Genomic DNA, 479,995 nt, shown 5'->3' on the forward strand with positions numbered 1-479,995 from the left:
TTTGACCAAAATTGTATGAACTCTGTTCCACTGTGCGATTGAGTGTTGCTTAGTATCTTTTTCTCACGTAGTGTTCCATTTACTCATACTTAGCTATGGTGTGCAAATGAAGTCATCCGTCCAACAACTTAATCATACAAAAAACATTCAGCCATTAGACGTCTTCATTACGCGATTTCTTTACGTTTTAACTAGAGTACCGTAAAAGTTTTTAGTATATGCATACATTGATATGAATGAATGGTATTTCTTAATGAACAGCAAATCACAAACGACGTTCAAAGAAAATTCTTGTCCAATGCTTTTACGCTTTTTGATTTGTCACATTTTGCTTTGCTAATGTTGTTGTTGTAGCATTAGGTTTCTACAATACACTTTACCTTTTGAAAAGCATACGTTCGACAAAATGAAAATTATTGAAAGGCGTGCCCAGATTTTACTCGGTCGTTACCAGTTCAGACTCTTCTTGTCTTCATTCAAAGGCAGTTTTTTTCTGCCTGAAGCTTGAGCATTGATATTGATGTGTGTATGTATGTGTGTGCATTTCTCAAAATGGATCTTTGCATATGGTGTGAGCTATATAAAAATCCTTTAGCCGATCTTTGTGGCATTCATAGCCGTCGCTCATGTTAACATAACGCGGATCAATTAGTTCGGTTCAGCAGCTACGAATACGAATACACTGAGCTGCGTATGTCCTCTCCACCTTTTATGCCTTTATTGTTGCTGCTTTTTAAAAATGCTGCCCAATATGATTTCATATTTTGCACGTCGATTTTTCACACCTAAGGACAATTGCGGCCCAGCATGATAGGTAGATACACTTACACTCGTAGATATAAAACAGTAATGTAAGGAAAAATAGCATAGTTAGGCGTCCTTTTGGAGTAGATGAAAAAGTTATCCCATCAATTTAAAAATCCAACATGCTTCAGGAATCCGCGGAAGAGTATTGTCTTCATTCCACACTTGTTTCAACCCGCAGTACACATCTTGAGGTAGATTACCGGAAGCACCGGTATTCATATCCGTCCACAATCTGTGGTCTGATAGCACTTTCCAATATCTAAGAGCAGTTTCTTCTACAAACTGGGAAATATATTCTAAAATGCGGGTTAAAACTGGAGTTATTTGATGATATGGATCATAACTGCTGGCTGGACACGGTTAGAACAAATTACGCGTCTAATGCTCCAATTTCAAGAGCTTTAAAAGAGTTTAATATGCTATCAAATCCTGTGGGTCTGGACTTTTCCTCCACAAAACATATGTTTAAATCGATATTAAATGACTTATGTACGTAAACTTTTAGGTAATTTTTAGTTTTTACGATTAAATAACTGTGTGTCTATTTTTTTTCTTGTAATCTGTATGAAAATGTTCACATTTTCTAGATTAAAACTAGATAAATAAATAAATAAATAAATAACTGACCTAACATCCGACATGGACTATATCTTGGTGATTGTTGAATTTCAGGTGAAGAACGTAGATTTCTTCCGGTGGAGAAATGGATAGTGGTAGGGGCATTACAATCTACACAGACGGCTTGAGAATAGAAAAGGAAACTGGAGCTGGACTCTACTGAAAGCATCTATAGGTAAATTATTGCACCGACTTCCCGACTCAAACAGTGTCTTCCAGGCGGAGGTCTATGCCTTTGAGAGAGCAGCTAGATGTCGGGTATCTATCATCTCAATATCTCCATTTGATATCTTCCGGGCACAGCGGTATTGAAGGGAATGAGTTTGAAGACGATGTGACCGTTAAAGGTTCCTAAATGCATATAAGCGTGGCGGACAGATAGGCATGACCACCGCTGGTTTATCTCCTGAGGAACATCAAGTAATATGAAATTAGAGCAACGGACTTGCTGTGTACAAACCGGGATGATTTCAAGATCTCAAGGCCTTTTGGCCTTGTTTGGATAGCTCAACAAATCTGTAGTGATGGGTGTTTTTGTTGTTGTTGTTGTAGCGATAAGGTTGCTCCCCGAAGGCTTTGGGGAGTGTTATCGATGTAACGGTCCTTTGCCGGATACAGATCCGGTACGCTCCGGTACCACAGCACCATTGCTAGCCCGACCATCTCGGGAACGATTTATGTGGCCACATTAAACCGTCAGGCCATTTCTTCCCTCCCCACCCCCAAGTTCCATGAGGAGCTTGGGGTCGCCAGAGTCTCGTCTGTTAGTGAAACAGGATTCGCCGCGGATAGGTGAGGTTGACAATTGGGTTTGGAGAAGCCATATATTGCGCTGGAAATCTGAAGGGTTTCGCTACACAGCCCCTTGAATCTGGTATTTTAGTCGCCTCTTACAGGCATACCTACCGCGGGAATATTCTAACCCCCTAACCCGCTGGGGTAAGCTCCAGTGATGGGTGTCATCACAGCTCATTGCACTATCACACAGAAACTCCATCTTCTTTAGGGAGGAGGAGGAAGAAGAGCCTATTGCTCACTTTCTCTGCTGATATCCAGGAGAGCAATCAAGACTACTCAGTTTTCTGGGTGCACGGTTTTTCGAGTGCTTGGACGAGAGTGGGAAGCTGGATCTTTCTCTTCTACTTAAGTTCATCAGAGAAAGCAAATGGTTCGTTGAGGACTGCCGGGAAGTAATATGGTTGGACGAATGTGCCACCATCCTGCACTCTATGCAGGCATTCACAATGGACAAAAATATCTTCTAGTGGAAGTGTGTTAAGTTCCCATGTATACACTTTTAACCTAATTCAACTTACCTGTAGTTCAGGTTAAGCAGGAGGGCATGCCCAATATGTCATCGACGTATTTCAGGGCTCAGCCAATATTATTTCAATGTAAAAGTGGAGTTTAGACCACGGTTTGTTGGCAGCCCTTGACATCGACACCAGAAATGATCTTCGGGCTTTCTCCTCTTCTTCTTGAATACTTCTAATGCTAATAATTTGCTCACAAATGTAGTATGTATGCAAACCAATGTTCTGGTTATTTTGTATACGAGCAGTGTTGCGCATGAAATAATCTGAATACCCGCCCAGTTCGTATGTATGAATACTTTGAATGCTCTGAATATTTTGAATGTACTCAACACTTTTGCAAAAGATTAAAATTTCATTCAACTTTTGTGAAATATCACAGTTTTTTGTTGTTGCTTTTATTCCATATGCATGTATGTATGTACCAGCTTATGTACATACAAGCATATATATTACATATTTATCATTCGGATATTTTCTATATTAAACCACATTTCCCATTCACTTTGGGATTTGGAGCTCAATTTATGTTTGGCTTAGCCTCTCCACTTTGCTTTTTGATGTTCACAAATGTTTTTGGTTTTATATTTGCACAGAAATGCAAAACATTTTTGAAAATTCGACGGTGCATAATCGACACTTGCGGTTGAAAGATTTTTAACACTACGTACTCATATCGCATACAGGAAATGCGCGGAAAAGGATTTTAACTTAATTAGAAGTTACGGTTTTAGTGAAAGAACGATAAAGTGGGAACTATAGTCAAATGTCTGAAATAAAAGTAAAAATCATGCCAGTGTGTTTGGGGAGGATAGACTACTGGAATGTACTTATTCCATAATGGGCGTCATAGTTCATCATTTGTACATATGAAAGAGGTTTTGGCTTCGAAACGAATATGTATTCGAAACAAGTATGAATACGATTTGGAATATAAAGGCGAATAGATATATGAATGTAAAAATTCTGGAGCAAATACCAATAAAGAGTGGATACGGCGGAAGCGAAATCACGCAGAATATAATATTTTTCTTACTATTCAGAAAACGTGAGCTCCAGTATTTGTTAGAACAGAGCAGAAGATTTTCTGTCCCCATTTCTCTAATTCAAGTTTTGAAACAACAAATTCGTGCCTACAAAAATTTATAGGGGTATGATGTGGTGTGATGATAGCGTGCTCCGCCTATCACACCGTATGCCCTGGGTTCAACTCCCGAGCAAAGCAACATCAAAATTTTAGAAATAAGATTTTTCAATTAGAAGAAAATTTTTCTAAGCGGAGTCGTCCCTCGGCAGTGTCTGGCAAGCGCTCCGATTGTATTTCTGCCATGAAAAGCTGTCAGTGAAAACTCATCTGCCTTGCAGATGCCGTTCGGAGTCGGCATAAAACATGTAGGTCCCGTCCGGCCAATTTGTAGGGACAAATCAAGAGGAGCACGACGCAAATTGGAAGAGAAGCTCGGCCTTAGATCTCTTCGGAGGTTATCGCGCCTTACATTTATTTTTTTTTTTTATAAAGTTAAATTTAAAACAAATATAGCTTAGGTTGAACAGGCTGATCCGTGAGGACATCCCATAGACTGAATGAATCCATGGTGCTATCAGAACTATGTTTAGCGAACAAACTGAAAAGGCCTGTCAGAAACCAGTAGTGGAATTCGCAAACTTTTTTAACCATCGCTTTATTTGCGAATCGAGAACTATAACGATTTCGTTATTCAGTAACTATTTTGGATCGATATTTGTTTATGGACGATCAGCTGATTTGTTGCTGCGTTAAAAATAACGAAATTAATATTTCTGGCAATTTTAGTTAAAAAAGAAAATCAGAATTTTAATTAAATACTTTCAAACACGAAAAGCTGCTGTATTTATAAATCAAATGGCATTTGAGTACTTGGCGTAAGTTTTATCACAAGATGAAGAATTGCTAAGTCAATCGCCAGTGGACAGACACCTTCTTAGAGAAGTAGATAACGCATTCCTCTTGAATGCAACGGAGTTTCAAAAGCTGTACCGACTAACCCCAGACTTGGCTCATGATATTATTTCTCAACTTGATGGTCAATTAATGGGTACAAGAAAAACTGCGGTATCAACAGAGAAAAAAAAAATTAATACCGCATTTACCTACCTTTTGTTAAAATAGGTAAAAACTTGCACAATAATGACTTCTAAAAGCAGTTAGTATATGGAATTTATTTATTTTGTGCTTTACGCATTTTTTAAGTTTCGCTAAGCTGTGCTGCCACCTTTCTACTATTAAAACGAAATTTAAATGCCATTTATTTCGAGTCGTTAAAACCAGGGCTGCAAACCGCCTCGAAAATCGAAGCGGTTCGGTTCAGTGCTTCGAACCACTCAGGCACAATTTGAACCGGTTCGTGAACCGGTTTGGTTCAAGTGGTTCAAACGTTTAATACTAAGTTTTGATAGTATGTATACAAAATTTGAAATTCGTCACTTGGGATCTGTGTGCAACCAACCATCGATTAGGTACATATCCCAACGAAATAAGCAAAGAAATAAAATACAGTTATTGAGATCAAATCCATGTATGTATTTATTTATAAAACTTATCAAAACGGTTTGTTGATTATTATAAAATGTAAGGAATGAAAATAGTAGAATGCATGACTGTACCTATAGGGAGTATTTTCAATGCATATATTCTGCACATATGAAAGTAGTCGTATTTTTAAGAGACGAAAAAGTATTCAATTAGCTGCTTTCAATATACATATAAAACATACCTACTAAATTTTAGATGCGAGATTACTACACAAACTAAAAGATATTCATGAAAATGTAAATGTCTTCTTTGCTTTTCTTAGGCGTTAAGCTTATAAATGTTGATATACGGTTATCTGAAAAATAATATGGTCTCCCTTTTAAACGGTATTGTTCCCAAATTTTGTTTATTTATTAGTTTTTAATAATTCAAATTTAAAATATAGTTCTAACTATAACACAAACTATATATATACATACATTTCAAAGCTTACACAAAGCTCCCAACAATTAATCAAATTTTCATCAGTTTTCCAAACTTATTAAAAACTTTCAAAAAATTTCTGTGTGCAGTTTTGTAGATCATCTAAATGTAGTGTAATAATGTGCAAGTTTCAAGATGGTGTTCCCATTTTTGTTGAAACTTTATTTTTAACCGAACCGAACGATTTTTTTTAGTGGTTTTTCGGTTCGGTTTTGGGAGTTAAGAAAAAAACGGTTCGCTTCGTGGTTCCGTTCAAAGCCCCAAAATAGCGGGTGGTTCGGCTCATGAACCGGTTCGGTTCGAACCGGTTTTCAGTTCTGGTTAAAACTAAGTTAGTGAATAGCACAATCAATAAGGCAAGCGACAAAATCGTTAATTAAAATTTCGACAAATCGCATCGTTATAAGTTAGTGATTTTCACTACAGACCCAAATTTCCAACATTCGCTAACGCTTAGAATACAACGTCAAAAATATCTTGAACAGTATCTAGTGCGCAGAAAAGTATGCAACATTTAGAACCATATGGTCATAAGAAATAGCAGTCTAATACCGTTTTCTTTTCTGAAATAAATTGTTGCCTAAGTAAATGGTAAAGCCTTAATAGAGTTACTCTTACCCCAGAAAATTTTCAACATTTATAGTGCATGCAAAGAACATAAATGGCTACCCCGCGTATTATCTGATTTTCACAAAAGCGCTGTCAATGATAATAAAAATTCATTAGCATTATTTCCTTCATTTCAATTTTCTTAGAAAAATAAATCGTCACGATCAGCTGGTTTAGCAAAAATGCACTGCCACACCGCCATTTTATGCAGGATAAAAGTGTAACGCTTTTGCGTTGCGAGCAGACAACAATTCTCACAAAAGAACGAAATACCCAGTAAATGTATTGCCTGTTTTTTAGAATAGAACAAATTATATTTACAACCCTTGCACCACGTACAAAAAGCGTAACACTTTTGCCAGAAAAGAAAACGCTATAAAGCCCGGTTTTTCAGTACAAGTTCAACTCAGTTTTTCAGTTAAACCACGCTCAAACTTATTCTGCAGTATTTAGTATACTTTAACTCCCAGTGGCTCAACTTGATAATCATATTGTACTCACTAAAAGAGGGAATTTTTTATAAAGCGAAAACTGGTATTACTTAAGTTGAGAACACGTTAGTTCCCAACTTGTGGTTCTTTGACTGGAATCAAGTGTAAGATTCCAATACTACAGTATTTTCACGAAAATAAAATAAAATATATATAATTTATTTTTGATTAATGACGCTTCATTACTGCTATCAACCAGGTGTTTATTTCTCAAAATAAACAGCTGTTGGTTTTGGTGGTACCACCTTCAAATCCTTCTCAACTCGATATGCAATGTAGCATATCAACTGGAGAAATGTGTTGAATATTCATTGAGAACTGCACCTTTCCCAAAATCTCTCGAACTTAGGATAATAATTGGAAAATATTAATGACGTTGGAGGTCAACTCGAAAAATTAAAAAAAAATTTTACAAAGGTTGGATAGTGATTGGAGAAAGAAGTTGGATATCAACTTGAGAACTATCTGCTTTAAGAATAACTAGATGATAATGTTGGATATCACCTCCGAAACTACTTAGATATATATTTCGCTCGAGAAATATCTGTTAAATGTTTGCTGGGTAAGCAAAATCCAGTTGTTGTCGTATCTACAAATAATCTAGATAATAAAAAACCAATGTTGTCGTACAAAATATCCTACCCCAAAGGCGGCCTTAAAATGTGACTGAAAAACTGCTCAGTAGTTCAACCGAAGTTTAACTTTGACTAGAGTGTAAGTAAACTTAATTTAAGCTTAGCTTAACCAACTACTGAAAAACTTGATACTGTTTTGGCGATGGAAGTTTTCTAAAACCTATACTACTTGCTGCTTCTAGATCTGAAAGATGTGCCACTCCTCATACCCGAAGTCTTAGTCTTGCGAGCGCTGGACACGAGCACAAAATGTGCTCGTCAATTCCTTCTCCAACCCGCGCTTCCTAAAATACAAAATTTGATTAAAGCATACACATACGACGAATAGGAGAACGGTCAGTCGCCTAGAAGTTTCTAAACTTTACAAGTTCCTACCCCACAAGGTCACAGGGGTGTTTTCAAAGTGAAATTATAATATTTTTGTAAAATTTATTAGTTTTACTAAAGCGAACGTTTTTGAAAACAAAACGGAAGCTGAACTGGGCCGATTTGTGTAATTTAAGTTTGAAAGTGACACATTCGTGTCATAAATGATCACAGGGGTACATAATTGCTGAGATAGGGTGTTTCTATACGTCATTCGAGAAAGTGAGATATTCCATATCAGCAGTCGATATTGAGAAAAACGGAGAGATGAATAGGTAGTGTTGAAATTTAACAACCTCATATCAGGCTATCAACATGCGAACATCAATGGTAAATCTACGGAAACGGCGCCTCACAGCCTCGTATGAATCATTGTTTCCTTGTAGGCCTACCGATGCGGACTCAGCGTCAATTCCGATAAAAAGTATTTTGTCGATAGCACTAGATCCGTTAAAATTAGCAGAGGTAAATGGTATTCGCCTTAACCAGACCGATAAGGCGAAATGCCCTTCAGCGTCAAAACAGCGTACATTGCCCTATGCAGAGTAAAAGAGCCATTGAAAAAATATGGGGACTAAACCCCCATAAATATTAAGTTATTTATACCGCGATTATTCGACCCATATTTCTGTATGGGCTAGTGGTATGGTGGGTATCATTGGGAAAAAGTTCAGAGATATTACGACCAGCGTAAATGGTGCTCTGAAACCAATGACAAGCGAAGCTCTCCAGGCCATGTTTGATATCCTACCCTTGGACCTAAAGGGAACGGCGTCAGCATTATCCCTGTGTTTAGAGAGTCGTCTAGTTCGACTACTAGCCCCAAACGACACCCTAGCATTCTAAACAATTCTAATTTTCCTCCTCGAAGCACAGACCGCTGTGCGACCACAATATCTGCGAACACAAACTTCAAACATTCCCAGCAGGGATGATTGGGTGGAGTCGACCTGGTGCACCGAGGGTTCTATGTTAAATGGTATGGTTGAATCATAGGACGTGACCTTCAACTCTCTTTCAGACTACCTCGCCATTGTAATGTCTTCCCTACAAAGGTATAGGCTATCACGGTAGGCGCAGTTTGGATAGGAAGAAAACACACTATCCGCGTGGAAATTTTAATTTTTTCTGCAATCCGATTTCTTGGTTCATACTAATTCAAGAATTCATGAGCTTAACACCGGCTTATAATAATTTATTTATTTATTTATAAATTCCAAACACAACAACCATAAGTTTTATTTACAATGTTTTAATATTCAATATTCAATTCTTAAATAATAGGTACAAATTGAACACACCATTAAACAAACAAACATGCGGACTCAAATTCTGAAACAGAACCGTGTATACCTTACATGGGTCTCGAGATATTAAAAAAAAAATTTTTTTTTTCAGTTAAATAAATAAAAACAAGTAAGGAAGGCAAAGTTCGGGTGTAACCGAACATTACATAATCAGCTGAGAGCTATGGAGACATAATAAGGGAAAATCACAATGTAGGAAAATGAACCTAGGGTAAGGAATGTGTTTGTAGGACATGTGTATCAAATGGGAGGTATTAAAGAGTATTTTAAGAGGGATTGGGCCGTAGTTATATAGGTGGACGCCATTTAGGGATATAAGGGTGGACCAGGGCTGACTCTAGAGTTTGTTTGTACGATATGGGTATCAAACGAAAGGTGTCAATGATTATTTAAAAGGGAGTGGGCCTTAGTTCTATAGGCGGACGCCTTTTCAAGATATCGCCATAAAGGTGGACCAGGGGTGACCCTATAATGTATTTGTACGATATGGGTATCCAATTAAAGGTATTAAAGTGGGTTTTAAAAGGGCGTGGTGGCAGTTGTATATGTGAAGGCGTTTTCGAGATATCAACCAAAATGTGGACCAGGGTGACCCACAACATCATCTGTCGGGTACCGCTAATTTATTTATATATGTAATACCACGAACAGTATTCCTGCAAAGATTCCAAGGGCTTTTGATTTCGCCCTGCAGAACTTTTTCATTTTCTTCTACTTAATATGGTAGGTGTCACAACCATTTTATAAAGTTTTTTCTAAAGTTATATTTCGCGTCAATAAAACAATCCAATTACTTTACCATGTTTCATCCCTTTTTTCGTATTTGGTATAGAATTATGGCATTTTTTTCATTTTTCGTAATTTACGATATCGAAAAAGTGGGCGTGGTCTTTGTCGAATTTCGGCCATTTTTATACCAACACAAAGTGAGTTCAGATAAATACGAGAACTGAGTTTAGTAAAAATATGTCGATTTTTGCTCAAGTTATCGTGTTAACGGCCGAGCGGAAGGACAGACGGTCGACTGTGTATAAAAACTGGGCGTGGCTTCAACCGATTTCGCCCTTTTTCACAGAAAACAGTTATCGTCCTAGAATCTAAGCCCTACCAATATTCACAAGGATTGGTAAATTTTTGTTCGACTTATGGCATTAAAAGTATCCTAGACAAATTAAATGAAAAAGGGCGGAGCCACGCCCATTTTGAAATTTTCTTTTATTTTTGTATTTCGTTGCACCATATCATTACTGGAGTTGAATTTTACTAATTTTCTATTCTGCGTCATAAGCTCAACTCACCTACCAAGTTTCATCGCTTTATCCGTCTTTGGTAATGAATTATCGCACTTTTTCCGATATCGTTCATTTTAAATAGGGATCTGATATGAGTGCCCAAGAACCTACATACCAAATTTCATTAAGATACCTCAAAATTTACTCAAGTTATCGTATTAACGGACAGACGGACGGACGGACATGGCTCAAAAAAATTTTTTTTCGATACTGATAATTTTGATATATTTTATACCTGTACAACCAACCGTTATCCAATCAAAGTTAATATACTCTGTGAGCTCTGCTCAACTGTGTATAAAAATGTTGTCTTTAGCTTTAACATTAAAGTACGTGTATTTAGAATCTGATATGAAAAAGGTTACATTAAAAACTCAAGCGCATGCTTCGGCTTTTCTTTGCCATTTCACCTAAAACTTCATAACGGTAACAATTTGATCACGGTGGATGCATAGCCATTCAATCGATTTTCACTCATCGTGTTTCTCAAATATTTTTTAATCAGCCTAAGAGTTGAAAAAGATCTCTCGTTCGTTCCCGTTGTTACTGAAAGCGTACACAAGATTTTCAACAACATGTGGACCAGTGATCTGCTATTATTCATCTTTTAAGGTTATTAGTGGACTAACGAAAAAATGAGTGTTAGTGCGTATGAAAACAAAGAATATCAAGCACTTATATCCACTAACACACATTTACATAGTCATGCTTCGTATAAGCCATGAAGCAGTTCAGTACTCAATTGTCTTATTGAGCAAGAAAGTCAACTGTGTTATACGAAAACACTAATTTGAATCAGTATGACTAACAGTACAATAAAATGGATATAGTCATATCAGTCTTCTGACGCTAGCAACACAACGATGTACACGAAACTAAACTGAATACAGCGCCAAAGAAAAACTGATAATAAACGAAGTATACAGTGTATTACACACGAAACCCATGGCAGAACGATACAAGGTGGCCGCATCGAACAGCTGATTATAACCTTTTTTTATTTTATTTGATACATCAACTTACGACGCAGTACGATTTTGACATTTGTCCATCGAATTTACAAAAACAAAGTACATGGAATTCTTATTTATGTATGTAGGTATGTCACCATGCTGCCACCTTGTATCGTTCCGCCATGCACGAAACCATGCTACTGAGTTAAAGCGACTATGATTTCATTTTTACTCAACAATGTCATATATGTATGGGACATATGTATGTGTGCCCCGCAACACTGGTATGTATTTTCTATTTTATGTGCTAGCCACACATAATAGGGGGACTCATGTAACCGTATAAATGCCTTATAAAGTGTGTAAACGTATAAATTTATCTAGTTTACGCACGAGCTATCAAATTTTGTATGAAAAATCATTTACACAATTTGTATAAATTTACGCGCACATTTCATTGTGTAAACGCGATAAACTCAAAGGAATGCAACCTTGCAGACATTACAGCAGGCATTTTCATCAGAAATCTTCAACATCAGCAAGTAATATACAAGAATATCTTAGTAAAGACGTTTTAGTTTTGATTTTTCACTTAATCTTGGTATTTTTTAATTTGTATAACAATCAAAAAAATTTTTTTTAAAATAATACAGCTGAAAAACAATCAAGTTTATCAAGAGTATTACTAGGTGCGTTCATATAACCGCGTGTATAAATGGATATAATTTTACACCTTATAAGTTTATATGCTATCATGAATCCCCCTAGTATTTGTCTGTACTTTGACTAAGTACACAATTTTACACAAAATTTTTTTGGCTCATGACTAAGTGCACTAATTTTATTAGTACTCAAAGCAGACCTCTGACGTGGACATTAGGAAAAGCTACAGAATCACATTCCTGTAATATTAATCATACATAAATTGATAAAAAAACCCGAAATTCCTCCTTCAGGAATAAGTAGAAATCATGCTTTTTGAGCCTATGCATGAGATCTAACGTATACGTATATAAAATTCAAAAGAAAGAAACTGATCAAATAGAAAAAAATTTAATTTAAAAAAGTTATATCTACACGGAAAAGACACTAATGTGTTTTTTACATTTTAAAATGTGAAAAACACATTATTTTTTCATTTATCAAATAATTTGAATTTTACATTTTTGAAATGTGTTTTTGATATGAAAAAAAAAATGTAGATATTACATTATAATAATGTGTTTACCACATTTCAAAATAGGAAATGTGTACTTCGAAAAAATGCTGTAAATTCAACATTATTTAAATGTGGAGAATAAAATCAAAGCACGAGAATTCCCTTCAAAAAACGCGAGTACTCTATAAATAATGTAAGGAAAACTCCTTTGGGAGTATAGGACTGCTCCAAATCTAATCTGTATTCATACAAAAAATGTGCTCCAATTAACATTGCGATGTCCTAGGAGAGGAGTAGGTGATAGGTTTTGCATTTTTACCTCTACGTCTTTTACTCGGATTCACAAAGCAAAAGTAGCAGTCTTTAACGTGGTCTTTTGGTTCTCGCCACATTCTTGGTGTTGCAAAATTCATAGATCTTTTCTCAGCTGGATACCAACCTAAAATATAGAAAGAGAAATCAATATGTCTACTTTATTTCATTTACTATTTAAATAAAATTTGCTTACCTTCCAAACATCTTTTACAATAACTGCAAGCAACATGTGGAGCCCATGTCTTGTATTGATTCCAAACAGGACAGCCAAAATATGCTTCGTAGGCTACACAGAGGATGAGAGATGTATTTAATTCATATTTTATATCTCGAACTTTAATAAATTGCCCACATATATAACAAAAAGCATCAGCTTCATATTTACACTTTCGCAACGACATTTTAGGTTATTCTATATTTGTACAAAACATCTGATCGTTGTTTAGTTATCACTCTAGAGCAGCGATGGGCAAAACGGCTCGTATGAGCCTTTTGCTCGTACGGGCACGCTTTGCACATTTAAGTGTTTGGTGAGGGACGATCAAGTGCGGGTATGTGGGGCGAAGAAAACAGGAAGAGAATAATATACAAACCGTGGGGGAACGATACAAGGTGGCAGCATGGTGACATACCTACAAACATAAATAAAAATTCCATGGACTTTGTTTTTGTAAATTCGATGGACAAATGTCAAAATCGTACTTTGCCGGAAGTTGATGTATCAAATCAAATAAAAAAGTTTATAATCAGCTGTCCCATGCTGCCACCTTGTATCGTTCCGCCATGGTACGAACACACATAAGATTGAAAAAGAGTATAGAGAGAAAATAGGGCTGTCACCGCTCTTATTATGTTCAAATTATTAAACGTTTTAGGATAACCTAGCCTTTACCGGCGGCTTCACTCGCACTAAAGGCCACAAATATGTAATGTCACTTTTGTGATTCACAACTCGAACTGAATTTTCAGTTGTAATTTTATATATAAAGGATTCAAATCATAAACAACGCAAGTTTTAAAATTAGAAAAATGGTCGCCGTAAATTATACACACATGCAACACATGCTCCAACAATTTTTGCTGTGTGGATTTAACGATATATATATGTGAGCTAAAGAAATTTAAAAATTCTTCCATAATTTGAAATTTATAAATGAAAGCGATTATGTTTATAATAAAACTGGTAAAATTAGTCGTTGCTTATGTGATTGGTACTTTTTTTATTTGTCAACTGATACATTTCTTTCTACGCTCACGGCAACACTGCCAACAATTCCTAAAAGGGTTTCGTTTTCCCACGATTGTACACGAAACGTGCATTAGTACGTTTTTCTGCTACTACTTCCTCTAATGCTACTACTTTAAAAATACTTTTTTATATACATTAATGTATATATTGCAAAATGAATCGGCTTTTATATAATTAAATGTATGTGAAGGCGAAATGAATGTCAATAATGCGCTGCTTAACATAAAGTCGACTTCAGTCTATGGTTATTGTGTTTTTCGTATTTCTTGCCAAAAAATGTATGTTTTTGTTATCGCACTATTGCAACATAGTTTGGGAATTGGTTTTCGAGGTTGAGAGAGAATATTTTCATTTCAGTTTTTTAGTGTTTCCGCAACCTTCTTGCCATTGTAAACTTTACCAAGTAGCGCAACTAACAGCTGATCGCTCAAAATTAGCACACACACACAAACATCACTAATGGCCATATTACGGAAATCTTTAGGGAAATTCAAGTTAAATTTTTAAACAGACTTAAAATGTTATAATTTTGGAATATATAGCATCTAGGACACCTTAATTGCAGTAATTGAGAGAAAATTTTTGCTTACTCAAGTATTTAATTATTTTTTCTAAATTTATCTTTAATCAGCCCTATTCTGCATTTCTACTTGGATTGGAATTTTCTCGATTTGGCAACTTTGGTATTCTGTGTTCCAATCTCTTTCGATCCAACTTCGAATCGTTCAATTTTTTGTATTCTGCATTTCGATCGTAGTTCCGTTTTTCTAAGTTGCAAATTAGTTGGCGGAAAAATATTTTCTTTTTATTTTTTTTATTAATTTATAACAGAATTTTAACAAATAGATTACACAAATCTCGCAGTATTTGCCTTTCCATTCTCGCCTGGCCATTTTCGTATACGTTGCTTTCCAACTCCACAAATAACGCCGCGGCTATTGATTCCATTATAATAGACGCCCATAATTTGTGTCTGTTCGTTGGGTCCAGTTATATGCCAAAGCAAGCTGCCGGCGTAGAGGAAGGTGAAGCGAAAACGTAAACAATTCTAGCGGAAAGAATAAATAAACCTTTATAAAGTAATTTAGGCCAGTGCTATGAAATTAGCATCCTTAAAATTCAGAAAATGTCAACTATATTCGTGCAGGAATCCGTTTTAACAAAACTCGGTGGCCACGGCAGGGAATTGGCCAAAAGAACGACAAAAACACACTTACAATTATGAAAGCACTTCACTCAAAAAAATATAACACTGCGGCAATATATTATATTGCCTTTTTTTGTACAAAATGGCGTGGACAATAAAATATAAACGTTTTTCAGTGTTTTTTTTACAAATTTTCTTTAATTTATTTTGTTCCAATGTTCACACATTCCGTACCAACAGCTGATTTCGAAAAATCATTTGCTCTTCCTCTTTTCTTTACGATTCCGTCGTAATGCAGAATACCAAACTTCGATTAAAGCGGAGCGTAGAACGGGAACGTAATCGAAATGCAGAATAGGGGTGAATATTGATACAATGATTGAAGGTATATTGATCCAATGCAACTCTGCTCTTCCTACTGTTCTTCATTCCACTCCATTCGAGTGTCCTCTTTCACTGAATTCGAGTGCCTTCCACTCTATTCGCAACATAACCTCAATTTAAGCTGTCAAACTATATAGTAAACAATGCTTCTTGCAATGAACATCGTTTTTAGACGAAATGTACGATATTTCCAATGTATTTTGTTACTCCCCTAGCACTCCAAAACACACAAACGTCTCACCTATCACTCGCTGGCACTGAAACTGATTTAGGAGCAGAAATAGGCCCATCCCTGCTCTAGAGCCAAGAGTATTGTTACTATAACTATTACGAAAGCAAACTTTATACCGAAAAAAGGTATTTTCTTTTCGTTTTTGTTTATAATCAAACAGATAATCGTGAAATAAACTTTAGGACAAAGAATACAATTTTTTTTGTAGAGTCATGTTATCATCGTTGAAAAGCTAGAAATTTCATCACTACTTTTGCCATATTGATTTCACCCAGCTCGCGATAAAATCCATACATAGTTTCCATATAGAAATAAAAGCTGCAGTCATCACAGTCAAGCAAAAAACGAGAAGCCCCAAAACCAAAAAATAGCACAGTGAAATCGCGCCACCCATTTTTATCACACACGCATACACCCACTCACAACGCACCCACTATCCTTGGATATTCAAAGCGCAACCCATCAACTCCACTGAGTCACCTTTCTTTTTTTTCTCTTTCTCCATCATTTCTATTTATTTGCTTTTAATTCACCCTGAAGAGCCACCAATTGAACTGTGTCCACACATTCGATGCTGATGGATGCCCTCGTTCGCCTCGTGTGCAAGTACCACCCCCTCCCATCACGCTATGACTGGGTTGCGCGTAACCGTAACTGTTTGGTGCGTTTGTTTGTTTTCAATTTGTGTAGGTTTTGTTTCAAACTTGAATTCGAGCGGAATTTTGTTTCTTCATTTTATTTTTCCCCGATTGTTACTTTTTTACCTTTCAATTAGTATTTGCCTCTATCACTTGAACTCGGCATGTCAATGTTACTATCCATGGTTTCGGCGTAGTTGTATGATTGCTGTGCTATTCATTTGCCAAAAATTATTTCATTTCGCTGATTTCATTCAATTTTTTGATATTAAATCAAAACTGCAAAATATGCGAGTAAATATGAATAATCTCTTTTGATTTTGATGCATATTAAAATCTATATACTGTCAAGCACATACTCCGCACATACAAATGTACTTATCCCTGTCGTAATTGAGTACCCAATCGACCCTAAGGATCCAGTCTTAAACGATTACCAACTAAACGGTCTCAGTAAATAACCAAGGTATTGATATAAATTTATCAAACAAACGCGTCAGTCGAGTCAAGGTTATGACGCCTAAAAGTAGTACGATTGATATCTACTACAGCTATGCGTGAGCTTCCTGGATCAAGGAGACCCACGATACAAATTGTAAAATTTGCAGTGGGCACTAATGGCAAGTAGTTGGATACTATTACTGACGCATCTCACCGTCTATCCACAGTTCTGACACATGATCGATCAGCCAGTTTCATATCCTCTCAAGGCCGAATTTCATTATCTTTAAAGATGGTAATTGAGTGGTTTCAAAGAATACTGAATAATGTTGTTGTAGCAGTGCTTCTAATAGGTGCGTCCGATCACAAATTGTCATCAATGTCCTCTAACGGGAGGCCAAAGAAACTTGCTGTTTCAACAGGGGTGGACCACAATGAGTGGAGTGTTAGAGGCGCTGGTTCCACAATACAGTTAAAGAGGTGGTTGGTGTCATACGGGGACACATTGCAAGCAGGACATACATTTTGTATGTCGGGGTTGATTCTGGATGGGTAAGAGTTTAACCTCTTACAGTACCCAGATCGAAGTTGAGCTAGAGTGAAGCGCGTTTCCCTTGGGAGAGTGCGTTCCTCTTCTGCGAGTTCTTGGTAATTCTCTTTAAGAACTTGCTTCATACGGCTGTGTTTGCAGGTGGCGTACTTCTTCATAATGCTTACGGAGATTACCCCTTAATCTCCGGGAGGTATAGCCTCATCAATCAGATATCTGTGGGGATGCCGAGGTAGGTATTGAACCGAAACTCCTTGTTCAGCATTTCATTTCTCTCCCTAATGGGGAGAACTCTCGCCTTATTGGGGACATAAGAAGACAGCCCGTAGCGGTTCTGCGGTTGGCCGGCCTGTATTTTCTTCCAAGGAATAACCTTTAGAGTTTCGTAAGACCAACAGGGAGTGGATAGAACTATTTTAACTATTTTATTATTAATATCATCTGGGTCCCGGAACATAGCAATATACCTGGCAGTTGTCACGCGGACATCTAGCGCGCATGGGTACAGCTGAACCGAATGTATATGCTGGTATGGGGTGTATGGAGTACGAAATATTCCCGGCTACATGTGTTGAAAGTGGATAGTAAGCACTCTGCTGGATTTATTGGGCTCACCGAAGCTCATTTATCAATAGTTATTGTGGTTTTAACCGGCTACTGTGCAATGGAAGTCCATATGGCAAGTCTCACCATACTGAAAAACCTCTTTTGCTGCAGTTGCATGAATGATAACGAGGGATGAGGTGGAATTATCGAGACGCTTCATGCTTGAATGTCCAGCTTTTGAATAACATACACAATCCCGGCAGACTCTGAGTAGATTCTAGTCCGTATATATGAGTATAATGGGAGTCATATTGCTATTGAGCATTTTGTTGCTTAGAGAATCAGTCTTGGCATGGCAATTCCAAATATCAAAAACATAAATCATTCTTAGTGGAATGATGTGGGAGTGGTACTGGTATCATTGGGATAAGCATAATTTCCTGCAGGGGTTTTGGAAGTGATAGACACATGTATATGTGCAATTTTGGGTTTTAATGAACACAATAGCTATGGAATTTTTAATATTTCAGTTATAAATTTGTAAATTGCATAAGTGGAGATTATCCACAAATTGAACTTAACAATCAATGGAAAGGAATTTCGTGGGTAACATCATACTTTATTTATGGCTTAAAAATGCTAGGTGGAATTGTCATAAATCGGATTGGTTCACAACATTTTCTTTGTTGTTTTTATTAAACAAGGACCGTTTTGATCATCTTCAGTTAGTCACTTATCTATAATAGGCCCGACACATAGGATTTGTGATGCAGTCAGGAGGCGATCAAGGCAATAATCTCGTAGAGTACTTCACCAAGAAGTGTCCTGGAACGCAAAGAAGTCGTGGAGAGACTTAGCTCAGGGCGCATCATACATCTATACTGCACTCAGAAAAAACTTAAATGAAATGGCACTTAAGAAATTTTTTCCTCTTTGCATGGCCAAAATTTCTTCAAAATGAGGAAGAAATCCTCAATTTGAAGAATTTTTCCTCATTTCGAAGAAATTTGGCTATGCGAATGAGGAAAAAAATGTCTTAAGTGCCATTTCATTCCCATTTTTCTTCAATCGGGAGAAATTTTTTTCTGAGTGTGGGCTCCTGGCCATAAAAGAATGGAAGGTAACGTAAAGGCCGATGAGTTGGTAAGGGATGAACCGATGGTATACATCCAAATACCTTTGGAGAAGAAGGCAGGAGCTGCATATGATTCATCAAGCAGAAAAAGCGTAGACAGAATCACGGGTCTACAAAATTTTTAAATCTTGTGGAAATCCTACGACGGTAGACTGAAAAAGTTGCATAGATCTTTAAAGAGAGAGTATTCAAAGCTCACGATGTGTTTATTAACTGGCATCACATGCTTATAAGTTAGGCCTCGTCAGTAAAAGCAGATATATGCAGTGCGAGTTACAGGAAGAAACGGTTGAACACGTTCTATGTTAGTGTCCTGCTCAAGGTTCCAGTTACTAGGGGTGACAGAGTTGCCAGATATCGAGGCAGCTATTAAGCTAGGTCCTAGAAAACTTTTAGTATTCGCCAAAAGGGCAGAGTTATTTTATAGCATAAGTCCTTGTACCTAATTGGGGGTTTTCCGTTTGATCGTCAAACAAATTTTGTTACCACTATGTACACATTCAGTAAATGTGAGGCCTTTATTGACCGGCCAGTTCAACATAACTTAACCTAGCCCTGCTGTCCCATACATACGTGTTTTCAGTGAAGCCAAGTCAAGTAAAGTAAAGTCGCCAATCCCTGATATTCTCAAAAGCCGGGCAGAAGCGGAAAATGCTCAGCAGTTTCATACTCCTAAGATCGAGAAGTGCAGTAACGACCTTAATCTTACTGCCAGTTTAGCTTTTGACACGAATCCAAGCCCTTTATTTAGAGGGATCAATATTATCGCAGTAAATCCTCACACAAGTTATCAGATGCTCTTCGGGATACTCCTACAATAAATACAATTCAAGTCATCAATCCCTGCCAAAAGGAAAGCCATGCAGAAGCGGAAAATGCTCAGAAATTTCATACTTCAAGGGTCGAGAAGGGTAGCAACGAGACTAAACTTACTCCGAGTGGCGCTTTTGACACGAGCCGAAGCCTTTAAACAACTGAAATCAATACTCGCAAAAAAAAAAAATAATAATAGAAGTCTTGGGTTCGAATCTTGCATCAGTAGGGGAAGCTTTCTCAGTATGAGTCGCACTTTTGAACAGACCAAAAATCTTACGAAGATGTCACGAACAAGATTTTTACAATGAAGTTTCATGGAAACTTAACACAAGGCATCAGATACTCATCGGTTGAGGAAGGTTGACCAAGATTTGTTGTACCCTGAGAGAGGTGAACTTCTTCTTTTATCTTGCTAGCCTGCAGGTGATCAATTCTATTTCAATTTTCTCGGACAGCCAGGTTGCCATAAAATCCCTGCAATGCAGCAACACCTCGCCACTAGTGGCGTTGAAGTGCAGGGGAACCATCAACAAGCTAGCGGAAAAATGCAACCTGAGCATTATATGGGTTCCTGGCCACTGTGACATTTCAGGAAACTGCGCTGCGGACGAGCTAGCTAGGGAAGGCACCAATCTGCAAACAACAACCTCCGCTGGTTGGGCCAGCCATGGGCCTACAAACAAATGACTTCTGCCGCAGCTGTAGGGACGAGGAGGAGATGGAAAGCGTAGAGCACTATCTGTGCTACTGTCCCGCACTGTCGATAACCAGGTACCGATGCCTCCACAGACACTCCTTTGAGGGTCTTGCGGAGCTTGAATCTGCACACACAAATGACATCTTGCGTTTCATCAGGCAAACGCGCTGGTTTAGCCTCACTGGGGTCTAAACATTCTTCGGAAGTAGGGAAATAGGAAATAGGGGCCCCCCGCGCCAGCCACTTCAACCTAACATAAAATGGGCCTACGGGTTTATGAGAAAAATTTTCACAAAAATTTTACTTATGTCGTCGGATGCTCTTCGGGGTTGCTGTTAAACCCTAGAGCCCTCTTATACTTATAACTTTCAAAGCTCAAACGTTCTAGTAAGATGACAACCACTTGGTTAAAGAGTAAATATGACTATTAAAGAAACAATAGCAATAGCAAATATAGAAAAACAAGAGCACAATAAAAACATGAATATTGAGGGGAGTGGGCGTGTTTTCATTCCTTTGAAATTTATTTGTACACTGTTGCTCCGCACTTCACGACTTTCTTGCTGACCCAACTGTCTCTTCATACATTTTTTATTTTAGGTATTTGTTTTTGTATTTGTTTGCAGTATTATACATACATAGATACTCTGTTGATATTTTTCATTTCCTATAGATACAGCAATATTTGTATGTACTTATATTCTACACATAAAACACATTTGTATGTACACCCGAGTCATAAAAAGGCGCAACGAAACATTGAAACAACAAGCGGGTCGTTGGGGTGTCAAGCGGAGATGTGCTCACTTTACGATTGGGTGTTGGCATAAATTATTCATATTTCGTTGGTGCAAGTGAGCAAGGCACATACCATCAACTAACCATTCCATACATCGTTATGTGGTGGGCGCTCCACTTCAACAGTGAACTAACTTAGGGTGCAGCATTTCAAATATTCATCGAAAGTCCTTTCTACATTCGATATTTAATATGGCGTTTGACAGTTGTTGGTTGGAGATGATTGTTACTTGTTGTTTTTGTTGGAATTGTGGAGATGTGGGTGGTAATGGTGTGCATTGAATATGTATTGTTACAAAATTGGGTGTTGTGAGCGGGTGGCGGTTGTGTGTATGTTATCTATCAGTTGTTGTGTTTGTAGTTGATTTTTGTTACTCAAACTGAATGTGCTCTTCAAAGTGAGCATTTCGAATGTGCTTTGCATGCAGCGGGCAGAGAGAGAAATAGCGAAACTGAATGTACTCTGTATTGACATTTGTTATAAGTATTTGATGTATAAATGTATGTTAGTGTTATCTAAGGAATCACATTTGTTGAGTCCCAGCTATAAGCGAAACATGGTGTTTGCTCGGATGTCATTGCTCGTAGCTTTTTGTACCTTAATCTAAGTAAAATTGTTAAATATTGTCACAGTATGAGCGAATCCAAAATGAAAGCGTAAGACAAGTGCAATAGAAACAAGTAAGGGAGGCTAAGTTCGGGTATAACCGAACATTACATACTCAGCTGCCAAATGACATCGAGCAAAACTTTTAAATTACCTTCTTTTAAAAGTGGGCGGTATCACGGCCATTGTCCAAAATTTTACTAATTTTCTCTTCTGCGTCGTAAGTTCAACCCACCTACCAACACCTACCAAGTTTCATCGCTTTATCCGTCTTTGGTAATGAATTATCGCACTTTTTCGGTTTTTCGAAATTTTTGATATCGAAGAAGTGGGCGAGTCCGAGTTCGTCCATTTTAAATAGCGATCTGACATGAGTGCCCACGAACTCTCATACCAAATTTCAGATACCTTAAAATTTACTCAAGTTATCGTGTTTACGGACAGACGAACGGATGAATGAATTTCTTTTTTCGCCCAGATCATTTTGATATATAGAAGTCTATATCTATCTCGATTAGTTTATTAACGTTATGCGAACTGGATTAATATACTCTGTGAGCTCTGCTCAGCTGAGTATAAAAATTAGAAGTCAAAACGGCGAGTTATTTTTTGTTATTTATTTATTTCTTTTTTTAGTTATTTATTTAAGTTCAGTCTACAGAATTTAATTCTTACAGACTAGATATAGTACGCAGTTAATCAATTAAAAATAGTGTATAATTTTAATTTAAATATACTTATACTATCATTAAACTCAATAACGCTTGCATAGGTATTGCATAATTTAACGCTCCTAGCAGTCGGCTCGTTCATGGCGTAATTAGTAGAGTGGAATGTGTCTACCCATAAGCGATTATTTCTTAAGTTACGAGGCGGGTCATATAAATTGACCAAATTAGATAAGTCGTCACAGTGTATATTATTATTAATGACATTATAAATAAAAAGTATTGAGAAGTATATTCTCCTATCATATAGGGACTGCAAGCCCATTACTTTCCGTCTACCAATATAAGAAGGAAGATTACCTTGCCACGGTTACTTTCTTAGAGGAAATTTCGTGAAAACTTTTTGAACTCTTTCGATTTTGTTTGAGTGGGTTTCATAGTATGGGCACCATATTAGAGAACAATACTCTAGTCTGCTTCGAACAAGAGATATGTAAAGAGCTTTTAAAGTGCAAGGATCTCTGAAATCCATTGAATTTCTTCTTATGAACCCTATCATAGAAAAAGCTTTTGATACTATTAAGTCAATGTGTTGAGAAAATGTTAGCTTTGAGTCGAAAATAACACCCAAATCTTTCATTTTGGTACTTCTAGCTAGAGCACAATTGTCTATATTGTAACTAAATATTATGTTGTTAGACTTCCTAGAGAAGGTGACAACACAGCATTTATTGATGTTCAGTTTGAGACAATTCAAAGTGCACCACTGATTCAGTGAATTGAGATCGACTTGTAACTTATGGCTATCACTTGCATCACGAACGGTACAAAAAAGTTCGACGTCATCCGCGAACATTAGGCACTTAGCGAATTTAAAGCAATTCGGTAGGTCGTTAATAAATAAAAGAAATAGCAGTGGTCCGCAGTGAGTACCCTGAGGTATACCTGACCACGCGTCGATAAATAGTCTTCGAGGTTGTATTCCCTAACTTAATAAATAGTTTCCTGTTTGACAGAAAACTAGCGAAAAAATTAATGAGAATGCCACTAACTCCGTAACTTCGTAACTTCTGCAAAAGTATGTTATGACATACCTTATCGAAGGCTTTGGAGAAGTCTGTGTAAATCACATCAAGTTGTGCCTGCTTTCCGAGCGCACCCACTATACTATTCGTTAATAGGGTCAAGTTCGAACAGGTTGATCTTCCAGGAAAGAAGCCGTGTTGATATCTAGAGATAAAATCCCGAACATGGTCAAATAACTTTGATTGGATTATGTAGTCGAACAATTTGGCCAGTGTCCCCTGTATAACGATAGGCCTATAATTACAAACATCATTACGATCACCAGACTTAAAGACCGGAACAATGTGACATAACTTCCACTGTTCGAGAAAAGTACCCTTATTGATACAATGCTGGAAAAGCTGGGATATGGGATTAGCTAAAGTATAGCAGCAACGCTTGAAAAATACAGGCGCAAATCCCTCAGAGTCATGTTCGGAACTGGACTTTAGCGATGAAATAGCGGATAGTACATCCTCTTCGGCGATTGAAAAGGAGGTTATAGAAGGTAAAGGTATGGAATGAAATGTAGGCGATATAGGAATGCTATGATTCTCATAAACTTTCTGAAAAAACTTTGCAAACAAGTCGCAGGACTCGACAGTATTGTCAGAGATAGCGCCATCATATTCCAAGTTCGTTGGGAATCCATTTGTTTTCCTCCTGGAATCTATGAATTTCCAAAATCCTCTCGGATTGGACTTTAAATTCGTTTCAACCGTATACATATAGTGCCTAAATAAGAAGTTATGAAGATGATCATACTCCTTTCTTAAATGAATGAAGTTAAGACGATTGACTTCAGAATTATCATTCTTGAACTTCTTAAAAGCCTTATTCTTTTTATTTCTCAAGTTAGAGAGTCTTAGATTGAACAAAGGTGGCTTGTTTTTATCTGCGCATCTTTTTAGGGGAACAAAATTATATGAAAATGATAGTATTATTAATGAGCTATCGATTTGTTATCGGAATTCTAATAATTTGTAATCGGCACGTCATCGGTTTGTTATCAAAAATTAATCGATTTGTTATCAAAACTTTATCAACTTATTTTCGAAAAGTTATCGATTATTTGTCGAGATGTTATCAACAAAAAAGATGCAGCGGTGTGGTAGCGTGCTCCGCCGTACAATCAGGCGTGGATCTACGATCGGTCGAGAAATCCAAATTTGGTTCAGAAATTAAAATATACACTTATTGAAATCATTCTACGTTCGGAAATTGTTCATGCCTATTATCCATTTTCAAATTGTTAGATTACGATGATTTGACAAACAAAACGAGAAAATCACGAAACATCATACTGTGAAGACTATTTCCGCGTCTCCATGTACATTCCTCTTCTAGAAAGTATTATAGAAGATTTGAAAATTCGATTTTCTCCAGTTTTGCCTGGCTTTCAGATATGTTCATTGCTGCCGAAGAGTGTAAAAGATACGACAACGAGTGAAATTACAAATTTAATCGAATGTTTAAAACAGCGGTTCTCCACACTTTTGAAGGAATCCGATAAGCTTCTTTACTTAAGACTTCAAGCAGAAATGACTTATTGGCAATATTTTTGGAAGCAAAAGACAGCCAAAAATTCTCAAACAACCTCTGGTATACCAACTAACGCTGTGGAAACTTTGGAATTTTGTGACAAAGATGTATACCCAACTATCCATGCTTTGCTCAAAATTTTATGTACGATGTGTGTCACGAATGCAAGCGCCGAAAGGTCTTTTTCAACATTACATCGGTAGAAAACATGGCTCTGAACGACTATGCTTCAGCAAAGATTGGCCGGTCTGGCATTGCTGAATATACATTCTGACATTGAAGTGAAACCAGAAGATATCGAAAAATTGAAGACGAGCATTTGTTTGTATTATCGATAGCTATCAAATAATACCTTTGTTGCTCAAAAATAAATTATAACGTTTTTCGGTGATCACTTTCAGAAATTTTCACTCTGTGTCTTTAAACATAAAATTTATTTACATTGTTATTATCATGATGAAATGAAATGAAAGGTGTTCCCATCATGTTGACGTTTTCCCTTATTCTGGCAAGTTCGGCATGCATTATTTAGAGCATTTAGACGGTTGTCTATCATACAGAACTGCCTTTGAGTTCTACTACGATCGTAGTAGATTTTACTATACGTTTAGAAATATTATAACTATATAAGTAGTTACTAGAATTGTTTGGCCAAAATGATTAACGTAACTTTGTATTCCCTAACAGAATATATACAAAATTTTGCAGAAAACTAATTTATTTGTAGAATTTGTACGAAAAATTAAGCAATTCAAATTTATTACTTTTGAAATACACTTAAATACTGGCATTTAGAGCTGCCGAAAAAGTGAGGTTAGGTTGTTGACATCATCTTTATTATTACATCATGGTTATTATTATTATTATTATTATTATTGTTGTTTTATTAAAATTATATAAGCATGAAATGATAAAAGTACGAAATAAAAAATACAAAAAGTATTTAAAAACAGAATACATACTTTCGAAAATACTTTGAAATCGAAAGCTTACATTTTGGTATTATAAAGCGCTGTACGCAGATCAAAAGAAAAATTTTGCTTTTATAAAAATAAAACAAAATTTATAAAACTTTTTGATTTCATTCCCTCAGTGGTGGATCGTGAGCTTGGCTAGGGCGGAGGGAATGAAATCAAAAAGTTTTATAAATTTTGTTTTATTTTTATAAAAGCGGTATTCATGTATAAATTGCCATGCAATTTATCGATTTTCCATCAGATGGTATTCAAATTTGCTTTCAGTGTGTTACCGATTTATTATCGGTGACTCATTACCACCACGAGGTTATAAACTGAACGAGAGAAGATATCAAGCCTTAAGCTGGAGTCATTGGTGCCGTATGTCGTATCGCTGTATCCGTATCCCTAACGTAATCAGCTGTTTATCGTTACGACGGTTAACCAAAACCCAATTGGTTGGCTACGATACGGTTACGACCTTAGCGGCACCAATAATCGATTGCATTGATTCTCATAAGATTGGTCGAATCAGCTGTTAAAAGGTTATCGATACAGTTACCGATAAAGCACCAATGTCTCCAGCTTTACAGGCCAACCTAATATAAACGCACGCAAGTCATTTTCTGTCAAAAATGTCTCATACACATACAACATGTATGAGAGCAACCGAAATTGCAATGACTGCGTAAAGCTGGAGACATTGGTGCTTTATCGGTAACCGTATCGGTAACCTTTTAACAGCTGATTCGACCAATCTTATGAGAATCAATGCAATCGATTATTGGTGCCGCTAAGGTCGTAACCGTATCGTAGCCAACCAATTGGGTTTTGGTTAACCGTCCTAACGATAAACAGCTGATTACGTTAGGGATACGACTACAGCGATACGACAAACGGCACCAATGACTCCAGCTTAAAAAGCTAAATCGATTTCCAATTTTCGTTCTGCGTGACGTTTCAGTTTGACATTTGCACACATGCTTTACATTGTCGCAACGCATGCTTATTTCGGTTGGGGCAAAAACGCCGGTTGTTTGCGTGCGCTAAAAAAACGCAGTGCGGTTTTATTAGGTTGGCTTGTTAGACGTAAGTTCACCTGTATGCTTACACATTGAACTTCACGATTAATTTGTACTCACGTCATTTTTTGTTATCACGGGAAAATGGTGCTACCAAATTTTTCGATATTATTATGCAGAATAATTTGGTCTGACCCCCAAGAATGAGTAGATGGTCTCATTCAGTTTCGAAGAAGAGCGAAGTGTCCTTTCAACATGAAAGTATGAAATACCGAATACCACCTAAAGTTTTAAATCAGAGCCTTAAATTCAAAGGAGAAGTTAAATAACTAGATTCCAGACTGTAATGCAATATGACTAAGCGAGGAAAGCTACAATAGCGTTTCTCTTTTGTACGAATAAGGGCACGTACTTCGATAGGATAGGATTCCATATGACATACTTATTTTCACTTGATGACTCCGATATTTTCAACTCGATACTTGTATTTGTAGATGCAGGGTGAATTCTGTGCTAGTTGGCAAGTCACCAGTGGGCCGTATTGTGACATACCAATCGTGATCGAATGCCATTTTTTAAATCAAAATAGCTCCGAAATGTTGTATCGGATTAATGAAATATGTGAACTAGGGACAATGCGCACTCCCTAGATCCATAATATATTATTATTAACTTTTAAATAGTTTGATAGCCTCATTTTTATCGCTTAAGTAAAAATAGTTTTCGATCCGTGATCGTATGTTATGATTCGGCCGCAGATTTCTCTCTTCTTGCCGTTTAACAAAAATGTCTTTCTTCCATGAACAATTAAAACAATCTTCAGGTACACTATATAAGTCTTCATAACTCTTACGTATTGAAATGTCAGACTTTATGGATTAAGGGGCATGTTCACTACCTTCGGTTTAACAGATATCGTTGGATGACCTGTCAAATAAAGTGCCATTTAGCGTAAGCTGGTGACGGTAAAACGATCCCTAATTAAATTTAAAAGCGTGGAGTAGTCCCTAAATCGTTTTTTGGTTTCTGTGACTGTTTCGATTCATTAAAGGTCAGGTATTTTCCTTCCGGTGCATCACTAGGGTGGATATACTCACTATCGTAAAATAACACAATGTAGTTGTTAATTAGTCATAAACAATTTTTTATTTGTAGAATAGTAAACTAAAAACCAAAGAATTAGAAATCTAGCGGTCGATACCTCTTACCAACATCAGATGACAAGATTCTGGGCGTATTTGGGGAAAATGCGCTTCGCAACCTATCTCAAGGCGCTGGCAACTGCGAATACCGAAAAAGGTTAAAAATGAGCTGAGCAAGCTTAGTACATACCTCAATATAAGACGTTCAACGAACTTAAAAATTAGCAATCATCAAGAAGATATTTCGAATCAGATAAGACATCAGCACCGAAATATGTAAGCAAAGGGGGGTCTCCACTCCTTTAGAATGAAAAAGTGAAAAACGCTTGGAGCTTCCTTAACATTTCTAATTTGTGCGAGAGTAGATTCATTGTATCACGAATCTACTCTTACGCTTTACAGATAAATCAAAGAACTATCGGTGACGAGTGATTTTGAAAGGGTTGACTTTTTGCGTAGACACTTGGACGATAAAAATAAATGAGCCATTTCAATACGTAGAGCAAGCTGTAGTGGGAGCTACATGCAGATAGCGTATATAGCACGCAGTCTCAGCAACATCTTACCTTTCCACTAGTAAGTATCGTTCGTGGTGTTAGAATCTTTTCAATCACTCGAACCTACTGCACTGATGGAAAATTGTAAGATCATCAAGCAGCAGTGGTCTGACGAAAGTAAAAAACAGATCACGTCCGGGATTAAAGAGGCTGTTTAGCGCAATACAGAGCTTTATAGATTCACAGCTTCCTCAACCGAATTGTCAACTTCACCTACCCGAGGCGAATCATACACATACAATTTAGCAGGCTGAGCTCTATCGACCCCAACCTCCTCATGGAACTAGAGGTTGCGAGGGCCGTATGATCCATAAGGCTCAACGCTGTCATATTTAATCGTTTCCGAGATGGTCGGGCTAGTACTTTAATGGTGATGGATTCTGCAACGTACCAGATCTATAATCAGCGAAGGACCATCAACATCGATAACACACTCCAAAACCTTCGGGGAATGACTTTGAAGACACAGGAAGGAAAAGAAGAAGTCCCCACTGGCCGATGGGTTTACCTCTCGAGAGAAAGGGGTTATGTTTCACCCAAGGATTGTATCTTCCTAGAGGGTAGCAAAGAAACATCCAGTGAGTTTCTTTTTGGATACCACTTCTAAAATATGTCAAGCAAAAATTTTGAAAAAAAAAATTTTCAAGGACTTTAGAAGTTTTTTGCAAAACCAGATATGTGTTTTAAAAATGCCTTCCATCAGATTTAGCAAATACTCTTGCAGCCGTGGTTTTTTCACAGCGACTAAAAACTCCTAGCGGATCGATGAGACAGCTTCGAAGATATCGCAACAGACTAATGACGACTTGTTCACATTTCACGATTATCATGCAGGCAAAATTAGCTGTGATAGTATGAACCAATGAGTATGTTATTTGTGCTTCGACTAGGCAGCGTTGGAAGTCTCAGTAAACTGTCACTGTGGAGTCGAAAAGGTCCATGCGACTTAGAAGTCATGACATTAGACTAACAAACTTACTCTTACAAGTAAAAAAAAAGGTACCTGAGGGTTTATTAAGGACGAAGTGATAGCAAATGTAGGAACAGCGGGTCGCTGGTTAAGATAATCGAGCGCGATCGGCATTCTGCGTTCGTCAGATTAAGACTTCATCAGCAACCAGGAGTTATGGAGCAGCGAGTGCGATAGGTCCTAGAAAACTTCAAATACTTTCCAAGAGAACGGTGTTATTTCATAACATAGGTCTTGGCTTTGGCGACCACCGTGGTGTGATGGTAGCATGCTCCGCCTACAACACCGTATGCCCTGCGTTCACACCCCGGGCAAAGGAACATCAAAATTTTAGAAATAAGGTTTTTCAATTAGAAGACAATTTTTCTAAGCGGGTCGCCTCTCGGCGGTGTTTGGCAAGCGCTCCGGGTGTATTTTTGCCATGAAAAGCTCTCAGTGAAAACTCATCTGCCTTGCAGATGCCGTTCGGAGTCGGCATAAAACATGTAGGTCCCATCCGGCCAATTTATAGGGAAAATCAAGAGGAGCACGGCGCAAATTGGAAGAGAAGCTCGGTCTTAGATCTCTTCGGAGGTTATCGCGCCTTACATTTATTTTTTATTTAGGTCTTGGCTTTTGACACATTCAGTATGTGTGAGGCCGTACGGAACAACCCGTGCGACCGTACCTAACCTAAGTCGCAGTCACAAATCATTGCATCAAAGTAACGTCTCGTGCCAGCCATTCAACTATGATATTTAAAATTTTAGTAATAAGACAAGCAATGAAAATGTACCTGTGCTTGTCTACCGTAACCATTCATTATTTCCTTTAACCTTTCAACAAGCATCTCATACCTCACAAAAAGTATTATCATCAACATCTTTACAAAATTTCACACTCATCATTTTATTAGGCTCATTTGAGGTCAACAAAGCTCAGCAGGATATAAATTAATAAATTGGTCACATATGCTGACAAAAATGTAATGAACACCGTAATACCTTGTAATTTGCAGCAATCTGTAACAAAATCACAACCATCTGTTGAAACTTACATGCCACATATACACGCTTACACACACTCACACATTAACATCAGTTCACTCACCAAAGTTAAAACGCTTCAAAAGTTTTACAACAAAAAAGTGTCAAAGTTTTTTTTATCCTTGCTAAACATCTACTATTTGGGTTCAATGCGGCATAAAAAGCTTTAGACACCCTCGTCAATTATTGCGATACACTTTGATGACTTCATTCAATGCATAAAACTTTACACATCAGAGGGTGGCAATAACACGCGCAAACGTTGCAAAAGTGAACTTTGATGATGGAAGCTCGTGGGCCCGCAGAAAAATTGATGGCCCACCACCAAAATAATCATTTGGCCTCTCGCCTCTTGGGTGTGGGTCTCCCAACCTGTTATATTGCATTAAAGTTGTTATAAAATCCAAATATGTGGGTGTATGTGTGTAAATGTGTCTTTCGTCATGCCCAGCGGCCAGCAGTTAAACATTCAATCATTGAATGGATTTTCATTGGTAGCATACTTTTGGTATGAACGCATGGGCGTATAGCAAAAGGGCAGGGATGAGGTGCGTCAATGTCCCCCAGATACGAGGAAATATTTGTGTTGCTTTAGGACCATGGTGATGGGTTAAGGGTATTGTGAAATACTGTAATTGCTTTCTGTGAATGAGTTCCGCCAGCCATTCCTGTTTCGCCATAGCTGATTCACCAAGTGAGTATATGCTTCCCTCCATTCATCTTTCCCAACTAAGTGGATGTCTTCACTACTTCCAAATAAGGCTGTCAATACAAATACTTTCTGGGCCAAGCAGCCTCTAAGGAACATTCCATTTTCCCTCGAAATCGACTATGATTCCGAGCCATACATCAGGACTGGTATGATTAGAAACTTGAAGAGCATGGTTTTTGTTCTGTAGCATGTCTTGAGGGTCATTCACTTGCACAGACATATATTTTGGCTCATTGTAGTATGGCCTGAGATTCATTGACTCTTACATACATATTCATTCATTTGTGCGTACATATATTCTGACTCGTGCTATGACAGTCTACTCAGTACGTTGTCTCGTAACTTGAAACTTATTCTATTTCAGTTTAAAGCCGACTAAATGCTCACCACAAACCTTTGCTTGCACACAATTTATTCTCACGATTTATTTATACTTAAGTTGCATTTCCCACAACTTATTCCGTTTTTCCTTAGATTGCAGTTCCCAGGGAACTGAATATATATGTAATAGGTATTTTAGCATATAGAAAATTTTGTATAAAAGAAACAACTTTTCAATAAAGAAGTCAATTCAGGTTTTACCTCATCAACGGTAATCAACATTCTATGGTTCGTTGGTGGAGAACTTCCATTTCCGAATCAGTGCAAAGTAGCTCTTGTAAGCAGACATTATTTTAGCTTTTAATGCTGGCACCCTCTTCTGCTAGATTGTGTTATTACGGCTCAGATTGCAGAGTTATTAGATCTCGAGGCAGCAATTAAGCTAGGTCCCAGAAATTTTTTAGTATTTGTCAAGAGGACGGAGTTGTTATATTAAATAAGTCCTAATACCTGATTGGGGTTAGGTCGTTTGGTCGTCAAACAAATTCTGGTAACACTATGGACACATTCATTCTATGTGAGGTCTTTATTCACCGGCCGGTTGAACCCAACCTAACCTACGGTTCAGATTTGAAGTTTCGCATGAAGTTGGGTGGTTCGGAAAGGCCCTTCCGAATCCTTGCGGAGCTCAACGTAATTTGGCTAAGTCTTGTAAGCTGTGCAGGAAACTCAAATTCAAATATAGAAGGTGTCAGTGATAAATTCCAATCGGTTTGCCGACTTTGGACTTTAGCACATGCCCTCAAATCATAGTCCTTTAAACCTTTGTCGTGGGAGTCATCGAAAAAAAAAAACCTCGTTCAAGGCTTTTTGTAAGGTTTTTTCTTGGTGTGGGCTTTTATGTAGCTATCCGGAGACCACAGCCCAGTACGGGAGCTGGCTTATAATCGTATTTCCGACAGCGGGCATAATCTTAGCTCCTTAACACGCGAAACTTGACTGCACCACTGGTCACGCTCTTGATATCCCCGCCACTGTGTTGTTCAATTTCCCCAAGCTGTGTGGCTCCTTCGTTGAATATTTGACTTTGGTATGTAGCGTGATTCTTGTTTTCCTTGTTGTTGTTGTCGTCTATTTGTTTTGCTGTTTTGCTATTTGTTATACCTTATGATATCAATTAACTTGTGTCAATATTTAGATGAGCGAGCTACTTGAACGCGTTCCATGTTCAAAGCTTATGTAACAAAGTTGTTGGAGTGTGTAGCTTTGGACAGGAGATGGTGTAGCAGTTTTCCCGCTTTTGCTGTAGTGCGACTTTGTTGTAAAATTTATGATGTACTTCGGGCTATATATTTATTTGACATTTAAGTGAATTTGGGTTTATCTAATGGAGCGCAAATGCAAATAGACCATAAAGAAAAAAATCAAACTCGGTGGAAGTTTATGAACTTACCAGTATCTTGGAAAAGGCCGTTATCTAGGCCCCTCTCTAGTCACACGTTTTCAATACACATTAAAATATATTGATTCAAACCAGAAAACATGATTTTTCAAAATGGTGTGCAGCAACTTTCTGCTCTTATGACGACAATCAAACGCTGTTAACACAACCCTTCAGAAAAAGGCGAAGGGCATGCCAAGGTAAGGTAAAATCGAGCCCAGTATCATATATTAAAATAGGCAGAAAACGAAAAGCTAACGGTGACTGTCCCCGCTCTTACATCTAAACCATGCGTAGAAATATTAATGGTGTGCAAAGGGGGTATAAGAGATGATCCTTTGATCCTATAGTCCGGAAATTCATCTCATATGATGCAATCTCCCTCAACGGGTTAACACGGCTCGAAATAAGATCACCTATAGTACTAGGCTACAGCATAGAACAAGCTACTGACCCAAACAAATGGGATGAAACCAAATCGAGCATAGCAGCTATATCACTAGTGCCCCCAATGCTTGCACTCGACAGGATGCAAAAAGTGCCATGGATTACAATTAAGATGCCAAGAAAGTGCGGGCACTAACATATGGAAAGTTTGTCGCCGACAGCTCGCCACGCCATTCAGCATTTACATATGCTCACTGAGAATAATCTGTGACCATACGATGTATACGAGAAGTGAGAGCACAGTCCTCTCTCTTTAGGTGCAGCCGCAGTCACCGTGATATGACTTCACCGAGTATAGAAACAAGAGTGCTAAAGTATCCCGCTTGCTCTGAAAAATTGGCGCTGCCTGTAGGGAAATGCTGCATACATGTGAGTCGAGACGCTATGTATGTCAGCGTTATCGTTACCAGATGGAATGGAGCCGCCTCGTAAGAAGAAATAATAGTGAGACCGAACGTCATAAGTGCAAAGAGCTGAAGACTTTAGTTGACTAAAATAATGCGCGGAACGGTAATGGGGATATTGTAACCGCCGTATATAGCGACTTCACTATAGTATTGTGATTATGGTATTTTCGCAGCTATAAAATAGTTAATCACCGGGAAACTATGAACTACCGACCGAGCTAATCAAACACGGTCCGGAAGTTTGCAAACAGCGCACCTCAGCTTTCGTGTAAAATATAGTTGGACGATCGCATGCCTCCAATTTAGAATTTAAGTATGCTCTGCCCATTGACAAGTAAGGATTCCGTGAACTGTACCAATGGTGCTGGCATATGAAGATGACATCGATATCAGTTGCTGCAACAGACGTGTCGTAGGCTCTGCCTTCTCTGGATTAGATTAGATAAAGAGGCGAAGATTGTCGCCACATGGCAGTCATGTCACAGTTGACGGATACAAATTCGAGACTGTGAAGGACTTTGTCTCTATGGAAAACAGCATTGACAGCGAAAACAATGTCAGCTTAGAGGTCAAACGGAGAACTACTTTTGCCAACAAGTTCTATTTCGGGCTAAAGAGGCAATTAAAAAGTATGTAAAGTCTTCTCTCGATGAGCGTGAATACACTCAGAGAAAAAATCGTCCTAAAACGAACGAAACAAGTTCAAAATTAAGAACATTCGTTGACAAAAGTCTGCTAAGTACGTTTTTTCTTAACTCGTGACCGATGGGCTTGTTTTAAGAACAGTTTTTCCAAGCACACCGTTCGTATTTTATGACCACTTTGGTATTGATGTGTGAACCTTCAGTGCTCATTTCAAGCAATACTTGGGCTTGATTTAAGAATTTTCGTTCTCACGCTTCGAGAACGATTTGTGGTCGATTTAAAATTTTTCGGTCTCAATTCAAGAACAGTTTGTTCTTGATCTTTGTTGGAGGGGGTGGGGGGATGGAGAGGGAAGGTGATTTTTTCAATTAGTACTCATTTATTTATTTTTATTAATAATATGTTTTTTGTAATTAATAAAAAATATTAATAACAAAAAAGCTATTATTAAAGACCAAAAGATGAAAAAACGTATAATATGCATTTTTTTATGTCTTTCTCTTATTGAGAAATTGTTCAATTTATTGATGCAATCTGAATATATACTTAAAACATTTCATAACAAGTTTGAGAATTAGATGTACATATATGAGTGGAACTGAACGAAAAATAAGAGTTAAAAAAATAGAATATAAAAAAATTGTTTTAAAAAACTTCAGAGTTTAGCTGTGGTCGAACTCTAGCCACACGATTACAACCGCAACATCGTAGCCGCTGAGCCACTACAACTGCTCAATAGATTGTGCCAAATGTTGTATTTAAGATTTTAGTGCACACGAATTATACCGTTTCTTTTTTCTTGAACTTAATTTAAGAACATTGTTCTTAATTTAAGAACATTGTTCTCATTACTAGAACATTTGTTCATATTTTAAGACCAGCCGTTCTGTTTTCAAGAAAATGGCTGTCAGCTCAAGAACAAGGTTGTTGTTTTGAGAACAGGTCGTTCGTTTTTCAAGAACAAAAAAGTAAGAACATGGAAAGCTTGAAATGAGTCCGGTGGTGCTGGATTTTAGAACGGCGTTTTTCTCTGAGTGTAAAAGTAACTCAGTTACCTTGTAAATTATATTTAAGATTTTATTTATTTTTTACAATTCTTTAAGCACTTTTATTAACACTACTTTCTGGAGGTTCAAATTTTTTCTGGTGTTTTGTTTAAAATTTTCTCTCGTTCATGAAAAAATTTACATTAAGTTTGTGCTGATTCATTTGACTTCATTTCACTTCACGCTTAAGAAGAATTTGGATTCTTTAAATTCTTTATAATTTTAACTCCCAAAATTCTTTTACAAGAGCTATTGTTAAAGTTTTTTTAGTCAAAATTCAATAAGACTATGTCTGTACTAAAGGAAAAATTGCCTTCTATTTTTTGGTCCATTTATATAAAGGTAGTCCTTAAAGTTTGTTTATCATCTTTATATTAAATTTTTTAGTACTGCCTACAGAAAGGCAATTGCAACTTTGATTAGTAGTTTAAGTAATTCCTAAGTGAAAATTCTTATCTTTATTTATTTGTTCAAAATATGTAGCAAGATTTAAGAGAATTAGTGGAATTTTCGCTGACAATACTGGCGAAAACAACAGAGTTCCACCTCGCATCATAACAAGAGAATTCCACCTCGTTTGTCAGCTACTTAATTTGCGCAGCTGAAAATCGTGGTGAAATTCGCGGACGCCTGAAAGTCTAAAAGAATCGTGGTGAAGGTCGCGTACGCCTAAAAGTATGCAAGGACGTGCATTGAGTCACCGAGTTTTAAACTATATTTCAGGTTTCAAGTCTCTAGATATCCAGGAGGTTTGTTAAAAATCGATTGCAAGATTCCAAAATTAAAATTAATTTCCTCAATATCTCGATCCATGCGCCACCTAGCGGAATTTTTTTCATAAAATATTGCATTGTCGCCGGGTTCTGACTTACAGCTCAAGTTTGATATCTCTAGCTCACCGTGAAGTTACTCAAAAATCGATTGCAAGATTCCCCTCGTTATTCAAGGATTTGTAGTTATCTCACTTAGCACGCCACCTAGCGGAATTTAGTTGTCTGTAAATTGTATTGTCACCGGGTCTCGAACTATGTGCTAAGTTACAAATGTCTAGGTAACCGGGAAGTTAGTTAAAAATGGATTAAAAAATTCCCAAATTAAAATTAATTTCTTACTATCTCGATCCATGCGCCACCTAGCGATTTTTTTTTGATAAAATATTATATTGTTAGCGGGTTCTTTCTTTGTCTGATCAACGCACTAGATTGATGAGGAGTGTGATGACCTACCTAATTATTTTCTAGCTTTTAGTATTATTATTGGTGGCGGCCACCGTGGTGTGATGGTAGCGTGCTCCGCCTACCACACCGTATGCCCTGGGTTCACACCCTGGGCAAAGCAACATCAAAATTTTAGAAATAACGTTTTTCAATTAGAAGAAAATTTTTCTAAGCGGGGTCGCCCCTCGGCAGTGTTTGGCAAAGCGCTCCGGGTGTATTTCTGCCATGAAAAGCTCTCAGTGAAAACTCATCTGCCTTGCAGATGCCGTTCGGAGTCGGCATAAAACATGTAGGTCCCGTCCGGCCAATTTGAAGGGAAAATCAAGAGGAGCACGACGCAAATTGGAAGAGGAGTTGGGCCTTAGATCTCTTCGGAGGTTATCGCGCTTAACATTTTTTTTATTAAGTATTGTTTTCCATAAAACCGTTTAACTTAAATTTTTTTTTAAATTATTTTATTTCCAAACAACTGCAAAATTGTATGAGACAACTGCTAGTAATCAGTTGTCAGACTTTGACGTCTTTGACAACTACACCAACACAAAGTGGTAACGGTAATGCCACAAAACGTTGTAAAACTAGACAACTTCAACCGACATTTTTTTTTTGACAGCTTGAGTTGTAATCTGTAACACGAAATTGCAAAATTTCAACGGAATCAGAGTTGAGTTGTAAACGGTAATAGGGGCATAAAATGTGAATTCATACAATGTTTGAAGAAAAAAAAAAAAACGTACGCAATAGTAAACAGCCTCGATCATCTGATCAATCGCTGTCCGATCACTTAAATGATTTGCTAAACAGTGTTTTTCAAACAAATTTGTAGACGACTGATATTGTTTACGTATTTTAAATGTGTGCGCAACTGGCTGCTCATATAGCCTGATTTCGTGTATACATATTTAAAAGGAAATCAGATTTGAAACGCATATGGGCAATTCATGGCACTTTAATTTAATAACCTCGAGCAAAAAACAAACCCTTCTTCCATTCTCTGGGCATTCTTCCTGTCGGCTACTATTCGGCTGGTACAGTGGCGTGACACTAGGGGGGAAGGACATAATGCCACAGGCCCCCGATCCAAGAGACCGCGAAAATATATTATTACATTGTACCTGAGTATTTTAATTTATTTGAAAAGTATATTTTTATAAGTTCTGCTTAAGATCCAAAGTGAGAGAACTAAAGACTATAATACAGTTTCAAGTTAAAACAAAAGATGTTGATTCATTTTTAGAAATGTACACGTTACACGTGAGAGAGGTTATTGATATGTAAAAGACTATAAAGAGATCGAATATTTTATCAAGTTTTATATCTAATAAAGAAAGCGAGTCTTCAACTTCAATAACATTAAAAACATTAAACCCTTCTAGATGGGCAGGACCTTAGGATGTCGTTTTTGCTTTAAAAGCTCGATTTGTTGAAGTCCAAAATGCGCTAACGAATACATTCTGTTAAATTGCAAAACAGATGAAAGAAATAAAGCTATTTCACTCAAAACGAAGATCGAAAACAACAATTTTGTTACGTTATTGGTTTTCCATTGCAAGATCCTACTTATTATCGATGCAGCGTCTAAAGCACTACAGTCTAAAGCCACCGATCTTTCAAATGCCTTAAAACGTTTGAAATACATATGTCTAGAGGAATTGAAAAGGTATCGAATGAATTTGAAAATTTAAAAATGAGAGCGCGTGTTTTAGTAGGAAAATGGTCAATCACCACTGCATTTTTTAAAACTCGTCAGAGGAAGGTAAAACGCCATTTCGATGAGCTTTGCGAAGATGAGGGTCTCCAAGATCCGGAAAGTTTGTTCAAAGTGAACATATTTTATCGAGTATCGGACATCATTATAAACCAACTGAAATCGCGTTTCATTACAATGCGTGAATGATTTTTTTTTTTATTTAATTGAAAAAAAAACTTTAAAAATTATTTTGTATTTTTTCCGAAAAGTACATTTAAAAACAAATTAAAAAAAAAAGATCCTAAACAGTCAATTTTTGAAAAAGTTATAGCATTTTGAAAACAAAAACGGTGTTTTTTTTTAGATTCATAACTTTTTTTGAGTTAGATGAAAAAATTTGAAAAAAATTCTGAAAAACGTCTTTCGTAAGCTAGAAAAAGAAGAAAAACTTTCAGCCAATTCTAAAGGGGTCGGGTTCAAAATTGGTCGAAATGGGATGGAATACCCCATATATGTATATTTGAGAATCGATAACTATAGCGACTTTGGTATTCAGTAACCACTTTATATCGGTATTCGTTAAACTTTGATTAGCTATTGTCGCTAAATTATAGAAGATAATTAAGATTGTCAACGACATAAGCTGAAATTCCATTATTCTTCCATTTAACCAATAATAATGCACACCTCGTTAGCCATGTTAAAACTGAGTTAGTGAATAAGCAAAAGTTAAAATCTCGACTTATCGCATTGTTAAAAGTTGGTGAATTCTATTACAGGGTGACTGCGGCTGATTGTTATTTTGATATCAATGCCTAAGATACCACACTTATACAAAATAGCATGTCTGGGCGGCTGCTGTGGTGAATACTCTCGTTTTAAGTTAAACGGTTTGAATCAAGCTTGCGACTGAATATCACTTGATTAATTAACTTACTCGGCCTTTTTATGTAGCACGATTCGCAAGAAATTCTTTCCGATTTGAAAAATTTAAGTATTTTGATAGCTTTCGAATCGTTTTTCCAATCGAATCAAGTTACAGAAAAATACCAATTACTTAATGATAAAGAAAGCAGACTCGTAATTCTCCGAAAGTATATGGAATGATCCCGTAATGGGTCTGAAAGTCACGACTTGGTCCGATGAAACCTTTTTGTTGATCACGAAGACATATGAGTGAGCAAAAAACTATGATGTAGTAGATAGTCTTATCTCGATAAAAATAAACGTTCAAACCACACACGACCACTTATGTACAAATTGGCTCGTCATGACGGCTATACAGCCAAATATGAAAAAAAAAATAAAATATGTAAATATTAAAAACGGTTCTTCGACAGCCTGACAGGGGTGAGAAGGTGGACGTCTCGCTTCTTCTTGGGTTCATCAGGCAAAGCAAGTGATTCGTTGAGGACCACTAGGAGGTAATGGGGTTAAACGAACGTGCCGCCACCCTGCAATTACTGAGGGCACTCACAAAGGACAAAAATGTCTCCGAGTGGAAGTATGGGTAATACCCACGCACGCCCTCTTAACCTATCCTAACCTAAAATCAAAGTCCTTATCGTTTCATAGAGGTAGTGGAACCTTAATACAAATTTTAGAAAGCGTAAGTTTGATTTTAGAATAATCAGTTGGATTTTAGAAAGCGTCAATTGGATTTCAGAATTGTCAGTTGGATTTTAGAATGCGTCAATTGGATTTTAGAAAACTGAAAATTGTTAAGTTGGACTTTGGAAAGCGTCAATTGGATTTTAGAATTGGCAGTTGGATTTTCGTCAAGCGTCAATTGAATTTTAGAGTAGTTAATTGAAACATAGAAAGCGTCAATTGGATTTTAGAAAACGCAATTTGGATTTTAGAAAACGTCAATTCGATTTTAGAAATAGTAAATTTTTATTATTTCACACCCTATTTATTTCGAATTTTTTTTTTCAACATATGTAAATAAATTAATATTTATAACAGCGTAACATAAATGTTAATAACAAAAGACGATAATGAACATGGAAAAGCAGTTGAAATTTGTATTTAAAATGTGGATATACGTATATATATACGAAAAATACCAAAACATTTATTCACCAACCCTCATGTCTTCTCTGGCAATGGCATCCACATAGAAAATTACGCTGCGCCGCCCCTTAATATGCCTACAAAATAAATTAAAATTGGTCTCGTCGATCAAAACTACTTGTTTGCCATCTCTTATATTGTTATTAAGTTCCACGACGTAGCTAGCACGTTTCTCTTTATTGCCCACTGTAGACCGGGAGAGGATATGCCAAAAACGCTTTGAATACGCTCACCGATTTGTTTTAACGTCAAGCTGCAATTCTCTTCAAGCCACCCCAACATTACATCTACCTGGTAATTTGTTAACAATTTCGGCCTATTACCACCTCTTGGTTTGGATGAGTTTCGTTCAAAGTTCACCCATGACCACCACCTAAAATCCAATTTACGTTTTCATGAATCCAATTGACGGTTTCGAAAATCCAACTGACAATTCTAACATCCAATTGACGCTTTCTAAAATCCATTTCACCCTTTCTAAAATACAACTGGAAATGGTGTAGATTTTGGACTCCATTAGGCATTCAATAAAGCAATAATCAGATAATTAAAAATTTGTATTTTGTATGGAATATTGAGTTCAATAAGGACTTTAATGTAGAAAACGATACTAATTATTTCATCAACCCTCTGTGTGAAATCCGTATTATTTTTGCTCTACTTCGATTGTCTAAGATTAAATTTGAAAATTTGCAATAATGATCAGCGCGCAAAAAGCATTATGTAGCTAATAAATTCAAGATGCAAATTAGCTTCACCATTTTTTTTTTCAAAAAGAATTCATTTTTATTGTTTCTATATTTTAAAGTAATTTTTTTATTGTTTAGTTATCCATTTAGTTATGTATGTATGTCTTTTTGTTGAAGTCGGATTACAATACAACATAGTCTGGTTTTGTTTTGTTTTGTTAGTTCTCACATAGTGTTAATTGATTAATTTAAATAAATCGTTAGCGGTGTATAAATGTATCTTAATATGAATGTATGTATTCAGATGTACGTGTGTGTATAAATGTGTGTATAGTTGGGATAGGTTTGTGTGTATTGTTTAAAGTTAAATTTTCATATTTATTGTTGATCTAAAGTACAACGCTTGGTTCTTTTGTTTGTATTAATTTAAGTAGTAATTTTAAAGTAAATATTAAAATCTAATTTAGTTCTAGACTAATCAAATGGTGTTTGATATTTTTAGCGTTTTTTCTCAATTATAATTTAATTGGAGTAAAAATTAGATTTTTTTTAAGTCTAATGATCATATTTTTTTTAATTATTGAAGGTTTTTAGATATACATAAATTATAAATTTAATCATCAATACACTAGAGTTTTTAAGAACTTTGTGTTTTTGGCGAATGTTTAGTTTTTAGTTATAAATTGGTAAGATATACATATGTAAATGGAAACCCTTTGCAATGGCGTATTTAAATGTTTAAAAAAAATTCGTTTTTTTTTTTTGTTAATTTTGGCAGAGGAATTACTCTTTTTTTGCTTTATAATATACTGCTAATAAATGTATCGGAAGATAATTTTTACGTCGATTTTTTGGCAAATTTGAATAAAATTATTGAGGGCTTTCGACACAAAAACCTGCTGAAGTGGGGGAAATGACCTTGAATATGCAATGTGTAGAAATCGTATATCGCACATCATTGAACTCTTTGATGACTCCGAAACAACGCTAATATAGGACTTACTTCATTTTCATATACGATTTTAATAAAAAATGGTTGTCTTGTTGGGCACCCAGTGAAGCCATAGATATATAATTCAAATTCGAACTACATATCCCACACTTAAAAAAAAACATTTAAAGCGAAAAACTCTTGCATTTCGTTTGCGACCTAATGTAATTCTTTGTTTTGCCAAATATCTTCTAGGTATTTTAGTTATTGAATTCTTATGATTATACAATAGCAGTAAAATGTTGTGTCCCTCCTCGGACGCCCAGTATCCAGCTCAGAAGACGCAAAAAATCTTCCCCAGCGGATTAGGGGGCCTAGAATATAATACAGGTAAGATCGTAAGAGGCGACTAAACTACCGAACTGATTCAACGGGTTGTCTAGCGCAATCCTTTCAAGGGGTTGCTAGCGCAATTTATAGCTTCTACAACCCAATTGTCAACCTCACTTATCCATGGCAAATACTTTTTCCTTAGTACCGGAGCTCTGGCAACCCCAAGTTCCTCATGAATATGGGGTGGGAGGGCAGTATGGTCTAGAAGGTTCCATGTGGTCACACTAAATCGTTACCGATATGGTCGGTCTAGTACCTAAATGGCGATTGTTACCGAAACGTACAGGATCTATATCGATAACACTCTCCAAAACCTTCGAGCCGTATCGTTATCGCTACAACAACAACAACGCGAAAAATCGAATGTACGCCGCATTTAATGTAGCGAAATATTTACTATTGAATCAGTTATACAGATCGGCCGGTAAGGAATTATTAAGTTCTTCTGTTTTTCGTACGAAACACATTAAGAGTATTCAACTAAAAATAACTAAGTATCTTTAAGCATATGGCTGTCAAGCTATTGTAGCGTATTTAAGCCTTAGAAAAAATAATAAAGGGTGCATCCTTCATGGCTACCAATTAGATATCTTTATCCGCGTCAATTAACTCAAAAAAATCATCGAAGGTAGCAATTGAGTACAGACGCATCGTACTAGCAAGGCCATTACACAACTATAGTGATGTATTCCACGTGAGAGCGGTGTATCTGGGAATCACGCTGTCGTCAGGAAACCAACTAAACAGACCCGATAGTCACTGGAAATCATATTTGAGGAGTGCGTGTTAACTTTGCCCTGCACTAATAAGAAATGTTTCCAAATCATAGCCAAACTTAATCCCGTAGGTTCACTGATTGGTGTATTAGTATACTCTATACTTCTGTCTTAAAAACTACTTCATCGAATGTTTATTATTCTACATGCAGTGTTTGTTTAATTTACCAAACGGACGGAATGTCTCAGTTTCCGACTAATTTATAGGCTAAGGGGTTGTAGCATATATTAATGGTACCACAAAGAGCCAGCATGCTTCTTTGTTTGCTGAGGGGAAGCAACCTTAAAGGCGTTTTCATTTCTAAAAAGATGCCATCCTGTTGTTTCTTCTCCTCTCCCTCGTGAGTTTGTGTGTCCCTTTTACAAAATATTTTCCACAGGATGAAAAAAGTAGCTTCGTTACCTACAAATAGAGCCATTTTGTTAGCGTCAGGTATCTACTTTAACAGCTATATCTATACTAAGCCATACCAATTCCACTCCGCCTGTAATTACAACCTTGAATATGTTTTGCGCTATGACAGTTGCAAATTCTGTCGCCCTACATATTCCTTCGGCTAGGTTTTGATATGCCGATGGTTAAAACCATTATTCCGGGTTAGATATCGTATCCCTGTCCTAAGCTCTAGGCACATGATCGAAAATCATTATAAACACCTGTTTTACATACAAAATTTTATGAAAAAATTTCAGTCCAATGTTATACTATTTCTTCTCTCCACCCTATGTTGGCTTTAAGTGCCTTTAAAATTTGGCAAATCTTAGAAATTTCACAAACAAAAATATCTTACCTAATCTTTTCACTTTCCTATTTCCAATTGTAAGCCAAACATTACCAAAGCAAACGTTCAATTACTTCCCTCTGTTAAAGCCAATAAGAACATACATTTCCCTAAACTTAGCATACAACTATGAATTAAGGCAATTAAGAAAAAAAAATACATTAATCGCACTTAAATTGTGTTTTGTGTGTGTATACAATCAAGTGTGTATGTGTATATTAGAATGGGTCGAAATCAAAACTTGAAAATAAACGCACCTAAATTTAGAGCTAAAGTTAGAAGTTGATGGATGTTTTGCTCTACGTGTGCGATATTGTCGTTTTAAAATTTAGTAAATCGAGAAGAGGAGACTTTAAGGGCTGCAACTCATAAAGTAGACACAATTTAATCACGACTTCAGAGCTCACAAGGATATTAAGGTTTCAAGGGGTTGATAAGCGCAATACAAACCTTTATAGTTTCAGAGGGGAGGGGAGGGGAGTCCTGTTACAAATATGAATTTATAATGCACATATTTAGCAGGCGATGATCTGGCGACCCTAAGGTCCTCATGGAACTAGGAGGTGGGGGCGCGATGGTCTAAAAGGTTTAATGTGGCCATAATAATCGTTGCCGAGATGATCCGGTTAGTACCTTGATGGTGCTTGTCACCGGAACCTACCGGAGCTATATTCCGCAAAGGACATCGATAACACTCCTCAAAACCTTCGGGGAATGTTTTTATTGGTAATACAACAACACCAACAACAACAACAATATTTAAAGAAAAGTTAAATAACCAAGTTACAATCAAACCAACTATGGCGAGGATACAACATATGACAAAAAAAAAATAATTCCGGAGTACCCTTTTAACATAAACTCCAAATTTAGGTTTGGTTTTTTGCAACTTTTTTTCGACCTAGTCTAATCTAGTGTATGTGTGTGTATTTCTAGTATAGGTTACTATTCAACAACCATTAAAAAATTGGTTGTCACTCAGCTCTCAAACCATTTGACTGTAATTAGCCGTTGAGCTGTTTTTTTTACGAAAATTACTTTCACATTAACCGGTATATCGGAACAAACGTACAAACATACATACAATCTATAATACATACAAAAACCAATTAAAAATTTAAATTTAACTAATTAGTAGCGCACTTAATACTAAGTACTTAAAAAAAACCTATAACATAGATACATTTATATAGACTTGCTGCAAACTTAACAAACAAATTACAAAAAAAAAATTAGTATTATATGCAAAACAAGCGCAAAACAAATTGCGACTTGTTGGGAGCAAGTGTGTGTAGTTTTGTAAAATAAGGCCTTATTAAAAGTAGCTAACTTAAATTAAATTTAGTTGGTTAGTTTTTTTCACAACATCGAGTACACTCAAACACGCGCATACATACATATTCACAGTTACTTATATGTGTGTATATGAATATTATGCTCACTTTCATTCATCTTCAGCTTTTTTAAGCTTTTTTTTCTTATGCAAACACTCAACTTGTGCATTAAAATATGCTTATAAATTATGGGCTTTGTATTACTTTGTTTTTTCTTTTATTATTGTTTTCTCTAGTTACAATGACATGCCTAACTGTCGTTTTATATATTTGATAATTGTTTACATTTTTTAAAATAAAATACGCTGCATTTTTGTTTGCTTCACTTACATATTCTAATGACATAATTCTAGTTTTAATTAATTTAAATTTATATTTAATTAGTAAATCTCCAAAATGGAGTTGACACATTTAGATAAAATGTTTATCATTGATTGGCTTTTCATTTTCATCTAATCCTCTACCCAGTTAGTTTACATAGTTGCAATTGTTAAGTTTTTTTATAATTTTAATTTTTTACTTCTATTTGACTTAAATTATGTGTTAAATTCTGTTTCGCTGCTAATTTTGTTGCAGCTGCTGCCGACATCATTTCCAATGCACTAGGAGTTTTTCTCACAGTCGTCAAGTTTGTGCTTCATACGAAAATTACTCAAAAGATCAGCGCAATTATTGACCATCATTAGGTAATCGCCATTGTCAAGATTCGCTTGCTCAGTTGTCGTGTAGGTGTGATTAAGTTGTGAATTGGTTTTGTCATTTCTGGAAAATTCAAAAATCATTTTAATCACATTTAAGATAAACAATCAAATAACCATATAACTCACTTATTTTGTGTAATATTTGTCAACATATTTTGTGTCATAATCACAGCATTCTCCAATTCCTTTAACATTAGTGAATCTTCACAATTCTTTAAATTAGCATGCAATTGCATGACCGTTTGTGTTGTTGTATATAAATTATTTATAACATTATGTACTTGTGATTTGGCTGTGAAAGAACAAAGTTATAAAAATTAATTGCTATATAAAAATTAAACAAAAAAAAAAAAAACAAAAACATGTATGAACTCACGATCACTGCTCTCTAGCGCGCCAAATTCGGGCGCTTCAAACGCTCCACGTTGTTTCATAACATGCGGACTATTAAGGACTTTACTTTTATGATCGAATGTTAAATTACGCGGGCGTGGTGGCACTATGGGTTTAGAATTCGTTGAGCTACCGGGTGTCTCTTCAGAGCTAGAATCATCTTGTAGGGGGGCGGCTGGTAGTGATAAAAGAAAATTTAAATATAATATATAATATTTCTAACTGTTGTTTTTATGTACGGCTCAATTTTTCGCTCTTATTTGGAATCCAAATCTATAAATAAAGTATTGGTTGTAAAGATGGAGATTCGGGCTATTAGCGAGCTTTGAACAATTTTGGTCGTAGTGCTTTTGTTTAGCTATATTTTATTAAAATAATTTGTTAAAAATAAACGATTGTGAGCACACAAAGAAATCTATTTGCACTATGGCACTACTGTGAATATTTGCACTGCATTAACGGCAGTTGTGAGTTTTAATTGATTGATGGTAGTTGCTATTATACGCTAGATGGCAGCGCAATCTGTTAATAGTACAGCTGATTTCTGTTGATATTTGATAAGAGATTTGTATATTGGTTGCGCGAGATGCGCACGGGTCAGGCTCGTTTTGATTAATAGGAACCCTAGAACTATTGGTGTTATCATAGTATTAGATCTTTATATTGAATGTTACTTTTAATTCAAAACAAGAACTAAGAACTCGAAGTAAAAAAATTTTTTTATACTCACCATTACTGAAATTTGGTTGCATACCCTTTCGTCGATTGTTATTTGTATTGGAATTCTTATTGACATACTGACGATTGGCAGCTGCAATATAAAAATGTGACTAATATTTGTTCTAAATAATTACTTAAACAATCAAGCTTACCAGTGGGACCGTTTGTTCGATTTTGACTATTGCTGCCACTACTTCGGCCGCGATTGTTATCCTCATTCTCGGAATCGCTCTGTAAATAAGAAAAAAATATATGAAATAAGTATCCGTAATAAGTTTTCTTGGTTTTAAAATTTTAATTGGTTTTATTCCAAAGACGGGAAAATGTTTTACAGGGAGAGGATTCCTCTTGAGCGCCCGTCAGCATCAAACTATGCATGCATATTTTAAGGGCAGCGGGGAATTCTTTTCTATGAAGCGATGGAATGAAAAAAAATAAAAAAATAAAATTTATTCAAGTGTGACATTATTCTTTCTCTTCAACGTTTCATAAACAAAGAATGCCCCAAAGTTCTACAAAGAATTTAACAAGGTTACATGGGTATGGTGACAATGTAGCCCAAATCATGGCAACTAGTTATCAACCGTAGTAAAATATAGCTATTTCTTTTCACAAGGCCCTAGAAGCTCGCTGAATTTAGATCACTCTGAATTGTTGAAGTATTATTAGTACTGGCACCAAACTTGGTAGCAATGGGTCATGCATGCTTAATATAAATGACAGAATAAGGCCACGGCTTCCGTATTGCTATCGTGCGGCTATTGGCAAGTAAAAGTTATCTCGCAATCACTATGAACCCGCTCACATGACCTTCTATGTCATTAAATGCATTGTTGAGCCATTCCTTGCTTCAAAATTATTGGCAAAATGGCCGAAGCCCGAACTGTAATTAGGCCTCGAGAAGCGTCACTCATTACCCCTATTACGGGAAAATAAGATTACTGTACACCACGTTCTGCCCAAATTTCTCGCTTCAACACTAATACATTAACCAATATTTGTAAAAGCTTGACTGGCTAGGTCATGTCATAACAAGTGAGGAACTCTAAGTTCGGGTGAAACCGAACATTACATAACCAGCGTGCACTTGAAACGCTGTTGTGGGTGTGGTCTTTAACCGATTTTGATTATCTTCACTCAGCCTATATAATTTGGCAAGGATCGTGTCTCTGCCAAATTTCAATGTAACGACTTTGATTTACGGTTTGTTAAACTTCCAAATTTTCTTCTTCTAAATGTGGGTGGTGCCACGCCCATATTCCAAAATTTTGATGTGTTGCGTCATAAAACAATCCACCTACCAAATTTCACCAGCTTAGTGGTATTCGTTTTTGGATTAACTCATTTTTCAATTTTTCTAAATTTTCGATATCGAAAAAGTAGGCGTGGTTATCGTCCGATTTCAATCACTTTCAATACCAATCTATTAAGCCCGTATACCGAATTTGGTGAACATATCTTAATATTTGCTCAAGTTATCACGTTAACGGACAGATAGACGAACGTACGGGCGGACGGACATGGCTTGATCAATTTTTTTTTTCGATACTGATGATATTGATATATGGATGTCTATATCTATCTCGATTTCTTTATACCTGTACAACCAACCGTTATTTAAACAAAGTTAGGCAGTGTACAGCTGGGTATACAAATTAAAGAAGAAAAGTGTTCCTACCGGCAACCGTATTTGAAATCATAGGTAGAGGGACTCCCCTTATTCTGCCAATTGACGCCCGTTATCGCGAAACAGTGATAACTGGCGTGATTTATTAGGCAGCGGTCGGACGAGCGGTTAGCGCCAATAAATGATGGCGAATTTTTTGATATGAGTAAATAAGAGAAAGTCTAATGAGGATAGCACGAAATTTTGGTAAAAATAAATATAAAACGACTACTGCATGGAAAATAAATATTGATTAGAGGACGAATAGAAGACTAGCACCCTTCTAGATTCTGAAGCAACTCAATAATCATTGGGGAGAGGTATCGTTCAGAAACACAATTGGCCCTAACTCTCAAAACAAGAAAATCTAGTTCACGAATTAAATTAAATACATCTCTTTATCGGCTTCTAAAGATAATTAAATTTGCATTAGCTCTATAACCGTTCCTTATTTATCTATCATTCTCGGCTAGAAATTTGCGTAGCTTCTTTAATGCTTTAACGAATATTTTTTCGAAGACGTGAAACTGTTTTTGCTTGGTGTATCCGAATTTCCTGCTGCCGTGCTGAAGAGAAAATGTGCTGGTCTGCCTAACCGAAGTTCCCAAAATCAACTTTACTTTAGAAAATTGATTATAAAATTAGGCTGCTTCCCGGCAGTGTCTTAGCAAAATCCGATCGCATTAGGCATAAAAGAAGCTGGACAATTTGGAGGACAAACAAAAAAGCAACACATCACAAATTGGAAGAGCAGTTCTTCCCTAATATCTAATTGATCACCAACAGCTAATTGAGTGATTAGACAAGTTTTTTACAATAAAACCCTTAATGAGCTAAATTTTTTACAAACATCTATCTCATTAGCGTTAAATTGATTTCTATTTCAACAAATATTTATAAAAAACAGCACTTGGAAGCTACTGATTAATTGAGCAAATTGCAGTGTGGCGAAAGGAGAAAAAAAAATGTATTTGAATAAATATTCTAATCATTTAATTGAGTTTCTATGTGAAATTGCTATTAAAAACTGATTGAATTTTTCATGGATTTGGTTAAAAGTTCTATCATAAATCTTACCCCTTGATTAAGTACACCAATTGATGAGGTCGATGCGCCTAAGCCACCCGAACTCTTAATCTGCAAACTGTTTCGTTTCTGTGCAGATCGTGTCGAGGTACTATTGCGATATGCGACGCCGGGATTTTTGAATTGATTGGCATTTGATTTGCCAGCTGGAATAATAGTGCAAATATAATGATGTACAGATAATAATAGTAATAATCAAATTATTGAGAATTAAAAACAAAATAGTATTCCAGTTACTTACATTTACCCACATTGCCAATATTACCCATATGTAAATCACTTAGCGAGCAGGAACGACGCATTGATGAATCTTCCACAGGCATTGGTAGCAAACTTTTTGGATTGCCTGTAATGTATATCAATGAAGTTAATTAGGTGACAAAAGGGTCTTTAATTAAACTAAACATAAAAATATAGTAAAAAATTGTGAACAATGTTATATACTTAAATTTAAAGTAGACGGGAAATTACCAACCAAAGTTAATTACTAATAATAAGTGTAAAAAAAAGTTTAAAAATTATTTGAATTAAAAAAAAAAATTTTAAAAAATATTTGAACAAAACTAGTAAAATTAAAATTTTAACAAATTGTGATAATCGAAATAAATTAAATAAAAAATAAAACATTAAAAAATTTAAACTATAATTCTGAAGATGTTTCCGTCACTCACGACTTCCGTCACATGACAGAGCATTTCTAAAATTTGACTCCCTATCTATGAACTTCATCGGTCGGCCTATAAGAAGTTTAACTTCATATGTAATATGATAATAAATATGCCTTCATGTGCATCACCAGGCCGTACTAATGCGACTTAGGTTTCATATTGGAAGCTCTGCGGTCAATTCAATGTAACTTGCTTCTGTCACATGAATATTAAAGAACCCTGACTTCAGTTTTAGAATCTGTGAATTATAAGAAATTTAATTTGGAGACAGTGACATAAGACTGACGCTTATGGTATGTGCTGGCTGGAAGCAAAGCACTGGCTGTAAAGCGGTCAGACAGATGGTTCTGGACTAGCATGGACCACAAAGCTCAGTTTAGTCGTGACTAATAGTAATTTTAGAACATCGTGCATATAGTTTACAGTTTTAGAGAAAAAGTAGAGCCGGAGAACAAATACTGCATACCCTTAGGCTCAAATATTTGACATCGACGGCTGAGTATAAGACTGATTTATCCCAGCTGCTTACACGAGTACAATGCAAACCGGCCTGTCTCAGTAAACGTCTCAGACTATGTGATATAAGGAAATATAAAGAAGCTGTAAGGAGTCTCAGATGTTTGAGTATACCATTGACGCCAAGAGCTCAGTAATATGTTTGAGTTGTACTCAATTCACTACCGGTTTCGATTACATTTTCGAAACATAAGAGCCAGGAAAATGAATAATGATTTAATTTATTTTGTTTTGTTTATTTTCCGACAGGGTGGATAAATGATGTATATTGGAACGATTTTCCGTCATCTCTTGTAAAATTTGGTTTCGAGACAAACCGTTTTCGGCGTTGTGCCATGTTTTAAAGTTACATATTTTTACGACGACAGATGAGTAGAAGATTATTCTATCCCTGTAGCGGCCTATCTAAGCAAACGTCTGAAGGACGTCCTGCCTGTGGTATTTTTCATATAACCCAATATAAAGATGAAAGTTCTTGTTCAGTTTAATGATGACTGTAGGGAGCTTAGATATTTTCTTCGGTCTATTACACTGCTTTACAAAAACGAGCTTTAGTTATGTCCTATGAACCAAATACACGTTTTCGGAAAGGGGAGAAAAAATAAAAATACACGTGTATCGGCGATTTTCATGTACACGTCAGAATTTTTTTTTTATGTATATGTAATATAAAGCTCGTTGTATCCGGACAGGCGGACAGACGGACACTACGAGCTTCATACTTTATACAAAAAAAAAAAAATTCCCCTTTCCGAAAAAGTATATTTGGTTCATAGGACAGAATGTGTGTAACGCGGTGTTATTGACGCCAAGCGCTCAATAGAAAACCTGGGTAGCAGTAAATTGACGTAAATTTTTAATTACAGTTGTGAGACACTGTAGTCCCGAAAATGAATAATACATTTTCACTGCATATTGTTCGGCTAAATTTTTGACATTGATGGCTGCGTAGAAGTTCGATTTGTGCCCACTCTCTTCATGAAAATGGCTTTTCTCAGCAAAAACCTCAGAGACGCTATATCTAACGAATTTTCAATATAAGTAAATAAAGATATGTTTGATGGCATGATGGGTCTAAAGAGGAACTGAAGTCGAACGTAAGGGCTGCGAGAAGAAAACGACGGGTCCGTGAGGAGGTCTGAAGATGCCCGGGAGGTGAACCTGAGGAATAAAATCCTTTGCTAGAAGCAAATAAAAAGCAGCCTTACGACAACATAGACTCCAACTTGGAGATCGATGAGAGACTTTTTATCAAAGAAAAATATATAAAATTTCACTAGGACCAGGAATCGAACCAGAACTTTCGATCAAATATAGATAAGTCTGATAAGAACCGGGATTCTGTGATGCATTTTTGATAAAATAAAATATAAGGAAGTGTGATAAGGGCCGGTTGTCGATGACGGTTTTTTTTAATCAAAAATGTTTAGAAGTCTTATACCGAGAGTCGAACCAGAGGACTCGTTTTAGAAGTTCTGACAAACTCATATACAAAGAAGTTTGTTGGTGACCGGAAGGGGAAAGGGTTGAGGGAAATTTTTGACAAAAGTAAATAAAAAGTAGTAGGGTATGCGACGTCGCAGAGAATGAAAAAACATAAAGATGTCTGATGAGCACAGGGAGTCGTGCTCGAGAAGGCGAAGATTACTTTTTAACAAAAACAAATATAAGGCAGCCTAATAAGAACGAGGAGTCGAGCCTTATGCCCCTATTACCGTTTACAACTCAACTCTGGTTGAGTTGAAATTTCGCAATTTGGTATTACAGATTACAACTCAACCTGTCAAAAAAAATTTCGGTTGAGTTGTCTAGTCTTACAACTTTTTGTGGCATTGCCGTTGACAACCTTGTGTTGGTGTAGTTGTCAAAGACGTCAAAATCTTACAACTGCTTACTAGCAGTTGTCTCATGCAATTTTGCAGTTGTTTTGAAAAAATGTTACGTTTTAGAAGACGGTTCACCACTTAATTTTTAACAAAGATGTTCAAAGTTGATATCAAAAGACACGTTTCGACCTCCGATTTAAGAATCCGAAAACAAAAATTGTAATTCTTTGCGACAGCATGGCACTGCTAATACGCGTCCAAAAATATCGAGACGCGTATTAATCTCGAGAACAATAATCCGAAGGCGGAAAAGAAACATTTTATCTCTTGTCCGGAGATATTTGTAGTTGAAGTTGGCGATTTTCATGTGGGTGTTGTAATGTTGTTGTCTTTTTTCGGTTTTTGTTTAATATCTTTTGAAGGAGTTAAAATTTTTATTTTCCGCCTTCGGATTATTAATACTGATGCCAAGACGCATCGTTTAATACCTCTCTCGATATTTTTGGACACGTATTAGCAGTGTCATGCTGTCGTAAAGAATTACCACAAAAATTAAAAATTTTATTTCTAATAAAATCTAATTTCATGTGGTTGTTGTATTTTGCCAGATTTTTTGTACACAGCTATGCAGAAAGGTGTTGGACTCAACCAGAGTTATTTTTACGAATCGCGGCCAAAGGCCGCCAATGCAAAAAGATGTTCTGTGCAAAAAAAAACTGTGGAACGGGCCACATATTTCGTACCCTCTCGGGCCATTTTGTGGGTCTTTGTAAATATCTTTCAAAAGAAATAAAATTTTTAATTTCCGCTCTCGAATCCTAAAAACGGAGATGGAAACCCGTCTTTTGATACCACCTTTGATAAGAGTTAGATGGTGCACGGGCTTATAAAACGTTACCAAAAAAAAAGCAAAACATTTAAAGCCGGTAGTTAAACCTTTTTTAATCAAACAATAATCAACAATTTTGTACACATTTCTAGAAAAAACAAAGTTTAAACGAATTACATTGAATAACTTTTTGACCTTAGTTGGACGAGGCTGGCCGCAGTTCGGATGCAGCCAAAATAGGTGAAATAATTATGCGAGTCCCATTGATACTTATCACTACTCCTGGGAATGCCATTTGAGTAAAATACAGTTTTTTCTGTTTGGGTTTTAATCTACTTCGCACAAATATTCTCCTCAATAATATCTAAAACCAGTCCAACACCAAAATCATTTCCACATCATATTTGATAGCTGCCGTCAGCAAGGAATCGGAGTATGGCGCATAATTTTAAAATACGAACGCGTATGCGGAAATGGTCCTTAATTTTGTTTAGTACTGAGTAAAATGCTTCCTTTCAAATCTGCAAAATAACTTCATATGAAACTCATTATTTGTTTGTCACTTAAACATTTTCTTACTTGGTGCTTGGTAGTTCCAAGGGATTGGAATGATCACGCGAATGTTTTCCGTATTCGCGAAATGTCAATCACCAACATTTTTGTCATTATAAAATAGATTTCATATAATATTAATAAAAAAATCACATTTGAAAATGCTTAAATTTCTGCCACAAATTGATCAGCTGTTTATTTATCTGTCAAATCATCACTTTCTGAAGTTGGCAACTCAATTCAATTTCAACTGAAATAAGTTGTAATTCGTAATACCAAACAGGAGTTGAGTTGTCTTAAAGTTGAGTTGTTTTAATTACAACCCAACTAAGTTGAGTTGTAAACGGTAATAGGGGCATTAAGGTTCGACATTGAATGCATAATTAAAACAAAAGTAATATAAAAGTTAAGAAACATTTAGGTGCATATTATAAAATATAATTTCTAAAGTACAGAAGAGAACATAAGCTGGAAAGATGATAAAATATGAAAACGAGTTTTATGGATTTTTGTAAACGAAGAAGATTTGAGCGCCGTGTATGTGCTAGTCTTTTTGTTTTATGTAAAATGATGGTGGAAAAAACACTTTAAAAAACAACAAAATATGCCACATATTCAACCAAATATTTCATTGCAGGTGAGGCCACAATAAATTTTGCGCCAGTGAAAAAACAAAAAGTTACAATCAAAAACAAGTCATATTTGAACGCACGCAGCAAACCTCGATCCTTCTCATCGAAATCGATGCGCATTTTCTCACTCTCGTGCTCGCTAACACGCAGCTCCACATCATCATCGGCTTTCACCTCTTTCGCCAACTCAACCTCGTCATCATCAGTTGATGAGTGCACAGCAGGCGGTGATTTACCAAACAAATCGCTACGTTCCAAAACATCAGGTAGGCTAACATTGCGTTTGATATGACGCGCATACGCGCATAAATCAGCATCATTTACGTCAGCGCATATGCGACGTTGCTCATTTTCAATATCTTTCTCAATGCCCTTAGCAAGCATATCAAAATTCATTGTTAAACTTTTTACATAACCTTTCTGTTTAGAATTACATTCGAAAGGACGCATGCGCGATTCGGTAGCAATGCGTATTTGCTCCAGCTTGCGTTCCTCCATTTCGATTAGCTTTTGTATAATATCGATTTTTTGTGCGATATTTTTACATTGATTACTTGTAGTGGTATCAAGGCCAGCAGGTGTGCCGCCGACGCTGCCGCTTGTCTTCTCCACATTAGCCATGTTCTTTTTATATTTTGTATCACGTTCGCGCTCTTGCTGTATCTCATCAAGCACCGCCTGTAACTCGGGTTTTGTATACAATTTTAGGCTATCCATATTCATATTCTCATGCTCATTACCATTTTCAGCGATATACATTTCGAACGAACGCTCACCACCATAATCGCTTGGCAAGCTACCTACGAGCGGCGGTGGCGATGGCTCATTGCGATTTACATCATTTAGTGGACATGTTGATTCACGCGCAATAGCGCTACCCGTATTACTGTCGCTGCCACATGAAGCTGCACGCTTCTCACTTGGCGTATACTTAATTTGCGATACAGTATTAAAGCGCACTGCTACCTTAGGTCGTCCGCGCGTGCGCATGCTTGTAGCGCGGCGTGATACAGCCGTTGTAGACTTATCAGCGTTTGTATCGAACTTTGATACTTTTTTCAAGCAGCTAGGTGTAGTGAGCGCGCCACTGCTAACTGATGTGCGCATACCACTTGTCTTCTTTGCATGCAATTCTGCTTGCTTTTCGCGCTCAAACTTTTGTAAATTACGCTCGAATTTACGCACAACGCTAGCGGTACGCGATTGACAGCGCCCATCCGTGGTGTCGACATCGACAGCGCAAAACTTTGGCGTGTTATCTTTAGGCGCGCTGCTAGCATGCGCGGTTTCTACATTTGAAGTTAAAGTTGACACTAGATTGTGTGGTTTTGCTGGCACAGGCGGCTTTGGTTTAACCACTTTTTTTGCAAACAACTTGTCTTCATAGGCATAGCGCGCGCTCTGTAATGGATTCGTTGTGTGTTGCTGGCGATGCTGCGCGAAATCTTGACTTAAGCTTTTATTCACGCCCGAATTGTATTGTTTATTCTTGCAGCTAAGCGTTGGGATTTCATCCGCTTTGGTACATGTGCGTGGCGCATCAGCAATTCTAGGATATGTTATTGAACTGGGCAGTTGCTTTTGCGGTGGTGGTGGTGTTGCTTTTGCTTGCACGCTTTTCGTTTTAAAATTCTCCAAATTATAACTGGACATATCAAAGCTCTCATATGGTAGCGACGAATTTTGCATATTACGCTGTTGCATATAATAATCAAAGCTGCCATAGGCATTTGGACTCGAGCCATACGATTTGGTAACCAATTGAGTTGCAGTAGCTGCAGCCGCCGCGCTTACAGGTCCATGCAATATAAAATTGCGTATGCCAGCATGACGCTGCACTTGCGTTTCCATAGGCGCGCTCTTACAATCACTATCATCTGAGAGTACGCTCTCCATACTATTACAATAACTGCCTTCATCCAAGCATTCATCCGACAACAATGACTCCTGACTTTTGCGTTCACCAAATTGTGGCGTTAGAAAGAAGCTGGCGCTTGAGTGGCGCTGCGTCTCTAAGAAGCGCGCTTCATCAATTCGACGCGTTTCAAATTGTTGCTCGGGCGCCAATATATCGGAAAGTGAGACGTTGCGATGACATTGATAGAACTCTTGATAAATGTAATATTCTGATATAGCGCGCTTTGGTGTTGGTGGTGTTACAGCGCCGGGCGAATACATTTGATAGGGTAAAGTGTGTGTAAGGTGTGCGGCACTTGCTGTTGGCGTCAAATTAGGAATTTGTCTGTGCGCGTAAATAGGTGGCGACAAACACGACGGCACCGATTGTGATGTGACGAGTTGCGTATAGCGTCCGCCCAGCTTAGCATCATATAAATCCACACCAATATCATCCAAGTCACCATATTTATTTTGTATGTCTGCAATCATTTTCTCTGTATCCGCTTGTATCATATCGAGTATGGTGCGCGCATCCTCCGCATATACCGAATGACGTTTTGGTTCGGTTATTATAATGCTACTCTTATTATCCGCTGACCATTCAACCTCCTCGTGTACTGGTGAAACAGGACATGATTTATAATGCTTTAGTATACTTGGCGTGCGACGTGCATTGCCTGCTGGATTACGTTTGATGCGCGTATGCTGTCCATGCGCTGGTAGTGTTGAGCTATTGAACGAGTTTGTTGTTGCCTGTTTGCCAGCGCGTTGTTTGGTATTTGCTTGCTCTTGTGTTGTAGCAATGCGTGCATTTGGCGCCATAAAAGGTACGCCTGGCGGTGGATGTATTTGATGTACGCCAACATGATGTGGATATGATGGATAATGTTGTTGTACTTGTCGCATTACTTGACAATTTTGTTGCATGACAGAGCGCGATGCAGCGCAATTGAAAAAATGTTGTGATTGTTGTTGTGGCTGCTGCTGATTAAATGTTTGCTGTTTAGGTGCGCGCGCATAAGGTGGGTAAGGTGTTGCTGTTTGATATTGTTGTTGTTGCATTGTAGTTTGTTGTGCGTATGATTGTTGTTTTTGCAGAGATGGCGGCGGTGAACTATAATAACTAGCGTACTGTTGGGATTCAGTAAGAGGTTCTACTGATTAGTAAAAATCATTTTGAATATTAGTTTTAATTAAAGTTAACAGTAGCAATGCGTTAGTCCATATTTTTTAATTTCAAGCGGCATGTTTTATGGAGAGAATTAAGAGGATTTAGGATAAAGACAAAGAGAAACAGATATATAATGAGTATAAGCATATGGGGATGGCTAATATTAAATGTGAATTAATAATACAGTCGCGGTAATCACAGTTTCGTATAACTAAGGCTAATTTTGTCGCTTACTAACTTTAACGTACTTAAAACTCCGTAATCTTTTTTGTTATGTTAACTCTGTCGCGAGCAAGGGCACTGAAAGGGAGAGTGCAAGGCACAATTACGATATGTGCTTAACGTGAGTACCTGTCGATGGAAGACTCAACCCCACGGTGTCAGACACGGATCTAATTGCATGATCAATGGCCCAACTATCGGCTCCATGTTGCCTCTCCTCAACATTTCAGTGCACGAATCATTGGTACCAATTAGCTTGTAATCGGGCAACTAAATTACATGTTCTTACTTTGGTTAAATAGGAGTCTATCAAGCTCCATCCATTTTATGGATAATGGCATCCGGTTGCTGGACAACTCCACCCTGAATTCTAATACGTGTAATTCTATGCACAAGTATTTCGCTGTAACATGTTCTGATTTTTGCAAAAGCATCAGATACGTGATACGGTCCCACAATTTTAATACAAGTATTAGGGAAATGTGAGCAATCCTTTCTGAGCACCAGGAATCTGAATAAAACTATCTGGTTTATTTGGCAACAGACAGTGATATTGACAAGTACTTACAACAAGAACACTCGCATGATACATCTCGCTAAACATCTTACTTACCCACCTGCACCAAAATACATCTCATTAGCCAGTTACTAGTGCGTTTACTTAAGGTCATATGCTTAGGTCCAACGAAGTTTCCAAAAACTTCAAAAAGAAGGGTGGGCACTAACCCACTCTTACAATTATCCATAATTACCCACAACGAGACACCATGTTGCAACTGAATTACCAGCTAAACGTTCCTAATTCAGTTTTATCTGCAACTTTCCACCTGCATTATTTCCTACATTTATTTTCTGCATTATTTGCTACTTTCATACAATTCCATTTATACTCGTCATTGTATTGCACATCTTTATATTCTTCCTATTCATTTATCAACTTTGTACAAGTTTGGGATGTATCCAACCATTCCTTTGACCTTCCGCAGAAACGATTTTGAATTACTTGTGCACAGACCAACACGTATTAAGGCAGCTTACTCCATGTGAGAAGAGTACTATGGGTAAACTTTTTGCCAATCTCCCACCGAAGAAGACAGCATAACTGCGCAGAGAATGCTATAATGTCTGATTCGGTGACTGAAGCGACCGCATTACTCCGAAGAGAATACTTTATTGCCAACTCCAGCGAAGAAGGGACTGCCTAACTTCATTAAGCATGCTTCATTGTTAACTTCCACAAATACGACCTGAAACCACAGTCACCGCGATTCTCCCACAAGGGGGCCGAACCCATAGACAGGAAGGTGAGACCTGAATACAATGCAATATATCAGATCACAACTATCTTTTCCTGCTGCCGCGGTGACAGTTATTAAAGCCCTTGTTTAGGGTCCCGCAGATGGTACACAGCGTCCATAACTGCTCCCTTTCGAGTAGTTGCCACTCACGGATTGGATAGCCATGGTATTATGGTCGCCTTTTACGACCGGTAACCCACCGTGGGCATATTCTGACCCCTAACCCACTGGGGGGAGTGCAAGGGACAGGTGGCAGTTTCGGCATACATCTGTCGATAACAGTTTTACAGTTACTATAAATCAAAAACTTAATTAAAGGCCGGCCACAACCCCCCGGTTAAAAGGGCGGCAAGGCATGCCTTTCGTCAAAGGTGAATAAAATAATGACTCAAAAGTTCGAGAGGTGAAAAAACATTTAAGCCGGGGTAGTACCGGATTCATATCCGGAAAATGACCTCCCACAAACGTACTACTTACCCATAACCTTCAGGAAATATTTTTGATGTAACAGCAGTAATAACAACATAGCCTGGCCGCATTTGGAAAAGCTGAAAGCTTGGAATTTCAAAGGAGGGGCGCTGTGGCATATATTATTTTTAAGAAACTTTTTTCTCGAAAATGTTTCGTATTCAAGAATTTTTAACTTAATTTCGAAACTCTAGCTTACTTCAAAACACGTACATTACTTAACGGGCTCGTGCATAAAATTGATCAATTGCTCAGACTTGGCTTCTTCCGTTCATACTATGAAACTCGAGTCAGAACAAATGCTTTCTTCTTATGCATGAGATCAAATAATTTCACAAAACCAAGTATCAATTGCTTATTATTATTATTATTATTTTTTTTTTTTCTTTTTAATATTTATTAACATATTCACTCACCTGTCTTTGCAAAGCGATTTGCCGCAACTGCCGATCTAGACGCATTATCCATATTGGCCGCCAGACTTAGATCCGAAATGCTATGACTACCACGAAGTGTTCGATAGCCAACCTATGAAAAAGATACAAAATTAATAGATTAACGAAACAATTTATCATGCCAAATCTCAAGTTAGTAGGAGTATGTTAATATGAGCAGACACGATAAAAAGCACTGACGTTTAGTGACATACATATGTAAAATCAAGCGCTGAGTGGAGGAACGCGCAATTTCGGCCGCCGCTTCGGAAATATTATATCTTATACTATTTTTGAAGAGCGCCGCTTTTATAAATGCTACCTCAGAACTTTGTTGCAAAAAAACCTCATTTCAGCTGAAAATGTATTTAATTGATGTTTGAGTTAGAGCGCTCTTTATAAATTTTCAAAAGCGGGTTATTTACATTGTTCGTCCGCCGAACTAGGCGGATCTTCCACCTAGCCTACGATATGTACGCGGTTAGATATTCAAGGAGTGGAGTATTAGTATTTCGATGACATTAAAGTAAAAAAATGTAGAGGCATCTAATGATTCAACTATATGGTTGGCTAATCTATACAGAAACAACATACCTTTTTTCAGATTGTCAAAACCTGCGTGTTGGTGTTAGACGAATGGAATGGAAAGAAAACATAAAACTTCGCAATTCATGTATGTTGTGGAAAAATAATGCGCTAAATTAGATGCATTTACTATAAAAATAACTGAAAGTAATGTGAAACTATTTTTTTATGAAAAATTACCACTGCAGTAAATTATTGTCAATGTCTTGGTTACATATTTCGTTTTCCATCTCCTTCCCAGTAGAAAATATCTCGAGCGCTCCCTTGATGAACAGGAATAGAGCGATCTTTTTAAGCAACAGGGGATCAACTATAGAGCTGCACATTAGCGTGTGATCTCCTACCATATTTCTGGGAGCAGAATGCGATCATTGCTTTTTAAACCTTTCTGTTTTTTTGAGCAAAGTGGGATATTTGCCTCAAATATAATAAATCCATCGAAAATAACTGTTTTTGATCTTCTCAAAATAAAAAATTTGTCATTCTTATATAGTCAGTGACCCCCCCGAAAACCGAAATTTGAAAAAATCTTGTGTGAAATTTTCGACGAACGCTTTATTTTAAGCGTGAACTGGACCGGCGGACAAAGTAAAATCGCAGTTAGGGACTACAAGATATTTAGCTATCATTCATCATATAGTTGAATTCATTAGCTGCATTGTTGTTTCCAGTTTGCTTCTTCTTCGCAAACCATTATCTTTGTTGTGCTGTGTACATATGTATGTATTTATAGTTTGTCTGCAACAACAACTTTTCAGCGCATTGATAATGTCTCCCAACCCAGCATATTACTGAAGTTGCTGTTTAAGCAAGTGTTGGGCAACAAGCATCGGTGGTTCAGTGGTAGAATGCTCGCCTGCCACGCGGGCGGCCCGGGTTCGATTCCCGGCCGATGCACACACACATTTTTTTTTTATTTTTTTATTTTAATACATATTTTCTTTCGTAGAATGCTGTCTTAGGTCAAGGAGAAATTTTTATTTGTTCGAATTGTTTAACGGATGAATGAACATTTTTATTCGAATTAAATCAGTTTTTTTTTTTTTTTAATTTTAATGAAATCTAAATATTTTTTATTTCTACATTGTGTTGTTACTTTTTTTAAATTGCTTTTTAATTATTCTTTCTATTTTTTTTTTTGGTACATTATTATTTGTATTTATTTTTAAGTTTTTATTAAAATTAATTGGTTTTGTTTGCATAAATTTAAACTTTTACTTTTTTATTTTATATATAAGGACTTTTAGTTTTTTATATATTATTCCATTAGTTATTTTTTCAAACTACAAATAAATTTTTTTTAATGATTTCTTAAAATTTTAAAATTTATGTCAATCATAAGTTTGTTTAATATGAAGTGAAAATATTTTAAAATTATAAAATCCTTTTTTTGTTATTATTTTAAAATTTAAAAAATTTCATTTTTTTTTTAAATTTTATAAATATTTTTATTATGAAACAAAATTTTGTTTTGAAATTTCTATTTTTTTTATATTTCGATTTAATTGATATTCTTATTTTTTTCATGTTTTTTAATTTTAATGAAATCCAAAAATTTTTCTTATTTCTACATTGTGTTGTTACTTTTTTAAATTGCTTTTTAATTATTCTTTCTATTCTTTTTCGTACATTTTTATTTGTATTTATTTTTAAGTTTTTATTAAAATTCATTGGTTTTGTTTGCATAAATGAAAATTTTACTTTTTTTATTTTATATCTAAGGCACTTCTAATTTTTTATATATTATTCCATTAGTTATTTTTTCAAACTACAAATAAATTTTTTTTTAATGATTTCTTTAAACTCAATGAAATTTTAATATTTATGTCAATCATAAGTTTGTTTAATATGAAGTGAAAATATTTTAAAATTATAAAACCCTTTTCTTATTATTTTAAAATTTAAAAAATTTAATTTTTTATTTAATTTTATAAATATTTTTATTATGAAACAAAATTTTGTTTTGAAATTTCTATTTTTTTTATATTTCGATTTAATTGATATTCTTATTTCATATTATTTTAATTTATCAATTATGATCATTTTATTTTTTGGGATATTTATAGCATTATTTGCGAATCATTTAAAGGAGTATTTTGGAACAACTTCGGGATTATTTTAGGAACAGTTTCGAGGCTACTTCTGGGCCATTATGAACTATTTTCTGATCATTTCGGGATTGTGTCTATACTATTTCGGGGTTGCGTTGGTGATCATGTAGGTACTATTTAACTATAGTTTTCGGGACAATTTAATATCATTTCGGGATCAATTTGCAACTATTTTGATATAGTTTTTGGGATTATTTCGAGTTTATTTCAGTACCATTTCAAATATGCAAGAACGATTGGGACTATTTCAGTATTATTTTTGGATCATATTGAGACTACGTAACATCCGGATGGCGTTCAGCTTACAGCATTTACAGATTGTTTTAAGGATCGTAGTGAGATAGGACCATCGGCATTGGTTTCAAGTTTATTTCGGTACTACCTACGGTTGTTTTTATGACTATCTTCACAATTCAGGACTGAATTTGTTATCATTACCTATTCGAGACAACTTAAAAACTGATTTGAGAACGCTTCGGGATTGTTTTAAGTATTATACCTATAGGGACTATTCCTGAAATCGTTATTACTCAATGGTTTGTTCGATGGAGAACAAACAAGAAATAAAATCCTTTAGATTAAAACACAAATGTAAGCGATATGCATGTGAATGTCAAACAAATATTTAATCTGTGAATCAAAAAACACTTTATTTCTATGAATTTTTAAGCCAATCAAAATATAAAATGTATGAATTGATGCTAAAATGTATATGAAAATAGCACATGACAGAATTTGTTTATGTAAAATGGAACAAAAAATCTAAAAATTGTTAAGTTTTTCATTAAATTACGCGCTAAAGATATAAGTATGTACATATGTACAATAGTTTTTAGTAAAAAATTTAGGTAACAATTCGCTTAGTAGTGGTAGTAGTAGTAGAAGCCAAGGTTTTAGAGCATTCTTAGTAGTGCACATTACAAGAACAAACATGTTACAGCGTGTTCATCCAATATACTTTTCTCACCTCCGGTATAGCATTCAACTTTTTTACTCCATTTTTACGTGCGCCCTAAGCACAAAACGTTGTATAACACCCGTCAACACAAAAACCAAACACCAAACAGGAGCATGGGATATTTAGGATAATTTTTGGGTTTTTAGATGTGTTTTTTTGTGTGTGCCAATTAAGGCACATTAGAGAGAGAGAGATAGAGACGGACACAAGTATTAGGAACGAAACAAATTAAAATGCCGTTTAGCATGGATACATAAAAAATATTTTCCTGAAAATACTTACACTTTCCAATTGCTGCTTCACTTCGCTAATCACTTTGAGCAGTTCATCCTTCTTTGTGCTCGTAAAAGATTTTGTTATGGTGGGTGTGGCTGTGACAGGTTTACCATTTTCTGTATTATGTTTAGCGCTAATGCTGCGACGATCTGCGAAAAGAAATATTTTTTTATTGGTATCTTTGAAAAGCCAAAACTGTACTCATATCACAAAAACTTACTCGTGCTACCACGCTCCAACATGCTGCCTGGTCCCTCTGGTAATGCTGCTTGCAAGAAACTGCTTGTAGCATGTGGTATACTCTCAGAGCTTCCACCTAATGTCGATGCCAATGAACGTTCAGCATTTTCAGCACTCGGTGTTGAGCCTTCGTCTTCAGTGTCGGAGGTGCCAGTGCCGGTACCAGTGCTTGCCGTATGTGTGCTACCATTGGCAGGCAGTGTTAAGCCAACCTTCTCAAACTTTTGTCTACGCATCGATTTTCGCAGTTCATCTTCATTCATGGCGTTTACTTTGAATTCACTACAACCAGAAAAAGACGACATAGAGAATGTTAGATGGTCTTGACATTGGGTTGAAATGACCTTCTTATTGTTCTTGTAGCAGTGCAGGAAGTTGAAACGACCTAGACCCGGCTTAAAAACCTTGATGTAAATGTTTTGGAACCTCAAATCTTTTTGCAGTTTTACAATTTCGATATCATCCGAAAACAAAGTTGAAACGATAAGGAGATGGTGCCAAAATGATAACAAAAACAATGTTGAAATAATCCCGAAAAAGTCCCGAATTGATAAAAAAATATCTCCCAAAAGATCTAAAACTGATCCAAAAATACAGCCCTAAGGAGCTATATCAGAAGCATTTCAATACTATTTGGGGAATTTTCGGGTGACAATTTCGGAAAAACTTATTTCAAGAGCTTTTTTTCGTTAATTTTGGTCCACTTTAAAAAATAGTTCGGAACTTTGCTGGAATTTGTTTCGAGGCTATTTCGGAATTATTTGGGGACCATTTCGGAGCTATTTCGGGACTTTTATGGAAACATGTCGGGAATATTTCCGGGAGTCATTTAGGTCTCATTGAATTGTTATCGATAACAACGGGTAGTTATTTGCTTATTACCGACGAGTTATCGGCATGCTATCGGTTAATTATAGACATGTAATCGGTTTTTATCGATAACAATAGTTATCGACAAGTTGTCGGCTTTTTGTTTCTTATTGGCTTGTTATCAATGGATTTTCGGAGAAAACCCAAAAAATACTTTCCTCAAAATATTTTTTTAAAAAATGTTAATGGTAATGCAAAATATAGTGTCGAAAGATTCAATCGCAAAGAACCAGGACGGGCTCTACAAAAAAATGTTTTTTCTAAAAAGCTTCCTTGTGAAAATATTTGGCAATCGATTCACTAAACATTTTAATACCCTTTGCGAGCTCAATATTCTTCCCAAGTCTACTTACGTCGGTGTGCTGGGTGATATGTTGTTGTAGAACATGCCATGATCCGAACTTGTACGTTCACCATCCGAAATATCTTCGACATCACCATCATGTTCATTAGAATGCGCATCAAAACGCAAACCAGGCTTACGTTTCTCTGGCGCCAGACGATTAGACGCTGTTGTACCACCATTACTACCAGTAGCCACTATTGGTACTGTACCAGTATTATTGCTGCCAATAAATTTAAGTTCACGCCTCGTTTCCATGCCCGAATCAATTGATGAATCTTCACTGAGGTAAGTCTGGTTGTACATAATATCCTTCGAGGATGCGCTATTATAATCCGAGGTTTGTGTATTACCCATACCACCGACACCGGCGCCAACACCGCTCACGCCAGCAATGCCACTTCCACCACCCACAGTTGTGGACACAGTACCCAACGGACTTTCGGAATTTGAGCGTAGATCATCAGGATCGAAAGGACCACGATGTGCCCAACGACCGCGCGCACGTGGTACGCCACCTACACCCAATTGACTAGGCGATGAGCTTAAATTCGAGGTGGATGCAGCAGATTGCATGGCGGATAGCGTGGAACCAGGTATAGCAACACCGCTACCACTACCTGCAGTTTCCTCGGTATTCGCACCAGCTTTTCGTTTCGCCCATTGCGGCAGCTGACCTACATCGGAGAATTTGTAACCTGGTGTTAGGGCTTGCTCATCAGTGAACATTGTTGGTGAGGCAATATATTTTTGTGGTGTCGCTATTTCTTCCATTTCATGTGTAGGCGTTTCGATAATGATACCCTCCGGTGTGGCGATAATTGAACCAGGCCTATGCGCCGGCAACGGCGCATGACCGGAACGCATCCGCTGCTGTGATAGACGCGCTTGCATTGTTACAATCATATCATGTGGAACTTGCCACACAAATATACAACCATCGCCGCTGGCGGAGATGAGATGGCGACAATCGTTGGTGAATTTAAGTCCAGTCACCAACTCGCTATGGCCATACATGCGCGCCATGCATTCGGTCGAATAGTAATCATAGACGGCGAGTGTTTTATCTGTACAAGAAGTGGCTACATAAATGCCGCTGGGATCAAGCGAGAGCTTAATCAAACTACCCTCGTCCGAATGTGAACCCTTGAATGTTTTTGTATGTTTGGCATTTTGTGTGCCATATACGCGTATATTGCGATCCTGGCAGGCGGTGAGTATATGTTTGGCATTCGAGTCGACTTCCATGTCGTATAAAGTTGTTTTGCCGGATGTGTTTGTGCCGCGTAGGAAGATGTTGCCCTGGTAGTTGTGAAAAGAAAATTAGATTACAAATTGTATTTTCTCACACAAAAAATGATCGCACTTACTTGAAATGTTCGGAACATAATCGATTTATCTGCACCACATGAAATCATTTGAAAATTCAGCCCAGCACCCACAAACTTAATCGATGTAATCGAGGATGAGTGATCATCGAGCGTTTGCAGTAACAAATAATCTTGTGCCACATCGAATACATGTATGAGGCGATCGCGACTCGCGCTCGCCAAAAGCTTACGTTCGATTTTCTCATTTGAGTATTCCAAACACAACACCTCCGACTCATGCGCCTCAATTGTCATTATGAGCTTTGTGCTAGCCAAATTATAAATTCTTATATTACCACAACGATCACCGCTCGCTAAATGCTGCAGCTCCGGACTGATGCGTATGCAGCGTACCCCATTACGTCCATCGTAAGCTGTATTTGAATTTTTATCACCCGCCAAATCTTGATCTTTGATAAAATTTAGCTCATCATCGATGTACATAATCTTTAATAGCTCTTTAGAGTATATATTTTTTCGATAGTTTTCTGCATTGGTACAACCGTCCAAACCCCAAACGCGTATTGTGTCATCGGAAGAGCATGTCACAAACGACTCTTCGGGTAGCGTATCAGATAGTTCGCGCTCCAGGTTATATGGCACAGTTTCCACGCCCCAAATGCAGGTGGAATGATAGAGAAAGGAGTGCGATTTGCCAACACGTTTTATATCCCGCATATCCCATATGTATAGCGAGTGATCGTTGTAGACGCAACTGACCTGTGGAAGGAAGAAGTGAGAACAATGTAAAATTTAAAAGGATTGGAATATACGTATATCAAGACTTTCTTGTGTGGTAAAATATTTTTAAATTTTTTAACGTTATTCATCATTCTTCGCTTATTATTTTCAAGTTGTTTATTATTACATATTTTTTATGATTCAATTTACATTACTGATTGTACGTTATTAATGCTTCCATTTTATTCACCAACTTTCACTACTCAGTATTCGTTATTCACATTTATTACTTTTTATACCCAGCTGTACTTGTATACAGGGTATTATAACTTTGATTGGATAACGGTTGGCTGTACAGGTATAAAGGAACCGAGATAGATATAGACTTCCATATATCAAAATCATCAGTATCGAAAAAAAAAAAAAATTGATTCAGCCATGTCCGTCCGTCAGTCCGTTTACACGATAATAACTTGAGTAAATATTGAGATATCTTCACCAAATTTGGTACACGAGCTTATCTGGACCCAGAATAGATTGGTATTGAAAATGAGCGAAATCGGATGATAACCACGCCCACTCTTTATATATATATAACATTTTGGAAAACACAAAAAACCTGATTATTTAGTAAATATCATACCTAGAATGTTGAAATTTGACGTGTGGACTGATATTGAGACTCTTGATAAAAACGTGGAAAAAAATTGTTTAGAATTGGCGTGGCACCGCCCACTTGTGATAAAATCAATTTTTGTTTAAATCAAAAATTTTTAAACCTATCGTAACAAAATTCGGCAGAGGTTGCCTTTACTATGAGGAATGCTTTGAGGAAAAATTAACGAAATCGGTTAAGGTCCACGCCCACTTTTATATAAAAGATTTTCAAAAGGGTCGTGGACGAATAAAATAAGCTATATCTTTGCAAAAAAGAGCTTTATATCAATGGTATTTCATTTCCCAAGTGGATGTATAATAATAAATAGGAAAAACTTCAAATTTAAAAAAATGGGCGTGGAACCGCCCCTTTTATGACTAAGCAATTTTCTATGTTTCGGCAGCCATAACTCGAAGAAAAATTCTTTCAGAATAGAACGATATGTATGTTTATTATTGCGCAGTCTTATAACACTATTAAGCACACAAAACAAACAACAACAGCATTTCAAGTGTAAAACTCACCCGAACTTAGACTTCCTTACTTGTTATTCAAAATTTGCTATTCGTTTTTCACTTCCGTTGGCTAATTCATCTTTTTACATTCTTCATTATTTATTCTTCGTTTTTATTCATAACTTCGTTAGTTCTATATTCATTACTCGTTCATTATTCCAAGTTTATTACTTTTCATTCATTATTTCACATTTATTAATTTTTATTAATTTGTCCATGTACATTTTCTTTTATTCACTATCCCGTATTAATTTTTTATTATTACTTATTGATTATTCCATGATCATTGTTTGTTATTTATTATTCATACTCCGTTTTCATTCATTATTTCACTGTACCATATTCGATATTTATTATTAAATTTCGTTTATATCATTCGTGATTATTTAATTTTCATTCACGTTTCTTGGATTACTATTCATGAATTATTATCGACAATTAATTATTCGATATTAACTAATATTCCTAACCTTAAATTATATAAGATTGTTCACCCTTTTTATATTTCACACTTCTTCATTTTCTGGTAACTTTTAACAACAAAATGGCGAAGAGTGACAAACTTCCGAGACTTCTTTGATCAGAAGAACAACATGTAGCTATGTAGATTTGGGCAAGTATCCAAAGAAGTCTTGAAAACTCTCAAGAAGACAGTCAACAATCCACGACTCTTACAATATAAGTAAACCTTAGAAACAAATTGCTTCCAGCTGCAAACAGAGGCGCAACTGCGACTGCTACGCAAGACTTCTGCTTGCCGGCATACATAATCAACTCTTTAAATCTCCCATGTTGTTTTACATCCCTCAAGCTTTTTAATCATCTGGGATACTATCAGGATCTTTCCTTTGAACTAAAAATGAAGAACAACTTCTAGGTATGACATTAATTAGCCATATGTCTTTTCTCTCCAAAACCCAAAATATCTCTGAATATGCATACTACACGTCACTTCTTTAGTTTTCAAAATGAATACGCTTAAGTTATGTATCTTTCTATGGTAAGGAGACATTTCTCCAGGCTTTCATGAGGACGATCAAAAACGACTGGTTTAAATATTTTTCACTAGTCATTATGTGTTCAAACATATCTCCGCTAGCTGTTGCGTTTCTACTACATACATATTAGGCTGCCTGCGCCACTGGCTGGATCCTGGAAAGCCATCCAATGAAATTCGGGCCTTCGCTGTAAGAAACTCGTGCAGTCCAGGGACATTCCCCGTATGAAGGAACTCTATTCAAGATACTTCATTAATTGGAAAGCACTGGTTCCATGTCATCGATATGTCCCGATATATATCGGCAATCGGCACATACAAACTATAAGCAAGCAACTTCAGCCCGAATCGAACTTCTTAGAGAGCCGGTCACGTGGAAAGCGCATTGAAGTGAATTCTTTATAAGAAAAAGCCAAAGGCACCACAATGGGTCAACTGACCTAATCTTCATAACATTTTCTAATGTTTTATTTAAGTTTATAGTTAACTGTGACAGTCTTCAATTGTTTGTTTAAAGCTTCAAGTTTGAAGTGTTAAGTTTAAAGTCTTAAACGCCTGACTTTCCGCGCTACTTCAAAGTTTAAAAATTTAAGTTAAAATTTTAACTATTAAAGTTTAAAGTTTGATAAAATTTTAAGTTTAAAGCTTTAAGTCTTAAGTTGCGAATTTCAAGTTTCAACTCACCTTCGAACGCTGCTCATCATAAACCATTGCCACACAATCTGGATATTTCGCGTGCGGTGGTACCGTCATTATATGATTGATATGTATACCTTGTGCCACATCTACACCCAAATAATGTGTGCGCGGCAATGTCGTCACATATTCTAATGTAGCGGCATTAAAAATGCGTATTATGGCTTCAGCACAACCGACGAGTATAAAATGCGCATTCACAGTTAAACAATTGGCGCTTGTTGTACGACATTGTACCCATTTATCCAATAAACGACGTGAACTAAATTCAACCAAATGTCCTTGGCGGGTAATGGCATACGTGCGATCTTTAGTTTCATCTTTGCCGCAGGCGACCGCACAAAAATCATTATCACGCAAATCACCCAATATGGCACTGCGACCCATTAACGGTATGGGATCCTTGTACTATAAATCAAAGGAGGGAGAGAGAATAAAGAAATTATAATTTGTAAAAATTTGTAAGCAAGCGCTCTTCTGACATACCCTGCGGCCACCCTCCATATACCAATATTTGACATGACGATTGCCCACTGTGACAAAATAGCTGCCATCTTCCGCAAAACTTAACGCTGACACTTTAGAACTAATTTTATTCGAGGCCATTTTTTGATTCGATTTCCAATCGAATACATTCACAATCATATCGTGTTGTGAACCAATGGATACCAGGTACTTGCCGGTGGGTGAGAAGGCCTATGAAAAAATTTGTAAGATTAGTATAAACTTATTGTCTTTCTGTTTCACCTCATTCATCGATACTCACCACACATGTGACGGCATATTTATGATCAAAAAATTCCGCCAACACATTGCCGCCCGTTGTGTGTTCAAGATTGCCATTCGGCGAGTCCAGCTCCCAAACTTTAATGGCGGGATTTATGCCACACTCGCCGGTCGCGACATAACGGCCACAGCGTGAAAATGCGACCGATGTGAAAGCTTTGCGGGATGTGTTGACCAAATAGGCCTGTGTTTGACGTTTCGCATTGAATAGCACCACAGTGCAGCTGTAAAAAGAAAGAAGCGGGAAAAAGTGAAAAGTCAGCAAACAAAAATGTGCTGCAAAGTAAGTTTAAACAACAGCAACAAATTAAAATGCCTCATAAAAAGTGAAAAATAAAGCTGAATTAAATCACTTAAAATTTAATTATTTAAATAATGGCAAACACATGAGGGGCGACCTTTTCAATTAAAAAGTTACTTGCTGACTTAATTAGTCATTTTCTACTGCATTTGTTTTCTTTTGTTTTTATGCATATTAAAAGCTTTGCTATAAAGTGGCATGTGAATAGTAGAATGCGCAAAAAGAGATTAAATCCTTTGTTTAGATTGTCGGAAAGGAAATTCAATTTAGTAATTTTTCACAATGTCAAGCGACGCACAGTGGCGCCTTTTGAGTTTTTTCTTTTCAAAAATCATAACTTTTGAACTAATGAAGATATTTTAAAAATTTAAAATGCAAATGGAAGCTAATTATTTGAAGTTTTATTGTGTGATAGTTCAGAATGTCACAGATACAGGGTGCTTCAAAAAATTCGTCAAAGTCGAAACTTTTTAGAAAATGCAAAAATAAAATGTGATTTGTCTTATAATGACGTATTTAAGCATTAAATAAGATAAACTAATGATTTTTATAAGATAGCGTGGCACCGCCCACTTACGATAAAAAGTTGTATCTAAAGCGCCAAATATACGACACGAACATTTCCGCGAACATTCCGAAATCTTGTTCGCAGCTTTGGTCATACACCATACGAACTTTTGGCCGAACATTTAAAAATTTTTTATTTTCCATTTTACTTTTCCGCGCACGTCTGGTTCCGTTCAGAAATTACTACGATTATGAGCTATTTCGTCATACACGCACGAACAGTTCGCGCAAATGTTCGCCAAAAATTAAAATATTTTGATTTTTGGCGAACATTTGCGCGAATTGGCAAACACCACCATACACGACAGAAAAGGTCGCAGAAACATGACATAACGGGAATGTTCGCGGAAATGTTCGTGTCGTGTATTTGGCGCTTAAGTAGTCACGTAATCAATAACTACCAAAATCGATAGACGTATTGTTTCTTTTAAATGGCAATACTTTTAAAATGTCCGTTTTTGGTGCCATAATAACAAGGTGCTTCAAAATTTATCGTAAAATTTTACATATTGTTTTTAATTTACAAGCCAAATATGTATTTTATTAATGACTAAAATATATTGAAAGTGGTTCAATGAAATTTTATTTGAAATGCAATAACGAAAAGTACATATTTATAAATTACTAAATTAATTAATTCTTTTATTTGAAATAAAAAATTTACTTGTATATAGATATCTTATTTTTCAATAAAGTAACAAAATTGATTAGTCTCTTTTTCATTGTTGTGATAAGAAGTGAGAAACTTATTTTATCTTAACATAGTCATCGTCACTGGAACATATATGTATCTAACAAAGCAACCATTTCTGAGCTATACGCATCTGTAAGACCTTTTTGTGTTCTTACATACCTCATAGATGATATGACTGGATCAGAAGAGATAGCTAACATGTTGAAAAGGTCTTCGTTTTGTCTAACTCCTGATACTTTGCAGGTGTTCATACATCTATATCTTTTGTAGTCCTTGTTCTTAGATTCTTGAGCTTCTTCAGACAATTCTCCTAATGGTAAGCACTGGTACTCTATTAAATCTTTTCCATATGCTAAAATTTTATGTACCGTTGGTGTAAGTTTCTTCTCATGATACTTTTGATGCAGCAACTCTGTAGTTTTATATGCATATTCTCCAAATTTGGGTCCATTAACTGGTTCATGGCAGTTTAAAATATTTAAAATTACTCCCAATCTTTTCACAATATCTCTCAACTCCTGTTATGCGAGCAGTAACTTCATCGTTTTCAAAAAATCTTCTTGAGGAGTTACCATCATTTGTATTTCCGTATCCATACTTGGGACAGTCAACTCTAAGGTCAATCTCTTTATAGAATGCATCCTGAATAATTTTTTTTCTCCTGTTTTGTTTCTCCTTACATGTTGTATTGTCGTCGAAAACTTCTCCTTGTTGTGGTAGTGTATAAGCCAGCTTCAAAACAAATTCCATACATCTTATCCTAGCATGCAAAGGGGATATTCCATACTCATAATTTAGTTCGTCAGTTATTGAATCATCAAGATTTTCAAAGTCGTTTTGGCTCTTCTTACAAATTGGACATTTCATTGTAGATGTCGTATTTGTTATTAAGTTCAAAACTTTTCCATCGACCATTGTTAGAAGAAAATCATGCTTTATTGTAATGACATTCCCCTCTTCAATTTCGATTATTGTTGGTTCTAATTTGGCAATTAGATTTTTTATATCACTCACTGTAGCTTTTATGAGTTCCGCAGACTCCTTCTCGTATTTAAATAATATCGGGCGGCACAATATAGTTGATTACGGACGTGGATTTTTCCAATATTCTGAAGCTTCATCTTACAGTCGTAATGGAACAATAGAAGCCATAAACATATTACTATCTGTAATCGTTTCATTGTCTACATTTATTCTTTGTTTATATGCGCTTTGTCCTGATGATCCATCACAGCCCCACTTAGTTATAAATGCTAGCTCCTTTGGCAGTGATTTCAACTTTTCTTCAGTAAAACTTTGAAGGTGTCGTGTAGACGTTTTGTAGCTCAATTTCAGCTGATACTTCGGTTATTTTGGGACTTAGAGGAACTGCTTCTTTCTTGGCTTGAGTAATTTTTTTGTATCCAGGTAAAATATCGGCACTACGTTGCAATAATGACTTACGCAATATAATACATTTTTTTCTTCGTTAAACCGAGATCTATAAACAGCACCAAAGCTTCTGCGGGAGTGTATTTCCTAGGTAGCGCATTTGGTGGTGTGGAAATGCTGTTTTTGATCTTCATCAGTCGCACTGGACTTGCTACCGCAACTGCTTCTGTTATATGAGACCAAGTTTTCTTCGTCTTTTTTATATTTAATAGCCAGTGCTTTTGAAAGATGAGTCGTGGTCATAGCTTTTGTGGTATCAGACAGCTTCCTTTTCCTTGTGTAGGTAGAACACTCTTATGTGGGTTTTGTTGGTCTCCCTCTAGTGGGATTGGTTGACGTGCTAGGCGTTTCTTCGCCCAAAAAAGTTTTGTCAGCTAGCCACTTTTCATGCTTACTTAGAAATTTTGAATTGTTACGATAGAAGTCCTTCCATTTTCTTTCTATCATAATGTATTGTAAACAATTTTTTTCTTCCACGCCTTCCTTTTCTTTAATGCTTGTTTCACTCGCTAATTCACTCATAATAGCCTCAACGAAGTCCCGTCTTGACTTTGTAGATTTAAACACCGAAAACAGTTTCAAGTTTTCTAGATACATATTAGAACTGGCTTCGAGTGTATCTGACTAAATATTAATCTGTGAACTATATTTAAAAATACTATTCACTTTATTTAAGTAAACAGAATACTTAGTTCCTTAATCTCCAAAAGGCGAAAGATAATGTGCATTGTATGATGGATAGCTTTATATACCTACTAAAATTATTAAAATGAATTTCAGGTATACATTTCGTAACTAAAAAAATGTATGTTGTTAACAAGTTCCAATAACAAAAACGACCTTACGGCCGTACTGAATTATATATACCTGATCAGGCGCGTATTTCTGCCCAAGGTTGTTTAACTTTATTTGATATAAAAAGTGAAGTTGCAGCTGGACGCAGGTAGACTATGAATTTAGTAAACTGAATATTTCACAAATAACTACTGTTAATTTGACGGAACACATTTTTTAACATTTTTTTCCATCAAAGTTTTAAAAAGGGCCTAAAAAACAGGTATATCCGCCAACTTTTACCAAAAAAAAAAACAATTTTTTTTTTGTTTCAATCCTAAATTAAATTATCTTTAATTGCTATACAAGAAAATGACAACCGGCCGCCTTATTTACTCACAAAACCATTTTAAATACAACGAAGAAGAAGAAAAATTTCAAAATTTTCCCAATGTTGAAAATTGGTCAACTTTGAGCGGCTCTACCCGGTAAACTATAATTTTCTGTGAAAAAACAGTTGTATATTCTTGATCCCTGGAAAATTCTCTATTAGAAACATGTATTAGATTAAGCGAACGCTTTCATGAATTTTTTGATTTTTGCCAAGCTTTAACGGCAGAGGCGCCACTGTGCGAAGCGGCAGTAAATTCATATTTTATGCAACATAAAAAGTTGTAAAAAGGAGCAAAAAGAAAGCTGCTGTTGTGCTTTTGGAAAAAGGCAAAAAGGAAGCGAAAAAAATTGTGCAATAAAAAAACGTAGTAAAAATTGGCAACACTTCCAAGCTGTTGCTTTGCCTTTTAAATAGACTAGATTAGACTTTGGGTTGCTTTAACTTTTTTTTTACTCAGAGGATACTTTTCTATAAAACACAGTCGAATTTTCTGAGTCAAAATCACTTCGCTTTTGTCTTATTTGGTTTTCGCAGCGTTACTGACAAATGTTCGAAAGATTACTAAAGAGGCGAAGAAGTCGGCTGAAAAAACTTCAAAGGGTTTGCGGACCATGAAAGTCACATGCACATCAGCAAAAGTATCAATTCTCGGTTATGATCTATGGAGCGTCAGATACTATAAAATCGACATAGCCGATGGCTTATTCTTCCAACGAAAAATATCTAAGTTCGTTTGGAAAAAATCTGGGGAAAAGCACCCCAAAAAGCTAGTTGACCTGAGATTATACTATCCACTTTTTAATATGTTTAAATACAATAGAGAAGGCCACTAAAGAGGTTTCGTTAGTAAGCAGGTTAATGGCAAACGTCGGAGGAACTGAAGTCAAAAGGTAGCCGCGGATGAACCTATACCCTATCCATACTACTTTCAAAAGCAAATTTAGAAGAAGGGCAAGTGTAAAGTCCTAGCTTCTACATAGCGAACAACACTTCTCAAAAGAGAGCTAGATGTTTTGGTGAGGTAAACCACTCTATGGATATGTCTTCGTTATGAAAAAGATTGGGAAGTCCTTTTACTTAAGCTAAGAGTCGGTCAAATCACTGTCGAAAAAGCTGAGTTATATGAAATACCACCGTTACGCAATGCGAACCCTGTCCCGAGGGTTAGGGGGCTTAGAATATACCCGCGGCAGGTATGCCTGTCGTAAGAGGCGACTAAATACCAAATTGATTCAACGGGATATGTAACGCAATATATTGCTTATCCAACCCAATTGTCAACCTCACCGACCCGTGGCGAATCCTGTTTCTTTAACGGCCGATGCTTTGGCGACCCAAAGTTTCACGTGTAGAAGGTTTCATGTGGTCATACCAAATCGTCCCCGATATGGTCGGGCTAGTCCTTTAATGGTGTTTGTTACCGGAACGTGCCGGATCTGTATCCGCAAGGGACCATCAATATGGATAACACTCCCTAAGCCTTCGGGCTACAAAAACAACAATTGTACTAGGTTGCAAAAGGCGGAAGTTTTTTAATCGATGAACCCACGTTTGCTGTTGCGCGTCACGTTGGGTGCCAAAAATGCCTTCACCTCAGCCAGGCGTGACGACATGCGCGAGATGTTAGAACGTATTTCTAAGACGCTTCTCTTCCAATTTTCTTCGTGCTCCTTCAAATTTTTCCTACAAACCTACATGTTTTAGCCGGACTCCGAACGGGATCTGTAAGGCAGAAGAGTTTTCACTGAGAAGCTGTTCATGTCGGAATACACTAGGAGTGTTTGCCAAATCACTGCAGAATAGCGACCCCGCTTAGAATGACATTTTTCTAATTTAAAAAAAAAAAAAAACTAGTTCTAAATTTTTGATATTTCTTTGCTCAGGAATCGAACCCAGGATCCTCGGTGTGGTAAGCGGAGCACGCTACAACCACACCACGGTGGCAGCCAACTTGTATAGCTTAAACCAAATTAAGTAATGACCTGATGAAGATCGGATAGAAGACAGAAGAGAAATTATTGTATGGTTTTCGCAGAAGTAGTTGTGATCGTTGCGTGAGCCATACCAATAAACCTTCTCACTAAGTAAGTTCAGACCTCTAATGTTGTCGTCGTTGTTGATGTAGCGAGAAGGACACTCTCCGAAGGTTTTGGGGATCTAAAGGCTCTTACGACGAACTAAATGGCTGTGTCAGCTTTCAATAAAACACTGATAGGCTTGCAAGGAGTCGTTGGTGTGCTGTACGGCTTCGCTAGCCGCACTCCCAAACTCACCCTCGATCGTATGCCCATTGTTCTGGGAGGACGCCGCCTCCAGATCGTAGCTGTATGTAGCCATACTTTAAGGATCACCATAAACGTGGTGGCCGTCGTCGCCATATTTTAGAGTTCATTAAAAATGAGTAAAATTCGAACTATATATTTTAAGACAAAATGCTCGGCTCTTTATTTCACACTCTATAAAACACGTCCGCTTTTTCCGATAGTCACAATTATATTAATGGCGGTGAAACACGAAAAATGCCGAGCCATCATTGCCAGTCATTTTTCGTGTTTCACCCCACGTATATCTTATTCTTTCTTACATACTATATTACATTGGGTCATGCCATAATGTGTTATGTTATATTCATTTTATGTGTAACATTCACAATTAAATATTATTGTGAGCAACAATGTTGAGATGTTGCCAGATGAGTATTAAAAGTTAGATTGGGGGATTTTATCCTTACATTGGGCACCAGCTACAGGCATTTGGTTATTGAGATCCAAAGGCTCTTTCGATGAATGAAGATCTCGCTATATACCCGTATGATATTTGATGTTATCGTGCTCATTGAGGCGAGTCTTTCGTAAGATTTGTGGACCTTTGACGTAGTGCTATGGTAAGTATCGAAAGAGTTTTACTGTTGTATGCGATTTGTGTTATGTTGCGAAAAAAGGTCCAAAAGCCGCGCTATGATTGATTTTGCTATGCTAAAAAGTGAGAACGCCGGGTAAAAGGTGTTCTAGACACCAACCGGTGGAACCTGAAAGAAAATGCTGGCAAAGTCGATATGTTTGAAATAGCAGGCCGAAAGTACTTGGCTTCTTCCGAGTTTCCATCTAGGATCGGTGATCGCAAGAAAGACGACCAAAATTAATTATAGCTTTAGACGCTAAATTAGAAAATAATGATGTATATCGTATGATGGACACGGTTTTCAGCGCAGGCTAACCGAAACAACCCGGATACCTATATTTTGTGTTTTAAATAAAGCAGAAACCAATCTTATGATTGCTTTTCTTGCCTTCTCCACTAATTTCACTCTTCATTATGACCTTTCTTCACTGGGTTATGTACATACACGCCCGTTGACATATTAAGCACTACCTCAGCTGTTTGCTTAGCGCCATAAGTTCATCTTTGGCGTGCTCATATCTTTGCTTTTACAGCTTTTTCCTCTTTAGCCTTTGTAGAAAAGTAAGCCGCAGTGCTGCTTGAACATCAACATCTCGTGACTGCTTTCAAAACGCGATGCTTTAGCAAGTGTGTTTGCATAAGAGAGCTTTCAATGAATATGCAGCAGCCTTCAAGAAAAAAAAAATCCTTTGACTACCAAACAGCTTAACAACAAGGATGGTTAGTCAATCAGAGAATCAGAGAGCAATGAAAACTTAGAGTCACAGGCACGAATCAAGTCTTGCGCTCAAACCAACATGGTGACTTTTGCACAATCAAGCTGCTATGAAGTTCAAATCCCACAGCACGAGTAGCATACAAAGCTCGCTATTAAAAAGTGTTTGCTCGTTGTCAACAACACTGCTGGCCATTCTGAGTTTGTCAGTTTCCGCTTTAGCGTTTAGTGATGCTAACTGAATAAAGCTATTTTAAGTACGATTTCTAGCACTGATGCTTAAACATACATACATACACAGATGTAAATATGTGTATGATTTTTTGTTGCTGGCGTTATATGTTTATACTCATGCAGAGTCCTTCATATGTCGAGGTCGTCGCCACAACCGCCAATGGCGCACAGTGAGCATTTATCAAAATATACTCATATAAAAACTTGGCTACAGTTCAATCTGGAGAAGTAAATGACATGAAGTATAAATATTTAAAAATTTGAATGTTAATTGTCTGGTATCTGTAGTAAGTATGTATACTTAAAGACCTCAAAGTTGCAATAAGTGGCGCCCGAGCAGAGCCATGAACTTGGGAAGCAATATTGCAGGACAGTAGCTTATCTATCGAACCAAAAAACAGCCTACTCCAAATTCATTGCCGTAGCTGAGTCTTTAAGGAGATGCTCCTTTTCCTGCTATTTATTTAAAGTATATTCGAATGTTTATTGGGATAACAGTTTGTGTTCTGTTTGTTAACCAACTTTGGGTATAGCTAACAATATATTTTTGAGTACTATAACGTTTATCAAGTTTTGATTTAGATAATACACTTAAAAATAGGTCAGTTTTCGATTTTGCAGTTCGATCAATATGATTGGAAATCTATAGGTAAATTGTTATAGATGCTAGGTTCCACTACTCCGCTAGGTGGCGTAGGGGTCGAGATATTTGGAAAATTCATGCAAAGTTAGGAAATCTATCAACTGGGGTTTAATTAGCATTCTGATACACAACTGGCGAATGGTTTAGAAACCTAGAGAGCAAAAATGTTCTCCTAGTAAGCCCACGGATCGAACTTTTATAAAGCTCCAAATTGACTTTTCGACTTTTAAGTATTTTCGTAATGTGATTAAGACTTGTGTAGTTCCGAGCAGGCCTACAATCCAATATGTAGCGAAAGCCCGCGGTTGGTGTATAGATCGGCATTTTTAGATAATTCGTGGATATTTGATTTATAAGTTACATTCTATAGGCTTTAAACATATATAATTTTTCAGAACCCAATGGCAATGTAATTTATAAGAAGAAAAATTCTCTAGGTGGTACATGTATCAACATACATATATAGAGAGATGGAGGTTAAGACAATTGAGTAAAAAAAAGGCTAGGTGGCCCACCGATTGCATTATATCGGAAAATTATGGCAAATTCAGCTAGAGACCTGAGACCAATTAGAAAAATCTTATCTATGATCTCATTTGCATCATGCTTAGAACATATACCTTAGACTGGTTTGGTCTCCAAACGAAATAAAAAAGTTGCAAAAGTTTGCCCCTTAATTTGCAGATTCATATGTCAAAAGGATATTTCAAGAAATTATTGTGATTTTCAAAACAAAAATTATGAAAAATCAAATTTAAAAATCGGATGTTAAATAACCATGTTACAATAACAAAAAAAAAACATTTTCTGCTGTATTTTCAACGACCAAAAAAAAAAAATGTATAAAAAAATTTTCCGAGACAATCTCAACATAAGTTTCAAATGAAGCGGCGGATTTTTCCAACGGATATTTTTCGTTTTCCTCAACATAAAATTTACTTTTACCACACTGATCTTCTAAATTTCCCACTGTGCATCCGCAAGGCCACCACTGTTGTTGTTATCCTCTATACGCTGAGCCTGCAACTCATCTTTTATTTATGACAAATGCAGTTGCTGTCCGCATTCAAAACTAAATTTGCGTTGACAGTTTAACAGCGCAGCATCAGCGATAGCATCACTTTTCTTCACCATGATTTTAAGAAAATCTCTTTTTCACTGCTCTATGCATTCAATGTTGTCGTAAACTATCAAGGACATAAATAGTTAGTGTTTAACTGTAAATTTATGTGGCTTTATGTACTTAAATTCTAGCAAGGCGTTAAAGCTGAAAAAGTTAAAGTGGTGGATTTAAAAATTGCAAAGTGGGCGTACTAGGCGTATACGTGAATTAAATTGTTTGAATAGTGAACTTAAGATCTTAACCTTTTCGACCCAACATTCGCACAGCAAAGATGGAATAAAAATTGTCATTGGAGTTAGTTATCTTGGTGATATTTAATATATCAATTGATGAAAATCTGGTGGGAAACCATTGTACCATCCGGGATATAGTGTGGTACATATATGTACCAACCGTCTGGCAAAACACAGTTTAGCAATTAATAAAAACGTACAAAAAATGTAAATATGACATAAAGTGAACAGTATTTTGTTGAATTTTGGAAAAAAATTTTGTTAAAAAATATTTGGATACATAAATTTAACGTATAAAATGAAGCAAAGCATATTCCAAAAACGGACACTTAATACACGTGACATTTTCTCTTAGTGAGAGTTGCAGTTGTTACAACAATGTCGCCTAGTACTTTCAACTGGAAGATGCATTGCCCTACGTAATGAGGTTTGTGGTGGTCGTCCGGCGAACTGATGTAGATCAATGCTTCAGCTAAAGTAACTAAAAATTATTCGAATAGCATCTTGTTCCGGTTGAGGTTGTTTTCAAAAAACCAAAGCATTTACGGCTATCATCATAACCATATTCATAAAAACCTCTTCCAGCATTCATTCGATTTCCTCTCATATTACGAAGGCTCAGACATTTGATCAGGCAAGTCGACGCCTCCTATGATCTCCCGAAATAATTTTATTTTATTTGGACATCGTACTTAAATTTTACCGCTTTTTCTTTAAGTTTTCAGTCAGCGACAGTCGTAACAGAAGCTACGTTATAATGGCTCAGTATCAATACTTATTTCGTGTCCTGCCATTTGGCGCACAACATCCCAGCTGATGTTCATTGGAAATTCCTTTCACCTTTCTCCAGTAGTTAGTTGGGCGCCTAGGTTTGTTATCTGCTATTTTGCAGCTGCGAGGTTCATAAACATTGTTTTCCGATACGCAATTCTCATCTAGAGTATTCCAAAAAAGTTATGGTGTTTGATGCGTGGGGGTTTGGAGGAGATTTCGTCTTCTGAGTCTTTGTAACCGTTGCTAGAGCTCGATACATCATTTGACAGCCTCTTTTGCCTCGCCTGCTGACTCTTCGTTACCACTGTATGTGTGATTACTTGTGTAATAACTTGATAAGAAATTGTCGGAGCTTCCCCTTTAGAAGTATTCATAGTCACTAGCCTTACAAGCTTCGCCTTCCAGAATTTTCGGATATGTTCAGGGTCCATTTTCAGAGGAAATAATAAATTTTATTCATATCGAGGGAGTACGTTATACAGTACTTATAGAACTATTGGTACACATATGTACCACCATTTCGGACGATTGGTACATATAGGTACCATATTTTAAAATACGCATGGAACTATACGTTTTTTTATAAATACATACGTCTGAAGTTGTAAGCACTTGTAAAACTTGTATACTTATTTATTTTAAACATTTTTGGTGCCTTATCACCTAAAACTCTAAAAACATTCTAAAAACTTAAAAAAAAAACGACCCTCGCAAATCACTTTCACCGATTTCCTAAGCAAAAAAAACGATCTCATGAAAACAAACAAAAACAAATTGTAATGGAACTTACTAGTATGTAACAAGAAAACAATAGAGATGCTCAGGGCAATAGCGCAACTTAACAGAATTTCATTGAAACCTTTTATAGACGTTTGAACCTCAGATGGTACACATACGTACCGTCCGGGTCGAAAGGGTTAACGAAAAAGTTACTCATACGCCTCGGTATATCTTTTAGTTTGAAATCTAAGCCTGCCTTGCCTTTAAATTTAAATTTTTGAGAATGACATATACATGTACATTTGCATTCCTACAACTAAGCACGCAGGCTGTTGAAATCATTTCTGGTTGATTGCAAAATTTAATCAATTTGATGCATTCGATATTAAGCGGAGAAATTGAATTAGGGAAAAATGTTCAATTTATATGAAAAATGAATTCGAAGAGGATTAAATTAGATGCACGAGTTGCTAGATTTGTAAACACGTTTGGCTTATACAAGCACAACAACAAAGTAGCAGTACTCCAATAGCAACCAGAAAAATGTTGGGTATTAAGATTCTTAATGGTTTCGTCACATTTCTGCACCATAGAACTAAGATGGAATTGTATTACAAGGGTTTAGTAAACTCGAATGGGTATTTAAAGATATTACTGAATGCCACGCTATCTATAATGCTAGAGTTAGTAGAAAAGTGTATACTCTCGAATAAGCCCTCATTTTCTGACCATCTAATACTTCCAAAAGAAGTCCGCTTTCTGGTGGGACGGACAAATGTATGAGCTCAAAATCACGAAAGTTATTTAAAGAGTGGTGAATAACTAAGTTTTTGCAACCATAAAAGGTGACACTGAAGGGTCATACAAAAGCTAAAAAGAACGCGACGACCGAGTTTAGGCTATGTTTTGCTCGGTTTAGAACGGGCGAGAGCCTATTCGACTCAGCAATACTATGTTCAAAGAAAAACTTAACACTTTGTGAAGAGTGAACAGAACTTTGCAGAGGATCCACTAAACACTTTTAGGATATGCTCGGCAAAGGCTGAGAGAGCACTCTAGCTAAAGGGTAGGTATTTCTGTACTTAGATCGACTTTGCACGCAGACACACATGCCTTGGGCAGTCTGGTTTATCAGGCTTGTCCGAAGAACAGAGGGCGGACGATTGGTTCCCAATAACCATTCGGTACCAGCTGAGTGGCGCTACATTAGTAGCAGCAAGAGATATTGGGACTGCAGAAGCTGAGCAACGGATTAGCTGCGCGCCGCGGAGATTTGATAAGGGGCGGTCAACGGCAATAGTAGCAACTAGGAGGAGCAGAACAACGCACCAGTTGAAGAGCAAGGCAAATAACAGCGGTGTTGAAACGACGGAGCGCGAACAGTACCGTAGCCGGAAGAATAGGAGTATCGGTAAAAAAAGGAGGGGTTGAAGGGCAGGTCAAAAAATAGCGGTGATGAAACGACGGAGCACGTACTAGCGAAGCCGGAAGGATAGAAGCATCGTTAATAAAGAAGGTGCTGCTGCGAAAGTTTTTAAAATATGGCACGGTCTGCTTTTGCAGAGGTAGTCGCCGGAAAAAGGAATGAAGGCATGACAACCAAAACTTGATAGCAGGGAGAGAGGCGCTTATAATAAGTTGGTGCCTACGATTGACGTCAGTTATCGCGTTATTGGATAATGTAAAGCGCAACGAGCACAACTTGAAGTAAGCACCGGATATTAACTCGAATGATTTTCGTTTCCTTATAAAAATGGCGTCAGTGTTTTGTGCCAGTGCTCGTCAGGTCCTCTCTCTGACTGTTTTGGTCCTTTGTACTTTTTATGTTTATTTACCAATTCAATTTTATCTTCAGATTCTCTATTTTTACTGCTTATTCCTCATATTATTTTGCTATCTTTAAACACGTGCAAAACTTTGTCCATCCTTTTCATTATAAGTCATTATTGACGTTTTTAAAATAAAACACAACCCTCAATGGATTAACCCATTTCTAAGAAATGTAAAAATTGCGCTTTAAAATGTCTAAAATATTTTCTTTAAATGAAAGGAAAACCACAGCTCTGCGGCTTATACCACTTTTCATTCGAACAACTAAATTTTTCTAAAAAAAATTCAAATCACCGTTTGTGGTTCAAATAACCGCTAGTAGGACAAATACTGTGTAAAAAAATGTTTGTTGCTTTTTTGTTGATTCAATGAAAAATTGCAAATATGTGTTGACTTACCCAGCTGGATATGCCAACAGACCGCTAACGGGCGAAACATCCAACGCGGCATTGCTGCAAACTGTGAGGCCGAGCACTTTTTTGAGTTTTATCTGGAAAACAAAAAAGAAAAACATCTAGGTTAAAATTACAGTTGCGATGAATAGAAGAAAGTAAAAAGTAAATCGTAATAAAAAGGGATAAGGAGATATATCTTTCAAAAGGAATTTTCAAACGATTTGCTGCGATGACGGAAAAGTAACTACCAAATGAATATAACTACACCGCGAAAAAGGACGCTGGTAAAATTAACCAATAGGATTTGTTGTTACAGAGTAAGCAGATAGTCGTTAAAATTGATCGTATTATAGTTAATTAGAACGAGGCTTTTGTCCAGAGAACAAAATTGTTTAGTTATTTCAACAGAAGAGAAACTATTGGTCTCAAGTTTAATATTCAGTAAAAATCACAGATTCTTAATCAGTTTAACTAATGTTTCTGTTAAAATAACTGATTTTATTGTTTATTTTAACAGCGAATAGCTGTCATTATTAACCGAACGCATGAGCCAATTTGAAAGCCATTCAAACCTGAGACAAACTGTCGATCTTATATTACCAATATTCTGTAACGGTTTTTTTTGTTAAAAGAACTGATTTCATTAGTAATTGTAATACCAAACAACTGACAATATGCAAATGACTCAGCTGATTTAAAAGAAACACTTACGTTTACTGTACGCACTATTTTATTTTTATGACCATTGTACCCAAAAACTTCTCTGATATCAATAGCCTTCATTATTATTCTAAAGTTGACGGAAATCTGTTATTTATCACCTTTTATGGCCATCGTAGGGTGACAGTAACAATTGTTAAGTTCACAGAACTACGGCTTATGCATGATGAAACAATTCTTTAGCTTTTTGATGGCAATTCGAATGTATGTTCTACTTTTTGTAATGGAAATTTGAGGTCGTTTTGTGCAAGAAAAATTTCTCTATTAGGACCCAACGTTTTGCGAAGCTCCTTAGCTTCATCAGGGATAAGACTCCATTTATTTTATATTGCACTAAATCATAACATTGGTAAAAAATAGCCTGATTTCCACCACTAAAAGAAATTGTCTTTGTTGACTTAACTGTTTGATTTGGCTGTTGAAACGGTCAATTCAAAATCAACAATTTGTACGAACGAACAAGGACAAACAAACAAGTACTTAAAGCATAAAGCTGCGATTTTGCAATATAATTTTCAAAGTTTTTTCAAAAGTTGGTCTGTGTGTTGACTTGCATAAAAAATGTAGAACGAGTTAACTCTGTAAATATCACTCAAAATAGATTGCGTTTAGAGCGGTAGAAATCGTGATTTATTTGCAAACATTTATTAGTGTTTTATATTCATTGAAAGGGCAATTCGATGTTTGTAAATACTGCGGATAGAATTCAGTCGGCAAAACTTTCAAAGTTGAAAATATTTCGACGATTCGTTTTTATATCGGTTTGGTTAATTTATATATTAAATTATTTTCGCAGAATGCTTTTAAATTAAAAGGAAGGAACATTTGGATTTTGAATTCGTTAACACGATTATTTTAGCCGCCGTGGTGTGGTGGTACTCCGCCTACCAGACTAAAGATTCTGGGGTCAAGTTCGGGGCAAATCAACATCGAAAATTTTGAAACAAGTTTTTTCAATCAATCCCATTCGGAGGTGGCTTTAGACATCTAGGTCCCGCAAACTTGTAGGAAAAATTAAAAAGGCGCACGACGCAAATTGGAAGAGAGAGGCTCGGCCTGAAATCTCTTCCGAGGTTTTCGCGCCTTGTATTTATTATTTAAATGTAAGCGCCACATTATATTTTTTTCTGTATAACTAACAGTATGGAAACGTTGGTATACTGAAAATGACTCGAGATCAGTAAGTAGTACTAAAGATGAGTCAAAAGTGAACAAATGCGACAAAAGCAGACAAGGGCAAAATTTTGAGCGCAGGCGTAAATATGCAAATATGCCAATTCGTTTATGTCACTTAATGCATAAAAACAGTGTTATTATTAGTATTTTTTTATCATTCGCATCTTCAAAACAGCCAGACAGTATGATCTCATTGTTAACAAAAAAAAAAAAACAAGTAAGGAGAGCTAAGTTCGGGTGTAACCGAACATTACATACTCAGCTGAGAGCTTTGGAGACAAAATAAGGGAAAATCACCATTTAGCAAAATGAACCTAGGGTAACCCTGGAATGTGTTTGTATGACATGTGTATCAAATGAAAGGTGTTAATGATTATTTAAAACGTAGTGGACCTTAGTTCTATAGGTGGACGCCTTTTCGAGATATCGCCATAAAGGTGGACCAGGGGTGACCCTAGAATTTGTTTGTACGATATGGGTATCAAATTAAAAGTATTAATGAGGGTTTTAAAAGGGAGTAGCCCTTAGTTGTATATGTGAAGGCGTTTTCGAGATATCGACCAAAATGTGGACCAGGGTGACCCAGAACATCTTCTGTCGGGTACCGCTAATTTATTTATATATGTCATACCACGAACAGTATTCCTGCCAAGATTCCAAGGGCTTTTGATTTCGCCCTGCAGAACTTTTTCATTTTCTTCTACTTAATATGGTAGGTGTCACATCCATTTTACAAAGTTGTTTCTAAAGTTATATTTTGCGTCAAAAAACCAATCCAATTACCATGTTTCATCTTTTTTTCATATTTGGTACAGAATTATGGCATTTTTTTCATTTTTCGTAATTTTCGATATCGGAAAAGTGGGCGTGGTCATAGTCGGTTTCGCTAATTTTTATTTAGCACACATATAGTAATAGGAGTAACGTGCCTACCAAATTTCATCATTATATCTTCAACGACTGCCAAATTACAGCTTGCAAAACTTTTAAATTACCTTCTTTTAAAAGTGGGCGGTGCCACGCCCATTTTCCAAATTTTTTCTAATTTTCTATTTTGCATCATAAGGTCAACGCACCTACCACGTTTCATCGCTTTATCCGTCTTTGGTAATGAATTATCGCACTTTTCCGGTTTTTCGAAATTTTCGATACCGAAAAAGTGTGCGTGGTTGTAGTCCGGTTTCGTTCATTTTAAATAGCGCTCTGAGATGAGCGATAGGAACCTACATACCAAATTTCATCAAGATGCCTCGAAATTTACTCAAGTTATCGTGTTTACTGACGGACGGACGGACGGACGGACATGGCTAAATGAATTTCTTTTTTCATCCAGATCATTTTGATATATAGAAGTCTATATCTATCTCGATTAGTTTATGCCGTTACGGATTACCGTTATGCGAGCAAAATTATTATACTCTGTGAGCTCTGCTCAGCTGAGTATAAAAACACAATAAATACATACACTTTTGGTACTTAAAATATTGAATGCTGCATGCTACTCAGCATTTACAGCAGCGAACAGGAAAGTGACAATGGCATTTTTTTGTCATATTTCGTGAATTGAATATTTTTATTATTTTTCAATAGTACAAGAAATCACTTCTATGAATTTTGTAGCTGAAATAATGCAAACCAATATCGGAAACGTTTTAAAAAAAACTCGAGAATTCGAGAAGAGTTAAGAAAATTTCTAGATTTTTCTGAGTATTCAGCTTGTAGCCCAATTAATTTTAGTCTAGTACCATTTGAAATATCTTAAAATACGTGATGATTTTTGATTATTTTTTCGATGGGTTTTCAGATTTTCTACTATAGCTATGCGCCCTTTGTATGGAAGAAAAAATAAAAAACACCCTTCGGAAAAAAGTTACCAAAAATCAATACAAATTTTGAGAGACCTACAAGTTGTGCTTTACTAGAATAAAATTGATTGTGCTATGAAACTGCATACTCGCAAAAATTTATAAAATCCTAAAAAAATTCATAGAATTCTAGAAAAAAGGGGCAAAAATTTCGTTAAATTTTCTCGGGTATTTTCGAAACCAGTTTTGACATTGGTTTGTAAAATTTCCTTACGCTAAGTTTTTTTTTAAGTCCTCGAAAATAAAAAAAAGATATTTTAATTGACAAGATTTCATAAAAATTGCCGCTGCTGTTTTTGTGGTCGATGATATGAAATAAATGAAAAACGAAATGTAATAGATTTTAATTGCATATCATATTAAAGTTGATTTCATAATTTATTTTGCTTGTTTGTAATTATACATAAAATAAGTGATCAGTCACAATTAATCTGCTATTTGAAATGAATGTTAAGTACATTTGTACCACTTAAAATCAGAGATTATTAATGTTTTATATAATTTCTAAATTGGTTTAGTAAGGCAATAACAAAAAAAAAAAAAAACAGAAATCATCGCAAAACACCAAAAGTTCTACTTAAATATTACTACGCAAAATTTGTTAAAAATAAATTTGTAAATCCAGCTGTCACTTCATCAAACTTCATCTATCAAATACGCTTTCAACACATCTCTATTATCGTTTTACGACTTGCCCTCGAGTAGCTGCTACCTGAGACTAATTGTACAAAAATATCAAGAAGAAAAAATGACAACACTTTTTTTTTTCAAGTTTTAGCTTTGAGTTATTCTTCTTATTTGCAGTTTTTCTTGCCCATTTTTGCTCTTTCTTTACGTTTTTTTAACCAGCTGTTACTGCCAAGCTCTTAAATCTACTTCTACCTAGAAGGCGGTGAAACTGCCACATTGTTTACCTTTTGATGTTATTACTTATGGAATGATTTAGAACATTTGTTGTAAAGTTTTTGCAAAAAAAATGTTTTCAATACTTTCATTTTTATATTGTTGGATTTGCATATTTTAATTCGTTTGTATTTGGTTTATGTGTGCGTGTGTGTGGGTTTTGACGTTGGCTGACTAACGTGTTACAATTTTAAAACCGTAAAAGTCTGTAAATCATTCACTTATTTTATAGACGTGCATATCCGCTTTAAGATGGCGTAGAATAAAAGCCAGTTTTAAAATAATTATTTTGATTTAGAGCATTTTTGTCATTCGTTGTACGAATTTGTAAAATTTTTAGACTACTTAGATCATTCCAGAACAAAATGCTTATAAGTAATTACAAAGGTTTTCAATTTCCAAATATGTAAAACCAAAATGGTCCCTAAGCAGTCGCCTCATGGTGAGCAAAAGGCATCTCATATCTTACTGAAATAGTCAGAAAATTATCCGGAGATAGTTTCCAAATAGTACCGAAAAAAGACATGAATTATCCCTAATATAATACCATCCTTGAATAGTGCCGTAATAATCGCCGACATTTTTCTTAAAACAATGCTGAAATCGTTTCAAAATTATATCAAAAACAGTCCGGAAAAAACCGAGATATTCTTAAAATAATGTCGAAACAATACCGAAAATAATCCCCAATAGATTCAGAGAAAATCCTAAAATGGTTCCGAAATAGTTACGATATGATTACAAAATCAATTCAAAAATAGCATAGAAATAGTTTCGAAATAATCCCGATACTAAAGTAAAAAAAAGCATGAGTGCTCGTGAAGTTCGATTATTAGGTAAACAGATGTACGTCTAGGAACAAACTCTTTAACTAGGGCTAGCTTACTGGTTGAAGTTAAACCACAGCAGAGGTAAATTTACCAAAAACATTTTATCGGTTCTTTTTCGCAAGTCATCGGCTTCTTATCCGCTTGTTATCGACGCGAAGTATCACCGATTTTACATTGAAGTTTTAGCAGTATTTGTTACATAAAAAACCGATGATTCGTTGATAACAAGTCGATAAATTTTTGATACCATATCATCAAATTTTTGATAACAAATCGATAAAACGCGATAGCAAATCGATAACTTTTCAGAGTATACCGATAGCCTTTCGATAAATAATCGATATATTTTGGATTATAAATCGATAAAAATGAAAAAAAATCGATAAGTTTTCGATAACCTTTGTTATCGATGTCCACAAGAAATGTAATTATAACACGCCCATAAACTGGCGTTAAGAAACAAATAGCTCATCAATAAAAAAAACCCTTATCACTACAACAATAAATTGATGACACACCTTTGGGTCTCAGTTCCGGCCTTTAGTTTAGGTTTTGACTGTTATGTTTTTTTTTCTTTTCTTTTCCTTTCCGGTCCTTTTCTGTCCTTTCATTAATTTGTGTGTAATTTGCTAATATCAACTCAACCACGTTCATTGTTTCCACATTACGTTACAGTGAAGTGATTAATTTCTGTTATCCCTCATGCAGAATATCAATAATATCTCACACACTTTTCTTACACTTACCTTACGCTTATATGGATACTCCCAGCAAAGATGTTTACACATCAAAAACAAGTAAGTACGGGACTGTCTTCGGCTATGCCGAAGACTTCATACCTTTCATGAATGGGGCTGAACAATAATCTTATCCCGTTCGTAATCTCCGAATAATCGGATGTATAAGATAAGAAATATCTAGTGAACAGATCTACATACCTAAACGATTTTTAAGATAAATATAAAATAAAACATAGGTAGGTACTTTGTGTGAGGATGCAAAGTTTCAGGTTTTTTGTGGTCTGCGTGTAAAAACTATGACTACGAATCACGTATTTCAACAATATATGACGTAAACGTAACTATTTGATGAAATTTGATGAATTTTGAGCTTCTAGCCGTAAAAAAGGGGCAAAAAAATACAGTTTATATGGGGTATATAATATATGTACCACCGATCTCTATGATTTTTTCAGACAATATATGCTATATACGTAAGCATTTGGTGAAATTTGAAGCTTCTAGCTGTTAAAACGGGGCAGAAATTGCGCAAAGTTTCTTATCTGAACAACCGGTTGTATGAGATATATACTATGTATACACCCGATCTCAATGATTTTTTCAGACATCAATATATGCTATACACGTAAGCATTTGTGAAGTTTGAAGCTCCTAGCTGTTAAAATGGGGTCGAAATCGCAAAAAAAAATATATATATACTATATATATACTATATATACCATCATATATATATTATATATATCACCGATCTCTATGATTTTTTGACACAACAATATATACTATATACGTAAGCAATCGGTGAAATTTGAAGCTTATAGCTGTTAAAATAGGGTAGAAATTGCGAAGTTTCTTATCTGAACAATCGGTTGTATGAGATATATACTATATATACAACCGATCTCTATGATTTTTTCAGACAACAATATATGCCATATACGTAGGCGTTCGGTGAAATTTGAAGCTTCTAGCTGTTAAAATGGGGCTAAAATTGCGAAAATATATATATATATATATACTATATATACCACCGATCTGTATGATTTTTTCAGACAACAATATATGCTATAAACGTAAGCATTCGTTGAAATTTGAAGCCTCTAGCTCTTAAAATAGGGCAGTAATTACGAAAAGCTTCTTATCTGAACAATCGGTTGTGGGGGATATATACTATATATACGACCGATCTCATCAATTTTTTCAGGCAACAATATGTGCAATATACGAAAGTATATGGTGAAGTTTGAAGCTTCAATCTGTTAAATTGAGTAAGATATTATAAAAATCCTCTTTTTTCTGAAAAATCGGTTGTATGGAGGATATATGCTATAGTGGTCCGATCCGGCCGGTTCCGACAAATGTCTAATCGGACACCAAAATACACCTGCTCACCAAATTTTATCAAGATATCTCAAAAATTGAGGGAATAGTTTGCATACAAACAGACAGACGGACAGACGGACAGACAGACAGACGGGCATGGCTAAATCAACTCAGCTCTTCATTCTGATTATTTCGGTATACTTAATGGTGGGTCTATCTATTTTCCTTTAAGGACTTACAATTTTAGGTTTCGTGACGAAATTAATATACCATTTCATTTTCATGAAAGGTATAAATATAGCCACTATAGTGGGCCCAATTTTATCTACGATTATGCAATTTGGCATGATTGAGGCACAAAGGCAAATATTTGGACATCTGAACATCATGTCATATAAAATATTTCACTTTAAGCCCGTAAGTGAAATGCAAGGTCTTTACTCCACTTCTGCCTCTAGCGCGTATTGCAACACTACCTCTACCACTACTACTTCTTCATATTAACACCACAACGCAACCTAACGAGCAAATATCTAATTCAAAATACGTCTTATCAAGCACTTAGTATATACTTCGTATATGAACGCCCCTTATGTATCTATATCTTAGGGGTATTCGCTTTGTCTTAAAGGCGGTGCACGGAATGCACGGAATGCAACACGCTTTCACGTGCAAAAACTGGTAGGAAATGAATTTCAACCTGCTTCAGCGGTATTCCTCTCAATTCGCTTACAAAAGGATTTTTTTTTATATGTTTTCGTCGTATTTTGTTATTTTGTCTGCCAATTTTTGACGCTTCATACTGATTTATATTTGATATAACTTTGCAATGGGGTGCTCTCGTTAGTCTTGCATATTTTGTGGTAGGATATAAACAATGCTTGCAATCCTTGCAAGACAAAGCGAACGAATCCCTCTATTATTTTTGCAAACAACTCGAATTAAGCACCACTTGTGGTATATATTTTTGATCAAAATATTTCTAAACTTAAATTAAATACGAACGAAGTTGACCGATGAATGCAAATTTTACAAATATATCGACCACAGCGCCACCTACTGGACTCCCCTATAGCATAAGTGTGTATACATTGGAATAACTTCAGATTGCACTTAAAATACTCTAGCACTCTATTTCGGAGAAGAATCTTTCCAAAGAAATCTATTTAGATAAAGAATTTGGCTTAAGTTATCTCAACATCTTTTTAAGAATTTTTATTAACGAATTTGTATTTTATTTACGCTAATTTTTAGATGCTGCTATTTTATGCTAATTATTTGCTAAACACACACAAATAATGATGATGCAATCAACAAAAAATGCTAAGAAGAGTATTTCTCTAATGTTTTTATTTACACACCTCGAATGTTATGTGTGAAAAATTGTATATCTATTAATTTTTTTTTTTTTCAAAATATTGGTTAAGTGTAAATATGCTTTGAAAATATATTTTTAAAAATCGCGATACAGCTGCAATATGGTACCTACTACACCAGCTTATTTGAGTTTGTATAATATATAAAAATAAGTGTAAGGCGCGATAACCTCCGAAGAGATCTAAGGCCGAGCTTCTCTTCTTGAGTTTGTATATTTAAATATTAAAAGAACTAAAACTAAACCAGTTAGTAGCTATAGCTACAGAATTTAGTGCTCGTTAAATAAACATAAAAAATTAACCAATATTTAAGGGTTTTTGTTTACTTACTATCGCATAGAATTTACATATGATTTGAGTAATCAGTGTGAGCATAGCTAAACTTAACGATTTGTGGTTTAAATAATTTTGAGAAATTAATGGAGTAAGGCAAGCTCCATGCGCATATTTAAAAAAACGATAATGCTTAATTAAGGTAGTTGAGTAATGAGATAGCATTAACCATTCAAAAAAAACCGGTAAAAAACTGGAAACGGTTCGAAAAGAAATCAGTAACGTTTTGATAAAATAACTGGTAGTTTTTCGGTAACACACCGATAACAAATTTGGTAATACTCCGATAATAAACCGATCACTTTTTGGTAAAAAATCGATTACTTTTTGATAACAAATCGATAAACTTTTGAGAACATACCGATAAATTTTCGATAAATAATCATTATCTGTTCGATATTGCATCGATAACTCTTTGATCACAAATCGATAACTTTTCGACAGCAAACCGATCCCTTTTTCAGAACATATCGACAACTTTTCGATAAATAATCGATACTTTTTCAATAATAAAACGATTTCAAGCCGACAGCTGGTTGATAAGAAATGGATAGCACGCCCATAACCTGTAGATAACAAATCGTGAACACTTCGATAAAAAACTCTACGCTGTTCGGTTTCGGTTCCTGCTTGATTTTGACTTCTAATCTTTCCTGTTTTTTTGTTTTTTACCTTTCCTTTCTTTTCCTTTTCTTTCATTGTCTTAATTTGCTGTCTGCTATCACTCACCTCAACCACGTACATTATTCCTACATTAGGTTTTTTTTTTTTTTTTTTTTTTTTGTTTTGCGGGGAGGCTGAAAAATGCCTAATGCACCATAATTGCTGCCGTCGCAGCAACCGTGTGTCCGTAGACTAAAAAACAGCCCCGTTCTGGAACCGTCGCCCACCCCGGCACCACTTTCGCATTACTTCAGGGTGGCGTTCCATATTTCTCATTTTTTAAGAGCCTACTGTTGTCCCTGCGTCCAGGTTCCCGCTATTTGCTCTGAGTGTCCATTTAATCGCCACTGCTTCGCATGCGCATTTCTCTGCGCTCCCTCTCAGCATCCATCAGGCGTGTCATTACTATAAATGCCATTTTGCTCACTGCAGTCCAGCATTCTTTCCTGCTGCACATATGTGAAACTAAATTTCTCGTGGTAGGTTCCTCCCCAAAGACTCCATGCAAGGTGAGTCTTTCTTCGTGGAAACGGGGGCAGTAGAACATGACGTGTTCTGCGTTTTCTAACTCTGTGGTACACATTGGGCAATGAGGATCTTCCTCTATCCTACGCTTCCATAAATACTCTTTGAAACCGCCATGTCCACTCATTATCTGCGTGAGATGGTAGTTCAGTTCGCCGTGCTTCCGCTCATTCCATTAAGCTACGTTCCAAACTAGTGTGAAAGTCCAACGCCCTTTACTCGAGGCCTCCCACCGTTCTTGCCACTTAGCTATTGTTTGTGTCCTTGCTCTTTTCTTGTCTTCTTCAGATGGTCGCTCGATATTAGTGTTATACAGATCGGCCATTTCGTTTGCCAGTAAGTCCACTGGGATTTTCCGGGTTAGAACCTACATTACGTTACAGTATTGGGACTAAACTTACGCTTACGCCTATAATAACCACTTTTAAAGGCTCCGCTTATGCTTAAGCTTACCTTACGCCTACATTCTGGATTCCCTACATCCTTTTATCGATAGTCTGCGTAATGGGAAATATATTTAGGCTCTTCCTATTTATGTAAGTAGCACTACCCCTTCAGTATGCATTTTTTCAAACCTTTAACAGTTATCTACAATCCCTGCAGTTACCATGCATTGCCTTGTTGTACCATATCACATTCTTAAATTAATTGCAAAATATTTTCTGTAGACCTTTTCTCTCAAACCGAACCCTATCATCTTATGAACAATCAACCAATTGTAACCACATATTCATAACATCTCAAAATCCATTAACACACACGCCCACTTTAACTGAGACACTGATTGATGATTTCATCTACATATGAATAAACAAAGATCGAAAATGATTACTTGTACCCATCTACAGTATATCATCGATACATCGTTACAAAAAAAAAACGTATTTATTTGCATTTTGTAACTAAGTATAACTCACAGATGTTTTATGTGTGTGTGTGTGAACTAGTACCGCCTCTAACCTTCATACTTTGTTACACTGGTCCATCAATCGCATATCGAACAATTTTAAACTACCGGTTTGCACAACAATTATAGTTACATTTAATTTCACTTAATATCCACACCTCTTTTCACCGCCCGCGGTTCAGCTATTTTGAGTTACACAACAAAAGCCTTAATTGTGCCCAATAACGCCTTAAGTCAATCAGAAGACAGCACACGTACATATACACACACACACTATTCAACTACCGACTACTCAACACCTGTGAAGTTATGCCTGTTCGTCGCACTTCATTGCAAGATCAAGGTGAATCTTAGTTATAAATTACGTATACGCAACGTCGCACAAACAACGAGACTTTGGCAAGTCACTAAGTATTCAGTCATTGAAAAGCATCATCGTAGTTAATGGCCAGTGCGCAGCAGGTGATGAATATCGTATTACCACAGCGTGCTATTTTGTTATACAACGAAATATTTATGAATGTGCATGCTGGAATGAAGGTATGAATGAATGCTCTGAGCTTTTGAATATATATTAGCCGTGTTTTTTAACACGCGCGTATACGTTTCGTTTGCGCGTGTTAAAAAACGCCTATCTTCGCTTAGATAATGCTTAGGAGACCCATCTAGCGGCTGTGGTAAAACAACTAGCTACAGCAACAGGGTGTACCGAAAAGCGGAGACGCAACGCTCTGATGGCCATAGGGTATGAATTGTGGACACACATATAATACATAGAATTAGTGTACAGGGTGAAACAAAGACACATATTTCAGTTACATCTGAGTATAATGCGTATTGAAATTTAGTAGGACAAAATTTATGCGCAGCAATTTCAGAGGTGTATTTATAGTTTGTCTCTTAGCAGTCAATATAAAGTTTAAGCGTAAACGGATATACGCGTGTTAAAAAACACGGCTATTATTGTTATTTGTACAAACAGTAGCGTAACGTCGAAATGGAACAACATTTTATATAATTGTTTGATGTGAAAACATCTAATGGTAGTGGGTGATACACCGGTGTATTTTAAAATGCAGTGTGTGTGGCACTGCGTGCTTCAACTAATTTAAACGCAAAAAGAAAATAAAAGGTAAGCTCAATGACTGTACATAAACCAGTGCAGAACAAAAACTAGAAATGGAGAGGAAAAGGAATAGAAAAAATAATGAAAAACAAAACAAACAAGTAAGGAAGGCTAAGTTCGGGTGTAACCGAACATTACATACTCAACTGCCAAATTACAGCTTGCAAAACTTTTAAATTACCTTCTTTTAAAAGTGGGCGGTGCCACGCCCATTGTCCAAAATTTTACTAATTTTTTATTCTGCGTCATAAGGTCAACCCACCTGCCAAGTTTCATCGAAAAAGTGGGCGGGGTTATAGTCCGATTTCGTTCATAAGTGCGCAGGAACTTACATACAAAATTTCATTAAGATACTTCAAAATTTACTCAAGTTATCTTGTTTACGGACAGACGGACGGACGGACTAAATGAATTTCTTTTTTCGCCCAGATCATTTTGATATATAGAAGTCTACATATATCTATCTCGTTAGTTTATGCCGTTACGGGGTACCGTTCTGCGAACAAAATTAATACTCTGTGAGCTCTGCTCAGCAGAGTATAAAAAAGCGAAATGAGAAAAACTGACGAGAAGACGGGAAAGAAAAATATAATGATGGTGAAGTGAAGATAAAAACGGTGAAATATTCAAATACGGAAATAAAAAATAATATTGCTATATCGTTACAGTTGGGTTAAAGTTAAGAAAAGGAAATAAGTAAAAGTAAAGGATCGGAGAAGAAAATATGAAATAAGAACGTTTTTTTTTAAATCAACCAATTATACTCAAACGCTTCCGTCCCACTTTAAAAGGCTGGTACCGGTGCGTATACGTAACATTTTTTTTAAATTTTGGTATGCAAGTTTCATATACGTATACAAGATTCAATGCGCTCAAATTAAATAGTTCCCGGTATAGTCCTTAATGGTGCTTGTTACCAGAACGAGCCGGCTTTATATCCGGTAAAGGGCCATTAACATAATTATGCTGATGATAATGATGAAGTGGAAACAAATACGAAGACATGCACACAGCGGTGACGAAGATAAAGACTAAGATCGTTCCCGAGATGGTCGGGTAGTACCTTTATGGTGCTTGGTACCGGAACGTACCGGATTTTCATCCGGCAAAGGACCATCAACAACCATAACACTCCCCAAGGCTTTCAGGGAGTGTCCTTATTGCTACAACAAATTCAACATAAAGACGAAGACAAAATTTAAAAAATTCTCAATAAGATTAACAGCTGAATTCAGTAAACCGTCTCTATTCACTATTAGAGACAATTTGGGGTGCAAATTAGTTTTGAGACAATTTCTTATTCTGTAAGCTGTCTCGCGTCTCCAGTTTCACAAAAGCGGTCACAAAAGCGGTGTCGTGGCAGATCACAAATATGAAAATATCAGCAAGTACTAAAATTATATGCCAAAAAACGCTAGAAAGATTATTGTTTCATATCTAAAATTCAAAATTTGCAAAGAACAAATTAAAAAAACAAAAAATATTAAAAAAAACAAGTAAGGAAGGCTAGGTTCGGGTGTAACCGAACATTACATTCTCAGTTGAGAGCTATGGAGACAAAATAAGGGAAAACCACCAGGTAGGAAAATGAATCTAGGGTAACCCTGGAATGTGTTTCTATGACATGTGTATCAAATGGAAGATATTAAAGAGTATTTTAAGAGGGAGTGGGTAATAGTTCTATAGGTGAACGCCATTCAGGGATATCGCCATAAAGGTGGACCAGGGCTGACCCTAGAATTTGTTTGTACGATATGGGTATCAAATGAACGGTGTTAATGAGTATTTTAAAAGGCAGTGGGCCTTAGTTCTATAGGTGGACGCATTTTCGAGATATCGCCATAAAGGTTGACCAGGGGTGAATCTATAATGTGTTTGTACGATATGGGTATCAAATTAAAGGTATTAATGAGGGTTTTAAAAGGGAGTGGTGGTAGTTGTATATGTGAAGGCGTTTTCGAGATATCGACCAAAATGTGGACCAGGGTGACCTAGAACATCATCTGTCGGGTACCGCTAATTTATTTATATATGTAATACCACGAACGGTATTCCTGCCAAGATTCAAAGCCCTTGATTTCGCCCTGCAGAACTTTTTCATTTACTTCTATTTAATATGGTAGGTGTCACACCCATTTTACAAAGTTTTTTTCTATAGTTATATTTTGCGTCAATAAACCAATCCAATTACCATGTTTCATCCCTTTTTTCGTATTTGGTATAGAATTATGGCATTTTTTTAATTTTTCGTAACTTTCGATATCGAAAAAGTGGGCGTGGTCATAGTCGGATTTCGTCCATTTTTTACACCAATTCAAAGTGAGTTTAGATAAGTACGAGAACTGAGTTTAGTAAAGATATATCGATTTTTGCTCAAGTTATCGTGTTAACGACCATGCGGAAGGACAGACGGTCGACTGTGTATAAAAACTGGGCGTGGCTTCAACCGATTTCGCCCTTTTTCACAGAAAACAGCTTTCGTCCTAGAATCTAAGCCCCTACCAAATTTCACAAGGATTGGTAAATTTTTGTTCGACTTATGGCATTAAAAGTATCCTAGACAAATTAAATGAAAAAGGGCGGAGCCACGCCCATTTTGAAATTTTCTTTTATTTTTGTATTTTATTGCACAATATCATTACTGGAGTCGAATGTTGACATAATTTAAGTCGAATGTTGACATAATTTACTTATATACTGTAAAGATATTGAATTTTTTGTTAAAATTTGACTTAAACAAATTTTTTTTTAAAGTGGGCGTGGTCGTTCTCCGATTTTGCTAATTTTTATCAAGCATACATATAGTAATAGGAGTAACGTTCCTGCCAAATTTCATCATGATATCTTCAACGACTGCCAAATTACAGCTTGCAAAACTTTTAAATTACCTGCTTTTAAAATTGGGCGGTGCCACGTCCATTGTCCAAAATTTTACTAATTTTCTATTCTGCGTCATAAGGTCAACACACCTACCAAGTTTCATCGTCTTGTCTCTCTTTGGCAATGAATTATCGCATTTTTTCTGTTTTTCGAAATTTTCGATATCGAAAAAGTGGTTGTGGTTATAGTCCGATATCGTTCATTTTAAATAGCGATCTGAGATGAGTGCCCAGGAACCTACATACCAAATTTCATCAAGATACCTCAAAATTTACTCAAGTTATCGTGTTAACGGACAGACGGACGGACGGACATGGCTCAATCAAATTTTTTTTCGATACTGATGATTTTGATATATGGAAGTCTATATCTATCTCGATTCCTTTATACCTGTACAACCAACCGTTATCCAATCAATGTTAATATACTCTGTGAGCTCTGCTCAACTGAGTATAAAAATGTAACAAAGTTAAAAAAGCGAAAAAAATATTAAAAATGTTAACAAGCTTGATTTTATTTATAAATATGCATTTATTTGCCTGGAAGCTGATGTCAACTGGCGAGTCAATGTGGCGACTGTTGCGATTGCGCATGACGTAGCCTAACAAGCATGTTGGCGTGCGGGACAAGCCTGTTTACCTATTGTACGGTGCTATTAATTTATTGGGTATTATACATATATTATTGGCTTGCTTTATTTACATAAATTTATTCTTATTTTGTTGTCAGCGTATTTAAATTTCTGTGATTTTTTCGGCCGATAATTCTTAATTGGTTGATTTTAATAAGCTTTTTTTTTATTTTTTTCATACATACAAATATGCGATAGCAATACAATTTAAAAAATGTTTGTGTTTTATCTTTACTACATTGTTTTATGATTGTGCTTGATTTTTACTAAAATTTACGTGATCCATATTTTGTTCAACATTTATCAAATTTTTTTGTTATTGTTATGCGGGGAAAGAGAAGCTCGGCCTGAATCTCCTCTGAGGTGTATCGAACCAAATTATTTATTAATATATAAACTTTAAGCTTCTCTTTGAAGGGGCCATAAAAATTATTTTTAAGACCCTTATAGACCCCGAGTAAGCTCGGCTTTCAGATAAGGGTTTGCTTTTGGTTCTGGTGTTATGCTTCAATTTCGATTTCAGTTTCACTTCCGGTTCATCATTCTCATATTTCTTTTTGTTGTTACAACATAAGGCCTCCGGCGATTAACAACGAGATTGACTGAATTTTTATGTGTGTTCGTGTCGAGTATTTAACGCTTGCCTCGCGACTATCAAATAAGAAGCCACCAATCAACATTTGCATTGAGAAACCGTAGCGTTCGTACATGAACATGTCGTCATCGGATGATGATTTTTTTTACTTGCAACTACAGCAGTTTTATTAAATAAAAAGAAAAGGAAAAAGAGAGATAAAAAGATATTGTGGATGAAAAGCTTGTACGCAAAACGTAATAGGTTTACACATGTACATCTTTTAAACGAATTAAAAATGTCATGTTCATATGAATTGCTGTTCTTTCGCGCAGTTGTTCATTTTGAATGTGGACATAAACTAATTGCAACACTGCTGTTTTGTCAATCACACCCCGCGACTATCACATAAGCAAGCGTCAAATAAAAAAAATAAAAAATTTTTGATTTTCATCAACGTGTAGCCGACAACAAATACGTGTGTCACGAAGCCACCCGACTGCACTAAGCCACACAAAATTCAGCCAAGCTCATTGTTAATTGCCGGAGCCCTATACAGAGATAATTTTATCGTGGTCATTGTCATCGCCCAGTCGTCGTTTTTATTGCATCGTCCCCCACTATCATCTTCCATCATCATTGTCATCGAGTCTCACTATAAGCTTCGTGTCTTAGTCTTCGTTTCGCCATCGTAATGGTCATGAATATCGCCTCGTCATCGTCATCATCATTTGGTGGCGGCTTCCCCGTCATGGTCACCGTCGTTGTTGTGACAAGCTTCTGGTCTTGTCATCATCTTGATACCGTCCTTATCACGTTATCATTTAGTGTGCGTCATTACATGGCCTTCACAGTCACTAAATCGACTCGTCATTGTCTCGACATTGGGGCGTCTTAAAATTGGCAACGGTTAGCTACGGCATGGCGAGTATGGAACAGAAGGTTATGTTGAGGGAGTTTTTATTTAGCTTGACTTGACAAGCCGACCGCACGGCCGTTGTGAACGAATTTTGTAATTAAAATTAAAATAACTTCCCGATAAGCTACAAGCTTGAAACTTGGAATATAGTTCAGAACACGATGACAATGCAATAATAAGAAAAAATATCCGATAGGGGCCCATGGATCGAAATATTTCAAAAAAATCGTATTAGTGCTCCGATTTGGATCATATTTGGAACACATAACACATACAAGAATAGAAAGAGACCTGTGAAGATAAATCGCCACTAGGTGGCGCAAGGATCGAGATATTCACAAAAATCGTATTTGTGGTGCGATTTGGCTCATATTTGGAACACATAATACATACAAGAATAGAAAGCGACCTATAAAAAATCGCTGCTAAGCAAAACGTAATATTGTTTCACTTTAAAACATAACTTTGAATCACTGCTTGCTGCCGGCAAATCCATTTTAAGAGCTTTCCCTTCGATCGAAGGTAACAAAGGGGAAATGAGAAAACGCGAATATATTGCGCAATGGCCGAGACTCAGCTTATGCGCATGTGCGAATATTCTTTACTTAGCTATTGTTGCGGTTGGGCAAACAATTTCTTAAGATATGACATTCTTTAACAAACTGCTATACGTTTTTAAACTTATACAGTCCATTTACAATGCATGTCATCAAAAGGAAATACAAATTTGGTTTTGGAGTCGAAACAATTTTTTGAGTTATGCGTGAGATGTAAAAGTTATATGTCACCGCTATCTACGTAAGCTCTTTAATATTGCGAAGGTGTCGCTTGCGAGTCACTCATTTCGTGCGAAATTTATGCGAAACAATAAGTTAATGACAAATCGAATGAAGTAGGTAAAAGTATAATGCAATAGTGGGTCACAACAGCGGTAAAATATCGGATTAGCTACAGCCATGCAGACAGTCGAGTTATGGAATTGTAGATATAAAGCCAAAACTTTTATTATTAAAAATTACAATGTCTTCGTTATTAAACGTCAGGTATGCTGATTTCCATTAAGGATATAATACTGCGATGTACAGCAGCGAACAGAAAAATATCAGTGACAATATTTCGTTAATTAAATTCTTTTATTTTTTTTTTTTATTTTCCATATTTTAAGAAAATAATTCTATGCATTTTCTAACTGAATTCATGCAAAGGAATCTCAAAAGCGTTTTCGAAAAAACTTGAGAATTCGAGAAAATTTTGCGAAAATTTCGAACTTTTATTTGGGGTTTTCTGCGTTTTTTTTTTGGAGTATACAGATTTGTAGCCCAATCAATTTTAGTCTAACAAAATACAAGTAATAGATCATCACAATTCGCATTGATTTTTGACATTTTTTCCCGAAGTGTTTTACATTTTCTTCCATACAGAGTGTGAATTTTTTTTTTATTTAATTGAAGAAATTCGGAAAAAAATTGTAGCTGCTATTTTTTTGTTCGCTGCTGCAGATATGCACGTAAATCGGCTTGACATCGTCAACTTAACATTTATAGTATAGTTAGTCCCATGGCAGATCACAACAATCCACTATTAGTATGGAACAATACAACATTCTCGCATTTAAGACTAACATCTTTTTAAGGTTTTTCAGGGAAGACTAGAATAAATATTCAGATTCTAGGCAGAATGGACATTCATGAATCTTGCGCAGGAGAGCAGAATATTTCTGCTATGAAGCGTATATAGTGTGCGATACAATTATGGAAATTTGTTAGCCTTCGCGAAACTGAAAGCTTAGCAGCTGATTGACTAAAGATTTGCTTGGTTATGAAGAACGCTGATTGGGTCACAGTACTCATACTGCATTTGCTATGCACAATTGGGTCACTATTTTCATAATGATTCGGTTGTGCATTGGCAGATAACCAATTATCTACTTCGTTGGGTATGTAAGGATAATACAGTAGTTATATTTTCATATAGAGTAAATCAAAGGATTATCAATCGAAATACCCACATAAGAAAACGAGCTTTAAATATGAAGTCGGTGTTAAAAACATGCTGTTCTGATAGTCTTAAAAGAACAGAAAACCCGCCTTAGTTTGCCAATACTAAACCAAGTGTGTGGTAAATTACAAGTAATAAATAAATACAAGTAATAAATTCTCGAAATTGGGACAAATGTATGTCCTTAGTGCTACCCAAGCCACAGATAAAGGTGCTGGTATTGTCAATAGCCTAGTTGTTGTTTTCAGCTAAGGGAACTAAAAACAAAAAAATGTTTTCTCACTCACGAGAGCTCCATGAACTCGATCGGTATAGGTTTTCCAACAATTTAAATGCAAAATTTGTATGACGGCTGAAACGTACAAGACCTCTGCTGACGTTTAAAACGAGCCTATTTCTTATTTTATTTTATATCTTGGAAGGATGCGCTTAATGATTTTAAAGCGAAATGTATTTTAGACATTGCCGAAGCTTGCTTTGCTGTTGGCATAACCGATGTCAAATATTTCTATGATATATTGTAGCGAATGTTAACAATTTCGATGCGTCACTGTGCGGTTAGTAAATAAGACGACAGTAAGCCATTTACACACATACATAGAAGGCAACGAAGAATATTTCACACACATAATCAGAAGCTGGAAGCAAAGAGATTATTTCACATACACATATGTAGTCAGCAGGTAAGAGCGAAGAAGAAAGAGACACTATCACACATCACGTTATCCTCAGCTAAGAGCAGAAGCTGTTACTCACACATACACATGCATATAGCTAGAAGAAAAACATAAACTACAGATATGCATGTATATAGCTAAATAACCAAGTATGAGATACAACTGTTCCAGAAGGCATGTTCGTGAAAAGTCTAGACGTTAGGAGAAATAGGTCAACGAGGCTAACTGAGAGTATAAAAGCAGCGCAAGCTGAGAATCGGGAAGCAGTTTGATTTTAATAAGTTTTGGTGAAGTACGCGATAATTCTAATTGTGAAGTATACTCCCAAAGTAGTCTAAATAAAGAACGTTTGAATATTTGAGTTATTTATTCGACAGTTTAGAGATTGGCCCTTTAACAGAAGGTGATAAATAATCAGAATTTCCCAAAAATTCGTTACAATATGAACAATAGGAAGTGTACTGCCGAAACAATGATACGTGTCAATGAATACAAGGTAAACAGGGGATATTGATATATCAAACAAGTAGTCGAGAATGTGATAGATGAATAAAATAGACTAGTTGAACCCAACAAGTGAGGCAAGTGTATCACAATCACAAGCTATATAAGCGGCGTTTAAACAGTATAGGGATCACTTTGATTTTTGATATGCTTTTAATGCACTGAAGGCAGAATGCATTGAATTATAAATTTCTATTACTATTGTAGTGGTGAATAAAACTTATTGTTTGTGCACAGTAGTTGCGTGTATTTATTTGACAAAGTAAAAAGAACCGATAACAATAATACGAGAAATAATAATGATAGTCACAATGGGGTGTCTTTACGCATAGTATATTGAATATTTTTTCTTATTGAAAAATATTTGTCTCCAAGTATTCGGAATGAACTAACAAAAAAATGCTTCTATAAATGGCACACCCCAATGTGCACACATATGAAAACAATCTTATAGCTAAATATGACAGCATACCGCACAACTCGCGTTCTAAGTGAATTTTAAAAATTTGCATAAAGTTAAGTGAAGCATTTAGCAAAATGACGTAAGCGAATATACAGCGAACAAAACACAAACAGTTACTCATAGTGTAAATGGGACATTAATCTTTTTGAAGTCTGGAATTTATTACCCATACTTCTCACAAAAATTAGAAAAGAGGCAACGCATTACTAATAGATTCCGCTGCGCTGCTGATATCTCTAAACTACGATATGGTTAGAAAAACTTTCATTAAGACAAGTAGGCTATAATATGGCTGGTGTTGCGGTTGATATATGCCAAAATTGAAATATATATACCGATACGGGAGAGAAAAACTTAGCCAAGGATCGATTCGGTAGTTGGCACTGCGTAGCACAGAACCACAGGTTCGAGGGATACAAAAATTGTTCCTGCAGCTGTCGGGATAGTAGCATGAGGTGCTAGTACTGCAGCGTACTGGATTTATATCCGACAAGGAATAGCTCACATTCTCATTACATTCCCTCATTGGTTCATATTGACGTAGCTAATTGTTCCTGTGATAAGAACTGTTATTGCCATTATTGGTGAGCGTGATTGCGAACTGCGAAGGCGCAAATGACGTTACAGTCAGTCACGGTCACCGTCAAAGAATCACATTAATATTTGCCAAGTTTTATCATCATTGTCATGGATTTCTTAGTCGATATTGGGATGAGGAGAAGGGTCAAAACATACAACAAAGATGTAAGAGGTGAAATCTGTAAATGCAGTTTCTCAGGAAATCAACGAACGAATTCCTTAAGAGAGCTTCAGATACATAATGAATAAGATCCTGACTTTTCCATTGTTTTGAAATACTCGAGATGAATAAGCAATTAACTCGAGAAGAGCGGTGAAGAGACAGTTGAACCCGAAGGACATACTGGGCACAATGGAGTGGCTTTAAATTAAAATTTGGTTGCTTGCATTGGCAGTGGGCAGTGGAGATGGCAAAAACAGCGAGCCATTGCACTTCGGCTTAGAGTTATCTTGTACACGGAAATTAGGAGGGCATTTAAGAAGATTTCACTGAAGTTTGCGGAGTTTGATAGCATTAGTCTCTAAGGGCAATGATTTCAAGATATACTAAATTGGTGGTCATATTTTGTGGAAAGAGAATTTAAATCAGAGTTTGCATTTGCTACTTCAGAGTAGAATAAGCAATGAAAAATATGCTATATAAATATGTTTTATATGAAATAAAACAGCAGGTCGCCATAAAGGTGGACCAGGGGTGACTCTAGAATTTGTTTGTACGATATGGGTATCAAATGAAAGGTGTTAATGAGTATTTTAAAAGGGCGTGGACCTTAGTTCTATAGGTGGACGCCTTTTCAAGATATCGCCATAAAGGTGGACCAGGGGTGACTCTAGAATTTGTTTGTACGATATGGGTATCAAATGAAAGGTGTTAATGAGTATTTTAAAAGGGAGTGGGCTTAGTTCTATAGGTGGATGCCCTTTCGAGATATCTCCATAAAGGTGGGCCAGGGGTGACTCTAGAATTTTTTTGTACGATATGGGTATCAAATGAAAGGTGTTAATGAGTATTTTAAAAGGGCGTGGACCTTAGTTCTATAGGTGGACGCCTTTTCAAGATATCGCCATAAAGGTGGACCAGGGGTGACTCTAGAATTTGTTTGTACGATATGGGTATCAAATGAAAGGTGTTAATGAGTATTTTAAAAGGGAGTGGGCTTAGTTCTATAGGTGGATGCCATTTCGAGATATCGCCATAAAGGTGGGCCAGGGGTGACTCTAGAATTTTTTTGTACGATATGGGTATCAAATTAAAGGTATTAATGAGGGTTTTAAAAGGGAGTGGCCCTTAGTTGTATATGTGAAGGCGTTTTCGAGATATCGACCAAAATGTGGACCAGGGTGATCCAGAACATCATCTGTCGGGTACCGCTAATTTATTTATATATGTAATACCACGAACAGTATTCCTTCCAAGATTCCAAGGGCTTTTGATTTCGCCCTGCAAAACTTTTTCATTTTCTTCTACTTAATATGGTAGGTGTCACACCCATTTTACCAAGTTTTTTTCTAAAGTTATATTTTGCGTCAATAGACCAATACAATTACCATGTTTCATCCCTTTTTTCGTATTTGGTATATAATTATGGCATTTTTTCATTTATCGTAATTTTCGATATCGAAAGTGGGCGTGGTCATAGTCGGATTTCGGTCATTTTTTACACCAATACAAAGTGAGTTCAGATAAGTACGTGAACTGAGTTTAGTAAAGATATATCGATTTTTGCTCAAGTTATCGTGTTAACGGCCAAGCAGAAGGACAGACGGTCGACTGTGTATAACAACTGGGCGTGGCTTCAACCGATTTCGCCCTTTTTCACAGAAAACAGTTATCGTCCTAGAGTCTTAGCCTCTACCTAATTTCACAAGGATTGGTAAATTTTTGTTCGACTTATGGCATTAAAAGTATCCTAGACAAATTAAATGAAAAAGGGCGGGGCCACGCCCATTTTGAAATTTTCTTTTATTTTTGTATTTTGTTGCAACATATCATTACTAGAGTTGAATGTTGACATAATTTACTTATATACTGTAAAGATATTAACTTTTCTTTTAAAATTTGAATTTAAAAAAATTTTTTTTTAAAAAGTGAGCGTGGTCGTTCTCCGATTTTGCTAATTTTTATTAAGCAGACATATAGTAATAAGAGTAACGTTCCTGCCAAATTTCATCATGATATCTTCAACGACTGCCAAATTACAGCTTGCAAGACTTCTAAATTACCTTCTTTTAAAAGTGGGCGGTGCCACGCCCATTGTCCAAAATTTTACTAGTTTTCTATTCTGCGTCATAAGTTCAACTCACCTACCAAGTTTCACCGCGTAATCCGTATTTGGTAATGAATTATCGCACTTTTTCGATTTTTGGAAATTTTCGATATCGAAAAAGTGGGCGTAATTATTGTCCGATATCGTTAATTTTAAACAGCGATCTGAGATGAGTGCCCAGGAACCTACATACCAAATTTCATCAAGATACCTCAAAATTTACTCAAGTTATCGTGTTAACGGACTGACGGACGAACGGACATGGCTCAATCGAATTTTTTTTCGATACTGATGATTTTGATATATGGAAGTCTATATCTATCTCGATTCCTTTATACCTGTACAACCAACCGTTATCCAATCAAAGCTAATATACTCTGTGAGTTCTGCTCAACTGAGTATAAAAAAACAAAAAAACAAACACAACTAACATAGCATTTTCAATCACTGATTTAAAACCGTCTGTAAGTGCAGAATAGAACCGAATCCCGAATACATTTCCTTCAAGCATTTTTGTCTGCTGCCACTCCGAGACAGAGACGTGATTGTGAATGTATAGAGGAACAGGCATGTCATATTAAGAAGTAAGAAAATGGGTAGGAAAGCTTCAAAGATCCAATATACCCTTTATTCAGGTTTCGGTTTTTTTTATCGACTTCGGCTCCGGATTTCATTGCGGTTTCGAATTTAATTCTTTGAAAAGTTTACGATATTCACAAATTGAAAATAACAACAAAGCTTGATAAAATGTGTATCCATCAGTTGCTTTCAAAGAGACCGTTTCACTTAAATGTTGTTGTTGTTGTTGTTGTAGCAGTGCTTCGCCCCATCCAATAGGCGCGACCGATCACAAATTGTCATCAATATTCTCTAACGGCAGGCCAAGGAAACTTACTGTTTCAACAGGGGTGGACCATAATGTGAGGGTGGGGACACATTGCAAGCAGGGCATACATTTTGTATGTCGGGGTTGATTCTGGATATGTAAGAGTTTAACCTGTTACAGTATCCAGATCGAAGTTGAGCTAGAGTGACTCGCGTTTCCCTGGGTGCGTTCCTCTTCCGCAAGTTCTTTGAGTACTGGATTCACCAGGCAATTCCTGGCATAAAGGTCCAACACCTGTTTGTGGAGTTCACTGAGGACCTGCTTGTGTTTTTTTTTTTTTTCTTCATACGGCGGAGTTCTTAGGTGCCGTATTTTCTCATAATGCTTACGGAGATGACTCCTTAAGCCCCTGGGCGGTGTTGGCTCATCAATCAGATGTTTGTTGGGATGCCCAGGTTTCTGGGTATTCAACAGGAACTGTTTGGTTAGCATCCTATTTCTCTCCCTGATGGGGAGTATTCTCGCCTCATTATGTAGATGAGGCTCTGGGGACATAAGAAAACAGCCCGTGGCGGTTCTGAGAGCAGTATTTTGCCAGGCCTGTAGCTTCTGCCAGTGTGTAGTTTTTAGGCTTGGCGACCATATAGGGGACGCGTAGCATGCAATCGGCTGGCCAATTGCTTTGTAAGTGGTAATAAGCGTTTCTTTGTCTTTTCTCCAAGTACTGCCAGCAAGAGATTTGAAGATTTTATTACGGCTCTGGATTTTCGGTAAAATTGCGGCTGCATTTTCACCACAATGTAGATCCTGATCAAACGTCACACCCAAGATTTTGGGGTGTGGGACAGTCGGCAGCGTAGTGCCATCGACGTGGATGTTCAAAATGGTCGACATTTGGAACGTCCATGTTGTGAATAAGGTCGCGGAGGATTTAGTCGGTGATAGTGCCAGGTTTCGCGAGGCGAAAAAACTGGAGAGATCAGTGAGGTAGCCGTTTATTCTGTTACAAAGCTCATCGATCTGTGGTCCTGGGCCTGGGGCTGTGGCCATTATTGTGCAGTCATCGGCGTAGGAAACGATAGTAACTCCTTCTGGTGGCGAAGGTAGCTTTGATATGTAGAAGTTAAACAAAAGTGGGGATAGGACACCACCCTGTGCCGACCCTTTTTTAATTCTTCTTGTTTTTGATGTTTCGTTTCTAAATTGCACCGATGCCTGCCGACCACCCAGATAATTTGTGGTCCACCTTTTAAGACATGGGGAAGGGTAGACCCTTCCAGGTCTTGCGGTAACGTGCCATGGTTGACCGTATCAAAAGCTTTTCATAGATCTAGCGCAACGAGTACTGTTCTATGGTGGGGGATTTGACTTAAACCGCAATTTATCTGGGTGCTAATTGCATTTAGCGCGGTGGTGGTGGTTCTATGGAGTTTTCTGAAGCCATGCTGATGACAGGCTAGCTGCAAATTTGCTTTGAAGTAGGGGAGCAAAATGGCGTCAAGCCATAACAAATTAAATGGGGTTACACTGAAATGACAGTCCTTGGTCGGGAAAAATTCCGAGTCGATCCGGTACATAGAACCGACTGCCTTGGGAAGCGTAACCCCATTTCACTTAAATCGTAAGCGACTGTAGTTTTGTAAAACATGCCAAAGTTGTAATGCATAAGTCAGTGCAAAATGCATAAAAAGTAAAATGTGACTTGCAGTTTACGAAGTTGCAATGCGCCTGGCAAAACGATGATATGTAGAAATAATTGCGTAAATTATGGCAAAAATGGCAAGCGCATACCGGAGGTGGAGCTGGTGCAGATGAAGGTGGCGGCAACGATGGTGGTCATAGAACTTGTAAACAGTGTTGACTTCTAAGTGTGCTTGTTTGCGATAAAAATGACTGACAGCGGCTGCATAGTTTTGTGTAAAAAAAAAATTTATAAAAATAAAAAAGTACTTAAAGAACAAGCATACGCATCTAATATCGCGATATCATAGCTCGATATTGGCGTTTGTGCTTCAACACTTAAACAGAGGTTAATGAACGATCGATGCGGTTCGCAATAACAACAATTGAGGTTAATAGACAGTGCAGTATGCTGTTTTGTTTATTTATTTACATTTGTATGAATGTACTTTTTATGCTTTAAGACTTGTTAAGTCATTGGCGTATAAGCGAACTCATTTCATGTTTAATGTTAAAAGTTTTAGATGGTTATGAGAGAGAGCTTGCAACAGCAATAATAATAATGTTTATGGCGCGTATGGAAACAGAATTGCAATCGTATTTAAAGGAATTTCGACTTCCAACATTTGGCTACAAAACTTTAAATACATACATACATATATGCTAATAAGTTATGCAAACAAGGCTTGTTTGAACGATTATAGCAAATTCCATTTTCATTTTTTACTGCCGATTGTAATGATTGTTATTTCATTTATTGATAGCAAAAATGATAAATGCATAAATTTATGAAAATCGATTGCACGCAGCGTGACATAAAACACTGATTGCATGTAATAAATCAGTGATTTATTTATGAAAAATAACTTGTAAATTTTCATCGTAGAAAAGTCTATATGATGTTATGATGTTAAATTCACATGAACAATGATGTGCGTTAGGAAAAAATATCGTCGCTGCGCTAACGAAGACAGTTATGTGTTTTTTGTCAAAATTTTTTTTATTGCATATTTCATTATCACTATATAGAGCCCACATTTCTACATATGCCGTTATTTTATATCTCTTTTGGTTTGGAAGTGACCGAAAACAGCTATGTGATCACAGTCCTAGAAGTACTCTGAAAAACCGTTATGTACTTACTTGCTTATACTTTTTTTTAATCGCTGGCGAAAGTGCTTTAATTTCAATGTAAACAAGTAAGGAAGGTTAAGTTCGGGTGTAACCGAACATTACATACTCAGTTGAGAGCTATGGTGACAACATAAGGGAAAATAACGATGTAGAAAAATGAACCGAGGGAAACCCTGGAATGTGTATCAAATGAAAGGCATTAAAGAGTATTTTATGAGGGAGTGGACCATAGTTCTATAGGTGGACGCCATTTAACGATATCGCCATAAAGGTGGATCAGGGTTGACTCTAGAATTTGTTTGCAGGATATGGGTATCAAATGAAAGGTGTTAATGAGTATTTTAAAAGGGAGTAATCCTTAGTTCCATAGGTGGACGCCGTTTCGAGATATCGCCATAAAGGTGGACCAGGGGTGACCCTAGAATTTGTTTGTACAATATGGGTATCAAAAGAAAGGTATTAATGAGGGTTTTAAAAGGGAGTGGTGGTAGTTGTATATGTGAAGGCGTTTTCCAGATATCGACCAAAATGTGGACCAGGGTGACCCAGAACATCATCTGTTGGATACCGCTAATTTATTTATATATGTAATACCTGCCAAGATTTCAAGGGTTTTTTATTTCGCCCCGCAGAACTTTTTCATTTTCTTCTACTTAATATGGTAGGTGTCACAACCATTTTACAAAGTTCTTTCTAAAGTTATATTTCGCGTCAATAAAACAATCCAATTACCTTACCATATTTCATCCCTTTTTTCGTATTTGGTATAGAATTATGGCATTTTTTTCATTTTTCGTAATTTTCGATATCGAAAAAGTGGGCTTGGTCATAGTCGTATTTCGCTCATTTTTTATACCAAGATAAAGTTATTTCAGATAAGTACGTGAACTAAGTTCAGTAAAGATATGTCGATTTTTGCTCAAGTTATCGTGTTAACGACCATACGGAAGGACAGACGGACGACTGTGTATAAAAACTGGGCGTGGCTTCAACCGATTTCACCCATTTTCACAGAAAACAGTTAGCGTCATAAAATCTATGCCCCTACCAAATTTCAAAAGGATTGGTAAATTTTTGTTCGACTTATGGCATTAAAAGTATCCTAGACAAATTAAATGAAAATGGGCGGAGCCACGCCCATTTTGAAATTTTCTTTTATTTTTGTATTTTGTTGCACCATATCATTACTGGAGTTGAATGTTGACATATTTTACTTATATACTGTAAAGATATAAAATTGTTTGTTAAAATTTTACTTAATAAAAATTTTTTTTTATAAGTGGGCGTGGTCCTTCTCCGAATTTGCTAATTTTTATTAAGCGTACATATAGTAATAGGAGTAACGTTCCTGCCGAATTTCATCATGATATCTTCAACGACTGCTAAATTACAGCTTGCAAAATTTTTAAATTACCTTTTTTTAAAAGTAGGCGGTGCCACGCCCATTGTCCAAAATTTTACTAATTCTCTATTCTGCGTCATTAGTTTAACTCACCTACCAAGTTTCATCGCTTTATCTGTCTTTGGTAATGAATTATCGCACTTTTTCGGTTTTTCGAAATTTTCGATATAGAAAAAGTGGGCGTGGTTATAGTCCGATATCGTTCATTTTAAATAGCGTTCTGAGATGAGTGCTCAAATTTTCAATTTCATCAAGATACGTCAAAATTTACTCAAGTTATCGTGTTAACGGACGGACGGACGGACATGGCTCAATCAAATATTTTTTCGATCCTGATGATTTTGATATATGGAAGTCTATATCTATTTCGATTCCTTTATACCTGTAAAACCAACCTTTATCCAATCAAACTTATTATACTCTGTGAGCTCTGCTCAACTGAGTATAAAAACAATTACAAACCATCTTGCTTCCCAAGGCAGCCGGTTCTATGAGCCGGAGCAACACGGGATTTTTCCCGACCAAGGGCTGTTATTTCAGTGTAACCCCATTGTAATTTGCGTCCCTCCCACAAATTGTCATCCACCCAGCAAATCCTTGCAGCGGTACTGCGCCATATTCTCCTGCTCCGGGAGGGTATCGAGCCCAATCCGGGACCTGTACCTGACCCCGGTCCAGATAAATGGCTTTGCTGCGTTTGTCGAAAATAATAAAGATGTTCTGGGCTAGACCCCAAAACCCGAAGTCCTCGTAACTTTTATACATCTTTTGTAGCTCCTTGCGGTTTACGCTCAAGGGCGTCAAGGGCGTAGTCTGCGCCTTATCGCCCCCACGACCTGCTAGCTGCGCCGCTGCTCAGCAAGCCACAACAACACACAATTCTGCAGTTAAACTGTAATGGGTTATTTGGAAATATCACGGAGATAGTTGATTTCATGAAGCGGTATAACATCCGCATTGCAGCGATCCAAGATACCAAACACACAGCAAGAGATCTGCTCTGGACATAACGTCTACAGAAAAGAATGTGAGAGTGGAAATGTAGGCGGCCTCGTGTTAATCACCCACTACTCAGTGCAATATAATCTATTTGATCCCGACATCGGCATCACGCTACCGACTGTCTTACACCCTAAAATCTTGGGTGCGACGTTCGATCAGGATCTACATTTTGGAGAGCATAAAACCGCAATTGGACCGAAAATCCAGAGACGTAATAAAATCCTAAAATCTCTTGCCGGCAGCACTTGGGGTAAAGACAAAGAAGCGCTCATTACTACTTACAAAGCAACTGGCCGGCCGATTGCGCGTCCCCGATATGGTCGCCAAGCCTAAAAGTTACTCACCTGAATAAAATACAGCCCTGCCAAAACACTGCCCTCAGCACCGCTACGGGCTATATTCTTATGTCCCCAGAACACCACGTTAGGGAGAGAAATGAAATGCTAAACAAAGAGTTTCTGTTGAATACCCAGAAACCTGGGCATCCCAACAGACATCTGATTGAGGGGTAATCTCCATAAGCATTATGAGGAATAACGGCAAAAATTGCATGCATTTCCCTACCGCCAAAAGCAAATTTGAATCATGTTTGGAAGCAGCTATGTGCTTTAAAACGGCGCAAATATTTATCACGTCCTAATGGGTTAAAATACTTGATTTTTTTCCTTCACAGTTCAATAACATACTTTCCATAAAATATTTTAAAAATACGATATTTGCAAAATTTTGCAAATGGACACCAGAAATAAGTTCTTGTGATCTCCTGAAGAGTTACTGAAAAACACATAACTGTTTTTGTGAGCGCAGCGACGATATGTTGTTCCTGTTTATTTAATTGGTAGTGCTCTGTGCCTTTGTTTCGTCCAATTTCCGTCCTAGTCAGTTCAAGCTAACCTAACTGAATACGAATTTTTGTTTACGAGTTCGGTTTTGATTAAGATTGTGTTCGCTCGGTTTCTCTTTCGGTATTAGGCTGAATGCATAGTGCTCACTATAATTTATGCTAGGCGATAAGCAGTTTTTATTTTCATATATTTTACAAGCCTGAAACGTTTCTGGTACTGTGACACATTTTAAAATTTTCCATAAGAAATCATTTTCATAGCTTTCTAGCCTAAGTCTCGGTTGGGATTTCGGTTTTGTTCTGCTTTCGCCCTTAGGTACCCTTCCAGTTCGGCTTAACATTAAGTTTCGGATTTCCGATTCTGGTATAATTTGCTGTTTCGGTTCCTAATTTCTCACATCTACACTCCTTTCTTACCACCCCTTTCGCTTTCTTTCCTTCACCTTTCTTTGCGATTACTTTACTCTTTTTTCTTTTGCTTTGTTTTGTTTTCCTTTTTTTATATTATGGTCCAATACAAAAGGCGCAAATTAATGCGTCTCATTTTTTAAGTTCAGTTTCCCGATATTGGACAATTTTTATGTAATACTTGTGTTTAAGATTCGGCGGGCGAATAGTTTTTTTTTATAATTATATTATTTGTTATTTTAGTTGACTGTATGTTATTATTTATGTTTATTTTATTTTTTTGTTCTTGTACAAGAACAGAGGGCGCTATGCACATGTTACTACACCTTTGTATGTATTTATTGGGGGCGAGCACTGGGCGCTCTAAGATATTGGCTGCGGGTTGAGCCACCTTATTTTGCTTTGAAAAACCACGTTTTGGGCTAAAAAATTTAAACAATGTGTTTAGAATACTAACCAGTTGAGAATTACAAGCGTACTCAATGGCTAATGAAACAAACGAAAGAAAAATGTTCATAGTTTAAGTCACTTAAACAACTTGAGTATCCGGCAGACTTTGTTCTGCCCGAAAATTGGTTTGCCTTCATTTCAAAAGTGCACTACGCTTCTCCTCTTCACTGTCTATCCCATTGTAATTCTTTTCACACAACCTCCTTCTATTTGTTTCATCTTCAACTCTTCTCTCTTGTTTACATTATCCCTTTTTCTCTTCCTTTCCCCCTCGCTCCTCCTCTTAACCACCACCCCTTGTTAAAACTTTCTGGTATCATCCTGTTCCACATTTTGTTTTATATATCAAATATGGGTCTACATATTGAAATAAATAATAATAAAATTACGAAAGTGACGCAACTACAATAATTTTTGAAATAGGTTCTTCCGTTCTTGAGTTATAAAGATACCAACAGATTTTACACTCGCTTTGATAAATAAGATTAATCTATTCGAAAAGCTGCCTAAATAATAAATTTCAAATAGTTCGCACTTTCCGCAAAGAAATGGTTTCGGATATTGAGCTTGTTGAAGAGGAACCCCTGTACAGAATTGTAAGAAAATCGCACCGTAAATTAAATTACTAGAATAGGTCGGTCCATGGTCCACCTTCCGAAAATAAATATCTTTCAAATAATAAGCCAGACCCTGTGCCAATTATCAAGCAAATCGCACCAACTTTTAATGATAGGTCGCTTCTGGTCCACGGTCCCGGAATGAAAAGGTTTTCAAATATTGTACCAAATTTCAAGGAAATCCTGCCATAAAGTATTTCTCTTTAGAGCTGGTCGGCCCCTGGTTCACTTCTCGGAAATATAAGAAACTGGTGCATTTAAACTTTAGATTCTAAAGCATCCTCAGATCCTGAACATACAGCAAAAATTCCATAAAAATTAGTCCAGTCGTTTAGGAGGAGTTCAGTCACAAACACATGTACAGAAGAAATATATCTATTAAGATTTCTTTAAATCCATAAATACCTCAGGATTTGCAAAGGAACATACTCACATCAAAAGAACATACTAACATCAAACAAATGCAATAATTTTTCAGTTCAATTTTCGAGATACATACCTGCAAAGAAAAAAACATACAAATTGGTTATTATATTTTCTATTTTTTTTAAATGTGCATTTTTTATAAAATTGCATAACTTAACAAAAAAGCCAAAAAAGGGGGAAAAACATCTTGTTAAATGCGTTAATAATAACAAGTAAGGAAGGCTAAGTTCGGGTGTAACCGAACATTACATACTCAGCTGAGAGCTTTGGAGACAAAATAAGGGAAAATCACCATTTAGCAAAATGAACCTAGGGTAACCCTGGAATGTGTTTGTATGTTATGTGTATCAAATGAAAGGTGTTAATGATTATTTAAAACGTAGTGGGCCTTAGTTCTATAGGGGACGTCTTTTCGAGATATCGCCATAAAGGTGGACCAGGGGTGACTCTAGAATGTGTGTTGTACGATATGGGAATCAAACTAAAGGGTTTAAAAGGGAGTGACCCTTAGTTGTATATGTGAAGGCGTTTTCGAGATATTGATCTGTCGGGTACTGTTAATTTATTTAATGTCATACCACGAACAGTATTCCTGCCAAGATTCCAAGGTCTTTTGATTTCGTCCTGCAGAACTTTTTCATTTTCTTCTACTTAATATGGTAGGTGTCACAACCATTTTACAAAGTTTTTTCTAAGGTTATATTTTGCGTCAATAAACCAATCCAATTACCATGTTTCATCTGTTTTTTCCTATTTGGTACAAAATTATGGCACTTTTTTCATTTTTCGAAATTTTCGATATCGAAAAAGTAGGCGTGGTCATAGTCGGATTTCGGCTATTTTTTTATACCAAAATAAAGTGAGTTCAGATAAGTACGTGAACTAAGCTTAGTAAAGATATATCGATTTTTGCTCAAGTTATCGTGTTAACGGCCGAGCGGAAAGACAGACGGCCGACTGTATATAAAAACTGGGCGTGGCTTTAACCGATTTTGCCCATTTTCACAGAAAACAGTTATCGTCATAGAAGCTACGCCCTTGCCAAATTTCACAAGGATTGGTATTTTTGTTCGACTTATGGCCTTACAAGTATTCTAGAAGAATTAAATGAAAAAGGGCGGAGCCACGCCCATTTTGAAATTTTCTTTAATTTTTGTATTTTGTTGCACCATATCATTACTGGAGTTGAATGTTGACATAATTTACTTATATACTGTAAAGATATAAAATTTTTTGTTAAAATTTGACTTAAACAAATTTTTTTTTTTAAGTGGGCGTGTTCGTGACCTTATTTTGCTAATTTTTATTTAGCGCACATATAATAATAAGAGGAACGACTGCGAAATTACAGCTTGCAAAACTTTTAAATTACCTTCTTTTAAAAGTGGTCGGTGCCACGCCTATTGCCCACAATTTTAATAATTTTCTATTCTGCGTCATAAGGTCAACGCACCTACTAAGTTTCATCGCTTTATCCGTCTTTGGTAATGAATTATCGCACTTTTCCGGTTTTTCGAAATTTTCGATATCGAAAAAGTGGGCGTGGTTGTAGTCCGATTTCGTTCATATTAAATAACGATCGGAGATGAGCGCCCAGGAACCGACATACCAAATTTCATGAAGATACCTCAAAAATTTACTCAAGTTATTGTGCTTACATACGGACGGACGGACCTGGCTAAATGAATTTCTTTTTTCGCCCAGATCATTTTGATATATAGAAGTCTATATCTATCTCGATTAGTTTATGCCGTTACGGATAACCGTTATGCGAACAAAGTTAATATACTCTGTGAGCTCTGCCCAGCTGAGTATAAACATTTTACGTTGAATATGCAGTCACCAGCATATCAGAGTGCCTCGCACAAAGATATAAATGATTATAGAACATATGCATGTATGTACATTAGTAAACGTGTTATGTTAACAATCTATGATAAAGCATGACAGCTTTATAATTTCCTGTCACAATAAAATACATTTGTTTTTGTTTTATCGGCCTATTGATAAAAGAATTAAGATTGAATCGAATCTGGAATAAAATACATTTGTTCTATTTATGTTCATTTAATCTTGCTGCTTGTAGTGGTTTTGTTGTTGTCTTTATTCAACAGCTTCGCTACATATGTAAATTTAATTTCGATCAACAAATTTTTGTTTAACATCATAATTTCTCAATGCACATATATTTATGGCCGCGTCACAACGAATTTTCTCATGCCACAATCGCGCAGGATATTGCGTTTGTAAGAATTTGAGATTTAGCAGTTAAAACTTATTTCGGCTTGCCCATTCCCACAAAAATATTTTGCGAAGCACTGTTATAAGCAGAGCTGCTCAACCCCTATACACTTATAGCACTTTTGTTTTTGTTTTCCAAATAATAACATTCCTGCGTTTTGCATAAATTTACAACATTCTAACCTGTCGGCGTGGGTATCACGACTCTACATAAAACATTTCGTTCTTTGTCCTAAAGTTTATTTCATGATTTTCTGTTTTATTATAAACAAAAACGAAAATACATTTTTTCGGTATAAAGTTTGCTTTCGTAATAGTTATAGTAACAATAATCATTTTTTAATTTTTTATGTATTTAAATTATTTTTAATACGTTAAAAAACATCGCACGATTAGAGTGGGGTTTTAACGTTTACATAGTGCTGCTAGATGACGCTAGAGTGATAAACAACGATCAGGTGTTTTGTACAAATCTAGAATAACCTAAAATGTCGTGGTGGTGGTGCTTTTTACTATATATGTGGGCAATTTATTAAAGTTCGAGATATAAAATATGAATTAAATACATCTCTCATCCTCTGTGTACCCTACGAAGCATATTTTGGCTGTCCTGTTTGGAGTCAATACAAGACATGGGCTCCACATGTTGATTGTAGTTATTGTAAAAGATGTTTGGAATGTAAGCAAATTTTATTTAAATAGTAAATTAAAAAAAGTAGACATATTGATTTTTCTTTCTATATTTTAGGTTGGCATCGAGGTGAGAAAAGATCTATGAAATTTGCAACACCAAGAATGTGGCGAGAACCAAAAGACCACGTTAAAGACTGCTACTTTTGCATTGTGAATCCGAGTAAAAGACGTGGGGGTAAAAATGAAAAAGCTATCGAATATCCTGATCTTGAATCTTCTTCTGCTGCTCCAGTCGCACACGATCTGACACGACCAGTACCAGAGCCACCGAAAAAACAAGTAAGGACGGGACTGTCTTCGGCTGTGCCGAAGACTTCATACATTTCATGAATGGGGCTGAACAATAATCTTATCCTGTTCGTAATCTCCAAATAATCGGATGTAAAAGATAAGAAATATATAGTGAACAGATGTACATATCTAAACGATTTTTAAGATAAATATTAGATAAAAAATGGCAAAAAATCCCCTTATCTGAACGATCGGTTGTGTGGGATATATATTATATATAGCTCCGATCGAAATGATTTTTACAGGAAATCTTCAATGATATATTAGAATATATATCACCAAGTTTCACATTTTTATATTGGAATCTAAGGGAGAAATGGCCAAAAATCTTTCTATCTGAACGATCGGTTGTATGGGATAGGTATATACTATATACATATAGCTCCGATCAAAGTGATTTTTTCAGGAAATCTTCTATGATACATTAGAATAAATATCACCAAATTTAACGTTTTTATCTTGGAAATTAAGAGAGAAATGGCTAAAAATCTTTCTATTTGAACGATCGGTTGTATGGGATATATATTAAATATAGCTCCGATTGAAATGATTTTTTCATGAAATCTTCTATGATATATTAGAATAAATATCACCAAGTTTAACGTTTTTATATTGGAAATAAAGGGAGAAATTGGCAAAAATCTTTCTATCTGAACGATCGGTTGTATGGGATATATACTATATATAGCTCCGATCAAAGTGATTTTTTCAGAAAATCTTCTATGATATATTAACATATATATCACCGATTTCACGCTTATACTTTCTAAATTAAGGGAGAAATGGCTAAAAATCTTTCTATCTGAACGATCAACTCAGTTCGTCGCCCTGATCAATTCGGTATACTTAATGGTGATTCTATCTTCTATATTTCTCAACGTTACAAACATCGGACCAAAGTTGATATACCATTTCAAGTCCATGAAAGGTATAATTATCGCAGAGAAGTGGATCATCTCTTAGTTCTTATAAAAGCAATGCCGATAAGGAGTTTTTCGAACAACGTTATCAAGGCCAATATAATGAAAACATGATGGGAGACTATATTTGGTTATTGAGGGATAGTACCTATGAACATAAATGAAAAAGTAAAAGTGTACACTTTTAAATTATTTTCCACTTTTTTGTAAGTTATTTCGATATTAAAACTTAATAAAAATATTTATTTGAATTGTTTCATTTTCAAGTACCAAAGATTTTGAAAAATTTCGTTCAAACGGTTTCCTAAACAGGAAAGCAAACTTTTTCATGCCATATATTTTTTTTCCCCAAATGACCTAAACAATTGAAATCTAATGCTTTGCAGTCAAAGTCAAATTCTGTGTTGACCCGTGTATTTGAACGAAGTTATACGACTATGTGGTGTGGTGGTAGCGTGCTCCGCCTACCACACCGAAGATCCGGGCAAAGCAACATCAAAATTTTAGAAAAAAGTTTTTATTATTTTTTTAAAAGGAACACGATGCAAATTGGAAGAGAACCTTGATCTAAAATCTCTTCGGAGGTTATAGCGCCTTACATTTATTTTTTATACGAACAACGATGTAGTTGAACACGAGCGGCGCGATGAGAAACATTACTTGAACTTGACAAAGTATACTCTATACTAACTTTAATACTTTTCAATATTACTTTCCTAATTACAATAGTCTATATATAAATTCAGTGTATTTAAATTTACTTGGAGCGACGGTAAAATACTCCGTGCAACATATCATATAAATGCCATCCTCCGTCACCCTGAAGAATAGGCACAGATACAAATTCACACATTGAACATAAAAAAATTTTCATAGCACACCCATATGCCCTCACATATAAATTCTATTCATATGAAAGTGCCTGAATTTCATATGAAAGTGCAAAGAACAAGCACTTCCGTATGAAGCCAAGGCACTTCGGTATGATATTCAAATTTACACAAACAAATTAACAACCAAACATTTTTCAAAAATATTTTAGCACTGAGAAAAATTTTAATGCAAAATTTATTCATTGAGGGAACCATCTTCTTTAAATATTTTAAATAATTTTTTTTTTTTTTTATTTAAAAAAGTTTCAGTGTACATGTAATTTTGTATAAGTATTGTGATTTGTACTTCAATATAAAAAATTTTGAACAGCCCTGGTTATAAACATTCTCACTATACAAGAAAAATACGTGCTAACATATTTTTTCTCGTACTCATTTCTTTTAGTCGTAAAATATGTGACAAATGTACTACTTGCAAAGTCTGAAAGCACTATAAACAAAACTAATATCATCAAATTCTTCTTATGCTTTGCTTGCAACAAAATTTGAAAGTTGGCTACTTTTGGATGTCAGATGCCTGGTGGCCCATTTGTCGCTCTCCATGCAAATACATGCAATCTACTCATCTGTCAGCGCACGATGTTGCATCAAAAATCTTATGTGACGGGCCTATAACAATACAACCGTGCAATTTAAGGTTGTTGCAAAATGCGTAATAGATCAAACTAATAGCCGGAAAGCTTGCTCACAATAATTCGCCATTATTGTTGTGATTTAATAAATTATATTTTCAAACTAAAATAAACTCTTTATATGGCCAAAAGAAGAAAGAGTAGGCAAATAGAGAAAGAGAACTGGAAACATGCCTCAAAAGTGGGGCCAACTGGAAAAAATGAAATACATAAAACTGCATAAACACGCTAAACTAAAAAGAAAGCAACAAAACAAAAATATTAAGAGATCATTTGGTAAATAAATAGCAGCAGCTAACTGGTGTTATGTCTTGTGTTATGTGCATTATGTGGTAGCACAAAGTTTGTTGTTTATTGCTTCAGGTGTTTCAATGTCAAATTCGTAATTAAATGGTGCAAAAACCGATAAATTATTATGCTATTACCGCTGAGGCAACCCCAAAATGCACGCACTTTCAGCTAAGCATTTTGTAATCATATGAGAAATTAAAATGAAAAAAAAAAAAAAAAAAATTTAAACAAAATTTAATAAAATAAAAAAATTTATAAAAAAATAAATCACTAAACAACATTTAGCTATTATTACGTGTTTTAGCCGGCATCAGCAGGTAATGAATATTCAAAATTTAGTAAGAGAAAAAAAACTTAGAAACGGAGAAATACAAGTTAATGATAGACCAAAATCTAATAAATAATTTTCAGCGGTTGAACTTTACTTTTTGTTATTCATGTATATTTAATGAAAATAAAGGAAAAAAGGCGCATAAAAAATAATTAACAATAAAATAAAATATTTATATAAGCGCACAATTAAATATTACATATGAGTTACTGTTTTCTCAAAGTCCAATTCGTTAGCCAAACTTCATAACTTACCAATGCTGTTGTTGATTTTAATTATTAATGTTAATTTAAAGTATCAGCTGTTTCTTTGCTGGCAAGGTCGTTGCTTAGATGTTTGGCTTTTTTGTTATAAAGCTAGTGAATGAAATAGGTATAGGGTTTTAGAATTGGAGCAGCTCGATATTGGCAGCTTATAACGGAAAATATTGCTTTAACATGCGTAACACAACCGTTGATTCTACTCAGCTCTCTGGTACGTTTATATGTTCCTTTAACAAAAACAGGTCTTAGTGGATAAGTAAATATAAATTCAGCCTTTTCGCAGAGCGCCAGGGTAAATTTTTTCCTAGAATATCGTGGAATCGAAAATACAAACTTATTTCATACAAAAAAAAATTATACTTTGAAGAACTCAGAGTAACTTAAAAAAAATTTCGAATATAGTAGGAAATTAAACGTAAAATATGCTGCAGCAAATCGTGGACAAAATAAAGTTACCAAAGCGAAATTACTCAAAAACAATGAAGGCGTGCTCTTTCTGTTAGAAATTTACTAACAAACCGTACCTCATGATAACCCGTTACTTTTCTGCCAAAATTTTTAGATGAAAAGAGGGGACGGGAGGAGAGTGGGAGTGGAAATGGAAGGTAGAAGTAGAATGAGGAGAGAATAGAGATATTATAGAAAAATAAGTAAAGGATTGGTATATTTGATGACATAGAGAGTGATAAGTGGAAGGGAGGTCCGCTTTTCAAATGTAGGCAAACAAATTTTTAAGCAGGACAACGTCTGCCGGGTACGCTAGTATATTTAAAATATTTGCCTCTGCCCATTTCTCGCAATCTGCGTCTTCCTTTATTATACAGCTTTACTCTTGTTCTTACTCTCAGTGTTTGTGCTCTCCCACTTCCATTCCATCTTGTTCTTATTAGAGGAATTCTTATCACGTAGTTTGGCTCTGACGTTCGGAGTATTTGAATTTATCTGTCCTAACAATTAGACAAGCATGGCAACATACGGGGAGCTATGACATTTTGCTACTACTCATTTGTGGATTTTCCCTTTATTATTTTGAGGAAGTTGAATAGATAATATTGCACAGTGAGGCGTGTAATATACGAGCCCGCTCCTGTTTACTCTCACAGAGTGGACAGTGTTTCCAACGAAAGAGCGGTGCTAATTTCGTTTCTTGGATACCACAAATGAGTGGGTTACACTTGGTCTGTTACAACAGAATTTTTAATGCGTTGGAGATCTAAGTCTTAGGGACACGGGCTAATACACGGAAATATTTTAAACGAAATAAAATTATCGCGCCCAACGAAAACCAGCACCTTTGAAGTTTCCATGAAAGGCATTTCATTATTGGTGTGAAAAAGTAGCACAGTTTGATATTTGCATGGAAGACTAGCAGTGTGCAGAAGTGTGTTAAAAATGTTAGCCTTTCATGGGACCTACGAAATATTGTGTATTTAGTGACCTATCCAAAACAGACTAAAACAAAAGTGAGTACAAGGAACCTTTAGAGAATAATGTCAATTAAAATAATGGAGGCCTTTTAACTTTCGTTTTGTTGAAGAGATATGACGGCCCAATATGAATTAAAAAATTCTAGAAAACTTATTTTTGTTTAACGGACGTTGTGGCAGCGCTTTGACCTGAAGTGGCGCACCGAAACCAGGCTAATCCCGTTCACTCGATTAATTTACTTAAATTTTTATTTTGTTATATTTATTTTTGTATAGCCAATTCGTTGATAGGCAGCGGTTTGTCAAGCGTTCAGATCTAAAACTGCTCAGCTACAGAAGTGATATTCATTTCATTCATTTTTATTGAGCATTTTTCTTATACCTATCTATTTACATATGTAGCAAAGTTACAATAGCAAAATAAAAATAAAGAAGTTTTATTTTATGAAGTATAAATTAACGAATGCATAATATGTGTATGAGACCGTGTAGATATAAGAAAAAGGTAAGACATTTTTTATGTTAAGCTTAACATAGTGACAAATGTCATATCTATCAAAAATATTGAAACATTAGTGCAGTGGGGTGACTGCTAAATATAGAAATCAAGTTATAATTTTTTTTAAAACCTACATATGATTTTTAGCCTAATTACAAGATCCTACTATTGGAAAAGCTAAAAGTAAGTAAAAGAAAAAATAATGGTGTAGGTATATAAAATAAAGTAAAGAAAGTTACTACTATTATTTGCTTTTAGTCTCTGTTAATAAGCTGCTTATTGAATAGGTCGTAGCAAAACTTCGATTTCATTATGTGAGAAACTCAGAAGAAAGGATTTCACACATTTTGTAAATTGTAGAATATTCTTCATGGCCCGAATTTCGGAGGGTAGTATGTTGAAGAGTTTCCTGGATACAATTGTATAAAACTTTGTTGAGCGTGTGGTTCTGGAAGGAGGAACAATAACTGTAGGATGAAAGTTTATCCTAAGGTTATAAGTTTCCGACCTCATACTCTGCAGATAACCACACCTAATGAAAAAGATTTTTAAAACTTTAAAATAATAAAGGTCCCTTATTGGAAGAATCCTTAGACCTCTAAAAAACTCTCTTGGGGGATGCAGTCCATTTACACTAGATATTTTACGAATAACGTATTTTTGTAAAACTAGGATAGACTGAATTTTATTAAAGGATGCTCCCCCCAACAGCTGATACCATATAACAACTTAGAATGAACAAGCGTATAATAAACTGTTTTAAGGGTGTAGTTAGAGCAGCAACCTCTGAGATGATAGAAACAACGTAAAGAATATTGGAGATAATGCTTTAGGCGGGATATGTGGATGCCCCAGTTCATATTTTGATCTACAGTTACACCTAGATACCGAAAGTCTTCAACAACGTCAATTATAAAGCACTCGTTATTACAAATAGCGAGCGGATTAAAAATACCATACTGAGCCATTTGGCACGAATTATCGTGGAGAGCGAGACGCTCACAACTGGAGGAGTGGAAAACAATGTCTACGTCTGGTCTTATTTTTGCATTCAAGCTAAAAAACATTAGCTTGGTTTTATTGCTAACAACGAGCTTGTGTTTAGCGAACCACGTTCTTAAAACATGTACATCATGATTTATGCTTATGAGCCGTAAGCTATCGCTAGATCATCTGCAAATGCAGTGACCTTGCCTAAGAATGGCATGTCGAAAATTGAATTTACGTAGACCAGAAATAAAATAGGACCGAGGACGGAACCTTGTGGAACGCCAACTTTAATTAGATTAGAGCTACTGAGGGTTCCGCAGACTTTAACGCGTTGTACTCTTCCAGTAAGATACGATTTGAACCACTCATGTATAAATCCTCGAAAGCCAGTATGATATAATTTATCAAGTAGAATTACATGATCCACAGTATCAAAAGCTTTTGTGATGTCAACGAAAAGACTCGCGCAATGTTTTTTACTGTCCAATTCTTGGTGAATAAATATACAAAAATCTAATAGAGCATCCTCGGTTGACCGGTTGGCTCTAAATCCGAACTGCCTTGGGCTGAAAAAGCTCTTGCTTTCAAGAAAAAGTAAAATACGGCTTTTAAGGGCTTTCTCGAAAACCTTAGAAATGGAAGGTACTAATGAAATTGGCCTATAATTGTTTTTATCTTCCCTGTTACCCTTTTTGAACAGAGGAATAATAATCGCACATTTCAAGTCTTCTGGAAAAGTTCCTGAGTATACACTAGCATTGAAGAGATGTTTCAGAATGTCTAGTAGGTTAAGGGCTATATTTTTAAGCAATTGGTTCGAAATAGCATCATGACCACAAGAACCGTAGTTGTTAAGTTGTTTTATTATTGTTAGGATCTCAGAGCCAGAGAAAGGTTCAAACAAAAAACTATTGCCTGAACTAGTTCCTTCCCTACCTGACATCACACAATTGCAGGAAGAGGCATTAGATTGACCGACTGAAACAAAAAAATCATTAAATATATTAGATACAGCAGAGGAGTCGTCAATGATGTTGACATGATCAATAGAGCAATAGACTTCTCATTACCGATGCCGTTTGGGTTGATAATACTATTAACAATTTCCCATTCCTTCTTTGTGTTGCCGCTACATTCTAGTAACCTACCTGCAGTCAAACCAACTAGTTGTATACTAGAAGAATACTAGTTTGCCAAAAATCCCAACTAGTATGAGTTCTGTCTTTTTTCCATACTGGTATTTTTAACACGGCGATGTCCTACGAAATATCAATTGCCACCCTCTGCATCAGCATCATACCAGATGACATACTAGTCAGCATACCCATCAGACCATACCAATTAACATACTAGTCAGCCTTTGCGCCAGCATTATACCAGATGGCATACTAGTTACTATATACACCAATCTCATACCAATTGACATACTAGTCAGTGTATTCAACATCAACATTACCAGTTGGCATACTACTCAGTCTATGCATCATCGTAATAACAGTTGACATACTAGTCGATATTTGCATCAGCATCCTACTATTTAATGTACTAGTCTCAGTTGGGTTGCTAAATTACTTGAAAATTGATAAATTAGCTCAAATTTATGTTATTCGTTATATTTCATATATATAAAAGGTATGTATATATATACATATGTATATAACTTTAAAATTTATCACTTCAATACATTATACTTTGGAATAATTTTTAATAAAAATACGTACATATATATGAAAACTAAAAAGTGACGGAATAACACACGAATGTGACGCATCTCAAGGCGCAGGGCTAAGTTTATGGGTTCACCATGGCCAGAACATTCCCACATTAAATCCCTCAAGCCAAGAGAACTGCTAGGGTTCATCATGGAAGTCGGATGGGATGAGGTGCTGACCAATGGTCGCAGTGCAATCCTCAATAAATTATTCATCTATCTAACGGAGAAGGAACGAACCAGTAGTGGTTGACTGTGTCAGAACAGGCCAAGCTGCACTAGCGCGGTCCTGTTATGAGTATTAATGGAGTTCAGAATGGTGATATGCACTTTACGGAAGTCATGCTTATGGCTGGATAACCGAACAATTTCATTTAATTGAGGGAATCATAACGGCTTTAAACGTTTTCGTTACTGACTAAAGGGATAATATCGGTAGATACTGGCTGGGTTTCCGGTCTTTATCTGTTATTCTGGAAAGGCATAGGCTTTTAACGACAAGTAGAAAAGATGTCCTAGGCTACTGATGCCCGCATGGCCAAGGTGTTTTGGCATCGGTATAGGTCTTCCGTCTGGGACTATTGATATGGAAGTCTTGGCCTTTCCAATAACTTCTTTAACCTCTGTTGAGGTAACGGTGAGGGTTGGCTCGTCATGCTTGTGTTTATGTGCCCGTTGATTTGGACGATATCTAGCATTGTCAACTGAAGTATGCATTGCAAATTGGCTACAGAAAGCACTCGCGCATTTCCTCGAGCCGACAGACGAAATTCTAGTCGAATGAATTATTTAAATACTAACTAGTATTAATAACATCACAAAATTATAGTCAATGAACCATTCTAAAACTGACCAGTATGATGAACGCCACAAAATTCTAGTCAATTAACTATTCATACACTAACTGGTATGAATAACACCACAAAATTATAGTCAATGAACTATTCAAAAGCTGACTAGTATGAATAAACCCACAAAATTCTCCTCAATGAACTAGAATGTTTGCTGACTACTTTGGCTTTTGACTGCAGGGCTATTACGAAAATAAGTATCTCTCTGCCACTTAATATTCTTTTGTAATTGCTTACACAACTTTTTATACCTGGAATGGAGCTCTTGATTATTTGGGTATTTCTTACACTTTGCACCCAGTCTATTCTTAAGCTTTGTCTTCTTGATAAGGTCAAAACTTATCCAAGGTTTAAGTTTAATTTTATTTTTTGTGGAGCGCGGGTAAAGCTAGCAAACTGGATATAATTTTGAAGCAAATTTAAAAATCTAGAGTACGCCTTGGATATGTCAGTCTCTGAATAAACATCAACCCAATCCTCTTGACGTAATTTTTAATTTAGTAGTGAATAGCTAATTTTTGTTATTTTTGGTTTCTCCTTTTTTTTCTTGAAAGGGAAATCCTATCTTGACACCAGTCATGGAGTGATCTGTAATATCCAGATCCAGATTAATACCAGTGAAGGTGCACAAACTGTTGGAACGGCAAAAAATATGATCCAAGCAGGTGCCAGAAGAAATCCTTGTTTGTTCGTTTAAATAGGAAATAAATCCGTTACTCGCCATTAATGCTAGATAGTTCTCAGAACTTGCATTAAATTGTAAAATATCTAAATTCAAATCACCTAGTACAACTGCAAAAAAATCGTAATTAGGAATGTTGTAAAAATTCGTCTCATGAGAATATATCCATATTTCGGATACAAATATTACATCTGGGTAGACTGAAAATGTTTCTAAGTTACACAGTAATGAGTCGAAGTTCTGCCGTAGACTACGAATATTTTGATGAATAATATAAAGAGCATTTCTATCAGAAATAACCTGATCTACAGAATTTAAAGGACTGTTATTGATGAGGTTTTTGGTGCTGATATCATTAATTTCCATTGGTTTAAAGATAATAACTTAATAATAATAATAATATTTAGAAATAAAACTAGTCTGGAATCCCAGGCAAGTCATCAAAAGAACGCACAAAAACAACCTTATCATTATCAGCTTTCCTTAGCAGTATACTTGAATTGCTAAACCATACATATTTATAACCCTTTTCCTTTTTAATTTTGCTAACAGCAGCATACAAAGCTATATTGTAATTAGTTAAGCTATTATTTATGTAAATTTTTTGTTTATTGTTGGTCCCTGAAAACATTCCGGTAGTTAGTTTATTCTTGGCCTTAGATTTTTCACTCATTACTTTGCGCTTTACTTCCATTGAAGAGAACCGAACACAGCTGAGCGTAATACTTTAATTAATAAAAAAAGGAACAAATATTATCTATTAAGAGAGGTGAGAGCAGTCTTTTATTTAGAAAAAAGGGAGTTGGGCTATCGATTGCGTTTGAGTGGGAGTTATAAACTTGGCACAGACACCGGAAAGGTTCTTTTGGTTCGAAATTAGTTCGACATTGTTTGAGAAGAAGAGGTTTGAAGTGTCTCATAGTTCGAGAAGGAACACAAAAGTTTACTTCGTTCAAAAGGAATGGGTATGAAATCGATCAATTTAGTCATAATAATTACACCAATCATTTCACTTCGACAAGCAAGAGTTGGAAGATTGATGAGCTTCAAACGAATAGTGTAAGGTGGAAGATTGTATAAGGTGTTCCATTGAAATTTTCTTTAAAAGCAATAAATGTTTCAAAACTTCTACCGGAGATGTCAGTTAAGATAATTTTAAATTCAAACAGAGTAAAGAAAAGAACAAAAAATTTGCATGACTATGTTGTGAATAACAAATAATAACCGCAAAATATGCAAAATAATTCACTCGCTGCGACAAACTATTTTAGCGTATGAAGTCATAGATCAAACACGAAATGCAAATTACGAAATCGTAATCAATTCACGATACGAACGATTGAAAACGAATTAAAACATGATTGCAGAATTAACAAATCAAATAAAAGTTAATTCAAAGTGAACTGGATAAGGGCTTAAGAAAATGTTAAACATTGAATAAATTAAAACAGCTAAATTTTTGAATTATTCCAGGCGTTGTTTACAGCGTTAGGCCACTTACAACGAACTAACAACTCGTTCTCATACTACTTACATTACCACGATTTACATGTTTGCTGTGTGTGCAAACAAATTATTTGTCTTGTCTAATGACACGCACGTCTCAGGAATACTTAATTTGTTATTCAACCAAAGCTGAGAAAATTATTTTTTCTAACAAAAAAAAAAAAAAAAAAAAAAAAAAAAAAAAAAAAAAAACAAAACGAAGGAAACCATAGTTGGCAATTTGTCCAACTAAATGAAGTGCGAATATCTAAAGATCGGGAGTATGGTGCGTGAAAAATTACGAAATCACGTAATGACTGAACTTATTGTATTAGATACTAAGTCATATAGGTGAGGCTTTGTTTGCGAAGGGTCATTGACTTCTGAAAAAGTCTGCAAACAAAGACAAAATGGATAAGAATAGGAACGTGCGAAATATATGTATGTTTATTTTATATCGTGCAAAGTAAATGCAAAACTAGAAATAATGTATCGCTGTACCAGTAACAAATGAATTAAAAAAAAAAAAAATAAATAAAATAAACAAATTTTAAGCACTTCCTTTATATAACATACAAAAGACATTTACATTTTTAATTCTTATAAAAATTTTTACAATTTCTACGTCAAAATTAAAAAATCAAAGTTCAGCAAGAATATGTCTTTATATAAGGACACATTTTTTCTGATTTTTGCCCATTTATATAAGGCATGTGCTTAAAATTTTTTTTCTTTTTTTCTACTTTTTAGTTCTAGGTGGAAGAGAGTAGTGCCTTATTTATTACAAGATCAAAAATTTATTTCTATTAAGTCAAAATGCATACAAAACTATACAATATAGTCCATATCAGAGAAATACGTCAAGCTACATTAATTTCTAAGGTACTTGAAAATTGCTCATATATACAAAGCTTGGATTGCTACAAGTGAGTACGTGGCTTCCTTACTCTAATTATTTTGATCCGGGCGCTACCTAACGGAACTTTTTTTCCTTTGTCAAGGTGTTTTAACCTAGAAATCGATCGCAAGATTCCCTCCGCTCCGTACGAGTTTTATTAATATTTCAATCTGTGAGCACCCTAGCGAAACTATGTAATATGTTTTATACTGTTAATTTAGTTTAAAATTTCGAGTAACTAGCTCATTGAGAAGTTACTTAAAAGCCGGTTTCAAATTTCCAACTTTCCAAATTATCATCTATTTTTTCGCTCCATGCGTCACATAACGGAATTTTTTTCTGCTTTTATTCTTTTGTCACGGCGTCTTAACCTATCTGTGAAGTTTCACGTTTGTAGCTCAATGAGAAACTTCCTAAAAATCGATCGCAAAACTCCCTCCGTTCCGTTCGAGTTCTCTATTTCTGTTCGCCATCTAACGGATTTTTTCCCCTTTTGTGGCATTTCTCGGTGTCGTTTGCAGCTCAATGAGAAGTTACTTAAAAACCGATTGCAAGATTTGTATTGAAAATGCGGACAAACATTCAACCGACCTAATATAAAGGAAATAAAAATTAAGAAAATCTCAGATATGTAGAGATATTTATTTATTTATTTAACTCGAGAAAAATGCTTTATGAAAGATCTCAAGGAGGTAATGTTTGTAACTTCAAAACGCGTTATAAGTTTTAATAAAATAATATCTCAAGAAAATAAAACATCTATAAAAGCTCGTTTCGGATTTTTTTTTTGTCGTAGCTAAAGCATATAACTTTTTGTTCAGTACGCAAGCATGGATGTGCGAAATAAGCATATACTGAACATGAAATTTTCAAAGAAAAACGGCTTACTTTCAAATCCCTTTCCTAAATAAAAACTCACCACGAATAGCGTTGGTTACGCTAAGTTTTATTTAAACTTAAGAAGCGATACCATAATAGTTGGTTTAATCAAGTACACTGTTCAAGAGTATATGTGCCGTGGTTTTGCCCTTTTTGCCCAGATGGAAAAGTTTTTCGGAGTAAATTTGCTTTCTCTCTATTGGATAGTGGCAAAAAAATGTATCTTACGGTAAATAAGGACAAGGTACTTCATCCAAGAAGAAATCGCTGTTGAAGCATATTAATTCGAGATTGTGATGAGATTGTCTATCCGGAAGCCAAAATTGAGAGCAAAATAAATGTGAGCTTAGAAATCAAACGGAGAATAACTCTTGCAAACAAGTGATACTTTGAAATTTCTATCTCAACAAACAAAAATAACATTCTAAAAGTCGCTCATTCAGCCTGATGTATAGCTAAGAATCATGGACGGTACCTAGAGAAGAGAAAATCAAAAGTTCTTGATCGTGTCTGTGATACCGAATGCTAGTTTTGACGCAGCTATAAATTTGAGCTGTATTAGTTTAACGCAGATATGAAGATAATGCAACGAATAAACACCCAAATCCTTCGATGGCAAGGTCATTTTATGTGAGTAGACGAAGACGCTACGTCGTAAAAAGTATTCCTATCGATACAAATATTTTGAAGCAGAAGAAAAGGGAGACAAGGGAATGCAGTTAAATGCCAGTTAATGATGAATCATGAACAAAAGAACACATATATCTCAATAGAGGCCTGCGCAAAGATTCTAATGACTTTCTATGGCTCATACCTAAAATTAGCACACGGAAAAGACAATTGTTATAATTTTTATTGACGTTGTTTGGCTCCGTTAAATAAATTTTGAGTTGGAGATTCTCCACAGGATAATGATGAGAACAAGAATAAAAATTTTGCGGTTTTCGAAAAGGTGTGAGTACTTAGTACTCGTAAAGATAGATGTATAAACATACAGGTCTACGTCTAGAAAAATGGTTTTAAATTAAGTAGTGCTAGTGCAGTAGATGTAGCTTTACTAGAAAAAAATTAATTTCGGGTCCTTAAAGAAGAGACTCGTCTAATTTTTATATCCTCGTTATCGGCGTCTTATTGGTTTCTTATCGGCTTCGTACTGAAGAGAAGCGTCAACGATTTCATGTTGAACTTTATATTTCATAACAAACCTATGAGTCGTTGATAACAAATCGATAACAAGTTAATTACACTCCCGGTAAAAGACGACTCGAAAACTTTTAAATAACAAATCGATATCTTTTCTAAACAAATCGATCGGAAAATCGATAAACCGCCAATTACAGATTGATACCACTCCGATAAGAAATTGATAAATGTTCGATAACAAATCGATAGCTTTTTGATAGGGATTCGATAAAAGTTCAATAACAAATCGACCTTTTTATAGCATATCTATAACTTTTCAATAAAAAATGAATAATCGCTCTTTAACAAACCGTTAACATTACGATAACAAATTGAATTCTAGTTCCTTTCCTTTGCTATCTTTTCATTTCAGGTTTTTTTCGTTTCAGGTTTTTTGTGGTCTGCGTGTAAAAACTATGACTACGAATCACGTATTTCTACAATATATGGCGTAAGCGTAACTATTTGATGAAATTTGATGAATTTTGAAGCTTCTAGCCGTAAAAAAGGGGCAAAAATTACAGTTTACATGGGGTATATAATATATATACCACCGGTCTCTATGATTTTTTCAGACAGCAATATATGCTACATACGTAAGCATTTGGTGAAATTTGAAGCCTCTAGCTGTTAAAATGGGGCCCATTACCTCTAAAACGAATTCTGATGTCCGCCCCTTTGGGTCGTAGGGGCAAATTTTGAAAAATCCAACTTTGAAATGCCTATGTTTTTTCTTTTTGGAGTTTATTTTTCTCTTTAGAAATTTATTTAGTCAGAACATATGTAAATGAAAAAATGAATTTAACTTAGTAATAGAAAAGAAATTAAAAAAAATTATTAGAAATTAGCGTTTTTACAACCCCCTTTTAAAACCAAGGCATCACTGTGTAAAAATGAAGGTAACACTGTGACACAATTGCAGATCGTAAAATTGCTTGTGTTGTTTTTTTTAAGTCACCACAAGACACAGCAGGTAGAATTGAAATTGCCCCTACCCAAAAGTTCGACCCAAAGGGGGGGACATCAGAATTCGTTTTAGAGGTATGGTTCCTTCGGCAAAGTTTCTTATTTTGATCCCTAGAATACGATTTTCACAGAGCAATGAGCGATTTTTAAATCGACCCACCCTAATATATATATACTATATATATATACTATATATACCATCATATATATATTATATATATCACCGATCTCTATGATTTTTTGACACAACAATATACATATACTATATACGTAAGCAATCGGTGAAATTTGAAGCTTATAGCTGTTAAAATGGGGTAGAAATTGCGAATATATATATATATATATATACTATATATATATACTATATATAACACCATATATATATACTATATATACCACCGATCTTTATAATTTTTTCAGACAACAACATATGCTATATAAGAAAGCATTCGTTGAAATTTGAAGCCTCTAGCTCTTAAAATAGGGCAGTAATTACGAAAAGTTTCTTATCTGAACAATCGGTTGTGGGGGATATATACTATATATACGAGTGATCTCATCAATTTTTTCAGGCAACAATATGTGCAATATACGAAATTATATGGTGAAGTTTGAAGCTTCAATCTGTTAAATTGAGTAAGATATGACAAAAATCCGCTTTTTCTGAAAAATCGGTTGTATGGAGGATATATGCTATAGTGGTCCGATCCGGCCGGTTCCGACAAATGTCTAATCGGACACCCAAATACACCCGCTCACCAAATTTTATCAAGATTTATCAAAAATTGAGGGACTAGTTTGCATACAAACAGACAGACGGACAGACGGACATGGCTAAATCAACTCAGCTCTTCATCCTGATTATTTCGGTATACTTAATGGTGGGTCTATCCATTTTCCTTTAAGGACTTACAATTTTGGGTTTCGTGACGAAATTAATATACCATTTCATTTTAATGAAAGGTATAAAAAATCCATATCGTGGTTGGTTTGAAGAATATACTATCTTAGAAAATTTTTCAAAACGCTCTATCTTAAAATTTGTTTTAAATATGCGATCTCTATGTAAATTATATACAATTTGAGCTGAGCTAAGATGTTTAAAAAAAAAGTATGAGATAGGGTGATATTGTACTAAGACGTCATACTTTTATTCAGCAATACAAATTTTACCCCTACGAACTGGTACTGCAATTATATGAAAATATATAATAGTGTTTCAAGCCAAGGCGAATTCAGTACCAGGTGTTGTTATTCCAACAGCTAGTTGCTTCTTTTTGATTATTTTCCATAGAACGCCTTGTACTATAAAATGTCAGCTAATCGAAATCAATGACAATTTTCTTTTGACTTGACATTCTTCTGCAGGGCGAATTAGTTGATTTTTCTTTGCCACCACCTGGTATGGATTCTCCTTGGTCTCAAGCATATACGTATCAAGCATAATATCATTTTTACTCACATTTTTTTGGTAAAATTCTCACGGTAAAAAATGTCAACATAAATAAAACACTCGGGGCTATATAAGTATACAACTATTTGAAACTTAATGCTTTGTTTGTACAAAGACATGTTGGCGGGTGTGTTATTTTTACTATTCAAATTCATTTTGTATGCAGTGACTGGCTTAAGGTTTCTAACAAAAAGTTCAAGTAGATATAAAAACAAATGGAAAAAAGAGATAACCAACAAAACACGGAATATGAACTAACATGTATACAAAACACTAAACACAAAACAAAACACAAAACAAAACAAAAAAAAAACAAAATCAATTAAAACTCACTGCATGTATGCTTTGAGCAGATAAGCTTTTAAGTAAAAATATCAAAATTCTAAAGGCACACACCTTGACATATTTGAAATTTAAAAGATATGATTTGGAAACAACTGCCTACAGTTGAGTGATATGTTTTATGGAAAACTGACATACCTTAAATAAGATGGAGAGACATATGCATTTTTGTATTGCAAGGTCATTAAAGGCCGCGGCACAATGAAATTTTTCATATAGATGCGTTTAACACAAGCTTATGCATTCCAGTAACATCACCACAATGAAGAACCTTCAGACTTGGCAATTAAAGTTTATTTCGCCTTGCCCATTTACATACAAAATTTCGCGAAGCACTGTTATAAACATTCTCTCTATACAACAAAAACACTTGGTAACATATCTTGTGTCGTATTCATTTGTTATATTGCAGTTTTTAATTTCCAAAAGTGTTAGAAAAGTTACCACCCAGCGGACCAAATGCTCGCAAATGATACCATATTTGAGCGATTTACGAAATTTGATTTGTTTAATTTAATTTTTTTGGATTAAAGTCGACACAGACACAATGCGGTCGACTACTAAGATATATAAAACATAAAATTAATGTTACAGTTAAAAATAATTAAATTCAACCATAAATATGAAAGAAAGTACAAAATATCAGGCCAGACGTGACAGTATTGAATTATGCAACTCGGAAAAAGAACATTTAAAACTGATGCAGTTATACAAGTTGTTGTAGTGCGAACACCAGCTTCGCAGTGGATTATTTTTGGCAAAATTTTGCCCTCAAAATGGTAAATAAAAAGGCACAAAGTGCCTAGACGTTCTACCAGGAACAGCAAAATTTAGTCGACTAACAAGATCAGAGGAGTCGATCTCGCCCATAATGAGCTTGTGAATGAACATTACCCCGAGTAAAGTTCTTCGATTTTCGAAAGTTGGCAGATTTATAAGGAGAAGCCTATTTCTATATGGTGGCAAATGTACACTAGAATCCCAGTTAAGACCACGTAGTGCAAATATACTGAATTGCTTCTGTACTGACACAAAACGCTTTATAAAATTTGGATACCCTGGGCACCAGACACACGAACAATACTCTAAGATTGGTAGTACTAACGATGTGTAGAGGGTCTTAGTCAGATACGGATCATTAAACTACTTAGCCCATCGCTTGACAAAACCGAGTATACCCGTTGCTTTGCTTACCATTGCTGAAAATGCGTATTAAAAGTCAGTTTAGGATCAAAAAGAACGCCTAGATCACTTACGACAGATATACGCTCCAAAGGCGTGCTGTTTAACGTATACGATGTCAAACTTGGCTTCACTCGATGAAATGTCATTAGTTTGCACTTCGAGCAATTCAAAACTAGTAAATTTGCAGTACACCAGCATTGAAATGAGTCCAAGTCTGCCTGAAGAAACTCCACACGGGAAGACTCCGAAGGCAAGTATGAGTAACAAAGTTTAACATCATCTGCATACATAAGAGTTCGGGAATGTATGAGAGTTTGTGGTAAGTCATTTATAAACAAGGTAAAAAGTAACGGACCCAAATGACTACCCTGAGGCACACCAGACGTTACATCAAACAACCTAGAAAGACTGTTTTTAAACAAAACTTGTCGAGTCCGATTCGCGAGATAGCTTTCGAGCCATGCAAATAAATGCTTAGGAAATCCAAGTAAATCAAGTTTGTAAACTAAAATTTCATGATTGACAGAGTCAAACGCTTTACTGATGGCGGTATAGATCACATCCGTTTGCCTATTGTTTAAAAATCCATCCATTGCAAAAGAAGTAAACTCTAGCAAGTTGGTAGTAGTTGATCTAAAAAAAATATATAAATCTAAGGCGCGATAACCTCCGAAGAGATCTAAGGCCGAGCTTCTCTTCCAATTTGCGTCGTGCTCCTCTTGCTTTTCCCTACAAATTGGCCGGACGGGACCTACATGTTTATGCCAACTCCGAACGGCATCTGCAAGGAAGATGAGTTTTCACTGAGAGCTTTTCATGGCAGAAAGTTGATCTACGCGGCACAAAACAATGCTGGCAGGGCGATAATATGGAGCTACACATGTGTTGAAGTTGACATGTAATTATTAGCTCAAATGTTTTGGGAATAGCTGAAAGCTTAGCTATACCTCTATAGTTATCGATACTAGACCTACTACCTTTTTTGTGCAAAGGTATAATAAATGATTTCTTCCAAATCAATGGAAAAGTGGCAGATTCCACAGATAATTGGAATAATTTATGTATCGGCTCAGATAAGTTAACTGCACAGTATTTGAGTACACAACTAGGAACACCATCTGGACAGGGAGAAAAAATCGGTTTCAAACCGAGAAGGATCTGAAGCACAGTATTCTTATCAATTACTAGATTACAGGGTTGAAAACGTTTAGATGAGTAGGTCGACTTGAAGAATTCTGCAAATAATTCCGCAATATCATTATCAGAACTAGCATTCTTGCAACCAAAAGAAAAGGTAGCTGGAAAACAAGATGTTTTCCTCTTGGAATTAAGAAAACTGTAAAATCTTTTTTTTTTTTTTGTTGTCTTGTGAACCAAGGTGGTTTACTTGTTCCAGCACTAACACATCGAAGGGGAACACAGCTTTCAAAGAAGCCATCAAGAATACAGTAAAATAATGAAGTCGCTGAGTCGAAGTCATTACTCGAATAAAGATCTGACCAGTCATGAGTAGCAATCAATTCGTTGAGCTCGTTGATTATGAAGTCCGCCTTATAAAAACATCTTGAGCGGGATCGAGATTTTAATTTTGTAAAGCACAGCTCCTTAGGAGGCTGAACCGGATAAAACTCTCGCAAACGCATCTGAAAACGATAGCAGTATGATTCATATGTCGTTCAGTTTGTGGCAGTAAAAGTATTGTTTACGATAGTCGCAACAAATAAAGGCTAGCGAATATTAAGCAATATTTTTTATAGACTTTTTTTGATAAATCTGCGTAGCCCGATAAAATATTCCATTCAATTCATTTTCGACTCAAATTAGATACTGAAAAAATTGTTTTCCCGATTCGGAAACAATATTATATAAGTATCAAAAAGGATATTGCAAAATGATCCAAAAAATATAATGAGCGAATTTTTCAGTTGTTCCGTTTCCCGTTGTGTTCCCCAATATTAAATACTGTAACGAATTTACTTGCAAATCCTCTTATTTGCAATCCTCTGCTAAGTTCGAATCACTAAACTATTGAATAAATAACTCCAATTTGTAACAATGCAAAATGGCCTTTATTAAAGTACTTCACAATAACACTCAAACTGTGCAACGAATAGCTTGCTTAATAACCAAACTGATTGATAGCTCAAATGAAACTCTACTATTCAAAATAATACTGCTCTTGCTCGCTAGATAGCGTCTTAGTCGAAACTGCCTGACAACTCAAATCAAACTGAATTCCAGCGCCTCTACAATTGCCGCCTTTTATACTCTTTGATTTCAACCTTCGCATCTTCTAGGCTTCCAGAATCTACTAGTCCAGCAGCTCTCAAATTTCTCAGCTGTAACTACAATTGCACAACTTTATAGTTTTTCTCATTGCATACTTATAGGAGTATCTCAGATATATGCATGTGTTTGTGCATTGACTCTACGCTGCCCGTATACGTACATGGTACATATGTGTAGACGCAATTATTGTTTCGTTTATGTAGATACATAATGATTGATCTATTGATGTGAATTCACGTCACTGCTTAGCATCGGCTTAGAGACAGCAGCACCCCTTAGTTTTGCTAATATTCGTAACAAAACATTGAAGCGCGCTTGAGGCGTTTATACGCGTACTTTGCACATTATTTATTTGCGTATAATAAATATTAAATAATTTATCAAACACAGCACTCAAGTATTCACTTTCGCGGATATCATAGAACTAAAAAATTGTTTTATTTCTTTTTTGCGCTGCGCATCGATAGAAGAAATACCGCTATATACGAAATTATGAACCGTTATTTTGTCTGCATTGTGGTTTTTGTCACAAATGTTACAATGCTCATAAGAAAGTGTTTTGCGCCACAAAAATGAGCATCGTTCTTTGCTCACTTGCGAGAATTCCTGCAAACATTAAGCTAGTGATATGCGGTAAATAAAATTTCTATCGCTCTTTGTTCGCGTAGGAGCTTTTTTACAGGTTTTTTGGGATAAAAATAAAGTTTCTATCTTCTTTTGTTCATATATGAGCTCACTTCTGAGCATTTTGCGAAAGTATCGCAAATTAATTAAACTTGGTCCGCTGCAAAGTGTGCCAGCACCCTTAGCCAAATCAAATTTCAAATTATTCTTCTTATGATTTGCTTGGAACAAAATTTGGGAGTTGGCTACTTTTCAATATCAGATGGCGCCAGTGTCGCTCATTCTACCGTTCGCCATAAAAATACGTGCAATCTACTCATAATGCATAAGCTTGTGTTAAACTCATCTATATGAAAAACTGCTTATGCGTCGGGGCTTTAACGCACAAGCTATGCTTAAGAATATACGCAGCTGAACTCTGCAAGAGTTACAAGTTTCACAGATCATAAACATGTCTACAAAATAGTATTTTATATAGTAAAACTAAATATGTATGCTAATGAAGTTGTTGAATACATTCACTGCCCATTTTTTCAGCTACAAACTATTGTCAAGTTAATGAAGTTTATCTACAAAGGAAGTTCAGTTGTAATTAATGTATTCCATTTTTTTGTTGCTTGGGGTACAGCAGGGTGAGGTCTCACAGTGATATGACAATTATTGATTTGGAGAAAGCTACTCTTTTTTGTTTTTTATATATGCTAGGCAGTAGCAATGAAAGATTGAATTGATTATTATTTTTGATGGTTGATATTGTCATACTATGTCGTGCTGAGATAAAATGAATTGCTTTTTGGAATACAACACAGTGACGAGTATTAAATGAGTTATTTGATACATTCATCATCATCACATCAAGGGTCCATATATCAGTGCCACAAGCAAAAAAAAAAAAAACAAAAACAAAAAATTAACAAGTCATGAGTATCAAGTACTCGCGAAGTTCGATGTGTGAACATGTAAGTGTACGTCTAGAAAACAAATGTTTTAAAGTAAACTAGAGCTTGCCCAGGACTTGATGTTAAACCATAATAGAGGTAAATTTTGGGCTTGTTGAGAAGAGTTTCATTGTTGTTGTATTAACGATAAAGACACTCCTCGAAGGACTTGGGGAGTGTTATCGATGTTAATGGTCGCTTGTCGGACAAAGATCCGGTACGTTCCGACCATCTCGGGCACGATTATATGACCACATTAAACCTTCTGGGCCATAACACCCCTACCCCCTATTTCCATGAAGAACTTGGGATAGCCAGAGCCCCGCCTGGTTAATATGTGTATTATACATTCATATTTGTAACAGGATTTCCCTTGCGTTAGTGAGGTTGACAATTGGATTGCGGAAGCTCTGACGTTATAATGCTTTGTATTGCGCTTATTAATCCCGGTTTTGCTATCGGCTTTTTATCGATAGAAAATTATTACTGACAAGTCATCGGCTTCATATTGGTTTCTTATCGACGGGTTATATCATCGAATTTATACTGAAGTTTTATCGATATCTCTTCCACAACAAACTGATAAGTCGTCGATAGTAAATTTATAACATTTTCATAACAAGTTGGTAACACTCCGATAAGAAATCGATAGCTTTTTGATTACAAATAGATAACTTTTCGATAAAATTTCGATAAAAAATCGAAAAATGCCGATAAGAAATTGTTTATTTTTTTAATAACATATTGAAAATGTTTCTATAGATAATCGATAACTTTTCGATAAAAAATCGATAGCGAATTGTCGATACTAAAAAAATCGATGCCAAGTTGATAATTTTTCGATAACAAATCGATAAATGTTTTCAAAATATACATATTAATAGCTTTATATTAAATAGTCGATAACAGCTGTCAAGGTTATTCCTGCTTCTTACGTGAAGATCAGGACGTACGACATGCTAATTTGTCCATCGCCTTCGAAAGAGACGTGCCCTACTTTCGAATGAAGGTAACTTTGGCCATAAACCAATACTTCGGGACATACCCCAACCTCAAACAGTTGGCTGCAGGAAAACAACAAAGAATTTTGAAGTTGTGCAGCAATTGTTACATCTGAACCCGATGTATTATTCATATGGGGATGGACGCAGAATCTTGCGCATGAGGTATATCAATAAAACCGAAAGAAAATTGGAGACTTAAGGGATTTCTCGTCATGCGTCGCTTAGTTTTTATCTCCCTGAAATGATTTTTTAGAGTAAGGGATGTATTGCACCATTCCACATTTCGTAGATTATCCTAATATCCGATTTATAAATACCCAGCATCGTTTTGGAGCGCTACCAGTACAATAATGAGGGTTGGTTAATTTTGGCCTTGTTGAAGAGACGCCAATACATAATTATGTATTGTACATTTAAGCTTCTGAAATCAATACCTCAATCTTAGTAAGCCGTTTCCAGTAGTTCACGAACTTCAACAAGACTTTTTACCAAGATTCAAACATGCTCTTTAATAACATAAGTATTTCTTCTAGATATGTAGAAGCTGTCACTCTAAAGTAGAAATAACCTCGGGAAAAAGTATTTTAGGCGAAATAAATTTAGAAAAGCTCTGTACAAAAATTTTGCGTGGAAAATGTTTTACCAACGTAAGTTAGGTTGGGTTTGAATATCTTTTAAGAAGATCTATTGGAGCCATAAATACTAGAATGCACTTCTTGTAGTTCTGATTCTATTTAAACTTTAATTAGCCGAACATTGCCTAAAGCCATTACGAACTTCTCTAAATTTAAATTGAGGAAATGTGCAGATTAAACATATTGTGGCGAATTTATCGAGTATTATACATCACTAACAAATCCAACAGAAATAACACAAACATATGTAGAAACAATGATAAGAGACGGTGAATAGGCATATATTCGGGAAAATACTCGAAACTGAGAGAAATAATGATGAGGCAACCGAGTAATACAAAAAAGGAGCAGTGCAAGTGATGATGAATCAATTTGATTTTATCACGCTATTAGTGAAGTACACGAGTATTGTAATGGTGAAATACTACTGCCACAGTAAAGTTGTAAATAAAGAACATTTTGCTATACTGAATATTTGAGTTATTATTCGAAAGCTTATTCGAACTATAACAGAAGCAGCAGAAAAATCAAGAATTCTCTGAATATGTTACAACGGGTGCCAGAGTTGGGATTGTTGAATAAATTCGAGGATTAAAGGTGTAAGATAGAGATGTCAAAGTTGAATGAGTTGACGATCCAGCAACTAACGAAGTAGCTGGGACAGCGAGGACTCCCAACGATGGGCAGTCCATTGGAATTACAATCACGGTTGCGAGAGGCGCTATCGAAGAGGAAGCCATTAATGTGGATGAGTATGAATTCCATGTAGAAGGCAGTGAACTATTAACAAAGACATTAGATGTATTAAGAGACATCAGTTCGGAAAAAGTAGCGAATTGCTCGCTAGAAGGGCCTTACGATTGTTTTCTGAGACATAGTCTGCCATTCCTTGCCCATTTATATTCGTTTTTCATTTTACTCATTTTGAGATGTATTCGCCTCGCGCCTTTATGAATGTGGGGAAATATGCCAAAATGAAATGAGTGTCCAAGATACAAGGAACTGTGCAAAAGAAGCAACAAATCTACGTAAATTGGGATAAATGTAGCACTACTAGACTATAAAATTTATCGTAGAAGCAAGTAAGCCGATCAGTTAGGGCAAATTATTTTTTATAACATCGTCAATTAAATTTTTCTTCTTTATTTTCGATATTTTACTATGCAAAGGGGGCCAGGGACCGTATCATGTTAAACGATCTGTGATGGAATTCGATTTTTTTAATCGTCATAGCACTGAAATTGTGATTGGGATTTGGGTAATAAGTGAAATAGTAACTTTTAGTTTTACAAAAAGCTTGGCAGATTCATATTTATCATTTGAGTGAAATATGTTTTCGATACGTGATTGTATAACACAAAAAGAAGGTTAAAAAAAACACTCGAAAATTCGAGAAACATAACATTCCTTAAAATTGGTATATTTAAAAAAGTCTTCTTATTTTGAGTAGTATGTGACGTCACTGTTAAACAATTGCTCTTCGAAAATTTCAAAATATTCACAAAACTTAGTTCTTAATTACTGGCGTTGTTTCAAAAACCTTGTAAGTATTAAAATCTACAAACCTCATAAGCTGCCACATCCTCCTTGCCATATAAGGCTACTGGCGATGAATTACGTGGTGCAAACATTTTACACCATAAATTCGAAAAACATTGAACGTTGAAATTTCTACAATGGAAATAAGGTAATTTATCACCATAAACACAAAATTCAGTGAACTTAAGAGCGCAGAAAAAAATAAATGATAGATCTCAAGAACACAAAAACACTTTATATTACTCAAAACGTTGATTTCGATTCGACGTTATGCGAAAATAAATGCAAAACTAACGCTGAGTTGTGTGGGCGACACAATCGTAATGGCACTGACTGGTGTTGAGAAGAGTGTGATTTATCAATTTTTTAATATTTTTTTTAATATTGCACTTGTTCTTTTTTTTAATTCGTATTTGGTAAATTTTTTTTAAAATCTTTTTTCGATATTTCTTGATAGCACTGCACTTTGCTTAACATCCACAATTGATTATTTTATATTTCGAAGCTTGTTTGAAAGCTTTGATCCCAGGTGCAATTCGAAAGTTTTTTGATTAATGAGTAGTTTTTATATTTGCTGCGCTTGCTGATTACATTATAATTATTATCGCAGAATAGTTTCGTGAATGAGTTATCAAACTCGATTTTTTTATCTTTGCCTATTTGAATCTTTAGACTCAATTCGCTGACTAGAGTACTCCGTTTTCGATATACAATTTTCGTAGTATATTTTTGGAGATTTTTTTTGTTGTTGTGTTTTTTCTTCTATTTGGTGTATTTTCTTTATATTTTTCTTCTTTTTACGTATATTCTACAGTTATGACGTTTACTAACGCCTCTTTGGTCGTGGCTAACTGTGAAGGTCGCTCGTTCGAAGCTCAGGCAGTGCTCGTTCTTAAGAAAGGAGTATTTCGTTTTGCTTTTCTGACACAAAAAACGTTTACCAAAATCTATAAGGTTTTTTTCAAAAGCTTCCCAATACCATTCGTTTACAATAACTTAAAAAATCCGTTTTCAAATTTCATGACTTTGTTTTTCAAAGATCTTTGCTGCTGCCTTGCGCTGCTTTTCAAGTAATATGCAAATTTTTTTCGCGCCCAAATGCATATAAACTTTTATCACCACACTTTTTTCGTATTTTCATAAAATAATTTTTTTATTTTTCTTACGCGTCATTTTATTCACGCCCGTTTCGCATCGTTTGTATTCTTTTTGAAACGCTTAAAAACGCGGCTCAAATCAAACTGAATTGGCAACGGTCGACGCGTTTACACAGCGGGCACACGCGCTCTACCGCGCCGTTGTCATATCGAATCAAAAAAAAGTCTCAGCGGCAATGTCACTCAATCAGCTAGAAAATATAAGCAAGTGATTTAATAGCTGGCCAAAATACGATGCGGAGAAAAAAAAAACAGCAAAGCAAAAGCAATGAAGCCAAGTTAAAAACGGAAAACAAAATATAAACACAAACGAGAGCTAAAGCGCGCACAGGTGTTATGCGCTTTAAAGCGCTACTTACTGTTTATTGAGTATTTGAGAGCGCACCAACAACGCCGCCCGCGCTGGCAACGCGCAGTCAAGTTTTAATAACTTATAACATAAAAAATGCTGCCAGCGCGTTGCGGTCAACTGTAAGTAATCTTAACTTGTTCAACTCTCGCAGCGGCTCGTCGTAATTGTTTCTGTTAACCAATTCGTAGGTAAGCGCTGAGGCAGCATGTTTATGATTTCTGATCACGTTGTTTACTCAAAGTCAAAAATGCTTAAGCGGAGGCGTCAATATGTGAAGTTGGCGTCGTCGCGCACATGAATTTAAAATAAAAAAATAAAATAATAATATGCTAACAGCTCACCCAGAATCAGCCTAAAAATATAAGTGATACAAGGAAGCCAATGCAGAAACGGAACCAGAGCGAAAAACCGACAACAATAAATACAGAAGTCAAACAATAACCAAACTAAGCGATTGTGGGACCGCGCACGCTCAATCGCTAACGCGCTTCAAAGCTCAGCGTTCTGGTTTATTGAGTATTTGAGAATGCGCCAAGAATGCCTGCCGCGCTCGGAACGCGCAGTCAACTTTTAAGAATTTGTGACATAAGGAATGCTGGTTGCGCGTTGCGGTCAACTGTAAATAATCTTAATTACTTGTTGAGACTTTTACATCTGCTTGTTGCTGCTTCTGCTGTTAACTAGTCCGAGGCTTTGTGTTTATGATCGCTAATCACGTTGCTTGACTCAAAGTCAAAAATGCTAAAGCAGACGCGTTAAAATATGACGACGTGCTCGTCTTTCGCATCGTCGCGCATATGCATCCACCACAATTCTGTTGTTAAACAAATCAAAGAAAAAACTTAGAAGCTAAAAGCGGCAATAATACTCAGACTTAGACAAAAAAAAAAAATAAGTAAATCATAGCTGTCCAAGATACAAAGTACAAAAACATAACTAAGCAAAGCAATTATGCTAAGTCAGAAACAGAAACCAGAGGAATAGGAACAACAATGAACACCGAAGCCAGATCCACATAGTCAGTCAAAGTCAAAGCGATTATGAGGACGCGCTTTATTGCTACCGCGCTGCAAAGCGCAGCATTCTGGTTTATTGAATATTTGAGTGCGCGCCAACAACGCCAACCGCGTAGCCAACTTTTTATAATTTATAACAAAAACAAAGTAAATAGTTTTAAAAAAGTATCAAAAGTTTTACAACAGCTTTACGTTTATGTTGTCTCATCAAGTAGCTTGATTTAATGTCAAAAAAGCTAAAGCGGAGGCGTCGAAATGTGGATTCGCCGTCGCCGCGCACATGCAACTATGCTGTCATACGAATTCATAAAAAAAATCAGAAGCTAACCTCGGTAATGTCACTCAAAATTAGCTAGTAAAAATATGTTAATAAAGAGCTCGTTGAGGTACAAAGTACGCAAATAAGTAGGAGCAAATCAACGCAAGTAAGCCAAGAAAACGGAAATCAGTGCAAGGAAACACAATAAATAGTCTATGCGGTTACGAGGGACCGCGCGCCCTCAGAGTAATTGAGTTCGCACCAATAAAACCGCGCGCAATCGTAACGCTAACATTACACATTCGCACGTTTAATAACTAAAGATAAAAAAATGCTCCTCTCACGTCGCGGTCAACTGTAAGTAATCTTAAATATTTCAACTCTTGCAGCGAATGGCCTATTTTGGCTGGTTCTGTTGGGCAAATCGTTTGGCACACAGCGCTAAGGCGGTGTGTTTATGATTGCTGATCACGTTGCTTGACTCAAAAGTAAAAAACTATAAAGCGGAGGAGTTAAAATGTGGCGTCGCTGTCGTTGTGTTCCTCGTCGACGATTTCATAAATGTGTTCCGGAGCCTGATGTAATTCATTAAGTTTGTTTACTGTGTGCACATCCCATTTGCATTTTGTTTATTGGCGGCATTTTAAAATATGTTTGTAAATAAAGCTTTGCAACGCAAGAAGAGGAGAGCCAGTGACAGATAGAAGTATGTTATATCTTAACTTTGGCAAATACGTGCAGAGAAGTGAACACCGTAATAGGAGGCTTAGAAAATTCTCGCAGTAGGTACGCCTATCGTAAAAGCCGACTGTAGTTAGACAGACCCGCAGGTTTAAGGGGCAAAAAACCTGGTGAAGGTATTCAGATTAGTATCAGAAATTGCTAATATACTAGCGTACCAGATTCAATCCCCAATATTTGAAGCTTTTGGGGTGTTGGAATAAATTTCGACCAAGCCGGGTATCATATAGCCGATTGTTCTGACGCGCCTCCTCTCAAGTAAATTAAGTTTAGGTGTGTTTGCAGCTAATTTCAAAATGATACAAGATCCATAGTTGCCGATTTACTTCCAGCCTTTAATCTTAATCGGGGAACTTTCATAATAACGTTGGTATCATTTCGTAAAATTAACCGGTTATAAAAATGTACCTAAAATGTCGGATATAGCCGGTTTCGAAATAAAAACCGCTTCCGAACAAATCAGTTGCAAAAACCAGGTGGGACCGAAGTATTTATTTCAATTTTTTCGGAATCGTTTACTTTTTCGTGATAGTTATTTTTTTTTGCGAACCGGGTTTTTTCCAACTTGTTATACTTTCGATGGTAGTGACGTATGCAATAGAAGTTTTTTTCCAAAGCGGTTAATTTTTCGAAGCCAAATTGGTTTTAGCACTTATGAATATTACAGTAACGTTACTTTTTTTGAAACGGGTTCTTCGTGATCGACTGGTTCTATAAAAATAACCGCATTATTTATCCGATTCGATAATTTTTAAGAAGCCCATACATTTTACTCAATCGGTAAGTTATTCGCACTAAAACTTTGTTCAAAAGCTGCTACTTTTGGGAATTGACCAATTTCCACGACCATATAACTTTTTTCGAAACCGATTTCTATACTGAACAGGTAAATTTTTCAAAACAGATAACAATTACGGTACGTTATGAACTTTTCTATGGCATGGATTAATTTTTCAGAACCAATTACCTTTACGCAGGTTTTCGCATATTTAAATAAATAAATGTAAACCGAGTTCTTCTTTCAATTTGCGTCGTGCTACTTTTTAATTCTTCGTACAAATTGGCGGCTCCTGAAAGGCAGACGAGTTTTCACTGAGAAGCTTTTAATGGCAGAAATATACGCGGAGTGCTTGCCAAACAATGCCGAGGGACGACACCGCTTAGAAAAATTGTCTTCTAATTGAAAAAACACTTGTTTCAAAAATTTTGATGTTGCTTGCCTGGGGCGTGAACCCAGGATCGTCGGTGTGATAGGCGGAGCACGCTACCATCACACCACGATAACTTTCCCGAAAGCGATAACTTTTTCGAAACCAATTGCTTTTCGAAACCGAGTATATTTACGGAACTGCTCATGTTTGTCGAGCTGCTAGTTTTTCGGAACTAATAACATTTTGAAACCCACAACTTTTCGATACCGATAACTTTAGAAGAACAAATTAATTTCGGTACGTGTTGTCTCTACTATTAGCTAACTGGAACCAGTTATATTTTTATTTCCGGTGATTTTTAAGAGCCGGCAGCTCTTTCAGTGCTGCAATAATCGTGCTCAAAATAATAACGAAACAGTCCCAAATTTATTCCGCAAACAATTTCAAAATTATTCCAAAATATTCTCAAAACTGTCCGGAATTGATCCAGATAAAATATCGAGTGGCCGCCGAAGGAGGTCCAAATAATGCGAAACTGAATATTAAATAAACTAAATGAGCATCCGTCATAACAATTTATATTTCGTTTGTTTTTTAGTTCTATTAAATATCGAATGCAGTAAACTGGGAAATGTTTTGTTTCAATTCTTTGCTCTCTCTGATCGAGATTATTAGATTATTGTGACTGGTCATTACACTTTTATTTCACCTTCAGAGTTGTGGCTATGTTTGAATTCAATAAGAAGTTAAATCATGATATATGACAAATATATAAAAAATATAGCATTATTTTGTGCGGTTTGTTTTTATTTTTGACTCAGCTGACCACACAAAACTGGTTTTGATTGTTTTTTTTTTACTTCTTTATATCGCTATTCAAATGTTATTTGTACTGTCAAATTTTACTTTGCTATTGTTTAGAGCATTTGTAGTCGCTAACTTTGAAGAAATTAAGGAATTATTAAAACAAGTAAATAAACAAATTATGTGATAAATAATATGAGGAACTTAAAGATTTATTACTACCAAACAAACCAAAAAATTAGTGAAAGGCACGAGATGGCAAAAGTTAGTCATAATGAATTTTAATGACCAAATGATGGTTTAAAATATTTTATACTACGTTTAAAAAGATAAAGACTGTTGGATGTAGAATCTACACGACTCTCAAGGCTCTATCAGGGAGTTCAGGCAAGAGAAGGACTATCATTTAACCTGAATCAGTCGAGAGAACTCATTGATGTTTCACACGTGGTGTTGAAAAGTTCCCTGGCTTATCAAATTCCTTCGGAAAAATTGGTATCAAGATGTCTGTTTAAAATTTTCGTATGAGTTGCCGTTCAGCGCCAAAGTCACGTTTCCATAAACCAGTCAATGTTTGAAATCAAATCAATCACATGACAGAAGTTATCACATTTTCCCTTTTTAGTCATGTCTCTGATGCCTAACTTCTATATTCAAGTGAAATTAACGCTTATGTCCCATTATAAATTTAATTTATCTTGACTTAACGCAAACAAAAAAGTAGTTAAGTAATACAAAGACACTTCTATATTCAAGTGAAATTAACGCTTATGTCCCATTATAAATTTAATTTATCTTGACTTAACGCAAACAAAAAAGTAGTTAAGTAATACAAAGACACTTAAATATTGGTAAACTGAGAAGACCAACGGCTTGATAGCTGTGGGCACCCGCACGATGCTAATGGTAAAACGGTAATGACGATAACGGAAAAGTTGTTGCAGCTAAATAAATTCAAAGCCAACAATCACAATATTCGATATCGCAATAGCAATAGAAATTATTTTATATATTACTTAAAAGCTTTGTTGGTTTAAAGAACTTTCTCTCATAAAAACGTAATACTAGATATGTAAATAAAAAAAAAAAAAAAAAAACAAGTAGGGAAGGCTAAGTTCGGGTGTAACCGAACATTACACACAGCTTTGGATACAAAATAAGAGAAAATCACCATGTAGGAAAATGAACCTATGGTAAATCTGGAATGTGTTTGTATGACATTGGTATCAAATGGAAGGTAATAAAGAGTGTTTTAAAAGGGAGTGGGCCTTAGTTCTATCGGTGGACGCCTTTTCGAGAAAACGTCATAAAGGGGGACCAGGGGTGACACTAGAATGCGTTTGTACGATATGGGCATCAAACTATTAATTATTAATTAGTATTAATGAGGGAACCTTAGATGTATATGTGAAGGCGTTTTCGAGATATCGGATCAGGGTAATCCAGAACATCATCTGTCGGGTACCGCTAATTTATTTATATATGTAATACCACGAAGAGTATTCCTGTCATGATTCCAAGGGCTTTTGATTTCCAATCCAATTACCATGTTTCATCCCTTTTTTTCGTATTTGGTATAGAATTAAGGCATTTTTTTAATTTTTCGAAATTTTCGATATCGAAAAAATGGGCGTGGTCATAGTTGGATTTCGCCCAATTTCAATACCAAGATAAAGTGAGTTCAGATAAGTACGCGAACTAAGTTTAGTAAAGATATATCGATTTTTGATCAGGTTATCGTGTTAACGACCGAGCGGCCGAGCGGAAGGACAGACGGTCGACGGTCGGTGTATACAAACTGGGCGTGACTTCAAATGATTTCGCCCATTTTCACAGAAAACACTTATCGTTCCCTGCAAAAATCGTTGGATCATGTGGTCCACTGGAGTACTTACCATTATACTCCACTGTAATGCAGCAATGGACCAACTCATGTTTCTACACGAACATATTGTAAGCCGATCATTGCTCGTTTTTAACGATTGTAATCACTACACGATGTTTATTGGACTGTGGGTACTCCATGGATTCTCTGGTGTACTGCGGAGCTGGAGTATATGGTCCAGTCCTAGGACATCGCAATGTTAATTGGACCATATTTTTTGTATAACTTGTGGTTAATTTTGGAACATTTGTGGGGTTGGCGATTTTTGCAGGGATATAGGTATCGACTTATTCTCACAGCCAGGGAACACTAAAAGAGCGAGCTGCGTTGTTAGGTAGTGAGTGTATGTTACCTCCAGAGAATATAGTCTAGACTTATGTATTATCTGGGCTACGAGTCGTAAGATAATCGTGAGTAACTTGAGCCCTTATGAGCTGATTTGCCATGAGTCATCATAAATAAGCGAGAAAATGAATAGCGTCGAAACGTGCATACCATTAGTAGTAGTCAAGAGAGAAATTCGAAGCTTCTATTTGAATAAGATTTACCAAAAAATGAAAACGACTTGGGCAATATTAGCAGCCATCTAGCAAGACAGAAAGGAGTATTATGACTAAATCCCGAGCCGACCCCTATAAATGTATACCTGTTTGCACTGACCTTAGTGAGCTAAGGCGGCCGCCGTGGTGTGGTGGTAGCGTGCTCCGTTCCTACCATACCGAAGATCCTGGGTTCAAGCCGCGGGCAAAGCAACATCAAAAATTTAGAAAGAAGTTTTTCTAAGAAGCCCTCAGCAGTGATTTGATACACTCCGAGGGTATTTCTGCAATAAAAAGCTTCACAGTGAAAACCCATCTGCCTTGCCGATGACGTTCGGAGTCGGCGCAAAATATGTAGGTCGCGTCCCGCCGATTTGTAGGAAAAAATAAAAGGACCCCGACGCAAATAGGAAGTGAGATGCGGCCTAAAATCTCATCGGAGGTTATCTCGCCTGCATTTATTTGTTGTTTTAGTTAGTGAGCTATAAGCACGCATGCGTAAAACATGAACGTCATAACCGCTAGGAGCATAAATCTACAGTTCCGAAGGCTCGTGGTGTGATAAAAAAGGTCTGTGTACCAAGAACTCGGGAGTTCGATGTGTACATGTGTGCGACTTAAAAATAAATCAATAACTTTTGAAAACAAATTCATAACTTTTCAATTTTCGATACCAACCAATAACTCTTTAATATCAAATCGATAATACGCCGATAACCAACTGGCAGCACTCGTATAACAAATATATAGCTTTTTGTTAACAAATCGATGACTTTCCGGACTACTGGATAATAAATATATAATACTTCGATAAAAAATCGATAACTCGTTTATACTTCGTCGATAACACACCGCTGGCAAACCTAATATGAGCCTAACTTATCGATAATAAACCGATAACTTATCGATAACACATCGTTAAAACTTCGAAAAAGAAATTGACTAAATCGTTCGGTTCGGTTTTAATTTCTCTTTTCCTTTCCCCTTCTTACTACATTGCTTTTAAAATGCTCTTTTCCTTTCTTCCCTCTTCCTCTGTTTCACGCGCTTTACATTTACTTCTATTCAATTGTCTTTTCACTTTCTCCTTTATATATTGTCGATTTATTTTCTGCCTTCGTTAGTATCTACTAACAAATTTGCTGCCCGATTTCGCTCATATCAAATATACCATTGCTCCCGCAAACCTCCACTTACACTAACGCTTACATTCAGGGTTTCCCCATACTGTTTACACATTCAAAACTACAACTGCAGAAGCTGAAAACGCTACTTACAGCGATTGTGGAGTATTTCTGTGTAAATAGTTGGCTGTAGTAAGAACGCGTTCAATACCCTCAGGAAGCACTTTGTTAGAACTATTTTTGAAAATTTTAGACTCGAAAAGTTTGAGTGGTATGTGATGCATGTGCATTTTGTGAGAAGTGCATATTGGCGTAAAGCTAATTTAATTAAAATTTTTTGCTTTTGTTTTCTATAATTTATTTAAATCAATTTTCAGTCTCCCCTTTTAATTGTTTTGTGTTCCCCACTGCTTGCCTGCAGCGACAAATTAACCATACTTGGGTGTATACGAACAAAGGACATTAAGTATTATTATTAAATACATTTAAGTATGTAAGTAATTATTAATTAAAGATTTATTGCGTATTTACATTTTCCGATTTAATGTTTTCACATTCAAACGCTTTTGATTTATTTGCTTGTTGCTACCAATTTGAGTTAAAACGCCTACAACTTTAACAACACCACCATAACCAACACCACAGCACAACACAGCACCACACAGCAGAGGCACTTAAAAACAAATTCGAATGCGGAACAAAAAAATTTACGGACGTTCCTCACTTGTGTGCCTAGAATGTGTCAATATGTATGTAATAAAAATAAAAAAAAATCGAAATGTTGTTTAACTGGTCTAAGCTTAAATAGAAATTGGAATGCTACAAAATGTAAATATAGGAATAACACACTTTTTTTAATACTCAGAGTGCTTTGCACACAAAGTATATTAACTTTGATTGGGTAGTTGGTTGTACAGGTATAAAGGAGTCGAGATAGATATATACTTCCATATATCAAAATCATCAGCGTCGAAAAAAATTTGATTGAGCCATGTCTGTCCGTCCGTTCGTCTGTCCGTTAACACGATAACTTAAGTAAATATTGAGATATCTTCACCAAATTTGGTACAAGAGCTTATCTGGACCCAGAATAGATTGGTATTGAAAATAAGCGATATGGAATGATAACCACGCCCACTTTTTATATATATAATATTTTGGAAAACACAAAAAACCTGATTATTTAGTATATAATACACCTAGAATGATGACATTTGACATGTGGACTGATATTGAGACTCTTGATAAAAATTTGAAAAATTTTTTTGAAATGGGCGTGGCACCGCCCACTTGTGATAAAATCAATTTTACAAATATTATTAATCATAAATCAAAAATCGTTAAACCTATCGTAACAAAATTCGGCAGAGAGGTTGCCTTTACTATAAGGAATGCTTTGAAGAAAAATTAACGAAATGGGTTAAGGAACACGCTCACTTTTATATAAAAGATTTTTAAAAGGGTCGTAGACGAATAAAATAAGCTATATCTTTGCAAAAAAGAGCTTTATATAAATGGTATTTCATTTCCCAAGTGTATTGCACAATTCGCTCGATTTATATTTCGTCGCTTCACCAGGAATTTGGTTTTGAAGCGATCATTGATTTTATTAACATGATCATTTTTGGGAGCTAAGATTGCTCGTTCGCATAGCCAAAAAAAAATTTAAATTTAAAATTCTTAATTCTGAAATATGAAAAACCTTCAGTCTTGATCGAAGGAACCTATAGCTAAAATTTTGTGATAATTGAAGCGTGAGAAATACGTTTCCATAGGGAACACACACACAGAATTTGATTTTTATAGAAATGTAGATAGACTGAAGCTAAACATTTTTTTTAACGGCGACAGATTACTAAATGTCCAAGAGGAATAACAGGCAAACTCAACCATACAGTCAAACTTTAGTTGTTAAAATAACCTAATTTTGTACGGCAGCCGTAGTTCTGAAAAATCCCATTTGTGGGGAAGGTGCCACGCCCTTTTTTCCAATTCACATTTTACTGGAGGTGTTAGGACTTAACGTCATATAGCTGCTTACCAATTTTCATTATCCTACCATTACTACATCCAGAGATATGCAGTATGATATATACCATTTGTATGGGAGGTGCCACACCCCCTTTTTTCTAATCCCACATTTTCTTGGTGGTGTTAGGGATTGATTCACATAACTCCTTACTGAATTTCAATATTCTGGCATGTATACCTTCAGAGTTATGCAGTACCGAAGACTCCATTTGTATGGGAGGTGCCACGGCCCTTTTATATATCGAAATTATTTTAAGCCTAGAACCTTCGTGTTGACCGAAGGAACCTATAGCCAAAATTTGGTGATGATTGAAGTGTGGGACATACGTTTCTATAGCGAACACACACACACGCGGCCACCGTGGTGTGATGGTAGCGTGCTCCGGCTACCACACCATATGCCCTGGGTTCGCACCCCGGGCAAAGCAACATCAAAATTTTAGAAATAAGGTTTTTCAATTAGAAGAAAATTTTTCTAAGCGGGGTCGCCCCTCGGCAGTGTTTGGCAAACGCTCCGGGTGTATTTCTGCCATGAAAAGCTCTCAGTGAAAACTCATCTGCCTTGCAGATGCCGTTCGGAGTCGGCATAAAACATGTGGGACCTACCAATTGTGGGTCCGGTCAATTTGTAGGGGAAATCAAGAGGAGCACGACGCAAATTGGAAGAGAAGCTCGGCCTTAGATCTCTTCGGAGGTTATCGCGCCTTACATTTTTATTTTATTTTAATTTGCTATGTTTCGGGAGCCATACCTCGAAGAAAAATTAACGGATCGTAATAAAAGTTGGTACACAAATTTTCCCTATAGCAGGAAATATTTCTAGAAAAAATGGACGAGATCGGTTAAAGACCACGCCCACTTTTATATAAAAGATTTTTAAAAGGGTCGTAGACGAAAATAATAAGCCATATCTTAGCGAAAAAGAGCTTTGTATAAATAGAATTTTACTTTCTAAATTGAATTATAACATTAAATTGGAAAACACTAAAATTTTTGAAAATGGGTGTGGCACCGCCCCTTTTATGACTAAGCAATTTTCTAAATGGACGGGATCGCTTAAAGACAACGGCAACTTAGATATAAAACAAGTTTAAAAGGGTCGTAGACTAGAATAATAAGCTATAACTTAGCAAAAAATAGTTTTGAATCAATGATATTTCACTTATCAAGTTTTATTGTAAGAGGAAATGGGGAGACATTTTTTTAAACGGGCGGTGCCACGTGTTATGTAGAAAAGTAATTTATCTCACATGAAATGTACAATTGAAGCTCACGGTGAGTATATAATGTTCGGTTACATCCGAAATTAGACACCTTTACTTGTTTGTTGTTTGTTTTGGCGTGGTTGAGATGTCAGCGCATTTGAACTATGAAAAATTTAGAAGCAAAATTACTGCGCATCTAAAAAAATTGTATATGCTTTTTATAAGAAAATTTCCGTTGTTCTTGTTTTTGTTTGTAGTGGGTGAAAGTGCCAAACAAGCGAGACTACAATATGTATTTAGAAACGTTCCGAAGTATTGGTTTTATTCCGTTGATTGTGTGCCAACTAAACGATGTGGCTTAATAGCAATTTCGCCTTTGCCAATAACAATTTTGTAATTAGCGCATATAATCAACGCTTCATGATTAGCTTTTCGTTTATATAAGCAGCGAATCAAGCGAAAAATGTCAATTAAAATTGAACACTTCATGATGGTGCATACAAAAAAGTATGAAATTAAATGCATGAAATGTTGTTGTTGTTGTTGCGTGTTTTAGAGGTAACGATTTTCGTGGCTCATTTTGTGTGGCTTTTGGCGAAGTTTAGAATAAAAAAAATTTTAATTGTTTAATTTTCCAATACTTATTATGTAATTAAGAAATACTTAAAATTTTCCACTATTTTTTTTTCTTTTTTGGAAACCTTCTGTTCCTACCTTTTAATTAGCATGCATTGAGGTTGTCGTTTTAATTTGACATTTTTTTTTAAATTTAAGAAAATATGTTTTGAGCACCCAATATTTTGTTATTTTTTTGAACGAAGGTGTAAAAAATATCTTAAAGCAAATTCATAGCGCACTCGAAAAAATTAAAAAAAGCTCGTTAATTTAATAAATCCCGATATACTATTAATTTTATTGTTATATATACATATTTTAATAAAGGAAGTGTAGTTATGCCGCACTCGTGTAACAATTTTCGAAATTTACTTGATTTTAGTAAATTTTTAGTAAATAAAATTTTTCAAGAACAAAGGACACACCCTATTTTCAATTTTAAATTCCCAGTATTTTGTTATTTTTCTGAAATAAGTTGTAAAAAATGTTTAAAAAAATTTAAAAAACTTTTGATGAAAAATTTAAAAAAAAATTCCATTATTTTATATTATTTCTATTATTATTGTTTATTTGAATATAGCAAATTTAAGCCGCATTTGACTAAACATTTTTGGAAATTTAAAATTAGAAAAAATTAAAACAAAGCTATTTAATATTCCCATTATTTTCTCTATTATTGTAAAATTTATTTGATTATAAAAAATTAAGGCCGCATTTGACTAAACATTTTTGGAAATTTTAAATTCGAAAAAATCTGAAAAAAGCATGGTTAGATTTTCCATAATTTTTTAACTTTCATGCAATCATTGAAGCAAGTTTTTAGTAAGTTAATTTTTAAAATTTAAGATTAGTCCCACTGTCTTTTAAACGGTTTTATTTAGCTTGACTCTGTGTAGCGGCCGGCCGTTGTTTGCGAATTTTGTAATTAAAATTTAAGTAACTTCCCGATAAGCTACAAGTTGAAACTTGGAATATAGTTCAGAACCCGATGACAATGCAATAATTAGAAAAAAACTCTGATAGGTGGCGCATGGATCGAAATATTTCAAAAAATCGTATTTGCCTTCCGATTTGGCTCATATTTGGAACAAATATTACATACAGTCCGATAGACGTGACATCAAAATATTTTGGATTTCGTGGAGGGACAAGCATACGTGGCGCAGAGTCGAGTAAAGTCTTTGGAAGGATTATGTATTGAGGACTTAGATTGTAACAAATGGTCAGGAAAGAGTCCTTGTAATAATGAGTGACTAAATAAACTAAATAAAATTTGTTTAAGTTAAACGGTTTTATTGAAAACAATACTTACATTAAGTAATAATAATACTAAAAGGTAGAAAATAATTAGGTAGGTCCTAGGTACTAGTCATCACACTCCTCATCAATCTAGGGCGTTGATCAGACAATTAAAAAAAAAAAACGTTGGGCGCGTGAAATTTCTATTGATAGTCGTAAGTAAGACCAACTGAGCCTTAATCAGGTGATGCTAGGCCTCACATTTTTAGAAATTTCACATTTTTAGAAATTTCACATTTTTACAAGTTTTGAATTAAACATAATTTCTTAATTTTTATGCATTAAAGTTGTTACATCTGATTTTAGCAGATACAATTTTACGAGCTAAATTTTGCTAAGATAAAAAAGGCCCTAGATTTTTTTGTTTTTAACGAGTTAAGAGTTTAACATAATAATGCCAGTCAGAACAAAATTTACCAAAATGAAATTTCCCACTATTTTAGAATAATACTGACGTGTTACTTTTTTTGGAGAGGCATTCTTCATAATCGTTTAAAAGCTTAAGACACTAACTAGAAAAATTCAATCTAATTTCCCACTATTTTTCAATCTGTAAGTAGGTTTACAGTAAATAAAATTTTATAATTTTTGTTTTCAATTTCGCAGTATTATGCATATTTCATGAAAAAAGTTGTAAAATATATTTAATTTGCCTGTAAAATACTTATGTTTTACTCGGGTAAATTATTTTTAAAATTTTATTAACGAGAACTTACATTTTTAAAAGTTTTGAAATTGAAAGTATTTCTTAATTTTTATGTGTTCAAACTGTGATATCTTATTTCAGTACATTTAGGGAAGTGAGCAGATAAATTTTAGCGAAACTAGTTCCCAAAAATTAAAAACTATTTTTTACTTTTTTTATTTGAGTTTGAGTTTATTAGAATGCCAGTCAAGAGAAAATTTTTGAAAATGAAATTTCGCACTATTTTGAAATAATGTGATGTGATGCTGTTTTTTTTTAAAAAAGGGTCTTCTTTGTACTGGTTTGAAAGATTTAGACACTTACTAAAAATAAATTAAATTTGAGTTCCCACTATTTTTTTGATCTTTACTCATTTAAGTTCCAAATAATTTACTGTTTGTTTCATTCAAATATATGCAACTTTTTGGTAAGTTTTTTTTCGAAAACCAAAAAGAAAAATATTTCCCACTATTTTTTATTTTTATGAATTTCGGTCAAGTGAAAGTTTCTGAAATTTTTGTTTTCCATTATTTTGCTTGCCTTGAAATAATGATTCTAGGGGCTCATTTCAACAAAGCTTTATAATAAAATTATGTAGCTAACATTTCAATGAAAATAACGCTGATTAAAAAATGTATTTCCGTATACCCGAAAGCTTTCGGAGCTTATATTTGCTACATACGAACACTTTGTAAGCTTTTTCCCTATTAAAAAAAGTACTCTCCTAAGCACAGTTTTTATGTATGTAATTTTTGCCCTCTTATGCATGAAAAATTTGAAAAGCTTTATAACTTAATTTTATTTTTTATGAATATGGGGGCTGAATGCTACTACAGTGTTTATTTTGTTGGTTCGATATTCTCCCAGCTCAGATATAGCCATTCAAATTTTAAGATTTGCTGCTTGCTAAGGACTCTAAAAGTTTGTAAAAAATTATTTCATCTACAAAGCTTTTAAAAGTATTTTTGGAAGCTTATAAGCTCAAAGCTTGCACATTTTTTCCTTTCTTTAAGTGAACTATGTAAACATTTCTTCACATTGGAAATTGTTTGCATAAAATTCAAGAACGGGCTTTATATTTTAAATAAAAGGATTCGGAAAACCCTTGTATGCCCTTACTAAGCTTTTGAGCTTACACAACTACATTACAATATATGTAGTTGATATGATTGCGGCCAATTCATGAGCCTGTACATATTTGTGTGCCAAATTTTTAACTTTATTAATTGAAACTAAGAAGGCCAAAAACCTGACGAAATTTATTGCGTACTACCAAGCTATTAGAGGTTTTAAAAATAATTCGAAAGCTTTTCAGGTCATCTTAATTTTTAACTGTGGTTGTTGGAGGAATCAAGAGAAAATATTGGCAGAATTTATTGACATCAAGCTTTAGTATCCTCAAATAATGCGAGAGCTTTTGATGTTATCTTGAGTGATATGTAGTAAGATAAAAGCAAAGAAGGCCAGAAGCATGACGGAACCTATATAACAGAGCTTTTGGAGCTTTATGACTGATTGCAGAACCTAAGCTTTCGCTACAATAATATAGCAAGCATTGAATAGCGTTCCGAAGGTTAAACTCTTTTGAGTTTTTCCAATATATATTTTTTTAATTCATACAACACTGCAGATTTAGAGCAATTAAATTTGAAATATACACCACAAGTACTCACAAAAAAAATAAAGCAATTTTATGCAAATTGTTAGTCAAACAAAAAACGCTATGAAATTACAATTTAACCACCATAAGATAGCTAAGATTTATAAGCTTGACTTGTGTACTAACGCCTAAACGTTGAATCAACTTGCAGTCTTTTCAAATTCATGCAATTTTTTATAGCAAAAAATACATGGAAATGAGAATGCATGGTAATTCGCTGCACTGATCCGACGCGCAATAGACAATGCATAAATTCAACTGCAATTGACAGCAACAAAAACAATTTGTTTTTTTGTAACATTGGTGAAAAACTCGATTGAATATTTCAGCAGTCAATAGAAGTTAGAAACTGAGAGTTAAACGTTTGGTATTCATTGAATTGACCTGTAATGATTATGTTGCAATTTATGGCGATGCAAATAATATACATATAAAAGTTTTGTAAATTTACTATAGCATGAAAATGTAGCAATTGAGATTTACAAAGGAAAAAAAAAAAAATAATTATTCATTGAAGCAAAGTTCACGTCGAAGAGATATGAACATTTGATTTAAATGCAAATTTTCGTCAATAATGTTGTATGCATGCACGTCAATGAAGCAGACAAATCTAATATTCTCTTTTTAAGGTGCGCATGCGCACTTTGCATTGACCATTTGCTGTGAACTTTCAGCTCCTTTTTGTTTGATTTTGTTATTACATTTTTTTCTACTAAGTATTTTCAACGCTTGTTTAACACACTCTTTTTTTGCGACTTCATTTAAATCTTACTTCGAGCAGTGCGAAAGGCAAGATAAAAAATGTATGAGAAATTGTGTAAGAAACAAGCAAAAATATTCACTGAATGAATGAGGTAATTCTGGGCGAATGGTGAGCGATGTTTTTTTGAAAGATAAATACATATAAAATCTTCTAAACCCAAATGTTCCTTAGCTCAGCTGGTCAGGTAAAAACATTTTAATCCCCACTTCCACCTCTAAAAAGTATATTTATGTAAATACTTTTGTAATTAAATTTGTTTGTTTTCAATATAGGTACTTTGATACTATGAGTCGATTGAAAACCTTTTCTGTCCATAAAAAAATTACAAATTTATATAATCACTTGACCAAACGAAGCGTCACAATTTCAATTAATTGTTTGACAAATATTGCTAGAATTTGCGCTTTTTGCGTTCTTCTTGTTTGTTTTGCTTAGGATTACATCGCTTGATTGATGTACATTTTATTAATATTCGAAGTTTGTTGGGTCAAATAAATTTTAATGAAACATTCGATATGCATAACATATCGGATATTTATTAGTATTATTATATAAGCAGGAAAAACAAATAAGATATTTCGATGAGTCATCTAATCAGATTATGAGCTTATATATATTTTACAGTTTACAAAAATAACACACACTAAATACAAGTAGCGTTACTACAGTACGATCCCCACTATACCTGCAACTGCGCCTAAAATCACACTATAGAATAGTCGCACATCAAACGTAAATCAGCTGATCAACAGGCAGCGAACAACAGCTGACCATCAACAGCTGACAGCATTTCATTGAACTTTAAAATAAGCATTGTGTTTCGCGTTGGCGAAAAGGAGCAGACTTGATAAGTTCAGGTTCTAGTAGTCTGCAGTTTTTTAAAACCACTGGCGAAGCGAATAATCTGCTTTTTTAACCCCTCGTTTTCACCGATCACCACACCGTAGAAATAGTAAATAGTCCCACCTGCTCTTTACTCCGTTCGTCGCATGCTGATAACTACTATTTTCAATACAGCCAGTAAGAGAAAAGTTTCCTTGAAATTAAAGCTCTAAAAGGTGGTGTTGGGGATATATAAATTTTACACCAACAAAGTCAAGCTGGATTCGTGGTGAAGCTTCTGCAAACACGCGAAGGGCTGTAACGAACCTGCAAGGCTGAAGAAACCTGTTTTTTAGGGTACTTGAGACATTTTAATCGTGACTGTGCTAGTGGTATTTTTTGGTATCGCGGAAAAATATCCCTTCATTGCCGACAATTAACGGAACTATAGGATAAGATCTTTCTGCCGATAAGCAAAATTTTTATACAAGTGTCCAGGATAATTACAATATTGCTGCCCAGCTTAAAAACGTCTTTAAGAAATTTCTGCTACTGGCTGGTACTCATTTATACTAACTAATTTAGGATATCAACCGAAGTCTTGAAACATGATTGAAGTTACCTTCATCAAATTAATTTGGCATAGTTGCTGCCTATTGCAAAGGTAGTTTTTATAGATATCGAAGGTGCATTCACTAAGCTGCAAGCTGAAGCCGCCGGATCTCTGTTGTGTACATATATCTTGGAATACCGTTGATCACAATATTGTCCCCGTATCATCCAAGATGCATAACAATGACTTTTTGGATGGAATTACTGATCTTTGCCTTAATCAGATCAACTTCTTTCCAAATAAGTATGAAAAATTCTTAGACTTAGCATTTGTTGACGACATATCTAAATTCTCTATAAATCGGTGTGAACCTCTTGTGTTGCCAGAAGACGCTTACCATCCTTCTCTTGAGATAACTTACGAAATCATAAGCAAGGAAGTCGGCTGCACTAACAAAACATGTGTCTCTACCAGATGCTTTGATTTTTCCAAAACTAATTTCAACAATTTAAATAAAGAGCTTTCTGAGATAACTTGGCCTCGATATAAAGAGGATGTAGAGGAAAACGTTTTACATTTTAATAAAACCATTTATACTTTATTTGAAAAACATGTGCCCAAACGCAAATGCTCGTACATTGAACCAGTGCAAGCCTGGTTTACTAAAGATTTAAAAGCTTTAAAAAATAAGAAATCACGTTTATTCAAATTATATAAGAGAACCGGTTTACATTCTCATTATGCACAGTACGCTATTTTCCGTCATAAGTATTTTGAACTTAATAAAAAGTGTTATAAAGCTTACATATGTAAAATTAAAAGAAACATTATTTGCCACCTGAAGTCTTTTTATGATTTCGTAAATTCTAAACGCAGAACTAACGGATTTACTTCTGCCATGAAGTTTAGAAATATGATTTCCAGCGACGATCAAGAGATTGCAAACTTCTTCGCTCAATTCTTTCACTCTAATTACTCTGCTGTGGTTGATTCATCACCTACAAATTATCCGTATGAGCTCCATTCTAGTAATTCAATATATGCCCCACCTTTGCTGCCTGAAGATGTTCTACTACATCTAAAGACCCTAAAAGAATCCTTCAAATACGGTCCCAATTTGATCCCAACATGTTTTCTTAAAAAATGTGCGGAATACATCTACCAGCCCCTTACTGATCTGTTTAACCTCTCTTTAAAAAATGGCATTTTCCCGACGGCTTGGAAGGAATCTTTTCTTATCCCACTCCATCAAAAAGGAAGCAAGTCGTCTATTGAAAACTATCGTGGACTAGCAAAGCTCTCCGCTATCCCTAAGCTTTTCGAAGCAATCGTTACTATTTACCTTACATTTCCGATTTCTACATTGATAGATAGTTCTCAGCATGGCTTTTGTAGAGCCAGATCAACCACAACCAATTTGCTTGAATTTACAACTCACGTCTTTAATGGGTTTAGAAACAATCATCATACCGACGTTATATACACTGATTTCAGCAAAGCATTCGACAAAGTACGCCACTCATTACTTGTTTATAAACTCGAATTGCTTGGTTTTCAACCTGGCCTAACTCGCTGGATCTCCTCTTATCTTTGCGGTAGAACTCAAAGTCATTTTTAAAAAAATTTGTTCGAATGTCATCGATGTTCCCTCCGGTGTGCCTCAGGGCAGCCATCTCGGTCCTATTCTGTTTTTGATCTTTATAAACGATGTTTCCACAACTATAAAATATTCTAAAATTTTAATGTATGCCGACGACGTAAAAATTTTTAAGTCATACGCGTCGGTTGAAGAACGTTCTGTACTCCAGGCGGATTTAAATCGTTTAGTTACTTGGTGTAATGCGAATTTTATGCCACTCAACATAGAAAAATGTAAATCCATGTGTTTTTCACGTGGGAACATACAGCCAGCTTCCTACACAATTAATGGCCAAACTCTGGAAAGCGTTGATGTTTTTGTCGACTTTGGAGTTACAATGAATTGCAGACTTAGTTTCAACCCTCATATTAATGCCACAGTCAATAAAGCGAGAGGGGTTTTAGCATTTGTGAAAAGATGGGCAAAGGAGTTTAGTGATCCTTACGTTACAAAAACCCTTTTTACATCATTGGTGAGGCCGATATTAGAATATGGATCGATAATTTGGAATCCGCGTTATCAAGTTCATGTGGATAGACTAGAATCAATTCAAAAACAGTTTTTACTCTTCGCCTTTAGAAATCTTCAATGGGACTCTCCGTATAATCTTCCTCCTTACACTAATCGATTGAAACTAATAAATCTTCCTACCCTTGCAAGTCGTAGAGAAATGCTAGGTGCACTATTTATGGCTAGACTTTTAAATGGATCGAATTCAAGTACATTTCTATTGAACGAAGTAAACTTGAATGTTCCATGCAGAGTTTCAAAACAAAAACAAAAAAAAAAAAAAAACAGGATTAGCCTGGTTTCATCGGGCCACTTGAGGGCAGTGCGCGGCCACAACGTCCGAGAAAAAAAAAAAAAAGTAAAGAAGTCCCCGAAATAAAGAAAGCTGCCGATGGAATGCTATTCAATGTTATAACAGACAGAGACTTTAATATTTTCTCTTTCAGCTGAGTAGCAGTTAAGACCATAAGACCTCCCATACGAGCGATCACCACGAATTGTTTTAAGATCACTTAAGATCACAAGTTTTATTTTGTGTTTGGGACAAATTCGCAAAGAAAATATGCTGTTTCAACATAAGAAAGCTGCAAAATTTACAACATTAAATGTGAGTTTTACATATTGTAACGTATTTACTGAAATTCCGCTTATTCCAAATCTTCTGCTAACGTTCGAATCACTAAACTGTTGAATAAATAACTCCAATATTCAATAATGCAAAAATGTTCTTTATTAGACTACTCGAAAGTACTTCACAATAACACTTTACAACCAATAGCGTGATTAAATCAAACTGATTGCTCATGCCTCAGCTGGTGTTACTTTTATACTCTTCGGTTTCCTCGTTCGCATACTTCTAGGCGTTTTTTCTTCTAGAATTTACTACTTGTTTACCTGCTATAAACTACAGATGCACGTTTATAGCTTCTCATATGCGCGTGTATATGTGAGTGACACCTCCACTGATGATTGCATACTTTTGTGAGCATGTCAGATATATGCATGTGTTTGTGCGTTTCTCTCCGCTGCTTGTACGTACATATGTGTAGACATAATGATTGATTTGTTTATGTAGATACAAGTGACTGCTTAGTATCGGCCTAGAGATGATAGTATGCCTTAGTGTTGCTAATATTCTTCACACTGCCCTCCACCTAAGTCCGACCGTCCCGATCATACAAATCTCTCGATCTAACCGCTGCTAGTATCTCGAAATGAATCACCCACAGATATCACAGGACATTCAATAGCTGGAGCTAACTCTCGATCTCTACATCTTACTCGCTCTTGCTCATCCCCTCCAGCTTTGTTATTAAGACCACCCATGCTGCTGACACCACTAGCATCAAGATCGCAATGACGTGCAATGTGACCGAGCTTCCCGCACTTGAAGCATTTGATAACTCTTTCACTCCGCTTTTTCGGTCCTCCAATTTTGTTTTCACCCAGCCTGGCCTTTTTACCTCCACACAGCGTGCTTTGAACGCTGGCTTACACAGAAGCGATGCTGTTTCTTGAATCAGAGCATGTGATACTGTTTCTGCGAATGTAGGTTTTGGGTTTGCATATGTCGCTCGTTTCGTTTCCAAGTCCCGTATGCCATTTATAAAACTCTGGATTTTTACCCTCTCGGTGTATTCCACGGGTGCGCCTGCATTTGCGAGATGAGCCAATCTTTCAACATCCGACGCAAACTCCTGCAGTCTCATTCGCTTTTTGGTAACGGTTTTACAACTCAATTTGGTATATCTGTTTTCTATGCTCGCTTCCATAACGTCTCCCGACAGCGGCCATCAATGCTTCATAACTGTTCCGTTCGTACTCTGGAATCGTCTGTAAGATTTCCGCTGCAGGCCCTTTCAATGCCACGAACAGAGCTGCAACTTTATCTTCAGCATTCCAGTTGTTCACTGCTGCGGTCGTCTCAAACTGTAGTTTAAAGACCTGAAAAGGAACAGAACCTTCAAAGGATGGTGTCTTTACCTTTGGATTACTCGCTGAAACTGCTGGGCGATTTATATGCAGCTCCTGTATACGACCTCTCAAAGCTTCTATCTCGGCATCCATTTTGTCCTCGAGCTGTACAATTTTTGCATTCTGTGCTTCTAACTGCGAAGACATTTGTGCCACCTGCAATGATAAGCGCTCCTATTGTGCTTCCATCTTGGATGTAATCTGTGACGACATTTCTGAAATACGCATTTCTTGTGCTTTCAACTGCTCAGCCAACTGAGATGTCATATATGTGTTCTGTTCTTCCAGGTCAGTTTCCATCTTAGATATTACTGTCGATGTTTGTGCAGAGATTGCACCCAAAATCGTGTTCAAGTCTGTGCTCGTAACTGTCTGCGATGTTTCGTTTTTCTCTTCAATTTTTGTTGTCTCCTCGCCATCAAGATGAAATACATACTCTTAAACGTTAATTCCCTCTAATTCCATTGCCTCTCGTAGTCGTGCCTGAAGTTCGAGTTTATTGAAGGTAGTATTCAATCCACGGCTCTCCAACTTCTTCTTCAGTTGCTGGATCTTCAATTCACTCCACTTTGCCATGCCCATGTTGTATTCGCAATCTTCTGAATTTATTCAATAATTCCTCTTCTGACACCAATTGTAACGAATTTATTGAAATTCCGCTTATTCCAAATCTTCTGCTAACGTTCGAATCACTAAACTGTTGAATAAATAACTCCAATATTCAAGAATGCAAAAATGGTCTTTATTAGACTACTTGAAAGTACTTCACAATAACACTTCACAACCAATAGCGTGATTAAATCAAACTGAGTGCTCATGCCTCAGCTGGTGTTGCTTTTATACTCTTCGGTTTCCTCGTTCGCATACTTCTAGGCGTTTCTTCTTCTAGAATTTACTACTTGTTTACCAGCTATAAACTACAGATGCACGTTTATAGCTTCTCATATACGCGTGTATATAACTCCACCGATGATTGCATACTTTTGTGAGCATGTGTTTGTGCGTTTCTCTCCGCTGCTTGTACGTACATATGTGTAGACATAATGATTGATTTGTTTACGTAGATGCAAGTGACTGCTTAGTATCGGCTTAGAGATGATAGCATGACTTAGTGTTGCTAATATTCGTCACAATATAAAAAAGCTGAAGTGTGGAAAATTTTTTGCAGAATATTTTAAGGAAGCATTTTAATACGGTCTCTAGAAATATGCTATCTTCTTTTTTGGTAGCATATGCCCCCTCCGAAGCTTATCGCTAAAGAGAGCGAGCGTGGAACGAGAGGACTGTTCGTTAGTTATTTGTTCCGAGAGCCAGATTTGAAGGGCTGATGGTTCATATCTTTCTGGTCTTTGAGTATAACTAGTAACTAAGCTGTTAACCCGGAAATGATAAACACAATGCATTTAAATAAAAACTTGAGGAAAGTAGTGACATAAAATTTAATTATACGCACATACAAGTGTACGTATTTACCTTCATAGATTTAGGTTATCTACATAAATTGAATATATCAACAAATTTTGTATTTCAAAAGCCCGGCTTAAGGTTTTGCATGTTGGAAGCAGCAAGTCAATCCATCAATCTTTAAAGTATGTATATCCCTAAAAGCTACAATTAAAAAAAAAACAAAGTCTTGATTAAAGGCATCGATTAATTGCATTACTTTTCGACTATTATTGCAGTCATTCTCTTCTCCAAACCAAATCACATCAATGCATAACCGCCACTGACAGTATGATTATGAAGCAACTACCATCACTAGCACGGCACACTGCACACATATGATTTATTGCGAAAATATGAATATATGTATTCATGTGCATTTGAATGTACGTTAAATTTAAAACATAATCATAGTTTGCTGCAGATAAGCGGCGCATATAATAAACCTGTAATTTGGTACATTTAATTTGAGCCTTCAAAACGATGGCAAGCGAGCGAACGAACAGCGATCCAATAGGCGCAACTCAATGACGGTATTCACATGGTTGGCAATTACATACTAAACACATGGACATATGTATGTGCATCGGCGAGCAAATATATAGCAGCAAATACGCTTCAAAAATTTGAATGTTGTTCGAAGTTTTCTCCAATTTTTAATTGTGGTAATTTAAGAAATTTAAATGCAGTGAAAAGCGAAAATGTTAAGCCAATTTCGAGAATACCCGAAAACTCGAAACGTTCTCAAAAGTCTTAATGAAAATACAAAAATTATTATTTACCGTTTTAGGTAACGAAAAGGTTCAATATACATATAGGGAAAATATATCCAGAAATGTTCTTGAAATTTTCAAAATTTGTATTAACAAGTAAGGAAGGCTAAGTTCGGGTGTAACCGAACATTACATACTCAGTTGAGAGCTGTGGAGACAAAGTAAGGGAAAATCACCATGTTGTAAAAAGAACCTAGGGTAACCCTGGAATGTGTTTGTATGTCTTCTGTATCAAATGGAAGGTATTAAAGAGTATTTTAAGAGGAAGTGGGCCATAGTTCTATAGATGGACGCCGTTTAGGGATATCGCCATGAAGGTGGACCAGGCCTGACTCTAGAATTTGTTTGTACGATATCGGTATCAAATGAAAGGTGTTGTTTAAGCGACTTAAACTATGACTTTTTTTCTTTCGTTTGTTTCATTAGCCATTGAGTGTGCTTGTAATTCTCAACTTGTTAGTGAAATATTCTAAAGATATAGTTTTAGTTTTTAATTTAAAATTGAGGTTCTTCGAGTAGAAGATGGGGTGCCAATACCTCAGAGCCCAGTGCTCGCCTCCATATCACATTTTTTAAGGGTTCTTCAAATAGAAGATGAGGTGGCTCATTAGAGCGAAACCTCAGAGCCCCCAGTGCTCGCCCCCAATGAATAAATACAAGAGGTTCTTCAAATAGAATATCAGCTGGCTCATTAGGGCGAAACCTCAGAGCCCCCAGTGCTCGTCCCAATGAATAAAAACAAGAGGTTCTTCAAATAGAAGATGAGGTGGCTCATTAGAGCGAAACCGCAGAGCCCCCAGTGCTCTCCCCCAATGAATAAATACAAGGGGTTTTTCAAAGCAAAACAAGGTGTTAATGAGTATTTTAAAAGGGAGTGGGCTTTAGTTCTCTAGATGGACGCCTTTTCGAGATATCGCCATAAAGATGGACCAGGGGTGACTCTAGAATTTGTTTGTACGATATGAGTATCAAATGAAAGGTGTTAATGAGTATTTTGAGAGGGCGTGGGCATTAGTTCTATAGGTGGACGCATTTTCGAGATATCGCCATAAAGGTGGACCAGGGGTGACTCTAGAATTTGTTTGTACGATATGGGTATCAAATAAAAGGTGTTAATGAGTATTTTAAACGGGCGTGGGCCTTAGTTCTATAGGTGGACGCCTTTTCGAGATATCGCCATAAAGGTGGACCAGGGGTGACTCTAGAATTCGTTTGTACGATATGGGTATCAAATGAAAGGTGTTAATGAGTATTTTAAAAGGGATTGGCCCTTAGTTCTATAGGTGGACGCCTTTTCGAGATATCGCCATAAAGGTGGACCAGGGGTGACTCTAGAATTTGTTTGTACGATATGGGTATCAAATGAAAGGTGTTAGTGAGTATTTTAAAAGGGCGTGGGGCTTAGTTCTATAGGTGGACGCCTTTTCGAGATATCGCCATAAAGGTGTACCAGGGGTGACTCTAGAATTTGTTTGTACGATATGGGTATCAAATGAAAGGTGTTAATGAGTATTTTAAAAGGGAGTGGGCCTTAGTTCTATAGGTGGATGCCTTTTCGAGATATCGCCATAAAGGTGGGCCAGGGCTGACTCTAGAATTTTTTTGTACGATATGGGAATCAAATGAAAGGTGTTAATGAGTATTTTAAAAAGGAGTGGGCCTTAGTTCTACATGTGGACGCCTTTTCGAGATATCGCCATAAAGATGGACCAGGGGTGACTCTAGAATTTGTTTGTACGATATGAGTATCAAATGAAAGGTGTTAATGAGTATTTTAAGAGGGCGTGGGCCTTAGTTCTATATGTGGATGCCTTTTCGAGATATCGCCATAAAGGTGGACCAGGGGTGACTCTAGAATTTGTTTGTACTATATGGGTATCAAATGAAAGGTGTTAATGAGTATTTTAAAAGGGCGTTGGCCTTAGTTCTATAGGTGGACGCCATTTCTAGATATCGCCATAAAGGTGGACCAGGGGTGACTCTAGAATTTGTTTGTACAATATGGGTATCAAACAAAAGGTGTTAATAAGTGTTTTAAAAGGGAGTGGGCCTTAGTTCTATGGGTGGACGCCTTTTCGGGATATCGCCATAAACGTGGACCAGTGGTGACTCTAGAATGCGTTTGTACAATATGGGTATCAAATGAAAGGTGTTAATGTGTATTTTAAAAGGGCGTGGGCCTTAGTTCTATAGGTGGACGCCTTTTCGAGATATCGCCATAAAGGTGGACCAGGGGTGACTCTAGAATTTGTTTGTAAGATATGGGTATCAAATGAAAGGTGTTAATGAGTATTTTAAAAGGGCGTGGGCTTTAGTTCTATAGGTGGACGCCTTTTCGAGATATCGCCATAAAGGTGGACCAGGGGTGACTAGAGAATGAGTTTGTACGATATGGGTATCAAATTAAAGCTATTAATGGGAGTTTTAAAAGGGAGTGGTGGTAGTTGTATATGTGAAGGCGTTTTCGAGATATCGACCAAAATGTGGACCAGGGTGATACAGAACATCATCTGTCGGGTACCGCTAATTTATTTATATATGTAATACCACGAACAGTATTCCTTCCAAGATTCCAAGGGCTTTTGATTTCGCCCTGCAAAACTTTTTCATTTTCTTCTACTTAATATGGTAGGTGTCACACCCATTTTACCAAGTTTTTTTCTAAAGTTATATTTTGCGTCAATAGACCAATACAATTACCATGTTTCATCCCTTTTTTCGTATTTGGTATATAATTATGGCATTTTTTTCATTTTTCGTAATTTTCGATATCGAAAAAGTGGTCGGATTTCGGCCATTTTTTACACCAATACAAAGTGAGTTCAGATAAGTACGTGAACTGAGTTTAGTAAAGATATATCGATTTTTGCTGAAGTTATCGTGTTAACGGCAGAGCGGAAGGACAGACGGTCGACTGTGTATAAAAACTGGGCGTGGCTTCAACTGATTTCCCCCTTTTTCACAGAAAACAGTTATCGTCCTAGATTCTAAGCCTCTACCAAATTTCACAAGGATTGGTAAATTTTTGTTCGACTTATGGCATAAAAAGAATCGTAGACAAATTAAATGAAAAAGGGCGAAGCCACGCCCATTTTGAAATTTTCTTTTATTTTTGTATTTTGTTGCACCATATCATTACTGGAGTTGAATGTTGACATAATTTACTTATATACTGTAAAGATATTAACTTTTCTTTTAAAATTTGATTTAAAAAAAATTTTTTTTAAAAAGTGGGCGTGTTCGTTCTCCGTTTTATTAAGCAGACATATAGTAATAAGAGTAACGTTCCTGCCAAATTTCATCATGATATCTTCAACGACTGCCAAATTGCAGCTTGCAAAACTTCTAAATTACCTTCTTTTAAAAGTGGGCGGTGCCACGCCCATTGTCCAAAATTTTACTAGTTTTCTATTCTGCGTCATAATTTCAACTCACCTACCGAGTTTCATCGCTTAATCCGTATTTGGTAATGAGTTATCGCACTTTTTCGATTTTTCGAAATTTTCGATATCGAAAAAGTGGGCGTGGTTATTGTCCGATATCGTTCATTTTAAATAGCGATCTGAGATGAGTGCCCAGGAACCTACATACCAAATTTCAACAAGATACCTCAGAATTTACTAAAGTTATCGTGTTAACGGACAGACGGACGGACGGACGGACGGACGGACATGGCTCAATCGAATTTTTTTTCGATACTGATGATTTTGATATATGGAAGTCTATATCTATCTCGGTTCCTTTATACCTGTACAACTAACCGTTATCCAATCAAAGTTAATATACTCTGTGAGCTCTGCTCAACTGAGTATAACAATTTTAAAAAATTGAAATGCTTTCGTAATAAATCAAAAATTTGAAAAGGTTTTCAATATATCTAAATATACTTCAAAACTTGTATTTACTTCCCGAAACGTTTTTGTAAAAATCTTCATACAAATTTGAAATATTTATAAAAAATTTTTTAAAACATCGATCTTTGGCAATTTTTAACTTAAAAAAAGTTTTCGAGAAAAATTTGATATTTCGAAAATTTTAAAAATATTTTCAAGGAGATATTAAAATTTTCTAAAATGTGTTTGAAATTGATTGGGTGTGCAAATTTCATAAATTATTATCCACTTTTTTTGTTTTCCTAAATTAAAAAAATTCCAAAGAAACATTATTGTAACGAATTCTAGGGATTTCTGATATTTGTGCACCTTCCGCTAACGTTCTTATCGCTGAACTGTGGAATAAATAACTCCAATATTTAGTATTCCAATATGGTCTTTATTTAGTCTACTTTGGGAGAAGTATAATTATACTTCAATATCACGTACTTAACAATAGCGTGTGTTAATCAAATTGATTAGTTACTACTCAGCTTGCGCTGCGTTTATACTTTATACGGTTTCCTCGTTCACCCATTCTCCTAAGGTCTAGAATTTCGCGAACAGTTGTAGCTTATGCTTGGTTAGTTACCACCTATAGACATGTATATCTGTAGTCCACGCCTCTCCCATAGCCATATGCGGGTGTGTGTGTGACTAACTACTTCGGCTGATGACTACATATTTGTGTGTGTGAGATATCTCTTCGTCGCCTTCTACATAAGAGTGGCTGCTTTATTGTTGTTGTGCATTTATTTAGTAGCAGCTTAGTGATGCTAATAATCGTCACATTATGTTACCCTGCAAAAATCGTTGGATCATGTGCTCCACTGGAGTACTTACCATTATACTCCACTGTAATGCAGCAATGGACCAACTCATGTTTCTACACGAACATATTGTAAGCCGATCATTCCTCGTTTTTAACGATTGTAATCACTACACGATGTTTATTGGACTGTGGGTACTCGATGGATTACTCTGATGTAATGCGGAGCTGGAGTATATGGTCCTGTGCTAGGACATCGCAATGTTAATTGGACCATATTTTTTGTATGAATTGTGGTTAATTTTGGAGCACTCGTTTGGTCCATAGCGATTACTCCATACATGCATGCATTTAAAAAAATATGAAATTTGGAAAAGTTTTTAAAAAGTCAAAACGTTAATTGGCAATCTTAGGTTGGTTTTTTGTCCATTTTTTCTGATGTCTGTTTTAGTCTTTCTTCCATGTAAGTTGGGAGAAATTTTATTTTTTAAATTGAAAAAAGTTCTAAACATTTTTCGAAAAAAATTGATTTCAAATTTGTACTTTGTTAGATTTAAATCACTTGACTACAAAACTGGTTACTCACAATAGTTTCCTAAAACTCTAAATAAGAGTTTGGAATATTCCATGAAAATTTTTAAAGCTTTTCGAGTTATCGAAAATAAGGAAACCTTTTCTAAATAAGTTGATATGGTTTTCCTAGTAGCATTAATTTAATTTTGTTTTAAGAGATAACAAAATTAAAAAAATAGTTTGCTTCTTCTGTAATAATTTCCACACATCATTTTTACTGATATTTTTTGCTCGCAGGTGCAGATATGTATTTCGCACTTTGTGTGGCAGCTAAGTTGTATTACGTGACTTGCATTGCGCTGCCGAAATATGTAAGGAAATCATTTGATCAAGCAAATCTATAAACGAATTAAGCTTTGGCCAAAAGAAAAAAATAATCTCAGAGTTTTGTATAATAATAATTTCAAGGAAGTCAATTGATTTGATATAGCAGATTTGAACTTTTATGCATGCGGAATATGAAAAACTTGTATACACTACACTTAAATAACAAAGTTTCATAAATTAGTAGAGAGGGCGTGTGAACAAAATAATGAAAGATGTGAGCGAAAGTCTTAGTGACTGCACAGTGTGCCTGACCATGACGTATACGTAATGCTTACTTTCAGGGATGCTATGGATTTAAAAAGCACTTTCAAAAACATTTTCTAAGAAAAAAACATTTGAGTTTTTAATAACTGCTTTGAAAATTTCGAAAATTTGTGGTTTGGGTTTTCAAAAAATCTCTTGGGTATGCACTTTTTTGCATGGAAAATGAGATGTACAATGTTAACTAGTAGAAAACAAATTTCTAAAATTTTAAACCGTTTTCGAAAAAATTCGAACATTTGATTTTAATAAAATTTTCGAGTATGCAGTTATTTGATATGGAAGAAGAGATATGCAACACAAGGCAAAAACACCAATTTCAAAAACGTTGGCGCAAAAGATGCGGAAACTTGAAAATTTTTAAAACATTTTTTTATTAAGACATTTTCAAAACTTATTATTATTTGATTTCCAAAAAAACTTTTGCGTATGTGGTTTCTTTACATGGAGAATGAAATGCAAAGCGTAATCTATGAAAACCTATTTCGAAAACGTTTTCGAAAAAATTCGAAGATTTGGTTTTCATAAAATATTCAGGTTTCATACTTAATAAAAATTCCAAAACGTATTCTTAGAATTTTCAAAAAGCCTTTCCAGAATGCAGCTTTTTTAGAATGTACAATGTAAACTTTGAGATGCAATTTTAAAAAGTTTTCGAAAAAATTCAAACATTCCATTTTCAAAAAATTTTCAAGGTTGCAATTTTCTCAAACGATAAGCCAGATATACAATGTAAACTATTAAACAAGTTTTTAATGAAAAAATTCGAAAAAAAATTAAAAAAAAATAGGTGAAAATTTTAAAATTTACGTATGGAATTTTCAAAAAATCTTTCAATGCATTTTTTTTATATGAAGAATGAATTGTACAATCAACACTGCGAAAACCAAGTTTTAAACAACTTCCGAAAAATTTAAAATATTTGAAAATAAACTAAGAAAATTAAAAGACTTTAGCTTAAATGTTCATACATTTTTTTATTTTTATATGGAAATCTTACGCTCTTTCGAATATGCCTAAATGTTTTATAACCGCATTCTCTTTGCCTATTTCGCAAATCATCATACCAGCAGCATTAACCAATAATTAAATAAAAATTATTTTATTTATTCAACTTCCGTTTTCGTTTTTGATTCCGGCAAAGTTTTTAAAGTTCGTTTCCGATAAGCTCACTTTCGTAACGTCCCTAATACACATCAATACCAAAGTTTTATGTTGTTGAAGTTTTTTCCTGTATTTACTTACACAAAGGGGATGACAAAGTTGCTAACGAAATGCATATTTAAGGATTTCAATGAAGATTGTTTACATACACACATTAAAACAAAGTAAAAGGACAAAGTACGCAGTTTTGAGTTTAATTTTATTTTACTCAGCTGAGCAGAGCTCACAGAGTATATTAACTTTGTTCGCATAACGGAAATCCGTAACGGCATAAACTAATCGAGATAGATATAGACTTCTATATATCAAAATGATCTGGGTGAAAAAAGAAATTCATTTAGCCATGTCCGTCAGTCCGTCCGTCTGTAAACACGATAACTTGAGTAAATTTTGAGGTATCTTGATGAAATTTGGTATGTAGGTTCCTGGGCGCTCATCTCAGATCACTATTTAAAATGAACGAAAACGGACTACAACCACGCCCACTTTTTCGATATTGAAAATTTCGAAAAACCGAAAAAGTGCGATAATTCATTACCAAAGACGGATAAAGCGATGAAACTTGGTGAAAAAGAAAATTAGAAAAATTTTGGACAATGGGCGTGGCACCGCCCACTTTTAAAAGAAGGTAATTTAAAAGTTTTGCAAGCTGTAATTTGGCAGTCGTTGAAGATATCATAGCGAAATCGGATGACGAACACGCCCACTTAAAAAAAAAATCTTTTTTTAAGTCAAATTTTAACAAAAAATTTAATATCTTTACAGTATAAAAGTAAATTATGTCAACATTCGACTCCAGTAATGATATGGTGCAACAAAATACAAAGATAAAAGAAAATTTCAAAATGGGCGTGGCTCCGCCCTTTTTCATTTAATTCGTCTAGAATACTTTTAATGCCATAAGTCGAACAAAAATTTACCAATCCTTGTGAAATTTGGTAGGGGCTTAGATTCTATGACGATAACTGTTTTCTGTGAAAATGGGCGAAATCGGTTGAAGCCACGCCCAGTTTTTATACACACTCTACCGTCTGTCCTTCCGCTTGGCCGTTAGCACGATAACTTGCGCAAAAAACGATATATCTTAACTAGACTTAGTTCACGTACTTATCTGAAGTCACTTTACTTACTTAATTGACGCTTAACCGTCTAAACGGTTATGGCCGTCCAACAAGGTACGCCAGTAGCTCCTTCGCTCCGCCAACCGGCGCCAATTGGTCACACCAAGGGAGTTTAAATCGTTTTCCACCTGGTCCTTCCAACGGAGTGGGGGCCGCCCTCTACCTCTGCTTCCGTAGGCGGGTTCCGAGAGAAACACTTTCTTGGCCGGAGCATCATCTTTCATTCGCATAACATGGCCTAGCCAGCGCAGCCGCTGCGTTTTAATTCGCTGGACTATGTTGGTGTCTGCGTATAGCTCGTACAGCTCATCATTAAATCTTCTTCGGTACTCGCCATCGCCAACGCGTAGAGGTCCATAAATTTTTCGAAAAACTTTTCTCTCGAACACTCCCAAAGCCGCTTCATCTGCTGTTGTCATTGTCCATGCTTCTGCCCCATATAGCAGGACGGGTACGATAAGTGTATGATAACTGAAATCACTTTATCTTGGTATAAAATATGGCCGAAATCCGACTATGACCACGCCCACTTTTCCGATATCGAAAATTACGATAAAATAAAAAAAATGCCATAATTCTGTACCAAATATGAAAAAAGAGATGAAACATGGTAATTGGATTGGTTTTTTGACGCAAAATATAACTTTAGAAAAAACTTCGTAAAATGGGTGTGACACCTACCATATTATATTTATATTTATATTATAGAAGAAAATGAAAAAGTTCTGCAGGGCGAAATCAAAAGCCCTTGGAATCTTGGCAGGAATACTGTTCGTGGTATGACATATATAAATAAAGTAGCGGTACCCGACAGAAGATGTTCTGGGTCACCCTGGTCCACATTTTGGTCGATATCTCGAAAACGCCTTTACATATACAACTAAGGGCTACTCCCTTTTAAACCCCTCATTAATACTTTTAATTTGATACCCATATCGTACAAACCGTTCTAGAGTCACCCCTGGTCCACCTTTATGGCGATATCTCGAAAAGGCGTCCACCTATAGAACTAAGGCCCACTACGTTTTAAATAATCATTAACACCTTTCATTTGATACACATGTCATACAAACACATTCCAGGGTTACCCTAGGTTCATTTTGCTAAACGGTGATTTCCCTTGTTTTGTCTCCAAAGCTCTCAGCTGAGTATGTAATGTTCGGTTACACCCGAACTTAGCTTTCCTTACTTGTTCAATTTTCCACTTATTGCCAAACTTTGCTAATTTTTATGATAATACGGCAAGCATATTTAGCACATCTGAGAGAGTAACTATTCACAGTGAATTTAAAAATTTTAAGTTTTATTGGGAGCTTAAATTTATATGTGCATGTGCGGCAGATTACTGATTATCGTCTTACTACCTCGTCGCCTTTTATAGACTGGCAGAGTATGGAATTTCCTTATCTTGAATCTTACGAGTAAATTTTTTGTTTATTAATTATCTATGCATTTTTTACTTTTTATTCCTCGTCTATTAAGTTACTATGAGTAATAAATTTAAGACAGAAGCAATACATAATTACAATTCGATATATTTACTTTTTTGTCAAGCAATTCAAATCTTATGTAAACAATGAGGACAATCAAATACCAATTACGATCATGAAATCTTTGCAGCTTATCCAAAATATTTTCCAATAACAAATCATTGAATTTTATGAGACAGTTATTAATTATTATTATATGAAAAACTTGAGCAGCATTTTATACATTGTAAATGACGTCGGTCGCATAAGGCGATGTGAAGTGAACTTAGGTCGTTGCCCAATATTTAAAATTTGATATATTTCATGTGCTGTTAACTGCTTGCCTGTCCCATATGCAGAGGAGTGACTGTATGACATTCGGCGGCAACAGCCTAACTGCTGTGCCATTAATCAAAAAACTATGAAAAACTAAAGGAATAAAAAATAAATGACATAAAATTAAAAAATAGTAAAAAATGTAGCTCGGAGGAAAATTGAGCGCCCACGCAAGCAATCCAGTCCCCCGCTAGCAAGTGGTAAATGGCGTAGACAGCGCTAGTTGCAGATAAATATCGCTTGTTGCTGCTTATGCATTTGCTTGCAGTTTTTATTTAAATAAAAAAACTTCATAAATTGTTGCGAGCAACTACAATTTTTTAATAATAAGGGTGTTCACTTAGTTGGGCAAATAATTCCGTAGACTAGCAGAAGTGCTGAGTGCAGTGTAACGCTCACAGCTCTCCAATATTTCTCTTTGTACCCCACAAGTTAGCCCACGTATAAAAATAATTGTGTCCGCCACAGCCCGACACATTACAGCAAATATAATAATAGAAAGCGGGGCTCTTACAATCTCGTAGCAGTCAGTTCAAGATAACCCAAGTATGCAGCAGCGAAAAGCTTCGTCAATTAAATTCTTTTTTTTTCAATATTATGAAAAAAAAATTCTACCAATTTTGTAGCTGAAACTATGCATAGCATTCTGAAAAACCTTTCGAAAAATTCGAAAACTTCAGAAAATTTTACGAAAATTTCGAAATTTTTATTTAAAGTTTCTTGAATTTTTTTCAATATGTAGTTTTTTAACCCAAGTCTTACTTAAGGGTCTCTCAAAATTATTATTGATTAAAAAAAAAAAAAATTATTTAATAATTTGATAAATATAAACGAGCTCTAGGCCAAATATTTGTATATTCTTAATAAAACACAATACGTGAATTTTTGATATAAAATTATATTATTTAATTTGTCGATTTTTCGACTTCAGTCTGAAGTCATCATCAGGACTAGGTACGAAAAGAACAAACATACATATTAAAATCATAAAAATACACATTTGCACAAGTACAGAATTTACATTTTTGAATGCAATATGTCGACTAGTGTAACAAAAATATAAGTTTACGAACAGTGCAAAGCAAATAACAATAAAATGTAAATAACACACAGCCGTTATCATAAGCAAAAAATGAACATAAGCAGAAAGTTATCTAAATGAGTAGTGAGCGCCGCTCAAGTGATATCAGCTGCAGCCTGCAGGTGAACTCTTTGGTAAACAGTGGGAGGATGCTCTTATCTATTATTGTTGTTGTTGTTGATCAGCTGCCTAAAGGCAGAGGCAATACCAATTGTATCAGATTTGAAGTTCATGCGTTTGTCGCTGGGTGTATTTATTATGTGCAGCATCTCTAATATGTAGCGTTTGTTGTAATACCTCTCTTGCTGTAGAATTTCTATTTTCTAAATTGGAAGAGTGTCAAGTTTCTCTGCAATGCTGTGTTAGCGCCGTTTTGCCATCATTAGGGTTGCTGCGATTTTTAATATTCGTTTTATGCCCGGAAATCCTCGTTTTTAGTTTAATAATTTGGGAAACATTTAAACAACGTGACATCAGGACGGACAAGGCGACAGCTGTTTCGATTATACCTTGTAAATCTCTTCAAAGCCTTTTCTCCCGGGAGTGGGCTTTGGCTGGATAGGTAAGGTTTTGAAGAGATTTACAAGGTATAATCGAAACAGCTGTCGCCTTGTCCGTCCTGATGTCACGTTTTTTAAATTTTTCCCAAATTATTAAATAAATTGCTGAATTTAAATTGTGATTGCCTGAACATGATATGAAATACTTTTGAATTTGAATCGCAATTTTCTGAATTTGAGTTGAGATTATCTAAATATGAAGAGTAGTTTTCTGAATTTGAATTGTAACTTTCTGAATTTGAATTGAAATTAGGTGAATTGGAATTGTAATTTCCCGAATTTGATTGTAGTTTTCTGAGTACGAAGAGACATTTTTCAACCCGAATTGTAATTTTCTGAACTTAAATTGAAATTTTTTGAACCTAAATTTTAAATTTCTGATTTTAAATTTTAGTTTTCTGAATTGGAACTAATAATTTTTGAATTTGAATTGCAACTATTTAAATTGTAAATTTTAGAACTTAAAATGAAAATTCTAAATTTGAATGAAAATAATGAACTTGGATTGAAATTTTCAGAATTTAAATTTCAATTTTCTGAACATCAAAGTAAAATTCAAAACTCAACTTTAAATTTTCTAATCTTCAATTGTAATTTTCTGAATTTAAATTTGAAATTCTGAATACGAATTTCTGAATTTGTATTCATTGGAAATTTTTTTTGACCTCTCTTTCTGTTAAACTGCAGTGAAACTTCGCTGCTTAACAAATACCCTTAATATTTTGTAATATTTAATGACACTCATTGCCCGAAAAGGAGCACAAGTGATCGGAGGAACATACAATGGCACATAGTACGTACTTGGCAGATTTAAACATATCTGTAGGTATACAAAATTTAATGACTGTTGGCGGATTTGGGTGTCATGCATAATAACAGGTGTCAGCTGTCAAGTAGTAACTCCCAAATGCAATTTACCAGCTCAAATTTTAAAATTTTAAACTTTTTGTTTTTATGATTTTTCTTTTTTTAATTAAAAAATTTGTCTGCCTTGCATCTGCAGACTTTATGGCAAGTGCAGCAATGTGTGGGCAATCTCAAAGGCATTAACAAATTTATATTTCTTATAGAATTATGTAAAACCAAATGCAGCAGCACTTAAAGTCGATGCGCTGCTGCTTTGTCTCTTCACTTTGTTTCATGTTCTCTTATTTTTATATATTTGTTTTATTCCACTCTAACGTTCCAAAATTTATGGCTTAAAATATTTCTTAACAAACATATGCACCTACTGACATCAATTTGACAGCTGACAATTATTTAATTAATAGGTAGTAGCACTGCCGTTCCGTTCCGGCACTTTAAACGAGTTCTATTGCAACTGCTTACTAAGCGTACAGCAGGCAGCCAATGCGGCGGCGCACTAGCATGTCTAATATATTTGGCGACTAGTACATGCAGAAGAGAGGTGTAAGAAAAGCTGCGCAAAACTTAAAAGTTTACTTAATCGAGTGCTTTAAAAATCATCTGAGTACACCACTTACTACCCACTCGTGTTTTCTTGTTTGTAAACACTTAACTGCTTATCCAAATTATAAATAGTTATGAATGGAGCATTTGATGTTAGATCAAAGCTAGTTTGCTGTTTGTCTTATTAGAATCATGCATAAGTTTTAAAATCTTCTATACTTCATAAATTCATAATTTTGGGAAAAGGGTAATCTCGAACACAACTGAACATATTGGGCTGCCACTTTCTTTTTATACTCAGCTGAGCAGAGCTCACAGAGTATATTAACTTTGTTCGCATAACGGTAATCCGTAACGGCATAAACTAATAGAGATAGATATAGACTTCTTATATATCAAAATGATCTGGGTGAAAAAAGAAATTCATTTAACCATGTCCGTCCGTCCGTCTGTAAATACGATAACTTGAGTAAATTTTGAGGTATCTTGATGAAATTTGGTATGTAGGTTCCTGGGCGCTCATCTCAGATCGCTATTTAAACTGAACGAAATCGGACTACAACCACGCCTACTTTTTCGATATCGAAAATTTCGAAAAACCGAAAAAGTGCGATAATTCATTACCAAAGACGGATAACGCGATGAAACTTGGTAGGTGCGTTGATCTTATGACGCAAAATCGAAAATTAGAAAAATTTTGAACAATGGGCGTGGCACCGCCCATTTTTAAAAGAAGGTAATTTAAAAGTTTTGCAAGCTGTAATTTGGCAGTCGTTGAAGATATCATGATGGAATTTGGTAGGCACGTTACTCCTATTACTATATGTGTGCTAAATAAAAATTAGCGAAATCGGATGACGAACACGCCCACTTTTAAAAAGTTTTTTGTTTAAGTCAAATTTTAACAAAAAATTTAATATCTTTACAGTATAAAAGTAAATTATGTCAACATTCGACTCCAGTAATGATATGGTGCAACAAAATACAAAGATAAAAGAAAATTTCAAAATGGGCGTAACTCCGCCCTTTTTCATTTAATTCGTCTAGAATACTTTTAATGCCATAAGTCGAACAAAAACTTACCAATCCTTGTGAAATTTGGTAGGGGCATAGGTTCTATGACGGTACCTGTTTTCTGTGAAAATGGGCGAAATCGGTTGAATCCACGCCCAGTTTTTATACACAGTCGACCGTCTGTCCTTCCGCTCGGCCGTTAACACGATAACTTGCGCATAAAACGATATATCTTTACTAAACTTAGTTCACGTACTTATCTGAAGTCACTTTATTTTGGTATAAAATATGGCCGAAAGCCGACTATGACCACGCCCACTTTTCCGATATCGAAAATTACGAAAAATGAAAAAATGCCATAAGTCTGTACCAAATATGAAAAAAGAGATGAAACATGGTAAGGTAATTGGATTGTTTTATTGACGCGAAATATAACTTTAGAAAAAACGTTATAAAATGGTTGTGACACCTACCATATTAAGTAGAAGAAAATGAAAAAGTTCTGCAGGGCGAAATAAAAAAACCCTTAAAATCTTGGCAGGTATTACATATATAAATAAATTAGCGGTATCCAACAGATAATGTTCTGGGTCACCCTGGTCCACATTTTGGTCGATATCTGGAAAACGCCTTCACATATACAACTACCACCACTCCCTTTTAAAACTCTCATGAATACCTTTAATTTGATACCCATATCGCACAAACTCATTCTAGAGTCACCCCTGGTCCACCTTTATGGCGATATCTCGAAAAGGCGTCCACCTATAGAACTAAGGCCCACTACGTTTTAAATAATCATTAACACCTTTCATTTGATACACATGTCATACAAACACATTCCAGGGTTAGCCTAGGTTAATTTTGCTAAATGGTGATTTTCCCTTATTTTGTCTCCAAAGCTCTCAGCTGAGTATGTAATAGCAATTTCTGAACTATTTAAGACTTAAAATTAAAATTTGTTTGCATTACGCTCAGCATAGCTACAAACGAACGTAAATTCAGCGCTCTAACAGCAAGAAGTGTTATTGTGTGAGTCGTAAATCAATGGTGTTTATTCGGGCCTCACAGGTCTCATGACACTTTACAATATCCTATAATTTGTGTACGGTTAAAGAAGTATATGCGATAAATATTCCATTTACCATCGGAAAACAAATTGTCTAAAAACAATGCAAATTTTGTGAGACTTGTTTGAACTAAAATTGATTGGGCTACAAAACTGCATACTCAAAAAAATTAAAATATACCGATATACTACTTAAAATGAATCAAGTACTCGTACAACATTCCGTCACAAATGAACATGAACTGTTATTTAATGAATGTCATCGAACTACAAATTTATGGAAAAACTCGTAAAGTAGGAAAAGATAAATGTTTACTGTCAAGATAAAAACAGCATTTTGTATTGGGTCAATAAACTACATAAAACGGCGTACAGACACATCCTGTTATATATGTTTATGACCTGAATCTAAAGTAAAAAGAACTAATGTACCAACAGCGATGTTAACTCAGCTGGTTGTGAAGTGCTACGGAGACTAATGATTTCCGCCGGGGAATGTCAAAATATGTAATAGACATATTTTGTAAAACAGATGGATTAACAAGAACACACAATAACAAAACAAATGGAAGAGTAACAAACAAAAAACTAACTAGAGCAACAACAAATTGTGTGTATTAAATAAAGGATAGTTTGTTTGTTTGCTTTGAAATTTTAAGTTCAATCGATTAAATTGAATTAATTAAAACTTTGCGTAACGAGTTTATTTGTAACTTAACGGAGACATTTTCATTTAACAAGAAAATTTAAATAAATGAAATAGAGGGGAAACCATTTTTGTTTTAATTAAAAAGCAACTTTCGGCAATATCAACTAATTTATTTTTGACAAGAGTCCCAAGACAACCATGGGACCTACATATTTTATGCCAACTCCGAACGGCATCTGCAAGGCAGATGAGTTTTCACTGAGAGCTTTTCATGGCAGAAATACACTCGGAGCGCTTGCCAAACACTGCCGAGGGGCGACCCAGCTTAGAAAATTTTTCTTCTAATTGAAAAACCTTATTTCTAAAATTTTGATGTTGCTTTGCCCGGGATGTGAACCAGTGAGCTGCAATTATTCATCCTTTAAGGTTATTAGTGGACTAACCAAAAAATGATTCTATTTTATGTGCTAGTCACTCATAGTATTTTTCTGTACTTGACTAAGTACACATTTAGACACAATTTTTTGGCTCATGATTAAGTGCACTAATTTTGTTAGTACTCAAAGCAGATCTCTGCTGTGAACCCCGGGCATTCGGTGTGGTAGGCGGAGCACGCTACCATCACACCACGGTGACTTTTTGCATATCATATATGGGTTAAAATTTCGCTTTACTTCTTGGAATTTGTTCTTGTGTGTTTCAGCTCCCTTTTATGGCTGTAATGGCCAAGACACAATGAAGTTTTTCATATATCTAGATGCGTTGTACGCAATCTTATGAATTCTTGTAACATCGCCACAATCAACCAAGATGTTGCGTTTGTAAATATAAAGTAACTTCAGACTTGGCAATTAAAATTTATTTCACCTTGCTCATTCACATACAAAATTTCGCGAAGCACTGTTATAAACATTCACAAGAAAAATACTTGCTAACATATATTGTGTGCTATTCATTTGTTAAATTGCGGTTTTTAACTGTGAACATTTTTAGAAAAGTACCAAAAAGTGACAAAGTGTGAAAGCACCCTTGGCCAAATCAAATGTCAAATTCTTCTTCTTATGCTTTGCTTACAACAAAAGTTGGAAGATGGCTACTATTTCATATCAGATGGCGCTAGTGTCGTTCTTTCTCCATAAAAATACGTGCAATCTACTCATAATGCATAAGATTGTGTAAAATGCATCTATATGAAAAACTGCTTATGTGACGGGGCTTTAAGACTTAAGACAGCAGCGCACAGAAAAGTAGCAGTGACAGTTTTTAGCAAATTTTCTCAGTTCAATTTTTTTTGATAAATTATTAAAAAAAAAACTTTTAAGAATCTTGAAACTGAAACTATGCAAAATTATCTAAAATTTTATCGAAAAAATTCGAAAGTTCATTAGACATTTTACGAAAATTTCGAATTTTTTTATTTCGGGATTCATGAATTTTCTTGAGTTATGCAGTTTTGTAGCCCAATCAATTTTAGTATAACAAAGTACAAGTTATAGGTTACACAAAATTGGTTAAGTTTATTGTGTTTTAGATTTTCTTCGATACAAAGTGTGAGTAATGTTTTTTTAAATGAAAGAAAATCTCAAAAACCCTTCGGAAAAAATTGTCAAAAATCAATGCGAAATTTCGAAAGACCTACATATAGCTTGCACTTTGTTAGACTAAAAAAGCTTGGGCTACAAAACTACACACTCAAAAAAATTCGGAAAAAAGCAAAAATAAAACCTCCAATTTTTTGTAAAATTTTCCCGAATTTCCGACGTTTTTGAGATTGGTGTGCATAGCCTCAGTTACGAAATTTATATAACTTTTTCCCCAAAACATCGAAAATAAAGAAAAAAGAATTTGACGAAACTAGATAAAAATTCCCATTGCAAATTTTCTGTTTGCTGTAATAATGGATTGAAGAAACTTTCCCTGTATCTGTTTGGCATGATCGCATGATTTGACTTGAGGGAATGCTCGTGAAACAATCAAGGTTTGGTGATTACAAAAACACATATACATAAATTATGACATGCGTAAAAACATTGTAAAAGCGAATGCAGCTCAAACGATCGAGCGCACTCGAGTTTTACAGAAGCAATAATATCTTAATTAACTTTTTAATTATATATTTGCAAAGGCAAATAAATTAGTTCAAGAATATATTTTTCAAAATATTAACATAATGCATAGGAGTGGGCTAAATATACAAATGCAAATATTTTCATTCCACGCAACCTTAAAAACGTTTATCTTGAGTCTATTTTGTTGAGTTCAATGCCAACCGACAATGCAAAACAAACAAATATTATTGGTGATAATTATATAATTAAATATACTTAACGAAACTGCAAATAAAGTGTCTAAGATGTTAATTAACTCGATGCCGTAGAAATAATTTTAATAAAGATATGCAAAACAAAAATATGTACATATGTATGTGCATTAGACCGTTCAAGGACTAAGAGCAGCGCGTAGGTAAAATTAAAAAGTTGTTCAGGAAAGAGCCATCACAAAAGACTAAGTCCAGAAAAAAGGGACAGAAATCAAATATATCTTACAGACTACATAGACTGCTGAGTGTAATATTGCTCTTATTTTGGTTGTGGTTTAAAAAATTCCCAATCTCTGAGAAGTTTCGAAAAACGGCCTATTTAGAATTTATTTAAAAAATTTCCTATTTCAATATTCGGGTGAAAAACGTTCTTGTCAGAAAGTGTGTCAAAAACGTCCTCTCTGCGTATTATCATCAATAATTGGCGCTTAACTGCCTAAGCAGCTTAGCTCGACGCGACAAATGTAAATAACAACAAGAAAGAACGGGACTGTCTTCGGCTATGCCGAAGAATTCATACCTTTCATGAATGGGGCTGAACAATAATCTTATCCCGTTCGTAATCTCCAAATAATCGGTTGTATAAGATAAGAAATATAGAGTGAACAGATGTACATACCTAAACGATTTTTAAGATAAATATAAAATAAAAAATGGCAAAAAACCCCCTTATCTGAACGATTGGTTGTATGGGATATATATTATATATAGCTGCGATCGAAATGATTTTTACAGGAAATCTTCTATGATATATTAGAATAAATATCACCAAGTTTCACGTTTTTATATGGGAAACTAAAGGAGAAATGACCAAAAATCTTTCTAGAGTTGTATGGGATAGGAATATACTATATACATATAGCTCCGATCAAAGTGATTTTTTCAGGAAATCTTCTATGATATATTAGAATAAATATCACCAAGTTTAACGTTTTTATATTGGAAATTAAGGGAGAAATTGCCAAAAATCTTTCTATCTGAACGATCGGTGGTATGGGATATAACTATATATAACTCCGATCAAAGTGATTTTTTCAGGATATCTTCTATGATATATTAGAATATATATCACCGAGTTTAACGTTTATACTTTTTAAATTACGGCAGGAATGAACAAAATCGTCTTGTCTGAACGATCGGTTGTATGGGAGATATATGTTATAGTGGTCCGATCCTAACGGATCCGACAAATGTCTAATATAATACAAAAATACATCCTTGTGCCAAATTTCATTGAGATATCTAATAATTTGAGGGACTAGTTTGCGTTCAAACAGACAGACCGACGGACAGACGGACATGGCTATATCAACTCAGTTCGTCGCCCTGATCAATTCGGCATACTTAATGGTCAGTCTATCTTCTATATTTTTCAACGTTACAAACATCGGGCCAAAGTTAATATACCATGTCATGTTCATGAAAGGTATAGAAAGACATATTCCAATAAAAAAAAATTTAATTCACTTTGAAGATAGTATTATAGATTTATTCAAGAAGAAGGATAATATACTACTATTTAAAAAGTGAAAGTAATGAAATATCGGATACAATTCGAATACATTTTTCTTTTTCGAAATAAAACTTTCAAGTTTTAATGTATCGCTAATTAAATAAAAAAATAAATAAATGTAAGGCGCGATAACCTCCGAAGAGATCTAAGGCCGAGCTTCTCTTCCAATTTGCGTCGTGCTCCTCTTGATTTTTCCCTACAAATTGGCCGGACGGGACCTACATGTTTTATGCCGACTCCGAACGGCATCTGCAAGGCAGATGAGTTTTCACTGAGAGCTTTTCATGGCAGAAATACAATCGGAGCGCTTGCCAGACACTGCCGAGGGGCGACCCCGCTTAGAAAAATTTTCTTCTAATTGAAAAATCTTATTTCTAAAATTTTGATGTTGCTTTGCTCGGGAGTTGAACCCGGGGCATACGGTGTGATAGGCGGAGCACGCTACCATCACACCACGGTGGCCGCTAATTAAATACAGATAATAATATTGATACAATAGTGAATAGCGTAGGTACTGCTTATAAAAGCACTGCTATAAATCCGATGTTACTAAGCTCTTGGATTGCGTCTATAATTATTCCACACATCTAGGATTAAAAAGCATATATAATTAATATGTAGCTAAATGGTGAATAAAGGAATAGCAACAGAAAGGCAACAATTATAGATCAATTGCAAAGTGACCAGCGGGGCATGCATATGGCTGAGTGGTACACTAGTATGAAGTATGAATGTTGGAGATTTCGAGTTCAATACTCAGCTCCAGAGAAGCTAGCTGATGAAGAAGTGAAATTCAAAAACATGTCCCAGTAACCATGGCCGTTTGTAAACTTTGTAATTTTTCTCTAATATCAATCTTTTAAAAAAAATTATATAGAACATTTTTTATTCCAAATTTTACGGTTATATCGCACGTCTATGTAAACAAGTGACCAAATCACAATGTTCAGGAAAGGCAGAAATCTGGTTTACTTCCCCATGTGATTCAGTGAAATTTTTATTTTTTTTACCAAGCCCTTCTGGATGAGTAATGGAACTAATATTTAATCGACTACACAGATCTTTAGGTATTAATTTACGGAACCCGGTGGGGTTCTATATTATGTCTTGTCAGGTTTTGGCGGCGTCTATATTACGATTTTTTTGTAATATAAGTCGCCGGGATTTTTTCTTGTTTGGATTATGGCAGTAGCGATTGATCAGCCTAGACGAGTAACCTATCACTGTAATCGCATTGCGTTATAGCTTTACCTAAGATTATGTGCGCATACCTAAACAGGCTATTCTTTATATTACACCTGGTGTATTGTCCACACGAGTTCATATCGCTCAACAGTCTTCTTTCTTAAATTCTAGTGAAAAGACTCTACTTATGTTACAGAGGAGGCTAGCTTCTCATGCCTTCAATGAATGGTATCGGAAGAAAAATATAAGTATAGCTCCAACTCAAAGTACAACGAATTTGAAATTGATTTATTTGCTATGAGGAATTACGTTTTTAAAAACGTTCTTTTCAATAGCTTAATCAGGTCAATACTGACCTTACTTGTTTTGATTAATTTCTATGTAGCACAGAATCAGTTTCAGATATACCTACGTCATGTTGTATACTTATCTAAAATCTTTTTGAACAAACAGCATATGAACGAAGAAGGAAGTACATACCTGGAAAGATAAAAGGAAATGAAAATTAGTTAGTATTTCTATATACTTTGTATAGCCTTATTAATAAGTTTACTTTTACTTAAGTAATTGAAAAGTAATGTGAATGATAATTATCATATAACTTCTAAGTTTCAGTATTAGATATTTAAGCACGCAACCACCGCTTGGTTTCAATCGCTATCACGCATTACTGAAGGCGTAAATTGTTTACAGTTCCAATAAAATATTGTTGAGAACGAATCATCAAACTACATTTTATCACTAATCTCCCGCTGACTTACAAAAGCAACACATATATAATACGTTGCTTCGTTCACAAGGTTAAAAAAAAAATCGGGATAGACCTAAGGAATCTGAAAGAGTTCGAAAAATTAAGCATTATCTTTGAAAGAACCATAATCAATAACCCTTTAACATGCAAAGAAATATGTATAAGTAATATTAAGTTAAAAATGATTCTAAGATTAGAGCACTTTTGCTTTAGATTAACGACATATTCTAATCAGACATGGAGCCAACAATATGTATAAGCATATGTCTGGCAAACAAGACATAACTAATGTCTCCACAAAAAATTTGCATTCAAACATATATACCATCATTAATCAGGCAGGGCGCGTTAAGGTGGTATTGACAGTTTTAGCCAGTTTTACGCCAAACGTGAGAAAAACAAACACAAGAACGTGTACAGAATTGATGAATCAAATTTAATAAACAATAAACATGTCAGCTAGTGAAAAAATGACTGGTAGAAAGAGGATAAGGGAAAAGAAATTATAAAAAGCTAAAATTATTTTATATATCTCCCAGATTATATGGAGGTGAAGTTGGAAATTATATCATTTAACAAGTTTGAAAGTACTGTACCAACACAATCTATATATATATATATATTTATACGTATGTGTAAATCTCTTTAGGTTTGTCCCTCGTTCAAATCGATGAAGGTCATATTTTCACCACGCAATTTCGAAATCGACCAATTTTTTTAGGGGACATTTTTTTTTAATTTGATAAAAAGGTAGGTTTTACCGTGGGTTAATACTTATGAAACATTTATTTCGAAATGTAGACCAGAGACCGACTTATTCCAAGAGATTTTACCCTCCAGATCTTATTGCCACATAACCCTCCTTAAATAAAGCATGCAGCCCACTTTTAATTATCATCACTGCTGTTGATGCTGATTATCAACAAACTGCTTAGGCGATCCGACAAGGGACCAGTCAAACTCACGGCATATGCAGATTATATCTCAGTCATAAGTGCCCGAAGCCTGGAAACAATTAGCGCTTAGATGGTTCAGGCGCTTTGTGGTGTATATGACGAGGAACGGACAATGTAGAATGAGGGGACTTAAATTATTTTAAAATTTTGAAGACAACTAAACTTTTTAGAGAAGTTTTACTTATTTTCAAATGACAAGTAGATGAAACCTGAAGAATTAGGCTTTATAACATTTTCTCCGTGAATCCAATTAGTGGTCTCATTAACTCCCACTAAATAAACCGCCGTATTTATGTCCTATTCGGAAGATAACAGCTTTTCGGAAAAAGAAGATTGTACCAGAAAAGCAACAATTGGGCAGCAGGTGAGCAGTAGTCCGGTATGACGAATCGAGTGCAGCTAGCGGGGGACAACAATTGAGCATCGTGCCGAGCAACAGAAGGGATAAACCGACAAATTACGCACCAGTAGCAGAGCCTAAATGGCCGAGCGAAACATATACTCAGAGAAAAATCGTTCTAAAACGAACGAAACAAGTTCAAAATCAAGAACATTCGTTGACAAAAGTCTGTTAAGTACGTTTTTTCTTAACTCGTGACCGATGGGCTTGTTTTAAGAACAGGTTTTCCAAGCACACCGTTCGTATTTTATGACCAGTTTGGTATTGATGTGTGAACCTTCTGTGCTCATTTCAAGCACTACTTATTTCATGTTTCTCTTATTGAGAATTTATTCTTATTTGAAGATGTAATCTGCATATATACTTAAAACATTTCATAACAAGTTTGAGAATTATCTGTGCATAAATGAATGGAAAAATAATTGAACGAAAAATAAAAGTTAAAAAAATTGTTTTAAAAAATCTTCGAGTTTGACGGTGATGGAACTCGCGCCACACGTTCGCAAGTACAACATCATAACCGCTGGGCCACTACGACCGCTTTATAGCTTGTGCCCAAATGTTGTATTTAACATTGTCGTGCACACGAATTGTACCGTTTCTTTTTTTCTTTAACTTAATTTAAGAACATTGTTCTCATTCATTCTTTTCAAGAAAATGGTGTCAGTTCAAGCAAAAGGTTGTTGTTTTAAGAACTGGTCGTTCGTTTTTCAAGAACCAAAAAGTAAGAACATGAAAAGCTTGAATTGAGTCCGGTGGTGCTGGATTTTCGAACGGCGTTTTTCTCTGAGTGTACATATGTTAGTTATTACGAAGGGGAATAAGAAAAATGGAAGATTACCTCAATCAGCGCATACTACTTCCGGTGTTGGTCGATTACCAGAAATAAAAATTGGGGAGACTGAAGTGCGAATTCCCAAATATGTAACTTTAACTGTCAAAGGTTATGAAGCGATCGAAAATTGCAATTCCCACAGTGAGATTCAGAAAAATGGTATTATCGGTTCGTCACTGAGCTGTTCTTATATCGCCTTATACTAGTATAATTTTAGGAGTAGTTTGAAGAGCGAAACAGTGGATACTGAGTTATTGCAACATAACTTAAGATTTTTTTGAAGCGAAACTTGGGTATGTTCCTAAGCTTTATTTGTTTCATGTGCTTTTAGGGCAATTCCAAATTTAAACGACGTGGTTTAATATCGGCTTTAAATTCAGATTGATTTATATAACAAGGAATGAGGTCAATTGTCTAAAAAAAAACCAAACACAACCTCCAACATTGACAACACCACTTAAGCAAACGCGATCTTAATAAACGCAATTACACACATCAAGTTATGCACAGCACAAAGTGCAAAAGCGCACATTAAATTTTTTCTGTCCCCTTTTTTTTTGGTCAAGGAATGTTAATAACCAACACCATAAGCAAATGTTTAATCGAGTTAATGCTGCAATGCACAAAAAAAAACTTCGTTTCACATAAGCATGTCAAATAATTGACAACTTGGAAAAGAACAAAAGAAGCCGCCGTTAAATGGGAAAAATGGATGGTGTTGACAGCAGCACCGACAACAACACCGAACCAACTAATCAAAAAAGCTTAGTTATTGACAAGAAAACTATTTAAATTATGTACACGTCAAAATCAAATAAAGCCAGGCACACAATAAGGTAAAGCAGAAGCAAAAGCAGTAAAAACAACTTTAATTTCTTGTGCAATAAAGTCAGAAACTTGCCTCGTATGAAGTCTCAATTAAGCATACTAAACACCACAGAATATAACTGGAAAACTGGCACTAAAGTGATTGGGTTGAATCAGTCTTGTAGGTAAATTTGTAAAGCCGATCTAGAAAAAAAGTACCTACTTAAGTTATAATTTGTGTCTTCTAAGTATGCTTAACCAGTCGTTCGCTTCATTCGTGTTTTCAATGTTTTAGAGAACGATCGTGGGCAGTTTTTTGTGTATTTTTTTTTGTAATTTAAAAGTTGGTCAACAAAGTTTAAATCACGAAGAGCATAAAAACGTGTTGAGTAAATACACTAAATATGTAGTTACGTTATTTAGACTATTACAACTTAATTTGCTTATGGGTTGTCTTAGGTGTTGTAAGTGGGCTATTTTATTGGTTTCCATTACTAAAGTGGCTATACCCAATTTAGTTTACTTAAACATTTTTTACGAAAATGAATGCAGAATTTTGGACAATGAATGAATTTGAATGATCTTTGAGGTGGTGCCGAAAATCCAGTGGCGTACATGTAAGAGCTTACAGGTAAACATACACGCTTCTTTACTTAAGGTGGTTAATTTGAAGTGGCCGCTTTAAGGTACAACAGTCAGACAACAGAAGGAAAGATGAGCGAAAGCAAAAGAATAAGAAAGTTAAGTAATCCATTTTGTTTTGTTTATTTTACGATAGGTAAAACAACTGATGTATTGTAATGATTTTTTGTCATTTATTGTGAAATTTGATTTGGACCCAGATCAGTTTTGGCATTTTGAGAACAAAAAAAAAAAAAAAAAGGCGTGAGTACCAAGTGTGTACGTCCAGAAAACTAATGTTATAAAGTTAACTAGAGTTTGCCCAAGAGTCGAAAAGAGACATCTTTACCATTAACAAATAATTTTGGGCTTTTTAAGAAGACCTTCTACGGCTTCTTATCTGTTACCACCTAAACCGACAAGTTATTTTTTTATTATCGGTTTATTATCCACAGCGAATTATTATCGTTCGGTCATCGGCTTTTTATCGCCCAGTAAACGGCTTCTTATTAGTTTTCTATCGGCTTGTTATAGCAGGGTTGCAGATGTGCCATCGATTTTATTGTTAGGTTTTATCGGTATTTCATAACGGTTCATAACAACCGTATGAGTCATCGACACGCAATAGATAACACGCCAAAAACAAATTAGTAACACTTCGATAAAAAACTGATAACTTTTCGATATTAAGTTAATAATTTTTTTGATAACAAATCGATAACCTTTTTATAACTTATCGATAACTTAACGATTCATAACCGATATATTTTTGTATAAAAAATCGATAACTTGTCAATATTTTTTCAATAAATTTTTGGTAACATACCAATAAATTTTTTGATAAATAATCGGTAACTTTTCGACAACTCGTCGATAAAAACTACGTAATTCATTTAATACGTTTGCTATTGAAGTCGAGTAAAACAGCTAGTGCAAATTAACGTAAAATGCTCACTCATTCCAGATCGCTATTTAAAATGAACGAAATCGGACTATAACCACTCCCACTTTTTGGAAAAAAATGGAAAATTTCGAAAAACTGAAAAAGTGTGATAATTCATTACCAAAGACGGATAAAGCGATGAAACTTGGTATGTGGATTGACCTTATGACGCAGAATAGAAAATTAGTAAAATTTAAAAGTTTTGCAAGCTGTAATGTGGCAGTCGTTGAGGATGAAATTTGGCAGGAACGTTACTCCTATTACTATATATGTGCTAAAAAAAATTTGTAAAATCGGATGACAAACACGCTCACTTTTTAAAAACAATGTTTTACAAGTCACATTTTAACAAAAAGTTCAATAACTTTACAGTATATAAATAAATTATGTCAACATTCATCTCCAGTAATGATATGGTGCAACAAAATACAAAAATAAAAGAAAATTTCAAAATGCGCGTGGCTCCGCCCTTTGTCATTTAATGCCATAAGTCGAACAAAAATTTAGCAATCCTTGTAAAATTTGGTAAGGGCATAGCTTCTATGAAGATAACTGTTTTCTGTGAAAATGGGCGAAATCGGTTGAAGCGACACCCAGTTTTTATACACAGTCGACCGTCTGTCTGTCCTTCCGCTCGGCCGTTAACACGATAACTTGAGCAAGAATCGATATATCTTTACTATACTTATTTCACTTTATCTTGGTAATAAAAATGGGCGAAATCCGACTATGACCACAGTCACTTTTTCGATATCGAAAATGTGGAAAAATTAAAAAAAATGCCATAATTCTATCCTTTATACGAAAATGGGATGACAAATGGTGATTGGATTGGTTTTTTGACGCAAAATATAACTTTAGAAAAAACCTACCATATTAAGTAGAAGAAAATGAAAAAGTTCTGCAGGGCGAAATCAAAAGCCCTTGGAATCATGGCAGGAATACTGTTCGAGGTATTACATATATAAATAAATTAGCGGTATCCGACAGATGATGTTCTGGGTCACCATGGTTCACATTTTGGTCGATATCTCGAAAACGCCTTGACATATACAAGTTAGGTTAGATACTCCCTTTTAAAATACTCATTAACACCTTTCATTTGATACCCATATCGTACAAACACATTATATAGTCACCCCTGGTCCACCTTTATGGCGATATCTCGGAAAGGCGCCCACCTATAAAACTAAGGCCCACTCCCTTTTAAGATACTCATTAACACCTTTCATTTGATACACATATCGTACAAACACAATCTAGAGTCACCCCTGGTCCACCTTTATAGCGATTTCTCGAAAAAGCGTCCACCTGTAGAACTATGGCCCGCTCCCTTTTAAAATACTCTTTAATACCTTCCATTTGATACCCATGTCATACAAAGACATTCCAGGGTTACCCTACGTTCATTTTCCTACATGGTTATTTTCATTTATTTTGTCTCCAAAGCTCTCAGCTGAGTATGTAATGTTCGGTTACACCCGAACTTAGCCTTCCTTACTTGTTTTACTTTTGTGTTGGTCTCACTTCAGTAAATATATGGTTGTGGTCTTTTTCCCGAAATGGTCACATGGTCAAACGGAAGCTTTCTAAATGGTCACTACACCAAGTAAGGAAGGGCTATAAAGTCAGTTGGCCCTATGGACACTTTAAATGTCCAACTGACCTTATGACCAATTCGAATGGTCATAAGTTTACTGACCTTATGATCGTTGACCGTATGTCACCCACCATTAAATTATTGCATTGTCATCGGTCCTTTTTACCTGTGTAGAGTTTCAATTAAACTTATCGCCATTTGAAGTGGTCACAAGGTCAATTGAATTTATGTCCCTTGAATTTATGTCACCTCACCATCAAGTTATTTCTTTCTCATCGGACCTTGATAAGTGCGCAAAGTTTCTATTGACCTTAAGGCCATTCTAAATAAGGTCGATTGACCTTATGTCACCTAACCAACAAATTATTGTATTGTCATCGGTAGTTGATACGTGCGCGAAGTTTTAGTTGACCCTATGTTACCCCAGCAACAAATTATTTAATTGTCATCGGTCCTTGCACCGTGTGCAAAGTTTCAACTTAAACTCTTGGAAATTGGCGAAAATTAATCAAGTTTATAAAAGCTAGGTAAAAATAGAAAACATGTGTATCCATATCCAAGAATCTGGAGGAAATCGGTTCTAGGACAGCAAACACAAGGGCTTCTGATAATTTTTATCGCCATTATCAGGACGAACTGTTACTTTATTACAATACATATGCATGTATTATTAAAAAAAGAAAAGGCAATTGGGAAAAAAGCAGTCTTATTTTCTATAGCAAATTTGCATTTTGCTCTCAAGTTTACGACACAATATCTTATTCTATACAGCCTGCTGTGGATGGTGGGATGGCAGTCACGTCCTTGACTGCAACCACGTATTGCGAGCAACGTAAAATATTTTGCTGAACCATTAAACAAAAAAAAAAACGCTAAAATAAAAGTTGAGGCCGATAACTTTGTATGCAAAACAATGAATAATTGAAAATTTATTATTTATGTTAGTTTAAGAATCTTGACAAATTAGAAACCATGTAAAGTAAAAAACTATCATACCTAATCAACTTAAGTAAATAAATAATTTAAAAATGTTAATAGGCTTGAGAAAAAATTTAAACAATCGAATCAAACAATTGAATAACAAAACAAAAAAAAAAAAAACAAAAAAACAATAAATAATAAATTATGAACGATTGGCTCTTAAATAACATACTGAAATTCACCTTCGTCAGATCGAGCGATTTATTATTCTGGAGGTTTGAATACTTATGCAATTAGTTTGTTGACAAAATAAGGCGTCTCGATTGAGCTGCTTTTGTACTTTGCTATAGCAACTATATTCTTTTGTATATATGTAAGTGTAAGTGCTAATTCTTTTTGAAGAAGTCACAAAGCCACAGCAATTATTCATGATTAACTTTAAATTCCAAAACTTTTCACGTTTTTCCGGTTTGCATATGAAGATTAACCGCCGCGCATATGGATGGGATTATGCAAATTTTGTTAGCCATTTGTGTACGTTTCAACGCCTTAAACTCTGTGCTAAACAACGGTAAAGTGTTGGCTAAGTTTGAAAAAAGTAATTTGGAAGCTTCATAAAAACAATTGAGTTGACAGGGTGCCAGCAAACATTTTGCTTTTTGTTGAGAAAAAAGTGTAGGTTTGGTGGAAATATAGGCAAAAATGACTTAAAAACCTATCGCTTTTAACTTTTTATTAGCATAAAATGTAATTGCGATATATTTGTACTGAAACGAAAAACGTAACCATAGCCGTACGTAACGGTTACAGTAACCATAAGGGTTAGCGTAATTGCTATCGCACCCACCCATGAACGCCCACCGTCTCAGTAGTCACCGTCACCGGGTAGAGATAATTAGAAAATTCATAGAAAATTAGGAAATTAGGGACCGGGTTTAAAGAAATTTCCCTGACAGCTAGAGAGGGAAATGATAGTTTAACACATAAGACACACTGAAAGAAATGGTGCTAGTAAAATCAACAAATCTGTTCTGTAGTTCTTGACTTAACGGAGATTCGGTGAAATTGATCGAATTATGGTTAATTCTTTGTCAAGCGAAGAAATTAGTTTAGTCATTTCAACAGAAGGAAATTGTCGCTCTTAAGTTAACAAAATTGTGTAAAATTTACAGATTCCTAATAATTCTAACTGATTTTTCTTATAACACAACTGTTCTTAAAGGCAATTTCAACAGCGAATAACAGTCAATGCATGAACAAATTTCAAAGAGAATTTTACGCTCACTGCTACTCACGCTCACCGCTACTTTGTACTTATGACGATGGTGCCACTTGTTAAAAAAAAAAAAACACCAAAATAAGAAACCCACCAAATCGAAAAAGCACACAAATTGGGAAAACAACAAAAAACTAGTTTTTCAGTTATCAATACAAAACAAAAACACCTTTTTTGAATTTAATGTGCACAACACTGCAAAAAATTATACGATACCTATTTATTGGGTACAATTTTGCAACTTCTCCTCCAAGCGAAATGCAAAATTGCGCCCGCTTGTTGCAAAAGTTTTGTTTGAACGAGCAAGATTTTTCCAAAATTAGTAACATTTTGTTTAAGTTCTTACGAATTTTCACTCACGCGAACGAATTTACTAAGATAATAAAAAACATCCTTTTTAAATGTTGATGTTTCCGACAGCATAAAAGTTTGAGTTGTTTTGGAATCATTTCAAAATAAAGTGTTACGAGAATTAAACTTGCCGAATTATATGTATAGTTACTCCAATGGTGAATTACCTTCCACCGATTTCATTCTTTACTTTTCTATAGCTTACAAGTTCTCTATTTAAAATGTTATGTCAAACATTTATACTACAAGTTTTGTTCGAAAAAATCACGTGTGGCAACTCTACATGCGAGAGAAAAAATTAAGAATAAGCAGTAAATTGACGCGCGGCGAAGTTCAAAACTATAAATTAAATAAATTATAAAAAATAAAATTTGGTGAAAGTGCGTTTAATAAAACAAAGTAACAAAGTGTATAATGTTTAATGTATGTGTATAATGTTTAATTGTAAAGTTGAAATAAAGTTCTTGAAACCGACGCCAATGTGGTTTAACAAACGGTACATGCTCTTATTTTCGCTAGAGCATGTACTAACGCGTGTGTAAATATGTATGTAGCATATATACATATATATATGTAGCAAGCATGCGTATTTATGTATTCACATATTTACGTATATATATGGCAACATACTTTCATACAAAGCTTTCGGTGGTGATTCGGGACAAGTTTTGTTTATTTGAATTCAGATTTAAGTTATTATTATTTTAATTAATATTACTAATAAAAACTAATTAATATTAGCAATAAAATCATTAGAATTAAAATGTACTTATGGGTAATTTATACAAATAAAACAAGTAAGGAAAGCTAAGTTCGGGTGTAACCGAACATTACATACTCAGTTGAGAGCTGTGGAGACAAAATAAGGGAAAATCACCATGTAGTAAAAAGAACCCAGGGTAACCCTGGAATGTGTTTGTATGACATGTGTATCAAATGGAAGGTATTAAAGAGTATTTTAAGAGGGAGTGGGCCATAGTTCTATAGATGGACTCCATTTAGGGATATCGCCATAAAGGTGGACCAGGGCTGACTCTAGATATTGTTTGTACGATATGGGTATCAAATGAAAGGTGTTAATGAGTGTTTTAAAAGGGAGTGGGCCTAAGTTCTATAGGTGGACGCCTTTTCGAGATATCGCCATAAAGGTGGACCAGGGGTGACTCTAGAATTTGTTTGTACGATATGGGTATCAAATGAAAGGTGTTAATGAGCATTTTAAAAGGGCGTGGGCCTAAGTTCTATAGGTGGACGCCTTTTCGAGATATCGCCATAAAGATGGACCAGGGGTGACTCTAGAATTTGTTTGTACGATATGGGTATCAATAGAAAGGTGTTAATGAGTGTTTTAAAAGGGAGTGGGCCTAAGTTCTATGGGTGGACGCCTTTTCGAGATATCGCCATAAAGGTGGACCAGGGGTGACTCTAGAATTTGTTTGTACGATATGGGTATCAAATGAAAGGTGTTAATGAGCATTTTAAAAGGGCGTGGGCCTAAGTTCTATAGGTGGACGCCTTTTCGAGATATCGCCATAAAGATGGACCAGGGGTGACTCTAGAATTTGTTTGTACGATATGGGTATCAATTGAAAGGTGTTAATGAGTGTTTTAAAAGGGCGTGGGCCTTAGTTCTATGGGTGGACGCCTTTTTGGGATATCGCCATAAACGTGGACCAGGGGTGACTCTAGATATTGTTTGTACGATATGGGTATCAAATGAAAGGTGTTAATGAGTGTTTTAAAAGGGAGTGGGCCTAAGTTCTATAGGTGGACGCCTTTTCGAGATATCGCCATAAAGGTGGACCAGGGGTGATTCTAAAATTTGTTTGTACGATATGGGTGTCAAATTAAAGGTGTTAATGAGTATTTTAAAAGGGCGTGGGCCTTAGTTATATAGGTGGATGCCTTTTCGAGATATCGCCATAAAGGTGGACCAGGGGGACTATAGAATTTGTTTGTACGATATGGGTATCAAATGAAAGGTGTTAATGAGTGTTTTAAAAGGCAGTGGACCTTAGTTCTATAAGTGGACGCCATTTCGAGATATCGCCATAAACGTGGACCAGGGGTGAATCTAGAATGTGTTTGTACGATATGGGTATCAAATTAAAGGTATTAGTGAGGGTTTTAAAAGGGAGTGACCCTCAGTTGTATATGTGAAGGCGTTTTCGAGATATCGACCATAATGTGGACCAGGGTGATCCAGACTATATATACATATTACATTAACAGGTAGCCAACAGCAGCAGTTACATACCCATGCATTCGAATGGGATTTGGCGACAACAATAATATATATATGCAGTTCACTGAAGTGCCCAATTAGGGGTTCATTTCTCACTCGCATCATAACAGAAGCAGTATAAAAAGAATGAATTTGCTGTTGGCACTTCATTCCTCGCAGGCCCCTCCACCGCCGCCACTGAGACAGCGTCATCACAGGAAGCCGCCACCCGCAACAGCGGCTACTGGTAACCCCCCTCCCTGAAAGGTAATCAGGTAGAAAGTTTGTACCGACACCTCGCCTTGGCCACGCCACTGGTACGCGCTCCGTCGCCTTATTGTTGCCGTCGCTATCCTACCGCCATTACGCCGCTTCTACGACGACCGTTGGCCGCCCGCTATCCGACCGCCATTACGCCGCTGCTACGACGACCGCTGACCGCTCGCTGTCCTACCGCCATTACGCCGGTGCTACGACGATCTTTGACCGCCCGCTATCCTACCGCTGACTGCCCGCTATCCCACCGCGGTTGCGCCGCTGCTACGACGACCGTTGGCCCCCGCTATCCTACCGCCGTTGCGCCGCTACTACGACGACCGTTAGCTGCCGCTACCCTACCGCCGTCCAGCCATCTCGTTGGTGCCGTCACTGCGTCCATACCGCTGCATCCATCCGTCCGCTAATACTGTCCGCCGTCCAGCTGCCGTGCTGATCCCTACTATGTTACAACGACCGTTAGCTGCCGCTCGCCTTCCTCCCTACCATCTTGGTACGGAAATCTGCTGCCCTCTTTACCCTTAAAGCCGTGGGTGTGTGTGCGTATATTCGTCATTAGCACATAACTACTGTGTTCTTATTAACTGGGGGTTTGTGGGACCTCTACTCGACCCTGGATTGACTGAGTGCCACCTCAGCCTTCGACAAAACCCACCTCATAATTTGTTTAAGTTTTGTTCCATACCACTACTGAGGTAGAATATCAGTCAAATGTAGTTAAATAACATAGAGTTATTGCAAACTCTGTTTAGGTTTGGGAAAAGTGGGCGTAGTCTTTAACCGATTTTTATATTTTTTGGCAAGGATAGTGTAACTGCCAAATTTCAAGGTAATCTCTTTAACGGCTTTTGATTTACGGCTTATAAAACTTCCAAATTTTCTTCTTCTAAAGATGGGTGGTGCCACGCCAATATTCCAAATTTTTTTGGAATTTATCTTTTGCGTCATAAAACTAATCCACCTACCAAATATGGTTAGCTTAGCGGTATTCCTTTTTGAATTATATAATTTTTTCCATTTTCCTAAATTTTCGATATCTAAAAAATGGGCCTGTGGTTATCGTCCGATTTGGCTCAATCTCAATACCAAGCTATTATAGATTACCGAATTTGGTGAATATATCTCAATATTCGCTCAAGTTATTGTGTTAACGGACGGACGGACATGTCTTAAAAAAATTTTTTTTTTTCGATACTGATGGTTTCGATATATGGAAGTCAATATCTACCTCGATTCCTTTATACCTGTACAACCAACCCCTATCCAAGGGTATGTCAAAGTACAGCTGGGAATAATAAAACAACGCATATTATTTACGGTAATTTTGATATTTTCGAATGATGGTTTACTTTTTTGCACTTTGTTCACAATAATGTTGCTTTATGTAAACTATGATTGGGCAGTTCATTGACTTTTCAGAAATTTTGACGTTCACATTCTTTTAGCTATTGCTTTTTCCTTTTTTAGTGGGTCTCTATTCAATGCACTGACACTGAAGCAATGGTTAATTCAAATACAATGAGAAAAACCATAAACAAAAAAAAGCAGCAGAAAAATAACGCAAAAATATGTCAACAACAATATAAATACCGTTTATATGAGTTAGCCAACTGTCAACTGTGTCACACACAGTATTCAGTCAAAAAATGCAACAACAATTTTTACGTTTAATGGGGGTCAGTAACCAGTGTAAGTGTGGTTTTTGATAGGGCCTTTCAGTTTGGTCGTTAAAACAAACTTCTGGTAACACTACGGACTTATTCAGTCTATGTGAGGTCCTCATGAACCGGCCAGTTCAACCTAACCTAACCAGTGTAAGTGCAAAATATGTAAAACAAACGGCACATTTAACTAAACGTCAGTTGACGCAAGTTGGATTGTAAGTACTTATATACAAACATATATGCGTAGTACATGATGTATTACACCAATTTAAACAGTTACACATTAACACAAATATGGATGAATGAAAAATAAACTCGACATACAAACACTTGACACTAAAACACCTCTTGATACAAAACAAAAAAAGTGAGTGTAGAAGGAATAACTCGTTCGTGGTAACTTGATATTAAAACTTGTTTATTTTTCATTCCTCATTCCTTTTGTTTCACCTAACACTATTCATTCATAGCTTTGCAAAAAGAAAAGTAATATAAAACTTTTGTTTGCTAAATTGTTTATTTTGGCTATTCAGCTGCTTGGCATTTGGCAAAAAGTTTCTCTATTTGCTTAACAGGTGACAAGTCCCTATTATACTCAGTTGAGCAGAGCTCACAGAGTATATTAACTTTGATTGGATAACGGTTGGTTGTACAGCTATGAAGGAATCGAGATAGATATAGACTTCTATATATCAAAATCATCAGTATCGAAAAAAAATTTGATTGAGCCATGTCTGTCCGTCCGTCCGTCCGTTAACACGATAACTTGAGTAAATTTTGAGGTATCTTGATGAAATTTGGTATGTAGGTTCCTGGAAACTCATCTCAGATTTAAAATGAACGATATCAGACTATAACCACGCAGTGCGATAATTCATTACCAAACACGGATAAAGCGATGAAACTTGGTAGGGGAGTTGAACTTGTGACGCAGCATAGAAAATGAGTAAAATTTTCGACAATGGGCGTCGCACCGCCCACTTTTAAAAGAAGGTAATTTAGAAGTTTTACAAGCTGTAATTTGGCAGTCGTTGAAGATATTATGATGAAATTTGACAGGAACGTTACTCCTATTACTATATGTAAGCTTAATAAAAATTTGCAAAATCGGAGAACGACCACGCCCACTTTAAAAAAAAAAATTTTTTAAGTCATTAAAAAAAAAAGTTAATATCTTTACAGTATATAAGTAAATTATGTCAAACATTTAACTCCAGTAATGATATGGTGCAACCAAATACAAAAATAAAAGAAAATTTCAAAATGGGCGTGGCTCCGCCTTTCCCTTTTTCATTTAATTTGTCTAGGATACTTTTAATGCCATAAGTCGAACAAAAATTTACCAGTCCTTGTGAAATTTGGTAGGGGCTTAGATTCTAGGACGATAACTGTTTTCTCAGAAAAAGGGCGAAATCGGTTGAAGCCACGCCCAGTTTTTATACACAGTATACCGTCTGTCCTTCCGCTCGGCCGTTAACGCGATAACTTGAGCAAAAATCGATATATCTTTACTAAACTCAGTTCACGTAATTATCTGAACTCACTTTGTATTGGTATAAAAAATGGCCGATATCCGACTATGACCACGCACACTTTTTCGATATCGAAAATTACGAAAAATTAAGAAAAAAAAACCATAATTCTATTCCAAATACGAAAAAAGAGAAGAAACATGGTAATTGGATTGGTTTATTGACGCAAAATATAACTTTAGAAAAAACTTTGTAAAATGGGTGTGAAACCTACCATATTAAGTAGAAGAAAATGAAAAAGTTCTGCAGGGCGAAACCAAAAGCCCTTGAAATCTTGGCAGGAATACTGTTCGTGGTATTACATATATAAATAAATTAGGAGTACCCGACAGATGATGGTCTGGGTCACCCTGGTCCACATTTTGGTCGATATCTCGAAAACGGTTTCACGTATACAACGACTACCACTCCCTTTTAAAACCCTCATGAATACCTTTAATTTGATACCCATATCGTACAAACACATTATAGAGTCACCCCTGGTCCACCTTTATGGCGACATCTCGAAAAGGCGTCCACCTATAGAACTAAGACCCGCTCCCTTTTAAAATACTCATTAACACCTTTCATTTGATACCCATATCGTAAAGACTAATTCTAAAGTCACCCCTGGTCCACCTTTATTGCGATATATCGAAAAGGCGTCCACCCATAGAACTAAGGCCCACTCCCTTTTAAAATACTCATTAACACCTTTCGTTTGATACCCATATTGTACAAACAAATTCTAGAGTCACCCCTGGTCCACCTTTATGGCGATATCTCGAAAAGGCGTCCACCTATAGAACTAAGGCCCACACCCTTTTAAAAAACTCATTAACACCTTTCATTTGATACCCATATCGTACAAACAAATTCTAGAGTCACCCCTGGTCCACCTTTATGGCGATATCTCGAAAAGGCGTCCACCTATAGAATTAAGGCCCACTCCCGCATAAAATACTTTTTAGTCCCTTTCATTTGATAGACATGTCATACAAACACATTCCAAGGTTACCCTCGGTTCATTTTCCTACATGGTTATTTTCCCTTATGTTGTCACCATAGCTCTCAACTAAGTATTTAATGTTCGGTTACACCCGAACTTAGCCTTCCTTACTTGTTTTTAATTTAAATTTAGATTTTTTGTTACTATTTTATTGTAAGCTTTGTCGTTTTTGCTCACTTCCCAACATTAGCTTTGCTTTAATGTCAATGTTAATTTTCGCTTCCAATGCAATGTCCGCATGGATCCTCACATAGCACATCCCAAAAAAATATACAAAGTGCCTCCTAAATTAACCAGGAAGTGTAGTAAAACGGTTGGAATGGCTTGTGTTATGGGTCAAGTATTGCCCAAGTTAATAACCCTAATTCCTATTGACATTTCTGTATTAATGCCACTGGTCAAAATTCATAGCTATCTCAAGCGGCAGTTGTTCAAGTTTGAGAAGGTAAGCACTGCTCATATCCGCAATACTCCCCTAAACTTTAGGGTGTTTTCGCGACTACAATAACTAATACTCGAGAAAAGTCAAATCATACAAGTTTTTTTTGCAAATGCGAAATAAATTTTTTGGCATCGTAATACAGAGTAAGCGTCCTGAGGCCCGGTTCACAAAAAATACAAGTTTTGTAATACAGGTAAACTTCTTCTGAAAAGAAACAAATTCACTTGTATTTTATGAGACGCGCCCTTGTCCTATTTTAAAAGTAATAGTCAAATTTAAACTCCCTAATTTTAATTTAAATAAAGTTCAAGCTTTTGATTCCGTGTCGAACCCCATTCATGCCGGTTACGGGGTTCGCTTTTATATTGTGACGAATATTAGCAACACTAAGGGATACTATCATTTCTAAACCGATACTAAGCAGTGACTTGTATGCACGTAAACAAATCAATCATTATGTCTACACATATGTCCATACAAGCTGCGGAGAGAAACGCACAAACACATGCATATATCTGAGATACTCCCAAAAGTAGGCAATCATCGATGGAAGTATCACTCACATACATATACACGCTCATATGGCTATGCGAGAAGCTATAATCGTGCATCTGTAGTTATAGCTGATAAATTTAAGCTGAGGCACGACCAATCAGTTTGATTTAAGCACGCTATCAGTTGCAAAGTATAAGTGTTATTGTGGAGTATTTTCAATGTAGACTAATAAAGACAATTTTGCACTATTGAATATTGGAGTTTTGTTATTCAACAATTTAGCGATACGAACGATAGTAGAAGGTGTAAAATAAGCGGAGTTTCACTAAATTCGTTACAATATTTATTTATGATTCGGTTTGCATTTATGTCTTCGGATCAAGGTTTGGGTTTTGTTTCGCTTCTGGTTCCGGTGCAGTTTTGGGTACGATACCGCTTACGGTTTCGTTTCCAGCTTCGGTTTTGATTTCGTTGCTGGTAACGATCATGGCTTTCGTTCCATTTTTACTTCCTAGTTCGGTTTGCTTATCAGTTTCGGTTTCGATACTGGCTATAACCAGCTTTGGGTTCCGGTTCCGGTTTCGATTTCTGTTGTAACGGTTCTGATTTCGTTGCCGGTAACGATCATTGCTTTCGTTCCATTTTTATTTTGGAGTTCGGTTCGCTTATCAGTTTCGGTTTCGATACTGGGTATAAACACTTTTCGAATCCGGTTTCGGTTCTGATTTCCTAAGTTCAAATTCCGATTCAGATTTTCTACACTTCGGTTTCTGGTTTCAATTTTCTGTCGGTTCCGGATTTTTACATTTCAATTCCGGTTTAAGTTTCGCTTTCCTACCTTTCGGTTCAAATTTCTTAACTTTCGACTCCGTTTCGTTTTCGCTTTCTTTCCTTTTATTCCCGCATTCCTATATTTCGATTACGGTTCCTACTTTTCGTTTTCGGTTCCGATGTTTTACTTTTCATTTCCACATTCCTTCTTTTTATTCCCGCATTCCTATATTTCGGGTCCAGTTTCCTACCTATCAGTTCCCGTTCCTACTTTCCAGTTACCTACCTTTCGATTCCAGTTGCTTCCCTTTCGGTTCCGCTTTCCTACCTATCGGCTCGGTTTTCCTACGGTTTAGTGCTGGTTTCGATTTCCACCATTTCGACTCCGCTGTTTTGCAGTTCGGTTTGGGGTTTCTACTTCACGGTTCCGACTTCCTTTGGACTCCGTTTTCCTTTCTTTTGATTTCGATTTCCAGTTTCCCACCTTATGGTTCAGCTTTCTATTCCGGTTTTTATATCCTACCTTTCGATTCAGTCTCGATACCGCTGCCGGTTTCGATTTCGTATATTTGAATACCAGTTTCGGTTCCGATTCCTTCCGTTACGTTCGGATTTAGATTCCGGATGCATTCATTTGGCTTATATTCCATCTTACTCTCCTTTATTTTCCTCCCATCTGCTTTATCACTACTTTTTTCCTCTTTGAGACTCATTCCAAAAAACATCCGATCCAAGTCAGTTAGCCTCAGACAATCGAGTCACTTCCGTCAGGGATTTCCCTTCCGTAAAGGGAATCTAATCTGCTTATCGCTACAACAGAGGCAATAACATTCCCTTTTGTAGTCGTGTTCCTGTAGTCTTAAGTATCGCGGTGTCGTCTATTTTAGAGGTTTAGGCTATCACTTTTGAGGTGTAGTGCATTCAGGAAACTTTTGGTGCCTTTACGCAATAACTTGAACCCTTCTAAAAGCCTAACTTGGTTTAACCAACTCCGGTAGCGTGCAGCAGCCATTTATTTTTGCTTCTGGTATGAAAGCAGCGGAAAGTGCTCAATAGAGGAAAACGATTACAAACTCGCTGCTTCAAAATTACGTTTTGGAGTCGTAATCTAAATGAAAAATGTACTTAAAGTTTTGTATATATTTTCAAGCACGTAAGATTTGTCTAAGAAGTTGCACAAACAGAAATATTCAGTATACAAAGGATTCTTACTACATATTACCACCCAAGTTAGTTTTCTGCAAGGAAATAATTCGTAAGCAAATTGCATAAAGAAGCTACAAATGTGCCGAAATATGAAGTTGAAGGTAGTTTGCGAATTGTTAGTCGTTTTAAAGTCAAATCGAGTTGTCTTTGAAGTATGCAATTCAAAAAAATTTCACTTTCGTAACAGTAAAAGATACTAAGATAGAGCACTACTGCTTTGCTGCTTTCAATGCAAATAATAACGGCAACCAAGTTCGCCTTTCTAGTATTCGAAGGCAACGTTTAGTATCTTTGATATCCAAATATAGTTAGATAAGTGTATATGAATGTGTGTTTAATGCATGAATGACTGTCAGTATGCAAATTTCTTTTGTAACCAAAAGCGCCACTGGGGCGTGGAGTAGCAGTTCGCTGGGTGTTTTTCAGCGGGTGGCTGCAGAGAGATATATAATTGCTACAACAACCTGCCGCCTGTGGGTGGATAAGATTTTCACTTCAAAATTCTTAATATATATAGATCTTTCAAACGTTTAAATGCTGCAGCCATTTCTTAATTTGTTTCGCTGCAACTTTGCAATAAATGCAGGGCGGCTAAGAGACACGAAATGGCAGGCAGACTATGCAACATGAAAAGGAGAATGAACCACTGGCCAGTAGGGTTAAGACTTAGTAAGTTAGGAAAAAAAAAAAATATATATATATATATAACAAAATTCAAGGAAAAGCAGGAAAATCGAAAGTAAAAGGAAAGTTGAACTTTTTAGTGAACATTTTTTTACCTTTTTTTATTACCAAAAAAAATTAACGACGACTTTCTCAAACAGGCAACATTAAAAAAAGGAGTTAAAAATTCAAACAAAAGTAAACGACCGGTAGCAGCGGAAAAGGAAAAACTGTGAGCTAACGTGAACAATGAGGCCAAGTGAATGGCACAAGCAAAGCTGATAAAGTTGGGAGGACAAATGTTAGGAGGCAGATATGCAAAGGCATGTCGGCGCATTTGCGACTAAGCAAAGTGAACTCATGCAGTTGGAAGTGGAATTGGAGACCAAAGTTGAATGGGTGCAGGAGCGCTGGCAAGTAAAAAACAAGCGGCGCAGTGAAAATTTTAAGGCATTGTTAAGATAAAAATTTGTTTGAGAAAAACTAAGTTTAAAATTGAGTTCATCGAATCGAATACAAAACCTCGCTCGTAAGACCTGTACACTCTTAATAGTTAGACTGCTTTCGGAAGAATCACAGGTACTCACGTTTTTATTATTAAGATTGCTTTCAACTTCCTTTAGTGACATCACAAACATTCACACCCCTAGTCGGTAGACTAATTTTAGTATCATAAAAAGGTCTAACGCCCCCTATCGGTAACTGCTTTTAGTAGCATCGCAAGGATGCACACCCCAAAGTCTTTATATTGCCTACAGAAGCTTACCAAGTATCCACACCCCTAGTCGGTATAATATTTTTAATGGCATCACAAAGATCCACACCCATAGTCGTTAGATTGCTTTAAGTAGCATCGCAAAGATTCAAACCCCTTGTCGTTAGGCTGATTTTAGTAGCATAATGACTTTTCACCCCTAGTAAGTAGTTAAACTGCATTCAGATGCATCATAAGTGTTCACACCCCTAGTTACAGACTACATTCAGAAGCATTACAAGGATTCACACCCTCGTACCGCTTTCAGAAGTATTACAAGGGTTCACACTCTTGGCTGTTATACTTCCTTTAGTAGCATTAAAAATATTCACATGCTAAGTCAGTAGACAGGCGGCAATTAAGGCAATAATCTCTCAAACAGTTCTTCATTGGAATGCAAAGAAGCATTGGAAAAACTCCGCTCAGGCCGGACCATACATCTTTACTAGGTTCCCGGTCATAGACGTCCCAATCAGTTTGAGATAAATTAAAAAGAGACCGAGTTGCATATAATCCATGAAGCAGGAAAGGCGTGGACAGAATTGTGGGGCAGAAACATTTCTAAGATTATGTGCAAATTCTGCGACATTACACTCACAAAGTCGCTTATACCTCTAAAGAGAGAAAACTTAAGGCTCACAATGGGCATAGTAATTGGACACTGCCTTCTGGCGTCATATGCTTAGGAGTTAGACCTTGTCAGTAATAGCAGATGTGGCAAGGGCGAGCTCGGTGAAGGCTCCTGCTTTTAGGGGCAGCAGAGTTGCCAGATTACGGGGCAGCAATTAAGCTCGGACCCAGAAAACTTCTAGTATTTGTCAAGAAGACGGAGTGGTTCTATAACACAAGTCCTAGCACCTGATTGGGGTTCTTCGTTTGGTTGTCGAAATTCTGGTAACACAATAGACACATTTCCAGTCTATGTGAGGTCTTATTGACCGGCTAGTTCAACCTAACCTAAGCAGATTCAAGTATCAAAATCCCTTCCCAACACACTCCACCTTATTAGCAAGCCACAAAAACTGCGACACTACACGCTTTTTAAACAAAATTAAAAAATACGAGTATGAATAATCAATCGCAATTTTGCCTGTATCGCAGCACGAGTTTTGGTCAGACCTCGCCAAGCAATGAATTGCAGTGAAGTAGGTGCTTCTGTAACCGCAACCTTATATGGGAGCCACATCTATTGCCGCCTGTCGTTACGCTATTGCAGCATTTTGTTATTCTGAAGTTGTTTTTCTTTTTCATTGCTATTAAACTTTTTGAGGGTGAAGTGCATTGTAAGACCGCGTATCGTTTGGCATAAAGTCTAAAGTGAAGTACAGTGGTTAGTTAAAAATTAATGTGGCATGGTGTGATGTATGTTGCATGCTGTGGTGTGGCATGACGCATAGCATGTCGCTGCATTAACACACATATATACATCTTTATATGCCACTAAACAGCGGTTAAATTGTGTAGAAAAATAGTTTGGCAGCACGATTTAATGAACGCGAACATTTTCGTATAGCAGTAACAAGAGCAGCAGCAGTAAAAACCAATAGATAAAGAGAATGCGGCGTGTGAGGGGGCGGGTCGTATGAGTAACCTAAATAAGAAAATTAATTCTGTTGCTGCTGCGCTATGATGAAGGTGGAGCTAACTGATGCTGAAATCGATTTTGATTTCTTTATACCCTTCAAGTGTGCTTTTTTTTGCTGGAGTAGCATAGTTGACGCCACTCAGCTAGCCAGGGACTGGTGCATTTGTCTACAAAACAATCTGCTCTAATTTGTGAATCTTCTCGCTTTACGGTGTGATACGCCTGGCAGCATTGAGTGAACGAGTCCTTCGCATTGGGCGCGACTGTAGTAGAAACTGTATTGGTGCGTTCTTCTAGTAAGATGTCGAAAGGCTCACCATAGGCATAGGGATAGCCTGGGAAATAAATTATTAAGGAAGCAGTAAATTTTACTGCATTTTTCTAGCATTGGTCAGACCAACTTTGACTCATCTTTAAGTCAGGGCCCGTATGACGTGAAACTAATTTTTTAAATCACAGTATCTCTGAAATGGTGGATCGGATTAATGGCATATGTGACCTAGCGACAAATATTATTAATTAGATACAAAAAATATTAAAATTTTTGGAAATAGTTTGACAGTCGCATTGTTACCGCATGAATGAAAATGGTTTTCAGTCACTGATCGTAACACATAATACGGGCCCAGATAAACTCAGAACGGTCGAGGCACTTTATTCCTCGCCTAGCTCTCAAGCATGCGAATCTCTTAAAATAGGACCTAAAATGGAAAATGCCGTAAGCGGCTTACCGCTAATCCAAATTTTTTAAGGAAGGACGGGGAGTCGCTCCAATATAGATCAAGCCTCTAACGTGCTTTACTGGAAAAGAAAAAGTTCTATCTTGTACAGGGCCCGCAGCTTACGGCTCAACCGAAGGTAGTGCCGACCTTAACTTTAATTTAATATTTTATATACTTTTTAGGTTAAATGTTTTGGGTAAAACTAACTGACAGTGACATTTTTTTCGACAAGCTTTTTAGCTTTTAAGTAGAGCAACGGCAGTGAAAACGAATACCAAAACAAAATATTTAAGCAGTTGGGGGTTGGGTGTTGTTGTTGGAGTTGTCTTTGTGTTTCATTTTCTATGTAATATCCGAAACTGACTAATTTTTTTGGCTTCGGCATCACAATCGCTTGTCGTCACGCTCCCCTCACACACGCCTACGATTTTCGACGATTAACTGCACGACTTGCGACCATAAATTAAATAACTGTCGTTAAGCGTTGTTCCAGTGGTGGTTGCAGCTTTAGCTTTTGGCGCAACGCAGTAATCGATTGCAACGTCATTGAACGAGCTGTGAGATTGTGATGATCGACGTTGTGTTGGTTGCGCCTTAGCTCCTATTTTATAAGTAGCGCTTCAAATAGAGTTATTCAACGGCATAAATTTCCATTTCCACTTAGCATTTTATTTTAGTTAAGCATTTCTTTCATTTTTGTTATCCAATCAACAAGTCAAAAGTTAAGTATTTTTTCACTTTTCCAATTGACAGTTGCATTTACATAGAAACGCAAATTATCAGGTTGTGGTTTATTATGGAAAACTTGAAACTGTCAAATTGATAATTGCTGTTATTGTTTTTACAAATCGTTTGCTTTGTGTTTATTGCTTGCAGTCATTGCACGATTGTGTGAAGTGATATTGTTTCTATAAAGCCATCCCTAAAAACTAGCAACAACAATAATAAAACGCTTGCAGTTGTAAAGATGTTCAAGAGAGCTTAGCAAAACAAATTCGTTAACGCCAATGTGTCAAAGTGGAAATTGTAGGGATGAAATATTGTTAAAACAACAATTCAAGTCTAGAAAGGAGATGCATCTTACAAGAGCAATATTGTTACAAATCAATTTAACTGTTGTTTGGCATTCAATAAAGGTTGAAGTGGCAGGCTCAAAGTGGAGGAGATTGAACCGAAATGATCCCTAATTGAACGGAAAAACTAGGCCGTAATAGTATCGAATTTATCACGAAATGATTTCAAATCTATCGTGTTATCAATGCCGATTAAATTCTGAAAACAATGGTTATCCTGAAAAGCTGTCGAAATTATCCCAAAGTGATCGCCGAGCGAACGAGACGATCTAGAAATGGGCCAGAATACAGTTACGAAATAATCAGCAAATGGTTCTCGATTAATTTCAAAATTTTCCCGAAACTATGCTCAAGTCGCCTCGAAATGATACCGTAATAATTTGACAACAACACTGAAATTATACGCAAGATATCTCAAAAGGATCGGGGAATAGTTGGAGCCAATTCCAACAATTGTGCCGAAAATAATTGCAACATTATTCCGAAACTATGCTCATGTCATCCCGAAATGATACCGTAATGATTTGACCAGAACAATGAAATTATATGTAAGAAATCTCAAAAGGATCGGGGGATAGCTCGAGCATATTCCAACAATTGTTCGGAAAATAATTGCAGAACTATTCCGAGAGTAATTTCAAAATAATGGAGAAAGTAATCAAAAGCAGTTTCTAAATAATCGAGATACAATCCCGAAAGGGCTCGAAAAACATTCCAAAATGATCCCAGAAAATTCGAAACGAACTAGAATTGATCCATAAAACAATTCCGAAATGGTCCAGAAAACAGTTCCGAGAATATCCATCTATTCCAAAATTATTCCGAAATTATGCTCAAGTTGTTCCGAAATTGTCCCACAATGATTCGAATATAATCCTGAAATTTGACGAAAGAAATAGCAAAAGGATTGGGGGATAGTCCGAAAATATTTTCAAAACGATCCCGAAAATAGCTTCATAGGAAACAAAATTAAAAAAGTACCTAAATAATCAGAAAACAGTCTCGAACAATCCCGAATGTCATGTAAATCTTCCATGTTTTTTCAAAACAGTTCAAGCACTGAGAATGGAAGCGGGACACTACTTAAATAGATAACCCCAGCAGGTTAGGGGTCTTAGAATATACCCGCGGCTGGTATGCCTGTCGTAAGAGGCGACTAAAATACCAAATTGATTCAAGGGGTTGTATAGCGCAACCCTTTCAAGGGGTAGCCAGCGCAATATATAGCTTCTTCAACCAAATTGTCAACCTCACCTACCCGTGGCGAATCCTATTTCTTTAATAACCGGTGGGAGGGCGGTATGGAGTAGAAGGTTTCATGTGGTCATACCAAATCGTTCCCGAGATGGTCGGGCTAATCCTTAAATGGTGCTTGTTACCGGAACGTACCGGATCTGCATCCGGCAAAGGACCATCAACAACGATCCCCAAGGTTTTCGGGGAGTGTCCTTATCGCTACAACAACATAACGATTTAAAAAAGAATGTTATCGGGGCTTAGTGTGGTGACACTATCTAGGTTCCAAAAATACACGCCGACTTATATAATTAGTCTGGGTCTATAGGAAGTGAACCTTTTCAGGCTTTTTGCTATCGGTGTGATTTATTTCAGCAAAATCAGCTTAGCCATTCTGGCATGATTGAATTACAAAGACAAAAACCTGGTCATCCTAAAATGCAATGTCTCTTCCCAGGATTGATATAGATGCGGTGCTCTACACCAAGTTTCATATCGTCGCCTGAGTTAGTAAAGTTCAGGATAAAGATAGGGCGTTTTAGAGCCGACAGTCGAGGTAGGGGGTTTTTGTTATTAAACTTTAAAAAAAAAACAGAAGCTTATGTATTGCCAAAAAATTATTAACATGATATGAAATGAACAAAAGATATATCTTTTTGTTTTCAAGGTTTTTAAAAAATTTAATATTGAAAAGGAGTAGTATTACAAGTAAAATAACTCAGTTAAAACATGCGGTATAAAAAATCTAACATATGAATTAAAAACACATATACCTGTCCTAAAAGAAAATGTAACTAGATTTAATTAAGGCAAACAAGGGAACAAGTATTTAGGTTAGAAGGGCATGTTGCTTTTTAACCCATAAATACATCGAACTGCACACAATTTTTATACAACACTAGATGTGCGCGGCTAGCTCCGTTGACGTTGCAGATGGGTTTTGGGGTATGTATACTCGTCAGTGGACATCTAGGAACGCCAGAGAGTATATTAAAAAAAAATTGGAATATTTTGAAAAATCGACTTTTGGCCAGCTAAATTGATGAGATACCCCACCGTGCGTCTTCCACTCGGTCAAGAATATAAAGCAAATATCTTTCTTTAAAATATGATTCGTCATGGGAATATATTCGTATATGATATATCTTAATTCAGTTTGTTTCAATTTTATGGATTGTCGAGGACTAGCTCTATGCTTGCATACGTCTTATGATAATTGTGTTTATATTTAGGTCACAGTTTTTGCTGACTTTTCTCCTGCGAGAGTAGTAGGCAATGGAAGCTGAGCTATCGATTTCATCGAGTTTTCGGTGCTGTTAAAATTCGCACGAAGTTAATATTTTCTTTGTCAATCAGCACTCTTCACCGCTCAACATTAACCTCAATTGTTGCGTCTAATTTCCGAAGAGCCATTCTCTATAACTTGTCGTTAATCGGATCGGGCTTCATATTAGGATCATGGCTGTGTGGAATTTTACACTTTTTTAGCTTACCTGCTCGAAAACATACGAAATTTTTCAAAGTAGTTTCGAAGCAACAGCCAGGATGGGATTTGCCACTCAGCCGCCGATATGCTATTTAATTTCCCAACTAAACCCATGTATGCTCAGATTATGTTTGTTTCTCTCTCCAGATGTTTGGAGAAGTGAGGCGATTTCGCTGGCTTCAATATTATTGAAAGGCCTTCTATGGCTAAAATAGCTCTTGCGAAGTATAAACTACAGAGAGGTTACCCAAGATGCCTCTAAGTTTATAAAGTTTTCTATTATTACGGAGCTTATTCGCATATCCCAAAGCCTTGCTATAGCCTAAAGTTTGAATAATGGTAAATTATTTATGTGGTGTTCATGTTGATCAAGAATTGGCATATAACTCAAATATATCAGTTACAAACAAACTACCCAACGAGCATGGCTGTCGTTCTTGTGTACGCATATTTACGAATATGCCTACGTAGTAATAAGTAAATGCGCACAAATGAACGACGAGTGTCATTCTTTCTTGGCAGTTTTTTTTTTTTTGTACTGACATATTTAAGTGGATGGAACACACACATAAAGTAATGAGTGTGATCAGAGAGAGTATCGCTAAGTGTTTGTGTTAATGGCCGAAGCTGTTAACATTTTTCTTTCATTTATTGAGCGTGAGCACATGCTTGTAATTCGCAACCAGTTTATAACATTTTCTAAAGACATAGCTAAAGTGTGCTATCCCAAATAACTGTATATATAAATGGTACCCCGCAATAACTAATATTTCTTTCATTTGCGGAATGTGGTTCAGATTCGTAAAAACATCACGTGCACATTATTGCTCCCCGGTGATATACGTATCGATAAATCGTATCGGATCAAAATTCATGCTTCCTTGCACAACCTAACCTGTTTTAACAATTTGCTTTGGAACCGCGTTTAAAAATGTTTAAAATCCAACTATTACGTCGCATCCTTAAGCCATTACCGTTTTTGCCATAGCATCAAACAAAAGCTGCAGTGAAATTTCTACACTTCAGCAACATTAAGGGAAAACTTGACAAAAAAAAACATTTTCTGCTTTACGGAAATTTGATTTCATACGATATGATTTTTGCAACCAATTGCAATAACCAACAAAAACACACATCTACATCGCACAAACAAATTGATTGAATATTACAAATTTTTGAAATTGCAAATATGCCAAACACATTGCAACCCATAATCACATTTAAGCCTGAAGCGGAAGGAAATTTATGTGGCTTTTCATGGTGCAACTTTTAAGCGATGAGAAAGTTGCAAGGATTAAATTTATTGCAAGCAGAAATTGGGAAACAAAATTTGTTTATACGTAGATTAAATTGAAGTTAAGCGGATAAAGGAGATGATCGGGGTTAATTCAAACTAAATACGGAAATACTTACTTAGTTGAAAATCCAAGCGAATTAGAAAGCAACGGACGCTTTCAGCGTCAAGAAATTCGATCTAAATGAAAAACTTACGATTGCAATTAATTTAATCTCAAAAAAAAAAAAAAAAAATTAATAAAATAAAAGCACTTCCTTTATATAAATGGACAAAAATCAGCGAAAAATGTCTTCTTATATAAAGACATATTCTTGCTAAACTGTGATTTTTAAATGTTGACATAGAAATTGCTAAAATATTTATGAGAAGTAAAAATATAAAAGTTCTCCCTCTCCTTTTCTTACATTTTCTCGATGTCTTAACCTATCTGTTAAGTTTTACGCTTGTAGCTCAATGAGAACTTAGATAAAAATCAATCGCAAAATTCCCTGCGTTCCGTTTGATTTTTCTAAATATCCCAATCCGTGCGCCCCCTAGCGAAACTTTTTGTATTGTGTCATCGACCTCTGAATTAAGCTCTCAATCTATAGCCTCTAGCTCATCGAGAAGTTACTTAAAACCCAGTTTCAAATTTCCAAATTATTATCTAATTGTTTCGATCCGTGCGCCACCTAACGGAATTTTTTCTCATTTTTGTTCCTTTCTCACGGTGTCTTAACCTGTCTCTGAGGTTTCATGTTTGTAGCTCAATGAGAAGTTACTTTAAAATCGATCTCAAAACACTAAATTTCCAAATTATTAACTAAATATTTCGATCCGTGCGCCCCCTAACGGAATTTTTTCTCCTTTTCTTAAATTTTCTCGGCGTCTTATCCTATCTGTGAAGTTTCACAGTTGTAGCTTAATGATAACTTACATAAAATCAATCCCAAAATTCCCTCCGTTTTGTACGGTTTTTTCAAATATCTCACCCCGTGCGCCTCTAGCGAATCTTTTTGTATCGTGTCATCGGATGTCATCGACCTCTGAATTAATTTTAAAATTCCAAATTTCTAGCTCATCAAGAAGTTACTTAAAAGCTGGTTTGCAAATTTTCAAATTCTTATCTAATTGTTTCGATCCGTGTGCCACCTAACTGATTTTTTTCCCTTTTGTTGCATTGTCACGGTGTTCTATCTAACCTATGTGTAAAGTTTCAAGTTTGTAGCTCAATGAGAAGTTACTTAAAAATCGATTGCAAGATTTGTATGAAAAGCGGACAAACATTCACCGACCTAATATAAAGGAAGTAAAAAGCCAGGAATTTTTTAATTTGATTTGTACGCCTTTTCCACCACCCCCATAACAACAACAACGTGCTGCACTAGCGCATTGCAAATTACTCAATTTGCGAAAAATTTTGTTAACTAACAGGCGCTAAAGTGGCAGCCACGACTGTCAAACTTTCCTTAGTTGGGATTTTGTTTTGCAAATTTTTTTTTTTTGTAAGTTTTGCAAATTTTGCTTACAACAAAGATTTTGAAATGGAAAGTTAGTTGCAGCAATTTCCTTTCGCTCTTTGTTGTTGGCCAGCGCGACACAAAGGCATTTTTAGTTTCCTTTCGCGCAAATGCGACAGTTTTTCACATAAAAAAAAAACAATAAATTGTGTAGTTGACTGTTGGAAAATTGGTTTTATCTACGTCGTTTGGCAGTCGCTACTATTGTAATTTATTATGTTTTGTGATGAATTTGTTGATATGCGGTAGTTCACTGAATTTATTATGCTTTGTTTGTGAAATATTTACTGGTGATGACAACAAAAATGCTACTTTGTATAAACAAGGTTAGCGTTGATAGCTGTGATTTGAATAAGTTGGAGATGTTGGCGTGACTAAATCCATTAAACAGCGATTTCAGACAGCTTTTGCTATTGCAGAAATATGCCGTTGAAGCCCTAACCGGCAGACGCTCTTACAAGCTACATTCTCTTGTAAGCGGGATTCTGTTGATAGTGGACAACAACCATAAATGGAACCCCTATAGGTGGTGTACAGTGTCCTCGGCTGGTTCCTAAGAAATCTGATCGTTAAATTTACCGTTAAGCGGCAAGGAACGAAAAGTCTATTCCAGAAGGTGAGAAAAACGGCTCAACAAAAATAGTATCAAAACACAGCTTATTTAATAAAATAGATGAAGATAGTCTAAAGAGAAAAAACAGAAAGGAATTCCATTTTTTGTGGGAATTTTTCAGAGAACACCAGCGAGAATTTCGACACTAGGGAAATCGGCTTCTCGCGAGAACTTTATACCATTACTCGAGGAAGATCAATAACACAGGTTCTGTTGCATAGGATTTTATGCACAATTGTTAAAGTACTTTTTACCCTAAAGGCAGAAGCCGTTTTTTTCCTAGCAACTCTAGCTTCCGAAATATTAGCCGTGTACCGAATAGCAGAGACACGCACCTCTGTTGGCCATAGTATATAACCTATACCTGAATCGGTTGTGGTGAATAGTGGACACACACCATTTGTAGAGGTAAAACATAGACACACATTTCAGTTGCATATGAGTATAATGCGTATTGAAATTTAGGAGTACTAATTTTCTGCGCAGCAATTTCAGAAGTGCAGATAAAGTTATGCACTTGGCAGTCCATATAAAGTTTAAGTGCACATGTATATACATATAAAAAAAGCACTGCTATTTAGTAACAAAGATTTCAGTGAATGAATAAACATTATTAAATGTTATCAATTGCAGTGAGTTAAATTTTCTTTTATGAGTTGATTCAGGAGCATAACTTTAAATGCTCCAGCAGTAATCAGTGTCCTTGATATCGCTCATACATATTATGCAAGTTCTGGTGAAGAAGCTTGTTACCGGAGCGTAACGGATCTGCATCCGGCAAAGGACTATCAACATCAAGGCCTTCGTGGAGTGTTCTTATCGCTACAACAACAACAACAGGTGGCCTAGGACTGGTCTAACAGCAGTCAGCAGATTGAGATAAATCTATTTAGAGTGATATCTGCAGTTGATTCCTGTTATGTTACCACACATAAATGACAGTCGCTGTGATGGTACTTGAAATGAGGTCTTTTTTTATTTGCCCATAACCGTAATGTTTGAACACAACTTTTACATACGAAACTTGGATTCCGGGTTTGTTATTAGTTTCATTTGGGAAATCCAATAAGTCCCTATAAGCTCGTTTCACTAGGTCTGGCGGATTCAAATGAAATTCCTTTAACGCCACAAATATATCAAAAACTGTTTGAATCTTTTACACACATTATCCTTGATGAATACAGCAGTTACTACACCTACTATGGTGTTATGTCAACTGGGAAGTGTTTTTTTTTGTAAGATACCCGTATTTCAAAAACTGGAACTGCTAGAAGAAATTTGAGGACAGATTTGAAATCAGCGACCCCAAATTAGTGAGAAACAAAAGAAAAACTCCATCCGTACTTAGCACACACGCCTGTTATTTCCATTTTTTGGTGCATCTTCTCCATTTATTATTTTTCTTCCCTATCTCCCCTTTTCTGCTTCCTGATACTTTTAATTGGCTTGTCCTTCGCTTTTCCTACCACCTTTTTTATTACTTATAGTTGGAGGACTACTTCAGTATTCCCAATTGGCTTCAGTTATCGCAAAACATGAAACCATGTCATGTCTATTAACTGCCTTACTTACCTACACTTACTCATAATGAACGACCAACAACCAACACCTTTTTGGAATTTCCTACTCAACTCATCGAAATCAATTACGAAGTCTGTTTGAGGGGCATACAATTTGTGATTTTTTTTTTTGGCGGAAATATCTTTCCAACGAGCTTCGCATTTGTCAAATGCCACTTATTAGAGCACCTACGGAAATGAAGCTGCTGGTTTTGCTTGTTATTTATGGTAATCTGAACTTAGTGCCGACAGCATTGTTTCATGATGGCATCAGCGCGAACACCAAGACCAATACAAACGTGTATAATTGGTAACACCAGAAGCGCTTAATTAGTCCTGTAATCAATGGTTTTGGTCACGGCTCACTGATTCAGTGCTAAGTTTTGGTTTTAGTGACAGTTGCAACAGGAGGAATTTTGTGCTTGATTTTATTGTGGGAATGTTCATTTGTGCATGAATGAAAAGCAGATCACGGGAAACTATATGTAACGGCTACTATTTCTATATTATGGAAATTCTGATAAAACTGAATGAAAGCCGGTTGATTTTTATTGGCCCAATATTTTAAATCTACTTTGACGTCATTTAATGAAGTTTACGGCCAGTTTTTGTTGAAGGCAAACACAATTTTAATTTTTTCTTATACGCGTTTCGATCTAAGTTTACTTAAGATGATGTAAATGGGAATCTAGTAACCTTGACAAAACATTGAAAAAACTGCAATCGCTATCGGTAGTCTTAAATAAATGAAACTCTTAACTCTGTTTCTTCAAACTAGAATGAATTCGGAATCAGATGAATAATTCAGAGATGCGATCTTTCGATTTTTAAGGAGATATCCGAAGTGATAGATGGAATAAGAGTGCAACTATTTGCAACACTCTCTACGACTCTAGCATGCGCGAGCTTGTTCAATCCGAGGTGTGCGTTTTCCAGAAGGAGTGTAAGATTTTATTTGCTATGGATTATAGGCAAAAATAGCGTAGTCAGCTTAATGGATAATCAGGTGACTTTCCGGACTCTGGGTTCAGCCAGGATATCATAAAACCTGGTAAGGCGGTGAGATGGTATAGCTAGCTAACTAACGAAAAATTGCACTGGAGACGTGATAGTGCCGAAACGGGTAGCGTATCATGTTATACGATCACGTATCAAAAACTATTTCACTCAAACGATAAATATGAATCTGTCAAGCTTTTCGTAAAAATTATAATACATAATGAATCTAATAAGTATTTTTTGACACTATTTCACAAATTACCTCAATCCCAATCAATATTTCAAAGCAATTCCGATTTAAAAAATTTAATGCGATCGCGAATCGTATAACACGATGCGGGCTCTGGTTTATATCCATACAAAGTTTTATTAGGGCGAAAAATCCTTCCAATATACATAAGTTGGTCGCCGTGGTGTGATGGTAGCGTGCTACGCCTACCACACCGTATGCCCTGGGTTCACACCCCGGGCAAGGCAACATCAAAATTATAGATATAAAGTTTTTCAATTAGAAGAAAATGTTTCTAAGCGGGGTCGCCCCTCGGCAGTGTTTGGCAAGCGCTCCGGGTGTATTTCTGCCATGAAAAGCTCTCAGTGAAAACTAATCTGCCTTGCAGATGCCGTTCGGAGTTGGCATAAAACATGTAGGTCCCATCCGGCCAATTTGTAAGGAAAATCAAGAGGAGCACGACGCAAATTGGAAGAGAAGCTCGGCCTTAGATCTCTTCGGAGGTTATCGCGCCTTACATTTATTTTATTTTTTATACATAAGTTGGTGGATATGAGCTATGTTTGGAGTAGGCGCTAGGAGCTAAGGAGGTTCCAGAGCCCATTGGTTTTGTTAAGCGCCGAATCTCTCAGAAGTGGCTTTATGAGGGTAATAATACGTTAAAACGATTATGGTTTTTTGTCACAGAGGCAATTCTGATCAGGTAATTTTTTCTAATCACTTGTCGACTGTCTTTGATCACAAGGGCGACGGACGAACCTAATAAAGACTTCTCATGGCTCGTATTAAAATGGTAGTCGAGGTTGTTAAGATATGAACTACAAAAAATATGCAGTCTTCTGAAAAAAAAAAAAACACGGAGTGAGTAGCATGCTCGTTTTTTCTCAGTCAACGTCACGTAGTATTGAAGTTTTTAGTTCCCTAGGCAATAAGAACCTCAAACAAAACGAGGATGCCCAAGCAGTAGCTCTATATGGCTCTCAACAACTTCACTTTGGCTCCCAAACAAAAACCAATTTCGGTAGGATAATAAGAAAAATAAGTGATGTATATTGGAACGATTTTCCGTCATCCCTTGTGAAATTTGCTTTCGAGACAAACCGGTTTCGGCGTAGTGCCATCATTTCGAACGAATATATATCATTATCCGCCCTGTTGGAAAATCAACAAAACAAAATAAAAATTAAATAAAAAAATTTTAAGCACTTCCTTTATATCAATGGACAAAAATCACCAAAAAAGGTCTCCTTATATAAATACATATTCTTGCTAAACTTTGATTTTTAAATTTTTGCATAGAAATTGCAAACATATTTATGAGAAGTAAAAATATAAAAGTGGAGCGCACTTGGATTGGAAAGTTGGTATGAAAGGAGATATTATTAGTCAATCAATTGCGCTCCACCTTTATATTTTTACTTCTCATAAATATTTTTGCAATTTCTATATCAAAATTTAAAAAATAAAGTATAGCAAGAATATGTCTTTATATAAGGAGAAATTTTTCGCTGATTTTGGTCCATTTATATAAAGGAAGTGCTTGAAATTTTTTATTTTATTTTTATTTTCTCCTTTTCTTACATTTTCTCGGTCTCTTAACCTATCTATTAAGTTTTACGCTTGTAACTCAATGTCATGGTGTCTTAACCTGTCTCTGAGGTTTCATGGTAGTAGCTCAATGAGAAGTTACTTCAAAATCGATCTCAAAACACCAAATTTCCAAATTATTATCTAAATATTTCGATCCGTGCGTGACCTAACGGAATTTTTTCTCCTTTTGTTGCATTGTCACGGTGTTCTAACCTATGTGTAAAGTTTTACGTTTGCAGCTCAATGAGAAGTTACTTAAAAATCGATTGCAAGATTTGTATGAAAAGCGGACAAACATTCAACCGACCTAATATAAAGGAAGTAATAGGTCAAGAAGAAAAAGCTTATCGTGTTGTCTTTGTGATCGCGCACACTCAAGATAAACGGTACATCGATCGACATTTATTCACACTGTTGGACAGCCAATTGGTATCAATGCGCCGTTAAAGATTTTGAGGGGACTAATTTCGAAAGCACAAGGGTCAGTTCACTAATTAGCAGCCTATTCTTAAAGTAAGTAGATAGCAGTTTCTAACATTAAATGAAATTATTAATACAATGCTTCCAATTAATTTATGCTTTCATAAATTTTTCCAGTTATTTCATTAATTACTTGAAAACAAACTTTTATGATTAAATGAAGCAGTAGGCGCCTTAGGCCATTTAGTACGTGTCTAGGAAAGCGACTAAAATTATATGTTCACAAAACTCATGATTTTGTTGTTGTTGTATATTGGCAGATCATACCATTGCATATAAGCTAACTAACTATTTGTTCGAGTATTTAAAAAAAAATAAATGTAAGGCGCGATAACCTCCGAAGAGATCTAAGGCCGAGCTTCTCTTCTCTTCCAATTTGCGTCGTGCTCCTCTTGATTTTTCCCTACAAATTGGCCGGACGGGACCTACATGTTTTATGCCGACTCCGAACGGCATCTGCAAGGCAGATGAGTTTTCACTGAGAGCTTTTCATGGCAGAAATACAATCGGAGCGCTTGCCAGACACTGCCGAGGGGCGACCCCGCTTAGAAAAATTTTCTTCTAATTGAAAAATCTTATTTCTAAAATTTTGATGTTGCTTTGCCCGGGAGTTGAACCCAGGGCATACGGTGTGATAGGCGGAGCACGCTACCATCACACCACGGTGGCCGCCGAGTATTTATTTTCATGAATAAAACAAATATACCACAAAAAGGCAATACACTGAAAGCAAAAGTGAAAAGAAAACAAGATCTCATTACGATAAGGCCCACGCAGAAAAAGGCAACAAAATTAGCAATATCAACAACAACAAAACAAAAGCAAAACACAATATAGCAAAATTTAACCAAACTCAATAAGTAGTATGTGAAACAATTAACAAAACAATGCAAAGCCGGCTGGGAGTTACTTGGAAACTCATCAGCTGAAGTTTAATGTAATTTTTTTGCTAGAGGAAGTTGATACAGCGGAGAAGGAGGCTGCTAAGTTACTGATAACACGATAATTAGCGGCATTAGTGCGTAAACACGAGTATGAAAATTGTATATGATGTCATAACAGTAGCAGATCTGGCAAAAAGGCGGCATTAGTAAGACAATAACAACCAAAACAATGGAATCTAAAGACCGCGACACAATGACATTTTTCATATAGATGCGTTTAACAGAAGCTTATGCATTCCAATAACATCGCCACAATCAACCAAGATGTTGCGTTTGTAAATATGAAGGAACTTCAGACTTGGCAATTGAAGTTTATTTCGCCTTGCCCATTCACATACAAAATTTCGCGAAACACTATTATAAACATTCTCCCTATACAACAAAAATACTTGTTAGCATATTTTGTGACGTATTCGATTGTTATGTTATAGTTTTTAAATGCGAAAAATGTTAAAATGGTTGGTAACTTACCAGTGGGAAAAATAATTTCACTTGCAAAGTGTGCCAACACCCTTAGCCAAAGCAAATGTCAAATTCTTCTTCTTTTGATTTACTTGCAACAAAATTTGGGAGTTGGCTACTTTTCCATAACAGATGGCGCCAGTGTCGCTCAATCTACCGTTCTCCATAAAAATACGTGCAATCTACTCATAATGCATAAGCTTGTGTTAAACTCATCTATATGAAAAACTGCTTATGTGACGGAGCTATAAATTTTAATAGCGCACAATTTATAATTTTGAAATGAGGAGGGCTAAGGAGGACTTATCCCACATTTAGTCAAATATGTACTGTGAAAATATAAAAATACAGCCCAAAAACGCCCCTAATAATGTCCTTTGTGTTTTCTCTTTAGACTTTTGCACGCTGCACAAATTTCATTATTACTCATTACGTTCGACAGCAGTTGCGATTCGGCTCCAATTCAAGTCTGGGTATTGCTGCGTAACAGGCGTCACTGTCTTGATTTGCAGTAGTGAAATAGAGACGATGTATAGCCAATGTTTTGTCAAAAATGATTTTCTACTGATTTAGATTAACTGCGGCTACTAGCATCATGTTAGTACAAGATAGAGGTTCAACACCAGTAGCGACAATGCCATAATTCAACAGCGAACAGGGTTACACAGCCTTAGCGAGAGAAAATGGAAAGGTATGCAGCGACAGAGATAATCAGACATTTGGGAAGAGAGTGAGGGAACGCCACGAAACAGGTGAACAGGTCAGGGAGACCGATTTGAAAGGCAAAGCGTTGGAGAACGTTCGATTAGAGGAAGAGGCAGATGAAAAGCGTGCGAGAGTGAAGCTTGGGCGATAGAAACTCTCTATATTTTTCTCTGCCCTGTATGACTAGCCTCTTATGTTCAGCGACTGTATCCCCCTGTACCGCTGCATCTCACAATAGCCTTTGATTTTATTATCCAATTGACTTTGAAAAGAAACCGGAATCTTCTCAGTTAAATCTGAATTAATTTATAAGTCTTCTTTGGCCAATATTTCAAGCGTGTCAAGGAGGTGTTTTAAGTCACTTTTATTTGAGGCAAGCACAGTCGTTCTCTTCTTCCTACGCGTTTTGATACTATTTCTACCTTCTTCAGGGAGTCTACTTTATTTGGGGATAAAAACTATTACAATAAGATATCTAAAGGGCCAGTTAATGGTGACGTAGTCATAACGCCATAGTCATAACCATATTTTTATTTATCCATATCAAATTGCCATAAGTTATTGGTGCCTTAACCTAAAAATCGTGAAAATTTCATTAAAATGAAGAAAACGCAAAAAATTACAAACATATACCACAAAAAACAAGTCCCTTAGTCAAAAAAATAAATAAAATCTACAAAAAGTTAATCAATTCTCAAACTCAAATATTTTTATGTTATGGATATAGCGAAAACCCCAAAACCAATTGGTTGGCTATGGTAAGTTATAATTTCCAGGTTGGTGCGATCAGATGTTTTATCTAGTTATGGTTATGTCACCATTAACTGACCCTTAATGCGAGCTTTAACTGCTACTGTAACTTTTTGTAATTGTTCTTCGTTTTGTCAAATGAAGGAGACTCTCTGAAGAAGGTATGAAAGGTACTGAAACGCATAGGAGGACGAGGGATTTAGGCCTAAAAAAAAAACGGCCTTAAAAACCCATTAAAAATTGTTTTTTTTTTAATAATAAAAATTACTAAATTTCATCCCGCAACTATTCAAAATAGCACACTATGCAACATTTATGCGCTAAGCAGTTAAAAAAGCGCCAAAAATTTGATAAGGAAATGAGAAGGTTGAAATAAATGAGCGCAAAAAACTATTAGCACCAATTTTGCAGCAAATAAAAGCAGGAACTTTTATCATTTATAAAAAGGCAACCATGCGTATTTAACAAGCAAATTTTAAATTGCAGAAATCTTACAAGAAAAAGTAACAAAAGGGCAAAAAAATTAGTCAATATAAATGTAAATTTGCAGTTAATGAAACAATTTTAATGGAATTACTCAAAAAGCATGACTGACTGACTGAATGTTCGAGACAAGCGAGTGAATTAAAAAAGGGGCATTTTATTTCGAAAAAAAAAAATAAATTTAAAACAAGTAAGGAATGCTAAGTTCGGGTGTAACCGAACATTACATACTCAGCTGAGAGCTTTGGAGACAAAATAAGGGAAAATAACCATGTAGGAAAATAAACCTAGGGTAACCCTGGAATGTGATTGTATGACATTGGTGTCAAATGGAAGGTATTAAAGAGTATTTTAAAAGAGAGTGGGCAATAGTTCTATAGGTGGACGCTTTTCCGAGAAATCGCCATAAAGGTGAGGGGTGACTCTAGAATGTATTTGTACGATATGGGTATCAAATAAAAGGTGTTGAGTATTTTAAAAGAGAGTAGCCCTATGTTATATGTGAAGAATATGTGAAGGTGTTTTCGAGATATTGACCAAAATGTGGACCAGGGTGACCCAGAACATCATCTGTCGGTTACCGCTAATTTATTTATATATATAATACCACGAACAGTATTCCTGCCATGATTCCAAGGGCTTTTGATTTCGCCCTGCAGAACTTTTTCATTTTCTTCTACTTAATATGGTAAGTGTCACACCAATTTTACAAAGTTTTTCTAAAGTTATATTTTGCGTCAAAAAACCAATCCAATCACCATTTTTCATCCCTTTTTTCATATTTGGTATAGAATTATGGCATTTTTTTAATTTTTCGAAATTTTCGAAAAGATATATCGATTTTTGCTCAAGTTATCGTGTTAAGGGCCGAGCGGAAGGACAGACGGTCGACTGTGTATAAAAACTGGACGTGGCTTCAACCGATTTCGCCCTTTTTCACAGAAAACAGTTATCGTAATAGAAGCTATGCCCTTACCAAATTTCACAAGGATTGGTAAATTATTGTTCGACTTATGACATTAAAAGTATTCTAGACAAATTAAATAAAAAAGGGCGGATCCACGGCCATTTTGAAATTTTCCTTTATTTTTGTATTTTGTTGCACCATATCATTACTGGAGTTGAATGTTGACATGATTTGCTTATATACTGTAAAAATATTAAATTTTTTGTTAAAATTTGACTTAAAAAAATTTTTTTTTCAAAAGTGGGCGTGTTCGTCATCCGATTTTGCAAATTTTTATTTAGCACACACATAGTAATAGGAGTAACGTTCCTGCCAAATTTCATCATGATATCCTGCAACGAATGGACGGTGCCACGCCCATTGTACTAAATTTTACTAATTTTCTATTCTGCGCCATAAGGTCAGCCCACCTACCAAGTTTCATCGCTTTATCCTTCTCTGGTAATGAATTATCGCAGTTTTTCGGTTTTTCCAAATTTTCGATATCGAAAAAGTGGGCGTGGTTATAGACCGATTTCGTTCATTTTAAACAGCGATCTGAGATGAGTGCCCAGGAACCTACATACCAAATTTCATCAAGATACCTCAAAATTTACTCAAGTTATCGTGTTTACGGACAGACGGACGGACGGACATGGCTAAATGAATTTCTTTTTTCGCCCAGATCATTTTGATATATAGAAGTCTATATCTATCTCGATTAGTTCATGCCGTTACGGGGTACCGTTATGCAAACAAAGTTAATATACTCTCTGAGCTCTGCTCAGCTGAGTATAAAAATACAAAGTAGAAAGAGGCAACTACTAAATAAAGGCAAACCATTCGAGCCAGGAAGATAGTCACTCAAGCGAAAGGCTGGCTGATGTCTATCTTTAAAATATTCACATTTTAAGCAAAGATATGCTAGCATTTCCCCCCTGAAACTTTTCTCCCCAAACGACTGCAAATTAGTAGCCGAACAGCAGCCAAGTTTACTTAAGGCGAATCGCTGCTGCTGCTACTGCTGCTTCACGTGTGCATAAAAAGGGAAATTGCAATGAGGCATTTTTCCTTTCATTTTCATTTTGAATGAAAATAATGCATAATGAAAATCATTTTCACATGGCGCCAAACAAAAAATTACACAAAGAAATGCCAACGATTGTAAGAAAATTAAAATTAGCTGAGCTACATATAATGAAGATGAAGCTAGGCATGGAGTATGTTACAATAATGAAGTGAAGGGCAGGAAGCCAGCCATCAGTAAAAGTACATATCAAATTGAGGAACGACGAAAATACGAGAAGGAATGCGGTATGCTGGAACCCAAGCGGTGTATGCGAAGTTGTGGGCCGCTGTTGCAAAGATGAATGCACATTTAAAAATTGATTTGGTAAAGGGGGGAGGGGGGGGGGGGGGCATGAAACCAGACAGTGGAAATGGAATGCGTCGGGGTACGCCAAAAATATGGCTCATGTCAGATGCTTATAACAAGAAACAGAAATTCCTCCGATAGGTAACGCTAATCTACATACATATGTGCTGGTTATATGTAATGTATTGCTTTGGTGGGTTAAAGTTGAACTTTAAGATGGATGCCATGAAAGAGGCTTTAAATTTATTTAAATAAAATTACTTGAAAACAAGAAAGGTGGAAAAGGCATGAACACGATCGCACAGTTAAAAGAGTGGTCCTCTTATTTTAAGAACGACGCTAAAACCGAAACTTGAACGAACCGAAATGGAATTCAACGAACGAAACTAAAACCGAAACTGAGAGATTTAAAAAATAAGTACTTAAAATCCGGAACCTGACCAAACTTTGAGGAAGAAAACTAAAACCGAAGTTGGAGCAGAGCCGGAAAGATTTGAGGAAAAAGAGTTTTTGGGGAACGAAACCGAAACAGTTTTAAAGAACCGAAACAGTTTTAAAGAACCGAAAAGTTTTTAAAGAATTTAACCACAACAGCTGTTTAAGAACGAAACCAAAACACTTTTTCAAAACAAAGGCGAAACAGTTTTTGTGAAACGAAGACGAAAAAGTTTTTGAAGAACGAAACCTAAACTGTTTTCGAAGAACTTCTGGTTTAAGAACAAAAAAAAAAAAAAAAAACAGTATTTGAAGAACGAAACTTTCACTGCTCTCGAAGAACTTCAATTTTAAGAACAAAAAAAAAAAAACAGTATTTGAAAAACGAAACCAATACACTTTTCGAGGAACGAAACCGCAAAATTTTTGAATAATAAAACCGAAACAGTCGGAGAACGAACCTCAAACAGCTTTATAGAGCGAAGCCGACACAGTTTCCAAAGGATGAAACTAAAACAGTTTAAGCAGAAGGAAACCGAAATAGCTTTTAAAGAACGAAACTGAAATAATTTTAAAAGAACGAAATCGGAACAGTTTTTGGTTAAACCTAAGCAGTTATTGATGAACCCGAAGCAGTTTTTAACAACAAAAGCCAAACAGTTTTTGAAGAACGAAACTGTTTTTGATGAGATCGAAACAGTCTTTGATGAAATGGCAACAGTTTTCGAAGAACAAAACCGAAACACTTTGATGAACGAAACGAAAGTTTCTAATTAACTCGAAACAGTTTTTTATGACACAGAAACGGGTTTTGAGGAAAGAAACCGAAACATTTGAAACTGAAACAGATTTTAAGGGAGAACCAAAACCAATACAGGAACGAAACCGAAACAAATTTTTAGAAAACCTAACAAACCTGAAAACAAATCATATTTCGAAGAACGAAACCAACCCCCGAGTCCGCTTGGCAAGTCATTACTTGTTTTACTTAATTTGAGGTTCCATTCTTTTACTTTTAACTATTTTTATTTTTACTAGAATTATCTTATCAATATATTAAGTGTAATTACCCACCATATCTGTGCAAGACCGACAATCATGCGACTAATTATTCTATTTCTCCAGCAAAAAAAAAAAACTTATATTATTTTGAAAAACTAGCATAAACAAGAAGAGTTACAACAGCAAAACAGAGAACGAATGGGTTAATCCAAACGTGCAACAACAAAATATATCAGCATACCAATTGGGGGAGTTGAGCAAATATAGGCAAGCAAACATGCAAACATATTTTCCAACAACAAACACAACAAGTGCAAAAGTGAATAGAATATTGTGCAAAAGCCGATTAGTTTGAAAGCAATGAGCGTTGAAGCTTCTTGCTGGCTTATTTTGCTTAGTGGCGCGAATAAGAAAAATACAAAAAACGAAGAAAACAAAAAAAATATGCAGAAACAGAAATTCGGCAAAAGATTTGCAAATGAAATTTCTTTATGCTCTAAATATTAAACATGCTCTTCCAACAAAGCGCAATTGAGTCGTCAAGTATACATCAAAATGTTATTGCTGCTGTTGTTGTTGTTCTTGTTATAGTGCATGCAACAAATTGTGACGCCTCAACGAAATTCCGCAAATACCGAAACATGAAATGCTATAAAAATGCTAAATACTCAATTATGTTATTGTTGTTTTTGTTGTTACATTGCAATAGCCAGTTGCAAATTTTCATGAGAAAATTGAAAATGAAGGTGCTTGATGTTGGTGTTTGTTGTTAATTGTAACAGTGGCGTTGTTGCCAACAAAAAGCATAATTTACACTACTTGAAACAATCAAGAAATATTATTGCAACAAGAATGGAGAGGGAATAAAATTGTAATAAAAAACTTAAGTGCTGGCTCACAGTTGCAAGAGTATTTGCTTCTTTTCTTTTAATTTAAGGCGATTTCAGACTACGCTCCGCTTTGTTTGTGGTTCTTCTGACTTTGCTGCGAAAATTGCGTGTGAAAATGTAATTCATATTCTAATGAATCTCACCTTGAACTTTTGCCATTTTGCTTAGCTGCAAATGATTTTGTTCAAGCAAATGTATCATTGCAAATTGTTGCGAGATAATGCTTTGAGAATAATTGCCTAGTCTGTAATGTAAAGTGGGTTTGTCGTAATTATCGATTGCATCATGGACTCTGTTGATTTGATTCTATTAATGCGAGAGTCTGTGGTTATTTGCTGACTAGGCATTCATCTGGAAATTTAACGAATGCATACCAGCATGTAGCTCTAATACTTGGTTTCACGTTGTTCAATGGATAATATTGAAACACATATTGATTGGGATATATTACAAAACTGTATGTTAAACAAAAAATCAGAGGAATCCAAATAAAAAATTCGAAACCGGCTCCACCAAAATAACCAGTCGCATAAATGTTACCGGTTCCATAAGGAAATCGGTTCCATAAAATTAACCGGTTCCATTAAGGTAAGTGGTTCCATGTTGTTGTAGCCATACACTGAAAGAAAAAGACTGGTAAAATCAACCGAAATATGGGTCAATTCAACCGAAACTTCTGTCAATTTTTATCCATCGTAACAAGATGTTGAATCAACTGCGCACAAATTGTTGATTCGTAATTGACCGTTTTAGTAGTCAAATGAACAAAAAAAGTTGTTGCGACAGCTTGGTACGACGAAAGTACCTATGTTGCGGCATTTGCAAGGTGAGTTTTCACCGAGATCTTTTCATGGTAGAAATACAATCGGAGTGCTTGCCGAACAGTGCCGAGGGGCGACCCTGCTTAGGAAAAATTTCTTCTAATTGAAAAACGTTTTTTCTAACATTTTTATGTTGCTTTGCCCGGGGTGTGAACCCAGGGTCTTCGGTGTGGTAGGCGGAGCACGCTACCATCACATCACGGCGGACGCCATATACATACATACGTAAATATGTGCATACATATAGTACACAGCATACATAAGTACAAAGTAGAGAGCGCAGTGAGCGTAAAATTCTCTTTGAAATTTGCTCATGTATTGACTGTTGATCGCTGTTGAAATGATCAGTTATGTTAACAAAAAAGCAGTTAGATTGATTACGAATCTGTCAATTTTACAGAATTTTGTTAACTTAAGAGCGACAATTTCTCTTCTGTTGAAATGACTAAACTAATTTGTTTGCTTGATAAAGAACTCGGTCGAATTAACCATAATTAGATCAATTTCAGCGAATCTCCGTTAAGTCAAGAACAACAGAACCGATTTGTTGATATTACTATCACCATTTCTTTCTGTGTAAGGACACTACCCGAAGGCCTTGGGGAGTGTTATCGATGTTCATGGTCATTTTCCGGATGCAGATCCGGTACGTTCCGGTACCAATCCCGACCATCTCGGAAACCATTTGTTATGACCACATGCGACCTTCTAGATCCATGAGGAGCTCGGGGTCGCCAGAGTCTCGGCTGTTAATGAAACAGGATTCGCCACGGATAGGTGAGGTTGACAATAGGGTTTGGAGAAATATTTGGCATTTTAGTCGCCTCTTGCGACAGACATACCTACCGCGGGTGTATTCTAACCCCTAACCCGTTGGAGGGGGGGGGGGGGGGGGGTAAATGGTTCCACACGGTTCTAACAAAGTTAAAAAAAATGACCTACAAAAGAAAAACAGACCCAAAAACTTATAAATGGTTTCAAAAAGTACCTGGTTCCAGCAAATTAAATGGCTTCAAAACAGTCATCGATGCTAAAGAAGTTCGAAAAAGGAAACTGGTTCAAAAAGAGTAACAGTCACAGAAGGTTTAATAAAAAGAGAATATTTTAAAAAATATACAGTTTTAAAAATGACTAATATTTCCAAAGCATTAACCGGTCTCAAAAAAGGAATTGCTTTGAAAAAGAAATAGGCTTCCAAAGGGTAAATGGTTTCAAATATTTAGCAAGTTGCGAAAAATTATGCGGCTCCAAAAAAATAGTCCGTTTCAAAATAAATTGGGTCCTAAAAAGTAACCGGTAAAAGACTTTATATATTTTTATGTTTATAAAAAGTAATAGGTTCCATGTAAGTACCCGGGATATATAAAACTGGTTTTAAAAAATACCCAAATTCAAAAAAACATTTTTAGCAAGCCTCCGGTCACGAACGAATAAAAATCGATGCTTTTCAAATGATTTATCGATCAGACTGATCTTACACTTCCAGCCAGAAAATTCAATTGTATTTTGCCAAGTACCAGGTAAGGTTTTCCCTTTTAGTGCATGACTAGCCGGACCCGTGCGCATCTTGCTCAACAAAAAAAACAAAAATCTCATATCAAATGTCAACAGAAATCAGCTGTTCTATCAATCAATCATCTATCAATAAAAACTTGCATGCGCTTGCGCTGCCATCTGGCGAATGTTAGCAACTTCCAGTAATGAAGTGTTAGTTCTAATCAAATATTCACAATAGTGTCATAGTACAAATAGATTTGTTTATGTGCTCATAATCGTTTATTTTTAACAAATTATTTTAATAAAATATAGCTAAACAAAAGCACTACGACCAATAATCCCCAACTTTATTTATAGATTTTGATTCCAAATAGGAGCGAAAAAGGGACCTGCACATAAAAACAGCAATTAGAAATAATATATAAGACACAGTGAAGTCTAGTAAGGCCAGTATGTTTGTTCTTCCTACGGATCGCGACAGGTAGTGATGTCTATGTAATAACTGTCAAATTTTTATCACGTTGTTGCCGACCAAAGTCCATCTAGGTAGTTGAAACTTTGTTAGAATCTTCTACGGATAGCTTTAGTTACTGTTATAGACGGTCTTTTTTACAAGATGGCACTGAAGATGACACAATGCACCAACTGACTTGTTTCCAAACCAAATTTGACATAGATAATAGAAGATTTTTTCGGTATTTCGATATACGTCTACATTAATTTTAAAGGGAACATATATTTTAAAATTTACACGAGGAAAGGGCCGTAAATAGGTTACAATTTCACTTTTACAACTTAGCTGTTAAAATAAAAATATCCCAGATTTCTTCAATCCGCACCAGGTGAAACATCAGTGAACATTCACTAATTTTCGAGACCATCTCAACAAAACCTTCAAATTAAAATTTTTTCCGGGACAGTCTACTGTACATATATTTATGTGACAAAATTAAATTCTTTCCTGCGTTATCTATTGCCTTTATCACTTATTACAAATTATCAAGTAAGTAATTTTTTTTTAAATTTACACGAGGAAAGGGCCGTAAGTAGGTTACAATTTCACTTTTACAACTTAGCTGTTAAAATAAAAATATCCCAAATTTCTTCAATCCGCACCAGGTGAAACATCAGTGAACATTCAGTAATTTTCGGGACCATCTCAACAGAACCTTCAAATTAAAATTTTTTTCCGGGACAGTCTACTGTACATATATTTATGTGACAAAATTTAATTCTTTCCTGCGTTATCTATTGCCTTTATCACTTATTACAAATTATAAAATAAGTAATTTTTTTAAATCTGTTATAATATTTTGTTTTTTGTTTGCACTTACCTTTTCGCTTCTGACATAATTCGCTGGGAATTTAGGCGATAGCGAGAGAGATGACACCGACAATGGAGAATATAACGTAGCGCTAGAGTTGCCAAAGTTGGCAAAATTGCCAACACTACCATAGAGGGGCGTACCCGGTGATGGAGGCGTAAGTGGAGAGCAAAGTTGCGGCAAAGATGGAGCGCGAATGCGTGAATGCATTTTGTTTGTTTATACTTTTTTTAACAAAAAATAATTATCAATACACTACACTTCCTTGCCACAAATTATTAAATTTCATTTAAGCATGAGAAAGAGAAAAAAAAAATGACGGAACATCAAAAACACAAGCAAAATTGCACTTTGCTATTCAAGAGTTTTCGAGATATGTATGTATGTATTTACACATATTTTAAAATTTTTGTGTTGAAATTTTTTTTGTTAATTTACCAATGAACAATTGTTTTTGTTATAGTTGTAATAAACAAATGGGCACTTGTCGCAAATTATATGAATGTGAATGGATTTTGATTGATGGCATTAATGCGTACATTGATAATTTGTTATGACGGAGCACCAGTGGTGTTGATAGTGGCCGCGGTGATGACGGAAAATTTGTTGCGCTCGAAGGAATTACGGACGAATGCATTACGTGTTTGAACAGTGCGCATTCACAATTACAACTGACAACAAGTGGGACAGCTCGGCTGGATTGGTTGGGTGTTAGTAGGTAAGACAGCGGCTGTTTTGCCACCTAACTAGGTAGGTGAATGTGCGTTGTTGTAGTACGCCAGGCTTGTGAAAAGGCCTATGCATACACTGAGCGGAGCCTAGAGGTGTGAAAAGTAGCAGTTACACTAACGATGTACATTTCATAGACGGACTTTAGTAAATTTACGTTGTTCACTTTTTTGTTACAATGTGGTCTATTGTTGTCCGCTAATAGTATTTTTTTGTTATTAATATTTTAAAATTTTTTTAGCATTGAGAAACTGTCAATGGAGAATGAAAAGAATAAAACCACACAACACAATAGTAAACAAATTAGGTACACATATACTACACACGCGCGCACACTAACATGCATTAATGGGCACAGTGTTGTGCAATAAAATGGCAACACAAAATGTGATGTTTTCACATGTATAGTAAATGCTGGTAATATGAACCTTGTTAGGTCAAAGGATACGACGTTTCTAAGCATCTCAAGCCATAAGCCACCAAGCAGAACTTTCCGTCCTGCGTTCTATTGGACTCTGGATCATATTTCTGTTTGAAAGTTTTAAACCTCTAGATCACGAGAAGATATAACATCCTTGTTTTCAGAACTCCTGGGCAGAAATGGGCATGCCCCGTTGGTACCTTTCGACTGTGTTAAATATTTACGAAATATTTTAAACAGGAAACTGTTCTTGAGGCCCAATGTGGAGGAGAGGATCAGTTGCAGATGCATGGGTGCCATCAGTAGGAGCTGGAGAGCCTATCATAGGTGATAATCTGGCTTTTGAGATGATAGTCAAGCGAGTTCTGCTCTTTCAGGGTAGTGAGATCTTTGTGGCATGAAGAGGATAACGTGCGACCTGCAATAATTATTGGGTTACTATCAATATTGAGCACGGGGTTTTTACGGGTCACTGTGAGAAAATATTTGCCGCCTCTTTTCACTTAAAGATATATTTCTTGGGAAGGTCTACACTAACAGCAGTGAAACAAGTTTGGAAATTTTTCTTTGATCAGCTGTTGAGATCAGCTGGAATCTGCAGAAAGCGCTAACATTTGGCGCTGTTTAAGACCGATGCAATAGTTAAATTTTCGTCAGAGGTAAATAAGATGGGTAGGGACTGCGGTCAGGACTCCACTGGGCTCACTAGGCAACCAAGAGCGGTCAGAGAAGAAGATGTAACTCAAAAAGCCATATATATGCCACGAATATAGACCGAGTGGTTAACACCTCATAACGGAGGGTGGGTAGAGGCCAAGGCCAGGGCTCCAGTGAAGTCTCAATGGGACGGATTGTGAAAGGCTTACATAAGGTTAGCTGCCAATAATATATATTCAGAAAATTTCACTATGTAGCAAGTGAACTGCGTCTGGGACCATATTCCCCAACGTTGACAACAGTAAGGCAATAAAGTCCATTATCCGTATATTCGTTTTTATCTATTTCCTTCTCTTTCTCCTTCACCTCACACTGCTCTTTCCCACGGTGGTCCGCCGTGTCCTTCAACATTATTAGAACCTGTATCTAAGTACTCAATGTCTAACAGTCCATTGAATGTTAGTCACTTTAAAATTTTTCTCTATATGAATTGAAATATTCAGAATATGAATTGTAATTTACTGAACATGATATGTAATTTTCTGAATATTAATTTTAAGTTTCTGAATATCAATTGCAACTTTCTGTATATGAGCTGTAGTTTTCTGAATATGAAATGGAAGCTCTAAATATTACATAACTGGAATTTTCTATGAATTGCAGTTTTCTGAATACGAATTGAAATTTTCTGAATATCAATTGTAATTTCTGAACATGAATTGTAACTTTCTGAATATAAACCGAAAAAGGTGTAGAAATAATAATTTGAACAAATCTGTTTATACTTCGCATTGCCTTTATATTACTCCACACTGTCGATATGAATCGGTAAATTCTAATTACGCGAACCGTGAAATGCTACCCGTATATCGCACGGCACAGCTTCAAGCCGCTATATACCCATATTTATTTATTTGTTATGAAGTAATGCCAGTAAAAATAAATATCAGACACAAGCATGATTATTAGTTATTATTGTGTATTATTATAAATTTTTTTAGTTAGAGCGTACAAAATGAATGCCCGACAAAAGCAGGTAGTTCCCACCGTGGCGTATCAGTAATTGAATTTTACAGTAATCAGTCGCTACGGACTGAACGATAGCCGCTACAACAGCTACAACATTTACATTCATATTTAAAATCATATCGAATTTGACAACTAACATTTTTACGTTTCTCTATATATATACTTTCGTCACACACTTGTTAAATTTGCTGTTTTGCGCGTTTGCCGATAGAATTGTACCAGATAGCAAAAGTAAATAATAATAATCAGCAAAAGTGGAAGTGAATGGAAGAGCATAAGGTATAAATGAAGAGAAAAAACAAGTAAGGAAGGCTAAGTTCGGGTGTAACCGATCATTACATACTCAGTTGAGAGCTATGGAGACAAAATAAGGGAAAATCACCATGTAGGAAAATGAAACTATGGTAACCCTGGAATGTGTTTGTATGACATGTGTATCAAATGGAAGGTATTAAAGAGTATTTTAAGAGGGAGTGGGCCATAGTTCTATAGATGGACGCCATTTAAGGATATCGCCATAAAGGTGGACCAGGGCTGACTAGAATTTGTTTTTCGAGATATCGCAATAATGGTGGACCAGGGGTGGACTAAAATTTTTTTGTACGATATGGGTATCAAATGAAATGTGTTAATGAGTATTTTAAAAGGGAGTGGGCCTTAGTTCTATAGGTGGACGCGTTTTCGAGATATCGACCAAAATGTGGACCAGGGTGACCCAGAACATCATCTGTCGCGTACCGCTAATTTATTTTATATGTAATACAACGAACAGTATTCCTGCCAAGATTCCAAGGGCTTTTGATTTCGCCCTGCAGAACTTTTTCATTTTCTTCTACTTAATATGGTAGGTGTCACACCCATTTTACACGTTTCATCCCTTTATTCGTATTTGGTATAGAATTGTGGCATTTTTTTAATTTTTCGTAATTTTCGATATCGAAAAAGTGGGCGTGGTTATAGTCGGATTTCGGCCATTTTTTATACCAATACAAAGTGAGTTCAGATAAGTACGTGGACTGAGTTTAGTAAAGATATATCGATTTGTGCTCAATTTATCGTGTTAACGTCCGAACGGAAGGACAGACGGTCAACTGTGTATAAAAACTGGGCGTGGCTTCAACCGATGTCGCCCTTTTTCACAGAAAATTGTTATCGTCCTAGAATCTAAATTTCACAAGCATTGGTACATTTTTGTTCGACTTATGGCATTAAAAGTATCCTAGACCATATCTTTACTGGAGTTGAATGTTGACATAATTTACTTATATACTGTAAAGATATTAAATTTTTTTGTTAAAATTTGGTTTAAATAAAAATTTTTTTTTAAAGTGGGCGTGGTCGTTTTCCGATTTTGCTAATTTTTATTAAGCATATATATAGTAATAGGAGTAACGTTCCTGCCAAATTTCATCATGATATCTTCAACGACTGCCAAATTACAGCTTGCAAAACTTTTAAATTACCTTCTTTCAAAAGTGGGCGGTGCCACGGCTATTGTCCAAAATTTTGCTAATTTTCTATTCTGCGTTATAAGTTCAACTCACCTACCAAGTTTCATCGCTTTATCTGTCTTTGGTAATGAATTATCGCACTTTTTGTGTTTTTCGAAATTTTCGAAATATCGAAAAAGTGGGCGATATCGTTCATTTTAAATAGCGATCTGAAATGAGTGCTCAGGAACCTACATACCAAATTTCATCAAGATGCCTCCAAATTTACTCAAGTTATCGTGTTAACGGACGGACATGGCTCAATCAAATTTTTTTTCAATCCTGATGATTTTGATATATGGAAGTCTATATCTATCTCGATTCCTTTATACCTGTACAACCAACCGTTATCCAATCAAAGTTAATATACTCTGTGAGCTCTGCTCAACTGAGTATAAAAATAAAAATATGTAAAACTAAAAATTAACAAGGTAGAAGCTGCTTTTGGAATCGAAATGCAAATAAATGAGAGGTAACGATGCAAGAAATAATTTCGAGTATTTTACTTTGTAGGCATGGAATGTAGTGAAGGCCGTAGAGTGGATGAGAAGAAACTGAGGGAGGCGAAGAAACAGCAACAAATACACACCTATCGCTTATTAAGGAGCTCAAATTTAGTTCAGAATATGCTTAATTAAATTTATTTCAAACAAAACTGCGAAACAATGGCTATAGTGGGCTTGAGACACCTCGAAGCCAGTGAAATACAATATTTGCGAAAAATAGTTGTTCAAGTAAGAACAGGCTCTTAGCGTATTAAGCTTCCACTATGTTAAGGTTTTTTCTAAATATAGTTGATGGTGGCGTATTTATGATGTTAGGTATCAGATGTTCACATCGCACTCCTCGATATGGCCTCTGAAGCATTTCACGTATAATCGATCGGGTCTCGGAGCCAGTGAAAAATTTAGGCTGACTTACTGATTGGGTGTATTCAAAGGGGAAGTCGACGGTATCAATAATATGGTGGACAGAATGGGCTCCAAAACTGTGGATCGAACTATTTCTTAATCAAAGTAATCGGGACGGCACAACATTACAATATCAGCGGCAGTTTCATGCGGACCTTTTAGCTGGAGCTGGAACCGGAAATGGCAGCAAACACGGAACTTGTAACCACGCGAACCAGTTGAACGCTCCTTTTACTTAGTGGGTCTCAGGGCGGCTAAGCAATCGCTAGGCTCTCTTGTCAGATGTCGAGTCCTTGTAAGTAGTCGTTGATGCCAAGCCCTAAGTAGAGCTACTATGGTTCACTATGGCTCGCAAGGGTGATTGGAATATTGATAGCGCACAGCAATAACCAATGCGATGTGGCGCAATATTCTTACAACTACAGCTGGTTTGGTTGCATGGTGAATGACGATTTAGAGACGACTCTACTTACTGTATGCTTAACTGCCCATATTTTGACAAGACAATACATAAATATAGGGCATCGAGGTTTGGGACATCATAAATATCCTTTAAGTATTCAAATGAGCTGATGCCCCATAGTTGGAACAAATGCCACCCAACCGAACCATTGTGGCATAGGTGTGTGGTGCTGAAAAGTAAACACTATATAGTCTAATCTTACGGCTTTTAATGAGGGCCTTTTTCAGAATATATTAAGGAGACCCCTGAAGATGTGGTAAACAGATCCATGCTGTAGAAAATTTCATAGCCAAAAATTGAAAACAGTCACAATCTCAACCTGTTGTAGCCTTAAAACTGTTGCGTAAGTAAATTGCAACTTAACGGCATAAGGTGTTCGAAGAAAAATAGTGAAGAAGAAACCAGAAAACAATTTGTCACTGTTTAAAATGATCTCATCTTCCTACATACATAGGTAATGTTTTTTTTTTATCAACTTTCACAACTGATAATTATACAGCTTTTTATTCAATGCTTTTCACAAATTATTATTGTTTTCGAGCACCACATGATAACAAAAAAAAAAACTAATATTAAGAAAAAATTCAACAAAACATTTGAAGCAATAAACGAAAAAGCGCAAAATGTGTTGGGAGAAACCGAAGCTCATACATCATAGTTTTAGTTACAGAATGACCTTCATAAATTGATAAATTATGAACGCCTTTGGGTTGAGTGTACTTTGTGTTTTTCGGCTTAATCTGTTTTCTTCATTGTACATTTTTTGTACTCGTCTGGTTCTTTTTTATTCAACTTTCTTTTACGAGATGAAGGTAGCAATTTTTTATATGCTCACGTAGTTATAATGAACAGCTATTCAAAGGTTTGTTTACGGCGATTTATACTACTTTTAGATTATCATACAACGTTGGAGGTTGGTCAGATGTAATCAATTAACATTTGTTAAAAGTAATAATTAAATAATTTTTCAATTTTTAGTTACCTAACACATGCTGGCCCTTATTCGAAGTTTTACTTTCTCCCATAATATGACTCACCAGGAAGAATTTTCAACATACAAGATAGTGTTATTAAACACAGAACAACTGTGGGAACACTTCCAGAACACTTTAAGAAAAATTACTGAATAACAGTTTTAGACTTCTCCAGGTAATTTGTATACCCTACATCTGACTTTTCGAAGTATATGGCTACTCTATATATGGATACTCTTAAAGCTTTTACCTAATTTATAACTGTCTATTGAATTGGTTGCAGCCGCTTTGATTAGTCATGTTGATGAATTTCAAATTTTTCACTTATCTGCGTGCAATAAAAAATACAAAATCTTGCTTGCAACTGCTTGCTAACAATTTTGCTCGCACAACTACTGTTTTAGGAAACATGTTCTCAGTTTTAAGAGAATTTGGTCAATGACAAACAGCACCAGCTTACCAATGCAACAAGTGTATGAAGTCAATAAACTACAGAACATTTTGTATGATTAATCACTGAGTTGCGTGTTATTACGATGGCTCTTTATCTAGCGACTTTGTGGATCATAATTGATGAAATAAGTTGAATGTTTTCAGGCATGTTGCGTGGAACCATATTTCGTAAGATGAGTACTGTGCCGAAAAAAATTGTCCCCTTGTTTCTTTGCTTGGAACTTTTGCATTGAGTTTCTGATAAAACTGTTCTTAGTTTCAATGTAAAATGAGAACATTATAAATATTTTTCAATATCCCTAAATAATTTTGATGGGCTCGAAGATCTAATATTCAACTTGTATAACAACTTTGTAAAAACTTAACAACGAAATAAAAAATGATGTATTATTATTAGGCCTGGAAGCACTGCGACCTTTGTGTACATCTATTGCGCATGACCTTTCAGCCTAATTTTGTATGTGGCTTCAGGGTTTTTACTCCATATCACATGGGGATTAAGAGTAACACCACATAGATGGCAGAGTCTCTGCCTTGCCAGAGCGACGCATTCGCAAAGAATATGAACCGGCGTTTCATCCTCCAGCTCGCAGAAACGAAAAATTTAAGTATCGGATAGATTTAACTTACGTAGGTGATATCGTAGACCACAGTGTCCCGTATAGTACCCAGTGAGAGTTCGTAGATCTTCTCTGCTTAGATTAATGAGTTTGGCTGATACTTTCGTTGCCGGAAGTATAAACAGTTTGTGTGCGATTTTTTGAGTCCACATAAGGGTTCTAGACCATAGAATGCTGATGTAGCTGCTTTGATATGTAATCTGCATGTTCATTACCTTTTTGCCCCTGATGTCCGAACCCATCCTAATAAAACCTTGTTTTTGGCTCCCAGGTCATTAAGGATTTCAATGCAGTCATCCACTAGGTTAGATGTAACTGTATAGGACAAGACACGCAGGGCCGCCTGGCTGTCCGACATAATGTAGATGCTCTTCGAGAATGAGCCTCTCCGTAGACATTCTCTACCGCAAACTTCTGTGATGTTGTAAAAAAAGGCTCAACATTTGAAAACTCTCGTAATTTATAAAATTTGCATGACAATGGAGACACTAAATTTGATTTGATAGACAGTGCAGATCGGAAGAGTGTGTCAAAGACGAAAAACCCAAATCTAAGGTAGCTAGTAAGACGGACAACAAATTTGTTCCGTTAGTATAATTTCTCCGTAAAGGGGATACCGAAGCAGACTATGAATAATAACCGCGTAAGACATTCTCTACCGCAAACTTCTGTGATGTTGTAAAAAAAGGCTCAACATTTGAAAACTCTCGTAATTTATAAAATTTGCATGACAATGGAGACACTAAATTTGATTTGATAGACAGTGCAGATCGGAAGAGTGTGTCAAAGACGAAAAACCCAAATCTAAGGTAGCTAGTAAGACGGACAACAAATTTGTTCCGTTAGTATAATTTCTCCGTAAAGGGGATACCGAAGCAGACTATGAATAATAACCGCGTAAGAAACTTAAATAATGCTGAAGCCAGGCATTGTAATGGTTGAAATTTCTCACGAGCACGACTTTCTCTCAAGATTTTGGTGTGTCGAAAGATCGCTTCTCAAAATAAATAAAAATGATTCTGAGATTGCATCGATAACTCAGTATCTTACCTTTAGAGCTTACATTATTTAGCTTAAATATAGAGAATGAGGAAATTGTTCATATACAATAGTTTGTTTCCATAACAGCTCAGATATGAAATAATTCTAAAAAATCAAAGCCTTAATAGTAACCAAAAGGGGAAAGGTAGACTAAGGTTTCATATACCAGACGAAGCAATCGGTATGGTTAACATTAAGTAGTATGTTTCACTCACTATTCCAAACCTTATCTTTGGATACCGGGATTTTAGTAGAATGAAAAAATAGTTGACAGGCTAACAGCTCAGACATCATGTCTTTCAGGCTTTCACCTAAAGGTAATCCTTCCCTGGTAAGTGGCACTGGTAAATCGCAGTGAAGACGGCACACCTCCGAAACCAGTTTGCCCCCAAACTATATTTGGCAAAGGATGCCTGAAAATTGTTCCAATATACATCAATTATCCACGATGTCGGAGCAAAACTAAATGAATAACTTAATAGTATGTTTTGAGTTCTTTATTTTTGTATGCAGCCCTAGCATCATGGAAAGCGAACTTTCCTTACATTTAGAAGTAGTTCGACCCATTAAAAAAATTGAATTCGCATGTTATTTAAAGGAATTTACCTACCTATTAAATATGACATAAATTTTGCAAGAATTCGACTGCTGATGGAAATATCACCCAATCTCTCTCTTCTGCAGCTGTTTCGAAAACGACCTTGATCTGCACTCTTATTAAAAAAACTTTGGGAAACATCCCTTTCTCATCATAAATTCAATACAATTTAAGAGGTGGTTCATTTATGAAATAAAAATCACAGAGAAGATGTTCCTCAACCTGATTCTGAGGTAGGGCATTTTTGAATCAAAGCCTTGGATGCGGCTTTTTTAATTAAAAAATTTCGAGATAAGGATATCTTTAAACAAATTCGCGCACGAAATGGGGCATTTGAGAACTGGCTGTTCTACCATGTCGTTCCATATATATTTGCCATTTGCTTTAGATAACTTGTGTACAATCTATATCTTTACAGCGAGTCTGTAGTTATTTCAGGTTAGGTGAGTCACGTAATGCTTGAAATACAGTAAATTCGAGGGGTATTATCAAATCTCTTGCGTTTTCTATACAAAATGCATACAAAGAATGAATTTGAATTTCAACATATCAGTGCGTTACAAAGTGCATATATATAGTCTCACCGAAAATACCTATAGCTTAAAAATAAAATTATCCGTGTTAAGCTTTGTGTATTTCTAGGCGTCATAACTGAGAGTATAGAAATGGTTCTAGCATACGTTTGAGTTACGCAAATAGAGGTTGGTTATTCTCGATGAATCCCTGATAGTGACAGCCTTTCATTTCTAGGTTTTCAATTGAAAAGTGACGGTAATGTATGTGTTCCCACGAAAGCTACGTCGACGGAACTACCATGATTCATATCTTGTACTTTTCAAACTGTTAAAGTTGAAAAGCTCTACAGATATTTCTTATTGGGAAACTTACGGATTTGTGTTTTTCTATTGATTCATATATGAATAGAAAACTGTAAACCGATTTTTCAGGCCGAACCTGTCGTGATGAAGTTAGATTCATTTTCACCCGCTGAGAACATTTTCCAACGGTTATAAAATGCGTGTGTTCCCTTGCGCACCAGAAAAATTTTCGTATAATATAAAGATAAGCTGTTCTAAACATATGACGCACTTTTATCTCAAAGTAAAAACCTTAGACGAAAATTTGTTTGTACAGCAACTCCAATGGTCTGGGGCAGTGAGAAAACCGGAACGAACAAAAAGCTGAATTGCCGTCGCTCCAACTGAATTTAGATGATTATAAGAGGCATATTTTTCATAACATTAAAATTAGTAGATGTACATTATGATGCTCAATGGAAAAAATCGATGTGTGTTTTTTTCTACTTGTTTTTCAAGTCAACGTAACATCCATAGCCTATATGAAATCATTTTTTCACATTTTCCGCTTGACAGCAATCTAACAAATATGGCGGCAACAACGATGGTGTCAAAAGCAAAACCATCAAGCGACATTTGTTTAACACAACAACAAAATCGAGGTCATTGCGAAAGCAATAGCATACAAAAAACTAAAACAACAATAAACATAATGTACAAGAGCACAGAAGCAGCTACAACAACAAAGAGACAAAAAAAACAACGAAGACAAAAATAACACTAAAACTACAAATCTAAAAAAAAAAAACAACAGCGAGTAGATTGCAAAATAAAACAAGGCGGCTTGAGAACAAATCAATGAAAAGGCTTTTAGAATTATTAACTCGGAATGCACCTTTCTCAAAGAAGAAGGAAAAAACTATGCAAAAGGAAATAAAAAAAATAAAAAAGCACAAGAAGTTGGATAAAGAAAATATTAAGCTAAAAATATTTAAACAAAAACCGAAAATAAAGTTAAAGCTACACAACAACAACTAAAACAACCGCAAGTAGTGAGTATTGCAAAAAAAACAAGCAAGGAAGGCTAAGTTGGGGTGTAACCGAACGTTACATACTCAGCTGCCAAATTAACTAATTTTCTATTCTGCGTCATTAGGTCAACCTACCTACCAGGTTTCATCACTTTATCCGTCTTTGGTCTTTCGAAATTTTCATTAGGTCAACCTACCTACCAGGTTTCATCACTTTATCCGTCTTTCGGTTTTTCGAAATTTTCGATATCGAAAAAGTGGGCGTGGGCGATTTCGTTAATTTTAAATAGCGATCTGAGATGAGTGCCCAGGAACTTACGTACCAAATTTCATTAAGATACCTCAAAATTTACTCAAGTTATCGTGTTTACGGACAGACGACCGGACGGACTTGGCTAAACGTATTTCTTTTTTCGCCCAGATCATTTTTATATATAGAAGTCTATATCTATCTCGATTAGTTTATGCCGTTACGGGGTACCGTTATGCGAAGAAAATTAATATACTCTGTGAGCTCTGCTCAGCTGAGTATAAACAAACGAACGCGTACATAAAGCAAAGCGCAAAAAATTGTAAAATTGTTAGAGAAAAAATAAAACAAAAACAAGTAAGGAAGGTTAAGTTCGGGTGTAACCGAACATTACATACTCAGTTGAGAGCTATGGTGACAACATAAGGGAAAATAACCATGTAGGAAAATGAACCGAGGGAAACCCTGGAATGTGTTTGTATGACATGTGTATCAAATGAAAGGCATTAAAGAGTATTTTATGAGGGAGTGGGCCATAGTCCTATAGGTGGACGCCATTTAGGGATATAGCCATAAAGGTGGATCAGGGTTGACTCTAGAATGCGTTTGTATGATATGGGTATCAAATGAAAGGTATTAATGAGTATTTTAAAAGGGCGTGGACCTAAGTACTATAGATGGACGCCTTTTCGAGATATCGCCGTAAAGATGGACAAGGGGTGACTCTAGAATGCGTTTGTACGATATGGGTATCAAATGAAAGGTGTTAATGAGCATTTTAAAAGGGAGTAATCCTTAGTTCCATAGGTGGACGCCGTTTCGAGATATCGCCATAAAGGTGGACCAGGGGTGACCCTAGAATTTGTTTGCACAATATGGGCATCAAACGAAAGGTGTTAATGAGCATTTTAAAAGGGAGTAATCCTTAGTTCCATAGGTGGACGCCTGTTCGAAATATCGCCATAAAGGTGGACCAGGGGTGACTCTAGAAATTGGTTGTACGATATGGGTATCAAATGAAAGGTGTTAATTAGTATTTTAAAAAGGAGTGGGCCTTAGTTCTATAGGTGGACGCCTTTTCGAGATATCGCCATAAAGGTGGACCAGGGGTGACCCTAGAATTTGTTTGTACGATATGGGTATCAAATGAAAGGTGTTAATGTGTATTTTAAAAGGGAGTGGGCCTTAGTTTTATAGGTGGACGCCTTTTCGAGATATCGCCATAAAGGTGGACCAGGGGGACTCTAGAATGAGTTTGTACGATATGGGTATCAAATGAAAGGTGTTAATGAGTATTTTAAAAGGGAGTGGTGGTAGTTGTATATGTGAAGGCGTTTTCCAGATATCGACCAAAATGTGGACCAGGGTGACCCAGAACATCATCTGTTGGATACCGCTAATTTATTTATATATGTAATACCTGCCAAGATTTTAAGGGTTTTTTATTTCGCCCTGCAGAACTTTTTCATTTTCTTCTACTTAATATGGTAGGTGTCACAACCATTTTATAAAGTTTTTTCTAAAGTTATATTTCGCGTCAATAAAACAATCCAATTACCTTACCATATTTCATCCCTTTTTTCGTATTTGGTATAGAATTATGGCATTTTTTTCATTTTTCGTAATTTTCGATATGGAAAAAGTGGGCGTGGTCATAGTCGGATTTCGTTCATTTTTCATACCAAGATAAAGTGAGTTCAGATAAGTACGTGAACTGAGTTTAGTAAAGATATATCGATTTTTGCTCAAGTTATCGTGTTAACGGCCATGCGGAAGGACAGACGGACGACTGTGTATAAAAACTGGGCGTGGCATCAACCGATTTCGCCCATTTTCACAGAAAACAGTTAACGCCCTAAAATCTATGCCCCTACCAAATTTCAAAAGGACTGGTTAATTTTTGTTCGACTTATGGCATTAAAAGTATCCTAGATAAATTAAATGAAAAAGGGCGGAGCCACGCCCGTTTTTAAATTTTCTTTTATTTTTGCATTTTGTTGCACCGTATCATTACTGGAGTTGAATCTTGACATAATTTACTTATATACTGTAAAGATATTAAATTTTTTGTTAAAATTTTACTTTTAAAAAAATTTTTTTTTAAAAGTGGGCGTGGTCCTTCTCCGATTTTGCTAATTTTTATTAAGCGTACATATAGTGATAAGAGTAACGTTCCTGCCAAATTTCATCATGATGTCTTCAACGACTGCCAAATTACAGCTTGCAAAAGTTTTAAATTACCTTCTTTTAAAAGTGGGCGGTGCCACGCCCATTGTCCAAAATTTTACTAATTTTCTATTTTGCGTCATAAGTTCAACTAATCTACCAAGTTTCGTCGCTTTGTCGGTCTTTTGTAATGAATTATCGCACTTTTTCGGTTTTTCGAAATTTTCGATATCGAAAAAGTGGGCGTGGTTATAGTCCGATATCGTTCATTTTAAATAGCGATCTGAGATGTGTGCTCAGGAACCTACATACCAAATTTCATCAAGATACCTCAAAATTTACTCAATTTATCGTGTTAACGGACGGACGGACATGGCTCAATCAAATTTTTTTTCGATCCTGATTATTTTGATATATGGAAGTCTATATCTATCTCGATTCCTTTATATATGTACAACCAACCGTTATCCAATCAAACTTAATATACTCTGTGAGCTCTGCTCAACTGAGTATAATTAGTTCATAGACACGATCAAAACATGATCATGTGCGATCACAAAAAAAAAATCAGAAAAAAATAGTGTAATTTATATTTTTACAATTACTGTTTTTTTTTTGCGATTTTTAATAAAGTTTTTTTTTCAGCTCACTTTTTTTCCTCGCTTTGCGTTATTATACACATTTTCTTTATAACATTATACTCATTGATTTTTTTTCAGGCCTCGAATTCTCGACAAGATCACAGAAAACACAATCAATTAACCACCATCCTTGAAAATTGTTTATACTAATTCCTTAGGTCAATTTAGTATATTTTTTTTGCACAAATTCTTTAGCAAACAAGCGATCGCAATTAAGCTTTTTCTGTTCTGAGCTGCCGATCGCAGTTGATTGCGTCAAGCCGGCAGCTCCAGCACACGTCCGGGGGCGCGAGGGAAAGTTCCCAAAATTTAGTTAGTATATTTAACCAGCTCGCGTACACAGCCAAACTTTTTACGTTTGAATTCAAAATGAGTCTGAGGCAAACAAACTCAGGCGATCAACTGATCGCTAGTATCAGCGCATATTTAACAGCAAGCGCCACATTTTCCATTGAGTATTGGGCAAAGTTAAGCCGATCCATGCCAGCAGCACCACCACCAGCATGGCAGGCAGACAGGCAAGCCGCATCGAGTAAGAGGCACAAACTTTGGAGCAACAACAGCGCCACAAATGGCAATGAATGTATTGTGAATTTGTAGCAATAAAATAATGAAAAAAAAAACTATGGATGGGAGACAACAAAAGCGAACATTAGTTGTGTCCACACAGTTGAGTACGAAAAACTAGGAGCGCATTAAGCATAAATCGAGAGAAAGACAAAAGAACACGGTTCCAAAGGGAACTAGCAAAAAAATTAAAATTTAAAAAATAAAACTAAGAAATATTAGTTAAAAACATAAATGATTTTCAAAGCTCAATGATCCGTGTATGTACATTTTTAACTAACTTACGATCCTCTGGCTATGTCCTCCCCCTTATCACTTTCTTCTCTGACTACGCCCATGAATTTATTTACTTTTGTATAAGCGATACCTCATAGATCTGCAACATTTAATTAAAATCTCACCGTCTAAAGTAGGCAATTTCCGTCTCTATCCCCTCAGCCACGCCTTTGAATGCAGAAAAATATAGCGTAGTCGTCGGTCCTTGATAAGACTCAAATGTTCCATGAAAACTTACCATATAATCTTGGACAGTTTTTTAAAAACACCCTATCTCAGAATTCGGCTGACGGAGGTCATATAACAATATATATATTTTTTTTTTTTTTCAAAAATGCGCTATCTTACGTCACTGTGTCTTCAATTTATGTACAGATAGGGTAGTTTAGTGAAATTCTGAAACAGGCTACCTTTGAGTAAAATTCTGTGTTTGGGCGATCTTTAAACAAATCTTAAATAGGTTGTTTTTCCAAACATTTCTGATGTACGGTATTTTTGGAACTGCAGCCAAGACAGGGTATTATTTTACTCAGAAATCATAGTGGCATGCTTATTTAAGATTTCCTAACCAAATTTTCCAAAAAGGGACTTTCGAAAATACGAAAAAAATATAATCCGGAAGCAGCTCCAGGCCGAGGCCATATGAGAAGCGTCGATGTAAAGTTGAATGATTTTCTTCTACGAATGTAATTTGAACGATAGTACGGAAACCGCCCTCAAAGTACAGTTTTTAACCAAACTAAATTAAGTATAATGCTGACTACCATTCCATAACCGGATTCCCTGGCTGAGTTGATGAAAAGCGTATATGTTAGTTTAATTAAAATAGGTTTCAAGATGGTTAAGAGTGAACCCGATCGCCTCGTATATAACAGTGTCAATCTTCGGTTTGAAACCCATTTCTCACCAAACATCGATTTATAAGCGAATAAGGCAGATCTGACGTTTAAGACCTGCTCCTCGATGAATGCACATTTTCCAATTCAAAATGCGGTCGATTAATAGTTCCAGACAAACGAGACGGCGCGTTGTTAGGAAAATGGTAATTTTTAAAATGGCAACCCATCTTAGACGATCTTCCACTCAACGGAAGATATCATATTTCTATTTCAATGCGAAAAGCTGTACTACAGTGAGGCGGCAAGCAGGCTTTCAAAGACTAGGTAAGTAATTGAAAAAGTGGAAATACTATACAACAAAGCTACGGCAAAAAAAAAAAAAAAACAAGCAAAAATATGTCAGAGAAATATATGTGAATGTAAAAGTGTGTGCGCTTCAAAAGAGTAAGCGTGAGTAAATTGTAGAAAAGCAAGCTAAACAAACAAAAATTGTGAAAAAAGAAATAATAAAAAAAAACACTAATATATGGGACGCATAGGCTCAGGCAGTCTCTATGCACAAACACACATTCTCCATATTTTTCAAATGAAACTCATTCAAGCACCAGATCACTTCAACTGAGCGTTAGCATAGTGGAGCGCACTGGAAGCACACACACCCTCTGAGTTCTGCACAAACAACATCAGTTGGAAAAAAGTAGTTATGTATAGTGAGCAACTCTCCAGAGTTTCAACATTTGCATTAGAATTGGTATATTTGTTAATGGCGAGCGGCTACTAAAACAAAAAGTTGTTTGTGCTTACTCATCTGCGAAGAAAGTTGCTCTACATTTGTAGAGAGATGAGCAGCACACTCTCTCATTTTTTCGAAGTACAATTTCTGTTTACTTCCAGTTGATCTTGTTCCCTGATCAGCTGTGTGCTAGGAGAGTGCTGTTTGTGGCATTCATGTTCTGTGAAAGTAGTTATTTTGCTCTCTTATCTACTCCGTCTCCCGCTCATTGATCTATCCTTTTGAAATCAAATTTCTTTCTTCATTTCGTGATGCATTTCTTAGTTAGTTAAGCAGTAAAATTGAGTGGCATTTTGTTTTTATTCACTTAAATTGCTTTTTTTGCTTCTGTATTCGAATTGCATTGCTTTTGTAGGTATGAAGAGATGTGGCGTGCGTTGAACTTGAATATTTAATTAAATTGCACAATTAACAAATATTTCGTAATAACTGTTTACTCAGTTAATTTTAGCAAACATATTATTTTTACTCTTGATTAGGCGATAGATATTTGCCAGCGTTTTTAAATGAAATCCTTCTCTGGCATTTATTTATGCGTTGCCAAATATAACAAATTATATATATAAAATAGCGGTAAAATACACGCATAAGGGTGTATCAGACTCAAGTATGGATCCATTCGCTGTTTCTGCTGCAAAAGTATTTACGACATAGGCACTACCCGAGCGATTGGCACGGCTGAAAGGGGTGCTTAGACTATACCCGCTGTAATTCATTCCTGTCGTAAGAGGCATATAACATCCGAATCCCATAGCTGGGTTGTGCTCTGGGCTTGAAACGCGCCTCGTTAAAATCCTTAATAATGCAAAAACAAGGCAAGAAGCCTCGGATGTGATCTCACTTCTCTGATGACGATCACGCAATCGTTTAAAGAAGTAGGAATTGATGGTGTAAACCTGTTCTAACTCTTCCAAGACACAAAGGCTTATATCACCGTCAGATAGGAGGCACGATAGGCGGGTCAAGGCAGAAGAACACTAGTCTCCTTTGACGTCTTCCGTAGTAAATGTGAGAAGGGAAGCGCCACTCCGAACCAAGGTATTGATTTTGTATTGAGAAGATACTACCAATAGATGATGCGGCATCAAGGTGAGCAAGGAAGGGGCCGATCTTTGGTCATACCGATATATTATCTCTCGTCGACTTAGGATTGATTGTGCTTCTCATGGACCGGCCAGTTCAACCTAGGATTGATTGACAACGTCGCTTTTCGAAATATAGAATTCTGTGGTAAAAGGTTGCAGCATAAAAATATACTTCAAGCTACTTGGCTGACTTATGATTGAAGTATTTATTTATTGATACCCAGACGTCTAACTAGAAGAAAGAAATGTGAGGCAGAGCCACGTGGGCACGCTGAACTTCATATGATGGCTGATAGATAATTGACAGTAAAAATTACCGAAAAATTTACCAGCAAATCCGGCGGATGACGGATGAGCTCAAGAGCGGGATAGAGTCTTACAGGAATAATATTGGCGACCAGGTAAATAGGTATGCTCAAAGCTTCAAGGAAACACTTTTACTCATTGCTAAATAGCGGAGAAAATAGCCAGCACGATACCCTAATCCCTTTCAACGAGATAGTCATGTCGCCGTCCGACAATGACAAGCATGGCAATATCTACGCTAAAACAAGGACGTGGCGTTGGGTAGCGATGAAATCCCACCGAGCTATTCAAACAAGGAAGCGAAAAGTTGGTAAAGAGCAATGAACTTCTTTGCAAAATATGGTAGGAAGAGGGCATGCCTCTGTACGAAAGACTGACGAATTGATTAGATATTAACGATGCGACCACTCATAGTAAATTTACTATGGTCTTGATCTTGCTTCATTTATTTTACGACCTTATCAGGCTTCCATTGTTGAACTTTCAACAAATAACGAAGTACTTAATGTCTGATATGGCACCCTTCTAGGAAAGTAACTTCGGTAGCACATCATGTTGAGTTGTTAAAGGAGTAGACAAGTGTGGCATTTAGACTTAGGAATAAGTTCATGTAGTGCGTAACCTACCACTTTTATAACGGACAGAACAGAGACTGGCGATTAAGTCCCATGGATTGATTTGAATAGTATGTAATTGAGATTGGAATAGGAACAAATATACGGTCAATGGAAAGTAGGGTGAGGATCTTGCTAGTATTCTTTGATACGAGCAGGCGAAGATACTCAGCTTAAGCCGGCATACGTTCACTAGGAAATAACAGCGTGAACTAATTAACGAGTCACTAACTAATATGTAAGTTTTGTCGCATACAAAGTTTCACTTTTAAGCTCACACTGAAGTTTTTATTACAATAATTTAAAAAATGTGTAACTATTTACGACTGAAACAAAAAATTCAATAAAATTCACTATACAAGTGCTGGCACCTGTCTTGTGTTACATTGTGGGGGCGTCAATAATGTGAACCCACTTCGAAAATAACAACAAAGTCAATCAAAATAAATAACAACAAAGTAACAAACCAGATGTTAAAACTGTTTGGAAACAACGCATTCACTTGACTTAACATTGTTAGTACGTGTTGTTCCACATTTTTCAAGCCACCTCTTTTGGCTGCCTAACCAAGCGACTGACTTGCAACGCATTTGCACTGAAAAATGTTTATGGTGGGCGTTGTTATAATTTCACACCACGTTGCGCTCAAGTTTTCTTTACACGCCTACAATAAATATAATTTTAGTTAATTTTTTTTATTATGTGGCAAATGAGCGGGGAAGCTGCAATCTAAAAATATAGTGAAAGAAGTAATTTGTTTTAAGCGAAACTGTTAAATATGAATTACTCATTTAAAAAAATGGAAAGTCCATCGGGTACCACCTACACTTTTTTCAGCTGATAGTTGAGTTTCTGAAATTTTTAATTGAATTGTTTAAAGAAAAAAATTGCATCAAAATTTCCTTGGTATAATGAATTTTTGTAAAGTCGTGGCATTAAATAAATTGAAACTAATAAAAAAATCATTATCTGCGACAATTTTTTATAACGGAAATAAAGAAATTAATTATTATCTCCTTTTTCCTACTTTTAGCGAGATATTTGCTTTGTGGATTAAACAGCGCCATATACCACCCTTTTCATTTTTCTTGACAGAAAGTCGAATGGTCGCAGCAATCGCCAGCGGAATCAAAGCAAATCCGTAACCAAACATGCTCACCTCTGAGGTTATGTGTTTAACGTTTAGAAATATATACATTAGACTTGGTCGAAAAAAAAAGTTGCCAATGTCGGCCCCTAAATTTGAAGATTATGTTGAGAGGGTTTCGGAAAATTTTTTTTAATTTTTTTTTATCCTTCGAAATACAGCCGAAAATGTTTTTTCGTTGTAACTTGGTTATTTGAGGTCTGATTTTTAAAATTGATATGTCATTATTTTGGCCTTGAGAAGCTTCACATTTCCGTTTAATGTCCTTTTAAGCTATGAAGTCGTTTTCACATGATTAGGTCAGCTAACAAAATTTCAACTTTTTTTCTAGGTATTGGGCAAAACCCACTTTTTTGTAGAGATTGAGGCTTAAGTAAACAAAGTACTATCTCCGTTTTTCGAACTTAGCTTCGAAAAAATAGATATCGGCTTACGAAGTTCGAAATTCTACATGTCGAAATTTTATTTTTTGTTAACGCGTTCAGCAAATTGAAAGAGTAAAAATGTGGGCGTGGTCCACTCTTTTCCCTTATTTGAAGGGTTGAATTCTTTTTTTGAGAAATTTAGTATAACAGCTGTTATACGAGGTGAAAAGTCAGACTCTGACTTCTGAATACAGTCAGACTCTGACTTCTGACTTTTCACCTTTACTTTCATGATATTTGGCATATCTTTATTAACTTTTCAATGCAAACCCTGCAGATAAAATAACAGTCGCAATAAATATTGAAAGTGCTATAACTTCTTTGTTTATTATTTTGTAATATGGTTTCAAAGTAACATTTTCTTGAATTTTTAAGTACTTTCGTTTGGTAATGAAGGGGGGGGGGGGGGGGGGTAAAATTTTGTTAGCTGACCTAATCATGTGAAAACGACTTCATAGCTTAAAAGGACATTAAACGGAAATGTGAAGCTTCTCAAGGCCAAAATAATGACATATCAATTTTAAAAATCGGACTTCAAATAACCAAGTTACAACGAAAAAACATTTTCGGCTGTATTTCGAAGGATCAAAAAAAATTAAAAAAAATTTCTGAAACCCTCTCAACATAATGTTCAAATTAAGGGGCGGACATTAGCAACTTTTTTTTTTGTATGGGGACCAACCCAGTCTAATATACATTAATCTGGATCGATTTGTTGGACGAAAGTTAACCGATATTGCGCCATCGATTTTTCGATAGGATTTGGGCTCAGGAAAAAAACGCCGGTGATAACAGTTTTTTGAAAAAAAATTATTTTTTTGGGTTTTGGCGAGTGCTTTGGTCGAAAAATTTACCCTTTCGCCATTTTTTTTCGTAGGCTCGAAAATAATTTTTTTGGGTATGCGTAGTGCAACTTTTTTTCCTGAGCCCAAATCCTATCGAAAAATCGATGGCGCGATATCGGTTAATAAATCAACCCAGTCTAATATACATATATGCACGTATACAGTTACTCGTAACATAGAAGTGATAGTAACTCAAATTTTTTTCGTTAAATTTAGAAAAAAAAGTTGTCGTATGTTTTATAACAAAAAGAAAATAGAATAAGCATTTTCTTAACTTTGTTATTTAAAATTAAAGCAAATGACAATTGCAATAAAAGAAACACTAAGCAATGCCTGTGAAGTTGGCATACACAATCTCGCAAAAAAAAAAAAACAATAACTGTTCTGAATAGGTCTGAAATAGTTCTGGAGTTCCTGGCTTTTTAGATAGAAAAAAAGGTATAGTATGCCAACTTCACGCAGCTTACAAAATGTCGAAAATCGATAAACAAAAACTGTTCTGAGTAGCTTTTCAATAGTTCTGGAGTTCCTGAAAAGGATAAAAAAGTTCTGCAGAATTTCGCCAAATATCCACATTTTTCAAAAATTTGAAAAATTCGAAAATTTGGAAAAAAGTCAAAAATAGTTGTTCTGAGTAGGTTTTTAAAAGTTCTGGAGTTCCTGAAAAGGAGAAAAAAAGTTCTGCAAATTTACGCCAAATATTGACTTTTTCCAAAATTCGAAAATTAAAAAAACTTAAAATCAAAATAAAATTTGGTGTTTTGAGTAGCTTTTAAAAGGTTCTGGAGTTCCTGAAAAGGGCCAAAAAAAAGTTCTGCAAATTTACGCCTAATATTGACATTTGTCCACCTTCACAGGCATCACTGTGCACTCTTTAAAACTTGATTTGGACACGAGAAAAACTAATTTTTTTGTTTAATAACGAAAATGTTAAATTTTTCAAGAACTTGTTTTATTTTCAATAAAATATCTAAAATTGTTAAATATTTTATTTTGCTTTTTTCAGTATTCATAAAAAAGGTTTTGAATTTGGATATACTAATAAAAATATTTCAAAAAAATTTTTTTTTCAAAATTTTCAATAAAATCGTTTAAAAAAATTTAGTTAGATTATTCTAACGATAAAATTTATAAAATTCATTAATCTAATAAAAAAAAGTTAGCATTTTTGAAAAAAGGGCAAGTTTTGATCAAGAAAATGTTCAAATTTCAATTTAATGTTAGAAATCGTATTTTTTTTTCTTTTAGTAAAAGTGTTTTGGCAAAACTTAGAAATAATAAAAATAAAAATTTTTAAACATAAAAATATATTTTCTGAATAAAAAACAGTTTGTAATAAAATAATTAATTTTTAACAAAAAAAAAATTATAAAAGTAAAATTTTTTAAAATAACGTAAAAAGTTTTTTCTAAAAGCAGAAAAAATTTGTTAATTTCAAGCTTAAAAAGTTTGAATTACATAAAAAACAGAAACTAGAAATATATTTAGATCAAAAACAAACAAATTTAAATTTTGTTAATTTTCACTCCATTTAATTTCTAAATAAAATTATAAGTTTTAGAGTAAAGCATTTAAGTATAAGATCATAATTTTTTAACTAATTCAAACTCTGAGCTTATTACAAAAGATTTCAAAATTAAAAAGAAATCTGAATCAATTAAAAAATATTGTGCAATAAAAAATCTATTGTAAAAAATTAAATCAAGGTTTGACGTCGTTCAAAGTTAAATTTTACTACAACGATTATAATTTCGAAAGTTGTAAACTTTGTGAAAAAAACTTAAAAAACTAAAAAAAAAGATTAAATAAGCTTTCTATTTTGGAAGAAAGATTTTTAATTTACTTCAAATAACCAAGTTACAGAAAAAACATTTTAGGCTGTATTTCGAAGGATCAAAAAAAATTAAAAAAAATTTCTGAAACCCTCTCAACATAATGTTCAAATTAAGGGGCGGACATTAGCAACTTTTTTTTTTGTATGGGGACCAACCCAGTCTAATATACATTAACCTGGATCGATTTGTTGGACGAAAGTTAACCGATATTGCGCCATCGATTTTTCGATAGGATTTGGGCTCAGGAAAAAAAACGCTGGTGATAACAGTTTTGAAAAAAAACTATTTTTTTGGGTTTTGGCGAGTGCTTTGGTCGAAAAATTTACCCTTTCGCCATTTTTTTTCGTAGGCTCGAAAATAATTTTTTTGGGTATGCGTAGTGCAACTTTTTTTCCTGAGCCCAAATCCTATCGAAAAATCGATGGCGCGATATCGGTTAATAAATCGACCCAGTCTAATATACATATATGCACGTATACAGTTACTCGTAACATAGAAGTGATAGTAACTCAAATTTTTTTCGTTAAATTTAGAAAAAAAAGTTGTCGTATGTTTTATAACAAAAAGAAAATAGAATAAGCATTTTCTTAACTCTGTTATTTAAAATTAAAGCAAATGACAATTGCAATAAAAGAAACACTAAGCAATGCCTGTGAAGTTGGCATACACAATCTCGCAAAAAAAACAATAACTGTTCTGAATAGGTCTGAAATAGTTCTGGAGTTCCTGGCTTTTTAGATAGAAAAAAAGGTTTTGAAATTTTAGTATGCCAACTTCACGCAGCTTACAAAATGCCGAAAATCGATAAACAAAAACTGTTATGAGTAGCTTTTCATTAGTTCTGGAGTTCCTGAAAAGGATAAAAAAGTTCTGCAGAATTGCGCCAAATATCCACATTTTTCAAAAATTTGGAAAATTCGAAAATTTGGAAAAAAGTCAAAAAATAGTTGTTCTGAGTAGGTTTTTAAAAGTTCTGGAGTTCCTGAAAAGGAGAAAAAAAGTTCTGCAAATTTACGCCAAATATTGACTTTATCCAAAATTCGAAAATTAAAAAAAACTTAAAATCAAAATAAAATTTGGTGTTTTGAGTAGCTTTTAAAAGGTTCTGGAGTTCCTGAAAAGGGCAAAAAAAAAAGTTCTGCAAATTTACGCCCAATATTCACATTTTTCCAAAAGTCGGTTTTTTTTTTTTTATTTTCAAAATCAAAAGGAATAATTGGTGGTCTGAGTGGCTTTTAAAAAGTTCTGGAGTTACAGAAAAGGAGAAAAAAAGTTCTGCAAATTTACGCCTAATATTGACATTTGTCCACCTTCACAGGCATCACTATGCACTCCTTAAAACTTGATTTGGACACGAGAAAAACTAATTTTTTTGTTTAATAACGAAAATGTTAAATTTTTCAAGAACTTGTTTTATTTTCAATAAAATATCTAAAATTGTTAAATATTTTATTTTGCTTTTTTCAGTATTCATAAAAAAGGTTTTGAATTTGGATATACTAATAAAAATATTTCAAAAATTTTTTTTTCAAAATTTTCAATAAAATCGTTTAAAAAAATTTAGTTAGATTATTCTAACGATAAAATTTATAAAATTCATTAATCTAATAAAAAAAGTTAGCATTTTTGAAAAAAGGGCAAGTTTTGATCAAGAAAATGTTCAAATTTCAATTTAATGTTAGAAATCGTATTTTTTTTTCTTTTAGTAAAAGTGTTTTGGCAAAACTTAGAAATAATAAAAATAAAAATTTTTAAACATAAAAATATATTTTCTGAATAAAAAACAGTTTGTATTAAAATAATTAATTTTTAACAAAAAAATTAGAAAAGTAAATTTTTTTTAAAATAACGTAAAAAGTTTTTTCTAAAAGCAGAAAAAAATTTGTTCATTTCAAGCTTAAAAAGTTTGAATTACATAAAAAACAGAAACTAGAAATATATTTAGATCAAAAACAAACTAATTTAAATTTTGTTAATTTTCACTCCATTTAATTTCTAAATAAAATTATAAGTTTTAGAGTAAAGCATTTAAGTATAAGATCATAATTTTTTTAACTAATTAAAACTCTGAGCTTATAACAAAAGATTTCAAAATTAAAAAGAAATCTGAATCAATTAAAAAATATTGTGCAATACAAAATCTTTGTAAAAAATTAAATCAAGGTTTGCCGTCGTTCAAACTTAAATTTTACTACAACGATTATAATTTCGAAAGTTGTAAACTTTGTGAAAAAAACTTAAAAAACTAAAAAAAAAAAGATTAAATAAGCTTTCTATTTTGTAAGAAAGATTTTTAATTTAATCTTGTAAAAATTTTACATCTTGAAATATTTTAAACTTTAGTTAAAATCGTATTAAATTTAAATTTCAGGTATGTATATAAACATTGTATAAAATAGTCTATAACATAAATAGAAACAATTTTAATATTTCAACCAAAAAAATGAAATTATTTAAAATAAAAAGTTTTCTTTCTTTATATTTCAATTTAAAATTAAAATTTAGTAGAAAGATTTTAATTGCAAATACTTGAAACTGTGCGGTAAAAGTTAAAGAAAAGCCAAAACAAATTTACAAAACTGCAAATATAAAAAAATCACTAAATTTTATATATTTTAAATAAAAATGTTGTACTTTAAATTTTCTATAATAGTTTTTAGTTTTGTAAAATAAAATTTTCTGAAATTTTAAAAATTTGTTCATAAATTTTCTTGTTGTAAAATTTTCAATTATTTTGCGCAAAATTATTTACACAAAAAATTTTTTTTTTTTTTTTGAAGTAAATCAAAATTTTCTATAATAGTTTTTAATTTTATAAACAAAATTTTCTCAAATTTTAAAAATTTATTCATACATTTTTTGTTGTAAAAAAAATTGTGTTCAATTATTTTAAGATAAAAATATTTCAGCAGTCCCCAAAGATTTAACAAGTTTTTAAATTCTTTTTTTTTTTTTTATTATTTTGGATATATTAAAATATAATAAAAAAAAAAAATTTTATTTCAATTATAGGCAGTTGTATGCATTAGATATTTGAACTCGCAGCTGACAATTGAGTTCAGCATGTTGACAAAGAAGAGAAAATGGCCATTAAGTGTTGCAAGGCGGCAAATTGTGTACGCAGCATGCAACGAGGCGATGGGAGATGACAAATAGAAGTGTGACGGCTATGATGCCAATAATGCCAGTGACGACGACAATGAAAAAAGCAAAAAAAAATTGTAACAACAATATACAACAAAATTATACAATTGCAATTTTATCGCACCATTTGATTTGCGAAAGTCAATAGAGCGACACGAAATAGAAGTTAGAAAAACTTGTCTAACAACGACAAATCCGTCGCCATTGGTGAAAGACAACAATAGCAACAACACGCGCTAGATCAGTAAAAAAAAATCACAAAGAATAAAATAAATATGTACATAAAAACGAAACGCACAGCAAACCCAGATAATTTAAAAGCTTTAACAAATAGCGCACGGGATATTGGCTCAATATGTTTAGATAAGCCGTGATTGTGCTACAGAGAAACAAAGAATGATAATGCAGCTGATCGCAAAACAAGAAAAATATATAAAACAAATTGCGAGTAAGAGAAAAGTTTTCTATTATGAGAAACACAAAAATAAAATGCAAAATCTTACAAAAGCCAATAAAGATCTTAACATTATTTCTACATAGCTTTCCTGATACTCCAACATTCATATTTGCATTTAAATAGAAAAACTCATTACAGTGCATTGGCATTCTCATATTAGTTGGCCGCAGACATTTGTTGTGGTTTTCTGTGCGTGATGATCGACAGCTGGAACAGATTAGGAATGGCAAGCGCTTAGCGACATGAGATATTCGTTGTTGCAACAAAAGCTCTATAGCAAAACCAAAGGCGGAGTGGGATGCTGTGGTTGCAGCGTCAGCGCATGATCTTTCAGTATATATATATATATTTTTTTTTTTTCATATGCAAATCATTGTATGGAAAGAGAAAATTCTTAAACGAGTCATAATTGCGGCTTGAAAATGAAACTAAATACATTTTTCTATCAACATTTTTATATCTTACTTGTGTACTGAATAGAAAATACAATAAAGTGCATAAAGAGATGGGAAAAGGAAAACGTTTTTTTTAATGTTTATATTTTGTTTGTTTTGTTGTTAAAAGGCCCGTAGTAGTAATACATCTTAATAGTCATGAGGCTTTCAGGCCAAATTTCATTTGAATTAAGAAACAGCCGTTATCGAATAGTGTGTCCGTCTGTGGTTCAGCTCAGGGTTCTTATTATGTAACTCGCTATAGTAATCCGGAGCCCGTAGGATCTACTTATTTCCGGATCAGCACAGTATACCGCAGACCCTACTCCTTCCACTACTTTGGAACCATCTGTGTGCACATGTATCGCCTCGTCCGCCATTTGCGCACCCTTGCGCCAACCGTCCACCTCTATTGTGGATCCCCTCGAAGCGCAGATAGGGAATCAGGTAGTCTGTTCGTCTTGTGATTGATGACGCTATACCACTATGGCCATATGGTCGGCGCTCAAGCTGCCCCGAGGTACCGAGCCTGGTTGCTGTTGTTAATGCTATGTTCTTTGCTACCAGGTCTACAGTTGGAATGTGCAGAATGGCATACATTGCAGCCGTTGGGGTTGTTTTCAGGGCTCCCGTAATGCTAAGCATCGATAGTCTGCATACCCCCTCTAATTTTTTGTATGTTATTTTTTGTGTGGCTTTCCACCAAACAAGAACTCCATAGTATAGAATAGGTTTTACAATCGCTGTAAAAACCCAATGAGAAAGAGAGGGCGATAAGCCCCACGTACACCCCAACATTCTTTTACATGCATATAGAGCCGTTGAGGCCTTCTTGACCCTCTCCTCCACGTTGAGCTTCCATGACAGCTTACTGTCTAGGATGATTCCTAGATATTTTGTACAAGGTTTCTCCTGTAAGGTCACCCCTCCTAACTTAGGCATATTAATACTATAGATCGTCATTCGTAAAATTTATTTAAAATTAAAAAAAAAGTGGCAACTCTGATAAAGGTTCCTAGAAGGCACACCTAAAAAAAGAGCTTCGAATACTGTATTGGCCCGTATACAAAATTTCCTACAAGTGGGTCCAGTTTTCGGGATAGTGCGGATATACAAAGCATTTTTTTTTCAGATAGGTGCCTTGTAAAGAGACTATAAATTTCATCTAAGCTGAGAACGCAGCTTAGCCGGTTAACTAAATGAAAAATGATATCCAAATACATATATGGAGCAGTTTTCGAGATGGTCGCGATTATAGAAATTATTATTTATAACAATACTAGAAGACCCGGCAGACGTTGTCCTGCCCTAAATTTGGCCTATCTGCATACATTTTAATAAGGTTTCTCCGTCTAACTCTGCCCTCCCCCCTCTTCACTTTTTCATAATCCTTTTATTCACTCCTCCCTCCGACTTTTTCGCTTCATCTATCTCCATCTTCATTTCATTCTATCTCTTTCTCAATCTCCTCTCTTTTCTCTTCTCTCAATTTCTTCTCATTCTTCTGCATCCCTTATTGCCTGTCCCAGAGGTTGGTATGTATTTTATTCCAGTCCCAGTCTCACTCTGAGTCTCAGTCCCAGTCCTAGTCCTAATCCCAGTCCCAGTCCGTCTCTGGGTAATATATTACTCTGTACTAAAGCACTCATCAACAGCTTTCATTTGATATCCATATTGTATAAACACTGTCTAGGCATTCACTGGCCCACGTTTTGGCCTATATCTCGAGATGCTAGTCACCCAGGGGTTTGAAAATTACGCTATACATAACTAAAGACTCTCCTGGATTAAAAAAAATCTCATAGTACCTCTAAATCGCGGGCCGCCTCAGAAACCCGGAATCGGTTCAGTAGTTTAGGAGTCAATCGCGCCCGAAAATGTTAAGATTAGGTGGAAACCCTGGGCGGTAGCTGTATTTAAAAATATGTCAATGGAAACACGGCGTAGGATCTCTTTTGTTTGACACCCATATCTAATTATATTTTTTTTTTTGTTTAAACAGATGGCAACTTTGTGGAAACACCCTGAGGAGCTGCACCTAAGTGAATGAGCCTAGAATGTGACGTAGTGCCTATATACAAAATTGTATCCATTTAGTTGTTTTCAAGGCAGTTACGAATATATGCAGAAATAAATATATATAAAGTGAGGTGGCAACCCTAGAGGGAAGCCCTACTTGAAAATAGATACTTTTAAAATAAAGTTCAAAAAGGTGGCAGGCTTGTATTGCTTGATACTCCCTAAAACTATGGGATAGTAGTTTCCTGGCTGTCGTAAGACCGAGGGGTTAGAGCTTATATACAGAGGATTTTGTAGGAGAATATTCTAAAGACACTGAGCTCATAAACCTCCTTATTATGATACTACATAACAGTAGCGTCTTACAGGCTCCTTATATAATGGGAAAATTTAAACCCTTAATCAGACTTTCATGCAAGTGTCGTTCTGGATTGCTGTATTTGCTTTCAGTAGATCGCACATCAAAATAGACCTCTAATGGACACCAGAGGTATTCATGAAACTGATAATGTCAAAGCTCTCTCGCTTTCGAGTGGTGCCAGATATCGCTGCTTAAGCTTTTCGATGACCTAATAAATGTAAGTATCTTAATGGGCCCACCATTCAACAAAACCTTAAGCAACCAGAGAAAGCTACAAGAATCTAAATTTTTCTGTTGCTTAGGCTTTGGAGTGGCTTATTCCCATTACGTTTTCTAGGGGAACTACAAACTGCCAATAAGAGTTTCCACCTTTTTTTACTTACACACAACAACGTAGTTCTTAAGTGCTTTAGGATTAAACAGGGAATTTTTTTTATTAGTAGTAGGTTGAATATTCATCACTTTTAATTGTAATCAAATAACTTTCCGAGGGATCTGCGAAAAGATGTCGTTGTTGTTGTTGTATTAACAGTGCTTCGCCCCATTCAATTGACGTGACCACTCACAAATTGTCATCAAAGTGCTCTAACGGGAGTCCAAGGAAACTGGCTATTTCAAAAGGGCGGAGATAGGTGTTAGAGGCGTAGGTGCCACATTACAATTGAAAAGATGGTTGGTGTCATGTGGGGACACATCGGATGGAGGACACACATTACGTATGTCGGGGTTGATTGGACAAGTAAGAGTTTAACCTGTTACAGTATCCAGGGCGAAGTTGGGCCAGGGTGACTCGTGTCTCTCTTGGTAGTGTGCTTTCTTCTTCTGTAAGGGCGGGATATTGCACATTAATAATGGGGTTCCCCGGCCGCGTCCTGGCAAACACGTTTACCGATTCTGTGTGGATTTGGCTTAGGGCCTGCTTATGCTTGTCTGGATCAAACGGCTGTGTTGGCAGGTGCCGGATCTCGTCATAGTGCTTATGGAAAAAGATGCGTCATTTAATTGCGCAATCAATTAGTAAAACATTTTTTTTTGCATTCGCAATCGACTGCTTTGATTACGATTGATATTAATAGAAAAAAAATTACCTGCAATCAATTTTATTGTAGTTTCACTTGTAATTATTTTGCTTGTAATCAAGCAGTACTGGACGATAAGTATTATACGTTAAATCGAATCCACCCACGATTATTTTAATAGAAATTAATAATTTTTTAAATTATGAATGCATTATACGATTAACTGATTCTAGCAAGCCTTTGAAGGTCAACCTATCTTGGTGAAAGCTTGCCAGTCTGTTACTAGTGTCGCGTATTAAGCTCAAGGAGCAACACCGTTGACGCGGTGGACCCGTGCGGGAATGAGGACGTATGCAGACCTAGGAATTTGGTGCGAGACTACTGCACTGTCATTAAAGATGCTCGAGATGCCCATACAACCGCTCCTAGGGTCCGCGGCTTACATCCACAGAATTTGGTTTTTATAGCGTTGGATGTAGCGATATAAGAATGTGCCCTGCATACTTTACTTCGGTTACATTCTTCAACAAGACCCCATCTAAGGCGACTTTTCACAAATCTCAAAGAGAGAGAAACGATTGCCGTTGATGTTGATAAGGACTGCTTAAATTGTAGCTTTTCGTTTCCGATAGAAGGCTTAAGCTATCTTAATGCGAAGTAGGGCGTATATTTATATTCTGATACGCCGTCAGACACACAAGCTCTCTAGTAAGACTATTGTGGGACCTATTGTCGAAGGTTTTCCTTATATCCAAGACGGCATTTGTGCGGTTAGTTGGTAGCCATAGTATCCTGTTACATCGTTGATCGAAATTTATACCCTGCTGTCAAAACAAAGAATATGGAAGTACTTTATGCCACTGCTTCGGAAATTCTCCTGGTTGTGTTCTTTTTCGGTTTCAGTTTCGGCAATCCTGCTTGCTCGGTTTTAAAAACCTTGCTGCCGCAGGAGTGGTCATATCCTCACACGAGGTTCTAAATGCAAATCTAAAATAATGTCTCATTCGGAAACGCCTCCCAAATTTTGTGCACTAATAAAATACATACATATACGCCCCCTATTAATAATTCCCAAAGTGATAGTAAAATTTTATGCGGCAAAGAGTCATATTACATATACATATATATGTATAAATAAACATATATAAACACTCACCCGATCATTTAATTGTTCATCGTTACGTTTACGCCGCGCTGGGGCGCGTACAATGCGCCCATCTGTGGAATCCATTACGGTTGGTGGTCCAGTTCCCCGTTTGCTCTAAAACTCCCCACTATTTTTTCAGTTAAATATTCACTAGGTTTTGGCCGTTTGGAACTTATACCGTGATCTTTTATATGATCGTGCGATTATTTGACGATCCACAAGCATGTACCACAATTTTTGTTGTTGCTGTCGTACGTTCAAAGCTTTTAACCGAACTGCAATATCGACTAATGAAGTTTTGAGGTTTGTGTCTTCGTTGACAAATGCTGTGTGAATTCAGGTAGCTTCCACTACTAAGTAAAGTTGCATTACACTGCTCATTTGTGGAATATGTGTTGAATATGTAACGGTGCTTTTAACAGCAATTTAGTCGAATGCGTTTCACTGAGTTGTAATTCGCGATTGATTTATAATTTGATTATTGTTTCCTTTTTTTTATCCATTTTTTTTTGCCAACTTATTCCGCAGTTAATTGTTGTCGTCCTCTTTTCGAAATTTTTGGCAGTTGCGTGTTTTAAATTTTAAAATATGCTTGTCATCGTTATTGAGGACACATTGTTGTATTCTTATTGGTTTCACAAAGTCGTCAATTTCTTTGTTTTCATTCAAATATATGTGTGTACATATGTAGTTAACTTGGAAGCAATCGTTGGAGCAGGAAGCTAAAAGAACAAAGAATAAAACAGAGACATGAGCCTTGACGTTGACTAATTAAGTAATTGCAGCAAACGAGAGAATATTCGGTGAATGAGTAATTTAATACATACATAAAATATATTCATCATTCGTATGCAGATATGTATGTATTGTATTGTATTGTATTTTATTAAACATTTTCCAGATGCATACTTATTAACCTAAGATTACAATATTACATTAAATAATTTCAAATTACTATGCAGCATAGGAAAAGTATATGGCATTTTTTATATTAAAGTTTAACATAGTTCTAAATGCCAGTCCTAGCTTTGGTATATTGTTTTGTGTGGGGTGTACAAAAATAAAAATTTCATAAAGAGTTTAAGTTATACATTAAATTAAATCATCAAAGATATGAAAGAGAATCAATACTAAATATTTGCAGCTTCCTAAGGTATGTACGGTTTATAGGGTCATCCTCAGCATCGTTTCTAATTCATAGTGATTATAACCAAAAAGATACAGCTTAACTTCTTTTCTAAATAAGTTGACATTTCTTATTACCTGTACAGTGGGAGGAAGGGAGTTGAAAAATTTGCACGACGTGTATGTGTAAAAACTTCTAAAGTGCGACGTCCTAGTATGCGGAATTTGTACCATCGGAAGTAGATTTCTTCGTAAGTTGTAGACTTCCGAAGGAAAGCTTTCCAGGTAGCCACACCGTATAAAGAATGTTTTTAAAACTTTGTAAAGATAGAGATGTCGACACGGAAATATATCTAGTTTCCTAAAATATAGCATAGAGTGAGACCTATAGTTTGCACTACAGATTCGCCTTATAACCCCCTTTTGAATTGTTACCACTGCTGACAGCTTATTAGCCGAAGCGCCGCCCCAGCATGTGATACCATATTGCAGTTTAGATTGAAATATTCCGTAGTAAACTGTTTTTAAAGTGGATATTGAACATAACTTTTTCAGACGATAAAAGTGACGAGTGGTATATAGAAAGTATTTTTTTAGAGCATTAATGTGCTCAGACCAACTCAAGCGGTTGTCTATTATAATTCCTAGGTACTTGAAATTCTCAACAACTTCAACCCTGAAGCAGCTCTCACTACAGTTTCTATTACAATCAAAAGATCTCATCGCGTCACTTTGAGTGCACGCTATATGGTGCATGTTAAAGCGAGAGCACACTGCGGAGTGAAATATGACATCATAACTTGGTTGTTCTTTGAGAACATGACTGAAATACATAAGTCTAGTTTTACTACTTACAATCAGTTTGTGTGAAGCGAACCAGGTTCGTAACAAATGTATATCATGGTTAATGTCACATATTAATTCAAAGTAATTCGGTGTACTGTACGCAATTGCAAGATCGTCTGCAAAGGCAGTGGCCTTGCCTCTCAATGGAAGCTTAAATATTGAATTAATATAGACCAAGAACAATATTGGACCAAGAACTGAGCCTTGGGGAACACCCAGATTAACAAGCTGTAAGCTACTGTAGCTACATTCTACTTTAACTTTTTGTGTTCTGCCCGATATATACGATTTAAGCCACTTATGCATAACACCGCGGAATCCTGCACTATATAATTTATCCAATAGTACACCCCTATCGACCATATCAAAAGCTTTTGTTATGTCCACAAAGAGACCAGCACAACTTCTTTTTTCATCCAGAGCTTTGTAGACGTTGGTGCAAAAATCTAGCAAAGCGTCTTCTGTTGAAAGGTCAGAACGAAAGCCAAACTGCATGGAGCTAAAAAAGCTCGCTTTATTTAGAAAATTAACAATTCTGGTTTTAACAGCCTTTTCAAAAACTTTAGATATGGCCGAGAGTAGTGAAATAGGTCTGTAATTATTAACATCTTTTTTATCCCCTTTTTTCAAGATCGGAATTACAATCGCACATTTCAAACCATCGGGAAAAATACCCTGAGTAATGCTGGTGTTGAATAAGTATATCAGTATATCAACCACATTAAAATATATCTTTTTTAAAATTAAATTGGAAATACCATCCTCACCGCATGAACTAGAGTTTTTTAAGGTTTTTATAATGCTTATAATTTCGAAACCTGTGATAGGGTCAAAAAAGAAGCTATTTCGAGCATATTGGCCCGATGGTAAATGGGTCGCAAACCGACAATTGCAGTTAGTTAATACTGTGTTCCCAACCGTTGTAAAGTGCGTGTTAAGTTTATTAGCTACTTCCACAGCATCCGTAATCGACTGACTTCCAGCTTGTAATGCTATTCGCTCATTATCTTTTTCACCGTTTCGATTAAGAAGATTATTGACAACTTCCCATTCTTTCCTAATATTACCAAGTGCTGAATTAAACTTGTTTCGAAAGAAGTGTTCCCGCGTCAGTCGTATGGCCTTATTGGTGCTATTACTTATTTTGTTGTATCTAGTGCGGAGCCTTCTATTACTAGGATACTTAGCACATTTTTTTCTTAGTTGGTTTTTGAGCTTTATTTTCTGTAGGAGATCCCGAGTAATCCAAGGCTTAAGTCTCACATTTTTTTTACGATTATTTACAGTATACGAAGAGTTGAGAATGTGCGCGTTTAAGGTATCTAAAAATATGTAAAAAGCTACTGATATGTCATTTTCAGCGAGGACATTCGACCAACTTTCGAAACATAGCTTATGGTTCAGCATAGGGAAATTAACTTTGGTATATGATTTCTGAACGCGATTTGCTTTTGGTTTGTCGAAAACAATTCCAAATATTTGCAAACCCGTCATCGTGTGATCAGTTATTTGCAAGTCAATGTTAAAACTATTACAATATCTATATGGTACAGCATTAAAGCGGCAAAAAATATGATCAATACACGTACCCGAACTTAAGCGCGTCGGCTCATTAATATAGGAAGTATAACCATTTCCAGCCATCAAGGCCAAATAATCGTCAGTTGTATTACAGTGATGCAAAAGGTCTAAATTAAAATCACCCAGTATGAAAAAGTTTGTAGTTTCTTCACACAGCACGAAACTGGAGTATTCTTGAATAAATACAGAAATAGGAACAGATTGTAGTCTGTATACCCCTAGGAAAACAAATTGTTCGCCTTTTATATTAAGAGAAAGTTGTAGCATATCAGCACTATAAAGATTTTTACTTACTGAGGTACACTCATAAGTATCGCGCACAAAGGCTCCAACACCTCCCGCACTGTATCTATCATTCGCATTGGCATAAAAATTGAAATGAGGTATGCTGTAGTCACTTACTTCATAAGAATATATCCAAATTTCCGTTAAAAATATAATATCTGGTAGGCAACCTAATGCATCGATATGACTTAAAAATAAATCAAAATTCTGCCTAAGGCTACGTATATTCTGATGCACAACTTTTATATCGTTAGAACCTACTGAGGGCGCTTTATGAAAAAAATTTTTGCTAGCGATGATTGGGTTATCATCAATCAGAACGTCAACAAACATCGAAGAAAAATAAATGAAGAAAAAAAGAACAAAGAGTATAGCTACAGAGTAGCTAATCAACAATAAATTTGATGTCTTCAAAAGTTCTGATGTTGATAACCCTCTCATTTTCTGCTCTTTTTAATAGGAAGCTCGATTTCCCTAACCATAAATATTTGTAGTGTTTCTCTTTCTTTAATTTATATGCTGCCGTAAACAAAGCTCGATTAAAACCCGTGAGTGCATCATTAATATATATTTTGCTATTGCTAGTTCCATCAAACATTCGCGCTGTCAGCTTACGTGCTTTTGTTTTTCTCGCTGCCATAACTCTCTTCTTGGTATCAGTTGAGGAGAAATGCACGCGTATAACACTGCGGGTGAGCGAAGCGTCATTTTTTTGCTTTATGCTTCTTACTACGTATGTATGTATGTGTCTAACAGTTGTAACAGTTGGAGCGAGGTTCTTTTGAATTATGGCATGATTCATTTTCAGACGTTAACATTTCTGGATTAATCAATGGAAAGTTTCATACATGATAAACAAATGGTCTTAAAACCTTAAATTGGTAAGTATGTATGTATTAGAGGTTTACGCCGGTCACTTAATCGGCGGCGGCGGCGTAGGCTCTAATATATACCGGCGGCGGCGGCGTGTCCGGCGCGCCGACAAAGTGATCGGCGTAAACCTCTGAATTGAATGGCTGGACTTCAGAGTATCACACTGTCCACCACTAATGAATATGGAAACATACTGCTGACGTCAATGGTATGTTTGACGATCTGGAACAAAATCATTTAACTTGCGGATCAGTATTTGGGAGGCTTGTAAAGCGAAAATTTAAAAGAATAATATTTGGAAAAATTTTGTTTATATGTATGTATGAATTTAAGGAAATCGACGTTTCGGCCATTTCGGTAAGATCCGCGTTTTCTGCCTCTCGCGGATCGTTCAGAAAATTTTCTTGCAGTGAGAGGGAGAAATACTTAAAATGGTAACACTTTTGTAGCGTAGTTTCACTGAAGATGTTCTGGGCTAACTATAATACCCGTCGTCGGCACGATTTCTTTAAATCATGTGTGGCTCCTTGTTGGTTACGCACAAAGGCGACTTACGGTTGCTATTGATGGTCTATTAAAAGTCATGACTCTCGTGGCACAGTTTTAGCGATTAGCATCAATGCTGGCTTATTGTTGATCGCACCAAAGGGCGCCTTCAATTTTTTCGGCTCTTTCTAAGAGCTACAATTCCCGATGTGCGAACAGTAGCAATCCCGGCCACCAGTCGCTACCACGCATCCTGGCCCTTATACAATATGCCAGCACAGAAACTATAGGATTGCGACTTCGAACTCATACCTTCGTCGACGTCACTTTCCTAGAAGCTCTAGGTGTAGCTCCGAAGACTTTCTGACGGATGTTTTTGTCGTGCTATGCTTCCGAGCTACACCAAAAAAACCCCTTGTAACATTAGGAAGTAACTATTCATAAGCAGTTTAAGTGGATATCATTGCGTAACTCATGGGTCAAAATCGTATAATCCTTGGCTCATCTACATAATTTAAACTTGCAAGGACCGTGGATAAAAGTTTTAAAATGTAGACCAAAATTTGCATACGTTTGTGTTCGATAAATTTACTTCAATAGTCTTCATTTCCGGTCTTATGATATAAGAGCTCATTATGGATGACCGCCTTCAGTTTTCAGACTAGCTCGACTATGCCCTACGTTAGGGTAGCAGAACACCCGGTCATCTGTTCGACTGTCCTGAGAAAGCTTTTGCTTCACCAGAGTGTGCTTGCGAAGGACAAAGCCTCACCTGGTAAATATATGTGCTTACGTATTCACATTTGCAACAGGATCCGTAACGTGTAGGTGATATTTAAATTTGGTTGATAGGCTAGAATCACTGTGACTCACTCCAAGGGACTGATTGGGGATAGGGCCACCAACTTTAGGAAATGTCAAACCGGGAGACTTGGGTGTCGAATGATGAAGTGTGAAAATCAAAATTATGATTTGAAACGCTCTTTTATAGTTAAGCAAATAAAGTGATTTTTCCAACCCTTCTCATACATGTTGAAGATATATACAACTTAACTATGAGCTGAGAATCATTTCAAAGGAGAATTTAAACCACTGGAGCATACTAAAGGATTTTGCATCACTGATTTCCCTTATTCTTTCGGCCACTCGGGATATAAAATTAACTTGAGGACATTTTGAAAATGTGTTCTACATTTTGGGACATTTTATTTAAATTCATTGTTATTTATTAATTTTTTGAAAAAATTATGCGAAATGAGCTTTTAAATTTATTATGTATAACTTTTCTTTAAGTGTTTTATTTTAATAACTTGGTGAATTCGGTAATGCGAAATCCGGCATTGGAAGCGCCTGTTTTCTCAAATAACTTTTGAACGGTTAGAAAGTATTAAATTTCGCAATAGGATTTTTATAACTGGCAGTGATACGCATCCCTAGATACCCCTTTCGACCATATCGGACCAATTTTCGAGACGAACAATAAATGGCCTAGACAGTCTTAAATGAGTATAAAATATAGTAACGCGCCGAACGCCGCCGCCGCCGCGCCGATAATTTTGACAACCGGCGGCGGCATATATCTCTAGTATGTATGTTTCAGACTACGTAAAACAGAACTTAAATAAATTCTGAATTAGGTTGATAATCATTATCTCTTGAGACAACAAATCTCAGACAGATCAATTGATATTTGCGAGTTAGTTTTTAAATTTTTTTCTATTTGAGCAGATAGTTTCTAGCCTATTTTCAAAAATTCGAAAGATCATTGCAAATATAACAAACAAAAGATTAGTTAGGCTAAGCAAGTGACTAGGTTCCAGAGTAGGCAAATTCCGCGTATTATGTGGAACAACATGATATGTGGCTGTGTCTGCTCAGTAGCAGCGGTGACAGAAGTGCAACATGAACCAAATCGCATTTGCAAATCACCAATAGCAGCACTCACAGATCTAATTACAGCTCTCCTCATAACGGAACAATCAGCTACGACAGTAGGAATCAATCAAATCGTGATATGTGCAGCTATCAGGGCTGATTACATTCAACACGGCGTTTACAGAGCCACCCCTACTACAATAAAGAAAAGCTTGACGACAGCCGTAACCAAGCATTGACTACTTGATTACTTTGAACGCGGCAACCACAAATATAAATTATAGCAAACAAAAATTAATTTAACAGATGTTGCTTTGTAGCCGCCGTCGTGAATGTAATCAGGCCTATCTACTGCTAGATGCCGAATTATGGCATTTTACTGTGTCGTGAACTGTGATTCGCATTATCGGTTGCGAACGAGACGCAAAGTTGCTTGCGCGACGTAAGATCGAGTCCTTGCTTTAATTTAAAGATGGTCTGGCAATTTATTGCCCCCACCCAACCCATCACTTTACTACGGCTATGCGCTGAGAGAGTTTGCATAATATTTCTGGGTTAACTACTAGTAAAGTCTTTGGGATCTTTTTGCAGACTAAAATCAGAACGTCAAAAAAAGCGGAGGTGCGCAAAAAATGCAACGTTTTGAGCACCGGAACGGCCCGGATTCAAAAAAGTACTGCGATTAAAACACCACTCTGCAAATCGACGCCAAATCGTTTTCATCGCTGTCACTATTTTTCAACTTAATTAAGTATACGCATTTTATGGTTTTGTGTGCATAAAAAATAAAAGAAATGTAACATCGGGACAAAATCTTTTTAAGTAGCAACCTGGTGAACGGCCAGGGTACTTACTACGTTCACTGAGGCTTAGTCAAATTTTTTTAGAACTTTTCGGACTTCCTTTTATTATATTTTGTGATAGGGTTTGGGGATTATTTAGGACATGAATATGTTTTGGAGGCCTCATCTGGTGGATAGGGCTAGGCTTGCATCCCTTGCTTTACACTGCTGCAGTGGGGCCAGAGAATGCAGCTGGAGACTCTCGCCCAGGGTGGTAAACCGTCTTTATTAGATGATAGGCCAGACGGCTCTGTGGGGTGCGACTACTAAGTGGAACGCAATGGGCTCGGTGAGAGTTAGCCAAAAGTCAGTGTCCATGTAACGGACAAGGGCTGGTTAGTATCAGCGACGCTCTTAGAAAAACATCTACCTCACCATTCAACTTCATGCTAAACATATATACGGGGGATATGGTAGACAAGGGGTTGTGGTTCGGTCATTGATTAAAATCATATAATAAATATAGCCTTTCTCACTTTACCTTAGATGGGACAGGCTATTGTCTGTCAACAGCTGCTGATAATGCAGGATTTAGATTAGGCATTGGCTCGGGAGGACTGGGGGAAAGCTGGTATATGGTGTCGTGTATTGAACATCTATTCGGTTTGAAAAACTAAAATTAAAACCCGCATTTCAAGCGTGGTGCGATCGATACTATTTTGTGATTAAGATTAAACAGGAGGGGGGGGGGGGGGGGGAGGGGGGGTTATCTGTGGTCTTTTTTCCAAAAGACCTGCTTATAAGCTTAAACATAATCTAAGTACTATGGGGACGTAAAAAAGGGCCATGCGCCATACAAAATTGAATTCTCGGTAGCTACCTCTAAATATTCTTCAAAAAAATTGAGAAAAATACGGAAATAGTTTCTTAGGATAGAGAAGCAATTGAGATGGTGCCCTACCAAAAATCAGGAAAAAATAATTTTGCACACGTTTAAGGACCACCCTACTACACTATATAAGCTTTCATTGCAAGAAACCCTGTTCAAATATTTTATTTCGTTCATATTTTCAATCGCTTGAGTCTCATCAATATTACAAGTTGACCTTTTAATTTCAAAAGAAGTAAGTCAAACTCAAATAAATTGAGAATTACAAAATCGAGTAGGAAGATGCTGGCATTGACAGCGTTAAAAGGAAACTCAAATACAAGACACAACTTACAGCGATACATAAAGTACATATAAGTGTGAATACACAGAATTAAAAGGTGGCATACAAGGGTTGGTCGATAAAAACAAATTAATTTCTTTTTCGAATCTTAAAGGAAACAAACAGACATCATGTAAAGAAAGTACAGAAGTCGTAGTCCTTTGGCGAATATGAATCTGGATATCAGCACCTTCAGGTACTACTTCCATTGTAAGATGGACGTTATATATATAGAACGTTATTTATATTTCCAGTTAAAATACTAAGGCATAAAAACAAATAAAAAATGTGGTACATTATTGGTAGTCCCTTGTATGAATTTGTCGAAAATTTAGACGGTTACCCAAACAACTATCTACACTATTTTGGCAATCAATTGAATATGTGAGAAATGTGACAAATAATGAATGAGTTTTAAGGATACCTTGTGGTAAATATATTGGTTTGAATAGAGAAATATGTAAAGTAAAATTTCAATGTTTGAGATTGAGAGAAATAGGTGTGGAGATGGAGCAAAATGAAAAATGAGGAAATATAAAAACTTTTGGAAAAGGAGCTTATGACGAATTGCTAGTTTTTGACAGAAGGAATTCAAAACATTATCTTTTAATATTTAATTTATTATTACTGTAGCGAATTTAAGACATTCTTAATTATTTTGCACCTTCTGTTATCGTTGGAATCGCTGAACTGTCGAATAAATAACTCAAATATTCAGTATATCAAAATGTTATTTAAATACAACTCTACTGAAGTAGTACTTCACAATTCCATTACTCCCCCACTTCAATACTACTGATTGATTATTCCTTAATTTACGCTGCTTCTATACTATATGCTGCATATTTCTCCAACGGTCTAGACTTTTCACGAACAGCCTTCTCGAACAGCTGCTTGTTTATTTCCATTTTGTTTTCATGTTATATGCGTGCATATGTGTGAGTAATAACTTCTGTTCTAAGATGATGATTACATGATATTTGATTGTTTCTCTTTTTTTTTCGGTCTTAGCTGCTGACTACATGTACATATGTATGTGAAATATTCTCTTCGCTCTTAGCTTCACTGTGGCTGCTTGCTTTGATGTTTACATGTATATGCGGCTGCTTGCTTTGAAGAACCATTTTCATAAACAAATTTAAGCCAAAGCCACGGATATACCACCATTTAGAGGACGGGCGGCTCTTTAAGGAATAAGGGCCACTTCGGATCATTTCCAAATCATTTTTGAATTATGATGAGGCTTAGAAACAACATTGGTATTCATTCTTTTACAAAACATATCGGGATTTTATCATTATTTTGGAATAAGTATGTGAGGAGTTTTGGAACTACTCAAGAATATTTCCGTCATATTTTTGATTCATTTCGAAAATATTCCTCCTTTCGAAATAGGGCTTGCGGCCTTAAGAAGGACATACATTGCATTGTTCAAATTTCACAAAAGGGCATCGTTGTCTTATCAGACCGCGTATAATGTATGTTTGAAACTGTTTGTTCTTTCGAAAACTAAATAAAAGGCGTGTCTACTCGGGAAGTTCGATGTGTAAACATACAGATATGCATCTTGAAAACTAATGTTTTGTTAATGATTACAAATCGATAACACACCGTTAAAAAATTGGTAGCAATCTGATAACAAATTTACAAAATATTGACGTTTTTTAGAAAAATAATCGAAAAAATTTAGAAATAAATCCATTATTTTTTGATGCCAAAATGATAACTTTTGGATAGAAAATTAGTAACTTGGCCATGCAAAGATACACGCAGCGTGACGATTTGGCAAAATGCTTAGTATTTTGTAAATTTCACAAAGTTGATGGTCGTCACAATGTTGCAATTTAATTAAATAATAAAAACAAAACACAAACGCATTACGTTGCCGGAACTAAACGTAGACAAAAGTGCTTACTTACGCATACTTTGCCTAATTTGGTAGGCCGGCAATACTTTATTATTCACCGGCTGATCTGCCATATAACCAGCACCACCACTCCCCAACGAAACGGACGCCTGTGATGGACAACCAAATTAGAATAATAAAATACGTCCCTTATTTGGGGTTTGGCAAATGAGTATGCGAAGTGGAATTCAAACGAAAGGAAAGAAAGACAAAGTGAAGAATATTATTATGTCAGTGAGTAGCTTTTGAAATAAAATTAAACCGAAAACGTCACAATTTTGCTATTCACGTGGCCATATGCCCTTATTTGGCCTAAGAGCATTTTAATTGATTGTTTATTGTAATGCCACTCAGTTTTAGTTGATTAGAATAGTGAATGTTGTCTTCATTTTATGGTAAATTAACTTGGACAATAAATTAAGAAATGACAATGTTGCTAATTGTCGCTTGGGTATACGCCTTAAACATTTTCACTGACCGTGTGGCTTCAGCTTATTTGTACACCCATAATAACGCTATGACGTATTCGAAATGCATAACACCTTGCGACAGTGAAAACATACTTCTTACTAAGAATTTCGAATACACTCTCAAAACAATTTTTCATGGGCATGGAACTATATTGTAACGAATTTACTGCAATTCCCCTTATTTGCAACCTTCTGCTAACGTTCGAATCAGTAAACTGTTGAATAAATAACTCCACTATTCAATAATGCAAAATGGCCTTTATTAAAGTACTGCTATTGCTCGCCAGATAGCGTCTTAAATCAAACTGATTGTCGTGCCTCTACTGTTGCTGCCTTTTATACTCTGTGATTTCTCTCGGCGCTTTCATTTCTAGAATTTACTAGTTGGTTATCAGTTATAAAATTACTACGTTTATAGCTTCTCATTTGCGCGTGTATATGTGAGCACAATTATAATTGCATACTTTTGGGAGCATCTCAGATGAGATATCTGCATGTGTTTGTACGTCTCTTCTCCGCTGCGTGTAGACATAATCATTGATTTAATGATGTGCATAAAATTCACTACCTAGCATCGGCTTAGAGATGATAGTATCCCTTATTGTTGCTAATATTCGTGACAATATGTTAGGTTAAACTGTCCGGTCCATGAGGACCTCACATAGACCGATTGAGTTCATAGTGTTACCAGAAGTTTGCTCGAATACCAGACTGAAAAACCTTATCAAAAACCAGGACCAATGTTATAAACAAACCCGTCTTCTTTGCAAATACGAGAAGCTAATTGCTGTGTCACTCCTAACAGCTGGAGATTTGATATGACGAGCCCAGAACACAAGCACAATACGTGCACGATGGATCCTCTTGCATCCCGCACTTTCTGTAACTGCTATCATTGAAGAAAACTTATTAAAAAGCATGTGGCTCCAGACGGCAGTGTCCAATCAGAATACCCGTCGGGAGCCTACAGTCCTCTTTTTTCAATGATAAGAGTAACTTTGTTAGTTTAAGGTCGTGATATTTGCACATAATAGTCGACATTTTGTAGTCCCGCGCCTGGATCGTTGCCTTTGCTAATTTATTTGCTTTCATGCTCCGGAATCCTATATAGATGTATATTTCCCTCTATCCCAATTCCGCCTAGGTATTAAACAAAAATTAATGTAAGGCGCAATAAACTCCGAAGAGATTTTAGACTGATCTTCCCTGTAGGTATTATTAACACCTAACACACTTTTAGTCGTGCTATGCGAAGTTAATGGCTTAATTGCTGCATGGTTGTTAATATGAAAGTTGACGCGGCTGCAGTTTATGCTCTTTTTCCTCCTGCTCTGGTCACGGCTACTACTGTCGTCTGCAAAACCCCTACAGCGATCTGGCAGCTATGAAGGATATGTTTATTTCCGGAGCAGGACAGTCCACCGCAGATCCTACCCTACCATTACTTCAGAACCATCATTGTTCACGTGTATCGCCTCCTCCACAATTTGGGCGCCGTTGCGCCAATCTCCCTCCTCTATTCTGGATCTAAGAGCCCCATCGAAGTGTTGTTTGTTAGTTCAATTTTTGAAGACACTACTCTGCCATGGCCGTATGGTTTGCATTCAAGTTGCCCGTGGCACTGACAATGTTAAAGCTAAGTTCGCATCATGTAAACAGGTATATACAGGATGTGCAAAAGTGCAAACAGTGCAGCTGCCGGATGCTCCTCCTAAAATTTCGTGAGGTAGGTTATTTTTTGTTTTGCTATCCACCAAACTAGGACTTCAGAGTATAAGATAAGTTTAACAATCGCTCTTTCTCGTAATACCCAATGAGAGAGGGTCATAAGCGCAACGTACACCACCCAAGCATTCTTTTGCGTGCATAAAGTGCCGAGGGGGTATTACACACTCTCTCCTTCACGATTAGTAACCACGACAACTGACTGTCTAGAATGATTCCCGGATATTTTGCATAAACTTTCTCCTGCAGGGTCAGACCTCCAAGCCCTAAATCTAATTCACCTTGTACATCTTATTAATCAAGACCATTTCCGTCTTCTCTTCGTTGGTTGGCGACATTAGAAGGATCCCAAAGCGCCCGATCCATCAAAGCGCGAATTGTTGGAAACCATTTTTCACTTATGACAATTGCAACGTCATCGGCGTGTGCTGTAAGTGGTCCTTATTTAATTATTTACATTTCACATTCACACATGGAAATTCCACCATTTCTACTTTAAGCACGTTTTTCCCTATGGCATGAGGAACTTGCTACGTGTTGATGCAACATGTTGCCACGGACTTGTTAGGAACTTTTACTTCTGGGGTAAGAAACTATGAAAGGGCTACTCGAAGGGAGTTGAAGTTTAAGTATAAAATGTTAAGCATTGTACAAGGAGCAATATTTTCTAGGCCCCTAAGGTTGTAACTCTTTCAGATGTATTGCAACTTGAAGGTCGTTTGACACCCACCGCGGTCTATTTTATGAATAACATTGTAATCGGTTGCAAGAAAAAGTAAAATTTTTGTTGTACTATGTATTTATTCAGCTTTAGCCCACAATTTTTATTGCATATCCTCCTTGAAAAATTCATTCAAATGTCAACTGTTTAGGGTTACCAGTACAGCAATAAATATTGATGTGAGACGATGCATCAATATTTATTGCTGTACTGGTAACCCTAAACAGTTGACATTTGAATGAATTTTTCAAGGATGTTGAAAGTTTAACGGTTGAACTTCCAATTTGCAAAATTGCCTGTCGATTGTTGTTGCTGCAACATTACTAAAAATAAGCCAAAAGTAAATAAATATTTGCAACATCAACAGCCTGCAACAAAAAGAAACCACTCTTGCATGTATAAAAATCACTTTTCAATGCACCTCTGGTTGTGTGTACGTGCTCGCTCATACAAATTTAATGCTTCAAGCAATTTATGGATGTGAGTAAAAACGTAAAATGTTGCCATCACAAAAAGAGCACAAAAATTACTGCAGCAAACTTTTACAAGTGGCAATTGCCATCCGAGTAGCACAACAATGTCAAGTGCTATGCTATTTTGTATGCGCGTGTGTGTGTTGTACAATTACAAAACAGTGCATTCAAAAAGTATGCATACGTGCAATTGAATGTTGCGCAAAGCGTTAGAATAGTAAAGACCTACATTCATTTACGGTGAAAAGTGAATGTAAGTAGTGAAAGATATGAAAATAAAAATGCAAATGCATTAATATATTTACAGTAGCCAAATAAATAATAGAAACGTTACAGAATTTTTGGGACTACAGATATCAAGCCTCGGCGTAAGAGAACGATTTACCTCTTGTTTTTCTTCACTTAAAGTGGCACTGCTGAATTTATCAAACATCGGCTGTCAGCATTATTGGAATTCTATTGAATTCGAAGCCACGTTTAACAACAATGCCCCTCGCAGACCCGTGAGAGAAACAATTACCTGCGATATTTTGTCGATACCCAGACGCCTACCTACGCAAACTCCGTCGATGAATTGATTAAGCCCCAGCGGGTTAGGGACTTAGAATATACCCGCTGTAGGTATGCCTGTCGTAAAAGGTGATTAAAATACCAAATTTCCGGAAGTTGTATGGTCCTGCCCGTGAAGCCGACGCAGAGAATCGAACGAGGTATAAAGATTATCTGTATGAGTTTTAAGTAATTATGAAAACATTACAGGGAATAATAGCCCAAAGGCTTCGCTGGCTAACAGAGTATGTTATGCGAATGGACGAAGACGTTCCGGCTGAAAAAGTATTTCAATTGACACTGCAGTTTCGAAGCAGAGAGGGGGGCTTCAACTAGCTGGGGGAGGCAGGTGGAGGAAAACTTGAATTCCCGTAGTGCTCCGAACGAAATGACCAACATCGCTTAGGCAGTGAAGAGCCAATTAATATAATGAGCAGTGCCCTGGCCGCCCAGTTCCGTGATATTTCGGAAGCATATTAAGACGTATTTCTAAAATACTACGGAATAATTTCGGGAACATTTGGGGAACGTTTTCTTCATTATTTCGCGATTTTACTCGGGATTTATGCACTATTCCTATATTATACCGGGGTTGTTTTTGTAAGCATTTCACGATGATTTTGAGACTATTTAAGATTTTTTTCGGTAACGTTTGGACTATTTCGTTACTTTGTGAGCAATTATTTATCATTGTGATGCATTTTTTGGGTAATTCTTGTTCTGTTTCGGGATCATTTCCGGACTACCATCGAATTAAGTCAAAATCAGATTTTTTTCGGAACAATATTTTGTGTCAGTTACAAAACAGTTTCGCGGCTATTTTGTGCTGGTGTTCGGAATCATTTAGGTATGATTTCACTGTTGTTTTCGGATTCATTTGGGGACTAACATTAGACCATTGGAACATTTGGGTATACTATCGGGACTGCGTCTGCATAATTTCGCGATTGCTCGTGGAATTTCCAGGCTTACCTACTTACTTAATTAGCGCTTAACCGTCCAAACGGTTATGGCCGTCCAACAAGGCGCGCCAGTCGCTCCTTCGCTCAGCCAACCGGCGCCAATTGGTCACACACAATTTCCAGGCTATTTCTGTATTATATCAGATTTGCTTTTGCAAGCATTTAAGGATAATTTCGGATTAATTGAGGATAAGTTTGAATTTATTTCGAAACAATTTGGAATATTTCGGAGCTAGTTCTGGGATCATTTTAGCGCATTTTGGGATAATTTATGTTCTGTATCGGAATCATTTCCGGACTAAGACCGAATCAAATCAGGGCCAGTATTATGTTCTTCGATCAGTGACGGAAAATCATTTTCACTTAAACAATAACTATGCAACTATCAAATTATTTCTTAATATAATAGGAGGTTATGGATCGAACAAGTACCATTTGTCGCTGGTTCACATACATATGTATGTCATTAATCCGATCCAGCGTTTCAGAGCAATTGTGATTTAATTAATAAGTTTCGATCACGGATCGTAAAACGTAATACAGGCTCAGATTCGGATTGTTTTCGGAATAATTTCGGGACATCTTTCAGGTTCATTTTGGGACCGTTAATACTTTTAGGATGATTTCGATGTTGTTTTCGGTTTCATTTTGGAGCTGTTTGAAGACCGTTTTGAGATCAGTTCGATGCTACTGCAGATCAATTTTTGAATAACTTATTTTTGTTATTGATTTCGGGATCGGTTCGGAACTATTTAAAATACTTTTCGGGATAATGTCAAGATTGTTCTCGGCATCTTTCGAAATAACTTCGGAGCCATCCCTATTTTATTAAAAAAAAAAATTTACAATACAGCCGTCCAAACTATTACCCAACTGCGTGCCCTGTTTCGTCTAAATTTGTTTATCCTTTCGGGGTTGATTGAGTCCGAAAGGCAAACATCTGAATTCAAGCTTTCACATTTACGGCTCATTCATGATTTATGTGGACTTTGACCTCAATGGACTATTTCCGGATCATGCCATTCTGGAGTTTTTTCGAGATAAGATAAGGCAACTTGGCAAATCTAGCCATAATATGTACAAGTTTAATACTTATTTCAAAGAAATTTGATAACTCAAAACATCATTTATTTTAAGAATGAATAAAACCGAAACTTATAAATATATTCGTAAAAGTGCGATAAAAAAATAAAAAGGCATCAAAAGCTGGATTTATCATTATTTCACACAAAACATGGACTTACGTTTTTTCCATAAGAAGTAGACATACCTAATCATTAAATTCGGAATAATTTCAGGATCACTTCGGGATTGTTTTAGGTATCATTTTGTAGAAACTTCAAACAATTTGGAAACTATTTCGGGGCAGTTGAAGCATCCTTTCGAGTACACATTCGGGACTACAGGTTTTTCGAATCATTTCGAAACTCTTTCTGAACCAATTCGGAACATTTTCAAAACAGTTACAGCATCATAAAATATTCCCAAACCTATCCGGAAATAGTTTCTAATTGCTTCGAAATAATCCCGAAGTTATTCTGAAGTCATCCTGTGACTGTCCCAAAATGGTTTCGAAATAGTCTAGAAATAATCTCGAAGTTTTTCCGAAACTGGTGCTAAAAAAAATCCCAAAGTGTAATACATGTTTTGAGGCTTTCCCGAAATGATAATCCCGAAGTGATTCTGAAATTGTTACATACTGAATGATCCCGTAGTTTTGCTTTTTATGAAAAAAAAAAAAAAAAAACAATAAGTTCAGCGTTTACAGTCGTTTTATTTTTTCAGCGAACTTTTACGGATATGTTTATAAGTTTCGCTTTTATTCACTCCTAAAAGAAATAACACTTTTTGTCGCCGCCCTCCAAATATAATTATAAAAATTACTTTACCAAAACTGTCAATAACTAGTGTTCCTATATTTGTGCCAACAGTTGTATGGGCACAGTATATAGCTTTATTCTTATATACCAGGGGTAAAGAGGAATTGTCACATATAGAATAACGATTTTTATGATAATATATGTATACATCGTAGTTGAATAGAAAAAATTTAGACTGGCGCAAAAAAAACAAAAACAAAAATAGAGCAAAACACCACACGAAAAACCATTCACATAAAGAGATTAACATAGAAAAAAATATCACATTTCATGAGTTCGTTTTAGTGCACAAATTAGTGCATAATTTAGCAAAGTACAAGTAGGTATATTGACGTGCCGTTAGTCATGTGGGTAAGTAGCCAGTACGTGCCGTTAGTTTGTTAATTCTTTAGTGCTAAATTAAATTATTGTACTATTTCACAAGATCTGTTATAACAATAACAAGATGTAGTTGAATATTGAAATAAGAGACAAGATAAAAAAAAATATTAAAACAACAGAAGCACAAATATAATCACTCAGCATGGCTAGTGGGACGATCCAAGAGAGCGAGGCGTAGAACAGCACAAACAATTCTAGTAACTATGCACAACAGAAATTTTACACAACCCCATTAACGTATGCAGCCCTTTTGTTAGAAAGCTTGTTAGACTTGTAAATCGCCTCTGGCTAGTTCCATAATGGGCTATTTTTATTCGTGCAAACATCCTCCACACTTATTCCTACTTGGATAAAAACAAACATATGTAGTACAACTTGTATATCGCTAATCTGGTTAATAGAGTAGAGAGTTTGGTATATGCGTATGCACGTTTACGAAAGTGCTAACGTCATAAAAAAGACAAAATGTTTTTGTTAAAACATGAGAAATATTATTAGTTGTTCTAATAAAGAAATAGCTCGAATATTGGTAGTTATACCAAAAGAAATGAGAAATAGCTAATAACTATAAAAAAGTATGTTCCAAAAGAATTGTGTTATGTGCACATTGAGCTGACAGTTCATATTAGCTATCGTCCCGTCGTAATGAACCGGAGCCAGATAAACCATTTTGCATGTAAATTCAACAACAACGATTTGAGCCAGATACATCCAGATAGAAGTGTGGTTCAATTTGTGAGCCAGATAATAGCTGTGTTTTTTTTTTTTTATACATTTATATACATATACGCTTAAACTTTATATGGCCTGCCAAGCGTTAAACTTTATCTACACTTCTGAAATTGCCGCGCAGAAAATTAGTACTCTTAAATTTCAATACGTATTATACTCAGATGCAACTGTAGTGTAGAGGTGAAACTGTGTCTATGATTACCTCTACAAGTGGTGTGTGTCCACTATTCACCGCAACCGATTCAACTATAGGTTATACACTACGGCCACCAGAGGTTTGTGTCTCCGGTTTTCGGTACGACATGTTCTGTAGCTAGTTATTTAACCACTGCCGCTAGATGGGTCTCGTAAACATTATCTAAGTGAGGATAACAGTTTTTTCCCGGAAACGTAGACGTATAACGTGTAAAAAAACATTATTAATTTGTTAATTTTCTGTATTTAGTTTGGCAACAATGCCTTTATTAAACCTGATTTTTCAAAAACAGACGTTTGTTTGCCTTCAACCGCATGTGTTGAATGAAACACAGCAGCGACAGGCGTGAGTACTAAGTACTCGATGAAGTTCGATGATGAGGTGTTCGTCTAGGAAGCCAATGTTTTAAATTAACTAGAGCTCACTCACTGGAGCTCACACTAGAAGTTAAACCACAACAGCGACAACCAGAAACAAATAATTTCGGGCATTTTGAGAAGAGCGTCGTCTGCTTCCTTTTTCTAAGAACCAACAAGATATTGTTTTATTATCAGGTTCTTTTTGATATCGAATTATTATCATGCAGCAATCGGTTAGTAATCGGTCTGTTAACGCAAAATCATCATATTCTTGTTGGTTTCTTATTGGCTTTGTTATCGATGGATGTCATCGATTTTATACTCAACCTATGATACAATTGGTAACACTTTAAAAAGAAATCGGTTACTTTTCTATATGAAATCTTAAACTTTTTAATAACAAATTGATAACTTTTCTACACAAAATCGATAGTACAGATACATTTTTTTGATAAAAATTAAATAAATTTTTACCTAACAAATTTACAATACTCCTGTTACAAATCGATGACTTTTCTGAAGCAATTTGTTAACTTTTTGATAAACATGAATAAATTTTCGATAAATATCGGTTTTTCAATAAAAATACGAAAACTTATCGACTAAATTTTCATAAAAAACTGGTTATACTTCGATAAAAAATCGATAACCTTTTGATAACAAATCGATAACATTTTCAAAACATATTACTTTTTGCTGAATAATCTATAAATTTACGATGAACACCGGTAAAACAGCAATAAAAAATCGATAACTTATCGATAAGCATTGAGGTCGATAACAAAATAACACTTTGGTAACAAATCGATAACTCGGTCGATAACAAAAGGATGACTAATCGTAAGAAATGAATGAAACACCCATAACTTGATATAACAGACCTAACTGAACTATACTTGAGTTAATTTAACTGTAATTACAATATCATCGCTTTTAGTGAAATTTGGTTAAAGCCTCATATTTTTAATTCGGAGATTCTTTGCAATGATTACCAAATATGTAGAAATGACCGCTTGAACAGAGTTGGAGGTGGAGTTTTGCTCGCGGTACATTCTTCTATACCTTCCGCTGAGGTAAATTTACCTGTTATTGAAGCTACGGAATTTAAGTGCATTAGAACCCAGCTGGGAATAGGTTTTACCTATATTGCCATTTGCTATATCCCACCATCTTCAGATCCCTCGGTGTATATGAACAATATTTCGTTACTGAAAGATATCAGTTCAATGTTGAAACCTATTGACTCGATAATTGTCTTGGGTGATTTTAATCTTCCGCACGTATCATGGATCACATCCGACCATGGTATTGTACCGGTTTCTTCAAAATTCTCCAGCATCGACTTTTTAGCTGAAATAACTGAACTTTGCCTAAGACAGATAAATATAGTTCCAAATATGTACGGGAGGGTACTTGATCTGGTATTTGTTGATGATACATCAAAATCCATTCTTAGGAGGGGTGAACCTCTAACTGTACCTAAGGATCCTTACCATTCTTCGCTGGAAATAGTTTACGAATTGGAAGAAAGTTCTCGGAGTTGCACTACCACAGAAAATGACTCTAGTTTTAGATTCGAATTCGCGAAGGCTAATTTTAATAAACTAAACCAAATTTTATCTACAATAGTTTGACCCAAATACGGTGCAGATATTGACAAAAACGTTTCTGACTTCAACGCGACTACTTGAAGTACTCTATATTGCGTCATAAATCGTTTGAATTAAATACAAAGGGTTACAATACCGCTATCGTGAGTTGAAAACGGAAGCGAGACGCCTTTTCAGGAAGAAAAAAGCAGAAGCAGAAAGGCGTGAGTGCGAGGAGCTTGAGCTGCTAGCCACCAGGAATAACGCCCGAAAATTCTACCAAAAAATACGGCGACAGACGGAAGGTTTTAAGACCGGGGCAAACTCCTGTAGGAATGAAAACGGCGACCTTGTAACTGATGTCCAGAGAGTGCTTAGATTATGGAGGGAACACTTCTCTGCTCTCCTAAATGGAGGCAGCAATTCACCGCGCAGAGATGAAGAACCCGATCCCGCAATCGATGATGATGGAATATATGTCCCCCCGCCCGATTATGACGAAGTTAGAATAGCAATAACCAGATTGAAAAACAACAAGGCTGTGGGCGCTGATGGATTGCCTGCGGAGCTATTCAAGTTCGGCGGCGAGGAGTTGGTAAGGCGCATGCAGCAGCTTCTTAGCAAAATATGGGCGGACGAAAGCATGCCCGACGGTTGGAATCTAAGTGTTCTTTGCCCAGTCCACAAGAAGGGGGATACTGCAAAATGCACCAACTATCGTGGAATCAGCCTTCTTAATATCGCATATAAGGTCCTTTCAAGTGTATTGTGCGAAAGATTGAAGCCCACCGTGAACCGGCTGATTGGACCTTATCAGTGCGGCTTCAGACCTGGTAAATCTACCATCGACCAGATTTTTACAATGCGCCAAATCTTGGAAAAAACCCGTGAAAAGAGAATCGACACACATCACCTCTTCGTCGACTTTAAAGCCGCCTTCGACAGCACGAAAAGGAGCTGCCTATATGCCGCTATGTCTGAATTTGGTTTCCCCGCAAAACTTATACGGCTGTGCAAAATGACGTTAAGCAACACCATCAGCTCAGTCAGAATTGGGAAGGACCTCTCCGAGCCGTTCGAAACTAAACGAGGTTTCAGACAGGGTGACCCCCTATCGTGCGATTTCTTTAATTTGATGCTGGAGAAAATTATACTAGCTGCAGAACTTAACCGCACTGGAACAATATACTATAAAAGCGTGCAATTACTGCCATATGCTGATGACATTGATATCATCGGCCTAAACACCCTGTTAGTTCTGCTTACTCCAAGCTGGAAAAAGAAGCGGTAAAGATGGGTTTGATGGTGAATGAGGACAAAACGAAGTACCTGCTGTCATCGAGCAAAGAGTCAGCGCATATGCGCCTTGGCAACCACGCTACTGTTGGCAGCCATAATTTCGAAATAGTAAAAGACTTCGTTTATTTGGGAACCAGCATCAACATTAGCAACAACATCAGCACTGAAATCCAGCGAAGAATCAATCTTGCCAATAAATGCTACTTTGGACTAGGTAGGCAATTGAAAAGTAAAGTCCTCTCTCGGCGAACGAAAATCATACTCTACAAGTCACTTATCGTACCCGTCCTGCTATATGGGGCAGAAGCATGGACCATGACAACAGCAGATGAAGCGGCTTTGGGAGTGTTCGAGAGAAAAGTTCTTCGAAAGATTTATGGACCTCTACGCGTTGGCGATGGCGAGTACCGAAGAAGATTTAATGATGAGCTGTACGAGCTATACGCAGACATCAACATAGTCCAGCGAATTAAAACGCAGCGGCTGCGCTGGCTAGGCCATGTTATGCGAATGAAAGATGATGCTCCGGCCAAGAAAGTGTTTCTATCGGAACCCGCCTATGGAAGCAGAGGTAGAGGGCGGCCCCCACTCCGTTGGAAGGACCAGGTGGAAAACGATTTAAACTCCCTTGGTGTGACCAATTGGCGCCGGTTGGCGGAGCGAAGGAGCGACTGGCGCGCCTTGTTGGACGGCCATAACCGTTTAGACGGTTAAGCGCCAATTAAGTAAGTAAGTAAGTTACAATACCTATCTCTGTGCCATGAAAAAGAAAATAACTTGCAATCCGAAAGCTTTCTATAATTTCGTGAACTCTAAACGTGAGGTTAAAGGCTTTCCTTCTGGTATGAAATACCGTGACGATTTCTCTAGCGACGATCAAGTTATTGCTAATTTATTTGCACAATTTTTCAAATCTAACTATTCCGCTGAATTAATTTCTTTGTCTAGTGAATACCCGTATCAACTTGACTCACTTAACGCAATTAATATTCCATCAATATCTCCAGAAGAGGTTCTTACATATTTAACTTCTTTGAAGGAATGTTATAAATACGGTCCTGATCTAATTCCCACATGTACTTCCCACTGATTTATTCAACATGTCCCTAAAACATGGAGTTTTTCCTTCTGCTTGGAAGGAATCTTTTCTAATACCCCTCCACAAAAACGGCAGTAGGTCATGTGTAGAAAATTATCGAGGAATTGCAAAATTGTCTGCCATCCCAAAAGTGTTTGAAGCCATTGTTACTAATCAGCTAACATTTTCCATTTCTGCATTGATTGCAGACCTCAACATGGATTCTGTAGAGGCAAATCTACCATTACCAACCTACTTGAATTCACAACGCATGTTTCTAATGGATTTAGAGAAAATCTTCACACCGATGTTATTTACACTGATTTCAGTAAAGCATTTGACAAAGTTTCCCATTCATCGCTTATCCACAACCAGGTCTCACTCAGTGGATATCTTATTATCTCTGCGGTAGAACGCAACAAGTAATTTTTAAAAATACTGTTTCAGAGGTCATTAATGTTCCCTCTGGCGTCCCACAGGGCAGTCATCGCGGTCCAATTCTGTTCTTGCTATTTATTAATGATATCTGTACCATAATAAAATATTCCAAAATTTTAATGTATGCTGATGATGTAAAACTTTTTAGGTCTTATGAGTCTATTGAAGAACGTCCATTGCTTCAAGCGGATTTAAACTGCTTAGTTGCTTGGTGCAACGCGAATTCAATGCCGCTGAACATCAATAAATGTAAGTTCATGTGCCTCTCTCGGAGATCTTTGCCAGCAGCCTCTTACGTAATTGATAATTTTTGTCGTGCATCAGTAAATTATTTTGTTGACTTGTGAGTCACGATGGATGCCAAACTTAGTTTCAACCTTCATATTATGACTACTGCCAATAAGGCTAGAGGTGTTCTATCATTCGTGAAGAGATGGTCTAAAGAATTTAGTGACCCTTATGTAACCAAATCCCTTTTTACCACATTAGTTAGACCGATACTAGAATATGGATCAGTAGTCTGGAATCCACGATATCAAGTTCATGCAGATAGGCTTAAGTCAATACAGAAGCAATTTTTATTTTTTCTTTAAGGAATTTTCATTGGGACTCTGCATATAATCTTCCACCTTATACTAGTCGGTTAAGGCTTATCAATCTTCCAACTCTCGCTAGCCGTAGAGAACTGCTAGGCGTATTATTTATGGCTAAACTATTGAATGGACTAATTTCCAGCCCCTTTCTTTTGAACGAAGTAAACTTCAATGTCCCATCACGAGCGTCAAGACATTACAAACCTCTTCTTTTGAGGCAGTGTAGAACTAATTTCGAATTAAATGAACCTTTCCGGTGTTTGTGTTATGATTTTAACTCTCACTCGAATTCATTTGATATAACGGATTCACTTTTTACTATAAGAAAAACTGTCCTATCCTATCTTAACTCGTAACAAAATAAAAATAAAAAAAAATAAAAATGTTTATATGCTAAATCGTTAACTTATTTAACAATTTACTATATGTATAATTTTCTACTGTTATGTATACAATACTCAGCTGATGATTTTTATTCTGTAGTTGAGCAGTTTTAGATCTCGACGCTTAACAAACCTCCGCCTATCAACAACTCGGCAAAAACAAAAACAAATCCGTGCGTCATGCGGATGCGCCCCTCGTGTCGGTTGGGCGGGCTTTGGAGGGTATTAATCCGTTGGGTTTATTATTATTATTATAAATAGTTCTATAATAAAACGTTAACACGTCGAAAGAAAATTGGCAACCAACCCCTCTTTTCTTTTTCATTACTCTCCTCTCCTTTCCTTTCTTCTCTTTTCTTTTCTTTTTTTTCTTTTCCTTTTCTTTTCTTTTCTTTCCTTCACTTTTCTTTTCTTTGCCTTGCCTTCCCTTGATTTCCTGTCCGATACCGCTCATTTCAACTCTACTATGTACATTGTTCCAACATTATGCTACAGTGTAGTGACAACACATACATCATACCAATGCTACACACTATGCCTACACGTATGTAGCATATCACTTCCACGCTACGTGGATTCCCTCATACCTTGAGCAAAGATGTTTACACATCAAAAATTTCTAAAAAATTTAATTAGGAGCCGTAATTTCAATTCACACATGAAATATTTAATAAATAATAAATTTTGTTGTGGTTTGATAAAATTACTCGCAAAAATCTTTTAGTAAAAAAATCTCAAAACATTAAGCCCATTTGTCAACATAATCAATGCATCTGCCTCATTATGTAATGCGCAACAATTACTTCTTTGAGATAATAAAGCTTACAACTAAGCTGATATCTAGTAAGTAAGATTATTAATGGTCACTTCCCTTTAAAATAAATTAAAACCTGCTGACGGACACGACAAGTAGTCCAAGAGTACAAAAGAACTACACATCATTACCTTTTAGCATCATTAACACTTGTGCATTAAGTAAAGCTGCTCCGACTGCCCACTCAAAAATCTTTGGACACTTGCAACCTTAAAAGGATATTGAGTTCAATTGAAATGAATAAATGAATATATGAATGGTATGGAATGCGATACTTGTTACTATGTAAACGCCCACTTTTTGGTTAAATGTATTACGAGAAACTTACGAGGGGCGAACGATAACAAGGAAGACGGTCTATTGGTTGTCAAATGTCGACCAATTTGAACATCCACGTCAATGGCACTACGCTACCGGCTGTCTGACACCCCAAAATCTTGGGTGTGACGTTTGATCAGGATCTACATTTTGGTGAGCACGCAGCCGCAATTGTACCGAAAATCCAGAGCCGCAATAAAATTCTCAAATCTCTTGCTGGCAGTACTTTGGGTAAAGATAAATAAACGCTCACTTCCACTTACAAAGCAATTGGTCAGCCGATGGCATGCTACACGTCCCCGATATGGTCGGCAAGCCTAAAGACTACTCACTGGAAGAAGCTACAGGCCTACAGGTCTACATAATGAGAATACTCCACATTAGGGAGAGAAATAAAATGCTAACCAAACAGTTCTTGTTGAATATCCAGAAACCTGGGCATCCCAACAGACATCTGATTGATGAGCCAACACCGCCCAGGCGCTTAAGGAGTAATCTCCGTAAGCATTATGAAGAAATACGGCATCTGAGAACACAGCCGCATGAAGCCAAAAAACACAAAGAGGTTCTCAGTGAACTCCACAGACAGGCATCGGAGCTCTATGCGAGGAATTGCCCGGTGAATCCTGTACTCAAAGAACAATACCCAAAACTTGCAGAAGAGGAACGCACACTGCCTAGGGAAACGCGAGTCACTCTAGCTCAACTTCGATCTAGAAACTGTAACAGACCAAACTCTTACCTATTCAGAATCAACCCCGACATACAAAACATATGTCCGGCTTGTAACGTATCCCCACATGACACCAAGTATCTCTTCAACTGTATTGTGGAACCAACGCCTCTAACACCCGTCTCATTATGGTCCACCTCTGTTGAAACAGCAAGTTTCCTTGGACTCCCGCTAGAGAATATTGATGCCAATTTGTGATCGGTCGCACCTATTGGATGGGGCGAAGCACTGTTACAACAACAACAACAACGGTCTATTGACAAAAATCCTATCATATATATTATTTCTAATTGCTGTTTTTATGTACGGGTCCCTTTTTCGCTCTTATTTGGATCTATAAATAAAGTTTTGGTTATAAAGATGGATATTCGGGCTATTAGCGAGCTTTGGGCAATTTCGGTCGTAGTGCTTTTGTTTAGCTATATTTTATTAAAATAATTTGTTAAAAATAAACAATTGTGAGCACACAAAGAAATCTATTTGTACTTTGGCACTATTGTCAATATTTACACTGCATTACCGGCAGTTACTATCATACGCCAGATGGCAGCGCAAGCTGTAAATTGTAATTGATTGATAGAACAGCTGATAAGAGAATTTTATATTTGTTGCGAAAGATGCGCACGGGTCCAGCTCGTTATCTTATAGCATTTTCTTTTCTGAAATAAATTGTTGCCTAAGTAAATGGTAAAGCCTTAATAGAGTTAAGCTGGAGAAATTGGTGCTTTATCGGTAACCGTATCGGTAACCTTATAACAGCTGATTCGACCAACCTTATGAGAATCAATGCAATCGATTATTGGTGCCGCTAAGGTCGTAACCGTATCGTAGCCAACCAATTGGGTTTTAGTTTACCGTCGTAACGATAAACAGCTGATTACGTTAGGGATACGGATACAGCGATACGACATACGACACCAATGACTCCGGCTTTACTCCTACCCCATAAAATTTTGAACATTTATAGTGCATGTAAAGAACATAAATGGCTACCCCGTGTATTAGCTGATTTTCACAAACGCGCTGTCAATGATAATAAAAATTCATTAGCAATTATTTCCTTCATTTCAATTATCTTCGCCTAAAAATATGTGAAGCTGCGAAAATAAATTATCACGATCAGCTAGTTTAGCAGAGTTGCACTGACACACCGGCATTTTATGCAGGGTATAAGTGTAACGGTTTTGCGTTGCGAGCAGGCAACAATTTTCACAAAAGAACGAAATGCCCCGTAAAGGCGTTACCTGCTTCTTAGAACAGAACAAAATATATTTACAACTCTTGCGCGGCGTAAAAAAAGCGCAACACTTTTGCCAGAAAAGAGAACACTATTATACTAGTGGATAATTCTTTTCTGGCACGGAAATTACATACAGTTCGATGCTGCTCTCTTTCGATTCTATGAAATCAGCATTCGTTAACCAACTTCTCTCGCATCCAGAAAACAAGTATATATTGAACCAACCTCATTGAGTTCCTACATGGTCATACGGGTAGCATAGGCTGGATTGGTGTCGTGTTGAATATTATGGCTATGAATGAAGTGATTAAGGAAAAGATTAAAAGTTATGTCGCACAGGAACTAAACAGTAATCAGTGGCTGCCCATTTATGACGATCGCAGTGGCGTTTAGAGTGCGCTAGCTTTCGTCTAAGCAAAAAGTGTGCTAGCCACAGAGTTGGCCTACGTAAAATTGGTGTACTTTCGTATATACATTAATTGTCGACTTGTGGCCCGCTACGTTTACCAACTAAGTAGCCATGAATACTTTCAAATATAGAATGTTACAGCTCAAACCAAATGCAGGAAAATATGTTGTATTGCATTTGTATCTGAGTGGCACTTCCACGAACAACCGGCAATTCAATGAGTGACTAAATTGGAATGCAATTTGTGTGCACTCTTCACAGTTGTAATTGCAAATTTTTAGTTGAAATTTTTGTTGTTGATAAAAGTATTTATTTAAGAGCCCACGGCGCACATGTTTTGTGGGTAAGAAAGAAATTATTATGTACGCCTTGGACCGCTATCGCCGGCTTTACGCTGCTGTGGCTTTTGTTCCTTCTATTATTTGATGTCGTCGTAAACTCTAAAGCTCGCACGTAGTAAATTGCTGGTGTCGAACCAGTTTTCAACTATTCAATTGACCTAAATTTTGTAAGAAAATAATACAATAACACAAAACAACGGTTTATAAAATAACAGTAGCAACAACAAGAGCAAGACCGAATATATTACAAGTCTGCTATCAACTATTATTATCTAATATATAAAATTCTTCTGTCACGGTTTTAGAGGCTTAACTCCTCCGAAACGGCTGAACCGATTCTCATGAAATTTTGTGAGCATATTGGGTAGGTCTGAGAATCGGCCAACGTCTACCTTTTTTTTCGCTACGTGCCTAAGGTCTTGAGATCAAAACGTGGACCCGGGTACCCCTAGAATGTGTTTATACAGTATGGATATCAAATGAAAGCTGTTGATGAGTGCTATAGTACAGGGTTATTTTCATACCCCTGTGTGACTAGGGTCTCGAGATATAGGCCAAAACGGGGACCCGAGTACCCCTAGAATGTGTTTATACAATATGGATATCAAATGAAAGCTGTTGATGAGTGCTATATTACAGGATAATTTTCATACAACTGGGAGGCTAGGGTCTCGAGATATAGGCCAAAACGGGGACCCGGGTACCCCTAGAATGCGTTTATACAATATGGATATCAAATGAAAGCTGTTGATGAGTGCTATAGTACAGGATAATTTTCATACAACTGGGAGGCTAGGGTCTCGGGATATAGCCCAAAACGTGGTCCCGGGTACCCCTAGAATGTGTTTATACAACATGGATATCAGATGAAAGCTGTTTGATGAGTGCTATAGTACAGGATAATTTTGATACAACTGGGAGGCTAGGGTCTCCAGATATAGCCCAAAACGTGGACCCGGGTACCCCTAGAATGAGTTTATACAATATGGATATCAAATTAAAGCTGTTGATGAGTGCTATAGTACAGGATAATATTCATACAACTGGGGGGCTAGGGTCTCGAGATATAGCCCAAAACGTCGACTCGGGTACCCCTAGAATGTGTTTATACAATATGGATATCAAATGAAAACTGTTGATGAGTGCTATAGTAAAGGATAATTTTCATACCCCTGGGTGACTAGGATCTCGATATATAGGTCAAAACGTGGACCCGGGTACTCCTAGAATGTGTTTATACAGTCTGGATAACAAATGAAAGCTTTTGATGAGTGATTTAGTAGAGAATAATTTTCATACCCTTGGGTGACTAGGGTCTGGAGATATAGGCCAAACGTGGCCCGTGAACGTAGACAATGTTTTTACATTGTGGGTATCAAATTGAAGCTGTTGATGAGTGCTTTAGTAGAGCGTAGTTTTCATACCAATTGGTGACTAGGGTCTCGAGATATAGGCCAAAACGTGGATCAGGGTAGCACTAGGATTTGTTTTTACATTATGGGTATAAGATTGAAGCTGTTGATGTGTGCTTTAGTACAGAGTAAGTTTTATGCCGCTGGGTGACTAGGGTATCGAGATGTAGGCCGAAACGTGGACCCGGATACACCTAGAATGTGTTTTAAATTATGGGTATCAAATTGAAGCTGTTGATGTATGCTTTAGTACGGAGTAAGTTTTACACCGCTGGGTGACTACGGTCTCGAGATATAGGCCAAAACATGGACCCGGATACACCTTGAATGTGTTTTACTTATGGGTATCAAATTGAAGCTGTTGATGTGTGCTATAATACAGAGTAAGTTTTACACCGCTGAGTGACTAGGGTCTCGAGATATAGGCCAAAACATGGACCCGGATACCCCTAGAATGTGTGTGTATTATGGATATCAAATGAATGTTGTTGCTGAGAGCTCTAAAGTTCATTGTGATATTCGATTTGGTTGCATCAACCTGGCAAAAGTGATAAATATGCATGCGAAGCCGAAATAAAGACAAGAATTAATAATACTTATTACTTATATACCTAGAAGTTACTTTTAAATTTGGACATATATATAAAAAAAAAAACTAGCAGACCCGGCAGACGTTGTTCTACCCTAAATTTGGACTATCTGCATACATTTTAATACGCTTTTTCCGTCTAACTCTGTCCCACCCTTTTTTCTAATCTTTTTATTCACTCCTCCCTCCGTCTTTTTCGCTTCATCTTCATCTTCGTCTCATTCTATGTCTTTCTCAGTCCCCTTCTCTCTTTTCTTTTCTCTCAAGTTTTTCTCCTTCTTCTTCATCTCTTATTGCCAGTCCCAGAGGGTGGTATGTATTTTGTTCCAGTCAGATTCCGAGTCTCAGTCCCAGTCCCACTCCGAGTCTCAATCTCAGTCCCAGTCCTAGTCCTAATCCCAGTTCCAGTCCGACTCTGGTATACTTCCCGGAAAAAAGCATCGTAAATACTAATATAGGCAAATTTATATACGAAATTTCAGGCAAATCGAATAGGACGTATGTAAATAGGTATGTAGGTATTATTAATTCTTGTCTTTATTTCGGCTTCGCATGCATATTTATCAGTTTTGCCAGGTTGATGCGACTAAATCGAATATCACAATGAACTTTAGAGGTCTCAGCAACAGCTTTCATTTGATATCCATAATACACACACATTCTAGGGGTATCCGGGTCCATGTTTTGGCCTATATCTCGAGACCCTAGTCACTCAGCGGTGTAAAACTTACTCTGTATTATAGCACACATCAACAGCTTCAATTTGATACCCATTATATAAAAACACATTCTAGGTGTATCCGGGTCCACGTTTTGGGCTATATCTCGAGACCGTAATCTCCCAGTCGTATGAAAATTATCCTGTACTATAGCACTCATCAACAGCTTTCATTTGATATACATATTGTATAAACACATTCTAGGGGTACCCGGGTCCATGTTTTGGGCTATATCTCGAGGCCCTAACCTCCCAGTTGTATGAAAATTATCCTGTACTATAGCACTCAACAGCTTTCATTTGATATCCATATTGTATAAATACATTTCAGGGGTACCCGGGTCCACGTTTTGGGCTATATCTCGAGACCCTAGCCTCCCAGTTGTATGAAAATTATCCTGTACTATAGCACTCATCAACAGCTTTGATTTGATATCCATATTGTATAAACACATCCTAGGGGTACCCGGGTCCACGTTTTGATCTCAAGACCCTAGGCACGTATCGAAAAAAAGGTAGACATTGGCCGATTCTCAGACCAACCCAATATGCTCACAAAATTTCATGAGAATCGGTTCAGCCGTTTCGGGTGAGTTAAGCCTCTAAAACCGTGACAGAAGAATTTTATATATTATATAAGTATCAAATATTTAAAAAAAATTTTTTGTTTCTTAATTATTTTGCAATTTTGGACTTTTATAAAGATGTTTTGTTTCACCTCAACTTCTGCCCACAAAATCAATATCCTATTTAATAATGTTACTCGTTATGTTTATGGTCTGGAAAAGTTTGATCATATATCCCTTTGGAGGAATGAGACTCTGGGTAGTAGTAGACTTAATTTTCTTGCTGCCAGAAACTGCATGTACATATTATCTGTATGAAAAGTTAAATCCGACGAAATGCCTAAGACTTCACAATCTGATTGTACCAAAATATAACTACTTCAATTATGTCTGTCTTAGCTAACCTCTTTATCCTTCTCTCTCTATCTCTTTTATTTATTCTTATTATACACTTTTTTTTTTATTAATTAATGTATGTAATTTTTCTTGTTAGATATAAGATCATTTAATTATAGTTTTAATCGATGTTAGCCATTTTATGGTAATTAATTTAAGCTGATTTATGTACTTTTAAAAGACCACTGTCTTATATGTACTGCCACTGTGTTATTAAACAAATATTAAATATTAAATATTTATTCAAGTTATGATGAAGCAAAATATTACTTTTTTTAACCCGGTATTCCGGGATTGCATTACCAAGATCCCGAAAATGCCGCGATTAGAAAAATCGAAAAAATTGGTATCACTTGTGGAAACGTGGTTTAAATCAGTGTGTGTGTCACGTTCCTAATAGTTAATGTCCACAACTCTTCTTGATTTACAATTTCGTAATTTGAACATCTACGTACACTGAAAGAAGTGGTGCTAGTAAAATCAGCAAATCGGTTCGTTGTTCTTGACTTGACCCTTCTTTGCATGGTGATGGAAATTTCCATCATAACAAATAGCGATCAAAAAATTTAGCACCAAACATATGTATTGTAGTTTTTTTGCATTTGGCATATCTGTTGGCATCTTATAAACAGTTGGTAACATCCCTGTTAAATAAAAAGCTATCCACCATATGACGGTTTAAAGTTGACGTTCTACAATTTTTTGTGGTTGGAAGCAAAGTGCATTTCGTGAATTTTTTTTAAATAATTTGAAAGATATTTTCATAAAAAAAAAACAATTATGAGTGTGAAAAAGGTTTGTATTTATGTTTTCATTACTTTCTGTAAATTATATAAGGCGCCTTCCACATAATCTGACCAAAACGATTTGACAGAAATTTACATCACTGTGCAGTTACTCTACCTTTAGTGCGAGTCAAATTGTGGTGTGCTTTTATTATGTTAAATTTTTTTTTATTTTAGAGAAACCTAACCGATCGGGAAATTGAACTATATTTTAACTATTTAGAAGACGGTGGGCTATCAGAAGATGATTTTGATGACGAAAAAAAAAGAAAGTTTTATGAACAAGTCAGTCGCTAGGGGTAGTTATGAAGAAAGAGTATCTACAGTAGATGGCGATGATCTGAGCTGCGTGGCGTGGAAGGATAAGAAGGTGGTAACTCTATTATCCGCATATGCTGGATCCTTGCCAGTCACTGAAGTTAATAGATATGATAAGTCAAAAAAGGAGAAAATTGGTATTACTTGCCCGTTCATCGTTCAAGAGTACAATAAACATATGGGAGGAGTAGACCTTATGGATAGCTTTCTTGGCAAAAACCATATCACTGTGCGGTCTAAAGAGTGGTACCTGCGTATATTTTTTCATTTACTGGACCTTGCGTCAACAAATTCTTGGATTCTCTGCAAAAAAAACTCTCAAGAAATGAATGTACATAAGAAAAATTTGCTTACATTGGCTTAGTTTCGAAATGAAGTCGCCTTTGTGTTATGTAACAAAGGACCCAGTACAAATGCTAAAAGAGGGCGCCCAAGCAACAGTACTCTTGAAGAGGAATGACAACAAAGAGAAAAAAGGGTTCCCCAGATTCTCCACCCCCAAAAGATATTAGAGAAGATGGTAGGTGGCCCACTTCGGTGCAAATACCCTAACTGCAAGGGTTATTCTACAATTTCTTGCAGCAAATGTGGAGTTAATTTGTGTCTTAGTAAGAAAAACAATTGTTTTGATAATTATCATCATCAATAAAATGTGATACAATAATATATTGCATACATAAGTTTTATATGTTCTGTACAAAGGTTAACATGCTTATTTGCATGATGATGGAAATTTCCATCATACAGTTTTTTTGTTATTTCAAAAAAAAAAAAAAAAATACACTAGTATTTTTTAAACATTTTTCTGTGAATATAGAGCTTGAATTATATCACCCAGATTTTTTTTACATAAAAATAAAAAATCATGCAAAGAAGGGTTAACGGAGATTCGGCGAAATTGATCGAGTTATGGTTAATTCGACCGAGTTGTTTGTCAAGCGAACAAATTATTTTAGTCATTTCAACAGAAGAGAAATTGTCGCTCTTAAGTTAACAAAATTCTGTAAAATTGACAGATTCCTAATCAATCTAACTGATTTATTTGTTAACACAACTGATCTCACTGGTCATTTCAACAGCGATCATCAGTCAATACATGAGCAAATCTCAAAGAGAATTTTACGCTCACTGCGCTCTCTACTTTGTACTTATGTATGCTGTGTACTATGTATGCAACTATTTACGTATGTATATGGCGGCCGCCGTGATGTGATGGTAGCGTGCTCCGCCTACCACACCGAAGACCCTAGGTTCACACCCCGGGCAAAGCTACATAAAAGTTTTAGAAATAAGGTTTTTCAATTAGAAGAAAATTTTCCTAAGCGGGGTCGCCCCTCGGCACTGTTCGGAAAGCACTCAGAGTGTATTTCTGCCATGAAAAGATCTCAGTGAAAACTCATCTGCCTTGCAAATGCCGCAAAATAGGTACTTTCGTACAAAGCTGTCGCAACAACTTTGTTTGTTCATTTGACTGCTAAAACGGTCAATTACGAATCAACGATTTGTGCGCAGTTGATTCAACATCTTGTTGCGATGGATAAAAATTGACAGAAATTTCGGTTGAATTGACCCGTATTTCGGTTGATTTTACCAGTCTTTTTCTTTCAGTGTAGCTATTCTGTTTTCCTAATTGTTATTGTTACATCCTAACGGAAACCTCTTAAATTTCTTATAACCGCTCTTTATTACAAATTTTCAATTAAGTTCCTTTACATCCCTGTTACCGCTTACATTAACTGAAAGCAATTAGGTTTACTAGTTATTTCACCTCCAAAATTTACTGAATGTAATTATGTGGTTAAATGCTGGTTGGTTGTTTACAAATTTGTTGTCCTATTTGACAACAATTGACGATTCGTGATTGCAAGTGGCTTGCTATGAAATTCGAAATGGATTTATTTTATAACAGAAGCATGAAGATGTTTTTGATTTGTGTGAGCAGGATAACTTGAGTAAATTTTTAGATGTCTTATTGGAATTTGGTAAGTGGGTTCCTTGACAAACAACTATCATTGCTATTTAGAAATTGGAAACTAATCATGCCAATTTTTTTTAATCAACCCAAATTTGTTCAAAATCTAAGGCTTAGAACCCTTATTCAAGTCATTTATTCCCAAATTTAGTAGAACTAGTCGCAATTTAAGACTCACACGTTCAATCAATTCGGTTATTTAATATAAGTTTAGATTGATTTTTTCTTAAACATCACACTACTTTGTGGTAGAAAATACAAATTGGAACTGACATCAACTTTTTAGTAACAAAAATGTATGTCTGACAATTTTAGCAAAACTGTAGTTCATTAAACTACATGCGAACAAATTTCTCGCCTGACAGATTTTTTGCGTAAAATTAGCACAAAATCGCACCCAGAAAATTTATAGCACACCATATTAGGTCTCACTCAACAAATAAGGAGTATGAATAAAACATCATTGCCAAATGTCAGCAATTTTTCATAAACAAAAATGTGTATGAAATAATATAAACAACTCTTTGGTACGATCAGTGAAGCATAAGAACTTCAAGTTTGCGCAAAACTATGCGAAACTGCATTCAAAGCAATATAGAAAGAAAAAAAAATAAAAATTGTGGAAAAAGGAAATTATAAATGAGGCGTGGTTCAATAATAGCTTTGCAAATACGGAAACAAATGTTGCAGAACGCAATGCGGCAAAAGCCGTTTTTATTAAGATGAAGTGATTCAATTTTGATGCTGAAAAAGTGAGCAAATAACACATAGGTCTGAAGAAAAATTTAAAGATATGTAATAGTATAAAGGGTGTAACGAAGAGATGGGAATGGAAAATTATTTTCTTTTAGCATGTCTCGCTAGCTTAATGTTGATATAATAGTGAATAGCGAAAGCATTGCTTATAAAGCTATTCTAAGAATTCAATGTTACTAAGCCCTTGAAAGCGCTCCTATAAGCATTCCACAAAATTAGGATTAAAAAACCTATATAATTAGTACGTACATAATGGTGTATAAAGGAATAGCAACAAAAAGGCACTACTTAGAGGCCAATTGGAAAGCGAGCAGCGGGGAATTCATATGGTTGAGAGGATAAGGGCATCTGCCTTACACTAGTATAAAGCAGGGATGCACCTTAACGTTAAGCTAATCGTTTATCAAAAAATTTCCACCGTTTCCGTTGAAACACTTCGAAATATTATCGATAAAGAAATTATCAAGATAAATTGTATCTCGTTTTTAACCGAAGCGAAAAGCTTTCGTTATCGTTAAAAACGTTAACAAAAACGTGATACTTTATGTTTGAATTGTGCTGGCAATGCTATAGCCATGGTGAAGCCGTAAGGTGGTAAAAGCGAGCGGACATACACAAACAAACTCCATGTAATTTGTTTGTGTAATTCGTTGGTGGTAATGTCAAAAATACTCTGAGAAATGTTCGTACTGTCAAAATTCATGAGAAAAGTTGCAATCAGCTTGGCTAATGCTTTCACCTTTAATGACTCCGCCATCAATCAGCTTTGCCAGCATAGTTTGAAATTAATAATCAACATAAACGATTTGATTTCGTTTTGATATGGCAGAAAACGAAACAAAATCATTTCGTTAATTTGACGTTCTTAACGTTAATAAATGAAACGAAATGACTTTGTTTCGTTTATTAACGTTAATTACCGTAACGAAATGATATCGGTTCGTTGGTTAAGCATGCCTGGTATAAAGTATGAAAGTTGAAGATTTCGAGTTCAACACTCAGCTCCCGAGAAGCTAGCTGATGAAAGAGTGAAATTCAAAAACATGTCCTAGTAACCATTCCCGTTTGTAAACTTTGTAATTTTTCTTTAATATCAGTAAGTAATTTTCTTTAATTTTAATACTTGTTTCTTGTGATTCATTTATGAGCCATATGAATCGACGCTTGTGAAAAGTCAAAAATTAAAAAAAACAAACAGCTTTGTAGATGATTAGATTTCAATCTTACGAAATTCGATTGATACTTTTAAAATATATCGACTGCTGAATATCACCCGAAAACGCAGTGTTACAGTAAACTTAAAAAAAAAAACCTTCTTCAGAATTTGTTCGAGAACGCTCCTCTTAAGAATTTTGTTAAAAAGAAAAAGCCCATCCTAAGAATTTGTGTTTAAAACTCTATATATGAACATAAACTAAATTCATTTTGACAATAAGTATGGCGTATATGAAAAAAGTTCTGAGATAGGGCGTCTTTCAACCGAGTTCCGCCAGGGGGCGTTTTTGAAATATATACTGAAAATACTCTCGGATATGGTGTTTTTGAGCTACCAGCTAGCAATAGGGTGATATTCCACTCAGCTGTCGATATAAACAAAGTTTGAAGCGTAGATTTATTAAGAGCCAAACACATTCGACTTTTGCGTCGCTTTTTCGCTTATGTTGCGTCAACAGCTGACATCATTGCTATGTTCTTAATCTACAGGTCACGCAACGGCAGCGCCAAAGAAAGCAACACAAAAGGAATTCCAAAATTTACGCTGTCAATTTCTTCTTGAATATCTCTGCAGTTTAAGAAAAATCTTCTAATTCCATTCAATGTAATTATTATAAATATAATTTTGTGGTCTGTTAAACAAAATTTTTGTTTTTCGTTTTTATCATGACAAAAATTCTAGATTTAACTTTTTCTTTTCCGTTCATAGTGACAGGGAAGCTTTAAACGTACTTTGCTTCGAAGTGAAGCCAGCGCCAAAACAACGCAGACGTTGAAATAAGATGTCTATAAGTATATGGAAACCAAGATGCAAATGTATACCTAAATTAAAAACTTGTCAATTCTGGGTGGGTTATATATATGAAAGTGTTAGGTTTTACAGAAAGAAATATACTCACGATTAAAATGTATTTGTAAATTCCAATGTTTGAGGTACATACCTGTAAAGAAACAAAAATTCCATTATTTATTTTTTTTTTAATCTTCAAACATGCATTTTTGAGTATCCTAGTTCCTGATGTTTCTTATGACTGTAGGTATTTATAAATAACAGGGGTGATAGTACCAATTTCTTGGGGATTTTGATGTGAATATTTAATAACCTATAATATAAAAATAAGTCGGGTTTTCCTTCCTGACGATTCAGGATCGACGCACAGGATCTCGAGATATAGGCCAAAACGTGGACCCGGGTACGCCTAGAATGTCTTTATAGATTATGGATATCAAATGAAAGCTGTTGATGAGTGCTTTAGTAGAGGATAATTTTCATACCCCTGGGTGACTAGGGTCTCGAGATATAGGCAAAAACGTGGACCCGGGTACCCCCGGAATGTGTTTATAGAATATGGATAACAAATGAAAGCTGTTGATAGTGCTTTAGTAGAGGGTAATTTTCATACCCCGGGGTGACTAGGGTCTCGAGATATAGGCCAAAACGTGGACCCGGGTGTTTATAGAATACGGATAACAAATGAAAGCTGTTGATGAGAGCTTTAAAGTAATTTTCATTGAGATATTCGATTTAGTCGCATCAACCTGGCAAAACTGATAAATATGCATGCGAAGCCGAAATAAAGACATGAATTAATAATACCCACATACTTATTTACATACGTCCTATTCGATTTGCCTGAAATTTGGTATATAAATTTGGAAATGTTAGTATTTACGATGCTTTTTTCCGGGAAGTAGACCAGAGACGGACTGGGACTGGAATTAGGACTAGGACTGGGACTGACACTGAGACTGACACTCGTGGGACTGGGAATGAGACTCGGAATGGGACTGGAACAAAATACATACCACCCCCTGGGACTGGCAATAAGAAGAGAGAAGGAGAGTGAGAAAGAGATAGAATGAGACGAAGATGGAGATAGATAAAGCGAGAAATACGAGGGAGGAGTGAATACAAAAATTAGGAAAAATGTAGAGGGGCGAGGGCAGAGTTAGACGGAAAAAGCTTTTTAAAATTTATGCAGATAGACCAAATTAAGGCAGAACAACGTCTGCCGGGTCTGCTAGTATTTAATAATATTTTAATTCTAGGTAGCCATTACCGGTACCTTGACCATTTCTGCAAACATTACAGTGACCGAAACTTCAACCATGGGCGTAATCATGACAATGATCGCAATTGTGAGCATGACCACAACATGGCAGTGAGCGCAAAACACTTTCCTTGACCAAATCGTAACAACAAACTTATGTAATATGAATTTAGTCGAAAGGAAAACGTTTCGATCAGCAAAAGCATTGCCTAACTATCGGAATAACCATAAACCAGACTGTGAAAGTAACCGCAACCAAAATCCTGACCATAGCCTTAATCGTAAACATAATCGGTATAGTCAGGACTTACCTTAATCATTAAAATTATCATTGACTTAATTCTAAAGATAACTGTAAGAGTAGCATTTTCCTTACCCCAAAACATAACAATAGCCTAAACTATGCTAACGCAGCCGTATATAGACCTAACGGTGTGTTTTTTTTTTTGTAACGCCGTCCTCTCCCTTGTCTAGATTTTCGAGATAGGTCCGTTTTTTCAATGTCTGCTGAATATTCTTCATAATTTCCACCAAAGCATTTTTTTAACATTATCATAACCTTTGTTATCATAACCTCTTATTCTTATTCGCCTCTATTACCTTAATTTCACCTTTCCTTATTTTCTAATTTCCTTTTTTTTGCTGTGTGTCCTTAAATTTTTACTTTTATTTTTACTGTTACTTATACTTTTACTTTCAACTTTTACTTTTGTTTTTACTTTTCCTTTTTTGTTGATATCTTTCCTTCTATCCTTTCTATTTTGCTTTCGGTTCCCATATTACTTTTTGCATTTGTTTTCCCTGTCTCTTTCTGGTTTGGTTTATGTCAACTGCCCGAGTCTTTCTCTTGGTGTACAATTTGCTCACATCAAATCTGCAGAACGGGATTACATCAGAGCGAAAATATGTCAGAAATGGCTTTGCATGGTAGAGATGTTAAGCTTAAAGTGATAGGCTATTCTGAGTGTCGAAGCATCGTATGATACAAGGTAATGCCGTGATGCAAGAGCTAAGAAGCTCTGTTTTCGAAGCCCTCTTAAAAATAACAGACATTAAGCTGGGGAGCTTCACCGGGATTCTAATCCTGGCTTCATAATATTCGTCGTTCTCTTTTCGGTATTTCCCATTGTCGGTTTAAAATAACCTCTTCCAGATTCTTATAAGACCATGGCACCATGAAACTAAAAGACTTGTGATTAGAATTAGAAAAACGAAATAACAACCAGTAATTCCTGCAATAATATTTCTTCAAAAACCATAAGAAACAGTTATTTCTATTAAAATAGTTCACTTGACCACACAATTGTTTCTCCTGCGATTCTTACTCCCACCCAGGCATGCTTAACCAACGAAACGATATCATTTCGTTACGATAATCAACGTTAATAAACGAAACGAAGTCATTTCGTTTCGTTTATTAACGTTAAGATCGTCAAATTAACCAAATGATTTCGCTTTCTGCCATATCAAAACGAAATCAAATCGTTTATGTTGATTATTAATTTCAAACTATGCTGGCAAAGCTGATTGATGGCGGAGTCATTAAAGGTGAAAGCATTATACAAGCTGATTGCAACTTTTCTCATGAATTTTGACAGTACGAACATTTCTCAGAGTATTTTTGACATTACCGCCAACGAATTACACAAACAAATTACATAGAGTTTGTGTGTGTATGTGCGCTCGTTGTTGCCACCTTACGGCTTCACCATGGCTATAGCATTGCCAGCACAATTCAAACATAAAGTATCACGTTTTCGTTAACGTTTTTAACGTTAACGAAAGCTTTTCGTTTCGGTTAAAAACGAGATACAATTTATCTTGATAATTTCTTTATCGATAATATTTCGAAGTGTTTCAACGGAAACGGTGGAAATTTTTTGATAAACGATTAGCTTAACGTTAAGGTGCATCCCTGCTCCCACCAATCACCCGGTATGCGCTAGCGCTTCCACCATGTGCACATATTTTCACACAATATCAACAAATATTGCACATTGTTATTGACAGGCGCGAAATTTTCATGATGATACCTTCGCTCTGGCATTTATGAAGAAATTCCATGAAAGAAATTTTTGTTTCATTATTCCAGAGCAACTTCAACAGACAGCAAGCAGCATAAAAAATATTTGACAGCATAAACAGTTTGCAGCACAACAACAAAAAAATCCGCAACAAAGCCCAGCAATGCAATTTCTGTCACGCCTTTCACTGCATATTTTTGCACGCGACTGTGTGTATGCCCAACTGAGCGATTCATTAGCTGCACATGAATAAATAACTGCAAAGCAAAAAATATATACCCAGGTACATACAAACACAACAAAATTGTATGTAGCCATAGGGAAGTAAAACAAAATGTTGTTAAGAAAAAAAGTTGTTGGTTAAACATTTTATGAACAATTGTAGACTCTGACATGGCAACTCTTTACTTGCAACATGCAACAGGTGCGGAATTTAGGAGGTGCATGTGTATTTGTGGCGATATCAAAAGCTTGCGTGAAATATCTTCTCTTGAAAAATTTCAATATAAAAGAAAGACATAAAACTGAACATATGCATATTGGTTTGCTTTATTAACGTTCATATTTCTGATACAGGGTGAGTCTGATAGAGACATTTAAAAATAAATTGTGGCCAAAAGTAGGAAAGAGAAACTAATAGAAGTTATACATACAAACACAGGCTATTATATAAATATTAACTTATAGACAGGAGGGAGCAAACATTGCAGATATTTTTTAGAAGACATGATTTATTCATGGCCTGTCGGAAGTAGCTCATTTTATTCCTTGGCCACCTTGATACACCGCAGGAGCTTAAACGACATTTTCCCTCGAAGAATCGAACATAATGTTTATAATCGTCGAAGTGCTAGAATACTCGCTCCCGCGCCTGCGAGCGGTTGAATGATGTCCGCACCAACATCATCTAAATGAAGGTGTTGATGTAGCCAATAAAACTTATCGCTACGAATTTCGGATTTTTACGGTTCCCTCCTATGTTTAGGCACTATGCCTTTGGATTTGCTGACAACGGGGGACCAAAAGTTTAGGGCACTAAGGACAACATCAACAGCAACGAAGTCAGCAATGACAATGACGAGGGCAAACCCTGGCAGTGGTCCGACTGAAGACCAATAAAAAACATAAGACTTAAAAACATGCAAACAAAATTTTAAGGTATCTGACGAAGCATCCCTCTCAGACCAGGAAACGAAGAAGGAGCGCTAGTTATAGACCCTAGGTATTCGCGTTAGTATCTGATTGCGCCTGCTTATCCTTCTTCCTGAAAATTTTCTTCCTGTTGTTCATTTTTGTCTCTTTCCTAATTCCTATTTGTTGCTGTCCTGATTTGATTTATGTGCACATACCGGGTCCTCAACTTCTTTCGATTGGGTTTATGAACAGTGACTGAGTCTTTACCATGTTTCGATATATTTAATGCACACTTTCCGAGTTTTTCTCTTAAAACTGTCGCAAATGCATTCGCCATAAAAATTTTCCTGAGTATATGCATTTGCCTTCGCTTTCGAATTCGCTTTTGTCCTAATAAGCGCATTTCTCTCCTCCTTTTTCTCTTATTTATTTATCATTTTCTTCATTAAACCCATTCCCCAATTTCTGTCGATGTTCTTTTGACTTGGTTAAAGTAACTTGCTGTATCTATTTGGCCTTAAAATACGCTTTAGCTCGGAAATTGGATAAAAAATAAGACTTAGCCTGCTCCGGTATTCGTCTTCATTCTCCTCGAATATTGTTTATTGTTTCCCGTTTCCAAGCCATGCCACAAATTCTTGCTCACAGAGTATATTAACTTTGTTCGCATAACGATAATCCGTAACAGCATAAATTAATCGAGAAAGATATAGACTTCTATATATCAAAATGACCTGGGTGAAAAAAGAAAATCATTTAGCCATGTCCGTCCGTACGTCCGTCCGTCCGTCTCTAAACACGATAACTTGAGTAAATTTCGAGGTATCTTGATGAAATTTGGTATGTAGGTTCCTGGGCGCTCATCACAGATCGTTATTTAAAATGAACGAAATCGGACTACAACCACGCCCACTTTTTCAATATCGAAAATTTCGAAAAACCGAAAAAGTGCGATAATTCATTACCAAAGACGGATAAAGCGATAAAACTTGGTAGGTGCGTTGACCTTATAACGCAAAATAGAAAATTAGAAAAATTTTCGACAATGGGAGTGGCACCGCCCACTTTTAAAACAAGGTAATTTCAAAGTTTTGCCTGCTGTAATTTGGCAGTCGTTGAAGATATCATGATGAAATTTGGTAGGCACGTTATTCCTATTACTATATGTGTGCTAACTAAAAATTAGCGAAATCGGATGACGAACACGCCCACTTTAAAAAAAAATTTTTAAAAGTCAAATTTTAACAAAAAATTTAATATCTTTACAGTATAAAAGTATATTATGTCAACATTCGACTCCAGTAATATGGTGAAACAAAATACAAAGATAAAAGAAAATTTCAAAATGGGCGTAACTCCGCCCTTTTCATTTAATTCGTCTAGAATACTTTTAATGCCATAAGTCGAACAAAAATCCTTGTGAAATTTGGTAGGGACATAGATTCTATGACGATAACTGTTTTCTGTGAAAATGGGCGAAATCGGTTGAAGCCACGCCCAGTTTTTATACACAGTCGGCCGTCTGTCCAAAAATTGATATATCTTTACTAAACTTAGTTCACGTACTTATCTGAAGTCACTTTATCTTGGTATGAAATATGGCCGAAATCCGACTAAAACCACGCCCACTTTTCCGATATCGAAAATTACGAAAAATGAAAAAAATGCCATACTTAATTCTGTAACAAATATGAAAAAAGCGATGAAACATGGTAATTGGATTGGTTTATTGACGCAAAATATAACTTTAGAAAAAACTTTGTAAAATGGCTGTGACACCTACCATATTAAGTAGAAGAAAATGAAAAAGTTCTGCAGGGCGAAATCAAAAGCCCTTCGAATCTTGGCAGGAATACTGTTCGTGGTTTCACATATATAAATAAATTAGAGGTACCCAACAGAAGATGTTCTGGGTCACCCTGGTCCACATTTTGGTCGATATCTCGAAAACGCCTTCACATATACAACTAAGGGCTACTCCCTTTTAAAACCCTCACTAATACTTTTAATTTGATACCAATATCGTACAAACACATTCTAGAGTCACCCCATGTCCACCTTTATTGCGATATCTCGAAAAGGCGTCCACCTATAGAACTAAGGCCCACTACGTTTTAAATAATCATTAACACCTTTCATTTGAAACCCATGTCATACAAACACATTCCAGGGTTACCCTAGGTTCATTTTGCTAAATGGTGATTTTCCCTTATTTAGTCTCCAAAGCTCTCAGCTGAGTATGTAATATTCGGTTACACCCAAACTTAGCCTTCCTTACTTGTTTCTGATTTGTTTTATGAACACTTACTAAAAAAATATATTTCGCTAAGACTTGCTCGTAAGTTACGCTCTGAAATTGGTCTTCAAATACGCTTTTGGGAAACGAGAGTACATAAACCAAATCAGAAAAGCAACAAGTAGGAAGAGGACAATAAATTGAAAAGGGCAAACGGCAAAAAAAAAATTTGAACCATAAAAGCGAGAATGAATTTTGAAAAAGATTGCTTTAAGTACACTCGAATAGTTTTAGTTTCACAAGCAGAGATCTTTTAATATTTTTTCGTTCTTCACCCATTCATTCTATTTTTCCTATTTTATTATTTATTACTGTTATAATTTGATTTATGTACACTCACTTAGTTTTCGTCTTGTTTTAAATTGGTTTGTGTACACTTACTGAATATATCGACTGTGCAGGGTTGTCCATATCAGTAAACCACCAAAAAATTCAGTAGAATGCAAGCAATTTTTTAAAAAACAAAAAAAGATATATGTCACATCCTCAAATACCCTAAGCACCCTGTGTACGTCCCATAGTTATGTACATATTTGCCTTAAGGTGCCGCCGTTCGCTAATAAAGTGTTGGTTTCTTGCTACACTTAAATTAACATTACATGCAGGAAAGAAAAGTCGATTTGTGGCAAGCTCCCAAGTAGCTTAGGTGCGGGTGTTGCGGTGGCGGTTAGCCGCTAAATGCGATCTGAGATATGCATGTTGAAAACAAAATGCAAAGCAAAAAAAAAAACAAGCGTTTTATGCTTGCTGCCTCGTTTTGCAACTTGATTGCATTGCCTCTTGATTGGCATCTACAAGAAGAAACTAAAAAAAAAAGAAAAGCATCGAACCAAAAGATATTAGTGTGGCACTAACCGGCCTTGCATTAGCAGCCTCAGCATCAAACAGCACCACTGCAGAGCCAGCACTAGCAACGGCCACCACCATATCACCATTAGCGGCATGTAAGCCTCGGGCGTGCAATCGACTGTATACTCCAACTCAACCTTCAACAACGGACCGCCGATAGGCGTCTCACTATGACGACGTGTTATTTGCTCAGTTCGTCGGTCCGTTTGCCATGTTAATGTTGATTGCTTTGCAAATTTACATATATGAAGACTTGCAGCATCAATAGTTGTTGCCACGCTACAATTACAATTACAGTTACTAAGTACAACAACTTACAAGTATTTTACACTTGTGAAATTGTTGTTAAAATTTGCTGTAATTGAGCTCTCGTTTTGAAAGCGGCAAACCAAGACGGCAATTATAATAAAGAATTCAAATGAAATATGTGTGAGTTGTTGTAAAAGTTGTGAAAGTTCGTTAGATTGTTATGACGTCAATAAAATAATTTTAATTAATTTTTGCATAATTACACATGTTAATTAATTTTTAGCGCAATTTAGCGGTAACAAGGTACTTTGAATTTCTATTGCGTGTTTTTTTGGTTTGGGCGGTTTTTACATTGGGATGACTCGCGGCGGCCCTTGCTCATCAAGCATTTAGAGTATCACTAAAAATTATTATTAATTGTTTTTTTTTTTTTTTTTTGAAAATTTGTAATTAAATATTTCATAAAATTCGAGCTTCTGACCTCATTAGCAATTATGGAATAGACATTAAGTTGTACAACAGAAAAAAAAGTACTAAATATAACAGCAACTGCCTTGTTGGAAGAACGCAGTGAACGTCGATCGATTGTTGTGCCGTTTGTCTTAAGTGCCCGTCATGGCTAAATCAACGCAGTTCAAAGCAGCAGCGTTAGGACAATAGTCCCAGTGGCAGGGTAAATTCCGGCACGTTTCGTTTGTAGCAGAAAATCCAGATTTCAAATTGAATGTGGGTCTAGGTTTTCTGCTAACAGGTCATGGTTCTCACCCCTAAGCCGCCGCTCCGGAGTAGCTGGACACTCAAGCGGAAGTAGCTTATTGTACTGCGAAAGCACGTCCAAAGACTCTAAAGCTGGTAGCACGGAGAGCAGATAAGCACATGGAGCTAGCTACTTTTCTGGTCATAGGAAAAGGACCTTCGAGAGCATCGTGGTGGCTGTGGTTCATATCCAAATGCGGAACAATTGACTGAATGTTGATTTGCATTATAACCGGTTCTCATGACCCATAGAATGTAAGAGGTGTTAAATAGGCTTTCAGCCCTACCAAGGTGATGGTGTGTCCACGTATATCATCAATTGGGACCAAGATAAACGAGCCTTGCCGCTGGTCAAACGTTTCTTTGCCTATTGTACTTTGGTGCATTGTGAGGTAAGGCCGACGTCGGCAGGTAATCACGTAAAACCTTAGTCTCGCTGTCCGGAATACATGCATGGGGTAAGTTATAAATACACGCACGGGGGAGTGCTCACTAATGGCCAGGGTAAACTGCTTGGGGAGGCACCATAGGTGCAGACCGCGTAAGAGGTCCTCTAGAAAAGAAGGGTTGCGAATTTGGCATTGTTTGGTCTTAACAGTCCCTATGTTTTACTGGGAAGATGTGCTCGTTCATCAAATAATACTTGAACGTCGTTCACATACAATACATACAAATGAGAAGGATGGATATTTCTCTTAAGAGTGGAAGAGCACTTAGGTTGTTTTCCTACTAAAGTCGCTTGAAAAGGTTTGGTCCTGCCCTTGGTCATAGCGCGACATTAACCTCCTTCCATTGCTTGGCATGGTACTGAAAAGGGTGAGGGTTAAGCGACTTCAGATTAGGTCGGTGGGTTTAGGAAAGGTAGTTAGTAAGTCTTAGAAGATTTATAGACTTTGGTAGGCATATGATTATCTTTGCTATGACAAATCGTGGAAGATATCGGACTCGCAGAAGTGGTCCTGCTATTCTATTACTCGCTTCTGTACATATGGACGCCTGCGGACAGCCATGATACAAGCTGCTCGTAAAGTAAGGAGGAGCTAACTACTCTGCAGTCCATATGCACAGCAGCGAATAGTAAAATAACATCGGCAGGTTTTATCAAATTTCGTGAGTTTAATTGTTTTTTTTAACTTCGATATCCTATGAAGCTACCTTTATGAAAATTTGTATTGGAGCTCTCCGATTATTTTTAGTATGCTATTTTATATCCCAATCAAATTTAGTTTGATTTGGCAAATACTTCCAGTGTATTTCTGTCATGAAAAGCATCTCAGTGAAAGTTCATCTGCTTTGCAGATGCCGTTCGGAGTCGGCAAACACCATGTAGGTACCGTCCCGCCGATTTGTATGAAAAATTAAAACAGATCACGACACTAATTGGAAGAGAAGCTCGGTCTAAAATCTCTTCGGCTCGGCCTAAGGATTCTATCGCGCTGTGCATTTATTTTTTAAATACAAGATATAGGTCTCTCAAACTTCGCATTGATTTTTGTAAATTTGTAAAGGAATTTTAAGATTTTCTTCCACATAAAAATATTGTTCACACTTTGTATGTAGCAAAATATAATGCCTTTTGACGTGAGATAGGGACTATATGAGTTAGGGCGCTCTTCAACCGAATTCCCAGATTCAAATTAGATATTCACAAGCCTCTTACTCGTTCTTAAATTATAAGTACATGTGAGATACTTATTTAGATTCAGAGCTTTTCAATATGCTCTAAAACAGGTCAACTTTAATGGCAAACTCGCTGGGTTAACAACCTTCAGATAAATTATACAAAACAAAGAAAGCAAATAATCAGCAGAAAAATTGCATTAAGTCATGGGAAAAAGCAACAAGACAACAATGGCAAAAAGAAGACAAACTTTATACACGCGACATACATATTTAAGCAGTTATAAGTATGTATATATATATTTTTCACTAGAAAAGTTAAATTGCGACGAAATAAGGGAAAATCGACGAAAGAAAATAACAATCAAAACGAATGAGTCAATCTTGAGTTATTATGTTTTCATTTTGTTGCCTTGAATAAGACAAACTGAGAGAATAATAAAAAGCCGGTAAAAAATATGAACAATAGACATGATGACGCTGGACGAAACAATGGAATGATAAAAAGGGAAATACTATGAGATAATGTAATAAAAACATAAAAATGAACCAGATTTTAAAAAAGTAAAAGCCACGTCACATAAGCTGTTTTTCACATACATGCATTTTACTCGATGGTATGCATTATGAGTAGATTGAACGTATTTTTATGGAGAACGGTATATTGAGCGACACTGGCGCCATCTGACATGAACAAGTAGCCAACTTACAACTTTTGTTGCAAGCAAAGCGTAAGAAGAAGCTAAGGGTGCTAGCGCAATTTGCAAGTGAAATTATTTATCCCACTCGTTACTAACTTTTCTAACATTTTTTGCAATTAAAAACTGCAATATAACAAATGATTACGACACAAAATTTGTTAGCAAGTATTTTAGTTTGAATGTTTATAATAGTGCTTCTCGAAATTTTGTATGCGAATGGGCAAGGCGAAATAAACTTCAATTGCTAAGTCTGAAGTTCCTTCAGATTTATAAACGCAACATCTTGTTGGTTGATTGTAGCGATGTTACTGGAATGCATAAGCTTGTGTTAAACACATCTATGTATATGAAAAATTTCATTGTGTCGCGGCCTTAAAGTTTTTATAAATTAAAGACAATGCGATTGATGTTGGACAATAAACTATAAAAATCACTAAAATATGTGACGTTGAATCGGCGGTTCCATTTATTCTTTTCAACTTGTTCACACAAACCCAAGAAAAGGACGCAATATAAGAAAAATTAAGGTATTGCTAAAAAAAGTTAAGCATTAAGCACAGCCAGAGGTTTGACAAGCCAAGCTAATCGCTAACATTCAAGAACGGAAAGCAATAAGGGAAGCAAACAGCGCAAAAAATATTTCCTTTTGTTAGCAACTTTTGTTTTTGCTCATTGTTATTACAAGTCAGCTGTTTTAATGCGATGCTTCCGTGTGCCAGCTACTGACACAGAATATACTTACTTAGTACTTAGCTACATATTGTTACGAATATTAGCAACACTAAGGGGTACTGCCATCTTTAAGCCGATGCTAAACAATGACTTGAATGCACATCCATAAATCAATAAATTATGTCTACACATATGTACGTCCACGCAGGGAGAAACAGTGCACAAACACATGCATATATCTTATCTGAGATGCTCCCGAAAGTATGCAATTGTAATTGTGGAAGTGTCGCTCACAAATACGCGCGCATATGAGAAGCTATACACATAATTATATGGCAGTAACTAAGTAAATCCTGGAAGCGCCTAGAAGATGCAACGAGGAAATCACAGAGTATAAAAGCACCAAAGGTAGAGGCGCTAAGTTCAGTTTTCGATTGAGCACGCTATCTGTGGGGCAATAGTAGAGTACTTTAATAAAGGCCACTTTGCATTATTAAATATTGCAGTTATTTATTGAACCGTTTAGTGATTCGAACCTTAGTAGAAGATTTGAAATAAGCTCAATTGCAGTAAATTCGTTACAATATGAAGGAATAATATCCGGCGAACGAAGGAAGTCAAGAATTGAGAGATAATAATAGAAATATTTTCAAATTCATGAGGATATGATGAAAGATTTTTTATGTCCTTCCATACGAGGGGCGCCTAGCTTTATTTTTATATGGAAGGAAATATAAAACACCCTTCGAAAAAAAAATTCAGAAATAAATGGGAGTTGTGAAAGCCCTATAGGTTGTACATTTTTTGGACTAAGACTGATTGGGCTACAAAATTGCATACTCAAAAAATTCAGAAAATTTCAAATAAAAAGTTCGAGACTTTCGTTTTTTTTCTCGAATTTTCGAAAAAGTTTTGGAGACTGGTTTGAAAAGATTAAATTTCAAAATTGATTGAAGTTTGTTTTTTTAATATCGAAAATTAAAAAAGGAAGAAATTAATTGACGATAGAAATTTCAATTGAACTGAGTGGTAATCGGATGGTTTTACCAGGGCACGGTATCGTGTTGTACGATCCTTGATCGAAATCAATTTTTTAAATCGCAATAGCTTTGATATGGTTAATCGGATTAGGGAAATATGTGAAATGGTGGCTATAAGTACTCATTGGATCCATAACTTATTATCATTTTTACAACTATTTTGGCAGATTTATGTTTATGGTTTTCATTCCTGGAACAACAAGTTGCCTAAAATTTCAAAAATGCATTTAAGGTTTGCGGCGGTGTATACAAGCTTAAGTGAATTCCAGAATTCTTCTACCGGCCGGGGTCGTGCTCAAAAATGTGAATATCGTGATAACCACGATCGGTATGTAATTATTTAACTTCATTTCCACCTCTAGTAAGTAAGTACGAACAAAGTTTGAAAAAAAGTAGTTTAAGTGATGAATATGCAGTTTTTATAAATTTTCTTTGATTTGCACATCTTGCTTTACGTTTTGCGTATGCCTTTAAGAATTTTTTTTCTAATTCTCTTTAACATTTTTTTGTTTGCTTTGAGTTTTTTACAATTCTCACATGTAATGAATGCCAAGTGCGCGCATATCAAATAACCTTCACGTTAACGCGTTGCCGTCGAACTGTGACGTTGTGGCTGAGGCAGCTAAATTTTAAATTAATTTTTTTCTAGACAAGTTGAAGCATAACTTGGCCCTGTGTTGTTAGTATTACATTGAGAAAAATAAAGAAGAATAAAATATGGCAACTAAATAAATAAACAGACTAAAATGTTGAGTAACTTCTGTATTTTATGTACCTTAACATACAACAAGGTATGCACATAAGAAGTAGATTTGTTGTTGCCATGCAAAAATATACACCAAGTCTATTTGTTGTTGTAAAGTGAAGTGGCAAGCAGTGTGAAACGACAAACTTCCGGAAATGAAAATGTTGGTCGGTCGGTTCAAGTGTTTGACACTGGCAACGTTGCGCTCCCTCATCGTGTTGATGACAGCAGTGGAAAAGCTGCATATTGTGGGCGAGTCACTTATCACCGGAAGGTTGGGGGGCAAACGTACGATGGACTTGTAATGCATTGCGGTTGAAATGGTAACGTTTGTGTTTTACCACAATTTAATGGTTAAGGAGGAAGTCTTAAAAGCTTTCTCGCGCTTTGGCGATGATGGTATTGAGAAAGCAAAAAGAAAAAAAAAAAAAAACTGATTTTGTGTTGTTGCATAGCGTTTGCGCGAGGCTGGGAAAATCTCTGCAACTACTTATTACTCGCCATCAAATTGAATGCAGCAAAATTAATTTGTGCAACGTGGGGAAATAATAATTTATCGAGTAATTAGCACCTTATAAATGTAAAGTGGCATATTTCGAGAGGAATTAAAAAATAAAAAAAATAATAATAAATAAATTTTTATGGAGTGTAAAAAATTAAAATATGTGTTTCGAAGTCTTCAAGTTGCAGTCACTTAAATGTAGAAAACGCATTGAATACTCCTTAAAGGTCGCGTTGTACATAGTCTAAACCAGTGGTCACCAAAATTGTAACTGTGGCTGTACTGGTAAGAGTTAAATCATCTTAGTGGTAATGGTTTAGTCGTTGATTAACGAGCAACGAGGCAAGACTTTAAGTACCGCATTTTTATCTTTTTCTTCTTGCTTTATCTCAGTGCCAAACTTGCCAGCATATTTCATAGATTTTAACAAATTTTTTGCATTTCGGTTTACCAATTACAATTTATTGAACTTCCCGCAGTTCCAGTAGTTTGCCATTAATGAAGATGTATTACGCATTACAAATTGCAATTTATGTGCTACTTCCAGTTTTTATTTATTATTTTCAGTTAGCAAAGCCCCCTTTTTCAGTACAAGTTCAACTCAGTTTGTCAGTTAAACTACGCTTAAACTTATTCTGCACTTTTTCAGTCTACTTTGACTGAAGTTTACGCTGAGCTAAGCGGCCGATCTGGCAGGGTTAAACTCTAGTTAACCTATCGGTGTTCTCAGCTAAAGAGGGGATTTTTTATAAAGCGAAAAGTGCTATTACTTAAGTTAAAAACACGAGAGTTCCAATTTGAGTGGACTCAATACTACAGTATTTTCACGAAAATAAAATAAATTCTATATAATTTATTTTTGATAAATTACTCTTCATTACTGTTATTAACTAGGTGTTTATTTCTCACAATAAACAGATGTTGGTTTTGGTGGTACCACCTCAGAGATTTTTTTCAACTTCAACCTAACTCGATATCCAGTGTAGTATATCAACTGGAGAAACGTGTTGACTATTCATTTGAGAACTGTACATTTCTAAAAATCTCCGAAAGATTCGATAATAATTTGAAAATGCTAATGACGTTGGAGATCAACTCGAAAACTGTAAATTTTACAAAATTTGTCAATGGTTGGTGATTGGAGAATGAAGTTGGATATCAACTTGAGAACTATGTATATGTTTTAAGAATAACTAGATAATGATGTTGGATATCACCTCCGGAACTAGATATATATTTCGCTGGAGAAATATCTTTTAAATGTTTGTTGGGTAAGCAAATTCCAGCTGTTGCCGTATCTACAAATTATCTAGATAATAAAAAACCAATGTTGTCGTACCAAAAAAGCCTAACCCAAAGGCGGCCTTAAACTGTGACTGAAAAACTGCTCAGTAGTTTAACTGGGGTTTAAATTTGACTACAGTTTAAGCAAACTTAGTTTAAGCTTAGCTTAACCAACTATTGAAATACCGAGCTTAAGTTGTCATTGTTGTTTTTTGCAAACCGTAAAATATAATATACTACAGCAATGAGCTGAGAATTAACATTCGATTAATAAAAAATTCACGCACCGATGAAACATATTGACGCAAAAGCTTACGCAGAAGCACGCGCATGAAATGGCTATTAATGGTGTTGAAGCATATTCACAAATTGGCTTACAGTGTACTATATTGAACCCACTATGAAAAAAAAAAATTAGAAAAGATTTGTGTATGAAAAATTTCAAGAGGAGAACCACACGCTCAAATATATTGGAATTCGGCCGTTTGTTTGGAGGCGCCATTTTAACTTTTCTTTTTACACCTTCTAAGAAAATGTAATGGTATATTAAGTTTGTCCAACCAATAACACAGTGCTACAAAAAAAATTCAAAACACTTTTCAAGTGACCTAGTGTTCGTTGTAGGCCTTGACGAGTACATCATGATAATGTATTTCAAAATTGTCTAACACCCCCAAATTTTCAAGTTATTGTCTAAAAACCGTTTTTCGCCTACTGCGGGCACTCTAACAATCATAACGAATTCATGTTTTAACCGATTTTCGATCGCTTTACGGTTTCGGAAAGAAGATTCAAGCTTTAAGCTGATATATATTTGTTTATACTTTATACAAAAAAATTGGGACATTTTCCAAAAGTTATATAAGATTTGCCATTTTTTCCTCCGTTTTTCACAGTTTGACGTCTTTTTTATGTAACGTATCATAAAAAAAAAGTTATTTTTTTACATTCATTCTCAATGAACATTTATCCAGAGTAAGAAAAGTCATGGCTTATCAACATCGGTTGATAATTGTTTGTAACGCTTATTGTAAACAAGAAAATTAATAAAAAAATTCTATCAATGGTCTGTACTCTGTTAGTTGCTGTGAATCACATGTATAAACTGAAAATATTTTCATACCTTCCTTGATTTATGCGTCACTTAGTTTTGGAAACACGCCTTTCAAGTGCAAAAAAGCCTCGCTGTTTTTGTCAAGTCCTTTGACAAACTACTTCATGTAGCCCAACTTGAGGTGTAGCGGTGGCAAAATGACTTTATCGTTATTTAATTATTAATGGATGAGATCGGTCGTATATATAGCATATATCCCCCACAACCGATTGTTAAGATAAGAAGCTTTTCGTAATTACTGCCCCATTTTAACAGCTAGAGGCTTCAAATTTCACCGAATGCTTACGTATATAGCATATACTGTTGGCTGAAAAAATCATAGAGATCGGTTGTATATATGGTATGTGTCCCCTACAACCGATTGTTCAGATAAAAAACTTTTCGCAATTTCTACACCATTTTAACAGCTAGCGGATGCGCCCCCCGGGTCGGTTGGGTGGGCTTTGGAGGGTATTAATCTGTTGGGTTTATTATTATTATTTTTTTTCCTTTCACTTTGTATTTCGTTCTGGGACTACACATTTTTAATATTTTAAGAATTTTTGCTTTTTGACAACATTTTTTTAATATTATCTAACAGTTAATATGTTTTTAATATTTTTGTATTTTTAGGAAATGAAATTTTTTTTTTGTCAAATTCCTTACTAATTCTTTGTTCACATTTGCTGTTTTGTTTTTAAACATTTTTTTGTTCAAAATATCTTTCTTTTTTAATAAAATTTTTGATTCGATTTTTTTCTTTTTCAGTTTATTTCCACACACATGATCATTGTTTACATCTTCATTTATATTTTATGCTCGTTTTGATTTGTTCAAGTTGGTGATTAATTGCGTTGCGTGCCAGTTTTTTTAAAAAGATGTGCGTTGCTTGCATTTTGATTTATTGGCACACAATTGAGAGGATGCGGCGCTTGAAATCATCAAATTATAGGCTGAACATTTATTCATTTGTACTAAACAAACAACACAAAACAACACCATTAGAAGAACAAATATGAGGCTACCGTCTGACATTAAATGTGAAGCAATAAAATAGCTGCAGCAACAAAAAAATAAATAAATTATGCAGAGAAAATGCGTGAATGCGTTGAGTATTATTACCAATTATTTTGTTTTAAGTGAGTGCTGTTAAGTTTTTGTTTGAAAAAAGAAATGTTACCAGTATTTTACAATGTATGCGGCTGGATTAACCAGTTAGATGATTATTGTTATAAATTATATGACCAATTAAATCCAACTTTTAACATTAAATATGTAATCATTAAAATGAAGTGAGAGTAAAAGTAGCAAAGGAAAAGTTTGGTTATTAGAAGTTACATAAGGTTGACAAAGAAAAATTATGGCGAAAGAGAAATTAGTGTTCAGTCGGAAGTACTTTCGTGCATGGAAGGCGAGCCCCTTTATTTGGCCGGAGTGAGCTTTGTCGGAGAACCTGTATGTGGCGTGTTCTGACGTCGGTGTTGCCCTTCTGTTTAATACGGCCGTGGAAGGGTAAGCCTCTAAAGAGGTGGTCGTGCAGACGATGATTTATACGATGATGAGAATTGACAATCAGGGAGAGAAATGAAATGCTAACCAAACAGTTTCTATTGAATACCCGGAAACCTGGGCATCCCAACAGATATCTGATTGATGAGGCTATCTCGCCCAGGGGCTTAAGGGGTCATCTCCGTAAGCATTATGAGGAAATACGGCAACTGAGAACACATCCGTATGAAGCAAAATAACTTGTTCTGAGTGCTTATATAGGCATCAAAAGGGTATCTTACAATATCCTACTTGGTGGACGGAGGATTACTTTAAGAGCGGATTAAAACCTCAAAGAAAAACTATTATTTTTTGAGCGAAATAAGAAACTCCAAAAATACCTGTTATATTCCAAGAAATAAATCTAAGTATTTAATGAAAAAGAAATATATCGGCACCCTAAGGTAAGAAATTAAAAATATTCTACAAAACATAAATTCGTTTAATTTTATTAGTTTATTTGATTACGTGAAAGCTTTTGTATGAAAAACAAATAAACAAATTTGTGGCAAAGTGTCGGAATCACAAAATATTCAGTCAACAAATCAATACAAAAGTCAAGGCAGGCATCATTTAGTCTATCAATGGCAAACAAAACATAAATAACGGTAAATACACTGAAAGAAATGGTGCTAGTAAAATCAACAAATCGGTTCTGTGGTTCTTGACTTAACGGAGATTCGGTAAAATTGATCGAATTATGGTTAATTCGACCGAGTTCTTTGTCAAGCGAACAAATTAGTTTAGTCATTTCAACAGAAGAGAAATTGTCGCTCTTAAGTTAACAAAATTTTGTAAAATTGACAGATTCCTAATCAATCTAACAGATTTTTCTGTTAACACAATTGATCTTACAGGTCATTTCAACGGCGATCAACTGTCAATACATGAACAAATTTCAAAGAGAATTTTACGCTCACTGCGCTCTCTATTTTGCACGTATGACGATGGTGCCACTTGTTAAAAAAAAAAACACCAAAATAAGAAAACCATCAAATCGAAAAAACACACAAAATGGGAAAACAATAAAAAACTATTTTTTCAGTTAACAATACAAAACGAAAAAACCCTTTTTTGAATTTACTGTGCAAAAAATTATGAGATACCGCAACTTCTGGTCGAAGCGAAATGCAAAATTGCGCCCTCTTGTTGCAAAAGTTTTGCTTGAACGAACAGGATTTTTCCAAAGTTAGTACCATTTTGTTCAAGTTTTTATGAATTTTCACTCACACGAAGGAATCTAATAAGATAATAAAAAAAACATCCTTTTTTAATGTTGATGTTTCCGACAAAATACAAGTTTGTGTTGTTTTGGAATCGCTTCAACTTAAAGTGTTACGAAAATTAAACTTGCCGAATTACATGCAAAGTTACTCCAGTGGTGAATTACCTTCCTGCGATTTGATTCTTTAATTTTCTATAACTTAGAAGTTCTCTTTTTAAAATGTTACGTCAAACATTTATACTACGAGTTTTGTTCGAAACAATCAAGTGTGGCAACTACATGCGAGAGAAGAAATTGAGAATGAGCTGATCTGCAACCTAAAGAATTGAGAATCAGTTTTGTGACTACTATTTTCATTTCTATATTCATATGTATGTATATGTAGCAATCATGCGTTTTATGTATTCACATATTTACGTGTTTGTATGGCTGCCGCCGTGGTGTGATGGTAGCGTGCTCCGCCTACCACACCGAAGACCCTGGGTTCACACCCCGGGAAAAGCAGCATCAAAATTTTAGAAACAAGCTTTCGGCAGTGTTCGGCAAGCACTCCGAGTGTATTTCTGCCAAGAAATGCTCTCAGTGAAAACTCATATGCCTTGCAGATGCCGTTCGGAGTCGGCATAAAACAAGTAGGTCGCGTCCGGCCAATTTTTAAGAAAAATTAAAAAGGAGGACGACGCAAATTGGAAGAGAAGTTCGGCCTAAAATCTCTTCGGAGGTTATCGCGCCTTGCATTTATTTATTTATATTCAGACCAATTCTAAATATTCTCGCGGAATTTTGTTCTCGCGGATTTTTTTATTCCCGCGGAAAAATTCCTCCAATTCTTTTCTCCTAGGGAGAAGAATAATTGAGGAATAGGAATTTCGAATTTTCGAAGTCAGCTGTTTTGTCAATTGAAATTTCGTTGCGCATTTCTTATTTTGTTTAAAAAATTGTAAAGTTTAATTATTGTTCCCAATTTGTTTGAATTTAAGAAATAAGGTATAAACAATGCACATTATTGCATTTCATGTGGTATTCACTGAAATGAGTAATGAATTGGTGCCACAGCGACATCAACAGAGGAGCATAAGAAGAAGACCGGCGGGATAACACAAATCCGCCGGAGTTGCCTGCATTCATTCTGCAAAGCAATTTTCTGGCGGCCGAGTTGAGTTCGCCTTTCGCCATATGCCAAAATCTATTTAAGCATTCTTAAAAAATCCTTGCGCAATTTCTGGATGACTGCATCAAATATACGAAGAGCTCTTGCGTTGCTTATGATATACTTTTCGACTTAAAATAAAGAATATTGTGGTTGTTGTTGTTGTTGTATTAACAGTGAGAATATTGTGGTAGAATGTAAATACATATTTTAGCACAAATTTGTACAAATGTGTTCTTTCTTAAAAGAACCAATTTCCTTTAACTATTTTGATGCATTCCCTTTAATTTAACTAGTGAAAAAACTCCTATGAAATGGCAGAGAAATCTCCCTCTCCCTCACATTCATAATACCTACTTTTCTCCCATAAACGGTTTCCGCTTTTTCGAACATTGTTCAGAATAGGAGGAAAGGGAGAAGTGAAAAAACTCACAAGGAATTTTTATTTAGAATACGAGGAATGGGAGAAGGGAAAAAACTCGCACGGAATTTTCGTTTAGAATTGGGCTGATTGCAACATAGGTACTTTCATACAAAGCTGTCGCAACAACTTTTTTTTGTTCATTTGACTACTAAAACGGTGAATTACGAATCAACGATTTGTGCGCAGTTGATTCAACATCTTGTTGCGATGGATAAAAATTGACAGAAATTTCGGTTGATTTTACCAGTCTTTTTCTTTCAGTGTAAATGTCAATAAAAAATAAAGACAACAAATTAAAAACAACATAAAACGCTAAAATATCGAATAGTTAAAAGGAGCAAATAAAACATTAACGAGTTTAAAGACATAAAGACAGGTTGAAAAGTTGTAAAACGCACGACAAATATGACCAAACGAGTTGTAAACAAAATGTGATAACTTAAATGTATAGTGAAAAAGGTGCCTGAGGAAATTTTCAAACGGCTAAATTACAGTTTTGATTTACGATGGTATGGTACGAGCCATAGTTGATGTAAAAGATATATCTGAGTGTATGTCATATGTTGTTTGAGCTATTAAAAAAATATGTAGTAAGCCTCATACGAACTAGCTTACTATTCACACACCAGATGCCATAAATTTAAAAGCAAATTAACATGTAATGGCAACTCCCAAAAACTGCTTGATGCTGGATTTCGAGATGAAAATTACAACAAAAATTTTGTTAGCACAAATGGCAGCGAAGAAGTCGTGAAAGCTCAAGTTGCGTACGCGTGTGAATAGAGAAAATGGTCATTAGTTTACATCTACTAATAATAGGGTGAAAGGCAGAATAATAAACAATTGATTTAACAAATTATGTTACTACTACTTACTTTACTTACATACATACACTAAACCACTGCAGAGAGTCAACACAGCTTAAGAAATTTTACCAATCGAAAGGAACTGGAAAATAGGTTTAGTTGGATTGCGCATGAGTTGTGATATTTGCAAAATCCGTACAAAGTTTAAAAAATGTGCACACGGTTTTACAACAACTTTCCCATTCCCATACCGAAATAAATCACTCTAGTATAATCAACAAATTGGGTTTGTTGTATTTGATTTAATAGACATTCGGTAAAACTCATCGCATTATGCTTAATTCAATCGAGTTTTTTGGCGAGAGAATAAATTTGTTTAGTAATTTTCATAGCAGTGAATCTTTTAGTCTGAAGTTAATAATATTCTGGAAAAATGACAGATTCTCAATCAAACTGATTTTTTTGTAAAAAAAAAAACTGATTTCATTGGTTATTTCAGCAGCGAGCAATTGTCATTATTATGGAATTACATCAGCTAATGTTAAAGATATGCTTAATAACACGGCGCACAGTGTTTCGACTATAAGGCGGCAGGTGGAAAAAAGTCATAGTGACAGATAAAAGCGAAAATGTGTTTATGTTAGAGGGCTATTACTAAAAGTCGTGTGCACAAAATTTCGGGTAATTAGCTGCCACCAATCTTCGACAAACGGTGCATTTGTGTGGAAATTTGTGAAATCCGGGTGATATTGATTAATCGGTTTAAGTGCGTTTAGCGGTAATAAATTTAATATAAACCGTAATTTTTTAAACGATATCTATTCAGTACGAGTCATGGATAATCCAGGTAAAATATTTATCATTAATTTTGGATTTTGGTGTTTTTTTTCTTAAAAAAACAACAAGGAATTGTAAATTTTTTAGATTAGTAGCAAGAAAAAAAGTAAGTATTGTAGAGAATTTTATCTAGTTTCTGCTCATATAAGCCGATTGTAGCGCACGGATTTGCAAAAATGTGTAACTTTTAATTTTTAAAATTTTTCAATTTTCAGTTCCATCTTATATAATTTCACGAAAAGAATTTTTCCAATTTGGCAAAGCTACCCTAAAAATGAAAGACTTGAAAAAATATATAGTAACATACTTACAAAGATTAACCTTTGTATACCCGATAATGTGAAATATGAACTAAAAAACATAAAATTGTTGATGCTGAAAATTGATAAGAAGTGAAATTTCGCTGGTAAACGGATTGAGCGGTTCTCTTCTAAGTATGAGCAATGGTTGAATGGTGAGGATATAGTTTTTCTACTGGAGGAACCAGATGCTCCTTCGTATGCTGCTGAAGAAACTTTTACAAAAGAACAACAATTCGGTCGACCCTGTGGGCAGAAAACTAAAATAAAAAGAGTAGAATTTATACTTAACAATTACACTTTGGAGGAAATTTTGTTCGCTGCCGAGCACGCCCTAGGGTCGCAAGGATAAAAGATGCTGCTAGCATTAATAAAGACCTAAGCGATGACTTAGACAGTGCTAAAGATATGAAAAATGCGCAGGTAAATGCTTCAAAACAAAGGTATCTCTCTGGTGATGAAGCGATAGGCCTCTACCTTGGGGTTAAATAAACTACCAATAGCTATAAATTATTGAGAAATGAAGCTCTGCACTCAGAGAAAAACGCCGTTCTAAAATCCAGCACCACCGGACTCAATTCAAGCTTTTCATGTTCTTACTTTTTTGTTCTTGAAAAACGAACAACCTGTTCTTAAAACAACAACGTTGTTCTTGAACTGACAACATTTTCTTGAAAAGAGAACAGCTGGTCTTAAAATATGAACAAATGTTCTATTAATGAGAACGATGTTCTTAAATTAAGCCCAAGAAAAAAAAACGGTACAATTCGTGTGCACCTACAATGTTAAATACAACATTTGGCACAAACTATCAAGCAGTCGTAGTGGCCCATCGGCTACGATGTTGCGCTTGCGATCGTGTGGCGCGAGTTCGACCACCGTCATTTTATTAAAACAATTTTTTTATGTTCTATTTTTTTTTAACTCTTATTTTTCGTTCAGTTCTGTTCACATATGCACAGGTAATTCTCAAACTTGTTATGAAATGTTTTAAGTATATATGCAGATTACATCTTCAAATAAGAATAATTTCTCAATAAGAGAAATGTATGAGGAAATGCTTATTATGTATTTTTTCTCAAAATTTTGAATTTTAATAACAATTTTTTTGTTATAAATATTTTTTATTTATGACAAAAAAATTATTGTTAATAAAAAATAAATAAATGTATTTAAAAAAATAGTTTCCCCTCCCACCAAAGATCAAGCACGAACCATTCTTAAATTGAGACCGAAAAATGTTAAATTGACCCCAAATCGTTCTCGAAGCGTGAGAACGAAAAATCCTAAATCAAGCCCAAGCAGTGCTTGAAATGAGCACCGAAGTTTCCCACATCAATACCAAACTGGTCATAAAATACGAACGGTGTGCTTGGAAAAACTGTTCTTAAAACAAGCCCAACGGTCACAAGTTAAGAAAAAACGTACTTAACAGACTTTTGTCAACGAATGTTCTTAATTTTGAACTAGTTTCGTTCGTTTTAGAACGATTTTTTCTCTGAGTGTGGGTGTAGATCACGATGTCTTTCTATCGTTCTATAGTTTAACGAAATCTAAGAAAATATGCTTTCCACCTGATGAATGCAGTCATGTGGATGAGATTTCTGCTAGTTTTACATTGCAGTCTTTGTTAGATATAACCACTAAGCGCGTCTTAGACACTTTGTCCCTTTCTGGAGCTGACAAAGTGCAATCAGCAACACGTATTTGCAAATGGGGATTAGATGGGACTTCAGGGCATAGCATGTACAAGCAAAAGTTTGAAAATGCTGCTGCAACTACCGAGTACTTATTTTTAATTTGTTTCGTGCCTTTAAAGCTTGTGTTAAATGATGACCACGATACTCCAATTTGGATAAATTCCAAACCCTCATCAACACGACATTGTCGTCCAATCAAATTTATCTTTCAAAAAGAAACGCCAGATTTAGTGAAACGCGAAGCAGATAATATAAGGGATCAGATTAATCAATTGAGGCCAACTGATTGTAAAAATTTCCTATTGAAACATACTCTCCTCTCAACAATGGTTGATGGAAAAATATGTAACATACTCTCAGGGAAGCAAAATTGTTACATTTGCGATGCCAAACCTAGTCAAATGAACATACCAGTTGCTTCTTACATCGCAAAGACTGAAAATTATGATTATGGGTTGTCTACACTACATGCGCTGATAAAAACATTCGAGTTTTTATTACATATATCATATAGATTGCCCCTAAAAGTTTGGCAAATCCGAGGAGAGAACCAAAGCATTTTTAATGAAAGAAAAAGCCAAATCAAGCAAAAGTCAAAAAAGGCAGAGACGATTGCAAGTTTTGAAATATTTATTTACAGTAAATACATAAGTGAATGATAACCTTATATAGAAGTACGTTGTAGTTCTATTTTTATTAAATAAACGACTGTTGAGCAAATCTGAGATAAAGTATAATTATCTTTACAATAAAAAGATTTGAAGCACCCTACTGTATATGTAGACACACACACACACACTCAAATTTTTAGTATTAGAAGCATGGGGCTTCTGTGTAATCCAATTTCAGTTAAGTTAATATAGGAGCACAACTATAATGGTTTTGACTTTTTTCCACCTAACTCCATACAGTCGAAAAGCTGTGCGGCGCTCACTACTTTGTACTTGTGACCATGGGGCCACAGAAATATCTGACATATCAGTAGCCTTCACTGTTATTCTAGTGTAGACGAAGACCTGATGTTTAATAATTTGAGAAAAATTGAAACAACGCGACATCACGACGGACAAGGAAACAGCTGTTTCGATTATACCATCGTTGGATATAGTGCACTATTTTTTTAATTCTACTACCACTAAGTTTTTAGTGGTGCCTAACTATGCTTGACAAAAGCCGTTGACGAGTTGAAATAAAATATTTAGTGGTAGGTGGAATTGTTCCTGTGGCTAGGTACTCATATAAGAGTTACATTTGCGAAGTTAGCTGCGGTTTGAAGACACTTCTTGCGGTTTAATTTGTGAGTTTTTTTATGTATGGAAGAATATAAAAAATACCCTTTGGGAAAAAATTCTCAAAAATCAATGCGAATTTTAAGATCTATAACATATTCTTTCTTAAACTAAAATTTATTATAAAACCTATTTAATTTGCAAAACAGACCCATATTGCGATACACATTTTGTTGTTGCTGTTAATCTTAGAGAAAAACAAGTAAAGGCGTATAAGTTCGGGTGTAACCTAACATTATATTCTCAGCGTGAGCTTCAATTGTACATTTTGTTTCAGATAAATTACTTTTCTTTATAACAAGTGGCACCGCCCGTTACAAAAAAAATGTCTCCCCATTTCCTCTTACAATAAAACTTGATAAGTGAAATATCATTGATTCATAACTATTTTTTGCTAAGTTATAGCTTATTATTCTAGTCTACGACCCTTTTAAACTTGTTTTATATATAAGTTACCATCGTTTTTTAACCGATCCCGTCCATTTTTACTAGAAATATTTTCTGCTATAAGGAAAATACATATGTGTACCCAATTTTATTACGATCCGTTAATTTTTCTTCGAGTTATGGCTCCCGAAACATAGAAAATTGCTTAGTCATAAAAGGGGCGGTGCCACACCCATTTTAAAAAATTTTAGTTTTTCCAATTTAATGTTATAATTCAATTTAGAAAGTAAAATTCTATTTATGCAAAGCTCTTTTTCGCTAAGATATAGCTTATTATTTTCGTCCACGACCCTTTTAAAAATCTTTTATATAAAAGTGGGCGTGGTCTTTAACCGATTTCGTTAATTTTTCTTCAAAGCATTCCTTATAGTAAAGGCAACCTCTCTGCCGAATTTTGTTACGATAGGTTTAACGATTTTTGATTTATGATTAATATTTGTAAAATTGATTTTATCACAAGTGGGCGGTGCCACGCCCATTTTAAACAATTTTTAAAATGTTTATCAAGAGTCTCAATATCAGCCTACACGTCAAATTTCAACGTTCTATATGTATTATTTACTAAATAATCAGGTTTTTTGTGTTTTCCAAAATGTTATATATATAAAAAGTGGGCGTGGTTATCATCCGATTTCGCTCATTTTCAATACCAATCTATTCTGGGTTCAGATAAGCTCGTGTACCGAATTTGGTGAAGATATCTCAATATTTAATCAAGTAATCGTGTTAACGGACGGACGGACGGACATGGCTCAATCAAATTTTTTTTTCGATACTGATGATTTTGATATATGGAAGTCAATATCTATCTCGATTCCTTTATACCTGTACAACCAACCGTTATCCAGTCAATGTTAATATACTCTGTGTGCAAAGCACGCTGAGTATAATTACAAAAGTTGCACACCGCGATTTTCACTATGAGATGTTTCTGAATTTCACTTCTTCATCAGCTAGCTTTGCGGGAGTTGAGTTTTGAATTCGAAATCTCCTACATTAATACTGGTGCAAAGGCAGATGCCTCCATCCACACATCTGCACGTTTTGTAATTTGGCTAAAAGTATTGCCCTTTTGTTGCTATTCCTTTTATGTATGTATATATTGTAGCGAATTTTTAGAAATGCTCGATAAATTCACACCTTTTGTTATAGTTCGAATGGCTGAACTTCCGATTAAATAACTCAAATGTTCAGTATAGCAATATGTTCTTTATTGCCAGCACTACTTTGGTAGTAGTACTTCACAATCAAATTATTCGCGTTATTCACTTATAGCGTGTTAAAATTAAACAGATTGACTATAACCAAGCCTACCCTGCTTCTTTACTTTCAGTTTCTCCTCGGGTTTACTTTTGTCGAACAGCCGTCTCGAATAGCTGTTTATTTGTTTCTCCTGCCCAGATCTCAATTGAATTTACATGTATATCTGTAGTTTATGTTAATTCATATGCGGCATTTTGTTCTGTGTACATGTATGTGAAATATTCTCTTCTCTCTTTGCTGCTGGTTATGTGTGTCACATATTTTTCGTTGCCTTCTATATATGTGTGTATATGGCTGTTATTAGTTAGCATTTATTTACAAAGGGCATGGTGATGTATCGAAATTGGTAATATTCGCCATTATACTATATGTTTTTAATCCAAATTCTGGGGAATATTTGTAGGCTCGTTCAAAAGAAATTGATCAGTGACATTGGATTTTCTAGCAGTGAACTATTAGTTATGCCTTCCCTACCATATTAATATTTTTATATGCATTTAATTAACGAGACAAACTCATATTGCTTTATAGAAACATGTCCTAGTAACCATCGCTGTGTGTAAATTTTGTAATTTTTCGCTAATATCAAAAATGGATCGGGCAACAATACTCAAAAAAATTCAGAAAACTCTAAATAAAGAGTTCGAAGTTTTCGAATTAAGATTAGTTTGCACGGTTTGGGTTACAAATTTCATATAAGTGTTTTCCTAAATTATCGAAAATTAATAAAGAGGTATTTAATACACGAAATTCCATTAAAATTGCCACTGCTTCTTTCGTGTTCACTGCTGTAAGTAAGTGACATATCTACATAGATTTATTATTCGCTGGATTTTGAAAAAAAAAAAAAACAACGATCAGTTCCTACCGTGAGTATGAGTAATGCACCCTACCTACTCTACTATGACGACTACTAGTCATGAAATTTAGGGATTTACCCCTACAAAACCACTCATTGCAATAAACGTTCGCAAACATGTTATCTTGTATTCATTAACTAATTGTTTATTCAACAGCTGTTTTGTAGTGTAAATTAGCATTGAAACTAGAGCAATAGAACAAATTATAATACAGTAAATAAGTAGGCGATATTGAAGGTTTTCAAAATATCATTGACTGTTTAATTACTTATACAAAGGTATTACCAGCCAACAACCCAATGTATGAGCAGCTGCCAAAATGTCAAATTCATTTGCATTTTCTGTGAAATAGTAAGCATGTATAGATGTATGTTTGAAACACAAAAACAAAGTAAAATTAATGCATTTCATTTTTAGTATATCGTCAATAAGCTGCACTAATGTGTCGCCAAACGTTAACGCCCTAGCAATTTGGGGACCAACCCTACACATTTGTCTAGCTCACATAAGACGCGTTACATACAGTAGTTAATTTAAATTACATAATAAATCATAAGTGTGTGTGTAATTATAGTGTGTATATTTTGAAATTGTTGTAAGTCCTTTTCTGTAAAATTGAATTTACACATAAAAGTTTAAGTACAATTTAATAAAAAACTTACACCCTTCGTGAAAATGTTGTAAAATTTTCAACGATTTATTGCACTCTGCAGATTTGCATTCCTTTTTCATTCTATTTTCTTTATTAATTCATAATCTTTTTATGAGTTTTTAAAGCTGTTATTGAGTTATTTACTAAATACATAAATTGTATGGTAAAGGAACAATCAAACACGGAGGTGTCGACCACCTCATTTCTCTATTAAAACGAAGGTAACCATTTTTTATGGCGTTCAAGGATAAGCAAGTCTTAATAATAGTTTACATTTAATGCGCAAAAAGTTAGTCATGGTGCTAATATACATAAAGCAGCGAACCGAAATAAAGCAGTGGTAGTTTTTTTCAAATTTCGTCTATTAAATGCTTCTTTTATTTTCGATATTTTAAGAACACTTCTATGCATTTGGAGTTTTCTGAATTTTTTCGAGTATGCAGTTTTTTACAGGAACCTAAACTGTTATTCCTCTTACATTAAAAGACCTTCAGAAACAATTATTTACGAGCTTTCAATTTTTTAGTCCGAAAGAAAGTATTAAATACGAACTTTTATATTATAAGTCCGCAAATAAAAGTTAAATCCGGGCTATTATTTTTTAAGGACGACATAAAAGCCCGCTCCTATAGCAATAGAACAGCTCATCTAAATGAAACGAATTTGTATGAATTATTTCAGGCTTGGCTGATCCACGAAACGAATTTTTTCATAATGAATCCTTCTTGTTTCATCAGAAACCGGCGTATAAAATTTAAACGCAATATCTCAATGGAACAAAACTTTATGGCCAAAAAACAGGTGAAAGAGGGTTGGTTATGGTTTCAAATCCAAATGTTTAGGATAACTGATTGGTAAAAATCGTTTTATTTGAATGGGCCGTTCCATAATTATAGGGCCGTACTTTTATTCGTCTTTAAAAAAAAATTAAAAATCCGGTTTTAACTTTTATCTTCGGGCTTATAAAATAAAATTCCGGATTTTAATTTTATTTGTGGACTTGTGTAAAGCGTCCGAAAAATAAAATGTATGCACGATTCGTCATGAAAATGCTATGGGGATCCCTGGGATTATATAAACTTACACCCAGGACTAGTTTTTGACGCGGAATTTTTGTAGTCAAGAAAAATAAACTATAAAACGGGTTCCTGGTTTCTTATCACAATCAAGTTAAGTCTAACAAAGTAAAAGTTATAGATCTGTCAAAATTGGCATTGATTTTTGACAATTTTTTCAGAAGGGTGTTTTAGATTTTCTTCCATATTTAAAAAATGTTGACACTTTGTATGGAGGAAAATGTAAAACCACCTTTGGAAAAAACATTGTCAAAAATCAACGTGAACTCTGAGAGTCCTGAAATATGTACTTTATTAGACTAAAAGTGATTGGGTTACAAAGCTGCACACTAAAAAAAGTTCCGAGAACTCCAAATGAAAGTTTTTTTTTTTTTTTGAAAAGTTTTTGAAATTTGATGAGGGTGGATATTTTCATCTTTAAAATTCATTCAATTTTTTTCCTAAAATATCGAAAACAAAAAAAGATTGTCGCTCTTACTTTGCTGTTCGCTCTTGTAATACTTAAGAAATTTAGCGCAAAAAGATTGATGAAGCGAAGCGTAGGGGTAATGCCACCTGCATAAAGGTACACCAATGCATTCTTTATAAAATACATTGACTGAATTTTATTGTTACTTTTTTTATTTTTTTTTTTTTATTTTATCGAAAAATGTAAGTAATAGGTGTCTTTTGAGTATTTTATGTCGCTCAGAACATAACAGGAGTTTTTTGAGTTTTTTGTTCCCCTCAGAACCATTATTTTATCGCTCGAATAATGATAGTTTTTTCCTGAATTTTTTATTTCACTCAGAATATAACATTTACTTTTGGAGTTTTTTATTTCACGCTAATAACAGTTAGTTTTGCGATTTTAATTCATACCAAAAAAAGTTAGTTTTGATTTTTTCATTTCGCTTGAAGGATAAAGGATTTTACTTCGTTCAGAACATAACAGTTATTTTTGCATATTTTTATTTAACTCGGAAAGCTATTTGTTTAGTTTTATATTTAATAGGTTTTTTTGAGTTTTTATTTCGCTCAGGCCATGACAGCTATTTCTTGTGTTTTTTATTTCGCTCGAAAAATAATAGTTTTAATGGTGTAGGGATAGTTTCACCTACATAAGAAGTAACTTATTAAATAAAATATTTTATATAAATTGATTTTACCAAAAATATCAACAATAATAAGGTATTATTTCTTAGTTCTTTATTTCTTTCAAAATATAACAGTTATTTTTGGAGGCTTTTATTTCGCTCGGAAGGTGACAGTTATTTTTTTAGTTTTTTATTTTACTCAGAATATAAGTTATTTTTGAAGTTTTTCTTAGTTTCGTATACAAATTTTTATGTTCTAAATTTTTTATTTCACTCGGAAAAAACAATCATTTTGTTTTTTCTTTATTTCGCTAAAAAAAAAACATAATAGTTCTTTTTCTATTTTTTATTTCGCTCAGAACATATGTTGGAGTTATGTTTGAAAATTTTTATTTCGGCCGAAAAATATTAGTTATTTTTTGAGCTTCCGAGCAATAATAATCAAACTTTAAAATTACTATTTGCGAGTTAAAACTCTCACAAAATAATTATTATTGATTCAATATTTTTTCAATTCTTAGTACAAAATAACATCTTTATTAAGGATTATAAAGACCAATAATTAATATTTTAAAACCAAGGTTGAACCGGCTCCACAATGAGGACCTCACATTGACTGAATGAGATCATAGTGTGATTAACATGATACTTAAATCGAAATTTCATAGCAAAAATAGCAAAAAACCAATACAGAAGCTTTTGAAACCAAAACAAGCTAAGTTCGGGTGTAACCGAACATTACATACTCAGCTGAGAGCTTTGGAGACAAAATAAGGGAAAATCACCATTTAGCAAAATTAACTTAGGGTGACCCTGTAATGTGTTTGTATGACATGGGTTTCAAATGGAAGGTAATAAAGAGTATTTTAAAAGGGAGTGGGCCATAGTTCTATAGGTGGACGCCATTTCAGGATATCGCCATAAAGGTGGACCAGGGGTGACTGTATAATATGTGTTGTACGATATGGGTATTAAATGAAAGGTGTTAATGAGTATTTTAAAAGGGAGTGGGCCTTAGTTCTATAGGTGGACGCCTTTTCGAGATATCGCCATAAAGGTGGACCAGCGGTGACTCTAGAATGTGTTTGTACGATATGGGTATCAAATGAAAGGTGTTAATGATTATTTAAAACGCAGTGGGCCTTAGTTCTATAGGTGGACGCCTTTTCGAGATATCGCAATAAGGGTGGTCCAGGGGTGACTCTAGAATTTGTTTGTACGAAATGGGTATCAAATTAAAGGTATTAATGAGGGTTTTAAAAGGGAGTGGCCCTTAGTTGTATATGAAGGCGTTTTCGAGATATCGAACAAAATATGGACCGGGGTGACCCAGAACATCATCTGTCGGGTACCACTAATTTATTTATATATGTATTACCAGCAACAGTATTCCTGCCAAGATTCCAAGGGCGTTTGATTTTGCCCTGCAGAACTTTCTTCATTTCATTCTACTTAATATACTTACAAAGTTTTTTCTAAAGTTATATTTTGAGTCAATAAACCAATCCAATTACCATGTTTCATCTCTTTTTTCATATTTGGTATAGAATTATGGCATCTTTTTAATTTTTCGTAATTTTCGATATCGAAAAAGTTGGCGTGGTCATAGTCGGATTTCGGCCATTTTTTATACCAAGATAAAGTGAGTTCAGATAAGAAAATGAACTAAGTTTAGTAGAGATATGTGAATTTTTGCTCAAGTTGCAGTGTTAACGGCCGAGCGGAAGGACAGACGGACGACTGTGTATAAAAACAGGGCGTGGCTTCAACCGATTTCGTCCACTTTCACAGAAAACAGTTAACGTCATAAAATCTATGCCCCTACCAAATTTCAAAAGGATTGGTAAATTTTTGTTCGATTTATGGCATTATAAGTATTCTAGACGAATTAAATGAAAAAGGACGGAACCACGCCCATTTTGAAATTTTCTTTTAGTTTTGTATTTTGTTGCACCATATCATTACTGGAGTTGAATGTTGACATAATTTACTTATATACTGTAAAGATATTAAATTTTTTGTTAAAATTTTACTTTAAAAAAATTTTTTTTTTACAGTGGGCGTGTTCGTAATCCGGTTTTGCTAATTTTTCCTTAGCACACATATAGTAATAGGAGTAACGTTCCTGCCAAATTACAGCTTGCAAAACTTTGAAATTACCTTCTTTTAAAAGTGGGCGGTGCCACGCCTATAAAATTTTACTAATTTTCTATTCTGTGTCATAAGGTCAACCCACCTAAAAGTTTCATCGCTGTAGCCGTCTTTGGTAATGAATTATCGCACTTTTTCGGTTTTTCGAAATATTCGATATCGAAAAAGTGGGCGTGGTTATGGTCCGATTTCGTTCATTTTAAATAGCGATCTGAGATGGGTGCCTAGGAATCTACATACCAAATTTTATCAAGATACCTCAAAATATACTCAAGTTATCGTGTTTGCGGACGGATGGACGGACCGACATGGCTAAATGAATTTCTTTTTTGATCATTTTGATATATAGAAGTCTATATGTATCTCGATTAGTTTATGCCGTTACGTATTACCGTTATGCGAACGAAGTTAATATATTCTGTGAGCTCTGCTCAGCTGAGTATAAAAATTCACAGCTCAACATATTTTGCTCGTGAAAAGTAGTCGCAGCCCAAAGCTTTCTTGCAGAAAAAATTTAATAAATAAAGAGTCTGATATTGCTTTACTTCCAAAACTCGCCACTCTCCCATCGACATACATAGATACAAACATTTTTTTTTTTATTAATTTACAAATGTATTTTATATGAACGCATTTGGTTTGTTACACGAAACTATGCTTTTAAACTTCGAGTCTGAACGGTTCTTTAGTACCATTTTACGACAAAGTATTTAGTTGGCGGCCACCGTGGTGTGATGGTAGCGTGCTCCGCCTATCACACCGTGCGCCCTGGGTTCAACTCCCGGGCAAAGCAACATCAAAATTTTAGAAATAAGATTTTTCAATTAGAAGAAAATTTTTCTAAGCGGGGTCGCCCCTCGGCAGTGTTTGGCAAGCACTCCGGGTGTATTTCTGCCATGAAAAGCTCTCAGTGAAAACTCATCTGCTTTGCAGAGTACGTAATTAGAATCAACTATGTTATCTTAATTATTGACAATATAGACGATCAATCAGACCCTGTACGTAAACTATCAAATGTCGTAAAATTAAAAATCTAACTAATGAACATTGTACACTTTTTATGTAATTTCTCGGAACTATTGAGCGTATTTGTCGCTAAAGTTAAACTTGTTTAGCACGAAACAAAATCAACTCGACCTAATTGAAATGCAATTCCAACAGTCAAACGATATGTTGTGCACGAACAATTAATTTATGTGAAAAAATTATATTATAAAGGGTGTTGCGAAATGGAAGGAGTTTTAAAAGAAGAGTCAATAGTTGGGATTAATTTAAAAAAAAAAACTGTTAATGGTTTGTAAATTTTTCTTAAAGTGTTTATCTAGTTTCAACCTCAATATTATTTAAAACCTACCTATAAACTACTAATTTTCGGCTAATAAATCCTTTCGCCAAACTTTCATATATTTTGTACCTGGGTCGGGCAAGTACTTGAAGGTGTTAGTACCCAGTTTCATATCCAGCTAAGTAACGTCACTTCAACTTAGACACCCTTCCTACAATATCAATCAATAATAGCACTTTTTGTGAGACCCTTTATCTGCACATGCATATCGCAAGGGCGTCTACAAATACATATATACATATATCGTCCGCGAGCACACACAGGTACGCAAGTAAACAAGTAAGAAATTCTATCGCGTAAACTAACAAAACTATTTACAGCGAAAAGACAACAAAGCGTGAGACATATAAATTTACAACAATAAATATATTTGCATTTATATCAAGAACCCGTCGGAAATTATTAGTAGTGGTGGCTCAACCCGTAGCCAATACCTCAGAGCCATGCATGTTCGCCCCAGCTGAATACATTCAATATGTAAGAAGTGCTCTTAAGCAACCACTTCTCACCACCCATCATCGACCAACTCATTTGGGTGTTAAAACTTCAGAATTGGTATAAAAAAGTTAAGTTTTCACTTTATAATATTTCATAAGTTGATTGGGAATTCCTTTTTTCTTGTAACCGAAATCGCCGTTTTTGTTGTTCTGATTTGGTTGATGTTCTCCAACTATGTGGTTTTTTTTTTGTAAAGGCCAGCAATGAAAAGTTGTCTTTATAAGAGTGACCCAAAACCACCATATATTATTTTCGTAGGATGGCGTTTTGAGGTGCCTCCATCCGCAAGAAGTTGAGCAAAATAATCGCGATTTTACAAAGCTCATTATTTACATATTTATTTTATTTCTTTTTTAATATACATAACTTTAGTAAAATTACAATTTTTTTGTTGATAATAGTATATTTATAATCAAGTGTATAAGTAAGAGTTTTACAGGCACAAAGTAGGCCATGAAAATCAGTAGGCTTTGAAATCAATGAGCACAATAACAACAAGCGAAAGTAAATCAATGACAAAAAAAAAAAAAAATTCTACCTACCGTCTTTCTCAAAGTTTAGTTGCGTTGGGGCACCTCTAAACAAACGATGAGTGAAATAAAAATGTTCAACCTTATTTCTGGTCTAGATAAGGCAACTTTCTGGATGTCAGCCAAAAGCGATTTCGAAAAAAAAATAATTCACTCCACCTTACTAACCATCCGCTCTTACCATAATTGGCTGTATATCCTTCTGGAAGTACATTAGGATTGTTAGACCCATCCTGTTACATAATCTCTCAGTATAGACTCGGACAGTGCTGGACAAGAGTTCGTGAATACATAGAAGGCATACAGATCGGCTGTCGTGTGTATTAGCAGAAGCACATTTTACAGTCCGAAATAATCGCCATAGAATAAGCTGCCGCTTTCTTACTCTCGCAAAAAGGAGCTCCGTTACAATCTTCTCTAAGGCTGTCAAGTCATATCGCAATGGACAGAATATGCAAACATATGCTGAGCGCACAAGCTACGATATGTGCAACAGGAGTGAGTGGTATCCCAACAAACATTTAGGTTAGAAAACAATTAGAAGACGAATCGAATTCTAATGTATTTCTCTAAGGTAGAAGTTTAGAGGACGGTTTGCGAAACTGTCGCAAATTATAGCATTCTCGACAAAAAGGGGACTTCGTTCTCGTTATCGAGAAAATGGTTAGAATTCTAATCGAATTCTAACGTCAAATTCTAATGAGTTTCTAATGAGAATTTTGAAGTGATGCGCAATTAAGTTCAATTATTTAAAATCAGCGAAATTTTCATTGTTTCATTATTTCAAATACGTTTATTTGGTTATAATCTTATGTATTAATAATGAACATATTTCAAACGCTTTTTCTATTAAAACCGTACTTAAAGATTGAGCTCAACGTTGGTTTGAGGTAGGGATGAGGAAGCGTTTTCTTCATGCCAATCAAATAGCACTTCAATAATCTGCTCGCTTTCCTTTTTTAACTTTTTTGTTTTATTTTTACTTACTAGTATTTATTATTATAAATAAAAAAAAAAACTTATTTCGCAACTTGTAATATTTCCACTATTTTTATTTTGTTTGTATAACACTAAGAATGAGCCAGATGGAATTATAGAAGGTAGCGTATTGCGCATGTAAACATTAGTTCAGCTGCTTTTTATGGGCAATTTTTACGTAATTTTCCTTTAGCTCTTGTTTTTTCTCTCTTTCTTTCATTCGCTCAAGCAGTGCAGTGTGACGTAGATGCGCAGAACGAAGCAATTTTGAACTCGTGAATGCACAATCTTCTGTGGGTGATTTGTGAAGAATAATCATAACATCGCATTTCTAGTGTTATTCGAATCGTTTCACAGTCGAATTCTAACCTAGTTCTCTAACCTAGTTTTCGATTCGAATTGCATTAGAGAACTACATTAGGATTCTAATGTAAAATTACAATATTTCTCAAACGTTAGAAACTGTGTTTGCTGGGATAGGTCACCGGACAAAGAGCCATTATTGGCAACTGTAATACAGACGCTCTTGCTAAAAGCACTACGTATCTATTGCACATAGGTTAATTGGCTCTAAACAGCCAGACTTTACCTATAAGCACAAACCCAAGGTTACCTCCATATTAGAAGAAATCGCGAGATTAGCACTTAGGCATAGTAGGTAGTTCACCAGACATAACATGCACATCATTGATAAAACCAAAGCTATGTTCCTAATCCTTTCAACCTGCTAGTAGGATAACACTGTGGCACTGTTTGATGGGAAGACATCCCTGCAGTCAAAAGGACTAAAATGTAATCACAGTTTCGGTTATATGATATGAAAAGGACCGGCAACTATAACTTGTAGTTGTCTTTGGGGGTGAGCAATTGCCTGACTACGATTTGGGAAAATCCAGACACTCACATGCGAACTTCATGACCATTGTGTGAAGCTTTTCCTTGGTTGAGTTCGGGATAATTTCGGTGGATTTTTTGTCTTCAGGACAATTTCGAGGTCATCTCGTGACTATTTTTTGAAGCGTTCTTTGCCGCTTTCAATGTAATTTCCGTATTGTTTCGGGAGCTTATCGGGATCATTTCAAGATTGTGTCTGGAGCCATTCAGGACTAGCCTAGGATTATTTGGGTATTTTTACAAAGTGTTTCGGGATAACTTCCAGGTTGTATTCATGATCATATCGAGATGATTGCTAGTGCTACAGAGAGTGGGAATTGACACCTTCTATATGACAAGGGACCTGTTTTTTTATCAACTTATTTTTTAATAAGTGTAGGAACTCCCCTTAATAAAAAAAAGTTAGCATGCTCATTGCCATTGATCTTCCATAGCCAGAATATGGATTTAAACCAAAATTTCAAATCAACTGACTAATAGTGTGGGTACTTCCTTATCGTCCTCTTCAATTCTATGGAGCTTTCATCTTTAGTTTCGTTAGTTGGCGTGCATTCCCTACATGGTGTGTAATCTTCAGATATATATTCAAAAAACAAGGCAAGGTAAGCCAATAAAAGCTGACGTTGCAACTACTTAGCTGTGAATCCATTAATAACAAAACCAACCGGTGAGCGAATTAAAGTTACACAACAACAACAAAAACAATAAAACGCCAGAAGCAACAACAGCCAAAATACAACTTCAACAAAGTATGCAAGAAATGACAGCGCGACAGTTTGAAAATGTCTGTCTATTAGTACTTTGCATTTACCACCTACTATTCTCCCGCTGAATAAAATATTTATATCTACATATGTAATATGACGACTCATTCGACCGCATGCAACACAAAAAATACATAACATATCCGCTCGGTAAAAAACCACACCACAGCGCCAAACCGTTTTTGTCTACAAATTCTCTTGAGATATACCTGGCGGTGGTAGTGACACGCCAGCCGGCCGGCCCAAATAGCCAAAGTAATTCACAACGTGCATTTTGGCTGTTGTAAAGTTGGTGAAAAAATAAATATGTATATATGTAGAACAAATTACATATGTCGAGAGTTATTTTGAATTGTATGCACATGTGCGACTAAAAGGCCAGACGGCACGCAGACAGCCCCCCAATGAATGAGTTTTAAATGAACTGAACTGAATTGTAATGAATATTCCAAAAAAAAGATATAAGACAAACGTTGTATGTATTTACACAAGTAGTTTCAAAAATTTCATATGTTTCGGAGGTAGTGAATGAGCTAAGTTTGACTGCGCGGCTTTATTGGTGTGAGGGCTTGCAATTACCGGTGGATGGTTGTTGAGCATGTGTAATAAATAGCATTTCCATCTTTAACTCGAGCAAATTTTTCGAAACAAAACATTTTTTTCAAGCATGAGCAAAACTTTAAAAGGAGAATATATAATTTGTTAAGGAATTTTTATACCAAACGCTTGAATCAGATGGGGGTTCGAGAGGCAGTTGATTTTAGGTGTAGTATTCGTTTTTTTGTTTCTTTAATACAATTTTTTATAAATAATTTATTAAATTTTGATGAGCTCGAGGCAGTTTAAAAAATTGAAACACAGTTTAAATGTTTGTATTTCATTGGTCGATATTTCGATCTCATTCTGAGATCATCCTCAGGAACTGTGGACAAAAACAACAATTAGTTAACATCTAAACAATTTTCAAACCCTAAACAATACCACTTACACAATTGAATATGTTTTACCGACTAACAAGATGTACGAAAAAAGAAAGCGTAGAAGTCAAATAAATATGAAAATATAAACAATTTAAAATACCGTAAGTATAAACAAAAATCTACAAAAACAATCATACATAGAATGACGAACAAAAAGGCATAATCATTTGCATTAACATACAAATGTACATATGTACATATATATTGGTCATCCCACTGCATTTGTTGTGTTGAGCTGCAATTCTAACTAGAACAGTGTTGTTGTCTTAAAACTAAGTCGCGGTAAACGCGCGCCAGCTGATCAGTGTCTATTTTATAATTCATTTTCGTGTCATTAGGGGTGTTCGCAATGTGCAGCATTTCTAAAGTATATCTTTTGCAGTAATTTTTCTCCTCGTGTAAAATGGATACATTATCGAAATCGGGACAATGCCCGGATCACGCTCTGCTTTACGTTAACAGATAGACTGTCTTGTTATTGATATAAATTGCCTACCGGCATCGTTTTATCATGCTTTTTCTATTTTTTTAAATAAAACTGTTAAACCAAACCTGAGGGAAAAGCAGGACACTGATAGTCAGAGATACATTTTTAATTTAAATTTAATGTCATAATTGCTTCGTATTAATTATTTGATTAATTGTAATTTTTTGATTAATTTTATTTAATTGCTTATCTTTCATTACTTGATTGTTTTTATTCTAAGACAGTGGCAAATTTTTCCCATTATTTTTGATTAATTTTTTAATGGCGAATTTTCATGAATATTTTTTAATTAATTAATTGTTAGTTGCTAGGCCATGTGATAGAAATTAGATTATCATTAAAATTGAAAAAGCAAGGAAATTAATGATTTTTAATGTTAATCGAAATTTAACAAGTGTGGTTAAATATATTCTTTATCCTATTGCTCTTGTTGTTGCCGTAATTCATAAATAAGTTAACAAAATCTGCTAACGGAAGTCCTAGAAAACTAGCATTCCCCACATGGTTGGATCATATTGAGCTAGTGGTAAGAAGTGTTGGTTAAAAACAACAGTCGAAGATATTGTGAAATTACAACATTAAATTTTAATTTTTTTAAATTAAACTGATCACTCTCTTGTATGAACGCCGCCTTTTTATAGTTTGCTGAGAGGCAGTATCCACACGGTTTAGCCACTGTTGTGTTTTCGGTTATGTACTTTTAATAGTTCTAAGTTTAAGATAAATATGCAGTAACCGCCTATTTAGCCACGCATTGGGTTCTCTAAAATTGTGGTGTTTTATGTCTTTTCCGATAACTTGTGCTGCCGGCTAGTGACTTGACTGTTTTGTTGTGAATATGATAAGACATCTAATTGAAGAGGCCTCGCCTCCCAGTAACTTAAGAAGTCATCTCCGTAAACACTATGAAGAAATCCGACTTTTAGCCGTATGAAGAAAAGTAGCATGAAAAGGCACTCAGATACATCCACAAAAAATCGTCCGACTACTATGCCGGTGAGCCCCGTTCTGAAAGACATAAACCCTGAACTCGCAGTTGAACAAATCAACCGCCCAAGGGGGACGCGCGTCTCTCTTGCTCGATTCCGATCAGGATACTATAATAGGTTAAACTCTTACTCATATAGAATCAACCCCGACATACCTAATGTTTGTCCTACTTGCAACGTGTCCCTACATAACACCAACCATCTTTTGAAATGCAGTGTGGAACAAACGCCTCTCAGAACGACACTGTCAAATGTTTGAAAAGATGATAATGTCAAACTTCTGCAGGTGAAAAACTGGAGAGACTTCAGAGATTCACATTTATTTAGGAGCTTACCTTTTATATGGGGCCACTTGAACCCTTTTCAATGATCCTATAAGTAGTTTTCTAGGAAGATTCCATTAGCAGAAATTGAATAGAAGTTGGAGTATGAAATAATCTCAAAAATACTTCAAGAGCAATTCCTTTTCAGATTTCCAGGCACCTCTCACTTCAAGATGGTCCTTGGAGATCAATTTATCAATACTATGCATTGGGTGTAAATGTCTGAACTACTTCCACATTTATACTCTCACCTGAAGTGCCTTTAACATGCCAAATACTATGCCACAAAACCGGATACATTCATAGATAATATGTAGTTAAACAGTAGCGAACAACAAAATAGCAGTGGCAATTGGTATGAAATTTCTTCAGTTAAATTTTTTTTTATTTTCGAAAATTTAGAGAAAACCAATCTTAAAAACAATTTCAAAAAATTCTAAAATTCGAGGAAATTTTACGAAAATTTTGAACTCTTTTTTGGAGTTTCCAGAGCTTTTTTTCGTATGGAGTTTTGTAGCTCAATCAATTATAGTCGAACAAAGAAAAAGTTATAGGTCTCTTGTACTTTGTTAGACTAAAATTGAGTGTGGTATAAAACTGCATACTAAAAAAGTTCTGAAAATTCTAAAAATAAGTTCGAAATTTTCATAAAATTTTCTCGAATTTTTTCGAAAACGTATTTGAGATCGGTTTTCACAGTAAGTCATAAACTTGTTGGACATTTTTTTTTAAATTTTCGAACATAAAAAAAGAATTTAACTGACTGAACAAAAAGTTCTAAATTTTCTCGAATTTCTGAATTTTTTCGAAAACGTGTTGGGAGGCTGTATTGCATAGTTTCAGTTACCAAATTCATAAAAGAGGATGATGAAATTACCGCTGCTATTATCGTGTTCGCTGCTGTATGTACATAGATACATTTGAATAAGTTTGTGTTTGTAGTGAGTAATTCGAAGAATGCAATAGCAAAAGAACTGCTGTACATAAATATAACATTTTGAGTTATTTAAAGGTGCTAGTGTTGAAGTCAATTTTCCGACAGATTCAATTTCCGGTGTGACTACCAAAGAGCAGCACAATTGAGGCAAATCCACACATGGTCAGCTTTAAGGCGCACCCACGTATACACAAAGGCTAACTTAAAATGTGTAGCTTTGGGAATTTTGGTCTGCAAGTTTGCTTGTTTGAGCAAATTTAATTTCAAACTGCATCGAAGCAAAAACAAAATAAAAACTATAACAAATCTTATATGAATGCGCGTTGAGTGGGTGTGTTTGGTGCATATTATCCACTTCATATATTCACGTCAACATAGCGGTAATAGCGTGTAAGAACGCTTTAAGGTAAATTTAAAAGGAAAAAATATATTAAGAATCTAACAAATTTATTTTTAATATGAAAACATTGTTTTAATTTTTTTTTTTCGCCTTCACTCACGTGCGCAAGCCTACTTATGCGCCTAATTATGTTAAAAGTGTTCTGGCAATTGATCAAAAGTACATGTTTCAGCAGAGCGGGCGGTCGGTCTTTCACGAAAGGCTTGCCAAAGTAGGTGGATGTCGGTGGTGTTGAATGCGCAGACAGTTGTAAATGTACGTACTTAAGTAGTTTTTTGTGGGTGTAAAGGAAACAGGTCGTTGTCAGTTTTTATGGTTTGCTTTATACGTTTTTCGTTAGTTGCGGTTTCTGGCAAGAGAGAACGTGTCACGCGAATACGAGGTTGCATTTTATTTTTTGCGCCTTGACAACACTACATGTGATTAGCTGTAATTAGATACTTTTATCGTAAAGTTTGGTATTTTTTGGCATAAACTTGCATATAACGTTTTCACTTACAAGTTTTATTTGTGTTTATTTATAAGGAGTTTAAAAATTCATATTGCCTAAAAATGGAATCAACCCGTTAACATTTTCGTGCGATGACTTACTGCGATTTTCGACGTGGATTATCGAGACAGGAGTGCATCAATCAACTTTCTTCTACTTTTGGTGTTGAATCACCACACTTAGCCACTGTGAAACGATGGTACAACGAGTTCCTACGTGGCCGCCAATCTTTGCAGGACGAATTTCGTGAAGGTCGTCCTAAAATGGTGGTTCTGCCAGAAACAGTCGATGCTGTGCGTCAACTGATAATACAATATCGTCATGTGACATATCGCGAGACAGAGGCATCCTTGGCCATTAGTGCGACCAGCATACATTCAATATTGCATAAACATTTGGTCGTAAAGAATATTTGTTCTCGTTGGATACCGCATAATTTGACAATTGCCCAAAAAAGGACTCGTGTCGATTGGTGTAAAGAAATGTTGAAGAAATTTAGCCGTCGCGGATCAAAGCACGTCTATGACATCGTAACAGGTGACGAATCTCGGATCTATGCATATGAGCTGGAAACAAAGCGGCATTCGACTGTATGGGTGTTCCAAGACGAGCCTAATCCAACAAAAGTTCTTCGCGCAAGAAGCACCTCAAAGCAAATGGTCGCCTGTTTTTTTCGGAAAAACTGGTCATGTCCCAACTGTTCCACTAGATAAACTTAAAACGGTCAATTCTGAGTATTATCCAACCATTTGTTTGCCAAAAGTTTTTGTAGAATTAAGGGAAAAACATTCTTCACCAAGTCAATGCGAGCTCTCACTTATCGATTGACACAAGAGAGTTTTTGAGGACTCAAAATGTCGAATTGATGGGTCATCCGCCTTACAGCCCTGATTTGGCACCTAAATTTTTTTTTATTTCCCACACATCAAAAAAAAAAAAACGAGGTCAACGTTTTTCAAAGCCTGAAGGAGCTGTAGAAGCCTTCAAACAACTCGCTTTAGAGGTGGCCTCTTCTGAGTGGCGAAAGTGCTTTGAGAATTGGTTCGAGCGAATGCAGAACTGTATTGACTTGGATGGAGAATATTTTGAAAAACAACAAAACTATTTTCCTTAATATCTGACTGTGTTTTCATTATTAGGCGCAAAATATAAAAGGCAACCCTCGTATTTGACATATTTTTGGCAGTTTACTTACCAAAGTACACCAATTGTTGAATTGTAAATAAGATTATCGACTTACCTGTAAATAAAAAAAAAATGTTGTTTAAATAAATAAATAAGATAGGACATAACATTTATTGATATTACAGGAGCTCTAATTTAGGGACTCAAATAGTTATTACTACTTTTATAACAACTATATAAAGAAAACATGTATGCAAAGCAAAATTTAAAAAAAATTTCCCGAAGTTATCTCCGAGTAGTCCCGCATGCATTCAAAAACTTAATTGGTTTTTTGGAACAGAAAATTTTTTTTAAACCCTTAACGATTTTTTTTGAAACCGGTTATCTTTTTAAAGAGGGTTGCTTTTTTGGGACCGTTTACGTTTTTGGAACCGGTTAATTGTTTGAAACAGAACTGGGTACTTTTTGTAACCTGTTTTTTTTTTTTTTGTTTTTGAACTGGTTACTTTTTTTAAATTGTTATTTTTTTGGAAGTAGTGACTTTTTTGGAACCGGTTATTTTTTTGTAAGTTTATTTTCCTGAACCGGTTACTTTTTTGGAAAAGTATATTTTCCGGAACCGATTACTTTTCTGTAACCTGTTACTTTTCTTTTGGAACTGTTTACCTTTTTTGGACATTCTCCTTTTTTTTGAAGTAGTGACTTATGGAACCGGTTACTTTTTTGGAACAGTATATTTTTCGAAACCGATTACTTTTCTGTAACCTATTACTTTTCTTTTGGAACTGGTTACTTTTTTGGAACACGCTCCCTTTTTTTTGGGAAGTAGTGACTTTTATGGAACCGGTTACTTTTGTGGAACAGTATATTTTTCGGAACCGATTACTTTTCTGTAGCCTATTACTTTTCTTTTGGAACTGGTTACTTTTTTGGAACATTCTCCTTTTTTTTTTTGTTTTTTTGAAGTATTGGTAATGGTTACTTTCTGGTAACCATTTTTTCTCCGGAACCGGTTACTTTTCTGGAACCTGTGATTTTTCTCTTGGAGCTGGTTAGTTTTATGGAACCCGTTACTTTTTTTGAAGTAGTGACTTTTGGAATCGGTTACTTTTTTTGGAAGCGGTTAATTTCCTGAAACTTATACTTTTCTTTGGGAGTGGTGACTTTTGGAACCGGGTACTGGTTATTTTTCTGGAACTGTTGCTTATTTTAAACTTGTAATCTTTTTGAAAACTTACGGGGTTTTGAAATTGGCCACCACTTTAGAACTAATACTACTTATAATCGTAACAATAACCTTATTCGTAACCATACTAATAAGGACCACCACAACACCAAATTTAAAAGGTAAAGATTATGCCAGAACGTATAACATTTTAATAACCATTGCAGTTAGGCATGAAACAGAGGAAGATAAGATAATTTCCCTTATTCTAACGTGTCTAACGTTGAAAAAGGGCTTGAAAATATTGAATGAACCCTGCGGTCTTTAACAAAATTTATCTTATTCTCAAATTCTAGTTCAGCAATAGAAATCTCGATTCTTTGTTTAAAGTGAGTTTTATAAGAGCTGGAATTATTCGTCCCCTTGTAAATATGTCACTTCGACTAAAACAAATCACAGTAAACCCCTGCGACAGCTACCAAGATATCGACGTTATTGACTGAACGTAACATCATCTTCATCTTTTTTCACAAACGCATTCGTTTTCAATTACATCTCTTCACAGGAATAATCAGATGCGTCAAATATCTACAAATGAACCAGTGATTTGCGCTGCGATTAATTAGCAGCAAAGAGTTAAGGCGCAGTTTAGTCGGCTGCGCAAAACTCATCGATAGCAGCTTGCTGACACTATTTACTGCAACGAAGTAGCACCAAAAACCACAGGAACTGAAATGCGATTTAAATATAATTCTCTTCTATCACTAGCTGTATTTTTTTTACATCTATAGACCTTTACGCTTAAACCTAATATGGACAGCTAAGCGTCAAACTTTAAATACACCTCTGAAATTGCTGCGCATAAAATGAGTACTACTAAATTTCAATACGCATTATACACAGATTCAACTGAAATATGTATGTGTCTATGTTTCACCTCTACACTAATTCTATGTATCACCTCTTAAAATGGTGCGTGTCCACAATTCATCGCAACTGGTTCAGGTATATGTTATACATTATGGCCACCATAGGTTTGTGTCTCCGCTTTTTGGTACACCCTGTGATGTAGCTAGTTATTTAACCACTGCCGCTAGATGGGTCTCCTAAGCATTATTTTAGCGAGGATAAGCGTTTTTTTTTTACGCGCAAAAGTAAACGTATACGCGTGTAAAAAAAACGCCACTACTGTTTAATTGAGGTCACAGTCGCGTTGCCTGACGGCAAGAGTAATTTATCTAGCGTTACATCCTACAGCTGCGGATGAATTTATCAGCCGTTCTAGCTTCATTTGTTGAGATCCACTTTTTGCTCAGATAGTACGCATCAATCAAACTTCAGCTGTTTTACTTACGAAGTGGAATTTATTATTTATTTACATTCTGAGTTTATCTGATGTGGTTCAATTGTATTTTGAAATATCTGATTTGATATCAATTAGTTTCAAGTGATCTTTCTGTTTGAATGATGTGATTTGTTTGTTTCTCATGATGTGATGTGTGTTGGCTTCACAGAATTTTTCTGATTTGATTTTATTTCCTTCAAAGTGATCGGTTCATAACCATTAAATATTTAGAACAAAAATAAATTTACGGTTGAGTAATGCGTAAAGCAGCTAGCATTGTTAATGTATTTAACTTTACTAAAAATTCATAAAAGGCACGCGCAAAATGATTATGGGAAAAGGATAATTTCTAAAACAATTACACACAAAATTGTACAACAATAACAAAACAATTAAAAAAACCACATATCCTCATTGCTATACGCCACTTGTGCTCTCCAATCACAACAACCAGCCAGTCGCGCTCTCAGCCTCCAAAACAAAAAAAGACAACCTTCAATGTTGCATTCGCAAAAGCCTACAACAAAGATCTCCTTTCTATGCATTTATATGGCGTTTTTCACATGCCATTAGCTGAGGAGATTTCCGCACATTTTCCACTTTTATGGACATGAAATGCACAAAAACACATTGAACGCGAACAGGAATGCGGTATGCGGTATGCGGTGGTGTGGGGCGAAGGATTTAGTAGTTATAGAGTGACACATTCAACATTGCTAAATATTCGCGTGTGTGCGTACAAAGCATTTGGTACTGACACTACGTGAACATCTTATTACACACGCACGCACGCAGTACAAAATGCACGCATCGCAATCGTACATTGCCAGGTGTACTCATAAATAATTTTAATGCATGTATGAAGGTGTGTGTAAGATTCGGCACCCTGTAGGGAAAATTATTGTTATCATTAAAATTCACTTCTACTTGAAACCAAACACTTGTAAAGAAAACGCATTTTAGAAATATATATTTGGATGACTTCGTAAGCTTTCTTTAAAGCTTTCTTTGCCTTAACTTGTGTTTCTTTGCCTTAACTTGTGTAAATTTTGTATAATTCCTTAGTACGTTCAAAGTTAATATATGCCTCAGTCATTTGGAATCCGATATACTCTTCACACTCTTTAAGAATTGAACGAGTTCAGCGGAAATTCATGCGGTTTGCTCTTCAACCTCTACACTTTGATAATTCTATGCCACCCTACAATGCGAGATGCATGCTTATCAATGTCTTGCCACTTGAAGTCAGGCGTTCTGTTCAAGGCTTAATGTTTATTTTTGATATAATATCTGGTGCTATTGATAGTTCTGAACTTCTGGATCAGGTAACTTTCAATGTCCCTAACAGAGCTCTCCGTGTTCACAATACATTCCGTATTGAAGTGTTGCGTTCTAATTACTTCAGCTTTGCTCCTCTTCTAAGAGGACTTGTAGAACTCAATCACCTATCTAGGAGTCTAGATCTTGACTTTGCCATGTCTAGGTCTCTCTTCAAGGCATGCATTGAGTCTTACTATCTATCACATTAAATTAATAATTTAGTTCTAAGTACACTTGTAATCTAGAAAAGTACACTTGTAAAGAAATTAAATGAAAAATTAAATGAAATATATTTGATTTGGTTTCATTGATCTCCTTTCTAGAATATCTGGGCCCATATCGTGTGTTACGATCACGTATCGGAAACCATTCGATAAATCGATAAATATGAAACTGTCATACTATTTATAAAATTATTATATCCCACCAATATGAATCACTATTTTAGAGCTTTTTAAGTTTTAAAAATGGATTTCGATCACGGATCGTAAAACACGATACGGCCCCTGATTTGCAGTGTTTTGATTTATGTTAAAGTGCTTTTGGTCAAATGATGTGAGTTAATTCTATTTTATGTGCTGGGTTTTTTTTATAGTTTGCAAGAAATGATGTGATGAAATGATGATTTTTTTTTTTTTTTTTAAGAAATGATGTAAGGCGAGTTTACGTAGTATGGTTGCGTTCAATTGCTTTCTGGCTTTAAGTTCGTTTGACTTATTTAAATTTGATATCAGATGATATGATTTAAGTGATGTAGTTTAATTTTATAAAAGTGTTGTGATTTACTGTGTATAATTTGTAGTAATATGATGGGTTGTAAGTTTACATAGCATATTATCGTTAATTTATTTGTTCTCTACAATATCGGATATTATACCAGATTTTTTTGTTTAAGATGATTTAAAAATCAGTACTGCGATTTTGGTCATGGGATGTAATTTTATTTTATTTCATATGTAATGCAGTAATAAGATATGACGAGCCGAACCCGTGCGCATCTTGCGCAAGAAATATAAAAGTCTCATATCATATATCAACAGAAACCAGCTGTTCTATCAATCAAACATTTATAAACTTACATCTTGCGCTGCCATCTGGCGAATGGTAGCAACTGCCGGTAATGCAGTGTTAGTTCTAATCAAATATTCACAATAAAACCATAGTACAAATAGATTTCTTTGTGTGCTCACAATCGTTTATTTTTAACAAATTATTTTAATCCGGATACGGTTGGGCGGGCTTTGGAGGGTATTTATCCGTTGGGTTTATTATTATTATTATTATAGCGAAACAAAAGCACTACGACTAATAATACCAAAAGCTCGCTAATAGCACGAATCCCCATCTTTACAGCCAACACTTTATTTATGCATTTGGATTCCAAATAAGAGCGAAAAAGGGACCTGTACATAAAAACATTAATTAGAAATAATATATAAGATTTGAGTTTACTTGGTATGTGTTCGTTCAACCGCTGTCTTGAATATCGGATTTGATTTCATTTCATTTAGTTCAAGCTGATTTGAATGCAGTTGATGCAATTTTTATTTTAATAATGTGATTTTATTTATTTTTATGAGCTGTTTTTTTGTTTAATTGCAGTAATATCATTTTTTTAAGTTTAGTTAATGTGGTTTGGTTTAGGTGAAAGGTGATTTCATACGTGATATTGTTGAAGTGATCCGATTTAATTTTATCTCATGAAATGTGTTTTTTTAGTTTTCTGTGTATGGTTTCTTCCAATTGCTGCACCGAATGGCTGATTTATTTTGAAGCGATTTCATTGTATTTGATGTTATTTCGTTGATTTGATCTGAAAAAATTTATCTGACAGAATTATCTAACCTAACAGGTTGAACTGCCGGTCCATGAGGACCTCACATAAACTGAATAAGCCCGTAGTGTTACCAGAAGTTTGTTTTAACGACCAAACTGAAAAACCCTATCAAAAACCAGGACCTATGTTATAAAATAACTCCATCCTCTTGGCGAATACTAGAAGCTTCCTAGGATTTAAGCCACTTGCTGCTTCTAGATCTGAAAGCTGTATCACTTCTAGTAGCTGGAGTCTTAGCCTGGCAAAGCGCAGGGCAAGAGCACAGAACGTGCTCGATCGTTACCTCCTCCAGCCCGCACTTCCTACATTTGCTATCACTGACCAAGCCTAATTTAAAGGCATGTGACGCTAGAAGGCAGTGTCCAGTCAGAATACCCGTCGTGAGTCTACAGTCCTCTCTTTTTAATGATAGAAGCAACTTTGACAGAATTAGAATCGGTAAAAATGTATTTCACCACGGATGGACGTGAGCTAAGCACCGGCTAAGCGACCATATACGTATACGACTCAACGACTACTTCGTCGAAATCAACGACAGCTCATTTAGTTTGATTTTGATGCTCGTACATTAAGGAAGCGCTTAAAAAAGAGTACCTAAGACTGTATATGACACGGGCTCAGTATACAAGCGCTGAAATCAAACTAAATAAATATTTAATTTTGCTTTCGTGCTCGCTATGCACACCTGTATACTAAGTATATAGAGAAAAATTTATTAAAATCTATTGATCAATGTTAGAAATAAGCAGCGATAAAAATAGGTTAATAGATAGTTACACATAAAACTCGATTGGCGTATTTCGATGACAAATATAGAGAATAACTGATGAAAGTCGGTCAAATTAAAATGAAATGTGTACATAACATCAGTTCTAGTTCCCAACTAAAATCAGTAAAAATCGATTAATTGGTTAAACAGTTTAGAACAGACCTGCTGCACTGATAATTTTACAGCAATAAGCTGGACGTTATGGTTTTCATCTAATTAAGAGTCTTGGAAGATACTCGGAACCCCCAGATTTTACCTACCGGGGTCTGTACACATTGCTCATAAGTAATACACAGTTTGCGCTCTTAGTTTTTTGCTATTTTATGCAACTTTTTTAAATCATTTTCTGTTCAGTTTTAACTCATCTGCCTTTTATTACTTTGCACAAATGAATTATTTAGATATAAAGACAAATGCACTATTAATGAGTGCCTACTTTTTCAAACCTGATAATGTTTCTAGAAAGTTGGTAAAAAGTTAGCTTTGTAGAAAAAGTTTGCAAAGAGATAAAATTAAAGTTTGCAAGTTGTCATAAAGCGTTTATATCTTCTTAACAATAAAAATAAAATAAAACAAGTAAGGAAGGCTAAGTTCGGGTGTAACCGAACATCAGCTGAGAGCTTTGGAGACAAAATAAGGGAAATCACCATATAGGAAAATGAACCTAGGGTAACCCTGGAATGTGTTTGTATGACATGGGTATCAAATGGAAGGTATTAAAGAGTATTTTAAAAGGGAGTGGGCCATAGTTCTATAGGTGGACGCCATTTCGGGTTGTCGCCATAAAGGTGGATCAGGGGTGACTCTAGAATGTGTTTGTATGGGTATCAAATGAAAGGGAGTGGGCCTTAGTTCTATAGGTGGTCGCCTTTTCGAGATATCGCCATAAAGGTGGACCAGGAGTGACTCCAGAATGTGTTTGTACAATATGGGTATCAAATGAAAGGTGTTAAAAAGTATTTTAAAAGGGAGTGGGCCTTAGTTCTATAGTTAGTTCGAGATATCGCAATAAAAGTGGACCAGAAGTGACTCCAGAATGTGTTTGTATGATATGGGAACGAAATGAAAGGTGTTAATGAGTATTTTAAAAGGGAGTGGGCCTTAGTTCTATAGGTGGACGCCTTTTCGAGAAATCGATAAAGGTGGACCAGGGGTGACTCTAGAATTTGTTTGTACGATATGGGTATCAAATGAAAGGTGTTAATTAGAATTTTAAAAGGAAGTGGGCCTTAGTTCTATAGGTGGGCGCTTTTTCGAGATATCGCCATAAAGGTGGACCAGGGGAGACTCTAATATGTGTTTGTACGATATGGGTATCAAATGAAAGGTGTTAATGAGTATTTTAAAAGGGCGTGGGCTTTGTTCTATAGGTGGACGCCTTTTCGAGATATCGCCATAAAGGTCTACCCGGGGTGACTCTAGAATTCGTTTGTACAATATGGGTATCAAACGAAAGGTGATAATGAGTATTTTAAAAGGGAGTGGGCCTTAGTGCTATAGGTGGACGCCTTTTCGAGATATCGCCATAAAGCTGGACCCGGGGTGACTCTAGAATTTGTTCGTACGATGTGCGTATCAAATGAAAGGTGCTAATGAGTATTTTAAAAGGGAGTGGGCCTTAGTTCTATAGGTGGACGCTTTTTCGAGATATCACCATAAAGGTGGACCAGGGGTGACTAGAATTTGTTTGTACGATATGGGTATCAAATGAAAGGTGTTAATGAGTATTTTAAAAGGGAGTGGGCCTTAGTTCTATAGGTGGGCGCCTTTTCGAGATATCGCCATAAAGGTGGATCAGGGGTGACTCTAGAATTCGTTTGTACGATATGGGTATCAAATTAAAGGTGTTAATGAGTATTTTAAAAGGGAGTGGGCCTTAGTTCTATAGGTGGGCGCCTTTTCGAGATATCGCCATAAAGGTGGACCCGGGGTGACTCTAGAAATCGTTTGTACAATATGGGTATCAAACGAAAGGTGATAATGAGTATTTTGAAAGGGAGTGGACCTTAGTTCTATAGGTGGACACCTTTTCGAGATATCGCCATAAAGGTGGATCAGGGGTGACTATAATGTGTTTATACGATATGGGTATCAAATTAAAGGTATTAATGAGGGTTTTAAAAGGGAGTGGTGATAGTTGTATATGTGAAGGCGTTTTCGAGATATCGACCAAAATGTGGACCAGTGTGTCCCAGAATATCATCTGTCAGGTACCGCTAATTTATTTGTATATGTAATACCACAAACAGTATTCCTGCAAAGCTTCCAAGGGTTTTTGATTTCGGCCTGGAGAACTTTTTCATTTTCTTCTACTTAATATGGAAGGCGTCACACACATTACACAAAGTTTTTTCTAAATTTATATTTTGCGTCAATAAACCAATCCAATTACCATGTTTCATCCCTTTTTTCGTATTTGGTATAGAATTATGGCATTTTTTAATTTTTCGTAATTTTCGACATAGAAAAAGTGGGCGTGGTCATAGTCGGATTTCAGATAAGTACGTGAACTGAGTTTAGTAAAGATATGTATATCGATTTTTGCTCAAGTTATCGTGTTAACGGCCGAGCGGAAGGACAGATGGTCGACTGTGTATAAAAACTGGGCGTGGCTTCAACCGATTTCGCTCTTTTTCAAAGAAAACAGTTATCGTCCTAGAATCTAATCCCCTGCCAAATTTCACAAGGATTGGTAAATTTTTGTTCGACTTATTTTTTTTTCGATACTGATGATTTTGATATTGATTGTCTATATCTAACTCGATTCCTTTATACCTGTACAACCAACCGTTATGCAATCAAAGTTATTATACCCTGTGTGCTCTGCTCAACTGAGTATAACAAGGACGCAAGAATAATTGGAGGGAAATTCAAACCAGCGAGGAAGTTAAAGGCATCAATGGAGTTATTTTTATTTAATTTATAACATATTGGAAAAACATGCCGCCGCTTATAGAAGCAAATGATAATCAACTTAACTTTCCAGCAAAAACTTATATGAGCAATTTTCAGAAAAATACCATTGCTAGTGTGTAGGAAAATTACTGATGTACAGTGTGACGATAGATTTTGTTTATAGAGTATCATGGTTTGATCATCTTATTGCATGATGGTCAATACGCACTGATTTAATTTAGTATGCAGTCAAATAATCATAAAATATTGGAGTTGATATAGCAAACCAAAATTTCAATCATTAAAGATGTTATATTATTATATGATTTCAATTAATTTACTCTTAACATAACACTTATTGCATCATATCATGAAAAACAAATCTAATTTATAATTATTAATATTAATATTAATAGTCAACATATCAACTGTGATTTCGTTTAAGGTACTATATCATACTATGCGATATATTATTTATAAAAAATTGTATATCACTTAATGTCCTATGAAATCATGTGTCAATAATTTGATTACGCATGCTATGATAGCACTTTAGTTCATGTATTGTCAAGACATACTTATCTGATTATCCGTTAACAAAAGCTGTTATTACATCATATCATATCAAACAGACATAACGCACGCTAAACTAAAAACACGCAAAACTAAATTTGTTGGCATAAATAGTTTTACAAAATCATCATGAAATTTTACAAAGTGTTATGGCTATTTTTGTAGCATTCAAAATGAAGCTAGTTATTCTGATTTTTATACTCAGTTGAGCAGAGCTCACAGAGTATATTAACTATGATTGCATAACGGTTGGTTGTACAGGTATAAACGAATCGAGATAGATATAGACTTCCATATATCAAAATCATCAGTATCGAAAAAAAATTCGATTTAACCATGTCCGTTCGTCCGTCCGTCCGTCCGTCTGTCCGTTAACACGATAACTTGAGTAAATTTTGAGGTATCTTGATGAAATTTGGTACGTAGGTTCCTGAGCACTCATCTCAGATCGCTATTTAAAATGAACGATATCGGACAATAACCACGCCCACTTTTTCGATATCGAAACTTTCGAAAAATCGAAAAAGTGCGATAATTCATTACCAAATACGCATTAAGCGATGAAACTTGGTAGGTGAGTTGAGCTTATGACGCATAATAGAAAACTAGTAAAATTTTGGACAATGGGCGTGGCACCGCCCACTTTTAAATGAAGGTAATTTAGAAGTTTTGCAAGCTGTAATTTGGCAGTCGTTGAAGATATCATGATGAAATTTGGCAGGAACGTTACTCTTATTACTTTATGTCTGCTTAATAAAAATTAGCAAAATCGGAGAACGACCACGCCCACTTTTTAAAAATTTTTTTTTTTAATTCAAATTTTAAAAGAAAAGTTAATATCTTTACAGCATATAAGTAAATTATGCCAACATTCAACTCCAGTAATGATATGGTGCAACAAAATACAAAAATAAAAGAAAATTTCAAAATGGGCGTGCCCTTTTTCATTTAATTTGTCTAGGATGCTTGTAATGCCATAAGTCGAACAAAAATTAACCAATCCTTGTGAAATTTGGTAGAGGCTTAGCTTCTAGGACGATAACTGTTTTCTGTGAAAAAGGGCGAAATCGGTTGAAGCCACGCCCAGTTTTTATACACAGTCGACCGTCTGTCCTTCCGCTCGGCCGTTAACACGATAACTTGAGCAAAAATCGATATATCTTTACTAAACTCAGTTCACGTACTTATCTGAACTCACTTTGTATTGGTATGAAAAATGGCCGAAATCCGACTATGACCACGACCACTTTTTCAATATCGAAAATTACGAAAAATGAAAAAAATGCCATAATTCTATACCAAATACGAAAAAATGGATGAAACATGGTAATTGTATTGGTCTATTGACGCAAAATATAACTTTAGAAAAAAACTTGGTAAAATGGGTGTGACACCTACCATATTAAGTAGAAGAAAATGAAAAAGTTTTGCAGGGCGAAATCAAATGCCCTTGGAATCTTGGAAGGAATACTGTACGTGGTATTACATATATAAATAAACTAGCGGTACCCGACAGATGATGTTCTGGATCACCCTGGTCCACATTTTGGTAGATATCTAGAAAACGCCTTCACATATACAACTAAGGGCCACTCCATTTTAAAGCCCTCATTAATACCTTTCATTTGATACCCATATCGTACAAACAAATTCTAGAGTCACCCCTGGTCCACCTTTATGTCGATATCTTGAAAAGGCGTCCACCTATAGAACTAAGGCCCACGCCTTTTTAAAATACTCATTAACACCTTTCATTTGATACCCATATCGTACAAACAAATTCTAGAGTCACCCCTGGTCCACCTTTATGGCGATATCTCGAAAAGGCGTCCACCTATAGAACTAAGGCCCACACCCTTTTAAAATACTCATTAACACCTTTCATTTGATACCCATATCGTACACAAAAGTTCTAGAGTCCCCTGGCCCACCTTTATGGCGATATCTCGAAAAGGCATCCACCTATAGAACTAAGGCCCACTGCCTTTTAAAATACTCATTAACACCTTTCATTTGATACCCATATCGTACAAACAAATTCTAGAGTCACCCCTGGTCTACCTTCATGGAGATATCTCGAAAAGGCGTCCACCTATAGAACTAAGATCCACGCCCTTTTAAAATACTCATTAACACCTTTCATTTGATACCCATATCGTACAGACAAATTCTAGAGTCACCCCTGGTCCACCTTTATGGCGATATCTCGAAAAGGCGTCCATCTATAGAACTTAGGCCCACGCTCTTTTAAAATACTCATTAATACCTTTTATTTGATACCCATATCGTACACAATAGTTCTAGAGTCACCCCTGGCCCACCTTTATGGCGATATCTCGAAAAGGCATCCACCTATAGAACTAAGGCCCACTGCCTTTTAAAATACTCATTAACACCTTTCATTTGATACCCATATCGTACACAAAAGTTCTAGAGTCACCCCTGGCCCACCTTTATGGCGATATCTCGAAAAGGCATCCACCTATAGAACTAAGGCCCACTGCCTTTTAAAATACTCATTAACACCTTTCATTTGATACCCATATCGTACAAACAAATTCTAGAGTCACCCCTGGTCTACCTTCATGGAGATATCTCGAAAAGGCGTCCACCTATAGAACTAAGATCCACGCCCTTTTAAAATACTCATTAACACCTTTCATTTGATACCCATATCGTACAAACAAATTCTCGAGTCAGGCCTGGTCCACCTTTATGGCGATATCCCTAAATGGCGTCCATCTATAGATCTATGGCTCACTTCCTCTTAAAATACTCTTTAATACCTTCCATTTGATACACATGTCATACAAACACATTCCAGGGTTACCCTAGGTTCCTTTTACAACATGGTGATTTCCCTTACTTTGTCTCCACAGCTCTCAACTGAGTATGTAATGTTCGGTTACACCCGAACTTAGCCTCCCTTCTTGTTTTTTATTCACTTTTTGGCTAGGATGCAAATATGTTATTGGACATGCTATGATTATATTTAATATTGCAATATTTTCGTGATATCATGCCATATAAAAGCCAATTTTAAGGTTATAATGTCTTTATATCATATATTAAGCGTATCGGTTTTAAAATTGGCAAAGGCGCAGTTAAGTCGACCACACCCCCAAAAACGTTCGTTATACTCATCAAATTGATGATGTCATGTCATGTCGTATCCTTTTATATGACTCCATTTCATTAATACTCATCACGTTTTTTCCATCCGTATAAATATTTAGAAGCTTTATTTCCAATATATGATGTCATCACGACGCTTCCAATCATATTATTTAACTTGGCCTACTCTGTATACGATAATATGATATTTCATATCTCAAGCTTATCAGTTTCAGCCGGCAGCACTCCTAACACTTTCGGCTAATGTTTTTGCCGATAAAACAAGAACGGATTTACGATGCTACATTATGTTGTATCAAGTCGTGTGCTATCATATGGTATTCTGTCATGCCAAATCTAAATAGAGGGAAATGATGTCATATCATGTCATGCCAAATATAATTAGAAGGATATGATGTCACATCATGTCGGGTCCCTTCGTATCGTATCCTGTCATGCCAAATCTAAATTAAAGGATATAATGCGCATCTTATCATAAAGTATCCTGTCATTCCAAATCTTATTAAAAGGATATGATGTCACAGCGGTCTTCTCCTATCACATCGTATCTTGTCAGACCAAATCTAATTAGAAGGATATGATGTCACATCGGGCATGTCCTATCATATCGTATCCTGTCATGCTAAATCTAGATAGTGGGATATAATGTAAAATTATTTCGTGTCCTATTACATAGTTTTCCTCCAAATAGAAGGATATCATATCATATCGTGTCGTGCCCTATCATATCGTTTTGCGTCATACCAAATACATATAAATAGAAGGATAAGATGTCACATCAACTCGTATCATGTCATTTAAAATCTAAATAAAGAATATGATGTCACAATATGCCGTGCCTTATCATATAGTTTACTATCACATAACGTAATTTGATAAGCTTGCACAATTTTAAAAAGATTTGGTGCATGACATCATGTGATATCACATGTATATCATCACATATGTAGCTTTATGGTATTTAATACCCAATAAACTCTAAACAATACAACTGCATCTCCAATAATATAACTGTCCATAGAAGTACTGATAAAGCAACAGAATTTTTAATTAATGCATTTTGCAGATAATCTTTTTAATAATTCATTAAACAATTTTTATTTATTTATTAATTCACAAATAGCTAACTCAGATCTATACCCACATTACGAAACAAACTTCAAAGAAAATAAATCATTTAGCACTTTAATTAAAATTCAATAATTTGCACTCTAATACAGCGGCTCACCTAGCATTTGAACCGTCATTAATTGCAATTGTTTTTTACACAGGCAATCAAGTAATAATTGTTAAAAATTTGGAGGGCGAACGCAATTAAATGCTTAAACAAAAAGAAGAAAATTTTACGACTCAAAGCAATTAATGACTTAAAAAAAAGAAATAGCACACTGCACTTGAGACCTTATTTGCGCTGAAGTCGGTAACAGTGCGCACCGCAAATCGTGCTGACATGCCACGCCTCCTTGCTGCGCGCAACACAAAACCAAGCGGTGAATTCACAATAATCATAATAATTGCGCGTTATTGATTCATTTGCTACTCAGTCAATCCGCCAATAAGCTTTTGGGGTAAAATCATTCCAACAATTTTTGTGTCAGCGTCTAAAACAGGTCTGAACTTTAAATTGGCATGTACAATGAAGCTACGATTACACCTTTACAAAAACAATGCATTAAACTTGCAACCGGCCAAGCGAGCTTTCAACAATTTAATAAGCGGCGAACATTCTACAACAAAGAAACGTATAACTTACTAAAAATACTTGAAAAACAACAAAATATATGCTCAGTCTTCAGAAAAAAAATATTGTAGAGAAAATCATTTTAAAGCACAAATGATTACAAAACATAACGATTTGACTTATAATTCATGTCAATAGACATTTCGACAATTTGAAAGTAAGAAATGAGAAATGGCAGCTACAAACAAACTTGCTTGCATACTACGCGAGTAACACATAAAAACAAAAAAAAACAAGTAAGGAAGGTTAAGTTCGGGTGTAACCGAACATTACATACTCAGTTGAGAGCTATGGTGACAACATAAGGGAAAATAACCATGTAGGAAAATGAACCGAGGGAAACCCTGGAATGTGTTTGTATGACATGTGTATCAAATGAAAGGCATTAAAGAGTATTTTATGAGGGAGTGGGCCATAGTTCTATAGGTGGACGCCATTTAGGGATATAGCCATAAAGGTGGATCAGGGTTGACCCTAGAATGCGTTTGTACGATATGGGTATCAAATGAAAGGTGTTAATGAGTATTTTAAAAGGGCGTGGACCTAAGTTCTATAGATGGACGCCTTTTCGAGATATCGCCGTAAAGATGGACCAGGGGTGACTCTAGAATGCGTGTGCACAATATGGGCATCAAACGAAAGGTGTTAATGAGTATTTTAAAAGGGAGTGGGCCTTAGTTCTATAGGTGGACGCCGTTTCGAGATATCGTCATAAAGGTGGACCAGGGGTGACTCTAGAATGCGTTTGTACGATATGGGTATCAAATGAAAGGTGTTAATGAGTATTTTAAAAGGGAGTAATCCTTGGTTCCATAGATGGACGCCGTTTCGAGATATAGCCATAAAGGTGGACCAGGGGTGACCCTAGAATTTGTTTGTACAATATGGGCATCAAACGAATGGTGTTAATGAGTATTTTAAAAGGGAGTGGGCCTTAGTTCTATAGGTGGTCGCCTTTTCGAAATATCGCCATAAATGTGGACCAGGGGTGACTCTAGAATGCGTTTGTACGATATGGATATCAAATTAAAGGTATTAATGAGTATTTTAAAAGGGAGTAATCCTTAGTTCCATAGGTGGACGCCGTTTCGAGATATCGCCATAAAGGTGGACCAGGGGTGACCCTAGAATTTGTTTGTACGATATGGGTATCAAAAGAAAGGTGTTAATGAGTATTTTAAAAGGGAGTAATCCTTAGTTCCATAGGTGGACGCCTTTTCGAGATATCGCCGTAAAGATGGACCAGGGGTGACTCTAAAATATGTTTGTACGATATGAGTATCAAATGAAAGGTGTTAATTATTATTTTAAAAGGGAGTGGGCCTTAGTTCTATAGGTGGACGCCGTTTCGAGATATCGTCATAAAGGTGGACCAGGGGTGACTCTAGAATGCGTTTGTACGATATGGGTATCAAATGAAAGGTGTTAATGAGTATTTTAAAAGGGAGTAATCCTTAGTTCCATAGGTGGACTCCTTTTCGAGATATCGCCGTAAAGATGGACCAGGGGTGACTCTAGAATGCGTTTGCACAATATGGGCATCAAACGAAAGGTGTTAATGAGTATTTTAAAAGGGAGTGGGCCTTAGTTCTATAGGTGGACGCCGTTTCGAGATATCGTCATAAAGGTGGACCAGGGGTGACTCTAGAATGCGTTTGTACGATATGGGTATCAAATGAAAGGTGTTAATGAGTATTTTAAAAGGGAGTAATCCTTAGTTCCATAGGTGGACGCCGTTTCGAGATATCGCCATAAAGGTGGACCAAGTGTGACCCTAGAATTTGTTTGGACAATATGGGTATCAAAAGAAAGGTGTTAATGAGTATTTTAAAAGGGTGTGGGGCTTAGTTCTATAGGTGGACACCTTTTCGGAATATCGCCACAAAGGTGGACCAGGGGTGACTCTAGAATGTGTTTGTACGATATGGGTATCAAATTAAAGGTATTAATGAGGGTTTTAAAAGGGAGTGGTGGTTGTTGTATAGGTGGTCGCATTTTCGAGATATCGCCATAAAGGTGGACCAGGGGTGACCCTAGAATTTGTTTGTACAATATGGGCATCAAAAGAAAGGTGATAATGAGTATTTTAAAAGGGAGTATTCCTTAGTTCCATAGGTGGACGCCGTTTCGAGATATCGCCATAAAGGTGGAGCAGGGGTGACCCTAGAATTTGTTTGTACAATATGGGTATCAAAAGAAAGGTGTTAATGAGTATTTTAAAAGGGTGTGGGGCTTAGTTCTATAGGTGGACGCATTTTCGAGATATCGCCATAAAGGTGGACCAGGGGTGACTCTAGAATGAGTTTGTACGATTTGGGTATCAAATTAAGGTATTAATGAGAGTTTTAAAAGGGAGTGGTGGTAGTTGTATATGTGAAGGCGTTTTCCAGATATCGACCAAAATGTGGACTAGGGTGACCCAGAACATTATCGGTTGGATACCGTTAATTTATTTATATATGTAATACCTGGCAAGATTTTAAGGGTGTTTTATTTCGCCCTGCAGAACTTTTTCATTTTCTTCTACTTAATATGGTAGGTGTCACAACCATTTTATAAAGTTTTTTCTAAAGTTATATTTCGCGTCCATAAAACAATCCAATTACCTTACCATGTTTCATCCCTTTTTTCGTATTTGGTATAGAATTATGGCATTTTTTTCATTTTTCGCAATTTTCGATATCGAAAAAGTGGGCGTGGTCATAGTCGGATTTCGTTCATTTTTCATACCAAGGTAAAGTGGGTTCAGATAAGTACGCGAACTGAGTTTAGTAAAGATATATCGATTTTTGCTCAAGTTATCGTGTTAACGGCCATGCGGAAGGACAGAGGGACGACTGTGTATAAAAACTGGGCGTGGCATCAACCGATTTCGCCCATTTTCACAGAAAACAGTTAGCGCCATAAAATCTATGCCCCTACCAAATTTCAAAAGGATTGGTTAATTTTTGTTCGATTTATGGCATTAAAAGTATCCTAGACAAATTAAATGAAAAAGGGCGGAGCCACGCCCATTTTTAAATTTTCTTTTATTTTTGTATTTTGTTGCATCATATCATTACTGGAGTTGAATCTTGACATAATTTACTTATATACTGTAAAGATATTAAATTTTTTGTTAAAATTTTACTTTAAAAAAATTTTTTTTTTAAAAGTGGGCGTGGTCCTTCTCCGATTTTTATAATTTTTATTAAGCGTACATGCAGTAATAAGAGTAACGTTCCTGCCAAATTGCATCATGATATCTTCAACGACTGCCAAATTACAGCTTGCAAAATTTTAAATTACCTTCTTTAAAAAGTGGGCGGTGCCACGCCCATTGTCCAAAATTTTACTAATTTTATATTTTGCGTCATAAGTTCAACTCATCTACCAAGTTTCGTCGCTTTATCGGTCTTTTGTAATGAATTATCGCACTTTTTCGGTTTTTCGAAATTTTCGATATCGAAAAAGTGGGCGTGGTTATAGTCCGATATCGTTCATTTTAAATAGCGATCTGAGATGAGTGCTCAGGAACCTACATACCAAATTTCATCAAGATACCTCAAAATTTACTCAAGTTATCGTGTTAACGGACGGACGGACGGACGGACGGACGGACGGACGGACGGACGGACGGACATGGCTCAATCAAATTTTTTTTCGATCCTGATTATTTTGATATATGGAAGTCTATATCTATCTCGATTCCTTTATATATGTACAACCAACCGTTATCCAATCAAACTTAATATACTCTGTGAGCTCTGCTCAACTGAGTATAAAAACAAAAGAATAATACAAAAGAAGAAAACATTAAACAGTAAACGTGATCTTAATTTTAATGCTACGCGGCTAAGAGGCCAAGCAAGCAAGGCAAGATAAGTTACAGTCATACCAATAGTGGCAGTAATCACAGACCATCTATATAGCCGGTTATAGATACGATTGTACGTTGGAAAAGGCCATGGCTAATGGCTTGAAATACAATTGCAGAAGATGAAAGTAGAAAATACTACTTAAATGCCAAAAAAAAGAAAATACAAATAAACTGCGCTGAAAAAAACAAAACAAAACCGGTAGTGAGTAGTGACCTATCAATGAAGTGAGCAATGCCGTTTAGAGAAAGGCTAAAGAATTGCATGAAGAAATTTAGTATGCACTGTGCGCAAAAGTTTTGTTGTTCATTTTTTTAGAGCTAGAGACAACAATAAATCCTGATAAAATTGTCTGAGCATAATGGACCGAACGAGCGCTTTTCAAATTAATATATAAATATTTGGAAATAATTTATACATACCCAGATTGGTTTAGTGAAAAACTTCAAGTTCAAAAAAACATAATAAAAGTCCTAGGAACGAGTATTGAAAATTTTATTAATATAAGTGCAAAGTACTAACATTCATATAAGTACATAGGTTTGCACAAGTCCAAGTTTCATACAAAGCTCTTTACAAGTACCCACTTTCATACAGGTACAAAATATAATGTTTCATACAAGTACTAATTTCCATAGAAGAGCAATATACAAAGTTTCACATAAGACTAATTTTCATATCAGGTTGAAGTAAAAAATTCCAAACAAATTGCATACACGTACAGGGATCTTAGGTTTAAACTACTCAAGATCAAATAGAACTAATATAACAGGAGGAGCTGCTATACTTCTTCATAGACGGTGCAAAAATTTGAGCGATATCATCTCGAGATCAAATGTGATCTTACTATTTTTCTTCTGAGCAAATTTTACTCTTTTTTAATAAAAGTTTGGAAAATTGGGAGTTATTATTTGCTTATAAATAGTGCTTAATGATATAATGATATGATATAAGATGACATGATATGATACGATGTGATATAATCAGACAAAGCGGCAATTATTTCTAGAAAAATTATTATTCGGTCGTATTAAATAAAAAAGGGGAAAAATAAAATTAAAAAATACGTCATATGAGTTCATATGTGAGATCACGGTGTGATATAAATTTATGGCTTAATTGGGCGAAATAAGAATCATAACCTTCCAGTAAGATATGATGTGATGTTTATGATCTGGTTAAAGCTGTATGGAAAGAATCATAGACGAATAGAAACCATAGTTAGCATATTAAAAATTTGTTCTTTTGGAATGAATCCGTTTCGCTTTCAGTGCGGTTGAACTTTAAGAATGGACTATCAAGCGATATATTAACACTTGATGTGACGTAACGATGTGAAATCACATACGATGTGATATGATAAGATACAGAGGAACCCATTTTTTCTCAAACCTTAAGTGTAAACTAAGTACATACAATACATTTTCTCACAGTGTACTAAAGGCTTTCTATATAATCATAATTGATAAGCTAACAACGATTTTGTTGAATTGTTGGCGCACGAGAATGCCAAGTCTGTAAGCTAAATCAATATGAATAATTTGGGAAAAAAACACAAACTATCGAAACCTGCTAAAGGCAATGGAATAACAGGAACAAAAACAGCAACAAAACAAAAGGCGCACAAAGAACTGACTTTCTTTCACACTTTTCGCCGCTGACTATGATCAGTGAATGCGCGCGCTTTTCAGCAGCTTGACTTTATTGCATATAATAAAAACTACAGCTGCAGGTTTTTCTTACAAATGCAAAAAATCTTTGCAAGTAAGCGCCGTTAAAGTTTTTTGGAATTTTCAAGTGACATTTTAGATATATTTTTTATTTGCGTTGCTTTTAGATTTCTTCCCATTTTATTTGCTGCGTTGAACTTGCAGTAGAGGAAATATGAATGCATATAAGCAAAAAAACAATCACTAAAGTTAAAGTAAGTCTAATACAATAGTAAAGAGTAAGCAGTCGCACCAACCTCTTCCATTCATTCATGCCTTTGCAGCTTGTGCGCTCAAGCAGCGCTAACCGAGCATTTAACTTGGCTATGCCGCAGCATTTACTTGCTCCAAAGATAATCGAAAAGTAAGATGTTGCAGGGACGAAAAATCGTGTGAGGCAAGTCTCACAAAACTTCTAGTAGGTCACATTCACCACTTACCACAGCAGAATTTGTTAGCTACCACTGTCGGTATTTGTTATTTAACTATTATTTGTACACTTTTTATTCAGCTGATGTCTTTGCTTGCTCATTGTTTTTGTTGCTGCTGCTGCAACGACGAGAATGCTGATATGAACAAGAATTGGGCTAATTGCCAGTAATAATGATTTCGACAAGGAAAGCAATTAATTTCTAACGCCATCAAAAGTTAGATGAACTTGTAAGTGAGGAGCAAAAGTAGTGGAAACAAAAAAAGTTTATCAAACACTGGCATTAAAAGCTATTTGTAGGTTTTTTTCTTGCAGCTGTTGTTTGCATACTTCAAGGCGTTCTAGCATACGTTATTAACATCGAACTAAGTCAAGCAATTGCAATCTATAGACGTCACTTAATGTGGACTGACCTTTTCGCTATTATTAGTGGCAACAAAATCGATAAACCACTGATATGCCACAAAATAAGGTGTATTAGTGTGGAGGAAATGTGATTTGTGGGTGCGAAATTTACTTTTTTTTGCACTTTCTATTATTATTTTTAGTGCATTGATTGCGTGATTGTCTATACATGTTTGTGTGACTTGAAAGCAATTCACAGGTGCAATCTTTGTTTAAGCAATTTTTTTTAATAATCGGCAATTAGCATGCAGCTAAAGTTGGTTGATTAGCTAATTGCTAATGCTCGTATATGATAGGTTCGTTTGATGACGAAACGAGCTCGTACTGGCTTTACCCCTTTGAGTTATTGCAGGGAACAGCAATTAAATTTCAATGAATTTAAATACGTTATTATATGTTGAGGTATGTAGCAAAAGTGGCAAAGTCATACAAAACTTGGAATTCCTTTTGATGTATTAATGTGATATCATGTGATGTGAAAATATGGTATTATATACTAGATGGTTTGGTATAATTTGAGAATAACGGCAAAAGTGCGGTGAAATTCAATTTATTTCACCCTCAGCCTCAGCCTCATCCTCACGGAATACGATTTGATGCATTGATGTAAATTTTGTGAATAAATTATACGATGTAATTTGAGGTTTAAGGCTAAAGTAAGATAACCCAGAACCTCGCCTTCACCATAACTCTTATCCTCACCCTCGCTTTCACCCTCACCTACACCCTCATTGTCACCCTCACCATGACCCCGATATGAGAAACACTCTTCATAGATACACCAAATACCTTCCGTTAAAAGACTATATCTTACAAACACATTTTAGGATTATAACGAGCCAGGTTTCAATATCTTTAAAGTCGTTTCAACTGTTAGCATTTAAGTAAGTGTTATAAGCCTGAAAAGTAAGGAAGGTGATTGACTTGTAGGGGAGAGCTTGAACCCCATTTGCAATTAGTACACGTTCCCTCTCTGACTAGGTACTTAAGTTATAGACATATTTGCTTAAACTATTCATCCCTTTTCGTATATATATATATATATATATATATATATCATAAAGTAAATATATATCATACAATTAGCGGAAGAATCTCCCGCAAAGGTCTGCAAAGCTTCTCGACCGTTTGAGACGCCTGTGGCTCTACTTGAACGATTCATCATCATCATAAATTGGCGATTAACCGCCTATGCGATTTTGGCCATTTCGGAACAAGTCACGCCATCTATCCCTGTTTCACGATAACTGATGCTAATTGGGAGCACCAAGGGAGGTAGAGTCTTTCTCCACCTGCCTTTCCCAACTCAGTGCTGGTCCCCCCCTTCCTCTGCTTGCACACTGCTGTGTCGACTGAAATACTTTATTGGCCGAAGTTTCGTCATATATACGTAAATCTCATCATTATACCTACTTCAATCCGAGAGCCATCCCACTTTCTCTCGACACCGAGATTCCGAGTCGTACATTAGGTTTGTTGAGCGACTGGTAGAGTGTGATTTTTATTCGTCGAGAGGACTTCACTTTTCAGTTACCAACTCAGTTCAAAGTAGCACTTGTTGGCAAGAGTTATTTTTCGTTTGATTTCTAAGCTGGCATTGTTTTTGCTGTTAATGCTGGTTCCCAAATAGAAGAAATCCTTCACCGGCTCGAAATTATATCCGTCAACAGTGGAGTTGTTGCCAAGGCGGGAGTGCGCCGATTCTTTCTAGGGTGACAGCAAGTACTTCGTCTTTTCGTCAATTACACGAAGACTTGAAAGATTACCCTCATAAATATGTATAGAGCTATAAAAAAGTTTACACGTTTTTACGTTATTACCTAACTATTTCCACCAAAGGAGATATGGGTGAAAGATATGTACCGGCCTATATGTATGAAAAATCGTTACATAAGGACATACTAACTTTTTATTTATGTATGTTTGTGCCCACAGGTTATTTGCGTTTTTGCGCATGCGTGGTTTTTGTTGAATTTTTTTCTTTCTTGTGAATACCAAAAATTATATAAAACAAAGCAGTTTAAGCAAAAATAAAAAATATTTACTTAATAAAATAAATGCAATTAAAACGGAAAGTCTATTTAAAAGGAAATAAAAATAAAATCAATTTAACAATGGTAACTAAATAATATCAAGTATACTTTAAAAGTAAAATAATATTACTAAAATACGTACTAGAAGATTACAACAATTAATAATACAATGTTTTTAAATAAAATTTAAAATAAAAAATTTTAGATTTTTATTTTTCAAAACAAACACAAGTGCTATAAATATTTGGCACAATTTTCGCTGGAGTAGCCGGCGTGCATCACAAGCATACGTAAGTAAACAGACACACTTACGCAATCTTGCCTCTTCAACGGGGGTAATGATAACAAAGCCGGCGGACCAAAAGTCGTCCAGCGCCATCTGCTCTATCCAGCAAATATTTGGCACATATTTACCAACAAATACATGGACATAATTTCATGCCAAAAACAGCATATAAATTGCCATCAATAAACATATAAAGTGGAACAACAAAAACAATGAACAAGAGATAATTACGCACTCTTACGGCAATTTAGTTGAGATAGAAATAACAAATAAATGCCAAAGGGGTATTTTTTATTATACCTTTCATGAAATGAAATGGTATATTAACTTTGGCACGAATCTCAAAATTGTAAGTCCTTAAAGGAAAATAGATAGACCCACTATTAAGTATACCGAAATAATCAGGATGAAGAGCTGAGTTGATTTAGCCATGTCCGTTTGTCCGTCTGTCTGTTTGTATGCAAACTTGTCCCTCAATTTTTGAGATATCTTGATAAAATTTGGTGATCGGGTGTATTTAGATGTCCGATAAGACATTTGCCGGAACCGGCCGGATCGGACCACTATAGCATATATCCTCCATACAACCGATTTTTCAGAAAAAGAGGATTTTTGTCATATCTTCCTCAATTTATCAGATTGAATCTTCAAAATTCACCATATGTGACCCGGTCTATGAAAAGGTGGCTTATATAACTCCCGTCCTTACTTGTTTTATAAATTTACTTCAGTATTTAAGGAAATGTTTTCTGCAATTTTTTTTATTACTGTTTGTTTACTGCCCGTTTTCTAAATCATGCAAGTTGATTAAATTGATATTGGACGTTGGAAGCTTGGGCGCACAAAATACACAGCAAAACGATCGCCAGTCGGCTGACCAATTGATTGCTGACGCCATTCAGTTTGATGCCTCGAGCAGTGATATTGGAATGTGGAAATACAAAGAAAATAGACAGACATGGCGTATGCGTATCAATTTGAGTTTATATTTGCTTCTTACTTCCCTTCGGGCAACTCTTCATGGCACGCATTGTTTGTCTTTAAGCGTTATGTAAGTTTATTTGCTGTTATTGGCATGACTGCGTTTGAAAAAATATTTAAATAAAAAATCTTCGGTGATTGCATTTTGGTTGCTTTGTGGACGCGCGGCGAGTAGACACTTCACTTTGTGCGATAATTTTATTATTCAATGCGGTATTTTGCACATTTATGTATATCTTTTTTTTGTGCTAAATACGTAAAAAATTGTGAAATAAATAAATACATATTTGCCCAGCGGGTTAGGGTGTTAGAATATACCCGCGGTAGGTATGCCTGTCGTAAGAGGCGACTAAAATACCACATTAAAGGGGTTGTGTAGCGCAACCCTTTCATGTTGCCAGCGCAATATATAGCTTCTCCAAACCCAATTATTAACCTCACCTATACGTGGCGAATCCTGTTTCATTAACAGCCGAGGCTCTGACGACCCCGAACTCCTCATGGATCTAGGCGGTGGGAGGGCGGTATGGCCAAGAAGGTCGCATGTGATCATAACAAATCGTTCCCGAGATGGTCGGGCTTGGTGCCGGAACGTACCGGATCTTCATCCGGCAAAGGACCATCAAGATCGATAACACCGCCCAATGTTGTTATCGCTACAACAACAACAACAAATAAATAAATAAATATTGGTGGTAATATTAAAATCACCGCTGAATAATTTTTGCTAGCTAACTTAAGACCTTTCTCAAAAAAGTTTTTAAGCGGTTGTTGCTCAATTAGCTTTGTAGATGCTCTTTATTGCGCTTATACATATTAGCTGCATATGTATGTATTGATGAATATAACCGACCGACTGGATTTAAACATATTTGAGCGTAGCAAGGAAGAGTAGCGAATAAGAGAGATATATCCCGCCTACTTTAAACCATTAGATCAGCTTCAGAAGCCATTGTCATCATCTGAAATGAGCGTGGGTAAGAGGAGGTTAGGGTATAGATCTCTTGTTTGTAAGCGGTAGAGTTAGAGTAATAGCGCGGTCTGCGTTATTAAAAAGTTGCCCCCCCCCCCCCCCCGTAAGAAAACATGTTATGTGAAAAAATCTTTGTACCTTAGCATCGTATAAATTTAAGCGTATGAGCATACTACCGGAAAGACTTACCAGAGCTGACGTAAACTCGTATTAGCGTGACCGTGGCAGTGCATACGCTTAAGCGACTGAGCATAGAGTAGTGCACAAGTGTTCTACCATTAGGACATACAAGCGTACTGGCGTAAAATCGCAGTCCCGTATCACCGTAAAGGTGCCGCGTATAAACTTAAGCGAATGAGCCTGAAAGCATGCCAGTTTCTCAACATACAAGCTCATTATGTAGGATTTAAAAGCTGACTAGTATATGAGCGTAGTCGCGTTAAAGCGTTGGCGCGTACTAACACAGCGTAAAATCTTAATCGTATGAGCGTGAAAGCGTTTCGGTGTAATAACTCACACGTGTAGTATTATAAAGATGCAAAAGCGTACTGGCGTAAGACCGCACTAGCACAAAACCATACAAGCGTATTAAGAGTACTAGCGCTTAGGCGCATGAGCCCAAATGGTGGTAGTGTATAAGGCAAAAGTAGTAAGATACCATAGTTACATACCTAGTTTTCGCTGTAGTAATAGCCGCAGTTATACTCCTAGCCATATTCGTAGACGAAAGCGGATGGTAGTAATAGTAGTTCAGCCTATAAACTTAGAAGGGTAATAAGGTTTAACATGAATGCGTTTTAGCGTAAGCAGAATAGCGTATTATCGTAGTAGAGTTCAAAGGACTTACCGTAACCGAAAAGATTTTGCATTTCCGTTTGAAATTTTTCAAACTCAATTTGATAGCCACAAATTTTAAGATTAGTATAGGAGCCACTCAAATCGCAGCAACAGCTTGGAAGTAATCATCGCGACTAACTGGCTGTGACGATAAATGTAGGTCATCCATCCCTCCTACATCCGTGAGGAACTTAATACGCATTTCACACAAAGGGTTAATGAAATAATTAGTCAAGTCTTCTACATTTAAGCCCATATTGAACTCAATCTTCCATAAAAAATACAATGTCCTAATTATCACATTATTGATTTACTGAATGCCTAATGGGAGTCAAAATATTAGTACGTTTGTGGATTTTTACTGTCAATGTAAAAAATGACAATCAAAAACAAATTATTTTCAATAATTTATGAAAAATTGAAAAACACCAACAAATTTCAAAATTTTATTTTGGCTGCATTTGCAGCAAAGGATAATATAGAGTAAGAGCCCGTGACGGGCAGACCTTTGTCATTTTATAAAGGTTGAAATTTCGTCAGTGCATACTTCCAACTGAAGCAGGATTGTTGGTCTATTATAAAACTTGAGTCATGGTGGCTTTAACAGATATCGCGCAAAAATTTTGCAGAAAAATAGACCTTTCTTTCGTCATTTCATAAAGATTGATTTTCATATATAGTCTTCGTCACGATATAAGAAGCCACTAGCCTCATTGCCAGACACTTTCCATAGTTGCTTTGTCCAGCCAGACACTTTTTGTAATGCAAAACTGTACTTTTTCATAAATTGAAAGCTGAAAGTTGTTTACGGCAAACAAAATTTCAAAAAGTTTTATTTAAGGATTTTGTATTCGAATTTCAGTATAAAAGGATTAAAAGTGTCTGGCTAATGAAAGCCACTATGGAAAGTGTCTGGCAATGAGGCTAGTGGTTCCTTATATCGTGACGAAGACTATATATGAAAATCAATCTTTATGAAATGACGAAAGAAAGGTCTATTTTTCTGCAAAATTTTTGCGCGATATCTGTTGATGAAAATCAATATTTATAAAATGACGAAAGAAAGGTCTATTTTTCTACAAAATTTCTGCACGATATCTGTTAAAGCCACCATGACTCAAGTTTTACAATATACCAACGATCTTGCTTCAGTTGGAAGTATGCACTGACGAAATTTCAACTTTTATAAAATGACAAAGGTCTGGCAGTCACGTGCTCTTAGACTAATATGACTTTTGTGAATAAAAAAAGGTACATATTTGGTTAGGTGCAACATCTATGAGTAGAAGCGCCTGCATTTTGTTTTGATTGCCTTAATAGTTTAGGTGGAAACGGTTGTTATTACTATTTTTTGTAAAAACGTTATATTTTTGGGGCTGCTGACAATGTTCGCCTATTGAAGCAAGTGGTCCTGTGTGAAAAGGAAAACTTAATTATTTCATTAAAGAAAATGGTGTTTCGATTAAGTTTCTGTGTGAAATTGGTATAAGGTCGCCAGAGTGTCGCTTTCTTAATAAGCATAATTTACCGCGGCTAGGTGAGGTTGACAATTGGATTGTAAACAACTTCAGCCTATAACAAATCAGCCTATATGGGCTGTGGAGAGTTCAACCTAATCAAAAAAATAATACACTTACAGTACAGTAAAGATCATTATATGTTCACACCTTTTAAAGTTTTCTATTTAAGTCTCATTTTCACACATTTCATTACAACTTCAGATGTCAACTACGCGCTAGTATCACACCACACTTTAATTATGTGATTTTGCAGCTTTTATTTCTGTTGTTGTACTTGCTATAATTTTATTTCAGGTAGTTGTTGCGCAGCAAATTTTGCAGTTCAGTAACCTCATTATCACTCAGCGTTGTGTGTGCCATTTAAAAACTTCACAAGTTCACAGAGCCACATGCAGAGCAGAGTAGAGCAATAAAAGATCGAAGAAGCAGAAATGAAAAAATAAGGCAAGAAAACCTTATGATTTGCCGGGTTTTGCTATAGCAAGTGTTAATAAATTTGCTACTTTAAGATGGCATAGTAAATGGAGAATTGGTTTGGTAAATTTTTTTTTTTTTTTTTTTATTAAATTCTGTTAATTTTATGTTGTGAGATTTTTGATATGCTTTTGTATGTAAATTTTCCAGTTTTTTTACTTATTTGTTTTGCACTTCTACACTTTTGAGTTTAGTGAAGAAGCCTAACAATGTAAAATTTTTTAATTTTGTATGCTTTTATTTACTACTTATTACTTTGTTTAGTTTCTTTGTATTCGTTATTCAGCATTCCTCCAGCCAGCAACATAAATATTCAAATATTTTGAAAGCTGCATTTTATGATAAGTTCTTCAAAAACAAGTAAAACATGTTTCGTTTCAATATCGTTGGTTTACCGTTATTTTTCCTATATACATATGTATGTATATTTTGCTTGTTTATTTTTTCGGCATATTTTTATTTTATTATAGGTACCATATTTATTTTCTTGTGTTTTTTGTTTGTGTGTAAGCATATTTAACCAAACAACCTTACCACTCTCAGGAAAACGAATTTCGTCATCCGTTTATATTTCCTACTTTTTATTTGTTATCCCCTTTTGTTTTGTTTGCTTCAAAATTTTCGTTCTGCATTTTGTTTCGCCTCATTGGTTGCCGGCTAGTCGGTTCGTTGGCTGACTGATTGTTTGGTTTGGCTGATTGTTTTTTGGTTATAGTTAAGTTCTTATTGGCTTGTCTGCAAATCCTACATATTTTACCACGAATCAGCAATAACTGATGAAGATTGTCACAGTGCACGGTGATTTAGAAGAAGTGAAAATTTGGGCAGAACATTTGCACACTGTTTTCTATTTTGAATAGTGGTTTGTTAAACTTGAAGGTTCGAGCCTTGCTTTAAGCTAGTGTATTTTTATCATATTGTCTTTTTATTGACAATTCATTCTTTAATAAAGCTAGTTCCCCGAAGACCTGATATGATTGTATGGTTACTTCGAAAAACTGTCTATCTCAAACTTCAAAGACCGCCATAGAAACAAAAGACGTCCTCAGTGAAGCATTGGTTACCTCTATTTATAACAAATCACGAAGTTATTCATGTATCTTTATATAGTTTAGTTTCTAGATGGCCGTAAATCACGAAGTTTCCCTCGAGCCTTTAATTGCAGGTCAATGCTGGAGCTTACAGGGATACTTTTTTTGTGACCGAAGCCAATGCTTCGTTAGCTTTTGTGCGCCAAGCAGGCTTGGGACCAATTAGCCTGCACGAATCCCTTGGAAGTAGACCTTTGCACTCCAAACGAGTTTGCGATAAATGAAGGTCTTATAGAGCATCAGCCTAAGAATATACTGAACTAATCCTGTAGTTTTTCTTCATTTTACCTGATGTTGATAAAATGACAAAAATTACAAAAATCACAACAACGAATGCAACATGAAAAAGACAACCAAATTTAAAATTTCAATGTATAAAACAGCAAATAAAAGTCAAAGACAAATAGAAAACAAAATCAAACGAGTTAAGCGGACAAATGACAAAAACCATTTGAAAAAGAAGGGATACGACATTCGAACTAAACACCAACTACTGTTGTTGTTGTTGTAGCGATAAGGTTGCTCCCCGAAGGCTTTGGGGAGTGTTATCGATGTGATGGTCCTTTGCCGGATACAGATCCGGTACGCTCCGGTACCACAGCACCATTAAGGTGCTGGCCCGACCATCTCGGGAACGATTTATGTGGCCACATTAAACCTTCAGGCCATCCCCTCCCTCCCCAATCCAAAGTTCCATAAGGAGCTTAGGGTCGCCAGAGCCTCGTCTGTTAGTGAAACAGGATTCGCCGCGGATAGGTGAGGTTGACAATTGGGTTTGGAGAAGCTATATGCTGCGCTGGCAACCTGCAGGGTTGCGCTACACAGCCCCTTGAATCTGGTATTTTAGTCGCCTCTTACGACAGGCATACCTACCGCGGGTATATTCTGACCCCCCTAACCCGCTGGGGGAAACACCAACTACTAATGGGTAAAATTAAAGGTCAATGCTAAGAGCAAGCAAAATGAAAAGCAATGAGACAAAGGAAAACGGGAAACAGGAATATAAAACTAAACAGATACAGAAACAGAATCATAAACACAAATATAAGCAAAAAAAAAGAAACGGAAACCAAAACAGATACTGCAACAAAACCAAAATCAGAAACAGGCACAAACATAAACACAAAATTACCACAAACAGAATAAGAAATCGAGACAGAAACAGAATCATAAATACAAACAAAACCAAAAACAGAAATAGAAACCGAAAAAGTTACAGAATCAAAACCAAAACCAAGATCATAAACACAAACAGAGCCAACCAGAAATAAAAATAGAAACCGAAACAAATATAGAAACAGAAGCAACAACAGAAACCGGCTCATAAACACTAACAGAACCAGAGGCAGTAATAGAACCCGAAATACAAACAGAATCATAAACACAAACAAAACCTAAAAAAGAAATTGAGACGAAAAAACAGAAGCAAAACCAAAAACAGGATCACAAACACACACACAACCAGAAATAAAAATAGTGGTCGAAATAGATATTTAAACAGAAGCAATAACAGAAACAGAAACAGGATGATAAACAAAAACAGAACTAGACTCAGAAATAGAAAATAAAACCCAGGATCATAAGCACAAACATGTCAAGAAACAAACACAGAAACCCAAAGAAATACAGATGCAAAAACAGTATCATAAAAAGAGACAGAACCTAAAACATAAATAAAAACTGAAACAGGCACAGCAAAAGTGGAAGCAGAAACAAATACCGAACAGAAAAAGAAACATAAACATAAACTGATACAGAAAGAAAACATAACATTAAAACAAACACATAAACAGTGGTAACAAAAAACACGCAAACACAATAATAAAAACCAAGTAAAGAAAAATACATCGTCTTTGTATTCACAAAAGAAGCAATATCAATAATAAAATATTATGAGCCCGTGACTGCCAAACCTTCATCATTTTAAAAAGGGCTGAAATTTCGTCAGCGCATACTTCCTCCTGAAGAAGAAATGTTGGTATACTATGAAGCTTGAATCATAGTAGCTTTAGCAGCAGTGTCTGGCTGAACAAAGCCACTACAGACCAGTAATTTCTAATATCGTTACGAAGACAATATATGAAAATCAGCCTTTATAAAATGACGAAATCAAAATATATTTTTTTGCACATTTTTTGGACGATATCTGCTAAAGTCACCATGACTCAAGCTTCATAGTATGCAAACATTGCTACTTAAGGAGGAAGAATGCGCTGACGAAATTTCACCCCTTTTTAAAATGACAAATACCTGGCTGCCACGGGCTCTTGCTCTATAACTTTGCGAAAGGTTTGTGTGTCAATCAGGGAATCAGCGTCCCTATATTCCAAGAATGCTCTATATTGCCTTCCGACTACTTGATGGCTACTGTTTCTATAAAATTCGCGCTAACTAGACAACTCTTTTATACAGAATAAAGCAAAAAACCATTTGTAAGATTAGGAAGCTGCTGTATGTATCATGTTAAAATTTTAAGCACACTATTGAAGTATAGGCTAGTTCTGACGAAATGCGTAATATAGTCTCAGGACCGTTTGAGTACAGCAGGACTTTGGTATTCAGTTAGTATTCGTGCTACTAACCTGACCAAAATTTTGCTAGTTTCTCACAACAAAGGTGGAATTATGCTTAAGTTCCGGTGCAGACAATGCCTGAAATTGTAATGTGATACAAGGCAAAACTTAACATCGCGGCTTACATGCCTGGACAAAATGTGTGGAACGCTCAACCAAGCTTTCTCGCGAGTCACATTTTCAAACTATTATTAAAAGTTCTCATATAATCAAAAACGGAGTTCCTTTAATTCATGATCTGAAGAGAAAAGTCAAAAACTTAAACAACAAAAATGTACACTGTCAAACAAAGATGCATCTAACTATATTTCATCGACCATTTCGATCGACCATTCCATAGCTTCATTTTTCTATTATTTTCCACGCTCATATCCGTAGTTTATTATTCTGCTCCATTTGTTTGCGGTACAATGCATCGCTATAACTACATACATGCGAGGCAACATAGAAATGTTGTTATGCACACAGGTGAAAATAAACAAAATAAACATGGGCATAACATACGAGAAAAAAGTTAAATAGAAAGATATTTGAATGTAAAATAGTATATAAAAATAAAATAAATGTAAGGCGCGATAACCTCCGAAGAGATCTAAGGCCGAGCTTCTCTTCCAATTTGAGTCGTGTTCCTCTTGATTTTCCCTACAAATTGGCCGGACGGGACCTACATGTTTTATGCCGACTCCGAACGGCATCTGCAAGGCAGATGTGTTTTCACTGAGAGCTTTTCATTGCAGAAATTTACCCGGAGCGCTTGCCAAACACTGCTTAGGGGCGACCCCGCTTAGAAAAATTTTCTTCTGATTGAAAAACCTTATTTCTAAAATGTTTTGATGTTGCTTTGCCCGGGGTGTGAACCCAGGGCATACGGTGTGGTAGGCGGAGCGCGCTCCCATCACACCACGGTGGCCGCAAAATAGTATTTACATATGTTAAATACCCAAGGTAACAAATAGCAACAATAACATAATAACAAACAACACTAATTGCTGTTTACCGTTTCAATTTTGCCTTTTCTTACTTTTACTCTTTACAATTCGAATATCGAAGCAAGTAATGAGTACTGCAGATATTTTCAAGACTATGCTACATAATTATGTATATACGATCTGTACATAAATGATTGGGCTGAACGTACATAGATCGATCGGCAGCGGACCGTTGAGCAGTCGATGCGAAAAACTAAATGACTATCCATATACCATCGCACGATAATAAGATATTAGCTCAAGATATACGGCTATAATTGCTTCTTTGAAGAGCCGAGGGTGTTGGTGCTGAAAGGTGTAGATGATGATGGTGCTGTCTTTGAGTGACACGCTCGAAACATATCTATCGCAAACACAGCACTCTTTTCATTGTTTTATCAGTTGTGATAGTTTTGTTTACTTTTAATTACGTTTTATCTTTTTACTTGACTTTTTTTTGTAGTTTGCCATTCTATGGATTACTCATTCACTTTCTTTCAATTTAAACAGTTTGTGGAATAAAACGCACATTCAAGAAACAATCAACTCAACAAACACGGCGAAATCTTACAATATTTCCCCTATACGCTAAATGAATGTTAAGGTGATGTATTTTGGGACTTTATTTCGTCACCCTTTGTCAGATTTGGGTCGAAGACATCCCAGTTATTCCTTGCCAGATTTAGGTTGTAGAGAACCGAGTCGTCGTTGTGCCATATCCAGTACCTTTGTCGTATCGTGGCAAAATGTATAGTGAAAGGTTTTCGGGTGCTTTTACGACCGCTTGACTATAGTTTTCCTCAACTCAAAGGCAAACACTGACGTAAGCAAAATGTTTTTTTACAAGCGTATGCATTTACGTTTGCGCATAAAAAAAAACACTTATCCTCGCTTAGATAATGCTTAGGAGACCCATCTAGCGGCAGTGGTTAAATAACTAGCTACAGAATAGGGTGTACCTAAAATCGGAGACACAAGCCTCTGGTGGCCATAATGTATAATATATAGCTGAATCAGTTGCGATGAATAGTGAACACGCACCATTTTAAAACGTGGTACATAGAATTAGTGTGAGGTGAAACATAGACACCTATTTCAGTTAAAAAAAAAATAAATGTAAGGCGCGATAACCTCCGAAGAGATCCAAGGACGAGCTTGTCTTCCAATTTGCGTCGTGCTCCTCTTGATTTTCCCTACAAATTGGCCGGACGGGACCTACATGTTTTATGCCGACTCCGAACGGCATCTGCAAGGCAGATGTGTTTTCACTGAGAGCTTTTCATTGCAGAAATACACCCGGAGCGCTTTCTAAAATGTTCTTCCGATTGAAAAACCTTATTTCTAAAATTTTTGATGTTGCTTTGCCCAGGGCATACGGTGTGATAGGCGGAGCACGCTACCAATACACCACGGTGGCCGCCAATTTCAGTTACATCTGAGTATAATACGTATTGAACTTTAGAAGTACAAATATTATGGGAAGCAGTTCCATAGGTGTATTTAAAGTTAGACGCTTAGCAGTCCATATAAAGTTTACGCGTATACGTCTATAGATATAAAAAAAACACAGCTTTAGTTTAAAGGGGATTAACTTAACAAATTTCCTGATTTTTGGTGTTTTTTTGTTGAACATTTCCTTTATTATAAAAAATTAAGTTTAAAAGTTTGTATGGAAGACAATACTCAGCTCAGCTGACAAAAATTTGTTTTGTTTTGAAGAAGAAAACTATCGGCAGAAAATGAATACAGCTTCGCGCCCATGACCAAAAATGTGTTTTGCACAAGACTGTAGCCCGCACCCAGCAAACCGTTAGTCTATATAGACTACTGATCTTCGTTTCCAAGTATTGAACCAAGTATAGAACCACTACTGCCGATTCCAAATAGTCTGCATTTTTTCCTAATCGGATTTTGGTATATAACAAAACCTTATACCGAAGGTTTACGTACACCGCTAAAATCAGAACCGTTCTGAAAGAAATTTTGATTTCCTATACCAAGTACGAAGTGCTTCTTTTGATATTTCGACACATTTTTCGATGTGTTCTCTTGGAACTATTTTTCCGGTTTTGTGGAAAATTGAGTTTGATAGCATAGGAGTTCGCCTCTTCGAGCCCGTTTATACGTATCACTAAAACTCATAAATAATATTTCCTTGCGTTTCTTTTGACTTTAGCCACAATTTTTTTTCAGCCTGCTCCACCTTTTTTACTTTTTACACACCTTAGTACTTAGTATGTATTTGCAATTCGCCACAAAGGAAGGCACGTGCTTCCGTTCACAATTCGACTATGCTCGAATACAAAATGGACACACCCATATTTGCAGTTTTCTAACTGTGTATTTACTTTGTATTTAATTAAGTATTTAAATTTAATTAAGTATATAAATGTGTGCTGCGGTTTGCTATTGTAGTTAATTTATTTTTATACTCAGTTGAGCAGAGCTCACAGAGTATATTAAGTTTGATTGGATAACGATTGGTTGTACATATATAAAGGAATCGAGATAGATATAGACTTCCATATATCAAAATAATCAGGATCCAAAAAAAATTTGATTGAGCCATGTCCGTCCGTCCGTCCGTTAATAAGTCGAACAAAAATTTACCAATCCTTTTGAAATTTGGTAGGAGCATAGATTCTATGACGTTAACTGTTCTCTGTGAAAATGGGCGAAATCGGTGGAAGCCACGCCCAGTTTTTATACACAGTCCACCGTCTGTCCTTCCGCTCGGCCGTTAACACAATAACTTGAGCAAAACCCGATATATCTTTACTAAACTTAGCCCACGTACTTATCTGAACTCACTTTATCTTGGTATAAAAAATGGCCGAAATCCGACCATAACCACGCCCACTTTATCGATATCGAAAATTACGAAAAATTAAAAAAAATGCCATAATTCTATACCAAATACGAAAAAAGGGATGAAACATGGTAACTGGATTAGTTTATTGACGCAAAATATAACTTTGGAAAAAACTTTGTAAAATGGGTGTGACACCTACCATATTAAGTAGAAGAAAGTGAAAAAGTTCTACAAGGCGAAATCAACAGCCCTTGGAATCTTGGCAGGAATACTGTTAGTGTTATTGAATATATAAATAAATTAGCAGTATCCGACAGATGATTTTCTGGATCACCTGATCCACATTTGGTCGATATCGCGAGAACGCCTTCACATATACATACATATAAGGGCCACTCGCTTTTAAAACCCTCATTAATACCTTTAATTTGTTATCCATATCGTACAAACACATTCTAGAGTCAACCCTGGCCCACCCTAATGGCGATATCTCGAAAAGGCGTGCACCTATAGACCTAATGCCCACTCCCTCTTAAAATGCTCAGTAACACCTTTCGTTTGATACCCATATCGTAAAAACATTCTAGAGTCACCCCTGGCCCACCCTAATGGCGATATCTCGAAAAGGCGTCCACCTATAGACCTAATGTCCACTCCCTCTTAAAATGCTCAGTAACACCTTTCCTTTGATACCCATATCGTACAAACATTCTAGAGTCACCCCTGGCCCACCCTAATGGCGATATCTCGAAAAGGCGTCCACCTATAGACCTTATGCCCACTCCCTCTTAAAATGCTCAGTAACACCTTTCGTTTGATACCCATATCGTACAAACATTCTAGAGTCACCCCTGGCCCACCCTAATGGCGATATCTCGAAAAGGCGTCCACCTATAGACCTAATGCCCACTCCCTCTTAAAATGCTCAGTAACACCTTTCGTTTGATACCCATATCGTAAAAACATTCTAGAGTCACCCTTGGTCAACCTTTATGGCGATATCTCGAAAAGGCGTCCACCTATAGAACTGAGGATTACTCCCTTTTAAAATACTCATTACCACCTTTCATTTGATACCCATATCGTACAAACACATTCTAGAGTCACCCTGGCCCACCCTAATGGCGATATCTCGAAAAGGAGCCCACCTATAGACCTAATGCCCACTTTCTCTTAAAATGCTCAGTAACACCTTTCGTTTGATACCCATATCGTACAAACATTCTAGAGTCAGCCCTGGCCCACCCTAATGGCGATATCTCGAAAAGGCGTCCACCTATAGACCTAGTGCCCACTCCCTCTTAAAATGCTCAGTAACACCTTTCGTTTGATACCCATATCGTACAAACATTCTAGAATCACCCTTGGTCCACCTTTATGGCGATATCTCGAAAAGGCGTCCACCTATAGAACTAAGGATTACTCCCTTTTAAAATACTCATTACCACCTTTCATTTGATACCCATATCGTACAAACACATTCCAGAGTCACCCCTGGCCCACCCTAATGGCGATATCTCGAAAAGGCGTCCACCTATGGACCTAATGCCCACTCCCTCTTAAAACGCTCAGTAACACCTTTCGTTTGATACCCATATCGTACAAACACATTCTAGAGTCACCCCTGGCCCACCCTAATGGCGACATTTCGAAAAGGCGTCCACCTATAGACCTAATGCCCACTCCCTCTTAAAACGCTCAGTAACACCTTTCGTTTGATACCCATATCGTACAAACACATTCTAGAGTCACCCCTGGCCCACCCTAATGGCGATATCTCGAAAAGGCGTCCACCTATAGAACTAAGGATTACTCCCTTTTAAAATACTCATTACCACCTTTCATTTGATACCCATATCGTACAAACACATTCCAGAGTCACCCCTGGCCCACCCTAATGGCGATATCTCGAAAAGGCGTCCACCTATGGACCTAATGCCCACTCCCTCTTAAAACGCTCAGTAACACCTTTCGTTTGATACCCATATCGTACAAACATTCTAGAGTCACCCCTGGCCCACCCTAATGGCGATATCTCGAAAAGGCGTCCACCTATAGACCTAATGCCCACTCCCTCTTAAAATGCTCAGTAACACCTTTCGTTTGATACCCATATCGTAAAAACATTCTAGAGTCACCCTTGGTCAACCTTTATGGCGATATCTCGAAAAGGCGTCCACCTATAGAACTGAGGATTACTCCCTTTTAAAATACTCATTACCACCTTTCATTTGATACCCATATCGTACAAACACATTCTAGAGTCACCCTGGCCCACCCTAATGGCGATATCTCGAAAAGGAGCCCACCTATAGACCTAATGCCCACTTTCTCTTAAAATGCTCAGTAACACCTTTCGTTTGATACCCATATCGTACAAACATTCTAGAGTCAGCCCTGGCCCACCCTAATGGCGATATCTCGAAAAGGCGTCCACCTATAGACCTAGTGCCCACTCCCTCTTAAAATGCTCAGTAACACCTTTCGTTTGATACCCATATCGTACAAACATTCTAGAATCACCCTTGGTCCACCTTTATGGCGATATCTCGAAAAGGCGTCCACCTATAGAACTAAGGATTACTCCCTTTTAAAATACTCATTACCACCTTTCATTTGATACCCATATCGTACAAACACATTCCAGAGTCACCCCTGGCCCACCCTAATGGCGATATCTCGAAAAGGAGTCCACCTATGGACCTAATGCCCACTCCCTCTTAAAACGCTCAGTAACACCTTTCGTTTGATACCCATATCGTACAAACATTCTAGAGTCACCCCTGGCCCACCCTAATGGCGATATCTCGAAAAGGCGTCCACCTATAGACCTAATGCCCACTCCCTCTTAAAATGCTCAGTAACACCTTTCGTTTGATACCCATATCGTAAAAACATTCTAGAGTCACCCTTGGTCAACCTTTATGGCGATATCTCGAAAAGGCGTCCACCTATAGAACTGAGGATTACTCCCTTTTAAAATACTCATTACCACCTTTCATTTGATACCCATATCGTACAAACACATTCTAGAGTCACCCTGGCCCACCCTAATGGCGATATCTCGAAAAGGAGCCCACCTATAGACCTAATGCCCACTTTCTCTTAAAATGCTCAGTAACACCTTTCGTTTGATACCCATATCGTACAAACATTCTAGAGTCAGCCCTGGCCCACCCTAATGGCGATATCTCGAAAAGGCGTCCACCTATAGACCTAGTGCCCACTCCCTCTTAAAATGCTCAGTAGCACCTTTCGTTTGATACCCATATCGTACAAACACATTCTAGATTCACCCCTGGCCCACCCTAATGGCGACATTTCGAAAAGGCGTCCACCTATAGACCTAATGCCCACTCCCTCTTAAAACGCTCAGTAACACCTTTCGTTTGATACCCATATCGTACAAACACATTCTAGAGTCACCCCTGGCCCACCCTAATGGCGATATCTCGAAAAGGCGTCCACCTATAGACCTAATGCCCACTTCCTCTTAAAATGCTCAGTAACACCTTTCGTTTGATACCCATATCGTAAAAACATTCTAGAGTCACCCCTGGCCCACCCTAATGGCGATATCTCGAAAAGGCGTCCACCTATAGACCTAATGTCCACTCCCTCTTAAAATGCTCAGTAACACCTTTCTTTTGATACCCATATCGTACAAACATTCTAGAGTCACCCCTGGCCCACCCTAATGGCGATATCTCGAAAAGGCGTCCACCTATAGACCTTATGCCCACTCCCTCTTAAAATGCTCAGTAACACCTTTCGTTTGATACCCATATCGTACAAACATTCTAGAGTCACCCCTGGCCCACCCTAATGGCGATATCTCGAAAAGGCGTCCACCTATAGACCTAGTGCCCACTCCCTCTTAAAATGCTCAGTAACACCTTTCGTTTGATACCCATATCGTACAAACATTCTAGAGTCACCCTTGGTCCACCTTTATGGCGATATCTCGAAAAGGCGTCCACCTATAGAACTAAGGATTGCTCCCTTTTAAAATACTCATTACCACCTTTCATTTGATACCCATATCGTACAAACACATTCCAGAGTCACCCCTGGCCCACCCTAATGGCGATATCTCGAAAAGGCGTCCACCTATGGACCTAATGCCCACTCCCTCTTAAAATGCTCAGTAGCACCTTTCGTTTGATGTCCATATCGTACAAACACATTCTAGATTCACCCCTGGCCCACCCTAATGACGATATCTCGAAAAGGCGTCCACCTATAGACCTAATGCCCACTCCCTCTTAAAATGCTCAGTAACACCTTTCGTTTGATACCCATATCGTACAAACACATTCTAGAGTCACCCCTGGCCCACCCTAATGGCGATATCTCGAAAAGGCGTCCACCTATAGACCTAATGCCCACTCCCTCTTAAAATGCTCAGTAACACCTTTCGTTTGATACCCATATCGTACAAACATTCTAGAGTCACCCCTGGCCCACCCTAATGGCGATATCTCGAAAAGGCGTCCACCTATAGACCTAGTGCCCACTCCCTCTTAAAATGCTCAGTAACACCTTTCGTTTGATACCCATATCGTACAAACATTCTAGAGTCACCCTTGGTCCACCTTTATGGCGATATCTCGAAAAGGCGTCCACCTATAGAACTGAGGATTACTCCCTTTTAAAATACTCATTACCACCTTTCATTTGATACCCATATCGTACAAACACATTCTAGAGTCACCCTGGCCCACCCTAATGGCGATATCTCGAAAAGGCGCCCACCTATAGACCTAATGCCCACTTTCTCTTAAAATGCTCAGTAACACCTTTCGTTTGATACCCATATCGTACAAACATTCTAGAGTCACCCCTGGCCCACCCTAATGGCGATATCTCGAAAAGGCGTCCACCTATAGACCTAGTGCCCACTCCCTCTTAAAATGCTCAGTAACACCTTTCGTTTGATACCCATATCGTACAAACATTCTAGAGTCACCCTTGGTCCACCTTTATGGCGATATCTCGAAAAGGCGTCCACCTATAGAACTAAGGATTGCTCCCTTTTAAAATACTCATTACCACCTTTCATTTGATACCCATATCGTACAAACACATTCCAGAGTCACCCCTGGCCCACCCTAATGGCGATATCTCGAAAAGGCGTCCACCTATGGACCTAATGCCCACTCCCTCTTAAAATGCTCAGTAACACCTTTCATTTGATTCCCATATCGTACAACTAGAGACACCCCTGGTCCACCTTTATGGCGATATCTCGAAACGGCGTCCACCTAGGGAACTAAGGATCACTCCTTTTCAAAATACTCATTAACAGCTTTCATTTGATACCCATATCGTACAAACACATTCTAGAGTCAGCCCTGGTCCACCTTTATGGCGATATCCCTAAATGGTGTCCATCCATAGAACTATGGCCTACTCTCTCTTAAAATACTCTTTAATACCTTCCATTTGATACACATGTCATACAACCACATTCCAGGGTTACCCTAGGTTCATTTTCCTACATGGTGATTTTCCTTATTTTGTCTCCATAGCTCTCAACTGAGTATGTAATGTTCGGTTACACCCGAACTTAGCCTTCCTTACTTGTTTTATGAAATTTCAAGATCAAGTTCAAGCCGCTGGCTTTTAACTCGATTCCCTATACCCATATAATATTTTATGGGGATTTTAGTTAGCGATAAGGATGCTTAAAATATGATTTTGAGATTATAATATTTTTTTTTTTTTGTAAGGGTCGAAACGCCACATAAGTGAGGATTCAGCTCCAGAATTAACCTACTTAGTTTGGTGTACATAATTATATTTTTTTTTTTTGTTTATTTATTTTCTACAGCCTAAAAATATTATTTATAACACCTTTGTGATTATAAGTAAAATAAAATTTGTTATCGCTGATACAAATTATCAAAACAATGCCTATCGAAAAAAAAAATTTATAAGTATACCAATATTTATGTATGTAATACGTATATTAGTATATAATTCGTTAGCACTAGATTTGAAAAATGAAAAAGCAAGTTCAAAAATCGATCAGCGCACATATATAAATATCTACACAATTATTGAAGCATCATTAGTCATTTATTTGCAGTCGCAGTCAATCAATCAATCAGTTTTCAGTGGTTCACGTGTATCATAACGCTGAAAGGCCATGAGCAATCAGTTGAAAATACTCATACATAGGTACTTATGGGGCGTTCCATAGCAAACCCACCAAATATGGATCAATTTGATCATTTATATTGGAGGAAAATTGCCTTAACCAAAAGAGAAACGAATACATCAAAGAAGTATACGAGAATGTGATACACGAATAATTTACACGCTTGTAGAAGCAAACAACTGAGGAAGCTGTGGCACATTGGCAGACTATATAAACGGCGTGCAAATAACGCATGCAGATCGTTTTCATTTAAACTTGTTGTAAGTGAATACAGTGAAATATTTTGAAGTGTGACTTTGTTGGTGGTGAATAACCATTTGTACTCAAAAGTTGCGTGTATTTATTTGACAAATTTGTTTACTCGTATATGTATTTAATTAGCGAGACATGCTCATATTGCTTTATACAATTGTTTTTGTTATTGATATTACAGAATAAAATAAAAGCAATACTATAAAAATCCAATGTTACCAAGCTCTTGAGTGCGCCTAAAAATATTCCACACAATTAGGATTAAAAAGCATATAGAATTAGTAGCCGTGTTTTTTTACATGTATATACATCTCCATGTATATACATCTTAGATAATGTTTAGGAGACCCTAGCTGAATCGGTTGCGGTGAATAGTGGACACACACCATTTGTAGAGGTAAAACATAGAGGTAGTGTATCTGAGTATAATACGTATTGAAATTTAGGAGTACTAATTTTCTGAGCAGCAATTTCAGAAGTGTAGATAAAGGTATGCACTTAGCAGTCCATATAAAGTTTAAGTGCATATGTATACAGATGTAAAAAAACACGTACCTAAATGGCCAATAAATGAATAGCAACAATAAGGCAATACTTAGAGACCAATTACAAAGCGAGCAGCGGGGCATGCATATAGCTGAGTGCTTAAAACCACTGTGTTTACACTAGTATGAAGTATGAATGTTGAAGATTTCGAGTTCAATACTCAGCTCCCGAAAAGCTAGCTATTGAAGAAGTGAAATTCAGAAACATGTCCTAGTAACCATCGCCGTTTGTAAACTTTGGAATTTTTCTCTAATATCAATGACACATTTTTTATTTCACAATCAATATGATTTTCTCTTAAAAATGTTTCGATGCGGAATACATAAGATAATATTTTATACTCAAATTAAGGACTCTTAGAAATTCCAGAAAATTTCGTATAAGCCGCTTAACACCCCTAAAAAAATCACCGTTTTTAGCAGTTTTTGATATTTACTTGAAATAATGGAGATAGAAGCGCTAAACAACGCGTCTCACAGAATTACAATGCTGTATTTGAAATGTAATAACCTACTATACAGCTATTTTTGCTATACGAGATAAATATGTAGCCGAAAAATGATATAATAAGTAATGTAAATATTGCAAGCAAAGCCAAACAACATTTCAGCTGGTCTTGTAAGTTTTTTCATTGTGGTCAACGTAATTAAAAGCTAAATAATTGATTAGAAAAAATGTGCGCAAATAATAAGATAAAAATATGTATTGATGAATTCGTAAACACTATAAATAAATGTCAGATACCCAGGCGGACATGCCTATAAATATAATTCAAAGCAAATTATAAAATTATTTGTAAGTTTAGCATTTTAGCAAAAATCTAGGAAACCAATGGCTGGATGGGATTTTGACTAGTTTAAAAATGGTTCTGGAATGACTTTGGAAGAATAAAAATGGCAAGATAGCCAGAAAAAGAACTTGACGAAATATCATAAGGGCCTGGAACTGCACTAGTTATCAAAAAATCAAATAGTTTTTTGGTATCGGGACAAGAAATATCGCACGAAAATATGATTCAAAAAAATGCCTCCATTAATGTAACTAAAAAAATTACAAATTTTGGAGTTAAAAACTGAAGTTAAATAAGATGCTAGTTCGTACTCAACACTAACACTGCCTTAACAATGTGTTGCGAAGACGGGTATCGAAGAATGAAGATATTGCACAGGCCGAACCAAGTAATGTCCATCGCAATAAACGAAATATTCTACTTATCACACAGCCATTCAGAGAGGATGAGAGCGTTATTTTTTTATTTATTTATTTCGTTTTAATCTAGAAAAGGTAAAAATTTTCACACAGATTACAAGAAGACGTACGAGTATTTAAGCGTAAAAACTAAAAACTAACGAAAAGTTTTCGTATATAAATCATTTAAAAACGATTTAAATATGTATTTTGTAGAGGAGAAATCCAGACCCACATGATTTGAAAGCGTATTAAACTCTTTTAAAGCTCTAAAAATCGGAGCATTAGATGCGTAATTTCTTCTAACCGTGTCCAGCCAGAAAGTATGTTGATTCCATGAGAACAAAACACGGAAACATTCTACGATGAAGAGATAAAAAAGCCTTCGCAATGCAGAGCCAAGAAAGGCAGAGCTTGATGGAATATAACCGCGAGAGGCCACCAGGCTAACTCCAAATAATTGCCTGAAGCTTTTATAGCACCGTTGTTGTCTCTCTCCGTCGCTGACAAGCAATGTAACAGTACTGCAAGAAGCAGAACCAAAGAATTGATTTACTGGCAATTCACATCGTTGAAACGAGCAAATGGATCAGTCGAGTTCCATTTGACCCATGATTTAACCGGTCACTCTTACTTTTAATTAAGCTTTGTTAAACTTTAACCCTATGCCAAGGCGTATTCAATACCAGGTGTTGTTATCCCATCAGCTGCTTGCTTATTCTTAATAATTTCCAAGCAACGCCTTGTGTAGGTTCGCCGTGCATTATGTATATCATGGTTTTTGAAAAACTGAAAAACAACCTCAAAAAAAGCTTTGATCTTTTCCATACTAAAGGTTTTTGCTTTGTTTTCCTGAGCAATTATGATTGACGCTTTCAAGGGCTTTCAGCCGCCCATTCAAGTGTCAATTTATTGATTTGCTGTTTGCTTTGAGCAGGTCTCTTAAGATAGCCCAACCTTTCCAGCCCAATCAAAAATCGAGACCGTACTAAATTGCACAACATTTAATGCTAATTTAATATGGGTTAATTAAATTTATTACACTTGTTTTTTAAAAAATATCGATGGTTAGGCTAGCTTAAGTTTCCCGTGGGATTCTACAGAAATCGACTTGGCTGCTGTTGGGAGCCAAATAGAGCCAAAATGGTAAAGTCTACGCAATGTAAGACTAATACTAATCGGCTAAGATCGTTACACCAATTTAAAAAAAAGTTAGATAACGTTAAAAGTTCAGTTAAAATTATATTATATTTTAATTTAATTGTAGATCGCATTTATTATTCAAAATTGTAAAATTTACTAGCTAAGCGATTTATAGTTTCCTCATGAAACCAACCTCCCCACAACAATACTTATACACTATTTTTGTTAACTGAGCTCTCATTAAGAAAATAATAACATACAAATTTATGATCCAAAATTTATCAGATACGTAATAAAGATATTCTCAACGGGCTAACGTCACTGTGTTATTTTAACCGCTGAATCCACAAATTTATAAATGTAATTTACTTTAATTTTAAAATGACAACACTAACTATGCGAAAAGGACTTTGAAATGCAGGATCGAAAGGCAGATATTGACAGTGACAGGGTTCTGCCTCACGACAGCGACAGCTGCAAATTGGTATGAGGGTCAATTCGATGCACATCGAAAATAAAAAAACAGCAAGAATGCTCATTGGCCATGGTAACGCCTAATGGCATACATAAAAAATACGATATACTTGAAATCTGCTCATTCTATGCCCTATAACCAACAGTCGCGACAAATCACACAACTTCCACTGTGGAATTCTATACACATCAGTGAATAAAATGCATTCACATATAAGTAATTTGGTTGTTCATAAAAAAATCTCCACGTAGTCGCCGTTATCGTTATAGCGATGCTAATATAAATATTTTGTCTCGCCAATTTTGGCATTATGGAGATGGGGATAAGTTCTGTAGATATGGATAAAAATAAAAATAAATGTTTAGTATAAACAGGAGTCGCTACAAGTGCTTAGTAAACTGCACTTCAGGCAAAAAAGGACGAAAAATCAATAAAGAAATAGTCTTGAAACGATAAGAAATAAAATAAAGTAAAATAAGAAATAAAATGGAGAGACATTTGTTTAGCAGAAACATACGACTACAACGTCAATAAAAATTATAGCAAAATATTTTCTCGGAATTGTAAGATAATAAAAAATAGCTGATGAAGGCAAACAATAATAACGTCATATAATTAACAAATACCTAGGGGTCACACTGGAAAGAACCCTTACGTGGAATGCTAATTTGTATGCTACCCTAAACAAAGCAACAAGAGCTTTCTTGGCTTGTACTCGACTCATCGGCAAACCATTCCAAAAATGGTATACTGGACATTTAATACTGTTGTAAAACCAATAGTCACCTATGCTTCCCTAGTTTGGTGCCAGAGGGCCACGCAAATAACAGCAACAGCAAAACTAAGCAAACTGGAGTTTGCATTTGTTAAACGGGTGCAATGAGAACGTCCCCTGCTGATGTACTAAGTGCTTTAGTGGGAATGCCTCCCTTCCTTATTCTGATGGAGAAAGAGGCAACACTAGGCGCCCTATGACTTAAAAATATTTCGGAGTAAAAGCTAGGAAACATGATAGAGCATATGAAAGTAATAAGAAAATTCATAGGAAATCCAACATTACAACTACGTGACGTAATTTCTCCTAAGCTCAGAATCTCACGGAGCTTTGGACAGAACCCACTGGGAAACAGGGAATCCTTATAATGACCCTGATTCAGAGGTTTGGTTCACGGATGAATCAAAATTCGATGACAAAAGAACGGGAGCTGGCATCTATGGGCCGAACTTCAAGAAATCAATACCTATGGGATGCTACCCCATCATATTTCAGGCAGAAATTCATGCAATAGAAGTTTGCGGTAGAGAATGTCTACGGAGAGGCTCATCTTCGGAGAGCATCGGACATACAGTGGATGACTGCATTGAAATCCTTAGTGACCTGGGAGCCAGAAACAGGCAAGGAGGTCTTCAAAATACTGTTGGTAATACTGCAGGACATAATTATTGGAACGAATTGTATCAGCCTTATGAGGGACCATGTACATACGCTGCTTCGGAAAAATATTTAATGAACTGTTGATGCAACAAATACAGCAACGCTTGATTCAAATTAATAGCTAGACACAGAATTACTTAAAAAACAAATACCACAAAAATCACATCAACAACTGGAATGTCAATTCGCTGTCAGTGCAACAAAGTCGATTGTTGACACTATCTGAGATTCAAAATGCTTTTGTACTTTTGCATACAAGTGTTGGAATCTAATAAAAACGAGAAAAAAACATAAAAAACTATCAAAAAAACGCAGCAAATTTTAGAAAAAACACGTGCGCGACAAAAACAACAATGACTTATGGTTGGTGAATGGAAATAGCAAAAAATGCAAATATAAAAAAAGGGAATTAAAATTGGCAAAGTTTCAGAAATTCCACGACAAAGAAAACTTAAAGAACAAATGAAAAAAGGGCAAAATGATATATCAACAGTTGATCAAATGCAAATTGAAGTGGTTATGCAAATAAATTATTTCAAACGCGACGGTGTGAGTGACTGTTAGGCAAGAGAGGAAAGGGTGGTAATGCAGCAGCTAAAACTAAAATAGCAGTGGCAATTTTCATCAAATTTCGTCAACTAAATTCTTTTTTTTTTTACTTTGGATAAAGCTGCTCAACCCCTACACACTCATAGCACTTTTGTTTTTGTTTTGCCCTGAAGAATAGGCACAGATACAAATTCACACTTTAAATATAAAAAAGATTTTCATAGCACTCCCATATGCCCTCACATATGAATTCGATTGATATGAAAGTGCCTGCATTTCAAATGACACTGAAGCCGAGGCACTTCGGTCATGGTGGAATCAGCAGGTGAAGTAAATAAAAAAGACAGAAGATGTACGCTATCTGAAATGGTAGGGATGTGTTTTCAATGGCCAGAAGAGGGGTTTTACCCGCTTTGAAAAAAATAGGAGTGGAAAAATAAATACCTTTCTACCAAAGCCATTACATAAAATGTTTTTTTCAGCATATCACCTAACGCCAATGCAAAAGGGGATGCACAGAACCAGTGCTACCTAATATTAGATTTGGCATCGAATAAAAATAAAAATAAAAAGCTTAAACTGTGATGAGCAGTAAAATTCAATAATACGTTTAAAGTAAACTGACCTCAACTTCAACTGCAGTTGAAGCTTTCATCGAAAAGCCGGACATAAAAGGGAGAGATGTTATCCATTATTTAGTTGAACTGTAGTAACTTTGCGCTCTTACATGGGTTTCGGGTTTGATGAAAAGTGTCACAGTCACACTTGGAAGTGATCGTAATACTTTTAAATGTGTTTCCGTCCCTAAAAATCCATTGTTCCTTCCATCGGCTCTGTTGATTTGTATTGAGGGTCGGAAGTAAAAAATATGATCTTCTAATATATGCATCATACAAACTTCGTCAGAAGATTCCCTAAAAGCTCTTGACAGTTGTATTCGTGATGTATTACTAATGTTTCCAAGTTATTATTTACTAAAATATGCCATGGAATATAATAGGAGTCGGCTTAGAACCAGAAGATGCTGATCCGATCGAGCCGGATTCATATATTCTAAATTACAATCCATTACTGTAACATTCCTCTTATCTTAGTGGTCTGATTTTTAGGGCAAAATAACAACTGTGAGTTACAATTTTTTGTAACTATATTTAGAAATCCATTGTTTTAGCGAAGTTTTTACATAAATAAGGTGCAATAAGATAGTTTTGGTGTTCTTGATACAGGAATGGCAAAAACATTTCTCGAAAGTCTTCAGTAGCGCTGCACAGGCGAATATCCTTGTTGGATATGACGTAAATACAAATAATTTGTTTTAACAAAGACCTGTTTTTTGGAACTAATTAAACATGCATATCGCATACTAACTACAAAAGAGTCACAACTTAAAATTTTTCAAAATCGGTTTTTTTCCATAAACCAATTCACAGTACACATCTCTAACTGCCCCTTAAATTTCGTTGTCATTATTTTCTTCTTTAACTGGAAAAGTACCGTTATGCCAGTTTTGGTGTTGATTGCATCGTTTGCGCTCTATCAACTAAAGAGTACTATTTTTAGTTGTGGCAATGTGCTTAAGAACAAACAATTTTTTTTACGCATAAAGTGCATTATTTTAAATTCTGACTATCTTGTTGCAAAAAACTTTTAACTTTGTTGTGTATTAATTAAAATTGTGCCTTTTTATATGTAAATAGTGAGTAAAGTTGCTTGGATTATTGTGAAATATGCCGTTTTTGATGAAATAATTGTGAATGTACGAGTAGTAAGTTTTCTTAGAAATAGTCATAATTCAAAATTGCTACATATTTTGTCCGTAAACAAATAATTACAACAAAATTTCGTCAATTCATTTTATAATGAAGGTATTCTTTGTAAAACTGGATTTCAGTATAACATTACAGGCGTTTTCACATAAACCGTTTTTCTTCTCTCCTGAACATTTAAATTTTTTCAAGTTGTGACTCTTTTGTAGTTAGTGTGCGATATATAATGGAAAAATCAACAATATTAACGTAATAGTTTAGCACGGTCTTACTTATGGAAGCCAACACCAAAGATACCCAAATGATGAATCTCTATAATTAAATCCAGTAAAGGCCCATCGATATTCACTAACCGGTTTATGTGAAAAAAGTACTAATACTACCATACTTTACCCCTGGCAAATGCAAAAAAAAAAAACAACACTTTTTCGGGGACAACATTGGTGAACAATTTTCAGATAGCCGAATGACAGAACAAAGAAGAATTCAGAGCGAGACAATTGACGGCTTACTTCACCGGTGATTCCCCAATGCACCACTTCAGCAATCTTTTCAAATTTACACTAACAAATTAATTTTTCAAAAATATTGTAGCACTGAGCAAATTTTTAATTTAAAATTTATTCATTAAACATGTAAACGAATTTTTTTTTTTTTTTGTTTTTCAATTTAAAATAGTTTCAGTGTACATATAATTTTGTATATGTATTGTGATTTGTACTTCCATATAAAAATTTTTGAACAGCCCTGCTTTCGATAATTAAAAAAAAACGTCTATAAATTTTGCAACTGAAAGTATGCCAACCAATTTCATATCCATTTTTGAAAATAACTAGTTTGTCGAGTATGCAGTTTTGTACCTCATTTAGTTTTCGTCTAACAAAGTACAAGTAATAGGTCTCTCAAAAAGGAAAAAAAATTTTAAAAATCAATGCGAATTTCGAGAGACCTATAACTTATTCTTTTGGGACTAAAACTAGTGGGTTATAAAACTGCACATTCGACAAAATTTTGAAAATTTTAAATAAAAAATTGGAAATTTTCGTATCATTTGTAAAATTTTGGAATTTTTTCGAAGCGTTTTTAAGATTGTTTTGCATAGTGTCAGTTACAAAATTCATGAAAAATTTCACATCATGGAAAAAAACAATGCAATTTTCGGAAATCGGAGAAGTTTGAATTAAAAATTCGTTGTGATGAACGACCTTAAAATCTTAATTTTGTAGATAGAGCTTAATTTATGGAATGGCTGTCTGCGATGACTTTTCATTTTGCTCTTTAATAAATTAAGTTTGTAGTGAGCTCTCCCAAAACGGAAAATAATCAATGCGAATTTTGAGAGATATTAAATAAAAAATTCGAAACTTTCGTAATATTTTCTCCAATTTTGGAATTTTTTCGAAAGCGTTTTTGAGATTGTTTTGCATAGTTTCAGTTACAAAAGTGATGGAAAAATTTCCCATCATGTAAAAATTCATGCAAAAAAAGCAATGCAATTTTCGGAAATCGGAGATATTTTAATTAAAAATTCGTTACGATGAACGACCCTAAAATCATAAATTTTGTAGATAGAGCTTAATTTATGGAATGGCTGTCTGCGATGACTTTTCAGCACTGTATGCAACACACCATTCGCCGGTTGTTCTGTGCAAAGTGACAACAGGTTTTAGCCTTAATTACAGACACTGATCAGTCAAAATTACAGTAATCTAGTGCGAATACAAAAACAAATGGCTGAGATTTGTGAATTATAAGTGATGTGCAAAAAAAAAAAAACAAAAGAATAGAAAAAACAAGAAGAAACATCAGACTCATTCATGCGAGCTCATTAAATGTAGAAAAAAAAGCTCCCACATAAATATTTGCTGTGCAATAGATATAACGAAACAATATCTGAGGACAAGGTTTCACAGATTGTTGCAAGAACTGAGGCGTTAAAAATCTGCTAGTTATTAAATTTTTTATTTTTATTTTGGTCTTCTTTCTTATAACTTGACTCAGATGCAATTAATCAGCGCTAGGGCATAAGGTATCTAAGATGTGACGAAAAATAATAATTACATATACAAATGAGTGTGTGAAAAGAAGAAAAAATCCCTATCAAAGTAGAAAAATCTAATAAGTAAGAAGTAGCAAGAGCGGCAGCCATGCAACTGTACTTGTAGTTGCTTTGAAATCTAATCTTCGAAAGCAACGCCTCAGTTGGCTATTGTGTTATTGAATTTCAAACTTGAGATAGATAATTGCACCAACAACGTTGCATTGTTAAAGGCAAATGCAACTATAACAAAAAACAGACGTTCGACATAAACCAAAAGACAGCTCATCTAGCGCATCACCTCACATCACGTCACACCACCTTGAATCACATCATGAATGAGCCTGTTGTCGCTGTTGGGCTTAGTCGGTGGTAACCAACACGCGGTGGCACTATAACATGTGTTCACCAAACCGGCGAACAACAATAACACATGCGTGCATACATACATATTTATGTAGCAATTCACATGCACTACAGATATTCGTAATATTTAACTATGGAAAACACAATCGTCTATGAAAAAAAAAAGTTGATAAAGAAGACGTTGGAAATAAAAATTGTTGCAATAGCTGGTGTATGGGAAAGATATCAAAGGAGAAGGAGGCAAATGAAAGGCTACAAAGCTGCACGGGATTCTTTTGAGCTGCAAGGCAAAAAACAAATAGTTTGTGTGTAAGTGAAAAGGAAGTGGAGTAGATCAATTGCTGTTGACTCTAAGCGACATGAAGAAACAAGAGACAGAGCAAAAAAACTCTAAGTTTGGCCAGTAAAGAACATGCCCCAAAGTGAGTTTTTGACAAAACTGAGTAGGTATTAGATCACTTTAATCTAAAATTCAAAAGAGTAAAGCTATTCAAATCAATCACACGGAGTTAAGGTTAAAGTTCAAAGTCAAATTTCGCTTGCAATGATTTTGAAATTAAATAACTCCCGAAATTAAATTTCTTTGAACTAAGGTTAGGTGAAACTCTACTTCTACAGATTTCGAAATTGAGTTAGCCTTAGAATTGAAATATTTTCGAAGTTGAATTTTTTTTAAAATTAATTTACATACTTTCGAAACATAATTGCATTCCGTAATGGTTAAGTATAACTTTGCCTGCAATGGTTTCCAAATGGCATTACTTTCGAGTATCTAATAATTACGAAATTGAATTATTTTCGAAATCGATTTTTTTCTTTTTTGAAATTCCATTACTTTCCAAATTGAATTGGTTTTGAAACTTAATTATTTTCGAAATGTAGCTGCTTTTATTTTAGGTTAAGTAAAATTATACATGTAATGATATTGAATTTGAATTACTATCAAAACTGCATTATTTTCGAAATAAAATTATTTTCAATCAAGATTAACTTCTGCCTGTAATAAATGCCAAAATGGAATTGAGGTTAAGTACTCGAAATTTAAATACTTTTGATTAAATTTAAGTAAAACTTGACTTGCAATGATTTCGAAATTGAATTTAGTTACTTTAAAAATTTGATTATCTTGGAAATTGGTTACTTCTATTTACGTGTAACTAAATTTTTTTTTTAATGATTTCGAAACTGAATTACTTTCCAAAATGAATTACTTCCGAAATTGGGTTACTTTCAATTTACTTTAACTGTAATGATTTCGAAATTCAATTGCTCTTAAAATTTAATTACTTTAGATATTTAACTATTTTCAATTAGGGTTGGTTAAAACTTTCTCGTAAAGGCTTCAAAATTGAATTACTTCCAAAATTGAGTCTCTTTTGAAGTTGAAGTACTTTCGAAGTTGAATTAATTTCAAAGATGCATTGCTTTCGAAATTGAACTATTTTTTTACGTTTAGGTAGAATTAAATTGTAATGAATTCGAGATTGAATTACTCTCAAAGTTAGATTACTTTCGAAATTGATTAACATTCGAAATTGAGTTGCCCTCAATTAAGGTTAAGTAAAACTGTACTTGTGATGTGTTCGAAAGTGAATTAGTCTCAAAAGTCAAATACATCCAAATGGTTTAGTTCCCAATTTAGGCTTAGTAAAAATTTGCTTGCAATGATTTCGAAATTTAATTACTAAGAGTTAGTTACAAATTACCTGGATAACAATTTGTTTGTACCAATAAATCAAATTACTCTCAAAACATATTTTTTATAAATTACGTTTGGCTCTTTAGGACCTGATTTATTTTATTTTTATTTCGTAGAAGTAATCTCAACTTTTAAATAATGAAATTCCAATTGCCTTACAGTTTTAAATTTTGAGTAGTTGTAGTTAATGAGATATACCCATTTGTTGAATGAACGGTAAGGATTTATGTTGAGTATACCATGGGCATAAACATTTTATAGTTGCTTGAGTGCAGTTTTCCGTTTACCAAGCTTTCGAAAATTGATTTTAAGGAGAGGTCGGGTCTGGTCTGATGACTACTAGCGCTATAATGTCACTACTGGGTGTAGGTATGATAAACCTGTAGTGAATAAAGATAGAAAGGACATTGCTGGCTCATCAGCTGCTGCAGGAGTTCTACAACTTGCAAAAGCAATGGCAATAAGTAATGATGACTCAAGTAGCGCTGGATAGACGACATTCCGTGATTATTTGAAAGTTGCTACAACAAAACTAAGTAATGGATATACGTAAGTATAATACATCCACAGGACTGCATACGCATATATACAACAATATCAAAAGTCAGCAATAAAAGCAAGTGCATGAGTTTAAAAGGTGCAACATTTTAGTGCCGCATCAGCAAGAAAGCTAACAATGAAAGGGACGCAAACCCTAAAATACGTTCCATCAAAGTGTTGAGTAAGTGACAAGGCAAGAGGAGAGTCACTTCTTGCTAAAGCATATGCTGCATTTGCGTCTTTGCGTGGTTCCCACATCCTCTGTTCACCATCCTTTTGCTGTTCTTAAGTATTTGCTCTGAGACTCTGCTTACAACTGTTGTTTTTGTGGCCAATTGTTGGCAATTCTTGTGCTGCACTCTATGCGAAGTAAACATAAGTAAATAGTAAACATTTTGGCATAAAAGTGGAAAAGGGTATTAAATTTAAAGGAGGCGAGCGCACATGCAGTCAGTCAGTTCTCATTTCATAGCCAAAATTTAGTTGTCAGTTGAGCTTATTATATAGTCTTTAGTTATCTTCAATATTGTCTGGCAACAGTGTAACTTTTTCACTAAGCATGTGGTCGTCCGCGACGTGACTGGCGGCTGTATTTCTTTTTTTTGGTATGGGTGGGAATAGTGGAATATGTGTTTAATGGATCTTGATTGGAGTGTGGAATTTTTTGTGTTTAGCTTAAGTTTACTTGAATCTTTGAGAAAAATGGTGGTAAGTATCCAAAAATTTTAAAGATATACATATAAAATATTCCCCTAAAAGTCCTTGTCTCATAATTTAATCAAGAACGCCCTTTCTATGAACCCTTTTCAATAATGCACATGCTCAGCCAAAATGTTGACGGAAGAACAAAACTACAGACAGTCCCGAGAAGAAGAAGTACAAGAGCCCGAACAAATTAAACAAGCAGAACAACATAAGATAAATTTAAATAAATTAAACGTGTAACATTACATTAAACAAAACTACAAAAAGATAACACTAAACCGTGATAATAAACCAAACTGATAGCGATTGAAGAAGAGTTAAAATTAATAAACGATAAATGAAAGATAAGAAAATGAAAATACTTATAAGCACAAAAATTACCATACAAATATTTATTTCATATAAGTAGATGTGAGCATAAGCAATAACAGCCTAATGGGATATAACATATCGTGGGTTATTCTCGAAGAATAGAATATTAAATTACGCTTCACCAAAGTACTTAGGTTTAAAAAGTTTGGCACAAAATACGTCTAAGCGTTTTTAAAAGAGCATATACTAAGTGGTCATCGTGGTAAAGTTATTTGTTTAGCCTAACAATCCAAAGAACCCAGGAACGAGACCAGAATTAGTAACATTAAATTACTTTAGATGAGGATGGAACTACCCGACTATTCCCAAATTGCTTACAACTCGATATATGTAACCGATATACGAAACCTTATTGGTCTAGATCTAAAACACGCACAGACAGCTATAGCGATTTAAAAATGCCTGTTCCCAGGGAGCTGATCCTGTTGATCTTTCCACCATTGCTTAGAGCATGATTTGTGTATCTCATTAAAAGCGTAGATCAAATAGACTCAGATTTCTAACGACTTTACAGCGCTGCTCCGAGGGGTATGTGTCATTTTGCTCTTTACCAAAGTTCCTTAAAAATTATATCTTTACTACCCACGTTTCTAGACCAACCAAAGGTTAGCCCACTTAGAAGAAAAAAATATTGGAACAAAAATTCAAAATCACTCCTTTTTGTTGTTGTTTTGATGATTTGTCCCCAAATTGAAGGATTGTTTTGTTTCAGGAGGATTTTGGAATCATTTTGGGGCATATTTTGGACAATTGCGGTATGGATTCCTAGATAATTTGAAACTTAGGTGTAACTTTGCGACAATTTTTGGGTCACTGCGGGACTCTTTCCGTCGCGTGGCAGTTTTGGGACTATTTGTTGATTGTTTAAGTGCCAAATGGAGACTATTGCTGGATCATTCAGGACTGCGGGACCCTTTCCGTCGCGTGGTAGTTTTGGGACTATTTGTTGATTGTTTAAGTGCCAAATGGAGACTATTGCTGGATCATTCAGGACTATTGTGGAATAGTTTTCTCTATAATTTTGGGACTAATTTGGGAGCGTTTTAGAAAGCATTTGGGATCTTTTCCGGGGTAAATCGGCACCTTTGCGGCATAATTTCGGGACCATTTTAAGATTATTTTACGGGTCACATCGGGACTATTTCGAAATAATTTAGGTTCTTTTTTATAGTCGGAACTGTTTTGGCATCTTCTATGAATTTTTTGTTGAACATTTAGCGGTTATTTTGTGGGTTAAATTTATTTTGAGATAATTTAGAATTACTTTAGTGATCATTTGGGTACTATTGTGGGGCTTTTTTTGTAATATTTCTTTTTCTTTTTTTTTTAATAATATTTTAGAGTCTAATTTCTGGACGATTTCAGTATTTCCTTACGAGTCTGATCTGGATTTTTTCGGGTTGGTACTGTTATATATATATATATATATTTTTTTTACATTTTAGAATCGGGATTGGGGCTGGCAAATTTTTATTTCGGGTTCCCGGGACAAACCTCAAATTTGAGCCAAATTCCCGGGATTTTTGAAGATTTCCCGGGACTTTTGAAAAATTAAGAAACACCTATATATTATATTTATATAGGTTGCTCATTCGACGAAATAGTTTTTAGATAGAATTAAACTTTTTAAACTCATTTATTTATAAAAAATATTTTTATGAAATAGGCTAACAATTAATAGTTACATTTGCTGTGTTTAATGCGAATTCAATATTCTATGGATTTATTTTCCAAACGTTATTTTAAAACACAACACTTGCCTTGCAAAATGAATATTTAGGTGTGCGAAATGTCAAACATTTAATTCGAATTCAATATTATGTGCATTCATTTTTCAAACGTTATTTTAAAACACACCACTTCCCCATGCAAAACTAATATTTAGGTGTGCGAAATGTCAAAGATTGACAATATTCAGAACCACAGTAGGGATGAATTTTTCTTCTTTACAGAGTTGCATGCAATATGCTAATGAGCTGAATACAACTGAGGCCGCAAATATTGCCATGTTTCGTAGCAGATTATAATTTATTAATTTTGATATTGTGAAAATGCCGAGACGTAGCATATCCCGGCAGGACACTTTAAATTTGTGAATGGGGGATGTCCCGGCCAATACGGGACATTTGGTAACGCTAATCGGGATAAATCTGGACTATTTTGGTATTGCTTTGCGAGTTTGATCGAGATTATTTAGGAAAACTTTCATGACTATATCGAAAATATTTCGAGATTGCTTTCGGGATCATTTCGGAACTGTTTCCAAAGAAGTTTGGCACAATTTTCGCTATAATTTTGGGATCTTTTCGGAACGTTTTAGAGATCGCTTCGGGTTGACTTTTTGATACTTTTCGGAATATTTCGAAATCACTTCTGGCGATAGATAATAAACCAAAATCAAGAGAAAGCATTTATTGGCTTAAGAAATAATCCAAAGTTAATGCTTAAGTGGATTTAAACTGATAGATATTGCTCATGAGCTCAACTAAATTTATTTATCTGAAAATCTCCGTAAACGCATACCAACATGCATGTCCAATAGTAACCTCAAAAGTGATTTCAAATGCAAAGTGGCTGCATGAAAGATGTGGCGGTTAAGGTTGAAGGGAACCAGCCAGTCATTCGTTGATTGTGGCAATCGTGCAGAAAGTTCTACACCGATGCGCTGACATTGAGCGTAAAACATAAAAGACAGTTACTACTGAAGCGAGTGTAAAACTATGTACTTACACACAGCCCAACGAAGAGCAAACAGAACGCAAGATGAGTTGACTTTGATAGCTGACGCACATTTCAATGTAAAAGGAGGAACAAACAAACATAGAAAAATAAAAAGTAAACAAGAAAAATAATACCTATACAAAAAGTGCTGAAAACAGAAAACTTGCCGGCAAGAGAATGAAAAAAAAAATTTTTAAATAAATAAAAAATTATAAAGAGCCACATGTTCTGCGCATAGAAATAGACATATGCGATAAACGTCTGGTACCAACAGATAAACAAACAAGTAAGGAAGTACAAGTTCGGGTGAAACCGAACATTACATACCCAGCTGTACACTTGAAAATGCTGTTGTTGTTTATTTTGTGTGCTTAATAGTGTTACAAGGCTGCGCAATAATACATATACATATGGTTCTATTCTGAACTAATTTTTCTTCGAGTTATGGCTCCCGAAACATAAAAAATTGCTTAGTCATAAAAGGGGCGGTGCCACGTTCATTTTTAAAAATTTTAAGTTTTTCCTATTTATTGTTATAAATCCACTTGGGAAATGAAATACCATTGATATAAAGCTCTTCTTTGCAAAGATATAGGCTACTTTATTCGTCCACGACCCTTTTAAAAATCTTTTATATAAAAGGGGGCGTGGTCCTTAACCGATTTCGTTAATTTTTCTTCAAAGCTTCCTTATAGTAAAGGCAACCTCTCTGCCGAATTTTGTTACGATAGGTTTACCGATTTTTGATTTATGATTAATAATATTTGCAAAATTGATTTTATCCCCACGCCCATTTCAAAAAATGTTTTCAAATTTTTATCAAGAGTCCACACGTCATTCTAGGTGTATTATTTACTAAATACTTAATCAGGTTTTTTGTGTTTTCCAAAATGTTATATATATAAAAAGTGGGCGTGGGTATCATCCGATTTCGCTTATTTCCAATACCAATGTATTCTAGGTCCAGATAAGCTCGTGTACCAAATTTGGTGAAGATATCCCAATATTTACTCAGTTATCGTGTTAACGGACAGACGGACGGACGGACGGACATGGTTCAATCAATTTTTTTTCGATACTGATGATTTTGATATATGGAAGTCTATATCTATCTCGATTCCTTTATACCTGTACAACCCACCGTTATACAATCAAAGTTATAATAACCTGTGTACAAGTACAGCTGGGTATAAAAAAGACCACAATGAAATGTGTGCTCAGGTACAAAAAATTTAAAACAAAAACGGCTTAAAGCAAAGAAAATATGGCCAAACACATTTGGCACGAAAAAAAACTGTGAAGTACTGAGATGAAAAAAAAATCGGCGGATCTTGCGATATCAACGTCTGAGACGTAGCCAAGTGCAGAGCGCATTTTTATGGTCACAGGCAGTTGAGTGTGCCAAGGGCATGTTTGCAGTAAGTACTTATGTATATTCAAGTAAGTACTCTAAAGAAGAGCATTCAAAGAGGAATTTGTGTAGTAACTAAATAAGATTGAGAGCGATCAGCAGGAATGCGTTTTATTCGAACATTCAAAAGGCAGCATGATCAGCGACGTTCAACATATCATCATCATGCTTTCCAACAACTTAAACATACACCTGCTATTTATTTGTTTTTAGCCAAACGGTCTTATTTGTCTTTATGCTTCTTACTTCGTCATGTGATGTGCATATAAAATAAAATTAAATAAAACAAATTTTACACGTAAGAACATACGTTGTTCTGAAAATCAACGTATCAAGTTAGAGGTACACAGTATAAGAAATGGTAAGAAAGTAAGTTGAGAACTGAGCAAGTCTTACATACATATATGCTCAGACACAATACGCATTCGTATCACGCGATTTTGTTGTTTACCTGTATTTTATTTGTACTTTTTTCTGCTTTGTAGTTATCATTTTCTCTTTGTACACTGGCAAGCTATAAAATGAAGCGCGATACTGCTGATGACGTTCTCAAGAACAGATAATGAAAAAACAAACAAAGGTGGGAAATAATTCTAAGGTAGCTGAATCATCACTTTTTTCAGTGAGAGTTTGCTAAATAATATTTTAGAAGAGAAAAAAAAGACGATTAGGGGTAATAAAATGTTACTTAACTTAATTTCATGATTCTAGATTCTAATTCGAACTCAAGGCTCTAACAAAAAAAATTTGTATAACACTATACGGCACCCACCTTTTTTTTGTACTAAACCAATTTTTTAAAGATGTCGAGCAATAAGTAAAATTGTAATGTTGTAGTTAGCCTAGAAAACATATTTATGGGCTTTCGAAGTTCGAAATATTTTCAACTGCCATCAGAATCTTTATTTTCACTTCTGGAAAGTTTCCGGGTACGATACAGTTATCATTCCGAGATATCTTCGGGGCTTATCCGGGAACTCTTTTCGATTCCGAATTGTGTTTTCGGGTAATTTATGAACAACCGACCACCTGTGAATTTTTCTGTATTATTTTAGTATCAATTCTGGACTATTTCACGATCGTTTCGAGATTAACTTGAGATTATTTCAGAAACATTTCATAATAGTTTTGTGTTCTGGACTATTTCGGATCTATTTCGAAATCAGTTCGGGATTAGGTATTTTGGGTATCATTTTGTGATCATTTTGGAATTTCTTCGGGATAACTGATCGGGATCACAGTTCGAATAATTTCGTGAATTCTTCGCGGGATGACCTCACGATCAATTCTAGACGATTTCGGGGATATTCTGGGATCAGTTTGGAGTCTTTTCAGAGTTTTTTCTGGGACAATTTTGAGAGTTTCGGGATCACTTTAGTATGAATTCTTGAGATCACTTCGGGATTGTTTCGGAATCAATACCAATCTGGTTCCAGATCATTTCGGGATTTTTTTCTGGATGATTCGAGATCATTTCAGGATCACGCGGGAGCAGTTCGGTATTATTTTAGGGATAATTTCAGAATTAATTCAGGATCAAATCGAAATTCTGTCCAATATCATTTCGAAACTAATTCAGAATCAATTCAGGATTGTATTGATGATAACTTCGGGACTATTTCAGAAGCATTTCTGGATGGTCTTTGGAATCATTTCGGAACTATTTCGGATAAGTTCAGAATTATTTCGTTTTATTTCCGGAATCAAATCGAGGCAGTTATTTTGGGATAAATTCAGAACTAATTCGTTATAATTTCCTCGATCGTTTCGGGGCTGTATCGGGAACAATACAGACACATTTTGAGACTTTATTTCGATACCATATTTATTTTCTTGCCCATCAACTTTTGTCTCGACAACGACTTATTCGTAAGTACTTATACAAAGCTGTATCAAAATCGGTTGAGCCGATTTCGCAGTTTCCAGTACATGAGTCACTTTTCACGGTCTTGGGAAATATTTGGAATAACAATATCGAACTTACTTAGTGAAGCGGTGGAAAAATGATGTTTCAAATCATCTCAAAAAATTCTGAACGTGGTTTTTTTAGAACAAATGTCAGACTTGAACAGCTCAATTTTCGAAAGAGGCTCTTTTTACTGGGAACAATAAGGAGAAAACGGTATAGGTTATTGTCTTGTACTCGTGGGAACATTTGGAAATAAATTGAGCCGATTACGTTAACAGCACATGCGCCAGTTTCCAAAATATATCGTATAAGCTCATTCAAATCTACATTTGTTTAGTATTCATAAATCTGAAATATAACTCCACTGAATCAGTGGGTCGTCTTATGACGTAGTATTTAGGCGGCTTTCGGCCTTCAAATCACGTACACAGCGGGTGGACATAGCAATTTGAGATGGTTTATGTATGTGTTTGACAACCCTCAAAGCATAAAAATTATGATAGAATGATGATGACAAGACGAATGAGGATAACAGCATGTGTATACACAATAAATTAAGAATGGCGAATCTTAATGTAAGCAAAACAAAAACAAAGCAGCAGCACCGACGCCAACAACCCAAAAACCACCCCAAAAGATGAAAACAACTGCGGCAGACGAAAACAATGCAGAAAAATTAACGAAGCAAAGGAATTTTGAAAGCGCCAGTTGTGTATCCTGGCGACTGCCACAATTGAGCTTGCAGCAGCCATAACAGCGGAGTTGTCATGACAACGACTGCGGACTTAAAGTATGGTTGCCATTTCGATTGAAATGTACCATAAGGATTTTTCTTTAATTGGGGTGATACAAGTACCTCTCATTGTGTGTTAATTCGTGCTCCCCCTCCAAGAGGAACAGAAACCATGCGGAGATGACAAAACAATCCTAAGTATTATGTATTTGCGAAATACAGAACAAAAAATGCATTTATTTATTTATTTATTTATTTAGTCTAGTAACAAATGTTTAGTACAGACACTTATGACTAAATTACAGAGACCAGCTTATATTAAGCAATGGAGAACATTAACAAGAAGAATTTATATTATTACAGATTAAGTAATTTTTTAGTTTAAGTTGAAAAGCGTATTTTGAGTCGGAGAAATCAATATCCAAAACACTAGAGAAGCAATTAATTTCTGATAGGGCTCTGTTAATAGGCGCTTTTGAGTTATAAACAGTTCTACTCAGCCCTATGAAAAAGATTTCAAAGTGGCGGAGGTTTCTACAGGGAGTATTTAAGCATAGTCTTTCAAGAAGCAGCGCGCAGTCAATTTTGCCCGTGAAAAGATCGAAAATGAACAACGAGGCCAAAAGAATTCTGCGATTGTTAAGGGATAATAAGGATATTAGTTGGCATCGAGACTCATAAGTAAACATTTATTCCTAAATTCTAGCCCTCAAAAATATTAGTTGGCAACCATGTTTGGTTCTAACTTTACGCGTTTCTCTTTACACTTCATTGCTAACATGTGCACTGCGCATCTCTAGGGGGTGGTAGCGTAAATTAACTGCTGTAGGGAGGGGGGAGTGGAGCTCAACAAATTCTGATACAGTCCACATATGCAACCAGTAAATGTTGGAGCAAAGACTGTATCTGCTTAATGGCCTAGTATTTCGACCACCGATGCCTCAATGCATTCCGATGCAGATGGAGTAAACTGACGGACAGCAGGTTTTTGAATTGGACAAAGAGTAGGGGGGAAATTTAAGGGTTAACTGGTCTACGAAAAAAATTTAGACTTTATGACGGTGGCCTATTTGATGTTCTAGACAAAAAGCTCAAAGGCATTTCTATCCTTTTTTGCGAGTACAATTTGTTTGTTTTTTTTTTCGGAGACCTCTATTTGAATTTTGTTTTTCTAACAAGTGTTATGAAAATAGATTTCAAAATAGAACTATAGATGTTTTCCGTTGAACTAAGCCTAATCTTGAAAGAGTTTGAGTAGACCTAAGTTTAGTGTTTCCACCAGTCATGCATAAAGATGCGGATACTCGAATTTTTTTAACTCTACAAAATAGCAAGTTGATATAGTAAGTAGTTAGTAGCTTTGTTGGTGTGTGACATTGGAAGTCACTTCGAACTTTTCTTAAGACTCCTTTTAACAGCAACGATCCTTCAATCTTTTAAAATCCATTATTATGAATAGGTATTGTTCAGAACCCTTAAAGGATCAGTTTCGGGATTTTTTCAGTATAATTTCTTATATTTTCTTGGAACTAATGTCGGGTGTTTAGGGGATGACTGAATTGTGTAACGAATTCGGAACCTTTGGGCAATAGCAGCGACGTAAATAGGGGCACAGTTCGGATATTTGTGCGATCATGTCGGGTCTTATATGAGAATGACTTGGAAAACGTTTCGGTATTAATTTTTTCGAAACTAAATATTCATATTTCAGAACAAATTTGGTTGTTGTTGTTCAGGCCATTCCCTTATCCCCACCCCAAGTTCCATGAGGAGCTTGGGGTCGCCAGAGCCTCGTCTGTTAATGAAACAGGATTCGCCGCGGATAGGTGAGGTTGACAATTGGGTTTGTAGAAGCTATATATTGCGCTGGCAACCTGAAGGGTTACGTTACACAGCCCCTTGAATCTGGTATTTTAGTCGCCTCTGACGACAGGCATACCTACCGCGGGTATTTTCTGATCCCCTAACCCGCTAGGGGATTTTCATTACAACAAATTTGGTAGTTTTTGGGTATTGCTTTTGCGACTATTTTAGGATGATTTCGGGAACAACTTCGTGAGGCTTTTTGGACCATATCGGAACTTGTGTTCACTTTCATAAATAGTACATATTGTTAATTAATGCAATAATATTTTAAGTGTTGATCTAGGCTCTAAGGGTCGTAATAAATAAAATAAATAAATGAATATTTCGGAACTACTTGGACTACTATGAGACGAATCCGGAAACTATTGTTTTCGGGATTAAGTACATCTTTTCTATCCTATTGGAGAAATAGGCAAACATTTTTTTGAGAAAAGGGAAAATGTATTAAAGAAATGGGCAATGTATTTCAAAAACATTAGTGCATTTTTTGGAATACGTTTGCTCTTCTCTCAAATAAGTTTAAAAGACATTTCCCCTTTCTCAAATAAATCTGGGTTTTCTCAAATACAGCTGAAGTTAGAGATTATATCTGCATAATTTTGGTGCTAATTTGGACTGTTTATTGCAATCCTTGGTGTATTTTTTTCGAACTTACCTTGGATTTTTTTAGCCGTTTTTGCTATAAAATGTTTATACTTGTTTGTAATTTGAATTCCTCAATAGAAACTTATTGTCATATTTAGCTGCGGTTTAAGCAGAAATAAATTTAGCACTCGCCACTCGTAGTTTACAATTTTGTTTTATCTTATTAATTAAAGATTTTAACAATTTTTTTATTCATTTATATTTTTTGTTTATCTAGTCACTGAAATATTAAAAAAAATTTAATTAGTACTTTCTTAATTTAATTTTATTTTTTTCATTTTCTTGACCAAACTGTTATCTTTAACCGCAAATCAAAATTTAATTTTTTTTCTTAATCAAACCGTAGTTATATTGAATGAACTTTTATCTTATCAAACACTTGAGGAAATAACTTTTTCAATTACAATATTTTTATGATGATAAACAAGCATTCAATTTAAAAACTATAATCACCTTTTTATTATGTTTGTTTTTCAATAGCATAAACCCTTACACCGAGTTTACAAACGTATATTTTTATTGCGCATTAACCGCAGTTTTTATTTTGGCGTTGCGCGTTTCCTTAAATTTTTTATCTAAAAAATTCAAAATAAAGCACCATATATTTATTATTTTAAATCAATATAAAATATTAATTGTTGAAATGCAAAAAAGTATCAGTTTTAAAACAAAATTATGAAGATAAAAGAATTTATGAAAAGAAGAAAGACAATGCAAAGCGATCCCGTCCGCTTTCCTCGTCAACCACTCTTTATCAAGTAACGAGTTCCAGCAACAAAAGTATTTGTGTAAAAACAGCGACTTTAAGAATTGATTTTTATTCATTTTGTAGGGGCTTTTTTTTTTTAATTTAGTATATTTTTTTTCCTTCATAAAAATTTCGGTTTTCATGAATTTATTGTATTTTTTAATATGCCATTTCACCTTGAAATATTTTTCGATTTACAACAAAAAAAAAAATGTGTAATTTATATATGTATATCTACATATTTTAGCTTAAAATTCGTAAATAAATTTTTGTATATTGAACAAAGTCTCTATCACACTTGGGTTTATAATTTTTTGACCTAAACAATTTTTTTAATCTTCATACGTTTATACATATATAATTTTTTTTGTTGTCAAAAAATTAAAAATTTCAAGAATGTTCTATTTAAACAAGTTTTTCTGTATGTCAAAATATTTAAAAATTTTGAATTTCAATATAAACTTTATTTTTGTAACAAGTGCAGAATACATACATTTGTAAAAAAAAAAAAAAAAATTATTATTGGACTTTATAGAGATTTTTATGCTGATTCCAACGTTATATTTCTTTTTTGGTGCAAATGAAAGGTTTGGGGTAATTCCATGTCAAAAGGCGAAATTATGGATTTTCCAAATCAAAATATCCCCTAAACTAGTGGATGGATTTCAAAAATTAAAAAATCGAAAAATAACTTATAAAAATACCTTTCATCTGATGTATATATATCTTGAACTTTTCTAGACTTTATTTACCAAAATTTTAAATAGTTTACCTTTGACGTATATTTTAGTCAAAAAAAAAAAAAAATTAGCAACGTTTTACATTATGTATTTTGCAAATTATTAATACAATGCATAAACCCATATATACATAAATAACATCATATATATACCTACATCGATAAAAATAATTGAACTCATATGACACCTTCTTTGTTTTTCGCCCCTAAATAATCAAGTTATACCTTCTAATATAAAGATATATATACCAAATTAAAGGTAATGAAATTATTATTATATAGTATTAAAGTATTTTGTCAATAACACATTTTTCGACTTATTATTTGATTTATGTTAAGTTAGCAATCATTTTCCCATAAAAACATAATTTTATTATAGAAATTTCTTCTAAATATAGATGTTTTATATATCAAACAAAACCTTGTTTTATTACCTATTTAAAGACATTACGATTTTCAAGATTGACTCAATAGTTTCAAAGATATTTTGTTTTAAAAAAATTTAAAATTTACCTTTTGACGTGGAATTACCCCTGTGGTTATTATTGGCACCAAAAAAAATTATACAGTTGAACTCACCATAAACACCACTACCGATACTCATATAAATTTTTATAATTTGACACATGTATGTATTCTACACTTAAGCCTTATTTTTTTCCGTAATTTGCTTTTTTATTTAATATTTCGAGACTTTTTGAAATTCATAAATTTTTTTTCCTTAAGCCTTTTTTAATTTTTTATTGTTTTTATATTCTTTGATTTATAGACTTAATAATTTGGTTCATGTTTTTAAAAAAAAATTTTACCTAATTAATGTTTTTATACTTATGTCTAAATATTGTTAACTTTTATTTTTTATATTTTAAGTTTTTTTATTTATGTGTGTTTATTTTAAGTTTTACCATATTTCAAAATTCTTTTAAATTTAATGTTTAAATTGTTTTTTCGATTTATTTCAATTTTAAGTTTTCACTTAATGTTTTTTCTCTTAAGTTCTTAAAGTAACACATAACTTATTTAAATTGGTAACGTTTAACAAGACGTTGCACCACCTAATTTTTATCAAAAATTATCAAAGGTGGTATAAAAAGACACGACTCGACCTCCGTTTATAGAATCCGAAAGCGAAAGTATAAATTTTTATTTCTGTCAAAATATATAAGCAAAAAATGTTTAAAATTTTCATGTGGTTGTTGTTTTTTGCCAGATTTGTTGTACACACACACACTAATGCAGAAAGGTGTTCTGTGCGCATTTAGTTTTGATCCCAAACCGGTGTCGGATCCACCCAGGGTTATTTTTTTAAATCGCGGCGGAAGGCCTCCAATGCAGAAGGTGTTCTATGTAAAAAGAACTATGGATCGGGCCGCATATTTCTGACCCTCTCGGGATCACGGTTATTTTGTAAATAACTTTCAACAGAAATAAAATTTTTGATATACGCTTTCGGATTCTTAAAACGGAGGTCGAGACGCGTTTTTTAATACCGCCTTTGATAATTTTTGATAAAAATTATGTGGTGCACTGTCTTGTAAAACGTTACATTTAATTTATATTAGTTTTTGCTTACTTCAAGTATTTTATAAAATGAGTTTTTTTATAGGTTTTTTTGTTTACTTTCATTATCTATTGATCTGACCCTCAATTCTTAAAAAGCAATGCTGCTAAAAACAAATATTTTTTATTGTTTGCCCACAAAAATAAAATAAAAGTGCAACAAATTGTTAGCGTTGCGTTTTTCTGCAACCTCAAAGAATTTTTCCAACATTTCAATTGCAATTTGCAAGCAAATACAACAAAAACTGACATTTAGACGGATTTTGCAAAAGCCACCAACCACAAACACACGTTTGAGGGACGCTGCAGCAGAGCCGCCAGCGTATGTCAGCAGCGATTTTTGCACGTTTGCACTTCATACGTTGTTTCGTGGTTGTAAACTCCGTGTATTTTTATAATATCCAACAAAAAAATGCACAGGCGCACACATAAAAATAGAGAAACATAAATTTTTTTCGTTTCAGTCACTGCGCACGTAGCCTCAGCCTCTGCCGTCACCTTTGTTTGTTCAACCACTTTTTTTCACCCTTTCAACTGCTCGTTTGTTTTTTTCTTTTTTGTTCCCAACCAATTCTTTGCAGCCACAACAGCAGCAGCGGCGCACTGAAAATTCTTCAACTTTTTTTCGTCGTTCGCACAGCCACCAGCACAACAAAATTAAATTTCTTTATTTAATTAAACACTTTTGGCCATTTGCTTGCACACTTTTCTGTCACATTTTATGCATTTTCTTTTGATTATTGCAGGTTTTCTTGATTGAAATAAAATTGTTTTGCATCTACAAAATTCACGCTCACGAGACACGCACGCACAACAACTATATGTAATCGAAACGACAGTTAAAAAATGACTGCGCTTTGGAAAACGTAGACAAGCTCCGCCTTGCCAATCAACTCCACTCGAGATGTCACGAATGGTTTGTCAAAACAGAAAGTCAAAAGTCAAAATTGGTAACGCAGTGCTAAGTAAGTGGTAGCGCAGAAATTGAATTACCATATGGCAATACTAGCGGGTGTTGTCTTTGCTCAATTACTGCATTATCACATTTCTTGCACTGCGTTATCTACACTTTAGTTTTGTTGCAATATCCGCAAATAAATTGAAATTATATCCCATCAGCTGATTGCTTCTTCTTGATAATTTTCCATACAGCGCCTTGTACTACAACATTCCAGTTAATCGAAATCAATGAAAATTTTCTTTTGACTTGACATCAAGGCGAATCCATACCAGGTGGTGGCAAAGCGAATTCAACCAATTCACCGTGCAGAAGAATGTCAAATCGAAAGAAAATTTCAATTGATTTCGATTTACTGACATATTGAAGTACAAGGCGTTGTATGGAAAATTATCAAGAAGAAGCAATCAGCTGTTGGGATAACACCACCTCTACTGAATTCGCCGTGCTTGACATTCTTCCGCACGGCGCATTGGTTGAATTCGCTTTGCCACCACCTAGCATAGATTCGCCTTGAGTCCAGAAGAACAAATTAGTGGAGTTCACCACGTGCCGCAGACTATTTTTCGTGTTTGTCAAGTTCACCAAATGCAAGCCGCGGCGAGCATATTTTCGCCGCGTAAAATATAAGAAATGTCAAAATACAAATAAAAAGAATGAATAAAATTGATCTTGTCTAGGATCTTGTCTACTTTGTTTCTCTTTGGGTAAAATCTATGCCTAAATTGGGGTGCTTTTTGGCAAACAATTATTGTACTTGTTCACTTCGACCAATTGTTTTTAACCGCGGCGGCCTTTAAATCCTTAGGTGTGAAGCAATTAATAAACTTTCATTCATAATTCATAATGTCCTCGCCCCGCTGCGCGTCCAACTTTTGAAGGTTCTTGGTTCGAATACCAACATTTTATTTATTTTTATATTTTTTCTTCTTTAAATCATCCAAAATCAATCAATCAACTGCCAAAATCATCAAAGGTTGTTTCACAATGCCACAGAGGAAGCCCGAAAATATATAAAAGAGCTCAATACACCAGGCCATCAGAAAAATATGTAGGGTTACTGGAGTATGTTAGAAAAATATAAATTAAAATACTCATTCCTAAATGAATGCTGCAAAGGAAAAAGTAATATTTATTATTTTAATAATTTCAATTTCTTTAGTTTGCTCTTTGCAAAAAATCTCTAAACAGGCATGACGCTACAGAAAATTTACCATATCCATTAAAATAATTTATGATTTATTTATTGTTTACTTTGTTTCATTGTAAATTTACTTGCCCCATTAAGTAAGGCATAGGAGGCATTAATCCAAGAGTATGTTGGTATTTTTTTTTTACCTTTGTATTAAGTCGCGTGTTTGTCCCCTCATTTCCATACAAATTTTTGGCCCACGGAAAATTTTTTCGGTAACTTCCCGTTGAGCCTAGACATTTGATACTTAGACCATATTTCAGATCTGAGAGACATTACAATACAAGTAAAAAAAATCCGCTAGGTGGCGCACGGATCGAGATATACAGAAAACTAATTTTAAAATGGAAATTTTGCGATCGACTTTTAACTAACTTCTCGGTGATCCAGAGACTTGAAACTTAGCACATAGTTTGCGAGTCGATGGTACTACAATTCCTGGAAAACAAAATGCCGCAAGGTGACAGACGAATCCAGATAAACCAAAATCCCTGAAGAAACGCAGGGAATCATGCAATCGACTTTTGAGTAACTTCCCGGTGAGCTGGAGACATGAAACTTGAGCCGTAAGTCAGAACCCGGTGACAATGCAATGTTTTATCAAAAAAACTCCGCTAGGTGGCGCATGGATCGAGATATTAGCAAAATTAGTTTTAATTTGTGAATCTTTCAATCCATTTTTAATTAACTTCCCGCTTACCTAGAGACTTGTAACTTAGCACATAGTTCGAGACCCGATGACAATACAATTTATAGAAAACACAGTTTCGCTAGGTGGCGTACTAATTGAGATAACTACACATCCCTGAAAAACGAGGGGAATCTTGCGATCGATTTTTGAAATCCATTTTTAACTAACTTCCCGGTTACCTAGAAACTTGTAGCTTAGCACATAGTTCGAGACCCGGTGACAATACAATTTACAGAAAACAAAATTCTGTTAGGTGGCGCGCTAAGTGGGATAACTACAAATCCTCGAAAAACGAGCGGAAGCTTGCAATCGATTTTTGAGTAACTTCCCAGTGAGCTGGAGATATGAAACTTTAGCGGTAAGTCAGAACCCGGCGACAATGCAATATTTTATCAAAAAATTCCGCTAGATGACGCATGGATCGAGATATTAGGAAAATTAATTTTAATTTGGGTATATTTAAATCCATTTTTAACCAACTTCCCGGTTACCCAGAGGGTTGTAATTTAGCACATAGTTCGAGACCCGGGACAGTACAATCTATAGAGAACAAAGTTCTGCTAGGTGGCGTGCTAATTGAGATAACTACAAATCCCTGAAAAACGAGGGAAATCTGGCGATCGATTTTTGAGTAACTTGCTGGTGAGCTGGAGATGTGAAACTTGAGCCGTAAGTCAGAACACGGTGACAATGCAATATTTTATCAAAAAAATTCCGCTAGGTGGCGCATGGATCGAGATATAAGGAAAATTAATTATGTTAATAATAATGAGCTTAAAGGCCGTGGTTAAATAAAACACAATGTTTAAAATTTCATTGGTTTTTTTAATTTGTCAATATTTCGGCTTCAGTCTGAAGCCATCTTCAGGACTGTAAGTAAACACAAATGTATAAAAAGGGGGGCATTCATTTCAGATACATGGTCATTAAAATTTACGTTATGCAACTAGGTATACATATAAACGAGACACAACTTACACTTGTGGTTATTCTTTATCGACTGATCATATGTTCGGAAAACAAAAGTAAAATAAACATCAAAAATGTATACAATTTTAAAGTACAGTAAGTGTAAACTAAAATATGCACAAACAAATATATAGGGATACAAACAATAGATCAACGAATATGTCGTCATCCAACATTATGATTTGTTGATCCCAAGTATGCTGCTAGCGGAATAATTTCTGTACGCTGCTTTCTTTCATGTGCGCCGTGAGACTTGCATTTTGTGTTGTTGCTTAAGCAATAAATTGCGATATGCATATGCGCATTGGTCTGTGTCACTTTTAAAATTAATTCTCTTATCATTAGGCGTGTTCATAATGTGGAGCATTTCCATGGTGAAGCGCTTATTATATTGTTTCTCTATGTCCAATATAGTAACATTCTGGAAATCGGGATAGTGGCCCGTATCCTTACAGTAGGCCGTTAAGGCCGTTTTATTTTCCGAAGCGTTGTTTCTAAGTTTAATATTGGACTTATGGCCGGAAATCCTTGTCTTTAATTTTAATTTTGTTGTCCCCACATATACCTTCTCGCATAAGTGAGACCCGTCACCGTTGCATGGGATTCTGTATATTAGGTTGGATTTCTCATCCTTTGGAATTCTGTCCTTTGTATTACTGTAAATTTGTTTCAATGTATTGTTGTATGTGAACGCTATTTTGACCTTTTCTTTGTCATATAAATCCGATCTCTTGATCCTCTCTGCTATTCTTGGGACATAGGTTATCGCTTTGTATATTTTGTTATTTGCTTCTTCAGGTTTACGTTCATTACGTGCTCTGGTATAGAAATTTCGGACCAGTTTATTGACCAAGCTACTTGGAAACTCATTATCCTCTAGAGTTTTTTTGATGATCGTGATATTCTTCTTGTGGTACATTCTGTCGCTTATTGTAAGTACCCGTCTTATGAAGCTTTTGGCGGTATTTATTATTGTACTTTTTTCGTGTTTTGAATAATAGTTAATTAGTCTTCCCGAAGCTGTGGGTTTTCTGTACCAGTCAATATATAATTTGTTGTTTCTCCTATTGATTAACGTGTCCAAGTACGGTAGTTGACCATCTTTCTCAACCTCTATTGTAAATTTAATGTTTCTGCTGTAGCTGTTGAGTTCAGTGAGAATGTTTCCAATTTGTTCAGTTTTTACAATGGCAAATAAGTCATCTACATACTTTGTAAGTAGGCGTGGTTTGCTAGTAGTTTCATTTTCGAATCTTGTTAGCAGCTCCTCCATGACAATGTCAGCTATGACTGGGGAGGCTGGTGAGCCCATGGGCATTCCTGTACGTTGTTCGTATATTTTTTCATTGTATTTAAAATATCGATTCTCTTTTATGCAAAATTTCACCATTGTGATAAATAGTTCCCTTGTTAAGGATGTATATTCTTTTATTTTTTCCCACTTTGCGGATATGATTTCAATGGCTAAATCAACCGGAATGCTTGGGAACAAGGAGACTACGTCCAAGGAAACAAGGCTTTCATCATCATAAATATATGTGCCATTGACCTTACTTTTAAATTCTGCTGAGTCATCGACATTATATTTAGAAGAACAAGTGATATTTTTGAGTATTCTCACGACATATTTACAGAGGTTGTATGACGGGGAGTCGATAGATGAACAAATAGGTCGGAGTGGTATACCTTCTTTATGAATTTTTGGTAATCCATAGATTCTGGGAGTAATAGCATTTTTACACAGTAGCTTGTTCTTTTCTTGGATATCTATGGCACCGCTGTTGAACATCCTTTGAACAATCTCATTGTTTTTGTCTTGTAGCTTGTTCGTCGGATCGCGTTTTAAAACTCTGTAGGTAGAGATGTCGTTCACCAGTGTCTGAATCTTTGTATCGTATTCGTTTTGGTCTATCACCACTGTAGCGTTGCCCTTGTCGGCATTGAGTACAAGTAATTGTTTGTTGTGTTTGAGGAACCGTTTTTTGCGTGTGAATTTGTCTCGTGTGGAAATCGTATTGTTTTTTAGATGGTCGTGTATCAGTGTCGTGAAGTTGTTTCTTGCCACTTCTTGTGATTCCTTATCTTTCGCCGTTTGTATAATGTTTTCCCCGTCTGCTATAAACTTAAATAGAGGAAATTTCTTGTTTTCGGTCGAGAGGGCATATTTCGGGCCCAGTGATAACAGCCATTGTATATCATGTGGTATTTCAGTTTGTGTGGTATTTCGGAACCATTGTGGTACCACCCTAATATTGAGTTTTTCCTTCTCTTGTTGTCTTAGTTTTTCGTACTTTTTTGTTTGTCTCTGTTTAATCTTGCTTGTGAGGTTGTCCAACAGTATATTTTCACTTTCGTAGAATTTGGTTGAATGGTGAGAATTAAGAGTGTGATCGATTTCTGTTCTCAGTCTATTTGCCTCCCTTCTGTTTTGTCTTTTGGACAACCTCACAAGCAAGATTAAACAGAGACAAACAAAAAAGTACGAAAAACTAAGACAACAAGAGAAGGAAAAACTCAATATTAGGGTGGTACCACAATGGTTCCGAAATACCACACAAACTGAAATACCACATGATATACAATGGCTGTTATCACTGGGCCCGAAATATGCCCTCTCGACCGAAAACAAGAAATTTCCTCTATTTAAGTTTATAGCAGACGGGGAAAACATTATACAAACGGCGAAAGATAAGGAATCACAAGAAGTGGCAAGAAACAACTTCACGACACTGATACACGACCATCTAAAAAACAATACGATTTCCACACGAGACAAATTCACACGCAAAATACTGGAAGAGACAAAACGGTTCCTCAAACACAACAAACAATTACTTGTACTCAATGCCGACAAGGGCAACGCTACAGTGGTGATAGACAAAAACGAATACGATACAAAGATTCAGACACTGGTGAACGACATCTCTACCTACAGAGTTTTAAAACGCGATCCGACGAACAAGCTACAAGACAAAAACAATGAGATTGTTCAAAGGATGTTCAACAGCGGTGCCATAGATATCCAAGAAAAGAACAAGCTACTGTGTAAAAATGCTATTACTCCCAGAATCTATGGATTACCAAAAATTCATAAAGAAGGTATACCACTCCGACCTATTTGTTCATCTATCGACTCCCCGTCATACAACCTCTGTAAATATGTCGTGAGAATACTCAAAAATATCACTTGTTCTTCTAAATATAATGTCGATGACTCAGCAGAATTTAAAAGTAAGGTCAATGGCACATATATTTATGATGATGAAAGCCTTGTTTCCTTGGACGTAGTCTCCTTGTTCCCAAGCATTCCGGTTGATTTAGCCATTGAAATCATATCCGCAAAGGGGGAAAACATAAAAGAATATACATCCTTAACAAGGGAACTATTTATCACAATGGTGAAATTTTGCATAAAAGAGAATCGATATTTTAAATACAATGAAAAAATATACTAACAACGTACAGGAATGCCCATGGGCTCACCAGCCTCCCCAGTCATAGCTGACATTGTCATGGAGGAGCTGCTAACAAGATTCGAAAATGAAACTACTAGCAAACCACGCCTACTTACAAAGTATGTAGATGACTTATTTGCCATTGTAAAAACTGAACAAATTGGAAACATTCTCACTGAACTCAACAGCTACAGCAGAAACATTAAATTTACAATAGAGGTTGAGAAAGATGGTCAACTACCGTACTTGGACACGTTAATCAATAGGAGAAACAACAAATTATATATTGACTGGTACAGAAAACCCACAGCTTCGGGAAGACTAATTAACTATTATTCAAAACACGAAAAAAGTACAATAATAAATACCGCCAAAAGCTTCATACGACGGGTACTTACAATAAGCGACAGAATGTACCACAAGAAGAATATCACGATCATCAAAAAAACTCTAGAGGATAATGAGTTTCCAAGTAGCTTGGTCAATAAACTGGTCCGAAATTTCTATACCAGAGCACGTAATGAACGTAAACCTGAAGAAGCAAATAACAAAATATACAAAGCGATAACCTATGTCCCAAGAATAGCAGAGAGGATCAAGAGATCGGATTTATATGACAAAGAAAAGGTCAAAATAGCGTTCACATACAACAATACATTGAAACAAATTTACAGTAATACAAAGGACAGAATTCCAAAGGATGAGAAATCCAACCTAATATACAGAATCCCATGCAACGGTGACGGGTCTCACTTATGCGAGAAGGTATATGTGGGGACAACAAAATTAAAATTAAAGACAAGGATTTCCGGCCATAAGTCCAATATTAAACTTAGAAACAACGCTTCGGAAAATAAAACGGCCTTAACGGCCCACTGTAAGGATACGGGCCACTATCCCGATTTCCAGAATGTTACTATATTGGACATAGAGAAACAATATAATAAGCGCTTCACCATGGAAATGCTCCACATTATGAACACGCCTAATGATAAGAGAATTAATTTTAAAAGTGACACAGACCAATGCGCATATGCATATCGCAATTTATTGCTTAAGCAACAACACAAAATGCAAGTCTCACGGCGCACATGAAAGAAAGCAGCGTACAGAAATTATTCCGCTAGCAGCATACTTGGGATCAACAAATCATAATGTTGGATGACGACATATTCGTTGATCTATTGTTTGTATCCCTATATATTTGTTTGTGCATATTTTAGTTTACACTTACTGTACTTTAAAATTGTATACATTTTTGATGTTTATTTTACTTTTGTTTTCCGAACATATGATCAGTCGATAAAGAATAACCACAAGTGTAAGTTGTGTCTCGTTTATATGTATACCTAGTTGCATAACGTAAATTTTAATGACCATGTATCTGAAATGAATGCCCCCCTTTTTATACATTTGTGTTTACTTACAGTCCTGAAGATGGCTTCAGACTGAAGCCGAAATATTGACAAATTAAAAAAACCAATGAAATTTTAAACATTGTGTTTTATTTAACCACGGCCTTTAAGCTCATTATTATTAACATAACGTAAACGCATAAGGCTATAAAAATTACCAAAAATGTTCAAAAGGAAAATTAATTTTAATTTGGTTATCTTTAAATCCATTTTTAACCAACTTCCCGGTTACCTAGAGACTTGTAACTTAGCACATAGTTCGAGACCCGAGACAGTACAATTTATAGAGAACAAAGTTCCCCTAGCTGGCGTGCTAATTGAGATAACTACAAATCCCTGAAAAACGAGGGGAATCTTGCGATCGATTTTTGAGTAACTTGCTGGTGAGCTAGAGACATGAAACTTGGGCCGTAAGTCAGAACCCGGTGACAATGCAATAGTTTATCAAAAAAAAAAAAAAAAATCCGCTAGGTGGCGCATGGATCGAGGTAGTAAGAAAAAAATTGTAATTTGGGAATCTTTCAATCCATTTTTAACTAACTTCCCGGTTACCTAGAGACTTGAATCTTGGCACTTAGAGGCCTGGTGACAATACAACTTATAGAAAACAAACTTCCGCTAGGTGGCGCGCTAGTCAAAATAACTGCAAATCCTCTAAAAACGGGGGAATCTTGCGATCGATTTTCGAGTAACTTCCCGATGAGCTAGAGACCATGAAACTTGGGCCGTAAGTCAGAACCCAATATTTTATCAAAAAAAAAAAAAAAACTCCGCTAGGTGGCGCATGGATCGATATATTGAGAAAACTAGTTTTAAATTGGGAATCGTGCAATTGATTTTTAACTGACTTCCTGTATATCTAGAGACTTGAAACCTGAAATATAGGTTAAACCTCGGCGACAGTCCAATGTTTGATCAAAAACTTTGAGCTACGTGACGCACAAGTCGAACTATTTAGAAGATTGGGCCATACCTTCATGGCTAGCCTCCTGAGTGTTGCAGGCGTTGTAGAATTCCAACTCGTTGAAGGCCCAACTCAATCAAAAGTTTTGGAATATAAAGATATTGCATGCGCGAACTTCGGTGGAAAGCAGCGGAGCGTAACAAAATTCTAGTAGGTCACTTTCACCACACCAAAAACTTTAACACAATTTTTAACATAATTTAAGCACAGAAATACACTGATTGGAGTTTTAGTGAGTAAAAAGTGTACAAATAATTATTAAATAACAAATACGGACAGTGGTAGTTTAACAAATTCTGCTGTGGTAAGTGGTGAATGTGACCTACTAGAATTTTGTGAAGCTTGCCTCACACTATTTTTCGTCTATGCAATGTCTCTCTATTATATCGTTTCTAACTCAATGCACGTCCTTGCATACTTTTAGGCGTATGCGAATTTCACCACGATTTTCAGCTGTGCAAATTAAGTAGCTGATAAACGAGGTGGAATTCTCCTGTAATGATGCGAGGTGGAATTCTATTGTTTTCGCCAGTGTTGTCATCGAAACTTCCACAAATTCTCTTAGATCTTGCTATTTTGAACAAATAAAGGAGATAAGAATTTTCACTTAGGAATTACTTAAATTACTAATCAAAGTTGCAATTACGTTTTTGTAGGCAGTACTAAAAAATTGAAAATAAAAAGATGATAAAAAAATTTTAAGGACTACGTTTATATAAATGGACAAAAAAAATGGAAGGCAATTTTTCCTTTAATACAGACATAGTCTTGTTAAATTTTGACTAAAAAACTTTAACAATAGCTCTTGTAAAAGAATTTTGGGATTTAAAACTATAAAGGTGGAGCTATTTTAGTCAAAATTCAACAAGACTATGTCTGTATTAAAGGAAAAATTTCCTTCTATTTTTTGGTCCATTTATATAAAGGTAGTTCTTAAATTTTTTTTATCATCTTTTTATTTCTTTTTTCAACTTTTGTTCAAATGCCGCTCGTTGTTTTATATCAGGAAAAGGGAACAACATGCTAGCTCGATTTATATTTCTTCATAAATTATCCCATCATTTACTAACCAAATACTGAAACAAAAGCATATAATACTGACTTAAATTTGTTTAATTTTTCAAAAAGCCTGTTGGATGAGACGAATAGTTACATTGGCAGTGCCTCGTCGTACCCAATAGGTACGATGACTCACAAATTGTCACCGATATCCTCTAACGAAAGTCGTTGGTTGCAGTTGGCCATTAAAAATGTTTGGTGCCTTGTGAAGAATAAGTAGGAGTTTAACCTATCAAAATACCCAGGTCGAAGCTGCGTTAGAGTTATGCTCGTCTCCCTGGGAATCTGCTCCCCACAACTGCTTATTTTGGGGACAGGCATTTGTTGTTGTTGGTATAGGACTTAGCGGACTTATAGGGAATAATGCTGAATACCTGTTAATGCTCATGAGGTTCAAACGGTTAAGTCCTTCTGCACCGGATTTCTTCATAATTCTTGACGGCGTATATCCCTGTGAGGCGGAGCCAGATGTCTGTTAGGACGCCGAGGTTTGTGAGTATTTAACAGAAACTTTTTGTTCAATATTTCATAATGATTTTACGGCGACATAAGAAAACATCCTATGGCAATTCTGAGCGCGGTGTTTTGAATGGACTGCACCTTCTTCCAGCGTGTTTCTTCAACTATGTATATAGGAGAACAAGAAGTAGAACAAGGCCGGTTTTAAATCTAAATATGAGCAAATATTTCAGATGAAAACCTTAGAGAGCGTGGGTGAAGGATTTATTGATACACAAGGTGTATCTGTATCTCATTATTATAAATAAGATCTTATAAAAGCCAAACACTTATGACGTGGCAATCCTGATCTCTCGTTGTTTCACTTCCAAGTTGAACGAAATCATGGATAATACGTTGGGTGGACTATGCAGGTGCGCAAAGGAGTGAAGCTTTAGACTGAAGCCGGAAAATACGAATTTATTACACCTCAAGAGAAGTACAAGCCAGCTATGTATTTCGGAATTCGACTTATCAAATAGTACATGGTATCTGGAACCGAAAATCGAATGTAAACTGGAGTCTCAAACTAAAGATGTTCCTATGAATGTATGAGACAATTGTGCGAATGGTGTTTATGTATGGCTCTATAGTGTGGTAGGAAGTTCTTCGATAAAACTGCAAGCCCACCAGCGCACAGACAGATCAGCGCATTGCGACAGCGATAGATCCCATTTAAAACCTGTAATGTTGGATTTGCGTACCTCTCTGTACACCAGCACAAGCCGCACTGCAAGGCCAAAGCAATACTACTCATCAACACTTGTCCTGTCGAAAACTTTGGCCGTAGGATAGGGTTCTCAATCAACTTCAGTTGGCAAGAGTTATAGGAAAGATAGATTACTATCCTCGCAAACTGAACTTTGAAAGTAGCATTACTACCATCCTTCCAAGTAGGAACAATGGGAAGAGAGGCATGATTGCAGTTGACATCGGCTAACAATTCTATACCGAAGATCTTAAGTGGGGCTCAGCCATATGTGAAGAAGGCGGTGATGTGTGTATATTACAAATATTGGATTTTTCTTGTCTCAGTGGGATTTTCATGGAAAACTTATTGTCTAGAGATAGAATCGGTGTAGCGTAGTCCATTTTCGGGAACGATGCCCAGAATGCTGGACTGGACTATATTCAATCTACTTGTATAATTGCCTGGAGTTTAACGTACAGATCTATCAGGAGAAGTTTGTCCAATAGTGCTTTCGGTGGTGTGAAGGCGAGTTCCCTGATATAAGCACTGTGACTGACCGCTGTACTATGTTTATTCTGCGGATAATTCTGTTTATATAAACCGCTAGCCATAACACCACAATGCTGTAGCATGTGGTGGGTCTTGTGGACCATCGGATATAAATGAGGCTACAATCAACCACCACTGGGTTATCTCTTTAAAAAAATTGTGGAATGGACTTTTAAGGCATCGAAGTTGCGTAAACAAGACGTGATGATTGCTAGGTTTAAAGGTCATTATGACCCTTTTTGGAAGGAAAGGGAATGTGATTCCTTCTCAAAATACCCAAATCTGCTGTGAGAGTGCATATTGGTGTCATCACAAGTTGCTCAGCCATGGAACCATGGCGCTAACCAACAAGCTCTCTATGCAGAAACAACCACGATGAGAAGGAAGGATAGTCGATTCATAAGATTTATGGGCGCTTGGGTGCTTGACAATGTGGCGGAGGTAGGAAAAATGTATCTGTCACTTCATCTGAGTTCACATGGGAAATTAAAAAATACTTGGCTCGATTAACCTTCGAGGAGATTTAAGCCGAACTTCCCTTCCAAACTGCTGTGCTCGCTTTTAGTATTTCTTACAAATTCAGACGCGACCCACATGTTTTACGCCGTTTGCTAAACCACTGTCGAAGTGTGATCCCGCTTAGAAAAAATGTTTTCCAATGGAAACATATTTTTTCAAAATGTTTGGTGTTAGTTTTCCCTGATCTTGAACCCGGGACCTTCGGTATGGTAGGTGGCCGCACTCGTAGGAAATCACATCGTTTAAGATTAATAAGGAAGTCTTTGATTCGACGAATGTGCCCGCGGAGCACTTAAGGAATGTATTCACAATGGACCGAAGTGTCTTCGAGTGTGAAAAGTTCCTAAAGTAGCATCCGGTGATAGAGTTTCACGCAATGTTGTAGGAATGAGGAGCCACAAAATGAAAGTTAATGGCGCATGGTGAATTTGGCGCATCAATCCTCCACATGGTTCAATGCAGTGTAGCAGCTCGCCCATACCTTGAATATGTTTTGCACATTTATATGTACAATCCCTTAATTTATTTATTATATCTCAAATATCATACAAAAATATTTACAAATAATCGAGTTTGACATTGCTAGGTCAGTGAAACCAATGACAACCTAAGCACAAAGTGCGCTACTTCTCATCATCGAGACTGACATCCATTAACTCCTTTGTAATTTCACTATATGTCTTTCTCTCATTTTGTTGCTCTGAGATTGTTTGCAAAGCCTGCTCTTCGAGTGAACGTGGTGTAAAAGCCTCTGGGCTGCCCAAGTTCAATGAGTCACCCTTGAATGGTAAATAAGTAGGACGAACCCGCTTAAATGGTGGAACTTCTGTTGTTGTACTTGTTGTGGTAGTTATTACTTCACGTTCAGTTTTATTGTCATTTAGCATAGTTGCTGTTGTATCTGTTGTAGTTGTAGCCATTTCATAGAGTTTTTGTAATTGCAGCATAGTTTGCTCTACGCTGGGCGCCGCTACTACAGTTAGTGGCGTTAATTGCACCGGTTGTTGTTCTTTCTTTACAGTAGCTGGATTGAATTTAGGCCCAAATTTCTTTTTACTCTGTTCGCTGTTGTTACTCTTCGAGTTCGCGTTCATAGCATTAGACCATGTCTCAAGCCAACTAGAGGCAGCTTCTTCAGTTGATGTGGCGATGTTGTTGTTTAACCTCTTGAGCGCCTCCTGTGCTTGTTTGCGTCTTAGATAATCACGCTGTGCCTTACTCACTTGGCGTTTGTTGAACGAGTTTTCTGAGTCGGCATTGTCGCCGATTGGGCGTGTATTTTTTTGTGGTCCCAACTCGAGTAGAACTTGAAAGTCGGCATGATTGCCAAGACGAAAGCCGAAGCCGAGACGGGAGTCGGTACCTGTAGGGAGCGGAGTGAAAGAGTTTGAGAAAATGATCAGACATATTATTTGTAGATTCGATATTGGTTTGGTACATACCTTTCTTAATAGGTGGAATATTTGAGTATATTAACGATAAAATGGAGGGCAGCTCCTGTGGCACAACGAGTGGTTCAGCACTGGGTACTGAAAAGACAAAATAAGATATTTGTTTGCAGGTGTTTAAAAAAAAATATTGTAAAAAATGTATGAGTTTAACCCCTCATGTCAGGTACGCTCTGAGTTAAAAGGCCAACTTGCCGTTCTGCAAGTGGACCTTAAAGTGTGAGTAAAAAAGGGGTATACTTTATATCCTCCTTTGGGTAGTGGTGATATAAAATATGCCGTAGCTTACTCAGAGAGATTCGGCAGGTCCTCAGCATAGCAAGCATAATTTCAATTCAAGGGTAAAAGAGCACAGTCGCCAAGCCGACTCATTTTTTCGTTTAGATCTAGCTGAATGTATTGGACGCTGTAGTTACGGTCAAAAAGAGAAGAAACTTGGAGTGAATGGAAATGGTTGGCAAAATTGGGGCCCAGTGGATTATAACTCTAATAATATACCCATGCTAAGGCCTTCCTGACGAAAGAGGCGACTAAAATTCATAGACTGGATGGTTCTAGGAGGCAAAAAAAATCATTCCCAAAGTGATCGAGCTACTTCCAGAAAGTGCCGGATTCGTAATACTCCTGAAAGTTTTGAAAAGTTTAGATGGCAAGATTTCAGAGGGAGAGATTGAGGGAGTGGGGAAAGTACCGGAATATGAAGGATAGATAGCAAAAATATAGGAAGATAGAAAATATTCATACGTTTTTTAGAGACATTTAAGAATTAGGACGGGATTTGGTATTATTCCAAATACTATGTGATCGATAATTCACATCTGCTTAGCTGGCTCACAAATCGGAGAAGCAACTGGAGCGGTATTATACTAAATATATTCGTAGGTCAGGTAGTGATATCGACCTCCAATTTATGTAGTGCCTTCTAAGCGGAGGTCTTTGCAATTAAAAGAGGCATTATAATCGAAGTGATAAAATTAAAGATGGTGCGGAAGTGTTCAGCTTCGTTGTCTCTTAAATTATCTTCTGAAAAAAGCAAATAATACACTATTATGGCATTTAATTTTCTAGGGATTAGATGAAATGATTGTGAAGTATTTGCGGCCGCATCCCTCATGGATGTGTGGGACTATAGACAAAGCCACTCATGTTTCTAGGACAATAGTTTTTGGATGTAGAAGAGTATCTCGTTGAAACATAGTATCCCCATCAGGCACTCCCTAGGGGCATTCACAGCAGCCGTACAAAGCTCCAACTGGTGTTCTCCAATCGCTGAACCGAACAAAAAATCTGACATTTATACGATCTTAAAATGCCCAATATTTAGTAATTTAGTAAGCACACCACAAAAACGTGAGGCTTATGACTTGGCAAAACGAAAGACACATAAAACCTTTTGGCTGATTGTTAGTCCAACATTCCAATAAACATTTTGTAATACCTTAACTACTACATTTAGAGTACATTTGTGAGTGCTACTACAGCACCAAGCACCATTCAATAAAAAAACTCAATGAAAAAAAATGCTGCAGTTCCAATTGAGAGTTACATAATATGGAAGTAGACACATGAAATATTTGGGTTGGGCTTTTAACAGCCACTGGAAGTAAATTGTGAGACAAGGAATAGTGGATCAAGTGCATCTACATATATAAATTAACTTTTGTTTTCATTTCATTCAACTTTTCAAACCAGCGTACAGGGTTGGATTCTTTATAGAGCCAGTAGGGCCGAAGAGAATGGAAATTATAAGAGACGTCAGTACGTCATTTTTACGATATTTGTTTGTTATGTACCATCCTCTTTGGTACGGCCATGGACACAGGGCTGATATCAAAATAAGTAAAGATGACAGAGAATTTTTGAATATTAAGTTCTGTAGTCAAGCTTTTGAAACCAATTTACGAGTTGGTACATATTTCGACGTTTTTCAGGAAGTTGATCATTGGAAACTTCGCTGGCGATTCGCTTTTAAAAGGTCAAGTAGCTGATTTCAAAAAGTACCTCCAACTAACACGATTGTTATTTGGTTTGACACGTTTTCTTTACGTCATACAACTGAAACAGAGTCAACAAAGCATTGTGGTTAACTAACCTCATTCCTTCCGTTTCATTATTCCGGTTGTTCCAAAAGCTGAAGGGACGTCAATTTTGCATTTATTTAGCGTTTTAATTCCCTGCAACGAAAATTGGGACACTCACGAAATGCAACAGTTTCGCACTACAGGTTTATTGACTTCATTGCCTAATCTCATGCAGAGAGGGACAGTTGGTAGCCACAGTGTCCCAACAGCGCTGAAGTCTAAGCTTTATGAATTTAAGTTAATTACTCAAAGGCAGCGACTATTCCAGAACCACCTACGACTGAATCAGTAAATAAAGCGTTTAAAAGGTCTGCAAAGGTGACATCACAATATTAACAAGTAAGGAATGCTAAGTTCGGGTGTAACCGAACATTACATACTCAGCTGAGAGCTTTGGAGACAAAGTAAACCTAGGGTAACCCTGGAATGTGTTTGTATGACATAGGTTTCAAATGAAAGGTATTAAGGAGTATTTTAAAAGTGGGCCTTAGTTCTATAGGTGGACGCAATTTCAGGATATCGCCATAAAGGTGGGCCAGGGATGACTCTAGAATGTGTGTTGTACGATATGGGTATAAAATTAAAAGTATTAATGATTATTTAAAACGTAGTGGGCCTTAGTTCTATAGGTGGACGCTTTTTTGAGACATCGCCATAAGGGTGGACCAGAATGTGTTTGTACGATATGGGTATCAAATTAAAGGTAATAATGAGGGTTTTAAAAGGGAGATATCGACCAAAATGTGGACCAGGGTGACCCAGACCCTCATCTGTCGGGTACCGCTAATTTATTTATATATGTAATACCTGCCAAGATTCCAAGGGCTTTTGATTTCGCACTGCAAAACTTTTTCATTTTCTTCTACTTAATATGGAAGGTGTCACACCCATTTTACAAAGTTTTTTTTAAAGATATATTTTGCGTCAATAAACCAATCCAATTACAATGTTTCATTATTCTTTTCACATTTAGTATAGAATTATGACATTTTTTTCATTTTTCGTAATTTTCGATATTGGAAAAGTTGGCGTAGGCATAGTCGGATTTCGGCCATATTTTATACCAAGATAAAGTGAGTTCAGATAAGTACGTGAACTAGTTAAGCTATATCGATTTTTGTTCAAGTTATCGTGTTAACGGCCGAGCGGAAGGACAGACGGTCGACTGTGTATAAAAAGTGGGCGTGGCTTCAACCGATTTCTCCCATTCTCACACAAAACAGTTATGGTCATAGAATCTATGTACCTACCAAATTTCACAAGGATTGGTAAATTTTTGTTCGACTTATGGCCTTAAAAGTATTCTAGACGAATTAAATGAAAAAGGGCGGAGCCAAGCCCACTTTGAAATTTTCTTTTATTTTTGCATTTTGTTGCACCATATCGTTACTGGAGTTGAATGTTGGCATAATTTACTTATATACTGTAAAGATTTAAAATTTTTTGTTAAAATTTGACTTAAAAAAAAATTTTTTTTAAAAGTGGGCGTGTTCGTTATCCGATTTTGCTAATTTTTATTTAGCACACATATATTTAGTAATAGGAGTAACGTGCCTGCCAAATTTCATCATGATATCTTCAACGACTGCGAAATTACAGCTTGCAAAACTTTTAAATTACCTTCTTTTAAAAGTGGGCGGTGCCACGCCCATTTTACAAAAATTTACTAATTTTCTATTTTGCTTCATAAGGTCAACGCACCTACAAAGTTTCATCGCTCTATCCGTCTTAGGTAATGAATTATCGCACTTTTCGGTTTTTCGAAATTTTCGATATCGAAAAAGTGGGGGTGGTTGTAGTCCGATTTCGTTCATTTTAAATAGCGATCTGAGATGAGCACCCAGGAACCTACATACCAAATTTCATCAAGATATCTCAAAATTTACTCAAGTTATCGTGTTTACAGACGGACGGACGGACATGGCTAAATGAATTTCTTTTTTCACCCAGATCATTTTGATATATAGAAGTCTACATCTATCTCAATTAGTTTATGCCGTTACGGATTACCGGTATGCGAACAAAGTTAACATACTCTGTGAGTTCTGCTCAGCTGAGTATAAAAATATCAGTTGAAAGCACTGCGGGGCGACAGAATAAGAACTAGTACCGTCTCTTAAGGTTCGAACACATTCAACTTTTGCGTCGTTTTGGTGCTGGTGTTGCTTTGAAATAACGTACGCTGGAAGTTTTTTTGCCACAATGAACGCAAGAAAACTCAAATTTTAATTTGTTTTCATTGGTTAAATTTTAAAAATAAAATTTTTCCCAGGAATATAGTTATGTTTTTCAAAATAAGCAATACAAAAAAGAAATGATTAATGGCTTCCGCGTACAATTTAGGAGATTAGAATAAAGGATTGACAGCGCATGGAAAAACATAAGTTTTTGAACTCTTTTGTTGTTGCTTTGGCTTTCTTTTAGCAATTAAGACATGTGTGTTCAAAGTCAGCTGTTGACACAACGACGGAAAAGTCGAAGGGTTTGGGCCTTTAATGAGATGGTTCGGAGCAAATGCGATTCGCTGCAGAGTTGACACCTCAAAGTCAAAACGGACGGAAAACTCATTTGAATTCGCATTACAAGCCATTTTGTTTCAAATGATGACATTTGACTTTCATTTTGACATAACATATGGTTTATGTCATATATAAATAAATGTGGTTAAAATGTTAAGTAGAAGCGTGTAAAGTTAAAATATTTATAAACATATTTAAATCATTGCTTTTAATACTTTTTCCATAATATTCAAATTAAAAAATGTTTACCGCCCCATCAACTACTGGGTCGAGGCTATCAGAATTCGGAATCCTCTCCTGTCCTTGTAAACACCAAACGCATGTTACTTAACTTGAGTTTTTGTGGTTTACTGATTTTTTATTGCCATCAACTCTTTGGACTTAATTAAAATGGCCTTTACAACTCGAGTTAGACTTTGGCATATTTTTATAATATGGTGATATTGCATAGCACCCCTTCTTTTATCTTGCTTTGTCTGAATATTCTATCGTAATATACGCCACATTTAAGAGTAAAGATAAAAACCAAATATAAACCGTATCGAGAAAGCTCCTATGATATGATCCTCTGACATGGTTTATATTTCTTTAAGGTGAGGAATAAGTTATATCTCTTTGATCCTTAATACTATATTAAAGCACTGATTGTTTCAATAACAGCTAAATATGATGAAATGACTGCATTATTTGCACCGATCAAGAAAAGGGCGAAATCTACCGTTTTTACAATTATCGCGTACCTGGTTGACTTTCTGCTATTAACATCAGCGTAGCTATGGCCATCCCGATCACAATCTCACTCATTCTTCGGAGTAGTACAAAAAGTGCCCTGATTCCATTTAGTTTTGAGGTAGCTCGAACTTTAGCAGCATGAACAGAAGCCCTCCAACCTAATGATCGGAAAAACTCGGTAAATTTATCATTATTTTACGTCTAAGGCCAGTTGAGGAACCTTGAATTGATTCCAATTTCACCGAAAAAGGACATTTCTGAAGACCACTGCAGCCGTAATGTAAGATGTCCAATTAAACTTTGCCCTGAAAACCCAAGCTAGGTATTCTTTCGTATTGGAGTATCATGCAAGACTTATGGCCCTTTCCATGGAGATAGCGGTGTTTGTTTAAGGTATTTTAATGATGACGTGTATATAGTTGGGTCATATTATGCGAATGAAAGAAGACGCTCAGACCAAGAAAGTGTTCCTGTCGTCACCTGTGTAGGAATGTAGACAAAGTAAAGGCGTCTACTGATTTGGAAGAGACAGGTGAAGAAAAGCTGGATCTACCTTGCTGCTCTCAATTGGTGTAAGTTATCACAAAACAGGAATCGCTGGTGTGGCTTGAAACGCACCTAATCAACTGATAAGCGTGAAATTTTCGAACCAAAAAGTGTGTCAATGACAAATAGAATTATGTGGAGTAACTGAATCCAACTAACCAACCGATAAAGTATATACTTCATCGACATATTAGCGTAGGGTTCTGCGCCTGGATACAGTTAAAACCGACGACACTCTGCTCTCCATTAGCCGAATAAAATTTTTGATGTTCTTACATATCTTCAGACGGCAGGGCTGTTACTTAAATCAGCGGTACCACAATAAGCCAGTCAGCCTAGCCTGTGTATGCACTTTTGACTGAAATTTTGAATAATGCAATTGTTTGAGTTCATGGCCTTAAATACAGATTAGAAAGATAACAATATTGGGCGGAAGTGGGTTTAGGGACTTGGAATATTATCCCGGTAGGGTTTTTAAAAGGGATATTATTATCGCAACCTACCTATGAAGGAGAGGAAGAGGGCGATTCCCACTCCACTCGAACTAAAACATCTGTTACTACTTGGCGCCAGTTAATGCAGTGATGAAGTTTTTGGTGCCATTTCTCGATTTTGGCAGTCCAAAATCGATTAAACGGTTGAGAAAAGAAGAAGAGGTACGCCTGCCGTAAGAGGCGACTATCGAATGGTTTAACATACCGTGGCACGGCGGCAGTCGTGCTAGTAGCAGGAGAAATTAGTACCGGAGCCTACAAGACATATTTGCGCCGTAGAGTGGCTTATATACTCCTTCGGCGAGTGTTTTGAAGCTCTTCTTAAATTAAGTTGGTAAACAGGGAGGGGTGGGGTGGGCTTCAACGAGCTTATCTAATAGGCAAAGGTGTATTGTCCCTATTATTCGAGTATCTCGCAGCGTTCGACGATGGCTATGATCACTATGACGCCAAACCTTTTAAGCCACGGGTAAATGAGCTGGAGTCTAACTACTTTGGATTGATATAGCAAAAAAAAAAAAATCTAAACAACTTTTAAGATTGCGAAATCAGCTCAAACTGACTGATCGAGTTTTTCGTTCCACTCCCACTTAAAATAAATGTAATAAAGATTTGGTCGTAATAACTACAACAACTGCACCATATTTGGCTCGATTTAACGCACATTGCATGTAAGAAGACAAGACTGACTGAGTTTATTGACTTAGCAATCACATCATGGGCGTCTGGATTTCAATCAAAAGGCCATTTGTATGCAATCAACAAACAGGAAATTGTGCTGCTCCGCTCGAAGATCATTAGAGGCGCTCGTTTAGTGTATGATAGTACCAAAATAGAAAAACATAATGAAAGAAAAAAATCCAAACCAAGCGACCTTGACACAATGACGACATAGCACTTTGAACGGCGCTCTAAGCTTAGGAATTACAAAGAAGTAAAAATAATAAAATCGCTAATATCGTGAGTTCGCCAGAGAAGTATGAAGAGTTGTAAAAAAAAATACCAAAGCATAGTAAACTTAAAACCGGTTTCATATTTGCTCAATCTCTCAACCAATTCTGTGGAGCGAAAAATTAAAAACCAATTTCAAAAATACAAAATAAATCGCTAAAGAGTGATTTTTATTAATATGAAGTTTTGGTAAAAAGAGTTCGTTATTAAGGTTTGAGAGTGTGTGTGTGAGTCACCAAAAAAGTGTGTAAATGTGGATTTTTTGTTTTGATTATATGGTGCAATACTTACAACAACAGCATATTATAAGCCAAATACTAAAAGCAACCGAAAATATCGCGTTTTTGTTGTTAAACAACATTTTCAGTGGGACATTCATCTGGGTCTGCGGGTCGATTGGCAATTTTGTGTTGTCTCAACGGCATTTATGACAATATATTGCAATCTCGATGGGTGACGTTGTTGCTGGTGGTTGTTTAGCCAACTTGCAGCCACTCTGCAAGAAGCTAACAAATTTATGTTGCAACCCGTAAGTGTTTTGGATTTTCTGATTTTCAGTTTCTTTGTGAATGCTAAAAAAAAATAAATGGGAAATGTATTAACGGTATTATTAATGGTGCTAAAAGTATCTAAACATATTTTCAATTATGTCTGAGGCAACAAGCGATAATAAACTAAGCCTACTCAAGAAAGTTGCTACCCATCTTTTACGCAAGGCTCCGCCAAAACAAAGAAACTAAAATATAAATCTACAAAGTTTCCCCGACTATATATATGCACAACATATCTATACAGTTGGCTTGGGTCGAATTCAGGGCTTAAACGATTAAAAAAGAACGTCACAGAAGGAAACAATAAATCTCATAAAGTCCTTTAAATAATTTAAAAACGGTCCAGAAACCAATTTTAAATGCTTAATAGTTGATTCTAAAACACTGTCGAAATAGTACCGAAATGAGCGAGCGATAAACCCGAAATGAACTCTAATGTATCCAAACCATTATCATTAAATTAACCATGAAATAGTTCGGAAAAGATCTCAATACATTGCCGAAATGGCCAGAAAATATTTTTGAACGATCCCGAAACAAAGAAAAAATTGTCTCGAATTGATCCTGAGAACAATTGAGGATATTCCGAAAATGGTTCGGAAGCATCTCCAAAATGATCTTGCATAGTCCCAAAATTAATTTTAGAACAATTCTGAAAAGGTCCATAAATGATTTTAAGCACAATCCCGAAACGGTTCCCAAGTAGTCTCAGAAAGATCTCGAAATAGTCTCAAAATGATGGCAAATCCTATTTTGAAATACGGTCACGAAATAGTCCTAGGTGATCCCGAAAATGACAACGAAAGCAATTTTGAAAAAAATCGCGCATTTATATTTAAACAGTTTCGTAATAAGATTTTAAGCTATACCTAAATATACCGAAATGGTTTCGAAACATGCCGAAATTTCATATCTCAGTATGAGGCGGATCGGACTGCCCATTTTTCAATAAGCCATCTCAAATAGACTAAGAACTATACCGATTTAAAAATGGTCCTTTTGGGTGGTGAAAGAAGGGTGTTTATCTCTATGACATGTCTCAGAAATATCAGTTACAACAATTTATGAAAATGGTTCTGGTAGAACTCTCACGGTCACTGACCTCCATTTATATGACCCATATATTTAATATTGTAACGAATTTTGGGGAAATTCTGCTAAACTGTTGAATAAATAACTCCAATATTCAATAATGCAAAATGGCCTTTATTAAAGTACTTCACAATAACACTTCTACTACTCGACAGATAGTGTACTTAAATCAAAGTGACTATGATTGCTCAGATTACGCTCTTTTATACTCTTCGATTTCCTCGTTCCATACTTCTAGGCGTTTCCAGAATTTACTTAGTTACCAGCTATAAAGTTATAACTACAAATGCACGTGTATAGCTTCTCATATGCGCGTGTATATGTGAGTGATACTTGCACAAATAAATGCCTACTTTTGGGAGTACATATCTAATATCTAATCTAATATATATTATAAATGGGAAAGTTTGGATGTTAAGATGTTTGGATGTTTGGATGTTTGGATGTTTGTCCAGACGTTTGTCTTTGTGACTCAATAACGCAAGAACGGCTGGACCGATTTGGATGAAATTTTGCACACATATAGCCAATAGTCTAGAAGGATCTACTAGCTATATATTTTTCAAAACGGGCGTGGTCCCCGCCCCCCAGGAACAGTTATAATTTAATTATTATATTTTTTCGTCTTTGCGACTGAATCACGCCAGAATGGCTACACGGATTTTGATGAAATTTGGGACACAGACAATAGTCTACTAGCGAAATTTTTTTCGAACATGGAAAGAGGGGTGGGGGTCCCACGACCCCTTCTAGAAATTATTTTTCATAATTTTTACACATTATAACTTTACGTATACTGGCCTTCACCAATATCACAGACTCAAGGTGTCAAATAAGTCGAGGGCTTACAAAGTAAGCAGTGACACCCTCCGCCCGCCCCCCTTTATCTCCCCCTCTGGTGTAAAATCCATAAATTGTTATAACTCAATCTAAATTTTCTCCTAAATCAATAGTTTTTGGTATCTGGTACATACAGAACGAGATCTAGACAATTTTGGAGGAACGATCAGTGGTCCTCTCCTCTACTTCCGCCATCCGCCCTCCATCAATTGTTCTTATTAGCACGCTTTTATTAGCTTTACCTGTATGTTTCTATCTAACTTTTTATTCGCTCCAATGCGCCTGCTGCCTTATTAACATGGTTTTATAATTAGCTTCACCTTATTTGTAATCCCGTAAGGGTCATATCGAGACCCTTCCGGGATCATTTCTGGATGGTTTTCGGGATCGATCCGCGATTACGCCGGGGTAATTTCGGGACTTTTTCGGGACTATTTCGGGATCATTTTGGGACCCTTCCGGGATCATTTCTGTATAGTTTACGGGATCCGTCCGGGATCCCGTCGGGGTTATTTTGGAACATTTTCGGGACTATCCCGGAATCAGTTCGGGACTATTTCGCGATCATTTGGGGACCCTTCCGGAATCATTTCTGGATGGTTTTCGGGATCCGTGCGGGATCTCGTCGGGGTCATATGGGGACTTTTTCGGGATCATTTGGGGGCTCTTCCGGCATCATTTCTGGATGGTTTTCGGGATCCGTCCGGGATATCGTCGGGGTCATTTGGGGACTTTTTCGGGATCATTTGGGGGCTCTTCCGGCATCATTTCTGGATGGTTTTCGGGATCCGTCCGGGATCTCGTCGGGGTCATTTGGGGACTTTTTCGGGATCATTTTGGGGCTCATCCGGCATTATTTCTGGATGGTTTTCGGGATCCGTCCGGGATCCCGTCGGGGTCATTTCGGGACTTTTTCGCGACTAATACGGGATCATTTGGGAACCCTTTCGGCATCATTTCTGGATGGTTTTCGGGATCCGTCCGGGATCCCGTCGGGGTCATTTCGGGACTTTTTCGCGACTAATACGGGATCATTTGGGAACCCTTTCGGCATCATTTCTGGATGGTTTTCGGGATCCGTCCGGGATCCCATTAGGGTAATTTCGGGACTATTAGGGGATCATTTGGGAACCTTTCCGGCATCATTTCTGGATAATTTTCGGGATCCGTCCGGGATGCCGACGAGGTCATTCTGGGACTATTTCGGGATCATTTGGGATACCTACCGGCATCATTTCTGGATGGTTTTTGGGATTCGTCCGGGATCCCGTCGTGGTCCTTTCGGGACTTTTTTTTCGACTAATACGGGATCATTTGCGGACCCTTTCGGCATCATTTCTGGATAGTTGTCGGGATCCCGTCACGGCCATTTCGGGACTATTAGGGGATCATTTGAGGACCTTTCCGGCATCATTTCTGTATTGTTTTCGGAATCCTTTCGGGATCCCGTCAGGGTCATTTTGGGACTTTTTCGGGGCTAATACGGGATCATTTGGGGATCCTCTAATGGTCGTTTCGTGACTTTTTCTGTTTTATTTCGGGATCATTTGGGGACCCTTCCGGCATAATTTCTTGATGGTTTGCCGGATCCATCAGGGTCATTTCGGGACCATTTTGGGATCATTTGGGGACCCTTCCGAGATCATTTCTGGATCCGTCCGGGATGCCGTAGGAGCCATTTCGGGACTTTTTGTTACTTTTCCGGGATCATTTCTGGATCTGTGCGGGATCCCATCTGGGTCATTTCCGGACTATTTCGGGATCATTTTGGGATCCTTCCGGAATCATTTCTGTATGGTTTTCGCGATCCGTCGTTGATTCCCTCGGAGCCATTTCGGAACCTTTTCTGGAGTATGTCGGGGTCATTTGGGGACTTTTTCGGGATCATTTGGGGCTCTTCCGGCATCATTTCTGGATGGTTTTCGGGATCCGTACGGGATCTCGTCGGGGTCATTTGGGGACTTTTTCGGGATCATTTGGGGGCTCTTCCGGCATCATTTCTGGATGGTTTTCGGGATCCGTCCGGGATATCGTCGGGGTCATTTGGGGACTTTTTCGGGATCATTTGGGGGCTCTTCCGGCATCATTTCTGGATGGTTTTCGGGATCCGTCCGGGATCCCATCAGGGTAATTTCGGGACTATTAGGGGATCATTTGTGGACCTTTCCGGCATCATTTCTGGATAATTTTCGGTATCCGTCCGGGATGCCGACGAGGTCATTTCGGATTATTTCGGGATCATTTGGGATACCTACCGGCATCATTTCTGGATGGTTTTTGGGATTCGTCCGGGATCCCGTCGGGGTCATTTCGGGACTTTTTCTCGACTAATACGGGATCATTTGCGGACCCTTCCGGCATAATTTCTGGATAGTTGTCGGGATCCGTTCGGGATCCCGTCACGGTCATTTCGGAACTATTAGGGGATCATTTGAGGACCTTTCCGGCATCATTTCTGGTTAGTTTTCGGGATCCTTTCCGGGTCCCATCAGGGTCATTTCGGGACTTTCGGCATCATTTAAGATTGGTTTTCAGGATTCGTCCGGGATCCGTCAGGGTAATTTCTGGACTTTTCCCAGACTATTTCGGGATAATTTTGGGACCCTCCCAAGATCATTTCTGGATGGATTTCGGGATCTGTCCGGGATGCCGTCAGGGTCATTTTGGGACTATTAGGTGATCATTTGAGGACCTTTTCGGCATCACTTCTGGATGGTTTTCGGTATCCGCTCAGGATCCCGTCGGAATTATTGCGGGACTTTTTCGGGATCATTTGGTGTCCCTTCCGGCATCATTTCTGGATGGTTTTTGGGAGTCGTCCGGCATCCCGTCGGGTTCATTTCGAGACTTTTTCTCGACTAATACGGCATCATTTGCGGGCCCTTTCGGCATCATTTCTAGATAGTTGTCGGTATCCGTTCGGGATCCCGTCACGGTCATTTCGGAACTATTAGGTGATCATTTGAGGACATTTCCGGCATCATTTCTGGATAGTTTTCGGGATCCTTTCGGGGTCCAGTCAGGGTCATTTCGGTACTTTTTCGGGATCATTTAGAGATGGCTTTCAGGATTCGTCCGGGAACCCGTCAGGGTAATTTCTGAACTTTTCCGAGACTATTTCGGGATAATTTTGGGACCTTCCCAAGATCATTTCTGGATGGATTTTGGGATCAGTCCGGGATGCCGTCAGGGTCATTTTGCTATTAGGTGATCATTTGAGGACCTTTCCGGCATCACTTCTGGATGGTTTTCGGTATCCGATCAGGATCCCCTCGGAATCATTGCGGGACTTTTTCGGGATCATTTGGGGTCCCTCCCAAGATCATTTCTGGATGGATTTCGGGATCTGTCCGGGATCCCGTCAGGGTCATTTAGGGGTGCGTTCGAGATCCCGTCAGGGTCATTTCGGGACTTCTTCGGGACTATATCGGGATCATTTCTGGATGGTTTATGGGATCCGTCCATGACCCCTTAAGGGTCATTTCGGGACTATTAGGTGATCATTTGAGGACCTTTCCGGCATCACTTCTGGATGATTTTCGGTATCCGTTCGGGATCCCGTCGGAATCAATGCGGGACTTTTACGGAATCATTTGGGATTCCTTCCGGCATCATTTCTGGATGGTTTTCGGGATTTGTCCGGGATCCCGTCGGGGTTATTTCGGGACCTTTTCGGGGCTAATACGGGATCATTTGGGGATCCTCTAGGGGTCGTTTCGTGACTTTTTCTGTATTATTTCGGGATCATTTTGGGACCCTTTCGGCATAATTTCTTGATGGTTTGCCGGATCCATCAGGGTCATTTCGGGACCATTTTGGGATCATTTGGGGACCCTTCCGAGATCATTTCTGGATCCGTCCGGGATGCCGTAGGAGCCATTTCGGTATTTTTTGTTACTTTTCCGGGATAGTTTTTGCACCCTTCCGGGATCATTTCTGGATCTGTGCGGGATCCTATCTGGGGCAATTCCGGACTATCTCGGGATCATTTTGGAATCCTTCCGGAATCATTTCTGTATGGTTTTCGCGATCCATCGTGGATCCCCTCGGAGCCATTTCGGAACTTTTTTTGGAGTTAGTCGGGATAATTTAGGGACCCTTCCTGGATATTTTCTGGATGGTTTTTGAGATCCGCCCGGGAGCCCGTCAGGGTCATTTCGGAACCTTTTCGGGATCATTTTGGAACACCTTCAGGGATCATTTCTGTGTGGTTCTCTGGATACGTCTAGAATCGTGTCGCTCTCATTTCGGGTTTTTTTGGGACTATTCGGGGAACTTTTGGAGACCCTTTCGGGGCATTTCTGGATGGTTTTCGGGATCCGTCCGCGATAGCGTTGGCGTCATTTCGTAGCTTTTTCTGGATAATTTCGGGATCATTTGGGATCCTATCAGGTTATCAGCTCATTTAGTTCTTTTTTTTACTCAATTACAAAAATAAAATGCATTAGACAGAAAACAAAATTTTAAACAGATAATAAGCAGGCTAACGCGAATAGCCCATATATTTAAAATTTTCCTTGCGGACGGGGCCGCGGGTAAAGGCTAGTCTCAAATATATGCATGTGTTTGTGCGTTGCTCTCCGCTGCTTGTATGGACATATGATTAATTTGGTTATATGCATACAAGTCACTGCTTAGTATCGGCCTAGAGATGATAGTATCCCTTAGCGTTGCTAATATTCGTCACAATATCATTGGTTTAAGTCATTATATTTAAAGTGATAATTCTGAATTACAACGTATTTTAATAAATTTTCTTCGTTGACTTCACTTACAGTCACAAACTAAGAATTGCTATTATGTATGTATGTATGTGTGTCCGTAGCAATCTACTTGCGTCACAGTTTAGAGCGTCGTCGCTCACCCAATTTTTATTACTCAGCGGCATGCATGCGAATATTTAGCATGTATAAGTGCTCAGTCTAGAGCAGGGCCATGGCGGAACGATACAAGGTGGCCGCATCGAACAGCTGATTATAATCTTTTTTTATTTGATTTGATACATCAACTTCCGACGCAGTACGATTTTGACATTTGTTCATCGAATTTACAAAAACAAAGTACATGGAATTATTATTTATGTATGTAGGTATGTCACCATGCTGCCACCTTGTATCGTTCCGCCATGAGTAGGGCTTTTCAAAATTGAAAGTGCGCCTGTATTAGTGAGAGCGCAATCGTCGCGGGTGAAATGATTTTTCGCTTACTGCAAGCAACGAGCTTACAACAAGCATATGTATCGCGCATAACTATTCAGACATATTTTGATACCGATCAGCCGATATCCAACACCGATGTTGCTACGCCAAGTGCCAAGCGGCGACTAACTCAATTAACGACGACAGAGCGAATCATATGCGTGTGAATTGAGAGGGCACAATTGTGCTATGCTGGTCTAGAGTAACCCCTACTTTTGGCAAATTAAATATTGCAGGTGCTTACTTATGTAATGTGTCATTGATTCCCTAAAAATCTTATTCATAGGTCCAACCAGAGCCACAAGCTTTTTTATGTTTTTAAGAACTATATGGGGCTTTTAACGTCAAGTGTTCCCACTTGGAAAACTTAATATCTCCAAAATCCACCAAAGTTGGTGAACTTGTTTTATTTATAGGGTACATCACTTGTGCAAGGACTGAGCGATATACAAACGCATTACGATGATACACGATAGACCCCTACATAGCAATGTACAAAAATACTTCATATCTCGGTTATTCATTTTGCACAAAAGATGTAATCTACAATGACAACATGTTTACCAACTTTAGTAGATTTTGGAGATATGAAATTTTTCGAACACTTGATGTGAAAAGCCCGAAATATTTAATAGATTTTCCGTCATCCCTTATCAAATTTGGTTTGTAAATAAAACGTTGTGCCATCTTCAGTGTCGCCTTTCATTCTCAGAGAAGGGAAAATCGATCAATTACACAGGAAGCAAAATTTTAAAAAATTCCAGACCCAGAAATGAGCTAATACTTTTCGGAAGGCCTTTGGTTTGCTAAATACGAATATAGAATCAGATATTTACTTTTGTTTCTTTATTCTAAAGATATTCTTACAAAAAGGTACAGAGGTCACGTTTTCCACCCCCATTCAATATGTACCCTGCTGTTCTATCAACGGCAATATATCCAATTCATCAAGTCTCTTCGGTGGATACTTCTCAATGGAACTAGCTTACAATATGGGGGATGTTGAGGAAAAGTTTACCCTAAAGTATGCATTAAGTGGCAGGATGGCCTACCTACGTATAGATCTGCAAAATTAAGGGGAAATGCTGCCACGTAAACAAATTTTCATTACCTTTGATATATCGATATAAACGCTTTATTCGCTGCAAACAAAAGCAAGCATACTTTCTTATAATGGGTTATAAAGCAGATGGAGCAGCCGATATAGTACATTTGATTTCAAAATTGTTGTTTGCGTGATTTGCTGCAGCCTCCTACTTGCAGTTTATGAGGGACTAAATGCCTAAAAGTAATGAGGGACTGGGTACCTAAAAGTATACCTACTTCACATTTGTGAAAAAGGTTTGTTTGGAGAAAATATCGCACACATACGCCCATATTCCAACGCTAACGACAAACCTCCATCGCCAAAATAACCAAAACAGCAACAAGTGTGCAGAAAAGTGATGTATATTGGAACGATTTTCCGTCATCACTTGTCAAATTTGGTTTTGAGACAAACCGGTTTCGGCGTTGTGTCATCATCAGTGTCGATTTTCGTTCTGATCTGTTGTTGTCGTTTGTCCTGTATTTATAGTTCGTAGGTACATGAGCAGGTATTGTCAAAATTGATGCTTGTGTATATTTAGTTATATGTATGTGCTGTGTGTTCATTCAGAACCGAGGGTGGTTTACTAATCGATTTGTGTGGCTGACTGGGGTAGGTAAAAATCCGTGATTTTAGTCGTTTGACCTTCTTTGTGGGTTTGTTGTTTTGATGTGTTAATTATTTTGTGTTTATTTGTTGTTGTGTGTTTGTCTATTGTACCTGTGTGATTACATTGTTTCTGGTAAACAAGTTTTAAAGGCTCGAATATTGTGTCAGAAATTCTGTTTATCTCTTCGTTTATTATTCTGCCGTCGAATGTTTTCTGTTTGTAGATTTCCATGTTTTCGAGTACGTTGAGACGTCGGCCTTTTGCTTTTATGTGAAGAACCCTAACTGTTTTATTGATGTTTGCTAGGGAACATTAATTCTCGACCATGTGATTCGCGAAGATAGACTCGGGTATAATGTTTGGATTCCGTATTTTTTTGTTGTAATCTTTAATATGTTCTCTGAACCTCGTTCTTATTTGCCGTCCTGTTTGTCCTATGTAACTATGCTGGCATCCGCAGGTAAGCTTGTATACGCTGTAGCTCCTAAACGGATCCTCTGAGTTAGTGCTAGTTCTTAGTTTTCGCCAATTTATATGTTGCTTTTGCAGTATATGTCGTAGTCGTCCAGCTATTATTTTCCTTTTCATTATTTCTTTTTGGTTCTCCATTTGTCCTTCTGAGCTTATCTACTAGTGCTCTTTTATATCCGTTGTTTGCAGCGATATTATATATGACCTCAAGTTCTCTCTTGTATGCCTCTTGTGTAAGAGGTGTTCTTTTATGCTGTTGGGGTTGATTTAGAGTATTGTGTATTATTGTGTCGGTGGCCGTTATATATGTCATAGTTGAATCGTTTGGCTTCTTTATCAATATTTATCGTGAGGTCTTTTTCGGTTTCCATTGTAAATTGTATATTTCCATGCTGGTTGTTGAGGTACTCCAGTACAAGCTCTTCGTTATTAGAATGATACGTCGGCCGTCTCAACGTTTTCGAAAAGATGGAAATCTACAAACAGAAAACATTCGACGGTAGAATAATAAACGAACAGATAAACACAATTTCTGACACAATATTCCAGCATTTAAAACTTGTTTACCAGAAACAAAGTAATCACACAGGTACAATAGGCAAACACACAACAACAAATAAACACAAAACAATTAACGCACCAAAACAAGAAACCCACAAACAAGATCAATCGACTAAAATTACGGATTTTTACCTGCCCCAGTCAGCCACACAAATCGATCAGTAAGAACCACCCTCGGTTCTGAATAAACACACAAAACATACACATAATTAAATATACACAAGCATCAATTTTGACAATACCTGCTCATGTACCTACGAACTATAAATACAGGATAAACGACAACAACAGATCAGAATGAAAATCGACACTGATGATGGCACAGCGCCGAAACCGGTTTGTCTCAAAACCAAATTTGACAAGGGGTGACGGAAAATCGTTCCAATATACATCATTTATCCACCCTGTCGGAAATTCAACAAAACAAGATAAGTGCAGAAAAGTATTCATCATTATAGTACCATATGGTCACCAGGAAAAAAGCCTTACTCCTATACTTTAACATAGGACTTAGGCGGTTGTTCCTTTGATACTGCCTTAGATACTTCTGGCGATGGAGTTTAAGCGTTAGCGAAGTTTGGAATTCGGGGCTGGTACAGTTTAAAGAACAATATCTCAAACAACAAATGGAGCATTTTAAGAAGTAAAACTACATTTTGAAGGAAAGTAAATTCTGGTACCGGATACTGTTTCAGGATCCTTTGAAAAATTATTGGCTCGTTTGTGGGTCTAAAATTTGTTGGCTTGTGTTATTTATCACAGCTCAAAGTGAAAATCGAAAATAGGATATAGAAATCATAGAGAGGAGACAAATTTCACTGCAAATACAGGGTACTGAAAGTTTTTATTTTTTGAAGTTTCTCTGAGGTAACTGTTCTTAACCGGGTGACACTACAAAAACAAATATTTATGGAAACAAGGTTCACTCTAATGTACATACTCACAAGGTCGCAGCTGTGAATGAGAAATGCAAACAAATTATTCAAAGAGTTCAAGGCGACACTAAACATATGGTGAACACTCTCACTTTTCGTCAAACAATATTGATATACACAAGTGTTTGTATGTAACAGGTATACAATAACCAATATTATTAATGCATTAATTTTGATTGTTTACTGCATAAATCTTTCTAGTTATTTTATTGTTTGCTTTTTATTTAAACGAATTATTATACTCAGCTGAGCAGAGCTCACAGAGTATAATAACTTTGTTCGCATAACGGTAATCCGTAACGGCATAAACTAATCGAGATAGATATAGACTTCCATATATCAAAGTGATCTGGGCGAAACAAGAAATTCATTTAGCCATGTCCGCACGTCGGTCTGTCTGTCCGTAAACACGATAACTTGAGTAAATTTTGAGGTATATTGATGAAATTTGGTATGTATGTTCCTGGGCGCTCATCTCAGATCGCTATTTAAAATGAACGAAATCGGACTACAACCACGCCCACTTTTTCAATACCGAAAATTTCGAAAAACTTAAAAAGAGCGATAATTCATTACTAAAGACGGATAAAGCGACGGAACTTGGTAGGTGCGTTGACTTTATGACGCAAAATAGAAAATTAGTAAAATTTTGGACAATGGGCGTGGCACCGCCCACTTTTAAAAGAAGGTAATTTAAAAGTTTTGCAAGCTGTAATTTCGCAGTCGTTGAAGATATCATGATGAAATTTGGCAGGCACGTTACTCCTATCACTATATGTGTGCTAAATAAAAATTAGCAAAATCGGATGACGAGCACGCCCACTTAAAAAAAAAATTTTTTTTAAGTCAAATTTAAAAAAAAATGTTTATATCTTTACAGTATATAAGTAAATTATGTCAACATTCAACTCAAGTAATGATATGGTGCAACAAAATACAAAAATAAAAGAAAATTTCAAAATGGGCGTGGCTCCGCCCTTTTTCATTTAATTCGTCTAGAATACTTTTAAGGCCATAAGTCGAACTAAAATTTAGCAATCCTTGTGAAATTTGGTAGGTGCATAGATTCTGTGACGAAACAGTTTTTTCTGAAAATGGTCGAAATTGGTTGAAGCCACGCCCAGTTTTTATACACAGTCGACCGTCTGTCCTTCCGCTCGGCTGTTAACACGATAACTTGAGCAAAAATCGATATACATATCTTTACTAAACTTAGTTCACGTACTTATCTGCAGTCACTTTATCTTGGTATAAAAAATGACCGAAATCCGACTATGACCACGCCCACTTTTTCGATATCAAAACTTCCGAAAAATGAAAAAAATGCCATAATTCTGTACCAAATATGAAAAAAGAGATGAAACATGGTAATTGGATTAGTTTATTGACGCAAAATATAACTTTAGAAAAAACTTTGTAAAATGGGTGTGCCACTTTCCATATTAAGTAGAAGAAAATGAAAGAGTTCTGCAGGGTGAAATCAAAATTCCTTGGAATCTTGGCAGGAATACTGTTCGTGGTATGACATATATAAATAAATTAGCGGTACCCGACAGAAGATGTTCTTGGTCACCCTGGTCCACATTTTGGTCGATATCTCGAAAATGCCTTCACATATACAACTAAGGGCCACTCCCTTTTAAAACCCTCAGTAATACCTTTAATTTGATACCCATATCGTACAATACACATTCCAGAGTCACCCCTGGTCCACCTTTATGGCGATATCTCGAAAAGGCGGCCACCTTTAGAACTAAGGCCCATACCCTTTTAAAATACTCATTAGCATCTTTCATTTGATACCCATATCGTACAACACACATTCCAGAGTCACCCCTGGTCCACCTTTATGGCGATATCCTGAAATTGCGTCCACCTATATAACTATGACGCACTCCCTTTTAAAATACTCTTTAATACCTTCCATTTGAAACCCATGTCATAAAAACACATTCCACGGTTACCCTAGGTTCATTTTGCTAAATGGTGATTTTCCCTTACTTTGTCTCCAAAGCTCTCAGCTGAGTATGTAATGTTCGGTTATAACCGAACTTAACCTTCCTTACTTTTTTTTTGTTATATTTTTTAACTGTGTAACAAATAATAGAAATTTTCAAATTGATACATAAATTTCATGAGCAACTGCTTACGCCAACAATTTATTTAAATTTCTTTAAATTTGTATTTCCAACTATTCTTTGATTATTATTTTCTTTTATTTTTTTGCTCTAACTCCAAATTGGGTCTTAACATACAATTTTCCTTTTTTAAATTGCTATTCTGTAATATTCATTGCAAAAAACTTGGAGCTTTATTTTTTTTTCCAAAGTATTTGCCAAAACTTTACTTTCTCAATTTTTCTGTTATTTAGTATCACGCCCTCTTGTATTTATTTTGCTTTTATAAATTTTTTTTTCTTATACACCCATGCACTTGTCAAAAAGTTTCATGTACGCACATTCACATTAAAATTCCAAAGGGTTTGCTCAGCAACAAAACAGAAACATTTTATTGACCACTGAATCGAGTCAATGGAGGGCAAGACGGCGTGAAAAAAACGTGCAAAAAATTCAAAAAACGAAAGTGCAATCAAAGTGTACACACTTTATGTAATCAAATTGTTTACTTTTTAACAAACACTCATATTTACATATGTACTTTAGCAATTATTCACCTCTAATTTATTTTAAACAAAAATATCACAACCGCACAACATCGCGTATACGCAACTTTTCAATAAACAATTTTGAAAACAAAATTTTTTTAAATAAAAAATCAACGCCTTTCAATAAACACTTGCACTATGCATTTGTTTGTCATTACGATATATTTAATTGCTAGAATTGGAAAAGTAGCCCCTCCACACATTTGTTCACTTACATCTTTTTCGTTTCGCGCTCGCACATTGACTGAAATCGAAATTTTTGACGTTGCGCTGTTTAACCATAAAACCCAAATAGTAGTGGTAATAACTTCGACCACATAACACCAATAAAAACAACAATAGCCAGACAACAGCAACACTAGGCAAACAACAACAATTATAACAGCAGCAACAATAATAACAACAATAACAAGTTTTTACTGCAGCAACAAAAAAAATTGATATATTGTCGGTGTCGAGTTAATAACAGCAGCAAAAATAATAGCAACAATAGCAACAATACCATTAAAAGCAGCAGCAATGACAGCACAAAAGCATCGTCTCACTAAGTGACTTTAGCCACTCGAACAACTTCAACAAATCGCATATCACGTAATGTTGTTGCGCATGCGTGTAGTGCACAGTGTGTTATTTATGATTATATTTGCTACTTAAACAGTAGCGAACATTTGTACTCAAGCGTTTTTTGTTAATTCATTGGGCGCTTTCGGAGCACACAATTTTTATTGATATGTTACAAACATGTTTCCGACAAGCGATAGAAATTTTGTGTTATGAACGGCAAGTTGAGCAAGCTGTGAAATGAAATAACTATATGTGACCTGGAATCATGAAACGATCCTATTGTGGGGAAAATACCGTTGTTTGAGTGTTTCTTATAGGAAATTTAACGCTCTTTCCAATGGAACAAACCGCAGTTTTCTATCTTTCTTAGGTTTCCACAAATCGCATTTAAATCCAAATCGGACCACAAATACAATTTTTTGAAATATATCGATCCATGCGCCACCTATCGTAGATTTTCTTCTTATTATTATTGCATTGTCATCGGGTTATCAACTATATTCCAAGTTTCAAGCTTGTAGCTTATCGGGTAGCTATAGGGTCGTTTCATGATTCCAGGTTACATATTTAAATCTACGTAAAAGAACTTCTTAAATTACTTTTTACCCTTCACCATAATATTAAGAGGAGAAGTTTTATTCATAACTAATACTTTAAAATGCCAAAGAGCTACCACACAGACGAATAAACACGTTGAGGAAATGTAGCAAAAAATATTTCTGCTCAGTAATTTGACGTAAAAACTACAACTCTTGAGTGGGTCATAAATACTCAATTAGAATGTGGCACAAACGCCTCTAACACCTCTCTCATTATGGCCCGCCCCTGTTGAAACAGCAAGTTTCCTTGGATCCCGTTAGAGGACTTTGATGACAATTTGTGATTGGTCGCACCTATTAGATGGGGCGAAGCACTGCTACAACAACAACAACAAAAACAATAACTCATCAGTGCGTTCAGAACGGTATCACTCAACGACTGCTCATCATTTGCGTTTCCTGAAAGCTCTCATTTTCATTCATGCTATATTTTTTATTTAATCCCTATATAGCAATGATCGAAGATAACTGTTCCTACAGCCCATATTTTCAATTAACACAGTTATTAAGGACGAGATTATGTATGATGCCACGGCACTTTGCATCAGAGTCACTCACATTCATAATTACCACTATATAATACTGCGACGAATATTAGCATCACTAACCTGATACTAGTATCACTAAGCTGATACTGAGCAGCCACTCGTATGTACGTAAACAAATCAATTATCATTTACACACATATGTACATACAAGGCAACGAAGAGATACTCGCAAACACACGTAATCATCAGCCGAAGTAGTGCTCACGCATACACCCGCATATGGCTATAAGAGAGACATAAACTACAAATAGGTATACATGTATAGAGCTAATAACCAAGCAAGGGATACAATTGTTCTGGAATACAGTTTCGCGAAATGACTAGACCTTAGGAGAAATAGATGAACGAGAAAACTGAGAGTATAAAAGCAGAGCAAGCTGAGGAATCAGTAATCAGTTTCATTTAAACACGCCATCAGTTGCGAAGTGAAGTATATTTGTGAAGTATAATTGTACTACTCCCAAAGTAGTATAATAAAGACCATTTTGCAATACAGAATATTCGAGTGATTTATTCAACAGTTTCGCGATTCGAACATTAGCAGAAGGTTTCAAATAAGCGGAATTTCCCTAAATTCGTTACAATACCAACAATTGTCAACCTCACCTACCCGTGGCGAATTCTGTTTGTTTAGCAGCTGATGCTCTGGCAACCCCAATTTCCTCATGGATCTAGCCGTTGGGATGGCTCACAAGGTTCTATGTGGTCATAGGAAATCGTTCCCAAGATGGTCAGGCTAGTAGCATAATGGTGCTTGTTACCGGAACGTACCGGATCTGCATCCGGAAAAGGACCATCTACATTGATAACACCCTTCAAAACCTTCGTCCTTATCGCTACAACAACAACAACCAAAAATTTCATAAAGCCAGTCAGGTTTACTTTCACTCACTGAAATAAATGAATACTCTTATATGATAGGAATTTTGGCCCCACTGGTGACCGGTCTTTAAATAACTAACAAATAGCGATAATGCTGATTTCCAGAACGAGAACAACTGATTACGTAAAATATATAAATCACATTCAATTAAGACGTTCATATATGTTAGCTTACAAAGATGCTGTAAACGAATAACACACATACGTGTGAATTATCGTTATCGATGAGTTATTTGTATGATATCCATTTATCATCGGCGTGTTATCAACGAGATATACATGAGTTTTCCAATTTTTATTTAAGGGTTATAATTTTGTATATATGAAGCAAATGTTATCGATGAGTTATCGAAAACCTATTGATTTGCTATCGACTGGTTATCCGTATTTTTGTAATAACTTTACGATAAAAACTCGATCTATTTCGATAACAAATCGAAAGATTTGCGCTAGTGAATCGATAACTTTTCGATATGAAATTGATAAAAAGGTGTTTAGTTTCATAACAAATCGATAAATTTTCGATATAATTTGACCGAAACTCGAAAAATTTTTGATAACAATTCGAAAATTTTTTGATAACAAATTAATAACATGCCGATAACAATCGAGAACAATAACAGACCCATAATTTTTGCCTTGCCAAAATGATTACTAAATAGTTCCAAATTGATCGCCAAATAGTCGTGCCAATAATACCGAACTGTTCCCCTGCGCATTTCCATAATGATATCGAAATAGTTTCTTTAGTAATCTCAAAAATACCCCAATATAAGCTTGAATTGATCAAATTAATTCCGGAATGATCCCAACATTACTAAAAAAAGTCTCAAAATGATCCCGGAATCGGCACTTAATATGATTTTTCTAGTTTAAATTTTGCGGGATAACAATTATTTGTAGACCTTGATAATAAAATAAGTTTTACTTTACATTATGTCAATTCTTACATTCTATTTCAGTGGCAATAATTCAACCTAAACGTTATCAGTGATATTGAGAAAAAATTTGAAAATAAATAAGAACTTGCAGACCCGGCAGACGTTGTTCTGCCTAAATTTGGCCTATATGCATACATTTTAATAAGCTTTTTCCGTCTAACTCTGCCTACCCCTCTACGCTTTTTCCTAATCTTTTTATTCACAGCTCCCTCCGTCTTTTTCGCTTCATCTCCACCTTCATCTCATTCTATCTCTTTCTTAGTCTCCTTCTCTCTTTTCTCTTCTCTCAAGTTTTTCTCCTTCTGCTTCATCTCTTATTGCCAGTCCCAGAGGGTGGTATGTATTTTGTTCTAGTCCCATTCCGAGTCTCAGTCCCAGTCCCACTCCGAGTCTCAGTCTCAGTCCCAGTCCTAGTCCTAATGCCAGTCCCAGTCCGTCTCTGGTATATTTCCCGGAAAAAAGCATCGTAAATACTAATATAGACAAATTTATATACGAAATTTCAGGCAAATCGAATAGGACGTATGTAAATAGGTATGTGGGTATTATTAACTCTTGTCTTTATTTCGGCTTCGCATGCATATTTATCAGTTTTACCAGGTTGATGCGACTAAATCGAATATCACAATGAACTTTATAGGTATCAGCAACAGCTTTCATTTGATATCCATAATACACACACATTCTAGGGGTATCTGGGTTCATGTGTTGGCCTTTATCTCGAGACCCTAGTTACTCAGCGGTGTAAAACTTACTCTGTACTAAAGCATACATCAACAGCTTCAATTTGATACCCATAATATAAAAACACATTCTAGGTGTATCGGGGTCCATGTTTTAGTTTATATCTCGAGACCGTAGTCACCCAGCGGTGTAAAACTTACTCTGTATTAAAGCATACATCAACAGCTTCAATTTGATACCCATAATGTAAAAGCACATTCTAGGTGTATCCTGTACTATAGCTCTCATCGACAGCTTTCATTTAATACCCATATTGTATAAACACATTCTAGGGGTACCCGGGTCCACGTTTTGGGCTATATATCGAGACTATAGCCTCCCAGTTGTATGAAAATTATACTGTACTATAGCACTCATCAACAGTTTTCATTTGATATCCATATTGTATAAACACATTCTAGTGGTACCCGGTCCCACGTTTTGGCCTATATATCGAGACCCTATTCACACAGGGGTATGAAAATTATCCTGTACTATAGCACTCATCAACAGCTTTCATTTGATATCCATATTGTATAAACACATTCTAGGGGTACCCGGGTCCACGTTTGGTCTCAAGACCCTAAGCTCGTAGCGAAAAAAAAGGTAGACGCTGGCCGATTCTCAGACCTACCCAATATGCTCACAAAATTTCATGAGAATCGGTTCAGCCGTTTCGGAGGAGTAAAGCCTCTAAAACCGTGACAGAAGAATTTTATATATTAGATAACTCACTAAGAAAGCAATTTTTTGTGCTTAAAAATTGGTTGTTATCCCTGAAACCCGAGTAGCTTTTTCTTGTTATCAGTTATTTGCAATCTCTGCTATTCAGGTTTGTTAATGTCCTTGAATGGCATATAAGTTAAATGCAGAGTTCGAAAAAGGTTTCTGATTGACTCCAAACTAAAGCAAGCTTTCCCGAACACAACATTGAGACACGCTGAAGTGAACGATTTGATTTGATCGTGGCGATCCCTTAGAAGGTAGTCTCAGTCTACTTCAGACATGTCTTTGGACGTGACACCACCAGCTAAAGTGAAAGAAAATGAGTTACTGATAACAAGAGCTCTGAGCCATTGAGCTACTGAAAGCCAAATCTAAGTTATTAGCAAGACTTCAATATTGATAAGGTCACCAAATTCGAAATTAAAACTTGGGTTCGCTTGAAGTTTCTAATTGAATTCTGTTCTAACGAATAGAGCAACTGATTAGGATTGTTAGACTCATCCAAATCAATACAGTAAATATCGAATTAGCAGAGTCCCACTGTGCACTTTTGAATCGACGTCAACGTGTGATGTGCAAATATCAACCAAAGTACACAAAAAACATACTACATTATACAAAAAAGTGTACAAAAATATTTTTGACTCTCAGTTGCCTTTTCTGCCGCCATTTTTTATAGCTAATACTGGTATTTGCATCTTTTGTTTTAGTTTTATATTGGTCAATACTGCGCATGCTCTTTAGTGCATATTGCAACATCGTTCGATTGTGCTTCACTCAGTTCTCCTATATTCTTTGATACTCATTCAATCACTCTGATTTAGCGATCGTATTGTACCGAATTTAGGGAAATTCCGCTTATTTGCAACCTTCTGCTAACGTTCGTATCGCTAAACTGTTGAATAAAACACTCCAATATTCTGTATTACAAAATGGTCTTTATTAGACTGCTTTGAAAGTACTTCAAAATTAAACTTCACTTCGCAACTGATAGCGTGTTTAAACAAACTGATTCTGCTTACTCAGCTTTTGCTCCTTTTATACTCTCTGCTGTGTCGTTCGCATACTTCTAGGCGTTTCTTCTTCTAGAATTTACAACTTGTTTACCAGCTATAAACTCACGAGCTATAAACTACAGACGCACATTTATAGCTTCTCGCATAGCCATATGTACGTTTATATGTGAGTGATACTTCCATCGATGATTGCATACTTTTGTGTGTATCTCAGATATATGCATTTGTTTGTGCATATCTCTCCGCTTCTTGTATGTAAAGATGTGCAGACATAATTTTTGATTTGTTTATGTAGATACAAGTGACTGCTTAGTATCGGCTTAGAGATGATAGTATGCCTTAGTGGTGCTAATATTCGTCACAGTATTGTGGTTGCTCTGAATTTTACAGATACTGCGAGTATATGTCACATTGAGTTAGTTATTTATGAGTTTGGGTTTGATTTGGTTGTTTTCATAATATATAATATGAAGTATATATATTAACCTGGGTCGATTTGTATGGACGAAATTTAACCGATATCGCGCTATTGATTTTTCGATAGGATTTGGGCTCAGGAAAATAAAATTCCACTAGGTACGGAGTGTTTTGGTCCAAAAACTTTCCCTTTCGCCATTTTTTTTCGCAGGCTCGAAAATTATTTGTTTGGGTATGCGTAGTGGACGTTTTTTCCCTGAGCCCAAATCCTATAGAAAAATCGATGGCGCGATATCGGTTAAGAAATCCAGCCAGTTTAATATATATACCGTTTTAGTTTTTTTGTTCCTTTCTTCTTATCTCTCAGTAGGGAAAATCGATAGTTCCGAACTAGTGTAAAAATTTATAATTACCTCTGTGGGTACCATATCATTGGTCCCGAACCGGACCGAAATTCTATATGTTAGTTCTAGTATGATTTTATCCCGTTTGTTGATAGTTCCGAATCAGTGGGAAAGTATGGGGGAAAAATGCACACTCATAGTCGAAGCTCCTTAGCTGGTAGCAGTTTTGTTGGTTGCCTATTTCTCAAATATATCTAATATATAAAATTCTTCTGTCACGGTTTTAGAGGCTGAACTCCTCCGAAACGGCTGAACCGATTCTCATGAAATTTTGTGAGCATATTGGGTAGGTCTTTTTTTTTTTATTTATTTATTTTTTTTTTTATTGGGTAGGTCTGAGAATCGGCCAACGTCTACCTTTTTTTCGCTACGTGTCTAGGGTCGTGAGATCAAAACGTGGACCCGGGTACCCCTAGAATGTGTTTATACAATATGGATATCAAATGAAATCTGCGGATGAGTGCTATAGTTCAGGATAATTTTCATACCCCTGGGTGACTAGGGTCTCGAGATATAGGCCAAAACGTGGACCAGGATACCCCTAGAATGTGTTTATACAATATGGATGTCAAATGAAAGCTGTTGATGAGTGCTAAAGTACAGGATAATTTTAATACAACTGGGAGGCTAGGGTCTCGAGATATAGCCCAAAACGTGGACCCGGGTACCCCTAGAATGTGTTTATGCAATATGGATATCAAATGAAAGCTGTTGATGAGTGCTATAGTACAGGATCATTTTCATACAATTCAGAGGCTAAGGTCTCGAGATATAGCCCAAAACGTGGACCCGGGTACCCCTAGAATGTGTTTATACAATATGGATATCAAATGAAAGCTGTTGATGAGTGCTATAGTACAGAATAATTTTCATACAACTGGGAAGCTAGGGTATCGAGATATGACCCCAAACGTGGACCCGGGTAACCCTAGAATGTGTTTATACAATATGGATATCAAATGAAAACTGTTGATGAGTGCTATAGTACAGGATAATTTGCATACAACTGGGAGGCTAGGTCTCGAGATATAGCCCAAAACGTGGACCCGGGTACCCATAGAATGTGTTTATACAATAACCAATAATAATATAGCTGTTGATGAGCGCTATAGTACAGGAAAATTTTCATACAACTGGGAGGATAGGGTCTCGAGATATAGCCCAAAACGTGGACCCGGGTACCCCTAGAATGCGTTTATTCAATATGGATATCAAATGAAAGCTGTTGATGAGTGCTATAGTACAGGATAATTTTCATACAACTGGGAGGATAGGTTCTCGAGATATATCACAAAACGAGGACGCGGATACCCCTAGAATGTGTTTTTACATTACGGGTATCAAATTGAAGCTGTTGATGTATGTTTTAGTACAGAGTAAGTTTTACACCGCTGGGTGACTACGGTCTCGAGATATAGGCCAAAACATGGACCCGGATACACCTAGAATGTGTGCGTATTATGGATATTAAATGAAAGCTGTTGATGAGAGCTCAGAAGTTCATTGTGATATTCGATTTAGTCGCATCAACCTGGCAAAACTGATAAATATGCATGCGAAGCCGAAATAAAGACATGAATTAATAATACCCACATACTTATTTGCATACGTCCTATTCGATTTGCTGAAATTTCGTATATAAATTTGCCTATATTAGTATTTACGATGAATAGAGATGACTGGGACTGGGATTAGGACTAGGACTGGGACTGAGACTGAGACACGGAGTGGGACTGGGACTGAGGCTCGGAATGGGACTGGAAGAAAATACATACCACCCTCTGGGACTGGCAAAAAGAGATGAAGAAGGAGAAAAACTTGAGAGAAAATAAAAGAGAGAAAGAGACTGAGAAAGATATAGAATGAGACGAGGATGGAGATGAAGCGAAAAAGACGGAGGGAGGAGTGAATAATTATATTAGGAAAAAGTGTAGAGTGGTAGGGCAGAGTTAGACGGAAAAAGCTTATTAAAATGTATGCAGATAGGCCAAATTTAGGGCAGAACAGCGTCTGCCGGGTCTGCTAGTATTAAATATAAAATACAAAAATCGAAAGTGTAGATTTTTTTACTGGAGAAAATCTAGAATCTATCGAATAACTAATTAGTTGTTTACTTTTTATCACTAGTTACTGACTTCCCTACAAGGCTGATTCTGTTTTTTTGCGATGAGTTAACACGATAATTAAAGTATATTACATCTTCATAAGCATTTTGATAATAATTGAAATTTGTTTTTGTTTCAATATTTTGAGGTAGCATAGAGCACATCTTTTTAATATTTTTTTCATGTGCCATTTTAGCTTTGACCTATATAAATTTGGATGAAGGTAGAATAACTCTTCAGCTTTTGTACGAGGAAATACTTAGGCTGAAACAAATAAACATCGATTGCTTAAACAAAATACAACAATTAAGCGATGAAAATGTAGAGTTAAAGAAAAGAGTGACTAAGCTGGAGAGTCGGCTAAATTTTAAAGAGCAAACGGAATTAGAGAATTGTATTGAGGTAGTTGGTGTACAGAACGTCAACATAGAAAATGCTAAAGAATGTATGGCGAAAATTTTCAGTGAAGCGTTAAATGTGGAGTTAATGAACGACGATATCGAAAACATTAGCATTAAGCATGTCAGTTCACGGCGATCCCAATCATCAAATGTCAATGACAGTAAGATTGTCTGCGTAAAATTAAAATCGTTCGAAAGCAAAAAGAAAATCATGATGGCCAAACGAACTGCAAGGAAAAAGTTAAATACGTCGCTTTTTTCTGATGACCGAAATAAAAATATATACATAAACAATAGCTTTAATAGATTTAAATACTTATGGTTAAAAAATTCGAGACTGCTAATGAAAAAAAATGAAAGCGATACTGCTGTTATTATAAGAACTTTTGACGATCTTGCTGATTTCAATTTAAATTGAACCTTTTATTATAGATTTTTGTTTTCTTTTCTTTTACTTTTAACTTATTATGAATTCAAGATCCGTTTTTATTGATAACAGCCCTATCGCAAATGTAATCATTGACTTTAATTTATTAACCTCTGAAGATAATACCTATACTGTTGTTCACCAAAATGTAAGAAGTCTAAGACGGAATTTTGACTCCTTGGTTTGCAACCTTGAATCCCTTGTTAAACTTCCCGATATAATATTTGTTTCAGAAATTTGGATTTTTCCTACGAAATTAACGATTATAATATACCTGGTTATACTTTTTCTGCTAATGCAAATGACTCGTATTCTGCCGGAGGTGTTGGTGTTTTTGTGCGAGATATCTATATATAAGCTTATCAAGCGCTGATGTCATAAAAATTTCATTGCTAATATCCAATGTTCAATACACTTTTATTTCCTTTTAAACTCTTTCATGAGGAGTTTTCTCTCTTTTTAAGTAGAGAAAAAGCAGCAAATTCTGTTATAATGGGTGATTTTAATTTTGACTTACATAGTCATAATGTTTTATTAGACAATTATCTTACACTTCTTGCGGAACATGGTCTAGTTTCATTCATTCATGAGACTACCCGCCCAGATTCAGGAACCTGTTTAGACCATGTCTATGGTAAGTTAAATAATTTGGAAGATAACATACATATGGGAATAAATATTGATTTCGGAATCTCTGATCATTGCATGACTGGTATTCAACTTCAAAACATAAATGTAAGTAGGCGTATTACCAATTTATATACCCCATCATCAATTTTAACGTTCTCAATGAATATCTTCACGAGGAAAACTGGGAAACGGTTTATGGTGAAACAGACGTAGCCCATATAATTTATTTATGAATAAACTCACGGTTCACATTAACAATTCGAGTATTTGTTTCTTGCCAAGACCATCATCTTTAACTCTCAAGCCATGGATAACTCGTACTTTGTTACATAAGATCCGACTGAAAAATAGGTTACGCAAAAAATGCAAAAGAAATCCGGCCAATACCAAACTGAGAAACCGTGTCCGCCGGTTGACATATAATCTTAATAAAGAAATAAGTTCAACTCGGGAAAAATATTATCAAAATCTCTTTCTATCAGCACAAGGTAACACGAAAAAAGAATGGATAGCTGTAAATAGAATAATGAACCGAAACTATAAGAACAGGTTCGACTCGCTAGTGTTAAGTGTGGATGGCGTGGATACATCAGAGAATCTGGTAGTAGCTAATGAACTTAATAATTTTTTTGTAAATGTAGGAGCAGCTTCTAATACAATGAGGAATCCAAATATCTGCATGTGCCGTAAAAATCGAATTCAGAACTCCCAGTAATAGTTTTTTCTTTGATCCAATTACAGGTTCAGAAATTCTTAAAATAATTCAAACTTTGGGCAAGTCTGATTCAAGTGGCAGTGACAACATTTCAAATAGGACATTAAAAAGCATAGCTTTTAATATCGTTGATATTTTAAAGCATATATTTAATTTGAGTATAACCTCCGGAGTTTTTCCAGAAGATTTAAAATGTGCTACCGTGATACCGCTGTTCAAAAAGGGAGATAAAAAAGACAGGAATTATTACAGGGCTATATCCTTGCTATCCTCAATCTCAAAAATCTTTGAAAAGGCAGTTAAGGCTAGGGTGTTAACTTATCTCAAAAAAATTAAATTTTTTAGTCCCAAGCAATTTGGTTTTATGTCAGATCTCTCAACTGAACATCACCTTTTAGACTTTTCTTCCTTTATACATAAGGCGATTGACGAAAAAATGTGTTGCGCTAGTCTGTTTGTAGATATTACTAAAGCATTTGATATGGTGGACCATAATATTCTACTGAGTAAGCTTAGTTCCGCTGGTTTTCGTGGCAACGTTTTTAGTTGGTTTAAGTCATACTTAACGAATAGAATTCAGAAAGTTAAAGTCGTAAATATTCAAAGTGAACCCAGACCTATTACCTTAGGGGTGCCACAAGGCCCGGTTCTTGGACCTATCTTTTTTCTAATATACATTTACTCACTATTCTCGTTGCCTTTTGTTGGTAAAGTAACGGCATTTGCAGATGACCTTGCCATTGCATATGGATCTACAAATGAATTTAATCTTTTTGCTGATATCAATCACGATGTTTTTATGCTGAGGTCTTGGTTTGCTAGCCACAAACTCGTGGTAAGCAACAAGACAAAGTTGATGTATTTTAATCAATGCGGAAAGGAGTTACCTAGAAACGATATTTTCTTTCACGGCTCGAACTGTATGCGGTTTCGTATGTGTTCAAGTAATTGTACTCATCAAAACTCTGTCAACACCTTTGACGAGACAATAAGTTGTGACAGTAATTGCTTTAAAATTGATGTGGTCCCTAATTTTAAATATTTAGGAGTTATATTCGACCAAGACCTAAGTTGGTCATCACATATTTTTGCTTTGAAATCGTACATGTTGTCAGCGGTTCGTTCATTCTTTAACCTAAAAAGGCTCAAATCGAATGTTAGCATTAATATATCATGGGCTAGTCCACTAAAAATTACAATATGGAATCAGTTGCTGGTGTGGAGCGTATGCTAGTAAGTTAAAAGCGCTTTTAATCCTACAGAAGTGATTTATCCGAAAAATTTTTAACGCACACCGTCTATCACACTCTATGGACCTTTTCAAAAAATTAAACATACTTCTCATTCGACACTTGTACTATTACAAAGTTTTGAAATTTTTTTTTATAAGGAGTGGGTATTCACAAAGCCCGATATATAACCCTTACAGCCTAAGAAGTAGACCGTTATCAAGTGTAAAAATTCCTCGTTTTCGGACCACACTTTTCCGTAACTTTTACACAATCGTGTCATGTAAACTGTATAATAAATTACCTGCTGTAATACAGCTCATTAGAAAACTTTCTAAGTTTATGAGGGAAGTGAAACGGTGGCTACTTGGTTTCAATCATGAGGGTGTAAAAATTCTGTTGAGACCCATCGTATAAATTCCGCTATGTAATATTTATGAAGTGTTTAGCTTTATATGTAAGTACTTTGTCATTTATAGTATTTCGTTTTATTTAATATAGTATTTTTTTTTTATTTAAAATAGTTATTCTCTGGTCTCTACTTTAACTAGGGATTGTAGCAATTATATCTTGTGATTATTATGCGCCCCACAAGCATTTATAATTATATTTAAAGGAAATGACATTTCCACTGCTTTTAAATTAGCATTTAATGTCATTAACTATTTTCTTATTTGAATTTGTTACTTTTTTATATTGTACTACTTGGAAAATTGTACGTATTTATAAGAAAATAAAGAATATACAATACAAATACAATACAGACAAGTAAGGAAGGCTAAGTTCGGGTGTAACCGAACATTACATACTCAGTTGAGAGCTATGGAGACAAAATAAGGAAAATCACCATGTAGGAAAATGAACCTAGGGTAACCCTGGAATGTGGTTGTATGACATGTGTATCAAATGGAAGGTATTAAAGAGTATTTTAAGAGAGAGTAGGCCATAGTTCTATGGATGGACGCCATTTAGGGATATCGCCATAAAGGTGGACCAGGGCTGACTCTAGAATGTGTTTGTACGATATGGGTATCAAATGAAAGGTGATAATGAGTATTTTAAAAGGGAATGGGCTTTAGTTCTATAGGTGAACGCCTTTTCGAGAAATCCCCATAAAGGTAGACCAGGGGTGACTCTAGAATATGTTTGTACGATATGGGTATCAAATGAAAGCTGTTAATGAGTATTTTGAAAAGGAGTGATCCTTAGTTCCCTAGGTGGACGCCGTTTCGAGATATCGCCATAAAGGTGGACCAGGGGTGTCTCTAGTTGTACGATATGGGAATCAAATGAAAGGTGTTACTGAGCGTTTTAAGAGGGAGTGGGCATTAGGTCTATAGGTGGACGCTTTTTCGAAATGTCGCCATTAGGGTGGGCCAGGGGTGACTCTAGAATGTGTTTGTACGATATGGGTATCAAACGAAAGGTGTTACTGAGCATTTTAAGAGGGAGTGGGCATTAGGACCATAGGTGGACGCCTTTTCGAGATATCGCCATTAGGGTGGGCCAGGGGTGACTCTGGAATGTGTTTGTACGATATGGGTATCAAATGAAAGGTGGTAATGAGTATTTTAAAAGGGAGTAATCCTTAGTTCTATAGGTGGACGCCTTTTCGAGATATCGCCATAAAGGTGGACCAAGGGTGACTCTAGAATGTTTGTACGATATGGCTATCAAACGAAAGGTGTTACTGAGCATTTTAAGAGGGAGTGGGCACTAGGTCTATAGGTGGACGCCTTTTCGAGATATCGCCATTAGGGTGGGCCAGGGGTGACTCTAGAATGTTTGTACGATATGGGTATCAAACGAAAGGTGTTACTGAGCATTTTAAGAGAAAGTGGGCATTAGGTCTATAGGTGGGCGCCTTTTCTAGATATTGCCATTAGGGTGGGACAGGGTGACTCTAGAATGTGTTTGTACGATATGGGTATCAAATGAAAGGTGGTAATGAGTATTTTAAAAGGGAGTAATCCTCAGTTCTATAGGTAGACGCCTTTTCGAGATATCGCCATAAAGGTTGACCAAGGGTGACTCTAGAATGTTTGTACGATATGGGTATCAAACGAAAGGTGTTACTGAGCATTTTAAGAGGGAGTGGGCATTAGGTCTATAGGTGGACGCCTTTTCGAGATATCGCCATTAGGGTGGGCCAGGGGTGACTCTAGAATGTTTGTACGATATGGATATCAAACGAAAGGTGTTACTGAGCATTTTAAGAGGGAGTGGGCATTAGGTCTATAGGTGGACGCCTTTTCGAGATATCGCCATTAGGGTGGGCCAGGGGTGACTCTAGAATGTTTGTACGATATGGGTATCAAAGGAAAGGTGTTACTGAGCATTTTAAGAGGGAGTGGACATTAGGTCTATAGGTGGACGCCTTTTCGAGATATCGCCATTAGGGTGGGCCAGGGGTGACTCTAGAATGTTTTTACGATATGGGTATCAAACGAAAGGTGTTACTGAGCATTTTAAGAGGGAGTGGGCATTAGGTCTTTAGGTGCACGCCTTTTCGAGATATCGCCATTAGGGTGGGCCAGGGTTGACTCTAGAATGTGTTTGTACGATATGGATATCAAATTAAAGGTATTAATGAGGGTTTTAAAAGCGAGTGGCCCTTAGATATATATGTGAAGGCGTTCTCGCGATATCGACCAAATGTGGATGAGGTGATCCAGAAAATCATCTGTCGGGTACTGCTAATTTATTTATATATTCAATAACACTAACAGTATTCCTGCCAAGATTCCAAGGGCTGTTGATTTCGCCTTGCAGAACTTTTTCATTTTCTTCTACTTAATATGGTAGGTGTCACACCCATTTTACAAAGTTTTTTCCAAAGTTATATTTTGCGTCAATAAACCAATCCAGTTACCATGTTTCATCACTTTTTTCGTATTTGGTATAGAATTATGGCATTTTTTTAATTTTTCGTAATTTTCGATATCGATAAAGTGGGCGTGGTTATGGTCGGATTTCGGCCATTTTCTATACCAAGATAAAGTGAGTTCAGATAAGTACGTGGGCTAAGTTTAGTAAAGATATATCGGTTTTTGCTCAAGTTATTGTGTTAACGGCCGAGCGGAAGGACAGACGGTGGACTGTGTATAAAAACTGGGCGTGGCTTCCACCGATTTCGCCCATTTTCACAGAGAACAGTTAACGTCATAGAATCTATGCTCCCACCAAATTTCAAAAGGATTGGTAAATTTTTGTTCGACTTATGGCATTAAAAGTATTCTAGACACACTAAATGAAAATGGGCGGAGCCACGCCCATTTTGAAATTTTCTTTTATTTTTGTATTTTGTTGCATTATATCATTACTGGAGTTGAATTTTGACTTAATTTATTTATATACAGTAAAGATATTCAATTTTTTGTTAAAATTTGAATTAAAAAAAAAATTTTTTTTAAAAGTGGGCGTGTTCTTCATCCAGTTTTGCTAATTTTTATTTAGCACATATACAGTAATAGTAGTAACCTTCCTGCCAAATTTCATTATGATATCTTCAACGACTGCCAAATTACAGCTTGCAAAACTTTTAAATTACCTTCTTGTAAAAGTGGGCGGTGCCACGCCCATTGTCCAAAATCTTACTAATTTTCCATTCTGCGTCATAACGTCAACCCATCTACCAAGTTTCATCGCTTTAACCGCCTTTGGCAATGAATTATGGCATTTTTTCGGTTTTTCGAAATTTTCGATATCGAAAAAGTGGGCGTGGTTATAGTCCGATATCGTTCATTTTAAATAGCAATCTGAGATGAGTGCTCAGGAACCTACATACCAAATTTCATCAAGATACCTCAAAATTTACTCAAGTTATCGTGTTAACGGACGGACGGACGGACATGGCTCAATCAAATTTTTTTTGGATCCTGATTATTTTGATATATGGAAGTCTATATCTATCTCGATTCCTTTATATATGTACAACCAACCGTTATCCAATCAAACTTAATATACTCTGTGAGCTCTGCTCAACTGAGTATAAAAATAGTAAAAATATATATATGGGGTATTCCATCCCATTTCGACCAATTTAGAACCCGACCCCTTTAGAATTGGCTGAAAGTTTTTCTTCTTTTTGTAGCTTACGAAAGACGTTTTTCAGAAGTTTTTCAAATTTTTTCATCCAACTCAAAAAAAGTTATGAATTTTAAAAAAAACACCGTTTTTGTTTTCAAAATGCTATAACTTTTTCAAAAATTGACCGTTTGGGATCTTTTTTTTTAAATTTGTTTTTAAATGTACTTTTCGGAAGAAATTCAAAAAAATGTTTAAGGTTTTTTTTTTTATAATTTTTCAGTTTTTCGAGATTTTTTGAATTTCGCCCTTTTTTTTTTGTTCCCCATGAAAAACTTCAATCAATTCTGCAATCATCCCCACTAATCCCGGAGTGGGCCGAGAATTTTTTTTTTATTTAATTGAAAATAAAAAAACTTAAAATTTTTTTTGTATTTTTTCCGAAAAGTACATTTAAAAACATATTTAAAAAAAAAATTATCCCAAACAGTATAGCATTTTGAAAAAAACACCGTTTTTTTTTCAAAATATTTAAAACTTATTTTGATTTGGAAAACGGTGTTTTTTCAAAATGCTATAACTTTTTCAAAAATTGACCGTTTGGGATATTTTTTTTTTTAATATGTTTTTAAATGTACTTTTCGGAAAAAATACAAAAAAAATTTTAAAGTTTTTTTTTTCAATTAAATAAAAAAAAAAAAAATTCTCTGCCCACTCCGGGATTAGTGGGGATGATTGCAGAATTGATTGAAGTTTTTTATGAGAAAAAAAGGGCGAAATTCGAAAAATCTCGAAAAACTGAAAAATTACAAAAAAAAAAAACTTTAAAAATTTTTTTGAATTTTTTCCGAAAAGTACAATTTAAAAACAAATTAAAAAAAAAGATCCCAAACTGTCAAATTTTTAAAAAGTTATAGCATTTTGAAAACAAAAACGGTGTTTTTTTTTTAAATTCATAACTTTTTTTGAGTCGGATGAAAAAATTTGAAAAACTTCTGAAAAACGTTTTTCGTAAGCTAGAAAAAGAAGAAAAACTTTCAGCCAATTCTAAAGGGGTCGGGTTCAAAATTGGTCGAAATGGGATGGAATACCCCATATATATAATTAGTTTATTATTTTATTGTGTCTATCTAAGTTCATAATTTAGATTCTTTAATAGTATTTTGTAGGCACATATATACACTAGGGTCTTCCTTACAAATTAAATAAATGCTATTTTCGAGTCTCACTCCTACAAACTGTAAAACCTAAATCAAAAATATCATATACATATAAATGTTGGACCCGCCGCATACGGGTTACGTTTATGTATATGGAGAATCAAAAAAACTATATATAATTTGTTTGCATACAATACCCAAAATCGATATCAAATACTATAGTGGATAATAACATTTACAAATTTTTGTCCCGATTGACAACTGTTAAACGCTGTAAACCACTACTACTTAAATATCAGATTTTACTGTATTGCTTCCAATCCTGATTAAAATTGATTTATTTTATCACCTTAGGCCCAGTTTTTTAGTAGTTATTTAAACTAAACCTTAACCTCTAGTTAAATTTAAACACCAGTTAAACTACAGAGCAGTTTTTCAGTCACAGTTAAAAGCCGGTTTTGGGGTAGGCTTTTTTGTATAGCAACATTGATTTTTTATTCTCTAGAGATTTTGTAGATACGATAACAGCTGCATTTTGTCTACACAACAAACACGGAAAAAATATTTCTCCTTCCTTATAAAATTTTCCTTAGAAATATTTATCTAACTCTGGATTTGTATCCAATATTATTTTTTTATGTGTCCAAAACCAGATAGTTCTAAATTGATATTCAACATCATATTCCAATTACTATCTCCAACATCCAACAAAATAGATGGCTCTCAAATGAATATCCAGCACATTTCTCCAGTTGATATCCTACATTGGAGGAAAAATAATCTTCTGCAAGAAAGAAATGCTTAAGCGAGCAGCGGTTTATTGTGAGAAATAAACACCTGGTTGCTAGCAATAATGCATTTATCAATTAGAAAAAAATTATACCTGTCTTACTTTATTTTCGTGAAAATGCTATAAAACTCAAGTCTCACATTTGAGACCAATTAGAGAACCACACATGAGTACAAGTTGGAAACTATCTATTTTTGAACTTAAGTAACAACATTCTTTATTATAGAACAATTTTTTGCTGAGAACGCTATTCTTCTCAATTTGAGCCACTGCTTCGAAGCAACTCTTGATATTTTAGAATTCTGCTAGTTATCAACATGAGTTATAATGGTACTCAAGCTCAAATGCTTGTTAGGTGCAAATATTATCGAAAATAAAGATGTTGCAGGCGCAAACTTCGGTGGAAAGCAGCGGAGCGTAACAAAATTCTAGTAGGTCACTTTCACCACACCAAAAACTTTAACACAATTTTTAACATAATTTAAGCACACAAATATATTGAATGGAGTTTTAGAGAGTAAAAGCTAAAATTCTGAACACATTACCTGAATAAAAAGTGTACAAAAAATTGTTAAATAACAAATACAGACAGTGGTAGTTTAACAAATCCTGCTGTGGTAAGTGGTGAATGTGACCTACTAGAATTTTGTGAAGCTTGCTGCACACGATTTTTCGTACCTGCAACATCTTTATTTTCGATAATATTTGTTAGGTATGTATGTATATGTATTCGGCGCCATTGCGAACGAACGCAAATAATTGATAGGTTAAAGCGGGAGTCATTGGTGCCGTTTGTCGTATCGCTGTAGTCGTATCCCTAACGTAATCAGCTGTTTATCGTTACGACGGCAAACCAAAAATCAATTGGTTGGCTACGATACGGTTACGACCTTAGCGGGACCAATAATCGATTGCATTGATTCCCATAAGGTTGGTCGAATCAGCTGTTATAAGGTTACCGATACGGTTACCGATAAAGCACCAATGTCTCCAGCTTAACTAGAGTCTAGGCATGCCATATCGGCCGCTTAAGCTAAGCTTAAAATTCAATTAAAGTAGACTGAAAAACTGCAGAATAAGTTTAAGCGTAATTTAACTCACGAATTGAGTTAAACTTGTACTGAAAACCCGGGCCTTATTCAATCTGTCAATTACGCTTGTATTATAGTCTAAGTTGTAACCCCTGTGCAACATTTTTTAACCGTCTCAAAATGGGTACAAAGATTGCGTTTAATATTTTTTTCGTCTGTACGTACTGTTTGAAGGAAAGAAAGTGCAAAAACTATATTTATTTGATTAATAAGGGTCACCCTAATGTACGCAGCTCTGTGTGTAGATTTGTTTATGAAACTACTTATGTACATATATGTATGTAACATATTGCACGGCTTAATTTACCTTAAAAATATTCAAAATATGAGTATTTCTACGGCAGGTATGCGATTCGCAAACACAAAATGAGGAGCATACCCTGAAGGAAACATCTCACGCTTTTTTTTATCAAAACTCCCCTGGAAAGTACGCTACTTTCTGTCAGTGCAAGCGTATATCAATCTTTGTGCTAAGATTTACTCAGATTTGGAACTGAACGACATGAAGAAACTTTACCAAAAATTTGGTTTCAAAGAACTTTCGTACATGGTTACGAATTTGAGACTAAATTTTAAACTATTCATCCGTTTAAGCGATTTTCAAAACTCTCTATACCCTCTTGAGATCCCCTAAGTTACTACTGAATCTTTTAATTTTATTTGGTTTCGGTTTTAAACTTTATTGAGCAATGAGTCTTAAATCTCGAAATTGTTAAAAAAAAAAATAAGTTAAAAAGAATCAGAAAACTAAAAAAATTAAGAAACTTGTGGTTTTAAATTGCAACAAAAAAATTGTAATTATCTAAAGACATTAAACCAAAGAAAGAAAATCTAAAAAAGGAACAATTGGGCCTTTTCTGGCTTTACATCAAAAAGTTTGATTTTCTAAAAGTAGAAAAAATACGACATTTGTAGTTTAAAATTGAGACTTAAAAATTTAAGAATGCTATGAATAGAAAAATGAAAAGACTTGTGCTTTTAAATCGGATCACTAATTGGACTTGCATACCAATAAGAAGAGGGCGGATAATATTTAGAACTTGTGAGGAAATTACATGTGGGTCCAATTAGAGAACCACACTTGAGTAAAAGTTGGGATCTATCTTTTTTTGCAACTTAAGTAGCAGCATTTTTTGCTTTATAAAAAATTACTTTTTTACTGACAACGATATGGTTCTCAAGTTGAGTCACTGTTTCGAAACAACTCTTCAGATTTAAGAAGTATGCTAGTTATCAACATTAGCTCTAATAGTAACCCAAGTACTGGTTGGGTATATTAGGTGCCATTGCGATTGGCCGCTTAAGCTCAGCTAAATCAGTTAAATCAGACTACAAAAGTGCAGAATAAATTTAAGCTTAGTTTAAGTGGAACTAAACTAAACTTAGTTAAACTTGTACTGAAAAACCGGGCTTAAATAAATCTTTCTTACTTCATCCGAAAATATTGGTGTGTTAACTAAAAATATTTTTAAGTAGTTTTTGCACAACAGCCAAAATAAATTGAGATGTTTATTATATAACAACAATTTTATATTAATTGTCTTCCTACCTTCACATCTATACATATACACTGTAGTATTGACCCGGCATGAAGTGAGGCGTTACCGCTTTGCTGAATTCAACGCATGTCATAAAATATTCAACTTCCCACCTTAAAGATGTTAACTTTGGTCATAATATTTTACCTTCGATTTCTCAACCTGATGGACTTATATTGGATAGAGAGGTTAATTGGTTAGCGCTCTTTTGATAAGGATACCACTGCAGGCATTTGTATGTCTATACGTATACCACGAGTATTTATATCTTTAATATTTTGGTCCAAAATATGATAGGTAACAAATTTAATTTTATTAAATTCACATTTTCATGGGTTTGCATTTTCTTCGGTGACTTTCATGTAATTTGATTTGCTATGCCAATACTGCAGGTCATTCACTGCCTCTTAACTATTCCAAGCTATAGGCACACTTGTGTGTTTACAGTTACACACCTCCTTGTGAATTGCTTGCAAAATATTTGTTGAAATGAAAATTGCGTTTATTACTTACCTACTTAAGTTTTTTTATAACTATTTTGGGACACTGTATTTTGGCTAGCCTTTCCCTTTTGCATATAAAATTCATTATTTGCACAGTCATACTATTTTCCTATGCCAATACAAACAAGTCAGTAACGGAAGCCTTATGTCTTATTAAGCTCTTTTTAATTTGAAAATATTAATAATCATCGCATTGAGAAATTTTAAAAATAATATTAGCTGGTTGATTTCATACCAAACCAACGAAACAGCACCAGAAACACTCAGTGAGTGTACATGAACCAAGCTAGAACAAACAAGTCAGGAAGGCTAAGTTCGGGTGTAACCGAATACTACATACTCAGCTGAGAGCTTTGGAGACAAAATAAGGGAGGATCACCATGTAGGAAAATGAACCTATGGTAAATCTGAATGTTTTTGTATGACATGGGTATCAAATGGAAGGTGTTAAAGAGTATTTTAGAAGGAAGTGGGTCATAGTTCTATAGGTGGACGCCTTTTCGAGATATCGCCACAAAGGTGGACCAGGGGTGACTCTAGAAAGTGTTTGTACGATATGGGTTTCAAATTAAAGGTATTAATGCGGGTTTTAAAAGGGAGTGACCCTTAGTTCTATATGTGAAGGCGTTTTCAAGATATCGACCAAAATGTGAACCAGGGTGACCCAGAACATCATCTGTCGTGTACCGCTAACTTATTTATATATGTAATACCACGAACAATATTCCTGTCATGATTCCAAGGGCTTTTGATTTCGCCCTGCAGAACTTTTTCATTTTCTTCTACTTAATATGGTATGTGTCACACCCATTTTACAAAGTTTTTTCCAAAGTTATATTTCGCGTCAAAAAGCCAATCCAATCACCATGTTTCATCCCGGATTTCGCCCATTTTTAATACCAAGATAAAGTGAGTTGAAAAACAGTTATCGGCATAGAAGCTATGCCCTTACCAAATTTGACAAGGATTGATAAAATTTTGTTCGACTTATGGCATTAAAAGTATTAAATGAAAAAGGGCGGAGCCACGCCCATTTTGAAATTCTCTTTTATTTTTGCATTTTCTTGCACCATATCATCACTGGAGTTGAATGTTGACATAATTTACTTATATACTGTAAAGTTATTCAATTTTTTGCTAAAATTTTTATTTAGCACACATATAGTAATAGGTGTAACGTGCCTGTCAAATTTCATCATGATATCTTCAACGACTGCCAAATTACAGCTTGCAAAACTTTTAAATTGCCTTCTTTTAAAGTGGGCGGCGCCACGCTCATTGTCCAAAATTTTACTGATTTTATATTCTCCGGCATAAAGCCTACCAAGTTTCATCGCTTTATCCGTCTTTAGTAATGAATTATCGCACTTTTTCGGTTTTTCGAAATTTTCGATATCGAAAAAGTGGGCGTGGTTATAGTCCGGTTTCGTTCATTTTAAATAGTGATCTGAGATGAGTGACCAGGAACAAACATACTAAATTTCATTAAGATGCCTTATAATTTACTCAAGTTATCGTGTTTACGGACGGACGGACGGACGGATGGACATGACTAAATGAATTTCTTTTATCGCCCACATCATTTTGATATATAGAAGTCTATATCTATCTCGATTAGTTTACGCCGTTACGGATTACCGTTATGCGAACAAAATTAATATACTATGTGAGCTCTGCTCAGCTGAGTATAAAAAGGAGATTTTAATTATTAAAGTGAAAACGGGAAAATAAAATTTAAGTGGAAAGAACACGAAAAAAGAAGTAAAAATAATTGATGTTTACTGGAACGATTTTCCATCATTCCTTGTCAAATTTTGTTTGGAGACAAACTGGTTTCGGCGTTGCGTTGTTGTGGATTTTCGAAAATCACCAAACTAAATTTGACAAGGGGTGACGGGAAATCATTCCAATATACATCAATTAACCACCATGTCGGCAAGTAGGTTTCGATTTTAGTTTTGGAAATATAATGAGCTTCAAATAGATATAAAGTTGAGATGGATTTAAAGAGTCACAGTTCAAAAATCAATTTTTATTGGGCTTAATAGTTTTCCTTTTGTTTTTGAAAAATTAATGTAAACATTTTCAGCTGTTACAGTTTGAAAAACATTAACGGTTTTAAACGGTTACGGTTTTAGTTTTCAACAATGGACGGTTTCGAATAGTTACGAGGTTTATTTCCTGATCCCAATTGTCATTAATTAAAAAATCTTGCGATGTACATACATATATATGGGGGCTACAACATCATCATGATCATCATAATGAATATTTGGCGCTCAACCGCCTAAGCGTTTTTGGCCGTTTTGTAAAAAGTCAAGCCAGATATGTCTGTTTCGCGATATCTGACGCCAATTGGGAGCATCAAGTGAGGTCAAGTCATCCTCCACCTGCCTCAATTAACTCAGTCGAAGGGGAGATTTTCCTCTGCTTCCAAACTGCGGTGTGGACTAAAATACTTTCTTTACTGGAGCGTCTTTGTCGATTTGCATAACATGACCTAGCCAGTGAAACCTTTGGATTTTTATTTGCTGCCCTATCATCATTTGCTGCACCATCACAACTCCACCCAATTGCATTCCATATAAAAAAATGAAGCAACTTTTTTGTATCATTTATTATAGTAAATATTTTATTTACTCATATAAATAACAATAAAACTTAAATTTAATTACATAAGATAGCTAAATGTATTACATTATAATGATACCAAAATGTTAGATTTTAAACTAAAAATCAAATATGCATAAATAGTATTTCGAAATTCAGTTAGTTTAAGGCATAGCAATATTAAATTGTTAATTTTTCTATGATTATGACAATTTAATGTAAACAGTTCAATTATATTTAAACAAAATGTAGATCGATTTATCTATTGCATACAGTTTTCTAACTAAATATTCGTATATATATCTTTATATTAGTGCTAGTAATTATTTTTGTTTTTTAATATATAAATTACTTCTTTTTCTAGGCTAAGTTTTGAAATAATGTGTTTTAGTTAATGTATCACTCAATGAAGAGAGAATTTTATAAAACAGCACAAACATAAAAAAAACTATATAAAATGAAGTTGA

At 35.8% G+C, this 479,995-nt stretch overlaps 2 protein-coding genes and 1 non-coding gene across 21 annotated transcripts; 1 reads left to right on the top strand and 2 right to left on the bottom strand.

The window, feature by feature from the left end:
* Positions 1 to 41,809: 41,809 nt before the first annotated feature.
* On the bottom strand, positions 41,810 to 420,610 carry Wdr62 (WD repeat domain 62). Of its 16 annotated transcripts, none has more exons than XM_067768222.1 (21): positions 420,241 to 420,610; positions 417,189 to 417,270; positions 416,706 to 416,915; positions 270,515 to 271,227; positions 85,854 to 85,945; positions 72,102 to 72,345; positions 71,822 to 72,031; positions 71,324 to 71,743; positions 67,789 to 68,508; positions 66,429 to 67,720; positions 65,186 to 65,487; positions 64,972 to 65,114; positions 64,699 to 64,743; positions 61,018 to 61,129; positions 50,762 to 50,866; positions 50,512 to 50,666; positions 47,921 to 47,999; positions 47,779 to 47,859; positions 47,032 to 47,223; positions 46,782 to 46,947; positions 41,810 to 46,716 (listed from the first exon to the last, which is right to left on the bottom strand). In XM_067768222.1, exons 4-21 carry the CDS (start codon positions 270,587 to 270,589, stop codon positions 46,557 to 46,559), a joined length of 4,593 nt encoding a protein of 1,530 aa, XP_067624323.1. In that variant the 5' UTR covers positions 270,590 to 271,227; positions 416,706 to 416,915; positions 417,189 to 417,270; positions 420,241 to 420,610; the 3' UTR covers positions 41,810 to 46,556. The 16 variants fall into 16 exon arrangements, with proteins under 16 accessions (XP_067624323.1, XP_067624318.1, XP_067624317.1 ...); XM_067768217.1 differs by having other exon boundaries at positions 417,149 to 417,270; XM_067768216.1 differs by having other exon boundaries at positions 417,149 to 417,270; positions 420,023 to 420,610.
* Positions 62,447 to 62,517, top strand: TRNAG-GCC (transfer RNA glycine (anticodon GCC)). The gene has a single exon. It is a non-coding gene; the product is annotated as a tRNA-Gly (tRNA).
* Positions 420,611 to 433,189: 12,579 nt separating the features above from the next.
* snsl (snustorr snarlik) lies at positions 433,190 to 455,788 on the bottom strand. Of its 4 annotated transcripts, none has more exons than XM_067770085.1 (4): positions 455,699 to 455,788; positions 441,765 to 442,045; positions 434,145 to 434,231; positions 433,190 to 434,065 (listed from the first exon to the last, which is right to left on the bottom strand). In XM_067770085.1, exons 2-4 carry the CDS (start codon positions 441,850 to 441,852, stop codon positions 433,326 to 433,328), a joined length of 915 nt encoding a protein of 304 aa, XP_067626186.1. In that variant the 5' UTR covers positions 441,853 to 442,045; positions 455,699 to 455,788; the 3' UTR covers positions 433,190 to 433,325. The 4 variants fall into 4 exon arrangements, with proteins under 4 accessions (XP_067626186.1, XP_067626185.1, XP_067626187.1 ...); XM_067770084.1 differs by having other exon boundaries at positions 455,493 to 455,709; XM_067770086.1 differs by lacking the exon at positions 455,699 to 455,788 and adding an exon at positions 455,277 to 455,404.
* Between the last annotated feature and the right edge of the window lie 24,207 nt (positions 455,789 to 479,995).

The sequence above is a fragment of the Eurosta solidaginis genome, chromosome 2, assembly GCF_040869045.1.
Source record: "Eurosta solidaginis isolate ZX-2024a chromosome 2, ASM4086904v1, whole genome shotgun sequence".
In the NCBI taxonomy this organism is placed as follows: Eukaryota; Metazoa; Arthropoda; class Insecta; order Diptera; family Tephritidae; genus Eurosta; species Eurosta solidaginis.

Excerpts from the sequence above, each read along its gene's own strand:
- Wdr62 (XM_067768227.1), bottom strand. The coding sequence starts at position 239,131 with ATGCATTCACGCATTCGCGCTCCATCTTTGCCGCAACTTTGCTCTCCA. Across the intron at positions 85,946-238,930 it reads ATTATGTCAGAAGCGAAAAG|ATAAAACTCAAAAAAGTGCT; the intron begins GTAAGTGCAAAC and ends TTTGTTTTCCAG. Across the intron at positions 72,346-85,853 it reads CTGTTGGCATATCCAGCTGG|CTGCACTGTGGTGCTATTCA; the intron begins GTAAGTCAACAC and ends TTCTTTTTACAG.
- snsl (XM_067770085.1), bottom strand. The coding sequence starts at position 441,852 with ATGAATGTCCCACTGAAAATGTTGTTTAACAACAAAAACGCGATATTT. Across the intron at positions 434,232-441,764 it reads GCTTATAATATGCTGTTGTT|TACCCAGTGCTGAACCACTC; the intron begins GTAAGTATTGCA and ends TTGTCTTTTCAG. Across the intron at positions 434,066-434,144 it reads TATTCCACCTATTAAGAAAG|GTACCGACTCCCGTCTCGGC; the intron begins GTATGTACCAAA and ends CGCTCCCTACAG.